Source organism: Pipra filicauda, unplaced genomic scaffold (genome assembly GCF_003945595.2).
Source record: "Pipra filicauda isolate LSUMZ 115617 unplaced genomic scaffold, ASM394559v2 scaffold104_size2351352_pilon, whole genome shotgun sequence".
In the NCBI taxonomy this organism is placed as follows: Eukaryota; Metazoa; Chordata; class Aves; order Passeriformes; family Pipridae; genus Pipra; species Pipra filicauda.
Window position 1 is genome coordinate 271869 of NW_024103485.1, and position 576716 is coordinate 848584.

Consider the following 576716-nt stretch of genomic DNA (forward strand, 5'->3'; position numbering starts at 1 on the left):
CTTGGATTGCAGTAGATGTAAACTTCTATCCCAGATTTCTACCGAATTGAGTTGAATGTTTACATGAATGTGGCTGAGATTATATCTGTCCCTAGGAGATACAAGATTTTTGGATACCAAGTGTCAGTGTTTGGTGTTCTAACAAAGGCTTTTTGTGAGCAACTGTAGAACTACAGAAAGCTTTGCACAGAGAAACCCTAAGAAAAAAAGGAAATTATTTGGATTTTTTAAACTAGGTTTTTCTTAGTTTTTTTTCCCCTTTTTTAAATTCTTTTTCCTCCTATTTTCTTTTCTTTTTCTCTTTTTCTTTTTCTTTCTTTTCCTCTCCTCGCCTCTGCTAGCTAGAAGCTTCAAATGAATTTTCTGGATTCTTTGAAACCTGGCATTAATTACAAATTCCAGACCTAATGTCTGTTTCAGAATAATAATTTTATTCCCTTTCAGTTAGATTTCCAAAAAGAAATTGAAGTCAAAACTCAAAATATTCAACTGTTTCTGCTTACTAATTTTGGTCAGATCACCCATGTACTAGCGTTGGTGTATGAAATCTTGCAGTTGCTTTTCAGGAAAATAGGAATTCAACCTTTATTTAGGTTATGTCCCTTTTTTTTGCCTTATTTACTGTTTCTTTTATTTGAATTTTTTCCTGTCAGAAGTTCCTTCTGTGTCTCCCTGATATTCCTTACAGCAATGACAGCTTTGACCGGGCTAGAGGAAACAAGATGGAGTTAATGTCATGTGTACTGACAAAGTAGTTTGATAAAAAACATTAATTTTTACATTACTGATATATTCTTAGTCACTGGAACTTGCTGGATTTTGAAAGGTTCTGTAAATTCCTAGTACCACGTGCATAAAATTAAAAAGGAAAAAATGTGTAGGTTTGGTCTGTGAGGCATAATTTGAGGCCTGTTTGCAATTTTTTTGTCATTATTCTGCATGTTAATATTTCAGGGTAGGATGTAGCTCCTCCTAGTGATGCAGAATATTTCAGTCTAGTTTAGGACCGTGGTACTTGACACAACTGTCTGTACTATAATTATGAGAGGTTCCCTTATTAAAAAAAAAGAAAGGTTTCCAACTCTTCAGAGATACTGTGTTCATTGTTGAGAATTTATATCCAGTGGCATTTGCAAATACTTCATTCTTGTGAGAGGACACACCCTCTTTGCCCATAAAACACCCCTGGATATCAGAGTTTATTGACAACTATAATTAAAAAAAACCCCAAACCAACAAACCCAAACCAGCAACTAAACAAAACTCAAAAAAACTTATTATAATACAAGAGCGGCAGGAAAAGACAAATGCTGCTTTGGGGAATCAAGCTGGAGATGAAAGAGACCAGTCAGAAGGCCAAACTCCCATCAAATTCTCTGATTTATTAGACAGCCAGGAGTGCCAACTTACCTCACAGTTTCCTACCAGTCCATTTCAAACTAAAAATGGAGAGGAATCCTTCAAGTGGACGAGAGACATGGGCCATTGGAGTATTTTCTCTACATATGGGTTACCAAGGCAGCGAACCAGGAGCTTGATCCATTCCATGCATAACCCCCCTGGATTCAGGGGAGTCCTGCCCCAGGTACTCAAAAGTGCCTTTTTCTGCTGCGAGCTGCATTAACAGCTTCCCCCTGTGGGACTGTGTCTACAGGAACCAGACCGAGCTGGCCTCACACAGGCCATCATTATCACCTCCCAGTAACCTTGCAGAGCACTGGACTACAAGTCACTGCTTTGTATTTTCACAGCCCTGAGCTAATTAGTGTCTGGCATCTTTAACAGAAATAAAATGCATAACACCAGAGTTTCTAAGATGACACTGTTTTCATTATATGTTTCATTTTTCAAAGAACATAAAGGCAGATACATCAAAATGCCAAGAAGCATTTTCTAATTAAAGCCTCTATATTTCTCCTTTTCTTCTGAAGATATGCAAATGTATTGAGGCGTTACAGAGAAAGATAAAAGGAACCCCAAACACTGTTTATACATAGCCTTTATCACTGCAGCTATTTATTTTGCAGGAGACATTATTTTGACTGGAGAAGGTTATAGTGTGGTTTGACAGAACTCAAGGCTACTTTGCAGTGCTCTAGAGGCAGACAGTAACTGGAAGGATGCCTCATCTAGTTTTGTGAGGTTTCACAAAGGTAAAGTTAGGCATCAGGGCATCAATCCAGCACTGAGACTTCATGCAGTGCTCTGTTGAAGGTGGTATTCTTGTACTCCCACTGCTGTTCACCTGTTTATGATCACGCTTTGAGTTACTTGGTTGGGCCAGGTTTGGAGGAAAACAAGAGAGTAGATTACTCTCATGCTATGTATGATTCTTTTACCATTTGTATAATGTATCATACACATACTCTTCAGAATAACAGTGCGTTATCCTTGGAACATGGGAAGCAGGTGAAAAGTTGTCTCTGTCCAAATCACTGGCATAAATCTCCCAGTATGCTTAGCCCAAGATTTTACCTCAGAAGCTTGGGAACAAGATCCGCATTATTCAGCTCACAGGACAGTGTTTGGGTGGTGCATTTCAGTGAGATCATTTAATAACCGTGGCACTGTAGCTTCTTTGATCAACCTTGAAATAGTTAGCAAGGACATTTGGATCTGTGCCTCACTGTAGATGCTGTTTGACCTCTCTATTCCAAGCCTAGCAGCCAAAAAAGTTCAAATAAAATGATCCAAATGTTGCAGTGCTTACTCAGGCAAAATTCGCTGTTTGTTTTCCCTAGATAAAGATTAAATAAAAAACAAATCACGACTTTTGGAACTGGCTGCTTAAAAGCTGGAAGGCAACACTTTGGAGACATCCAATAGAAGATCAATAGGTATGAGTTCAGTACAGACCTCTATTTTTTTATTTTTATTTTTTATTTTTTCTTATATATTATCTACAAGCACAAGCTTTCATATTTTTAATGTAAAAATGCATACAGATCATTATATATATAAAATTCAACTAGACTTGTAGCAAACTGCCAGATCCAACTATCCCCAGGCTGGGGACACCTTGTCCGGATCCAGGTGCAAACCCAGTGGCTGATCCTCACTTCCACCTGTAGTTGCACCAAACCCCCAGATATGAAGATTCTCAAAGTTCTAGGGAAGTCTTGGGTCCTGATCCAGGTCTTGCAGCGTGGGCATGACTAACTCTTCATCAATTGAAGATAAATATTTAAAAACTTCATAAATGACGACCAACTTGTTGTAGGTAACAAGTATCCATTTCACCTTTCCTCCCCCTTTTTGTTTATCATCCTTCCCATCCTCTCTCCACTGAAATGGTAGCGGGCAGAGGAGAGAAACTTGATGTTAGTGTCATATACATATGCTTAAACAGCAGCTGCAGAAACAGAACTTAAAGCATTGATGTCTGCTGCAGAAAGGCTATCAAACGTGGGTTCATGCTGCATTTGGCCTTTTCAGTGCTTGGGCAATTTGGGGCTCAATTTGCACACTGTAGATATATTATACATTTACAGCATTGCCAATAATATGTTGCAGCATTGTTAGCAACAGAAAATCAGGTTGCATTTAATACTATGTGACGTGTATCAACAGATACGCTATAGTAGAACTGGCTTGACAATCAGCCCATGACACCAAAAGAAAAAAATTAATGAGCAATTAAATAAAGAAAACGGTGTTTGTGTGGGAGGAAAGGTTACAAAATAGCAGCCTCCTTTTTGACCAAGTGTTTATCTTGGTTGGCAGTTTCCAAATTCAGTCTTTGCAAAGGAATGTTACTATTTTTATTATAGGTGCTTTATGTAACAAGTGATATTTGCACAGTGGAACATTTTCTTTCACCAGGATCTTATAATTTCTCCACACAGATATTATAAAGGAAGATACAAACAATTTATTGAGAGTCTTTTGGAAAGTATGAGGGCCTCTCCTTCCTCAACTCTGAACCCCAAGAAAGGGTTTCAGATAAAAGAATTGTTGAAGTTTTATAAGAGAGGGATGAATCAATTGCTTAGCATAACAAGACTTTCCTCTTAGCTATGTTGCCATGGGATTGCAGGTAAGGAATTTGTTTACTTCAGATTTGTGCAACAGCACTGATTTCAAAGATAACAGAACGACTTTGTGCTTCAAGTTGCAAATGCTAATTGTGGCTCTTAGTGTAACTACATTGCTTGCAAGTTCAGACCCTCAGCTAAAGATTTCTGGTTTGTGAGCAGGCATTAGCTCTTTCTTTTACACTTGTGTTAATTCTACATTACTAATGGGACTAAAAAAATGGCAAAACCTCTACTTTTTTTTCTTTTTAACAAAAGTTAGAGATGTGTTGAATAGCTTGGTAACAGATGTGTCTCAGAGAAAGTGATATCACCCGTTGCAAGAACCCCCTGCCCAGAAGCACAAGGTAGTGTTTCCACTGCAGTGTGTCCAGATGGTGTATGGAAATATACTTGAACATGAGGACCAAAATATAGACATTGATTCCAGAAGAGTGAAATGAGTTTTCACTGTCTAGAATACAGAAACAGAGGAGACAAATAACAGCACAAATAAAATATATATCTGAATGTGATGTTCTTTGATGCTGGTTGGGTAAAAGAGAGAGTTTAAAAACAATTACTTTGGTAAAATACCTTGAAGTACATTCTTTTGAAAGAAGTCCTAACTTGGAACTTTTCTCTGTGGACAGGGATACACAGATCTGACTCTTCAGCCTGTTCCATCACCTCTATGGCTACCTATAACTGAAACATTATCCAACTAGATATTCTCCTAAATCTGTGGCAATTTGTATGTGATAGCCTTTTGGAGTCACTTCATCACGGAGGCAAATAACCATAGGAAGTACAAAGCAGTGGAGAATAAAGTTGTAAGTAGTTGCTAAAAGGTGGGGTTTCCCTCAAAGGAGAGTACTGCTAATATTCCCATTTATCATCCCAACCTTTGGCTGTGGTTCTACATGATAACAGTCTGAACTGCACACCACGCTGCCTAAAGGGATGCAACACAACTGGTGGGGAACCAGGACAATCTGAATTTAAATCTTCCAGTCTTGGTCCTTACATCTTTTAGCATACAGTTAACAAACCAACTAGACAGGAGGCAAAATTTGACAGCTGGCTTAAATCAGATGCATGAGGGAGAAGAAAAAAATGAACACTTTTTATCCCTGGCACCAAAATCTGATTAAATACACTTTCACTTCGATGTGCCAGATAAAAGTCACAAAAAAACTGTGCTGGTTCAAACCCCAGAGTGCTCCAAGCAACATCTGGAAGTTTAAACAGCTGGAAACTGTGATCTTTTGATATGGTAGAGGCCAGTCACATCTGATCTGCATTTGGGTGTTAGACTTTAAATACTTGCCTTCCCAAGGATTCTTTTCTTCTTCAGTATAAGATAGACTAAGAGGAACTACTTGAATTGAAAAAAGACCAAAACAAGAAGTGTAAACAAAAGCTAAAAACTACCCATAACTAAATCAATAGTAATATTTTTTTTTTAATTTGATTTCATAACACATTTAGTCACATTTCCCCAAGTACAGTCCTGCACTTTGAGGGGAAAAAGCTGAAATGCCACTGGACTAGCTGGTTATTTCTTCATGAATTCTGCAGTTTCATAGGATCTGGAAGAGCCGCTGAACCTCAGCTCTGTTGAAATGTATGTCTTGCTGGCCAAACACTCCATAAAATAGACCTTTCCTATATGTTTTTCATACCTTGCTAAGAACATCAGCACTCATAGATTTGACAAAAATAACAAGGAAGTACAGTTTGGAGTAAAAGCACACAATGAGCCAACTTAGAGCTGGTTGAAGGTGTCAGGTAAACTTTCTGACATAACAAAGCAGCCTCTACACATATTCAGTCCTGGAGAATGTTAGTTGTGATGGTAGTTGATGGAGTGAAGGCTGAATCTTACTGAGCAGCTGGTTGGTTGGAAATGATATTTAGGCACTACTGATTTGCAGGACGTTGGCTTCTAGCCACGTAGAAGCAGAAGATTCTCTGTTGGTGCCAATTCCCGCAATCATCTAGTCCTTTGGAGTACATTTGGTGGTTTTTTTCCCTTGGTGTTTTTGGTTTTTTTTTTCCACATTAGCCAGAAGCAGTGTGGCTAAATACATTTCAAAACAGGAAAATAGTATGACTCTGTGTTATTCAAAAATACGGTGATGTTCATATTTTTATTTTTTTTTTTGTCCATTGCAAAGCTTTGACCATTTTTAATTAAATGTGCTCTGCCTACCTCATCCCTGCCTCCAAGCTAATATGCTCTAAAATCTTATCTGGTTTAGTACAGCTCTTTTTAGCTGCTGATTTTGGTAAGCATCTTATTAATTGCCTGCTTGACATGGGTGGTGGAGCTTCGTCTCCGAGTCTTGCCCTGGACCATCTTTCGCCGCCGAACCTCACGACACAGCTCGTAGAAGGCCTCCATAATGTTGCCCTCTCCCGTGCAAGCAGAACACTCATAAAAAGCACATGCTAGTTCCGTGGCCAGCTTTTCACCTTCCTCTGTGCTGACTTGCCTGGAGTGATCCAAGTCTGCTTTGTTCCCCACCAGGATCAGGGTGACGTTTTTGGGCTTTTTAACTTCATCCAACAAGTTCTTTAGCGGCAGCATTTCCTCAAAGCTGCCTCTGTCTGTGATGTCGTAAACCAGCACAAAGCCTTCACCCCATCGCACGTGTCCTTCTTTCTGGATAGGATCCTCCTGTTCCCAAAGACAGAGACTAGCCTTAGGAATTTGATTTACAGAACAGACACCAGACCTTCAGAGAGATGTTGGTCCTCCAAAGCCTACAAAGCCACGTACAGCTGCTTTACTTTATACTTTACACACATCACCTATTTTATCACATAGCATAGGAGATCTGCCCAGCTGCCTGTGGACAGGCTGGTAGCAGGTGTTTGGAAGGGGGGCTCTGCTGAATGATATCCAGCACACAAGCTGCATAGCCCTATCCAGCATGAGCACGGGCCATATTTTGAAAGGAAGGCAGACCTGACTATGACAAAACTGCTCTTCACTTTAGTGCAAATCACGGGTTGAGGCTGTAAAGCTTTATCACTCGGCTGTAGAAATAGACTGTGACTTTATTTTTTACTAATGACATGTCTGGTTGGCCCTGAATTAAAACATGAGAATAATTTTAATACCACAGTAAACCTCGACTTGTTTATTCTTCCAGGATTTGAAAACTCCAAGCAGAGTCCCTTGCAGAAGGATCTGGATGCAGAATGCTGAGTCCAGCAGCCAGCTGATGGTGGGGATGGAGGGGGGAGCTCTGCCTAGAAGCAAATCTCTGTCCCCAGAAGCAGAGCACACCTGCCACCCACCACACTGCCACCACCACCACACTCCCCTTCCCTGCTGTCTGTCCAAGCCAAGGTACTGGATAATAGTACATGCAGCCACGTACCTGACCAGCTGTATCTAGTATCTCCATGGAAACCACTTCATCATCAATGGTAGCTTGGTGACGATATGTAGACTCTAAAATAAGAACATATTGTGAAATGTATTAAAAAGACTTTTTTTTTTTTTTAAATCTTCCTTACATCTCTCCCAGCACAAGAGCTGAAATGTGACGCACAGTTGGACTAAATTTTATTTAGTGGAGCTCTTCCAGCCATTCTGGAACACACGCAAGTCCTTTCTACGACAGCGGCACTTTTACGTCTCTCTGTACGGCACAGCTTTTTCTTTCCCGTGTGTTAGTCCTGCAAAGGGCTGTGCCTGTGGACACTGCACTCTGCACCCAACAAGAGGACACTTTCCTGTGGCAGAGAGCTCTGCAAGGCTGTATTCCATTTTTCCTGTTTGCTCCTAGGCAAGGCTGCTGCCTGTGAAAGACAAACGCTACACCTCTCAAAGTATCCAGCTCAACAGTCTGTCACTGCACAGCTTGAAGTCTCACAAGATCAAAACCAGTATGGTTGCAGATCAAGGAACCTAACCACTAAGCTCAGGCCTTATACTGTGAAAAAATTCCAGATCAGTTAGCTATTTTAGGAATGTCTGTTTTAAACATTCTGAAACCATCACATTCCCCTCTTCTAGCAAGGGATCAAGCAGTGATTTCCCTGTGTATAATTTATAAGGATAACCAGTGGGCATTAAGCATTCACATCATGCTATAGGAAAAAAAAGGAACCTATTTACTATGTCCCAGGTTCTGGAACTAGGCAACTAATCAGAAAGCTAATGACAAAAAGGCTTATTTTATCTCAATAAGCTGATAAGCTAAATTTGATAGCATTTGACCTAAAACTTGGAAAATTATCTGTGCTAACATTCCGATTTATTACCGTTGCTAGCTCACAGATGTCCCATATCAAAAGGCAAATGTGTATGTTGTAAAAGTCTGGCCAGTGACTATGAATGCTTTGCACTGTCAGAGATACAATTCTTTCATTTGGTGCAAATCTCTTCAACAGAAATGAAGGATATCTTGTAGGAAACACATTTCTTTAACTTGAACTTCTGAAAGGGCTCCTCCTTTTTTCCTTATGTGCTTAAGAATGTCAGCTCTTCATAACCATGAATGTTTCAAGCTGTCAGTGCTGCAAACACCCTCTTCCCAAAACAAAAATGTCACTCTCTCCCTGTACCACCTTAATTGCTGTAATAGCCCAGCTGTCTCTAACAGGGACAAATGGTCAATTTACTTAAGCAGATGGTAAGCACTCTTACTGTAGGGTTTCAGACAATGAACACTGGGGTTTTTTAAAGGCTGTAAATACCCCTTCTGTTTAGTATTTTGAGGCTGTTGAAGGAGTTTGAGTCTACCTTTATGATCCTGAGGCTATACCTACACTGCAGGGTAAGATACATCTAAGTCTCTCAGTGGTATGTCTTATCTGTCTCTTCCACACACCCTCTCAGATGCAGCAATTTCCTCAGGGAATGCAGAAAAGGCAAGAAGCTCTAGTTTGGTGTGGAAGCTGCAGTGATGCACCTTCAATGAGTTATTTCAGTGGCTAGAACGTTCAGTGCTATGTTGGGATTCCCTGTGTAGTACTCCAAGTGGAAGGTTATTTAGGAACTTAATGCTTTGTTTCTTTGGGGGAGGGTGCTGTGAAGAAGAGATGGCTCTCTAAGTAGTGTGGTATTAGCACCTTACTTGTTAAGACTTTGCAGTGCTTGAATGCCTTCAACCATCTGGCCCTGCTTAACAAGTAGCTGTTGAGAATTGTTCCACAGAACTTGAGAAGGTGCTCACACAGTTTTGACTGCAGCATATCTGTGAAACATCCTTCTTAGGAGGCAGAGCAGGGAATGCCATGCAGACCTTCCCTGTGAAATGGGAGAATAAATCTCAATGAGCAGACTTGTGCTCACTGCAGAAAAGCAGCATGATTCTGAAATGATACTTGAGTTTCTCAAAATAGGACCCTGGCAGCACTTTATGTTGCAAGTTTAACTCACTTTGGTTGCTCACGCTGGAATGGAATTTGATCTTGGATGAGTAGCATCAATTTGGGTCAGATTTGTGTAAATAAATCTTAGTAAATGTGTCTTCCTGTGCTTTGGAATGTGTGGTAGCTGGGTGAATTTTAATGAGCGTAAAAGGGCTGGATGTTGAAAGCATTTTTTTGGTGTAATCACGGACATGGCTTCTCCTTCAAGAGAACAGAAACATCTGAAGAATCTGGGTGTCTTGTAACTTATGAGGCCTAAAGATGTGAGCTCCAGTCTGTTCACACTGATTCCATGGTGCTTTACAAATGCATTGCCTTGCTTTGGTATTTATTAATATCATTTTCCCTTTGGTGCTTTTTTTTTTTTTTTGAGACACCTGGCTAGAGAGAAATTACAGGACTTGAGATAACTGCTGGATTCCCAACTGAAACCATAGACAACACAGGTGTCTCTGCTCAGCTAAGCACCCTTGACTCCGAGTTGATGAAGTAAAATAGCTGCTGGATATAGCTTGTCTGAGCTCTCTCTCAGGATAAATCACACCTCAAAAGCACTTGGAAGTCTAAAATTGGTCAGATGAATCCAGGCTCTAAATGTCTCATGCTTACATCATCATGGTTAAGTAGAAAAAGAAAAGTGTAACACTGTACCAGTGGCTCCCAAAATGGCTTCAGGCAACTTCCTGAGCTTCAGATTGTCATTTGCAGCAGGTGATGCCCACATCTTCTATCTATAGCTATATGGCTAAAACCTCATACAGGGAAAAGAAACTGTGGAGCTGTGTTTTGCTCTCCACAGGCTTGGCATCAAATCTGCCAGCTTCAAAGCAGAGTTAGGGAGCTGCTGTGTTGACTGAGCCGTGGTTTGCCCGAAGATGACAGTGCTGTGCAAATAGTCAGATTTAGTGGGTTGCTCTGTTTCAGTATAAATAAGCAAATCTGACCTGTTTCTTGTTGGTCTGGGGGTGTGCTATGCTTCTAGTCATATTTGCAATAACGAGCTCAAAGGTGCTGATAAGTGTGGCTTTGAAAGAGGATGCCAGATTTCAGAGTCCCTCTTGGTTATGAAGCTGCAACCCCTCCATCACTCTTGCCCTGCAAAGCACTCTTGGTTCTCATATTCCTGTTGTTTGAAAAATTGAAGTTTATTTCAAAAATATTTAGAGCTGCCAAAAGGCCTGAGAAGCATGTTGGAAAGTGGTAGCAGTTGGCTTGGTTTTAAGCCACAATAATTTGTTAATAGGAGCTGAATAAATCTTTCAAATTTCCACAGCTGCTGAATGATTAGGGAAATGATGATTTCCATGAAAAAAAAAAAAAACAAAACAAACTTCCCTGGGGGCTCTCAGTGTTTACAAGCATGTTACAAATCTCCCTATTCTTCTTAGAAATAGGATTTTTAAAAATACAGGGAAAAAAACTTACTTATATAGAGAAAACTTTGAAGCTTATGACTTACAGACTGTCATGGATGCAAAATTCAGTCATAGCTTGAGCACATCACATCCTTGCACTATGTTTATTGGGACATATTTAATACAGTTTTGGCCTATAATACTTAGCTGGTCATCTATCAAACCTGTTTGTCCAGGAGTATCCCCATTTATTAAACATATTTGTTCCAGAATATTATATTTGCTAGAGAAAAACTATTATCTGAAAAGTAATTTTGAATTCTTGGTTTATATTTGCAGCAATGTAAAAAGTTGTTTTCAATAATTGTTTATTTTGAAACGGCAATATATACTGGGGTATGTCCCAGCTCTGGAAGGAAATATTTGTATGGAAGGGCTTATTGGTTTTAGGAAAGCACCTGTAGTAGGAGTAGGTAAATCAGCTGAGAAGAAGCAATGACATGACATACACCATTTTACACTCAAACTTAAGGAGTAGTCTAGACTCATTTGTTTACTTTTAAGTACAGAAGGACACAAACTCTGTTTCTACTTAGAATGTAGTCCATTTTTGTCAAGAAAGGTTCATAAAGCAAGGATACATAAAAATGCTTTAAGAAACTTTGGTCTCATGGTGGTTTTCAGCCAGTTGGATCTAAGAAATGCAAGAGATCTGGAGAAAGAGCTTTTTTGTGATGATTATAGCTGAGTTTTCAGACCAAAAAGCTTCAGCTAATAGGCCTGAACTTCAAAGTTATGGTTAAAGTCTTCTTGGACAGTAGAATGTTTAAAATACTACAATTCCCCATAGTTAGTTATGTTAACATAATAAAGGTTCCTGTTGTTTTGGGGTTATTTGTTGTTAACTCCCTGCTCATTTAGACTCCCTCAGTCTTTGACATGCCTCAGGATGGCACCTGTCTATCACATTTGAGAACAATGATTCTGACAGCTGGTCTCGTTTGACATCTTCTCCAGAGCGTTCCTTGAGCCTGCCTTTCTGAAATCTGTCCTCCTCTGCATTTCCTTGCTGCTTCAGGAACTTTTCACCTTTTAGAAAGCCCCTGTGAGCTGAATGTACCTTCCTGACTCAGAAAGTCTCTCCTGCCTTCTTCCTTCCTCAACCCCAGCTTTCTTCAAAACACAGCTGAATGTGCTTTTTCTTGCTTACATCTGGCTGTTACACATTCCCTCTGTTATTTACCTTACAGGAGGGCTTTTATTTTGCAACCAACCATCAGTGGTTTTACAGTAAGCACAGTACCACCCTTGTGTATTTAAAACATATTTCTAATGCTAAGGCAGTGTAACCTCACATAACTCTCTAATCATTGATACCACAGACCCCAAAATTAGCATAGTTGGGTTATTTATCAATAACCCACAAACAACATCCCATGCACGGTCATTGCCTTTTATTATCATGTGTAAAAGAAGAAAAAGTAGTAAAAGGAAAGTTACTGGAAGAAAACTTTGTGACTGACAGTCCCGATAATTGGACTTGGACTCTTCAGTGTTATCCTTCTGCATGGGAAACCTCAAGAATCAGGAAACACAGAAGGAAAAGTTCCAGGAGGTTGTACACACATCACAGGTGTGATGTGCCCTTTATGTACAACTATCACACTACACAAAAATTCATGTCAAGCTATAAATTTAAACCAAAACACGTATGAAAGAAGAATATATTAGTTTGCAGAGATTTAATCCAACTCTAGGGTCTCTAGTCTGCTTCACATGCAGTCTGCTGCTGTGAATGCTGCTTTTGGAATTGATATGGTGATGTGCAAACTAGTTTCTTTTCTAACTTCATTTTTGGCTGCCCTCTACAAGGCTGCATTTGCTGTAAAGAGAGTTGTGACTGCAGTATTGCAGGTGTTCCCAAACTAGGCAGATTAAACCTGAGCACAAAAAAAAGTGACGTGGGAGGCACTGCAGGCAGCAAGTGTGCCTCAGATTGCTGAGCTGCTTTCAGTTGCCATTTTCAGTGCAAGCTGAAGCTCTCAAATGTTTCTGTCCTATATAAATCCAGGCTGACTGGGGCACAGTGACCCTATTCACGCCCCTGAGGAGGCACAGGGCAGGAGAGCCAGTGTATGCTCTGGGCAGTCAGGGGGCACGTGCCTCTGCACAAGCCAGGATGCAGGACTGTCCCTGGTCCATGAAGATGGGCAAAGACTGTTTGTAGATGACCTTAGAAGAAGATTCAGGTGCTGTGGGGACTCGTGAGGGACAAAGGATGCCCTATTGAACATAAGGACACAAGCAAACAGCTACTGTGGTGCAAAATACGGAGAAAAAAAATCAGAAGAAATGAAGCTTCATTAGGTCACTGCTTAGAAAGCAGTTTGGGTTTTATCATGTTTTCCTATTTTTACTACAGTGGGAAGGTAATAGATTGCCCCACTAGACTATGAAGTTCTCATCTTGATATGAAACGATCTGTTGAATTCCTAGAATTTGCTCTTTTTCTTAAGGTAAAACACATGGGAGATTTTTTCTTGATGTGTTGATATTTTCAATAAATAAAATTTTGGCCTCCAAACAGAAACTGTAGAATGCAGTTTTCTTGGAGATACCTCTAAAAATAATGGGAAGCATGTTTGTTTGTTGCCTTCTGCATATGATTTTTTCTGCTGCATGCAAAGAATGCGTTTCTTTTGAGGAGAAGTGGTGTTACATTTCTTTTCTTATAGGTTCTGTCCTCACCTATCTTTTACTGAGATAGGCAGAGAAAATGTGCACAGGTACCCGAGGACTGGATTCATTGAGGCATGCTAAAACAAAACCAACAAAGACAGAGCAGTGCTAACTAGTAGGGATGAAGCTTCAAGGTTTAAACAGTTGTTTGTTGTTTTCTTTCTTTTGTTTTTAATTTTCTGACTTAACTTTCCCAACAACACTTGACAGAGATGTTGGTCCCTGGTAGGAATTATGTTCATGATATATTTAAGACTGAATAAATCTTATTTTGCTATGCCTTTTTGTTTTATTGTGGCAAGAAGCTTGTGTTGGTGAAGCTGTTTCGCCTTATTTTTGCCAATGAAAAGTAACCATTGAGACTCTTCTTACACTTAAACCAAGCAAAACAAAAGCCTGCTCTCCTGAAGGTGCAAAAGCAGCACTGGAAAACTGGAAAACATTTCAGAATATGATGAGCAAGAAAAATAGAGGCAAAATATTTTGCAGCTGTAGCTACAGTGAGAAGAGCCACTGCCATTCCTGATTTTTGCTGTCTGTTGAGCTACCATAAAAAAGCAGTATTTTTATTGCTGACATCAAGAATATCTTCATCTTGAGACTCATATGAAAGAAAACAAACCACATTTTCAGATAACTGCTTCCCATGTTATTGTAAGTATCTTCCTCTGCTGCTCTCACTTACAATTTCATCATTTCAAGTCTTTGTTGAGCATTTTAGAAGCCAGTGTTGGTGTTTTAAGGTGCTCTAGGCCATATGAGTCCATTTCCTCAGAAACACCTCAGAGAAACTGGGAATACTTTCACAGCTCATTGCTATAATATACATTCAGTATAAATTCCTCCTGCTGAAGAGTACAGTAAAAATGATGCAACATATTAAATGTATATCAAGTTAAATAATGTTTCTACTTTTTTGATGAAGGAAAAATAGAAGCCTGGGGAGATGCCTAGGAAGGCACAATCTGGACTACTGAGAACTGAATCCCTTAAGCACTGTGAGGCAGAAGGAATGAGTAATTTTGTCAATAAAAATCAAGGATACTAATAGCCAGAGTCTGGCTTGAAAATAACGCTGTTGCACAGTGATTTATTAAATGTCTACACATTTGTCATGGTACTCCCTGAAAGACAGGTTGGCAGCCATTCATTCCTCCTAGCCCCAAATGGTTGGTTGCCATTACATCTCACTTTGGCTGAAAGCCTGTACCAGAGCACACGTGTTATTCCTTTATTGTGCTTGGATAGGCTGTACTTGTCAACACGGGTGTTCGGAAGAAATATGTGGAGGGTAAAGTTCTGTAAGATGATGGCAGAACTCTCTCCTCTTTTGCTAACTATGGAAAAATGGTTATTTTTAATTATGAGAATGTTATAGCACTGTGTAGACTGCAGTATGCTGTTGTGAAACAGGAAGAAGAGAGGGCTGGAGGATGATCCTTCCCCAGGCTGCCTTCCTCTTATGGCTGCTGGTCTGTCTACACCCTAGGGCTGAAGGGACCATCAGTTATTAGCACCTATTTTAGTATTTTAGTATGGGTTGCTCTGTTAAAAGTTCTGTCTGCTGTTCTGTGCATTTTCTCAGTTGTGCTGCTGTGGTATTTCTGTGGTAAAAGCAGGCAGTTAAACTTTCAGGAGTGTTAAGAAAAACTCGCTGAGTAAGCCACAAGTCAAGAAAACTAGAGATCTACAATATACAAAGCCGTGTCTCCTCAACTTGTGATCAGCAGGGAAAGCAATTCTGGGGATCAAGAGTTTGTTACTCAGACATTATTCCAGCTGTCCAGTCATTAATCCAGCTGTGTTAGCTCAATAAAGCAGAGAGCAAAGACAGTCCTTGAAAACTATATTAGTACTCGAGCTCTTTCTTGTGGCTTCATTGGCACAAAATTATCCCAACAAGATAGTTCTCACATCTTCTCTTGCCAGGGTAAATTAGAATATACAACAAATAATATTAAATCCTTATACTTCTTAGTGAGGTCTTGGTTCCCACTGCTAAGCTGTTTCTGATTATCAACCATTTTCATGCAAGCTAGTCTGGATATATTCCTACTTTGCTCTGCTGTTTATGACATTCATACAGACCTGTATTTATCAAGGGCAGAAAAGAAACTCAGGCCAGCATTATTTGCTACTGTTGTCATGTATGGCATCTGCAAACTTCTCTTGTGATCCCTGAATGATACTATTTTTCTAACAGAACCCCCAGCTACAGATGTAGGCAAAATTACTCTTCTAATGTAAAAACAATGATCCTTGCAATAAGTTTTCCAACGGGAAAAGCCTTGTTGCTAGTGTAAACAATATCTTCATGAAGTGATTTCTGCTATTCTTGCCACAGTGGTGAAATTTGGAAGTCTTGAGCTGGTCTGTAGGAGATTAAGTTCTGTGCTGTGTGGGAACTAACTAGAGGTGTCTGTCTCCTTCCCTCAAGCACTCGTTTACTTAGTGTGTACCTTTCTGCAGTCCCATGTTCTGCTGCAGAGGAATGGTGCTATCATGGGCCTTTCATAATCAAGCTGGTGGGACAGCAATTTGTAACACTTTATACTCCTAGATAGGAGATTTACTGACACCTATATATTTTATCCATTTTACACGTTTGGTGTCTCATAGGCTGTCTATATGTTGCATTAGATAGGACTACACAGAAACACCAGCTCAGGTTTTTCATTTGCCCAGTAGAAAAAGGGTGAATAAAAACCTGCAAAGAAATTGTGACCCAGTTGGAAGAAATAGTCTTTAAAAAATATCACTACTAATCTAGCAAAATTATAATTTTTCCTAAGACCCATATTTCTTTACAGTTACCTCTGCTCCTTTAAAGTCCTTCAAAGAGCGATCTTTTCTCTATCCCATTCAAATTAAATAAACTCCTTTGCTTTGTCTCTCTTTGCCTTTATAGACAGGCCAGTCTGTCATGCCCTGTTCTATTGATTATCTGTTCAGAGACAGTCTTCCTTTCAGAGAATTGGCAAAGTTGTATGAAATGTGGGAACAGATAGAGAAAGACATCTAGGGATAGTGTGAGAATACCAAGACACTTTTAGAAAGGTCAGCAAAAATATTGTCTCCCTGTCTGCTGGTATAAGTAGACTTTTGTTTAAAATCCAGTCTTTTGAGAAATGCTTGGTGTTTCTGTGCACCTTTGATACATGAGCCTTAACTCTGAGTAATAGTTATATAAAGGATTTACAATCCTTCTATAAGATGAAGGATTTTATAGGTGAGAAGTGGAGGCAGAGACTGCAGGCAACAGAAAAGAACTGAGGAGCCTGTCTCCTGCACTTTACCTGGGGTTTTATTTCTTTGTTTTTGTCCCTATATGGCAAAAAAATGACATTTAAGTCCCCCAGCCTCAGAAACCACCTGATTCTCCCAACTGTATGTAAAAATGCTGATTCTGAAAAATGAAAAAACCTATTTCATTATCCCCCGTCCTTATTTGTTTGGTTTTTTTTTTTTTTTAATTCTTGGATATCCCAACTCTGTTTCTAGTAAAGCAAATTGTTCCAGTTATGGTGGAACAACACAAGTGTTCTCAGAGAAATACTGCAAAACTTATTTTTAAAAGCACTCAGCCACAGCAATGATGAATTTTCTTCTCTCATCATTTGATCCAGGAGATTCCCCCCTCCATGTCAGGGCTTACGGAGGCAGGAAATTTGCTGCTACCCATAAAGTGCTCTGCAGGCCATCTGTTTGTCTACTGCTGCGATGGCTCTTTGGGCTTCCTCCTCCTTTATTGCCTCCCAGGAAAAAAACAGATTTAGCAGTTCACTTGATGGCTGACTCCAATTTTAAAATCAATTACATAGCAAACCACAATATCTCTCCATCTTTGACCTCAGGTGAAGGCACTCAAACTTCTGGGCACTGCCAGTAGCTCATAGGGGACATCGCCGAGATGCAGACTTATCTCAATTTACTGGCGATGAGGAGAGCAGCTATTTACAGCACCCTTGAGAGCCATGGTGAGAAACTCTGTCACTGAGGTCCATGGGAGTCCTGCATTCATGATAGAAGTTTACCCACAGAGGGCAGGTGGCCAAATAAAGGCCCTTCCACCTTGACACTCATCCCACAGAGCGTGTCCATCCCTGGGATGACGCCGGCTGGCAAGTGTTATGCATTTACACACTTCTGATTTTGGGGCAGCAGTGGGGTGGTAGAGACTCGAGAGGACCCCCTGCAGCAGTGCTGCTGCCAGGGTGGCTGCTTGCAGGCTGCAAACTCTGCCTTGGTGCCAGCAAATTGCCTGTTGCCACCCCATTGCTGCCAAAAATGGTACATAGGAACGCTTGTTTTCACGCTGCTTCTATGAATCTCTCAACAGACACAAACTGAAATACAGTAAAAACTTCCAGTTCTGTATTAAATGCAGTGCAGGTAAGTTGCCAATGTTTGTGAAGTGCTTTTAGGCTGTGGCTTAAGTGGTGCCCCAACCAGGCCAAGTGCTTTGAAGCCTTCTCAACATCACACCGAATTTGCTTATTAATTTTCAAGTTGTGTTCTATTTTAAAATACATTCGTGAATTTCGGTGAAATCCATGTGGTAACCCAACACCCTTTCTCAGTACATATTTAACAAGCTAAAGAAAGCTAGTTTAACACTGAATTCATACATTTAATGTTTTAGAAAACATCTGCATGTATTTTTTAAAATGTGCAGTTCCAGCCCCTTTCTACATAGACCTCTTTCATTGAACCATCTAATTGTGTTGCAAGCATGAGATAGCCGTGTAATTTTCTATAAATAAAGACTGCTGTGGAAACTTATTCACCTTGATAATGCCAGGTAACCACTTAGCCTGAGGAATTCAGCACCTTTTTAAAAACAAACAAAAAGCCCGTGCCAAGATGGTGACAGTGACTTGCCAGTTAAACAGAATTGATGGAGAAGTCAAAGCTGATGGTTAACACTCCCCAGAAAATGAACTTTGCTGCAGTTGTTACTCCCGGGCTGGGAACAGTAAAATAAAAAGCTCTTTTGCAGAGATGCAGCTGTCCTGCTGATGCTTCCACAGATCATGCACAAAAGCAGCAGAGCTGCAAAGCCCTGACTTCAGCAGCAGCTCCACGTGCCAAAGCTTGCAAGATTCAGTGATGTTCCTCCCACCGGAAAATGTTATTTTGTGGTCTGTAATTCACCTCCTGGAGATACAGCAATATACCCAGGTGTTGCTAAAAATATGGTCCTTCATTTCCTTCTGGCAGGTTAGAATACTAAGGAATATTAATAAGGTGTGGGTTTTTTTTTTCCCTTCCAGATACAATGTGCCACCCACGAATTAAAAGAGAAATAGGGTTTTTTTAACCTGATGTTTAGTTTAGGATAATGCTGAATTTCCATCAGGCCTTGGACAGCTTGGTGAAAGCTTTCCTAAAAATAGGAATTATCTGGGGATTCCTTGCATCAGAGGGCTAATGGGTCGTTGAAAACTTGACATAAGAAGTAAACTATAAATATGAAATTTTTGTCACAGTCCCAGTGATTTTTGGCAAAACTTCCTGTTGCTTAGGAGCTGAATAGTTTGCATCTATTTTACTCATGTCCTTCCAGAATTACTTGACAAAGCTGCTTATTTCTCCTTGAAGAGCAAAGGAGTCTCACTGACACAACTTCAATTTTTTATATCAGCTGAACATGTAGAGATCCCTCTTTCCACCCAACTGCCAGTCCATGACTGCTAAGAAGAAATAAATGTATTCTGTCAAAACTTTTCAGTGGACTCAGCTTGGTGATGTTTGCAGGTAACTAGACACCAAATCACCTCAGGATGACCATGCTAAAGACAGAAATGCATTCTTTCAAGCACAGTTTCTCAAAGCTTTTGAAGGTACAGCTAATTTCTGATTGATCTCTGAAGACCTGGATAGTGATTACAATTTCAGGATTTTTTTTTTTATTTCTAACACTTCAGAACCTTCTTTGAATCCCATTCTGATCCACAGTTTGAAAAAATAACACTTTAAAAAACAATCTCTGGTGGGCAGCTTTCACCAGAGATCATTGTGATCAAGAAATAACTTACTGACAATAATTTGGTTTTGAATTTCTCAAACCTTTTCCTCCGAACAATTTAAAGCACTTAGCATCACAATGACTGTAATATACAATTTTTAAGCTGTTATTCTTTAAACTGAATGCGAATGTAGAATTCAGTAGGTTGTGAGAGATTTAATTTTTGGTTTATTGAGATAGGACTGTTGTCTGCACGAAAGCTTTGTGTTGCAACCATTGAATTCCTGAGGGGCACAGTAATTTGCAACTGTATTCATTTGTAAAACAGAAACAAATGTCAAGTCTAGTACAGCAAAAAGGGCATGGGGCCTTCATAATGGGGAAAAAATAATAAACCTTGCAACTTGCTAATAACTTTGTGTGCTTAAACAAGGCAAAAAGGATGCTTTTGCAGTGTCCCTGAAAGAAGTTAATGAACTTGGACTACGCTGAGAGAGAACACTTTATACACTTCTTGTCGAGTTCTTAAAATGATGTAATAGTGACAGAAATGTGAAGTACTAAAACTAATAATAATAGAACATTATACTGAACATCCCCCTGTGCAGCACAAGGAAGGTGACACATAATTCGCTGATGAATATATATTGATAGTAGCAGATAAAAGAATGTATTTGAGTTCAGGTTGTTCTGAGATTTGTTTTCCCAAGATGAGGTTTCTGATGTCTGTCATCTGTTCATCTTGTCAGATAAAAATACTAGTATGATCCCGGATACTTTGCTTTCTTGAAAGGGCTACTTGGGTTCTGTAATAGAAGATATTAAACTTTGGTTTTGCTGTGCAAGTTTATGGCATTCTCTGTTTCCTTAGTGAGACCTCTTAGAGAAAGAACATTAATAAAGAAAAAGATATTTAACTATGATCTGCATTGGAGCCTGCAAAGAAAGGTCAGGAAGGAGACAGAAACACATTGTTGAAGAAAAAGGAATTTCCCAGCCCTTTACTTCGTGAAGGCTTCAACTTGCACTTCTTGGCCCAGATCTGTTCTGGTACAGAGCATTTAAATATACACTAACTTAAGAAATACTAAGAAATTTGACCTTGGCAAAAATTTTAAGTCAGGCCTCTGCTGGACATGTTTTTGAGATATCTGAGCCAGCTTCTTGAAAGTGCCAGACCCAACAGAGCTAAGTGGGAGCAGTGTAAGAGACATGTGGATGCTCTTTTGATGGTTGGTACCCCTATCTGGTCACCCAAAAAGTGAGACACAATATATGTTCAAAAGTGAGGACAAAAAACTTACCTAAGTCTACGTCTAGCGACAGTAAGAACCTACAATTTTTTTTCCCCTGAATTTTTAAGGCTTGTATTCCAGCCATCTTATTCTCTAGCAGATGAGTGTTTGGGCTATTCAAAAGCAGAAAACTGATTGCACACTAAATAATCTGCAGATTGAAAAAGCAAATTGAAAAAGCAAATTGATTTCAATGGCAAAATTCCCACGGACCTGTGTGGGCAGAAACGTGCCCCATGCAGTAATTCAGCTTTTGACTGAGCGTGTTACTGCTTCTCTATTCTGCTACCTTAGGTAACAATTTGTTCCAGCTTTAAATGACCACAGAGAAGCTTTGCACAGCAAATTTAAAGGTTGATTATGGCATGCAACTTTATAAATTTCCATTATTTCAGCCCTGCTATTATATACAGCATACAATGCTTACAGAATCAAATAACCTACCTAGCGTTGGATCGTACTCCCAGATGAACCGCTTGGTCAGGAAGCGCACGACAAGAGCTGGAGAGACAAAGATTTCAGGTGAGAAACACAAGACAACAACTCGACAGTTTTTTGGGGTTTTTTTTAAGCTTTCCCAGCAAACTTTTCCATGTAAAGGGACATGGAGCAGCTTCCCTGAACTGTCAGCAGAATTCAGTGTCGCTTATTGTAGCAGCTGAGAGCTTTTCACTGTTTGTGGCCCACTCTACACTTTAGGAGTGTGGAAACAAAATGAAAATAAAAACAAAACTCTTTACAGCATTCATCATCTACCCACCCAACAATGCAAGAAGGTTTTGATGATACTTTCTAATTTTTTCCACTTTTTTTTTTTTTTAGGTCACAGTAGCTTCTACTATTAAAGAACCAAAACAACCCCATTTCCAATGCTATGAGCAGATGACCTTCAGAAAAAACCACTACTTTGGATGCTTTAGGTTTTCTATAAGTAGTAGAAAAAGAGCTGGCAGTTTTTGAACCAGGATGCTTCGATGCTTCAAAGCGAGGCTTGTTCAAAATTTCATTCTTGAAAACTTCCTCTTCAGACTGTAAATCTTCTAAGGCAGAATTAATTGGTTAAATAGCTCCCTTCTCTATTTTGGCATGCCTTCCTTGTAACAATTTAACTTCTATGTTTTGCCTACTTGTCACTTGAAGCAAACAGCTATAATATTTTAAACCAACGGTCAACAAATGCTATTAATCAATTTGCAGAAATAGAGAAGAAAGTTTAGATTTTGGAGCACTGGACAGCTAATTCCTAGTTTCAGTTTATAGGCTAAGATTTTACTACTTATGTTCTTATATTTAATTTTTTTCTATCCCTCCACCCCTTTTAAAAGCAACTTATATAGACTTTGACTATGTTCAAATTTAAAACTAAGCAGTGCTTTGAATTTCTAGTGGAATTCCAGTTAATTTCATTTCTAGTAAATGAATCATTTACTACAGCCAACTATTCAAAATCCTTTCTGCATTACCAAGATGAAGGCAGAGATTTCACTGCACTAGCTATGACTGCAGCCATTACAGCTGTAGAAAAAGCTTTCCCTGACATCAGCCCTGTAGGATTGGTCATTCTTTTGGTTGCAGATGGACAGTAAAAGGTGACAGCTAAACTCAGTTCTAACCCTTTTCAAAATGAAAGCCGTGAGAATGCCCTACATCCCAGATTTCTGTGCCCAAGAGCAGGAGAAGGCAACAGTCTGAAGAATAAATCTAATGAATTAAGATTTGCTTAATCAGACAAACAGAACATTAGTTTTCAGAAGATTAACTATGCCTCATACTTGGAGGGGTAATAAGAAGCTGGTCATAAGGAAATGAGATCACCACACAAGAGGCAATTTTAAATTGGTGTTATTTTAAGTTTCTATTTTCCTTAGGAAATACTACTTTTTCTTTTTTTTTTTTTTTTTTTTTTAGCCTTGGCAGAAATGCTCTCCTTGTCCCTCAGAGTAGATGTGGCAATTCTTAGTTGAAAGGTAGAAGAGAGTGGGGGAATCTGTCCAACTATTTTTATATTTAAACATGGCCCACTTAGTTGTTATAACCTTATATTTATAGATGGAAACTGTTGGAGAGGAGGGTCAAAATGCTGAAGAGGACTGAAGAAAGTCTCTCATGCACTAATGTCTAGGGCAGGTGATAGAGAGCAGCAGCTCTGAAGGAGTAGAGGGAGAAGAGCTGATTTTGGAGGTAGCCCAAAAGAAGGAAGTGAGGAGGTGACAAGCAATGAGAAGGAAAAGTAGAACTGGACTGCAGCTCCTGAGATGAGCCTGGGAGGAGGAAGGTACAGCTTTGTACAGAGGATGAACTGGTACAGGTGTGGAGTGCTGCAAAGGTGAAGAATTAAAGATCACAGATGTAAGCTCTGGTGAGAAGGGAAAAAACAGGTTGTACTTGCTTCCAGCACATACAGATACATAAATAATCACATATGCAGGAGAAAGTTGAAGTAAAGAAACGAAGGTGGCTGCCACACACAGGGCCAGATGGCAATTAAGTCTCCCCGCTGGCGGGTCTCAGCAGGGAGCACAGAAAGCTCGGTGAGCTTGCCGGGCACTGCCAGTAATAAAGTACTTGCATAAGGCTTGCTTGGGCCTGGTGAAGGGAATAAAAAAACACCTCAGTACAACCCCAGGTGAGTGGGGAAGTGTCAGCTTCAGAGCCATGTACTCTGTTCCAGTTCTGGGGGCGTGCACCTCAGGGCTGTGCAGAGCGGCTGCTCCTGCAGGGCTGGCTCTGCTCAGCCTCCCCTCTTCTGACCCAGCCAATTACTTCAAAATACTCCTGCTCTCTTTCATGGCAATGATCACAGCCCATCCTATAAAGCTTTTCACTTCCACACATTTTCATGAGGCTGAAGATTAGCAGCTTAGCTGCATTTCACAGGTGGGGAACGTGAGATACTCTCGATCTGGAGTCTTTTCAGTTTATAAGTGTTGCAATCTATGTTGGGCGGGAAATCACTTTTGCCTTGTCTGGGGTGCTTAGCAGATGGGCCTGTGACCTCCAGTTGAGTATTAAAACGATGTATGTGACTGCTGCCTGATTTGACTGAAAATAGTCAATGATAGGAGAGCTGGGAAGGGCATCCAAGTGCTTGGGCTGTCACTCTGGAGACCAGCTTGCTGGCTCATGCTGCCCTAGCAGGGGTATTACTGTGGAGCCACGTTGTTTATGCTGAGCTCACTTACTGCCAGATTACATCACTTTTCAGTAAAATAACTCTGCCAGCAGAAGAATCAGAAGTGAGGACATTAGCAATTCACTACACTTAGAGCTGTAGTGCTCAGATTTCTGCTGTTGGCATAAATGATGCTTCAGGCAAAGCCATAAAACTTCCCCCTGCCCTTAGTAATGCTGAATAGAAGGAGTTGAGATGGGCATTACTTCCTTCTTACCTTAGAAAAGTTGGGTGTACCCTGTGACCTGTTAGCCTTATTTAGACATGCTTAACTCCAATACTAATACTGAGCCAAAAGTAGCCCAACAGACTGAAAAAAAATAATCCAAATGCTAGGTTTTGATTCAAAATAACATTGAGGTTGAGATTGTCTGAAATGCATTACTTTCTGACTAAATTAACTAGCTAATTCCAATATTCATATTAAAATGGCCATTTCCAGTGCTTATCCTCAAATGCATTTTGAAGCAGCCAAGACTAGGATTGATGCAGTAGTTAACAGGAGTGATTTTCACAGCCCTCCACTGAGACTAGTCCAGGCTCTTCCCCGAACACTTACTGCTTGTGAAATACAAGAACTTGCAGGCTTAGAAGGAAAGAATCTCCAACAAACTGCTTTTTGGATTCCCACTGTGTTTTTCAGAGACATGACCATTACCTAAGGGAATTGATGTAATGTCCTAGCAAAGGAAGAACAGACTCATGTCTCTTTTTGCCTTTCCTTACACCCTTACTTCCAAGTACATGGTATAAATTAGGGTAGAACTTGGCACAGGGCTTTCATTCACTCACGTTTAAACCTTCTGCCTTAGAAGTTATTCTTGGAGAAGAAACATGACTATCTGTCAAACACATTTGTAGTGCAACTCCACTGAAGACAATGAAGTTAGATCAGAAATTAACTTGGCATATAAACTGAGATTATCAACCACACAATTAATCAAATTCTTTCGAACTTGTGTGACTGAGGCCCTTATTCAGCTTTAAAAATCTCAGTCCATATCTTTTGGAACTTTTTTGTATGTGTGTGATATTTTGCATCTTGCTTTAGTTCTTTGTTTGGATTTAGTAACATAAATGCTCTGGCTAAATTTACAATCTGTCTGAATACACGTCTTCACGAATTTGGTGGTGTTCCAGCTAATGCAAGCTGAGTTTTTTGGGGAAGAAGGGAAGCAGGGTTTTATTTGAAAAACATCCCCCTTCCCAAAAAGCTACAAAGTTATTCTAAGAAAAATAACAGTTCAGCAGTGAAATAACTGTATGATGACTCTTATGCCATGAGAATTTTCAGCCGTAAAAAAGTCTAAAGGTGGTCTCATTATTTAACTTACGAGCAAATCCATTCCTGGTGCCCTGATGATATGTCATCAGAAAACCATACTTGGCAGGAGACACCAGAGTGGTTAAAACCAAAGGCTATAACGATCAAAAGGCACTTTCACAAATGAAGCATTTAGTTTTTTTAAAGTGTGTATTTTTGTTAGAGTTCATCCCCCATTACCCTTCTCAGAGGCCTTTCACATATTGGAATTTTAGTCCCCTTGGAGCATCATGTGGTAAGTTCCAGCCTGCAGGATGGCAGTGCCACTGGATTCTGGCATGTGATGCACTGCCTCCTTATGCAGCTCTGTGTCCAGTTTTGGGAAGTAATGGTTCGTTTTAAAAATAAAACCCTGAGAATTTAACTTGCTCTTGAAAGTGCAGGTCACTTGGAGGTGTCTCTCTCTCTCTCTCTCTCTCTGTGTGTGTGTGTGTGTTTGTAAAACACGAACTTATAGTAGGGAATCCTTTTCTGATCCCGATAAGTGACGGATATAAACACGTGGTCATTACTTCTGGCTCTGCATCTGTGGGCCTGGGTTTGACTCAGCTTTGACAGTATGTCTGGGAATTCAGTGATGTGGGTATATGAGAGGTGAGCAAGACATCAACAGGAGGATTTCTCTGCGTTCGCTTCCTCTCTTGGACCTCGCTGTGGTCACTTCTGACGTTCAGATCTAATGCAGTAAAGTAGAAGTTTACTACAGTAAATTTAATGGAGCAAAATGAGATCAGTAAGGAAAAAGGAAAGGAAGAACTGTGCCAAGTATAAAATGTTCTGGTTTATACTGTCTTGCTGTCTCAAACTCTTCATATTTTACTCAGTTTGTAGTCACTGTCTTAAGCAGTGAACTGTTCAGAAAAATTACTGCTTATGCTTTTGTTTTTCTCTATAAGGGTACGGGGAGGTCCTCCACTAACTGACAATACAAATACAAAGACTATATATATTTTAATATATAAAGATCAATTAAATATAAATAACCAAAGTATATATTCTTTTTTATATATATAGTGTATAGCAATTTATATAAAACAGCATGTGTATATATTTATGTATATATATATATACTGTGCTATAGTAAGTACAGACTAGGATTAAACAGCTGTGTGATGAAATGTGTTGCTCTTGCCCTTCAGGAGGTTAAACTGCTTAGTGTAATGTAAGCCTTTTTTCTTCAGTGGTAATGGTGTGGGCTTCAGTTCTGTGGACTCAAATCTGAACACCAAAAACTGTTCAAATGTCTTTTTGTTCTGGTGGGGTATAAAGCGACGGGAATACCTGTCTCAAACATCTACCTTAGTCCCCATAGCAGGATCATGGACTAAACCAACATTCCATGTTCAAGTATACTTCAAAACCATTAATATATTATCAAATGTAAAAAATTAAGCACTACGTATTGGATTTATATTTACAGGAAATAACATTTTACATGCTGCATGTGCACGTAGCAGGACTCCAAAGACCTCTCCAAATACTAATTCACTACGTTGTTCAATTAGATGTCATTAACTGACCTTCTTTTGACAGGCTGTTTGGAAAGACTGTCCTATTGTGGAAGACACAGAGGCCATAGTCCTACTCATCTGTGATTTTTAGCAGTCTTCATCCTTTGGCCTCACCAAATGTCAGTGTATTTAGCATCTCTGTCATTTTTTTAATTTCTACAAGGTTTTGCGGGGTATTTCTTTTGTTAGCAGCAATTTCAGTTTATCTCAGATGTAACTGCAATTTCAGTTTATCTCAGATGTAACTGCATTTTACTGCTGTTGGGAAATACATGATTTTAGGAACTTTTACTGGAAAGGGCCTGGGGAAAAGCAACCTGTTTCAAGGAGCTGATCTGAAATTCTGCCAGTCCACAGCACGGTGTATTTACAAATTCATCTCAACTGTCTGAATAGCAGACTGGAAGGAAGCACCACATCAGACTATTTGACAAGCTTAGAGGTGCTATCTGCCTTCACATGTCTGGGCAGAGGGTCTTGTGGGTGCTCCACCTCTTCTGCAACGTCAACCTATGCCTAGCCCTGCTTTGGTAGGCTTGCAGCTTTTGTACAAATCAAGTTTAATGTTAAGGAATTGCCAGTATCCCCCTTCACTGGTAGAGATGTCTGGACCCCAGGCTAGAATCAAAATTTGTCACTACTCAGAGGCTGGGGAGAAACCAACCTTGAAATGAGGGGCACTTTCTTTATTCAGTACTGCATAGGGAAAACACGGGAGTCATTTGTCAAAACCTTTGATTGTAACCACATGCTAATATTAATAGCAGGAAGTGACTCTTTTCTTCCTTCTGGTATGCTAATTTCACAGTAAAAGAACACCTCCGTGTATTCATCTGGACAGTCTACTGTGATTTTCACAAAATACACTGATTAGGAGTCATTCATCCCATCACCACTGAACAGGAGTATTTTTGTACTTATGTTCTGCCCATTGCTTTCAGTGCTGGAGGCGTTTTTTTACAATAGCTGCTGCATATGGAATATAAGCAGGAGGCTTAATTTATATTACATTATCCCATTCCATAACACATCATTTCAATATAAGGTTGGGTTGTTTTTTTTTCCACAGGTCTCCTTCATAAAAGATAAATGATCAGACTGGTGTGCCTAAAGGTTTTGGTCATTTTAGGATCACAGTGTGTAATATCCATACTTCTACCATTTCTCCTCTCTTGACTTCATTGTTTAACTTACGCCACTCCTTTTGTGAAGACTAAACTTTCTGGTTTGTTATCACAAACACATATGGTTTTCCAAAACACAGTTAATGGTAACACCTCCAGATGTGTGTCTGAGGGTATATTTGTGATGGGGTTGTAGAGAAAGCCATATGGATGAAATCACATAAATAACCACTGCTTTTCTAGATAACTGACATGGGTAAGGTTTGAATTTCCATGCTGTTTTGAAAGACACTGGGCAAAGTAAAGTAGAATAGGATTCTCAGTATAAAACTTTGACATAAACCCCACCCCCCACCCCAAGGTAGAAAGTAAAAAAGTTAAGATTTGAGAGGGGGGAGGAAAGAAAGAATGGGTGGAAAGCTTTTTTCTTTAAAAATCCAGTTCATTAAGACAATGGCAAGATGTCAAAATTTTCAGGGGGCTGTAGCTTTTTTATATTTTATTTTCCTTACATTTCTTCTAGTGTTGACTTTAGAAAACATCCCACTCTCTTTTTATGGTCTAATTAGTTAGACATCTTTAAAAGGAAAAACAAAGGAAATAAAGGGGGGGAATTCTATCGCGCATTCAATGGCAAGATATTCTTCTGGTTCCTGTCAAAGCATTTTGGCATGAGTGAATTTTTGTTGGAAAATTTTGAACATAAAGACCAGTCTTTGGAAGGAATCTAGGTTTTTAGATTTCTCTTTCAAAGGAAATGACTGAACACCTCACGAGTTGTCTGCAAAGAATGTGCAACTCAGGAAATGCAAATTTAAAACAAACAAACAAACAAACAGATCCAGCTTTACTAGCTTCTTTATTCTTTTGCTCACTGTTGTTTTATATTACACTGGAGAAATTCATGGAACTAAATTGTGTCTTTTTATCCAGATGTCATTTTACGGGGAGATGGCAAAGATGCACTTTCTTGGCTGTAGCCAACACCAGCTACTCGGCTTCAGCTGATTTGTGTGTATCAAAAGGGTTCAAAGCTGATTTTGCTCTGTCAGTGCTGAGCTTGACCCAAGGTACAGGCTACATGCGACACTTGAGTGACAGTCCAGAAAGGAAGGGCTGTCTGGCTGTTTTGGAGATGCCTTGAACTGCTCCTAGGACAGTGTGGAGCCGCTGCCTCATCCCCTGCCAGGGCAAAGGGGTGAACATACATGAACACCAGGAGTGGCCATACATACATACATGGCCAGTGCCAAAGTTTTGTTGCTGTCCTGTTATTTTGGTTTGTGGATTTTGTGGGGTTTTTTGCACTTGGTCTGATCCCTGCTCTGTCCCCCTTCCCATGCTCAAAAGGCAAGAGGTGAATAGGAGGAACTGGGAGAAAGGGGAGGGAAGTGAAGATACTTTATTTTGAGAAGGTCTGCATGTCCTGGGAGGCCTGTGGACCACTTTCCCAGGGAGTAAGGGGGGGGAGGGGGGTGTGCAGTCTCATGACAAAAGGAGATGAAATTTTTCTAATAAATTGAAAAGACAATTCTGTATGAGTCCTTAGTCGGGGTAGGGACTGATCTGCAAGGCCCAGCTGTCCTGTGAGAGCATCCTGGCTGCTGGCAGCAACCTGGCCATAAATCCTTAGCCCTGCTGAGGGGGAACCTAATGGTCAGGAGCTCAAGGAACCAATTTGCCTCCTCTTGGGGTTAGTGCTTGGTAGTTCTGTGGGTTGGCTTGTGTTTCATCATCCTGCTGACTGCTGTCCTTGCCAGCAGCAAAAGACATTTTGTTTCACGTGGTACCTTCTGGTATGACAAACCCATTCTGGAGAGGCACAACATACTCTCTGCTGCTAGGCTGAAGATTTACAGTAACTCTAAATGCTTAAAAATACATTTTTATCAGGCTCTAGCGAGTCAGCTTGAATGAGAGGGCAGTTAACACACTGTAAGTAAGGCCACTGGCATTAATGCTGGATCACTGCCTGGTCTTGGAACTTTCACAATAGCAAAAAGTACCTTTGTCAACGTGCCTACAACTTTGCTACTGTTTCACTAAGTCTGTATAGATCAGTACAAATGGTAACTAAAAATGGCATAAAGTATACCTTCTCTCATTTGCCTCAGAAACTCAGGGATGGAAGGCATGCAGAACTCCGTATTTCATTTTAGTTGACAACACTGAGTGTTTCTGTGTGGTCAGAATCTGAAGACTAGCTGTCACTCTCTTCTCCTCAGCCTCACTGTACTAATTCTCTTGTCTTATTTATACTCTATATATACTATACCAAATGAGACTACAGCTTGCATCAAATTAAAAACAAGCTTTTTTCTTTTTTCTGTGATGTACTTCATTTCTTTTACATGCAGACCTTGGTTTTCCAGATTTGGCTCCATGGAAATGTCAGATAACCCGGAAAAACTTTGCATTGCAATTACAATCCAGCTAGAGTAGGTTGTACAGGAAGATCTTGAAAGATCATATGTCCTGTGCAATTTCCATCCTTCTTTGACAAAAGAGCTTAGTTGAACACTAGAAGTTCGTTTTAGCCCTAGTGATTGATGTGCCACAAATCAGTTGATAGATACATGCCTGTAAGGTGCCTGTGTCACAGGGAGATGAAGAATCAAGGCAACACAATATATTGAAAACTGACTCATGGATTTTTCATTATTTTTTATGAGCCAGATGACACAAGCATTGATAAATGTTACATCTTTTTAACACAGTGCACAGTACAATGTTTATGGGGACCCATTTTTTTCAAAATCAGCTATTAACTGATATTGTATTGCAGCTCCTTGGCTACCTGGAATTTAAGGGAGAGGGTAAGGAATTATTTTCTTTCTGACAAGCTCATTGCCAAGTACCTGAAGCAAACACGTGGAGAAATTCCCAGAAGAATGGAAGAAAGGCATGTGAGAACAGAGACAGTGCCCCACAATGGTTTTCAGGCTTGTGTGACTATTTGCTAGCAACATTTTGTATGTCTTCCAGTTGCCTCCAGCATCTCATGAAAAGTGGTGGCAAATGTCCTGATGATGGCTGTTCTCATGTTTTAGCTATTTTGGTTTTTTACCCTCCCTCCTTTTCTGTGTTGTAATGATATCTGCTCCTGTTATTTCCGTGCCACCTGGAATCTCAAACTTCTGTTTGTACCAGCAATTTATTTTTAATTACAGCAAACAGCTTTGCCACTACACATTGAGAATTAAGAGACATGGCAGCAGGAGCAGAGAAGCTCTTTAAGAGGCATCATGTCCACAGTAGGGTTTGTGATACTGGAGAAAAATAAAAGTGAATGACAGAACAGCTGTGATTAACAATGGAAATGAAACATGAGGTAAACACTATGGATCATGTATTTCTTTCTCACAGTAAAAAGAACTGTGTTGCAAAGTGGAGAAACGATTAGCTGAAGAAGAAAGCTCAGTCTAAAGAAAGGTTTTCTGACATACTGTAGAGATGCTCATTCCTAGAGGCAAAAAAGTGACCCTTTGGGAGATGGGACTGGTAGCCACCTAATAGTATCTTATAGTATCACCCCAGCATCACCTTTTTTATGTTGTGGAGCAGGCTGGAGGAGCAGGTGTGGGTGGAGAGCAACTTTTTCATAAATCTCTAGTGACCAAAGCCTGTTTATGACTGAAGCGTCCCTGGTGATCTGCCTGATCTCACATCATTGTTCATTCCATACAATCTCTGTCAGTAGGAAGATTAATTAATCCCAGAACCTGGAAGTAGTGATTTCTTATCAGAGCATGTTATGATAGGCAAAGATAAATACTGCTAAGTAGTCCAGCCAGTATACTACAGTGCGGTGTGCTTGCTTCCCAGTACTAGTAACAGAATTAAATGAATTTAAACTAATTAATTCTTTTGATAAACAACTATCATCTCCTATCTCTGGCTGCAACTACAGTTTTATGAGCACCCATTTGGTGCCTATAATAATGTAGGGGTTATTATTAGCCTTCTGCTCGGAATCTGGACACACAATCCTGGGAAATGTTCAGAGTAAACTTTAAAATTATGTGTGTATGTGACAGGGGGGAAGCATGATCTAAATTTAAATGGTAAATTTCTGCTTTCATTTTCAATGCTTAAGGGCATTCAGCTAATAGACATCACATGTCTTCAAACAAAGTAAAAGACACAGTAGTAGATAATGGATGTTGTAAAACCTCTGACTTATCTCAAGTCTGCAATTTGGGGGATTAACATAACTTAGTTTACGATGTTCATCACAGCTGCCAGGAGACCTGGCTCTGCCTCCTGTGAGTGCAAGAGCTACAGGAAGTGCTCTTCTGGCCTCAGCTGGCTAATTAACTGTACTTAGTTAAAAGTCTATATTAAGCAGAAGCTCTGCTACATTCCTCCATGCTGAAATAATGAGTTATACCCCAAAAATCTGAGGTGCTATCTGTGTGAGATTCTCTTGTCCATAGGGATTACATGGATAGGAAAGATAACTAGTCACACATTCAAGACTCTTTCAATTATCTCTCATTCAGTGGTTTATCCAGTTTGAAGTGACCTTAGTGATGGATTTTCTTCATTCCTATTACATGAGGCTGCAACCACCAAGTTCCTGTTTGTTCTAGGGGGACTTAAATCCCACTGCAGTTTTGCAAGTGGATTGCCATCTTTCCCTTCGTGTTTTCCTCCATCCTGAGGCTCAGTAGGTACATGCTACCTCAGTGGATAACAGTGTAAGGGGTTCGAGGATCCTCCAGGACTAAGGAAGCTTGATATCAGCTTCTATTATTTTCTCAGGCCAGCATGATAAACCTCTCATTGCTAAGTTTTTCTTTTAATGCTTTGTTTTAAGAACAATTCCTCAGTTTCACCCCATGTTCTTTTTAGAGTGAGCAGAGAGAATATAAACAATTCCACTTTCTCTGCCAGCATTTGAATAAGACAGTATACATTTATTTATCCTGTTACTGACTTGCAGAGTGCCATACACGGACTGCAGTAATCTGCATTTGCTTTCCTGTTCACAATGACATCATAAGAGCCATGAGGAAACACAGCCCTGGGAATCTATAATTTGACAAGTAAGAAAACCTCCAATTGCTAGTAATGAAAGCTGATTCAGCTGCTAAGGGAGCCAGTCCAAGAAGTGCTTTACATTCCTTACTTTGCCATGCCTTTTGTTTGGCTTTGCCCAGAATAATGGGTGATTACATTTTCAAGGCTATTAGTGCCTGGCAGAACAGAGACGTACCCAGCATGATGCCCAGTGGCATTTAAATGGTGTTGGTCTCTAAGGACTGCCCTTCCCCAGTGTAATCCCATCCATTCCTGCCAACCAAGACTTGTTGTCACTCCCCAGTCTGTAGCTCTCCAACTCCACCCACTCAGCCACACTGATTCAGTTGTGTGTGGGGGTGGATTCCATGCAGAATTCATGAAATTATCCTGATCCAACCCCAAAACTGGTTTGTTGGGTTTGTTTTGTTTTGTTGTTGGGGTTTTTTGTTGGTTTGTTGTGGGTTGGGTGTTTGGGTCTGGGGTTTTTGTTGTTGTTTTTTTTATAATTATTTGGGTTTTTTTAACTCTGACTATTCTACTTATCCCCAAAAAAGGCACAGTGCCTCCAACAGCCGAAGGGGGCAAAGTGAGAGCAGGAGGTGGTCTTGTGAGGAAGGTGGGGAATGCTTAAATGGGCTTTGCTGCTGGAGGAAACACACCCTACACCTAGTTATTTCACTTACACTAGGACATTTCTAGAAATTTCTTTTGAGACCTAGCTTCCTCTTTCAGCCTCCGAGCAGCTGTTGAAAAATTTGGTCTTTAGTTTCTCTGTACATTCCTCAACTTCATCTGGAACCTGGGTGTAATGCTATTGCTGCTGGGATAAATGGACTATCACTGCAAACTGACTAATGCTGACAAAGTAGAAGTGTTTTAGAAATATAAACAGTGCTTGGATCTGAAACAATGCTTTCACAAATGTACCTTTAGAAGCTGCATTTTCAATGAGCTGTTTACAGACCACAAGAATAGTCTGTAACCGTTGGTTCCTTACCGCTTTTAAAAAGGGAGGCAAATTTAGCTGGCATTTTTAACTTTCCCAGTGCACCCCGATTCAGCCTCCCCAGGAGATGAAGATGAGTCCTGTGGTCTCACAAGTGACTCTGATGTGGGGTGAGGTGAACACTTCAGCTCCAGCTGAGTTCAGCCAAAGCTGAAAGCTTCGCTTTCCTTACAGGAGCAAGGGTTATTTATTTTTTTTTTTAAAGTAGTCTTAAATCTTCTCTTTATTGTTTTGGTTTCATATAGAAGGAAATACATGATCTTTAAACTCTACTTACATGTACCATCCTGCCCTGTCCTGCTCTTTAGATGGTAGAGCACCTGGGAGGGCTGTGGCAGCTCCTGCTCATCCACCTAAGGCAGATGTGATGAAGCCTCAGTGGCAAGGAGCTCTAGGGGGAACAGTAAAAACCAGTCATCCTGCTCCTGCCCCTGAGCAACATTGCTCTGACATTCTCCCACTCTAGCCAGGCTTAACTACTTATCTGCTCTACCTGTTGTCCTGGAGGATGAGCAGTCAAAACAGCAATTCCTGCTCTCACTGCTGTTATCGAGATCAGAGCTCAAGGAGGAATTTTGTTATTCCACCTCATTCTCTGAATTCCCCTCCCTCCCTTTCTTCAGGGTTTAGCCCAAGAGAAGTGGCAAAAAGAGCTGAATAATTCAGTACTCTAAAGGAATGAGCACAGTCTGGTCAAAAAGTACAACATTTAAAGGTTTGTCACTCACTGATAGAGCAGATAAGGCCAGGACTGTGTGTTTGGAAAAGCAGAGAAGCAGCAGGCCCATTGTGACCCATTGTCAGATAAGCCACTGAGAGAGAAAGCATTGGCTGGGAAAAAAGAAAAAACATTCCTGGAAATAAAGCTGACAATGAAAGGGCACAAAACTCACATGCCATTGCAATTATTCCTAGAGGAACGTGCATCAGAAGGCTATTTTCGATTGGGCTGTTAAATTGTTCCACAGCTGGGAAGTGCTCTGCCATTGCTTAAGGTAGCCAGATGTATTTCTGGGATGACTTTTGTACTGAATGCAGCCTGAGGCACAACCTACTGGAGTCATCAACAGGTTTGCCTCTCTTTGTGTAGGTTGAAGCTCATGCCCCCAGGGGACTTGTTTAGGTGCAATGAGATAAGTAATGTTCTCAAATTGATACCAGCAGCTGACCCAACCCTACTAGAAAGAAGTTTAAGACTGAAATCCCCATGCCTGCAATAGCTGGAAAGGAGGAGGCTTAGGTTACATTCCTGAACCATAGAGTGGTCTCCTAAAGAAATGGTTTCTCCTCTCTCAAATGTCCTCTGTGTGAGGGTTCTTGCAAACATTTTACTAATTTTTCAAGTACTTCCTTTGCTATTCATGGCCTGAAAAAGCTTGCCTGTGCCTGGAAAATCATCTTGCATGTAAATGAAAGTACAACTGCTATGTGTCAACAGCTCTCCTGCGGACAGGCTGACTCCTGGTATTTTTCTTATGAAACTTGGTTAAACTACGTCACTTCCAAAATCACGGGGAAAAGGAGTGCTAGGCCAAATTCTGACTTACTGGGTAGAAAATGCCTTAAAAAACTGACTGGCTACTTTTTCCCCCTAGTCTTTAATTGCTCATCTGCTTGTCTGGGCCTTCCACAACTGTCTAGGTGGTGCTGATGGGGAGCATCACAGCCCCTCACCTGTTACTGCTGGAGTGGGGATTTAGGCACTTGCTGTGGCTTGTGTTGGCACTTGGAAGCGCTTTATAAGTGTCCAGTCCTGGTCAAAGGCATCACTCCAAGTGCTTACCTGTCTCTTCATGCCATTCCCACTAAGCCAAAGCCCTCATCTATTTATTCCCAGCAGATCTTTCTTCAAGCTACACTAATTTACTGAAGTAAGCACTTAGCTTGACAGAGGAGGAAAACAACATCCCACAGATGTCCATAAACAGACAGCTAATGAAACATGGACAATAACTGCTAGCTAGGACTAGACTCAGCTGTGGCTTCATTATGGTCTTGCCCCACCAGACTTGAGCTTGCTTACCACTAGCTGTGACCAGAGCGTATAACAAGCACCATATGGACATGTTGCAAACCACAACAGGCAACTAATGAATGTAAAGAGGTACCAAAGTGGCACACAGGGATGGGTGCCAAAGGTGTCATGGTAAAAACACTGGTTTAGTACAATCACGGGCTGAGGGGGGAGTGGACAAGACAGGGTAGTTAAATTTATGTAAGGTAAGTAGAGGAAATATGCAGAGAAAAGTTAGTATCATTATGACTATCATTGCCCTTCTCAGTAGGGACTTGATTGAAACTTTTTTCATCAAAGTGTTGCCATTTTAGGTTATTGCCCCTTCAATGACCCCTCCCATTTTGTGAAAGAAAACCTGAAATACTTCAAATGTAGGTAAAATTTCACAGCAGGATTCCCCATCATTCTGCTTGATCTCTTTTTCTTCTTCTGCCCTTCTAAGCAGAACCTTTTTTCTTCTCCACTAGAAATAACTTAACACAGAAAAATATAACTTTTCTGCTAACTAAAGTTTGAACTGGTTCTTAGTAATAATGTTCTCATGCACTTTTTTCCCCTTTCTCATCCAAGTAGTGTTGGCCCAATTTCCCATGGATCTTTAGACTTCTGTATCTGAGTCTTGATTCTCCAATACAGACAAGTAAGTTGTGATCCACCCATACAAAGGACAAGTCTGTGACTTAAGCCAAATTAAATTTACTTTATTCCATTTGAAAAGATTATGTACTATATAAATTTTCTTATGCTTCTCTCCAATAGGACTTGAATTGCAGCAAGTACGCATTTTTTGTCTCCTTTGGTCAGTAAAGTATCATAAAAAGGAGTTTGATAAGTAACTAGTCACTCCACAGACTTGGTGCATGGCTACACAGCCCATGGGTCTTTTCCACATAGTCTTGTCAAAATAGTTTTTCTACTGCTCTGTAAGATCATAAAGTCTATTTGTCTCCAAAAGCCCACTGCGAGCAAATTCCTATAATATCATGTGGTCTATGGTTGTCAAAATTTTGGGTGACACCAACTTAAAAGATTAGGAAATCATTAAAAGGCATTTGAAATTTCCCAATCACTTCAGTGAGGTTAACTTTTTATTCAAAGGCCTACTTCCAACGTCAGCCTCTGTTGAAAATTCTCATTTACCATAAGTGTAAGTATATTTAAAAGCTTTTCAGATGCAAATAGGGACATAATTAATAAAAATTTTGGCCCTCACTCCCTGTTTATAACTTGAAATTTCTGTTATTTTTATTATTTCCAAGAAGAGGTACAACCCTTACTAGCTTTGCAGGTATTACTGCACCTGTGCCAGTTTCGACTTTCATTATATATTATATAACAATATATATAATTATTCCCATAACTTCTATTTAAAATAATTAGAAGTTTTGTGCATTAATATGGAATTTGATGAACAATACTGTGTTGTACGAGACAGCAAAGCAGAAGTGAAAAAAACACAGAAATAAATCAGGAGCAAGTACAGAAGTGTTAAAAGGTTTTTGTTTCCTCAGAGGTATTTATGCTAAGAGTGTTTTTCTTCGAGAAAAAGAAGTATAATTTTCAACTGCAAATCGTACTAGCAGTACTCAAAGATAACTAAGAGGGGCGATTCAGAGGCTGAGAAATCATTAGGAAGCTTCAAACAATTCTGAATTAGGTTCTTAAACCTAAACAAATTGGTGCCCAAGCTCTTGCAACCAACTTACTCAGCAGACATGAAATGTATAGTTGGCCACTTGCACAATCAGCTAAACATGAGAGAACTTGGAAGCTTAGGCTAATATCTAAGCTGTGTTAGGGATCTACTTCCTACAGCTGGCTTTAGCCTTGGAAGACTAATTTCTCTAAGACTTTTCTATTTGATAGATTAGGCTCCTAATCTCTGGAGGACCTCATCTCTGTGCCCTGGGTAAAGGGCTGCAGGGACTTAATGCCCACATTTAAGAGTATTCTCCCTGCTTTCCCCATCACATATATTCAGCTTTCAATAATGTTAAGGATATTTGGGTTCCTTGTGAATGCAGGGTACTTTTGGCATACTGCAGGAAGGTTAGGGGCAGATCAAGGCTCTTGGTGAGTAAATGTGGTTCTTTCACAGTGAACTGTTAAGAAAACTTGTCTCCTTTTCTGAGTAAGAGATGACAGAAGTGAGGGCCCAAAACAATCAGCAAAAACCGACCAGGTCTGACTGGTGTTTGAGCTGCAGAGTGACTGGTTTACCAGCCTAAATAAAAGCTAAATTTAGGCTTGACCTATTTGATTCAAGTAAAACGCAGTTAAGTCTTAGCTTTCCTGTGTGTTAACAGAAAAGGGCTGCATGGAACCAGAGGCAACTTACTGTGAGCAGGATGAAGAGAGAGAAAGAAGCAAGAAATGTCAGTAGGAAAGGACAGTAAACACTGGCACAGACAAATGCAGTCCACAATTCCAACTGACATATCAGAAAAAGCAAAAAAGCCCAACAGAGCCACAAGATTCACCTTTCTGCAGAATTCCTATTTTGCTGTTTAAGTCCATCTATAAAGTAGATGGGACAGGGAGAGACAGGAGTGACCATTTAGCACTGGCCAGAGGCTCTAGGCCTTGGGTCTTTCCCTATGGCAAAGAAACACTGAATCAGACCCAAGCAAATGACTCCTCTGATCTTCAGAGGCACTACTGGATGCAGGCTATTTCTGACATAAAAATGAAAGCAGAGCAGAGAGTCACTCACACAGACAGTGAAGGCTATCTCCTGGCCACACTGCCTTTTCTTCCATTCTAGCCATGCTTTTATGCATTAATGTTGGCAAGGTGAGTTACCGTACAGGCCTTCAGACCAGAGCACTGGCAGTGGAGGATTCCCATTTCTCTGGATACCTTCCCTTTTTTTTTTTTGCCGGCAGGATGACAGGCTACTGCCAGCAAATCCCACAAAAATGGCTGTGGCATGTAATTAGATGAAGGCCAGGGATTCTAGAGTGCTTTGCACGGTATCTCTGCTTCTCACTCAGTCATAACAGCCTGCTGAGCAGATCTGCTGCCGTTTAATTAGAGCGTCTGAGTCCACCCCTGTTCCTCTGTAACGACATTAGTCAGAAGTGAACTGTCTGGTTCCTGCCTCTCCTAGGCTAGCATGAGCTACTGATGTAGGGCTGGCCAGATTGGTTAATTGCAACCCTGACTTTTAAAGGTCAGGTCTTACGGAATCTAATAACATTCAGAAGATTTTCCAAAACAAGGTAGATTGGAAAGAAGAGCCTGAATTCCTCCCGTGAGATGCTGCCTATTGAGCTTCGGGACAAAGCCACCACCCTGCAGCATCCCTCAGAGGAGCAGCTGGCCAAGCCCAGCCACCATGGCCAGATGGCAAAGGGCACCCTCAAGAGCAGCAGCTTTCCCTTGGGTTTTGAGCAGCTGGCACGGTGCAGGGTTGCACCAGATTCTGGAGCTGTGCACTTCAGGAGAGAGGAAGAGTAAGGGAAAAGTGTACCTGAAAGGAAGCTATAAAAACAAGTCACTACTCAGCTGATTTGCCCTTATGTAAGGGACTGCATCATACCCTAAAAACTCTTGATCCTTGACTTATCCTAACAGGAAAACTGAATGGTTGTTCAAGCAACATCTGTTAGATAGAAAACCTCAGAAACCTGAAAACTGGCTTGGGAAGAATAAGATGTTTCAGTAAAGGACACATGTCCTCAGTTTCATGCATGCTCTAACTGTCCTAGTGAGGAAAGCAGTAGGTCTGCTGAGAGGGACCTAACTCTGAGGTACAGTTTATATGGTTTATTCATTGCAGCTAATAACCTCTATACTTGAAAAGCAAATTCTCTTCTGTTTTACCCTCCTTCATAGGAGCAAGCCCAGCAACCAGCACTGTAAGCACCTCTCTCTTGGCAGAAGAGGGGAGATAGCTGAGGGCAATTGCTGCCCTTTTTCCCTCCCAGAGTTCCCTGGCAGGAAGGAAGGGAGATCCTCAGCTGGAACACTTCTTCTTTCCCCAAATATATCATTTTTCCTCACGCAAGCACTTGAATGAAACAGCTGCAAATCCTAAAAATCTCCAGTCCTTCCACTGTTCCTAATCCAGCCCGCCTTGAGCCAGGTGGCCTTCATCGCGAGAGCCACAGAAATGGGGAAGTTTTGAGAGACATCAAAGAGGAGCTTTTGTTCTGCTGCTTCCAGAGGAAGAATAGGCAATCTGTTTAATTACAGCCAGGACTTCCATTTCTCTTCTTGGCAGACAGCCTTGTCTAAAATCTTTCATTTGCCAATTCACAATTGAGTTTACACAAGATGAGTAGATTTTTTTTTGTCTTTCTGTGGTTGAGAGTTTTCTGACATTGTTTAGCAAGTATAAAGTTTGAACAATTACATTTATGTTTTCCTTGATTTTCTTCATCCTTTTTTGACCCTTCTTATTGAGTTTCTAAGGGCCTTTTCCTTGAATTTTTGCCTGGTCTTGCACGTGCTTATTTTAAACTGATTTGCATGTAGATGATGTTCAACTGGAAATGCAGTTTGGGTAAGATGTTTACAAACTGATATTAAAACACTCTGCTTGTTTGTACAAAACAGTAATTGAATAAACACCAGTTATTAGTTTACTTGCATATTTGCTTTGCAGTCTTTCACTTGGTTTCCACAAATAACATAGCGATATTTGTTCTGTAATTAAGAACATTTAGAATAGTCTAAAATAAATAAATAAAATTCTTGGTGTGTTCCCTTTATACGAATATGGGTTTTGTAAGAGTAAGACTTAGAGAGTAGCTTTAGTTTAGCTTAGTATTGCTGTCTTCCTGATTATTCATAACCTTTAATTTTTTTGGTTACATATTCACCCACTGACCCCCTATCTTTTTTTTTTGTTGTTTATTCTCCAGTTTCCTCCACGATACTCACTTTGCCTGCAGCATGACATGAAATTAATAAAAGAAAGCCTGGCATAAATGTATTTATGTTTTAGGTACCAAAACAAATTTTATACTTCAGATTTTTGTTACATTCTTTTTACATCAATAAGAACTTTCATACACAAAAACCCAAGGATATGCTGCTGTTCTTTGCAATCATATAATTTTACAGCTTTTTGATTTGTTTGTACTTCAGTTGCAGCCTCCAGATCCCTTTTGGCATTACTCTTTTCTGAGTTTCTCACCTAGTGTTTGTATCTCATTCCTCCTGATATTACCCTGACTTAATATAAGCTAAATTTTGGATTCCTAAATCCTGCATATGTATCTAACAGCCTTCAAAATATTTTGCCTGTCCTGCCAGTTTATTGCTGATAAGCAATTGATGTTTCCTGTTTTCCAGTTAATGATTCACAATTAAGAGACTTGCAAGTCGCTTCTATCCATGTAATGTTTTCAGCTATATAAGCAAGTTGATATAAATATTTGGTATGAGGTGTTACATAAGTATATTTTCACCCACAGTTCTGCAAGATGACTTACTCACTAGAAGAACATATTTCTTCTAGTGATAAACACGAGGTGTATGGATATGGCATAACAAGCTGAAAGCCACCCTGCAAAGTTGATGTAGAAAGAAATCTCCAGTTCTGGACTCCAACAGGTAATGCTACTGTGTGACATTTTGCTGTGTAGGCTGAATTTTTTGTAAAGTTAAAACTTTTATTACCTATATTTTTTTTATAAAATATAAAGTATATTACATCTGCTAAGTATATTTCTATGAGGAAAAACAGCACTCAGAGTGACTTTGAATACCATCTTTCTGTTTCACATCTTTCATCCAAACTAATCTATCTATTTGTTTCTGTTACTTGAAGCTTCTCTGTAAACTTAAATTGCTCAGCATTTCTTTTGAAGTTTTAAAGAATTCCCTTAACTTACTTTTCCCATAATTTTTCCATGTGCTTCTGTTCTGGTTGGCTTTGAGGGAGATCAGGAGAAAAATAATGAACTTTCCTCACAGAAGGTTCTCTTAAAATTCTGATATTACTTGTGCAACCAGAGGTAGGTTGCTACAAAGCATCAAGACATTCTGCACATGCACCCACAGTCCTGAGTTCTTCTGGCACCTACATGCAGCACTAAACAGTGTACAATGTGCAGGCTGAGGAAGAGCAGCTGCACTGTGTAAATGCTGTAATTTGACAAGCCCTCCAAACATTGCAGAAGTTCAAAGCAGGCATTGATTAGATTGAATGTTCCTTCAATTTGCTATCAACTCACTCTCTTTTAGCATTAGTATTCCCTTAAAGGAACAAATAATGCAAGGTGTATGACAGCAAGGGTATGTCAAAAATTCAGAGGGCATGTGGGGGAAAAATAGTAGGCTCATAATATTGTGCCTGCAATGATCTATCTAGAGGTTGCAAGTATCTTCTTCTAGATTCTTACCTTACCTTAAAATTTACTTATATATTCTGACATATATTCAGCTACATATATATATATATTTAGCAAAATTGGAGTCACACACATGATTCATATCTGTGCATGTGGATAACATAGAATAGGGAGCACATACAAAGTCACGAAGTCCCAGAATGACTCTTGGTTCTTTAAGCTATGAGTTGCAAAGAACAGATGCCAGAGAAAATGTGCATTTACTATGATTGTGGTCTAGGTGGTTGGACTACCCAGGAAAACTGAAAATCTTTCTAGAGCTTTATGCAACAGAGCTGACAGAGTTCAGACAATAAGAGGCTTCCCATGCTGAGAATCTGAGTTCCCGGGTTCTTCCCTCATTACTGACAATCCTAGTCTCCTGAGCATCTGTAAAACTCAATTGTACCCAACATTCAAATGTGACTGGAGTAGTTTTCTTCCAGACTCTCAGTTATGAGTCCTAGAAGTGCAGTGACAATCCAAGAGCACCCTGGGTGCCACTCTGCTCCACTTGTCTACAAGGGGGTACAAGGAGGGAGTGACCATTCTGGTTACTTCATTCCTGGGTTGTGAAAACACTGATGAGAACAGGTCAGAGATCTCACTGGCTCTAAGCAGAGGGAAAATGGCCAGTGAAGCAAGACCTGCACGAACTACAATGAGCAGGAGGCAAACCTTTTGTGCAGACCCCAACAATCTGACTGAAAATAAAGAGATGAGTTTGAGCTTCACTTGAGGTTCAGTCCAACCAACAGAATCATGTTGATTTACAGCAGCTGAAGACTTGGTCCAGTAGCACTGGCTTGCCTTCAGTGTAAAAAGAAAGTGTTGCCAAAAATAAAGATCTCATATGGGTAATTTTTTTTTTAAACTGAACAAGAATTTGAGCTGGGGAGTGAGGGGTGAACGTTTAAGAACTGGCGAGGTTCAAGGTGGCTGTAATCCCAACCTAGAGACAGTTGTTACTATTCTGCCACAAGATGCCCACTTTATTTCCAGATGAAATATGTTCAAAGACCTTTCCAGATTAGGATCCATATATTACCCAATCTTTTTATGAATCTGTTTATGGGTGAATCTTTTCTTCATCTTGTAAATTCTGGCATGCTTGATTACTGCCTTCTATTGCTTAACATTCCTGACTACCCACCAGTGTAGACCTCAGGGCTATTTTTTTATGCTGTGGACTCCGATCCTTCTGGTTAGCCATGGATTAGACATCCCTGGTAGTATGAGCCCAGCATCTATATCCTCAGTAAAACAGAACTCAGGTCTGGCAGGTCCTTTAAAGGTCTAAATCATGACTCTTTCACAAAGTTCTCAAAAACATACCACCTATAACTAGAGATATTTATTGAAGACCATAAACTGTTTCAACATTTTGACAATGAAAATGATGCTATGATCTTCTCTGGATGTGCAATGCACAGGTTGAACAGCTGCTGTTTGAAGTATTACTTCCTCTTACTTTGCTCTAAACTAAATGTACCAGCTATTAATCTTTCCAGAGAGTAATTTGCTTACATTGTAACATTTGAGAAACAGGAAGAAGTGACTACATTTCACCCTTCCCTTTATAATTACATGTTCTCTTAATTCCTCTCCATACTGACTTTTTATCCCATACTCTGTAGGGTGTGAACTCTAATTTTCTGAAGTGCCCTCATCTTAATTTTTTAAAGCTCAATTTTTGATTATGGTATAGCTGAAGCAACCTAGAGTTTAGCAGTTAGGAATGTGAATTATTTATTATGCGGCATAATTTTATTGTGGTAGTTTTTGTTAGACCCTAGACCTGTCTAATGTACCCGTTGAACAGCATCTACCCTGGAATCAAAATACTGTGGCACAAGTGGCTATTTCCCTTCAAATGCAGGAAGGTTTGAAGAGAATGAACTCTCTGCCCATCTTGCTTGATGTTGCTTCTCCTGCCATGGGCTTCGGCTCTCATTAAATTACACACTCTAGTTAGAAACTGAAGCTTGAAAAGTTGTTGCACTGCAGGAAAATCATCACAGGGAGAAGCTGCCTTGCTGCTAGTCGTGGGAGTGGAAGTCTGGCAGCTCCTACAGTAGAGAACCATATTTTCTTGTGCAGTAGATGTGGAGGGTTTGCTGGAAGGTTACGGCTGTTTCTATTGCACCCTCATGCCAGGGGTCATGTGTAACCAATAAAGTCTTTCAGGCTGAGAGTTTTTGCTTCTGAATATTGGTCCTAGCACCTGAACAGGGCAAGGAAAGACTGTAGGGAGACATCCCTGTCAAGGCTGTAGCTAAGTGTGAGATTGCTCTAGAAAACCAGCGCAACTGATGAAGCTTGACACTTTCATTTTCTTGTTTGCAGAACTAAATTATGTCATGAAGAACAATGTTCTGTGGCTGTGATTAAAAGTTTGAAATGTGCCATGTATCCTTAGACATGTAGTAGGGTGAATGCACTCTCCAAGTGTGAGGTTTGAATCAGCTGTTAGCAAAAAAGGAGCCAGGAAAACAAGTGAAATTTATAAAGCCAAATTAAAATGCTTTTTCCTCCTCCAGACTGTCCCCTGATGAGCTATTGTGTTAGAATTTGGCTTCCAAACCATTAATTTGTGAACACTGATTTGTGTCGATGCACCTGTAATTCTGGAGTCTCCAGCAGCACTGCTGTAATGGTATCTCTGTCTTGTATTTGACTTGCAGTTTAAGTGGAAATTCAATGAATGCAAAGGAGCATGTATGCGTTCTTAAGCTCTTTCTAGCTCTGCTAAGATCACTGAATTTTTTTTGCTAAAGAAAAAAAATCTCCGGGATGGTGCAGCCCCCTACCTGAAAGATTCTTGGTATTTTCCTATTTAAATTCATACTCCTCTGTCAGGAAAGAACATGTAACACCCAAGTAACTTTGAGCATAGATAAACAGCCAAGTGTTATTACAGTGCAAAATTTCCCTGTGGTATTATTGTCCCCTTGGAACACAATTGCTATAGAAGTGTCTGTGGGAAACTGTACTAAAACTGTCCCTTTGAATGTATTAATTAGAATCTGTCAAGCAACTGGAAACAGTTCAGGACACAGTGAACATATTTTTGGCCTTAAAAGGATACTAAGACATGAACGACAACAAAACTTATTTAATACCTGTTATATATTTTTGGTATTGAAGTCAGACAGCATTATCATCATCAGGGACTACTCTTGATCTACTGATTACGTGGTCTACCTTGTAATATGAAATTCTACAAATCAGCAAAGCTTTTAATTCCCACTTGCAGGCTTGGGTTGTTTTGGGCCTGAGTGTTTACTATCTAGGGACTTGCATTCGTCAACCACACATGAATATGGCCTTCTGTTGAGCAAAGAGGTGCCTGATATTTATGGTCCCACACTGTTGTAGGATGAATGAGTCACATATTTACTTGCAAGATTAGACTCCAGGGATGTGTTGCACAGCAAACAACCAATGCCTGTAGGTTCTGAAGCACTTTGAGGCTGTAAAGCACCAGAATAATGATGCTGTTCCTCCTGAGTAACGTCAAAAATGTCTTTGCTATTCAAATACAGCCTCCAATGCTATCTAAAAGAATATCTGTGAAAGGCAAAGAGAACTAAGGACAGGAATTGACAGGCAAGTCAATGTCTAGTTGTCATAGTTCAACATCTCAGGATATCAGATTATTTTCTAGACCTTGAGCTGGACTCCCTCTCTCCACAGAGAACTTCAAATGCTACTGGTGTGTGTCAGAGAAGATTTAAATTTAAAAAAATCTTTGGAAGTTTAAGAAGACAGAGATGCCCTGTTTCCCCTCTACTTTGGAGCAATTGCAGGAGGAATTTTTTTTCTGCCAGAAGAAATTTCTGCCTGAGAAATTCTGCTCTTCTGACTGAGAGAAGAATTCTCTCTGAGAGAACTGCTCCATTCACTCAGTTCTTTGGTGACCAGTGGTGTTTACTCCCCAGGCTGTATTTGCTGCTTGGCTGTCTGCATAAGGAGCAGTAGAGAGACTTGGGGCTCACTTCAGATGGCTGAATGAAGGCATGAAGTGGCATTAGAAATTCCCCAGAGGCCCTTACGTGGCTCTAGCAGCCATTTAGAAAAGCATGGGTCCTTGACAGGTCCTGTAGCCACCAGCCAACCTCCTGTAGCCATTTCAGATGGCACTGGGTGACTCTGTTGGAGCACCCATGTAAACATGAACATGCAGGCATGTTGGACTCCAGTATTTGAAACCAAGCCCCAGTGTTACTCTCCCTCAACATCTCCTCCACAGGAGACTTTCTATAGGACTTGACACCTAAATTTGCATTCACAGGATGTCAAACAGCCTTGGAGTAATTATGGTCCAATAATAGTGCTCAACTGATCCTATAAGAGTGATGATGTAATCCCAAAATATTGGGATTTCTACTTTTTTTCCTTCTTGTTGCAGATGAATTTGAGTTGCTTCCTACTAATACCTTTGACTTGCATTTCTAAGGATTTTCCTCCTTTCAAGAATGCAAATGCCAAGTCAGTCAGAGCCCACTTAGGAGAATGGCCACCTGTGACAGTGGTTTACAAATTCATAATCCTATCATATGATCCAAACTAAACCATTTCTGTGGACACTGCTACAGGAAAGTTCATAAACCCACCAGAACAAGGTTATAACATCAGCTTGGGATGACCTCTGACAGGCTAATACCCACAGTTTATCTCATCTTAAATTGTTCCCACAGGCAAAACATTAGTTTTGCTTTTTAAGCAACCAGTGGGAAAGCAACTCTGGTGAAAAACAAAGATGTACTGTTTGGCCAAGGATGTTTGTTATCTCTGACTGGGGAGAGGCAGGACATTTACACTCAGAACAAGGTTACTGTGTCACAGAATTATTTGAGAATTAAGAAGGGAGAAGGTAAAAGTTTATTTAATAAATACTTTCCAAGCAGTGGATGGGAAAATTAGATGCCATTGCCCTCAGCTTTGGCAAGGTACCTTTTCCCCAAAGGGAGACGAAGTCGACCTCAAAATAGCCTCTGTCTTATAGGAAATATAGGAATTGCTAAATCCTACTCCACACATACAATTTCCCCCTTCTCCCTGCCCAGTTACAATCCCGCTTTGTGCAAAACTAATGAATCGAGTAACTGGAAAGGCCCTGATGAAAATAACATTCATGCTCTTACACTGGAGAGATCAAACAGAAACTTTTACTGCAAGAGATCAATATCAACATCTGTGACACTACATAAACCACAGTACAGAAAGACAAGTCCTTACCCCTTAAAGTCAAAACTGACATAAAACAGAGCAGGTCAGACAGGGAACAGGAAAAACTATACAAATATTTTGGGGTTATCCCTACCATTAGTAGCCTCTGTTACTATCCATTCATACTTGCTCACTTACATTAGTTTGGTGGAAGAGAGGGAAAAGTTACACAGTATAAAATCTTTAGTGTTTTGTAATTGATTTACAATTTAATTCCATTTTGGATTATATATTGTGCAAGAACTGGAGACCTTCACCTCTATTGCTGTCCAAATCATGAAGTCAAACAGTTTTTGTGACCTCTCAAGTAGGACTGTGTTCTTACTTATGCTACAGCTCTTTATCTTGGAAAAACAGACTTAAAAGTTTGCACTAATTCAGGACACGTTCCTTGTTTGTGTTTGGAACAAGAACAAAAACAATTATTCTGGATTCGGAGAATTACTTGCACACCATGGACAAATAAAATACAGTGGTTGATTTCCATAATCATCATAAATTTTCCTTCTCACCCTGGAGTGTAAGCTTGCTTTCCTTGCCTGAGGTACAGTGGTTGAGAAAGTAAAATATTCAGTCATTTCATGCTTGATTCTATGAGATTGCATCCCTTTTGACTTAATTTTCTTTGGAGCTTTGTTCCAAGGATGCTACTGTGTTCTGGATTAGGTAAGACTTCATGCTTTTAGTCTCTACATGCTCACATATTTAAGTGTGTGCTGGTTCAAAATGCCATCTGCAATTACCTGACCAGTGCTGCTGCCTGTACTCAGACCTGCATTTTATGCACCCTGCAGTTTTGGGCAGTGTCTTTGGTCTGAGCCATCTTTCAAAGTGCAGGTTCCCTCTTATCTTGCCTTTCCAGTGTGTACTCAGGCTTAGACACTAAAAGGGAAGGCTCTTTTTAACCTGGGGTTCCCAAAGACAGACCTTAGATTGCAAGAAGACAGACCTTTGAAAAGATTAGGAAAATGTGGTTGATAAATACAATTAAAGGGACTGCAAAATGAAGCTCCAAAGAAGCAAAGTATTTCATTTGTATCCCTTGCAATCACTCATGACCTTTTTATTAATGAATGACGTTTTTGCAACCAGTCTATCAGCGACAGTTGCCCTCCTTTCAGAAATATGTTGTGATCCTTATCATGTTGCTGCTCTTTGTGATAGCAAAATGGCCTGAAGCAAACACTGAGCTCATGTCATTTGGCAGTAACTCCAAGGAACTCACTGAAGTTACGAGTGCTTCTCCAGGGACAGGATCAAACTCAGAGTATATGCGTATCTGGTTTTTTTAGGAACATATTTCCATTTTTGAACACTTCAAAAACACAATTGTGACTTAAAAATTATTTTAACTTCCCCCATCTCTCCAAGGACTCGAAAGGCACTTGCCATTTGGTTGCAAAAGAAATCCTGACCAATTTCAGTCTCAAAGGTTATTTTATTTATAAGCCGTGAAGAACCAAAAATAGCTGTGTAGGTAGAGGAGAATGGCCCTTTTATCCGGGCTCTGCATTCAACAGTTGTGATTTCATGAGCTGTGGCCCAAACCAGGAAATGGGCAGATCAAATTTCTCATGCTGTTAGTGCAGTTGATATTACCCCAGGGAAGTAATTATTGCCTCAAAGTTTGTTATAATACAGTGAACACAAACAATTTAAAACCACTGTGTACTGCATCCTCTTCTGATTCTCACAAACCAGCAAGGGACTTGTCCCTTCTTGAGGGTGCTGGTAGATCTGTATTCCCATGGACCTGACATCCCAGGGACAGCAGTACCACATACAACCCAACTTGCAGAGCCGTGACTATAGTCTGGTCTTCACAACAGACTTCAGCACAATCAGAGTGGTGGCCTGATCACCAAGAACTCACGTGAGGCTTCAAGCTGGAAGAAAAAGGCTTGCCACTGGGCTGAAGCTTTGTCCTGCAGATGATGGATAAGACCTAGGGATGGAGCCAGGACACAGAGACAGCTCTGCTGGACATGGTCTCACTACTAGTCCCATTGCTTAACACCCTGCTTGCACCAAGCAAACGAGAGAACATATTACTCTCTATGCTCAAATGAACAGCACAAATCCCAGATGAATCAAGTTAGGATGTGATGTAGACAGCAACAAGCTGTAACAACTCTCCAGTATCCTGGCTTATCTCCAGATGCATTTGGATGGGAAAAGACTTTTGACCAACAGCCATGTGGGACAGATCTGAACCAAGGATGAAAAGGAACATAATCTTGTTGGTGCTTTCCCACATACCATTTGTTACCTCCTAGCATGAAGTTTTCTGTTCACTTTTAGCCGAAAGTCTGACAAGGTAGAAAATATTGCTAGTCATTGCCCCTAGCAATGCTGTCTCCTGGGAATCAGAAATGCATTTAGCAGCTCCTCTTTATGAGCATTTTCGTGATTTCCCAGCTAGCAGCAAAATACTCCAAAGATGAATTTCACTCTGTTCTGTGCTGACGAGATACATAAGGAACTCCCAAGGGCATAATGAGGTATGCAGTGGAAATGCATTTCTATGAAAAAGTATTTTCTGTATTTTCAGATTTCATGGAGCTGTTTTATCATTAGGTTCCTCCAATTCTAAACTAGTGTATCCCCCCTTTGATAATGTGTTTTTTCTCTCATCCTGGTTTCCCACTGAAGTACTTTTTTTTTTACTGGACTTCCTTCTTACTTACAATCCTGCAAGCGCAAAGATACGGTCCACTTTTATTTTGCTCCATTACCAAACATTTATTATACAGAATGAGGGTGTAATCTGGTTTACAGTGTTCAGTAGTGTTCAGAAAACATCTGTCACAATTTTTAGTTCATTTCAGCCAAGTCAATTAATTATTCAGCTCTATTTTGTGTCAGATTATGGTATAATTTTTATCTGAGGAATGTTTTCTATACAGAGGAATTAATCACAGCGTAAAAGTGAGCACTCAGACAGCATGTACAAGTTAAAACATGCTCTATCCTCACTGTGATACAGGTCTGAGATGGTTTCTCCATGCTAGGGTGATCATTACTCTTGAAGATACTTCCTCCATGCAAAAGTTTTGCCATCACCAGCGTGCAGTAATATGCAAATGAAAAATATTTATATTAGTGTTACTATTGCAGTGTTACTATAACTGCTCTCGTTGTCACTCATATTTAGAATACAAAATGAATAAAGATTTATGAATAGCAATAGCACAGTCTAAAGATGTAAAAGTGGCCTCTGACCTAAGAAACATTTTCTTTTTGCCTCTGCCACACCATGGATGGGGTACACAGCGTCTCTGTCTGTGTCTCCATTTTCTCATCTGCAAAGTGCAAGGTGCTGCGAGACCTTTATTACTTAGTGGTAAAGCATTTGCAAAACTTTAGGCCTTCTGAGGTCCATGCAGGGGTCCATATGGTCTTTAAACAGCTGCTGGAAACGTAACAAGGAGCAGAATTTGGCTTAATGAGGTTTCCCAGATAACTGAGTGGGAGCGGGTTCTTCTGCCCCGGTTAAATGTCGTGGCAGGGGGGATATATCTTGAAACTTCTAAAATGTTCAGGGAAAAGCTGACTCTCTGTCTTCTGCAATGTTTTATTATTACATAATAACTCTTCCCTTCAGCCAGTGGCTCATCTATCTTCCATGGCTTCATTTCTTAAGGAAAACTTTCCAAATTCAGAGAAGATGGACTTAATGCTTTTTTTAAGCCATGACAGACTGACCCATAGAACTGGTTTCTCCTCTATCTTTTAATGCCATATATCATTACAAGCCTTTCATTTAAGAAAAATAATGGACTTGGAAGTTGTGCAGAACCTTTGCAGGAAAGCAAATTCAGAAAGAAATGAGACATGCTGCTTTTACTACCAAAATAGCGGAATAAGGATAAGTTTCTCAGCTAGTCCAATGCTCTATTTAAGCTAACAACTGATTTATGCTTGGTCTGTGTTTGGCCCTGCTTTCTCATGCTGTCCTGTGTGGTCTACAGAACAAACACCCTATATACTAAGCAAGATCTTTAGAATAACATTTCAGTTTAGAAAATATTTTTTTAAAATAAAACTTCATTTTCCACAGAATTGTGGAATTTCCTTCACATGTAAAATGCTGGGGAATGCTTCTGGGGCCTGTTCTGTTTAATATTGTTATCAGTGATCTGGAAAAGGGGGTTGCATGTACCCTCAGTCAGTTTGCAGATGTCACTAAGTTGGGTGGGAGTGGTGACATGCTGAAGGGTAGGAAGGCTTTGCAGAGGAATTTGGACAGGCTGAATCGATGGGATGACAAAAACTGTGTGAGGTTCAGCAAGGCAAAGGGCTGGGTCCTCCACTTGGGTTACAACAACCCCATTCAACCATAAGGTGCTGGAGTGTGCTGAAGGAAGGCCAACAAAACTGGTGAAGAGTCTGGAGCACAAGTCTTATGAGAAGCAGCTGAGGGAGCTGGGTTTGTTTAGCCTGGAGAAAAAAAAGGCTCAGGGGGACCTTATCACTCTCCACAACTAACTGAAAGGAGGTGGTATTGAGGTGGGGATTGGTCTCTTCTCCCAGGTAACAAGTGGCAGGATAAGAGGAAATGGCTTCGAGTTGCACCAGGGAGTTTTAGATTGGATATTAGGAAAAATGTTTTCATGGAAAGGGTTGCGGATCACTGGCTGCCCAGGGAAGTGGTTGAGTCACCATCCCTGGAGGTATTTAAAAGATGTGTAGACGTGGCACTTAAAGACGTGGTTTAGTGGTGGACTTGGCAGTGCTGGATTAATGGTTGGACTCAATGATCTTAAAGATCTTTCCCAACCTAAATGATCTGATGATTTTTGTCTGTTTCTGTACCAGCACAGAAAAAAAAGCAAGCCTGTTGGTTCTAAGTTGCTTTTCTTTCACTGACAATTTTAATGAGCTTGCAGAATAGTCTGAACTTTTACCTAACAGGACCACATTCATTTTCCATTAAGAAGTAAAATATTTTCATTTTCCAATACTAATCACCATAAAAATAATAACAAAAGAGCAAAAGAATTAAAAATACGAACAATCGTGTATTTTCTGAGATTTCTCCCAAGGCAAAATGATTATTTTCTTAAACATTCTCTAATAATAATACCCTCTAAGATCTCCTGAAATCTTCCTAGTTTCGACAGGATAAACTACTGCTTTTGGTAATACCATTCACTATTTTTTTCATACTAGCATTCACATAAAGCATATCAGCCTGTTCCAAAATCTCACTGATTTGTTCTCTCACACAGCCAAATTAGGATAAAATTGCAGTTAAGAGTCTTCTCTTCTCTGATGTCTGATCATTGTACATTTTACTGTTGTTAATAAACACTGACATTACATTTTAATTGTCATTACAGACTAATTGTTTTATCTCTGAGACCCCTGTGTGGTCTTTGTTCTGTGCATAGCCACAAGGTGCAGCTTCTCTTCAACATCTGTACCACTGATGGAGAAAGAAGGCTTCTGAAATGACACCTAGTGATTTGTAATCACTGAATCAATGGTTTATTGCTGTATGTCATAAGTGTGTAACTTTTTGGTCTCCCAAAAAGTTAATTTTATTACATGTGGCACAGTGATGTGAAGAGAGACTGAAATGAATGGGCAACAAAATATAGTGAAGCCTGTGTAAAGAAAAACTGCAGACATTCATACTACAGCCAATTTAATTACCAATCAGACTACATTTATGCATGATGAGAAGTTGCTTATTAAAACAGCTAAACATAATTACCTAATCTCTAATCTAGACAGGTCTGACTGTCCTTGTACAAAAGCCAGCGTGTTACCTCATCTTTGATGTCTGTAATCATAAGCCTTTTCCCATCTGCCCAACAAAATTTTAGTATGCAGAACCTTTAAGTCCACCTACTTCTTTCAGTTTATCAGTAGAAATAACTGATTCCATAAAACTCTGTTTTAACTTGTTTGAGCACCTCTGACCAATACTTTCTGGACTTCTCACGGTATCAATCAGTCCTCTTTATAAAGAGTTGTTCATTTTTAACAGTAGTTTGAGGCAACCCAGTTTGGGTGCATCTCTCTGAGGGACAGGGCACCGTGTACCCTGTTAATGGCATCTCCCTGGGGAACTGCCCCCATCAGTGTTTTAAAGTGGGTCACGCTCCTGCCATACAGGCTTAATTCTACTTAGAATCAACAAGCTGCCTTCAGACCACCCAGTGCTTAGTCCAGATCCCCTACAGACCCCCATGGCTGTTTCTTTCTTGCAGTTTTTCACGTAGAAGTGCCTGTGATCTCGTGTAGACTGTACAACAGCTTGAAAGAGAGTGGCATTTCTATAGCCCAGGAAGATGGATGGTTATTGCATGCTATGGGAGAGTAATGGGAGAGTGCTTAGGGGTCTTTGAGAGTGCAGGGCTGATGGGGAGGTCCTGGAGAACATGCTTTGCTCTTCATCCCTACTACTATAGGAACAGTTCAGAGGAAACTACTCCCAGAATCACACTTGGAGGGGAGTGGAAGAATATAGTTGTTTTAATCCATCCCACACAGACAACCAAAGGACCAGATCTGGGAGCAAAGCATGCAGAGAAGTTATTTATTACACAGTGTGGACATACTCTGAACTGATTTTTTTGCAGCTTGAAGATGACCTCATGTATACAAATACAAGCATGAATCTGTTTGGCTCAGTTTCTTTTACCACTTCATTTTATTTGTCCACAATTCAACAGCTTTGTAGCTTCAGAACCAAACACGTGAAGTTTAAGAGAGTTTTTTATTGACTTTTTCCTTTACTTATCCCAACACTGGCTATTTATTTTACAGCTTCTGAGGTGCCCCTCATATTCACCTCTACCCCCTTAGCTGAAAGGTGACTCAGATATTACAGTGCAAGTTGTTATACATTCCTTTCAGGGATATTTAGAAAGATGCTTCAGCTATAAAGACTGTAACCAGATCTCAGTCTGTCTGAAAGGCAGATCCAATGTTTGGATCCGATTGTTCTGGTTTATATACATTGCTCGGAATGTTTAGTTATCATTTAACTGTAAATTATGTTATTCATATGTGTATCTGAGGTAATTTCTTCTGCTATAAGTGACATTTCAAGTTTTGTTCTCAAGGAATTAGGGTAGAAATCCCCAAAGCACTTAAATCACTTGAGCATACTGGAAAATTTCAGCAATTGCAAGCTGCAAATCTTAGCCTCTGCCATTGTGCTGATAACGTTTGTTAGAAAAGTCTGATGGCAAATACCTAAACCATCACAACTTTAAAAAAAAAAATCCAAAACAGCACCACCTCCCTGCCCTAAAATTTCAGCAGACTACAAACTTTGATCACAGGGGTAGGAAGTGTGAGTCCACCAGTTGTAATTTCCTAGGGCTGTTCTTAATTTTAATACTTTAGCCTCCTTTTGAGAGTATTTCTGCTCTGTTCTCACTAAATGATGGCAAACTCACTGTAGAGGACTTGACTCTGAATAGGAACTCTGGGAACACAGTGGGAATCCTAAAGCAGGCACCCTGGCTGTACTACACAATCCCTGCCTATGCTTTCTTCTTCCCTTCTATTCCCTGTTTCCCTCCAGCTGCTGCTCTAAGCTGAGGTTGGAGCAGTGCTACATCTATAGCTGCTCCACAAAGTCCAGCTGCTTACAGGACCAGGATTCTGGTGGTGTTCTCCAGCTCTGCCCTTTACACAAGTGAGTGCCTTCAAATGGCTTCAGGCAGGTTCAATGAAACCGTAAATGCAGAGATCCTAAATGCAAATGTGCTTCTCACTTTCTGTTCTAACTCATCGTACATATTTTGTCCTGATGTTGCTTCCATTCAAAGGGAGCCTAGAGCAGTTCCATCAAAGGAACTGCATCTCAGGAGAGACTCCAGCATGAATCAGAAAGGATCTGTTAAGCAGAACAGAGAAACTAAAAAAAATCAAATGGAAAATATTTACCCAACTATAATTACTCTCTAAACTTACATTTATACTTCATCAGCTTCAGATGGAATTATTACTTAGGTTTGCTGATACAGCATACACACACACAAAAAAAATCTTCTAACAACAGCTTCAGGTACATTGTAAATAATACTTAATTAAAACTTCGTAAGTAAATGTCAGCAGTATCCTCCAAAGCTCTGACATAAAAAAAAATTCAGTTTTAAAAAAAATCTCTACAACTGCCTCTTCAGTGAAGGATGGTGAAGTAATCTAATACTTTCTGAAAGGTTTACTGTAATAGTTTTATTATCCAGAAAAATGAGCATGTTCAACTACTCCACATATTTGGGAAGACATCAAATGTAGATGAAAGCTCCCACTTCAAACTTTATTGATGCTTAATGAGACAATTTTGCAGGGCTGCTGTACTTTCTCTTATCAGCAGCCTCCTGAATCTTCTGGATTGCTAATAGCTTCTGTGAAGCAAATCAGATCAGCATCTGGTGTCTTGTAAAAACCAACACAGCAACATGTACCGATGCCTGAACAAAACCTGATTTTGAGGTCTTAATGACACAGACATTTCCCATTCAAACAGCTGCAAATATTTTGTTTCCCTTTTTCTCTTTACTCCCCTCATCAGTTTAGTTGGAACCCACAGACTCAGAAAACTGCAATTTTCTCATAGGTTACTCTCACATTTTGCCATAAGGAGGGGCTTGGAGTGAGGAATGTCCTAGGATGTGGCTGCTGCCCTTAGCTGCAGGGCTGTTGCCTTCAGCATTCCCTCCGCCCACCTTTTCTGCTTCAAAGACGTGAGCAGCCAGGAGGAGATCATGATGGATGTGCCTCCAGCACAGCCAGAAGTGCCTGGAGATCCACCCTAACATTCCTCTCAAATCATCTGACTACCTGGCTCAGAGGAAGATGAGAAGTCAGTGTGCATCTTCACGCTCTGCACAGGCCTGCAGTTGAAAACCATTGTGTTAGTGTATTTTTCCCCTTGATCAGGATACAGTAATCAGCTGTGTGTATCCCCAGAGCCTTGCAAATGTGAAGACAAGCTGGTTAGCTGTTGCCTGTAGTTCTGTACACCAGCCACATTTGCCATGTACTGTGAGTGTCCTGTGCTGAGCCTTTTGCAGCCCCTCTGAAGGGAAGCAGCTCCTGGCTGAGGGGCAGCTAGTGGGGGCTGTGTTGCTGTGCTGTGTCCCATAGCTGGTCTCAAAAAACTCTCCCTTAATCAATGGGGAAACAAATATTCCTACTTAGGATTTACATGTGTACAAGTTGGAGGGGGAGGGATAAGAAGCCTCCTCTCACCTGTGGTAACAACTCAGCTACGTTTTCTTTCCAATAGACTATGGGATGTAATTGGAGCTCAGCAACTTCCTACAGCTGGATGGGGATGGACTGGATGAAGCAGTTTGCTGCAGTATCAAGTTCAGGGACAGGAGAGGAGGTAGAGAAGGAAGGAGGTTTGCAAACAAAACAATAATAAAAGGAAAATGCAGCTTTAGGAAGACTGAAACCATTCATCAAATCAGCAAGTAGTCTGGTCTGAAAGAAGGGAGAAAATTATTTCAGAAAAAGCAGAGATTTTGCTTTGGACACAGCTTTTTCATTGCTGATCTGATGTCATTCTGTAAAAAGTGTAAACATAAGGGCTTTACTAACCTGCAGAAATGAATGTGATGTTTCATTTTGAACTGGACAAAACGCCCCATTTGCAGTCTTTGTTTCAACTCGGCCACTCTACCTCCCTTTCTGGTGGCAGCAGGGTACTGTGACCCATGTGTGAGCTCTCGAGCCCCTGAGGGCGCTCCAACTCCCTTCCTGCTATGTCCTGTTCCCACAGCATGCCTCCTGTCTCTCCTAACTGAAGGGATCTGCAAAGTGCCAGTCATGTACTGAAGCGCTTATGGGTCCTGCACTTTGGCCACAACAACCCCCTGCAGGGCTACAGGCTGGGGACAGAGTGGCTGGAGAGCAGCCAGTCAGGAAGGGACCTGGGACTTTGGATTGACAGGAAGCTGAACAGGAGCCAGCAGTGTGCCCAGGTGGCCAAGAAGGCCAATGGCATCCTGGCCTGGATCAGGAACAGTGTGGCCAACAGGACCAGGGAAGTGATTCTTCCCCTGTACTCAGCACTGGTGAGGCCACCCCTGGAGTGCTGTGTCCAGTTCTGGGCCCCTCAGCTCAGGAAGGATATGGAGGGGCTGGAGCAGGTCCAGAGAAGAGCAACAAGGCTGGGGAAGGGACTCAAAAACACAAGTCCTATGAGGAGAGGCTGAGGGAGCTGGGGCTGTTCAGCCTGGAGAAGAGGAGGCTCAGGGGAGACCTCATCACTCTCTACAACTCCCTGACAGGAGGTTGGAGCCAGGTGGGGGTTGGTCTCTTCTCCCAGGCAACTATCAGCAAGACAAAAGGGCATGGTCTTAAGCTGTGCCAGGGGAGATTCAGGTTGGATATTAGGAAGAAATTCTTTACAGAGAGGGTAATCAGGCATTGGAATGGGCTGCCCAGGGAGGTTGTGGATTCTCCATCCCTGGAGGTTTTTAAGGTGAGACTGGATGTGGCATCAGTGCCATGGTCTAGTAACCACAGTGGTGTTGGATCAAGGGTTGGACTTGATGATCTCGGAGGTCACTTCCAACCCAGCTGATTCTATGATTCTATGATTCTATGGTACAAATAAGACTATACAGAAACACCAGACAACAGCAATTGCTGGAGCAAAGCACTGCATTTTCACAACCCTCCTACTGAACTGCATTGGTATGTTTACACTGTTACCTGCATGAAATAAAACAGATATGTCCAGTTATGTAGTATGAGCTTAGTAAAGGAGTGAGAACACCACAACCGATCTGCCTAAATTACTGCCAGTAACACCTTCTCTTTACATCTGTTTTCCTTTTTCAACCTATGCTTTCTACTGGGATTTAGCATATTGAACTGGAAACTGTAATCTAGAAGTTTAATGTATCAAGGTCATGGATGGCAATTTATGGGGAAAAAAAAAAGGTGCAACTGTGAATCACCCCCAAACTACTGCATTTTGGATAGAGAGTGTTTTGCAGCTACAACTAAATTGTCCTACCAGATTTTGGGCTGTGGGTGTTGTGTGGGAATATGCATGTGCAGAGCTGATAGTATGCATGTGAAGCAGATACTTAGGTGCACTGAAGACTGCATACAAAGTGCAACGTCTGAATAATTATCACAGTGGAGAATTAACCTCCCAAAGTGTGTTTTAAAGCTATTTACTCTGCAGGTACAAAAGCTACATGACTAAGTGGCAGCCTATGAACAGAATTGTCTGCTTCCTCTGACAGCACTGATTGTAGTCCACATCATCCAGCATCACCGTGAAACAGCAGGTTCATGACTTTGCCTCATAGGTCATCAGAGGAGCAGTTTATGCACTCTAAAAATCAGGTGCATGGCTATCATCCTCCTGGTTTTCGGTTGTCATTTCTGAAAACAGAGCCATTTTCTTGAACTACAGACAGAAGAGAATTATAGTAAATTGAGGTTAGAATGGGCATTTTAGTCATTCAGTTATGGATGAATGTCACAGCACGTTTAGATGATCAAACTCATGAGGACAAATGTGCCATGTCAACTTCCCTTTGTGAACACTTGACATATGTGTGATGGCCATATTCTCATATGCTTTCATCCATTCTTTTCCAGGTAAAATACTTCTTAAAATCCACAAGCACGTGGCTGTGTATCCAGCAAGAGTGAGTCAATGAGAGAATATTTATTTGCAAAGGCAGCTTGATTCAGTGTTCATAAGACAACACTCAGGTATCCAAAATATGACAATACTCCTAAAATACCTTATGCTTTATTTAATTTTACACTATTATACCTTAAAAATGCTATGACAAACACAGGGGAAGAGTTGAAGCAATCTTCTTCCTCTGTGTGCCTGTATCTGCACTCCACCTTTTGTATATAAAAGCTTTATTTACAAGAAATATAATCTAAATGTTTAAGTGGATAAAATAAATGTGGCAACCATTTTTTAATATTACCTGTCAGAGACATCTAGGTTTTAATTTTTTTTGTCATTAATATGCTTGTTAAGTTTGTAAGAAACAAGTTTTAAGTATTTAGCATTCAGGTTTTCCATTATATCTTAATTTAATTACTTTGTATCTATTATACAATCTTTAGATGCATCATCATGTATTATTTTTTCAAGACCTCAGTCTTGAAGACCTGATCATTTATTATTTTTTCAAGACCTCAGTACCTTTATGTACTCTAGAGGGGGTGGAAGGCAGATCCATGATAATGAATGAGTTTCTCAACACTGGAGATCTGTCTCATTGATTCCAGAAGGTGGACACCATGAAATTTAGTTTTGGATCTGATTCTATAAATCTCCATGTGAGAAAAATGGCCTTAAAACCTCTGATGTTACAGCAGTGAATATGTTTAGTAAAACACCCTAAGAATTCCTTGTGGTTATGGACCGCAGTTAGTTACAAACTTGTCATCAAAATCATTCTTTACCTATAAACTGACTTCTGATTAGCCATAATTTGTATTAAATATTCCTCTAATTCACATAATTCCTCTAAGTTCATATAATGAAAGAAAATGATACAGTAAAACTTCAGTTTTCCAGCGACGTGCTTCATCTAAGAGAATTAGCTCTTAACTCCCGCCGAAGTCATGACCAGGACATGGACAAGTACAAACATATTGTTCTTTAGATTTTACTCTATTCCACTTAGTCTAATGACCTTTCAAATGAAACCCTTCAGAATACAGATCCCATGTTTCTTTAATAAAAAATAATTAAATACAGCCTCCAAGAAGAGAGTATAATTGCAAAACTCATCCAAATATCCTGTTATATGCATACTCCTTGTTTGGTATTACTAATATTATGAAGGCCTTTGGTGACTGTTAATAACATAGCAATTTCCTTGAGTTGATTAACATTTTGATCTTTGCTTTCAGGCTGTAGTGGCTAAATTGTGCTAATAGATGCTTTACTCTGGGCTTTTTTTAGGCTCATGAGCAGAGAATTGTAATTCCCAGTATAACTGGAATAGCAAAATATCTTTCAAGGTGCAAACCTGACATTTTCAGAAGTCTTACTAAAGTCAGATAACTCCCCCAACTAAGATTCTACTGAGTACCTTTTTTGACTCAAATAAATAATTTTTTCCCATAAAGTTGTGATTCCTCTTTAAAAGATATTACGGGCTAAATTTAGTTTCCTGAAAGAGGATAGATAAACTCAAAGATATTAGTATTTTCCTCCTAAGCTTTTTAGGGATGGGACTGTGATTTTTTTCATGTCTGTATACAGCAAGGAACCAGTTCTGAGTCTTTCATAACCTAAACAAAATAATGGTAACAATGCATAATGACTAGAAAGGGAGAAAGAATCATTCCAGATTTTATAGAAAAAGACACACAAAATGCCCAAAGCAAACAGAAAAATGAATTTACATTAAAACCATAAAAACTTTATTAGCGATGAACATAAGAAAACATTCTGTGATTCTACGTAGGAACGACAATACAAATAGTAGGACAGATGCTGTACTCCTTACTGACTGTGAAATTCCTTTACATGCCTCTTGGTTTCTTCATTGTGCTGGAAGGTTTCAAGAGGTAAAATCTAATTTGAACTGATGATACATGTACCTGGAGTCTGATACTTCCTATTTTAAGAGGGTTCATTTCGTACTTAATGGATCAAAATTCTGCTTTCAGTTACATAGATAACTAGAGATGAATTTTATTGATTTCTTTGAAATCACTTTGACCTTGTTTCAACTAGAAGTTGGTCTAGTGTCATTATTCTCAATAGATGGAAATGTGAAGAAATTATAAGAATGTATGCCTTTTCTTTTACCTGGGCTGGTTTGTGGTATATTTCAGTTTTTACATCTGTGTATCTGAGATGGAATATATTCATACACTAAACACTAGAATGATTCCTTTATTAAGGAACTAGTAAATCATTGATATTATTAAAGCAGATTAGGGTTTGTTTTGGGTTTTTTGTTCTTACTGTTTGCATCTCTTGACATAAGCAGCACTGTATTCGTTTGGGATCCTCTGAAAATTAGAAAAATGGTTGTATTCCTTCAGGCTGTATAACCACTTTGAGGTTGATTTCCTCCTAGTGCAGTATTCCAGGACAAGGGAAAGGTATAATTTTGTTTTGCCATACATTGTGCAATTAAAGCCTAAAATGTAAACAAAACCTTCCCAGCAGATGAATGTCTTGCCCAGCTCAAAGTGGAGGTTTAAGGTCTTCGTCATGCTTAGACCCACACTCTGACGTTCATTTTCCAAAGGAGGATTTATATAACCCCATGTATATCAAAAGGATCTAGATTCTTAGCAAAAGGAATTCAGAGTAGGCAATCATAATTTATTTTGAGCAATTAGTCATTGCCCTGTCAATGCCAGCAGAGTTCAGTGGGAGTTTCATGTCTACAAAAATGGTCTTCATCTTATTTAAGCACTTAAGGATTGCTAACATTAGTACCAACAACAGCTCTACTGTAATACTTTAATTTCAAATGTGCCCAGATTTTCTAAACCCAGATTTAATCTCTGCTCCACTACATCAGATTTAGAGTGAGATAAGCTAATAAAATCTTAGGTGGCACAAAACTGCTGTGGCAGAGTAAAGAACCTAGTCAGAGACCACGTCTTTTCATCTCTGTCATTTGCTACTTTACAGTATGTGAAAAGCCTTCACATGAAAAGCCTGCCTCCATGCTCTAAAAGTAATGAAATCATATGCAGTAAGGGCTGCAGGATGGTTGTTCACCTTCAGAGTCTCCCAGTCACATATTTGACCAGGGCACGTCATGAACTCAGTGCTAATTCAAACCAAACTATTCCCAAAGTTGTACCATAACATTCCAGATTTTTAAACTTTGTGCTGCAGTTGAGATATAAATCTTTGAATGCATTCCCTAGCATTCAATTTCCATGGAAATCACTGAGACTGGAAAAGAGGAAGGATCAGACTTTCTCACAAGATTTCACATTCTCCTTGGTTCTTGCCAAATCCAAACTGTCATAGGAGCAGTCTCTCCTGAGGAATTTTGCTGCCTCTGTTTCTGGTTGACATCAAGAAGTGTTGAGGTATGTGTAAAAGTTAACATTTCCTCCCCTGAATCTCAAATAGCACACAAAATTCAAATGCAGTCACAATCAGACGTTGGTTCTAAGTTCTCCATGTCCTTGCTACAGATATTTCATTTCTAAAAGCAGCCTGTTAATGTCAAACATTTCCATTCTAGCATTCAGAGATTATGAGTTTATTGCAGCAGCTGTAATCTTCATGTATTTCAAGGGAAATATATTAAGAGACATTTTAAATGCCTTTTCTTCTATTAACATAAATCTTGGCATCTTGGGTAATAAAGTCAAATAACAGGGCATAAATTAAACTGAAAGTCCTGAAACAATATGGAAGTCCTAAAGGAAAAATAAAACTAAATTAGGATTTCAGGTTTAAAATTTTGTGTGGGAATGCAATCCCTCACACCAGGTAGTCCTTCTGTCATCAGCACACAAAAGCTGAGGTGCTAGTAATGGGACACAAAACTTTTCACCAGAAGGCTTAATCCCTTAGCTCCACAGTGTGTGGAAAACGTGAATCTCTGCTGCCTGGCTGCTTCTTGGTGGCTTCTGCAGATCAAGTTCCATGGAGACATTAGAAAAGGCTGGAATCTCCTTGCATCTGCATTTGAGTTTGTTCCTCTTTTAGACCAGCTATACCTAGGTTGCTCAGGCCCTAGTTCAACTAAAACAGCTCTGGAAAGCTTCCCAGCAAATGGGAGGAAAAGGGCATGGGCAATGCACCTCCATGTACTGTGGGTTTACAGCTGCCAAAAAAGCCCACAGGGACCCTCGGCAACTTGTGCACTTCACCAGCATCAGCTGGTAAAGCATAAAACCAACTGCAATCAACGCCCAGACTGCGATACCACTCCAGTCCTCCCCCTCGAGATGAGTTTAGCTGCCGTCCTCCACAGCAGCAACCCCGGGCTGTGACTCAACCAGCCAGCCTTGCTGCCTCTCCAGCACGCTTCCACCCAGGCCACCGACAAAACCCCCCGTGGTGAGCATAAAAAAACAGGTGTGGGAGGCAAGCCAGTGATCCCAGGGCAGGGAATAAGCTGTGGAGAGGGACCTCCTGTCACCGGCACGCATCTGCTGCGGCTGCACAGGGCAGCTGGCTGCAAATGCTCTCGCACTGGCTGGGTAGCAGCACCTCACAGCACCTCACAGGCTGAGCAGCTGTCACCAGTGCTCAATGAATCTTGGAAAGGAATACCTGGTGCTCTTTTCTCTTCTGACGCAGACGCGAGAGAGCTCACGCTGCTGACGGCGTCTGAGTGTGTTGGATGCCCACACAGGGTTGTGGCTGAGAGTCAGCATCTTTGAGAACACACACACCACTAAGGTGGGAGTGGTGGATCCACTAAGAGTTTTGGAGGCAAGCAAGTGTTCAAGTACCCTTGATGGCATACTGTTTAAACTCTGCACAGATGATAGTGCAGCAGGAGAAAACAGAGATGGTAATTGATGAGGATTCAGCTAAATATTTTGGGTAAGCCCTTCAATTAAAGTCCTCAAATTTACACTTTATATTTAATTAGACTGTTTTAATGCCTTAATAACATAATTCAGGCTTGTAGGGACTTATTTATGTAAACTTAGTTTCATTGCTGTGAGACTACAAATGATCTGTTGTATACTTGATTATTTCAGATGCTCTAGTTTACATGACCTTTCTTCTAGTTGCTTAGCTAAACCAAGCATAGGCTATCTGGGAGGGAGCTGTGATGTAAAGGTTATACATTGGAAATGTGATTATTGCATATGGGGGACAAACCTGAGTACCCACAGTCTAACTGGTTGGGAGTCTAGGTTGTGGTATCCTTATACCAGCTCTGGGTAAGTGAAAACTGGCTCTGGCCTGTCACAGGAGAGTCTCACTTCCCCATACAACACTAAGTATCTGTTCCCAGACTTGCCACTTTGCTCTCTCCAGAAAACAACCTTCTTGCTTACATTAAGATGACTTCATGGATGATCCTCACATTTGTCCAGTTTGATATGTACTGAATTATGTTCCTGTCCTGGATTAGAAAGCTCAGCCCATAGCTGAACTGAAACCACAATGCCAGGAAGAAGCAATCTTTCTCCATGGCACAGCTCTACAGAAGAGTCTTTTTAAATAGCATCCAAAATACAGGTATACAGAGACACTCTCTCCCTTCATGCCTCCACATTTTGTGTAAATGGTCAGTGTTTCTTTTGTCTTCTGCTTGTTAGACCTATGTCTCTGCTAGCTGAATAAACAGCTTTTCCCAGGAAAATAAGCCCATGGGAAGGCAATGAAAACACAAGAGACAGTACAGGTGACCAAACAATTTTTCTACCCTGCGTTTCTTAGTTTGATGCTAAGAAAAAGCTATGAACATTATTTCAAATAGAAGAAGTTTCCATGCAACCTTAACCCCAATCTTCCCCTTTTTTGCCACCGTCTTGTTCACCCCTTCAACTACTTTGATTTGATGCCTTTCTCTGTTTAGGAACCTATCTAGTGTTTTATTTATTGACTATACGGTTTCCAAATGGAAATAAGAAACAAGGGAATTTCAGAAGAAAGACATTACTTTGGGAATGACTGGGTATGTGCTGAGGTCAATGTGGTAAAGCTCTTGATACAGTAGCAAACTCGGTAACATTTTTTCTGCCAACTTTGTGTGCACGTCAAAGTACTCTCCCACTCTCCCAGAACTTTCTCATACTCTTAGACAGAAAGCTGGAAGCTAAAATGAAAATAGAGTTTCAGTGGTTGTACATACTCTGTGCCTGAAAATGCTCTATTTTTGACTCTCATTATCTCCTTCTTTTGGCTTCTTCAAGTGTATTTTTGAAGTGTTTTCTTCTACGCTTAACATTTTATAAGGAGCCAAGTTAGAGTAAGGTCTGCAGTCGGCAAGGACTGAAGCTCCAGGTAACCGTGTTAGCTTCTATAACAGGCTCCAGGAGGAAGTGAGGCAGGTGAGACGTTAGACTTCTCTCACAGATGTTAAATAAGAATCCTGCTAGAAGCCCAAACATGGGCAAGGTACTTTCCTGTAGCAGCCCTTTACACCATTCAGGGATAAAAAACAGGGGGGAGGCATGAAGGGGATTTTGTCTGGGCCAGGCATCTGCATCCTTGTGTGTGCTGTAAAACCCAAAGGAGTTGACCTCTGAATACTTATGCTTATGTGGACTTACGTGGCCCAAGCTACACCATCATCCATGCTGGAAGTAAGTGGTGGGCAGTGACCCTACCACTGGCCACTTTGGTCACAACAACCCCCTGCAGCACTACAGGCTGGGGACAGAGTGGCTGGAGAGCAGCCAGTCAGGAAGGGACCTGGGACTTTGGATTGACAGGAAGCTGAACAGGAGCCAGCAGTGTGCCCAGGTGGCCAAGAAGGCCAATGGAATCCTGGCCTGGATCAGGAACAGTGGCAGCAGGACCAGGGAAGTGATTCTGCCCCTGTACTCAGCACTGGTGAGGCCACACCTGGAGTGCTGTGTCCAGTTCTGGGCCCCTCAGTTCAGGAAGGACATGGAGGGGCTGGAGCAGGTCCAGAGAAGAGCAACAAGGCTGGGGAAGGGACTGCAGCACAAGTCCTATGAGGAGAGGCTGAGGGAGCTGGGGCTGTTCAGCCTGGAGAAGAGGAGGCTCAGGAGAGACCTCCTCACTCTCTACAACTCCCTGACAGGAGGTTGTAGCCAGGTGGGGGTTGGTCTCTTCTCCCAGGCAACTATCAGTAAGACAAGAGAGCATGGTCTTAAGCTCTGCCAGGGGAGGTTTAGGTTGGATATTAGGAAGAAATTCTTTACAGAGAGGGTAATCAGGCATTGGAATGGGCTGCCCAGGGAAGTGGGGGATTCACCATCCCTGGAGGTTTTTAAGGTGAGACTGGATGTGGCACTTAGTGCCATGGTCTGGTAACCACGGTGGTGTTGGATCAAGGGTTGGACTTGATGATCTCAGAGGTCCTTTCCAACCCAGCTGATTCTATGATTCTATGATTGCCTCTTTACTGAGTATCTTGTGGCGACAACACATCATACAGGCTGAGTCAACACCCTCATTACACTTCTCCCCTCACCCTTGTACTGTTTCTGCTGCCTTATGCACTAAACAGCTGCTGTCACCGCAGAACTGGTTAGGACCAAAAGGGAGGCACTTTGCCCATGCTAAAGAAATGGTGATGGTATTGTATTGCTTTGAGCTCTTCCTCTTTTATATAGGCTTTATCAACAAATTGTTGGAAATAAGAACCCTAATGTCACCAAATCTGCCCTGTGAAAGTTCAGCTATAGCTATTCTTGACAGATATTTATCTTGTGGGTTTATGCCTTCTGTGATTCTTAAGCTTTCCCCAATCTGTTCCAAGGGTCCATCATCCTTGCTGTTACATGTTTGGCCTCAAAGCCTAACTGAACCCTCATCACTGCAAATTTAAGAGCCTTGCTTTTGTTGAATGCTTCCTGTTGCTTTCTCACTCTTAAGCAGCTCCAGGTAGAGTGGAGTGATTACTACAGATGATACTCTGTTTTAAACATAATGGTATAATATTTTTCCTATTTGCCACGGGCTAATTTGACTTGTGGTCGTAGCTTCTGATTAATTAGAACCCTCAAGTCCTTGCTGGATAACGTGATACTCAGTCAGACAACCCCGAGGCTCTGTTTATTTTATTAACTTCTTCAGCCTTGGTGCAACACTTTCCACTTCTCTGTGTTGTATCACAACCTTTTTCTAAATAGAAGTGGCCTTTTTCTTTGACGAATAGTCATCTTACACTGCTTCTCCAAATCACCAGGATCATTTTGAATTCTTATTCTGTTCTCTGACACACTTATTGTCCATCCCAGAATAGTATTGTAAGTATATTCTACAACCCGTCATGAAAATTATCAATTAATAAATGGCCCTGTGCCTGCCAGAGGTCAGAGGCTTACAAAGAATATTTGCAAATTATTGACCCAGTCTCTCCACCACTGTCTCTCTTCTCTGTTCAGTTCTTTTCCTGAATCATTTTTCCAGGCAGGTCCTCTTTGAGGCTTCCTTGTGTATGCAGTTTTCTTATAAATAGTTCATGACTGAACTGAGAAGATTGACTCTTTATGACTTACTCAAGGCTAAGTGTTTAAATTGTTGAAAAATAGTCCTTGATCTCACTGCAAAACACCAAACTACTAAAACTCACTTGCTTCAGTATAGTGAGCTGTTAAAAATTTGTTACTTCAGATTAAAATCCAACTGTGATTTGAGGTTTAAAGTTTAAATAACTTCTGCTTTTTCATTCTTCTAAGCAGCTTGGTGCACGATGCACTCAGTCATGTCCAGCACCTGACTTAGCCATATCTTCCTTTTATTTCTATCTGCTTCTTCTGATCACAAAAATAAGCCTGGCCAACAGAAAGGAAGCTCTCATCCTCAGCAAAGACTGGGGAAAGAATGATTGCAGTCACAAACCTAATGAAGTTATGCAAATAATACTTGCAGAGGCTATTACACTTGAGTACCTAAGTGAGGGATTCAAGCTGAGATGCAACTTTCTCACAATGTGCACTGGGCTAAACCAGAATTAGTTATCCTTGGAATCTTCTTGCACTTGAAAGGTTAATTTCTAACTTCTGTCATTTTTTCAATTCTAGTGAAAAACACCCTTTTACTTGAAACTTTGGCTCTTGGAGTCACACTACGGTCTCTATTTTTACTACTAAGCCAGAAATTTATGACTCTTGGTTATAAACATGAGACAGAAATGTAGCCAAACACATTACAGAGACTCAAAAATACAAATTTGAAATACAAGCAATGTTTCCTTTTTTTTTTTCTTTTTAATTTACAAACCCAGTTCCATCAGCTTGTGAAGAAATCCCTTAATTTGAGATGAAATATAGGTCATAATTTTTGAGTTCTTGGGCTTGGCGGCACGATTTTTGGCCCGTAGCTCAAAATGGAGCCTGTCATCTGAACTTTGGGAATCCATTACTGTTGTCAGAATCACACAGTGTAATATAGCAACTGCTCAAAACCAAAACAAAACCAAACAAAAATACTTCAAGATACTATAGTCATTATATCCACCTGTCTTGCTATTCATAAACTAGTTAGCTGAGGTACTCCACGCATTCTGGAGGCTGTAACTTGCCATTCCTGTTTATTTTTGCAGGTGTCCTTGAACCATGTAAAAAATAGCAAAATAGCACAGGGTTGAGAAGGGGAGAACTCGTTTGCTGCACAGAGTGAAACAGTAGGTCCTTTTCTCAAAGGCTGAAAAACAATCTATCAACTTCACTGAAAAATTTCTGCAGTTGGTTCGATTCATTTGACAATTCCGGGAGTACTAATTGAGCATTCAACAGCTCTCTCAAACATCTTGTTCCTGTATGTCAGAGGCAATCCCAAGAGCTTCTACCTGTTGTTGACACATTCCAGAAATCATTTTGTTTTCTCAGTTCTTTTTTTTTTAAGTGGCAGAAGCAGGCGTGAAAGTATCACAAGGGCAAAAGAGAAAGTTTAAGCTTATGAAAGAAAAGTTGAGAAGAGAGGCAATATAGCTAATAAAAGGCAAAAATGCCAAACCTGCTGGTTTCCACTGCTCTTGGAACGCTATGCTGTCCATGTATATATGCATGTACAAATAACTAGTACATCTGCAAAAAGATTATTTACTTGACTGCCCTCTCTGCTGATATGCCATAGCTCTGTTGAACTCATCAGAATTACATCTTTGTTAGACTGTGGCTGTTTAGCTCACTACAGAATAGAGATAGATGGTCCTTGGAACATGAAGCTAACCTGCTGAAGTGTGACTGCCTCACACAGTGGGGATGTGCCAGATGTGGCCTTGTTCTTCAGCTGCGTTTGAGAAAATATCAGGAAATAAAAGAACTACATTAGAAGTAAGACCCTTTCTATTTCTCATTAGAAAAACCTCCCCCAAAACAAGGTTATATGCCTGCCCCTGAGAGGATAAGTGAAGTCCCTTGATAGTAACAAGCACCTTTCACTAAGCAGGAGTTACACCAGTGAACAAACAACAGACATCTCCAAGATGCATTTCCCTTCCTTTCATATAGAGTAACTGGTAAAAAGAAAAACACACAATTATCGTATTTGCACAATTCTTTTGCAAAACTAGTTTCTCAGCAGTTTCAAAGACACTGTTTCATCTTCTTCCCATTCCCTTCAGGGATATTAGTGTCATCTGGAAAATTTAAGTCCATCTGAAAACAAATATTCTGGTGAAGCGAATAGCAACAGCTTTCAAACATTCTTTGTGCTTCTTGGTTAGGAAGTCAGGATTAAAGATTTACTATGTGTTTCTCCACTTCATTAAAAGCCTACATTTGTGTGCCAACAGTAACACATCTGTCACTGGCAAAAGTACTCATTCTACCAGTGGTAGAGTTCAGCTATGGGAGAATCTACTGTGGTTCTCCCTGTGTTGTGGCAGACTCACAGTGGGTCATCATTTCTCGCCTACGACGTATTCTTCCCGAAATTTCAGCGCATGCAACTCTTCCTCACTCCTTGACAAGGTTTACCAGGCCTGTCAACACTGTAACCCCAGGATCTCACATTAATTAATTTATCCTCACAGCACCCCTTTGTTAGATGCCAGATTTTTCAGAGAGCTCAGACTCAAATTTTTGAGTGCTCAACACCTAAACTGGATCCAGATTTTCAGAAAAGCTGGGTTCTCTTTTAGGTTTTTAAAGTAGGTGCAAATTTTCCAAAGTTCCCAACAATGCTCACAGCAGCGTCTGCTGCACAGATTGTGCAAGAAGTTGAGGACACAGTGTGCTAAAATTCTTTTCTACCTATAAACATTGCATTTTGGTGCCTAAATTGGAGGTGATTTCCTTGTAAAGTCTGGCTGTCAGAGTAGGAGGCTGAGTTCTTTTGAAAATCTGGATTGCTATTGTAAGGTTATCACCACTTTGCAGAAGACAAGCTGACAGATAGAGTGAGACCTCAGTGCAACGGAACATTTGCACAATGGGTGGAAATGAAATAAGAATTCAGGCTTTCAAGCCACCCATTTCTGTCCAAACATACACTCATGAATTGGCCTTCAGTACGGGTGGCTTGTAACAGCGTTATGTGTTCATCTCCAGTGAGAACTGCATGTCATCAGTGTGTGATGTGGGCACTGCTAAAACACGAGCTGAACAGCATCCTGCATGACGACAGAGATGCCATATGCGACACAGGGAATGAGAAAGAATTAAGCAAGTTCCTAGAAAGCAGCAATATAACACTTTGTGTGCCCTCCTCCTACTCAGAGGAACTGAGAACAGGCATACTATCTGTGCTTGCATCTCAGAATCAAAGCAACCCCAGGAAAAAAAAAGTTTGGGGTTGTTTTGTTTTTTTTTCTGCACTAATTACTATCTTTTACTAACTCTGGTTTATAGCTTGATGTAGATTCATCCACTGCAAGGGCTCCTGCTCATGACAGCCTCAGAAAGAAAGAAGCCCACAGGGCTGAATGAACTTGTAAGTCTACACAGCACAAGTACATAACACTGAATGACACAGGGGCAGAAAGCAAGACCGGGCATTAGCCTGTCATTCACACTGTTCACCCCTCAGGTTGCCCTGGCTTTTTTTTAGACCATGCTAAGTAGCTCCCTCTGAGAAAAATCTGCCTCAAATAGAGTTAGCTCTGAGCTCTCCAGGCTCTGGGAACTGGTCTGTAAGTCTATTAGCCACAAAGCCCAAAATAGCAAGCCTTGCCAACATAAAAGCTTAATTACTCCAAGCATGCATGCATCTCAGCCAGTTGTTTCACTTCTCTTTCCCTAGGGACCATATTTAGTGCTCGCTTGTTGAGATTCCAACTTACTGTTTCACATGGAGCAGCCATGCCTAAGGCTGAAATCCCACAACAGCCATGCCCAAAGCAATGGTAAAGCTCAGTGGTTTTGGTGGGGCAGGAGTTTGGCTCAAAGGAAGGACTGTATAATTGGTTTACTGCTAGGAATACTCGGTAAGACACAGGAGAAAAAGCTTACTGTTAAGATACAGAATCCTCCCTTTCTTTGAAAATGTAGGCAGAGCTGATTTTCAAGCATTCCTATTTAGGCTCTGGCAATTGTAAGGCACCACATTCTAGTAAAAGTGGGTCAATTTATAAAGGACCAGAGCAAGATGGCAAGGGCCACAGTCGCAGATATGCTAATCACCAACACTGCAGGTAGAGAGGGGTGGTTGCTCATCATCTATAAAAATGGCTGAAGCAGAATTCAAGATGGGCCTAAGATTTTCAAAGCCAAGGTGGCAGTATTTCAGTTTCCCATTAAGTCTGTTTCTCCCAGTCACATAGGCAGTTCCACACAATATCTTAAATTTTTAAAATATTTCCAAACAGGCTATGTTAATGTTACAGATGGGAATGCTCTGTCAGCTCCCTACTGGTGAAACATTTATAAGGTGGAGCATGGCTTCAAAAAGGAACATATTAGGAAACTGGGAGGGTGGGTTTCAGAGGGAGGAGCTTTCTTATTTTAATTTCGAGCAGCAGGAGCATGAGTAGAGTGAGTCATAGCTCTTCAAACACGAACTCCAAAAGCAAATAACAAAATGGAACATGGAGAAATATAGATTAGGCAGCTAGAGCAAACAATGCTGTTAATCACTGCAGACCTAGATGGTGATTTGTCTGCAAAATGCCCAGGGAACGGGATGAGATGCTACAGAGGAATGTAAATCATTGCTTAACTTCATTTATTCAGCACATGACTTGGGACATGCTGAATACTGAGTGTGTGAGGAGCTGTACTGATGGGCTCCAGTACAGCTGAGGGTTCATGGCTCATGTTTGCACTCCTTCAGGGAGGGAGGGAGGAAAGGTGTGTGGCTACCACAGGAAAGCTGAATTCTTCAGAGCTGGCTGGGATGTTTCACAAAGTTTAGAAACTGGGAACACTAATTACCGTCACACTGAGTACAAAGGGTGGGTGGGGAAGATATTTCTAGTTCTCCTCACACCCCCTCCTGGCAATATCACTAACATGAGTACTCCCATAATGTGCAGTGTAATGGTATCCCAGCAACCATGCTGAAATAATACTGGTTTGTACTGTATGTATAGAGCAGTACCTGTGCAAAACTCAAAACCCTTTACAAAGACGACAGCCATAATTATCCTAAGGGCTAATTTTGTAAATTAGAGTGGCACTGGAATACCAGTGATGCTTTTGCCAATCAAACAGGGGAACAGATGTGCATTTTTCCTGAAGACATTATTTATTTGTGTTGGCCAAAGGCAGGTTCCCTTCTGGATGGCTTTACCATAAAATCAACTGCGGTTACCTGCATGGCAAAATATGGTTTAGCTCATAAAGAACCACTATCTTTCTTTGTTTCATTACATGATGTTCTTTCGAGATCCAGAACTCTCTTGGTTGCTGAGGTCCAATATGCCCTTAAATCTGCCACTGCCAGATTGCACAGATAGACAGCAGGGTATGCTCTCCTATTGGCTTAGCTGGAACCATTGCACTTCAATATTTACTAGCACTCCTGAGAAAAATTCCAGCAGAGTTGGGTTTGGGTTTGTTTTTTTTTTTCCCCCTCTTTTTTTCCACTAGCGTTTGCTTATTTTTCAAAACTGAAACATTTTGAAGAGATGGTTTCTTTTGACAGTTTTCCTTCATAACCCAGGAAACTTTGGGATCAGTCAGCACAAAGGCTGGGTTTCTTAGGGCTCTTGGCATTGCATTGCCTGTGGGGAAGAGAGCCAAGATGTCTGCTTCAAAGTTCTAGTCCCCAGCTTTTTCTTTTTATAGAGAATTTTAAAATATGTCCCTTGTCAGAATAATACCAAATTTCAAGCTATCTAAATTCTCTCTTAAGCAGAATCACTTTTTAATGCAGAGCTGCAATATTTATGGACTTAACACCACTGCCAGAGGCACAAAAGTACAAAGCAGTCCTATTCGGAATATTACCCAACACTTACTTGTATTACAAACAATAATGTAGTGTCTTTCTAGAGCACATGTGAAATAGAAGGTCTCCTCTCATTGATTCATTGCCACCCAGATGACAAAGTCTAACTGGAAATAAATGCATCTTGTTAGATCTTGGATAGATCCCAGATGTTTCTCACTGGCTTTTCCAATCCAAATTCTCTCCAAATTTTAACAGCCTTTGTATTTTTAGACCTCTCTAGCATCTTCCATCTTGGACATTTGTAGGCCTTGGAAGTACAGGAAGCACTGTAAGCTCCCCATTTTGTAAATAAGAAGACTGAAAGCAGAAGGTTGCCAGAGATCACAGTGTGGTTCCAAGGCAGAGCAGGGAGACCACGACAGACCAGGACCTTGCAGGAGAGGGGAGAGTGTTATTTTTGGCACATCCATTCTGCCAGCCTCCATTCTAGAAGCTGGGAGGGCTAAGGAAGCCCTTCATTTTCTGTCCAGAAAAGTCACAGCTACTTTGTGCTACGAAAAATAATTCACACTTTTCCCTTAAGAAGGATGCATTTCAGGAGTAAGTGAAACTACTTGCTCCCAATGGCAAATGTGCCAAAAGGAGAACATTTTCCTGGCAAAATGCTAACATCCCTAACTGTGAGCAAATGACCTCCTGTCCCTCTCTCCCCAGCTTCAATGTCCTTAAATGCAGGGGACCTGCAGGCAGTTTCTGCCTGGCTGGTTGGCCCTTGGGGATGAGCAGCACCAACGCTAGGAGATCATGCCAAGAGCAGAGCTTTGTGCTTCAGCTGTGCCCCACAGGGATTTAGAGACTAAATATTTCATTTCTTCTGCAGAAAGGACTGTGGTGTTTTCTCAGGAGGTTGATATTGTGCAACAGCATTCATCTTGCAGGGTACAGAGAATTTCAGCATCCTAGGTTGTTACCATTTACAGCATTTTGAGAATCAATGAAATGCACTGTCCGTGTATCATGTTACCATGGCCTGGAAGCATTCATTTCCAGAAAGAAGAACAGCTGTAGTAAAGTAAAAGTTGTAGTAAATACACAGCATATAGCTGCACACTACATTAGAACTGCTATGAAAAGCAAATCAACCACATCCATTTCTTCCAAAACCTCCTGCCATCTGCACGCTAAACAACAATCTAATTTTGCTGGTGGCCTGTCAGGACTTATTTCTCTCAATTGGTGGGGCTGCACCTGCTTACTCAGTGTTGGTGAAGTTGACTTACAAGCATAAAATTACCTTTGCAGGTCTGTTTTCATTGCAGTTCATGGACTATGAATAATTAACTAGTCATCTGCAACAGAGACATCTGCTTTGGCATACGAATTCAGGTTCTGAGCTGCAGCTGAATTCAGCACTTGAAAATCCTTTCAAATGAAGTCTTCTAATTCTCCCTTTGGTTCATTTTGGGAATATAAGAAGTGATGCACTTAGACTCATCCTTTAAGTGCAGTTCTTCATCACTTCTTCTTGTATAACCAATATGAATCAATGTGGGAATGGCAAGCAACGCCTTCTGTTGCCCTACTAATTCTTGCACATGATAAGTTTGTTCAGCTCAAAAACATTCTTTCTTTATAAGTATTTCCTTCTGCCTTCTCATTTATGGCTTCCTAGTTCTCTTTGATATGGTCTTTAATGCCCACTAAATGGCAAGAGGGTTAAGGAGAAACTGGCTGGCTTTGAGCTGTTTGGTTGCATGCCAGGGAAAAGTGAAACCCTCTGCCCTTCCACCTGCAGCTGTGTTGTGTAAAGCCAGTAGGATTGCTACACCATGTGAATCCACAGTAATGTGACATCGAAATCCTCCAGTATATGTGATCATCAAGAATGATGAAGTGAAAATGGAGAGTGAATGCAGAGGCAGGTGGGAGCACCAGGAAAGCACACACCAGAACAACAGGGGATCTGACAGGGATGGGACATAAGCGGTCCGTGAATGGGTAAAGATCTTCAATGTGCCATTTCTCCCACAGTCAACAGACTGAGCTGTGTGGAAGAAGCAACAAGACAGCTTGGTTTACAGATGATTAACCCCACAGGGACCAAATAAATATCATGGGATGCAAATACAAAAGGCTCCTGGGTGTCCAGTCCAGGATGGTGTCAGAGCTATCTTTTTGCCCAGGCCAGTGCTTTGTTTCTCATGTTGGTATGTCTAGATGTATTTTACTCTGGAACTATTTTCTACACATTATTCTGCTCTGCTCGTCCTCTCATGACAATCTTCATTCTTGTGCTCTTCTTGGTCTGTGTTTGCATAAGCACCCAACACAATCTGGTCTGGTGTGCTGAGAACTGAACTGCTACAACTATGGAGGCAACTGAACCTGGGAGGGGGGATAGTAATGGAGTCCAGGTTTTGGATTTTTTTCAGATGTGGTTCCCAAGATTAAGCTCAGATGTCTAAAGAGGACAGCTTACAGTGAACAATTTCTTCACCTGGGGCTTAATGTGCATTATCAGAACATAATATGCCTTAGATAACTGCATCTATTTGTCAAATTTGGATGGAGTCTGGTCAGCAAATAATTAGAAGAAGAGACAGATGGTTAGACAGAGTATGACAGAATGACGGGGAAGAAAAAGAAGCTTCCTTAAGAAACCAGAATCACAAAGACAATAGCAAAATGGGACGTTTGGATTCACATATTTTCTCATTCCACATTTTTTCTTGTGACAGTTCACACTTTTCCAGAAGTACCTCCCCTTACTGTTTTTCCCTTATCAATTAGACTTGTTTTTCTTGTGCAATTAAACTCACACCTCCCAATTTCTTTGAGATAGAATTACAGCGTAAAAAATAATGGACTACAGTAAATTAATGTGAGATTAGAAGAGTAAACTCAAAGCACATTTAAGACACTGTCTCAATTATAATCATTATATTCCAAAGCCCTTGCACATCCAGAAAAAAATCTTCTACACTGTGATTCTACTAGACAAGTTCTCTGATTTTCTAATTGTATACCATCCTCTTACACTTTTTTTTGAGCAACAGCAATTCCAAATTCCACATAAATCCATGAATTACCATTCTACGCAGCCCAAGTCCAGTTATATAGAATCACCCCTGGTATTAATTCATCCCTGCTTAGGAAAGATTCACAGAACCGTAGAATCACTAGGATTGAAAAAGACCTCCAACATCACTGAGTCCAACTGTTAACTCAGCAGCACTTTGTTCACCACTAAACCATGTCTCCAAGTACCACATCCACATGCCTTTCAAACACTTTCAGGGATGGTGATTACACCACTCCCCTAGGCAGCCTATTCCACTGCCTGACCATCTTTTTAGTGAAGAAATTTTTCTTAATATCTAATCTAAACCTCCCCTGGTACAACTCAAGGCCCTTTACTCTCACCTTGTCACTTGTTTACCTGGGAGAAGCTATGTCAAATGTGCTAATGTTGATAAAATACCCTCCAATAAAATACAGTAACAAAATACATATGGAAATGTACTTTTATGTATACCTAACTGGTATTCTGTGCAGTGGACACCTAGCAGGGACAAATGTTGCTCATAAAATGTGTACATTAATATTACAATAGAGACGAAAAAAAACTATATTCCCATCTCAAGCCAAACCTTTTTCATGGTTCAGTAAACCCTGCTTAAACACTGTTGTGGGGTTTTTTCCCCTCTATGCTCTAGTTTAAGCAGAAGCAGAGCCCCAAAAATCTCATTATAAAGTGTATTCTTGCAAGACTTCCAAACTATTTTAGGATGTTCTGAAACTTTTGATAAATACAGTCAAAATAGATTGTGTTCCTTTCTAATCAAGTTACATCAAAGTTTGAGATATGTTTTTAACAGTAAAATCTCTTACACAAGAAAATAGTTTTACAATAAGATTAGTTAAAAAACAGTTCCCTTTTATTTCTTTTGTTTCGGAGAAACACACTCTCTCTGAGATTTATAAGTCATCTCCTTCCTTGGCATTTCAAAAGGTGGTATTTGGCTTATATACAGTGGAGCATTTTAAGGCCACATTTTCAGCACAATTCCTAGTCTAATGATATAGGGCATAAACATTTGTTGACCCTTTGTACAAGGCTCTATGTTGAAATACCAAATCTAATTAAAAAAGCCAAAGTAGTGATAGGAAGACTAATTCATCTCTATCTTGGAAAGAGGAAATATAGGAATGAAACCATGAAGACTTATGAAAAACTGAAGCAAAATACTGGCAAGTTTTCAATAAATGACCTACTTCTGAAATCTGCAGCCCATTGGGAATACTGCATAATAGGCTGATAGTGCCCACATCCTGAGATAACTTGCACAGTGTTTCTGTACAAGCAGAAAGGATTCCTCTTTACTCTGTTGAAGGGCACCATTTCAAAAACTCTCCCTAATAAACTCTCCTTCAGCTATTAAAAGCTGAAATATTGTACTTTTGCTGGATAACTCATAGGTTGCACAGACAAAAACATCACATCATTAGCAAGGCCAGTATCAAATGTAGCTGTAAACCACCAAAATACAGCTTTTACTCATAGATCACAGCTTGTAATTTTGAAATTTTATGTTTAGATAAATAACTTTCTTCATCAAGAGTCACAGCTTTAAAAACTGTACTTTAGCACCATAGTAACTTCTTGGAATGCCGATTTCCTCAGGATGTAGGAATGTACTCTGGGCTCTGGCTGAGCTCTGGGTATATTATTCCCAATTTCAGTAGCTAGAACCAGGCAGTCCACTCTTGTACATGTCAAGACTATATATACAGATGATAATCTCTCCCAAAATCTTCCATACTCAATTTTGCTGGTATTTACTTCCTGACTATTTTAATGGGCTTAGATTGTGAAGTGTGATGCAGGTTTATAGCATAGTGGCTTCTCTCTCCCATCAGCTTCATTCCAGAGTAACCTGTGAAGTAAAGAGAGCTGCCAGGAGGCTTGCAGAGCCCCTGCTGAGAGCCCTGTCACTATATCTGCCCTGTCACTATATCTGCCCTGTCACTTGCACCAGCTGGCCCCAGGGCAGCTGTTTCCCCATCATTCTCTCCACCAGGGTGGTTGGGAGTAGCACAGGACAAAGCTCTCAGTCTGTGGCTGTGGGGAAACAGGGGACCAGGTGATGGAGATCAGCTGATTGCAGCACTCCTTTAAATTGGGCTGCTTAGGATAATCTGAGCTTGTAGGGTGTGCTCTTGGGTGAGTGGGAAAACTGCTCAGAAATTGTGAGGTGCAGTAATTCTGTGAAGTAATTTAATGTCTGGAGATGAAGTAGGAAGCATGATGAAAGAACCTTGAGTGCTGTGAGGTTGTTGAGGAGCTGTGGCCCCTGTCTAGCACTTCTACTCCACTCACTTCTCCTGGCAGAGCTAAATATATCCCACTGCCACGTTGCTTATTCCACAAGAGACAAAACTTTCAGTTTGTAAAGACAAGGATTGAGGTGTCTGGTTGCTTGCCTGAAGTGGGAGCAGCTGCCTGCCTGAGGGAGGATAAGGACTGTAGAGCCATGGGAGAGTGGTAGGAGACCTGCCCTGTAGCACTTGCCTGGGGCTTGATTAACCCCTGGAAGAGTGGAATTCTGCTTTGGCTGGAAAGGGATGTACATTGCGATTACCACCACGGGGATAAAAGGTCAGAAAACTGGGAAGGAGTCATGTGACTGCACAGAAACCAATAACCGTGGATGTTCCTGAAGCAAACGCTGATTCTGTGCCTGGATATGGGACAGGGATTTTCGTGCCTTCCCCACACATCAATTCTACTAATGTAACACATGTGTAGATTTATGATACTGTAAAGTAACTAAAGAAGCAGTGAGAACTATTTTACAGTATATATTATTACAGGAGGGAACTCAGGCAAGGCTCTATCTTCTGGCCAGAGTTAAAAGAGCAAATCAGAATCCCTTGGGGAATTCAAACTGGACTGGCTGGGGCAATTTTTCTGCTTTGCATTTCTGGTGTAGAGAGAGGCTTGAAAAATTTCCAGCTAGCTTTTTTTTTGGTTTTTTTTCACTGGAAAATGCCAATTCATGAAAATCAAGTTTCATGGGAATATGCTGATTTATTTTTTTTTAAAAAAATTTTCGTTGCACAGAAAAGTAAAAAGCGAATGGTGATGACAAGGTCAGGGAATGTTCTGATATTTCATTTCAAGCTTGTCAGTTTTAACATTTTCTCTTGCATAAGATTTTAAACAGAGGCAAAAATGAGCCATGACTTTTTTAAATAAGAAAATCACTTTATGGTTCACTTTTGTAAATGCATGGAGTTGGAAACAGGGTGTGCTGAAAATAACAGATCCTTTGTGAGACTCCAAAATCTACTGCTGTTGGTTTCTACTAGGGAGTTGTTTCCTGGGTCAAGGAGCTTGAAGTGGGAGTGGGTAGGGCTGTGAATGCCCACTAGTTATCCACTTAAGGAATCAAGATTCTGCTGTTACTGATGAGTTTACAAGAGGACATTGGATCATCATGTATTTCTAAGCATGGAACTACAGCTTGTTGCTGATGCTTTTCATAAAGCTGTGTAACGCAAGCCTTGGGATAAGATGCTTTATGTCTGGAAAATCTATTCTAAAGCTTTAATTCTCACCTATCCCTTTCAAATACTGACACCGGAGTACTTGTATCCCCCATCTTATCTTGTAGGATTCTGACTTTAATATATCCTTAACTGTGGCCAGTGAGGTCCCAAGTCCATTTTTGTGAAGAGTTGTATATTTATCTAGCCCTCTAATGTGATCAGATATAAAAGTACTATATAACCAATCTTGGTTTTGATTAGTGGTCTCTGCTCAAGAATAGGACTAAGCAAGTTCAGGTGCTCTAGTTGCTCTCTTGGGAGGGTTTTTTTTTGGTTTTTTGGTGTGGAGCAGGAGTGAGTGGTGTTACAGGGATTGTATATTTTTGATTTTTAAACTGGCAAAAAATGTTAGAAGATTTGCTTGTCCTTGAGAACAAAATATATCTGAACATGAAACACTTGTAGAGAATAAAGCGCTTTTTATTAATTTAGATATCTATGATTAACATCTGGGCTAAAAGTACTTCTTTTTCTGAAGTTAATCTAACTGATGCAAAGGAATCCATTTAAACTCAATTTAATGAAAACCTGGTCTTGAAATATGGCTTTTATGCAGAAAGTGTCAATTTTGTAACACAACTATATGTGCACTACTTCCCATGTGCAAACTGTACCTACGTTTAGGCCAGAAGTGTTAGATTCAGCATGTGCCTCTTGTCTGGTGATGGAAGAAGAGCAACTCTCAGAGCACCTTGTGAGGCTGTGTGTTGAAGCTGGAAGCCAGATGCCCCCTCTGATCCCTCTTGGGAAGCATTCATACACATTCTTGTATTTATACTGTATATTACAGTAGACCAGACTGACATGAATACCTGTTTGAACAGCACGGGATCAGAGCTTTGGAGTTTTTTAGAAATCCCACTTCAAAGGTTTCTCCCATCATGTAGGTCAGGCATTTCTATTATTTATCTAGCTCTGCTCCTAACTTATTTTAATCATACTCAAGGCTCCAAATAGCCTCTTTTATGACTTGTTTTCCAATGCCTTTCCTACATGCTTTGGAGAACAAGATGAGAATCCAATCTGTGTCCATGTTCACCCTCTCCATTTAAAGGGAAATACAGCCATGTGGGTGTCAAGCTGCTGCTTTGGGCAACACTGAACAGTGAATCTAGGAACAAAATCAAACACTGAATGCCATCAAGCCTGTCAAATGGGCACCTCCCCTCTAACAACCTCAATTCAGTCTCCAGCCCTGAAAAGACCAGAGGTGAGTTAAGCTGCTGCTCCACCTGCAAGTCAGAATCACTGTCCGTGATTTTGGGTGCTCTCCTCTTTCATCCAAGGCTGAATCTGCTCTCTGTTTAATCAGAGAATCACAGAATATTCTGAGTTGGAAGGGACACACAAGGATCATTGAGTCCAACTCTTAAGTGAATTGGCCCACACAGGGACCAATCCCACAACCTTGGTGTTATTAGCACCAACCAGGATAATCTCAGGGTCAGTCTTGAGGGAGCACTGGGCTGGCAGGCTTGCAGCCTGCACATGCTGTTCAGATGCCAGTCTGCTCTGGGTGCAAACTCTGGATACCTCCAGAGCACAGTGACCAGGCTATTTGAATTCACTTTATTTCCTAGCCCAGGTGAAGAGATGCAGCCCTTACTACAGACTGGCCTTTGCTTGTCTGACCTTAACAACCTGCAGATCCTAGGAAAGGCTGTGTTTTCAAGGGATGTGAATGATCTGATGCAATGAAAACAGAGGTGGTGCCTGGCTACAATCAATGGAAAGCACTGAGAAACCTTCCTAGGTAGAAAATGTTCTCTACTGAAGGCTTAGTATTTGGGTCTGAACTAGTCAGTGAGTTTTTTGCTGTTTTTCTAGACTTTTGGCTTGACTCAGTTGTGAGCGGCCCTTCTCCAAGAAAAATGTTATGCTGTTTCTATGGGATACACAACAAGTCAAAGTTTTTTCAGGATCTGATAATCCTACTTTCCTTGTACGCCCGTGTATCCTGCTATGTGATCTAGTAATCATCTGTTAGCTGCTGGTATTATATTTTGATCCAGCAGCCACCAAAAACACATGCATATAAACACCACGTGCTATCTAGAAAATGTGGAGAACCTTTAGAGTTCAGCAGCATATGAATTCCCTAAAGACACAAAATCTGTCTCAGTAGTAGACCTGGTATGCTCTGTATAGCTTCAGTCACACATATGCTAGAGAAAGGAAGACCTAAAGGATGGTACAAGATGCAAGTTGGTGTGAGAGGTCTGAAAGATCAATATTCCTTTGCCTTGTTTCTGATACAATACCATCTCTCAACCAGGTTCAGTGAAGAAACTGGCTCTTCTACTGAGTTCAGTCTCAACACTTCTCAGTGTCCATCATGACAATCTCAGTGACACTACCTGAAGCAATGATAAAGTGTAATCCTATTGTCTTGACCTCTAGCTAAAGAAAACCTCATCTCGTTATCCTGAACCACCCCTCCAAATCTTGTTGCAGAACCTGTAAGAAAAACTGCATAAGGCATTGAAGCCCCTTCAGGTAGGGAATATGATCATTGTGGCTTATAAACCAGGATGCAAAACTTTGATTTGACAGTTCCACGAGTCATTTGATATCCTACAGACAATACTGGAAGCTTGTGTTTTATTTCTGAATCCCTGATGTGGGAAATGAAAGATATACAGTTTGAACTCTTGGAGCTGTATTTTGAGCAAAGACAAATACCTGAAAAGGAATTCAACTGAATCATAAAATCAGGAGAGTTCTACAGAGAAGTATTCTAGAATAGTCATTATGCTCCAAATTTGCACTATCTCTTCTTATTTCAGAGAAATTTCCTTGTCTTCTGAGAACACCAGGACAGTTCTTTGCAGGATGTGCTCATCTCAGAGCTGCCTGCCATTGCAGTGTGCTGAAGATGAATGAGGTTCAATCTACTTCTAAGGCTGTGCTAGCTCATCTTTCTCCATTAGCAGAACAAATTCTGCACATCTTCCTTCACATACCTATAGCTACAAAGTCCCTATGCATGCAGGCAGAAATACTGGAGGAAGGTCCTTTGGCATGGGCAGAATATTTAAATTTGTCATCTATTTTAAGCTGTCCTGTGGAGCAGGGTGTGTGTATATAGTATTTGTTACTAGTAAATTTTTACTCATAAGGAAAAAGAATCCCATATTTACTGTAACTCCTTGCTTTGCAGTGACTTCTAACCAGTTCAGTGGTTCTTGAAAGGAAGCATTCTTAATTCTTACTGCACCCTGATGCTTACAGGCAGCTTTAATGTCTCAACCCACCTGCTTGTCATAGGAAAAGGGCATCAGGTATACATTTAGGGGGTAATAACACCACTGGGATACTGCATGGAGATGTTCTCTCAACCACATCGCTCCCTGGGACGGAAGTTTCTACAGGGGAGAGCTATTTCAGATGAGTGCTTCACTGCCAATGGGAAAAACATAGGGAGAGGGTTTAAAATGGACTAAGAGGAAAAACATTTTTCTTTAAACCAACTTGCTGAGTGTCCTACATTCCATTAAGAAACATTTTCTAACCTCCAGTCTTTTTAAAGCAAGCATGTAAGCCTGCCCCTCACCACACAGAGAGCAGAATGTTCTTCTGCTTCTATTAGAAGACAATGTGCTTCATGCCCTTCAGAAGGGTCCTGGTGTATTCCTGGGTCAGGTACCAAATGTGTTGACCCTCTGCTCCATGGCAGTGTGAACTGGTGTTGTTACTGTCATTGCTGGCATTTTGTCTTGCTAAACCCCAGTGCAAATTACTGATTTAGCAGTAACAAAAACCTGTATTAGAGAAGGCTGTATAGTATCCAGGCTGTTTGCACAGGGATCCATGGATGCTGATCTGCTCTTTAATGCAAAACATGCTTAAGTTGGGAACAGATATGCCATATCCCACTGAGGCTAAAAAGATATACTGTGTGGTTATTATTCAGCTGGGGCCCCAGTGATAGCTCTTCCTCTTATAGAAACTGTTGTCTTCAAAAGCACCACAGTCCCATCCTCTGAACTGCACAGACCTCTTAGCAGCAAAAGTCCCTGTAACTTTTTCTGGTTGTGCTTGTGGTATTTAGCTAGATTGTTCTTTGAATGTGCTCAGTGAAGGTACCTCAAGCCAGCGTGTCCTAGACATGTATGGGCTTGTGTGCCTAATGACTTTGGGGTGGGGGGGGGGAGAAAGAGGGAGTTAAAATGTCTCAGCAGTGAGGTGGGAGGAAATGCAGGAGCACAGGGATATGTTCTGCAGGACATATGAAGGTATCTGAGTAGTGGACTCTGGTTGGTCCAAGCAGGAGCACCCAGAAGGCTGCTTGGATCCTACCACCTTTGAGATTCCTTATGGAGAACATGCTCTGTTGGGTGCCCAGTGAATGGACAGGACACTGGACTTTGAGGATACTGCCAGAGATGTTTTGACAAGATGGTGAAGGTACAGGTGAAGATACAACCTCCTTAGTTCAAAATATTCTAATTGATGGTTTTTTTCTCCCTGGGAAACAGGCATTTCCCACATTCACACCTCCAAATGTTTTTTCTTATAGATGATCTTTATGGTCCCTTTCTTTGACAAGAAAATAATTTTGACATTAAAATACATTAAGAGAAAACTAACTGGAGGCCAAGGAGGTAAACAGCAATAAAACAAATCTAATCTACTTTTTCTCCCAGTAAATTAATTTCCTCAGCAACCCTAAATACATTATGTCCTATGACATATAGTGATATATCTTTTATTTCCTCCAAACCATTTTTACACAACTGTAACACAAGCTGACATGCTTACATGTGGAGCCACCCACTGATGTGATATTCAACTATTTAAAGGTCTAAAAGCATTCATCATCCCCAGGCTTTGTTGAAATGAACATCTAGTTTAACAATCAGAGTTGAAGTGACTGACTTGAGGTTGTACAAGACCTCTCTGACAGATGTGAAACTTGGGTTCAAGTCATTACTTTTCAAAGTAAGACATCTATTCCTTAATAAAAACTACATCATGAGACACAGGAGAAACTAATTCAGGCAGACACTACATCATCCCATTTACTTTCACTAGCTGCTGGTTGCATAGTCTTTACCACATAAAGAAGGAAGTTCACCTCCCATTAAGGCTGTGCTGCATCTCCCACAGGGTTTCTTGCAGATAAAAAAGTGGGAGAACCAAACCATTCAGCTGGGCTGACATTAAACCCTTCATTTGGTCTTGAAGCCAACCAAGATAGCAAACCTCTCCCCAAAATCAGTGGCCCATAACATTAGTACAGGCAAAGGGCTTTCTGCCAACATATTAAATCTACTCTATAGAAGCATGGAAACTCTACAAATGGTTTCTAAGAAAGGTGACAACAAAAACTCCTCACAGAGAATACATTCAGGGGAAGCTCTTTAATTTTAAGGACAAACATTCCCCTGAGTCATAACTGCATTAAACTTCCATATGTTAGAGAAGGAGGAGGTTGTGGCGTAAAGGAAATGGGAGGTTCCTCCAGTAAAAACTTCAGCTGAGCAGTTGCTTCTTCAGGCATCTGCTTGCAGGAATATGCCAGACAAAAACTTTGAATCCATATGGTGCACTGCAAACAAGGCACTCGTTGGTACACAAACATCAGCTGATTTTTGCAGAACTTTTGCTTTCTAGCAAAGAGTAGAGAAAAACCTCTAGTCTCTGCTGGGGCTTGCTGGTTCCTACTATAATTAAAGAGGAAGCAGAAAATTAAAAGTTACTATATTCTTCAGGAGCTGGGAGAAGCTGAGGTAGCAAATGATTGTGACTTACCAAGACCACACAAGGAGTGAGATAAACCCTCTGGCTTCTGTTTCCTAGTCTGCAGTCCTCATTAGGAGATATGGGACTTTCGCTTTAAAACTACATAAAGCACCATGAAACTTGGAAACTGGATCATGGCACACCCACTAGATGCCCAGATAACCTCCTGGCTTCCTTATGTGCTCCTTACAGCACATGAGGACACAGGCAAAGAATGTCTTACAGCCCAAATCCTCAAAATAAACCACCCTGTGCTTGGGCACAAGTAGGCTGCACACCTTCTTGCTTTGGTGATTTAATTGTAGTCCTCTTAACCAAGGGACTTAAAATTATCAAGACTGCATGTTCAGGTTGATAGAGCTCTTTTGAAGAACACTGTAGTCCTACAGGGCTTTTGATAAAGATGTTTAAAAGCACAGCAGTATAGCTCAAGTATTTGTTTATAATGAGACAAACCCTTTTTTCTGCTTGGCTACATATAGATTAGGGGTTTAGAAATTACTCCTAGAAATCTGGGTAACTGTTTAAAAAGGACATAAAAACCAAAACAACACAAAAAAGTTCCAATGAGCAAAAAAAAAAAAAAATGAAACAACAAAACCAAACAAACCCCACAAATCTGCAACACTTTGAATAGCCCTAACTTGAAATTTTGTTAGACTTCTGAATAAGCATTTTTGTGTGTTATCTTCTCTTATAAGGGCGGTCTACACCTGCTTCCAAGGGAAGAGAAAACCCTATGGATGGCCCAGCTATCACAGAACTTGCCTTCCAGATAAAGTGCCCTTGCAAAAGAAAGGAGACAGGCAGAAGCAGAATAAAATATAAGCCAGCAACTTAAGATTCACATTAAACTGAAATGCAACTAGTTAGATTCTGCTCTCCATTTCACTAGCACTGGTTTGTGTGGTCAACCTGTTGGCAGAAGTTTCTATATGATAGACACAATTCATCTGCTCAGCCTTAAGAAACACCCCATCCTGCTGTTACTGTGGTTAAAGGGGTCCTCTGTAAGGAAAACAGTCTTTTTGTGCCTTTTTTTTAAATACCTGTGCTGAGACTTAATATGCCACCTGTAACGGTTGTTTTTCTTTGATATAGACATTTGAAATAGATTAATTTCAGAAATCTTTTTTATTTGTGGAGCTGAGTGCATATAAAATCATCTAGATGACTGACAACCAGCTGCAGTCTCGCTTAGTCACAGAAGTACTGCCATCTTTCATGACTTGACTCCATTTTTGGGATGTTTTCTGCCTTTACAGCAGACCTGACTGATGGCAGCAGACATTGTTAGAATCTCAGCTTTGCCTGAAAGCCCATGGAGATGTGTGTTCAGTCACCCTGATAATGCTGAGGAGTTTCAAAATGTTATGCAGGTGTTTCCTGAATGTCCATTCCTGGAATGGAATGATAGTAAATTTAAGCCAATCTTATACTAGTTTAATCAAGTGACCTTATATTCAGTGAACTCTATATTCAGTGAACTTTCTGTTCCTTTTGCCCACCATTTTAATGGTGTGTTAATTGTGATCATATCTCCCCTCTACCTTTTGCTTTCTAGTTGAGGAGTCCCATTTTTTCCAGTCTCTCATTGTAAAGCTGTTACATTCCCTTAATTTCTCATTTTCTTCTAACCACCTCAACTGCAAAGCAAATTCAGTCATAAACGAGCATCTCTGACTCTATACAGGTTTCTGACAGCCACAGATCCTGCAGAAGCACTTGCAGGTATCACAGGAATACAGGAACTCTCCTCCACCTTCCCCTTCTCTTACTCTATTCCCAGAGAATTTTCTCCACCATCCCCTCTTAGCTCCTTCCAGTCAATGACTTTAAGCATTTCTCTGAGATTAATAAAGACTTCACCTTCTATCTCAGCATAAGATGGTGAGCAACGAAATCCAAAATTATGGAAGTTTTCTTAAGTTTATATAATAAATAGCAGCAGAATTAAGAACAGATGCTAGAAAACTGGGACCAAAGTCTCTTGCTGTCAACAACAAATTGAGATGCAATTCCTGGATAACATTGTAATATGATGTTACTTCAGGTTTTTACAACAACATGACTTCAAGGTTAAATATTTAAATGTATGTATTTTTTCTGGCTGCCAATTAACTATTGGTGTAGACACACTTGGACTTCAGAACTGTCATGCATTTGCTATGTGCAGGTAAATGTGATCCTTGCACTTTTATTTATACGAAAACTGTTCTCTTTAGCAGTTAAAATTCACTGAGAGTACCTTTGAACACTCGTGAACCTGTATGAATGACACTGCAAGTCAGATTATGATTCTCTAGGAGGTGCAAAAAAGTAGGGCCATGCAACTTTCCCATATCATAGGAAGAAAATTACTAAATTCTCTATCAAGCTAGTAGAGCAATTAACTTTTTTCCTTTTTAAGCAGATTTTAAGCCTACTGCCCAAGAAGGTTCAAGCTCTTCTCGAAATCACCTTATCTTCTTCATATACAAAAATACAGAAATATCTTGAGGAAAAGCTTCCATTCTGGATCTGTAGACATCTCCTGATCTTTGCCGAAGATCAGACTTTTATCACTTGCTGTAGTTGCAAAATTTATATGGTTCAGATTAATATAAACACCGGTTTCACGCCCCTGCAAGTCGCGGTCGAAACAGCGAATAAATACAGCTTTCAGAAAGCTCTGAACGAAGCAAAGGCCTAAGCAGGAAAAGTCTGACACAAAAGCATCCACTGTGGAAGGATGTGTCCCCCAGAAAGGCAGCAGAGCTGCATGACCCCCCTTTCTACTGTCCTTCAGCAAAGGGATATCTTGGAGGGAACAGGGTGGGGGGGGAAGATGGTAAAGGGAGGCAGTGGAAATCCATCAAAAACTTTCTTTGTAACAGTGTGTACAAAGCCTAGGCAAGACCTAGGGAATTTCAGACCGTTAAATTCCTGTGTACAGGGACAAATGCTGGAGGGGAGTTTTGCTTCTCCTAGCAAACACACTCAGCAATAGCCAGAATGACTAACTTAACACTTCCACAGGCCAGTGACGCTACCCTATGAGTAGAACTTAACTAAATTTTCAGTTCCATGTCCTTAGGGCTTAAGCAAACAAAGATACAGTTTAAATAAGGTGTCATGAAGAACTACATACCAGCCCATGCCTTTTCTTTTTTCCTGGTTTTCCCTGAGTAATGTACAAACAAAATTCCAAGTCTGGATATACTCCCAGAGTTTTAGGGTTTTGTCAAAAAAATTATTTCATTTTCAAGAGTCTGCAAAATCGGCCTTATTCTCAACTGGGATAACACACTTTTCCTCAGGGCAGTTTTGGACAAGGCAGCAAACGTCATTCAGACAGCTTGTTTTGGTATTGCAGCACCGAAGCAGAAAGTGGAGGGAACTGAAGGGAAGGGGAGAAATTACTTTAAAAAGAAATTGCATTAAACTCACTTTCTGAGCGACCATGAAATTGAAGTTGCCCTTAAATGAATTATTTTCCCCACAGCTTGTTTCAGCAGCAGATGAACTCCAGCACGACTTCATTCACTTGTTATGTTTGGGGGAAAACACACAGCTGAAGAGATGACTATCTAGTTGTGTATAAGGCTCTGACTTAGGCTAAGTAATACCAAATATAAACCCATGCCAGTGTTGTTGTTTACTGCATGAATTTAATGCTCATTTGTGATGTGTCTCCACGCAGTACATGCATTCTTTTAACATAAATTTCCTAGTTAAAATTGCACTAATGATGTTAAATGGTGCCTGTGTTGGTGGCAAATGTGTTGAGCTTTGAGGGTGGGATCCTTAGATTAGGGGTGAAAAGTAAGGTACCAGCAAATCCATCAGATGAGATTCATCCCACTGCTGCTCTCGCTGCAGTAAAACAGGCCATAAAATTCCACCAAAGCTGAACAGCTGAGCTGGTGTAAATGCCAGTGCATGGAGTGCCCTGCACTCCTCACTTGGGGCAGCCTAAACTGGAGTCAGGATAAACAAAAGCTTCCTCACTGCCATGCAAGGGCTAAATCTTGGGGAAGGCACATGAATCACTAATTTTGTTAAGACCCTTACAGGCATTTAACTAAGACAAATATCTGTAAGTAAGGTGGACACCTAGCATTAACTTAATGCACTGACAGTGGTATCTGGGGCTACTGCTGCATTGTACATACTCAGGGTGTTAGAACTGCCTCCCAAGCTGCTCACTGTCCTCACTTGAACATGGTATTCCAGCCCTCCAATAAAAAACCTAAAAAGAAAAATCACTCAAGGCCACAAGGAACTGATGAAAAAGTAACTGTTCTGGAATGGCTTCTATCTAGGACAGTAGAAAAATAGAAAAATAAATGATACCCTGATGTTCCCTCAGTGGCCTGTGTCTGAGAAGAGGTCTTACAGAGGCAGGCTTTTTTCTTTCAGCAGCACTTTAGTTTCTTAAATTTATAAATAGCCCATATAAACTCCTTGTTTTGTTTGAAGACCAGAACTTTTGCAGGATTGCAGGCTCTGCCCAGGCTACTCAAAGATATGAGGCCATAAGCCCCTGCTGCCAAAAGATAGTTGGAGAGAGACATATTTGTCTGTGTGCATGTATATCCATTTCCCTATATCTTGATACTTACTGTACTTAAGTTAAATTTTCTCCTGAACCAGTGAGGTATAAACCAAAGCAGAGGGCTAAGGGTTTTTTTGTGCTGGGAGAGGTACTGGTTGGCCTGACAGCCACTAAGACAGATCTCCATTTATCCACAGGGTAACTAGCCAACAGGCAGTAGTAGCAAGAGGGAGATATCCCTTTGCCAACATTTTGCAACACTGCCCAGTAGGGAAGCGTCTTTAACTGGCTGAGGGAAGCGTCTCTAAATGGGTGAGTTGGATTAATTCTTTATTTCTAGTTGCACTTGATGTAAAAAAGATACAGAGTGCAAAAAGCTCCATCAAAGACTGAAGAGAGAAAGGTTCACACTGATGTGCAGAGGCTTGGATGTCAGATGAGGCCAAAATTTTGCCACTGATCCCTGAGGCTGGGAGCTGCATTTTTTTAGCTTCTAGAACTGCTCCCTGAGACAAATCTGTTTCAGATAAACTAATGGAAAGGCAATCTTCATCCTAAATTGCTGTTTGCTCTTCATCTCTTTGGACTTTTGTCTCCCATGCACTTCACTACTTCTTCAGAGCACCTGCCAGCAAAAAGGAAAATGCAAGGCCAGTGTGCCCACCTTTATTCCTTACACAGCTCCTGGAAAATAAAGTGTCCTGTATCCACAGATGGAATGTTTTCCATAAGGATAAACTTGTGAGGAAAATTTAACTTCCAGCTCCAGCATGTAAAACACAACTCAGGATTTCCAGAGGCACTGGCTTGCTACCAAACACAAGAATACTTTCAGAAGCATAGGAAAAGCATACCCTTGCTGACTTACTAACCCCCCTCTTGCCATATTTTGTATTCTTGCTTTGGGGAATGATAATACTATAACACCTGGGTAAAGTAGCTGCAAGAATATTTTTTAACACAGACACAACCTATCTTTTTTTCCTAACCCTGTTCTTAGAAATGTCTCTATTGCTTCTGCAGACATCTTCCAGAAAAAAAAAAAAAAAAAAAAAAAAAAAAAAAAGCAGCCTGAAGCAGACACCGAGCAGGGAAATATCCAACCTGAATAGTTAAACCTAGGCAATGTCCTAAGAAACTCAGAAGGGCCCTGGTACTACCCTACCACTATTTAAGGCTGCTTTAAATAGTTTTGCTTCCAGCTCCACCTGCCAGACTGAAAACTGAGGCTTAGCCTGACAGATGACACTTATACTTGTGAGAGAAAGAAATGTAGGAGCCGCGCTGTCTTTTCTTACACAAGTCAGCATTTTGAGGCAGCACAGTTTAATAGCTCCTGTTACTGAACCTGGGATCCTGATACCTTGTGTGCTAGTCACTAGCACTGTCTCCTCATTATTTTAATTCCCAAAGCTCTTAACAAACCACTTCTATTTTTTTTTTTTTTTGCTCCTCTCAGCAGCCTGAGCCAGGCTCATGTAGAAGTACCACACTGCTGTTGAACAGAAAATCTATGTAATTGTGGGAATATCTTTATTGTCCTGTGATAAAAAGCTCTTTGCTAGGTCCTTGTATCCAGGAGATGAAGACAGAAGGTTGTGGTACATCTGTAATTATGTGACTGAAAAATCTAACACACTTACAGTAGCAGTTCAAACCATGCAGTCGGCAGGAAGAGAGTCCCTGGTCCAAGAAGTCATGGTCTAGATTGAGATGGAGTGGTCTGGGTTAGACTCCTGGAACAGCTACCAGCTTGGTATCAGTTCCTAGTGAAATACATGCTACTGCAAGGGTAAAGTGCTAGCAGCCTACACCACTGAACTTTTCCTCAGCAAGCAATGCTTGCTTTCAAGTTGTATTTTGTCTTTCAATTCACTATATTACTTTCTGAGTCTGCTAGCGCTGAGTGTGGGGATATCCCAGGCTCCTGCTTTCCTCCCCGGAGGAAAGAGGGAGCACAGAGGGACAGTGGACACAGCTTATGTCATAACTGACCCCGCTCTTGATGGTCCTGCTCAAAAGTCCACAGAAATAAACACAGGCTTTTTCATTTATTTCCAGACTTTGGATTGATCTCCAGATGTCTGTCAATGCTTCTTACTGTGGAAATACTGCTAAGGAAACTAAGTAATGATGGCAATTCAGAAGAGACCCAAGACAGGCTTTTTCTGGAGGACTGGAGAAAGAAAAGTCTTGCTGCATATCACTGTGTGGATTGTCCCTGGAGTTCTAAAAGGCTGACAAATGTACTCTTAATTTAGAGATTTTTAAAAAACATCCCAAAACATCTACCTTCTCACCCTTCCCTCAGTGAGTGTTTGAAGCCACTGCTTTTCCAATTTTCTAAAGTTGTGTCTGAATAGAAAGAATCTCTTTTAAATTGGGACCTTCCTAGCAGGTTATCACCTCTAAGGATGAGAAAACAGTGCAAAAGAAGTGACACCAACTAGCTGCAATTCAGATTGTTTGAAATAAAACATTATCTATATGTCAACCTCCTATCTGTGAGGGCCACAAACATTTGTTCAGGACACTGTGCAAGGTTATTTAGTCTAGCATTTTGTGGAGCCTTGAACTAATTTACCTAATAATCTTTAATTTTTCATAACTAATGTTCTTCAGCTTTGAAAATAATCCTGTGAATTCCTCCTCTAGTTTTGAAGAGTTGTAACTAAAGCTCACCTTTCTGTGACTTTTCTTTTTCATGTTCTAAGAGTGTTAACTTAGATTCTTCCTTCTGAAACTAATTTCTAGATTTCCTTCCCAATATGTGCAGGATCTCCTCTGTGCAAGCTCTTCGTTTCTTTGCCAGTGTGTCTTCAAATCTTACACCCCAGTCAGAGCTAAAAATATTCATGTTAGTATGGGTCAGCAGAAAACCCTGAATTCTTGTTTTGATCATCATATGAATTTACAGAAGAAATTGCATCTGTATTCTGCTATGCCACATGCTCCTGTTAATCCCTATTCTTGCAAATAAACCACTGTTGCACGAATTGTGCTGTTAATTTTAATGAGTTCAAATGCATAAAACTTGCAATTTCTCATTAATGCCCCTGTAGCACAGTCCAAATATTGACTCGGCTAATGCTTTCAACTTAGTGCCATAAAGTTGTAAGTTAAATAAAACAAATACAAAAAGTTACATTTTTTTTCCTTAAATACTTAATGTTCTTAGAAGAGATTTCATAACAGTATCATGAAAATCATCTCTTTCATAAAATAAAGATGGGGCTCCATGTGCAGGAACAAGCAGATATATAGAATACAAACTCTGCTAAGAAAAAGGAAAGCTCAAGTGGCCCAGAGGAGAGGATCATGACTAACAGCAGTGTTTTAGGTCAAGGAAAAAAAAATAAGGCAACTAAGTACCAGGGAAAAATTCTTAATTTAATATACTCATGGTCAACAAGATCATATTTTTCAAGTCACAAAGGCTTACTGCAGTCATCTTCTCCGACCCTCTTGCAAGTAAGGACATAAAATGTTTGTCACCGGGGAAATTATTTAATGAGGAATAAAATCCTAGAGGGTCCACGAGTTACCTAAAATTGGACAAGTTCTGCACTGCTGAGACTAACAGGCTAGAGAAATCTGCACTGACTGCCTAATGGTAGAGGCAGTCCATGCATGTATCTCACATTAATGCCATTCAGCTTCTTCAGTTATTTATCACTGAAGTATGGTATCAAAAGCACTACCTGTGTGACAATATTTAGGCAACAGTGTTTTGTTTCAAACACATGGGTTGAAGGAGCTGCTATGACTTAGCTTCTGGAGACACAGATGGTGCAAGTCTTCCTCCAGCAAGGTGCTAAATAACTTGTTTTATGGTACAATATTTTTTAGAAGCAGTGTCTACGATGTTGCGTTAAGGTAACAAAATCTTCTGGTCACATTTTGGTACTTCACCAAAGTCCTTGAGTCATATGAGGAGTTCACACGTTGGTATTATTGCCTTCACTGGACATTCCTGCCCTGTGCTAAAAGGTGTCCCAAACCCATAAGGCTTTTTTCAGTACTGGCTATAGGAAAGATGGGGATAAACTTTTTGGCAGGGCCTGTTGCGATATGACAAGGGATAATGGTTATAAACAAGAGGGTTGATTTAGATCAGATATAAGGCAGAAATTTTTTATAAAGGGGGTGGTGAAACACTGGTACAGGTTGTCCAGAGAGGTGGTAGATGCTGCATCCCTGCAAACATTCAAGGCCAGGTTTCATGGGTCTCTGAGCAACCTGATCGAGCTGAAGATGTCCCTGCTAATCGCACAGTGGTTAAACAAGGTGACCTATAAACATCCCTTCCAACCCAAACTATTCTATGATTCTATCCCTCATATGATATGTACAGGGATAAACTGAAACCACAGAGGTGCAACTGGACTATGCCTTACAAAGTGACCCAGGTGTAAAACTACTCTCACTGGTTTAGTACTCCAGGAGGCACACTGAGCATCCTCTGTTCATTATTGGCCTGTAAACTTTTTTCTGAGAAGAAGAGTTTGAGATGAGACCACTTTTGCAATCAGCAGGTTCAAAGTTTTCTGAAATGTCACATGAAATATACTTTTAGAATGACACAGGAGTGTAGAGCCCTGGATTCTTAAGAGTCACCTGCTAAAGCAGACAGAGAAGTCCTAGAATTGCACAATGATTTACTACTTTTGACACACGAAGTCAGACCGCCCACGCTTGAAACTTAAGACTTTTTTCCATCCTCTGCCTTGTTATCCATAAAACACTAAAGCATTTTAACCTTCGCCAAGAGCAACAGCATTAATGGGAATGAACAGAAAATGATAGTGCACAATCAAGCTTTAAGGTGTTTTTGTCATGAGCATGTTTCCCTAACCCCTGTTCCAACTCCTGCTGTTGGTCATCATATTTTCCCTGCCTCTCTGAATAACGTGCATGTCAGCTACCTCCTGTGCAGAAACTAAAGGTAGGATCCAAGGTGGCAGTGCACTGTTTCAACTTGGCTGTGAAGGTCATCCTCTCCTGTTGAGTCCCCTGCTTCTATTTGCAGCCAGTCCCTGTCTGTGCTGTGGCACTGGGAACAGAAAGTAATATTTGCAGCACTCTGATGTGCAACGAAGTTCCTCTCACTTGATGGTATTAATGTTTTCACAGTTTATTAGAAAGCACCATTCAGCAAACGTTTAGCAATACTACAAAATGAGCCATGCAAAATTATTTGAGGCAATCAAAAAGTCTTTCAGGCACAGACCTATTGTGAGGTGAGATACGATACATATACATGATACGAACAAACATGAAATTAGTCTTAATGGTACTGAAACTTTGTCCAGCTGGATCTGGAGACCTGCAGGCAGCTCACGATACTTTTCATACCTGTAAAATGTTAGAACTTAAGAAATTGCTCTAAGGTTCTTCTGCATTTTCCATGGACTATCTCTTGCCTCATCTTTACAGGGATGCCAAACTCCCGAGCTGATGCTTATTGTACCGTGTGCATCAGCAACTGCACATGGTTTTACAGATACTTTGTAGATACTACAACTACTTAGGAAAAAGGCAACTTTGCCGAGTGTTCTTCATGAAAATAAAACAGAGTAAAGAAATTCCTGTATGTTTTGGTGGTTTATTCAATAGAGGGAGACTAGGAAAATAGAACAGGCAAAGCTTCTTTCTTAGTTCTGAATCCAACCTTAGTTCTGAATCCTGCCTTTTCAAGCAGGAAGGAGTGGAAATAGAGCATGATTGTTTCTGTGGAGTCCTAGAAGTCTGCAGGACTATACATAACACCTGTCTAAGAACAAGTATTTCTTATAGTACAGGTTCCCAAACTCCTCCAAACACAAACTGAGCACTATGTGAATTTCCACCACAGGGGGTGCTGAGTTGAATCTCAGGGGCCTCTTTCATGCTAGATCTTAAATAGAAAATTAATGAAGAAAACAGCCATACCGAGCATGTTCAAAATAGAGGTTAGTCTGTTTTCATAAGAGAGGCTTGGTTATTTCAGATGCCAGGTCAGAAACTGCAAACAAAATTCGCCAAGAAATTACCAAGGTAATACTGAGCATGCATGGTGGTGGTTGGTGAGAAATAGACTGGTTTAATTACACCAAACACTAAAAAAAGAGTATTCTTGCATGAGATGTAGTTGAGATTACCATGTGACACTGAAGATTAATCAAAAGCAATATTTTGATTTCTTGCCTCAGCCTGTGCTTGCTTTTATTTCACTGAGACAGAATCAGCTATAAGGAGAAGGGTGGTTAGCTGGTGCTTCCAGGACCAGTATGCCTCTCTCTCCAAATGGGTCTGAAACATCCATTTGGGTCAGTCCCTTCTTTTCAGGCAAAGAAATGAGCCTGTATTGGTTTTTGTCATTTTTTTATGTGTCATTTACTTTTCATGTCTTACTAGTACAGCTCATAAACGAACCCTTCTTCCACTGACACTTAATGGGGAGAATTTACATTTTTCACTCTTCAGTTATCAAAAGCATGTGTTTCTTCTTGCTCAGTTTTGATTGTTTTCCATCTGTGGCCAACCTATGTTTGCTAGTCTCTAGCTGGATTATTCACAGTCCTATGCCCAAACCTATTTCTTTACTGACAAAGTTGTCAACAGGACAAGTATATGAATGTTTGATTATCCAGGACACAGCTTACTGTGTTAAGTTGCCTGTCTCTTGTTGTCTTCAACCTTTCTGCTTACAGCTCTTCAGAGGCAGGGTTTATTCCTTCAGGACTGTGCATATTTATGGGAAAATTGCTGTGCTTCCTGTTCTTGTTATTTGATCAGCAAGGTAAACATAAACAAACAGAAGGAGTGGACTCAGAGGCCACATCTGCAGTTGCTCTTGCTAGATATGAATCACAAGAGCTCTCCATCCTCTTGCTTTAGCGAATTTGTTGACTCTGGTCAGGAGACAGGGCAATTTTCTCAGCTCCCTCCTGCAGCAAGGGGAAAGGTGAGTGTGTGAGCACTGCACAGCAGTGGGAGGCAGGCAAGCCACTTCCCACTCCCTGCTTTGTAAAGAAGTTTATTTGGCCAGATCCTCAGTGGGGGTAAACAGGCACCCACTGCCAGAACAGGTGCAAGACCCCGTGTCCCTGAAGGATACTTTTCTAAATAAATACGTGAATAATAACACTGATATACCTCTCTCCTCCTCCTTGATAATCTCAAGACCTACCGTGCTCACTGTAGATAAAGGTCAAATTTTCTTACCTGGAGATAAATCTTTTTGAAACTTTGCCTGGAAATAGATCTAACAGACAAACTCATGCTGTGGATCACTATTAAATTATTTCATGTTGGAATTCAGCCTGGAGCAGAACCAACTCCAGTGCATGTAACCACAAAAATCCAGTTGGGTTAAGCAGCAGTGCTTGGCTTCACAGATGCTGCCACTGAGGTTGGTTAACACAAGGTGTTTGTTTTGGCACTCATACTCCAATGCCCTACATTTTGCAGAGCATGGGGTTTGGTGGGGAGTTTTTGTTTGGGGTTTTTTTTCCTGCTACCCATGGGTCTAATACTGCATTCTTCTGTGGTGACTCTTCAACATATTTCAATATATTCTGCAGTGAAGAAATAAATAGCCCACTCTGATTTTTTGGCTTCTAATTCTTTCTTGTACTTTCCTGCTTTGAATGTCGGATTTGAAGTTCTCCCTTGCTTGCAAAGTTCCTCAAGGGCACAGGTCCTGCTGGGCAGGTCAGGAAAAGATCATGGTTGACAGCTTCTGCCATTGTAGGGAGTGGGATTTTTGTTTCCCAGGGCAGGCACAGAGATATGCCACTGACAAAAGCAGCTCTCTAGAGTAGGGTTGTGCAAATCTATGATAGATTATATTATAGTTAGACTGAGAGTTGGATGGCAAATATAGCCACATGAAGGGGAGAAAGGAAGTAAAGACAAGCTCCTTTTGTGCTTGTGGTCCTGTGGGTCAAAATGAAATTAAGCCCTACTCGGTAAGCAGTGAAAGAAAGGATTGCCCAATATATTTTTAAGGAAAATAAATGTTACTTCTGTGCTTTATTTTGCTGTCAATAATTAATGTCAGTGCATGAGCCATAAAAGGTCCTAAGGATCCCACAGGGCCGGCAGGGGTTGGGTCTCAGATGCCGGGTAACTGCTGCCAGCCTGGGAGCCATCCGTCAGGATCTCAGCAGCCCTGGCCCTGAAGAGAAATCATGGAAAGGAGCTTTTGTGCCTGAGTCACAATTCCCTTGGTGACTTGAGGCTATCAGGCTCTTCCTTCCTTCACCACAGTTGCAGTGGCACACCTTGCAGCAGGGTGTGGTCACTGTCCCCTCAGCCTTTTGGAAAGCTACAGTGCTGTTCAAGCACTAAAGAAATTCCCTCCCTGGGGGAGTATATCCTATGCATCGTCCAGTTGCATCCTTCCAGCTTGAAAACTTTTCAAGTTACATATCTAAGCAGCTCCCACGTGGTAATGCATTGCTGCCTCAGGCCTCTGCTCTTGCTCCTCTGCAGCTTCTTTTTTACCAACCCCAGAGAGGCAGCAGCAAAACAACCTGTGAAAGTCGGCAGCTTCACGTGCCTTCAAAACCAGGCTTGATGTTTTCAACATATTCTCTCATTTTCCTGTGTGCAGACTACTGCCTAACATTTCTGGAAAAGCAGCTGGAAACTCCAGCCAATTTCTGTGACATTTTAAAGCTGCACATATGTTAAATACATCTACTACTTCCTTCCCCAGAGTTTCATGCTTGTCTTGCCATTCATCTTTTCATCCTGTATGCACAGAATATGAGTTATCTACAGTGTCACTACCATAATTTATGGCATTTCCCAACACCTACATGGCAAACCCATTAGAAACTGTAACAGCTGCAGACTGACTCCAGCAGCATAAACGCTCTACCTGGTGGGAAACATTCAAAAAAAGGGCTTTTCCCATTCAGAATTATGAAAAGGCAATAGAAAAAGATTCACCTCCCTTCTCAGTTATTTTTCTGTCTCCAGGAAGAGGTAGGAGTCAATGAAAACAGAAGGGGCTGTGAATGGAAAGAAATGTGGGTTCAAACAGCAGGCCAGGCTGAGAGCTGCTGAGGTGGGAGTCCTGTAACTATTGGAATGACAATGGGGAGTGCTCTGGCAGCACCCTGTAAACTGTGTGTGGAGAGGTGAGGAAAGCTGAGGGGTGCCTTCACCCAAAGTTGTAACTGCCCCTGCAGCACGGGGTATATAAAAGACTGTCAGTAAAGCTGAACAAGAACAGACTTGGAATAAAAGCAGCAAATGGATGAGGATGCCACAATTTCCTTCCTCACTGCTATCTTATAGGAATTCCTCTGCTCTCCTGCTCACCACAGTGTTGGGAATGCCTGCCAGGCCTGTGGTGAGAGGGTACAAACACCTTCAGTCAACAGCAGCTATTCCCAGCCCTGTAACCAGGGCTCAGCTGAAGCTTAAAGCATTTCATTGATCCTGCTACTTTAAGCCAGTGTTAGTTTTTCATACACCTGAGAATTTTTGGGTTCTGTAAATGTAAAAGGCACAATGACAAACAGAAAAAGAAAGCTTGCTTGAGAAATACAGTCATAACTTGTTTCTCCTGCTCTGCCACAAAGCCAAAATAGGTAATGATCAAGGCTAGCTACGTAAAGATAAGACGCTGCTTCCCATTTTTAACCTGTGTGAAGCTGGCTTCACACAATGAGTGCCTGGAGCAGTCAAAGCTTGGAAAATCCTCAAAGTCCAAACCCGGGAGTGGATTCCAGGACAGTAGGAACCACTTCAGAGCGACTGTTCTTTGCTGCATCACATCACTGCTGCCAGGATTAGCTCATCTGGATGTCGTGCACTGAGCCTTTTATGATGCACAGTGCAGTCACAGTGTGGACAAAGAGGAACGAAGGGGCTGGGGATGAGAAATAGAGATGGGAGGAAGCACAAAGTGAGGAGGCTGGGAAGGCAACTGTAAATACAAAGTTCCTGTGTAAATTACAAAGCCATTTCACCATATGCAGGCTTTAGGCAACATTTACTAAACAGGCAGGGGGAAAGCCAAGGGTGACAGTTGAACATAAAGGCAAAAAAAGTATATGCAAGGCAAGGGGCAGGAAGGGACTCCAGATAAACAAAAAGTTTGTGGAAGAATAAAAATCTTGGTGTTTTTGAAAGGACCCGTGAAGGTCAGCAGCCTGGGACACAACAGTGCCCTGGTGGGGAACAGCAGAATGACTAAAACACTGCAAGCATTCCTGGGACTCCACCAGGAAGCTTTACAGTTGTCTTCTGCAAAATTACAGGAGACAGAAGTGAGCAGGATGGCTATCTCATCAAGGCAAGAGCTGCAGGGGGTGGCTAGGCACAGGCCTAGAGAAAAACTTGTGCTGCAGACATAAATCTTGAATCCTGGCATTCCTTTCCCAGTAATCAAACAGCAGGCTATATTTAGCCCAACCTAAACAGAAACAAGGAACAGCAGGACTAGTCTTAGCTCTAACAGCTGCCACCAGCTGCACAGAGGGGACACAGGTAGAGCTGATGTCACATGTAGTTAAATGAGATGGAACAGAGGAGGCAGCGATGCTTGAATGAACAATGTTGGCATTTGGTTAGAGAAATTCTGCATTTTATTATTTCATGGTTAGGCAGAAGGAAGATCTAACACTGAGCAGAGCATGAATGCTTTCTACACCAAAGGCAAGGCTATAGTGAACCATGGACAGGCAAACAAGCAGAGGAAAGGGAGGAGGTAACAGATACAAGCAGACGGTCTTGCCACTCAGAGCAAACTTTAGCCCAAGTTCCTGGTGTTCCTTCTCTTTAGTTCTAGCACAACAAGAATCAACAAATGCAGTTTGAGAAAGTCCAGGAAAGACTGTTGACTAAAAAGCTTGTGTCTGTGAGGTAAGGACAGGGGGGCTTTTTCAAGCAGCGTGTCAGTGGGGCCAACAGGTACTGCTGATCACAGTAGGGCCCTGCACTTGGTTATGTACACCCTGCCTGGCCCCAAAACTGCATGTCTTGGGGCCACTACATCAGCAGCCCCTCTCCTTGCCAGCATGGAGACACATTCATGGGTGACAGTAATTTATTTCATTGATCCATAAACCCAAGGCTCACTCTCTATATAGGAATCAGCATCATCCACTGGACAGGAGCATGGAAAGGTCATGTTAATGCAACTGCTTGGAATATTACCTGCTCCAGCAGGACATATTTGCATTCTTACTGACGAAGAAATAGTCTCGAAATTAGTGAACTAATTACTGTTACATTTCTACTAGTACATGTACACACACATGTACATGCACAGCACCTTCAAAAACCTGGGGCTGGTTGAAGAGTGTAAAACCAGAGGGTGCAAAAAGTGGGAGTGTTTAATGAGTACTTTACTAGCAAAATAATACAGGACAATTAATACAGTGGGTGTTAAACCTGATCACTGAATAATCACTTAAGCATCTGGTTGTCACTGCCATTCTTAAGAACAAAGAAAAAAAAGGCTACTGATCTATTCCACTAGCACAAGAAAAAAGCCAAAACCCACAACAGAAAATTCAGAGTCTCTTTCCAGCCACATTTCTGGATTTCAGAGACACCTTATTACAGTAATTCTCCCTTGATACATCAACTGTTATAGCATGGACTTTGAAGCTCATGTGGTAGCTTTCCTTGCCTTACTAGCAGAGTTGTGAGTTTGATAACTAATCGCTCCTTAATAACTCATGTTTCCTCCCCAAAAGTCCCTGAAATGAAATTAGTTGGGGGAAATATATGAGCAGGGATTTTGTGAAGTAGAAAAATCGCTTTGGGCTTCTTTCCCAGTAACCCACATGATTTTTTGAATGGAGGTGGGGTGACGCTGAATTCAGTTCTGTTCCACACATGCCCAGACCTTGCAATTAGGAAGTGATCCCTGATAGTATGTCTCAAACATATCACCAAATAACAAAAAAACCCCACAGATTTGTTGAAGGCCTCTCTGGCTTGGCTCCTGCTTGAATTTGTTCTTTAGGAACTTGCAAAACTTTCATCCTGGGTTAGTCAGGGAAAACAGCATAAGCCAACAGATACAAATATATGTTTGCTCACAACTTTCCCAACTGTGACAATAAAATGACTGGAGTTGGTGAGATCTTAATTTCTGTGATGGGACAGGTTCTTTGCCATACCTACTTACTAAAGCCCCTTTACTGGTCACCCTTTTGCCCAAATGCAAGCATCTGAGGTATTGCAGGATAGAAAGATGACAACAGCCCTGTGCCTCATGTATCTGATTACATAAGCAAGTGATTTGCATACCTGACACGTTTACTGGGGGAAGCCTGTGGGGTCTTTAGGATCCTCCCTGTTGCTTTAACACCAGTAGAACCCACACAAACTTCCACGTCCCACATCACGTGTGTAGCTGCATGGCCTGTCCAGACACATGAAAATGGCATTTGCCTATAGCTGGGCAAACCATAGTAGTCAGCCTGGCACACACACAGCAAAAAGGCAAGTTGGTTAGCTCATGCTGCAGCTGGACGTTGTCTCTTTTTTGGCCAAAATATAAAGGCTCTTAAGCAGATGTATTTTGAGCATTCATAGCCAACTGAGTTATGGGGCGGAAAAGCATCAGCCATGCAGTGTTATTCAGTATATGCCCTATTTTTCTGCTCCTGGTTCATAGATTTTCACTCCTCTTTAGCTTTCTGGGCACATACTGTACCTTGTAATAACACGGAAGAACAAGGGCTTCGAGTCTTTATTAATTGCTACTACTGTAATTTTACAAGGAGCTATTTAGGAAATTCTAATTTTTGTTACCATAGGAATGAAGCTGTAGGATCCAGCAGAAGAACAATTTAAACAGCAACGTTTAAGTAATTAACTTCAACTTTAATTCTCCGCTCCATCCAAGCTCCTCTTGGGCATAAAGAAAAAGACTTTAAAAGCTCTCTCCTCCTCAGTGCCACTTGAGTCTAGTCCAAATTAGGAGGTACAGCCCTGTTATCTATAGCAGGGCTTAGCAATCTACCTTCCCACCCACAGAGCATTTCCTCCTCTTCCCAAGTGAAGCAGCTGCAAAATCCTCCTTGGCTCAGGCAGAGCTCCTCATCTGCTTTTTCTCAGCTAGTTTAAAGCAATGTTTATGCAACTTTAATACATTAAGAATTGGATAAACGGAAGAGCATCTAGTCCACAGGTTGGGATGCTCATACCTGATGAGTTTGCCCATTACTCAGTGTAACTAGATAGGGCCACTTTTGTGTACCCCTTTCTGAGCTGGTTTGCTCCTCTTTTTCTATTTGAAAGGTTTAGGTCTACATTAAGTAAAAAACCAAAACAGGACAGGTAATTGATTAGTCATTCTCCTGGCCTTCCCCAGCAGGCAGGAGGAGACAAGGCAAGGAAAGAGAACAGTGAAAAGCTGACACTCACACTTGCCATTGCCTCCTGTTTGTTTTTTAAACCTTTGAACCGTGGAAACGTAAAAGCAGCAAGAAAGTGGAGAAAAGTTTTATCTTCCCTGGCTTTAACTCTTTTGAGATCCTACTGTTACTACTCAGATTTGTGAACAGTGTTCACAAAGAGTCTTGGAAGGGACTACTTTGCAGAACAAGGAATCTTGCACCCCTTTAAACAGATGTCTAGCATTGATGAGATTAGGGTGTTCCTCAGCTCTCAGTAATGGTAACAGGTCTAATGGCTTTCATAGCATACGAGGGACAGCTTTAATTGTCCCCATGTCCTGAAGCACAACACTTCTTTCTTCATAGATGCTTTGACTCACTCATCCAAAGTCTCAGTCAGGAAGTGGAAGAAGAGCTGTGTCTGTAACTCCACAGATGCTGTCAGGTGGTGAAGCCACTTAGAGATTAAGAACCTAATTCCTGGCTCTTCCTCAGCAAATGAAGATAAGCCAAGAAAGCAAGCCAGTGACCATATTTTGGCATGATTTTCTGGCAATTATGGTGGCCTTATTTATCACCCAACATCTCCTTTTCATTGCACATATCTGGTGTGCTCCAGCATTCTGCCTCACGTTCTTGCTTCTACAGTCTGGCTTATCTTTCAGCTGTCTGGCCAAGTCTATTCCAGTAAACTATGGTCACAGGATCCTGCCTCAACAATGCATTACAAACTGGTCACAGGGATAGGGAACTACACAGTTACACCCAAAAAAAAAAAAAAAAAAAAAAGACAGTATCAACACTAATCTAGCAGGGTATTATCAATCAGACTCAGCTATCTGGAGATTACTTTGTGTCCAGTTCTGTTTTTAGCACTTTCATAGCTCCCACTATTGTTACTGTTGGCTACAGGCAAATAGGTATTTTCAGACACCACCCCCCTCACACACACACACAGATACACAGACACAGACACACTTATTTCTCTGGAGTTGCCCGAGCTGTTGAAACTGGATCCTTTTATGGGAATGTACAAGAGGGGTTTTCATAAGCAAGCTGGAGAATCTGGGAGGCACAGCTGGCGCTCTGTCGAGGTAGCTGAGAGTGCTCCACCCCCTTAAATTCACCTTCTTGTTCTTGCCCACTTATTTGCGCCTTCATTTCCACACAGATTCACATACGTGGTCACAGTCAAAAGAGGGGACCTTAGTCATATTTTATGTAATATTTCCTTGCATGTCAAGTGGAAAAAAAAGGAAAGAGGAGGAGGATTCTGAAGGACTAGGATGTTTTTATTGGCTTTTCATTTCTTTTATCTCCCACCCGGCTCCAGCACCACAGGAAAACATTTTTACCACAAAATCCTAGTATATTGAAATCTACAAAAAGGATGCAACAGGTAAAAAAAAAAGGCTCTTGTTGATCCTATGCTGGTGTAGCACTTTAACTGAGCACTTAACAGGTAGTTTTGTATTTTTTAAAGACAAGCTCTCAAACTATTAGGAATACCAGGGTGAGTGGACTCTTTTTTAGTGTTTCAAGTTTCCTGCAAATACTTCAACATTCTTTTGCATTATTTTCAATCCAGTCAAAAGACTGGACAACCAAAGAAACCATCAACTAAATGTAAGATAAACCAAAAGGAGAACCACTGAAGTTATTTGCAAAACTTAGACATGACAGTGAAATGCAAATACAAAAGAGGGGTGGGGTGAACGCAGCAGGGAAGAAGGAACAGTTTAAATTTATCCCAGTATATTATCAGAATTCCCTCAGGTATTCTATTCAAAAAGGTAGAATTTAATCTGCCTTGTCTTTGAATAAGCAATATAGTCTCCAAGAAGTTCTGCCTCACATACGCCTTTTTTTCGTGAAGGCCGACAGAGCTACTTCACTGACAGTGTTCTGGTAAAATACCTCCTGGGTAAACGTGCTTTTATAAACAACCCATTCTGAAGTTAGTGAAACAATAATACATTTATGGGACAGAACCTTGGCATGTCTAACACAAAGTCACTTTGGGGAACTGGAGATGGTTGATAGCTGAGTCTAGCCTAATGCTCTTACCAGTACATCATTATCTCCTGGCTTCTCTTGTGCAGATTTTTTCTAGAATAAACAGTATCTTACAGTTCCCGAACTGGCACAGGAGCATTATTACACTAAGTCTCCTTATTTCCTCATCCCTGTGGGGCAATGACATGTTAGAGTGGTCATGGAGCTGTCAAGTTAATGCAACACCACCGAAATACCTGAGGGAACTTGCAACTCTCATATTACACTCCTTATCTCATCGAAGGAAAGGCTGTCTGTAGAAATGGATTTTTAACATTTATGCCTCCCCCTTGTGTTTCTACCATATGAACTCACCAGACTATATTTATTTCTCTAAAGATCTCTACAAATCCAAACTTTACACATCGTATTTTCTTGGCTTCCTGGTAAATACGTAAAACCAGGAGAGCACTGAGAACAAAAATTCTTTGAGTTGTTGACTCTACAATTCCTGTGGAAATCAACCAGAATTACAACTATTACAGAAGTAATGTGATATTTAAAAAAGGATCTGATCTTAGGGGAGAGGGACCATAATATAAATGCTTTCATCTAGCACAAGCTTTGGAGAGACAAACTGAATAGTACTAACTCTGTTCCACTGGAAAAGAGGAATATTGCCACTTACTTCATGAGAATAGGTTTGATTTGGGTTGGGAAGTTTGTTTGTTGTTGGGCTTTTTCTTAAAAAGTGATAAAAGTATTTTTATTCTGGAGAACCTGGAGAAAATAGCATAAAAAGCCAAGTAAGAGAGAATTTCTGGCCTCATCCTGACCGCCCTAACAAGAATAAGGTCACAGATATCCTTTTGTACAAAGAGTTTGTCTGCACAGAGGGAGGAAAAAGTTGCCTGTTGACAAGCAGAAGAAAAAAGCAGAAGACAAACATACCTGACTTGCCCACACCAGCCCGACCAAAGATCGCCAACTTCACTTCTGCACTCTTAGCCATGCTGGAAGGAATGGGGTGGTGGCAAACTCACTCAATTATCAAAAGTGAAGCAGAAGAACTGTTCCCAGCTCCTGTGTTTGGCTTCACTGTGTCATTGTGACGTCAATGCAGAGCCTGGGGAAGAATACCACAAGGATGGAACTGCAAGGAGCCAGGCTCTCCCTTTCCCCCGCCCCCTTCCCTTTTTGCTTTTTTTAAATAGTCACGATAATCGATGCTCCATTCCTGCTTTAAACATTGCAGTAACACCACTGACATATTTGGCACTGTTTGTGCAAAACCTACCTTCAGCTTTCTGGCTACTGCTGTTTGCTTCATGCTGGCACTGTAATATTGCAAAAGGTACTCAACAAGGCAGAGTGCCTGCCTTACAAGGCTCCTTATTTTATTCTTTCTTTCTCTTTCAGTTGCAATTGCATATATTTACTGTATTTGACTCAACTGCAATGAATTACTTTTTGTAGAATGTTATTTAATAGCTGTGAGCACTCACTAGTAGCGCCTGCAGATAGCTAATCTTTCCCTGAGCCCTCCAGTTCCAAAAAGGTTTCAATTACTCAGCTGCAGTTGCTTAAAAACCTCTAAGCACTTTTACCTTGCCCATTGTACTAAGCAAATCTGTACCCAGGAAGTTCACTAGTGCTCACACATAAACGTTCAGCAAAGCATGGGGTTAGCAAAAGAATGCCAGAATTGCTGGCAATGTACCTTTAACAGGCTGTATGGGAATTATCTATATTCACAGTTTCACTGCATTACCTTGAGCAAGTCACCTGACCCTTCATCTCTTTGATTTGATTTTTCCAATCTGGACAGTAAAATATATAACCATACCTGTCACTGTAGAATGTTTTAAGATCTTGAGGGAAAAAATGGCAACTCAGATGATGATGATGATCCTCAGCCCTGACTTAAACATCAAAAATTCACTCTACTTTTAAAACAGGGTAGAACTTTACCTGTGAATGCAACGTGTTATGAAGGTTTGCTGTTGTGCTGAAGTACCCACTCTAGCCACAAATTGTAACAGTGACGTAGGAAGCTCACTATGTCAGCATTATCTGCTCTAGAGCAAAATGCATTTCAAACACGTTTCTTGAAATAAAAGCCTGAGGCTTTTTCCTATTCAAAAAAAAAAAAAAAAAAAAAAAAGCTTGCAAAAAGAAAGAGTAAAGACACTTTACATCGAGAAGGGTCCCGATTCATGTCTGACGTCGTAGCACTCCTGATTCCTTTTGCCTAAGCCTAAGTATCAGATCACTCTCACTCTGCATGGACAGTTAGAAGCACGAACTGTTTCAGGACGCAGCGGGATGGGCGGAGGGGACAGAGAGAGAAGAACACCGGTGTTTGCCTCCGCCGGTCGCCCGCCGGTCCCTAACCCCGCACCGTCGCCTCCGGCACGAGCTGCTGCCCCGCAGGTCTGTTTTACATTTCTGTGCAGATATCGACTCATCACCGCCTGCCCCGTAACTCCGGGTGGTCCCGGCAGGTGCCGCCCGCCCGGCGCAGGGCGGCTCCCGCGGCTGCGGACACCGGCTCTGCCCGGCACGCCCGGCTCCGCCACCCCTGCGGGCACCGCGCCCCCCCGGCGCCGCATCTTCCCGCTGCACGGTATCCTCCTCACTCCCCCCCCACCACCACCTCCCGGCTTCTCCCTTCTCCCTTCCGCACCCGCGGAAAACCCCCCGCGGGCGCGCACAGCCCCGCCCGGCTCTCACCTCTTTGCGCGCTGCCGGCAGCGCGGAGGGGCCGCGCTCGGCGGTGCCCCCGGCGCGACGCTCGGCGAGGGAGGCACGGCCCGGCCCCAGCCCCGGCCCCGGCCCCGGCCCCGGGCGCTCCCCCGGCGCAGCGGCGCGGCCGCACACGGCACAGGGTCCGCCCGCCCCTCCGCCCGCCCGGCGGGGCTCCCGCAGCGCCCGCGGCCGCCGAGCGGGGCCGCCGCGCCCCCTGCGGGCCGCCGGGAGCGGCGCTGGTGCCGGTGTCGGTGCCGATGCCGGTGCTTTTCGGAGGAGAGGACGCAGCCGTGTAGTTGGGAGCGCTCGGCGGTACCGCAGCGTTTAAATTACGTGGGGGAGCGGCTGTTGTTCGCTTGCACGAGTTCTGAGCGAAGCGCTTGCTAGCGCCGAGTCTGCTCCGCGGGTTATTTTAGCGTCTCAAGTATTCTCCTTGCCTCCCTCTCCCTCCCTCAGTGCTGCTCGCCAGCACCAGTCTGTGCAACCCTGCGCAGAGCCGGAGTGTCTCCCTGTCCTGACACACATGACAGCAAAGTGACAGTAGGGCTGCTGTCCCGTTAGACCGCTTTCCAGTAGCACCAACTTTTCACGCGGAGCTCTTCCGACTTTCTCACGTGGCTTATGGCAAAGGAAAGTGCCGTTACTTCAATTTGCAAATGTGGAAAATGAATGGGGTAAATACATCAGCCTCTCCAAGAGGTTCCTGTCACAGCCAGGGACCAACTTCTGAAATTACAGGACCAAATTTATCAGACAGCTCTTACTTCCATGTTTATTAAACTATCCAGTAACATAAAGATACATTAGTAACAGATGTGAACCAGAGCTGGAAAGCACTTAGAGTTCAGTGGATGTTCCTCCTCTGTTTCTGTTCCAGCCCAGATCTGAATGAGATACAAAGCGAGTAAAAGAAAAAGCTCTCCACTCACTGTGTTCCTTGATGCAAAATTAAATAGGGGTTGGATTTGAGAAGATCTTCCATGGTCCAAGTGTCTCTACAGGAGCATGATAAACGTTTAGGAGGCAGGGTGACAGATCTGAGGAGAAATGAGCACCTACTATTCCCTCCAAGATGTGCCAGCTGCAGGCACTCAGGAGCAGATCTTAAAATAGTTTCACTGCATATCACTGAAAATAAAAAAAAATATAAATAAATAAATAAATAAATAAATAAATAAAAAAAAACATAAAAGGCAGATGTGAAAAGCAGTAGTGTGGTTAATGCTTTACTTGTTAAAAGTAAACGCTGGATCTTTAAGCCTTCACTCACTGTTTGGTTTGCATAATTTAGAGGGATTAGCTTTTTCCATCCTCCTAAGAGAGGAACTGGTGAGTGTCTATTTTGCATCTGGGGAAATGTGCACTAGTCTCGAGGCCTGACATTTGTTTTGTGTCTGTGGAATTCACACCGTATGGGGCTGTCAAATTAAATATGATAACTGGCTTTTCCAAAGCAGCAGATAATTTATTGGTCATTAAAAATCCTAGTGGCTGTGCAGTCAGCTTGTGCTGAAGTCTCTTATTGGTGCCAAGGCATAAGAATTTAGTAAACACTAAACATGGACACAAGCAAAGGTTTCGGATGGTTCAGGCCCAAGGCTGGTCCAGGACTGCTTCAATTGCTGCTTGTTTTCTGTGTACTCCCTGTGTTTCTCATACATAATATTGATGAGTTTGAGTGGAGTTTTTCCTACCCAAAATGGGTTTTGAAAGCCTTAGGCTTTAGTCCTATAGACCAAGGGCCACCTTGCTTTGTCATAAGCAATATTGTTTTGGTACTTGTGTCTGACATGGTGTATTTTCTCAGTGGCACTGCCACTTCTGCTGATCAAAAAAATGCTTATGGTTATTATCTTGGAATGGGTAATGAGATCATTGAGTGAAGACCATAACTCCACTGACTGCCTGAATGATGGGGCAGGTTCATTTTCTGCCCTTCCATTTTATGAAAATTAGGGAGAAAGGAAGCAAAGCTGAATGTACGTGGGGTCTGATCCCAGATAGTCTGTGTGCTGTCAGTCTAAATTCAGCCTGATCCATCAGAAGTCAGGAGAAACCCCTTTCCACCCACCAGAGCCACGTGCCCTGGATTTCTCCCTCTTTCCCCTTGCATCTTTGATGAGTCATAGTGTTTCACAGCTTAATTCATTTTTGAAAATAGCACTTTGGTATATTTAAAAATATATTCTTGTTTTACCAGGAAAAAGAGCAGTCCCAGCACAGGAGGATAGCTGGCTTGTGGGAATTATTGGCTGAGATGGAGCTAAGGGTAACTCACTCTTTTTTGTAGGCTCCTTTTCTACACCTATCAAAGCAGTGAAGTGTTTCTACTCACAGTCGTCAGTGAGTTTATCTGTGGCTTTTGGACTCCTAGGGGCAGCACTGAGCCTTGCAATAAGGCAGAGCAGGCGACCTCCTCTCCCTTGGGGAGCACAGGCACTGCAGTTGAGTCACCACCAAAGAGCTGGGTCCAGCCATGCTGAGAACATGGAAACTGTGGCTGCAAGTTCTGTAATGTGGGCCTGCACCTCAAAACAATTCAGATTGTTTTCTTAATTTTCACAGAATATCTTCTGAATGTTTTTGTGTTGGCTTTCAGTAATGTACATAAATCTGTTCAGTTATGTTAAAAAAATTGCAACTTTGTCATTAAATTATGAATGACCTTTTCTGTTAGTTTGATTTATAGTCAATATGAAGTATTGCTCTTTCAAATTAATATTGCATTTTCTCATATTTTTTCCTGTAGCTTATAAAACACTGAGTTTATTGTGATGACTTTTGTTAAGCGTAAGCCAAGGATTTATAACTTCTTTTCCTTTCAACTTTTCCCTCAATATATAGAAGAAAAATCAAATATGTGTTTCTAAGATGCAGGCTTTATTCTTAATAATTTTTCACGTCTAATGGAGTAAATAAGACCACAATCCTGCAAATATTTGTTTGTGTTTAGCCTCCCATGGACAGGCTTAATGGAGTGGCCAAGGCAGCTACAGCTTCCCCATTAGTACCACTCGAAGGTGCTCTGCATAGCTGCTGGCAGAATCCAGGCTCCAACATTCCGAAGGGCACAGGAGATACACAGGGGATGCTCATCACAGCATCTTGTGGATCTCATGCATGAAAATGCCTCTATGCTATGCCCTAATGCAGACCTTCTGTCTCAGTAGGTGTTTGGCACGTTTGTGCAGAGATGTGTGGGCTTGTTGCAGTAGCAAGACTTTTGTCAGGTATATTTGACAGTGATACATTGCAAAGCTGAGACACACAGCTCAGTAGGAACTATTGCCAAGTGGAGTAGCAAGGCATTAGCTTATGCTTTATAACACGTGGCCAATAGATACTCTTCCTGTTGCACAGGGTAAAATGCATAAATTTTGCTAATTTTTGATTCTTCTCATCATTGACTAGGTTGTATCCTGACAATCTGTCCTTAAAAATGGGCAAACTGTGACTCCACACTCACAGGAATACAGCTGTGACTGCTCTGACTCCATCACAGCCTGGTATGTTATTATTGGGTTTGCTCTTTGTTTAGGGTTTGCTTTTCTGGTATTATTTCTCCCTCCACAGTTACTCAGATCACAGAGAGGTCCTTTAAGAGGTTTTTGATAGTGTAAAATTAATTGATGTATTATCAAAAAGAAAGCAGGTTGGCTGTAACTCTGTTGTACATATTTTTAATGATTAAGTATCTACTTGCTTTAAACCTGAAGAAGTTCAGTTTCTTCACCAAAGTAAGACCGGACTAAAAATAAATCACCTAAAGAATAGTCTGCAAATTAGTTAGTACCCTCCCACCAGAGAGATTTGTGTTATGGTTTTAATAACATCCGCTTAGAGAATTAAAAACCGCTGGTAACAGTTGCGACAAATTTTGCAACAAATGTGCAATACCAGACTTTATTAATGAATGAGTTACAGCGCTGTGTCATCTTAATTTCTTACAGATGTGTTCACGTTCTTTGAAAGGACCAGTAGAAATTGTCATAAATTCATTTACTGTTCACAGTAATGAATGCTAGCCCTTATCCTTCCTCCGTGGTATTATGATTGCAATCTGGGTTGCCGTAGGGATCCCACTGCAATTCATCATCGCCTCAGTGTTCAAATTCTCTGGTGGAACCAGATATTGGTGTCGACAACATCTGGAGTTTTACGTCTCTCATCTTTTTTCTGCCTCCTTCCTTCTGTTTAATCAGGAGAATGGGAAGGGGAAATTGCTGCCATCATTAATATCTTCAAGACTCTGAATGACTGCTGGGACTTTGGAGGATATTTAGACATAGGATGGAGGAGACACAGGCCTGTTCAAAGAGGTGAGACTGAGGAACATCTGCTTTTGGCATACTGTGGTGCCAGTTGTCATAGCATGCCTGGAAAGGTGGGAGGCCCCTCTTCCATCTTCCATTCTGAAGCCAAGCTGTGGATTTGACATTTCTTTCTTCTCTGGAACACCCACAACGTCCTCCGGGATTTCTGTGGGACACGGTCTAGAATGGAATTCGAAGCGCTCTTCCTCCTACTGCTTCTCACTCTCACTCTCCTGAATCCTTTTTTCTGTTTCCAACTCAAAGCCAATGGGCTGTGTGACATCCTTCACAGGTTCTATAACTCCCTTTCATAGGAGAATGTCTTGGCAACCACACACCCCATTTCTTTTACTGAGGCCATTTCATGTTTTATAAAATAGTTCTGTATAGTTCTCTCTCTTGTATCGAGGAGAGCCATACGTTGGATTTTAAGTAGGAATCTTTATCCATGCCTGATCAAATCCTGACTTGCTTCCCACCCGAGTAATTCAGATGCAAATCCATTCTCAGGGGCAGGGTTTAAACAAGCTCAGGGATACACGGCAAGGTAAATCTTGAGTGTGGGCTGTTCCTTTGCATAGAGTGTGTCTGCCTGTCTGACAGTGTATGACAAGAGGCTGCTTTGTGGGAATGTGACCTTGGCACAATAGACATGTCCTTCCTAAAAGGGCCTGATAACACGTACAGCAAGGTGCTGTGTGAATACTGGGCATGGCCAGGTAGCAGGATGGGGATGCACAATGCTGCCAGAGAACATCCATAGACATCAATGAAAGGGCTCACTCTGCAGTCCTGTGGCTAAGGCAAAGACAAATGCAGCAGTTTCTGCCATAAAGAATGTTTAGTTACATCTATGAAAACTTTGGTGTGACAAAATGATAGCATCCTGACTTTAAATAGTGTGGTATTTATGGATGGTGTGGTCTTGTGAGTTTGGAGAGGGATGGAATCAGAACTCTTCAGCAAAAGACAAAATTCAGCTTGGCATCATATACAAAGCACTGGCTAAAGGTAGGGTAAAGATAAAAGGGAGAAAAGGGAAGAAATTGTCACCATGCAAATAATTTTCTCGACTCTTCTGTCTAAGCTATCTAGAACTGAAATGCTTCTTTTTATGTTAGCCAGACCACAGCATTAACAGAAAATGAGATTTGTTTGTTTGTTTGTTTGTTTTAAGAGAAACAGACTTTTAGCCTTTTCTTGTTTTCTCACTGTGTGTAAGAGACAGGAATTTTGTTTATAAAATCCAATAATGTTTATAAATTCTCCAGAAACATGCTTTTGTGCTTTCTTCTGTCTTGTCTGCTGTGCTTGTGGGAGAGGCTCACATAGAGATAATTCATTATCCACATTCAAATATAGCCCTTAAAATCCCTAACATCAACTTGATAAATGTTTGTCCACAGATGTGTTGTGACCACTGCCTATCATGCTAAGTAATATTTTTACAATTTTTGTCCTTCTTCCTCTATCCAAATCCATCAGTTGTATTCCAGGACTGTGCTGTGCTAGGGAACCAAGCTTTGTGTATCCAAACACTCTGCAACTGGAATGGTCTCTGCACAATTCATGGCATCTTGTAAACATCTTGAAGGAAAAATAGTAAGTCCGTTTTTCAGTCAAGGGTTGAATGATCTGCTGTCCATCAGTCTTGCTAACTCAAACCTGATTCACCTACCCAGGGCTGTTGGGGACTGAATCATTCCTTCTCTCATTCATCTCATCATCCATCATGTGTGCTTAGACTATGTAACTTTACCATGAAGTGCACCTGTGTATTCCTTCTCTTTGGTGCTGTTTTAGAGAATGATTCTCTGGAATTTACATTGCCACTTTTCTCCACAATATTTGGGGACCAGTTGTGGAGTGGAAAAAACCCCACCACCTACTTAAATACTTGACATTTTAGCATCATCTAAATACTTTTTTGGAACTATCCCTGAATTCATTATGCATAAAGCAATGAAGAGACTCAAGCAACCTCGGACCCTTCTCTGTTCAGGGCACAGCTGGTGAAGGAAATGAGCTCTTCCAGCATTATAGGAAATAGTTGGAGTTGGTAACAGATGCTGAGCATTTCTGTTCTGCTCTGTGACTACAGGACATGAGGAGATGGCACTAGTGAAAAATCCATCCTCGTCTGGAAATCATTATTGCTAACCAATCTAGCTTTTGTATAATAATTACTGTTATAATATTGCTTGTCAAAGTTTCTGTGAGCTGGTTTCTGGGGCTGTATGTGCAGTAAAAGTTTCGGGGATCGAGAAAGACTTTTAGGCACCATTTGTAGATGAGTCATTAATAAACCAGTATAAAAATTCATTAGGACAGAATAGAGAGGCAGTCAGAGGTACCCTCCAAAGAAAAAGAAGGAAATGTTAGCAAATAGATGTTACAAAACCAAATTTCTCAGCATATTACCCTGGGAGGTGGAGAAAACTCTATAAGGATTAATTTTAAAAAGCAATTAGTAATACCACAAGTTCAGAAATCTTTTAAGCACATGTCAAATTCCTATGGATTCCCTGTTCAACTGATGACAAAGCTTGAAGGATTCAATAAGAAGCAGTAATTAAAACAGCAGAAAAATTAAGTCTCTAGTTCTTTAACCAGGGTTCCCATCTTCATATAAACACAAATCCCATGGAAAACAGTGTAACATTTTAATAGAGATTAACTAACTAAACAGTAGCTAGTTTATTTAAACTGTTCATTATTTCAGTATCCACTGATAGTAGGATAGCAGGAATACAATTAAAAGTCCTCCATAAGGAACACTATTCTCTAATGCCTGTACTATACCCTTAATTAGCATGATATCATCCATAATAATAATGTCTATTTAAAAATTCATTAAATGTTTTGGGTGCTAGTCAGACAAAAGACTAAAAGAACAAACGATTCATTTTTAAGTACTTACAGCTAATACTTAAAATTAGTTTAATTTATTTTTTCTTTTGGCTTTATCTAGAAAAAAAATCCTACAGAAAACTCATAATTTAGAGCAATGAGTATAGCTGCAATGTCCCTGCATGATTAAAGAACATCCTGTACAATGGTACATTGTGGGTTTTTTGTTTGTTACTTGGGTGTTCTGCCTCAGGAATGAAACAGCATGTTTTCTCTAATGTCACAAATGATTGCAGTTCAGCCACTTCATACATACAGTTGCAGTGCAAATGAGCACTGAGAAAGAATACTTCAAGTGAAATAGCTTAGTTATAAGAATTTTAAAACACTTTGGCTGGTGTGGGTTAAATTTATTCTAAACTGTGACATTCTAAACAAAAATACCAGTACTTTTTCCATAGTCAAGATGATTTCTATTTACAGATTCTATTTACATCTGGTTAGGGACAGAGTTAATCTGAAGTCCTTGCAGCAAAGAGTGAAAGATTAAGACTTTTCTGTTCTGTTTCAGGCTGAAACGTCAAAACGACAGCTCATTGCTGTCCTTGAAGCAAAACAAGGACACACCAACATATTTGAAAGTGTTGTGCACAAAGCAGTAACACTGATGAATATAGTATAAATGGTTTTAAGTATTACTACTTATATAGAAGTTCATCGATTGCTTACCTAAAAGTTTTGGTTAAAAATGTTAGAAGATAGTTGTGTTTCAAAATTTTTGATGTCTGTTTGGGAAGTCTTTAAGGGCTCATGATAATGATGAAGAATTCCCAAGCACACACTTTCTGAGTTTTCTGTTGCTTCGAAAACACCAACTCTTGTCTAAAATTACTGTTAATTGAATCACTATTCATCTTTTGAGTGATTTAATTAAGGGATGTGGAATCTGACGTGTCTCATACCAGCCTGATGTTCAGACAACAGCGATTCAGTATTTTGTAAATACCACTTCTGTTCTAGATGTTTTCAAGAGGGCAGCCAAACTGAGGGAGCCCATACCATCAGTCTTGCATATGATATGAATGTTTCTCTGTGTATAGGTTACTCTGTATTGTGAGCTCTCATGATTCAGTCAGAAAAGGGGCTGAGGTTTCAGCCTGGGTACCACATGATCATTTGTGGAGAGTGTCTGTAACTGGTGTCTCCATTCTCAGTGTTACTGTTAGTGGCATCCTGTTAAAAACAGCTGGGGGTGAGTGGGTTATTTCATCCATTTAATACACATCTAGTCTAAGCTACTGCTCTAACTTTCTGCAGTCCATGGAGTTGCCTCTAACAGGCAGTTCATCTCCTTCTCTCTCTGAAGGCATCTTGGAGGCTCCAGTGTTTCAGTACAACCTGGCAATTTACTGCTGATACAATCGACTTCCAACAACCCTTCTCACCCAGCTGGAGACTGGTCACAGGCATCCTACCTCCTCTTAGAGTCAGTCACCTATTTTGGTGAGATGCATCAAGTTTAGCACACTCATCTTTTTTTTTTTCCATTGACTTTGAAATTATTTAATTAAGTAGCTCTGATGGAGTCATTTACTGTTGGTCAAATAAGTCCTATTTCCACCTGAAGTCTTGAAGGTTTAGTTCTCAAGGTCCATCCCCATTTCTGAAGTGACTGTCCTGCAGCTGGAGGTGTAAGATTTCTCTCCAGTATTTAAAAATTTGGCATTCATATTCTATGCAATGTGACCTACCAGGCAAGTTTGTGGCTTTCATTCTTGTTTTTACAGAAGAGAAATCTATAAAAATGGAATGCGTTTCTGGTACAATTTTGTGTATAATTTTGGTCTGCGGGCAATTTTTTGTTTTCCAGACCACAACAGAAGCATTCTGGAAAGCTTCATCTGCGTGATTCCTGAGAGCTTTTCACCCAAAAAACTTTGCTCTTAACTGGTGGTTTTTTCTTCCTCTTTTACAATGGAAAACGTACACAGCCACTTTAATGGTCAACTGAAACCTGTCTGCCTTTATTATAAGATCTGAAGCAGTCACCATCATCACCTGCAGCTAAATAAAGAGCTTGATTGTGCCTTCTCTTGAGCCTTAACGGGGTAGACAGCTTGGTTTTAAGGAAGTCCACTGTTGTCCTCAGTGCTAAACTCCAGTCACTCCCCTGGCAACCCCTGCACCTCCAGATGCACACAGCTGCTTAACGTGGGCTTCAGGGTGGTACCTCTTAAAAGGCACAGACTAGCAATCTGTATTTAGCAGTTTGAATTCCTAGGCTGGATTTCAAATGAAACAAAGATATTTTCCCCTTTTAGGTTTCCTGGGGATGCCATGGTGAGAGGAACGCATTTCATGTTGGTTTTTTTTTTAAGGCAGGCAGCGTGTGCATTCCAGGGCCCTGTGCCATCTGCATCGTTAAGCCACCTTCTTCCATGATTTATATAAATCTTACAAGCACCAAAACTCTGCTAGCTATCCAGCCAAACTAAAAATAACCTCTGAAAATAATCCAGTGTAAAAATTTGCCTTCCAAGAGAAGAAGCAGTCTATTCTTTACAGCCCTTCAACTGTGTTAAAACACTGATGAAGTTACTGTTTATTGATGGTACCAGGAAATTTAAAGCAATTATTTGCTTTAAGCTGCTTCCGTGTGATAATTAGAGAAACCTGGTGTAGATGCTGCTTTGAACTATTAAAATACTGTTAAATTAATGCTATGGAAGAAATATATTGAGCTCTTAAGATTACACATGCATTGAAATTTCCCTAATGGGGTGCAAATTTATCCCTAATTTTTTTAATTTGTGCCACTGTTGAACACTCATCCTCTATTTTTCAGTGTTTTCCTGATTGTGTTCATTTTTCACATGACTAATTGGAAGGTTGTATTAATGAACAAAAATTTGCAGAGCAAAACCAACACTATCAGCGGGGCTGTTCATTAAATCATGCTTTCCATGTATACCAGCCTAAAACAACCCTAATATTTTAACTACCCTGTAAACAACCAAAAGCTGGGGATGTGGTTTCATAATTTTGAAGGGCTTTTATTTTAGGAAGGAGATTCATCTATTTGAGTGCTGCTCTGTTGTCAGTGTAGAAAAGGAAGGATTCCTTCAGGTAACTCAGGACACCTGCAGAGCTTGATTTCTGGTTCATGTAACTCTTGACAGAAGCATCTCCTGATCACTGCTTACAAATGATGTTTAGACCCCCTCTATAAAATTAATTTCTTGGAATTAATCCCTTTGCCTCCTAAGACTCACAGCTCCCTTAGGTGTCTTCCCACTCCTGTGCCAGGTAAGAGGATGGTATGTAGGAATGCAGACTCCTAGAAATATTTATTAATGGCTACATCAACCACAAATGGTTGTTACATATGAGCTCTGAATCTATCAGAAAAGGTTCATTGCATGCTACATGTGGTGCCTTTGAAATGTAATAGCCAGCCATCTCCTGCCACACAGAGGAAATTTCTAGACAGGGACCTTACCAAAACTCTTTAAACATTTTCATTTAATACATAAGAAAAACAGAAAAATAACAATAAAACCCAAACCAAACCAAACCAAAACCACCAGACCATTGATAGCTATTTTGTGATGTACTGGGTTTCAAACTGCTGAGAGTGAAGCAGAGCTCTGTAGGCAAATCATAACAAGAAGTGTTTTCCCTCTGTTATCAGAACAGTAACACTGTCTGAGTGAGCATTTCCAAAAAGAAGTGGGGTGGAGAAGCTTCAGATCCTATGTCTGCCTGGTTTAATAGTTGAACTCTGAAAAGCTTTGTCAATCCTATGCAATGAGTACCTGGGAGTATCTGAAAAAAGTGTTGGAAACATTTGTTAACAATAGGGTTTCAGTGGCTGAGTTTGAACTACATTTACTGAAGCTCTCTCTCTGATGCTATTGGTCTCAGACAGCAGTATTTACATTTAAACACCACCTTTAAGCCCAAGGTCCTACATCTCCTGACTTTTTTTTTTTTTTTTTACAATGACTGTAACAATCACTGCAATGTAGAAAGTATGTTTTTATTTCTAGCCTGTCTAGCCTATTGTATCATAGAATTAACCTATATATTCAGTGTTTTAGAGTGTAATGGTAATTTTATTCCCTGTATTTGTCACAGACTAAATAAAGCACATCACCTGTTAGCCCATGATTGGAGGGTATGGAGCAGAGAAATTGCCAATTGTGTTGGTTGTGGCTCATTTTAGCATGCATATTCTGAACTTGGAAGAGTATAGGGATTAGCACAGCCCTGTGCAAGGATGACACCCAAATTTATGAGTTGTTTCACATCATGTCATGTTGTCACGTGTCCCTGAACACACTTGAGCTTGTCTAACCTTGAAGCTCAGCAGGGTTAGACTCCAAAAGCCAATACTGGGTGCAGGCTTCCAGCTTAACATAAAGGGGAAAAATGTCACCCTTGGAAAGGGCTACCCAGAGAGGTTGAGGACTCTGTTCTTGCAAACTTTTAAATCCCAGATCAAGAAAGCCATGGGCAAGCAAGTCTGAATTCAGTGTGGAACCTGCTTTCAGCAGGAGGCTGAGCTGGAGGACCTGCTGAGGTGGCATCCAACCTGAAGTATTCTAGAATTCTGTGGTCTGAGGTTGAATTTTATGTATTTCAATGCCTTGATGTAATTTTTGTTGATAAAGTTGCATGCTTACATGAGTTGACTGTAACGATAATATTCAAAATTATGATAATTGTATCATAAGAAAGAGGTCATGCTTTGGCAGGAATAGAGAAAAAAAATTTAATAGCTTTCTAAAGACAGCACTAATTGCCATTAGGCTTGCTTTGTTTATGCATAGGAAAATTTTTCACCAATTGCTAATGACAGACTAATGGCCTATAAATGGAGTAAATAATAAAATAATAAAAATAATTGCAGTACAGTTTCTTAGAATAAAAGCCTTTTTTTCTTTTCTTCTCCTCTTTAAGAAGTATAAATGACCAAAACCAGGGGTATGTTTGTGATAGAAGCAGAGTAGGCTGGAGTATTCTCAATTCACAGAAATTACACGATTCAAGTATCACATAAAAGTTTTGCTCTCCAAGATTCACCCACAACTAAGCTTCTTGTTCATTTAGCAATATACTAGTTTTTCTTTCAGATGGAAGAACAATTACTAGGTATTTTTAAAAGGCATGTTTTTGGGTTTGGTCTTTTATCCTTCAAAATATGTAATTACTCACATGTGTCCAAAGTTGTCTATTTCTTCACTGTTGAAAAAGAACTAATTCATTGTCCCTTTGGCTATTTTGAAGACCTGGATGGCAGGGTTGAAGGGTTTAAAAACGTAAAAAGTCTGACGTTTTCCAACTATTAGAATACACTTTTTTACAAAGTGTAAAGTGTAATTGCAAAGAGGATTGACTGTTTCAGGAGAGGGAAGGTGTGGGAGCACACACACGGGCTGGCTTTGAAGAGAGAGGGGCTGAATTTTGACCTTGATTTAGGTATTTTGCAGCTGTGATCCTCCTTAGTGGAGCCTGTCAGTTAGAGCTCACTTCTTCTAGGGCTGTGAAATCCAGTCCTGGAGCTGTGGTCTTTGCCAGCAGGCATGTTTTGCTGGTTGCTTTTAACTGTAATTAGTCCTAATGGGTTCAGGAACACGTTGTTGGGAGGAAGGTGCTTGTTAGGTGGACCACATGCAACAATGGCAAAGTCCTTTAGGGGGAGGCTTGGTTTAAAAGGCTGGGTTGCAGGGAGAAAATAATCATTTGCATCATATAATTAAGAAATGTATCACTGAGTATACACCTAGTGAAGGTAAATTATGAAGGCTTTTGAACAGATTAAATCTGGAATTTCATATTGTGTGCATTTTTTTGCGGGTTTTTTTTTAATGTAATATATTTAAACGGCACACAAAATGCATATTTGATCTGAAATTACACAGAAAAGACTAGTAACACAGTCTTTTCAGAGAGACAAGCAGAGAGACAATTCAAATAATTTTGGGAACTGCAGCTGCTATGAAAGGCAGCAGCTTTCTTTGTAGGAGTTGCATGTGGTAAAGATGCCACAGCAGCGTTCTGTAACCTGTAGGAAGGGACGTGGAGACAAACAGATATTTAATTACAGTTCTTAAAAGAACGTGAATAGAAATTTACGTTTCTGAACACCTTTTTGAACCTATTCTTTACTTGCTGGTTAAATTAGGCTACACCCAGACTCTAGAACCTTGGAATAGTCTTTAGATTTCCAGGCTGTGTGCATGTCCAGATGTATTTTGATGCAAGTCAAGACAAGGCCCCAGCACGCCCCAGCAGTTGTAGTCTGCCTTGCTTCTACCAAAAGGCAGATGGAAGCCATCTGGCAGCAAAACAAAGCATTTCTTCTTGTATCTCCACAAATCAGTATAAATGTGGGCAGCTTATCTGGGCCCTGGCTCTAGGAGGGCAGTGGAACTGATCATATTATTCAGGATACCACAGATCTGTTGATGTTAGTATTTCACTAACTCTTAAGATCCACCTATTCCAGGACCAGCTCAGCTTGCTTTGCTTGCTGAGGGCTGCCCCACTGCATGTTTTTGTCAAAACACACTGCAGGAAAAGCATGCACAAGATTGTATTAATATTAACACTAGAGAATTAACATGCATCATATCATTGACTTCTACCAAAGCAGATTTTGTTTGAGGGATCGTGTGTGAAAGTCCTTAATTATAGTAACTTTATCCAGAAGCATTCTTAGCACACTTATTCAATAACCATCTGTTTTTTTGTAGGATAGTCAAATAATACTCCTTCAAAAAAGAGAAACTAAGTGCTCAATATATTAAAGAAAATCAGGATTAATCAATGATTTACTACATTATAAGCAATTTGCATTTATAATAAAAATACTAAGTATTTAAAATTCTAGCACTCTCATAGAGATGCAAGTGGGAACAATCTGCTTGGAATCATTTGTCTTAAAGCTAACTTGAGCTGGTATTGCTGTTTACTAGATTAGGCAAGATGTTTTTCAGCTGATAAATAAGGAACGGGGGTTTTGCCAGATGATGCATTCTCCTTAAATCAAAATTGACTTTGAAAGGATTTGCTTTGCTTCTTATGTAATTTTTCTCTTATACAGCGTGCCTGAGGTGAGCTTTGGCCAGCTTTGCAATGAGATGTGATTACTTTCTACAGCTCTATTTAACTGCAAAAATTGCTGTGATCTGCAAATCTACTCACATGCTGAAGTTCAGACTGAGCTATTGTCAGAGCTATGGAGAGACATGGAAGTCAAGAGATTGTGTCACTTTTTCTGCATGCTTTGGGAAGGCAAAGAACAGATTTTGCCCATCAATGTGCAATTTGATGGTGTCAAGTATAATAGCCTATGGAAATTATAAGATTTTCACAGCATTTTGTCAAATAATTTCAAACAGAAAAACAAGGTAAAATTGCGTGGGAGTTGAAGTCTAGAGCAGTGTGAAGGGCTGACTTTAATACGTTTTGAATTCAAGTAGAATAAAGAAAACCAGAATTTGTCAATGCCTCACAGGTGAATGAGAATTTATTCCCTAGCATACCATGGATTTCTACCTCAGTGATTTTTGCCAGAAATATTGTGACTTTGTTTTTTAAAGACTTGATATATCTAGAAGTTAATCATCTCCCATAAACATGCAGGCCACTAAAGCTTATTGGAGGGTAGTAATAGATTTTAATTTCCTTTTTCTCTTCCTTGTTTAAGTCCTCTTGGTTTATACTTGTTACCAGGAAGAGCTTGTTGGCAAAGAACCTGTGCTTTTTTTCCTTCTCATCACAAAGAGGAGGAAAATTATACTTTAGTATAGTTTTATGCAACTGTACAGCAGGATCTACAGAGGGAAAGACTTTTTTTCCTAGTGACCAGCTGTCTGAAACCAGCAGTGCATGAACACATTCATTCACCCAGATAGTAATTTCCCAGATTTGATTTAAGATACTTCATTGAAGTTATTATGTTCATGTAAAAGAGCAACAATATATGAGTGAATCAGGCCTTAGGCCTTGATTTTCATCCAAAAGATAAAAGCAAATGAAGAAATTCAGAGAACAAAACAATGGGTAAAGAACTGGAACTGAACCACTTCTGGAGGGAGATTTAGGACTTAATCCTGCAAAGAAAAATCTTCTCTGGCCCTGATCCAAAACCAGTACTCAAGTCTTAACTCTAATTCCATCAGCAGTTTCACTGAAGCCAAATGTCTGTCCAAGTGCTTTGTAGACTGGGGCCAGAATATCAATGATTTGCAGAATTAAGCCCTCGAAGAAATGATCTTGGTCAAGTGATAAAGATTTGACCAATGGGCTGAACTTGTAAGAGAGATAGGAGGATCTAGCTAGGGCATATCAATGGGTTGTAAAGTCAAGTGAGTATTTAGGAAGTTGCAGCAAAACCTGCTGAAAGAAAGTAGCTTTAGTATTCTTTAAACATTTTCAACTTTTTTTTTTTTTTTCCAAATAAGTTCATTTCTAAACAAGTTTTGAAATAATGCAATGTTTTTGAGAACTGATAATTTTTGTTGTGGCAAAATTATTTATTTTTTTTTTTTTTGCCCTCAAACTTTCTACCCAAATTTGTTAGGTTGGAATTTAGAATCAGAATTTAAGCATACAAAAATGCCTCCACATTTGTTTTCTGGATGTAGAGGTTGTTTCCTGGCTTTCTTCTGAAACAAATACTTCTGGTGTCCATTCTAGTTATCTGAGCAGTATATATCACTCTTCTTTTTGCAGTTTAGTGGTACATGTATATAAATGATATATATAATATATTATTATTTACCATTGGCATACTGATGCAGGCTATATCATAACCCATTCCTTGCAGATTGCTGTTTCTTGAGCTGAAATCTTTCTTAAACCATTTAAGAGGTTTGTTCCATGGTTCCTACTCTTTTCAAGTAGACAGGAGAGAAGTATTTAGGCTGTGGGGGTAAAAGGCAGTATCTGAATGGTGAATTTCTTTTCATAAGGCAAGTATGCCTGTGGCAACAGCAGTGGAGATGGAAATAGATGGTGGATAACTGCTTGACACTGAATGTAGGTTTGGTAAGAGCATTCCATGCTGAGTGAGGTGGGAGAGCAGCCCAGAGCACTCAGAGACAGCCCAAAGCTGGCCAGTCTGCCTTAAGGGGTGACATCAAGGACTGATTTTGGGAAGCCTGGATCTGCCTGTGGTCTCCCCCCCTAAGGCCAGGTTGTGTTTCAGCAAAAGGACCACACTCCCCATCCCTCCCAGCCCCAGGAGAGGTGTGTTGGCAGAGGCTCCTGGAGTGGGAGAGTCACCCTGTCGCTTCCTCCCATAGCTGGGCTTTGAGTGGTTTCAAGTCCTGCGGGGCCAGTTATGTCTGGCGTGTAGGGCTGCTGCATTTTGGGCTCTGCATGTTCCTTTCCAAACCAAATGTGACAAAAATTTACTTTATAAGCAGTGATTTGTGCAAACAACCCAGGAATCCGTAGCTCATATGTGGCTCAGAGTTCAGCTTCAATTTTGAGCTCACACTCATTGTCTTACAGCAAGCGGGTTTAGAACTCCTCATGCTTCCCAGGATTTGCATTAACATCCAATGCTTGTTGTTGGTTTTTTTTTTCCTTGGACATTTGGATCTGGGACTGTGATTTGTGCTATTTGAGACAGGATATTTGGATCCAGACATAAAGTTTACATGTAGATTTAATCTGAGCTGTCTCTAGTTATGAGGACATGCAGAGGAAGAGAAATGGGGAGTAAAGAAGGTGACTAAATTCCCCAGTGTGTTCATGTTCAGCTTCATTTGTATTTGGACAGAGATTTGAAATGATTTTCAAGTTATTTAAACAGGCTGCCTCTTTATGTCTTAATCTAAACTGGACATCTTTCTAAATAGATGTTTTTAAAAGCCCTGCTATAAACTAATTATAAATTGCTGATGTGATGCAGGAATTCCTAATTCAGAATCAATGGCTTGTGGTATTTTACTGTTTCCACTGGATGATATACTGGTTAATCATTAAGATGATTAAGAGGAAGACATGAATGAAAGTAACTGCAGATGGTTCTTAAACTGCTGGAGTGCTACATTCAGATTTCAGATAGACCTCCAGCTGTTTATGTTCTCAGTATGCAAAGCAAAGGTTGCCCCACAATTAACTTTTACTGCAAGCACCCAACCAAGACTTTGACCACACAAATGCCTACTAAGAAAATTTCTACAGTATACCACTTCCTTTACATTTATGCCACATTTCATTATAGGTAGTAAACAAACATTAGATAGCAAACAACCAACAAGAGTCCTTTTATCTACTACCCTACATAGGAATCATCTAACCTTAACAGGGGAGATGTGCTTTTGCAGTTCAACCAAAATGGTAGTAGTCTTTCTATATTTGCTTTTCATTAAGAAAATGCAGTTCATGCCCTTTCCCACTGAATAAATGGTTCTAATTATCTGAAACATTTAACATTTTTTCCAGTGTTTAATCACTGGCTTCCAAAAAGCCTGGACTTGGAACAGAGCCTTGAAATTTTGCATGACCACAACAGTTGCTCTTATCTGACTTAATCTTGCCCACCTCAGGGATAATTTACAGCTATTTGGTCTTCTGTGTAAAATACATCCAAGGATAATGACCTATAGCCTCCTGCAGTCTCACTTGCTCACACAGGATATTCAAGGGTTGCTTTGGTTCGAGAAATAATATTTTCTAAAAGTGGCCTCAGTGAAAGCCATTCCACCCAGGAAAGAAAGCCCTGACCCTCCATCTCTCCTGTGCTCCTGGTGGGCCACTCTCAGCACTCCCTGGGCAGCAAAAGCTTTCTGTGAGGGCACCTTTTGTCTGGGAGGAATCTTCGTCCACATTGAATTTTGGGAATCGAATGGCCAATTTCTGCACAGGGCTCCTGGCTACTTGTTTTGGAAAGTCATTTTTACTGTGTGAAAGTACCAAAGTCTAACTTGGGATAATGCTGCTTCCTTAATAAAGATGCTTGCCAGGGTGGTAGAAAATAAAACAATTAAAAAAACCCCACATTACAGCCTATATCATTAACAGCGTTCCTGAAAAAGGGAAACTACACTTAACTGAATGTCTGTGGGTTTTTCTAGTGCCTAAGGAGATTGAACTTTACTTATTACTTGTTCAGGGTGGGGTACAGTGTTTGTTGTGCTCCAGAAGTGGCTGCTTCTCAGTACTCTGATGGCTTCAGGCAAACTGGGGTTAATCATATACTCTGCAGAAAGTGGAAAACTGGTGGCCTCTCAGATGTTTAGGTTTGAAACTACTATTCACTCTGCACAAGACAAAAAAAGAAAGGTGTTATCCCAGGGAGCAATCCTTTTTGTTGTCGTTTTCTGCCATTAGCTGAATGACTTGATATTCTGAGAAAGTTAACTCAGATGGACTTACAAAGATGAATGTGTAATTAGGGGTATAATCCACCTCCATATCTGAGAAACTGTGTAAAACCAGTGAGAAGGAGCTGTACAGCAACAGTCCCATGTGCCCCTTTAGCCTGATGCTGATAGTGACTCCTTGGCTGGAACCGTGTGACCTTTTGAAGGCTTGTAATGGAAAGAGGAAGAAATGTCTCCCGACTGTAAAAATCTAGTTTACCCTCTCCATCCATGATAAATTAACTGCTTTGTTAAAGTGACAGTTTGCCCTGTTTGGATGCCAACAAAGGCAAAAAAATGTGAGCATGCCTGCCGGGCACAAAGCATGTGAGTAAGCCACATGCCTCTGTGCACCTCTGGCTTGCTGTGCCGAGGCTAAATTCACAGAAATTCAGAATATGCCTAAGAATGTATTGGATGCAGCATCAAAGCATGGACTTGATCACCGTCATCCATTCACAGTCTTACAGAGTGTAGTAATGCATATTTTCCTGCTTATTCTTAGATTGACCCCTGAGAATTGTTTTAACTCTTGCTGAGATCGGGGGAGCAGACAGGCTACACTAGAGCTTTGATATATTAGCTGATTAGAGCTTCTGGCAGCCTTCAGGATGGGGTTTCTCAGCAGCAAGTTCTCCAGAGGATTTCTGAGGGTTGGATTGCTGTTAAGTTTTTTTTCTTGATCACAGCCCTGCTCCTAGTAGAGTGTGTGAAACAAAGGTTCAAATGTTGGCGTATTCTCCTATGGGATAGCAATATTCACAGTAGAAAATTTCTCTATCTGAAATAACCTACACAATTTATTTTTTTTTCTGATCCATGGTGCATTCAGATGAAGCATAATCTGTGATTACTAGTATGGTTATTAATGTTTCTGTACTACTTTTCCCAAGGTCACCCAAATTAGTGTAAAAAGAAAAAAATCATAGAAGCTATGTGATTATTTTTCTATAAAAATAGGGTATCAAGAATTCAGAAATCAGGAATTCCTGATACCTCAGATGCCTGAGTTAGAAGTATAGGCATTGTTCAGCTCCGATGCAGTCTTTGTAGAAAGTTTAACATCTGAATTTCCTCCAAAAGCGCTAATTCTCACCAATGACTGTAGAAAAATCCTGCTGTACCTAGGTTCTTAAATTTGGTACTTAAATTTGGATGGGATTAGTTCCCCTCACAACTGCTAGCACCTTCTGGGGCTTACTTCTGTTCCTCAAAAGCTTTGAAATCTTTGATAGAAAGATAACTGTAGTTTCTTTTTTTTTTTTCCTCACCCTTTTTGGAACTGGATATGGACCTTACTGGGGTACACTGGTAAACCACTGGGAGGATATCAAGAAATAGTATCTTTCAGACAGTTTAAAATAGTCAGAGTAACCAAAATGCAGAAGATGCAGTGTATCCTTTCACCAGTCCCAGAACATGTGCAGGTTAATCCAGCGATGTAAAGTAATGCTCTTCATTGCATGTGTAATATTAGGTTTAAGGAAATTTGAAGAGGGGCTAAGAGATTTTAAAACAATCTTTTGCTCCCTGCAGTAGTTAATTACAAGCTGTGAGTGCTGGTTTCTCTCCAGTGCTTCTGCTAAAGAAGGTGAAAAATTTTATTCTCTCATCTAGCTAAGTAAGAGAGCTGGGATCCTGAGATATGTAAGATCTTTTTGGCTCCCAGTGGAGATGCTGCAGCTGAGCAAAAGTTCCTTTCCACCTCCTGGCTGTATACTCCTTATTACAATATGTCGCTAACGTTTATGCAGGAATTCAGTTACCATCTCTTGCTGCTGTTCTCAGAGTCCCACCTACAGACTTTTAGAGGAAGAAACATTTCCTTTCCACCTTCTTTCATGCCCCTTTAGCAATTTGGTCCCCACCACAGGCATGGCTGAGTTGCTTACCTCTGCCTTCCCAGCCCTTTGAGCCACATCCAAGCACTGTCCCATGCAGCTGCTACTTCGTCCCCATACCTGCTACACCAGAATATCAAGCCACAGGAGAGGCTGCTGCCTTTTAACTGTATTTTTTACTCTCTTAGCTGTATTTACTCCCTTAACTGTGTTTCTCGTGTGGTTAGGAGAGAGAAGAAGTGGGAGCAACCCAGACAAGATGACCTTGGTGCTTCTTCTGCCCTGTTCTGTGGGTTCAAAAGGCTCTGGAGTCCCTGGGTGAGGATCAGTTGCTATGGTGTGATAAGGTGTGCACACGGCCATGGTGCTGCATTTGTCATTTAATTTCTGTACCTTTGATTGTCATGATGATGTAGAAGGCTAAACCCATATGCAGCTCATGCTAAGTTATGGGTTGATGAGATTTAGAGGGAATTAGTATCCTGCAGCTGCTCATTTGTGGAGAAAAAAAGAAAAGGAAGAGAAATGTTGAATGCTCTCTCTTACTTGTAGCAGCACTTAAAATATCGAGGCTTCTGGAATAAATCCTTTGCCCAAAGGAGTCTTAAATGTACTGAGCCTGGAATGTTTATTTACATCTCCTCTGAGCCTGTCAAGGCCGGCCAAGTACAGACCACAGAAAGTATCAAGCAGAGAATATAATGAAATCTAATTACTCCAAAAACTTTATCAGTCCAGAAAACACATGTAGGAAACCTGTAAATGGGGGGCAATTAAACACAAGTATCAGCAAAAAAAAGTTAATTCGACGCTGGAAAGTATCTTACTGTGAATGCCCAGTGTAGGCTGAAAATAAACAAGTGATCTATGAAACGGAAAATACGAGTAATGAGAAGACGATTGTGTTACGTCTTCAGGCTCCCGTGTGTAACCCAATCCTTAAAAACCAATCCAACATTGCCACCTAAAGGTCGCTTTGGTGAGGAGCTGGAGGGGCCACGGCAGCCTGCCCGGTGAGGGGGACACGGGCACAAGCGTGGAAGTGGGATGGGTTTGTGCCCTGGTACAGCCCGAGGGCGGGGCATTAGCCAGCACAAATGCGTGGTTATACTCTTCAAACGCAAAATGTAGCGCTGCTTTGAGACGCTGATAATTAAAACACTCTTCCTGTTATAAAAATGCCCGTTTCACTGATTTAAGAGAGAGGAATTCATTAATCATGGAATCATTCAATCAGTCAGGCTGGAAAGAGACCTTTAAGGTCATTGAGCCCAACCACTACCCAGCACTGACAAGCCCACCACTAAGCCATGTCCCCAGGTGCCATATCTAAATGGTTTTTAAATCCCCCCAGGGATGGTGAGTCCACCACTTCCCTGGGCAGCCCGTTCCAGGGCTTGAGAATCCTTTCTATGAAGGAATTTTTCCTAATATCCAGTCTAAACCTCCCCTGGCACAACTTGAGGCTATTTCCTCTTGTCTTTGGGATAAGGGACTTGTTGCTTGGGAGAAGAGACTGACCCCCACCTGCCTACAACCACCTTTCAGGTAGTTGTAGAGAGCAATAAGGTCTACTCTGAGCCTCCTTCTCTCTTCAGTTCTCTCCTTAGGTCAGACAACAGTCTTGGTGATCCAGCTAAATTTCTCTTTATAGTTTCAACTATTTGGACTCACTCACCACTCTCTTTTGCAGTGTATGTTTCTCAGTAGCTTCATTTATTTCCCTGGCTTATACTTGCAGAGAATTTTGGCCTCAGGTGAGTTACACCAGAAGAGAATTTGCCAGTTATTGGCAGGTCTCTGGTTGAGTGCAGTCACTGATCATTTTTAAAAATTATATTCAAGGGGAACCTGTATTTCAGCAAAGAGTGAGTATAGCTGATATGTATGTTTATTCAATGATATTGTATTTAAATGCAGATATTAAATAATTATTTCTGTTTCTTCATAGTTTCTTTTACTAATCATACATTCTGATTTTAGTGCACACATTAGTTCTATGCCTTCATTCCTATGAATGAAATACAAGAATGAAGATAAAATTGTTATAAAGCAAAAGAAAATGCTTCACTGGTACACTATATACACAAACACATATATGTATATATAAATATAAAACCTGTTATGTATGTGTTCATGCCTACAAAGGAGCCAAAATAAGAGGATGATGATGCATCTAAACACTCCAAATTCAAGAAATGGGCATCACTGAATTAGTTTGTGTTCAGTTTATGCAGTTGCTGGGTTCACTTGAGAGAGACATTAGAATATGCAATGTATAGTATCCTGCTGCTTTTCAGAAGGCTACATTCCCTCCTTGGGGTGTACAGAGAAATTAATAAATACACATAATGTGTTGATTTCACTGAAACTCTGCCTTCTATGAAGACAAGCTGAGAGAATTGAGGTTGTTCAGCCTGGAGAAGAAAAGTCTCCAGGGAGACCTTACAGCACCTTCCAGTACCTAGAGGGACCTACAGGAAAGCTGAAAAGGGACTTTTTACAAGGGCATGTAGTAACAGGTCATGAGGGAATGGCTTTAAACTGTGAGAGGGTAGGGTTAGATTATATATAAGGAAGAAACTCTTTACTGTGAAGGTGGTGAGACACTGAAACAGGTTGCCCAGAGAAGCTGTGGACTCCCCATCTCTGGATGGGGATCTGAGCAACCTGGTTTAGTGGAAGGTGTCCCTGACTGTGGCAGGAGGGTTTTGGAACTAGATGATCTTTAATGTCCCTTCCAACCCAAACCATTCCATGATTCTATGACTTCTTTCAGCTGAAGGTCTGGAATGTGGCATAAAAATCCATATTGCTTGGCAAGTGTTTTATAGACAAGATTTTTCTTCTGAAACGAGCAAATGAAGCAGATGGAAAGCTTGCAGAGCGTGTTGCCTGGATGCAGGATGACAAGTGGTCAGCTGCAGCAGGAGAGCTGCTGGTGGGAAAAAAAGTTGAGCTGCAAAGGTGATCAGTGCCATGTCTGTCAGTGAACACTATAAAAACAACCAAAAAGTTCTTGCAGTATTACATACACATGGCTCTTCTAGGAAAAATTAAGGTAGAAATTTGTCCTGTTCTGCCCTATGGGTGACAGCCTAACGTTGTATAGTCCAAGAAGGGCTGGAAAAGCTGAGAAACTCATCCTTATTCTGCCATGTTGGCAGTAAAAGCAGCATGTCTCATTTCTTTCTGAATTAGCTCTCACTCCTGTAAAAGTTCTGCACAACTTCCAAGTCCATTATTTTTCTTAGATGAAAGTCTTATAACAATATATGGCATGTACCTTCTATGTTTGAGAAATATTAATTAAGTGGACTTATTTTTTGCTATTATTTCAGATGCAGCTGGAAATGGGAAAGGATGTGTGCAAGAAGGGAAGAACTGTATTTCCAACACTATATTTTAATCTAAATGTAATACTGGATTTCTCCACCTTGAGAAGCTTCAAGGCTTCTTTTTTTTTTTTTAACACATTATTCCTCAAAGAACATAGAGGTTGTAGGTTATGCTAAATGAAATTAGTGATGCTGAAACTATCCATTGCAATGTGTTGTGAAAAACATGTACTTCAAGTAAGTGTTTTGGACTTACAAGCATGTGGGACAAAATGAGAATGAACTGGAAAACCTCCTTCTAAAATAATTGAGACCCTCAGAATTATTTGGTGTTCTTCTTTCTATTCTCTCTGGCTAGTTTCAATCATGACATTTGTATTGAGATTCTCTCTGGGATTTGGAATATTTCTTGCCTTATTTCAGAGCAAAGACATCAGATTGATGTAGGCTGTATCATTTGCAGCTGTATGTTATGTTGTGTATGATATGCTCCAATCAGATTGTAGGGTGTTTTTAGAATTGGGCTCCTGAAACCTCATAACTCTCTTAATTTCTTTCTCTCTTCTATCTTGGAAGGCTGTGTTGTGCTCATATCCTAGTTGCATCACCATAGGCCAAGGAGAAGCAAATGGGGCTGTGCTCTTGCTGCAGCCTCTGCTTTAGGGTTTTGCTTCTGCTGCATTCTGTGAATTGTGATATGTAAACTTCTGTTGGCCATAAATCCCCAGTCCTGTCAGAATGAAGGCAGATCACAAAAGGGAAAGGAAAGGTAGGATGCATATTAATGTTTTTAAGCTTTGCTGAAGACATCTGGCCTGTGGTGATTTGCTTAGAAGAGGATGAATTGTAATGCAAACTCAGGAAGAAGGGGGATCCTTTAATGACAAGTGTCGAGTATACAGGAAATTTATTGTTTATAAGAGCCAGTGGAATCAAAACAGAATTATAAAGCCTTTCCAAGATATCCCTGATGCTTCAAAATGCTTTAGAGAAATCTATTATATTTGGAGAATTTCCTCAGCAGGAATTCTTCATGTAATCGAGTTTTTTCTGCAATGTCTTCTGTTTTAATAAAGAACTTCTTTGTAATCTAAAGTTACAGTGAATTAAGTGAAGGCTACACTGTGTTGTTTTGTTAGCAAATAGACTGGTTTGTGTTAAAAGAGTGTGTTTGTGCCCTGTAGTGAAAGTTCCACGTTCCGACTTTTTTGTTGCAGATGGACATCAATATGAACCCATAACTTTATTCCTGTGGATGAACACCTGCAGCCCTACAGTCTTGCTACCTGAGGAGGGACTCACTAACCCCAGGTATCTCCCTGGTGAGCTGGAGGCTGGAATAGAGATATCCAAGCTAGCAGACCTTCCCGCCAGTGTGAACTTCCAACGTGGCTCTGAATGCAGCCCAGCCATTTTTTGGGAGTGTGGTGCTGAGACTAATACACCTGCTCCAGAAGAGTCTCTGGCTGTGGGTCCTGCAGATGTACCTGGGGACAGATTGGTAAAGTGAACCAGACCTGTGATATGTTTTCTGAAGGGTAACACTGGACTGATTGAATATTCTATTAACAACAGCACTCACTCATTTTGAAAATGAAATACAGAGAATGGAAAATTTCTGATTGCAGAATACGTGGAGGTCAACTATTACAGTCTTTGTGTGAAATAAATATTGGATAATAATAAATAAGTGATGTTAGACTGAAAAATGTTAGAAGACTTGGTTTTTTGTTCTGAGAACACGTTTTTGTAGAGCATCAGATAGGAAGGCTACGGTATATGTTTTAAAATAAGGCTTTGTTTTTCTCCATTCCAGCTAGAACTTTTTTGAGAATCTGAGATTAAATGCCAAGGCTGTCAGGAAAGTAATTGTGTTGTTGGGAGTGCCAAGGAGAATCCTGTCTGGCAGCAGGAGCTGTATTTTCTAAAAGTCTTTTTCTGAAGGAGATTCAGGACAGCTGAGTTCCTTTATTTTTTTCATCTCTGTAACTAACTGTTTGTGAGACCTAGAGCCATAAGCAAATAAAATGTTCAGTTCTGTAAGTCAAAATCCCCAAAAGGCAGAAGGAGAGGGATCAAAATTTTTCTACTTGGTAGTAGTGTTTTTGGATTGCTTGCTGCTTTCGATTTAGGCTTGCTTCCAAACAAAATATAAATTTAAGACAACAAAGGAAGAGAAGATTGAAATAGTAAAAACTTTTCAACAATTTGAGATATTTTTTCAGGGTTCAGTGAAAAGACCTAAATCTCTCCTTGTAAAGCATATTTTTCATCATGTTTCTTTACAGCCTCCCTTCCACAATCAGCTAATTACAATTAAAAGTGATGGGAAGGGTCACTCTCAGCAGTTGCTAACTGCAGCTAATCCATTACAGAAGGGGAAGAAGTATCTCATCCAGCTGATATACAGGAAAGAGCTTTTAAAGAGTTAGATCATATTGCCCAGACAAGAACTTGGCTATGATGGTGCATTTAGCACCCCTAATCTTAATGGATGAGCTATGGAATGTTTACTAATCATGTGAGTAATTAGGAAATTGGTTCTATGTCTCATCAGAAGAAGTTAAAAAAAAAAAGAAAAGGAAGGAAGATGTGGGTACCTGCCCATGTATGACTAAATCAATTGTATCCATTGCATATTTTCTCACTTTTTTGGGAGCACCTGCTCGGGATCCTTTTCGTGGTCACAACTTTTCTGCTAACCAAGCTGCAGAATTATTATCTGCAGCACATTTGCAGGTGCTTACTTGAAAGTGGTTGGTAAACCCTAAGCAGAGATTTAATTGGACACTTGGATAGCACAGCCCTTCTGTACATCACCTGCAATTATTACCTTGATTACAACTGTACTGACACACCACTTCCAAACAAGAGTCTTTTCCTGGATGCAGTGGGGATTTCTGGGTGCTGCTAGTCTTCCATGAAGGAGGGTCTGACCAGTGTTTGGAAGCTTTGTGGTGTTCGGGAGTGAGAAACTGATGTTGGAGCTGTGTAGGCATCTCTCCTTGAAGGTTGATCCCAGGAACAGCCTCCCATAGGGATCTGGCTGGGTTGAGCCATGTGGTCCTCACTGCATTGAAGGCTCCCACATGCCCTGAGAAAGCCCCACACCCAAAACACGTTGCACAAAGACAGCCCCTACCCAAAGTATCTGGATTTGCAGTGAAGCAGAAGGGGCTGCAGATGGTAGCCTACCAGAAGAAGGTGGCAGGGGAAGCAGAAAGAAACAACAAGCACCTTACTGTTGGAGGCAGCCCCTGCATTAACTATGGTGCACCTAAGCTCCCACTGTTTGTCTGCCTTCAGGCTTCTCACATCTGCTGCTGAATACAGGCACCAGATTTTTTCACTTTCCATGGGTTTCTCCCAGGCTGCTTATGTTCAACTGTGTTTGGGGTTTCTTTGAAGGATGGAAAAGCATTGCTGTTTACTGGGAAGGGCTGAGAGAGGATCTCATCATCCTCGCTGCTTGAAATCTTATGAGGTCCCTTTCCATAGCCATGGTTTCTTTTTATTAACTCATAGACAGCATTACATTATAAAAATAAGACCTGATGCAGGCTGAAATCAGGGATCACTGAAGTTAAAGCTGTGCATGCTGACATAATGCTGCTTCTCTCTGCATAATTTTGGTTACACAGCCTGACAGCATTTCCGTTTTGCCTCTGCCCCCCAGGTAATCAATAAGCTCTCTACCACCTTGAATAATTGCAATTAATTTTTCAGACCCTCAGAAAGGGAGGTGGGGGGGATTTCTCCTCTGCTGTGTGCCGTGGTGCAGCTGCACAGGGGCTGGGTCAGCAGAAGCTGATGCTTTACCAACTCCACCCCGTGTGCAGCCCATCGGGATTTTAGCCAAAATTTAGCCATCGTGGCTTAAACGCCAATCACAGCCCTGGCATTTTTTTCTCCTTCGCTTTCCTCAGATGGGGCTAAAAGCAGGAAGCTGTTTCATTTTGAGTGTCCCAGTTCTGCTGATGGGTTAATTGCAGGCATTTGTAGGAGAATGAGGGGGCAAACACCCATCTGTAGGCACTACTGCCTTTCTAGGGTCCTACACAGTTTGTTTATGCTGCAAGACAAGGTGGCCTCACTCAATCTCACAGGCTTGTCCCGGTGAGTCTGACTCATGTTAGTGACTTGCTATTTCACTTATTTTAGAGAAATGTGTATTAATCACCGTGTTAACTCTGCTGTTAAGGAGAAAAACCACACCTTAGGGGTTATCTAGATTTATATGTTTTTAAACTTTCATGTGACTCAACCCAGGAAGTATTGTGGATGTTGTTTGTGTTTTTTGTGGTACTTATACTGCATGATATATTTGGCAGGATGAGGAGCAGAAATGACCTTTGAAATGTCACAAGCAGCTAAAAATGATACTGAACTAATTTCCTTTCACATTTAGTACTTCTGCAAAATAAGGAGAATTTGTTTAAACTCAATGACCCAGTCATACTATGGGTTCCAACACACATTTATCTCTGAATGGGAGACTTGATTTTCTTCTTATAAATTTTAATTTAAGCAAACCAAATAATAGGCTAGGTTAAAAATGCCAACTATTTTCCAAAGAAAATTTCTCTGCCTGCACAAGAAAAAATTACCTTTTTAACTTCCAGTGTAGGGCAACCAAAACACTTTGATGGGTAATTTGCATTTAATTTTTTTTTTTTATAAAAAGTGTGATGAGTTCTTTGTATTTTGACAAAATACATAACGTGAAAGCAACTAAGTAGTCTGCAAGTATCCCTCTCTTTACTTGTCTTCATAACAGCAAGGTATTTTCAAAAGCTCTCTAGTATCTTTAGTTCTCCTCTTTCCAGCTTTTGAAGGTTATGTAACTTATTGTCACACTGCTACAGCTTTTCCTGTTTATTTTGCTATCTGTCATGTCAAACAGCAAGAAATCCAGTGCTTGCCTGCTCTATATGGGCTTTGAGCCTCTGTGGACAGGAGGAGCACAGCTTCTCTAGTACCTCAGAGATTAAATTATTTTTCTTACTCCTGAGAAATCAGCAAAACATTTCTTTGAATGAACAATGAATTTGCAATGTTAGATAAATATATGAATATTTTGCGATTTTCCTCATGATGGAAATTTATATTCTTTTAAGTTTCATTTATATTCTTAAGACATACAGAGTGTTACTGTGTAGGGAGGGGAGAGGGAAGGTTGTTTTACTTACTTCTGGAAAAAAAAGCTAAATAGAGTTTGTTTGGGTTTTTAATTTTTTTTTTTCTGTGTGTGCTTCTAAGGCACATTATTGTCATGAGAAATAGTTAGTGTGTTCCTTCTGAGCCTAAATCAGGAGTAACTCCATTTGAGTCAGCACTACTATCTAAATTTAAAAGGAATTAAAAAGAGCTCCACAAACAACAAAATAAACCCAAACCTCCTCTCTTCTGATTTTTAAAAGCAGTTGTTGATATTAGTGAGATTTCAATTCCCAAACTCAAGGGTGCTTTGGAAACTGTGGGCTTCACAGTCCCCTAATGAATTAGACCTGTGTGTGTTGGGGTTTTTTGTAGGTTTTATTTTGGGGGGGAGTAGGGGGTGGGGGGTGGTTTTTTTGGTGTGGTTTGGTGGTTTTGGTTTGGTTTGTTTATTTGTTGGGGTTTTTTTCCCCTGTAACAATGTCACTGGTGGGAGTAGACGCTAAAATCTTTCTATGGGATTTAAAATCTGCACTAAAATCTTTGTCAGTGTATCAGTAAAACTTAAAAAATATTCTCCCTCCATAGCATGTCTCCTTAGACATGTGCATAAACCTTCCTTGACAGTGAGGTGATTAACCCTCTCTGATCAGTACAGGACGAATCTCAGCCTCAGGGTGAAGGGACTGGAAGGGCTCCCTGCTGTCAGTGGAGTGCTTGCCCCGCACGAGAGCCCATTAAACTCCTCCCTGATGGCTTACTAAAATCTGATGATACTTAATTAATAAAAAAATAAAATGGAAATGGATGTGTCTGCCTGCAGTGAGACACGTGGTAATACCCTGCTGTCCACAGCGAGGTGTTGGTAAACCCTGCCTGCCTTACCTCTGAATATGCCATGGCAAAAGTCATATAAATAATAATAGTAATAATTAAAAATCTGCCTTGCTTGCCCTCAATCAAGAGTGGAAAATGACCATTTAATCTTTGGGATTTATACTTACTAAGATGCTTAAAAATGGCAATTCATAAGTTTTGATCATATAGTATTTGTGTAACATTTAATTCTAAAATATCACGATAACTGGTCTCAGTAATGTTACTACAGTGTCTGAAGATTACTGTGGTTTTGGTGTACCTGGCTTTTTAGTGGTACTTATACTGCATTGGGGTTTTTTGGTGGTGTTTTGTTTCTGTTTGGTTTTTTTTCCTCTCTATCTTAATTGGAGCTATTTCTTTGCCAGAAATCTTTCTCTTTTTAGCATTACCTGCCATTAAAGTTAAAAGCAGATTTACAGCAATAGAAATCTGTTTAACTGTAGAATAGAAAACTGGAAGTCTTATACTTTCAATTGCCACACCGTGGCAATGTTTCAGAGAATTTAGCTGAAGTGCTGACAGAGTTGTTGAGCCCCAGCTCGGCTGGTGGTGGAGCATTTCCCTGTAACCCTCTGTACTCTACATAATTCAGTGTGGCAGGGACAAGCACCTGTGTCAAGAGGCAGGAGGAACACCCTGAGATGCTGGGGCAGAGAATTGCAGTGGTTGGGGGTGAGGACAGGGTGGAGGGATTTGATTACATTTTTTTAAATTCTCATCTTTTTAATTGGGATGGGAGACACCAGCATTGCTGTTCTCTGATCCTTTCGTGTTCTCTTCCTGGTTGTTTTTTTTTCCCTACTCAATGCATTCATTTTTTGTAGGGGAAATCAGAACTGTTATTTCTGAAACTGAAAAATGGGCAGAATGGCCTGTTTCTCTCACATTTACATCCAAATATTCTGTAATGCAAAACCAATATATCAATAAGATTCTGAATTGCAATAAGGTTCTCTATCATCTTCCACGTTATTGTTTTTTTTTCATAAAGTAATCAGTTTGTTCACACACACACTGTCTTAGCCTCTCAGTACAATGGGAACTTGTGCCTGTTGGAAGCTTTATTCCAATAAATGCCTGTGAAGGAGTAAATGCCAACATAATTTCTCCAATTTGCCATATTTGACAAAGACCAGAAATAGGACATAGTCAAACCCTGGATCCTGCTTGCTTCATGCTCAGTCAGAATGTTGTAGGTGAGGCAGCTGTCTCTATATTTCCTCAGCATCCATACTTCCTTGAAGAATTATTCTGTATTTAAATATTAGAGTGAAAAATAAAATTAATTAGATGGACTTTTGCTAATTCCTGGGATTATGTTTTGACATTGTGTCTGGTAATTGTTGGATGTCAGGTTATATACCAGCTTTTTGAAGGTCAGTATAAAGGAGCTGGAATTTGAGGTTGATGGAAAAGTGATATTTAGGGAAAATTGTTACTGATTAGTACACACTGCTGCCCCATGTAATGACATACAGTTGTGGATATATGAAGTTAAAGGTGTCTTTTCCTTTTCCTGGATCTGGTCCCTTTTCTTTCTTTTTTTGCTTAATCTTGAGATGGAGCCCTGGCTGGACTCTCTCCATCAGGTAAAACTACCCAATACACACTGGCCAGGACCCTGGGCTAACTAGGCAATTTGTCAGCTATGAAACTGAGCCCTAAAGAGAGATTAATAAAGTGTGCAGGTACTGAGCACGCCTCTGCATAGAGTACCTGCTTATGCAGTTTATCCCCTGCAGAACTGATGTGGAGTAACACAGACAGAAAAGGAGAGTGCAAGGTATGGCATGAACAAGAGTTGCTGTGAAGCTGCTGCAGTGTTTCTGCCTGTAAGAGAAGTAAGAACAAAGTTTAAGAGAACTGAAGTTTGTTTTTTTTTCTGGCCATATCCCTCCACTTCTTTACCATGATAAATAAGGGAAAAAAGGATTAGAGGCCTTCAAACTTGTATTCTGTGGTGTGGAAGATTATCCTCAATGTTCAGCTCTATTTTCACCCACAAACAAGGTCCAGGGGGACGTTATGGCTGCTGCTGTGAGAAGATTTATACTGTCAGTGTCAATTTGTGTAGCACTTGGTGAATGGGTTGTACATCCATACCCTGGTGTATTTGTGTTCCTTCTGTATCAAGTAGTCTAGTGTATCTCCTTGCCCCATCCCTCTAATTTTAAAGGCATATCTCTGAATGTCCCTCTCAACCCATGGAATAACCTGAGCAATAGGAATTAATAGATGTTTCCCCCCAAAACATAAAAGATACTCCTTTGAAATATTACCAAGTTTGCAGAGGCATACTTTAGCAGCTATTAGTTTCCAATGACATTTATGTACCTGAGGGGATCTTAAGTTCATTGAAGGGTTTTCCTTAAACACTGTAAGATACTAAGCAATAGAGTTATCTTTTATACCAATTTAATTAATTTTGCTGCGAGACACTGATGTATTCAGAAGGCTACCACAGATATTACACGAGCACTGTATTTCTTATAGCTAGTCTAATTTAGTGTGCTGCTTGTATTGATTTTTACCGTGGCAAAATAGAGTCAGACAATAATGCATGGATTTGGAAAAGCTTTATAGTTCATAAACATTGGCACATTCATATTTGACTTTGTCAGCAAAGGAAAAGTAGTTCAAACAGAGGTGCAATGATGCATTCACTGCTTTGGGAGCCTCTAGTTCAGAACTTGACATTGATAAACTGTTATAATTAATTCTTTCCATTTAATGAGATGGCTTACACTATCAGCAAATGTGAGCTTTGATGTCAACATATTATATTGACCATCTTCCTATATTAATTAGAACATGCCTTGATGGAGTCTTTCTGTATAGAAGACCAAAAAAGAAATGCAGTGAAATTTGTTTTTGTGCCCAGCCAGCTACAGATACTGAGGCAGTTTGTGCATGCTTACCCAGAGTCAGAGAATGTTTTTTGGTGATAAAGCAGAAGGAATTGGGAAAGTGGAGTTTTTGGCTCTATTCCTGGATTTGTCATTTAGTCAGGCAAGTCATTAGACACAGTTTGACTCCAGCTTACCTATCTGTTTAATGGAGATAGTAAGATTTTCCTGTTAGGGAGAGGGATTTTAAGGCTTAATTAATTAATATGGTGAAGCTCTTTGCCACACTAAAATGAAAGTCAAAATATTGCTCAGTGTGGGTTAAAGTACATGAAAACAAAGTGTAATCTGATAGTGCTTTAATTTTATGATTTTTTACTGAAAATTAAAGTAACTCGATTACATTGATGCTAACATTCAAATATTTTAGAGTTATTGGAGAGGTTGTACTGAAAATGAATACCATAACAGTTTACAGATTTGCTTGTAAAGGACTAAGAATAGCTGGTTAGCAATGCTGTTCTCCTTTGCTGATTTTACTTTGCTTTACAAGTGCAGAGAAAGTGCCAGAAAAATAAGGAATTGGAGGATGTTTTGACATTAACAGACACTAATAAGTGGTACTCAGTGGAGCTGCAAAGTAAAGTGATTAAGTAGGTCAGTTTACTTAAAGAATATGGAGTAAAAATAAGCTAAAACAGATGTGTAAATAAGTAGAAAGCATGAAATCCATAGAAGACACCAATATTTGTAAAGGCAGATAACGCCCCGGTGATGACAAAAGAGGAGCACTCAACACAAAAGAGACAGTCTGGCAAAAGAGGGTATTTGAAATATGTTTATTGGATTCCCACAATACTGCAAGTGGGGAGGAGGGGCAAAAGCAAGTACTTCAGCAGCTGGCAGTGATTGATCTCAACCTCACACTGCTACGCCTGGTGCCACATCAGGCTACTGCAGCACCTGTGTCTCATATGAAATCTGGAGGATTTGATTGTGTTGCTGCCAGGCAAGGGTTTTGCTTACTCCTGAGACTACCTGCCAGACTCTTGCCTGATCTTGTTTTTTGGATGAGGATTTTCTCAGAGTAAGCATGACCTTAAATGTCCATCTGTATGCATTCTGCACGGGTAATGATCTTACCAGTAAATTTTCAGTTGGCTTCCACTTCCATTACTATTCGATTCGCTTTTCTTGAAAATATTTTCCAGCTTTATTAATTCCATTCCAGTGATTAGAACGTGTCTATCTGTGTTTCTTTGTCTGCTCTGCTCATGAGACTCTTGGAAGAAAACAAGCATTTTCAGGCTCAGTTGAGCCTTTGTGGCTACTGAGTCCAGCAAAAGTTTTTTCCTACCATTGCAAGGATGAACATGTTCCCAGCACAGTAACCAGCCTCACCTTTCTGATTACTGTCACGTTGACTACTTGAATCAATATTGCACCTTAAAATTATAAAATAGTTGATTCATGTTGGATGGATCAGTGCCATGATAATGATTGACAGAAATCTTGTAGATAAGTCTCTGAGGCTTAGAATGCACTGAAAATTATCCTGAAAATCTGTGTTTTCATCTCGGTGTTGTCTGTCATTTTAGTTTCGTCCTCTTTTCTACAGGAATCTCAGTTGACCTCAATATGTTGTGTTGTTTTTTCTAGCACAGTCTGATTTTTGTAATAAAGTGTGTTGCCATAACAGGATCCCATTTCTCATTTCTGTCAAATGTAATTACTTTGATGGCAATGCATTCAAATCCACCTTGATATTAGAACATCACTTGTTTCACTCAGTGACGGGACAGAAACGGAAGAGTTTGAGGTGTTTTTTATATGTATCCTTTCATAAGGGCTTTCATGGTCAAACATTTGCAACAAGGGTACTTAAATTTGTGTCTTGGTATTCTAGACCTCAGCATGTATCTCTGCCTTTCTGCTAAGTATTCATGTGTGCTACTGAAATAATGGAATCCTCTTTATTTCAAGCTGTCCAAGATCAGCAAGCTCCCCAAGTTAGAAGCAGACCTGAGTGAAATTCCTGGGAGCAAATATATAACGAGACTTGGAAAGCAGGTTGTGTTGTGCTGCCCACATAAGGATGGGTTGAAAAGGGGTATGAACCCCTAAACCAAAGCATTCTTGGCACATATTTGAATTATTTTCAGCTTGTGAATTCCATGGACCAAGTTGTTAATCCTTTTACACTGAATAAACGTTATTTTCTTCTATAAACTGATCCATTGACTTAAGTGGATGTTTGTTATGTGGATGGGTTGCTCTAGCAGAGTAAGCTATTGTCAGAATGCAGTCACAGCACTTCTCCCCATTTCAAATGGGGAATTCCACATTTTCACTTCCTTTGCTGAATAGAAATGTAAGGAATATCCAATCTCACGATCATCACCCTTTATTAGTTGCTTCTGGTTACACTCAAAAACTTTGAGGATTACTGTACCAAGGTGCCTTTGTTTTTGGTGCTTTTTAGCCCTCTGCATGTTATTTGGGTCATGTCAGCTAGCAGTCTGCTTCAGAGGGGCTGTTGTCATGCACAGCCTGAGCAAAGCTCCACGTTTAATTATTGCAGCTGAAGCTATTATGCTCGGGAACACATTACCTCTCTCCAAGTCCCCATAATGTCATTCTGATGTTTTCTACGCTATTGATCCACCTCCCACCCTGTGCAGATTTCCTAAGCTGACAGAAAATGTCAGAGCTGTCTTGTCCAAAAGCACTGGACCACTCCAGCTGTTTTGTAGCTGCCTCCAGTTGTACAGGGCATCCAGCATGTACTTGAACAGCTCTGCAGACGCCTGTTTGATGTGCAATGTGCAGCCTCCCAGGGCTCCAGAGTTTTACCCCGAGCTAATGCCAAGGTTCTACTCTGTGATATGGAAATGCCAAGGTAATTTCATGCTTTGTAAAGCTCTATGAATATTTTTAATTATGACAAAAATGCCATGGAAATGAAGATTGTTCTGGGTTTTATTGTTGCATGTAGTTTTGTATGACTCTAATTTCATAGCAATTTAGTTCATTTGGCACTTTGAGATTTGTGAGTTGTCTGGAAGCATAAGAAAGCGAACCCCATATTTGTCATGGATTTGATAACCTTGGCTAAACTAATGTAGGGACTTTTCTGCACAGTGCTAGCAGTGATGGATTATTTTTTTTCTTGCCACCCCCCTTGGAGACTGATAGTCTTAAGTCTCTGAAATGCATTAGTACGTTATTTCCCCACACTATTTCAGTAGACTTCAATGCTACCCTGTAAGGACCACGTGGGTCAGGGTAGGAGACAATATGTTAGTCTTTGTCAGCTCAAACTTTGGTTCTCTTCAGAATCAGTGTGAGTTATTCTTTGTAAAGTCCTTTCTGCCTACTCAGAACATCAAGTGGTCTCCTTTAGGACACAGGAACTCCATGACTGAATAAAGCCTCCAAGTATACTAGGTTGATACCTGCACTGGGTTTGGGCAATATGTGTCTTCTTATCTATTATCCCACCTTGAGCCATTGGGTGGGCATAGCTTTTGGGGTGTTGCCACTGGGAGTGGGTAAGGACAGCAGCAGGAGTGTGCTGCAGGGGTAGAGGACAGGCACTTGGCTTCTGCCTCAGCTGTCCCAATGTAATCCAGGTCAGTGTCACTGCCACCAGCTCTCATCCTCTGTCCTCCTCCAGCGTCAGGCAAATAGGCTGATTGAAAACACAGATTATTTCAGGTCACGGTAAAGTAACTACCAGCCCAGGCAGAGCAAGCTGTCACCCGTCATCCCCTTGGTGCTGCTCAATGGGTGGTGATGGACACAAACATTCATGGCATCCTCCTGGTGGGGCTGGCTGGAGAGTGAACACCTGTACGGGCAGAGAGGCCAGAAAGTTGCAGATGTGCTCGGGGGACTCGTGCTCACCCCACCTGAGGCTTCAGCTGCTCTGTTGGAGGAAGAGGTGCTGGTGCTGATCTCAGCTGAAGGCAGCAACCAAGGGCTCAGCTTCTCCTAATTCACCCTGACAGCACAGCTACCCGACCGACTTGCTCAGGTCTGCTATCTTTCTTCTGATTTAAGGGGTTGTTCAGGGTGTCAGGGCAGGGACAGCAAACCACAGTCTTAGCATATTTTCACACCCAGCTCTTTCTATGTGAAATGTGAAGGAGTGTTCCTGGAGGTGAAAATCATGTTAGAAAAAAACAGCTGGCTGACTCATCATACCAATGTCTAGTAAACTACTCCCCAAAAAATAAGGCATCCTATGTCCACTGAGGTCAATAATGCAACTCCCGTTAGTGTAAAAGTGTGTTAGTTTGCAATGAGTGTATTTGACATATTAATGTGCTAATTTATATAAACTGGACAGATGATCATGAAAAAGGAAAACAGGCTATTTTTTATTAGGGTCAGGTGTGTAGTGGGTCTGAAAATGAAAAGGGATATTTTGTAGAGAATGTTCTAACACTTATATTTGAAAAAGATTTTGCTTCCCTTCCTACTGTTGGACGTCTTCTTTTAATTACTCTGGAATGAGCCCACATATAAAGTACAGGAAGATAAAATGAAAAAAAAAAAAATCCTGCATCATACTGTCCTTTGTGTTTAACAGTCCTTTTGACCCCTGAGATTTTGAAATGTTAAAGACTGAAATTAAATAGCAAATATTGTTGCCTTACCTGGTAAATTTACAGATTTTCTTTGTATTTCCATATAATAGGTAAAATTCTCTTGAATCCTGCCAACCCACTTTCCTCAGCGATTGGAATACCTGACTGTGCCAATAACACATTTACTGAACCTTGTCTTTTCTCTCTCCTTTGAATGAAATTGGCCCCCTCGGAAGTAAATTGTTAGCAAATGAAATGGGATTTTTATGAATACATTTATGATTTCAAGCAGTTTGACCCATTCTCACATAGCTGCAGGCCCACTTTCCATACTGTGTTGCTTTTGAAATTGTTTACTCTGAGCACCTGGTAATTGGCACAATTAATCAAATGGTGTGACCAATTGCTTCAGTTGGATGTTGTTGATTGATTGATCAGCTGGGGCTTTCCTGAAGCAGAGGAAAGATGCTGAGAGTCCTTCTTTAAGCAGAGTGTTTCACTGCAAAGGGGTGAGGGAGAGCCTGGTGGGGTTGTGGCCAGACTGGGAGTAGTATCCCACCAGGCTGGGTCAGGGCTGCTTATCCTGGGGAAAAGAGTGGCATCAAGGATGCTACTGTGGGAATATGGACAGGGACCAGGTAAAATAGCAAGGTACTACAGCCAAATGAATGAAATTATCCTTTTGTCTTAATTTGGATTTCACACTGCTGTCCATCCATGGGTAATATCTGCTGAAGAGGCAACAAATCTGACTGCATACTGCACAAGAGCTTCCTTTTTCTTCAGTTTTGAGGTGAAACTTTGAGGTGCTTCTGCTCACGGACTGCTGATATTATAGAGCACATGAGCTACATACTTACCCTGTCTGCAGAGCCAGGGGGGCACCTATTCTTATTTCTTTGAAAAATGCTGCAACACCTGTGTTTGGGAAGTAATAGATAGAAGCTTATATTATCTTGGCATAGGAAAGAAATATTGCTGATGCAAAAAGTCTGCTTATTGAGGCTGCTTGGGAAATAGGAGTGAAAAGGCACTGATTTAAGAAGTGCACACTTGTATTAGGATATGGTAACCCCATACCACGAAGACAGAGAAAAAAATTCAGCAGAGATGCCAGGGAAGAAAAGAAGGATGTTATCTGTGCAAAATTTCAGCTCCTACTGCAAATTTCTGGGGAGAGAAATGTTTCCTGTAACTATGACTCAGATTTCTGTGAATCAGTAGAGCCCCTGAGGGTCACAGGAAGTCAATATATTTTAGAGGAGAAAGGTACTAAAGCCTGTGGCTGACTGGATCAGTCTGGAACCTGCTTTTTTCTTCTGGATATTTTTTCTTTTCATTTTTTTTTTCAGGACAATAAAATGCCTGGATGGTTCAGCAATGTAAAATTCAGTTACATTACTGAGAATTACCCCCAGAAAGATGTAGCCATCTTAAACAGAAAAAAAAAATCACTTGATTTTTAATTTTGTTTTTCACCTACCAACTTACATGGCTGAAGAAGGTGCCAAAGATAGTCAGAAATTCCCAACCTCCCTCTTTCTCCAGTGTGTGTCTTTAATGTGCTCAGATCATAGACAAAAATGGACACGCAAACTGCATCTGGAAGGAAGTAGAATAAGAATAAGAACAGGTAGAAACTGGAGCGGATTTTTGAGGGGTTTAGTTGTATTATTTTAAATCAACCATATCTGCTGAGACTTGAGAGAGAGCTATAAAAGAGATGGTTCCTGATAACAGGCAGGGTTGATCAAATATTTAATAGCTCACTAGAAAGATAAACATATATGAATTTTTCTTTTGTATATAAAACTAATCACAGAACTTGCTCTGTTTCTCAGGCATTCTGTAGTATCCAGATAGCCTAGGACAGATAAATGAAAGTGGCATACACTGTTTAAATGTTAAAAAATTTCATTGGCCTTTATTAGTAAGTTTACTGCTTCCATCCTGGAAAAAAAAAACAACAAACAACAAAACCAAGCACAGAAACCAAGCCAGTTCCTCTCCACTCATTATTTCAGTGAACACTGCACAGTGTTCAAGGAAATAAACATCAGACAAACTTTCTCATAGGCTTATTTGCGATGAAAAGATTCAATGTCAAAGACAGATTCCTGCCTATTTTAAAAAAGGGAAATGACCTTTGGCGCTCTAGTTCACTGCTTCTCTCGAGCTGAAAGACATCAGCCTCTGGAAGCTGGTCAGGTTGCACGACTGAAGTGTGTCAATCATTTCTGTTATGAAAAGACAGGCCTTAAAAAAACCTGACAACTTGTTTGTTAGGGGGACTGTGGGACGTACTTTTAAAAGTCACAGGGCCTGTACTTTCCTGAACTGAGAGCGAAGATAAATTTGCACTGGAACATTTAAGTGCCAACCCATGTGCTTTATTCTAGACACCCTTGCACTTGTTTTTGTTATTGTTTTATCCGTTGCTGTCATTGAAATGAAAGGGCTTTAGGTGAGAATACATTTAAGAAGGATCCACACTTTGTTTTCAAAAGAATATCTGTCACTGAAAAATATATTTTCTTCTAAAATTTCATGGACTAGTACTTGTTCTACTTACAGGGAGGCTTTTTTTTTTTTGTAAACCTCATTTCATGCCATATATATCCTGACTTGCTGAGGCCTGTGAAGCTTCATATAAATCTGGGCTTATGCTGCAACTCAGAATAAATGCTAATTTATAGCTTTTCCCCCTAGGCCAGGCAAAGTTTGTATATCTGACTGAGTGTTGCTTTGTGGTTTTCAGGGGCAAGTGAAGAATTGACCGTAAACCTTAAATTAAATCCATGTAAGCTACCAACAGGAACATTTTTATAAACACTGAAACCACAAAATGTCTTGATTTTTATTTTCCTCTGATAACCAAGGGTGGTATCTGTTAATTAGTACTGGTCTAGTTATGAAGTTACATTCATTAAATCACCATACAAGCGACCACGGTTGTTTTAATTTATCAGGTCATTAAATTAAAGGTAAAGCTCTGGCATGGTCACTTGTACAGCCTCCAAGTGGTTGATGAGCTACCTGAGAAGCTCTGGACACCGTGTGTTTGATGTGGAGTCCTGCTTGCAGGTGGTGCTCTTAAAACACAGAGGATTTTCTTTTAAAGGTTTTTGTCATCGAGTGATGTGTCCTATAATACCTTGCAGTATCTTTTCTGTGTTCCTGCATACCATATGTCAGAAAATAATCCATCCCCAGATTTTACAGTAAATCTAGTGAGTACAGACAGGACTCTCTGTCATAATACCCCGTTATGTACCTTGCTGTCCAGTCCCCCTGCTCTAAATATGAGAATTATGCTTTGGCATAATTCTGCCAGGTGCATTTAGAGAGAACCAATGTCCCTCAGACTTGCTCTGATAGGTATGCACTGCGGCCCAGTGTACATCATTGCCCAGGAAAAAATCAGGATGCCTTCCAAACATATGCTTAGAACATATTCCAAAGGGAAAATGAGATATGCTTGTAATGCAACATGCTCTTGTCATGTATCCATGTTATAATGGAGGAGATGGACTTGGATGATCCCTTGGGTACTGTCCAATTCGGGATATTCCATAATGCCACATATGACCTTTGATAAATTCTGGGAAAAGATATTCACAAGTGTCAGTTTTATGTGAGTGAAGGGAACTTGCTGGTGGAGTGAAGGACTCCCTGTTCAATTAGCTGCTCCATATTGCAGGAGTTCCACAAATGCCAAGGTCAGGGCTTTGACTCAGTCCTTGCTATAGGGCTGTCTCAGTAACTGGAAATGTGTTTCAGCTTGTACTCTGCCAAGAAGTTTTTTTCAGATTTTTGGAAAGCAAAGCAGAGAGGAAAAAAAAGTTTTAGTTCAAATCACCAAAATCACAGTATCTGATTCAGAAAAAGCCCTGTTTGACTCAAAAATGTGTTCCCCATTTGAGCACTTTTTTGCTGATTTTTGCTTTTTAATTTTTTTTTCAAATGTTTGAATGTTTTTCTTTCGAATAAACAGAATTCCAGGCTTATTTGTGAGGCATGCTTCTGAATACTTCCCTCCTTTCCTCCTGATATTATGTAGAGAGTTACAGAGCTCTTTAGAAGCCTTTTGACTGTTGGTGTACCTTTGACCAGTGCATGAGGGCTTGAGGGACTTATGGAGCTTCTGAAATACTCTCATATCAGTTAGATTCTCTAACTGAGCAGTTGCAAACACTTACTGATTGTCCTGTTTCTTTTTTCCATGACTACATGAAAGATATCTCATTGTCTTGTTATTTTTAAAGCTTTGCTGGTTTATTAATAGACTCGCCGGTTTTACTCTTTAAATTCTAGAAACAAATAAGATTGCCCTTGTTTTCTTAGATCCTCCCATTTTTCTGCTCTGCATTTCTTTTCACTCATCTTACTCAGTAAAGAAAAAAATTATTTTGCTTATCTTTCATATCCTAACTTCTTGCATTCCTAAGAAATGCTTTGTACATCTTTCCAGGTACCATCTATTGAAAAAGCCTGGTATGCCTCCAGTATGCCAGTCTTTGCTTTACTCACATTATACCTTCTTTCCCTGCTTGAGTGTGGGCTTTCAGTGGGAGGAACTGTTCTATTGCCTGTGCCTAGCACACTTCTGAATAGCTGCTGGAAAACACCTTTTTAATTTATTTTTTTTAAATAATGAAAACCATTTAATGATCATTTTGTGAAGGATTAGGTTCTACTGGCAGATTAGAATCTTTCAAGGCACTGGAACTTCAAATAGTTGAGTATCCCACAACTTAAAAAGAATGCAATCCATGAATTGTCCTGGCTGCGTTTTTCTGTGCTGCAACAGCCAGACCAGAATGCTTTAATATCTTGGTCTTTTACTGAAGGTTTCATTCCAGAAACGTTTCTCACTTCTTTCAGCTATTCCTCACTCTAACTCTTTGATTCAGGTAGTGTTGTCCTGAGGCTAAAATGCTACTAGCATTTTATATTCAATTTTGTTCTCTTTATATATCTTTAATATTTAAAATCTGCTTATGCCATCATCATTTTAATGTCTAAATATTTGTAAATTAGTGGAATATTGCTGTAGAAGCAAGGATAAAATACAGTCCTAAGGTTAAAAATCACTGGCTGATGCAGTTCAATTTTCTTAATAAACAAGAGCCTTGTAGCCTAAAATTCAATCCACAGCTCTCAAGTACTGATGACAATCTTAATTTCCTAAAGAAATGCACTTCTTTGTCTTTCAGATAACCTCTCTCTTCATCTTAAATGTGAGTGCTGAAGGAATTTTAGCTATGGTTAACCCCTTGCATACCAATTTTAAATAATGCTGAAAACACCAAGTGTGGTGGGTACCCAAGAGAGGTCTGTGTCCTTCACTGGTAGCATTGAGTGGGTCTTTTCTGTCCCCAGCTTCTTACAAATGAAGATTTGAATAGCATTTGCCTTTTGGACTTCTAAATTTAGGCTTTGTGCCAGTATGTACACAGGAGCTGAGTTTCTCCTTCACTTTCTGGATTAATCCCAATCAAGTGTGGCAAATCACTGCTCAAGGGCCCATTTCAGTACAAAATAAGCACATCCTTCTCTGGCTTTGGCCACTTTGAAATCAAATTGTTGTTGACTGAAGGTCCAAATTATAAGGAAATCAAAATTATGCCATGTATAAGCCAGGTAGGGCTCTGAAACACAGATCCATTATTGTCCAATTCAGTAATGCTGTTATTAAACAACTTTGCAGTTGTTCAGTTTAAAGGACATTCCCACAAGACTTTAATAGAGTTCATCTTGCCTAAATGACTTAGAAAATTTGAAAACAATCGTAGAATCTACTTTTAGCCATTACTTTATTTTTTTAAGGAAGAGTGAGGTGGTGGCCCATTACTATAATTAATGGAACCACACCTAGGTCCAAAGTTGCTCTGAAGTTTAATGCCCCAGACAAAGCCTTGTTATTACACTTAAAACCCTATTTTGTTTAGGTCGGAGTTTGTTACTGATCTGATAGTGGCACCAAGGATGTATCCTAATTTATACTGGTGTGTGAGAGAGAGTAGTCTGTGACAAACTAGATTCTGATGCAGTCTTCTCATTTTGGAAAGACTGTTTTCATCATGGTGGTTGAATGGGGGAGTTGTTCAGGTGCTTTGGGATTTTGTTTTGGGCTTTCCACTCTTTTTTTTTCTGAGGATGCCCTCTTAAGCTAAGTTGAATAGCTTGCCTATGTTTAAGTTTGGAGATGGCTCTGATCAACTTGCAGGATTGCTGGGTGGGATGGTGGGGGAACACACAACAAGGGGGTGTGACCTCAGTTTTGTCCGTGTGCCCCTCTAATCACTGGGCCTGAGTATCTCGCGGGACAGGATGAGTTCTTCTCCACCTCTTGAAGGTTCAGACCTATGCTTTAAACACCCGAAGAGCTGCCCACACGTTTAACCTGCCTTCTGAGAACAGACACGGGGAAGTCTGCGTTGTGTCTTCAGCAGATACCGGCCACTGCTCCTGGAGCTGTAGCTCCAGCAGCGTCGCAGTTCAGCAGCTTCCTCCCGCAGGAGTCGAAGCCTCGGTCCATTCCCTGCCCTGCCAGCCGGGCAGCCCGGGGTGCTCGCGGCATTTCTGTCCCTCCATCGCGGCGGGAAGAACGACACTGGGGAGGGGTTGGGGTGCTTGATGGGGAGCGGTAGCGGAGATGCGCTTTTTGCCCGCCGCTTTGCTTTTCCTGCCCGCGGCGGGGAGATGCTGTCGGGAGAGGGAGGGCCGGGGGTGGGGAGGGTAGGGCGGTGCGGGGGGGAGCGAGGGCGGCGGCTCCAGGCTCTCGGCTCCCGTCCCTCGCCTTCCGCCGGGCTCGGTGCCGCCCCCGCCGAGGAGCCGCCGCTCCCAGCCCTGCCCGTGCGGCGAGAGGCGCGATCGCCCAAACTCCTGGGAGGGGAGACACCACCCGCCGCCGCCGCCTCCTCCTTTTCCTTCTCCACCTCCTCTACCCCCTCCCCGCCGCAAACCCCAAATAAAAGGGGCGGGGGGCGGCAGGATGCGCCTCTCGGCGGGGAGGTCGGCGCCGCCGCCGGCCGCCTGATGCTGCCGCAATTCGCCATTGCCGGGCACGGCTCGGAGCCGAGCGGAGGGAGGCGGGGGGCAGAGGCGGGGGTCCCGGGGGCAGAGGAGCAGCAGCCCCCCCTGCCTGGCCGCCCCCGCGGGCCGCGGCCGCCGTCCCCCCCGATGCCCGACCGCCGCCGGCGGGGGGCCCCGGGGGCCCGCTCCTGTCTCCTCTGGCTCTTTGTGTTGCTGAAGGTAAGCGCCGGGGAAGGGAAGGGGTGCGGGTCCCCCCGCTCCCGCGGGCACCGAGCCCCCTCCGCGTCGCCTTTGTGTGCCTTTCCCGGCGGGACCGCCGCGCCCGGGCACGGCCCGCTGGCGACGGAGGCAGGAGCTCATCCCCGGCTGTCCCTTCTTTGTGCTCCCGGGGGATGTGCGTGTGGATTTGGGGGAGCCTGGCAGGGAGCAGCGCTGTCCGCCGTGCCCCGGGTCGAGGTGCGCTCTCTCTCCCACATCCCCACCGAAAGTGCCGGCAGCCCAGGGAGCGGCGACGGCGCTTACCCCATCCTCTGTCCCCTCCAAAGTTCCCCGGCTTTCAGCCGAGGCGCTGGGAGAGGGGCGATGTGGCGTTTTGGGGAGCGCTGCCCCGCGGGCCGGGCGGGCGGCGGCGGCATCGCCGCGCTGTCCTTCAGCACCGCCCGGGCACCGCGCCGGCTTCTCCCGCAAATCCCGCTTACCTTCACCCCCAGCGAGAGACCCGCTAACGAAGATGCAGCTAACAAAGGGGAGGGTGGTGTGTCGTGTTGGTTTTATCCTGGCAGAATTGAACGATTCTTTTCTGATCAGCGATGTGCCATGTTCAGGCTCAGCCTATCTTCTCGGCAGATTAATTTTTCAAAGTTCTGCCTAATACTGCAAGCTTGGTTTCACATGACGTTTTTTATCTCCAATGCTTTCGCTCCTTTAATGGTTTCTCAAGCATATTTAATGTGCTTCGTGTAACTTCCAAAAGAAAATGTACGTACTGTCTAGGTGAATACTGCTGACTATAAATGTCATTACCCTAAAGCACAGAGCTCGGCACTACTAAAAACTTTGTTGTATATTTGTCAGTCACTGTTAAGGAGAGCTCTGCAACTAAGGACCTGACCTTTCGGAGTCATGTAAATGTTCTGTGGAAATCATCAGAACTCCTTGTGTGAATAAGAGTTTGCAGGATCATGTCCTAGAACAGCAGTGGTGTCGCTTCTAAAATTGACATTGCATTGACAGAACTATTTAAAGGGAAGCTTTCGCAGCATCTGTTCACATATAGTAGTCAACTGTCAGCTGTCTCATTTTCATAACTGCTGAAACATACATTTATGCAAGATAAAATGTTAATACACAGAAAAAATTTTCTTCCATAGAATTTGGTGATTAAAAAAAAGCAAAAGAATTATTTTTAAGAAAATAAGACTGTGGATGTTAGGGCCCAGCAGAAAGATTAAATTTCTAGTTTGATCCCAAATATAGAAGTGCACACAGTTTTAAGTATCTATTTTATCCCATAATCACACAATTTACATTACTCTAAATCCTGGCTTTTTAAAAAATAAATGAAGTTGTTGTGGTGCTGTGTTTTTTTAATAGCACTACTGTGGTAAAGCAAGACAGAAAATAGATAGTTTAAATTTGTAAAATACTATACTTGAAAAATAAATAATACATCTCAAGAAATTTGGTAAGGTGTGAAGGCAACCAAGGCCTCAGGTTATCATTGGAAAGTAGCCATCACTTCTCAGCTGGATAAAACTCAGACAAACCTGGGACTGTAAAGACAAAGAGAGGCAATGAGCATTAGCAGAATGTTGTAGTGTAAGAGAAGGTAAAGCTGTAAGTTCAGGTGGAGGTACATCAGTAATGCCAGGTGCCTGAAGTTCACCGAGTTTTCTTTAATGTCTGTGTATTTCTTTGCAGTGTCAAACAATTGAGAACAACCAATTTCAAAACAAGGCATTCCCTAGTTTTGTGCTGTTTACTTCTGCCAACTTGCTGAACCAATACTAAAATTACCCAGCTTCAAGTTATTAAATTGGTGTTTCATCTAGAAGTTACTTTTGGTGAGAAAGGAGTGGCATTGAACTGATGAATCTGAAGACAGGCAAAACTGACGTCTGTGTGCTTGCTGTTTCAGTGTCAGCAGCCCAAATGTCACTTGCTAAGCTGAATCTGCTTGATGTGGCCTTGATGCCCATCTGGCAATTTGTAAAATCATCAGCAGACTTTGCACAGTGACAAAACTGCTCAAAGCACATTTTCTCTTCTCTTCCAATTGTTGTCATTCTGTGGTGCAAAGTAATGATTCCAATTTATTCTAAATCCTGACGTTGTCTGAAGTTGCTGGTACAGTCAGTGACTAGGGGAGGTCAAACAGGGATATTGCCCAGTGCATGTCATATGCCTGATGTGGTTGCTCATTGGCTAGTAATATTTAGTTCCTTCTTTCACAGCGTGGTGTGAATGCTTCCTGTGCTCCAGGGTAGTACTATAATATTATTTTTGGAAATATAGCAATGTGATCTTGAACCTTTATCATTCTCTTTTTTTTCGGTAGTTTTCTTGTGTGATGACTGGTTTAGAAATTAGCAGAAGAAAGGCATTGTGTGTGAGCTTAAATATGAATATGGATTTACAATACTTTTTAGAGGAGCAGAGCTGTGTCTTGCTTCAGAGAAAAGACTCCAACCATGCTGCTGTAGGAATCTCTTAATATATTGCCATTTTGCAATGGGTCTGTGTTCTCTGCTGTTTCAGTCAGAATGGATGGAAGGCATAGTCTTTAGCTGCTTGCTTCATAATCATCTCATTTTGGTGTGGCAAAGGCATGGCTGATCACAGCTGAAGGGAAAAGCTGTACCTCAGCTAAATAAAGAACAATGAGAAGTAGACACTTTCCCTGATTCCAGTGACTGATGTCATCTTTGCTGTATCTTTTAATTGCAATCCAACAACCTTTCCTTAGTCATGACTGCACTGAGCTTTGACCAGTTGAAGTTCTGCTCTGGATTATGTGACTGGTATGTCAGAGGTATGTCCATGCTGTTGGTATCTTGTACTTGAATGATTTTATGTTGCCTTTATTATTACTGTGGGACAAGGTAGAGCTTAAGTAGAAGACAAAACCATCTTGAACAAGCCAAACCTGATGCTGGGACGTGATGTACAATCTGTTACATCTCCAAGATGTTCTGACCGATGCTCTCAGTAGGAAAATAATGAGAAAACTGCTTGTCAGAGTAGTTCCATGTGTGGACTAAATAGGAGGGATCACACTCTTCAGGAAAATTTTCTACAAATAAAGTAATACAAATCATATTTCCAGGAGACTGAGGTCCTTATATATCAGTCTTATATATGCTCTTCATATAAAGCAGCAACACTCTCTCTCTTAGCAAGGACAGCTTTTTGTGTCTAGCAGGGTAGAATTCTATCCAATACTACATCAGTTTATGGAGTTTGGCATCACAGCAAAGTCCTACTTCAGGTTTGCGTGGACCAAGACATTCAGAGAGATTTAGATTCTGTAAGACTTTACTCAGCTCAGCCTTACCCAACACAGGAAATATGTTTCTGCGGGTGTAATTGTCAAGAATATCTGCATCTTCAGTTAATAATCTGAAGTAAAGATCATCCCATCAGGATACTGCCTCTTTCTGTGGGAGAAACCTTTTTGAGAGAAAGGCTGATTTCACAGCTGGGAACCCCAGTGCATCACCACTGTTTCCTTCTACCTGGGAAAAGCAACATGTTAATGTGAATTTTTATATAGAGTCCTTTTAGCATCTCTTCTCTCTCCAAGAGATGGTGGCTGAAGCTCTTACCAAGAAAAAAAATTTTGCTTTCTTTCCTTATGATCTTATTCTATTAGCACCAAAATAAAATTTAAAAAAAAACCCCAGACCTATCTTACCAGTTCAATTTTGTTTGCGAAACAAATGTAAGTGCTCCTCATGATAGGACAGGCTCAGAGGAACTACTGAGGTAAAACAGTCTTTTCTGCTTACCACTAGTCTGAGACTATCCAGGCTGTATGGAAGAGAAAAGCATCCTACCAGTAAAAGCATACATTTTCTTTTTAAAAAAACTTTATTATAAGTAGGCATCCTTAGACCAAAACTTCTAAAAGTCATGTTCTCTCTCATTTAATCATTTTTATGGGTTATTTCTAAACCAGGGTGATTCCAGGGGGCAAAGCTAAAGAAGGGGATGGTTATGCCAACTCATGTTTACAGAACTGTAGTAGGCAAAACCCTCTCTGCGAGTGGAATAAGAGTCTGCTGTTACCCTTTGGCAAATTTCTGATTTCGTTGCAGTGAAATGACAGGGGACCACTGAGAAAAGAGCTTTCCTGCCTGCAGGAGTTATGAGCCTCAGACTCAAATTGCACAAGGTCAGGAAGGCAATTTCTAAGTTCAGCCCGGTCAGAAGCCGCACTAAAGGGTGATCCCTCACTCGGGCTCAGACAGGGACTGTGCGGAATAAAAACCTACCTGTGGCGATCCCACGGCCACTGATTAAAGGACTCTTGGGCAGTGTGCTGGCTGAACTTGAGAAGCCCACTAATCTCTATATTTCTGCTGTCACCACACAGAGGAATATCACGAAATGACCTTACAGAGCTTCAGAATGAATGTTAAACTGAACAAAGTCTTGGGTAAGTCCACCTTGAGGTTGATTTTACTAGTCAGTCTCAGCTTTGGAGGAGAGAACTTTTTTTTACTTAGGTATATGGGTCAGGACAATAAATGTCAAAAAATAAACCTTTAAAAACAGGTGTTTTTGCTGAAGAACTTAAGAGGCTCATAGTTAATTTAGAGTCAAAGTGTTTCTTGAAAACTATTTGCGTTTTCCATTGGAGAAGTATGTATTGTTGTCCTGAGCACTCTTCTAGTAAATTAGTGGTTTCATTTTTGTTAGTTGGGATTTTAAAGATTCTGTTCTTAAGGGGAAAATGAATTGAATGCAATTTAAATTAAAAAAAATCAAGTTTTGATAAATGTTAAAAATGTTTCAAAATAAAGCTCTTTAAGGAGTTTAGTACTTAGGAGTGCACTCATAAATTGAAGAGACTGGTTTATTAAATGTTTTGCAGACAAAAACTATTACAATTTTTTTTTAATTAAACTTCTATCAATGTATAGTTGAAAAGAGGAAAATCTTTGAGAGGACTGTGGCAACATATGCCAGCTGCCACATACGTAGTATAACAGATGAATAGGGAAAGGGAGATACTGGAAACACAAAGGTTACCTTGCTTTTCATAGCACTGTGTAATCTTGAATGAATGCAAGCAGTGAAGGGAGCAACTCCTAAGGAAGGTGTTTGGAGTCTCTTTGGCAAGCCAAACATGATGCATTCCATTTTGGGAACTCCTTCATTCTTATGCTGGGAAATCACTGTGGCTTTTAAATGGAGTTCCAGAAATAAAATTAAATGCATCATGTCTGACTTACCATAAAAATAACCAGAGCAAAAGTAGTAGGTGCTGTGCTTGAATGACTATGGTTATCTTTGCAGTTTCTCTTCTTGCACTTATTTAGAGAAGAAATGCTTTACAGTAAGCATCAGTGATGGGAAAGTTGGTGACACAGCTGCTGGTAACAGAGAAGAGAGCAAGCAGGACATGTTTTCAGGGGAATTAAACTCAGCTTTTAGTATACTGGTCTTCAGGTGGCAGCATGGACATGAGAAGACAATATGTGGGATAGGCACTGTGACTGAGCAGAAAACGTAATATTAGGGATGGAAAAATTTGAGTAGAACATTTAAACTCAAGGATTGAGCACTTCAGAGGAGCTGAACAGAGATAACAGAAGTAAACAACTCAGAGTTATTATTTTGTGTCAGTCAGAAATTTAACATGAGGTAGCTGTTTGGTAGATATGAATCTTTTGGGGGAGAAAAATCCTAAATTCCTTTTTAAGTTCTCTCGTAAAACCAGATAAGGTTGCCTGTCAGTCTAACAGATGTGATTTTGAAATGGTTTGGCCCCAGTGTATTTTAGGTTATTGAGGCATGGGTCCTCTAGCCATGTCAGAAGGGTTTGAACAACTGTAACTCCTTCGTGTGCTATAAACCTGTAGGTCCTCGAATCAGTTATGTTGACTTCCATATCATGTGAAAACCGTGTCTTTGGGATTAGAGAGCTAAGTCCCAGTCACTAAGTTGTCAGTCAGATGAGCAACTCCTTCAAATTTAACAGCTCTAATATTTTTCTTGACACATCCCTAAAATCAACTGAGAAGGGGTTATTCTTCAAGGCTGAGACCCCAGAGCAGACCACAGGCTTTCCCAGTTGTCCCAGTTGTCTTGTTCCCTTTGTGTAATCTGCTGTTTGTCTCCTGTCTGTTATCTGTACCACAGCTATTCAGGATCCTATTCTCTTTGTTCATATGAAAGTCATTTTAATATGGAAGTAATTTTAACATGGAAAATCTTTACTCCTTGCTGATCTATTAAACAAGAAAGAATGGTCTCATTCTATTTACAAACAGCAAGGAATTTTAAATTCAAGTAAGAAACCTCCCCCCCCCAAGCAAAAACACCAGATAAAACACCCCAACATCCTATTAAATGGGGTGAAGAACAGTAGAGAGAATTGGTGGAGGAAAAAAATCCACAGAAATAATGCTAATTAGTGTTTTCCTAAAGTACCGTTAAGTCAGAATTAAGAAAAAAAAATGAAGATTTGCCAACAGCAATGAAATTAGTTTATTTATTATTTGCTTAGCTCTGCTGTGCCTAGCTTTATTCTGTATGCAAAGTATCTGCAGACTCTGCCTGAAGTCTGAAAGATAGACACATCAAAATAAGGATGCTCTAGATAACTTAGAAATGATTATCATATATGCCAGTTGCTGGTATTCTCCAAGGAGCAGCATACCTTCCAAACAGAAGTCACAATTGCTTCCCTCAGGAGCTGAGCAGAGAGTTTTTTGTTGTTGTTTGTTCCTTTTGTTTTTTATTTGGTATTGATTTCTACAGGATGTTGCTCATCAGGGCTTCTGGACATTTACATCAGTTTAAAACATCAAAAAATAATTAATAATCAATGTGACTTTAATCCCTTCAAAGAGAACCCATTAACCTACAAAAAATGCTCTAGCTCACAATCATTTTGTGAAAGTAACTGAAAGCAGGGCAAGAGATGAAAGAGAGAAACATCACTCAGATATTTTCTTTTTTTTCAAAGAGAATTTTATTCCAAACAGAGAACATAGCTAATATTTTATTGCAGTCAACTTACTGTAAACTAGGAAGTTTGGAGGTTTTTTATATAATTTTCTTCCTCTAACTTGGCTGCCCCTGCGTAATATTGTACTGATATTATCTTGAGTCATCAGTGTCTGCTTCTGAGGAAAAGATTATGATGTCACAAAATCAATATCAGAGGATCCTATACTGTAATCCTTTTTCAGGAAAGTCCATTAAATCAATGCCTCTCCTTCTATGAGTAATGACTGTAGAATCAAGCTCTCTAATTTTGCTGTGTGAAGGAATAAGCAGATGGGATGGGATTTTACATAATTAACTAGCAGTTATTAAATACAACAAGAAAAATTATGACATTTTCTGAAAGATAAATGAATACATATTGAATTTCTAAGTGTATTTCAAAATGATCTCTGGTATAAAATTACTTCTTGGTTGCGTTGCAAAATAACATGTTAAACCAAAAATGCTTTTTTTATTTTTAAAGCTTTTGAAAACTAACTCAAAACTCCATAGGCTCTGAAGGCTCATCAGGTTTCCTCAGCAGTACTGGGGGGGGAAATCATGAAAACTGCAGAATGGTGGCACTGTATCATGTCACCAGCATTTGGCTGAAATTGAAGCACTCTGGGAATAGGGATAATAATTTTGTTATCTCACATGTTGTTCACGTGCAACAGCGATGTCTGTTAGCTGGAACCAGAACTGACGGGTTTCCTCTAAATGTGCAGGGTGCTGGGAGCTATCAGAGACTCTCCTGTGCTTCTGGGAACGGGTTCAAAGTCCAAGCGAACTCAGTGGATGTTTTTGTGTTGTATTAAATGGGGTTTAAATGTGTTGGGAAGACCTGCAGCCTCAGCCGGCTGATGCTGTGAACTCTGACATGCAGCACAGAGCCAACTGTGATGTGCAGGTGACCCTGGGCTCACTGCAGTGTTGGTGGCACAAACTGGAGGCCGTGGGAGGGTTTTGATTTTCATAATCTGAAAGCCTGATAGCTTAAAGAAACTCCCCATTAGATAAATCCTGAGCAACCTTCTTGTTCAGGGAGCAGCTGTATTGGCAAGAAGTGGTGTGTTGCAATTCACTGCTGAAGCCAGTGTAATAGGAACTAATGTGAGTGCTTCTGCTGCTGCAAGTGGAGCTTTTTCTGCAGGGAAATTAAGCTTTGTGACTAGCACTAGGCAAAAAATAGGATGCTTTTCTCCAGGCAGAGCCATCAGTCTCCTCTTTCTCTTCCTCTGCATGTTTCAGGGGCTGTTTGAATAAGAGTTGAGATGTAAGTACAGTTCAACCTACAGCAACTTTTGTTGGCATTGCAACATTAACACAGATACATGGATGGATGGAAACTAAATTCTACATCAATACCAGATACTTACTTGTATCTGGATCTGAAAAGTACAGCTGGTCCCTGCTCCTTTAATAGGCTAGCTGGGTCAAAGCTATACCAAAACCCAATGACCATCTGGGGCCTTTGAGCTTCATCCTGCTCAGCTCAGGTGCAGTCTGAACACAGGCATTATTTTCTAGACTTACATTTCTAGACTTACATTATTTTCTACACTTACACTGTTCCAGTTGATTAGAAACCAGTAGATTTCCATTGCTGTGATAACACAAATGGAAATACCAGTTAAAAAAATATGCTTATCTGAAATGTAGAAATGAACCAAAATTTGAGAAATAATTTAAGATTGGTGTCTGGAATAATTTTTCTCTAAAGGGCAATTTCTCATGGCTAAATTAACAGCTGGTAATGAGTCCAAGTTACATATTGAGTAGTAGAGCTGCTCTTGCTTGGAGGAACTCATGGTGGGGTCAAACCCTCTGAATTCTTTCCATGAAGAAGAGAAAAATGGATGTATTCTTAGATGTATAAGCCGAGCAATTGTGGAGATTATTGAGCTGTGTCTGTTTCTGCATGGACATGTTTTTGTTTGCTTTAAAACTTAAGAATTAGAGGGCTGCATAGTCAAAAGAAATTAACAATAGCAGTAAGTAAAAATAGCCCCTTGACTACAATGCTTCACAACAGCTTTAAATGGGATCTGTAGCAATATTTGTTGCATATTATAAATATTTTTTAAAAATACAATATTTAGGGGTTTTTTTTAATGTTTTGTCATCAATGACCTGAACTTTGCAGGAGCCTTTTGGCAAAGTATTGTGGTTGAACCTCATGTGGTCACTTACCCCCTGTGTAGTGGGATAGGGAGGAAAATCAGAAAAAACCTGTGCATTGGGATAAAAACTGTTTAAAAATTGAAATAAAGTAATATACAGTAAAAATAATAATAGTAATGAAAAGGGGCATAACAAAGAGAGGAATAAAATCCAAGACAAGTGCAGGTGCTGGGGACAATCAGCGCTGGTCACTTTTCAACCATCACCTTCTAAGGGCACAGGAACAGCAATTCCCAAAAGTTGGAGGTCAAGCAGATGAGACAGAAGGCCAGTTTGGCTGAGCAGGGATCTTCTCTTGGAAATAAGGCAAAAAAGGAAGGTGTATGCCCAGTGGAAGCAAGGTCAAGTTTATGGGAAGAATTCAGAGTTGATGCTTGCCTCTGTACGGAGAGAATTGGTGTGACCACAGCTCGACTGGAGTTGAAACTGGGCAGAAATGTGGGGGACAATAAAAAGAGTTTTTTCAAATATATTAATGACTAGGCAGTATAGAAATATCCTTGGCCCGTTACAGGATGGGGATGGTCACCTCACAAAGGGGACACAGACAAGGCAGAGGGGTTTAACACTTCCTTCGCCTCTGTCTTCAACGTGGATGACAGACAAAGGGAGTCTCAGTGCCCTGAGCTGGAGGACTATGACTGCAAGAATGATCAGCTCCCAGTCAACCCTGAAATTGTGCAGGATCTGCTGCTCCAGCTGGATCCCTGCAAATCTATGGAGCCTGATAGGATTCATCCAAGAATCCTCAAAGAGCTGCTGATGTCATTGCAAAACCTCTCTCGGTGATTTTTGAGCTGTCTTGAGAATCTGGAGAGGTCCCAGCTGACTGGAAGCTGGCGAATGTTGTTGTGATTTTCAAGAGGGGCAAGAAGGAGGACCCCAGAAACTAAAGGCCTGCCAGTCTCACTTCAGTGCCTGGTAAAGTTACGGAGAAGATTATTCTGGGAGGGATTGAAAAACACCTGAAAGACAGTCATTGGTCACAGCCAGCACGGCTTCATGAGAGGAAAGTCCTGCTGATAAAACCTGATTTCCTTTTATGACAAGATAACCCACCTCGCTGATCAAAGGAAGCCAGTTGATGTAATCTTCTTGGATTTCAGTAAAACTTTCAATGCAGTCTCTCACAGGATCCTTCTGGACAAAATGTCCAGCACACAGCTGGATAAACACATCACACAATGGGTGAGCAGTTGGCTCATTGGTCGAGCACGGAGGGTGATAGTGAGAGAGGTGACATCAGACTGGTGACCTGTCACTAGTGGGGTTCCACAGGGCTCCATCTTGGGCCCTGTGCTCTTCAACATCTTCATAAATGACTTGGACACAGGACACTGGAAGGGGTATTGAGCAAGTTTGCATGATACAAAACTCAGAGGAGCTGTTTACTCCCTTGAAGTCAGGGAGACCCTGCAGAGAGACCTTGACTAATTGGAAGACTGGGCAGTCACCAACCATATGAAGTTCAAAAAGGGAAAGTGTCAGATTCTGCACCTGGGATGGGGCAACCCTGGATGTACGAACAGACTGGGAACAAGATGCTGGAAAGCAGTGCCATGGAAAGGGATCTGGGGGTCCTGGTTGATGGCAAATTCAGTAAGAATCAGGAGGGCCAACCATGTCCTGGGGGGCATCAGGCAAAGCATTGCCAGAGGTGATTTTCCCGCTCTGCTCTGCACTGGGGTGGCCTCAGCTGGAATTTGGGGCAGTTTTGGGCACCACAATATAAGAAAGATATTAAGCTATTGGAGGGTGTCCAAAGGAGGGCAGGGAAGATGGTGAAGGGCCTTGAGAGGAAGCCATATGAGGAGCAGCTGAGGGCACTTGGTCTGTTCAGCCTGGAGAAGAGGAGACTGAGGGGAGACCTCAGTGCAGTTACAACTTCCTTGTGAGGGGAAGGAGAGGGGCAGGCACTGATCTCTTCCCTGTGGTGACCAGTGACAGGACCTGAGGGAATGGCCTGAAGTTTCGTCAAGGGAGGTTTAGGTTGGATATTAGAAAGAGGTTCTTCACCCAGAGAGTGGTTGGGTACTGGAACAGGCTCCCCAGGGGAGTGGTCACAGTACCAAGCCTGACAGAGTTCAAGAAGTGGTGGGATGATACTCTCAGGCACATGGTGTGGCTCTTGGGGATGGTCCCGTGCAGGGTCAGGAGTTGGACTCGATCCTTGTGGGTCCCTTCCAACTCGGCAGATTCTGTGATTCTGTGATGCACAATGTAATTGCTCACCATCTGATGCTGACCCATGCCCAGCCTGTTCCTGAGCAGTGATTAGCAGTTCCTGGCCAACTACCCTCAGTTTTTGTACTGGGCATGATGTTCTGTGGTATGGAATATCCCTCTGTGTAGTTCAGACCAGCAGTCCTGACCATGCTCCTGCCCAGACTCCTGTGCACCTGCTCCCTGGCAGAGCATGAGACACCGAAAAGTCCTTGACTCAGGGTAAGCACTACTTCGCAACAGCTAAAACATCACTGTGTTATCAACGTTACTCTCATGCTAGACCCAAAACACAGCTCTCTACCAGCTATTAGGAACAAAATTAACTCTATCACACCTGAAACCAAGTCAGCAAAGCAACAAGCCAGAGCCCAGTTGGCTATGGCAGAAATCATGGTTGATGCTAGGACAAAGGACTTTCTGTGAGTTACCTAACAGCCTAACAATTAGATACCAGTTTTTCCTGGTAGGAATTACTACACAAGGTGATGGACAGTTCAAGTCAGGATATCAGTAAGTGTCCAGGTGGAGGACACAAATTCTGGAATGTCTGTTATATGATGCATGAGTGTTCAGTTTGGAGCAGAGCCAGAATGGCTTCCCTATGGCCTCACCAGAAGGAGTGGTGTGATTGGAATAGTTGCAGGTGACATTATTTCATACACGAGTAAAACATATTTGTGAATATTATGAGGTTAGGAGATAAAATGGAAAAGAAACAGAAGCATTTTGGAAAGTACCAGAGCATATCTTGCGGGCTTTGTCTGTTCCAGTTATGTATGAGGTTATTTCTGCACCCCTTTTCTTTCGGTAGCTAATCTTTAATAAAGATGTAACCTGTTTGGAGATTGGATTTTAGTAATGATATCTTGTAATGATTGTATAGGATCAACTCTTTATTGTCAACATGTACTGTGGGTAAAACTCACTTACTGATCAAGGCATTTTTATTTTTATCTGAAAGATTTCATTTCCCCCTCCCCAGAGGCAGGGGTTTATTGCCCTTATGAGTGCTGGTTATATGATTAAAGCATATGAGAGCTAGTGGACTATCATAGATACCTGCTCTACCTGGCTTTAGGCTGACAGCAATGCTGATAATTCTCACTCCACTGCACAGCTAGAAGGGTGTAGAGGGCAACTGCAGCACGTGGGGAAAGGGGGAAGCAAGAGGTTGCAGCAGGGGTGTTGAGAAAGCAGGTGATTCAGAATTGTCCCCTGGCTGTCATCAAAATGGCAATGGATGTAGTATAGAGGGACTCTGTGCACCTCAGAGGATGCAGGGACACCTGTGACAGTTTAGAGTTGTTTGAGGCTGGAAGGGATTTCTGGAGACCATCTGGTCTGAGCCTCGGCTCAAAGCAAGGCCAAGTAGGTCAGGGGCTAAGGGCCACGTCTGGATGAATTTTGAGTATCTGTGAGGATCAAGATTCCACCACCTCTCAGGACAACCTCTTAGGACCCTGCAGGAGAGGAATGACAGTCTGTTAAGTCTTCTAAAAAATCATGGATTGGTATTCAAAATAGAAACTGTTTTTTTTTTAAACCCGGCTGTTTTGTTGGGATTTTTTAAAATTAATTTAAAAATAATTTGGGCTGTCTTTGCCTGTAGATTTCCATACTCTGGGTTGCAGTCACAAGCTCTATGCTGAATTATGCTTGTTTTCTTGCATTCATCAGTGCCTTGAAGCTTGAGCTTTAAATATAATATCAAGGATCAAATTCGTAGAACTACCAGTGTTAGAATATGCCCTAATTATCACTTAAATGTTCTGCAGAGTCAGGCAGGTATCTGCCATCACTGCACATTCACTTCACAGGTTCGTATTTCTCAAGAAGGTTTTTTTCTTTCTTTTTTCTCTTTTTTTTTTCTTTTTTTTCCTCCCTCTTCTGAATTACACTTCTGGGAGGAGAACCATGACTTCATATATTTTACAAGCTTAGGTCTTAGGCATGCAGGAAACCATTAAAGATTTACCATAGGGGTACTGCAACATGAATGAAAGGCTCTTGGTATAAGACTGGCCTGTGTCCTGGCTGGCTTAGTGCTAGAGCAGAGAAATCTCTCAGCACTGCATCCAGTGAGAGAAACTTGTATAAGTCAAGGTGGAAAAACACATGTCTCAAAGGAATATATGGAATCTTTCCTAGAAATTCCCCTTACACTTTTTGTATTGATAACTGAAGCATCAATCCCAAAATCAATAGGAAATTACAGGGACTCGATACATGTAATGAGCTCCAAAGGAACAGTTACTTAGGGCTGTGATTACAGCTTCTGCTGCCTGACTCCACATCGTATCAGCATTTTATTACTAATGATTTGTAGTGTTGGAGGGAAGAATGAATTTGGTAATTCATTAGCTTTTTCACAGATTTTTGCCTTTAAATTAAGTTAACTCATACTTTCAGATGTTTAATTGTCCATACTAGAATACAGATTTCTAGTTTTTAACTACAGGATACAGAATTAAAAAAAAATACTCCCCTTCCCCCCTCCTCCAAAAAAAACAAACAAAACCAAAACCAAACCACCAAAAAAACCCACAAAAACCTGAACAACAAAACCTTCCCCACTTCAGCTTGAAAAGTCCAAGATGGTGGTTATTCTATGGCCATTATATCTTCCAATTCTTTTTCATGAATCCCAATATCCAAACAATCTCACCATAAAAAAGCCTTGTGCTTGTATCTTTAAAAAGTCAGATCTTCCAGTGAACAACATAAAAGGATATCATACAGTTCAAAAAAAGGTCTCATAAGGTCATTGATTAGAGAAACAAAATGATGCTTTTCCCGTGGAGACCCTACAATGCCAGATATAATTTATTTTGGGAAGAAAGAAAGATTATTCTGTGGAATGTGCTTACCACTTGTGAACTAAAAGGTGTTGGCAGAGAGTGTGAAGATATCCTGGAGAACACAGCTTATACAGAAAAAGATGAATTTATGGAAAAATTAAAAAAAGGAAAAACCTCTGTGCTACTCTGTATTTAGCATAAAAGAAATCAATAGAAGGGATTTTGAGATGTCGTCCATGGACTAGGGCTAACCAGCTGTGCTCAGGCTGTGGTTTCAGAAAGTTTGGTCCTCTAATCCCAACTTCTCTGCGAAGCCAGATTTAGCTATGCTGAACTCTCTGGCCTCCACTGCACACGGAGGCTGATGAGAAGGAGGAGACCTCGAGGTCTGCTTCACACGCTGCTGTGCCCAGCAGAGCTGCAGGGCATGTGGGAAAGGGCTCCAGGCTGAAATGGCTCTGCCACAGAGCCCCTTGCCTGCAACACAATTTAAATGCATGATTTCAGTTGATATTAATAATTTGGAAGGTTTATAAATTATTAAAACTGTAATTGCCTGACAGTTACATGTCACGTGGATATATATATATCTCCTTCATATATACCCTGGTTTCCCATAGTGCATTGGGTTTTTTTGTCTTTTACAAGTTTAAAGAACAAAGTCTAGTGGTGTCAGAGGATGCCTGGGATTGATTCTTTACGTTTTTGTCCAGAAATGCTACACCCTGTTCCTCCAGTACTGTGTGACGGGTGGTTGGTAATTGCTGGATGCCCAGTGTGAATTTTTGCAATGATAACGAAAAGTCATTAGGAGATGAACCCCAGCCTGAACGAGAGCAAACAGATGGACTGCAGAGATGTGCCTATCCTGTACCCAGGAATGCACATGCTATGTTAAGAAGGCTAATAGAGGGGAAGGGGAGTGTCCCCTTCTGTTCCTGATAAATCCGTCTCTGTGCTGTCAGAAATGGCTGTAAAATGGGAGCCTGCGATTTTTCTCTGCTGAAATGGTCTACTCTCATTTATCTCTTTTCCTCATTGCATATTGGCATATTCCTTCTCTGTGTGTATTTATCCGAAGTCGTTACTTGGTGTGTTGAACTAAAGGTCATATCAATTTTTTTTCTCTCCTTTGCTACCTTTTTTCCCCCTCTAGTCCCTCTGTTTCTAAAGATGCCAAGCTAAATAACTGATGATTTCTTCTGATGCCAGAAGGCCTTCATAATATACATGTTGAGGTTTAGTGTATTTTTCTTTTCTGCATCTCACTATTTTCAATTTGTATGCAGAGCCATCCTCTAACCATGAACTCCTGTGCCCAGAGCTGAGGATTATGTTCTTATCCAACATATGTACTCAGCCTGAAATGCTAAATCTCTGCTGCTAGAGGAACAGAAAGATGTTATGGTTGAAGGAGCTGTGTCAAAGTAACCAGTCAGATCAATCCATAAATCACGTAGTTTGAGAGGCAAGACTATTTGTGTCACTTGACCAGTACTAACTCATAAGTTTAAATATTACTATTCTGACTGCGAGGGATTAAGCAAATATGGATTTTAATAAAAAAAAATAAAAATCAGTTTTGTGACAGTGATGGAGGAGTCTCCGTGGATGCTGTCTTCTTACAGAAGTGGTTGGATTTTGGTAGCCTGTAGCATGGGGACTTCAGAGGAAACGTGGAAACAGAGGATGATAGTAGGTCTTGAGTTGTTCCTGAGTGGTTCCCCCACCTCTTCAGCCAGCCTGGTCTCACTGGGCAACTAGAAGCAGTTCCTGCCTGCTGGTGTCCCTGTTCCATCCTGTCCCTACTGCAGCAACTCACACAGGAAGAGAAGAGAAGGCAGAATAGTTTACCTTGCTTTGTAGCTTCCCCCAGTTCTACATCAGGAGTTGCTTGCTGATACTGTCTGTCAGCGTGTACAGCTGTAGCACAAGGGTGGTTTCGTGGTGTGGCATGGGAGGGTGGCAGCAGGGACCTGCCCAGGTGCTGGGAAGGATCCAGCTGCTCTTGTATCCCAGTTTTCCCTGCCTGTGAGTCATGCCAGGGGTCATGGAGGCAGGTGGTCAGCCAGGATTGCTAATACTGCCTTGCTAATGGTGCTCCTCCATCCCTGCAGCTCCATGCTGGAGAAGGATGCCATATCTCCCCATTTTCAGAGAAAGGCAGCATTGCTGGTTATGGAGGTGGCAACACCATGCTTTCAACTGGTCCTTTCCCTTTGAGGTCACTTGTACCCTTTCTTCTTCCACAGTGCAGTTGGACTGTGCTAGTGCATCTCTGTTGGACACACAATGGGTGCAAGCCACAATGTGGTACCTCGGCACAGATGTTTTCCAAGGGCTCATGTTGCCATTCATATTATCATGACAGAGTGCTGGCTGGCACCTAAAAAGCTGGCAGGAAGCTTATTCATGGATAAACTGTGGGCTAATCTGGTCTCCAGTTTGTGAAACTAGATGTGGTACTTGAGGGGGAAAGGAGCACCTCTGAGGCAGCACCTTGTTGGAGAGCTGAAAGAAATTTCTAGGAAAGTGAAAAGACAAAGAACCTTTTCCTTTCCCTTTCCCTTATGAATTAAATACTAGATGATTTCTTTTTAATGGGCAGAGTGTGTGAATGTTTTATTTATTAATGCTGTGCAAAAAATGTTGTAGAGGCTGGGCATTCAGAAAGTTCGAAAGGCAAAATAATAATTTGGATTGCTCTATAAACATTATTTTTATAGTTTTTGCTAGGATAGAGAAGCTTAAGAAGCTTCCCAGGATATATTTCTATTCTCCAGAAAGGGCATTTCAGTCCTAAGCTTTTAGCCCTCTCTAAAGAAACATGGAGGCATGTCAGTCAAGGAATATTCAACAATTAAGAACCACTTGAAGGTATTTGCAAATAGTTGCAATCGCATGAGATCTGTATTTTCCCAAGAATAAAATACTGGCCCATTTCTCACGTTTATTGTTTCTACTGTTTGTACCCTCGCTCTTGCTTCCTTGGCCTCTTTCCTCTCCAGCCCACTTCTTCCCCTTCTGCTTCACTTGTCATCCCTGATTCTCCTCCATCTGCACTTACCCTGCTCAATCCCCTCTGGCTCACGCCCAGCCTCTAACACACCCTCCTCACCTAAACTCTGTAACCTCATTTCTCAAGTATTTTGCTTTTGACTTCTGTGTGAAGTTGTATTTCTCCAGAAAACATTTTGGATTGCTTTTTATAACAGTGAAAGAAAAAGCTTCTTTGCACACACCATTTAGCTCAGTAGTTAACTTGCAGTGGAATGCTAAATAGTCACAAAAAGACTATGAGTATATGAAATGACTATTTTAGTGAAGATAGCTGTTATTCAAGTAGAGATCATATTTCTCAGGGAAAAAAGGGCCAATTACTGAGCTTAGTCACCTGAATTCACTGTGAATTCAAATGATCTTCTAAAGCAATGTTGTTACACTGATTTTTGCCAAATGTAACTAAAACCAGTCGAAAGTCCCTGTGACTTTCAGCTCAGCTGGCTGTAACTATGCTGGTTTTCAGAACCTTGTCCTTGCTGCAGTTTACAGAATCACAAGATTGTTGAGGTTGGAAAGGACCTCTGGAGGTCATCTGGTCCAACACCCTGGCTCAAGGAAGGCCACCTAGACCTGGATGCCCAGGACTGTGTGCAGACAGCTTTTGAGTATCTATAAGCACATACCTCCATAAACTCTTTGGGTTGGCCATTTACCACCACCAAGCTGGCTCTGGGATACCAGCACAGAGTCAACACACAGCAGATCCCATAGATATGCTACTGTAAAAGATAAATAGATTTATTTAAAAATTTAGCTTTTTCCCCAAACTAAAAATTATTTCTTCTTTAGAAATACGTGGTTGATTGTCTTAAAAGTATTGTACTGTAATCTTAGTAGGGTGGGAGCTTCAAGCCTTTGTGAAGAGTTTAAAATTGATGTTCATTCTTCCCCCACTGCCTTCACCTTTTCATGGGAAGCATTTAATGCAAGTTTGTTTGGGTATTTTTGTCTGTCTGAATATATCTTTCTTCCATTTATCATACTCTAAGCTTTCTGGTAGATAAATTGGTCCTCCTCTACACTAGGACAGGTTGATGGCCCATAAAATAGATTTTCCAGGACTATTGCTGTGGTTATGTGATTTATACTAAGGCCCTCCCTGAGTTCAAAACCCACAATTGCTAACAGTGGTGGGACTCCCACACAGCATACTGGAATTTAATCAGTGATATTATCAGCAGAAATGCTTTGTGCTAATGAAATTGCTTTTGAATATCACTGTTTGATTTACAAAACTTACAGTTCTTTCTAGAAAACCGGTCCCTCTGTCGACTTGTGAAAGCAAATAGATAATGAACTAAAGCCACAAAAGCATGTTTTGTGAAGGTTATCTTCAAAGAGTTTCACTGGGGGTCTCCAATCCATGGATGGGAAGCTGGTGGCTAGGTACAGGCTCCAACATCCGAGGAAGTGAATGACAGCCTTAAGCTGCAGCTGGGGGTGGTGTGAGACCCCTGCAAGAGAAATGTCCTGCTGAGGGCACAACTCTGTGGCTTCACTGGTGCGTGGGGATCTCAAGCAGGTGGTGTAGCTGGACAGATGGCTCTGGAAGAATGTTGAATGGCATGTGGATCATGTAGCAGCAGAGAGAGGCTGAGCTGTGGAGGTGAGGCAGTGGCACGTGGTAGGGACAAATGAACAAGCTGCAGGTGGCTCTGCCAAGAGTCGGGTGGCTTTGCAGATATTTCCTCTTCTTTCTTGCAGAAATATTGTCCAGACACATTCACGTGACTTTACAAATCTTTCTTTAGTTTCTGAATGTCTGGTAGCCAGAACAGGTTGGATGCTGCTCATAGGAGCTTACAGGGCTGTGGAGCCTTGCCCAAGCAGGAGGTCCAACCTCCCCAGAGTGCTGAAATCGCTGTGCATGTGCAGGATACCTCACAGAGTTAAGAGGAAATTGTTGCCTTTATGCTTATGAATGTGTTAGGACGAACTGTGAATGCCTTCAGAAGCATCTGCATATGTGTTTCTGTACAAGTCCAGCAGTTTGGTTTCCTGTCACACTGACATAACCACAGGCAGAGCAGCAAGGCAGTAGCCTAGAAATTTGTGAAGGAATCATGCTGGGACTGCTGCCTTTCATGTCCTGTGACAGGTTTCCTAAATTATCTTTGTTAATGGGGAACAAGGACAGATAGTAAAGAATGGCCAAAATTTTGATGAAGACCAGAACCAGTTTTAACCTTGGGAATTCAGTTGTCTTCTGGTAATCTCTACACTGACATAACCACAGGCAAAGCAGCAAGGCAGTAGCCTAGAAATTTGTGAAGGAATCATGCTGGGACTGCTGCCTTTCATGTCCTGTGACAGGTTTCCTAAATTATCTTTGTTAATGGGGAACAAGGACAGATAGTAAAGAATGGCCAAAATTTTGATGAAGACCAGAACCAGTTTTAACCTTGGGAATTCAGTTGTCTTCTGGTAATCTCTAGAAATGATTTGTCATTAAGTAAGGCTGTTATGAAGATACTGAGTTTTATTTTATGTTTTGTTTTACTTTTTTAATTATAGATTAAAATGTCCTTTTTAGACAGTTTACAGCTGGGTATCCTGCCCATGATGCACCAAATGCACTTGTGTAAAGGGGAATAAGACCCAGGAGAACAAACTGCTGCCTGTTCTGATCACAGAAATGAGTAACTTATTGAATACAAACTAAATTTCTGTCATAACTAACGCATTAACATTAGTATTAACGCATTAACATCAGCATTGCCCTTCCACCTTTAATAGAACTAAAGAAAGTTCACCTTTAAATTGTATTCAGATTTATAATTGAGCATTTTGAGTGATGGCTTCATCTACTGCAAGCAAAAGAAAATGATTTACAATGTCTGTCAGTAGAACATTGTTATATGAGGAGAGATTAACAATCAGACTTTCAGACTCAACAGTATTTGTAATTCTGAATTTTCTGTTTTAATGCAAATGCTCTGTCTTTAAATACTGTGCTCTGTCTTAATTAGGTAAAATAACCCTTCCTTGCTTGGGTAGTCCCCTAAATTAGTGATCAGCCTAACACCCTCAAGATCATGTTTTTGCATTGCTTAATCCATTCCAATTGTACAAATTGAAAGAAAAAAAAGAAACTGGTCTCTTACACAAGAAGCACAAGAGGCATAGCTTCAGATCTGAATTCCTCTGGATTAACTTCTGGTTGTTCATTTAGGGATGTGGTTTAGTGGTGAACACAGTGCTGCTGGGTTAGTGGTTGGACTTGATCATTTTAGATGTTCTTTCCAACCTTAATAATTCTGCAATTTTAAGAGGAGACTCCGACAGGCATTAGTGAGCTCAGATCTGACTTCCCCCAATTGAGCAGCTTCTGCACCACACTTATTGGGAATTTATGCTCTGTAGAAGTGGTGTCAGTAGAGAGCTGACCAAAGGAGTGTCAGTGTGACCAAGTGTACTGCTGACACAATGAACGGAGTACACTCAGGCGAGGAGGCAAGATCTGGGGCTGGTCCCCTGTGATGGTGGCAATTACTCACTGGTGCTTTGGCTGGATGGGTCTGCAGCACAATTGGGATATGTGATTATGCCTCAGGTACCTGTGCATAAACTGGTTTTAGTGTAATCGGGTCAGCTACAGCGAGCAGCAGAGCTGTGGTGGTGAGTGCTTCAGCTGCTGAGTGTGCAGCCTGTGCTGGAACCGATGTTTCCGTGGCTCCATAGCTAGGGGGCACAGGGCCAAACTCCCTTCCACATGTGTAATCCTGTTAAACTAAGTGGGATTGCTTCCACGAGGGAGAAGCAGCAGAATTAGACTGTGAAGCAGAAGCATATTAAAATTGCTTGGCAATGGAGTGCAGCTGCATTTGCGGTAGGAGTGCCTGGGAGCGATGGATAAAGAGCCTGTGTTGGCATCAGGTCCTCCCTTCACAGGAGAAACTGCTTTCTGCACCTTGGCCATTGCAGCTGAGACCTGTGTCTGTGGTGAGATTTGTTTTACCTCATATTAGCCCTTAAGAAGATGTGTATAGCCTGGGCATGAGCTGTATAATTTGCTGTATACTCAGTGGAGGGGAGTGGATTATGTATCCCCAGATGTTTCACAGGGGTGCAAAGGTGTGATAACTTACCCTCCAGACCCAGTCATCTCTGTCCAGACAGCATAAATCCAACCTGCTTAGCCCAGGTGTCCCAGTTTTTAATAGTTTCAGTTGTGGGTGACATAAATCCAGTGATGAAACTCAAGGTTTTCTGGCAGCAGCCAGCCCCTCTGTCCAGGAGTGTCTTCCCTTATGGCTTGGATCATTTTGTGCTGGCTTTTCTTGCCTGCATGACAGCACAGGCAGAGGGATTTGGAGACAACAGCTACCAAATAAAATGCAGCATTGGAAATTTCCTGGCATCCTTAAATACTGAGATTCAAATGAAGTTTCATTTAAAAGCTGTTTGTAAATTATATGGAAAAGTGCGTGGCAAGAATTTTTGTGGGTTTTTTGTGCCTCAAAAAATCATGTCATTTTGAGAACTGACAACAACTTTAAACTTTACTACTAGCACCATTACTCCCAGGGACTTGGTATGTGGTGCTGGAAGGATAGATGTCTGGAAACATTGGACATACATTTTCCCCTCATTATTCAAGAAAAAACTTTCAGCTAATGGGGAGAAGGGTCGTTAGTATTTTCTCAATGCCAAGTTTTCCTTGGGTGGTATTTTTGTCTCTGCCCCCTTTAATACAAGAAGTTGTATAGGACTGTGTTTTGTATCACTCTACAGCATTGCCAAAACCTGACATAGGCTTTGCACAAATTTCAGAGTCAATATTAGAAGAAGCATCTGTAATATTTATTAGGCCTCACAGTGAAACCTGCCTGGCCTCTGGTTCCACTATAATTTTGAAACTCCCATTAGACTCGTTGGATGTTGTTACTGAAGTTCATATCTCTTAAATGCACCTTTTGGCTGCACATGATTCTATGCTGCAAAAAGCAGAGGTATTTCAGCATCTCTTGTTCATGAAAGCTTCTGGGTAATTTCAGCAGTTTTGAATAAAGTCATTTGGGTGAAGGTTTTCAAAGCTCTGGCAGAGATTTAGAAGAACATTAATGGGAGGTGAATATTAAGGCCTCAACCCAATGTTTTAAATCCAGAATTGATTTCCGCTGCCATCAGTTAGGATTTCACCCTGAAGTCTTAGTGATGAAACTAGTCTGAAACATAGTCAGTCCTCTTTCCCTTCTGCATATTACAGGTTAAGCCAAAAAAGCATGGATGAAATAAAGAAATATCTACTAGTGACTTTCCACTTGCTTTTTTGGAGACAGAGAAGAGTCGGCCAACATTTTTTTGGATGCATTTCCATTTCAATGATCACGTCTTCTCCAGTTAGGGGTAGAAATACTGAAAAAGCATGAGAGAAATGATTCTCTGGCTAGTAGCAGAAACTGCCTGGGATCACACAAAACTGCATGACCAAAAGGTCTGAACAGGCATGCAGATTTTGACATGCTTATCTAACCTATTAAAAGATTGTCCATGTGATATCATTAGCTTTTGATGTTACACATCCGAAAACAAGGCTTTTTATGCAGAAGAAAACAAGGCTGACAGCCTGTGTTTGAGATATGCTATAATGTACCTTTTCAAACTGTATTCACTAGATTCTCTTCTCTCCAAAGCATTACAATCTTTAATTAAATGTTTAAGAAAAAAAAAAGTGTAACTTGGCTTTTAGGGTGCATACAAAGCCATGTATGTGATTACTCAACTCTGACTGCAGAACGTATAACCTATGTTGGATTCATCACAAGACAAATGTATAAGGCTCGGAGTACAGTCATAAAGTAATTTACTCCCTCAGACCCCAGCTTTTGGATCTCTACAGACTGTAGAGGTTTTTCCAAATCGTTTGTGCTGGTTGTTGTATTGTTGCCTATTTCGCTTATTTTGGCAGGCAGCCAGTTAGATTTCTTGGAAATCTTTTAATTTGTGTTATAAGGTGCTGCAGAGAGTGGCACAGAGATCTCATGTTGAGCTGAAGGAGAAACAATAACATTTATTCCTTTTATGCCTAATCTGCTTATTAAAAATACCTTGAACTCATAGGAGATTCATTTGTAAAAAATCCTCCTCCCTTCTCAGAGGTTGAAATATCAATGCTAGAAGTAAAATCAGCTTTAAAGTGCTTTCTTTTCATTGGGATATTTATTCACATGCTTCTTATAGTACATAGTGAAACTACATTGTCTCACTTTGTATTCCTTGCTGGGTTTCATTTAATAGTTTGGGTTTTTTACTTGATTCTCAGTCTAACATGGTGTTATGGTGGTTCTTTTATACAGAAGGGAAAGGTTTGGGGGGTTTCTTTGTTGTTTGGGTATGGGTTTTTTAATTTTATTTATGGTCTTCTTTTTTTGGTTCATGTCTATTGTATGTTCTTTAAATGTAACAGGCATTCCTATAATATTTGTGTTCATGTCAGGCTCCATAATATTTTTTCTATTAACTGACTCTGTTATTGTTACTAACATTTTACAAAACACAGTTTTGAGGTTCAAACAAATTGGTAGCACCCTTTGAAAGGCTGAAATTGGTCTTTGAAGTGTAGTGTGATATGAATTTGACAGCTCTTTGAAACAAGCAAGGCTGGAGATGTGGTTTGCAGAAATCCTCCTGGATGCAACCCATTTCTGCTGCCTGCGTTTCAGGGAAGTGGGTCAACAGATTTTGCCAGTGGATAAAACATGGGGATAGGATTGTTTGGTTGCTTTGGTTTTGGAGATGGGTCAGGTTTGTGTTTCTTCTATCTCTTTTTGTCACAGGAAATTTTATTATATAGATTTTTAGTTCAGGTGTCCTGTTCCTTTTCGAATCAGAATAATACATTGCTTTTATTACAAATTATACTTATCTGTATGTATTTCTATTATTCATAACATGACATAAGACTTATATGTAAGATAGTATGATTAGGGGAAAAAAAAACCCTCACACACTGTCTGATAATTAAACATATGTCAAGACCCATAAGCTGTGAAAATTCATGAAGTAATGCCTGAATCCTATGGTAATATGATTTTAAACAAATATTTCTTGAGTAAACTGTGTGGCTAGGAATGGTTTTTCTCTCTCAAAAACTGAATAATACCAGCAGTACATGATAACAGTTAATACCCATGTGAATATTTCCATTTCACCTGCCAATCTTGCACTGCTTTACACAAAAGAGCGAGTAGCTTTTCCCACTGCATTTACAGGAGGAAGTTTGCTGTACCTCACACACCCCTTACAGATGGTTATAATTCCTAGAGCCGTCACTCAATTTGTCTTGATGGTAATTTAGCCCATGGGAATCCTTCTCGCTTATGTTCCTCATCCCTTTGTTAACGTGAAAAAACCCAAGAACTGGGGAACTGACACCAAAGCCTCATTTCCATGGAAAGGCAGAACTTCCCTTGTGCCTCTGCCCTGGACCATCATTACACTCCAATGCAGGCACAGCTATAGCTGGTTACTGGACCAGTGAAGCTGCACTTTTCCTTAGCATATGCTGGTGTAACACTTTTTCTGACCTTCTCACTTGCACCTCTGCTGAGGCTGTTGCTTCTGTTGCAGCCCCTCAGTTTTTCAGGGATGAGCCTGACAGCTAGGCTTATCTGCTGCCACAAGAAGGCAGCAACATTTGCTCTCTAATGCCCTTGGAGCTGGATTAAGTAGGAACCTATAAAAGAGGCTGTATATCCACTTTCCAATCCCTTCAAGCCATTTATTCCTATTAGCATAACTTTTTTTGGCATCAATTTATTTTCACTCGCGAAGATCATTATCAGAATGCAGTGAAATTAATTCAGAAAAGAATATGCAAAGGAAATAAAGTATGCTAATCCCAGGGAATTACTTTTTCATGGTTCAAATAAAAGCAGCCTCTCTCGCTTTCTTTTTTCTGCCTTTCTGCTTTTTATTTCACTTTTATGACTGCAATTTAAATCTTAGGCCCTCTTTTATACTAAGCAGAAGAGCAGCTTACATGTTTCACTGGCAAGTGCAGAGGTCTTAATGTGACTATGTCTTCACCTTGTCAGAGGGGTATTAAGAGACCTGTGACAGATGTTCTGGTTCCACCAGAACGAAATTTTAAGCAAGGTGGAAGTGAATATGACTGGTTTATGCCTGGTTTATGTCCCTTCTTTTTATTTATTTGTTTCTTCTTCATCTTAAAATTCTTTTTTTGCTTTCTTCAGAAATTAGTGGGTTTGTAATTAGCTGGGCAAGATGGTGTTTGAAGCTCCTGATTTATTGCAGATATAGGTGCTGGGGTTTGTAAATACAAAGCAGAGACATGGACCAGTAGCACTGTCTGAATTGAAAAAAGTCAGACAAATAAAGGACATAGATCATAATCTGAGTAACATGGGAGTCCTATAGGACCTCAGAGTAGATAATTGGAGTTTCATGACTTTTAAGACTGCTGATGTATTTAGAACATTTTATTGCTTTGTGGAGCACCAACAAAATTTGATTTCAGCTTCAGGAGAGAGGCATCTGTGATTCCTGTTTTGCAAAAACCAAGCCCTGTCACTGTGAGGGACCATGTCGTAAGTCAGTGCCAAATTAATTTCATTCCCCTTGTGCTTACATGATGAGTGGGTGAGAGCAAACATTTCAGCACCTTGGAATTCTTCTAGTTACTTGCCATTTAATGTTCTTATCAGACAAACTGTAAATAAAAGTGTAATTAATTATTCTCTACTTACATGACAAGTTGCATATAAGTTCCACCCCCCTGGGAATCTATTGTTTACCTGATAGTGAGGGGAAATTACTGCAGGGTTGTTTGGAGACTACCAGGAAGATGAGCATGAGTTTTGCATTTAGTTATTTGTACATCCTTCCCAGCCTGATAGCTAGATTTTGCTGAACACCCCACACAAAGAAGGAAGAATTTAGGAGACACCAGCTCTTATAATTGCAGCTGGCTCATATTCACTTGCTTGAAAGAATCAACACATGGCAAATTCTTTATTCCTAACTAAATATTCTGCGTAAGAAAGCTACCAAATTCATAGTTCTGCAGAAGAAATCCCAGTTCTTACCCACACTAAAGATGCCACTGAAAGTAATGACAGCTCCACATGCTGCAGTTCTTTCCCAGAGGCACTTTGTTGGGGTGAATCTGTACTTTGTGTCCATCACAAGATCCTCTGCTTACTCCTGCTGTAACCATTGGGTAATGAGGCATTCATGGTGTGTATAAGAAACACCAGTAAATCTAATTTTCTTCTCGAACTAGTAATAGAACTGCAGTCTGTGCTTTCAGTTCCTTGGTTTGGGCCCCTCTCTCCTTTCTGGTGTCTTAAAAAAATATTTTAGACATAAAATTGAAGTGACAAAAATGTAGCTAGTGAGAAAATTCCTCCAAAACGTGACACAGGAGAGGCATTAAGACATTTGCGAAAGAGGAAAGGGGGGAAAGGACTAATAAACCTTTTGTTTTGTAATTCTCATGCCTTTGCCTTGAAATTGTGTGCATCTTCCAAATTTTAAAACGAAGATTTAATGCGTGACTAGATACAAAAGTATCTCTCCTGCCTGCCCCAACTGTAATGTCTGCAGAGAAAGTCATAATTTTAAGTGAATTTCTCCTATAGTACTGTAAATTGGAAGGATTATGTAGAGACCATAGAAACCTTAATTAGAAACCTCATTAATAACCACCGTAACCCTTATAATTGCTTTAGGATGACTCAAGTGTTCAGTAAGTAAACCTTTGTATGAAATTTTTTGCAAGTGAAGTTGATGGGAGCATTAACACTGACCTCACAAGAGGTAAGACTTTACACCGTGGCCTCTCCATATGCAATCAACGTAATTCAAGGTTGTGTGACATAATGATTTTTCTTATCTTCCTCCAGCTATTCTGTCTGTTTGGTAATTACCTGCTGCTTCTCCAGGCACTGGGAACAAGATCTTGCTTCTAATAGATATTGAGAGATTTGAGGCTGTTCTTAATAGAATATAGAACACTTAATGTCTTAGTAGCACACCGTGGTCTTTAAACGCTCTTTTAGAATTGGAGTTCACAGTTAAATCTCTCAACAGGTTTCCATTTTGTCCAGCTGGGTTTTATCTAAAAAAAAATCTTGCAAAGAGTAAGACTGGCTCGTTAGTGGAATTGTTATTCCGGTTTTCATTTGTAAAGGAAGGAGGTTCATTGACCATCTTACTGATATCAAATGTGCATTTCTCGCCATCCAAACACAGAATGAGAGAGAGAAAGGCATTAACTCCTAATCTTCTCATTCTTTGCATCTTCTTTAACACCTTATTAGAGAGGAGTGCAGGTTCAGTGTTTTCTCCAAACAAATGACTCAGTTTAATTGTGGGATTTCCCTTCCTCTTTCCAGCTAATTTTTGCAGGTCATTAACCTATTGCAGGGGAGCCGAGTAACTCTGGTCTGCTGTTGGGGTTAGTAAGCAGTCTGATGATCTCTACAGAGAAGAAGGCTCCTTTGGATTTAATATAAGTATGGTTTGGAGCCAAAAATTATCTGCAAGATCCACCAGAAAATGGAAAACAGAGCAGGGAGGGAGGGTGGAGAGAAGGAGTGGAGTTTGATCTGTACAGTTGACTGCATACATGATGGATAACGTACAGCAGGATAAGGCTATCCATATGGGAACTGCTACATGCTACATGTTATCTTTGTTAATAGCTTTCCCATTTCCTTGTTAGCTTGGATATGAGATTTTCCTCAATATCTTAGCTGTACTGCAGTGGATTAAACCCTGTTGGAGATGGTCTCTGAGACTGAAAGATAGTTATTGTGCATCCCTCCAGCTAGTTCCTTCCACTTCTGCTCTTCCCGATTTTCCATAATTTCCAGCACAAGTATGGCTCGATGGAGCAGGCTCTGTCAGGATCACCTGGTGTGGTAAAGACACCTACTCCACTCCACCATTACCAATTTTCTAGCTCTTTCTCTTCACGTAAACTGGATATTCACGTTAAGTGTACAGAACCAATTTTCTGTGGTCTTCTGTCTGCAGAAATTTTTCCTGGCTGATTATCTCAGTACTATTCCAAATATTGCATATAATACACCAAAAAAAAAAGAAAAAATAAAGGATAAAAAATACAAATATAGAAATCTGAATATTACTTGAAAGGGAAGAAGTAAAAGAAGTAGAAGAAAGGCTTTACAGAATAGAAATAGGCTAAAGAAAAGCAGCTTAATTCAGTAACCAATTGCCCAAAGCCAATTTTAACCATGAAGAGGTTTGTCAGTTCAGCTTAGAATAAAATTGGCAGGGGGAGGAAACCCAAAAGTGAAATGGTTTAGCCTTCCAGGGTGAGGAGAGAGCTGTGAAACTGTTGCAAACCCACACGTTTGCCCACCGCTGGACAGCAGGAAGCAACCAGGATAGCATTTCTCATTTACCTGCATGCCAGGGCATGATCCTGACTACAGCTTTCCAGGTTTGTGGGAAATTGGTCCTCAAATCTCATTGCAATTCAATTGGAGGCAGCTGTCTAATTTCCTCCTCTGCAAATCTCATTTTCTAGGAAGCACACAGCCACAGAGGGCCAAAAGCAATATCCCCCAGGTAACAGCCCTGCGTTCAGCGCGCTGCGCTCTGGACTCAAAAGTTTGCCTTAAGAGCAGTTGTGGTTTAAACCAATAGTACCAACAGGGATGCGACAACAGGATTTATTACTGTTTAGGGCTGTGATTTTAATAGTAATTCTACAGAATGAAATTTTGCAAGAGCGAAAATAATGTTTTACACAGGAACGGGAAAGCCGCTGAATGGAAATGCAAAATTCCCATCAACCCTTTGGCAGTGAAAGGACATCTTAGAAGCTTCAAAGTTCTCTGTCATTGTATATGAATTTGCATAAATCTCTCATCCCAGAAATGAAAATACCAAATGCCTCAAGCCACAAAATACTCCCAGTGTATTTCTGATTTCACTGTGACAACAAAGCGTTGGAACTCTCAAGGAGATGAGTGGTCTCAGGGGACTCCACTCTGATTTCCTTTAGAAGTTGGCACAGCATAGGTGTAAAATCACTTCAGATGAAACAATTCATGAGGTAATTTAAAAAAAAAAACACAACCCAGCCTGATGAATGAGGTATTTTCAAACCATAGTCTTAAGATGTAGATGAGGATTTCATCCATATTCAGAAGCAAATTTTATGTCTTGCATTTTGCTGGGGTTGGCTCATGATCTCCTTGACCTTTGCTCTCATACTTCAGGGACTGAGTACTGCCATTCTCTTCTCACTGCAGTTGGCTCTTTGAGTTACACCAATTTGTCCTTTCTTAGTCCACTGGATGGCCTTCACCTTCTTGTGAAGGTCAGGAAAATGAAGAGGATTGCAATAAAATAGCATTGTTCCAAAATATGCCTTTTTATTAGCATTAAATCTTTGGGCAGCTGCTGAGAGGAAAGGATCGTAAACATTATTGGGCACTTTTAATCATAGTGAAAGACAGTTCCAGGCTGTGTTATCCTGTCATCCTTTATATTCAGCTTGAGTCTTTCTAGGGTAAAACTATAATATTGAGTTCTGCCAATATAGTCGTCTTGGAATCATATACGTATGGAAGACAGATCCTGTTTGCTTTCAAACCCAAGTAGACCTATCAGCAGAAATATCAAGTAAGTTAAGTGAAAGGAATGTGACACTTGCTTTTTTTTGGCATGAAGTGAACAATGCCAATGACTATAATTTGCAGTCTATAAATATTCATGAGGGAAAGCTGAGTTTCTGTGACACAACTGGGTTGTTTTGTTGAATTTTTGCACCAAACTCTCAGCACATTCAGGTGAAGTAGGACTAACAAAAAGTAAATAAACTCAGCAAAAATGGGTTTATCTGTGATTTTTCTCAGTATGGCATCTGTTCACATTGCTTGAGTCAGAGCCTGGAGTTTAAACACTAACTTGACTTGTCTTTAAATTGCTGAAGTGACAAGCCCAGACTCCAGTTCTACTGACCCAGTTCTCTCACTGGAAAATCTCCTTTCTCTGCAGAGTGATTGTATATGTATCTGTTATAACAGATATAACAGATATAACAGATATAACAGATATATGTATCTGTTTGCAGCAGAGCAAACCTGTGGTCTGCTCCTTATGTGATCAGAATTGGCTAGTATATTTTGTATGTTTTAATTTTCAAGCCACTTACAAAGTGTTGTGGTGGGTTTTTGGGGTGTGCAGTTTTTTGGGTTGTGTGGTTTTTTTTGTTTGTTTGGTGTAGGTTTTTTGAGGGTTTGTTTTGTTTTGTGTTTCTGGGATTTTTTTACTTCTGTGCCATTTATGTTTATCTTTAGACTGACTTATTTCTCAGCATCATCAGTACTTATCTACCGTTGCACAGACTGATTTCTCATGTACAAAACCAAAACAAAGCTTGGTGAAGTTTCTAATGGAGTGAAATCAGTCAGCTGAAAATCAGCAGCTATGGGCTATGAGACAGGCAAAGAGAACTGACTCCTAAGTCACTGCTAAGATGGACTGGTCCAAAATTCTCTTGGTTTCTCTGCTCCCTTGAGCCCTATTCACTTAATCTCTGCCCAAAGGGTCAGCACTCACTCAACATAGCAATTACCCAACCCATGCAGCAGCAGATATATGTCTATATTGCGTATTTGTACCCCATTTTTTTTGCTACATGTTGGTGTTTTCTCTTTTGAGGGCACACAACCTCAGATGCAGATACAAAAACCTGGACATAAATGACCATAAATTCCATGGTGGAGGTGGAGTGGGATGCCATTGCAGTTGCACTGTCAGAAGTACCAAAGTGCAAACCCTGGTCTCCACCTTGGCTTCCTCTGATCAATACTATACTACATGTTAATGGCTTTTTCCAAATGGAAAGTGCAATATTTTTGCTGAAAGATGCTCATTAAAAAACTGAAGCAGTGCTGGTGACTTTGACCATGTTAATGTAATTCTGCTTCCTTGTAGTTAGTACCTTCCCACTTTCAGATGGAAAGGGACCTTAACAGTGTTTGATAACTTGCAAATTCATCTGTTTAAAGGAGTAGTTTAGAAAAGATCTTCTTGAAACTTATCAGGGCTTTTTCTGTGTCTTGACGAAAAGCATTTTCAAGGGCAGCTGCAGGGACAGGAAAAACACTGGTTTCTTGTTACTAATTTAATTTATAAGAAAAAAAGGAAAAAATCAATTAATTAGGAAGAGAAGTTCTTGTCTAATCATGCCCACCTCTGCAGAGCATGGACACTGCTGCTCAAGTTTTTCTGACAACCCTGTGCTGCCAAACCTGGCCTACAAGCTTCTGGATCTCTTTTTACCCAGGTGCTGGATCTCTCTCAGGTGTTCTCAACCCACTTCCCAACTGCCCAGCTATTCTGCAGCTCTGCAAATCACATGTGCTGGGCCACATCCCTGCTGCCCAAAGCCCTGGCATTAGCACTGAATAAGTGAGGTGAGAACAGTGTAATTTCATTATGGAATTCAGTGGGAACCCAGAGTGAACTTCTCTCCTATAAATTATCAGTTATGTAACCCCTAGCTTGGTGCAGTCAGGATTTAAAGACATACTGTCAGTATTTGTAGGGTGGGTTGTTAGAATGAGTTGTTCTTTGTTAGATTCAGCAGTAACTTGAATGGAGTCCTGTCCTACACATATCTTTAGGAACTGGTTATGTAGCTGACAATCATAACAGGATCTACAAATGAGAAACCTTGTTTATTTCTTGGCAATCATTACACCTTGATGAAATCACCAAGAGCTTTGACTTACAAGGGGAAAGGACTGAGAAAAAATTTTTCTTGGATACACCAGAGAACAGACCAACTTTGGCATTATCTGTGGGTTTCATTCCTTTTTTACCTTCCTTGGGACTGGTCATGTCTATCTTACTTCTCAGGTGCAGGTCCAGCATTGTTCACCTGGTTTGTTTGCTCATGCAGAAGCACAAAATTAGGAGGGGCTTGGGCTGAGCTCCTGTGCTCACTGAAGTCAGACAGCCAAAGACATCCCACACTACACAGGAGACACACATCTGCCTCCTGCCTATGGGCAAAGTGGCCCATGAGGAAAGGTGCAAATGAGGATAAGCACTGCATGGGAGGGGAGGCATTTTCTGAATGCCAGGTTCACATCCTCTGGTCTTTGCAGAAGGAGACCTTCCCTCTCTTTTCCTTGGCTGGTCCTGATCTTCCTCTGCCAGACACGGGAAATCAGACAATACTACAGTGAGCTGGAAGATGGTCTTGAGAGCCATGGTGAGATATGGTAGACAGTTCTACTGTTTCAAATAGTAGGATTTTTAGTATATTAAAATTAAATGTTACCTGCTGTCTCCCATGCACTCACAAACAAATATTACACATTCAAAGTCGGTCTTCTGATTCTTGTCCCTGTTGACAAGAACTAACTGGGGAGTTTCTTAGGGAGAGCGACACAGGGAAGGTGAGCTAGAAGGGAAACTGGACCTTCTTGCTAGTCCTAAACTAAAATCTGCTGAAGTAAATAAAAGCTCTCTATGGAGTTAAAAGCATTCAGTCAGGAAGAGCAAGTGCATTTATTTGTACACACAGAAGCAAAAAGGAGGTAAATGATCTGCTTGTGTCAACTTTGCTCTTCCTGAAGACACAAGCGTGGCTTTGATTTCTTTTTTTTTCTTTCTTTCTTCCCCTCTTTAACAAGAATATATGTCCTAGGATTGACACACAAAAAAAATATTTTATCTGGAAATTTTTGTTGTGGGTCCCTTCTCCTGCTCATTAAAAATCCCACTGAAATGTGAAAATTTTCATCCATCTCATTTCATTTGTCTGTGAGCATCCAGACTCCATGCTGAGGTCATTGATATCTCAGGTGTATTACCTCACCACAGTCTGTTGCTATGGAAATAGCTCCAAGCATCTTCAGTGTCTTGGCTGTACACTGCCCATGCATCTTGGCAAGAGAGGCTGAATACAAGAGAGCAAAGAGTAGTTTTAAAACATAATGATCAAAATTTGAACGTTTACAGGTATTTTAAATTCCTTACTCGCTTGTAAATCCACCATACTTGGTGGTGATTTTATGCAGACGTATTTTCTTCTTACCTGCCTGATTTTTATGTGTGAAAGTGATTTCTGAAGAAAAGGAATGGCCTATACAGACAATAATAATCATATAAAGAGAAAGTTTTTTCCTCCCATTTGTCTTTCAGTTTTCTAGGTGTTCCTATATGTGGCTTCCAGCAGTATAACTATACAAGCACTGCATCTAATATACCACTGTATTTAATAATAGATCAAGCAGCAGATAGTGTCATATTCTCCCTGAACTTACTGGTTTGACTTACTCTCTTCAAACTATGCTGGTAATTATCAAATGGATTAAACATAGCTAATCATCCAGGCTGTTTTGCACCTTTCATTTAAGGATCTTCAAGAGCTTTATACAAGTTAGGACTGAATTAAGCTGCTCTTATCTCTCTGAGGGAGTATGGAAGAATTATCACAGTATTTTCTCTGTTGCAGCTGTAGCTGCTGACTCTGTGGTTTACAACAGCAACCCTTGCCTTAAAGGAGAGTGGAGCACTTTATGGGTGTGGACTACCTGAGAGGTGCTGTGCCCCTGTGACAGCTGGGAAAGGTGGCAGATCAGGGTGGGCGATGATCCCTGGCTGCCAGATTTCCCCTGGAGAACTATTTGTTGGTGCATTCAGATTAAAGGCACTTGTGAAGCTGGTGTTAAACTTTTTGAAGGCTGAAGTGCTCACTTTTCCTTTTCAGCCTAAAGGTGAAATAAAGCAGAAAGGGTTTTTTCTTTTTCTTTCCACCCCAGTTCCTTACTTTAACTATGAGGTGACATTCTTCTGATTAATCCAGCGGTGAAAGTTTTAGATATTTTTACCAGAGAAGATCAGCCAACACTTGTACATAGGAAGGAAGCTGGGGCATTAACAGAAGCACCTCCTCTGTGGGAGATGTGTGGCAAGTGTCCATCACCTGTGTACTGTCTTCACCTTTCTGCTCCAGTGCTGTTCCCTGTTGCCACTAAAACTTTGAAGTCCTCTTTTTTTTTCTTTTTTTTTTTTTTAGCCTCCTTAAATGCCTTTCAGAAAAGCCCAGATGATGCAATGAGCAAGAGTTATGTTTTTAATCTGCCTGGTTTGAGATGCACAGTGAGCAGCCCCCCTGTCATTCCCCGCTCATTCGATTGTGCTGTAAGCTTATAAACTTGTGTTTGGTACAGTGCTCTGGAGACTTGCTAATAATTTCTATAATCCTATCTCCCAGACCCAAGAGTGTGGGCTATATTCTGTTTCCACCTTTTTCTCAGAACATAATCACTTTCAGTGGTGTTGAACAGATGTAACAGAGAGACAAATTTCGCCTACAGACCTCGCAAGGTGGTTCTGTTACAAACCTGTCTATCAATGATCATTAGGGGGTTGAATTAGTATAACAAATAGTTTCCTAGTATGTCTGCCTGGCTGCTGGTGTACGTAATTGGCCCATTTAGATCAGCAGGCTGGCTCAAGCAGCAGCCATGAAGCCTGAGACAATAAAAAACCTCATAAAACCCCCTAGAGCTTTGTTTGTTTGATACCACAGCAGGCAGACTAGGAGGGTTTGCAGGATTTCTTGCTAACCCTTGTTAGTGATAGACTTAGAGTTTGAAACTGTGAGATGTGATTACCTTGTTTTCCCACGTCTTCACTTCATGCTCCATGTGCACACACACAAACACACTCACACAAGACACACGGACACTCAGACACACGGACACACACACTTTTCCCCGGCTTCTCTTCAGAATAATCATCTTGGAGAGGGGCAGTAGGGACGAAGGGGCAGCAGTAACACACAACACTTTTCCTTCTGAGCATCTGATTCCCGACCTTGCTGTTATCCAAGCACATATTTTATGCTTGCACTTGAAAGAGAAGACTTTTTCAAGCTTTAAAATTCCCCAGAGAAGAAAATGCTGAGAGTTTTATTGCCTGCTCTTTCATTTATCATTGTTAAGATGAAAAGAAACGGAACTGTTGGGAAGATCCTTGCCTGATGGCAGCTCGTAGTACTCAGACTATGAGAAATCCCTGCCAAGTTACACCCAATATGATCAGGCTCGTTTTGGAAGGAACTGTGCAAACAAATTATCATGGAGTGAGATGCTGGAGTTTGTGATGCTACAGAATGTTGCACCTAATATTTAGCAATGGAATTTGGCTTGGTTTGCGGTGTTCTTGCTAAGTATGACATCTGGTATGATGGAAACTTATACCCACTTTATAACATTTAAGAAAAGTATTTTCAAATTAATTCTGGTGGCTGCTAACTTTAGTTCCTGATTTGGTTGGTGGGATGCAGAGTTTTTACTGGGATAGAAGGCATTGTTATCATGCTTGTTGCAGTTCATGAGCTATATGTGGCCCCAAGGGGTAGTTAACCCATATCACCTTCCAAAAAAGGGGTGGAGGGGCAGGAAGAGAGCACTCTCTGCTCCCAAAATTTTGACTGTAAAGCCCTTATCTGCAAGCATTTGTTATAGACTAGAACTGTGCATTAATAGGCATTCCTTCTATGAAGAAGCATATCCTTCCTGGAGCGTGTCTTTCCCTGCCAGTATGTTGCAGTGAAGGAAAGAGACAGTGATGGAGATTTGTTGGGACTGAAGGAGGTCTTTTGTTTGTTAGTGAAATGTTGCTTGTGAGGAGCTAAAGTGAGTGTGTGCCAGCATGTCATGACTGCTTCCACTAACTTTTGTGTTGACTTATCAAGATCAACTCTGCCAAATATAAGCTTTTCTCTCTTTTTGAGGTATTGGAGAGTGGAAATTCTGACTACTGCAGGTATCACTGATGTTGATTACTGGCAGTAATAGAGACACAGAGCCCAAGCAAAAAAAAAAAACCATCATCTTCCAGCATCTTTATAATTGTTTCATAGAACTTTAGATAATTATATTAGGTACCTGCAGGAGATTGTCATGCCAAGCCCCTGCTGATGCTGTTGTGAGTGGAGCTATACCATTCTAGGAAATAGTGGGTACTCCTTTGCAGCAAAAACCTCTTGCATAGACATATGCTATTTACAGACATCATTGACAAAAATTTACATTTAGAACAGACTAGAATGTGAAAGGTACAGAGTTTGCTGGCAGGAATTCATGAAGACCATACATTACTGGTTTTATTGACAAAGACATTAAGAAGCGACAGCTGACTTGGGGCAAAATATTTTTGGATCCTCAAACAGAGATGAGTTAAAAGCTAGTGATTTGTAAGGATTAGGCACTGAACACCTTATAATGGTGTGGACATAAATTTTTCTGTCTGTTCATAGCTTACTATATCCTTGCCACTTTCCAGTCATATTGGTCTATCCCATGCAAATTCATATCTGAGAAAAACTATTTGTAAGACAGGATATGCTGTCAGACTGAATATGCTGCCAGACTGAATATGCTGTCTCCAATGTCAAATGCCTTGGAAAGCAATCCATCCAGTTCTGGTTTTATTTCTATGTTTAAAATGTGTCATTTACTTATGGAACTTTACTGTATTTTCCTTCTTTTTTTTTTTAACACAGAAGAAAAACTAAGATCGAAACAAGAGTTTAAAGAAGGGAAAAAAATCCCAACACCTCCCTTCTATACTACACTTTAAATTTCAATTACAGAAATGTAGTCAGATCAAGTGCAGAGCCATTTATTTCTTTCAGCTGTCAGTTCTGCATTTTTTTGTTTATGCTTGCTAGAGATAAAGAATGCATCCATTTTTAAAGAACTCTGTATAAACCACAAGTGTATCAGTTCTGATCCTGTGGGATTGTTTTTACATTAAAATTTGTGCTAAAGACATGAGGACAAAGAAGGACCAGAATCAGGCCCGTTGCCAGAAAAGTATGAAAACTTAAAAGCCAAGCAGAATAATTGGATGTTCGCTAACAAACTGACAGAAACTGTCATAGATAATCAGATTAACATGGCAGAAAGCCCTGAAAACAATGACAGAGTAATGTTCATCTCTTACCCACAGGAAACTTGGAATTTAACAAGCCAAAGAACAGGCTAGCTGTGCATAAGGTCATTAGCAAAGCCAAAGTGACGTTTGCTGTCGTACCTGCATCTCTCTCCCAAACCTTTTGAAGAAAGGGAACACCCACAAGTGCTTTCCAGAGCAACCTCGATATTTATCCCCGAGCCCAAGGGACGTGTGTGCCCCCTGCCTTTCCCAATGCCACCCATCACAGCCAAGGCTGCCTCCTCAGTCTCCCCTCTCATTGTGCACTGTGGCCACAGCCAGAACTGGACGGTGGGTGATGACCATCTGAACCTCCTCTCGGAGTGACGTGCTGCCAAATCACTGTAAAAATGTATTTTTAGCCTGGCCAAGCATGTTGGAAAAGCATTCTCCCAGAGCTGTTGTCTGCTGATAAGATACGTATGCAAAAGGCCTGTGTGACTTATTTGATTGGGCTTTTCATAGTGAAAATTAAGATATGCTAGGGAAGAAGAAAAGGTAAAAAAGCAACAAAAATACCAACATAAGCCTATTTCCAAATCCTCCTTCTTTAGATATCTAATATAGTGATAGCAAAAGCCTAATTCTCCAAATGTGTATTTGGGGGCTTTTAATGTGTGAAGAGACTTCTTCTCTTTAAGCCTGGGCTTTGTGGAAACCTGCGTTCTATTTCTTCAAACTGCTTGTGTTGTCTTAGGCAAATCACTTTAATCTTCCCCTGCCTCAAATCTCTGTAGTGTAGTGCAGATAGATTAAGTTTACTGCAGATATCCAAATTATCAATGGCACAAACCCTCCAGGAAAAGACTCCTTTGATCCTGCAGTAAGCGGATCCCTGGTGAAGCTGATGAGAGTGAACATGCAGGATGCTGAAGTGCTGCTGGAGGTATAAGAAGGCTGCTGGCAAGGTGGGAAGGAGAGTTAATTTTTCCATTGCATCTAGATTGCATTTTGTTGGTGGAGGGAAGGTGGAAATCCAAGTGGGTCTGTGTTTGTGTCTGTGAAATGTCAGTACATTCTTGCCAGGCTGCTTATGTTTGCATTCTGCACTCCCCACGTTCCTCATGAGTATATAAGCCATCCTCCTCCAGTGACCCGTCAGTGATGAATTACCTCTCCTACACATCCTTTAATCAAGCTAATATTTTACATGGCACAGCTGTGTTGCACTTGCTGCTGCTGGAATTAAATGTGCCCTCTTGCTTTCACCTCAAAAAGGGCTGACCCTGCAAGGTGTAGCATGTCCTCCTTCCTCCCTGAGAAGTTCTGGCTCATGATCTGGGTGACACCTCCCAGCTCAACTGCAGGTCACGGGGCCAGATCCAGAAATTGGTGGGTTGAAACCTGTGGCCTCTGTGGTGCAGGTCGTAGGCTGAGGAGGTCAGAGTGTCTTTAAGGTGATCAGTGTGTGCAGTCCTGGCACTGAGGTGTTCAGGACTGCCCAGACTGAGGCTGGAGTCCCTTTTAGCAAAGCTTATTCCTGCGAAATGGTACTTTAGGAGTGGAGAGCACCATGAAGTTGCAGGTTGTTATTTGATGCGTTATTTTGCTAACTCTGCTGTCAATCTGTCTACATGATTTTGATGGAGCTTTGTTAAGTGATGCTTTTCTGTTCTTTGTCCTGCTTCTTTATACTCAGTGCTGTAGCAAAGATGCTAAGATATGGCCATATCCTTTTGAGGTGGTTAGACATGCTGTTCAAAAACAATCCCTGAGAACAGAGATGCTGGGAGATAAATTTCTTTTCTATTTTTCTCTATACAGTTATATTTATTCTTGGCTGACAGGGAGATGCCTCATTAGTTATCAGTGGGGTTGGAGTGCCACAGAATAATTAAAACAGGAAGAGACTATCAGGTGGTCATCAGGTCCCACCCTCCATTTAAAGACTCTTTTAGAAAGACTCTTGCAGAAATGATGTACTTCTTGTGAAAAAAACAAAAATGGGACTTTGAAGAGGTACATTAACTTTTCTTCCCTGCCTTGGGTTTCTTTCAATAATCTCTATATTATTTATAGTAAATACCTGCAGATATTTTATTGTCTAGGTCTTTTTATACTGTGTTTGCTACTTTGTTCAGCTAACATTTCCTTTTCCCACACTTTGTCTGTCTGTTGGTTGTTTTTTTTTTTATTAATCAAAATCTTTAGGGAAAGGACTAGTTGTTACTCTGTCCAACATCTAGTACATACAAATCTCGATTGTGGTTAGATTAGAGTTACAATACTCTTTGAAAAAGATGACACCACCACCTGCAGACAGGCCTTTCATAGGATCCTAGATACTAATTTCCTGTGACAGAACTGTAGTACAGGATGTTCAACATCTATCATAAAATGTTCTTCCTTGAAGCAATGAATGTTGGTAATAAATAGTCACCACTGTCTCTTGTACATAAATGAAAATGAATGTTAATCATCATAGTGAATAATGACCCCAAGATGCATCTTATGGAAACAAATGTATGTCATTTTGTTTGCTTCAGTAATGGTCATATTTGCCTCAATAACAAAATACAAAATGCTGCAGTATAAGTCTGCTCTTAGCTGCTTGTCTGCTGCCCATCAGTGGGTCGTTACTGTGCTGTGGTGGTGTAACGTATAAAAGCACACATACAGCATATTGGATCCCTACCTATGGCAAACACCTCAAGGAAAAACACATTCAAGGCAAACAGAGGCAGCTGGTCAGGCTGAAGTAAAACCTCCCTTAATAAACATGTACAAGTCCAAACAAGCTTTTTTAATACACGTGCACTTGTAATTGCAGTTCTTGGCAGCTGCTGATCTGGTTCCTTTGCACTCTAAAAATTGCTGTATGGACCAGAGGTCTCTTAGTCTAGACTTGTCTTCCCTCTTGGAGAGGGAAAGGCATGTCAAGGCCCTAAGCACAAGAAGAATTGATGCTGCAGGTCTGCTCTGCATCATCAAGTGCATTCCAAATCTGGTAGAAATTGAGATACCGGGGACCTGTGGCGTCACCCTTATCCTGAAGTTCAACTGACCTGCTTTGGTCTGTCCTATACATCAGAGGTTTACAGAATAAATTGAGAATGCCAAAGGGCTTGCAAATGACCTTTTAAGCAGCCCTAGACATCAGAGCAGGCTGAAGGCTTGCAGTCAAGGACTATGAAATATTTTGGTTGGTTTTGACTAGCATAGATCACTAATGTATGTCAAGAACTGTATGCGAGCTTTTGTTTTGGTATAGTTTTATTTCTGTTCTCTGAAATTACTTCTGCTTTGCACTGCTGTGTAGCACTCAGATTAATATGTGAACTTGTTAGGATAGGACATTTTAAGGCTCTGTCTGGAGAAGGAAAAATAGGTTTTAACTTCCTAATTAAAAAAAAAGAAATAATTTGGAATCTCTTTCAGTGTTTCATGTTTTCAGATTTTGAGAAGTTTTTACATGCATGCAGTATGGGGACTTGTACTGGCTGCTGTTCAAACACAAATACAGAGGCAAGTTCCACACCAGAGATCTACCTAGGAAAGACACAGCCAGGCAGCTTGATCAGCAGTATTGCAGCTGCAGGTGATTGAAGATGGAGTGATGCTGTGATATGAGCTGACAGGACTAAGCAGATGTGCACTATAGCTTAATTATCAGATGCAAGGGAAGAACAGTATATGCCACCAAAGTAAACATCTTTTTTTTTCAGAAAAACTGACTGGTAGCAAGAAAGGCTAGCAAAAAAATAAAATAGAACACATAAGGAAGAAATACAGAGCATCATTGTATGAGTGTGGGATTTGTTGGTTTGGGTTTAGATTCAAAACATCGGCATAGTGGTTCATCTTCCTACACAAAGAATTGTGTGTATATGTGCCTCAAATTTAGCTTTATTTTAAGAATGATTTCTTGGGCTAGTTTTTTTACTCCTCAGTCAGAATTCTACTTAGGCATGAGTCAATTCCAAGGAGACTTTCACTGAAAAAATTACTGGGTGAGTAATGAAATCTTTAGTTTTGAAGAAAGACTGATCCTGGAGGAGGTAGTATTTTAAGGACCTGAGTACTGTTCTGTGATGTGCAACCCTCAGGTCCTCCACCTGCTTCTGCAGGCTACCATTTTACAAGCAAATTCCATAAATTATTGATGGTTTCATGACGGCCCTCTCAGCCTTTGTGGTTGGAGCTGCCACAATCTGAGTTTATAATATGCAGTGCTCCAATATAAGAGTGACTGAATGTATAGCCTGGAAATCAGGCCCTTTGTGTGGGATGCTGTGAGCAGGGGGGCTTGAACTCTAATTTTCCACCACTCATCCTTATTCTTTTGACCATAAGCTCAATTTCTTTTGGGCCCCATATACACAGAAAGTGATGACTCCAGGAGATGAAACATATGAAATCTGCACCAAAATATCGTGTTCAGATGCAGTTAAAGGCAACAAAACTTTTCAAATGGGAATATCTTACCTTTTTGTCTTCTTCCCTTTCATTTAATCTGGCTTTTCCTCCTCTCCCTGCTGCTCTCTTTCCTTTCTCCCACCTTGTGTTTATTTTCTTCAGTGGAAAATGTTGCAACCTCTGTGTCATCTTGGTGAAAAATAGGGAAAAATTAATCTCAATTTCTTTCTGCAAGAGGAAAGAACAATGTCCCATCACTTATACTGATGTTCCAGTCAGGTAAAAACTAAAAAAACCTGCATATTCAGAAGGCAAAAAAAATTGTAACTGGTACTCCCACTAGATGCAATAATCTTTCACTGCTGCCAAGCAGAGCTTAGAAAGGTGAGAAATTATTTATTAACACGTTTGGATGAAAAATGCAAGGAAATAAAATGTTTCTTGGTGTGATTCTTATGAAAATACCTAGCAATTTTAATAAGAGTGGAGAGAAAACACAGCATAAGAGAAGAAAAAGGGCACAGAAGAAAAATAGTCTCTTAGGAAGGAGGATATGATTATGCCTTTTAGCAGTGTCAGCACTGACATAATTAAGCTGATGTAGGGCCTGGTTTGTGAGAGGTTGCTACAGAAGCAGCTGTGTTTGTACCAAGTCTTATTCCTTACCAGTGACTTATTATTGCTTTCACTAGCTTTGCAGAGGTGGAAGCAGCTGCATAAAGTCTCCACCAGAAGAGGTGGGTGAAAAGCATGGAAGGGTGCTGGGAAACAGTGAACAGAATTGCAGAAAGAGTTAATTATTAAGTCAGCAAATTTTTAACACCTTATTTTAAATTGTCAGGCAAGACCTGGATAGTTCAGGGATTATTAATCTAGCAGACTCTGTCTGCAAAGCATGGGCTTTGGCAGCCATGCTGGCTTTGGGTTTCCCCCACTTCTTTTTTCCCATCCCAGTGTCACAGTGACCCCTGACCCCGCTGCTTGCAAGTCTTTGCTTTGAACAGTACCATGGTGCTGGTTATCCTTTCCTGCCAAGGCTTTTCCTTCTCTTTCCCTGTGTGTTTTCCCTTTAACCCAAATCATTTTAAGGGCTGGGTTCAGAGCAGGGCCCCAGAGTGGTCTGCCTTGGCAGGGCTGTGGGGTGGAGGGGGTGGGCGATGCTGGCAGGAGGGCAGCGAGGAGCAGCAGTGCTGCAGGAACACCTCAGTCACAGCACCATGGCCTCAGAGCTTCCTCACTGGCTGCTTTTATAAGGTGGCAGTTTCACAGCTTTTCCTTTGGTGCTGGTTAGAGCCATGCCAGAAAAGCAACCCCTTTTGCCCCTGCTGTAACCTCCACCTGCTCATTCCTGTCTGTACTCTCAGACCATTCTGTTCCCATGCCTTCATTTGTGTGGCTACACGGAGAAGGAGACTGGGGGAGAGTTTCATCATGGAAATGATCACTCTTAGTGAAGCAATGCAATGTGTGAGTACTGTGCCTTCAAGCAATGGCACAGACTCTTCTTTTTTATCATCATTCTTGGTATAATTGTAATTCGTGCCACAAGAGAAAGTGTCTCCTTTTATCCAACCTTTGTCCTTCTCGAAGTGGCCAGGTAATGCATCCCTGGAGCTGCCACCCAGCTCAAACTTCAGAAGCCTTGTTATAAGGTTGTGGAGCCTGTTAACTGTGCATTTCCTCAGAGAGGAATATTGGAATTGTTTCCAGGAGTGTGTGGCTTTATCTTCCCTTGAAACCTCACATACATCCACTAACTGACTATTCAGAAATGAAACTCATAATCTTTCCCACTTTTCCTATGAAACTGAAAGTTTCTCCTCCTCAAGAAGATGACTCAGTGCTGAAGGGATGCCACATAGGAAGGTGGAAAACTGAGATCTTCTCTTGGTCTGAGGATGGTGAATGAAGAGGGTTGGCAGAGGGCAGCAGGATCGTGGTTCCTTAGGAGGTTCTATCTGGGGTAGGTCAATACAAATAAATAACAAATAGGGCCCCTGAAACGTCAGGAGACAGAGACTGTCTCTCCAAGCCAAAGTCCACATCTCCTTGTCTCAGCAGATGCTTTAGAAAACCCCTCTCATTTCCTCTGCCTCACAGTACTGCGATGCAGAGGCTGTTAGTGGCTGATGTTCCCTGCTATCCTGAGGCATAAAATGCAGCAGCCTAGAATGCAGGCGATTGGGACCACTGCAGAAATGCCAAAATTAGTTTGCAAATGTGTCAGTTCATGCATTTTTAAACAGGTGTCAGAAAGGGTGGCTGTTGTTTCAAAAGGCGTTTAATTGGCATTCCAGTTTGTCTTGTTTTAATTGCACAAAAATGCAGTGAGAAGAAAACCTGTGAGTAGGAGATTAAATAGGACAGTGTCTGCAATAAAATGGAGTTTCCTTAATTAAATCTGCTCAGAGTTACTAAAATTTTGTCGCTTGGTTTATTTCACCATTTAGTTTCTGGGACGAGGGGGTATGGTCACATAAAAATAATTTATTAGCATCATCTTTTGTAGATGTTTAAAAGGCTGACATTGTGGGGTAGAGTTCCTGGTAGAGAAATGGCTGAGTCACAAAGGCTTTAAGTTTTTTTAGAACTTCTGCATAGTAAATTCAGGAATTCTTTGAATTCTCAGCATCTGTGTGTGTCATATCTGAATCAACGTGCTGACTTCCAAAGTGCACTTACTATTCAACAGCATGAATCAAGACTGTAAAAACTAAAGAACATGACCCTAATCCCTGGCTATTATAGTGATATATTCCCTGATGTTTGTAAGGGAAATCCATTAATCTGCCAAGTTCACCACTAAACCACATCTGTAAGTGCCACATCTACACATCTTTTAAATACCTCCAGGGCTGGTACCACAACCAGTTCCATGATCAGCCTGTTACTAAGCTTGACAACCCTCTCTGTGAAGAATTTTTTCTAATATCCAGTCTAAACCTCTCCCAGTGTAAATTGAAGCCATTTCCTCTTGTCCTGTTGCTTGTTACCTGGGAGAAGAGATTGAGACCTACCTTGCTCAACCTCCTTTCACATACTTGTAGGGAGTGATCAGGTCTCTCCTGAAGCTCCTTTTCTTCAGGCTAAACAACCCCAGCTCCTCATAAGACTTGTGCTTCAGACCCTTCACCAGATTTGTTGCCCTTCTCTGGACGTGCTCCAGCGCCTCAATATCTTTCTTGTAGTGAAGGGCCAAAAACTGACCTCAGTATTCAAAAATAAATACATAAATTGAAACCTGGGTGAGATTTTGCTCTGGGCACCCAGATAGCTATAGAAAGTTGTATGTTCTTTGACCACCAGCATGTTCTCTGCTCAGGGTACAGCAGCAACTCGTGGAAGCTGCTCTTAAACTGCCCAGCACTATGCTACAGTTTGGGCCAACACCCAAAGTACTCCTCACATGAGCCTTTGGGCACCCTTTGGGTACCTCCTTTGATATGTGTAATATTCCAAACTCTGACCGTTGCTGATAAAGAAAATGGTGCTTCTCCTCATTTAGGGCTAAACCCTGAAATCCAGCAGCAAGTCTTTCATGATCGGTTTGACTTTGGTGACTTTCTTGCCTGGGTCAGCCTGTTGGCTTTTGCCCCTGGGGAGCGGGGTTTTTTTTTCAGTATTTTATCCAGAACGTGGTGTTTGGACTTCATAGGAGGAAACCTGTAAGTGCGGGTGAAATTTCTACAGCCCTCACCTGACAAGCAGCACATATAACAAGTTGGCTTAATGATACCACTTCCTTGGGAGCAAATTGGAGATTTTTCGCTGCTGCAGTTGGTAATTAGAGATTTCAGCTGTTCTGCACAGAAAGAAGTTGAGCTGAGAAAAAGGTAATTACACCGCAGTGCATTAAAAAGCAGGCACTGCACATATAATTACTCAGGACTTCGTGTGTGTGTGTGTGTTTTTGTAACTTCATAGTCATCCCCTAACAACAGAACCAGCGACGGCTGGCGAGGGGTGCTTGCCAAGAAAAGCAAATTAGGAGGGTTATTACATGTGTTCAAAGCCAAACTTAACAAATGTTCGCTGACTCCTGAGAGGGGAGTAGGGAACGGAAAGAGAAGCAGAGAGTTGAATTTCTGAAAGAAATTAAAGTAGTTTGTTTATGTCTGTGTGACTATGTTCTGCCTTTGCTTTACCACTACTAGTGTAATAACAGAGAGAGATGGCAGTACATGGAATCTTGGAAGGCCATCAGTATTTATTTCCATGTGGGGTTTCGTGCCGTGCATCTCCGTGGAGCTGGATGGGAGCACCAGTAGCAGCTGCCTTAGCATTTCAAATTTCAACAGCAAAACTGCACAGGGGTGGGTGTCCCCTGCCTGGGGACTGTGCTGCCTCTCCGTGCTGCCCCTCTGCCACAGGCCTTGTCCCACAGGGGAGACTGAGAAACACCAGTGTTTCAGTGATGGGTGTTGTTGGCTACCAGAAGCTCTCTTGTGTCTCTTGTGACCTTTTGGTTTTCTGGCTTTTAATCTGTTTAAGTTTGGACTAGATCATACTTTATCATTTGATATATGTCTTCATCTCTGTCGCATCCCCGGTTTCTGTGTGACAGAGCAGCTTCAGCTCTTCTCCCCTTGCCTTTATGGGGACACCTCTGATCCCACTGCCAGGAGGGTTGATTCACTTTTTCTCCTCTCCTCTTTTCTCTCCCCATATCTTGAAAGGGTTGGGAACATGACAGCAGCTCTTTTCACCTCCAAGGTCGTTCATACGTAAGGACATCTTTGCCCATGTGGAGCTGCTGGCGCAGCTGAAAGTAAAGGCCATCTGTGTCAGGGATGACACTCGCAGAACCACAGAATATTCTGAGTTGGAAGGAACCCACAATGATCATAGAGTCTGTCTCTTCAGTGAATGGCTGGTACAGGACTCAAACCTGTGACCTTGGCATTATTAGCACCGTGCTCTAAACAACTGAGTCTGTGAAGATTAATTTGGAAGTTCCCATTGCCAGGACCCCTTCACTGCAGTCATGTGTGGCTGCTGGCAGCGAGGTGGTTTGGCACTGGTCTGACAGCTCCCCTCCTGGTGAGTGACTTCCACACAGCTGGGGCAGTGAGTCTGGGGCCAGGGCGTTGGGCTACTGTGCCACACTGTCACCCCACTTCCCTCCAGCATGGCAGCTTAGGCATAGCCTATCCCTTTAGTATTTAAATTGCTGCAATAATCAAAATAGACATTGGTGTGATGGAGAAATTCATGACATTTTTGTGCATATTCAGTGTATTCCTTTTCTTGCAAAGCAGGACAGTGTAGCCTCTCAGACCACATGTAAAAAGTTGAGGATTTCTGGGCTGGGTCTTCTCACAAACTATGATCACTGTCCTGAAGCTACCTTATTGATGTTTTGCATTAGAAATATATAAATTTATCAAATTAAACACTGTTAAAGGGGACCAACTGCTGGTAAAGGGGCCCTCAGAAAGACGCCAGGCTGTCTCTCCAGCCCAGAGAGCACAAGCTGCATCTCTGAGCAGGAAGGGAGGATGGAGAAACATCCCCTGCAGTTCCTCAGGCTTTCAGTCTGCAAACAGGGATTATCAGGAGTGACTGCATCTAAATTAAAAGGGAAAGCAACAGTAATGTGCTGATGTCATGATTGGTTCTTCATCCATACCTGAGTAGATCAAATTAGCCTTTCAAGACACCACACAGCAAAACACTTCTAGGTACAATACATAGAAAATGAATTTGTAGTTGCCTTCCGTAGATAAAGTTGAGGGCTTTAGACCTTGGAGATCACAATTTGTGTTGTTCATGCTCTTTTATCATAGATGTATGTGAAGGAAAAAGAGGGTTAGTCTTCAAAGACACCACAGCTGATTGGGGAGATATTCCTAGAGGAATTACATTTCTCAAGAATGTTTTTAGGGTATGAGCAAAGAGTGGAGATGCCAATATTCCACTCCTGTATCTGAAAGGCTGCTAAAGATTTTTTCACTGGGTATACAGGGAAAACAGTAAATACCAGTGTGATGCTTTAGAAGGCCATTTCTTTCCACATGCAGTACCCACGTAAATGCAGAGGAAATAATGGACTAGTGAAATGCTTGCTTGGTGGTATCCATCAAACTTCCTCGAAAACCTGAAAAGCAACACTGAAATTTTATGGGCTCTAGGAAAATAATGCTGAGTGGCATGCTGCAACAACAAATATGCAAATTTTTTTCATTATATAGATGCAAGTGTAAAATAAATTTTTTTCTCCGTAGCCAAATACATCACAAAGAAGGAAATACAATAATTTGTCATCTGTACATGAACCTCTCTTAGGGAGAGTAATTTCCACCTAAGGAAAAGTGCTGTTTTATCATTAGCAAAACAAGAGTAACAGTGGATGCAAATGAGGTCATCTTTCTACTGATCATCCAAATCGTGAGTCTGCTGCTGCAGGCGTGGCAATGAGCATCCTGCCTGAGTGAGGAGCCCTGAACTGCATTCTGAGAATAAGGGAGGTCTGCTCGTTCTTCACATCCTAAATTATTAACCTAGCTCCTCCTGTCATGTTAAAACTGTAACATTGTTTCCAAGGTCTTTAGGTAGGCAGGGTTGCTCTACCACCTGAAAAACTTTAAGTTTTTTATATTCTTTGCCAACCCCCATTAAAAAAAAACAGACAAACAAACAAACCCAAACCTACAACTCAAACCCCTGGAGGTTTTTATAACCAGCACTAGTAAGCTACTCCCAGTTGTATTTTTTTGGTTACAAAATCTACAGTTACATAGAACTTTCCAGGCTCTTTTGACAAAGAAAGTCGTTTCTGTAGTAGTCTGCATTGTCTCTGATTTTGAATTCAATTTGCACGTGCTGAGATACAATGCTATCCAAAAGCAAGACTGCTGGAATTTGGATTCTTAATAGAGAAAAACGGTTACAGCAGAATAACAAAGATTATATGTGCACTTACCACTCTAGGCTTTTACATCTTCATAAAGGAGGAATTTTTGCTGATAAAATAAGCGTGCAGTTCTACATTACATGATGTAAGGCTCATGGAGATGCTGTTTACTTGTGTCTGGCACAGTTATCTGAAAACTATGCAAAATTTTTAGTGGAGTGTAATATGATGTTTCCTGTGGCATCCTGACAGTCCTGTTATCACCCAGTGAGGACAGCAGTGTTGTGGGGATAGGAAATGCTTTGATTAGACAGGAAGGAACAAGATGAAGCTGATGAAATTCCTCCAGATCAATAAGTCCTGGGATAAATATCGCCATGAGATTTGTCATTTCAGAGTCTCTGCAGACTTGGGTACCTTGCACTGCATTGATTTTTTTTTCTCTAGACACATTCTCAACTCTCTACTGATCAGGAGAGTTTGGGGTTTTTTTTTCTTTTCTCTTTTTTCCCTCTCTTTTTAGCAAAGTTTTAACTTTTAGTTCATTTATACAACAGTAGCCAATGTCTTGATGTGTCTTGGGCCAGAACAACTTGCCATAGTCCATCAGCAGATTTAGTTTAGAGGATTTAACTGGGAAAAAGGGCACAGGACTTTAGACAGTTGCTTTAAGGAAAAATTACCAGGTCCCTTTGTTTTTTCCTTTGCCACCTTGTCACTGCTGTGATGTGACTAGAGCCTTGGTTCCCACCACTCTGATCCATGGCACTATTGCATGTTTGCAGTCCAGGACATGAAGGTCACTAGAGTCTGACATTATGCTAAAAGCACAAGCCTGGGGAAAAGCTAAGAATGAGACATTTACCTGATTGCATGTTTTTTGGTGTGCTGGCTCATGTTGAGAATAGAGGTAGCAGTGCTTGCTGCTGCTTTGCAGACCTGGACCTTTGATTCCAGTGGGATGAGGTGCAACAAGGCCAAGTGCCGGGTCCTCCACTTTGGCCACAACAACCCCCTGCAGCACTACAGGCTGGGGACAGAGTGGCTGGAGAGCAGCCAGGCAGAAAGGGACCTGGGAGTTTGGATTGTCAGGAAGCTGAACGTGAGCCAGCAGTGTGCCCAGGTGGCCAAGAAGGCCAATGGCATCCTGGCCTGGATCAGGAACAGTGTGACCAACAGGACCAGGGAAGTGATTCTTCCCCTGGTGATTCTTCAGCACTGGTGAGGCCACACCTGGAGTGCTGTGTCCAGTTCTGGGCCCCTCAGTTCAGGAAAAATATTGAGGGGCTGGAGCAGGTCCAGAGAAGAGCAACAAGACTGGGGAAGGGACTGGAGCACAAGTCCTATGAGGAGAGTCTGAGGGAGCTGGGATTGTTCAGCCTGGAGAAGAGGAGGCTCAGGGGAGACCTCCTCACTCTCTACAACTCCCTGAAAGGAGGTTGGAGCCAGGTGGGGGTTGGTCTCTTCTCCCAGGCAACCAGCAGTAAGACAAAAGGGCATGGTCTTAAGCTGTGCCAGGGCAGGTTTAGGTTGGATATTAGGAAGAAATTCTTTACAGAGAGGGTAATCAGACACTGGAATGGGCTGCCCAGGGAAGTGGTGGATTCTCTGTCCCTGGAGATTTTTAAAAAGAGACTGGATGTGGCATCAGTGCCATGGGCTGGTAACCACGGTGGTGTTGGATCAAGGGTTGGACTTGATGATCTCGGAGGTCCCTTCCAACCCAGCTGATTCTATGATTCTATGATTCTATGATTCTTGGGGACAGGGTGGCAAGACAGGTCAGGCTCATGCCGCCCACGGGCCACATTTTATAAGGACCCCATTGCTGCTCATCTCAAGTGCAAAACTTTCCCTTAAACTCTTACTGGTTTTCCCCAATGAAGTTAATTCCAGTAGCTTTCCCATGGCTTGTTTTATGTGGGCTGTCTGAGGGAGATCAAATTAGGTTTTCCTGCTCTGTATTATACATATAATTCCAGCCAACCAGCCTTGAATCTTTCATGTGAGCAAGACATATTTACATTTAACAGCTGTACAAAAGAATGAGGATTCCTCATGAAAGGCAGTATAGAAAGAGGCACTTTTTACTCCTCAGTAAGAGTTGGTACGTGGCTTGAACAAACTGGCCCTTCCTAATTTTGAATTTCTCTAGAGATGGATTTTCACCTTTCAGCAAAAAGATAATATTACAGGAAACAAAATTCTTTTTCTTAATATCTCTAGTTCTTCCTAGATCTCTTTCTGCTGTCTTTGGGTAGTTTAGGTTCATTTCTATCAGAGATCTCCATTACTGCTTATAGGGTTTCTTTATTACAAGCAAATGCAATTCCACCAATAATTTTGTTTCTGGACTAATAAAATCCAGCTTCTGCTCCATCTTATAATGACATCCAACTGCCTGGTCTTGTGATTCTGCAGGCTGCTGCTAAGCTGTGCTTTTTATATATGTCTTAAAAACAGATGCCATAAATTTGAAAAAGGCTTAGGAAAAAAGGTATGAGAGTGATGCTTGGGGAACATTCCTTAGAGTGGGAGATTAAAGAAGTTTGATTCCCATGGATAAAGTTAGTTTATCCATGGGAAGGAAAGGAGTCAATTTGGTTATGGTCTAGAAGAACCAACATGGAAAAGAGACTTCTGATACCACATAGTGTTTTGATCTCTATATTTTTTATTCTGTTAGATCTGAGGATTTGATGCTGAGTTTAATATGGAAAAAAAAATACATTATGGATAATTAATCTCTCTAGATACTTAGGGAAGTAATGGATTCTTCTTCACTTGTAAGTCTTTAATTCAATAATACCTACCTTGTTTATACATGTTTTTCTTTTATCTATTACAAGACAGAGAAATGTTGATACAGGTGACACCAAGACTGGATATCTGTGTAAAACTGTGTTATGGCTCAACCAGAGGTTTTAGTGTTAAGAGAAATTAGTTGGTGTTCTCTGGCCTGAGTTGTGTGAAAGATCATAATGGAGTATGGAATGCTGCCTTCTTGCCTTACAAAAATAAATCTGAGAATATGATCAGTTAGTAAAATAAGATGTTATGAATCAAGGGGTATTACTAAGCAAAGAAATATGTAGTAAACACAAATATTAGGATTGAAATGACCAGACCAAAGATTTTCCAGTCTTGTTTCCTTCTATCTTAGCAAACCTTGTCAGTTTGAATGGCTGGTATTATTGAACCAATAATGGTCAGTTGTGCTTTATTTGCTCTGTTAATGTGTGACAGATGTGCAGAAATAAAGGTCACAGGCTGGTGCTGGTTACCCTGTCAGGGAAAGCCAGTTAGCATGATGCTGCACAGATTGATTAAGCAATGCATTTTGACAAGGCTTGCAACATCACTGCAAAATAATCAGACCTCTGGGAACTTTTAAGATTACCACCACAAGCCTTGGGTTCCTGTGGGTGTGTTTATCACATGGGATCCTCAGCATAGAGTGGTTATTAATACACAGCTCTTTGTGTTAGAAATATTTCACTGCTACTGGTCAGGTCCCTTGGAAGATTCATCTGGTCTGTTTGACTTGCTATCAAAGACAGTAAAGCCACACTGTTGACTTTAAATCTCTGCTTCTTATGCTTAATATTGCTTCTCATCTGCAGCCAGGTACAAATAGAGGTCCCCATGCTACCTATCTCATCAAATTTACACTATAAGTAAAAATATTGGCCCCAGCAGTAGGGTTGTCAGGGATCAGTGGCCTAGCACTGACAACCAATCTCTCCTTACAAAACAGTCAGCAGATGAGAAGCTCTCCTATAAATGCCCTAAATAAACTGACATACCCTCTCAGTGGCAGCTTATTTTCCATGCTCTGCCAGAGACAAAGGTTTTCCATGACTTCGTGGCACAAATCTTTTTTTACAAACTCAGTCCCTTTCTGGTGAGAATAAAGGCAACAGTCTTCTCTACCACTGGCAGGAGGCTGAGGCTTTCCAGCAGCCTTTCCAGTGCCATGGCTGTGGGCTGCACGTACCAGAGTGGGACAGAAAAGGGCTGCCTGCTTACCCTTGCTCGTAGGTCTGCCATCCTCTCAGCAAGGCTGATGAGCTTTCTTTTCATCCACTCGAGCTTTCCTTACCCTTCACTTTCTGAGCGTCCTTCTTTGTCTGATCCGCCCTACCCTCTTGTCCGGGGGAGATGAAGATCAAGTTAGTCACTGAAAAGTTCATGTGTTGCAAGGATCCCGTTTCTCTGCTCATTTTTACACCTTTCTATAGCAGAAGAAAACAGCAGAAGTGAAACCATCAGTCTTCATGCAAGCTGGTAACACACTGCATGAGGAAAGTTCTTGACAGAGCTCAATTAACTGAAGCACAGGGTCATGTTAATTGTATCTCTGTGGCTCTTGGATGAACCTAGGCTGCACACATGCAGCCTGAAGCCTGGGCAAACCATTTTCCCATCTGTCTGCAAAAAAACCTCTGTGGATATACCCTGAGTAACTCAAACTCTTTCAATTAAAAAAATAATTGGCACTAGCAATTAGCTCTTTATTTCAGCGGGCTTTGGCTGCGGTTGAAAGTATGTAGTACCTGGGAAACACCTGAAATAAATCTAAATGAACTGCTGCCCAGCAGCACTAATGAGGCACTGGAAAGCACTACTGTGGCATGACTACACTGCTGTGTTTCCCAAGTGCCCTGCTCCCTTTTGTCTTGTGTGTGTGCTTCTTGGAGTGCAGTGCAGGAAGTAACAGCTCTGTGTAAGCAGTCCTCACTCAAGCAGATAATGCTGTTGTCACCACTGAAATTATTTGCGTGGTGTAAAGTTTGAAGTCTGATCAGTCCTTTCTCCTAATTTAGGGTTTTTGTTTAGCTCTGCTAGGAGAGTTTCCAGATTGTGCATTAGGAGGAAAGAACAGGGTAACAGACAGAGATCTGAGTTTTCTAAAAGCTGGAATGAGCATCCTAGTGTAATAGCTGATTACTTCTGCATCTCCATCTGTGTGGAATCTCCCTGATTGTATCAGGCACTCAAACTACAAAATTTTGGCCTGTGTAGATACAGGGTTTTGCACACAAAAGGGAAAAATCTTGAGTCAAATTTAAGAATTCTGCTCACTTTCATATACAGGATTTGTGTGTGAGGGACGGATTATGTTTGTTTGGTTTTTAAAGGGCTATAGTAGGAAACTGAGAGCAGAACTAAGAAAACAAATTGTAGAATGCAGATATTATTGAGGTCAGCTTAGTAACTTAATCGGATTCAAAGAACAGAATTTAGCAGTATTTCAGTCACTATTGCTTTGACTGGGTTTAAGATCATTTTACTGGAAGGGAGGGAATGTTAAAAGTGGATGATGCATTCTTAAAGTGTAATAAAGTGTTAGTTCAGTAGCACCACTTATGTAAGAATGACCTTTCCAAAGCCAAGTTAAAGTGTTATCTATTGAATAATGGTGCAGTGAGCAACTATTGCCTTCTTGCTCTTAGCATCCATCAGGTTAAATAACTTCTGCATCAGTCATTCTGCATAGTGCAAAATGTCATTTTAATAGAGCAGTGACATGGGATCAATAGTGCCTTCTTTGAAATTTCATTGTATTTGTCTTGTACTGCTTGCTGGATCTTCAGGAGAGGACAAAGAAAGCAGAGAGTATTCAGAGTAATACAAAAAGTGAATAAAACTGTGTTTCAGTAGTAATACTGAAATATCCAGCATTAAGGAGTTTGCTGTCCTGAGACAATATCCTAATCTTCTGAGACAGGTTTAAGTCTGTCTAAATTAATAATTTACATGTTTGCTGCACACACACTCTCACATGGAGATTACCATGAAGACATAAATTGATGTGAAGCTGTCTCAGGTAACAGTCCAACAGCACGTATGTACCTGGATCATGGAGGAACTCAATTTTATCCAAGTTTATAGGTCATTGCCAAGCAGTCTTCTGTGGAGAAGCTGTTCAGTAAAGCTCTACTATATAAACAGTAAGATGTGAGATGTTGACCAAACGTGCTTAGGTATTTAGAGAATGAGTTCGAAAGTCCTTTATGAATCCAAATTTAGACAGTGAAGTTAATTTCAAAATACGTCCCCTCTTGTTTTCATGGTCACTCCTCCCACCTCAACAACTTTTTCCCCTTTGAGCTTGTCTTATCCAGGTTGCAAGGGCTGTGATGGGACCATTTATTCAAACTGTATAGAAAATAGAAGGACAATGGTAGTTGGATAATAGAACTGGTGTTATTCTGGCACAGGATCACGTGCTGAACCTAAATTCAGTTAGAAGGCACTCTCAAATCATGTGTATGCATATGGGTGAAATAGGCCCAATAAATTTGTAAGTCAGCTGGTTATTGGTAAAGAGGTCTTTCGACATGCACCACATTGGCACCATCACTGCCAAGTAAGTGACACTTCTTATGGTTCCCTGTCTTTTCTTAATTGTATTCCACAATTCAGCATCTCACACACCTGAAGATGAAACCAGCAATAAGGTTAATTTCTGGGTTGGATTACTTAATGAAAAATATGTGGGGAGGGATGACTTACAAACTATGCAATGGGCACAGAAATATGGTAATTAAATGAACATATACTTTCCCTAAATTGCTCCAAATTTATGCCTCTGCAAGCTAAAGGGAACTGAAAACAGACATGAAGCTTGGTGAAAGGGAGATTCAAGAAGTAAAGCAAGGGCACAGACATGGAGAAAAGAACCTGCAGGAAAAAAGGCTGTACCGTTATTATTAAAGCATCGTATATCCTATTTTTCATCAATGTTTTACTGATTTTCACTATGTATAAAACCGATATAATTTTTATTGATCCAATTATATAGCCTTAAATACTTAAATATAGTCTTAAATATATCCTTATTAGGATATATTTATTTATCCTAATTAAAGCTAATATAGCCTTAAATTTCAATAATCTTTTATCTTTTTCTTACTGGCAATGAGCATCGATCAAGTTCGGATAAGACAGTGTGTGTATTTTGACCCATGATAACATCTGTGAATGCTGCATCATGTCATCATTTTGATCAAAGTCCCTAATTTTTCCCATCAACAGATTAAAGTGGTCCATTTATTTGAAGGAAAAGAAAAAAGGCGTTGGTGGTTTATGTCTAAAATATGGATGTGAAGTCTACAGCAATGTTAACCAATCTGTATTAGATCTTGAACATTAGTAAGTATTCCTGGCTATAATAACAGCCATAAGTTCAGGTGCAGAATTTCAGGAAGCCACATCAGGGACAGGTGTATACATTGAAGCATCTGAAAAGCAGTACTAAATCACTGGAAAATTAAGGGATCACTTGTGCTGTAATTTAGTCAGTCTAAAACATCTTTACCAATTTGAGGGTATACTCTGTATGTGCTTACACAGTATTTACATATACTATATACAAGTGATAGCACTTCTGGATGTTGTTTTCTTTGTTTAAAAATACATATTTGGTTGTTGCATTCAAACCAGAAATGAATTCCAGTGGAGCAGAGCATACTGTCAGAACTTTTTTGAACTTGGTAATTGTTGTGAGAATCATAATGTGGAGTTTGTTTTACTTGTTGAGATCACGTCTGTGTGGATTTTCTCATCTCTTTGGAGAACTGGAAGCAGAATTAATGGCTGAAAACTACCTGAGTGAGCAGAGTGAGGGTGTGCACTCAGCTTTCAGATTCAGCCTTTCTCTCCTCAGAAACTCAGTTCTAATTCAAGAACAGGATGCCTGGAAAAGCTTCTTATGTTATTTCTGTGCTCATCATTGCTCTCAACGTGTCAGTAGGATGAAAGCCACTATAGAAATGTAAAATCATTATGATCATTCTTGTTTTCCTCAGCATGGAGTGAAAAAGAGGTCATGGAGAATAATGTTAACAAGAATGACTGGAGAAAGGCGAATGAAACACAGCCCTGTGACTTCTAATGAACATTTTGACAGATTAAGTTGAAAACAGGATATTTCCTTGCTCTGACTGGAATCACTTGATGGCTGCAGCACCACAATTAGTAGCAGAGAATTGGCAGTGCTGGGTCACCTGAGTGGACCATGCAGCACTGTTTTCCCTCATTTTCTGTGGTAGTGTGGTGATAAAACACGTTTAAAACAAAAAATCAAGAGTAGAGCAGACACTGATTTCCCCCCACCCTGCCCCACTTTCATTGCTCTTACATGGCAGTGAGTTCCCCGGAGTCACATCTGCTTCCTGCTGCTGCCAGTGCAGGGTCTGGTGAGGGAAGCTGGCAGAAGGGGTTGTTGGTTTGGGCTCTGTCCCCATCTTGGCCCCTGGCTTGAGCTGTGACCTTGGACTAGCTGATCCTTCTCCATGCTGTTTTTCCTGGTTGTGAAAAACCTATAGTAGAATAATTCTGAATTACCTTACAAGGCTTTTGGGGGGGTCTTTATGAATATTCACAGAGCACTTTGAGACCCTTGAATAAAAGAAGCTATAAAAATGCAAGATGGTATTATTTATTTATGAAGGTCCTCTGGGTTTTGGCCAGCAGCATGAATTGTTGACATTTAATTATTGAAACAGTATGCCTATCAGACCCCTTATGGTAGGAAGAGATAAATAATGCAGAAGACTTCAGAAAACCTGGTCAATACTCTCTCAAGATCTGAAGCAAATATACCAGACACATAGCTCCAGCCTAAAAAGAACTGAATAATTAAACCAAGGAATGAGATCAGTTGTTTGGAATGCTTTTTATAATTTGTGCACAATGTTCTACAAATTATTTATTATTAGTCCATTACTTCCAAGCAGCCTTTTCTAAATAAATATTATACTCCTTGCCTATAAGGGTCTCTTTATTGGGTGAATGTATCAAGGACCAGTGAAAATGTATGAGCATTTTAAGTTGTTTGAGCAATTACAATGTTTCTTCCTGATATCTTCAAGTGTTATGGGTTTTTAAAAGAAACCTTGTCATTGAACCGATTAATACTTTTAAATATGCAATCAATCATCTTCATATGAAAAGAAAAAAGGATTTAGATGCTCAGAATGCTTTTGAAGAAGCTGCTTGAAAAGGAGGAAGAGTCTGTGCAGTCACATTAATTATACAGTGTACTTTAGATGATGTTTTTCATCCAAGCGTTGCAAAGTTTTTACAACTGTTGAGGCTTAATGTCACTGCAAGGCAAAGTACATAATTTACAGTACTGATATGAGACACTGATATCTAATAAGACAGCCTATGACAGGATCTCGGGTGCACAGCAAACAAAAAAGGAAATTCTATTCTTCCTCCTCTCCAAACTGTAGAAAAGCAGTGGTATTAACATTTACAGAGGGCTACTAGGAGGTAGGCACACTTCAGGAAACCAGCAAACCAACACCTTTTGCCCCACCTTCTCAACTCTGCTCATTTTAATACCTCAATTTTGGTGACACAAGGATTTACAAGTAGATGCAGTTGACTGACTGTAGCAAGTTCTGGTTTATCTGATGCCATGCTGCAAGCTGAGTAAAATTGAGATTAGAACTCCTCCATTCCATGGCAATGCAGTGATGTGTGGCCACAATGCTAAATGAAACCTCTGACTGAGCAATGGGACTTTTGCTGTGATTTGAATGGAGGGGGGTTTTTGCCAACTTTCTTGCAAGACATTAATCCAGGAATTTATCCACTGCGATAGATCATAGTGATTTTGACTAACTTTGAGCTGTTCATTAAATTATTCTGTCATTTCAAGTAGGAACAGTATTTCTCTTTGTTTCCAGCTCTGTGCCAATTGTATCACAACTGACTGTACTGAGAGAAGGATGCTCTGTGCAGAATAATGTAAAGTGTAATTTGCTGTCCATCGATTAACCAGCATCGTCTCCACAGCATCTCGCCCGTTTCTGGCTGTCTCTTGTTAAAGAACTGACCGTGTCTGACCCTGCCTCAGTTATCAGATATGACAAGCTCACAGCCTCAGGTAGTGTGACTCAGAAATAGTTGGGGAAAGGGACAACAGCCAATTTCTGTGATGGCTGTAGAAGAGGATTAGTAAATTCCACAGATGTGAATGATTCCTTCCAGCAATGCAGCTACCGAGCTAGGGAATACTGAAGGAAACTAATAATTCAGGCTGAAAATCCTCAGGCTGGGGCAAGTGGTGTTGCTGGATGCTGCTCCTTATCTGAGTGGGGACTAAAGGGATGAAAAATCATGTTCACCTTCACTTCTCTCTCTCTCCCTTCCTCCTTAGATGCTGTAGTTCAGAATAGCCGTTGTACATTGATATTTCCAGTATATTTGTAAAGTTTTGGAAACAGGACTGAAGGTTAATATTTCATCTGATGATGCCAAAAAAAAAAAAAAAAAAAAAGAATAAGCAGGTGATTGTCCTCAGGCAATTACTCTGAATTTACGCCAGCTTAAGTTAAAGGGCTTTCCTTCATTCTTTCCTTCGTTTTATATTATATTGTACAAAAAGCTACAAATGAATTAACAGATTTTTAAATGCTTACTGATGCATATGGTTCAATTCCTGCAGTTAAGCTTTCAAAATGTTTGCTGTGATACTAAAACAATAGGCATTTCACACACTGCAAGTATATGGCATTTTGGAAGAGTCTAGATTATAGCAGTGTAAAGTATGGCTTCCATTTTACTTTGTCACCAATAAGGACTGTGGTTAGTGTGAAGTCCAGGAATTAAATTTTCCCTGCCATACACCAGGATAGTGGAATATTGAAAACAGAAACCATACCCCAAAATACATCCTGTGCTTAAAAATCCAGTGCATTCTGGGATGCCCAACAGAATGTAAAAATGTTCCCGTGATCACCTTTCTCTAATGATTCTGCTTAATTGCCTTAAATCTTAAAGACAATCTGAAGAGGGGAAAAAAAAGGGGGGGGGGGCAGGCTTAAAACATGGACAAGAAGGTCTGGAGTCAATCTGTGGCTCAGACATTGACTTAGCTTAGTGATGGTAAATAAATCTGATTCTATTCCTTTGCCTTGCCTTATTCAATGAGAAGGAGGAATGAGAAGTCTGTACTTGTCTCAAGTGCTTCCCCTAGCTTGAATAATGTCATGAATTTAACACAAACTGTAGGAGTGCCATGGTATGGAGCATGGCAGGGAAAGCAGAAAGGAATTGTGGATATTGAAACTACTGCAGGTTTTGAGAATCAAGGTCTCATATTAATTTCTTCCTCACATTAAATTTCCTTGTCTTACCAATATTTTCTGTGGGATGTGAAGTCATATCTGATATTGATTTCTGTGTGGTCTGAAGCACAGATCAGTGTCAGCTTGCATTAAGCTGTAGTTAGACCTCTCCTCTCCTCCCCAGCCCTCCCCCTTCCCCTCAGTGCTTTAATGCCGTAAGTAGGTCATTGCAGAACTGGAAGCTGTATTTTTTTCCTTCTCCCCCATGTGGCTGCTGGAATACATTTAATTGCAAAGCAGAGCATCAAAGCTGGGGTAGCCAAGCTCACCTCCAAAAGATAATTAGCAAATCTCTGTCAGTGCAGTGCGCTGGAGGGTGAGCTACAATTGGAGGCGGATAAATAAGCTGGCGTTGGGAGTCCTCACATTTTTAAAAACAATTCCTTTTTGAGACTTCAACAGATGTGTGTTTTACTAGGCCAGAGCAATGCTTGGATTCCCAGTTCAGGTGCATTGATGAGTGTATAGTCAGGTAATGAGGACATGGATGACTTCAATGCCGTAGTTCGGAGGCCTGGCTAAAACATAAAACAGAAGTAAAAAAGTGAAACTGAGGAGGAGGAGAGAAATGAGTTTTTACTCAAAACTGTGTCAGGTGAAGTGCAAAGGGCCAGCTTCCAGCAGACATGTGGTGAAGCTGTAATACAGCCAATGATGCTTGGTATGCTTTTGGGTGTTTTGGCACCAACCCCTTTACTGTGAATATACAAGGACAGCTGTTTGAAAACTCTTGGTTTCTGGATGTGTTTAACATAAAGACTATTTAAGCTTTTGGAAGATTGAAATGGAGGATTGATTGGAGTAGGTTTGTTTGTAAAAGTCCAGACAAGCTGCTAGGTTTAAGCATAGGATAAGAAAATAGGATATCTAGAGTGTCTTCCCAACTCTGCTAGGAACTTCCTAAATGAACTCCCTGTATGAATTTATGCAGTAATGTAGTCCACAAAATAAGGATTATGGTCTTATGTTAAAGGATTTAGTAAATCATTCCACTTTAGTGATTATGAGACAAACTGATAAGCAGTGTCACAAAAATCTTTACTAATAACCCAAGTATAGAGTCTCATATTGCCATTTTAAGCATCATACCAGCATACTTTTTGGGTTTGGGGTTTTGGTTGAGTTTGGTTTTGGTTTGGTTTTTTCACATGGGATGAACTTCATCTTGGTCATATAGATTGTCTTAATAACTGGGTAGTTAAAGGATAGAAGTTTTATCCGGAATTCTCTTGCGGCCATAAAGACACATGTTGTCATTCATCACTGGAAAGGGCTATATCTGCAGGGACAACCTGTCACACATTAATAACGCTAATTAAGCTTCACTGGCAGCTACAGCCAGAAGATTTTAATCCAGATGTCTTCCTTTCAGGTTAGAAAAAAAAAATTACATAGTTGTAGTGGGTTTCTGTGGCTGGGTTTCGGTAGCAGGGGGAAGAACTTCCCAGCCAGGGAAGAGCAGAGTGAGAACATGGGAATGACAAAGTAGACACCAGGGTCAGTGCAGAAGGAGGGGCAGGAGCTGCTCCAGGTGCCGGAGCTGAGGCCCTGCAGCCCGTGGTGCAGAGCAGGGTGGGGCAGCTGTGCCCCTGCAGCCCACGGGGGACCATCGGGGTGCAGAGACCCCCCTGCAGCCCATGGAGGAGCCCAGGCTGGAGCACGTGGATGCCCAAAGGAGGCTGTGACCCTGTGGGAGGCCCAAGATGGAGCAGAGTTGAGCCCATGGAGAAGGGAGCCCACACTGGAGCAGGCTTTTCCTGGGTGGGACTTGTGGCTCCTGTGGGGACCCACATCAGTACAGCTCATTCCTGAAGGACTGCACCCCATGGAGAAGTGACCCACAGGACAGTAGTTTGGGAAGAGCTGCTGCCTGAGGGATGGATTCACGCTGGAGAGGTCCATCAAGGACTGTTTCCCATGGGAGGGACCCCATGGGAGTAGGGGAAGGACTCCAACTCCTCTCCCTGAGCAGCGGCAGAAACAACAACTGACCATAACCCCCATTCCCTGTCCCCCTGCACCACTGAGGGGGAGGAGGGAGAACATGGAAGGAAGGAGGGGTAGGGGGGGAAGGTGTTTTTAAGACTATTTTATTTCTCAGTCTTTGGCTCTTATCCTGTTAGTAATAAATATAAGTATTATCCCCACTTTGAGTCTCGTTTGCCCATGAAGGTAATCAGTAACTGACCTCTCCCAGGTCTTATCTCTACTCATGAATTCTTAACTGGTTTTTTTCTCTCTCCTCCATCCAGGTGCAGAGGGAGAGTGAGAGAGCAGCTTTAGTGGGTACCTCGTATCTGGCCTTGGTCAACCCACTACAGCAGTCCTAAAATTCAAAATCTTAACTTTTACCTATACATAGTATGTTGAGACCTCACGTTACCATTAAATGGGAGATTACTGAAGGGTTTTTTTGGAGATAGCGGTGAAATTCTGAATGGGCCATGACTTGTCTCGGGATGGGATATTCAGAGGAGCTGAGGGCCCTGAGAAGAGCAAACCCAGGGGAAGTGCAGCAATGTGGGACCTCCACAGCCCAGGGCCTCGCTCGTGTTTTGCATCTCACCCCACGGACCAGAACAGAGAGTTTGGCCGTGCACGTCAGAGCAGAGATGGTGGGTCAAGTTTACAGCTGAGGTGAATTTCCCTTGAAGTTGTGCCAAGCTGGAAGTGACCCTGTGTGCTGTAACTCTTTGGAGCAATTACATTAAGGGTCTTTGTATGGATCTTTATCAAGCCTTGGAACAAAGGTCCATACTGGCACTGTGCTCCTGGCTCTTGACTGCTACACTTTACCCATTTTCTGAAACAGGGTAATAATTTCATATGGTGTTTGTTTTTTGGGTCTTTTGGGTGTTTTTTTGGGGGGGAGGGAGAATTGTTTTGGTTTTTTTCTGGTTTGTTTAGTTTGGTTTTTTGTTTTGTTTTGTTTTTATGGTCTGCCTTGTCAAAAGAAAGGTTAGTTTATTCAGTTACAGTTGAATCCAAATTGACAAATGCAGGGAACATGTTAGCCCACAGTAAAAGAAATCCCTGCTAACTGGAAAATGTTTAGAAACGTGTACACTATTCCCTTGTTTTGCCATCAGATCAGCTTTGCTTTATTAGGCCTCCAGTTCCTGAGTTTTCTGAATTGTTTTTCTGTAGTTTTCTAATCTGTCCTACATTCTTGTGGATATCCTTTTTTTCTTGCCTTTTATGAGAGCCTGTCCCCGGATCTGCTAGTAGCTCTGCTGGTTACATGTTCCTTTTCATGCCTTAATTTATGAAACAGGATAGTGCTATACTCTCTTCCTTTGTAAAACCACTGAAGAATTGCGGCTGAAAAATGAGCTTGGCATCATTATTTTTTCTTGCTGTGTGGGGAGCTCCTTTTCTGTGGCAGAAATAATAACATTCATTCTTTATTAATTTAAATTACAAATCAAACATGGGGAGCTTCTCTGCAGAGACAGTGACAGCATGGCAGCTCTGGAGTGCAGCATGTAGAGTCAGGCCCTGGGCTGATACAGCTCAGCATATTCCACTGGAGGTAATGAAGCTGTGATTTACAGCAGATAAGCATTTACAATATCTCTAAAAGCCCTCTCCACAATCTGTCACCTGCTAGTGTGGGCTCAGCAGCAGGATGAGATAATAGGAAAGATAAGGAATTACAAAAAAGGCTTCGTTTTCTTGTAATAGAGGAAAAAGAGCCTGGTTAGAAAAGGAAGGCATAGTGTTAGTCCATCTGTGATCCAAGCAGCACTTGCTCCAGACCCTGTCCAATACCTATTGTTTTGGGCCTCTTATGGCTTTTCCAAAACTTCAGGGCTAGATTTCCAAGCCAACATTTTAGGTAGTGGTTGATGGAAGGCAGGGTGTGATGAAGTGCACTAGAATGAGTTCCCTGGGTCCGTGCAGCACGGCTGTCCTTACCTGGGGGATAGGATGGCTCCAACCTGTGTTTTCCAGCCACAGTGTTTGAAGACAGCCACCCTGGGGCACAGCATTGCCATGTCCCTTGTCTTGGCTCCCTCAGGGCGTGCTGGCAGCTGCAGGAAGGGCAAAGGGAGCTGCCTGTGTTGGCTCTGAGCTAGATAGAAAATCCCGCAATTTTCCTTGCTCTTTGCCTGGTTGGAGCAGTGCAAAAAGAGCAGATGGCATTAAATAATTTGATCGATGCTATTTTCACTGTTTATTCCACTGTAGAGCTTTAACATAAAATCCGTGGTTTGGCCCCTGCTATAGGTAACTTTTAAAGGAATTATATGAACATGGTTGCAAACACAAAATATTGAATAAACAAGGTTTTTGTATTCTTGTTGTCTTGGAGATGATATTTTAATGAGGAAGCAAGTTCAACTGTTGATAGCTGTTGGGTTTATATTAATCACCTTTAATTAAATAACCTTAGAAACATTCTTGTATATTTAAAGACAGGGTTTTTTTGAAAAATCATAAGTTATGTTCTTCACCTTTAAAAGGAAAATTTTTTTCCCCGAGGTGTGAAAATCTGGTTTTCATTTGTCTTAAAAAACAGAAAATATTGAATTACATTATTCAGCAACTATTTTTCAAGCTGTGTCTCTTTATTTTCTATTTTTCTTGAGTGTCCAAGGAAAGCTAATTACTGTTTGGTTATACTGGCTGAAATGTGTAAAATATCTTTGACAAGAAAGTGGTGTTCACTTGTCAGTGGTCATCAAACAGACACTTCATCAATCTAATCTAACACCTCATCTAACTAATTTCCTTCCAGATATTTTATTTCTTTATTTCAAGATGCAAAAATACCATAATTTTTCCATGCTTTTGTTCTTTTGGACATCTCCTACTCAGGTGACAGATTTCTCTTTCATATAATTAGAGATCATATAAAAAGCTGCAAATTTCAGATCTTTCTCTTCAGGGAACTGCTTCCTGGGCCATAAAGAAAAAAATCAAAAGTTATTTATTTCCTGCAAAGTATAATTAGACCACTTTAAAGAAATTCTGTAATGAAATACGATGCTGAGTTAGTGTACAAAAGCACATTGTGTGTTTCCTTGAAATTGCTTAGAGAGCAAAAAGAATTATTATTATTATGTGGCAGTTGATATTATAGTACTGTCCTGACATTATCTTTTTTGATGAGATCTCATAACTGGGGCTGAGCTAAGCACTTTCAAAAAATTAAAACTTTTCTCTTTAGTCCTGCAAATAAACCTTGCTCCTTATTAAATCTAGACTTTTTCCAGCTGGTGGATTTTTTTTTTTTTGACATTTTTTTTCCCATGCCTGATATCCATTCAGTACAGGAAGTGGATGTACCAGAAATGCAACAGGAAAATTGGGTGAAGAATTGTAATAGCAGAAAAAGTATCTCAGATCACCAGCTAAAGACTCGTTATTCACCATGTTGAGTTCAAAATGGCATAAATTTGAACCTGGCTTTTGATCCTTGGCCTACTTAAATGTATAGAAATGGGCTTGAATAGACAGAATCTTTAAGTGCTTGTAATACACTTATATAACATTTTAGAAAGATTGATGCAGTTCCTTGGCTCTAGGCTTTTTTTTTTTAATGATCTTGACATAAGGAATTAAATTTTTTTAAATATTAAAATTTTCATTCCTGAATCACCTTGAGCTGTACATCTAAGACCCCTGTTTTAGGGATATTAAAAATCTTAATGAATTCACATAGTCTTTACCCTCCCCAGAGTCTAAGAAATATAAGCCCTTCTGAAGTCAGCAGGAGAGCTACTAGCACATTACTGACAACTTTTAAGTATCACCCTTGACCCCTAGAGGTGCATTGATGTCCTCTCTGAGACACACAAAGCTACATGTACCAAAATTCAGGAAATTCTGTCTGATTTTTGTGCATGGTCAGACATTTCCTCCAAAATAAATGTAATCTATTGAGGCTGCCTATATAAGGCTGACACGGGGACCTGGGTTTGAAGTAGAGAGTTTTATGATCGTGCAGAGGGAGTTTATTCCAAAGATTTCTACTTTGGAGCATAAACCACTTCAATGCTGCACTGGTGCTGCAAACTTCCTTTTGCTGTCTGTTGACTCTGTGTCTTGATAGGGAGGTGGAATGAATGAGAAATGTTCCCCACCTGTGTGAAATGTGAAGCCTTTAAAAAGGAAACCCACATTCTCCTTCCTCCTGCTGGAGGGCTGGTGAGATACTGAGGGAACAGGCAGTCTGTTGCTCGATTTTGGAAGAGGTAACAGTTTCTCTGTATTAACTTTTCTTCTTTGAAACCTTCTTTTGATGCCCTGTAAGAAAGAAGCTGGGTTTTGAGGTCTCAGTTAGTGCTGGTCTCTAACTGACCCATGAGGGCACCACTGACCTTTGATTCACCTGGGTGCTGGGTGCTGAGGTCAAACAAATTTCGATTGCCTCCATTTTTAATCCAGTAAAAGAGAAATACTGGACTACATTTGCTGCAACCTGGTCATATCTTGTTCTCCATGACAGTTACAGAAATCTGATGTCTACAAGGGGAGGTGAATTTGGTAGGGAGGTGCTCTTCTCAATCCTCTGAGGAGTATGATGAGAATGCAGCAGCTTGTGGAAGCTGATTTATGCTAACCTTAGTAGAGTCACTTAATTTAGATCTTCCTATTTACTCCCTGCACAGAGTATAAAATGTTGTAGGCTCTGTATAATACACACTTGTTCAAGTTATTTCATATTCTGTATCAATGCTGGATGCCCTCATGATCATAAAGGGTTTGACTGGGTGGGGTTTGTATTCTAGAGGTTTATGTTCCCTTCTGAATACAGACTCCATTGCAGAGTATTTTTCTCTGTAAATGTCTAATAAAAAATATAGGCCCTTATTTAGTTAACCAAAGCCCCTTATTTAGTTAACCAAAAGGTATGGGATCTGGAGACACACTGCTTTTTTTTTTAAAAAGTTGTAGCATGAGGATGTGTAAGGATCAGGAACAAAAAGGTTCAGAAAGGCTGAGAGCAGTCACCAACAGATGACAAAACCTGACCTAGATTGTCAGTTTATCCTTTTTAGTTTCAAAACTTACATTTTTAGCTTGTAAGACCTTCTTCTGTCAGATTTTTTGGGGGCTTGGGGATTTGCATTTATTTTGAGCTAGTCATCTGAATATTCTTTGTGGTTTTTTGGGGATGTGCACACACACATACATATATATATAAGATGTTCTTGACAGATTTGCTGGGTTATATCACGTACACTGTTTCATGCTTTTCTTTTCCTTTTGTGGTACATGTTGTTTTGTGCTGTCTCATGATAAATTGGAGATGACAGTAAACAACGTGCCTGATTTAGTATCTTGTATGCGATCTGAGGGCAATGTCGATTCCATCCTTCAAGGATTTCCCTCAAGATCTGTACCTCAGCCTCAGACGTGGCAGGGGTAAAAAATGCTCCCTGTCAGAACTGAATCCCTTTGCACAATAAAACTCTACAGATACAGTTGCAGAACTATGTTAGAAATGAAACTCGGTTTCTGGTGAAGTTTCCAGGAGTGAGCCTGTCTGTGCAGAGAGAAGGGAGCAGACCAAGGTGGAGAGCATTCCAGCAGGCACTGCCCAGGCACCACGGGGCCCCCCAGGTTGCCATCTTCTCCCAGCTTGCCCATGGCTGGCATCACACCCTGCAGAAACCCTCACTTCCATGACAGGAGGGGGCTATTTCATCTTTGAGGGGTCCAGAACTGGTCCAGACTTGGTGATACCCAGCACCTGGAGAAAGGTGTATGTCTCAGGGCTCCCCACCCCAAGGGTTTTTCTCCCTCTTGTGTGCTGAGCACTCCATCATGTGCCATGGTAGCACTTAAATCTCTGAATCAGGAGTCATGATTTTAGTTTTGTTGCAAAAGCCTCACTGCTGTAGTTTTTTTAAAAAGGTGCTCACCTTACTGTGAAGTGAGTCCAGTTTCAATACTGTCCAACATATGCAGTAGCATGAATGAGTATTAACTGAGACTGATGCATAGTAATTATGTGAAGTTGACAGATAATTTCCATTGAGGAGCAGGACTGTGTGCAATTAACTTGCTGAAGGAATTACATGGACAATTATCGTATATTTTGGGTAATGAAGAAATGCCAACTCTCTAAATGGATGTCTTCTGAGTAAACAGTTATGTTCATTTCAAACCTCATTTATATAACGAATGATATGCAAACTGCATTTGGACTGTAATAGATACAGCTCAGGTCACCAACTAATTTAAAGTACATATAAATAATATAGCTCCCTAGCGGATATAATTAGTGGAAAGTACCAAATTTGGAGCCCCTGGTCTTGGAAAAGGGAGCCTTAAGTTCAGAAACTGGTAGACTCATTGGCAAATTGCTGCAAAGTGTCACGCAACATTCTGCAGGTCAAAGGGATAAGCTACTCTTCCCACCACATGAGATTTTCCATCTCCTTTCCCCATCTCGTTAACCCCAAACTGTCGTCTTCTTTCCTCACCTGAAATACAGTAGGGTCCTAAGGTAATTCCTCTCTCCCCCCTCCCCCAAGTCATTAACTCACGAGAATAGGGGCCACTTCAATTCTTGCTCTGTCAGGTGTTTCACGAGAACGCTGCTTTTTCCAAATTATACCCTGCCACAAACAACAATAAATCCTTTGGGCCTGTAGGAGCAGCCTCCTCCCAGACAGTCTGTGATTGACCGATCCCAGTGCTCTGCCGTGTCTCCTGGGTCATATCTCGGTGACTGCACATGCTTTGTCATCAATTTTTTTCTTAGCTTTTCGTGGATTGATCATCCTTAGCCAGTCAGTGGCTGGTAGGGTGAGGGCTGTGCTGTGTTGCTGCAACGTGCGAGCAGATGCACTTGAATTTTCTGATGTTTCCAACCACTGTTCCAGCGGAGATTTTTGGAATGCCCGAGCGTTTCTGTGCTGTCAAAGAAACAACACATCCATGCAGACCACTTGCAGTACAGCAAACCAGGCTGAGACAGAAACCTTTTAAATGGCAAAGTTCTTAATTCAGTCTTTAATTACTACGGGAAAGGCTTAAATGCATCGCTTAACTTGGTTTAAGCTTCAGTGGGTTTCTGAATTTTCAGAGGTAGAGAATAGACATTTTTCCATTTAAATCAAAGTTTGCAGTCTTAAATTCTTAACCATCATAGCAACTTACAGAATGAAACTTACAGTGGTTATGGTTGCCTTAGAGTTCAGAGGTAGATCCTAGCTATAGAATCTGCTCTCAGATTTGAATATGGAGAAGCTTGGAGTTATTTAGCTTCAGGATAGAGAGGAACTATTCATAAAGACGAGAAATGAGTCTGGTTTTCAGTGTGAGAAGGGTGGGAGCTGAGACTCCTGGGATTCAGCTGAAGCCTAGAAAGATGGTCTCTCTGTCCTTCCATTTGGAGGGTAGGAAGAAGCATCTTCCTCTCCTTCTTCTCCTCCTGCTTTCTTAGCTTTGGGATAGCAGTGCAGTTACTGGGGTTTTTTACTTTCCTTCCACCCTGTTTCAGTGCTCTCACCTGTGTGAATGCTGCTGCAGAATTTGCCTTCTTTTCTTTTTGACCGAATTCTGCCATGCCAATCATCCTGTATGCAGGAAAGAAATAAATCACTGTGAAATGGGTGGTTTCTTCCACCTTTCTTGATTCCACTGAGACTCGGCTAAAGAAGGCTAGTTGCTGTGGTTTCAGCTCTATTATTTACCCCCTGTAAAGCCTTTAACCTTTTATTTATCTTACAGTAGTTTACTGACAGACATTAGTTTGCTTACCCATCCTCTAAGCTAGCAGGAAGCTACACTAGCTAATGCTAACCCCATGCTAATATACTTGACCTCTCATCAGTATGTATGACTGCAGTGTCCTATTTATCTCAATTAAAAAGCATCTGTCTGGCTCACAGTTCCTGTAAAGTACCACACAAACAAATCTTTCACGTGTCTTCATTATTGTTCTGTTTGCAGAACCTCCTAAGTAGGTAATTGCCACAGGAGTAGAGTGAACTCTTTAAAATTACTAAGGGCTTTTCAGGAGCTTAGTGTTAATAGTTGATCAGCTAAATAAAAATGTCTTTCAGTTAAGGGCGTAGGTAAGTTTAAGAGATTATATATTGATTTTTTCCTCCTGCTTTATAATTAAAATCAAGTCCCACAGAGAATCTATACCTTTTGGATCCGTGTCCATCCCCCCAGCAAAGTTCCTTCTCTTCCTTACACCCTGCTATAGATCATTGGCATAGTATGATGTGTTTAGCATAGGAGCTGTTATACATTGCTTTAGAGGTTATTTTCTTATTAGAAGAATGCTCTAAATTTTTGCTGAAGAGAACTGTACTGTTGTTTTGCAAGGCAATCATGCAATGGGAGGGTTGTGATAGGCAGGGAATATTTCTCTCAGCCTGAATCTTGTTAACTAGTCAGCCTTGTGGCAGATTGACCCCTGAAGACACAGGTACTGCTATTTTGGCTAAGTTCTCACAGAGGAATTTGCCTGAATGCTGCTCTGTCACTCTTGTTCAAGCAGCAGTGTAGGTGATGTAAAATTAATAAGCCACATGAGTCATATACTCATGATATTGTATTTATAGCATTCTTGTGAGGTCTCATTAAGATGTATTAGAAAAGTACTTGGAAAGTCTTCAGAGAAAGTTATCATATCACAGAAATACAGAGCATTTTCCACTCTTGACATCAGCTTTAATAAGTTCTTCAGTTTAAATTTTCTAGACCTGAACTTCAGTTTAGGATCTTCTCCTTCAGGGTGGCAAGAAGGTTACAAGACTGAAGTGCTCCCAGACTTTTTGGGAAACTTAATGATGGTCCATGAAGTCTGTGGTTTGAGCACTTCCCATGTTACATTTGTACCATAAACCACACAGATTTTCTCCAGTCTTTTGCTGTTAGCTGCAATACCAACAGCAGAGCCCATAATTAACCAAAAATATTCTTTCATTACTATTTGTTAACATAATAGCTGGAAATGTAGGCTCAGCCAGTCAACCAAAACATACTCCTACTGAATTTGGAGTGGGAGGAAGCATTGGTGGCGGAGAGAACATGAGGACAAATTGCCTTTTCTCCTCCACTCTCATTTGTTTTCAGATCTGAGCAGGCCTTCTGAAAGGGAGAGAGACAGAAACAGTTAAGGGAGCAAATTGGGATTAGTCACTGCAGCAATCATGCATAGAGGAGTACATGATTATTTCAGGCTGACTTTTCTTGGTCTCTTGTCAGAAAGCACTGCTTCTGTGCACAGAGTAAGTGGAAACTTAGCAGAAGGATTTTCTGGGCCACCATGACTGACATTAGAAAATAGTTCACAACTGAAGGATTTTCAAACAAGATTATTGGTGGGTTGTCATGTTGTTTCAGGTCAGGTTCTTGTGTGTTAAAGATGACGTCCTTCTGCACAGAACAGAGGAGATGCAAAACCTTTATCCTTTGGGGGGAGCAAACAATGAAAATTGAAATAGATTCATTATCTTGTAGCTGTGCTGGATGGCTGCAATGCAGACTGAAGGAGCAGTGAGAGCTCCCAGTAGGGCTGGAAACCTGCCAAGCCAGTTGCTGTCACCACTGGATGAGGTAACCAGCATGGTCTCCAAAGGAGCAGCATCAATCCACATCAGCCAGGAGCAAGAAAAAAAAAAGCAATACAGAAGAAAAAGAGAGAGACTGCAGAAAGCAACACAGATAAATCAATCAGAGATACAAAACACATTTCTAAACTACTGGTTTTTTAAATTAATTTTTAGGGGGAGGAACATAGGAGCAGACCACATGCAAGCTTTATATGAAATATGTTTCCTTTTAAATATATACATGAAGCAAATTGACACAAGCTGTTGAGGTTTATTACAAACCTCTATAAAAAGGAGGCATTCTTGATTTTTGATGGCAAGCCAGCATCATGTACAGGGAGCAGTAGAGAAAGAAGCAGAAATAGGTACTTGTACCTCTTGTTGCTGGCAGAACAGGAGGCAGGTAACAATAAGGAAAGAGTAGCATCAAATAACAGTAGCAAAAGTCTTTGGGGAAAAGGACAAAACCTTAGTCTGTGCAGGAGAACCAGTGAAGGGATTCCATAAGAAAGCTGACATCATCAAAACACACAAGAAATATATTCTAAATATTAAGTGTTCAATTCAACTTTTATCTAGCTAGGATAACCGGAGCTGGGATAAACCAAAGTCAGAAGAAATAAAACATTTCTAAATGGAGTGTTAAGAATATGAGCAATGTATCCACCTTGAAAACTTACAAACAAATATGTAGCTCTGAACTGGAGCCAGTGGAGAAGGGGAAGAGTGTGAGTGGCTTGTTCTGTGCATCTGCCCTGGTGTGGCAGCCCCAGGCAGGCAGCTGAACCAGGGCAGAGCTGAGCCAACATAAGGAGAGCTCCAACATCTGCCCACACCCAGAGCTGACTATGCTCTGTGGATGGAGCCCCCGAATTTGATCACCCTACATGTAACAATTCTCATCAGCAATGGCTCCAGGGGGTTATTGTTCAGAGCAAATAATGCTGTGTCAAACCCCTTATGTTTCTCCAGTGTCTAACATGACACACAGTCACTAAAATAGACCTTGCTTTCATGAACCTGGTGCTGCTCCTGCAGCAGAACAAGCCCTCCCTCTGTTAATTGAGACGCAGGGAAATGTATTTAGCTTCTCAAATTACTGAATCATTTTTTTTTTCCTCCTCCCCCAACTTCCTTGCTTTCTCCTTCTGCCAGAGATCACTGTAGCAGGAAAGAAGTCAAACAGCACACTTAAAGCAGATAATTACTTCCTGGATGGTATTGTTTTTCTTTTGGATATGCTGCCTGACAGTTAAAATCTCAAAGAAAAAAAAATCTGAGGAGTATTTAATTAAATCCCTCTTAAAAAATAAATCTGTCTAACCAGGCCAAAGTCCTTCTTATCATTTTTTTGTATATGTAGAGTCAAATCAATTAGTTATCACAGTTGTAGCTTCTTCTACCCCTTGAGGAATTTTGTTTAAATTATAATCATTATTCTGTCTGTGCTCTTGGTCTTTCTCCCTCCTCACTCTGAGCTGCTTTTGCAAAAACATGCTGGAATTTCTTGGAGTAGCTAACATGAAATACTTAAAATGAAACAAACCAGCACCAACCATGTAAGATGTGGATATCAAATATGTTCCTAATAATTTTTTCAAAATTTAAGTGGGAATAAAAAAACATGCAAGTTTTTCAACTTCAGGTAAAATACTTTAGTTCTCTTAACAAATACAAATCAACGTTAACATCAGTGAGTTAGCCTAGTTCTGCAGGAATTGTAGTTTAGCCCATGGCATGGAAGTCACAAAGGCCAGATTTGTAGGTCTGTGAAGGTACAAATTGGTGCCAGTGGGATTTTTAAAAGCAAAAATTTTTATACTGGATCTGTAAATACCTTTATAGATTTGAGAGTGCTCTGCAGCTGCTGCAGAAACCTTTGGCAGTACTTTGCCTAGCCATGAGGCAAAGTCAAAGCAGCACTGGGGTTAGCCACAGTGAGGGATGGCATGATCCTGAGACCACGTGTTGAGATCACAGCTTCCCCGGTGTGGAATAAGGAGGGATGATCTTGCCATTAACCTGGCAAACCGGAACCCGAGGAGAACTGACTGGATTCATGTTTGAATGGAAAAGGTGGCTTTGTTTCCATCCTCACATCTACAGTGATCAGACTGTACTGTATCAGGTGATGATAGCTGTAGGCATTTGATTTCAAGCTGTATTCATGCCATGTTGGATGACTGCGTTTTTCTGACTTGCATCTGAGTGGTAGCTACTGGCTTTTCTAGGACAGCTTAATACAACAGCATGGTCTTTACTTTCCAACCTCTGCTTTACCCTGTGCAGGTGGCAGCTGCTTTTTTCTGGCAGAGACGTGGTTTTGTGTGTTTGGAATTATTTGTAATGTGATTGTAGCAGATTTCAACCAAGAGTGGTACCTCATTCTTGTAGGAAGTACAGTTTTTTCCTTTTGTAATTATTTAATTCCATATGGAAGAATGAGTTGCTCTATAAGCCCTTAAAACTTACAGGTAACAGAATAGCTCATGGGCTGAGGAGGCTCCAGTGTGCTGTGCTGCACTGGGCACACTGCTGAACCTATTTTTTTTCTTTTTTTTTTTTTTTTTCCTTAGCACTTCAAGAGAAAACTTTGTGACACTGGTCACAACTTAAGTGACACAGGTACGGTCTTGAATCTTTCTTCAGATCTCAAAAATCTTCTTTTCCTCCACAAACTTCTTGTCAGGTTAGGGGAGTAACGGGGTGACAGTCTGAGATAACAGTACCTTGTAACTCGTAGCAGTGTGAAGAGGAAAATTTTCAAATACATCAGTATGAGGCACAGAGCTCATCTTAGAGAAAGAAACTGTTATCTACTCGTAAAGATGTCTGAATTGCAAAGCTGCCCAGGACTATAAAGATGTAGCTCTTTCATTTTAGTTTTGCTCTGTTTGCCTTGCTAACAATTGGTGTGGTGTGATTTTTTTTTTTGATTTCACACTTGCTAATTGTGCCATGTTTCAGGAGCATGCATCAGTTTTCTTTCACAGCAAGAACCCCACTCATGAATGACCCCTCAGTGCTGCTGTGCACTTTCAATCCTATTCTTGGTTAGTCAAAAATGTCACACGTTATGACGGTATGAGACACTTGGAGAGAAGCCTTTTTTTTATGACAGAGGTGAAGACAAGTTACACCAAGGCAGTGTATTGAGAGAACAATAGATCTCCCAAATCTGTATTCATCTGCACATGTTGTTTTGTACATAATAGGACTTTCATCTGGCTCAAGGAATACAGGACAAATTATTTCACAAGGATGATATGTCCTTGTACTGTTTCTCTGGTGAATTGGACACAAATAGGTCTTCCATTACCATCAGTCATGCGTGTCTTTTTTTTCCCTGCTTTCAAGTAGAGAAAAATGGGGGGGAAAATCCAAGATTTCCCCTGCTTCTGTTCTTACTGTGGCCACTACTAAGACATTCCTGCTTAGACCATGGTTTCTGGTCTTTGGGTTTAATTTTCTTGTTTATGTAGACATCCTGCACTTGTGTGCAACTTTATAAGGACATTGATGTTTTTCTGTCTTTTTAGTATGCAAAGTGTGAGAACTGAATGAAGAGCTCACAGGGCTAATAAGATGAGGAAGAGGAATACTGTCAATTGATTATAGTTTATTCATAAACGTGCAAGCATGAATGTTCACATACAGACTAGGAGATGTATTTGCAGCAGCAGAGATAAGAAAAGCACAGCTAATTTTGTTACCAGAGATAAACACATCTTTTGTTTGCAGACTGAGCTATAATAACTGATTGCGTTTATGACCCAAATCTTTGGGGTGATTTAAGCCAGCCATTTTTACCTGGTGCTTGAAGTGAACTCAGAGTGTGCACCCAGTCTCTTACTGCTGGTGTCTCATTAAGCTGCGGAGAAGCTGTTGCTTGCAAATAACTTTTGGTGCTGTGAGCTGTAGGGAGCTCATGGTGCTGTTGGGTGATGAGTTTCTCCTCTAGAGTCTGGGGAATGGACAGAAAACTCCATGGCATCAGTGACCTACAGCTTTCTTCTGTGTGGTCTCCCTGCTTCTCGCATTACAAAAACGTGCCTGGAGTTACAATATTTAATATAATCTGTTGTCAGCCACAAAAAGAACCCTGATGAAACACCAAACCTTCCTCCTCCTCTGCTGCTTTAAATTTCTAAAGTCTGATGGGAAACAGCTGGGTCAGGAGTGTACTTCTGTCCATTGACTCTCCTGGTACCTGAGTTAGGTGGCAAAAATTACATTGGGAGTAAACCTGGGCTTAGAAACAACATTGTGGACTGATACTGAAGATAAAGAATTTTCATTGCTGTACGAGCACACTGGAATGGCAAAGGAGAGAAAACTCAATGATGTCAGTAAGGACCTGGTAAAGAATAAGTAAGCAGTGTAATTAAAATTTTAAAAAGCTATAAATAACTAAGAGAAACCACTCATTTGCTTGGAGATGAAACAGCTTCTGTTACCACTGGGGCCCACCACTGCCAGTGTGCATGTTCTTGCATCTTTTTCTGATGGGTAGGTTGTGTATGTAGATGTACATAAGGGACCATGCTCTGAAGGTGGAGAGATTTAAAGGGGCACACTTGCCTTACAAAAAAAATATATTCGTACCCAGCTCTGCTTTTTTGAAGGATCTTGTAGATACTATCTATATCTAAGACATCTATATACATTTACAAAACTGATTCTAGTGACTTTTCGTCGTCCCATTTGTGGAAGAAGAACCACACGTATTTTGGTATGCTCATAGGAGGATCACGAAAAAAAGCTTTGGTTCAGTCAATGAGTTGGGTAAGAGCTTAGGCAATGAATTTATTGCTTGAATTTTGAGTGCAGGAATTGATGAGATAAGAGAGATCTATTTATATATTTTTAATATATTTATATACATGTATATTTATACATCATTTATATAAATATATTTATAATTTTTGTTTATATTTTATATATTTATAAATTATTATAAATATTTATATAAATAGCATTGCAGTTATTGAGAAATGACCATACTAAGGCCTGCAAGTGGCAGTCAGACAACTAGACTATTTTTTGCCTGGATTAGTGTAATGCAAAATGACCAGTGTTCATGTATGGAAGCACCACTTGCTGTGAATTAAATAAAAGCCCAAAGGAAATCTGTGTCATCATCCTTCATCTTCATGCTTTGCTTTTATTGGTGACAAAAATACTTCATAAAATGGAAGAACAATGACATAAACAAATACATGGTGAACCCATATCTAGAAGTTAAGTAGGAAAGAAAATCATTGTCACTTCTAAGCTATGCATATTTTTAAATGTTACAATGATGGTATTATATACTGCATCATCTAGTGACCTGAAAGCTTTTTGTGTTACCAATGAATTAATGCCTATGAAATAAAGCTCAGTAAATATTTACTGTGGGGTATGTCTGGGAAAGGTCATGTTGACTCATTTAAGGTCATGCTGTTTATAAATTCATCCATTTTAGAAGAGACTGTAAAGGTTTAGAATCCTGAGTTAAAATGAGGTAACAGTGTTCTAAAATTATATATTTTTGTTTTACAGTCAATTCTACCATAGGGAACAGACTTCCCATCGAAGATTTCCACACAGCCTTTTCTCAGCTGATTTCATCTCTCAGTTTATTAAGCCTTCTCTTGCCTGGCTAGCCATTGTCATGCCTGGGGAAAAGCTCTGTCAGGTATTAAAAGAGAAATATATAAAAGAAAACTATTGGCTAAGGTTTAATACTTTAAATTCTGTGTTCACAGGGTATGTAGCTGCCAAACCAGATAGAAGTTTAATCTGTATGCTCTCCATACTATTATAACTGAGCTACCTCAGCCAAAGATATTAGGCTGATGAAAGTATTTCTAACCATTTGTCTGCATCCTTCTTGGCCACTGAATAACTGCCAAGTTTAAAAACCACATGACCACACCAGGGAGTAATAATTTCTTTTAAGAGAGCACTGGACCTGCAGAACAGTGGTCTCAGCATCACCCAGTGAACCAAGATTTTACTATCCTTCGAATGACTTTTTGGCAACCTCACTCCATAAAAGACGCAAAACAAATTAGAAGGAAGTTTCAGGGGTTTATTACTCTTTGGCAACTCCAGAAAAGAGACCTTGACCTCCTGATTGATTCTTTGTATGCAGGGCCTGCCATTGTCACATAGGCAAAAAATTTATGGACATGCTTACATCTTTTGCTGAGTAGAACGCTTTGTGTGCTAAAAGTTATTTGTCTTGCTCAGTCATGGCCATCACGTACTTTTAGACTGCTGAGAAAAGAGAATAGGTAAACAAAATTTGAACTTTATAATATCAATTTAGACAAAAAAGATTAGGAGCCATAAGACATCAAAATGGCTTTACAACTCTGAGTTGCAGCTGCCGTCATACCATACACAGCTGATGTTTCTGGTCTCATCTGACTCTTAATGGGGTTTAAATGGAAGTTGCACAGAGAGAGAAAAGCATCTGCAGAAGGCAGTTTGTTTAAGGTTAAGTGGATAAATCAAATTCTTCAGATCCATCTCTCCCTAGAGAGTACAGAAGGAGCCTAGATGATATGCACAATTTTTATTTTGATAAAATGGAGGCAGATTAATTCCACACCAAGTACAGAAGTCTCAGCATAAATGTTCTGACCAATGTGCCATTAAGGTGTCCTCACTCCGAAGGCAACAGCATGTTTAGTCTCTTAGTTAAACTCACAGAAGCAGAATATTTAAGCAAGTTCTTGTGACAGCACACAAGTGGGTCCCATGAAATGTAAATGTGGTGACTGTGTATTGAGTTGAAGTAGAAGGAATTATTATTTTCCTGGTCTGGTAAACACGGTTGCAGAAGATTCAGCTTAGTGAGCTGAAGCCATTAAGCTGCTAAGAGAGGACATTGTAGCAGAATTATGTATTTCATGAAAGGTATATAACACCCAGTAACCTGGGCTGTCATCCCTCTCATAGGCAGCAGCAGTCCTTCTCCCCTGGCCAGTCTCTTCTTTTGGGTAGGTGGGGTGGCAGTGTCACATTTGAAAAGACTTTCTAACAGCTGAGAATCCCAACCCATTTACTAAGCTCATTGTATTCACTCCTCTCATTCGCTTCCTTCCTTCGCTAAAAACCAGGTGCTTGATACACTATGACCAAATAAATCCTGCTGGAGTTATCCCTGCAGGGGAAAGTGGCAGTGACAAGTTATGAGTTTCTGCAGTGTTGGAGTTTGGTGGTGTTTATGACTTCTGAGCAGCACGTGTGACAGAGCATTCTTATGTGACTCTGAATTTATTAGATCTGTACATATGGCTGAACTGAGCCTAAAGCCACGCTAGAAATGAATTGAAAATCAAGCTGTAACCACAACTGAAATGTTCTGTGTGGATTTGCAATTGGCCTGTGCTGTACAGAGAATTACATCTCTTGCTAGTAATCAAGGAAATGGCACTGGCTGCTTGCCTCTTCTTGAGCACAGGTCGGGGAAAAAGCAAAAAAATAAACCCACCAAGAAACTCCCCCAACCTGCACAGCAAATACTTAATTAAGAAAAAAACCCATTCATCTGCAGGAACAAGAGAAAATCTCAGCAGGTTGTCTTGTCAGTTCTTGCCCATCTAGAGAACATGTGAACACCAGAGTAATCGAAGGACAGAACATCAGGTTCCACTTGGATCTGAAAGCAAACTTGCACTTGAACCTGAGCAAGCAGTCTTTCAGGGATAGCCATACCCACATTATAGTTATGGCTTGGGGCAGAAAGATAATAAGTATTTTTGAGCGTGGAATATGAAAACTGGTGATCGAGATTTAGACTTCTGTTTTCCTGACCATGTCATGACTCCTCTGATCCTTGAAGAAAGTGGCAGGTGTTTGGAGCTTTTTTTCTGGCTGATTAAGGGGCAAAGGCTGATAGAAAAATGAGTTACAATAAGGCAGACTGGTTGTTTAAGGTGACAGGGAGACCAAAGTGAAGTCAGCAGCTTAGATGGGGACACAGCGTACCATACATCTGCTTCTGAATTCTTTGTGTCACAAAATCAGATTTGGAACAGAATTTTTTTTTTCTATCAATGGATTCTGATTTCAAATTTCAAAACCTCCCTAGTAGTCTCAGAATTTTGAAAATACTTGGGAGCACTTTGGTACCTAATTCCCATTAAAATCAACTGCAGATACGGAACAAGGAGTTAGAATTCTGGAATTTACAAAGAGTAAATTCATTTTGTCTAGTCTGTTCTCTTATTATAGATTGACATGGAAAGAGAACATAAAGTCTTGTTCTCTTCCACCTTGGTCTCCATTTTCTCCAAGGGAGAACTTCCTCCCAGCTCTGGTCTTTGTAGATAATGCAAATGGCAAAACATTGCATTCTGCCTTTAAGAACTAGTTTACTTGTGTGCATAAGATGGTTTTATATACACCCTATCAATTCAAAATTAAGGCATTTTCTCTTCTGTTGTACTCACAAGGCTCAGTTTCTACTCCCATACTCTCTGCCAGAGCATGTATGATGAAGTTCAACTGACACCAGTCCAGTCCAGTTCCTCTCAGCTGCACAACAGTGATGGAATAGGTCATGGTCACGGTTTTCTCATGATGCAACATCAGTCTTCATGTTCTGCTGAACATCAGAAATTTTCTATATGACTTTCTAATGTCACCTTTCAGCATCAGTAGTTGTTCAGAAGCTGTTTCAGCATCAGAGGCTTATATTACAGACTTTCATTATCTGCAGAGGTGAATCCACAATTTTGGAGCTGAAGCACTAAACAGCATGAATGAATTTGTCCTTCATCATCCACAAAACACATCTTTTCCAGTGTTCCTTTTCATCTCCTGTGGGACACTTTGGAATGTAAGACACCTCAGAGATTGTTTCACACCATGGAAAGAGAGACTTCTTGTTAATATTTCAAATTATGCAAAAATCTACATTAATTAACTTATTAATTAATTAACTCACTCTACCTTCTCCTTCAGCCTTATCATGAGGTGACCTGTTCATCCTTTTCTCTATGATGGAGAGCAGACTGAAATGTTGCTATGTGTGTTTTGACCTGTAGATGCTGTGCTGTGAAAGCACTTCCTCCCCGCTGATGGAGAATGTGTACATTCTTAGGATAACATGTATGTGAAGTATTTTTTTCTTTTCCATTCTCCCTAACTTGTTCTTTTTGGAATTTAGCAGAGGAGCCACCTAACACGACTTCATCCTCCCACCTGGCATATGTACAACTCTGCTCATTTTACGTTTGTTCAGGCAGAAATTTGCTCTTGCTCTTCTCTCAAAGACAGAGAACAAGCGTTGACTGGAAAAGGGACAGTTTGGTAGAGTTAAGGGAATTGATGAGGCAATGTGATATGTTTTCTGTGCCCTTTTTTGTTTTCTGTTATTCACATACAGGCTCAAGAGGGAAGATGCATTTTAATTAAAGCCTGTGGTTTAACTGGCATGTGTTTGAGTACATCCACAAGGGATGGCTAATCTTTAATTGCAGAGGCTCTGTAAAGGTCTGAAATGAGGAAAAGGAACAAAATTCATATATTTCTTCAGCAGAATTATCCTTTCTGATATAATTTTAATACTAGGGAGAAGATAAATATCTAGAGTGGAGAGAAACCAAACTATATCTGCCTGGGTGTGAATTAGTGTTGTATTTGGGGCGTACATGTGTAGTCAGAATCAATAGTAGGGAGAAATGCCATGTGTGAAGTTCTAATCCAGTTTTAAACTTTTTCAGCATCACTGTCTCTGAATGTCTGTGCTTGGGCTTTGTCCTCTCTAGTTTGCACTAGAAAGATGGGATAGAAGTATATCTTTAGCAATAATTTATTAAATGTTGGACATGTTAATAATGTGGTACATAAAAGATATCAGCCTTACTGAAATCAACATTCTGGAATTTACTTAATGCTTTTGTAGTACCAGTTGATTGTGTGAAAAAATATTTCCTTTCAGACTGTTAACTTCAGAATGACAGCAAAATATGGTGGACTGTACCTACCATAATGATGTTTGCATATTCTGCATTTGTGGGCAGAAATGGGAAAAATACCTGTCCCTTTAAAACTGTCCCTCAGAGCAATGAAATGTTGAAGCTCATTTATAAAATATGACCAGCAGATTGTTATTACTGGCTTCTTGAGACCGAGAATAGCAACAGTGCTGAGGACACTATTCATAGAGCAGAATGCCAGAATTGATGTGTTAACCTGAATCACAAATCATGAATTATTAAGAACTGCTGCTTTTGCTATCTTTTCACTTGTTAAAATATTCCTTTTTTGCATGGAAAATCTTGAATATCTGGGTTTGCATTTCTCCCATGGAGTATTTCTTCTAAAGACTATTTATTAAGGGCATTCTCTGCACAACCTGTGGAGATGCGTAGATAAAAACAAAAGCCCCAGAAATAAATACCCTTATTTTCAAGAAGTCTTTACATGTTTTGTTACAAGGCTGTAACATCTTTGTTCAGGCTCTTGAAGACCATTTCAAACAATCCTTTCTTCTGGGAGTTGGCACTCAAGTCTATGACTGCTCCAGAATTCACTGCAACATGTGGAAAGCTTAGGATGTACTCCCTAAATTCTGTAAGGATGTTTTTGCCTAAACTGTAGGATCTAAGCATGATAGTTAGCAATTCCAAAGAGATGTGTTTTGCAATACTATTTATTTCTTAGGTACTTTCTGTGGAGGTACCTCTGCAAGACTAGAGCAGAGGCCAAGATCGTGACATCCATCTTTGTTGTAAGGCTTGGACTCACTACAGCCAATGATAGAGGACTGCAGGAATTTTGCCAGGCTGGGACCACAGTCCCTTCGGCTTTCAGTGCACTTTCAAAAGTCATTCCAATCTCAGATGAATCCACAGGTACTCTGCCTGAAAAGGTCATCCTGGCTCTTAGTCATTCCATTTAAGTACCTAAAATCAAGTAAGGTGAATCATGGTGAGAATGAATCATCATATGATTTAGAACGAAATTAACATTGGCCACCAGAAGAAAATATGTGAGTGTAGTAGAATCACTCACAAAATGACCAGTATTTCCAACACGTCCAAGAGATCTGGATATAGTGTTCAATATTTTCTTGTAGTAATTGCATTGATGTTATTTTTGTCCAGCATTATACAGCAGGTGATTATAATGGTGCCTAAGAAGTAGATCCTCATAGCTTTGGGGATTTCAGATGCCCACTTTGAAAACACTGTGATACTGCAGGATTTATTCAGTAAAAGCTGACAAAAGTCAGATTTGTTCAGGATTTTAGTTCCACTTGTTTAGCATTATACAACGTGATGCCATCACCAGTACTTTAATTTTACAGAGCTGATGAGCATTCACAGCTCCTCCTAAAGACAGCAAAATATGTAACTACTTGCACTTCTGGTAATTGGGTTCTGGCACAATGTGTTTCAGAGTGAGACATTCAAAAGCTAGAGTACTTAAAATTAGTAGTTTTGCAACTTTGAGCTCTTCCTCATTCTGTTAAAAGGAAATGAACTGAGGATATAGACTTCTGAAAAGAGAACCCTGAGCTCTGCTGCACACCATTTATTTTCCTATTACTCTTTGAATATTGTTTATTTCACATGTTGTATATCTCCTTACCTCCCTTTCCTCTTTCTTTTTTTTAATTGGGACCTGGTTATTGGCTGGAAATTCCACTAGCATGACTCATCCCTGAGCTGAAAATTACTGTGAACAGGCATCACATTGTGGGATTTACTCCCTCCCTTCTTTTTCAGTTTCTAAGTACTTTATCATGGCACGAGCTTGTAATAATAAACTAGGAAGGAAGTAGGAGCTAATCATTTGGTTCTGAATGCACAAGCCCTGCCAAATTTCCCCACAGGCATGAAACAGCCGCTCAAGCTGTGACACCAGCAAATTAAATCCTGGAGGTAGCTGACCAGAAGTAATGAAATGTGTATTTACCATACTGATGCTGTCAGTCTTAAGGCACACTGGCTTTACAATCTAGTTAAGTGGGGCACGTTTGTCACTTCCAGCAGTGCTTAGGAAAAATGCTCAGGTTTTTTCCTAGCCTTCCTTTCAAAATCACCAGCCCAGTTCTGTCTGGTAACCCTCACCTTGTACAACGTGGAAAACAGGATGACCAGAATGGTCTGTTCTTTTAAAACGCTGCCAAAGTCAAATTCAAATCCCAAAGGAGATTTCATCTTATGACCCGTTAATTGTCAAGTCTTTTTGTCCATCCCTTATCTGCCACTTCATTCTATAATCCAAACCTTAGAGATAAAATTAATTGATAAGAGCTCTTTCAAGAGCCTATGGATAATAAGCAACAGATGCCTCCTACAAACCATGTGTCCCATGCATGCAGCAGTTTAAAACCCTGTGAGCACACAGTGATGTGGAAGAGGGACAAATAATCACTGAAAAGGTACCACTCAAGAGAGGGATTCATTATGCTGGTGGGCACAGGCATGGGATGGATGAGGCATGCAACTACTAAAGAGATGTCACTTAAAAAATGCCTGTATATCATGGCAGCAGTGGTTCAAGAGCGTCTGGACACGGAGGAGGGAAGTTATTTCACAGTCCCCACATGCTTAAGGTCATAAAGGACTCAGAAAAAGTTATTTACCCCAGTCAGATGTTGTCGTAGGTAACCAGAGCGTTTGTCTGAGAGGTTTTATTTAGCTAGCAGAGGCATTCTATGCCAGTTGTGTGAGGACTGTTCAAGAAGGTTAGTGAATCATTTGTTCAGTGGTATTTGCTGTGGATTCACAAAAACATTGAGAGGGGAAAAAATGGAAGCACAGTTTTCAACATGGGTAATACAATACCCATGGATGAATCAAAGAATAAAATCACAACCCATATGAACCCTCTCTGAAAGCATCAAATTATATTTTAGGAATGTCTGTGACTCTGCAATTATATGCCTAATTTCCAGCTGTACTCGATTAACATCACAAATGATTTATAATACAACCAACTACAAGGAACTTGCTTTGAACTGTTTGCTGCACATATAAATTTTGTTTGGCACTTTTGGCTGTCTCTTCACAGCCAGGTAGGCACATTGAGTTAAGACCATGTGGTTCAGTGGCAAGGCCGAGGGAAGGCCAGAGTAATTTTAGAGATAACAGCATTCTTTTTCCTTTAGTGAAGCATTCAAATGCAAGTCTGTGGAAGGTCAAAACCCAGACTTCTATGGGATTATACATGCACTTCAAGCTTAATATGTAGAAATAACCTTGCTGAATCCTTGGTTGGTCTTCAAATACAACCTTGGTTTCTGTGATACAATGACACACATGCTTCTGATAAGCCAGTTCGTGTGTGGCTTTCTTTTGCTGTCTTCCCACATCAGGAGGGCTGAAGTAAGATTCATTCCACATTTCCTCAGTGCACAGAAAATGGGGAGGAGGGAGGATAAGAGAACCTCTGCTTGTTTTTGACCGGATCTAAACATGTTTGAATCTGTGTGAATTGAAATGCTAGACTGGGATTTTAGGCAAAATACAACCACTTGATCTGTGGTGTTTTGATCTGCTCGAGGGTCAGGCTGTTGAATTCAGGTGAGGCTAAGGAGAACACGTGAAAGCTTTTACATAATTGTAGCCTTACCCTGTAAACCTCTTGGAGCAATTGCTCTGCCATCTGGCAACAACTACCCAGGCTTCTGCACCAAAATATTCTTCCATTGATAGCACTGGCTTATAGAATTTTAACAACTTAAAAGTAATTTTTAAAAAGACTAATCAAAGTAAACCTCAAATCAGGAGTTAAAGTTGCATTGCCTCGGTTTGTAATCGAAGGGTTGAAGCTGTTTAGAGAAGTTTTCCTTTTCGGGCCAGACTTGTTGCCTTGTCCTCATGTTGGATCAGATGAGTGGGTTTGCTTAGGTCCTTTTTCTCAATCTATAGTTTTACCTGTAGGATAATATTGCCTTAGGTACACTGCAAATGTCAAAGCCCAATGATAACAGCATAAATAGGTGAAAAGATGAACAGATGAACTACTGTTGTTTAAAATCCTACACTCCTAGAACAAATGCTTTGTTCTTGGTGGGAGTTGTTGTTGTTGCTGGGTTTGTTTTTTTTGAATGCCAGGAGTTGGCAACACCATATGTGTGATTTCAAAATAGGGATCCTGGCTCCTGCAGCATAAATCCCAGAAAGATTATTCTCCTGGAAGAATCCCCACTAAACAAAACTACAATAAGGCAGGAGGTAGCCAGGCAGCTAGAATTAATCTCTGAAGGAAGTATCGAGCTTTTTGGTACAGAAAGAACTTGACTGAATAAGTTGCAAACTAGCCATGGGTTCCCACCCTGCCCTGAGAGCTCAGCCTGTGAAGATGAAGGAGAAAGAGATACTGTAGAGTTGGGAACTGAAAATATCAGATATTACAGTTTTCACGGGGGTTAAAAAAAATTCTAAGGAGCGGTGTAGTCTAATAAACAAAGAAGCAACTCTTAATGTAAGCTTCAACTTTTCCTTCTCATTAGTTACCGTGAATCTGTTTTGAAACAAGTACTTCTCCTGATAGCTGGTTTGAAATTAATAAAAAGGAAAGGGTTTTTAGCTGTCAATGACTTAACATGCTCATGATACATGGAAACAAGGTTAAATTGCCCCTTTCTCTCTACTACTAATAAAAGAAATATTGAAAATTAAATGCTGTAGCTTAGGAAGTGAAAAATGTCAGCCAAAACTACGGACATAGTGCTGAGAGCTGCTTATCATCTGGTACTTGCTGGAGTGGGCATAATTGGAAAAGCTTAGTCAGTGCCAAGAATTATTCTGCAGTTGTAGGCTTTCAGAATATATTGCATTGAGGAATATATGATCCCGTTTCTGCAAGATAAAGGAGTCTCGGTTTAATAATATGTTTTTCAGGATTTAAATGACTTTGAGACTTTATTGGAAATCCTCTTGCCCTGACACTCTTTTCAGTCTCATCCTTCTTCTGCTCCACTTCACCTTCTGTCAGGAAAGAATGACAGGGGCTTTGTTCCTCGGGATGTAAGGAATGAAGTATCCAGAGCATCGGAAAGCACGTGGCAGAATCCAGCCTGTGCTGCAGGGAGACTGACCTGATAATCAAGTGCCTGTGAACTATGTGGCTGACTGTGAATTGTAGTCTGAAATAATTGCTAGGATTTTATGTAAACTCTCTCAGGGAATACAAAATGTAACTTTATTGCAAATATAATATGAGTATCTTATGATCTTATGGGAAATGTGTGAAAGCAAAATAATTTATTTTACTTCAGCAGACTCTTTATTCTTGTCTTGCAGAATGCAGAACCTTTCCAAGTTACTGTCCGAGAAGACAATTGTATCATTGTCTCCCTGGAAGCATCTGATGTGGTGAGCTCGTCCTCTGTATATGTTGTGAAGATAGCTGGAGAATCCAAGAACTACTTTTTCCAGTTCGAAGAATTCAATAGCACTTTACCTGCCCCTGTTGTTTTTAATGCCAAATACCATGGCCTGTATTACATAGTAACTCTCTTGGTAGTGAACTCAAATATGGTTTCCAAGTCAGCAAGATCAATCACTGTGTTAACCAGTAAGTAACACCTTACTCTTTTTTTTCTTCTGTTTCTTGTCTTTTTGGGGGAAGGGGGTTGTTCCCCAGAAGTTCTTCTTAGGGAGAAGGTTGGGTATGTTTGTGGTTTTTTTTCAGTAGGTCCTGCTTGTGTGTAGGATGCATCCCTGTGTAAGAATAGTTGGGAAGATATCTTGAGAAGGTTTGAGTGAAAATTCACAAGGTCTGGGCAAGAAGAAAGGAATGCCTGTAGGTTTCCCCTGGCTGACCGTTCCTGAACACTGAGATGTAACATGCTGAAATAGTGTGATGGATGAACCTCCTTTTCAGATTTTCATCCTAAATCCTTCGAACCAGGAGTTCTAAAAATCTAGTACAAGGCATGAAAAGTGTTGACTGACATTTCAATGTAAAGCACTCCTGTTACATGGTGAAGTTTACTCTGTTTTAAATGCTATAACAATGTTCTTTGATTGCTAATATGTTGAAGCAGTAGTAAAAGTCACCAAAATGTAGTAGTAGTAGTTTGTCTCTTACTACCTCCAGGTACATTGTTCATGGGGGAGATGTGGGATTTTGTTTGCTCTGTCATCATGCAAAGCAGCACAGATTTCTGTGTGATTCCAGCTGTGTTTCTGGCTCCGAGATTGCTCCAGAACTGTTTCCATGTGCCAATGTGAAAACAAGTTGTAGAATATAAAATGATTTCTTCATCTGGAAAATGACAAAAATTTATTTGGATGGAGCAAGACCAATTTCCAGATTTTTGTTGTTGTTGTTGTTGCTAAATGGCACCTGGGAATCTATGGGTGGTTTTAGTTGGTTTACAGCTGAGGAATGATTATGATTTTTTGTACCTCTGTTGTTTTTTCAATGAGGAAATTTCCATCATCCACTGTAATAGCATTCAAAGCCTGTTAAAGTAGACTCATATGTTATTGAGTGTGCCTGAAATTTAGGACTAACGAGATTTTACATCACCTATATATTCTTCAGCCTTTCTTTGTGTGCTAAAGTTGTGCAGTGATGAGGGCAACCATGAAGAGTACCATGGGAAAAATGTCATGTTGTTGGGTAATGAAAGTCTAAAGGCATATGTGCAAGAACATCTGTGCATAGTGAACAACTTCAGGGTTTGTAGGCAGCCTGAATGTCCTCTTCTTTGACTGCTGTAACCTGGCATACAAAATAATAATTCTAATCCAATTTCCTACTTTACATTTGTTTTCTTCAAAGAATATAATGGTAGCATCCAGTGTCACATGCAACTGAAAAAAAAGAGCCTCAGTATGCATTTTTAGCGGGTTTTGAATGCTGCATTTGCAGCTGTGCAACAGGGCTCTGCTCTTTCATTTCCAGAGCCCAGAAAGGTCTCTGGTAGCAGGGAAAGTGTGATCCAAGATGACAGATGGTATACACACTTCTGTGGAATCTCTGAGGGAAGAAGGAAGCCGACCAAAGCCAGCCCCAGACTTCCCATTTCTACTTGAGGGAATTTCTTCAAGGTGTTCCTGAAGAAGCGTGAGGCTGATGGCTCCAAGGGGCATATCCCTTGTCTCTGTCCCTCCTCCATATCTTGATGGTGTCCTTCCTGATGGAAAGAAGCCCACCCCTTTTCACCACCTGTCTTATGTGGGTGTGTGCTGGCAGCATCGTGGGGTTTCCTGCTGTGGCCTCTGCTGCTCACCCACATCTTTGAAGGACCAATGATTTTGGCAGTCAGCCAGCCCTGCTTGGGGAATCCACGTAACAAAAAGGGAACAACGGGTTTCTCTGGTTTTGTCTCAACAGAAAGACAACCAGATTCACGGAAAAGAAACCACATTCCTGCAGGCAGCATTGAAGGATGCTTTACTGAGCATTAAAAGTAAATTCTGAACTCCGGAAGGGAAAGGGTCCAATCTCCTGCATAATATTTTCTGTCGGGCAGAGTGATGAGTGCTGGCTCTCATGTAGCAGCCTCTGCTACTAAGACAGTTCATCTTTTGGAGCACAAGGCTACAGCAATGAAAGTAAATTTGGAATGAAAAGACAGTGTGGCAGGGTGGGATTTTTTAAGGCATTTCAGTACCTTTCAGCTTTTGAGAAGAGATCTTTAAACTCCGGTAGTGACCACTGGCTTCTCCTACAAAAATTCATGAGGTGATAGCTGCTTTGGGGTTTTATTTTCCTCTTATTGTTATTGTCCACTGCCTGTTTTACATAATTTTATGACTACTAATTAACTTGATGTTTTTTGGCAGACAGTAATTAGGATAGTTTCATATTTTATTTCATGCCTTATGCTCTCTCAGCCTGTTTAGCATTCTTGTTTTATTTTAACCATGCAAAGACATAGAACTATCTAATTTATTCCATCTATATCTTACTCATGAAATAATGGCACATTGCAGCTGACTTCTATGGCCAAATTAATTCCTGTTCTAAGTTCATTGATATCAGGAGAGCTTTACCAGTGGCAGATTGGCCCCATTCATTACACTGGTACAGAATAAATCAAACAGGATAGCCAGTGATGCCAATGTGGTTATTCCCAAGGCTGTACTTCGATTTTCACAACAGTTTTCTGGGATGTTCTGATGTCTGCAAAGGAAACTGTGCAGGGAGATGCAGTCTTTCAACTTGGCCATATGCTGCAGATCTGAGCAGTGTGTATTCAAATCGAGCAGGTCAAAACGAGACCAAGGTCCTTCAAAGACACTGGCTACTTAGAAATTCGGTGAGAGTCATGAAAGACCTCTGCTTTCTGATGGTATATCTTGATGACATTTCCTTTCTCCTATTCACATCTCTCAGCAGTATGCTACATCTAAGCAAATTGGCAAGAAATGACTACGTCTCTTCACAGGTTGAAGCTTTTGAAGAGAAGACTCCATTTGAGTAAGAGAAGACTTGTATTACCCCTTAAAGGTTTCTGGCCAGAAAAGCTTTTAAAAGATAACAAAATATATATTTATACATTATGTCTGTGCATATATAGATATATACGTGTAACTATAAATACATATATGTGTGCATAAATATGGACATACAAAAATATAAAATAACATTATATAAATATACATATAGCATAGAATGATAGTATCATTTAGGTTGGAAAAGACCTCTAAGATCAACAAGTTCAACCATTAAACTAACACTGCCCCACTAGCCCATGTCTCTTCACCAGTGCTGAGTACAGGAGCATGATCACTGCCCTAGTCCTGCTGGAAACACTATTTCTGATCCAAGCCAGGGTGCCATGTTTAGGATTGCCTCAACTGAAGTAAAGCATCTTGCACGTGGACTTGTTGAACTTCATAAAGTTCTTATGGGCCCACTTCTAGAGCGTGTCCAGATCCGTCTGGAGGGCATCCCTTCATTCTGTTGTGTCACTGCAGGCTTGCTGATGGTGGACTCAATCTCACTGTCTTATGTCATTGATAAAGGTCTTAAGAGCTCCAGTCCCAAGGCAGAGCCCTGAGGGACAGCACTCATCACTGGCCTCCAGCTTTCTGGAAGTGTCTATCCAGCCAATTGCTTATCCACCAAATAGTCCATTCAAATCCATATCTCTTCAGTTTAGAGATAAGGATGTCATGTGAGACCATGCCAAAGGCCTTACAGAATTCTGTAGGTAGGTAGTACTGAGTCCAATTTGCTGAATACAGCTTCGCTACAGAATCAGAAGAAAAAGTGCTATTTTGTGCTCAAATTCCATGTTACTGGTTTCCTATCTAAGAGCTGAAGGCACGCTCTCTGTTCATATCATCCTTCTTATGTCGCAGGTCAGGAAGCAATGCAAGGATGTGGGCTGTGCTCAAGCTGACAAAACCCTTGGGCTCTGTCTCAGTTTAATGAGACTGAAGTGTTTTGCTAAGGAGGATGAGTTATGAGGAAGACCAAGCTCCTCTCTCTAAGCGATTGTAAATCCGAAATTAAGGGGCTCCAACTGAGGAAGTATGGAGAAAGAAAAAGATAACAGCCCTTTATCAAAGGATATATGTGTACTGGCAGAACAAAAAGAGAACACAAAAACAGCTAAACAATAATCTTGCACCCAAAGTTCCCTACGAAGAAAAAACAGTTCAGTACTTTCCGCCTTTTGGCGCAATTCTAACCGCGGTCAGCAGGAGGCACTGCTGGGCTCTGGTGGTCACTGCGTGGGGCCCCAGTGTGCAGGAGAAGCCGAAAATGGGGAACTCTCCCCTCACCGAGAAGGGGAAGGGGAAAAGGGGAAAAGAAGGGCTTTTCCCACAGACTCACACTGTCGGCGGCTGGCTCTGGCCGGGATTTTCCCCCCTTCGTTGACGGGCACAAGCCACTGCCAGCATGGGAGCTGCGGAGGGAAGGGGCGGTCCCCTCCCCCAAAGGTTCCTTCACAGAAGGGCCAAGCCTCTCCCAGGACATCTGAGCCAAGTCCAGGCTGGGGGCAGAACAGGGCGCAGGAAAATGGAAGCAAACCGGGGCCAGAAGCAGCCAGATGACCTGGCCGAAACCAAAATGAAATTTAGAACCCCTTCACACAAAGACCCTCCCTGAGTCAGGGAAAAAGTGAAGTGCCTGCAGTTTCCCGAGGGGAGAATAAAAAAAACCCTCACCATCTCCGTCCTCCCCAGGTCTTTTGAGGACCATCAGCTTGGAATGTGAGTCTGCTGGCTAGTTCTTTTGTGTGTGTCAATCACCCTAGCCAAACCACCCTCCCCCTCCCTCATCCAACATCTTTCTTTCACAGTGATGCAGGGGAAAGAAAAATTCCCCACTTGGTTTTTAGAACAAGTAAACCTATGACAGGCTCTGATAAGACATATTGCAACAAATATCCTTTGCATTACAACAATCTGGACTACGAGACCTAAACAAGGAAACCCTATAGTTTGTGGTCTTTTGATTAACATGAGAAAGCCCTGAAGAGACAAGCAAAACATAAATTTGGAAAAGGCCCAAATTAACATGGGAACCTCAAATGTTAGCATACCTACATGAATATATGACACGCACACAAGGACATGATCCAAGACAGCCATCATGGCTTCACTAAGGGCAAATTGTGCCTGGTCTTCTGTGATGGAGTGACTGCAATGGTCAACAGGGTAAGACTGACTGTTATCACCTACCTACAGGAGAGAACCTGAAACCCTGACTACCTTTTAAAGGTTCCTGTGATGATTTTCACGAGAATAGTCATGTGAATCACAACCGTCCTGCCCAGATTCCTATGAGTGCAATTGTATTGTGCCTATCAAAGTGACTTTCTTTCCAGTCTTCAGTCTGGGCAATGTTAGAAGTAGTTCTGGTATCTAACACAACTATTTCAAACCTGCTTTCCTATTCTCTTGGACCTTTGGCTTTTCAAGGAGAGTGAAGTAACTCCAAAATTTTTATTCATTTAGTGTGTTCCAAAATTTGAAGGAAAGTTCCACATTATTGCTGATTGATTTCAAAGTAGTTTATGAGAGAAATAAAGAACATGTCTGGGAAATAAGTGACTGAAATTCTCACTCATCCTCTATTTTTTATGGAGCCCTGTTTTATTCTTCCCAGGGTGACTCACACTCATATAGCCTCAATTTTTTTTTTCAAATTCACAGTCAACTTTTCTTTTTGTTGTGAAGGCAAAAGAGTTTGTAGATTTGAAGGAATGGGGGAAGCAGTCAATTGAAAAGCTATGGTATGCTGTAGGAAAAATGTATCTCTACTGGGAATTGGAGAAATCAAGATCAGAGGATCTCTGATGGTAATTAAGAGCAGCTCTGCCTGCCTTTTATTTTAGCTGATGATTCGGAGGTTTGAGTGGTAAATGTCTCATTGTTTCAAAAGCTGATGATTCCTTACATACATCACTGTAAAATATATTCCCTTTAGGGAGGGTTCTGCCTCAGTGTCTTCTACAAAAAATATTCTCCTCAAGAGACCAACAGGCCTGCTGCCTGCGACTCTGATCTCCAGCTCTCAGCAAGTAATTGGCATTAGACTTAGTTAATGCTCAGTTGTCCTTGTGCCAGATGCTGCAGGAAGTGATTCAGCAGGTTGAATCCTTTCCTCTGGCTTGTTAATGGATCAAAGTTGTTGAATGAGGAGCTTCAGAGGTTGGTTGCTTTTTCTTCTTCAAGGGATGACATGAAACATCTTTAAAAAGGCTGGTTATCTGTGGCAACCCTGATTTTGAAACGTGACTCAGAATAGCATCTAGGTCCATTAATACTCAGGATTCTCTAGCAAATAAATCATGTTATCCTCTTTTTAAGGTTAAAAAACCTCTCTATCACAATCAAAGAAACAGAAAGAACTGCAACCATATGATTTCCTGCTGTAATTTCCATTGTAAGGATGATCTAAATGACTGGCCTCAATCTGTTCAAGAAAAATAGATATGCTTTTGCTCTTGTGATAATATTATTTTTTAGTTTTATATCACCTTTTTATTTATCATCCTATGTGACCATGTAGAAATTACACTATATACCATCATTGTTCAGATTTTCACTTATGTTCCCTTCCATAAGCAATAGCAGATGCTATCTCTTCTACCTATCATAACTTGAACATTATGTTCCCAAAGTATTAAAAAAACAGCTTTTTAACCTCAAAGGAGGTTTCTTTCAGCAAGAGGTAAAACAATCCTAAAGTTTACAGCGTAATGGAAGCTTTACCCTGGCTGTGACTTATTCCCACTGGTCATATAGATACATAAATAGTGTCATCCTGGGGAGAAAATTATATAAATCACAGCTTCTTCATGTGAATAAGGGGGACTCCTGTGGGAGTTAGGTCACTCCATTAACGGGGCATCTTTTTTATAAAAGTCACAATATGGAGGTAAATAGTGATTAATCTGGGTGTGAGTGTGAGAAGCAAGAGAGTTGATCTCAGTCCCATTTCAGCCACCTGTATGTAGTGCTTGCATCTAAGCTACAACAATAATAAATCATTAATTCAATCTGTAGAGTGACACAATCTACAAATATTACAAAGAAATTCATTAGGATTGAAATAAAGTGCTTATTTTTAATGTAACCCCCAGCCACTCCTCTCCTTCCCCAAATTGCAAATATTGATGTGTCTGGCACAAATTGAATGCATTAATGGAGGATTTAGCATCCAGAATTTTCCAAGGCATTTGAGGAAGATGTTAGGTGCATTTATTATGCTATCTTGATTCTTGTGTAATGCAAGTTATATACTAAATGCAAAATGTTGTAAGGTCCTGGAGAAACAGAGAAGCTGAATTTCCAATAAGCAGATGAAATGGGAAAGCAGTTGCTACAGGAGCAGCAGATTCTGAGACACTAAGAAAAAAAAGGCAAATTTAGGTCTTGATCCTGCAAGCTTATCTGTGTGTGTAAAATTATAATCTGCAAGTCTAAAAATAAAAAGATTGTACGTGAAGAAGTACCTTAAACAAGCCATTAGAGGGACACTGAAATGGTCTAGGTCCCTTCTGTAATATGACTTCAGTGTAGTACAGAGTGTTTATAAAGCCCTAAGTATTGTATTTCTCTGATTCTATAATTGCACCTTATTTAGGTTATTTCTTGGGAACTACTGAAATCTGTAACAAGCTGGATCCTAAATACTGGAAAATGTAATATTTAAAAGGCCAGACTGTTTAATTATAAATATAGATAGTGAAGAGTGACATTTTACATATTCTTTAATTTTGATAACCCTAGGAGCAGTTAGTAAATGAAAAACAGAACACGATGGTTATCTGCTGAGTGTTCTTTTAATTTCACAGTGTGCAAATAGCTTTTGATGTGAAGATTTGGTGCCAAAGGAAGTAAGATAATGGAAGAATCTTTAAATTGCATTATATTACTCATGCTACTCTGCTAACATCAGCCATGAGCAAGGAGAGGATAGTGAGTGGAAGATAACAACACGAAAGAGAGTCTGTGGTGATTACCACTTAATTCAATTATTGGTTAATTAAATCAAAGCATCAGGAGGAAAAATCATTTGGATTAAAAATGAATATAGCTTCCATCCTTTATTTGATTTGTTGTAGGAAGGAATAAATGGGGTAATTTAATCACTGCCATAAGAGAGTTTCAGTAATTCTTTTGGAAACAAGACCTCAGATGTGAGTGAGACAGCAGAAGAAAGCCCAGGGCACACCCACTAACATGAAAGACGACTGCGTGTAAGCGTTGTGCTGTTTAGAGATGGTTACTGGCATTTAAACTACTGTCATGTGCTGTGTGAGCTGTGATATGAACCCTCTGGTCGTGTGGATAGTCAGATCCACTATTTATTTTGGAATAAGCGATGGGAAGAGTCTTGGCAGAAAGAAGAGGCTTTGTTTACTGTGATCTGCTTTACTCCTATTTATTTCTAGGCTCTCGTGAAATGTCAGCAGGATTTTCATAGATCCCATCACTGAAGTGCCTGTTAGTGTCTGTGAGATTGGGATTTTCTATTTGTAAGTGGTTGATGTACAAATATACTGATATATACTGGATGAAGCTAATGAAGTGTCTTGGCCATGAGAAATAGTTTAAAAGTCCCACACCATTGCTCTGTCCCATGCTCTGACAAAGTTAAATGTGACAACACGACTTACTTCTTAAGACTTGGTGAGAGATTCTGTTTGCATCTCTGGTTTCGTTCCCAGTTGTTTTTCTTCTCTGCTTCTCATCACACTGGAAACTTAATGCTGCAGTGAAAACACTGTGCTGGTCATTGGGATTTAGTTTTCTCTTACATTACAGTCTTGCTTTTCTATCTTTGATTAACCTATTCCACCCTCTGTGGAGTAATTCCCCTTCTGATACTGATACTGATCTTCCCTTTCATCTGCTCTTTCTCTTGCCCATCATGACTGTATGCTCTTTGGGGAAAAATATTTTAGTAGTTTTTCTCCAGGACCTACAGCAGCAGAACTTTGAACTCAGATGGGTCCTCCAAGACCATGCTAATCAACAGCCTGAGTTTTGCAGGCACACTTGCTACAGTGTGCAAGAACTAAATCAACATGCTAATCTTTGTAAGGATGTAGGCATAATTACATTAAATATCTCTATTAAAATATGTTAGTATGACAAATTTCAACCAACAGTATAACCTTGTTTTGAATATCTCCTTGTCCCTCTTAATAATATATAGTTGGGTTGCTGTCATTTTTTTCTTGCTGAGGAGACCATCAAGCACAAAAGGTTGGGGGGGTGTTGTTGTTTTTTTTTTTTTTTTTACTTTGTTTTGTTTTGTTTTGTTTGGGTTTTTTTTCTTTTGGTGGCTAAAGAAGGATGAATAAAACTGTGACTCTCTTACTTTTAGCAACAGTCCAAACTCCCAGCTGCAGCGAATTGACATAGTTGTCCTTAGCTCGTGGAACTACACTGGTCTAGATTCCACATCACAGGACACAGGGATGTTTTACTTGCTTTTTGTAGCCTACCTGGCTCAGAATTCAAAGCACTAAATTGTCAGTGCCTCACTTACCTCCTTTCTGTGCACAGGCTTTCCCTGTGTCCTCCGGTAAATCATTTTACTTCTCTGCACCTCAGTTCTTCATCTATTAAATAATAGTCATGGTTCTGGTATATTTTATAGAAGTTTGATGTGGATAAATATGTTGAAGATGGTGGCCCTCTCACACAGTAAGAATGGAGACTGTATAACTACCCATGAAATAAAGGAATGTGTAGATAAAATAGAAAATCTTCCTTCATGCAGCTTCCTTTGGCCATTACACTGATAAGTTTCTCAGTTAATCTTAAAAGCTTACATTTATGCCAAAGTCACAAGCAATTTCAAGTGTTTTGTTGTTTTTCTCTCAGCACTTTTACATGATTGGCAAGTATTAAAGATGAAAATCTTTCTGAGGTGATGACTGTGAGTGCTCTAAATAATAAATGCTATATGTCAACCTTATTTTTTATGGGAAATACAGCAATTTTTCTCTTAAAGCTTACGTGTCAAGAACATAAATTACTTTGGGGGGAAGGTGGACACAGAAATATTGGCTTTGACAACATCCCAAGTAGCTTTTCCCCGGACCTCTGTGAAGCCCTGAGGTAGCTTTAAGAGGGCTGTGCCATACCTAGCAAAACCATTTATTTCATTAATGGTGTATATGTGTGATGAACTCAGTTTGCCTATTAATCTGTTTCTTTCCTCCTTTCTTTTCCTTTTGTTTGTATATCCTTTAGAACCCCTTCCTGTGAGCAATGTTTCTATCTATGATTACAAACCATCTCCAGAAACAGGAGTATTGTTTGAAATTCAGTACCCAGAGAAGTACAATGTTTTTACCAGGGTAAATATAAGCTATTGGGAAGGAAAAGACTACAGAACAATGCTGTACAAAGGTAGGAGAAAACTATTCCACTAAAACTGAATGCTAACTCTGCTGGAAACACTTTAAACAGTGGTCTTGGATGTGGTGTTGACATGTATTGTTTATAATGATTTATATTTCTGGTAATGTTTTATATAGTAGTTTTTATATAATGAAGTAAGGGATGGGTCTTTGATTTGAGCTGGTATTTTCACTTGGGATTTTTAAACTTGCTTTTGTCCTAGTTCTAGTGATATTTCCTTTCTTTTGGATTTTAGAGGAAGACTTGGTGGTCTGGATTTTTTTAATCAGTCTGAAATCAACCTGTGGAGGCATCCCCAATTTCTAGTGCTTCCAAATTAACATGTACACTAAAATCCAAAAAATAATTTCCACCATTTCTTTTTATCTTCCCTGCAATTCAAAAGAAAAGGAAAAATGAAAGAAACCCAAATGTCATTAGGAAGGAGACAGATACATTTTTGCTTTCTAGATATGTTCATTGAAATCCCTGGATTTTTGTGTCAGTTGAAAGCATTAAAAAAGATCCCAGTCTCTTCCCTCTGGCCAAGGTTTCCTGTCTGGTAAACAGCTGATAGGAAAGCTTTGGGATGCCACAGAGCAGGGAAACCCATTCAATATGCCTGATTCTTGTCACAGGATCTAAAACTGGTTGTTCTGTATCATCATACAATGACACAGTGCTAATAGTACTATGCTGTATATTACTGTAGCATTCAGTATTGTCCCTAAGCTAATAAACCATGCTGGGTAATATAAATTTCAATCTTCTTAAAATAATCTAATCAAAGGCAATCAATTTAACAGTCTAGACAGTCAGCCTAAACAATTTAAACAACCAATCTAACTACCTAAATGATCTAACAAGAGCAAATTCTGCTTTCTTTTTTATTTTTTATAACTGAACTCCCTTTTGCCTGTATAGCTTCATCACAGCATCTGTCTGAGAGATGTAAATGTGACTGTCCTGTGGGAAGCACCCTGAGGGGCAAGAAAGACCCACATACTCTGTGGGCCCTAAAACCTCAAAGGTTTAACATTGCATAGTGGCAGTAAAATGCCTTTGAGGAATCCAGTATGTGCTGAATTGAATTTTAGGCACTGAATTAAGGCTCCCAGAACAGAAGACTTGTCGCTGTAAACTCTCCTTAAAATCAGCAGAGGGAGATAAGCACCTCCAGACAGAGGTCAGAAAATTTTGGCGTCTCTTTGCTTCGATACAAATTGGGTCTAGAAGTCACATTTTCAATGCTGTGAAGTGTCGAAAGTTAGGAAGGGCAAATCTGGACCACAGCAGAAAATATAGGTGACCTCTTTCCAGAGAACAAAAGGGATACCAGCAGTAATTTTTGTCTTCTACAGCTAATAGATGGTTCCAGGGGCTATAATGCTAAAGCTGCTGATAAAGAAAAAAGTCAGCCTAAATTAAGAGATTCACTAATCAGCTTGCACACTCCTTCCCATAGCCAAATAGCCCTAAGCAACTTTTCTTCAGGCCACACGTGCACTGACAGTGGATGTGAGCTGAGCCCTCAGTCCTGCAGCCTGTGCTCAGTTGCATGTGGATGCTCCTTTGAAACATCTACCCTGAGCCTTGTGTCTCAGTCAGCAAAAGACCAAAGAGGCTTTTGCGTGCAGCAGTTAAAGGTCTGCAGGAACTGTCAGATGCTCTTTGAGATATTCAGTGTCATGTGGAACAGGTTGCCAGATTCAGTTCCCCTGCCTGTGAAAAGTAGTTCATGTTTCTTGTGCTGGGCTTTTTTGTCTTTTTTTTTTTTTTTTTGGTAGCAAAGGAAAATTTGACAGCCAGGAAAATTTTTGGCAAACTGAATTGTTACAATTTCGTGTCTCAGAGCAGTCTGAACAATGTTTAAACATCTGAAACACTGCCAGGTCAGCATGTGCAGTTGCATTATCAGAAAGTGAACATTTGATGCATTATCCTCTATTTTCCTTTCTTCTTTTCTCTTTAAACCTTTTGCAGATTTCTTTAAAGGTAAAACAGTTTTCAATCACTGGCTGCCAGGTATATGCTACAGTAACATCACGTTCCAGTTGGTATCAGAAGCAACCTTCAACAAGAGCACACTGGTGGAATACAGTGGGGTCCAGCACGAACCCAAACAGCACAGAACAGGTGAACAAAATTATTCCATACCATTTCTTTCAACTCTTTATAGCAGCTTTTCTTTCTGTTGTGGGTAGGGGATTGACCCCACAGAGAGGAGGGTCTGTGCAGGAGCAGTCCTGGGAGCTGCTCCAGGCCAGGAGCCTGGGAGGAGAATGTTGTGGCTGTTCTGTAGGGTTATGTGTACAAACAGTGCAAAGGGAAATTTGTGTGAGTGTTTCTGTTATAAAACTTGCTTTTTAGAAAATAAATTCTGCTTCACATGAGATATCCTAGGCCTTGTGCCAGGAATTAATTTTTAAGTCAAGGGAATAGCTGCACTGAGCATACTATTGATCTATCTCTATTGGCCTGTCTCCTTGTGCAGTGAATCATAGCTAAACTGTTAGAGAAGGCCTTCCTCATCGTGCAGTTTTCTATCACAGAGAAGAATATTATAGTTGCCCCACTTGGTGGCCAGTTTGTGCCCTGAAGCATGAACTTTTAATTTCCAAGATACCAATATTGCGAAGGCTGAAAATTGCATTTGTTCGGGGTCCAGAACTAATTTAATTTGGTCCTGGGACAATGCCCAAAACTCTTCTGGTAATCTATTGGACCACAGACAGTTTTCAGGGTCCAAAGTGAAATGAACCAGTGTTAAAATCAAAAGGCCAAATCCACTGATGAATACACTGGTGTTGGTCCATTACCTTGAACAGAACAAAGCCAACTGATGCCAGCTGAGTTCTGTCCTGAAGATCCTAAATATAGTTATCCAGATATTGGACCATAAGAATGCAACCATCAGGATCCCGTTTTTCTTTCCTGATGCCCTCCCATACATCATTTTTCACATAAACTGCAATGAGAATATAGGATCTGGTTTTGTGTTAGTGGCTGCGGCTGGGACAGGGGAGGTGAACAAATTAGTGTGTTGTAAAGTGCCAGCATGAAAGGGGCCAGTCAAAATTATTTGCAGAGGCTACTCATGCTTGTCGTGTGTAAGGAGAGGCAGACAAGCAACTACAGTGAGGCAGACAAAATGCTGTGTGATCCCCTCCTGGCACTTCTTTGCGTGCCAGAATCTTGTCTTCTGGAGACCAGACATCTTAAGATCAAGCTTTCACGAATATTAAAATTTAAACTGATGTTTAATGCTTGTGAAAAGGTGGCTGCTAAAAGCATATGAAAAGACCTACGGCAACGTGAAGGTCATTTTTTTAAAATATGAGCCATGTCATATATTAGTTTTGCATATATTTTTCGATTCATTTCTACAGAGGTATTTTTTACCTTGATCAAGATCTTCCTGGAAGACACAATAAAGTAAATGAAGGTCCACTGTTAAAAAATCACACTCAGATAGCCTTGTTGCTGTAATAGCACTGAAGTCTGATTTACTGTGACTTCACATCTACTTTTCTTCCTGATATTCTTGAATCATGATTCTTCTGTGAAGTTATACTCAGCTTGATCCCACTATAATCACACCTTCTATATGTATTTGTAAGAGAAGGGAGAAAAATAAGAAGAGCAAGTTGTTTCAAAGTATCCCTAGCTGCACTGTTTTTTTGCAAATATTATTTGTCTGGGGAATTAACACATGTTGAAGGTGCTCACCAGACACATATTAAAAGGCTAACCCTTGCTTCTCTTTCAGTTCCTTACCCACCTCGAAACATTTCCGTTCAGATTGTGCCAATCAACAGAAACAACTGGGAAGAGCACAGCGGAAATTTTGCAGAAGAATCATTTGTGGCACCACAAGAGGTCGTAAGGAAAGAAAAGCTTAGCCATTTTTCTGGCAACCCACCTGAAATTCCAGCAGCAAACACGTCTGCAGCCTGGTGGGAGCAGCGGTCGAACAGCACTGAGTACGAAACCACGTCGCAGCCGTTCTGGTGGTCTAACGAAGCTGAGTCATCAGAGGGTGAAGAGGAGTTTGTCAATGCAGTTTCCAGTGATTACGAGGCCAGTGATGCCAACAAGTCTGGAAGACCCACGCCAGAGCCCCCTCCCTTCCTTCCTGTGCAAATGGTGCTGACCTGGTTACCCCCCAAGCCGCCTACTGCATTTGATGGTTTCCATATTAATATTGAAAGGGAAGGTAAAGCAGAGCCTTAAACCCTTCTCATACCTCTTGTCTCCAATTCCATTGATGGATTGTCTCTACAAACTAGTAATTCTCTAGTAATTATCTAGTACTGTACTTCAGAGGGCTTTGTTAGATCCCCTGTATTTCTTGAGAAGTTTCTTGCATTGAATAGCATCTAGTTCTGGCTGGACGTCATAAAAGTAAGGCAGGAGAGGTAAATCACAGTTTGCAGTTCTCTTTTGTTAAACAACATTTATACTGTCGTACATACCATCTCACTGTTTACACTGTAGATTTTGTAAACCCATTCTGGTTATAAAAAGAAGGAGAGATGAACTGATAGAAATTTGAGACAAAGAAGGTGCATTATACCATAGACTGTCACTGAGAAAGGTTCTCAGGGAGAGCTGGACTGGAGGGGACATGCAGAAAAGGTAGTCTCAATTCAGATCAGCAGTTGTCACAGTTTACAGCTGCCAAACACATTCTTCTGGCCACAAAGAGACTGGTAACAAATGGGGAGATTTTTTACGAGATGGGGATACAAAAAAATTGCCATGTTGCTCGAAGATTTTCTGTTTTAAAATCTATTTTATATAAATGAATTTTATTTTCTGGCAGTTTTCACAAGCCTTTCCATTCTGAGGGAAAATTCTTTTTTGTTTCAGAATAAGAATGCGATAGGTGGAAAAATGGAAGCTCCTTTTTTCTCATGGTGTGATTTTTATCACTAGCTCAGCCATGACAACCCTATTTTATCATGCCTTCCACAGAATGAAAATTTGGCCTGGGTTAATTGTTACTCTGCTCCTATACTGCAAAATTTGTCATTAATTACTCTTGTACTGATGTCAAAAAATGTAACTATCAATGTAAATCCAGTTCTTTTGGATACCTTTTAATCTCATGGCAGAAAAAACATTAACATTATGTAAATAATCTTCTTAGTCTCTGGAGCCTTTCAAATTTCAATTAATCCACACTTTTTTTCCCCTCCTGCTTTAGAGAACTCAATGGAATTTTTGACAGTAAGTGAGGACACTCACAAATTTGTTGCTGAACTGAAAGAACCAGGAAAATACAAGTTGTCTGTAACAACATTTAGCTCCTCTGGCTCTTGTGAAGTTCGTGGAAGTCAATCAGCAAAAACACTTAGCTTTTACATCAGTAAGTATCTCAACAATCCCATCTTTTTCTCCCAGAACAGCATAACTGTAATGTAGAGTTTGACCACTGTGGCACCTTTGGCATCTGGTGAAGGATCAGAAGAGTTTGGTCTTCTGTAATTCCCCATGCCAGTGAAGGAAATATAATGGAAATATGTTATATATTTTATCCTGTCCAGATGGGCCTTCATCCTGTCATCTTGGCAGACCTAAGAACTGAAAGCAGGGGATGTGATGGAGTCACTGCCTGGGGTTCAGAAGTGGCTCACTGAAAAAAAATAACCCTTTCTCATCTTTCAAAATGAGGATTTAATTCCAAGAAATAATTGGTGGTTATAGAGAGTCTTGGAAATATTTAACTTCCCTACTTTTGGAGTATGCTGCATGTACTGGGTTAGGGATGAAGGGCAGCTCAGGCTGAGAGTGTGGGAATTGCACAATTAAACACTGAACTCTGAAATTGCATGGTCTCTGAGAGAACATGGAGCAAATCACAGTAGGTGAAGCAGTTCAGCCTGCTAAATTTAAAGGAGTAAAAGTCATTTATTATTTCCCTGTAGAATCCCAGAGTTTCTTAACTGGTGATTTAGTAAAAGGCAAAGTAATAATAAACTACTGTGTAAACTAATACCTTGACTTACAATTAGATCAGCAAGCGAGACAGGTGTTGGTGAATTCAGATCATTATCCTCCTGATGGCTGTGGTCACCTTTGTACCTTTTTCTACAAAAAGAAATAGATATACACTATAGAATGCCCATACAATGAGAAAGGGGAATACTTGAAGGAGTACACAGTTTTACTTGTGGGAAGACAGTGCCTCCCCAAATCATGAATGCTGCAACAAGACACAGTAGCTAAAACTGACAGAAAAATTCATATTAAAAGGAAGTGCACTCAAGCACATAAGTACATTACGAATAAAGATTGTGTCTTTAGTAGCTCATAACATTTACAAATACTATTTAGACTTAATTTATAATAATGCTTGACTGCACCAAACAATTCCACTATCGCTAGTATTTTTTTAACAACTTTATAGCTGAAAGAAACAGTAACTGAAAAACAAAGAAAAAAGAGAAAACAGCACACAAGAGAAAGTGTCTCTGCTGCTATAATTTCACTGTCTTCTGGCTTTCTTTAGGCTTCATTGTATGAAAAGCATTAAAGTGTGCATATATGTAGCACTGCTATTACTATCAAATGTTATTCCATTTTACAAGATGTGACTTATTTTGGTCAAGCAATATGCACTTCAGGGTCCTCCATCAAGTGTACTCCCTGTGGACAGAGACCTGAGAGAAATGAGGACATACTAATCCACAGTGTAGGGGTGTGGATGGCAAAATAAAGGATGAACTTGAATCTCATTGGGTATAAGTATTAAGATGTTACAGGAATCTAAAATATTTCAATTTTACATATAACACATGAGAACATTTGGGGTTTGGGTTTTAGTCTGTTAGTTTTGCAGGCTTTTAGAACCAGATGAGGATTCTTGACAATTTTCTTATTTATTCTGTTGAACGCAAGGATCTTAGATAGATTTTTTTAATGTATTTCTGGTAAAATGCCAAATCAGAGATGTGTACAAGTAGTCTTACATTGAAATTGCTTTTCTATTCCTCTTTGTAAGTTTGAGAAGGTAGGCACTTTGTGTGGGGACTACAACTCTGGGTCATGACATGTAGTATCTCCAATTCCAATCTCCAGTCTCCAATCTGAATTCCCTTAATGGCAGTGCTGAAACTGTTTCTGAATGGTAAGAACTACTTGTACATCCACTGGCTCCAGAGACTAATCTAATGATCAAATTCCTCTTTTTTACCTGCATGGGTGTGGGTCTGCTGCCGTGAATAAATTTTGCCCGTAGCTTCAGTCTTATCTTATCCTTGTAGCATTCAGTCAGTGAATCATCCTGTCAAAGTATTGGCTTGTATTACACAACATTTTTGTTGTACCCAGATAGCAGTATGGATTGCCAAATCTTATAGGCTGATCTCACACCACGTTCTTGCTCTGACATTTGTTTTATTTTTATCAATAAACATAAATTGCCATTAGAATTGCATGGAGGGAGGAATGTCAAGGAGAGAGCTGTCACAGGCATCACTTAAAAGTGACAAGAAAACTAACTATTTTCACGAAATCTGAAATTTTGACCAAGTCTAGCTGAAGTTATTTTCCAAACTGTTAATTTATCTATAAAGCCGCGTTGTCTAGCAAGTGCTTCAAAAAGTCTGATGGAGAATGAGATTCTCCGCTGTGGTGACCTCTGTGAATTTGATTTTCACGCTTCAAGGCTTAATAGTATGCTTGGAGGGTATGTTAGTACGTGGAGAGGCGAAAAATTTTGTGTGCTTATCCTTTAACATTGGCCAATGATCTGTACATTATTACCTATCACTGCTTTTAAACATTCCCTTGAAGCAAATCTGATATTGCTGGGTGGTTTCTGGTAAGCAACAGAGAATACTGCAATCTGAATTTCCAGACAGTCACATTTCTTTTGTCATCTGCTCTGCTACAGGTAAAATAACTCAAGCCACAGACTGTTTCCCAGGGGCTCACACCTTGACTGCCCAAGGGCTGTGGAGGTGGACAACTGTGAGTCCAGCCTCCCTCACTAGCAATAAATAATTCCGTGAAGGAAGGGTGTTTTAGCATATGTGCCTCAAATGGATAGAGTGGCTTGCTCACATATGCTTTTGGGACATGTCCCAGGTCCCACAGGTGAATGGATAGAGGAGCTCACTGAAAAGCCCCAGCATGTGACCGTGACAGTGCTGAGCTCCACTACTGCCCTGACATCCTGGACAGCATCACACGAGAGCGGCGGCAACAACACCATTGTGTCTGTGCTCTCCCTGACCTGTCAGAAGCAAAAGGAAAGTCAAAGGCTTGAAAAACACTACTGCACTGAGGTAAGGAGCAGAAGCTGGAGCCTTTTCAAATCCAGGAAAAAATTTCCCACAGTCCTGCTGTTTGGAATCATCGTGCCCCAGGGCTCTGTCAGGCTCAGGGCTGCAGAGTAGGGGAGAGCACAGCATTTAGGAACAGAAGAGTGCAATACACCACAGTATTGTTAAAACAGGGTTTCTGTTGTACTGACTGTGACCAATTCTTTCTTCAAGCTTATGAGTTATAGTGTACCCTTTGAGACATTTTTGTGGCAGTAGGCAAAATGGTACCATACCATAATAGCACTTGGGCAGGTACCGTAATCCATTTGTATTAAGTGGAGGGCTCACATGCATTATTATAATCAAATTAGCATAAATTATTTCTTAGCTATCCTATATATGAATACAGAACCTGACTGTAAACTTTCTGGAAGTTTAGAGATGATCAGAAGTCATCCATAGGAAAAGATGTCAGCACTGGGAAGTAAATAGCAATTCAGGCCACCTGTGATTTGGATGGACCACAGTTCTTTATTGCTGCTGTGTGGGACATGTTTGTAATCATCAAAAATCCTGAACCCCAAAACATGCCAGTTTTCTGTTACTTGAAGCCCTTAGTGAGGGCAACCCCACATCAGATTCCGTGTCTCTGATGGGTCAGTGGCGAGTGGCTTCAGTGAGAGAGAGGTTTCAGCCCACGTCTCAGTAACCTTACCAAGATGTTGATAAGGCCATTTTCTGAGCAGTGCCATGATTTCTGTCTGGCTCCCTAAATATGTGTGATGATGGAGTCTGCAAAGGACTGCAGTGCTGCCCCTGCTGCACCCTCTGCTCACCCATGAGAATGGAAGGAGACCACTAGCACTCCCCATAAATCTTTGTCTCCTTCAACTCTCTGATTAGGACCGCAAGGGAATTAATATGAGAGTCTGTGTCCCTTAAAAATGTCCTTTAAAATGAATCTCTATCAAAAATTTTGAGTTTTATTTCAAGAATGGCAGTGAACTTAGAGGGTTTGGAAGTGTCTTTTCATGACAGTTTGAGAATTGTTTTTCAGAATCAGCTTGTAATCTCAAGTTCTTTATTAAAAGTCCAGTCATTTAAATGGGAAGCAAAACAATATGGTAGGTGATTAAAAACCACAGGTCACAAGTATATACATTTATGATTTAAGTAATTACTACAGGATTCATCTACAAACTCAAAAATAAGTACCTAATATGTGAATAAACAAGATATCTGTAAAAGTAAACGTGTGTTTATTGCCAGTAGGTAGAAAGGTCTAACTGCAGTTACTTGTTTCTTTCTGCCATTACAAATTTTTTTTTATCAAATTCTGCCAGTTTTTATACATATATACCTGCTTATTATAGCTGCTGGTTTGAATTCTTCTTGATGAGCTGAAAAGGGGCAAAATGCAGTGCAAAGTTCTATCCATTCTAACATGGTGCATGATTTAAAAGTGATTTAGCTTTCCAAAGCAGCTGGTAAAGTCAAATTCTGTTCCTCACTAAATCTGTGCTGGCACTGATACATTCATGTGCTTTGCAGTAAACCACCAGTGCAGAGGTGGCTGTGATACAGACTTTGGAAAGGTTGTGAAGAAAATATTAGGAGGAAATACCAGCCTGCAGCTCGAGAAGGAATGTGTGAAGGCTTTTTCTCAAAGCTGTTCTGTGCATTTGCTGTTAGTGGAGTCTTCAGGAGATAAGATTTTTTTGTATTGTATCAGACCAGGAGTCACTTGGTCAGGCATTCTGCCTCCAGCTCTGACTGAAACCTGGTGTGGCACAGCAGAAATTTTAATGGTGATGTTCAGACTTGTAAAGAAAAAACCACAATGCCCCTTAGTCACATTTTTTAATGCCGTGGAGGGGAGAATGACAGAGAATAATTCCTCTCTGATTTCACTGTGGAGTCACTTACTACATGCATTCAGAAGACAGCTTTTCCCATAATGCTGCCTTCAGCTCACATAGCTGCATTGGATGATGGATGAAAAGCCTCAGGCTTTGATTGAAAACACATGGTCTAAATGCTCCAGCCTGAATAATATCACCTGAAAATTAATAATGTAGCCTGAATATTTTAATAAACTTTGACAGCAGGAGAGAGTGGGTCTACAGTGTGATAGCTGACCTTATGCAGCCAGGCACGTGTGATTCTCTGAGTCAGATTATTTGTCAAGTCAGTCCTGACCACTTTCACAGTTTTGCCATTTTGGACTCAATGAACAGATTTTTTCTGTCGATGCCAGTGTGTTCGGATTCATGCCCTCTGTAACTGGAGTCATTCAAGTAAAGTCTCAATATTCTTCTAATTAACCAAGTAAATACTTCATATCTGATGTGTTCCCCTCCTATTAGGTGAATTCAAGCAGCAGCCTCATTGAAAATCTTGTTCCTGGTGCCCAGTACCAAGTTGTGGTCTACTTACGGAAAGGACCATTGGTGGGACCACCTTCTGACCCCGTTACATTTTCCATTGGTAATCCCTGCACCTACTGTTTGAGAAGTGTTTGTTTGAGTTTGTTTTCAAATATGTGTAGTATATTCAGGAAGTCCTAGATCCCATGAGGGAGTAAAACATTGTCATGTTGGTTATTTCAAGTCTAATGAACACTTAATGAGAATATTTTTCTTGTGTTGCCTAGCCCATTACTGAGGTGGTGAAAATACTCCTTCAGTGGAGGGAAGATATTTCACATTTAAATGTTATTACCAAAATTAAATAGAGAGAAGTTATGGACAGGAATCATACAGAGAGTGCCCTGTGGAAAGAACTGCCTTCACCCTTGGACACTTGAATATATGTTTGTCTCTAGTGGTGCTCGGTTTTGATGCAAAGAGAAAGAGATTCAGTGTACAGAGTTACTTTTGCAGAGAAATGTTCAACTTGAGTCACCCAGCTTCTCCTTTTGACAAATAGTCTGCCCAGTGGAAGAGCAGGTGTATTTTTAAGTCTGCATCCTCTCTGTGATGTAGAGAAGAAAGTGAAAAAGAAGTCAACCTTTTAACAGCTAAATCCTTACATAAAAGCAAATATGTGGACTAGTGAATATGATGAGGGCCTTTTCATTCTAGGCAATATCCTTGTATATTTTCATAAGTTGGGTTTGAGTAAAAATTTGAAAAGTATGGTATATTTCAGTAAAGTAAAAAGGTAGTAAGTAAACATATATTTAGTTATTGAAGTTCCTCTCTTTGGACAATTTTTATAAATGCTTTTGATTTTCTTTCTCACTGTAGTTAAAGAATTCTATTTTTATTTGAGAAAGTAAAATCATGTAGTCCCAAAGTAAATTCCTTAATTTTCTCCCCTTTTTTATGGACTCACTTCCAGAAAAGTTTCTTACTAAACTCAAAATGGCAATCAGTTTCTAAACAGAACATCTCATTATTATAAAGAGGATGTTTTTATGCACTAACACAACAGTCGTATGAGTTTTCATTTCATAAAAGGATATTTAATTTGATATTAAAATAATAGAACTGCAAAAAAAAATTGTTCTGTGATATTATCAGCGGTGGTTAATGATGAATGAAATTCAAATAAAATAAAATCCACTTTAAAAAGTGCTCAATTCTCCCCATGTTTAGCCTAAGGCTCACTTTCACTGTGTGAGTATTAGCACTTTAGAGAAAGCAAAGAAAAGGCATAGTAAATGATTTATAAAGGTAAAGGCAATCATGTGTTAGCATGGGTTGAAGTAATCTGGGTGCTGGTCTCGGTTCTGACCCAGTGTGCAATAGCTGAGGCTCTGCAACCCTTGTGAATTATAGCAAAGTACTTATTTAAGTAGCCTCAGTTAAGTCATGAAGAGTAATTGCTTTCCAGACCAGTATAGGTTGCAGAAGTTGACCCTTATGTGACATTTTTCAAATCACTTGACTCCTCTTTCTCAGTGTCACCACCTGTGAGGCAAGAATAGCAATACATGACAGAACCTTTAGGTTCCCCAGGGAAGGAGTGCTAGAGATAAAAAATGTTCTTTCTTATGGTGTCATGGCTTTTGATGCTTTTGTTTTTGAGCATCTTGAAATATCTCCTAAGCATCCTGATTTTCAAAGTAAAATGGAACTCTCATTTATGAAAAAGCAAGCCCCGTGCCTTATCTCAAGCTAAGCAGCCAACACCAAGTGGTCTGTAGACATTTCTGAAAAAGTGGTCTTAAACTGGAGAACAATGTTTAAAAAATGATTTTCAACTATGTCAAGGAAGCTCTTGGGAATTAAGGTAAGGAACAAACCAGAAATAGGTAGAACTTGATTAAGGAAAGGTATTGTTTTAAAATAAAGTGCAACTGATAACACATGCACGTTACTAATGATAATTTCTGGTTTATAGTGCCCACTGGAATAAAGGATCTGACACTTTACCCTTTGGGACCTACTGCTGTGGTTTTGAGCTGGAACAGACCTTTCCTTGGGGTGTTCAGGAAATACGTTGTAGAAATGTTTTACTTCAACCCATCAACAATGACCTCCGAGTGGACAACCTACTACGAAATAGCAGCAACCGTCTCCTTAACTGCCTCTGTGGTAAAGTGACCATTCCTGACTATTGCTCTTCCCTGCCTGTGTGGTCCTGGCACCCGGTGACACTTCTTTGCCCAGCCTTTTCCCCATGAATTACGTACATTTGCCTTTAAGCCTGGCACAATTTTTCCAAGCAAAGCAGAGAAAATGGCCCATATGCTAGAGGCATTTTCTGTTCTGAAGTAAGGGAGTGCCAGCTGAAGCGTGCTCAGTTTCCAGCAGAGTGATGAGGCAGGAGATAAGCCTCTTTTTTTTGTTGTTCAGCAAGTCCAGAGGCGGGTTCGGTTTGTGGGTCAGTTTGTCAGTCAAGGCTTTAAAAGTTCCATCATCTCCTTGGGGAGCGTCGTCCAAAGCCTTATCTGCATAATTAATATTGATAATATGGATTTGGGGCTTGTGGGCTAGTCTTGCAGTGTGCCATCTGGAAGGCTTAGATGCAGAGATGTTTTTGTGAAAATAGCCTTCATGTTTCTGAAGCTAAAAAGACTTATGCCAGGGTTTTAACCAGTTGTACACTGGTCTCTCTAAAAACACCCAAACATATATATTCACAGGCATCTTTGCAGATATGAAGTGAAATTTTCGTCCTCTTTTCCATTATCTCCTAGACAAGATGAACAGATTTTATTCAGACTTTGTTGTAGTGCAAGACAGAAAGCAATTTTAGCTGAAATTAGTAGTTCAGAAAGTTATGAGTATGCAAAAAGGGTAGCAATAACTTTTGCTGCTGGTGAGAGCCACAGTGATTTACTGTAATTGATTTGCATAATACCATTTGTGGAGTCATTTTGGCTGCAGCGCCTTAACTGTAATTGGGTCCGTGACAATAAATCTCCAGGGAAATTAAAAACAAAAATAACTTACCAAATGAGTAATTAATATCTTGTAATCATGACTCAGCACAAATAGATTAATAACTGAGTGATCTGGGTCATCTAAGAAGCAAAGCTATCATCCAGAGTTAATGTGGTTCATTAGGAAATGAGATGATGTTGCCCCTTACTCTTGCAAATGCTGCTCAAGGAAGCCTTTGTCTGGATTTCAGTCTGAAATTTGACAGCGTGTTACCGCAGCTAAAGTGAGCATTTCTTAAAGAATAATTTTAAAGAGTAAGCTTGAATTAGGAAAAGAATGTCTCCCTGTCCCTCTGTTATGGCATTTAACATACAGGTAGGGACTGGTGAATTTTTGTTTGGGTTCTCTAGTGGTGCTCCAGAATCCCACCACGTCCCAAAACTTTCCCGATGATCTACTGACGTCTGTGAGTGGTGTATTCTGGAGCAACAGTGAGAAGGCAGGGGAATCAAAATCCAACCACTTGAATCATCAAATATTATTTCCTGAAGTCCTAAGAGTTGGTGAGAGCCTTTGAAACTGAATTTGTCTTTTTAGTCTGTTTAGTTGCTTCATTAATTTTGTGCTCTGCGACTTATTTTAAAGTTGTCGAAGTGATGTTGGTACTTTAAATATTACACCAGGGCATGTCAGAAGAAGTCCAAGCAACTTCGAGATTTTGGTGTCAATTTGGATACAGCTTTTCCCAAAAATCATAAAGATAGATCACAAACCCTATATTTGCATTGTCTTGTAGTATCTGGAGAAAAAAAAAAAGGCCACTGCAAACAACAGGGATCTGTAAAAATAGCAATTATTTCCACTTTGTTGAAAATGTCCATTATTTCCAATTTGCTTTTATTTTGAATTTTAAAAAATATCATGAGGCTTCTCGTTTAAACATAAAAATTAAATATTTGAAGTGTTTTGTGCTGTCAATGGAAGTACTTGAATTTAACCTAAATATTACATGTGATATTATAATATAACATATATTGCATTTTATACTTCATTTATATCTCATTTATATTTGCATGTCTAATTTATGTCTCTTAAGTAATTTATGTTTCATTCATATTTCATTTATAATAAATGATAATGGAAAGTGAAAAACACTTCGAAAATTGGAAAAAATGCGTCTTTTAAAGTGACAATATTTGAGTCAAAAACATGGTTTCTAATTTATTCTCAATACCTTTTTAATCAAAATAAAAAAGTTAAATATTTTGCCTTCATCACATGAGAATTTCGTGGTGGATGATTGCTCCGTGGGTATTGTTCTTCCCACCCTGGAAATCAATGAGAGGTTCCCATGGCAGGTAGGACCTTGGAGCAGGTGCGTGAGGTGGATGAGCAGCAGAGCCATCACAACTGTGTTTGCTCTCCCTGCACAGATTTTTTTAAGAAATTGAAAGGCCAAATTCCGGGGATTTTGACTGAAGTAAGGTATGGAAGCTCAGTAAAATGAGTGTGGGCACCAGATTTATAAATATCATTGTATTTCTTAAGTCACACCTCATGCTGGTGGATTTTCTCCTCAGCTGCTCTTTGTCTTTTGTCTCCTCACAGAGAATAGCCAACCTGCTGCCTGCTTGGTATTACAATTTCCGGGTCACCATGGTGACCTGGGGGGACCCAGAGCTGAGCTGCTGTGACAGTTCCACCATCAGCTTCATAACAGGTAAGCAGCCAGCTGGAAAAAACTCTGGGAGTGCTCCTGGGAGCAGAAGCGCAGAGAGAGTCTGGCTTGGGTGTTGTGCTTCACCTGCAGATAGCTGGAAGTTAGGATATTTATCTACCAAGTGGTTTTTGGTTTGGTTTGGGTTTGGGGTTTTTTTTTTTGCTTTATTATTTTATTTTTAAGGAGGGCTCTGAGGACTGCTTTAAATGGATATATATAAAATTTTCCTATGCCAAGCACAGTGCTTGGTTACTCTGTTCCAGTCCTCCAATCAGCTGAATGCATGGCTCCAGTGAGGGCCAGTGGTCCTGCTCATCTTTTACCACACTACATGCTTGACACATGCAGAAGTTAATAGTTAGATAGGTAAACCTGAATTCTTAGGTTTCCTAATATTGTGAAACACTCTTCCATATATTTGCTGGCAAGTCATTAGTAATCTGGATTCTCAGCTGCAGTAAATTGATATAACCACATGGATTGCCCTCTTCCAGTGGAGATTACTCATGTATTTAACACACTCTGGCATCTCTTGTTAGATTCTTTGGGTTTGAATCTTCAATATGTCCTACAGATCAGCCACTGAGGGATTGGCATAAAACAGCTCCTGTTAGCACTTTGCCATGTTTCTAGCATCCAGGCTGGTTAGGCCAAAGTCAAAGTTTCCCATTGAATCATTTTGCTTTTATGTACCACTGTTTAGTTCACTTTGCAGAAGTATAGGTGAGAAAAATCAGGCTATAATGTCCCAACCACTCACTCCAAAGCAGATACTAGTCCCAGATTTTCTGTTTGTGAAAGACTAAAAGAATGTGCCTGAGGAAGTAACTGAATAAGAGCCATTTGCAATTATATTCAATACAGTGCCTGTGCCTGACAGAGCCACAATAGAAAGTTTATCAGTGGGTTAAGTCACAGCTCCACTGAAGCCAACAGAAACCTTCCCATGCTGAGATGTCTGATCCTAAGCTACACTGCAGACAAATTCTGGCACTTTTCCAGTGTATCAGAAACTCATAACACCCACCACAGCCTCGTAAAGGGTCTCCAGGGATATTCATTGTCCTTTGGCATCAATCAACTTTTCTGTAGCACTGTAAGGAAGCAATTTTCCAGCTGGTTGGTTGCTGTATGAGGGAAGAAATGTCTTTTCCAACTGATTTGGGTACCAGGCTCAGCATTTTAGAGTGGAAATGTTCCAGTGGGACACTCACTTCAATATTGTGTCTCTGGAAACCTGCAGGAGAAATGAGGGAGATTAAGGTTCTTCTAAAATATAAGCTGTCATCAGTATCAGTCTGAATCTCTATATGATGACAGTAAGGACTGCTACTGCTGTTAAATGAAAAATGGATCAACTTCTTAACTAGCAGATATAGACAAAACCAGAAATGGATGAATCTCTTAATGTCATACATTTATGAATGACAAAATCTGTCTTAAAAAAGGTCACCCGGTCCTTAGTGAAAATATCCAGCTGGAAAGTTGTATTGATAGTTAATTCCTCTCACTATCAAAAGTTTACACCCTGTGTTTCTGATCTGAATTGTTCTAGTTTTAATATACAGTTCAAAATTCTTATTGCACTTTTATCTTATTGTTTGAAGAGACACAAAGCTTTTCTTTCTGCTCTCTATACAGAATTTAGCTTCACTTTTTTTCTGTTAATAAATTGCTTCCATTGAACTCTTTGGGTGCTTTCACTGTAAGGTGTTTTCTCATGTTACTTTTTTTCCCTACTCTGCCTTTCTAATTTTTCCTATCTTTACTAAAGTACATAAAAACTGGAGGTATAATACCAGCCTGCTGAATATTCCCCTAGAGGCAAAATCAGCTCCCTATTCAAAGCTCTCCCATTTGTGTATCTAGATGATTGCATTTACTGTAGCGTGACACTGGAGATCTGTGTTGATTTACTTCTACTATGTGGCTTTCTAACAGAATTTATCATTTGGGGAATGTTGTCTACATGCCATTTTCCAAAAAGACTCAACTTTGCACCTGGCACTTTGAAACACATTTTGTCTGAGCAGGCCCAGCATAGGGGGCAAAATTTGAAGCACAGCACTGTCCAAATCCTCCACTCCTACCAGTTGCCACATTACTTGAGTGGTTCATCAACGCTGCTTTTTCAGAATACTGATGGAAATGTTAAGTAGCAATGAGCTAATAAAATCACACTGTGATTTTAAGTGAAGAGTCCTAACAAAGAAAGCTGATTTAGTTACATTACAAGTGCTTATCAATAAATGGTCACCACACTCCTATCTTCTGATTGCCTTATTACTTGCAATCTCTTCAACTTTGTCCAGGGACTGCTGATGGGCTAACTTGTGAGAACATGGCATACCAGTTTGTCAAGTCTGCATGTTTCAAATGTTTGTTCCCCCTAGGTGAACTCTTTTCACTCTTTCGAGTTATCAAGGGCCTGCAGAGTTCTTTATCACCCTCAGCCTCTTTCTTTCCAGAGAGGGAACAGATGGTTTTATGGAGCACTTGGTCTCTTTCTGCATCATTCCAAAAGCACTAGCTCCCCTGCACAGGTTGCCAGGAATTAAAACAAATAACAAACCACACCAAAAAGCCCTTAAATTTTAACATACTGGAGTGGAGGTTTCATAGTCTTGACAGTACACCATCTGTCAGTTCTTCTGTGTGTAACTGGAGAGCTAACCTCTGCACCTGGAACATAAGCTTGAGTTTTAAAAACAAAGTAGAAGGATCATCTGGGAGTTTGGGAATGCACCTTGCAGAAAGCTCAGAGAGGATAAACCATTTCCCTAAAGCAGGATCCCACTGCTTGTATGGAGTCTCTAGTGAGGCTGGGGCTTTACTGAACTGCAGTACTTGAATGAAAAGGGTATTACAAGACACCAGATGATATATAGCTCTCTCCCATGACAACTAGTCAGATGTCCCCAAGAGCATCGAGGAGATTTGGGGGATCCAAGAGACTTGTCAGAAGCAGCATTTGTTCTCTCAGGCTCCTGCAGCAGCAGTTGAACACTGTTATTTTAACTCAGGGAGAGATTGTGGTGCTGCCAGTGTTGCTGTGGTGACTAATGAGTTTAATGCCACCTGCTGTAAACAGCTGGATTTAAAGCAATCAAAAGTAAGGACTCTTTAAACCACCAGCATTTTGTTTTTACAATGAGAATGCTTTTATCTTTGGAGAAGCAAAAGGAGTGAGAAAGACAGAGAGTCTTCTTGGTGTTGGGGACTGCCATCACATCTGCTGCCTGTGGATGCTTTTAGCTGTCACTTTGGACCAGGTCAGCAGTGGGATGTAATTTCCTACAGCCTCTCTGTGCCACTCAGCTCCCAGTGGCACGTGGAGCTGGGGGAGTGTGTCACACAAGCCCTGGCCCTTGGGCTCATTTGACATGTGCTGGAGATTCGTTGTAAGACACCTAAAACAAACATTTGTGTGAACATTAAGAGGGAAAGCATGTCATCAATAATAAGGTACAGGGGGAAATTACTATTAGTGTGTAATATTCATGCCAGTTGTGACCTTAAATTGTAAGGAATACACAATCTGTGAGAAGGGATGGACTGGGAACTCTAGAAGTTAAAAGAAACATTGCTTTGAATAAACTAGGCTTTTTCCTCTCAACAGCATAAAAGGGCATCTTCATGATGAATTTGGGAGAATAATCTTACTAAACGTTTCTAAATGGCTCTAAATTGTCCGTGCATTGTATTTGCTGCCTTCCTCAGCGATTACTTCAGTAAATCTTCTCGCCAACGAATATCTCAGTGCCAAAGTCATAGGAGCCTCCGTGAAAGCAGCAGTGACATCTTGTGGCCCCTTCAGACAGAGCTGAGCTCCAAGGCCGTCCTGCGTCTCCTCTCGGCTGCTGGAACCCGCAGCTGTGCTGGTGTCCAGGACCCTGGTGGTAGGGAGGCAGCTGCGTCTGACCTGCCCTTGCACAAACACACCGGACTCCACGGGGCATGTGCTGCCTGAGAATCTGCCAAGCATATAGAGATTCATATGTTTCCCTGTTTTATCCAGGTTATCCCACTGCTATCACTTTGAGACCGTGTTGAGATCTTTACTCATCACTGACTTTCACTTTTGGGTTTCCACTCACTCAGTGTTAACTCCTCACTGGGGACCTGCAACTTCTGATTAGGCAATCAAGGTGTGCTGACCAACTATGCTCCCTCTGCAGTTAGTGGGGACACACCTCCAGGAGGTAATTCTCATCTTAAATATCTATTTTAGGAGGAGATGAGTTGTTCTGGAGCTTGCTGTCTTTCTTCTGCCGTCCCACATATGAGCAGTGCCAGTGACCAGGAGTGCCACAAACGGGGCAGGCAAAACAGGATGTGGCACAGCAGCTGGCGTGGCAGCTTGTGCAGAAGAGCACGCAGGGAGAGTGCTGAAGCCCTGCCAACTCAACCAGGGAGCAATGGTGCCCACCTGCCAGAAAGCCACAGACTCCCTAAGCTCTTCACCCACCGTGGCCAGTGCAGCTGCCCAGGCAGAGCTCCAGTGGGAATATGTGGTGCCCCAGGTGCCAGCTGCAGGGAGTGCCCTGCTTTTAGGCCAGCACCAACAGCAGAAGTGAGCAACCCCATGGGAGGTGTGCCCAAGTAGGGAACTCCTCTGCTCAGTGACAGAGCTCCATGAGAAGGATTCTTTAAGCTGCTGGGAGAAGTTTCTCAGTTGCCAGCCCTCGTTCTTTAGAGGGACTCCAACTTACCAGATGTCTGCTGAAAATACAGCAAAGCAAAGTATGTGGGGTGTAAAACTTCCTGACACAGATGGTGAGAAACCCAACTAGGGGAGGTGGTCGACTCCCAACCCCTGTAGGTATTTGCAAGACGTGGGTGTGTTGCTTAGGGACATGGTTTAGTGATGGACATGGCAGTGCTGGGTTAAGGACTGGACTCAATCTTAAAAGGTTTTTTCCACTCTAAGTGATTCTATGGTTCTTGGGCTGCACAGGGAGCCAAGGACTTGCTGGCATCTCCAGCACAAAACAAGCCATCAAACAGCCTGTGGTGGGGCAGTCTGAGCTGTGCAGCACAGAGGACAGTACTGGGCAGGAGCTGAGTGTGGGGAGGAAGAGGATGAAGAAGAGCTGTTTCACCTTAGACCTAATAATGTAGCTACCACGTGCCTGTAGGTTGGACACTTGGTGCTCAGGTGACTTAGCTGTGGCTGCCCTCTGTGGGGTGGGACTTTCACCCTGGGAGAAAGGTGGTCATAACTTTCATGCAAAAAGTTGTTCTTTGTAAAACTGCAGGTTTTGGGCTTTTCCTCCTAGAAAGATGTGAGCTCAGTGATAAGACAGTATTTTTTCCTGTGGAAAAGCTATTACAATTATTTAATGTACCAATTCAGTATTTCTTTTCAGTGCAACAACACGATGAAGCAATATGTGAGGCTTTTAGCTTGATTTTGAATTCCAATTATAAATGCTGACTCAAAAAATTATTTGTATCAGCCAGTAGCTTTATGATTTTTTTTTTAAACTGAAAGATTGCAAAAAGAAGTGTATTTTGTTCTGATTATCTCCCAGGTTCAGTGACAGCTTTCACATCTTTCAGCTAAAGCTCAGATGCAGTAGCTTTTACTAACACTTTTCTGCTAACTTTGTGATATTCTCTTCACAACAGTATCCTTTGAAGAAAGATCCAGAGTTTATTACTAGATTTGGTAATCAACTGTGTTAGACCCTGTCTTATAACACATGTACCTTCTTTCTTCAGCACCAGTGGCACCAGAGATTACCTCCACAGAATATTACAACCACCTTTTGTATGTCACCTGGACCTATGGAGGAGATGGTACTGACCTTTCTCATTCCAGGATGCTGCATTGGATGGTCATTGCAGAAGGAAAGAAGAAAATCAAGAAGAGTGTAAGTATGAGTGGGGACTGTGTTGCTCATTTCTCTGGGCTTTTTTTATTCTTTTTTTGGGGGGGAGGGAGGTGATATTGCTTGCTTGGCTTGCTTTCCTGACTTGATAATTTTGTATTACAAAGTTGCAGCAAGTTTAAAGTTTCACAGATCTCAAAATAGCCAGTGAACAAAACGTTTCTATGGTAATCCAGTAATTTAGATAATTTTAAAATACCTTATAAACTTCTGAGCTGCAGACAGTAAAACAGTATTTTTTTTTTATTGAACAGATGCAGTCTTTTCAATTTTTAGGTATTAATAACCAGAGTACATTACTGGCTGAGCTTTTTTAGTTGATTCAAGCCAGGTGCTATCACTTTCCATTTTCTGACTTCATTAAAAAATCCCTATAAATTATGTTGTTTTCATTTTATGTTTGAATACAAGTTTCACTAACCGATGGGATGAGGATTTCACACAGAATGTGTGCACTTCTTAGAAAACTTTGCTAGATATTTAGATGATTTCTTGGTACATTCTCTTGAACATTTTGAAAATTCACTTAGAAAAAGAAATCTGGCGGCACCAATTATGGATTAAAGTCATGGCACTGCAAGGTAGTGAGATGCAGGTTTAAGCTAAAGTAAAAGAGCAGCCCCTGGACTTACAGTGAGAAGTGTTTGCAATAGTGGTGGAGCACTGCAGAGCAGGAATGTGTACAGCCAGAAGTGGAGCTTCATACAGCCTGTGGCCTGTGACTGTCTTCTACACCAGTATTGACCTTTCAATAGTTGGCAGGAAGAAAGTGTTCGGTCTTTTTCAAGGGAAAGTTTCAGCAGATGCTGAATTGAAAGTGTATTTTCAACAGAAGTGCAAATTCATCAACAATTTTTGTTTGGGTTTACATGCAGTAACCTGCATAGCTTTCATTGGATTCCTTATGGCTGCAAGAGTGCACCCATCTGGAGCTTGTTCCAGCATGAATCTTATTATGTGATTAGAACTGATAATGTTTCTGAACAGCAGGAACTTTCAATATTTGGATCTTTGTTCCAAACAAAGAAGAAAACTCTATATTTTATTTTCTTTCCTAAAAATAAAATATTCTAATAACTGAATTTTTAAAAGTTTTTGCAAAAATATCCCACTCTTCCTTCTAAAAGTCGTGATCTTGGTAAGGTTATTATTCTTCCAGTAAAAATCTAATTTCTCTGCCATTCACAGAATCATAGAATCAGTTGGGTTGGAAAGGACCTCTGAGATCATCAAGTCCAACCCTTGATCCACTACCACCGTGGTTACCAGACCATGGCACTGAGTGCCACATCCAGTCTCATCTTAAAAACCTCCAGGCATGGAGAATCCACCATTTCCCTGAGCAGCCCATTCCAATGTTTGATTACCCTCTCTGGAAAGCATTTCCTCCTAATATCCAACCTAAACCTCCTCTGGCACAGCTTAAGACCATGCCCTCTTGTCTTACTGCTGGTTGCCTGGGAGAGGAGACCAACCCCCACCTGGCTACAACCTCCTGTCAGGGAGTTGTAGAGAGTGATGAGGTCTCCCCTGAGCCTCCTCTTCTCCAGGCTGAACAACCCCAGCTCCCTCAGCCTCTCCTCATAGGACTTGTGCTCCAGTCCCTTCCCCAGCCTAGTTGCTCTTCTCTGGACCTGCTCCAGCACCTCAATATCCTTCCTGAACTGAGGGGTCCAGACCTGTGCTGGCTGGGTCTGATCCCTTGTCCATCCTGTAGGTGCTGTGTGATTGCACTGAGGATGATCTGCTCCATAACCTTGCCAGGCACTGAGGTCAGGCTGACAGGCCTGGAGTTTCCCAGGTCCACCTTCCAGCCCTTTTTGTGGATCAGTGTGACATTCACTGACTTCCAATCATCTGGGACCTCCCCAGTGAGCCAGGACTGTTGGTAGATGATGGAGAGTGGCTTGGTGAGCTCTTCTGCCAGCTCCCTCACCACCCTTGGGTGGATCCTCTCTGGTCCCTTAGACTTATGAGGATCCAAGTGGCTCAACAGGTCACCAACTGTTTCCTCCTGGATTACAGGGGGCTATTCAGCTTCTTATCTCTGTCTACCAGCTCCAGAAGCCAGCTGTCCTCAGGACAACCTGTCTTACTGTTGAAAACTAAGGTAAAGAAGGTGTTAAATCCCTCAGCCTTTTCCTCATCTTTGATAACTATGTTCCCACCCATGTCCAACAAAGAATGGAGGTTTTCCTTGCCCCTCCTTTTGCTATGTATCTGTAGAAAGACTTTTTGTTATCCTTAACAGAAGTGGCAAGATTGAGTTCCAAAGTGGCTCCATTGAATATGAAAATTGTATATTAAATGAATATAAAATAAACATTTAATATGAAATCAAATTAAAAACAAAATCAAATATGTAATTTTACCCTAAACAAAAGATTAAAAATAGAGGGTATCTACAATACAGTATATCCACAAATAAAATAAAAGCTTTAGAGATGTCTTTAGAAATGTTTGTCTTTATATCTTTTCAAGATAAGGGAACACAGAGAGCATTCTTTAGGAAAATCCTACAACGACCTATTTACAACTAACTTTTATGGTCCTGCTCATATGGGTAATTATGGGTACACACTTGCAGGCATAAGAGTGTACCTGTTCTCCTAAACTCTTAGTCACTATATTGCAATCTCATAATGTGATTTACTGAAATTATTAAGATTGTTATTATGGTTGTTTTTCTTATGGGATTATTGAAATAAATAGGAAACACTGTCAGACAATGCTGACTTTTTCTTCCTGCTCCTTGTGTATTTCCCAAGTCTCCATAGGAGTCGGTCAGATTTTAGAGAAGTGATGAAAGTTTTGTGCAGAGCCCTGTTAGTCTTTATTCAGAACTGTCAATTTCTCTTGCAACTGAAAACTTAATCTTGAAAATCGACTATGAAAACCAGCATGAGATTCCTGAGCATGCCCTTTGTAGATAGTGTACAAGTGCTCCAAAAACAGTCTGTTTTGAGTTCTGTGTCCTTCTCCATGACCCTGGAGAAATGAGGAGGCTACCACTATAATAACAGGGAGAAGTTATTCACAATCTTCTGAAGCTCAGCTCAGTTTTGAGTCATATCTGATTTCAAACTTGCAGATGAATGAACTCAGACCCTGAGATCTATTGTCAAGTCAACAGGTCTCCTGGCAGGTGTTAGACTTGCCAAGGTGGATTTAATTTTCAGGTTTGTGGGATATATAAAGGCTTTGCCTACATGTCGCTTGTGTGCTCTTCTTAGAGGTATCTGACCTGATTTAAATTCCTCTAGAATTGCAAGGGACCCAAGTCCATGGCTTGTTTAGCATTTTAGCATTTTGCACAACTTGAAAAGTCTAGATGCAAGAGTCTTCTCAGTGTGTGAGGGAGATTTTCTTTCTCCATAAATTTTCATATGGAAAGTGCAGCCTGAGATTGTCTTGTTTTCGCATTGTGCTATTCTGCCAAACATTAATGCTTTCATAGTTTTTGTCAGTGGGAACTGGTTCATGTAGTAAGCCTGGACTATGCAGGAGACATCTGCTGTGATGCACAGAACTTCCTTTGTAATATATTAAGTAACCAGATTAATTTTACAAGGAAGGTGTATGGTTTGCATCATATTTAAGTTGGTGTGTGTCTAATTGTTCAGGTAACACGCAATGTGATGACTGCAGTGCTGAGCTTGCCTCCGGGGGACATTTACAACCTTTCAGTGATTGCTTGTACTGAAAGAGGCAGCAATACTTCCCTGCCCCAGCTTGTGAAACTGGGTAAGAAAAGTTTGTTTGTAAATTATAAACTCACTCCTTCTCTCGTTTGACTGTAAAAGTAACTCTGTCAGCAGATGCAGCACATTCCTTGTTTCAGAATTATGTACCTGTGACCCCATTTCTTTTGCAAAGCTGCAATTTTCACCTCACCTTGCTGTGAATATTGTTTCGTTCCTGCATGTTAAGCTACTCTTCTAAAATAGTTTTGCTCAAGATGAGTAAGTGTCAGAATTTGACTGTAAATGGAAGTAGAAGAGTGGAAATCACTTAGTGCCTCTCTGAGACAACAACACAACTTCATAGTTGCTTCCCTAAGGTCTTGAACATATGCAGGTTTTGAGAATGGCAACTCAGGCTTCACAGAGTGATTTTTCAATAAAAAGCAGAACCTTCCTTGTTTCTGAGAAGCCTATTTCTGGGTCTGCACTCCTGGCAGATGCCACCTGGTCTGCTTTCCTGTCTCCCCTCCTGTCTCCCTGGACATCTGCATAGTCTTCAAACAACAAAAATATACCCTTAAATAACATCAATGACAGTGCTCTTGAGAAAAACAGTCAGATTTGTGGTTGTGGAATCCACCTTTGTTATAAGTGAAATATGTGTAATGTACTCAAAGAAACAAAAGACGACTTGAGAACTTGATCCTTAAGGAAAGACTTTAAAATATGACTTTCTGCCTAACATCTTCCTTTACCTGGGAGGAAGACTAGACACTGCACCATTGTACCTTAAGAAATTTTATTTGTCTTTTGAATGTACTTAGAATTGTTGAGTCTTAGGTACCTAAAATTGTGAAATTTCCCAGTGTGCCAGACTGCTCTAGCAGGCATTAACTCCACTGTGAAGGTGGGTAAAGAAAAGTTTGTGATTTCAAACTGGATTATCTTCCCTACATGAATAATAAACCTTTTGTGAGTCACAGTGAAAGAAGTGAGTTTAAAGTACTCTATAATTTCTAATTGGATTAGAGGTATTGAAGCAACCATTGTCCTTTTATGTTTTTCAAAACTCTTAGTCAAATTGCTTAAACGGTGCTGGGCTAAGCAGTGCAGAGACAACAATCTGAAGTTCTTCCAGGTCTTTTGACCGAAGGCAATATTTGAAAGATGTAGACAAATTCTATGAATCTTTTCTTCCCTTTGCAAGCCCTGTCCACTGTTTCCCCCATGCCTTTTTTCTGTGTGCAGTTACGTGTGTGTTTGTCCCTGTGGCTGAGTGGGTGGGTGTGTGAGGGTGCTACAATTGTCCAAAGATTCTTGGGAGGTGTTTCAAAATACCACCTAGCTTTATCTTTCAGACATATTCATGTGTCTACACCCTGCAGCACAGTTGTATCCTCCTGTTCTTTCCTTAAGGACAGGCACTTATTGAACTGAGGCGGGTATTTCGCCTCTCATTTCCAACAACAAAAAGGTGGAATGAATTATGTTTTGATAAATCCCTTCTAGACTTCTGCCTGTGGGTTCTTCATTGGGTTGAGTTTTGGGGTTTTTTTCCCTTTATGATGTCTGAAGTTTGAATAGACAGTAGTAGGGGTGTTTTACCAGAGGTTTTCCTTCTCTCTGTTTCTCAGAGGAGCAATGGGAATTGTAATTAGCAGTAGTGGAAACTGAGTCTAAGTGATAGACGACTTGGCACTTGGCAGTCATTTAAGCCTTCCTGCCAAATGCTCTTCCCTCCATGATGTTTGCTTCATCCTGGCAACTTTCCACTTGCAGAAAAATCGAGCTATTTGCTGGAGGCAAAGGGAGGATTTGCTTGGGATGATGCCCAAACGCAAACCTCATATTTTGATTGAGGCCATTTTTTTTACCTGGAGTGAGGGATGGAATGTGTTTCTGAATCCAAGAGCAGATATATGGGTGTAATTATGGGAGAGGGATGCTTTCCTTTGTAGTGCTGGGATAATATGTACACTGCAATCCCTGTGACACACATGAATGTGCTTCAGTCCCTGCCCAACTCTCTCCATAATGCCAATGTAATTTTGGCAGCCTCCAACACAGATCTGATTGTTTCAGGATCAGATACATCTCCAAAATGTCTCTAACACTTGAACAAGTCCTTTGTGCCCTTTTGTGTGGTGGATCTTACCCATCACATCCAGGTTCCTGTGACAGCATCTCCCAGAATGAGACTAACAAATTATTTGTGAAGGAAAAGAATAAAACCAAAATGTTCTTGTGCATCACTCATTTTATGCAGTGTGTCAAAATCCTGGAATCAGTCCAATAATTGAGAATGACAGCTTTAATTAAACATCCATAGATGAGGAAATCTGAAAACTGTGGAGAACAGTTCAGAAGTGTACAGCCCAAACTTCACAACCTCTAGAGGCAAACCAGAAGAGCCCAGGATGCCTAAGGCCCTTAAATGTTAGCCTGGGGAAAAAAAAAAAAAAAAGACTGCAAGTGTTTGTTTAAACTGATAATTGACTAAATATTTCTTCTGCAACAATTTAATGAACCTAGACAGTCTTTGCTTGTGGGAAGCTACTTCTTTATCATCTCCTGGGGCAGGCCTTGAGAAGAAGAGCTTTCTCAGGCCAAATGTGTTGCTAACAGGTGGACAGTCATCTTCTCTGAAGGAGTCTCTGCTAACATTGTTCTATTAATAGAATCCACTGATCATCCTCAAACAAGGGCTCTGCTGAAAAGGGAAGTGAAGTAATTATCCATCTGTCCAAATGGAGAACAGTTTAAATAGAGAAGAAAAACCAACACACTTCATCATCTTCCCATTTTACAGTGGTAGTCTATCATCATGAGAGGTTTTACACTGGCAGATTTTATCTGAAGGAAATGAAGGATAGAAGGGCATCCGGCACTGCTCTCATTTTTTTTCATTTTTCTCAGTTGTCTGGAAACTTAAAGATAAGCTTAATAAAAGGAGATTTTTTTTTCTCTTAATCAGAACCAGCTCCTCCAAAATCATTGTTTGCTGTCAACAAGACTCAGACCTCTGTGACGCTGCTGTGGGTGGAAGAAGGAGTGGCTGATTTTTTTGAAGTCTACTGCCAGCAGGCTGGATCTGGTCAGGAAACAAAAGCCCAGGTATGTAAGCGTCTCTTCTTTCGTTTCTGCTCTTCATCTCTGAAACTGAGACTGGGCCTTGCATCTTTCTGGTTTGGCTTCTGCTATTTGGCATGTGCATGTAAAGCCCAGTGACATTGTATACCAAATGGGATAACGTGGCTCAGAATTAAACCTTTAAAAGCTAAACTACTAAAGCATTTCGAATGCTAAAATATTTTGTTATTTTTCAATATTAAGATTGGCTTCTCTCTTATTGGTGAGATAACTAGTTGGACAGAAGCTATGTGAATCCAACAGTGTCAGGCTTTGGCTACTCATGAAAATGGATCTAAAATGCCATGCAAAATCTAAAGGGCCACAAAACTAAGGGAATGTCAATTAGCAAAAGGGAAAAATGGTCAGGTAACTTGATAAGGAATGGGAAAAAATAGACATATTTAGAGGCCATGAGATCTTTTATGCAGCATCTATTTATTTCTGGCACACTTTATTTCTGGTTTTGAGATCTGTTAAGTGGTAGTTCCAGTTAAGTTCAGTAGTAGCTTCATTGCTATTCAAAGAGTACCTTTCTGCTGCAAATGTGGCTGCTCCTCATGCATTTTGTCTCAGAGTATTTTCTTCAAGACTCACTTTCTCAGCCTCAGAAATGAACCTCCTTTTCTCTCTGCCCAGTTAGGTACTTGTGCTCAGAGGCCACCTGAATACAGGAGTGTTTAAACTGAAAATGCTGTTCAGTGCAAAATAGAGAGCAGTAGTAGATTTAATTCCTTGTCATTCAGTGCAACATGTGAGGTTTACTTTGTGGTTTAGCTGATGCTATAGTGAATCACTGTGAGCATATGCCATGAAACATCATTTTCTCATGTGGACTGTCACACATAAGGGGGAAACATTCAGGAAAGAAGTGAAAAATAAGCTAGTTAACCCACTGACTATCACAAAAGAGACTTGCACACTCTTTAATCCTATGGCATACCAATCTGAATTATCTAATATTCTTTTAAAATAGAAAAAGACACTGACTAAAGGCAAAAAAAATCTTTATATGGACTTTAATCTTTTGGATAATTTGGAATCCACATCTAGATTCCTGGGTTTTCACTCTGTATGGCTAAAGATCATGAACTCATTATCACTTAGCAGAGATTCAAAATAATGATGCGATCAGGCAAGGAAGGTACCACAGGATTTGCAACCTTAGGGCAGAGCATATCTGGTTTAAGAACATCAGGAAAAGACTGCTTCATTTGGCAGATGCTTCAGTGGGTGTCACATTTGTTGACATGAACATCTGGCACGGGGTAATGCACAGAGATTGTCAGCTCACTGCTCATTAGATTCATCACTGTCTTTTCTGTCTCTATGAAGAAAATGGGAAAGGCTCCTTTTTTGAGCTGTAAAAAGGGATGCTTTCCAAATAAACTGGTGAAAATTCTTTGTGATTTTCCGTGCTAATTACATGGACATTTTTTGTCCCTTTCCTCCATCTTTAAATCAGCAAAGTGGAAAGCAAGAGCTTTCCGGGTTTGAACGTCTTGGATTTTGGTTGACTAATTTAAGTTTCCCAGAGGGGAAAATGGAAAACATCCAACCAAGTGCAAATGCCAAAGAGTGGCCTCTCCTTTCAGCTCAGGCAATAAGACTCTCCTCCCTTCTATTTATGCCCATGTGATTTCATCTGCATAATGCACCTCAGAATTGCACTACAACAGGAGCCCTTGCAAGCCTAGGATTAGGCCAGGACTGAAAACAGGCTGTTGTAAACAGTGCTTGAGACTTGTTACAGCATCTTGCACTCTCCATCTGGAGTTCATTCATAACACTTCTCCTTCTTCCCTTTCTAAACTACTCTTTCAGTGTCTCTGTTTTTGCAACTCCAAACCACCCGTGGTTTTACTGGACAGTATAGAAATTTGAAGACCTTCAGGAGCTTTATCTTTAAGTCAACGCACATGGAATACTTGTGTTTGTTTTCTTTTGTTTTATCGACATTTAAAAATTACAAAAGCGTTTACTGGGGTCATAGTAATTAAAACATTTTATAAATATGTTATTTAAAGAGTTTCTAGCTAGAAGAACTGAGCTGTAGGATGTCTGATCATAGTTATTACCAAAAGGCTCTGCTCTAGCTTTGTTTTTCACCTGGGCCACTCAAAGGGCTCACATCCAGAGGAACTGCCTCAGAGGCAGAGATGACATGCATTCATATGAGGGTGCAGAGGTTGTGGCTGTCTTGACTGTGTTTTGAATAAAAATAATTTTGCTTTCCTCCTGCCTGTATGGCTTAGTAACCAGAGCTCCTGAGCGCTGCCCACCTCTGAGGGTGTCCTGGAGGTCACAGCTCTTGCCCCCACCAGGCATGTGCCTGACCAGCCTGCTGTGAGGCACCCATCCTCCCCTCCTCAAAAAGCATTGAGGTCCTTTGGCTGCTCTGGGCTGCTCTTGCTGCTGTTTTCACCCTATCCCTCTCCCCTTTTCTGCCAGACTACCTGTCTATTTTCAAGGGCAGGTCCTGATCACCGTCCCTGTGTTTCAAGGTGCTGATTTCTTTCGCCAGATCTTGCTTTATCCGGTCAATTATGTGGAGCACTGATTTGTGCTCTTGCATTTGCAGGAGAGACAAACTTCTGTGTGTTTTTCCCCATGTCCACAGGAACCTGTCACCGTCTCTTCACACGTTGTGACCATTTCCAGCCTAACCCCTGCCACTTCCTACAACTGCAGCGTGACCACCTTCAGCCACAACAGCCCCAGCATCCCCACTTTCATTGTGGTTTCCACCATGGGTAAGCAGCACTTCCCTGCTTTCTTCTTCCTTATCCAGCTTCATCTGTTTCCCCTTGCTTTCTAAAGCTGCGCTTTGTAATGTTGGCCCCAGGGGTTTTTCGTGTCATGGAAAGGCTGCCAGATGTGGATGGGATGGGGAAGCAGCTTTAAAAAGTCCTTAGAAAAGTCCCCACTAGGGAGTTTGACTTGGAAAAATATAAACTAGAGGGTCAATTCTGTTCTGGGCTTTAGAAATCAGGGACCTAATTTGTGGTGCCAATACTGTACATCAGGGTAGTGCTTGATGACATTTATGGAGAAAAATGTGTTCTCAGCCAATCCCAAACACCAGGAAAATCAAATTCATGAGCTGTTAGGGCTTTCTGCATTCATCAAAGAAGTGAGAGAGAAGGGGAAAGGCCACTGCAGGACATTGAGCAGTCCCAGCCAAAGGATGGAAGATCCCTAGACTTGTAATGAAGGTTGGCTCTATACTGGCTCTGAAATAAAAATAATGGTGTTGAACTGGTCAGAGCACTGGACTTTCCTTTAAAATCTCCCCTTCTCAGTGCTCAGTGTCATCTCTGCTTATCTGGGGAGTTGCACAGCTTTAGTCACTTGTCCTGTACATAATACCACTCCATGATGGAGTTCAGTGCTGATACTTAGCTTAAAACTCTCTGTGCTTTTTAATCTAAAAAATGCTTCCATAGAAACTGTGAATGTAAAGTTATTCTGAGCACACAAAGTAGAGAGATTTTAATATACAATGAGCAGAACAGTCTCATAGTAGTATAGTCCATAACCATGTAATATGAAACAAAAATAAATCAAGGTGTTGTTACTGAGAGTTGATTTCAGTCATTATTTAAAACAGAATATTTTGTTTAAATTTATCTTCCAGAGTAATTAATCAGTTTTAATCCACCCAGTAAATTACAGAGCCTCAGCCTATTATTTTGCTTCTGGGTCAGAAAAAGTATTGATTATTGTTGAAGAACAACTTCTGAGTTGAAATGTGATGATCAACATAGATGATGGTGAATATCTGTATTTTATGTTACCATCACCATTTTCTCTTGCGTTGTGAATGTCAGTTAAGAAGGAAAAAAACCAAACAAATCAGAAACGCCAAAGTTTAACAAAAATGCCAGAGTGAAGTCAAAAGAAATTTCCTAAGCCAAATAAATATTCTAAGAGAAAAAACCTGGTTAAAACCTTGCTTTATTTCTTGTGGTAGATTTTCCTCTCTGCAACACTCTGAATGAGTTCAGTTTAAAAAAAAATAGCACTATCATAATTCAGGGCAAAACAAAACAAAGTTGTCACTGCTTCTGAATTGAATAACTGAGAATCATTTTTTGTATTTACAGTCACTGAGATGAATCCCAATGTAGTGGTAATCTCTGTGTTAGCCATCCTGAGTATCCTTCTGATTGGACTGCTGCTGGTGACTCTTATTGTACTCAGAAGAAAACACCTACAAATGGCCAGGTAAGTCCAGATTTATGCTAATTGCAAAAAAAAATCAGACAACAACAAACACATCATGACAATAGTTTCAATTAAGAATGTGCTACTCAAGATGCTTGTGAACAGGATGCCTTCAAAATAGTTGTTTTATTGCTGTTTAGGAGTAGCATGTCTTCTTCCTCTATCTACTTTCATTCTTGACCTGAGTTATAAGCCTCAACCTTTCTCTCATTTTGAACTTTGCAAGACTAATTTATAAGGGTTGTGTCAGTAATGTAAATGACAATTAGGATCTGAGGCAACCAGACACAAGCAGGACACCAGGATGCTTCATGAGTCTTTCATATGGTTTGGAACAGATTTTCCGTATCAGGAGATAACATGGTTTGTTCATCAGGTCCAGGATGATGCATTTCAGAGGCCATGTGAGGCCTGAGCCCTGGCAGCCAAACCCCTGGGGTGAGGCAAGATGGGCCCAGTGTCCTGAGATCTCTCTCTAGAGTATTTGCTGGTCTGCCCTCAAATGGGAACTGCAGCTTGGGCTCACCTAAATCTTGTGTTTCTATGCAGTCAGGGTGCAGCCATCTATGCACAGAGACACATGAACCCAGGAGGATCTCATGTTCCGCTGTTCACTCATATCATTAATGACCCCATTTTGTTCTGACGCACAGAGGAAGGGAAAAATTATCTTTTTCTGACAGAACCTTCAGCTGTCTGCACCAATCACTTGTACCTGGCTATTAAAATTCAATTTCCTTTTTTTTAGGTGATCTTACCTGTATCAGTTTGCTTTTGTCTGGGTTATGTTAAGGCATGTGTGATCTGCAGCAGTTTCTCCAAACCCTAGATATGTGTTTTACCTCCTAGTTTTGGATGTGTCATGGAGTCTTCATCCTTTAAAAAAATCTATGTAATATATTTTTTATTAATTTATTGTACCGTGTCAAGAAAGGAAGTTATTTCATGTAAAAAAACTTTAAGGAAACATCTTGCACTTAACTACCTAGTAGATACTGCATTTTATGTGTTGTGTCTTGTCTGTGTATTCCATACAACAGATGACCACATCACACATATTTTGCAGGTTATCTCTTTCAGAGAACATTATGTGATTTGTTCCTTTTACATGTAACTATCTCTGTGAAAATCCTGGCTAAATTAATTCTCTTTCCTATGTAATTACTGTGCAGGCAGCCCAAAGCTTTTTTTTTTTCTCTTCATCACTGCTTCTAGCCACAGAAGGTAAACACCCCAGAAGGAAATTTTAAAAAATAAATCCAATAAGAAGCTGCAATCAATTGTTTGCTTAAATCAAGAAATCAAAAATAGTCAAGTCAGTTTATAATTCATAGCCGAAAATAATGGAGTTGTGATAAATTCCCTGGAATGTTATTCAGGAATTCTTTTTATTTCCCCCCCCCAATTATTTTCTCAACTCAAAATTACCATGGTCCTGCAAAAAGGACACAATTAAACATCTTCTCCTTAGAGTGGGGACAGTGAATATTTAGTATAGAAAGGTAAATATTTAGCATTGGTACTGAGGCCAGAAAACAGTGCTAGTGCTTGACTATGGAAAGCACAAATCTGGACAGAAGATGAGATCTATTTGAGAAATTTATTAACAACTTCTCCCTTGTTTCACTTCACTCTTTGTAAGCATTTTTAGGTAATTTGATCTCAGGTGGTGCTGAACATTTATTGGTTTTGGACAAGGGATTTGATTTTGTTAAGGGATTTCAGTTCCTTTTGTTACAGATTATCTCAGACTTAGTCACAAATGTGAGCGTTCAGCACTTTTCTGCAACTCCAAGATTTCTGTGTTAAATCAAGCTCACTGCAACCATTGTGAATCCAAAAATGTTAACTTTTTATCTAATGGTCTTCCTGAAACAGGGAATGTGGGGCTGGAACCTTTGTGAATTTTGCATCTTTAGAGAGAGATGGAAAGCTTCCCTATAACTGGTGAGTGTTTGAAGCAAATCTTATGTTTTCTCCCATCTCCGCTTTTTGGCAAATATTATCTATAATGTTAAAGTGCCTATTTTTTATGTCATTGCTGTCCCTCTTTAGGATTAAACTACTATACCTGCTAATGTGGTATTTTATTCCTTAAATGCGTTTTATTTTTTGAATGATGACTGAAGACATGCATTCTGTCACCTGCTATTTTTAGTAGGGAATGATGTACATACATGTCAGCCAAGTTGCATAGATGTGTTTTGGGAGGATTTTTTTTTTCCTTTCTCTTTGACATATTTTCTAAAATAACACAACTTTGGAAACTTGATCTATAAATCCATTAGCACTTCCATATATTTATATCCCAGAGTAAGTTTGCCTGTAGATGACTAATTAGCAACTGTCTTCATGCAGTGGCATTAATTAATATTTCCTTACACTGCAAGACAATTTCCTTACAATTGCAAGACTCCAATATACTGTAACTTAATGTTCAGTGCTGTTAAAAAAAAAAAATCCTAAACAGATTCTTACTAGTCTAGAAAACCACCTGCAAGGGTTGCAAGTACTGACTATGGACTCCAAACCATCACTGTCACCATCAGCTGAAAAGAAGTATTTGAACGAAGAAAGTCTGTAGGATTAGCTTTTATAGCAGTAAAAGGCTTTGAGAGCTACCTGACTGGCACCAGCATGGTCATTTCCACTCCTATTTTGATAATCAAATGAGTGGGGATGACAGACTCGAGGTTTGCAGTTTTGTCAGCAGAAATCTCTGCAAAAACCTTTCTCAAGGCAAGTCCAAGCACAGATATTTAAAAGCGTAACATCAGCCCCATTCCAGTATGTAAGAAGGAGAAAACACGTGCCTCGGTTTTACAGCCATGGTCAACTTTGTTGACAGCTAAGAAGTTGGAAAGAAGAGTTGGTGTGCAGGGAACTGCTTCCATGATCTCATAGGACACAGCCTTCCAACAGGGACGGGATTAAATGGTTTGACACCGCACTACAACAAGCCTTTTGCTAATAAGCATGCAAACTGAACTAACAAGCCCAGTGAATCTTGTCAATACCTCACTGTGCTGCTAATTAACTGGGTATTAAACAAGCTTCACTTGCTTGGTTCAGCTTTAATAGCAGCCAGCTGTATGCTGTACAAACGAAGCCATCTTTCAGCTTCTCTTGCTTGGACTATATTAATGGCAAAGAAGGCAGAAGATCAAACACTCACGTTAATTAAATAGCCAAGCTTGAATGAAATGATTAAACTGGCAACGGACGTTATTAAAACCATAAAAAGCTTTTTTTTTTTAATGGGAAGGGGAATTAATAGGTTTGGATGTGAAAGTGAAGGTTCTTGTTGCTTGATTTGGTGTGTGTGTATGTATGTGTGTGTATATATCTATGTGTATATACACGTATATTACACACACGTAAATTATGTTATAAAAATATAAATTGGGGAAAATATTCCTGCTTAATATCTCCACAGTTTTATGTAACTGATGGCAGTGTGTCCTAATCCTGTGGTCCCTATTTATCTGAGAGTTGTTTTGTCTGCCTCTGTTGTCTAATGTCTAGACCAGATTCACCATCAATCCAGGCAGCCAAATGGTAAATATGGTACCAAAGAGAAGGATGAAGAAACCCATTTTGCTTGGGGTCATTCCAGGGAATCTAGTAAGGGAGGTATGGGCATATCCACTGCTTCCTAAGGGAAGATCAGCTCAGCAGAGTTTTCAGGATATATGCAGTCTCTGCCTCTCTTTCTTTAAGTAAAGTTGTTCAGTACATGTGAGCAGTATGTGAAAGACTACATAACTGCATGAAAACAATTTTGTATTTTCTGGGCAGTTACACATTTTTCATACATTGAATGAAATCAGTTGGTTTAGATATCAGAGCTCTTAATCAGTGAACAATATTAATTAGGTTTGCAAGCACATTAGCCCGTGATTTGATAAAGTGTGGAAAATTCTTGTGATGATTTGATGATGAAAGAGGCTCAGGCCTAAATAATTTCTTTTGCTTCTGTAGGGCAAGAGGAAGTAAAAACCTCACTTGGAGTTTTCCAAAGGAAATAGGTGTATTCCAGCTAAATCATCACTTCTCTCTTCTGAGCCTGAAGGAAACCTAATTGTGGCACCAGAAATCTGTTTAGGGAAAATCAGATTTCATCCCCAGTTCAGTCCCATAGAGACTCAACAACTGATGAGCCCTAAGGCCTGATGCTGCAGTTGCTATGGCATATGATTAACTAGAACAGGCTCTTGCTTCTGGCTGACCCACACAATTCCTCCCAATGCCTGGGGAAGGTGCCCTGCAGAAACTGCACTGCCCATTTCCTTTACAGCAGCAAAACCCATAAAAGCATAACTTGCAGTTTTCACCATGTTTGGGCAGAAGTTTCCTCCACTGGTTGGACGATTAAGATGAGAGATGATTACATTTGACATGACTTGTTTGTCAGGGGAAAAAACCAGTATCTACTGACTTTTAAGAGCCAAGAGTACTGAACAAGGAAATTTCACTTTGTAGTTCCTCTTTAGAACAGTTGCAGAAGGATGGTATTGCTTTTTAAGACAACAGATTTGCTGAAGGGTTAAAAACACACTGAGGGTGTATTTGGAAAAAAAAAAAAAAAAAAGAAATCCTTCCACTGGGGAAATGTTTGTTTACTGGGTTAATGTGTAGCAGAATCTGGTAAATGGTTTGTAAATGATTTAGAAGTTTAGAATTATTTTGTACTCCAATTTCCACAATTAAACCTGATGTGAATAGTTATTTGTAGAAACCACAGTTAGAAGAACTGTTTAAACCATATTTAGCTGAAAACCTAAGCGATAATTTAAAGCATTCTCTAAAATGTTATATGGATGCTTTCAGAAATCTGACTCAATGGAGAGTATTAGGAGATATTAGAAGCATCTGAATTTATATCTGATATAGATCTTCTGGTACCCACAGAATCACTTGCAGGAACAAACATGGGAGATTATAATAGCTGTATATGGTAAAAACAAGCCTTGTCAGTCCTGAAGTATCTCAAAACATCAGAAAATGGACTTAGTACAACCTATGTAATAGCTATAAACCTGTTGATTATATTTTCATACCCTTTTTACCCTTAAAATTTGGAATAACAGGCCTGAATCAGTACTATAAAACACATTTATTTTGATCATATAGAATTTTATGTTGTATAGCTGAAAAACCTACAGAGGGTGTCAGGTGAGAGCAAAAATTCTAGGGATGCTAATAATATTCTTATGAAGTAAGTAAGGAGAAGGATTTATGGGATTAGCTGATTTTTAAAATAGAATTTGCTGATCTCCTGATTTCTGTTTGTCTTACTAACTCTCCTCACTTTTTCATCTTTATGTATGTTATCTATTAATGCTCACAGGCGTAGAAGTGTGTTTGCTTTCCTAACTCTGCTACCCTCATGCCTTTGGACTGATTATCTTTTGGCATTTTATATTAATCCTTGGTAAGTGATTTACTTGTTTTTCCATATGCAATGTGTAAACAATGTTAATTCCTATTACATGAAAAATGTGGGATACCTTTGTTTTCAAACGGGTCGAAGCTTTTGAAGATACAATTTTCTTGTACTAGAACACGGATTGGAGAGGATGTGGGTACCAAAGTATTTGCTACCCTGCTTCATCTGGCTCGTCTGCTTATGCTCCAACCCATTTTGGTATTAAAAAGCTAATCTTGCAGTGGTCATCATATTCACCTCGTTGCTGTCTTTGCAATTTTTGCCACTTCATTGTAAATCCTGGCTTCTTGTGTCCCAGTTACTCACCTGTTCATTGCCTGGCACTGACTTGTGTGGATGCTGTTCTATTACTAAAATTGCTTGATCATGCCCCACCTGTTTGGTGTGTGATGTCAAATACCTCAGGTTTTTTAAAGGTGCAGTTACGTTCTCCTGACACAGTAAATGTTTTGCTTTTGAAAAAAACCAGTTCAGTGAGAACTGATACAAATAGAGGTCCCAAAGTGAACAAATTGGATCACTGTGTGCACGTCTCACTGTGTATCTGTGTGTATTTAATACTTCAGTCTGTAAATAATTTATAAAGACTTAGTAAACAACTGATGGCTTTTTTTGAAAATACCTAACAAAGCCATGGGTCTACTTAGAACCAGAACTGGTTTACAAACCATTTAAGAAACAACTACAAATTTACTATGATCCAAAACCACTTAAATTAATAAAGAAACTTAATTTCCTGATGGTCTTGAGTCCAAACTATAGGGATTTACAAAACATGTGGTGTGGAAGTTTAGATTTATTTTTCCTGGTCTTACCACATGACACCAAAGCACTGGCAAGCAGATATCAACATCTTCAACACAGGGATTTCTGAGGCTGAGTTCCCTTGAGTCACAGTAGGTATGAAAAAAAACCCATCTAAATTTTCAGTGGGCCCAGAAATGAGAGCGTTTATGTAACTGAACAAAGGTCCATTTCTTCTCTCAGGAAAATGAAATCATGTTCTTTACACACACCCAGCTGAAGAGCAGCTGGAAGTCTTCCACACCTCTCCAAGGTTCCTATTATATTGACTTGTAATTTATCTGATGTAAACCCAGGTAACTCTCGAGCTGCACAGTGGTGGAGCTCCTGCAAGAAGAATTGTTGTCTTCTTTTGCCCCTTTGGTTTTTTTCTTTTGCATTAACTCACCTTTCCAGATGTGTACCTTTCTTTAGAGGTTTCCTCTTCAATCAGTCTACCTAGTTTAGTGTAGATGATTAAATTCACAGGAGCAGAAGTTGAATGAGATGAGATTAATCCCTCTCTTTGTATTTTAATCTGTAGAGTAAATGGAATAACAGATGAAACACCAGCTAACGTTTCAAATGTCTTTGTTTTGTGCACAAGTTGGCTTAAAATATTTATGAACATTCAGAAAACAATTGCAATGCTAAGAAACAAAGGCCTCTTGAGACTATCAAAGCACATGAAATTCTTGCTGACATATGTATATCAATCGTTTGTTTTATTGCCTCTTGAAGTGTTCCTTGGAGAAGCATTCTTAGAAGCATCCCCATCATAAAGAACATTTAGGTATTCTTTTTCTTTTCAAATTAATTCCAATGTGCCCAACATTAAAAGGTTTACCATAGTCACAGGGGACAGAGATGTGTTGAATAATTTACTGATATTAATTTTAGGATTTCATTGGAAGAATTCTTCAAAGATGGAGAGTTTATGTGTACAGTCCACATGAATGTACAGATACTATACAGGTAGTGTCTGTACAGATAACATGGTAGGCTGAAGAGGTTTGTAGTATTTGCAAAGTAAAGCTGTGCAAAGTAAATCTCTGCATTAATGTAAAGCTGATATTACTATAGTTCTTGTTAATTCTGCAGGCAAAACTCCTTATCTAAGTGGAAATGTACCTTGACAAAATACCAAAATCACTACAGGATGTGGCTGCTCCAGAAATTGAATATTTCTTAAAGCTTAATTTTAGAAATTAATTTTTTAATTTAACTTCTAAACTTAGTGGGGTAGAAAAATAAAAATACTTCACTTCTTAATATTTATTTCTGTATATTTTCACTGTTTTAAATTTAAAAGCCTTCTCCTTTGATTTTCTAATTGAAGCTATGAACCAAATTATCTAGAAGTCATTTTCATGTCATCATGAAATTAAAAATAGCATTATTATAATGTGGAAAATGAACAGATATTGTGTAATGACCAGTAAGAAAAGAAATGACACTACTAAAATTATTTTTGAATAACAAGAATCTGTTCTTTAGCTGATTTAACAAAGGAGATTAGTGTTTTCAGACCTCTAGCCAAAGTATTCTAGGGTGCTTACTTTGTGCATTTAATCTGATTGATTGCTTAACTTTTTTGTGGCAAAACTGAAATGAACACACACACCCCTTCCAAAAAACCACATGGTGGTAGTTAGTGTAGTGTAGTTCAAACCTTTGGGTTGTACTGCTTAACATATTGAAAAATTTGCTCATCACTGTCAGTAGTGAATTATATCACTTATAAATCATGTGCAGACTGTATTACACGACTGGCATAATTATCTCTAGCTGTTAAAAGTCAATTAACATTATCTAAGGTTTAAGCTTGAGTGCCACTGAGGTCAGTGGGATATTTGCCATTGTCTTCATTGATCATCACAAGCAGGTTATAAAATAGGTCCTTTCTTTTTTTCCTTCACCCTTTCTCAGGTTTGCAAATGGTGGTCATTTCCCTTTACCCAACAGATGCTTCTCATTCCCAGTTGCTCTCCAGTGTTGACATCCAGTTTCCCAGCCCACTGGAGACTGAGCAGAGCAGCCCAGGGGATGTTGTGGTGCCGTGTTCCCCCCAGCAGCACAGCCCCCTGCCAAGCTCGACTGGGCTCAGCCCACCCAAAACCAACAACACCCTTGGGTCAGGATTTATAGAGGGCACAGGTTTTCCTTTTCCCAAGGGTTTCCTTTTCACATTCTCAGAGCCATGGAGTGGAAAATGCATCCCACTGGAGTCAACAGAAATTTTGTTGTCAGCTTAAAATTGTCCAAGTTATTATCATCAATCTCCTCCTGAGTATGATGGTGACCAGGAAGCATACATTCTTAAATCAGTATTATCTTTGAATAGACAATAGTTTAATGAATGAAAAACACTTCTCTTTTGTTTTTTTTTTCTTTTTACAGGAGTAAAAATGGATTAAAGAAGAGAAAGCTGACCAAGTATGTAATTTCTTTGATATTTAAAGGAGTAAGACTTAGACTAAATATGCATTATGGAGTACATGTCATAGTGGTATTGCAGTTACAGATATAGAAAGCTTCTAGATAAACATATCCTGAGAGAGATATCTGCAGTCAGAAAACAAACAATAGTTGGACAAAAGCAATTCTTCTCCCAGATTGTAATAAAACAGCTCCTTACTGATAGAAAATTAGTCATCAGGGAAAAGATCAATTATTCAACTTAGTGATTTTGACGGAGCTTATCCTTAGTTAAAAATGACAAAGGGGGGAAAACTGGGATGGATTTATTTCTACTGATATTTCCCTCCTGACATCAGGCTCTCATTACAGTTGTTGCTAGAACATTAGATCATTAATGCTAACGGGTAAACAGGAGTAATTAAGTGGTGATAAGACAGGTTCCTTTGGGCATATTGCCTCAAAGTAAATGAGAAGATTACTGTGTACATGCTTCAGTAGCTTGTAAATTAGAGCATGATAATTAGATGAGGGAAGCTGTTTACCTGTGTTTCGTTGTTCAGATAGTCAGCCTAATTATTTCTGCGTTATGTTCAGAGGCTGTGCCTCTACTATAGCAGACAGATCCTCACCTGGTGTGTAGAATGATGGGAGTCATTAAATCAAGGCTAATTCATACCTGCTGAAGCTCTCCAGGATTTTCTACAGTTATGTGCCACTTTTTTTTAACCACCATATCTCTTTGAGACATTGACCTCTAATGACAACTGTGTACAGTTCCCGAAGCCAGCAAAGAAAGCAGTCGGGACAGTGGCATCCAAAATGATGGTTTAGGGGGATTTTTTTTTTGGTGGACCTTCTGAAAAAAAATCAAAGCCTAAATATGAAATCAATTTCTCTGCATGAGCAAAGCTCAGACAAGTTTTAAAAGCGTCTCTTCCAGAAGTGAAATTATCCGAAAGCAACATTTCTCATGGCCCAAGAGGCAACTTAAATGAAGCAGCAGCAGCTGCTCTGGTGCCAGAAGCACATTGGTGGGATGGCACTGAGAGTGGGTCTGCAGTGGAGTCCTGAATCACCACCTCTTACTGTGCCACCTGTGCCTTGGGATTGCACCCACCTGCAAAAGCAGTTCAGTGGCTAGTGATTAATTGTAGGAAGGGTGCACGGGCCATTCAGACCAGTGGTTTCCTGCAGGTAGAACAAGCCCAATCCCTCTCAGCCTCTCTTTTTGGTGCTGTTGCATTATGTAATGAGTAGTACACCCACATTTTGTGGCCCTGAACCACAGGGTTGCTCTTTATTGTTGCTTTCTAGCATTAACAGTTGCAAATACACATTTATGACTTGAGAGTCACATAATCACAGAATATGCTGAGTTGGAAGGGACCCACAAGGATCATTGAGTCCAACTCTTAACCCTGTACAGGACTATCCCCAAGAGTCACACTATTCTGGGGGAAACAGAAATGAAAGGTACTTCAAAGTTGAATTTTTTTTTTTACTTAATTTCTGTGTATTTTTCCTTTAAAGCCCTGTCCAGCTGGATGATTTTGACGGATACATCAAGGATATGGCCAAAGATTCAGATTACAAATTTTCTCTGCAATTTGAGGTAAATCTCTGAGGATTCTGCCCTCTGCTACTTGCCATGCCCAGATCAGCTTTTTCAAGACGTTAAGTTTGTGTGGTGTGTTCCTGTGCTCTGTGTTGATCGATGTGAGCTGTTGCTGGGTGGGTCAGCTTCACTTCCACTTCTGCAGAATTTAAAAGTGGATGTTGGTGTTGCTAAAGCCTGCATTTAGTAAACTCATTTGAGTGCCTCATCACAATCAATTCAAGATAATTGTCAGAGCAACACATTTACTTTAAGGTGTGCTGGTAGACTGAATTGAATTTGGGATTTTAATATCTTTATTTTTCATCTTAAATGCCCTTAATTTGAGAAGAAGCATTGGAATGAGAAAGCAGCATCAAAAGTCTCTGTAAGAGCAAGAAGATCACTCTAAGACAGGTTTAGGTGCATTCTCTTAATAACCCAGAATTTAAAGTCAATTTAATAGTATAAATCTAAAAAAAATCCTATCCTCGGGCTGTCTTCCAAAGATTTAAACATGGAAAGGGAGTGGGGAAGATTCTCTGGGCGTTGAGATGGCTGGCAGGATCCCTTCCTGGCAGTGAAACTTCCTCTAATGCAATAAATATTAGATGTAACTACTGAAGGTAATGACTAGAAAGATCTTCCAAGCATTCCCCCAAAATTAAAAGCCACTTGAGGACTTGAAGAAACCCCTTTAAGTGAGGCAGATGACCACCACAGAAGTAACTCAGCAACCTCCTGGTTTGACAGTGGTTTTGGGTAATTAAATGTGGGTAGAGAGGGACAATCTGCAGTCACAGCCTGGAAGGCAGCAGTGTGTTGGCAGCATTCAGCAGGAGACTCCAGCATTGCCCTGCAGCTGCTTGGAGTCCAACTCAGAGGCATCAGATAAGGAAAGTCAGTATAGTCCTACGTCAGTTTATAAAGTGATTCATAAACATTTTCTGTCTGGTACCTGCTACAAGTAATTGCTTCTCAAAGAACTATTTTTTGAGCGTGTGTGAGTTTGACCTTGGTGTTTCTCTTTCTGTTACCCCAGGAGCTAAAACTGATTGGGCTTGACATACCCCACTTTGCTGCTGACCTTCCCATGAATCGCTGTAAAAATCGCTACACAAATATCCTGCCGTGTAAGTACAATGCACACTAAATCCTGCTGACATCCCCAGCCAGGGAAAGAAGAGTTTTAATAAGAAAATTGGAAAATCAAGGCAGATTTCCTGACTGTTAAAAGTCCATTCTAAAAATCTGCTCTCTCAGAGAACCGGGCAAGAGATGGTTTTGGTTAGCTTTGAACAGACATAGCTTCCTGGGGATGTTTTATCACAAAAGTTTGGAGGTGAGAAGCACAAGGTCTTTTCTACTACTGAGTAGTGTTACTATTTTTCTTTTGTGATTTTAATGAAACCTAAGGGAGCCCACAGGGATGGCACTTGGAGGGCACTTGGAGCAATCAAACATTGCTCTGTTGGTAAATTTAAGCATTTTCTATTTTTTTTTTGCAGTTTCTGTAGGACTGTTTTTAATTTTGCCTGGTTGGGGGTGAGTGCCGTGTTTGAGAGAAAAGGTTTTTGTGGGTTTTTTTTTTCCTTTTACAGATGATTTTAGTCGTGTCCGCTTAGTCTCAATGAATGAAGAGGAGGGATCTGATTACATTAATGCCAACTACATTCCTGTGAGTACAGAGACTTGGTCAGTGTAAAGTTAAGTGTCCTGCACAGCAGTGTGCCCCCTGCAAACAGCACAATAACTTCTGGAAGCTCAGTCATGTTCTCAGCGTCGCCTTCAGCTTCAAGTATTTTGCCTACAGGGAACTGTGTGTTATGTCAGCCACCAAAAAAGAAAAAAAAGGTGGCAGAGGGGAAGACTTTGACAAATTTTCCCACAGTAGCACTGGGTGAGCTTTGTGAAACCCAGATTGGACTGATAGGGAAATGGGGAGGAAATGCTGAGTGATTCAGGGGCCTTTTAAGGCAGCTAACAAACCCATAAACTTTTAAATGAGAAATTTTTCTAGCTTTCTACACTACATGGTAAAAGGGTTAACACTCCACAACTGACAAAATGCACAGAGCCCAGATGGTGCGTGGAGGGAATTCCTGCTTTCTGCCTCATCCGTGGTGCTCCCAGAGGGCCTCCCTCTCTCCTCCTGGCAGAGAACAGCCACTTACCAGGGAGTAGCACCCACAGTTTTAGGATAATTCAAGTGTACACAGAGCTGTAGCCAAATGTTTTGACACTGAGGGGTTGGCTGAAACCTCATCAGCTTTTTCCACTCTCACCTGTGCAGTCACTTAGGCTTATCCCTGCCACTGCCACAAAGGTTTGCGCCTCTGTTACCCTCCCATACTGTGGCTCTGTGTAAGCTGGAGAGCAATATCCAGTGTTTCTCTGCGTAGAGAGGAGGTAGAGCACTACAGCATCCACTTAGAAAAAGGTTTTTTTACCTGGGGACCACAGACAGATGAGCATCTCTGCACTCTTGCCATGAAGGGAAGGCAGAGCTGGCTCTGACGAGAGCTGAGTCAGCATTACAGAAAAGGGAGGAGCCCTCGGATGAGTCAGTGAAGCCACTTCTCTGTCACTGTGGCATTGCCCATGTGTGGACTGTTGAGCAAATTGCCTGTGCTTGGCTCCTATGTGCCAAGAGCATGACCTTGCATGACCTTGAGCACTCAGGCTGCAAGTGCCTGAACTCGCAGAGAATCAAGAAAGAAAAATGTTCCAGCATTCCGAAGCATCGTGAACAACACAGGAAACTTCTGTGACATGGGATTATGGATTATAGGATTTTAAGTAGCGGTCCCTTTTGGATGTTCAGCTCTGCTTTACATCTCTTTAGTATTACTTACAGCACAATGTTGACCATAGAAACTGGGACAGACACATCATCTTAATGCTTAGCTTTTCCTGAGGGTCGCTTCTCCACTGAGTTCCTGCCTCCAAACACATAAACCAAGGGGAATCTGTGTCCCTGTGCTAACAGAGAGATTTGGCATTTAGGTCAGACGTAGCCCATGCAGACAAACAGGCAGCAAATTCTGTGTAGTGCAAAAACTCAGACTGAGCTGACTGGTAATGATGTCTGGAGGAAGTCGTTTGTGGAAGGTGCTCCCAAATGACAAATAATTTTACTATCTTCATACTGTGGTAGCACAGAAATTGTCCAATTTGCTCAGGATGGGATCATGCTGTGTGTTGTATGTATTTTTTACTCTTGCTAGGGATATAAAATAACTTTCCAAATGCAGTTTTGACAATATAATCTCAGCAAATATGGTTATAGATGATGCCAAAATGGTCATTCCGTGGATCTTTTATTATAGTCTTAATAACAGTCTTTTGGTTTTGGAGCATGGAAAGAATCTTTCCAACTAAAAGCATGTTGATAGGGATAGAAAAAGAAACACATGGGTATAAAACATTTGAGCATGTGTTAAGAGCATTGAATCAGCATGCTCTCTATTATTTTAAGCAGAATTCTAATTAATATTTTATTATTTCAAGTCCTTATGACATAAGCACATGCATTCATTGCTACATTCCACTTACACCAGGGGCTGAAAATCACCACAGGCACTGCTTGGGATGAGCAGGCTGAGCATATATAACTGGGTTTATGCCTGTAACTAAACAAACCCTAAAATTACATAATTTGGAAGAACCTGAAACTTTGGTTTAGGGTTCTTATTACTTGCTTTTTTAATGTTGCCTTTTCTGCTCTCTGGGCAAATGATTTGTATATTAACCATTTCATCTTCTGTCCTTCATTCTAAACTGCTTACATTTCAGGAGCATCAATTCTGGCAAAAGTTGCCACCACAAAAATAAATACAAAAGATTGTAAAATAGTTTCTTTATATTAGAAATCAATTTTAGAATTCCGAATTTAACATAAGCAAACTAAAAATAGTATGAATGCCAGAGAGAAATACATGTTCTGAAGCAGTAATCATGTTGGCTAACAGCACCTATCTCTTTGTTTCTTAGGGTTATAATTCACCCCAGGAATACATTGCAACCCAAGGACCATTGCCAGAAACTAGGAATGATTTTTGGAAGATGGTTCTCCAGCAAAAATCTCAGATTATTGTTATGCTCACTCAGTGCAATGAGAAAAGACGGGTATGTAATAAAATCTTGTGCGTAGTGTAAAAGAAACTACTCTGAAAATGACATTATTTTCTGGTGAGTGAATGTCTTTGCATTGTTTTCTGATCATAAGGCAGTATCACAACCTGACCTAGAATGGCACTTCCCTTATGGCAGGCATTCCAGGACTTTCTTTGACCTTCCCAGACCTTCCCTGACCTTCTTTTAACTTTTCTAACCTTCTTCGATCTTCTTCAACCTTCCCTGGATGTCACTGACCTTCCCTGACCTTCCCTGAGCATCTTTCACCTCCTTTGACCTTCCCTGACTTTCTTTGACTATTCTGACCTTCTTTAATCTTTGTTGACCTTCCTTGACCTTATTTGAACTGTTTCGCCTTGTTTGACCTTGCTTGACCTTCAACCTTGTTTGACCCTCTTTAACCTTCCCTGACCTTCTTTGACCTTCTTCAATCTTTGACCTTTTTTTACCTTTTTTGACCTTCTTTGAATTCCCCTCACCTTCCCTGACCCTTCTGATCTTCTTTGATATTCTTTGGCTACCCCTTACCTTCTTTGTTCTTACCTCCTTTGACCTTCCTTGACCTTATTTGACCTTCTTGTGACCTTCCTGATCTTATGAAACCTCTTCTCTTACATGAGGAGAGGCTGAGAGAGCTGGGACTCCTCACCCCAGAAAAGAGAAGGTTCAGGGGATCTTGTCACTGTGTATAAACACCTGATGGAGGGTAATGGAGACAAGGTGCCAGTGACAAGTCAAGAGTTGATGTGAACAAATTAGGAAAACACATTAAATTCTGTCTGAAATCAGGAAACATTTACTGTGAGGCTGACTGAGCCCTGGCAAAGGTTGCCCAGAGCATGTGGAGTCTCCATCCTTGGAGATATTCCAAAGCCATCTGGACATGGTCTTGAGCAGCTGGCTCTAGGTGACCCTGCTTGAGCAGAGAGGCATTTGGATGAGATGACCTCCAGGAGTCCCTTCTAACCTCAGCTATTCTGTGATTCTGCTCTTTTAAGTTTAAATACTAATAAAATAGAAGGACAATGCTTTACATTTTTCCATGATGTTATAATAGAAATATTTGGAATATAACAGAATATATATAATATATATGTACATTCTCATTCCCCATGTTTTGTTCCATTTTTTCTATTATGTTAGGAAAATTAACAATCTACAACGACACTGTTTTTTCTTTCTTCACTGTACTAATGCTACCCTCTGGAAAACCAATGTATAGCTGATGGCCAGTTACACAAATAGGAATGGTCAGACTGGAAGGCATTGCAGGATAAATCACCTGTTATTGCAGCATCAAGTGACCAACGCTGTAGGCGTTTCTAAACCAAAGGGTCTTTTGATTGCACTTCTTTATGTATGTGTGTATTTATATAAATACAACTGTGTGTGGATGTACGTCCCTTCCAGGTGAAATGTGATCACTACTGGCCTTTCACAGAAGATCCTGTGGCATATGGGGATATCACAGTGGAGATGCTGAGCGAGGAAGAGCACACAGACTGGGTTTATAGGAGCTTCCGAATTAGCTACGTAAGTGAAACACTTTGCGTGCTCCTGCCAAAGGAGTGGGAGTAATTTCGGTCCAGCCTTTCCTTAACTTTTGTCCGTTTCTGGCATCCGGTGGGAAACACCCAAGAGAGATCAATGTACTGACTCACTCCACACAGGCAGATGACCAAATCACAAAACTTTCCCCTAAAATTGTTGTCTCTGTGAGTTTCTCAGCACAGTGCAAAACTGAAACAAAAGTAGAACCAGAGCTCTGGACACTTCTGTGGTGCCAATAATTAGTGACAAAAAATGTGTGAGTTTCTTCTTTTCTGTACCTCAGGCACACCTTCTTACTATAAATTGTTCTTGAAAACTTTTTATTATAATGAAAAGTTTTATGAAGTTTTTTATTATAATGAGTATTTTCCTAAATGGTTCCTTTCCCCCTGTAAGAGTTTTCTCTTCCCTTTTGGGTTTTTTTTCTTTACAACTTGAAAAGAAAAACTCTAGAGAGTCCAGTGTTGATTGTTTGCCAACAGCATTATTCTTTATCTCTGGTAAAATGAGAAAAGGAGAAGGAATGGAACAGGAAGAGGAAGAAAGTCTAAACTTGAAAAATGCAACAGTTCTTGATTTGAAAGCAAAATAAAATGGAACCACCACGGAGACAAAAGCAAAATACAAATCCCAAACCTAGAAACAAGAAGTTCATACCACTTTGATTATAATGACCTGCCATCCCCTCCCCTTTTTAATCAAATGGCATGTACATTCTTTACCACTTTTTTGGCTGACTTCACTTCCTTAGGCTGTATTTGAGAGGAAAAAAAAACCCACCACAAAATGACAAAAAGCCCTCAGTGCGACTGAGCATGACTGCACTGTTAAAACTCCTGTGAACATGCTGCTGTTCTGCTTCTTCCATTAGGCTGATGAGGTGCAAGATGTGATGCATTTTAACTACACTGCCTGGCCAGACCATGGTGTCCCCACGACCAACGCTGCCGAAAGCATTCTCCAGTTTGTACAGATGGTCAGGCAGAAATCAGCAAAGACTAAAGGCCCCATGGTCATACACTGCAGGTAAATGCTTCAAGGAAACGGAGAATTACAAGTTGTTACATTAAATAGCTTGGGAAGAGACTAGAAGGAGAGATTTTTGGGTTCTGCTCACACGTTAGCTGAACATGGTTCTCTCTCATGTTACGGGTGTAGAATTGGTCCCCTGCTCTGATTGCAGAGGAGCTGGAATTTCAGCCTGCAGCCATAGGCACTAAGGCATTTCTTTCTAAGGAGAGTCATCTCTTTGGGTGTTATCCACAAATGGCTTCAGGAGGCCTAGCAGGTGATCCTGATTTACACCAGCTCAGAGCCTGCCCCTGCTCTCTCATTTCCACCCCTTTGTGACACAGACAGTGCAGTATAACCAGCAGCTGCTGCAGAGTGCTGCTCCCTGCAGATGTGCAGATCCTCCTCCTCTGGTCATTCAACTTTTGGAACATTCAGTGTGCCAGCAGTAATACCAGTATCACATGCTAACAGTTATATGGGTTTCTTTCTGATTTTTTTGGAGAAAGGCTGTTTTATATACTGTCAGATTTCTCCCCTGTATGTCATCTGGCCTTTTATTAAGATGCTAATTTATTTGTCCTCTCTGTGGGCAGCTGCTATGTTAGTGGTGATATCATACCAGATTGGTTCCTGATGCAAATTTCCCAGCTGACATCAAAGCTCTTTGTAGCTCCCCATGGGAGAGCTACTCACAACAGGTTTCTTAGAAATACATAAATAGATGTTTGTAGTGGATGAATATGTGTACATTATGGTGACATACTTCTAATGGAAGTCCAGGCTTGCATCTCCCACCCCAGAGAGGAGAGTTACATCGCTGCACTATGAGTCAGCACCTACCAGCACTGTCTTTCCTGGTGGTGATGTGATGGTCAGTACTGACTGTCTGTTCCCAGCACTTTGCACACTTTCCTTCTCAGAAAACAGTCTTGTGTAGTAATACCATTTCTAGTTTCCAGACATGGCACTTAACGTTCTACTGGAAGCCAAACAACTACAGCATTTGTAAGTGCAGCAAATCATGCAGTTCTCCCCTGTAACTTCATGGGGGATATTGTTCTGGGGAGATATTTATATACAACATTACAAAATCAAACCCCATTTATACTACGTAATTGTTTTGGGTAACAACTGTAGTATTTCCTTTTTAATTTGGATGCTTATAGCAGCAAAGAGAGGTATTTTCAGATAGTACTTTTGGACTGTATTGTATGTCTTACTGACCACACAGAATAAAAGTAGAAATGATATGAAATTGGTGTGGGGGAAGAAAAACAAAGTATTGATCAACTCCTACAGCAATTGTTCTCAAATGCTAAAGAAGGCACAGAATGAATTTCTCAGTTAATGAATCTGTCAAATGAACACATCAGAGTTCTGTTGTATTCATCTTATTTAAGAAATTAACACAACACAAGTGAAAAAAAACCACACCTGTTTTGTGAGAGTTATGTTGAACTGTGTTGAGATGAACTCTTAAATACTTTCAGGGCTTTTCAGAAAAAATATGAGAAGGCAGAAAAAAGAACTTTTGCCAAGATGCACACTTCTACCCTTAGTAGTAGGTATGGTGTTGGGATGCTGTATGAAACTCTATAAAACCTCTAAAGCCACAGTCAGTGAAATCAGATTTAAACATTACATGTGACATCACAATGAAAAGAATCATACACACGTAAGAATCCCTAAATGAAAGCAGTATGTCTTTTTTACTAGTCACTAAGCTTCCCTTTGAGGGAATGAAGATTTTCAGCGGAGTGGTTGCTATTTCTGCCTTGTGCTCCTAAGTCAGAACCTGGAGTTTAGGCTCTTCTGGGTGGTTTGTCCTGTGAGGATGAAGTGCAGTAGTGCAGTGCCTGTGCAAGCCAAGAGCTTTGCAGTGTGGAGAGCTGTGGAAGTGAGTCCTGCAGGTTCAACCCTCGCTGCCTTTGTGCAGCAATCGCTGCCAAGCAGATCTCTGCACTTCTGCCTACAGCCTCTGGAGTTAGAGGGTTCTCATGAATTCTGTGAGGGTGGCAGTGAAAGCAGGAAGAGCTGACAGCCAAGGGTGGATGAGCATGTGCATGCACATTCTGTGTGTAAATGCATGAAGAGTAGTACAAAAAGGTGAAATGTTTGCAGAGCCACCATGAACTCTGCTGAATCAATCAATGATGGATTGCATGGCATTAAATCCAACAGGTTAACCAGCCTGCCTGACCTCAGGTTTGCTCTGTCTGATTATCACAGCTGCAGGACTCCTGCTTTCCGCACTGATTGTCCTGTGTGTGCCTCCTCCAGAAAAGCCTGAAATGAGATGCATGTCATGCATGTCTGTGTTGTGTTGCAGTGCTGGAGTGGGACGAACAGGAACCTTCATAGCCCTGGATCGGCTCTTACAGCACATTCGTGACCACGAGTTCGTCGACATATTGGGGCTGGTGTCCGACATGCGGTCCTACAGAATGTCCATGGTGCAAACAGAGGTAACATCCGTTTGCTTCAACACTGTGAAAGTACTGTCATGTCCATTTAGTGCGTTCATGTCGCTGAACACTTGACCAAATGGCTGTGAACAGGTATAATTAAGTTCTCATCTTTGTTGTAATACTGTCACGTTATTAATCTGCTGCATAGGTGGGTCTGATGATATATCTGCAATCTCATGGATATCTTCCAGAGGGGATGAGTTATTCTCATCTTCTGTGAAATTAATATTCAAACAATGCACTAGAAGAGATTAACATATGAGATTTTCAAACCACATTGAAAAGAATTGAGCTTGCTGAGGGGATTATTAGCTCATGAAATGATATCAGTATCAGGCAACCTTGTTCAAGTATCACGTTGGTATCATCTAGCCAAGCACAGGATTTCAATTACACAATGGAAATACAAATTACGAGCAAAACAGAAAAGAAGGACTTTGAGTCTGCCAGACACCCTCCTTGCCCTTCTTCCTACCCAAATACCCACTGGGTAGTTATTTTTCTGCCTTTAAGAAAAATGTACTGGAAAAATGTACTGGGGAAAAAAAAGTTTTAGGAGGGAGAGGAGAGGAGCAAGAAAACCTACAGTGACAATAACTAGCATCTGGAGATGAAAAAAAGTTCATTATTCTCAGTCCATCCTGGATCATTCCTATCAAACTGCCACTTTTCATCACAATTCAGTATGTTAAACCAAAGGCAGATCCATATGTAAAAAAGAGAGAAAAAAGTCCTGATGATTCATTTCAACTGGAATTGTGTTAATCATTCCAGAAGGGATGTAGTTTTCTGTTGTGTTTTTTGGTTGTGGAGCTTTTTTTTTGGTAATTTTTTTCTTTTTCTCCTTTATTTCCTCCTTTTTTTTTTCTTTTTTTAATTTTTTTTCCCATGTACAACCTCATTGCCTGCCTGGGGCTGATGTCAAGGGCAGTTGCTGAGCTCCTGCTGCTCCAGGCAGTGGCCAAGCCTGGCCTTAGGGGTCACTGGGTGACACTGACACTCAGGCACAGAGGCCACTGAAAAGTCTTTTCTTACAAAATCTGAAACCACCGACAGCTGACCTGAGTTCATGTTGCCTTGTATACTGGAAACTTGGCAATGCCTCAGTGAGCACTTTAAAAAAAACAAATGGCACAGGCCCAAAAGGGGGATGAGAATGAAGAATATCATGAATTGAAACAGTCACTCCAAATTAGTGGGGCTGAGGAAATCCTGACATTTCTGTGGTCTGAAACATGCTTCAAACTCACACTGATATCTCTGGCATCAGCAGGCCACTGGGGATAGGGGCTGAAATCCAGACTTGGGGTTTGGAACAGCTGTTTTTGCTTGGGATCTGCTTGCTCCCTGTGCCTCATTTACATAAAGGTTAGTGTAAGGATACATCAGGATTTGCCTTCTCTCTCTTTGAAATCAAAAAGTCATCAACTAAGGTTATTCTGAATTGAATTACAGTGTTTAATCTGTCTAATGATGATCCTAAGAAAAGTCAGTCTGTAACCAAAACCAAAGATAACCCTGCTCTTGTTGCACAGAAACCTTTCCACAAATACAGTGGTGCATGTGATTGACCCAACTTACTTATAGTGTCACCTGCACAGATGTTGATAACTCCCCAAATAATTAACTGCTCTGTGAACAAAATCAAGTTTTATCTTTTTATTGGTAGAGAAAAAACCACTAAGGATCACGAACCTCATTAAAATATTTCAGATGCATATGTGGCATGGGTGCAATTTGTTGCACATAAAGCAATTCTTGTAATTCATTCATTTTTGGGCAATGTAAAGTAGACCCTCCTTAGCTCAGATTCAACTCTTCTGTCATCATTCAGGTTATTAATAAGTGATTATGGTGCCAGGTGGATTTCATGCTTCCTCCACCTGTAACAGTTGTGGGCTATTGTTTTGGGAGCTGATAACTCACTGTACATCATGATGGGCTGAGGTGAGAGAGATGGAGCTGTGCAGGCTATCAAACTGTGAGCTACCAAACTGTTTCACTGTTTGGGTTTTTGCCATGCTTTCTGAGGCACAAAAATGCTCACTCATTTGGTCTTTTTTTCCAGGAGCAGTACATTTTTATCCACCAGTGTGTGCAACTGATGTGGCAAAAGAAGAAGCAGCAGTTCTGCATCAGCGATGTCATATATGAGAACGTCAGCAAGTCCTAGTTCAGAGCCACGGGTGGTAAGTCAGGCAAGCCCTGCCCTGTTCCACGCCCAGAGCCTCACGTTCCAGCTGCTGGCAGCAGCCAGCATCACAGGTGTTTGTTCCAGGAGCTTTCCGAGGCTTATTCCCCTCTGGTGTTCACGTGGAGAGTGCAAGGAAAATCTGTGTAGCCTGTCACAGTAAATAATCCCCTGCACTTTCCACAGCAGTGTAAGAATATATGGGCTCACTCATTGTTCAAAGAAAAAGAGAATCCAGAACTCCTGAGTAAGCCATCTCACCATTCCCTGCCACTTGTCCTACCACTCCTTACAAAGCTTAAAGGAGAGAAGGACTTTAATACCTTCAGTCATTCTGAAGTCACTTAACCAAGTACCAGGTTACCCAGGCCGGCAAAGTTTGGGGGATGCTCTGCTGGAGGGTGAGAAGGTAACCAAAAAGCTCTGACGTGAAACGCTGGGGAAATTTTTTTCATAAATCTAGAACCAGGGAACCAGCATTGGTTCTACCAGTATTGGTACTATCAGTAGGGTAAGTGAAGTGACCATCTTGCTTTTCCACTGAGCCCCTGTGCCTGGCCTGTGGCGTGCAACTGGCCCAGCCCAGTCCCCAGCTGCAGAGCAAAGCACGAGGCTGTGACGTAGCAAGAGCTTTGCTGCTGGGGACAAGCTGTGAGGATGTGCATCACTGCTCTCCCAGCTACTGAGCTTCGGTTCATTAGGTGGCAGCAGTAACCCAGCCATGACTGTAATATTCACTTTCGGGTGGAGCAGGAAGCTGCAGACTTTCAACTCAAACTGGTTCCTCAAATAGCTGGTGGAGGGCTGGGCTGAGGGCACCACCACCAGCTGTGTCCAGTGTGTGTCTGTGGTGTTCCACATGTGCCATTATTAACCTCTGTGAACGTCATTCCCCTGCCTGTAAAAGAACCCAGATTTGCCTCACTTGTTTAGGTAGTTTACTGTCTGATCTGAGTCCCAGAACCCAGCTGCCTGTGCTGGTGGGCTGCATTCCCAGCTTGTGTGGAGGGTCAGTAAAGCCAAATGCTAAGAACTGTATTTATTTCCGCTTCTTATTTCTAAAGCATTCTGTTTGTTCCGTTCCAGGTGAGACCATGAAGCACACCCATCTTCCCTTGCTTCTGATTTTTTTTCTGTTGATGGTTTGGACAGCCAGGTGTTGTGCCAGGAGAGATTGCTGCTTTGCAGTACACGGACAATGAAAGAAACTTTTACCTTTCTGAAGCACTGGGGAGACAAAGCCTTAACAAGCCTGCGGTGTCTTTTGAACTGTTTAATTTCTGGACTTTTTTTTAAATACTGGACCAAATTCAGCTAAACAACATGAAGGAAAAGACACTATACGTGCATAAGATAGATTGCTCCAGAGTATTGGGGTTTTGTTTGGTACTCTTGGTTCATTTCTTTGATAATTTTTTTTTTGCTGTGCAGGTTGGGCTTAAGGTTAAAGTAAGTGCAATATTTTTTTAATGGTTGACTGAAGAGCTTTCTTCATGTGTCACTGGTCAGTGCTAACGTCCCTAGGAGAGCAGGCATTGTTAGTATCTAATAATACCTCATTAGTGAATAGCGAGGCATGAACATACATGAAGAAATCTGGAGATTGTGAAAAAGTGGATGGGAGGGGGTGGGGGGGTGGGGGGTTTGCTGGGTACATGGATTTGACTGTTTCCTTACAGCACTAATGTACGTGGGGCCTGGGGGGAGCACAAGACCTGAGGAACGGACTGACGAGCAGAAATGCAAACCACGAAGCCTGGAGCAGGCAGCCGACACTGAGAGAGGGGGTGGTTTCGGTTCTTGACTGTGCTGCTACTAATTAAGCAGAGGGATTGCTCTTTTTGCCAACCTTTTCAGTAATGCCACTGATGAGGCTCCTGTTTTAGATCAGTCTAATCGCAGGGCAGCTGAGTTTCAAGCTGGGATATGTTAGCATATAATACTATAGCATTTAACTGTCCGAGCAGTCTATGGTGCCTATACCCCTCATTTGTTTATTGTTTTTAATAATTATTAACCCTGTGTAAAAACATGAAGCTGGTTCAGGTTAGAGGGGTGGAAAGAGGAAAAAAAAAAAAAAAAGGTGCTTTAATGGACATAACTATTTCTCCGAACCAGGAATTTACAATTTTACGAAGACAAGGTTTTGGCATGTGAAGGGCTGGTTATTGCTTTATTGCTACAAGGCTGCCAAAGCGTCAGTATGGATTCCTACAGGAGCTTTGGGGTCAGGGTGGGGGGCTCTTTACTTTTTTGCTGTCGGTTTCTGTTCTAGTCAGAATAATTAGCTATATATATATTTTTTTTTTTTGGTCTTTGTATAATTCCGGTACATCATTGTGTATTGTGACATGGATGCTGCCAGAATGGCTGTTGATGGCATTTTTTTGTAACCTGTTGCTTTGTGTCACCTCCTTGGAAGTCAGCAGCAATGGTACTCAATGTAAACAAAACAAACTGAAAGTAAACACACTGGATTGCTTACCTGTCAAGAAGTCACTGTTAGCAAAAGGGCAAACACACCTGCATGTACTTTTTATGTCATTCATTCTCGGGCCTGCTATCACCTGGCAGGGTACCAGGCTGTAGTTCAGAAGCTCAGCTACTTCTAGAAGCCTGGTAACCTCCTTCAGCTGATATTCCTCTTTTTTTCTTCCGAAGTTATTCCACTAACAGGTAAATAGGTGTATACTCCTTTAATATCTACATCAACGTTGTACTGGTTACAAGGGATAACTTCTTTCAAAATATCCCACATGTGGTATGCAAAACTGCATAGACTTAACATAAACCCCAAATAAAACAGGTCCTTGCAAAGGGTATTAAAGAAACAGGACTCCCCCTCTCATTACTAAATGGGTACGATATGCATTTCCCCCTCTTCTGTTTCCATGCATCTAATAGTATTTCCACTGTTTCCACTAATCCCAGTCCTAAAGCCAGAGGTGCTGTTTCTCCAAGTATGATGCATAGAGATGGATGCAAAAGGGCAGAGCAGGCTGGTAACAAGAAAGGCTTCAGTGGTACACATTTCTCTCTTGTTTCACTGGTGTGCCTCAGATGGAGGGCTTGCCATTCCAGTAGGAACAGCAAAGATTTGTCTGGCTTAATGTGAGCAGAAGGGAGAATTATAAGTGAGCACTTGACCGTTTAGACCTTGCCTCCATGCTTTTTTAAAAATGTATTTCAGAGTTTCGTTACATATTTACTCAGAAAATACGTTCACACCCCTCTAGAGAACTGGCAGGGGAAAAAAAAAGCAACCAACCTACAAATGTTCTTTTCTCATGTACAGCCTCCTCCTGGCCATTGCCCATTGAGTCTGTATTTATTCTGTATCACAGACCAGAGTAAGCAGGTTACTTCTAAATCATTCATAAGCCCACAAAATATCACAGTGTGAGCTGGCTGTAACAGAAGCTTGGCTGAACATGACAGGGTACAAGATTGCTGCAAAGATGCCAAAATCACATTGTTGCAAACGGCACTGCCTGAATAGCCTGAATTTACTAGGCAGTTTTTGAACGCATGTCAAAAATTATTCCATTTGCACAGTAACAGGTGTGTATTTTGCCTTTAATAGCTACTTAATCACAAAATCAATTACAATGAAAACTCCTTCACAAAAATACCTTTTCCTACTCCCCACAATATGCAAAACTGCATAAGCAGGCATGTTGGGATGACAGTGGAAACCACCTCTCCCAGCGTTCAAGACATAACTGAAGTAACAAACAAGTCTGGAAGATGATGTGGTTCAGAAGACTCATGCAGAGCCATTAAGCCTGAATTGACACATCATACTTTTGGGTTTTACCTCGTCAAAAGAAGTCTGAAAGGATGTTTTGGACACATTCTGCATGTTAATATTGTTTCCAGCATCTGTCAGAATAAAGCTCTCGAGTCATCGCAGCTGTAAAGCTGGCTGGAGCTTCAGGTTTGGAAATAGGTTTTTTGAATTATGGGTTTCATGTCCATAGCTCTGCTGACACTATGGATGTTATGTATTGATCTGCTGCTCTTACAGCATCTACTGACCCAGATGTCTGTCAAAGCAGCTCTGCATAGTGAGTGACCATCCATCGAAACTAGGGCAGGTTTTATCCTTGTTGCCTCACGCTGTGTGTGCTGCCAGGGAAGGAGCAAACAGGTAAACCTAAGAAACAGGATTTAGAAGTGCTAAGAAGTTTTTAGAGCCATGTGTGGAAGTGTTGCCTCTCTTAGCATGTCCTGTGCAGCGCACCCTGACATCCTTGGGTCTTCAGAACTGTTTCCTTCAAATCTCACACCAGGACTGAGAACAGGCTGGGGAAGCCTTACTTGTGCTTTACTTCATTTTACTGGTTTGTTTTCCCTACACCAAAAGAAGACAAATTTCCCCTGTCAAATAATCAACATCATCATCCTATGCACTAAAACAGCCTTTCCCTCCCTCCATTCATTAACCACAGTGTCACACTACCTCCCTCCCACTTCCAACTTTTTACAGGGCTTGTGTGAAAACTATATTTTCATTGAGACAGCAAAAGCTGTTGCTTTCAGCCACTCCTTGTGGTTGAAGTTGTTAATGCTCTTGATGTGTGTGGGATCAGGGTGCATTGAGCTTTTCTGCCTTGGTGGCTAGGAAGCATCTAGGAAGGCTCCCTATTTTCTTTCATCTCCTCTTTTAAACTGCAAAAATTATCAAGGAGTAGAAGCACAGACAAGTATTTTGATATTCATTTTGGTCTGAATGCTGAGGAAGTACTTAAAGGCCGAAGTTGCAACCTAAGCAACTCAGAGAAACTCAAAGAAGATACAGGAGAGCCAGAGACAGTTAAATAGGCACTTAATTGCTAAAAAAATTAACAAAGTCACCGAAGAAATTCAACATGTTTGTGAAATAAACACAGAACCCAATACAGAGTCCCTCATGTTTGCATTTCCCATACATAATGCTGTTGGGAAGCATGCAAAGGTGGCAGGCTGAGCACAAAAGTATTCCCTCAGATACTCTTGATATATCAGACTCAATCCTTATACAGGGCTGTTTTAGACACTACACAGACTTCACAGTTGAGGGAGAATATAATAAAAAGCCTGGGCTCCTATGAAGCAGTAGTCTGGCCAGAAATATGGGTTCCCATAATCATGACTCCCTTGTACATGAGACACAGCCCAGGAAAATGAATGGAGATACCTGCTTGGACAAGGGTCTAGTATTCAAGCTATAGCTTGCTTCTGTATATGACCTAAAAAGCTGAAAACTCAAAATGCCTTCCCACAATAGGAACAAAATAAAAATTCTGTGATTAACAAGTTTCCTAATTACAAGGACTTAATTTACATCTTACGGTTATATTTGTTTGTTCCCTTGAATTATCAAAATACTGAGGTTACTGTCCAGCAAAGCCCTTCAAGAGATGCTTTCAGAGGTTCACAAAGACTGAAGAATACACTCAAAATCACTGGGAGCTCTGAGCATTTCAGACTATCATACCATTTTGGATACCTACTGCCTCATAACCATTGATTTCTGCACACATCAATCGTGGAAGTCTGCACTTATTTCTCAGACCCCTCCAAACCCACCAACATTTATACAGCAAAGTGCTTTGCAGCAATACAAATATGTATAAAATCTCACTTACAGATCACAATTTCTCTGAATGAAGCAGTGTTTAACATTTGAATTGCTAGAAGGTAATTAAACTGCTCTATCCATCACTATTGGTTAGAAAAGTTCGTTCTGAATTAAATGTGAGGTTTCACAGTGGTTTGCTCTCTCCAAGGCATCCCAAGGGAACAGGCAGCCTAAAGGAGTGGGAAGAAGTGCCTTGCTGATATTAAAATGTTTGTGCTCTGAAAACATAAAACTGCTGAGTGAACATGCACTGCTAAAACTCTTTCCCTCCACCCAGTTAAAAAGGCAGATTGTTGGTAGCAAATTAGCAAAGTAGTCCCTATGTTATCAAACATCTAATAAGGCACTTTCTTTGATATATAAAAAACTGTTTTGTTTCCTTGTCAGACATTTTTCATGTGTCATATCCTTTTAATATTAGTATTAAAAAATAAGCCTCACTGCTCAAATCCTAAAGAAAACATTTTGAATGGAACACTGCATTTTACTACTGTTTTCATTTAAACCACTGAATATTTTGAAGTAAATATTTTCATTTGAGGAACACCAGATGAGATCTTCTTTTGATTTCTTATAACTGCCAACAAACTGAAAATTCAAAAACTGCACAGCATAGGGGTGAAGCTCCCTATGGTGCTTTAAACCACCAAGGAAATTCCAGCAGAAAGGGAAATACCTGCCTCGGCCCCAGATTTCACAGACTGTAACACAGAAATCATAAAGGTTAGTTCAGCAAAGTTAAAGGGTAAAATACAACTCAAGTTGTACTGGCTTGTTAAGTCATTAGTAGCTAATTTAGGAACTATGAAAAAAGACAGATACAACCCCAGATTATTCTGCTTATCCCTTCAGTGTATGGAAGAAGTTTCCTCCCCCCCCCCCCCCATCCCAAATATCTCCAAAGATGCCTCTGAGAACACTGACCACATTCAAACTCTTTCTAAACAACAGCCACACAGTAATCCAGATTCAAAAAAACTCCCAGCTGTGAAGCCACCTCTTTTTTTTTTTTTCTCAGAGATGAACTATGGGTCCTTCCACCGAGACCTCAGCATGACAAACTCCACAGAGTCAGAAAAGTCTCAGAGCTGATGCCTCTCTCTGGGCAAAAGCCAACCATGTGCTGAATGCTAGAATAAGGATTGCAGAGAGGATGAATATTGGCTTCCTATTTTGGTAATTAGCAGGGAAATAGAGGTGCAGGTTGCTGCCACAATGCTTTTAATGGAATCAGACCTAATTTCCATGAGAAAAGACAGGGACTAATTTTTAAATATGAATTTCTAAGACCTTTTAAAAAGTTTCCTACTCCTGTACTTAAAAGTGAGAGCAGCTTCACATCTCCACTCTTCAGGCTAGGTATGGATGCTGACTAGAAAGTGTGGGGAAGAGGGAATTCTGAGTAAGAGAATATGCCAAGCCTTTGGAGATCTGGGCTTGGCATTTAATGACAGGCAGTGAGTGAGACAGACAATTTCTCCCCTAAAGCTCTATATGTGTGTTGAATGGATGTAGTCATGACGCTGGTGTGCTGGCTGAAGTGTTTCCCAGAGGGAGAAAGCAATTGAGAATCATTGTTTTTTTCACTGGATAAGACAAGAATCCATTTTTTTAGTGACTGCTATAGCAGTTGAAGTCTTCAGTTTAGGATTTATCACTTACTGACCCGTTTCTGAATAAGACCATGCTTATGCAGACAGGCATAAAGAATATATATTAAATGTAAAAAAGTACATAGATACATAACCAACACACAGAAGTAATATCTGTGAGGGCATTTACAATAAATGGCACTTAATAAATTTATTAAGAATTTAATCTTTTCTTTTGCGAAAAATTAATAGGATTCTTTTCTTCCCTTGTATGCAGAGGAAAAGTAAACTAATGGCAAAAACCAAGATTACTTTCTTATTTCATTACTGCCTTTGTAGCCACAAAGATACAACGATTTAACAGACAAGAAATACTGTTTATTGCAGACTTTAAGCTGATTCATGTGAAAAAGGCACTATGAAACTCAATCAAACTAGATGATTAAATTTGTCTAAATTAAGTGATATTATATATTATATAATAAATATATTATATATAAAATCACATGACCATAACAGAGCATTTTGTGACAAAAATCATTTCATCTTCAAAAATAACATTTTCTGGAAAGGATGTTACCTCTTCTTTTCCCCCTTTTGCCTCCAGGAATCCACTTTCCCAAAAGATTACATTTATAAAAGAACAACAGGTTTTTTACATGAGGAAAAACTGATATCTGGGATCAACACACAGAGAAGTCTAGATTATACACTGTTCTTTTGATGGGTTAAGTTACAGGCAAAAAAAAAATGCAAGTATATTAAAAAAAAAATGTACTGTGAGTTGTTGCATGGCCAGCTACAGCAGATCTCATCACCTCTTTGAGCTGAGTTGTGTTACTATTTTCTAGTTATTCCTTCTTGTGCAATATTATAGTTCATCATGGGTGAAGTATTGATGAAATCAATGTACGGAGTATTATTTTGCTATAAACAGCATCATTAGTAATAAAACATCTTGGGAGTGATGCAAGAAAGATTCAGTCTATGTTGGGCTGCTGTTCATTCTCTAAAGATTTCCTCTCCAATTGCTGGCATCGACAACTTAAGTAAACGTCCTGCAGCCGAATGCATGACAAGAAAGACTGAGCCAAAAAAAACATAATTGCACACTACAGCAAGAGATGGGATTCAGAATCTTATAATTACTGAAGGGGTCAAATGCTTTTTTTATTGCTGGCTCAGCTTCCCTCAGATGAATCACAAAGATGTGCTACAATTTGTCTGTCATGTTAATTCCATAAAGCCAAGACTCATCTTTGGGTGTAAATGAATCATGTACCAATATTTTCACCTGCCAGGAAGCTCCACTGAATTTCTCATCTGTTTATTTTTCGTGAAGAGAAGGCAGCAGCAGGTACTCCTGTGGAGACTACTGTAAATTTTCTTTGTGTTGGCTAGTTAAGTTACAATATAGTAAGACATTCCCCTTCACTGCTTCCTAAAGCAAAGCTGGATGGTATGATGCTATGGGCAATGGAAATTAAAGAAAAGAAGAAACACATTTAGTGGCTGCTCCCTTCATCAAAGGACTCCACACCTGAATCTGTGGCAGCTGCACTGATTTTTTCCTGTCGTCTTCTCATAATTTCTTGCAGTTCTGAACTACCACTGTTTGCCTATAAACAAAAAAGAAAAAGAGTTTATTTGTGGTTTTGGCATGTGATGACATTCCTCTTACAGTATTTTATTAATACAGGTTTTTGAACAAATTAAACTCACCTTGCAGCTCCAATAAGAAAGTATTTACACTACCCTTACATACAGACCAGAAAAAAGCCTGCAGATTAAAAGTCTGAGCTCGCCCTTCAGCACTGCTGAGCATCTTTAATTCTCACACAAGGCCCTGGAAGTGTTGGATATGTATGGGGTGAAATATGGGTTCAGCAAAAGGAGGGTTAAAGGTCAGCAAGTTTGCTTGGATTCCACCTCTGAGTACTTAAAAACCAGGGCAATAATATTTAGAAATTAAAAAACTGAAAATAAATCCTAGATGGGTTTAGATTTATGTAAATGCAGAGCTCACACAAACACGTGGGATTGCATAGCCAAGGGCTAAGCAAGGATTCAATCCCAGTCACTCACATTACATGATACACCATCGTGCATTTGCTGCTCAGAGACACAGGTTTCAAACTTGTAGCACAGTACTTAGAATTGAACCATATCACAGGATTAGGAAGAGTGAAGTATTGTGAGGACAAGGCTTTATTTCACCTTTTTAGAGTGAAAAACAGGTCTGCTGAGCCAGCTGCAAACAGATTGCTTTGACAACATAAATGAAGTTATTAGCAGGGCCAGGACACATATCCAATAGAGCAGAACTTCCCAAAGTGTGCATGACTTTGAATAAAACCAGGGGATTATAAAGCAAGAGCCATATCTGCTACTGTATTATTTGGCTATGACATGACCTTCAGAACTTCAAAGCTTCCAAAATAGCCTCTGAATAAGGAAGCAGAAACTGTTTTTGAAATCTGTAAAAGAAATTCCAAGACTGTTAAGGGGAAAATCCTTCAGCTGATTCTGAACACTGAAAATGTATCCTATTACATACATTTCAATTTAGATTTATCCCATTATATCCATTACAGGGCTTTATCTGGTGCCATTGACCTGGCCAGACAAGTTAGGTGTCCACAGGGAGGGAGGCTACAATGTTCCTTCTATTTAAATTACCATTGCTCTCTTCTCCCAGAGTGGATTGGGCAAAGCAGGGGACTTATAAGTGATGCTCTGAAGGCGAGAAAGCAGTTTTATTTGTCTTAATTCATTCTGTCCTTGCCCTTTTGGTTTTAGATACAGAGCAAGTGCAGCAGTCACCCACTGCTGAAGTCATGCATCAAAAACCCATCAGCAGATACCCGACAACGTGCTTTATCAGGGGTCACAAATATTTTTCTGAAAACAACTGAGCAGCCCAAGCTGAAAGAGTTTGCCCTCCTGATAACATCAGTGACAACATGACTGATGAGCTTGAAAAGCTGCTTGACTAAACCAGCTGCAAGACACACGTGGCACAGCACAATAGGCACATCCTACTCAGAGGTGAGGGACAGCATAGCAAAGCAGCCCAGGGCTGTTCTTAGGAATACAACTTTTGGAACAGACTGCTAGACCTTGGCCACAGTGATTTACCCAGCTTAGTCTCTAACCAGATCATGAGGTAAACTCCATCAGTCAATCCCAGTTCTGGGATTGTGCCTGGGTCATTCCTTTCACCAAGGTGTCAAAGAGAATAAGTTGTTCTTCCAGGTAATTTGATACATGTATTAGACAGAAACCATTTTCACTTTTAAAGCAATGTGTGCCTGTGCTTCCCACTGGTGGAGCACAAAGAGGTTCAGAATGTGGAACTCAAGTGTTCCTTTCTGGAGAGGACAGAAGTGGTGTTCAGGATATTGTGTCTCTACACTTATCTTCTCGAGCACTTTTCAACACCAGAGCCTGAAATGCTCAGCAGCACTTAAGGAAATGGACACGTAAAACCCCTATAATCATGGAGGTTTATTAATATTTTCAACTTGCAAGGAAAAAGTAAACCCATGTAAAGTAGAAGCAAATATGACCAGCCAAACTGCTGCAATGTCCTGTACTTGGTATATAAAGTCAACTTCAGCTCTCTGGAGCAGCCCCAGGAAGAGCTCCCAAGAGGGATCCTGTGATCAGGACACGGAGCATGGTACATCCTGCCTCCTGCCAGGACACCCCTACTGGCCACCACCACTTCCTCTGGCAGAAAGGATGTGTTTGGCCTTGGCTACGACCAACTCTCTGCTGTCTTGACACACTGGTCTCACAGAGTTATCTTTCAGCTTTTGCTTGGCCAGGTCCAGAAAGCTCTTAAACCCCAAAACACCTTCCCTGCACTTGCAGTTTGTTACTCGGTCATGTTCATACAGGGGCCACACAACTCCATTGGGAGTTCCTTGGATGCTTTAAACTCTGGTGTGATTCTGGGCTGAATGGAGTTACCACGAAAATAAAGTATAACAACTGAAAGTGTGGTGCCTATTAATTTCCTTCCTCGTAAGGGTAAAATTATTACATTCCAACAACAACTGCAATTCCAATTATAAAATTATAAAAATCTTCTGCCTGAGGTAGAAGAACACTAAAAAGAAACTGGGAAGATCTGGTCGTTCGTATCTGGGAATGCAGCCCCAAAGCTGAGAGTAAGGCCTCGGTTGCAGAAATGGTTTGAATCCAGAAACACCTGTGGAAGATCCCAAGTAGAAATTAAAAAGAAAGACAAGGCATAAAGTTCTGTAGTGCCAGAGAGTGTGTGGGTTTGCTCTGCCTCTGGCTCTTATTGCTATTTGTATTTAATACCCAGGGCATTTATTGCAATATGACACCACAAGTGATACACAAAGGATGCCAGAGAACTTCCATGAAAATTTGGCACTCATTAATCATGTAGGACAATTATGGTGGTCAAACCCATAGCCCTGTTACTGCTTATAAAAAGCATTCAATTGTAAAATAGGCCTGACACTGGTACAAGCATGCATGTGCTTAAATGCTTCTGTTATTAGAAGTTTTTCCAATCTGAGCAATAATAACATAGCCCTGTTTGGAACATGAAAGCTCATCTTTGCTGGATCACATGTAGACATTTTGTTGTGATACTCATTCCCATAGCCTCTCTTAAACAAGAACAGCCTTCCTAAACCCTGTGATTTGAAATACTATAGGGAGAGAAATGAAGATGCAATTCCTTTGAAGATAAAATTCAACAAACAAACAAACAACAGGTTAAAGCCACCAGGAATTGCATAAATTTTGAAATTCATCAGTTAAACCTCAAATATCAAGGAGAAATAAATATTTCAATTACCTTTTCACTAACAAAATTGAATGACCTTGTTAAACTGTCAGCACCCTTTTATTAATACTTGTAGAGGACCTATTAGACAAGTTTGGACTTTTCAGTTTCCTGCAGAGTGAGACCTAACTGAGGCAAGCAGAATAACAGCATGGAGGGGAAAAAAGGACAGATCCCTCCAATCCAGTGCACCTCTGCTTTCCAAACTAACTTCCACTACAAAGGCACTTCCGTCTCAGTACACAGCAGTCTTATAAAAATGAAATAAGATTGTTAACATTCAAAAAAAATTGAAGAATATGCATATATTTTCACTAGGAAATAATGGGTTGCTCTGGGCTGTAGTGACTTATAATTCTAAGAACGAAGGTGAAATATTTCTCCCTTCCCCTCATAGGAAAATAGGGCTTGAAGAAAGGAATAAAGCAATTTTAACAACGTTAGAAAGTGGTGCTCTCTGATCCACACTGATCAGGCAAATTGTAAAATATGCATCATCTTAAATCTACCTTTAAAACTGTGCCTGGCAGTGAAAGCTTATAATCATTTAAGCAAGACAGTCTCAGTTTTGTAAGAGGATAGAAAAACATTTTAAACTTCAAGATTTTCTTTTAAATGGGATATGAAGAATATAGCTTCTCATTTGGGTTAATCTCACCTCTAGACATTATCAAGTCCATTTCTCCACTTGCCACAGCAAGTTTTAAAAGAAGTAGGTGCATCTCCAAATCTACTGGTTTAAAAATTGGCAAGCATTGTCCTCAGCACAGCTCTGTATACAAGTTTTTAAGGTGTTTAAAAAACAATACCACTGCTGCAGAGCAATAAATACAGAGATATAACACTTTATCCTTTACTCAGTAACTCTGGCAGCACAGTGTCCAAAGTGTTTGCTGCTCTTAGAAACCTTCCAATGCAGGTGCCACAAGGTTTGACCTGTAAGGCCTTGAGATTCAACAGTGAGCTCTACCATCTTCTCATGCCTAATAGATCAAATCTCCCCTAAAAAGACAAAGCAAAACTAACACAACACCACCAAATGTACCAGGATTACCTGTTTGTCCAAGTACCAGGCAAAGCAAGAAGAAAAAGAAAGGGCATTTTACTCTCTCCTGTTGTTTTCCCCAAAGCTCTTTTTGGCTTATTTTGACTTCTTGCAGTCTGGTTATGGCACAAAATGTCTTAAACCCGAGTACTATTTCTAATGTTTTTTGGACCCCTGTTTCATTGAATTAATATCAAATAACTCAGATAGAAATAATGCTTATCAATGTGATGGGAACTGAGGAAAAACCATCTGCTTCACAGAAAGAGTTATTTACTTGTACAGATTCAAAACTGGTGACCCAGCTTAGGTCAGTAAGAAGGGTTATCCATACCTCCAAGGCAGACTTCTGTACCGTGATTTGGCTGTAGACTCTCGACCCTTCTGGGCAAACAGTCCTCAGTTCCTCTTTATTGAGGGAGAAGAGCTGAGCACCTGTCAGCACACCAAGGCTGTTGACAGTCCTGGGGTCACACCAAGGGAACAAACAAGAAATGAGCAAAAATACACCAGCCAACAGAGAGAAGCAGGTTGTCTTCACCCCACATTGCCTCAGGTAGGGCTACTAAATTAAGAAAAACTTTTATAAAACAGGACTCCTGAAGTCAATTGAGTATCTGTTATGAGTACCACCTTTTGGTGGAGGCTAATAAATATCTATACTTCTGTAAATCTATAACCACATTGACATCTATTTTTATTTTTATGTATAATAGGTACACTTATATATATATAAATATATATGTATATGTGTATATATATAGGTAAAAACAAAGTATTTTTTCCAAGAGTGCAGCTGACATTTCTTGGCTGCTCGATTTTAAAAAAGTGGTCAGACCACATCCTACCTACTGACAGGAGAATAATTTAAATTAGTCTTCGTTATGTTTGCCCTCAAACTTACACAGGGTTGAATCCTTTGGACTGCAACCATGCTTTCACATCCTCAGGGGAGGAGTCGTAAGTGATGTTGACCACTGGGATGTTGGGTCGTGGCACGTGGAACTTCCTCTGGGCAGCGCTCCGGCCGATGGTGAGGCGGTGAACAAGTTCATCCTGCACCTCCTCCATCTGGGATTTCCTGCCTAAAGACAGAGGTCCCACAGGAGTTATTCTCAAAGTTGCTTTATCAAAGCCAGGTCTCTTCTTATACTCCACTGTAAACCTTAAACTTTCTTTTTCTTCTTTAGAGATTCATTCGCTAGATCTGACTGAATTATTGTCGTCCTTTTCCCCCCCCAAGGAATATTTCAAGATTCCCAATCCTCTCTTTGTGAAAGAAAACAAATGCAAAAAATAAAAACCCAAACACAATTCAACTGAGACCCAGAAAGGAGACAGGAGCTGGATGTCACACAGAGGTGTAGATCACTCTGGCAGCACCCAAGCTACAGAAGAAAATGCGCATGGAGAGTATTCAATTGTCATGGTCTGCCTTTCTTCAACTACAAGTGTCATGTTTTAAAAATGAAAACAAAAAAAAAAAAAGGATGAGGGAGTTTATAAGATTGCTTACACTGTGGAAAGGTAGTACTTTCCACAAACATTTTTTTCAATTGAAAGTCCAAGTGTTTAATGCAAATCAACATAGGGAAAAATATTTCACAGCTGCTGACACATATCACTCATTACACTCATTACATTAATGAGCTATTACAATAGTCACATTTTTGAAGGGATTTTAAGAAATTTGAATTCACTCCAAGCCTGGAGCAACTGGTTAGCTGAAATATTGTCACATTTTCCATTAAAAAAGGGAAAGAAAAAAAAAGGTACTTGGTCTCATAGGCAAGAGCTTGTTTGTTTGTTTGTTTATTTTAAAGAAAACTGTATGAATTCCCTATTCCCCAGAACTCATTTGTCTGAAGCATTTAGTTCAGTGGCTGGTCATTAGCAGGCAACAAACTGAAATGCTTTTCCAGCCATTTCAACAAAATCAATTATAATGACACTGAAAATTGTTTAAAATGCATATAGAAATTTGTATGGATCCCTTCACCAAAATAGGTAGCATCCAAAAGGTGCATCTCAAAAATACTTTTTTGAGCTCACAGAAGACACTGATTTAGCACAGCTGACCACTCTGTGCTGAAACTCTGGAACAACTATAAAAATCCTTTGACAAGCAACACAAATTATCTCAAAAATTCTCAGGATTTCCTTGCCAAGACATTTTTAGCAATCTTTATTCAACCTTCTCACTCTGATACACAAACAGTAACTACAGCACCTTCTCTGATGCACTCACATGGCAAAAGCTATTCCTTTTCTCCCATTACACTGATAAGAACAGAAGAAAACAACACAACTTCAATATGAAAAAAATGTAAGATAGCAAAAATGTTTCCTTTTATATTCTCTCAAAACCTCTCCAGGGATCAACATCTCTAGGCAGTTACACAAATAAAAACAAGCTTTACATAGGCCTCTAGGATTTATTTTTTTTGAATCACCACAGCAAAAAAAAAAAGAAAAAACTTTGGTTTAGCCATTTGCTTTTTCCTTTTACAAAGTAGCCCCAGGTTCAAAGTGGACAAAATATCTCTAGTATAACATTTCAGGCATTCAGGCCCTACTGTGTAGGGTTTCCCCCTCCCCAGAGTGTGAATTAGAAACCCAAGTGACATGTGCTCAGTGATACACATGAAAATCTGAAATGGGTTATACGAGTAAAGCCTTCAGGCAATGTTATTGAAGCATGCACCCATTATTTTCCCAAGCAGGAAGAGAGAGAGAACATTGCTATCTTCCTTCTGTTTACACAGATTTTGAAAGACTTACTCTTTATCTGGACCAAGACTGTATCAAAAGACAAATATTTAGCTGTTGGATAACAGGTTGTTACTGCTGTTAGATGTGCTACCAGAAATAAGCAGGACACTCCGGGGGTGGAGCAGGTTCTGCATCGTTCTCTGCAGGAGTCAGGTGGGTACTTGGGCAGCAGCTGCACAGGTGGGGTTTGGCCATCACCTTTGGGGAGGCACCTATTCTGCAAGGACTTTGTGGTACCTGCAGTCCATTAACTGGGCTTGAGTGACAGCTCTGGGAGGGTACAGGAGCTCTTGTGTGACCCACACCCTCAGCGGGGCTGAGAGGGCAAGAGATGTCTTGTAACCACTTAGTCTACAGCAACCCTTCACACCTCACACCCTATGCCTGAAGCCAGGATGGTCTTCTCATTTTCCACAGAAGGATAGAGAAGGCCATCATGGATTCAAGGACACAGATATGCTATGGCATGCAAAGTCCTTACATGGAAATAAAATTATCATCATTCTTGTGCACGTGTGTGCGTGTGAAATTCACTCTCACTTTCCACATATTTTGTAACTGCTTGGGTTTCTGATTTTATTTAAGTAACAAACTGCCCAAAATAGGACTAAGGCAGAAGCTCGCCCTACTGTTTTTCTCTGGGAAACAGCAGTGAAGCCTGTTCCTCCTGCCAGGCTGTTCTTCATTTATAATTTCCAGCCAGACTGTCCTTTAGGTGAATATATTAAAAGGTTCCCAGAGCCTTCCTCAACCAGACATGTGATTATCTACACAGGCATACTTCCCATCCACTGGAGACAGGGGAAAAAGAAGCCTTTTCCCACAAAGGCTTATGTTCAGTACCAGTTTCTAACCTTAGGAGGAAGCAGGATTTTCTGATAAGGCAGGGAGGCAGAGGATGGGAAAAGCTGTCAAAAAGCTTGAACTACAAAAAGCTTATTATTTTAACAGCTATTTCTTTAAAAGTCACAGCAAATTCTTGACTATATGTTTCAGTTATTACAAAGTCAAACAATCACATTGCTTTTTAAGCAATTTAGGACAGAAATTACTGACTACATAAGTTCTTCCAACCCAACCTGCTTTTCAGTCAAGCCTCAGCATTGGCTGGGCTTTGTATTTACAAGGTGGCCTTAATCAGAACTTTTCATGACAGCCACACACTGTTGGATGGGCATTACCAAGCTTTTCCAGCTAAAGAGCTACCTCATAAGACAAGGGCATGAAAGTTCCATGGCTTACCAGTTGCTGCTGCTTTGACCAAGCCAGGAGGACCTCACCATAAGATGAGCCTCCAACAACACTATTACAACATGGTTCTATGCATCAGCCAGACCTGTAAGTCTTCTTCCAAGCCTTGGATACATGTTTTAGAATGGTGCAAGTCAACTATGGATGTTCATGCACTGAAGTGTAAAAACACTTTTAAAAGCATTTAGGTTGTAACACAGCAGTGAGTTTAGGTGGAAAATGTACATTAGGCAGAATACCAGCATGGGCATTTCCAGTGTTGAAAGTCACTAACTAGAGATCCTTGACATTCATAAAAGGAGAGGATTTAGGACTGGGACAAGTGTCGAAGTGTTCTGTCCCTACTTACCAATATGATCATGGAGCGTCAGAACAAACACAGAAAATCCGTATTTTAAACACGGGGTTAAAACTAAATTTTTCATTAAAATTTTATCTGAAACACAATTTTAAGGAATTCTAGGAGTGAGCAAAACACACGGGAACGGGAGAAATACTTTTTGTCTCGTTTCTTAGGCAAACTTACGATCCACAGGAATTTGCTTCTGCCTCTGAGTGTCTCGTGCGACACTCCCACCGCTGTCACTGGAGGTGCTGCTTTGGCGGCTGACGGCTGCTGGCGCCTTGGGCACGGGAACTGGAATAGGTGCTGGTGCACTGGGAGGGAGGGGGACAGCCACTGGGACAGGAGCAGGTGTGGGAGGTGGCGAAGGAGTAGCAGGAACCGGGTCAGACTGTTTTCCTACATAGTCCGTCCTTTGTTTCTGAAAAGATGCAGAGAGACTTTCAGTTCGACAGCAAAATCTTGACATCAAACTCAGGTTTCTGCTGGGATGCATTGCACCAACTGATGTCATTTATCACACAAAGGCACCTTACTTGCCAGATACAGTTCCAAAATTTGCCAAAACTTGATCTGGCATCAGTGTTTGCCACCAATTTCCTTCTCCATGGGACACAAAGCTCACAGCAATGGAATCGTCTGAAATACGTTTCCTTCTTTTGAACAGATGAATTCTATACATGAAATCATTTTTAAATCCCAAACCTCTATTACCTGGCACTTTTTAATAGCATTCAAAATTTCTGAATTATTTAACTTCATCAGTGTAAAAATGTGTATTTTAGAGATGTTATGTAAAAAAACCAGTGAAAAATGAATATACCCAGCCAAACCTAAGCCCAACTAAGGCTTTAACTTACAAATGTCAGTAGGATTAGGATAACACATTGTTTCTTGAACTGCAGTTCAAGAAAGTATTAAAGAGGTTCCTCCTCTTCCTCTCCATTCAATTGTGCCTTTTCAGTTGTCAGTGTGATCACTACATACGGCCTCAGTGTAATGATCCAATTAAAAAAAAAACAAATTCCACAATTCTTGGAATAGGGCTGTTGTTTCTTTTCTCCCCAATTCACACAAAGTTCTAAAACCATGCAAGTTATCTTACTGCTGATAACTAACTAGCACGTGTCTCAAGAGTAATTTTGGGAATGAATTTCTTCTTTGCTTTTAGAATGGCACCAGTTACAGGAAGGCACAAATATCTTCCCAAAGCAATCCCAATGACAGATAAGTCCATAAGCAACCTGTGCTACCCTTTTCTTTCAAACAGTTCACACTCCCTGTCTCACTGTTAAACAGTGTTCCCTCTCTGCAAAATGGGACTAACACAGTTTGAAAGTTCAATATTGAAGTTTGTTTGCCCAATAGGAAAGCCTCATTTCTTAGTTATGAGAAGCCTGTTTACTTTGGTATGAAGATAGATGAGTACATTCCCCAGATTCATTGCTACTTCCTGAAATACCTGTCCCTATTTCCTTGGAGGCAGAGGGTTTACAGCGGATCAAGTAGGGAAATATTTGTAGGAGCCATATGTTAGAATCTGAGCGGCAGATCACTGCCCTGACAACAATCAAACTTTCATTAAATGCCAACAACTGCCCTGCTACAGGAATCTCCAGCTCAGTTAAGTCCAGCTGATGGACAAGGCATTTTATCATGACTGTAAACTGAGACCATTGCAGCCAGACGAGTTACACCAGCAGAAAACTCACCCCATCAGCTTCTGCAGCCAGACAATTAAGCCTGAGAAATCAGTCTTTTATTTCCCGTAGATAATTTTTCATTTTAATTGTATTAGTTACTGAAACAAACATTTTTGTTTGTTTGTTTTTATCTTAGCATTTCGCTGTTCAAAGGCATTCAGCGCTCAACAGTTTTGTGTCCACCTTGTGCAGTCCATTGTGGGGAGATAAAAGAAAATAACCATGAGTTTTTTCTAGGCCGCTATTTCAACGTTAAGACAATACTTTTTAAAATGTCAAATGACAAGCAGAGTGCAATGCATAATATATAAGAGAACAAGCAGAATAACTATATTTATGAAATTTGCCCTTTGGTGGGAAGAGAGCGCCCTACGAGGTATATAGCAAATATACCATAATTTATGATATATACATGTACTATGCTATATCCAAAAGCTTGTTAATGAATTTAAGAATTTCACAAATATTAAAGTGTTCTAATGATATTCACGTTTTTTAATCCTGTTCACAGATTCCAATTACTAGACTGTTATCCCCACAATGTACCTACCTGTCCCTTGATCTACTCAAAAAAACATGCAAAGAAAAAGTAGGGCTTTTTTATGATAGAGAGGATTCATTAAAAATCAAGGCATTCACTGCACATCACCACAGTCATAATCCAGAAAAAGTGACAGCTAAAAACCACACGTAGCTCTCAACGGATGCTACTGGAGTAGTTTCAAAGACATGTTGTACTGCACTCATAAGCTTCATCAAAACAACTTGCTGGAGTGAAAACAAAAATTACTCTGGAAGCATCACTCAAATTCTAAATTTACAGATGAAACCATAGTTTGCATTTTGCATTTTGTTGAACAGTGCCCAAAAGCCAATTATATATCTGAATCACATTTAACATTTCTTTTTTTTAACTCTTCTTTTTTTAACTCCAGATCTTTTGAGGACATCCACACATTCACCTCATCACTTCTATTCATTGCTACAAAAAGAACCAAACATGCCTTATGGAATTGGTGACTACACAGTACAACAGATTAATTTTTGAGGTTCGATATCAGAAGAGTAATTCAGTTACCTCTGAAAGCTCTCCCAGTAATTGCTGTGAGGAAAATGGAGTAAATCACATCAAATAGTAATGCCAGAAAGGTAAAAGGTAACTGCCTCACACATCACTCCTGAAATTTCATGCACATTAGCAATTTAAAACAAAGGAACATCAGTGTTAATTATTACTCTTCTTACTCACTAAGAAACTCACATAGTGATTTATTCTCATATTCTTGTTTTGAATAAGGAAGAGAGTGCTGGCTCCAAAACATACATATGTGACACCATATAAGCAATCAGCTCTTTTCAAAGCCCCTACTTGGACAAAAACTTAGAAAGAGGTTTAATAAAATAAAAAATCCAGAGAAAAAACTGACAATGGATTTAAGATCATCGGGTGCATGTAGAGAACACTTTCAACTGTAGAACAATAAGAGTTAAGTCACAGCAGGTATTAAGAAAAGTAGTTATTTGTTTTAGCTCCAGAAATGCTGGTTAGCTCAGAAAATGAGATAAAGGTCGCTGCTGTCAGATATGTACTCATAGAATGGGATGGGTTGGGAGAGACCTTGACACTCCATCCAGTTCCAAACCCCTGTCCCAAGAGGGCACCTTCCCACTAGACTCAACCTGGCCTTGAACACTTCCAGGGATAGGGCATTCACAACTTCTCTGGGCAACCTGTGCCGGTGCCTCAAATTTCTTCGCAAAATATAATCTAAACCTCTTCAAGATTAAAGCCACTATACCCTGTTCTATCACTGCATATCCTTGTAAACATCCCTCTGCAGTCCTCCTGTGGGCTCCCTTTAGGTACTGACAGGCAATTACAAGGTCCCCCCAGAGCCTTCTCTTCTCCAGGCTGAACAATCCCAATTCTCTCAGCCTTTCTTCATAGCAGAGCTGCTCCATCCCTCTGAACATCTTGGTGGCCTCCTCTGGACTTGCTCCAACAGGTCCATGTCCCTCCTGTGCTGAGGACCCCAGAGCTGGATGTAGCACTGCAAGTGGGATCAGGGTAGACTAGAGGGACTCACTGGAGCAGACCAGAGGGGCAGAATCACCTGCCTGGACAATTTGCTGACTAGCTACTCACTCATTTCCTCACAGCAACAAGAACAATGAACAATTCTGGGTTTTATTTTTCCTTCTTCCTCATATTTTTATTTCTTTTGAGAATAAACTTGCAATCGTCAACTCATGTAAATTGGAACAAATCCACTGAATTACTCGGAACTGTGATGATACACATACACTCGTTAAAAATCTGGATGTACCAGAAAAGCTTGCTGGGACTAAATTTTGTTTTCTTATTTCTTGCCAGAAAACCTTCGTTTTTACAGGGAAAAAAAAATGAACTTCCAAAGCTGTTTTCAACACACTACAGGCTGCAACTTGTAAAAAAACCCCCAAGATTCAGTATGGTTCAACCTATTTTTAATGAAAGCAAAATAATAAGTTTGAGTAAAAGTGCTAATGGTATCAATCCTAATTCTTCATCATTGTAAAAGACTGGGAACAACATATTTTCAAATGCATTTTGGTATTAAAAAAGGAAATATGTATATTCAAACTATGGTAAATACTTAACATTAGAGAGGCATTGGAAACAGTCACAACTAGTGTTAGTGCTGGGAAATGTTCTCATTAACACAGACACAGAACTTCCTGTTTACTTTCTTTCCGAACATTTTAGTGCCACATTCCTGGTGACAGGAGTCCACCAAGAGGGATGCAGAGCATTCAGCCTCAGTTTTGTCAACAGCATTGTGGTTTGGGTGTTTTCCTGAGACTCATTTGAAGAGAGAACCAACCACTTGTCTTCAGGCAAAAGGGCCAATGAGGCCCAAGACTGGAAGCGCAAATTTCAAGTGAGGTCTTTTGCCAGAGTTTACTTTGGTGGGCTCAGCTGTTACACAAACAGCTGCCTATTAAAATCCCATTAAAAGTCACCAAAATAAATCTTTGCGGGGTGCACCACATTTGTGGTTTTACTGAATTTACAGGAAATTTAGACAGAATTTACTAATTCAAACTGTTATTAGCTAGGGTTTAATCCTCAGAAGGAAAGAAGGAAAGAAGGAAAGGACAAACTGGGGACTTTCAAAGTCTTATCATTAATCAAATCCTTTTTACAAACACTCAGTACAGTTTTGTGTAATACATGGCATTCCATAATTTGGCATTGGATCAATTTTGAACTGGATAGGAAAGAACTTTTTCTTTTTTAAAGCCCTCAGTAAGTCTTGTTCTGATGGAAGCTTTAAAGAGAATTTGATATGAAATGAGATAAAAAAAGATACTGTCCCTTGTCAAGAATTATGACATCTCATTGGCAAAACACCTGGCACGTGCATCTCTTCATTATCAAACACTTCATGATCTGCAGGAAGGATACCAGTTGGCAAAAGATGAGTATGACACTAACTTGGAGTCACAAACGCTGTGCTTGAGGGGAAACAACTTCCCACAGAGGTGTTTTTGGTGAGCTGATAAACAGAGAGACTTGAAAGAAAGGTTTTTATGGTCGACCACCAAGAAAGGCAAAGGACACTTGTCCCAAATGAGGTGGAGACCTTTGTCTTGGTGTTTATCTACCTTAGACATGCTTCTTATGTACCCTGTCACTGTGAACAGTCATGTTTTTTTAAAGTAAGACTACAAGACTGCATTTGACTTAACATTTACTCTTTATGCCTAAAGATTTCATACACATCACTGATAACACAACTGTCTCACCTCACAAAGGGTGTCAGGAGATTAATTAACATGCCCACCAAGATACACATCTCTATCCCAATTATGTTCTTCAAACTTTGTTTTCAACAGTATTAAAAAAAAGGTAATAAAATGCACAGCAAATAGGAAATACTATGATGAATTATTTTATAGGTTCCCCAGCAATACTTGCAGAAATTAAGAAATCAGAGTGCTTGAGAAACTGTTTATATTCATACACAATGGGATGGTGAAATACCACTGTTGGTTCAAAATTAAAAGGCAGATTAAACGACCAACACCACAGAAAACTCTTATAAACAATAACTAACATTAGTAGAAAATAGAAGAATTCAGCAAAATGTTCTCCTAAAAAGTACAAAAGTACCAAACAAGCAAAAATACTGTTGCCTGGAACTAATTCAACTGACCAGAAGACATTGTTACAGCCTTCAGCTCACAAGGATGATGAAATATCTAGGATATTGCTGGCAATGTTCCTGCAAGTATCACCTTAGTGCTTTCATGTAACAATTTGAGACCTGGATCCTGAAAGGGACTGAGTGAAAAATCAAGGTCTAAACTAATGTGTGGGCTCAGAGGTCACTAGGAAAGGGAACACAGGGAGAGTAAAATAAACTTTGCATCTCTGAGAATAATCGTGATAATGAGGTATCCACCTCTCAGAGAAAGGGTGTCTGTAGCATAATCAAATGAAATAATTATGTCTTTCAGTGGAATCCTTAATCCTTCTTAGTAATCTGGAAACATCCTTTGGCGAGCAATGCACTGACGGCCATTAACCTGTAAATGAAGACATCAACCTGGCACACAGCACTTATCATAGAATCATAGAATCAGCTGGGTTGGAAAGGACCTCCGAGATCATCAAGTCCAACCCTTGATCCAACACCGCTGTGGTTACTAGACCATGGCACTGATGCCACATCCAGTCTCATCTTAAAAACTTCCAGGGACGGAGAATCCACCACTACCCTGTCTCATCTTAAAAACTTCCAGGGACGGAGAATCCACCACTTCCCTGGGCAGCCCATTCCAATGCCTGATTACTCTCTCTGTAAAGAAATTCTTCCTAATATCCAACCTAAACTTCCCCTGGCAGAGCTTAAGACCATGCCCTCTTGTTTTGCTGATAGTTGCCTGAGAGAAGAGACCAACCCCCACCTGGCTACAACCTCCTGTCAGGGAGTTGTAGAGAGCGATGAGGTCTCTCCTGAGCCTCCTCTTCTCCAGGCTGAACAGCCCCAGCTCCCTCAGCCTCTCCTCATAGGACTTGTGTTTTTGAGTCCCTTCACCAGCCTTGTTGCTCTCCTCTGGACCTGCTCCAGCCCCTCAATATCCTTCCTGAACTGAGGGGCCCAGAACTGGACACAGCACTTGAGGTGTGACCTCACCAGTGCTGAGCACAGGGGAAGAATCACTTCCCTGCTCCTGCTGGCCACACTGTTCCTGATCCAGGCCAGGATGCCATTGGCCTTCTTGGCCACCTGGGCACACTGCTGGCTCATGTCTGCAGCTCACACCACAGCAGACAGGACACTCTGAAGGCAGTCTTTTGAAAACCAAAGACAACTTAGGAGAGCAGCAAAAGCCGCACAGCACCAGGTGCTGAGCCTGCTCCTGTTCAGGGTCTGGCAAAGGCAACGATGGGAACCGCTTCAATTTCCTGCTCTACCCACAAGCTCTCCTGCCTGACCTTGGGCGAGGCAGTCATCCCTTCAATGCCTCACTTCTTTCTGAAATAGCAGCAATGTCTCACAGCGCCATTACGAAAATAAATAGAGTTATGCAAACAGATCCCAAATGAACCATGTATCTATCACAGGAGAACAGACAAATGAGCACGCTCAGGAGCGCTAAAATTATAATAATCACCATGAAGTTAAGAACAACATTACTGACATTCTTGGTAAAGACTCCATTTATCTTGTGCAATCCATTATATTCTTAAATAATTTCACAGTATTTCAAACTCACATTTGAATATGATCAAGCTGTAGGGAGTAACCTGCCAGCAGGCAAAGAAACAAACTTATGTTAAATGTTGTTCTCTGACCCTAATTTTTATAGGTCCATTAAGAATGCTTTGTGGAAATGATTACTTTATTAGATGCCATGCCCTGTCATTATTTCACCCAGAAAACTGCAAACCCTGCAGTGCATTACAAAGAACAGCCTAAGAACCTCTACTCAAAACTGTACTTGGTCTGCTCAGGGCTTGTTGGCAAATTCCAAACACACAAAATGACATGCACATGAATTAAAAAACAAGTCAGATCTTTAAATCAGGATTTGAAAAGCACTCTAGATGCATGTTTCATTTCGCAGACAGGCAAAACCACAATCAATTCAGAATGAGCCAATACATTACAGGCAAACAATTATGGATAGGAAAGCTCAGAAATGGTCTGATTCAAGCCCATCAAGCTCAAGACAGGTCTATTACATTATTGTGCAAAACATTATGGCATTTCTGGGTTTTCAGTCATCAGCTGCAATGTGCAGGGACAAGGAATGAATATTAGATTAAATTAAACTTCAAGTTTTAACCAAAATTTGGGTTGCATTTGGACTTAAAAAGTCTGATTCGGAGGCAGGCCTGGAATTTCTGCTTAATCCAAGCTTGTTTGCCTAAACTTTCAAGATCATTGGAAACAAAAGGAAAGAAACAGGTCTTAGAAAATAGAACCTCTTATTTAAGCAGCCTCTGACTCCCCTTAAATTTTGTCTAAAAATACGCAGTACAACTCTGTCCTGTATATCCTTACTTAGGTGGACAATTGCACTGACGTAAGATTATTTTTTTTTAAAGTATTTTACTCTCTAATTCTGTTGAACACGTAAAAGAAACAACAACAATAAAAATCTTAATTCCACACCACTACATGAAAGAAAGAAAACCAGAATTAGGTCAGGGTAATAAAGTGCTACTGATGCACAGACAAAGTAATTGAAAAATACCTTGTTTTGTGAATTCAAAATCAAATATGCCTTTTTTATGACTACAAAACTACAATAATTAAAAAAAAATCAAGACTGAGGTAGAGACACACAAAGACAGAAAATAAAAAGGAAAGCTACAGTTCACTCTCCTAGGAGAAACAAAGATGACCCTACCTTAAATAATTCAAACTCCTTCTTTGGCATCAACAGCTATCAATCCACAAAGGATATTTGCAATTAAAATAAATACATACAGATCCATTAGGATTCAAATTACCACCTCTAAGCAAATAATCAGGAAACAAACAAAGTAAAACATTTTGCTGTGTCTCTATCACATTTATTCTCAAGCTGGACTCTATGAAATACAGAAATCACCCTCATGTTGTACAAGAAATGTAAATTCTTTTTGACATATCAGTGGAACATGCAAGTATTTTAGCCTTGCTGTGAACCTCTTCCTCCTCCACATGCACACATTTGCACTTGAAAGGAAAGTTTTGCTCCCAACAGGAGACAGTACCTGGATGGTGCGGGTATACACAGGCTCCGGCCATCCTTGACCACCTTCTTGACTCCTCAGAGGATCCAAAATATTGTTTGGCACAAAGCCTGTGCTGCCACTCCTGTTCTGAACCTTCCACCACTGCTTTCTGTCATCCAGAATCTGAAATAATTTGGTAAATTAATTACATATTTTTTCTGACTTTCCTCCTGCCAGTACTTAGGCTGTGCATAATTTCAAAACAAAGTCATAACTTTGCCAGGTTCTGTGACTGCCAACAGATCTTACAGAGATATGTCCCTAAGAAACCTCTGTAGCTTCCTTGATTATCATCACTATTAGTTCTACATGGTTGTATTGCACTTTTCAAAACAGGCCTCTCAGGGAAGGACATGGAAGAGAAGTGTGTAATGAAGCTCTGTAAACACAGACATGGGATGGATCAGACACAGGGGAATGAAAATCAAGTACCTGCACAGAGAGGCTGGCACCTCTACAACCCATATGCTGGCAACAAGAGGATTAAATAATTATTAATAACCCAAGTAAAAGGGCATTGTTCTAGGAGAGGACAAATTTGGAGAGACAGCACTTCTGGGTAAACACAGAACTGGAGCAGGATGGCCAGGAAAAGCCAGAAATCTGACTGCCTGCTGTACAATCTCATTCACAACATTTTCCATCTTTGTTGCTCCCTTCCTTCCAAATGTATCTCGCTTTCAGTGAATCAACTCCTCTGTCCCTATACCCAGTGCATACACAGATAGTGTTTGCCAGAGCCAGTTCTTTAAATACTACTAAAAGTTTAAAAGCAACACCAGAGACTATGTTAAAAACCCACACAAATATATTCCCAGCACGGATCTCTACAGCACCCTTCGCAAAAACGACGCGAAACAAATTAAACTGAATTTTCCATATTGAGGGACATAAATCAAACACATTGCAGCAAATACTAAGGACAGCCACGCTGCCCACAGAAAAGGTACTCTCTGCTTTGAGTAGCACCAGAAATTTGTGTTCTCTTTGCAAACAAAATTACCTCTACGATCTCTTCTTTCGTGACAGAAAGCTCACTGTTGTTTCTTGCCACAAATTCGTACTTGCATTTGGCATATTTCTTGCTCTGTGCTTTATTGTGTGCTTCATAGTTTCTGCAAAGCAAAGATCAGACTATTGTTCAGTGAGACATTCAAGCAAATAAAACCACAAATGCCCTCTTCCAACAACCTGCAAAACATTTTTTGAAAAAACCACCTCTCAACCACAACATGCTGCTGCTGTAGAACTGCCTATTCGTAATATACTGATTTAAGTGCCAAAAAAAGAAATAAAAAATAAATAAAACAAAAGAAAGAGGTGGTTGAACTACATGGACCTCAAGAACTGATAACCTTTATCAGCTCACTGCTTGCAAGATGTATGATAACAACTTGGATTAGCAGGTGCCATTGTTTTAAAATAAACATGTACACTATATTTAGTTTGTTTTCCTACAGAAGGTTAAACAATCACTTGTTACAGAAAAAAATAACTATACTTACTATATAATTGATAGCTTGTGCTTCGTATGAAATCGTATTTCTAGTGTTCATCATAAATTGTTTCAAATTCATAGTAGATGAATAAATTTTTGCCATAAACCCTAATGGAATTAAACTCTAAAAAACACTCACCTACTGTTAGATCAGTTTTCTTAACTGACCATAAGATACCATCAACTCTAACAACCTCAGGCTACTTCATCAATTAAAAATGAGAAATAATTTCTTGGCAGTTACAAACTGGGTTCATGGCAGAACAAAGCACACCACAGTTTAGTTCTGTATCTTTCTGTCTGCATGAGGAATGACCCACTCAGAAAGCCTTTGGTTAAGAAGCTACTAGGTTTTTTGATGTAGTACCTCTTCAAGTGGAAAAGTTCCCAGCCCACTCAAAACAGGTCCAAAAATAAACACCCCCCCCCCAATAATATTGTTCACTTATTGTAAATTACACCAAACTGCATAAATCCATACCAGGTAGTAAAACAAACTAAATAAGTAGTAAAAGAAATAAAATATAAAATAAAATATAAAATAAAATATAAAATAAAATATAAAATAAAATATAAAATAAAATATAAAATAAAATATAAAATAAAATATAAAATAAAATATAAAATAAAATAAATTTAAATAAATATAAAATAAAATATAAAATAAATAAATATATTTGAAAAGCTAATGAAAGCATGCAGCAATTGATGGCTTGAAATGCTGCACACATCACAGCACAGGGATACAAATGCAGATGGTTGCTGATGCTGGTGCTGTGTAACCGTGGGTCCCAGGTGTGCCTGAGCAATCCAGCAGTTACCTGGCTATTGCATGGCTGTGGAGAACTGTCTCACTTGACTTGAAGAGCAGAACCAAGGAAGAGTCATATTTAGATTGAAAGATTATTTTGAGAGAAAGACGAAACACTGCAAGTGTTTAAGGAGAGAGTGAAAACCCCAACCTGCAGAATAGCTGTTATGAGGCTCAACAATGTGTGAGTAATCCAATTTTTTCTGCCACCCACTTAAAATTTATATAATTTTGAACTCCTTTCTTACTATCTCAGCTCTGACAGTGCTTTTACTTTTAGGCTGTCTTTCCAAAATCCCTCCACTACCTGAAGGGACCCTATGGGAAAGATAGGGCAAGACTATTACAAGGGCATGTAGAGATAGGACAAGGGGGAATGGGTTTAAATTAAAAGAGAACAGGTTTACATTATTACAATATTAGGAAAAAATTCTTTACTCTCAGAGTGTTGAGGCACTGGAATAGGTTTCCCAGGGAAACTGCAGATGCCCCATCCCTGGTGGTGTTCAAGGCCAGATTGGATGGGGCTCTGAGCAACCTGGTCTAGTGGAAGGTGTCCCTGCCCACTGCAGGAGGGTGGAACGAGATGATCTTCAGGGTCCCCTATCAACCCAAACCATTCTATGATTCTGTGATTTCAATAACTGTGTCTTCCTACCTTGTCCACATCTGATTGTCCAAATCCTGATTCCTTCAAGAAACATCACTCAGGAAGAATTTAAAATGAACGTCTACATTTTACTTTTTTAGCAACATGCCCAGAACATGGGCCAGGCAATGGTTGCATGCTTCTGAAGACACTAATTCTTCAAGCCTATCCTAAAGAGTCAGTTTACCCTGGACACAAATATTCTGAACACTTACCTCCATTCATCCATCCACCCACTCCTGTGATTCCTACCCCCTATCAGATAAACCATAATTTCACCCCTTTGCTCTCCAGTGCACTCTCCTTGAGAGCCTAGGGCGTTGCACAGACTTTCAGAGAGCTTTCCTTCAAATGACAGCACAAAACCAAACCACACAGCATAAAGCTTTGAAACACCACAGAACTTGCTGAAAATTATTTAGTACTCTTTCAGCACTGGAGTTCCCAAAATTCCTAATATCACACTGAAAGTTTAAGATTCTGACACTTTATTTACATCACCCAAGGAAAGCACTACTTACTGGAGGTCCTGGCGTGTTGGAATACGTCCCACTGAAATTCCCTGTGATTAAAATTTCCATGGACAAGGTGTAGCCTACCTGTCCCTCAACAGGGGGACAGGTAGGACAGCTTTGATCAAGGACCAGCAAATAACGGCAGAAAGGGTCAGCATGAATTTCTCACTGCTCCCCCAAACCCATTCCCCTTTGTTCACAGATGGTTCAAAATGCAACTTTAAATGAGCTCCCACCAAGCACTGTTTTATGTGTCTCAAGAGCTAATTAACAAACGGAAGCTCGTTTCATGTTGAAAGCACTGTGAGACAGGGGCACACTTTGGATGTTTGCATCAGTACCAGCCATCTAGACTCCTTCCTACAATCAGTGGTGAGAAACAGGCACCACTGTGGCATGTCCCATTTCATAGTTTTCAAAAGACTAATTTCACCTTTCATGAACTGCCTCATAGAAACACCCATTTCTCTTTACCTGCCACAAAGGAGGCTTGGGCGACTTTCAGTTGCAGCCAGATACACTGATATCATCAACAGTGCAATGCAATTAGACTCATTCTCTAAACTGAAGTAGAGGCAACAACATTTACATAGAATACTCTTGTTCTGAAAGGACAAAACAGGCCTTACCACGTTACAGATAAGAGAAAGGAACTTTTAGTACACATCATCTAGATTTCAAGCTGACTGGTCCTGAGACAAGAATGCAACAGACAATCAAGTCTGAAGAAACAATTAAGAGATGACTACTCTGTTGTTTTTATGAAGAGTAAGTCCAAAGTTCAGGAAAAGAATTGAGTCTTCAACCTGCACACCACATGGGAATTTGATGCATGCAGATTGATAATGGGATCTTTTAGCACACTGCTAAAAAGTAGAAATAAAACTAGGAATTATGGAAGGGTTTTCATCACAATAGCTAATGATCAGCAATCTGATCCTAAAAACTTAGCTTAAACATCTTCCACGGTACATAAGCCACAATACTGTTCACATGGCTTATATGGAGTATGGTTTGGCATGGGGGAGCAATTCCAATAGTTCTTTACTGATCTACTTCCACAGCTTGTGCTGGTAGAAATTCTCCCCACAGACAAGGCCAAGGATCACTGCACTTGATCTTGTCAAGTTATTCAGTTTTAGGCTAAAATGAAGGGGGGAGGATGTGCAAAAAGGTACCGGTTGCTGCGCAAACATTTCAGGGCATTTTCTGTAACATTCGAAAAAGAATGGAAGAAACAAAGAGCCACTGTTCTGAAAATGGGTACTTATACACCAGCCCAGAAAACAAAAAGCAGGAGACTATGGAGCACTAAGTGAGCAGCTAAGCAAATCAAACAATCAATCAAAACAAGGACAGGTGAATCTCAGAGCGGACTTGTCATTCTCTGTAGTTCTGAAAAGAGCAAAGAGTATATTTAAAAACATGAAGCAAATCAGAATTAAAATTGGGTTGGAATTCTACTATATCATTTTTGACAGCAGCATCAATTTAACATCATAGATAAACAGGGTAGTTTCGCAGAAATTATACTAAAAGAATCTTAATGGTGCACCTTAGAGAAGCAGCAAAGGCAGAATACACATTGCTAACCAGAATCACTCCCTGAAAAGAAATAATGAACCGCTGCAGACAGAACCAGAGGTAATTACAGACACCACCACCCCAAACAGCAATAAAGTCGGGACAGTTTTCCACAGCACCACGAACGCCGTTGAGTCAGTGTTACCTATCTACATGTCGGCTAACAGTTTGCTTAAAGGCAGCAACAGCTGCCCCCTGGTCCAGCAGAGGCCCTCTTTTGTAAACTGTGTTACTGAATGCATACCCATCCGACGGAGGGTAGTCGGGAACACCGGGAGGCTGGAAGACAAAAGAGAAACAAAGCCACAAAGCGGATTAGTGTCATCAGCGGCGCTGCCCACTCACTTAATCCTGCACCCCCAGGGTCCCTGTCAGCATTCCCGCATCCTCAGGTGCCCGTGGTTCTGCTATGAAAAGTTAATAACTTCTGCATTTCAAATACATAAGCACAGAGATCAAAAGGATAAGAAGAAAAGAATTTCTATCCTGTGTCATCCCACTGCATTAATATTGCAGTGGATATTCTTTAGAAGAACAGTTCTGCGGGGCAAGGTCCATGTCATCTCTCGGATGTCACTACAGCAACACAACTTACAGACAATGGCTGAACAGCTGTAAAATAAACTGCACTGCAAAACTGCTTTGAGTTTCTGTTCTGGGTGTACACTTGAAGCCAGAAACCTCTGGTTAGCCAACAGTATGTCTGTTCAAGAGATAAAGCCTCACAAGTAAAATTATCACTCTATTGCAAGATCCTAATATAAAGCGGCTCATTTATGTCCCTCTCTCACTGAACATGACTATAGTCAACGAAGAAATGCAAAAGGGAGTGTGCTGTTGGTATAATTAAGGAATTTAGTTAAGAAAAAACATTACAATTTATCACAAGGACATATATAAGAAGATTCAAGGCTTTAGGAAATTCTTTTTAAAGGACCCCACTTTAAATCCAGCAGTGATGGTCGGCTTCTAAGTAAGAAATATTTTAATCACCATTCCCCCAAACAAAAAGAAGCTAAACAGTTTATTTCTGGATACTATAATATTGAAATTGCTCGTTCTGTATCTTTTCCTTAAACCACCATCCAGTTGCCCAAGCTAGAATGGCTGAGACTCAAGAGCAATTGCCAAATCTCTAAGCCTCATTTGTTGGTGGGTTTTTTTGTTTGTTTTGTTTTCTTGTGGGTTGTTATTTGGTTTTGGTTTTTTCATCTCTGTCTGGGTGGCTACAAAAAAACCTACCTCCAGGTATCTGACCTGGCACTCAGAAACACTTGCACAGGGGACTGAGGGTTTAGGAAAAGAAATTAAAACCAAACCAACTCATCACACCATAAAATATTCTTTAAAACTGTCTTATTAAGACCTCTTTGAAAAAAAATCCAAAGTGTCATCTAGCTTATAGCTTACATCACAAGACATCCTGGAAGCAGGAGCTCATTTTACTTCACACACAAATTATTTGCATCGCCCTAGCCTCACTGGACTCTCTGGTGGTTGTTCCACCACCATTTGAAGTCCTCATTGCTGAACTGACTCCACCTTGAAACCCCTCCAGTGGGAGCTGCACGTGTGGCTAGATCTTAAGCTTCAGGAATGGAAAGGCAAAGATAGATTCTCCTGAGTGGGAACCCTCAACGTGCTTTTCCCGGTGCCAGAGCAGCCCCTGCCCATCAGGGGGGATGGCACCACGCACTCCCTTTTCCACCCCCAGCACAGCACAGCTCTCCACAGGCAGCCGTGGTCCTCAGGAGATCAATGCCACGCTGAGACACGAGGCCAATTGGTGGCAAGAGACAAACACTTAAATTCTCATCTTACTTTTCCGTCATTACTCTTCATTAAATAAGCTGTTACTGCAGAATTAAGGAAGAATAATTATTCTGGTGGTCTTTTTACTGCAGACAAATGGAATTTTGCACTTATGCAGCTTTTTCCAGCTGAGTACCTACAGCATTTCACAGCTATTAAGCAGCTCTGTGTGCTCTTTCCCCTAGGGATGTGCTGAGGAGGCATGGGCACAGGGAGCCAAGGTACCAAGGTTAAATCAATTGCCCAAGACCTTGCAGGAACCAGTGACAGCCATGAAACTAAGGCTTGACATCCCAGGAGCCAGGCACACAAATAGCTTCAATGAACTGGGAGATATATATATATATATATGTGTGTGTGTGTGTGTCTCTTGAAGGTTAAGATAAAGAGACTAACTTGGCATAAACAACTACCAATGCAACCAACCCCACCACCATGAAAAAGAGTGAAATCTACTCCCCGAAACACAAGCAACTAAAATACCTCAATATATTCTCCCTGTTCGAATTTGGTTTAGGTTATTATACGTATCAGTGAAATTCTTAGAATCATCAGAATTCTTTTTTCAGTACTATTGAAAAAGTTTCAATACTGCTGTTATTATTATTGCTGTTGTTGTTATTTAGAAGAAGCACGATATAAACAAAAATCTGCATGGAAATGTAGAGCAGCAGGGAACAATGAAAAAATGTTCGATGAGATTTTCTGGGGAGGTGACTGGGGAAGGGGGTAACAGCAATGGCAACACTACATTTCACATTGTTGTACCCATTAATTTTACTAAATGCTTTTTTTGCTCAAAGTGAAGCACCGGCAGTAACTCAGCTTTTGGCACATTTCTTCTTGTATATCTTGTTAGGCATAAAGCCAAATAGTGTTTTAAGTAATCAGATCTGTACCATGTTATCCTCCTTTGCTTGGCAGACTTTTTACCAAATTTGTTTGTCTCTATAGCTTAGCAGACCTTTTTTTTTGACTGAGATTTTCATGAAAATAAAGTTTTACTGTGACTAGGCAGTTTTGATAAACTTTTGCTGGGCTCTGCAAGAAAACACCATCCCATAACAGCCAATAATCATTCCCCTCAATATTCTTCTAAATGCGACATTTTTACTAGCAGATAAAACCATATATAGTTTAAAATAAGGATAAAATCCAGCATTGTTGTGCTAAGATGTACTCCAAGTATGCTGGAGGAAGACAGACAAAAACTATAGGGTGAATCTAGAAAATTCTTAGGTGCACTTCAATGTCACAGATTCTACCAGGGGACCTTGGACTAGCTAACCCTTGATTTAAACTGAGATCAGCATAGAAAAATAAATAAAAAATTTAAACTAAATCTTATGTTTTCCTAAAAAAAAAAAAATCTCCCAAAATGAAAATTTTTATAAGTTCAAAAAGGCAATGGCCTTTTTTGTTAATTAAAAAGCAAGAAAATCCACACATAGTCTTAAAATTTTCCCAAAAATCAAAGTTCATTTTCTGATCAGCTCTACTGGAAAAAGTAGGGATAGAATCTTGGTTGAGAAACAAAGGGGATGGCTATAAAGTTGGTCAGTAAAAGCTCTCTAGTTTCTCTGAAGGCTTTAGATGGTGGTGCATTCTTCCATTCTCTAAATAGAACAAGCTAACTTTTGCTAAATTCACCACATTCCTTTGAAAAAAAAAAAGTTGGAAAAAAGTTTTGTACAATAATTGTCCTAGTCAGCAGTTATTTTTCAGAAGTAGGCCTAAATTACAGTAGGGTAGGTATTGCTTGTATGTATTACCTCAATAGCACCTCTGAATACTTTCACTGTATTGCAAGCAAGTATTAAGAGATAAATGAAAGGAATATTCTATTCCACATTTATGAAGAAGCAGCTTAAGTCCAAAAGTCCACAAAAAAGGGGGGTTTTACTTCCTTTAGTCTGCATGCCTGTGCATGTGGAGCACATTTGAGAGCGCTTTGGTTCAAATACTGCCTGAAGTAAATATGATCAAAATCAGTGGGATCTGATAGAAGAGGCCCTTAAATTGAACCTTAGGGGCTTGGACTGTCCTCTCAAGTTCAAGGAGAGCAGCAGGCAAAAGCCTTAAATTTTTCCTAACAGCATTTTTGGTGGCTGAACAGGTATAGGGTTTCACACAACTTTAATGTAAGTGTAAAGAGCTTGCACTGATGCAGCAGATGCCAGAGAATAGTTCCTCCAACAGTATCACAGAATGCTTTCCTTATGAAGGAAGCAGTTGATGTTGCTGTCAGCTAATCTACAGAGCACTGTCCCAAGTGACCTACCTCAGATGACATCCTTTTCATCTCTTGTTTTCGCTGTTGCTCTGCAACGTTTGCCACAGACTCAGCCAAATGATTGAGTTCTTGCTCCTTTGGAGCTCCCATGAAGTTCAGCAAAGGAGGCTCCCAACCATTTCGGAAACGGGGGACATAAGGTGGAATAAAATGGTCTTTGGGCCAATCAGCTCTGCATGAAAAGTAAATCAGAGATCTGTATCAAGGGCCATACAAATACTGATTAAATAAGTTACTGAAAACTGAAATGCTTTAGAATTTTTATTAGCATAGCGGAGAGGCTGGGATTACAGCAGAGGCAGAATTGTGCTAGAACACAGAAAATCAGCAGAAAACATTTATTTACCACAACTGCCCTCCCTGCAGTGCCCTGCAGAAAGAAATTGCTCCTGCCGTTAAGGACATGTCAATGCTAAAATACAACAAACTTCTGTCTTGTAACAAAGGATGGGCATTAGAAGAATCAATCAAAACAAATCTAGGATTTGTTTTAACAGTGAGATGGGGAAAAATATTGCTATGCCCTGTTTGTGTGAAAGCACCAGACAAAAGACTTCAAAGAAACAGATGGCTTTGTAAGAACTCCTGAAAGCAGGTATGAAGCATGGAAGCTTTAAGGGGGCTTAGCTACACCTAAACCAAAAAGTTAGATAGCTGTTACTGACAAAAAAACCCCACCCAACTGTACATGCTCCAAGACACATGAATTATCATCACATTTGCTGTTTTACAGTCCAGCTTGATCTTTATAAAATACTGCACTACTTTTCAGAGTCCCATTAGCATTCTCTGTTGTAATACAAAACACCTAAATGAATGCTTTCATGCTCTGCCTTTGCACTACACATAACTGCAATCTCCATCCTGCAATATAAATTAATTTGTCTTCACTATGGAAGCAGGGATGGGAATGTACATTACAGTCTTTTAACGGGCTCACTGCTGACACTGCTCAAAATTAAGGGACAAATGCTTCCAGTCACATGAGCAGTCAGCAATTCCTGGCCTGTTAGCAGGCCTGAGCTAGGTCAGTAACCCTCAAGTGGTATCATTCACCTCTCCTACTACACTCCAACCCAGTGTACTTCTGGATACTGAGATCAAGCAGAGCATCAATTCTAATCTGCACAGGTCAATCACTTACATTCTAAGTGCTTCATTCTTCACTACCCAACACGAGTTATTTCTCTTTCCATTAACCTTTTTTCAGGATGGGCTTAAATGAATGGATGAGGGTAGTTCCCAAGACAAGGAGCTCGTTATTTTACCCAGGGATTCATTTTCCCTGCACGTGGCTCCAATGCCATGAGGCGATTTCCACTGCCAGTCCCCCCCCAGCCTGCTATGGAGCCTGCAGAGCTTGAGGCAGGCAAAGGCAAGCATTTTGCTGGGATAAGCTTTGCCGGGATAAACTCTCTGGCAACCACAAGGAGCTGTTCTTCCTATCTCCAGCTCATTTTGTAGCAGCAGGCAAAACGATAGGCCCAAGGGACAAATTTGGACATTCCTGATCCTGCAGCAGAGTGAGACCAAGGGAAAGACCTGTGTGTCCCTCTCCCTGCTCTGATGATTTTTCTCACTTCATGCTCTTGGGCTTTCCAGGCAGCTTTTCTTACCAGCAAAACACTCTGCAGTTTTTAATCAACCAGTTAATTAAATAAAAAAAAAAAAATCCATCTGGTAGACATTTATGTTCCAATTTGAAATCTAAAAGCAAGGATGAATAAACACAAAACACATGATGCATTTCCAGCCCAAGTGATAGCATACTTCATCATTATCAAATGTACTTATCTATCACAGATTACAGAGTCAAAATGCACTTTGATAATCTAAGGTTTTTCTTTTGCATGTTCAGTTCACCTAATTTCAAACTATATACTTACCTCAAAAACAACACATGCATAGAGAAGTTAACTTTCAGCTAAGCCTAATATTAGTACATCCATTAAATGCAACATACGCCCATGTAGCACAGTTCAGTCAATAAATATTGTTTTAAAACTATAAATATTTTTATAGCATTAAGATGCTTTTAAAAAGAAGTAAAGATATTGCAAATTTTTAACTTTTAATAATTATTGGAAATTGAAAATAGACATCTGTATCCTATTCTTTAATATTTTGTCATCTTTTTATTGCAGCTTCTTCAAACTGATTTTTAATGAAGTCCAGATGGATGTGTTGGAAAAATAATGGCGAAAAACAACAGGACACATGCAAGGGACAGTTCAGAAAAAAAATGACTGCAAAAGGTTATGTCAAGAGATTCTGGATCACAGACAAAAAAAAAAAATCTGTCTGCATTTTCTCTCTCCTTGAGATCCCAAATCCCAGTGAAGCTAAACTTTAGAAAGTTCCTTTCTAAAAACTTTAAAGAGCAGTTCTGAAGAGTCCAAAGCCTAACAAAGTAATACTGAATTTACTGGGGGGCTGAGTAACCTGGTTAAGAGCATGTCAGTAAACTCGATTTTAGAGATCTTCTCTAAAACGTGCAAAGACTTTTCCTCACCTGGCTTTGGTCCACGTGTCACCCAACGACATCCATAACTGTCCCTCCTCGCTGGTGACAGTGTATCGAAGGAAGTCTATGGTATCTTTTGTTAAGAGGGGGCTGAGTACTGTACCAGCAAGCTCTGGACCTCCTGTTGTCTGCACCACCTAAATCCAAGGATTAAAAGGATACAAACAACATACACACTGTGAGTACAGAAGTTACTGTGAATACGTGGTGCCTACAGTGCTGCCAACGTGTCTTAATGTCCTGCAGATTAACTAAACTATTTATTGCTGAAGAGCTGCTGTTCTGGTCACCAACCATTTTTTATTTAGACCCACTTTTGGCAACGTTATTTTTGCTTTACTGATCAAAGCCACACCTAATTCAATTAAACAGACACGCTTTCAACTCTCCTCCTTCCTTACGCAGAATATCTCCATTTTTTTGTTGTTAATTAAAAATTATAATGGCAAAGCATAACACAAAGCCGAAGATATTTAAATAAATATATTTAATAGATGGGCATATATGCAGATATAAATTATTTCCTAAAGAAAACCTCATACTGAGATATGCTCCTTGAAAAGGTTACAGAGCATATAAATACACGAGTTTTGAAGGAAAACACTGAGAAAATTGTAAAAGCTTACCATCTGTAGTGGGGTAAAGAGAAAATGAACCAGATCAGCTGCACTGGGATTCTGGATATGGAACTTCAACTTAGCCTGAAGGAATGGAACAAATTATATATTTTAAGAAACATTTAACTGTTATGACAATAAATAGTTTACATAATAATGGCCATCCCTGGTCAGGTCCCAGGTCCTAAACCAAGTGTTTTGTCTGAAGTGTAAGTGCTCATTCATCCAATTGTTTTTGAATCCACCTATATTGTAGCACCTATTGTGCAAAACAAGAAGTTAAACGGCCGAATTACATGCTTTGTGAGGCAGCATCTCCTTTGGAAATTTGACACCTCTTACTCTCATTAGTATTCTGTAAGTTCTTTTCCAAATAAAAACTGAGCTGCCCTTCTGCCCTCGCGTTTTCCAGTGATGCTCATTACCATTTACAGATTTATTATGTTCTTCCTCAGTTTGGACTTTTCCAAACTAAACTAATTCCTTTGAGCATTCTTGTCCTCCCTGCATCTTCTTCAGTTTTGCTATACTGGCAACAAAATAAGGCCAGGGAACATAACGGCATAGTGATGCTCCTTATTTGTTAATTTTCTGTTGTCTTTTTTCCCCTGATGTTTTTCAACATTTTCTTGGTTGATTCCATTAAACACAGATGACTTTCTGCCAGGAATCTCTATTACATCAACATTTTGTTCTGATTTGTTCTATATATGAGATTTTTCCTCACCTGTCCATGACTATCATATAATCAATACTGAATTTCATCTATCCCTTTATCTGATATTATGAGATATTTCTACATTTGTAGACTTTGCTCCCCATTTGCCAGAACACCTGTAAATATGTGGGACAGCCATGTCCTCTGCAGAGGCATGTGTGGGACTTCACTGTTAATTTACTACACTTCAAGAACTGATATTTTTGCCCTATATTTTGTTTTCTATTTCACTAAGCAAGTATCTAAGAAGCTCCAGGTATCTAAGAAGCTACATTCAACCTCACAGTACCTTCTTTAGGAACTGTGCAACCTTGTTGGATATGTTTTGGAAAACCAAAGAAACAAGATCACAGAAGAGGTGGATCTGAAGACATTATTTTGGTTTTTTGCAAGATGCATGTTTGCTTCTTCCCCGTGTGCAGATATCTCAGAGATATCTGGTTGCCTCAGATCCCTGGAATGACTTTAAAGATTATCAGCATTACCTTCACCACTTCTATTTCTCTGGTAGAAAGGCAGTTTGAAGGAGGTGAGATAACATACTGTGTGGTTTGCTGACTTAGTTTTTTAATAGATGGATGAATGGTGCCCATTCAAACAAGGTTTCTATCCATCTGCCTTTAATTTGCTATTTAGATTTGCTGTCCTTTAAGCCATTACCAGTTCTTCAATTTGAAATTGATAATCTCTTGTGCCCCACCAATAAAAAATGGTTTTCAAAAAAAATAATATCAAAGCTTTTGCAAGTAAACATGCACATAAAAAACAATAATGATATTATATAAAAAATTCAGAAGAAATACTAAAAGTCACTGATATAGCTTCCTGGAGGATCTCTTTTATTTACATATCACCCACTGGCCTTGTAGGCTCCAGAGATAAGAAGCATGCCTGAATGTGTTTTAAAAAGTTATAGTAGCTTTTATTGCATCTTGCCATCTGTTCCTCAAACTGCTTTTGGCTAGCCTTGTCCTGCTTTTACATCTAGCCTTCCAGCATGTCCCTCCAAATGAAGGAAGGAGGAGGATGTGTTTTTACTTCCAATAACTTCCTATACACTGTTCTTCAGTCATTACAACTTACTCCCAGCATAGTTTTTTGACAGATGGTAGGCATTTTCTAGAAACTTCCAGCGTGGGGTTTTAAAACAGTTTCCATTCTACTGGCAAAGATTAAATTCTTCTAGCTACTCCTTTTATTCTTAAACAAAATTCTGCATTTTATACAGTTCTCCATGTCTGTCATGAAGTGCCAGGAACTGAAACTTTTGTAGAAGTGAGGCTTTTGTGGCTCCTGCAATGATGCTGAAGTAAAGCACTGTTACAGCACAACTCTTCAAGGGCAACATTAGGAACCAGGTCCTAGATGCTGCTGAGCACCAAAACAAGAACTGCTTTCCTCCTGCACAGAAGATAAAGATTTCAAGGATGCACAGACTGTTCTGGGGTAAAAAATTAATCTAAATGCAGAAGGCAGAAGAATGGGAAAAAATGGACACTACAAGCACTAGCGATGAGGACAAGCATGTTCCAAGACATCCATCCCCCTGCTAAACAGCAACCCTTTAAGGTCAGAATCACAGAACTTGATAAAGGGTTTTTTTTTTTAAAATAGATATTCTTAGCATTTCTAAATATCTCTTAGAGCCTAGCAATCAGAATTCATTCCCTAGGAGGAAGAAAAAAACTGGTTTGGCTCAGTGAACACAAGCCCAGTTTTCCCCACTGGCACAGCCTCCCCAGCAATTGGAAGGAACAGTCAGTATCTGACAGTAAATGCTTTGAAGGTGTCCCACTTGCTGCCTCCCTTGAATAGGAGATTCCCACTTGAGAGGAGATGCCAGGGAAGGCTGTTGAATTAGCATCTCTGCTTACTGAGAACCTACAAAGCAGCAGCAATTTGTTGGATGGAATGTTCTGAGCCCAGAAGGCCCTGTGGTAATGATGGCAACAAGCACAGAGTCTGATGGGCACAGATGAATAAAAGCAAATTAAGGCCACAGCTGGTGATGCTGGCAAACACACAACAGAGCTGTGATCCCAACAGATGTTCCTAGAAATTCTTTTATGATTCAAACTCAAATTTCCTAAGTAAAAGGCTTTAAAAGAACCAGGAAAAGAAGAAACTCAACAGTGCTGAAAAAGAAATATGCTCATCTAGTCACTGGGTAGGGAACTTGATGAGCAGCACCCCAAAGCTCAAAGGCCAACCTAGGCCACAGGTGGCCAGCCCTGGTCTTGCCTCAGATCAGCCCTGGATGGAGAGGGAAAAGGTGGAAGTCCAAGACCAGTCAAGTCTCAGCTGAGCTATCTCTCTGTGTGCCAGCCAAGGACCAAACAAGATTGCATTTCCAGGTATATCAGCATTCCTGCAGAGAATACTTGTGGGGTTGCTCCTTCTGAAAGAGCAGTGGAGGTCAAGACAGTGCAGACTCAGGCTCACAATTCCCTGGATGGTGTGACCACCTCTGCACAGCTGGTGGCTGTAGGGCACTGAAGGCCCCAGAAGGTTTCTCTACATGGTCAAGACAACAGGAAGGCTAGGCAGGAAACTTTATTAATGCACTCCCAAAGACAAAATAACCTTCTGCAGCTCCCTCAGGTGCATCAACCACAAGCATTCAGACCCTCTGGAATAGTAGAAACCTCCGAGAAAACTTAAAAATAACTACCAAGCAAATTCATCATGTAACTGATTCTTCCTTTTCCTCTTCATCTTTCACCATAATTTGAGTTTTTCCCTCCAAACTAGTGGAATAAGCCATAAGAAAATGCAGCAAAACTGACACCCAAATTAATCTGTAGTGGCAGGGAAAACAAAGATCAGGTTATAGTTAGCTGTCCCAGGAAAAAACTTATTGCATGTCACACACCAACATATCCATGAGCGGTCACCTACCAGAAGATTGAAGCCATGCTTGAATTTTTGGAAGCAATCAACAAATTCATCTGGAGGTGGTGGTTTTGCACGGAGAGTGAGAACTCCCTCTGGTGAACAAAATGAGATTTTTATATATCCATTTATATGTATATAACTTCTATCAATATTTCAGATACAGTAAACACATACATACACAATAAATTTACCAACTTACAGAATTTTCTACATACAGAAGCAGAGCAGGGAGCATATTCTGTGGTCACATCTCTATTTAGTCACTTCCCACTGCCTTCAAGCAAGTGGTTTTTATATGTTTCCCTGTAAGAATATACTCCATAGGAATTTATGTGCTCAAAGTGAAAAAAAATTACCACGCTGATAAAAAAGCAACACAAAGACACATTTGCTAGCTACTTCAGTGATCCTTAGAGAAACTTAATTGCCTGCAATGAGAACTCCTACCTCCAGGTCCTTTCTTTTTACTTTTCTTAGTTTTCTTCCTCTTTGAAAGTTCAGCAAACGCTTCAGCAGCTTTTTGAAGTTTGGTTACAAAATACTCTATGTCATCCAAAATATGGTTCAGAATTTGCTGTGGAAGAAAAGCAACAGTTTCTCTACAGAATATATAGCAGAAGCACTCCAAAAATTGAAACATCCAGACCTCACACACACACCAACAGCTTCCTTGGAACAAATTTCATGCTAGAACATTCCATATTTAGATTCATTGTGTTCTTAGCTTTACATACCTGTAAAGCATTTAGAATCTTACTTTTTTTAAAACCTAAGGTCACTGGACATTTTTAAAATATGATCAACAAAATTATTAAGTTCAGATTGCAATTACACAATTTGTTCACACATTACATTCTCTCTCACAGCACATGAAAAAAAATTCTAATTATTTGAATGGACAGCGTTTTCCTAAAGGGTATAACTGCATAATGTCCTTTAGTACTAAGTGTTAAGCTATTTGGTGAAGTTCCCTACAAATTAAGCTATTTGTAGAGAAGTACTCTTTGAAGAATTGATTTCAAAGAGCAAGTGGACGAGAACAAGACTCTGGGGAAAACACACTGGCAACAATTCAGCAGGTCCCAACATGCTTTTCTCAAGACCCTCTGATGTTGCTGAGAGCAGAAAAGTAGAAAGTTACAACTGACAAATGGGACAATATTTGATCTCACACACACCCAGTGTTGTTGCTTATAGGCAAGAAAATTTTAGGTTAGAAATAAACGTGGTCCACCTGTCTCCAGAAATGATCATGTTTACTTTCCAGGTATTACACATATCCAAGTCCCACTAAACTGATGGAATTTTTTACTCCTTATATAGTTTGCTAAAACTGGTCTACTTCAAAAAATCACAATTTGTATTTCCACCTCTTTACAGCAGAAAACTTAATATCACATTCAATGTGTTGTCATTCCCCCACATTTTTTTTTCTGTTTAAAGAACAAAATTAAGAAAAAGGAACTACCACCTATTCATTTTTAGATCTACCACACAAGCAGAGGCTGCCTGGAAAGCTTTTCTCCAGAACTGAATTTACTATGTGGAAAAAGTCTTCTCACAAAGTAGAGTTGCAAAATTTAACAGACATTAAGCAACATCATTTGTAGTTTCTCACTTACAACATCTCTGTCAATCCTGGCTGCCATCATCTCTGCTGTTTCTTCCTGTTCATGGTACTGTCTGTGCTTTTCAACTGCAATAGAGGGAAGAAGAGAATAAAACATCCATATATGTGGAATTAGTATATTAGTACATAACATTTTCTATATAGCTTATGCTTTAAACCATAGAACTATGAGAAAAGAAGGACAAAACTGTTTGTATCATTAACTTTGCAAGGACTCCACATAACCTGAAAGTCCTGTACCCTAATGCCTGATCCTGATAAGTCTCACAAAGAAGTTAAGTCTGTGCTTTCAGTCAATTAAACTGCATAAATGAAGTAAACCACAGAAGCTGAAAATCAAAAAATTTCAGCACAAAGTGGTAGATTATAAATACAACTTAATTAGGAATCACTCTATTTTGCAAAATATGCTGAAAGCTTCTCCAGCAGAAGTAAGCAAGAAAGAGTGCAGCCATGACTTTGGAGACAATTTTGATGTAAAAGGCAATTAGCAAAAAGGAAAGCCAGTTGAAATGGGAGGTTATGATGTGATAGAACCAGTACTCACAAATAACAATGGACAGAGTCAGTGACTTTTGTTTAAAAACAACAAGGGTGAACGTTTTGAGAAATTTTAAGTTTTGCATTTTTAAGTTACACTAAGTGCTGTACTGTGTTTGTGAACAGGTGGGATTTCAGTAAATGCATTTTAGAAAAGATCTGCATGAGTAGAATAAAAGGAAGTGCAGGAACTCAGATCCACAACTGGTCTGGCATGACACTTAACAAACTAATGAAACCTTTCTGAGGTGAGAAGTCAAGCAGAAGAACAGGTTAGCCATTACTCAAGATAGATGTAATACTGTAGATACATAGATTAAATAATTCTTAACACTTCAGTTTGCTCTGAACATTTTCAGCTGTTTTCTTTGCATAGTTGTCAACTTTGTTAAGTGATACAGATATAATTTAATAAACCAAAAATAATAAAGACTTCAAGATCTTCTAATTCTACAGTAGTAGAATTAGTATCTATTATTAAAAGAACACAAACGAACAAACCATATGTGACCTCACCTTAACCTTAGCAGTCTGTTTTAGAGAAGAAACTTTACTCTTTCTGAAGAACTTTTTCAAAGAAATCTGATCAAAATATGTTTCCCTTAGAGATGTAAAAAACCCACCAACAACCACCAAACAAAACCAATCCAAACCGATTAGGAACGCTACAGCGTTTCTTGGGTAAGGCTTTAAAAAATAACTTTAAAAAAAATAAAAAGAACCAGTTTAGCCACACAGGCTAAATGATATGGTACAAAGATATATGTGCCATAAATAAATAATGCTCAAGTCACCTTTTAATCCCTGATTATAGTCTTTAATTGTCCAAAATATGTGGCCTACGCTCTCCCTATTACTGAAGAGAGCATCATTAGATGTTATGAAAGTTAACATCTAACTATTGCATAAGCTGCTTTTTCCCTCTGCATATATAATTTCTGGTTGTCTTGAGTATTTTGTTTATACTATAAAAAACCAAAATCTACTATATATAGAAGCAACAAAACTACTATAGGTAGTAGCAGCATAATTAGAAAAGTAACTCATTATACCATTCCCTTTCAGAAATAACAATAGGTTCAAAAAGTACTGTTTTCTGTGAATGCTACCATGTTCATAAAGAAGCCCAGGTTAAAATCAGTAGCCCTCACTCTCACCCAGCTAAGCACAAATAAAAGCAGCTCTGAACAGACATTCAGAAAACGGATAAATGAAAGCAAATGACAAGTCAGATTATGACAGTCAGATCTCATTCCCCAGATCAGGGGACAGTGGCTCGGGGCATCTCAAACCAGACTGAGAGAATAATCATATCTGCTCTCAGCGAGGGCAGAGGGCTGACCTTGTACAACCATTTTCTGTACCCGGTTACTGCGATCTTTACGAAAGAGGATCTTTCTAAATTATTCTTGTTCTCACCGGGCAGCACAAAAACGCAGTGCCCAGAACAACTGTTTGCCACCCCATACTCACAGTCGCCCTGCTCAGCAGCCCACGCCGACCACGCTGCCACGCGGCTCCTCACGTCCACCTGGGTGATGGTCCCTGGTGGCACCGGGGCCGGTGCCCGTGGTGGAGGAGGGATGGCACTGTCAGCTTTGGAGATCATTCTAGAGGGAGAGGAGAGAGCCCGCGAGTGACACTTGAAGGAAAAACGTTCTATTTCTCTAGTGCTTAATCAGAGAAGACCTTCGCAAGGACCTCTTCTTGCCGACGCCTAAAAATCTGTCCTAACGCAGCTTGGCACTTTTTTGGATGTATTTTAGTTGTTAAGAAAGACAATCTGACTGCTTTATAAGTTTGAGGCTTTATTCTTCGTCCTCGTCGTCCCCGGATAAATGGCGGGAAAAGGCATCCAATGTTTACATTAACACACTTTTATCACACTTAGCGCATTGATTTCTATGGTACAGAAAAGAAGGCACACAGGGATCTACTTTTTATACTGTTACACACATTTTTTAAGTTTACACACCTCTTTCAAACCTTTTAATAACACACTGCTATTGCTACATATATACCAGTATATATTCTATAAGTGGTTGTTAGCCTAAAACAGTTTTCTCTATCTTATTTTTATCTTTAAGTGCAGGTACCCAAGACAGGTATTCCTTCACAGGAATTAGCAGCTTCTTTTCTCTCCTTCCCAGGCTGCCCAAGGTCTTTTAGTGGATTCCTGCATTATCTCAGAGGCCTCTGGCTGAGCCACTGCCTCAGGGCCTCTACCTGGAACACTTGTTTGGTTCCCTACATCGTCTACTGCAGACCTGCCAAGTAAGCACTACTCAAGACCACAATGTGTAAATACACTAAACACAGCAGGAAACCCACTCCATGATGGGGTTAGCAAACTTTTGCCACCTGAGACATCCCCCAGCAGTGACAAAGGACATGATGAGACATGCCAGATTACATGGCTAAACTCAGTGGCTTGGGTTAGGGAGGTGCCATTTTTACCCCAATATGCAGTCCTATTGCCTGGACTTGCCTTTTGTGGGAAAGAAAATTAGAAGATTAGAAGTTGCCTTTCAGCCATCACAAGTATTTAGTCCCTAAATCTGACCAGTCGTCAACCACCTTTTTTCTTAAAACTCTACCAACAAACACCACTCTACTGGATGATTTTCTTTTTTGTAACAGCAACCTATTCATCCTGCCTTGATACAAATGTATCAATGTTTCCACTTTCCATGCAATTTTCCACTTTTCCAGTTCTTACTGTCATTTTAAATACCACAAAGAGGCCTTTGAAGCCATTCTGCAGCTTGATACCGAGAGACAACAAAATCCCAACAGCTCCTGTCATACAGACCCCCCATCTCCCTTTTCCACACCTCTGTTTAAAAGCAAGATCTTCACCTTAAATTCATCTCTTTATAATCCCATCTCATTCACGGCATTCAACAAGGCCACCATAAAATGTCAGATGCTGCTTGGCCTTTCAACAGTGAACAACAAGAACAAAGTATTTTCTTTGCCTTTCCTTATTCCAGTGCCCTTTCACTTGTTAATAACCTTGCAGCAACTCGACAATGTCATGTCAGGCAGGAAGGTCCCTCTCTGTGACCCAGTGCCAGCAGGCACAGGACATGACAGGGAGTAACCAGCACTAAGCTGCCACACACGCACGACCTCTTGGCCTCGCAGCCCTCAGAGACTGATACCTCGGATTATTTGTCCCAACAGATGTACTGACCCACATTCTTTCCCCAATTAAACCTCATTAGTTTCCCAGCACATCCAGTGTGTTTGAATCCCTCTTCGTGCTTATAACTGTTTGCTACGGTCCCACAAAGAGTCAAGTCTGCTTATCTGATTCTAAAAATGCAAACAAAGCTAGACATAGTTCGGTTTTTGCTTTGTTTTTATAGCACTGTCCCTTACTCCAGGAAAATTCCATAAGTTGCATATCAGAATTTAGCAGATAGCCAAAACTGTTATAAACTCATTCACATAATGGTGGTAATTTTATTTAATGATTTTTGTCCAGCAGAGACTTCTCTATCTGAAAACAAAAGTAAGTAATATTGAGAGATACTATCAGAATGCAGTTATATACTAACATTCCAACTACTACCATCACCATTCAATATCTAATATATTTCTGTCCTTGTTTTTATGCCTCTGTTTGCTACCTTTCATTTCTGTGTTAATCTTCTCTGAACCCAAAAGATTCCTTCCCCCACATTTTCCAACTGGCAAAGAAGCTTTTGCTACCAGGGAAACAAGAAGTCTTCAGCATCATTAAACAGGCAGGCAGGAAAATTATTCAATCTTCAATTGCTGCTTCAACATTTTCAGATCCCAAAACCTTTTAGCATAATCTTATTTACTTGGAGTTATGGGGTATTTATGTTTTTAATTTAAATTCTGAGCTACTTGATCCATATGCAGAACTGAGACATGCAATGCCATCCTCTGGCAAGTGATCTTGATCTCAGCTGTTCCCATCACTAAGGAGGAATCGGGAAAGGTAAGAGTGACACTATAAATTGAGAGAACATGAGAAAATTATTAAAACAAGACCTCTACATAGGGCTTTGGAATTATATTAAGTCTAAAAAAAACCAAATCAAAACAAAACAAAAAAAAAAAAAAAAAACCAAAATACAGCAGGCAAACCTGGAGAGCTTCTGAATGCTGTCACACTATTTGATTCTATACACTGTCAAGAAGTTAGGTTTTTACCTCAGTGTTTCAAGCCTCTTCTTTTGCTTCCCACTTTTGCTGTCACTGATTGCACTTTCAATATCTTCATGAATAAAGCTAGCCTAAAGAGACAGAAGCAGAAACCATCAGGTATTGTCTAGAGTGTCCAGATATAGGAAATAAATATTTCCTCATGCACTTTCTGTATAGGACCTTTAGATTAGAAAATACCCTATCAAATCACATTTACTTAAAAGTTCTGGGACAAATTATTTTACACATAAAAAGAACAAACAACAGAATAAAGCCTGGGAGTTGGTATTTTTGTCACCACTCCAATCTCAAGCATGATCATTAGACATAATCTAGATACTAAATTTGTCTGAACAGTTGTAATTATCTAATGTCACCCATTATTGCATAAGATGCTGTTTCCCTCTGCATATATAATTTTTGGTTGTCTCGAGTATTTTGTTTATACTATAAAAAATCAAAATCTACTATATATAGAAGCAACAAAACTACTTATAGATAGTAGCAGCATAATTAGAAAAGTAACTCATTATACCATTCCCCTTTCAGAAATAATGATAGGTTCCAATTCCTCTTTGATGTAACAGAAGATTAATTTTTCAGAACATTCCCTAATCTGTGGATTCCTGCCCCTCCATAACTGCAGAATGCCTCCACCAGCGGCCCACAAGTGAAATTTTGATGCATGTCTGAAGCATTATTTTAATAGATCTTGCATTAAATAGGTCATGGCTTCTCGTAGGATTTAGAATGCTCTGTTACATGTCTTCAGCTGACAAATTAATTTCCTACAAAGGCTGTCAAAGCCCAAATCTGTCAGTGTCTCTGCAAGGACCGTGTCTTTCCTAGTACCCTGATAATGCATAAGACTATGTAACTTCTTGGAAGGAATATGTAATTGGAACTTCTGCTAGGACCAGAAGACTTTGTTGAATTTTGGATTAAAGGACTTCTCAGGCTATAATGAATTGCACTACAGAATATTTATGAAGGATGCCTTAAGATTACAGAATTAATAGAAAAAAACTTTAGGGGATCAGAGGAACTTAAACCCAGAAGGATTCCATTAATCCTTCGATTAATCCTTCGATATTTATTATTTAAAATTTTTCTTGTTTAGAAAATATTGAATGCCCCAAATAGTATTGATTTTAACTAATTTTTGTTGCAGCAGCTCCTGCAGTAACTTCATGGTAACTTCTAATTGAAAGCAGGAAAAAGCCAATGGAGAAAGACCTAAACCTTCAAAACCAGACGAGATTCATGGGTAAGGAAAAAAACCACAGGGTATGGTCAGAGACTCAAGCAATACCTCAGAAGAAAGGGGAGATCCTGGACTTCCAAGTCATGCTTATATACTCTACATTTTTATTTGTACATAGATTTGTATACAGAGGAACAACTTCAAAAATGAAAGTCTGAAGAAAAGAGACCTCCTCTACATTCTGGGAAGCTGAGTCCAAACAGACCCTAAAAGGGATCCCTGCATTATTTAACAGAACGCCACCTGAACTTCTGACAGGATCCCACTTCCCATTGAAACAGCAAATTCTATGCAATAAATCACATAATTAGCCAGTCATCTTCACACCACCCTCATTATACCAATTTCAAAACGGTTGCACAGGGTGATTTAGCAATCTGTTGTTTCAAGACAATGACACAAACTACTACAAAGGAATTAAAAAAATCCCCATGAAATCATCCATTTGAATTTAAAGAAATGCCTATTACAGAGAATAACTAACAGAAATTAAAATTTATAACCCTGGAAATAAAGAGGTATTGCAGAATATGCTAAAAAAATAATTTACACTTGAAGATAATATTTTAATCAGAGACAATCAAATCTCTTTCCTTGTTTTGCCCCTCCTGCAAGTACTATTTTCCCTTTCATGACTTCTCCAGCAGAGCAGAGATGAAGAGAGGTGAGAATACAGAGAACATTTAATAGTTCAGCAACAAAAAGAGAAAAAAAAAAGGGGGGGGAAACTAGGTGAGATTCAGGGCTCACATGAGGTCATTGCACATTATAAGATAAATTTGAGATAACTCAAAATATTTTAAACTGTTCTTTTCAGAAGTGTGAATGCAAAACATAGACATTTTTCAGAGCTTTACACATTTGGAAACCTAAATTAACAGCTATGGAGTCCAAGAACCAGTATTTATAGTAAGGATGTATTTGAACATGCACTAAGGATTCAGCTTACAAACTAGATCACTCTCTTGCAATATGTACTACACTACATTTTCCAATATACTGTAAGTAGTGTTGATATTGTAAGTGCATTAAACTTATGGCATATTTATAAGAATAAAAGTGCAGAACTGTTTTCTATGAATCAGCTCATTTGACTTTATCCACTGGACTTGTCAATTCATAAAATCTCCCCTATTCAAATAAGTCATAGCAGATCTCCATTATTGTCTTACCTTAATTTCATCACATTGGAAAAGATGCAAATCAGGCTTGTTTTGGGTTGGTTCTTTACATACCAATGCAAGAATTGAATTGTAATTGCATGCATTCATCACAGCTTGGCAATGCTGAATTGTGCTTAAAGGAAAATTCTCCAGTTCATTCTGCCAGAAAAGAAAAGAAAAAAAGGAAACACAAAACACCACCTTACTATACAGTGTCCTGATCTCAGAAAAGCTGCATGAGTTAAAAAGGGGAAGTGATAATAAGCTAATTAAAGCCCTCAATCCCACATACATCATTTTTCTGTTGCTCCCTTTTCCTTTCTCTCTGAAAATGAGACTGTCACTCACAGATCTTACCTTTGATTCCAAGTCCACCAAACTGACAGCTTTGTCATCCACTTGAAGAATCATATCTTGAGTCCACACTTTGCCTTTGGCATCCAACAATTTCAGCTTTCTTATTCCATCGTCTACTGTAATCATGGCCTCTTTTCGGTCCAGAACAAACGTGGTCAAGTGCTAGTGAAGGAAACATACATTTAAAAGAAATTATGATTGCAATTCTCCCTATTGTTCAGGAGTGTCAGTGTTCAAACTGCCAGGAAATAGCAATGCAAATTATTCATGAATAGAAGTGCCTTTGTGTATGACAGATTCCACCTATAGGACATCAGAAAGGTTGTTTAGTCCATAATGCCATCTTAAGTCACCTGATTTTTGTTAGCTTGCTGTTTGCCATCCTCTGTCATTTCCTCACTGTGCTAAGCTGTTAGACTTGAAGGCATATTCTGACATCTTTCAGGTATCAAAGCTGGAATTAAACCGTGACTTTTAATTAGCTTTCTTGAGGAGTGAAAACCTGTCCCTCTTGGCAGGCTGAATTCAGGAGGTGCCAGCAGAAGCTTCCCAGAAACACGCTGCCGATGCACCTCCACCACCACCTTGACCTGGAGTGTCCTCACCTCTTCCAGGGCTGCCAGCTAGTGTGCTGCTGGCAACCAGGATGGGCTTGCATCTAACTAGGGTACCTTATGGACAGTCATGTTATTGTGGAACATAGTAGAAATGTAGTATAGTAACTACTTTTGTTCTCGGAATATTCTCCACATTCAATTAATGGTCTAGAAACTAAACACTGCTTCCCAAACATCACCTCAGCTGGCTTCCCTGTCGTTATGGTGGTGGTAATTTCTCCTTCAACATGCCAACCATGCAAGAAAACCCATAAATTATTTCATTTTATTCAAGCATAAATCCAGCTTCACATTCTTATTGAAGATCTGATAACACTCATTCAAGCTGAACCAAGCATAATATATGCCTGTACATCTGTGTTCTAAATAACTTTCAAAAATAAATAAATAAATAAAATTAACTGTGCTTTCTTCTATTACAGGATAATGGCACTCAGTAATTACAGAGAGGAAGGTAGGTGTAAACTGCATATAATCAAAATATTTAAAAGAAATGAAGTGAAATGAACTCTCTACTGGCTGCTCACACAGGAATGCTTAGACTCCAAATACAAGTACTAATTGCTATGCCAGTACAGGACCAAAACTCCTATAAAGAAACCAAAGAAAAATAGGCAATAAGAAGCAACACACATATTCATTTGCAAGCTGATCATAGGATTGAAGCACTTGAAATTAAGACTCTTCTGCATATGATCTCACAATTTACAGCTGATTTAAAACCCAGCAAAAAGGAGCTGAGAATACATGGTATTTGCAAGACTTGGTTTTACCCATGACAATTGGCCTGATGGCAGGAGGAGAAAGTTTGAGTCAAAGTAAGACTACAAAATGAGGTGCTGCATTCAAAAGTGCTTAACAGGCTACATATAGGCACTCAGGCTTACTTTGCAGACTATTTTAAATATACTTATTCCTGGATAAAATTTGACAGCAGCACACAGTAATTCTGCAAAGCAGCTTAAGACAGTGAGTACACACTCTGCACTTCATACTGGGGAAGAATCTGTGCAGGTAGAATATTTAACTACTGTATATTAGACTAACTCAGGCTTTTAGGGGTTAATGCTCAGCTCTTGAGGAATATTCTAATACCTCTGCTGATTATATCTGATCAAAGTATTAGTTTTAAATATCATCCAGTGTGCCTTGCCAACAGCACGGTGTTATTCAGCTCCGCCTCATCTTTGTAAGGAGCCAGGTTCAGAGACAGGGCAGGACAACACGTTGAATTGATACCCCATTGAGAAGTCCTGTCCGTTTGCCAAACCACACACAACTTTGCTTACATTCTTCTCTATCTAAAATTTCAGCTCATTATGGCAAAGCTGTAGAATCTGAGACATTTCACTGTAATCTACTCTGAAGTGACCTCGGGCTGGCAGGATATTTTGGAAGATGTATGTGCCTTCGAGCACACGTATCCTCAGAAATCACGCAGGCAAAAAAAAAAAAGCTGCACGTAACTGAAGGCTGTAATTGGTGTGTCACTGCTCGTCTCACCTCTACGTGATACTGTGACGTTTCGGATATGCTGCTGGCACTGTCTCGTGCATAATTCTTCCTTTGTTCTAGAGATGGGAGGAAAAGAAAGAATAATTATTCGTTTAATTTCTTACCCTGACTGTTTCTCAAGAGATACTTTAGACGAGTTGTGTACATGAGAACAGGAGATAAGCTGCGGTTAATTTCTGTGTTTCAACAGAAAATACCTCCACCCCCACACAGTCCAGCACAAGGACCATTCTCACATCAACAATGTTAACAGAAGGCTGGTGGGTGCAAACAAAAGCCAGTTATCTCATCCCAGTGAGTCAGGACACTGGAGGGGAGCAGTGTTCTGACTGAAAACACTTTGTTGGGAAGCCTGATTATGGATATAGTTGGGTTGCCATTTTAGGAGCAATATAGTAACCAGCATCAGGCTTACTATATTTGCATTGAGTGTCCTTGAATGCAAAAGTATTTTCTGATATATACATATACTTATGTTAAATCTGCAAAACAGCAAAGCCACACACAAAACAGACCTGACTCATCCTTTATTTCTTCATAAAGTATTCAATTCGATGAATTAATAATGTAGAAATATGCATGGAAATATACATATACACACCAAAATATCTCTAAGCAGAAATACTTTTCAGCAAGACACAATGCTGCAAAATCAGAAATATCATTTGTCTTTTACTCAATACAATAGATTAATATTAAACCAGGAGAGGAGGGAAGGGGAAAAGCAAGATGAAGGCACAACATGGACCCATACCACAAAATAATGAATTTAGATGAATGTTGAAGAAAACTTTTCAACTTAAGTGGAAAAAAAAATGAATGCAACATATGGAAGGTTTGGGCTTTTTATCACTACAACCACTTAAGCGTCTGATCTGGAACACCAGGAGCTTTTTTTTTGGGAAAGTCACTGGGTGACATGACCAAGAGAGGTCTATGGAAACTCTGCAAATAGGCAATTTCTTTGATTTCTGATTTTTAATTAAAATAGGCAGTTTGATTTTGTTCAGAAGCAAAGTACCTGATCTACATACAGAATACATCAATGTAATCATACCTGAAATACTTTGAGGTAAAATAAAAGTGCGTGATTTTGTTGGCAGGAAGCTTAAATTACTCTTTACAAAACAAAAAAAAATGCTAAATATTACCAAGTGCATGGTTTGTGACATACAGAGATCTGCAGTGAGGACACCACAAAAGCCACACTGCAAAACTCTCTTCTGTGACCAGGGTTCCTTCATACAGGAATTCCAGGTGCTGACAAAGACAGCAGTGCCCTTGTTTTCAGACATCACTTGTAGAAGCATTTGTCACCTTTTATAAACATACCATTATCTCTCCCCTTCTCAAGGAAAACAAACTTTCATGAAAAACAATACATTTTCTGAAATAGGTCACTGACTTGAAGAAGAGCCTCTCCCGTGGTGGAAAACATCAATCATGCAACAGAGCCATCCTGCTCCTGCACAGCAGCTACTCAGTTTCTTTTAGCAAGAGAAGTGTGCAGTGCAAACACTCGAATTTAAGAACACAGATTATCAGAATTTTCAGCTAGGTGTGTGGAAATTTCAAATCAGATATCTCACTTTCATTATCCATTGTTCTGAAATCCCAAGGCAGAGGATTATCATTGATTCCAACTGTAACAACCATTTCTGCTTTTGCAGCATGTTACTTAAATTATTTTTTTTAGTTGATTGTCTTTTTAACCACAACAGACACACACACACATACACACACACATGCACACCAGTCAGTAGAGCAGTACTGTCTGATTTGCTACCTTTCTTTTTTTGTTTGGATGATGATCTGAAGAAGTAAAGTCCATCTGTTCCTAACAAAACAAGGGGATTAAAAAGCAGTATCTAGTTTAATCCCATAGAATTATTTGCATCTCTAAGGGGATCAGTTAACAGTCTTCTGCTATGGACTGTAAATGCTAGTTAAATGCTGTCCAGTAAGAATATATGCTTTAAAAAAAAAAAAAGACCCTTGTTTCAATTAACAATGTATCAAATATTCAGTTTTGACTGTTATTATCTTATTTCAGGTGAACAAAAATATAACTTTTATCCTATTAAACAACAGTAAGAAAGTTTACATCCACTGTAAGATTTATAAATGCTGCAAACAATAATAGTTGGAGTTATTTCAAATAAAGAAAGAAAGTCTGGCATATGTAGAGGCTCCAAAGGAATTAAAAAGCAGACAGTTAAGTGTTGCAAGAGATTCCTTATTCTGCTCCACATAAATTTTGTCCTGCGATAAGACAGGAATTCCAAAACCATTTGTGATACTGATTAACACATCTTCTTCCACAGAGCAGCACAACATTCAATTACACATGACAGAAAGGTTTTCATGCCATGTTGAGAACAACAGTGTTTATAGAAGAGAGAGAGAGCTTTCTGAATGTTAATAAAATCTGTGGTTGCCTACACTTGAGAGCCAAGGACAGCCCCTCTAGTTCTGCGTTATTAGTTATAACATAATGGTCACAAGAACTTCAATAAAATTTCCAGTTAACAAAAGTCAATCAGTGTTTGTGTCAATAAACAAAACAACTGACAGTCCATACTGAGATCAACTCCAATTTACCAATTTATTTCTTTCATGAGGGTAGAATGAGTCTGAGAACCTGCTAGAGACCTGAGTTATCATTTAGAGTAGAACGGAATATTTCATTTGAATCATCCAGTCCAACAGCCTCACCACTTCAGGGCTGGCCAGAAGCTACAGCATGTTATTAAGGGCACTGTCCAAATGCCTGTTAAACACTGACAAACTTGGGGCATCAACCACCATTTCTTGTTATCCTGTAGGCCCTTCTCCCAAAAAAACACCGCTGGGCACTGGAACAGGCTCCCCAGGGAAGGTCACAGCACCACACCTGGCAGAGTTCAAGAGGTGTTTGGATCACACTGTCAGGCACATGGTGTGAGTGTGACTCTTGGAGTATCCTGTGCAGGGCCAGGAGTTGGACTCAGTGACCCTTGTGGGTTCCTTCCAACTCAGGACACACTATGATTCTTGGATGAGGTCAAAAAGAAAAGGAAATAAGAAAAGACTGGCGTCTAGAACATGTCCCCTGTCCCATGGTTTTTTGCTGGTAGCTCAAAATTAAATCTCAAACTCTGCTTTCTCCTAGTGCCTGGCTCCTGTCCCAGATTCTACCTAAACCCTCCATAAGCTCTCATCTTGCCATCAGAAAGGGCACAAACCCTTTTGCAACCCCTCCTGCTGATGTGCTCCACTGCCCTGGACTTCCAGGGAAATTGTTATAAGCCTGCAAACTTGTTCTCTGTCCTCCTTTATCTCGATGACATAAGGGACTGCCTGCTCCTTCCTTCAACACTTCTGTGTTTCCACTTCCAAGTCAGATATATCTGAGCACATGACCCTCACAGTCTTTTTCATCCATATACAGCTTCTTTTTCTTTTCCTACAGAGTTGCCCATTGCCATTCTTCTGAAAATGTAGCTTCCATCTCCCAACTCTTTCACATATCAAACTGACAGATTATCTATCAATAATAATCTGACTGCTTTTACAGAAACTCTGAAACATCTCCTGATTGATCCCACTATCTTCAAATGCAAGTAACACGTACTTTAATATTGAAAAAAAAGCAACAGAAATTGCAGATGCACTGAAGGTAGTGGAGTCTTGCTAGGATGGAGTTAATTTTGGATCTGTGACCAAAACACTCTTGATAACATAAGGATGTTATCTGCACAGTTAGCTGCTGCTGAACAGTGTCAAGGCCTTCTCTATTTCTCACTCTGCTGCCCCAGCAAGTGGGCTGGGGGTGCACAAGAGATGGGGAGGGGACGCATCTGGGACAGCTGATCCCATCTGACCACGCTGTATAGTGTCATGATCAGCAATAAAACTGGTGGGTAGTCTTTCCAAAAACTTCTTGCCCAGGCAGTCTGGGCATTGGTCTGTTTACAGGAGGAGACAAGGGGAATGAGCAAGCAAATGGGTAGGTCCTCAGTTGCTGGCCGGGGTCAACCCCTGACACCAAAACCAAAATAATGTTTTGTATGTTTTGTTTCACTCTCCTGATCCTCCCAATCAACCTCAGCCTCTCACGGGTCCCTTCATGCATGAAGAGGCTATTAAAGCTAAAGTGAAATACAGGGAGAGTCTTAAAGCTAAAGTGAAATGCAACAGAGACTTCCAGATACAATGTATAAAACTATCAAAGGATGAATAAAACTACCAAAACTATTGATTTTTTTTTTCTATATACTCTACTTACTGCAGCTCTTACATCCACTACTCAGAATACAGCACAACCTCAATACCACAGTTAGTTCAAACCCTGCTGGTGTGTTGTACACCATTTACCTAAAGGATTTTCCCTCTGGTAAAAGAAAAAAAAAATAAAAATCAATGAATCATGGCAGAAGATACTTAAATTAAATTCTTAATCACAATCTACAGCAAATGCAGCCCAGGGGAATTTGAGTAAAATAAAATCTCTCACAACACAATGACAATAAACTTAAAAGCGGCACATAGGTCCACATTTCACTCATAGGTCCTGAATATAAGATCTACCAGCTACTAAAACTTCCAGAGGAACAGAAATGTTGACCCACGGAAACTAGTGTTTTTGCCACTGTCTAATGGGGATAGATGTTACTGCTATTCATGTTCTGTGAAATTACTGAATTCACCAATCAGGAACAGACCATGTTTCTGCTTTCAAAAACATGTTAAAAGGTACTGATTTTAGATCATTTTTGAAAGCATCTAAAACACCAGAAAACAAAATGCAACTTCTTAACCAAAGACTTTTAGCCAAGTCAAAAATACCACTACACAGAACATGGCACAGATAAATAGGACTGAAGATTGCCATCACTCATTCCGGTCCTTATTCCCACTACACCAAGAACTCTTGAGCTCTCACAGTTATTTCTGTGAAGGATCATTTCATACTTTGGAAAGACAACTATTCCACAGTTTCAGACAAAAACAACAGTACTATCCAGGGTCCATTGAGGCAGAGCTATGAACAGACCTTGGCATAGCTAGAGTCCTGTCTCACCCATTTTCCAACTGGAAGGGGGTGCAGCAATATGGTAAATTACAAAATTGCTTAATAAACTCTACCATAGCCTGGCTCTGTGCCACTGTCCAGAAGACCACAGGGAGAAAAATCGAAGTCTTTATCTAGGTAAGGAAAATTCTTACCAGAAGGAAAAGATCTCAGGCTGTGTCTTAACATGACCTGAAGCATGGGTAGTGCTGGCTAGGGCTATATTTAGGCACAATAAATTTTCAGTTCCTAAAAGGCAAGTGAGGAATATTGATGCCTAGACTTCTACCAGTGTCTTACAAACATTTGCACAGGTAAGATGTAATAAATGTTATCGATGCTATGGTTATGATAATACAAAGAAGGGTAAAGGTAGATCTTCTTCCTTTCCTTTACCCTTCTGTACCCTTCCATATCTTCCCCTTCCATAGCCCAACTGGAAATTGTCTGTGCAGTGTACAAAGAGACACAGCTCTGAAATCTGATGGCAATCCACATGGACACTGAATCAGTCTCCCTCACAAGCTGTCCTAAGAATCCAGAAGTAAATTATTACAACACATCATCAAGTAGAAAAGCCCAATACTTAGTTTACCACCACGTATCTTGTGTTGGACTGATTGTTGGCAGCCCTTTAAGAATGTACTGCAGCAGCTGGAAAAACTCAGCGTGAGATAGAGCAAAGTGCAGGAGACACGACTTGAACATCCGGGGAGAAAGGTCAAAACTTGAGTTCAAAACAAGTCTCATTTTCAGAGGAGCAAACACTGTCACTTTCAGAGATTTATGACATGATGGCTGCGTAGAACTAGCTGTCAAAGAAAGTGCATTGTTTAGAAGTCAATTGTCAATTTAATTCATTTGACTATTAAACAATACAAGCATGTTACATGGCTAACTTCTTTCAAAGGACTCGTCTATGATCTGCTTGTGATTCCCTTGAATTTGTTACACTACAGTTCTTGCTCTGAATGAGGTATTTGAACAATGCAAAAGTAACAGGCAATTTCACTTCTAGCACCTAATCACAGCTATGAGAATATAAACAGTGTATAACACACTCGGTCTTTTCTGATGCGGTGTGAAGACAATTTTAGCAGCATCTTTCAATTCTGTGCTGTAAAATAATCTAACAATTTGGAGTGAGCCACTGGCTCTCTCTTCCTGGGGAATGAGGCTGCTCCACACTGTGTCACACTCGCTGGCAAACCCCCATCACAGCCCTGAAATGATGCTGCAACTTCTCCCCACAAAGCAGAGCTGCTGAAGACAGATGGAGAAGCCAATGCTAGAACAACAGATGACAGTACAAGCCAAAACCCATTTCAGATGGAAAGATCAGGAAGTAAATGATGAAATAAGCCCCATAAGAATGTGCAGAGAACACCTTCCCTCCCAGCTCAGAGGGAGATTTATTGTGCAAATAGAAAACAGTTCATTTCAGGAAGGAAGTAAGTGAAAACAAAGGGATCATTTGACACAGGAAAAAAGGCAATTCCAAGGAAGTTTTTGCTATCAGATAGCCCCATCAGAGACAGTGATGGCTCTGGTCTAGTTTTTAACTGAACTGTCAGAAACACCAGTAAAATCCCAGCCTTATTTCCCATAACACCGTGGCCAACCTAAACAATCATGAATCACCTCAGCACTGAGAGTTGAGAGACAAACTTCAGGACATAAACATGCCTGTGAGTATATATATACATAAACATGTACAATAATAATAATAGTAATAATAACAACAACAACAATAATAAGTAGTAGTAGTAGTAATAATAAGTAGTAATAATAAAAATTATTATTATTATTTTAATTTAGTCTTCACAGCGCTTGCAAGAAATTGACTTCAAGATCTAATGGTCAATTATGTACCATCCTCATTTTTTGATACCTATGGATAGGCAGCTTAGTCCAAATGAGACTCCAAAGTCTTCCAAGAAAAGAAGTTAGTCATGGACAAAGTTTGCTGCTAACGTCACATTGTCACATTTTATCAAAGCAAAAAAACATACTCCATTTTATTTTGCAGTAAAATTATGTTTTCCAATATAGTACCAGTGAATCTATTAAACATATAAGCTTTATTCACATAAAATACATACATTTAATATATATGTACATAACATAAAATATAAAAAGAAAGCTAAGATGCCTCCAATCTGCTTTATAGGATTTCAGTCTCATGCCTCTAAAATAAAATATTTTAGTTATTAATTATAAATAACGTATTTTATAACAAGCATTTTTAACACATTTTAACAATTCCAGAATCACTCAACTGCTTTCCACCCCCTGGGACAGCATGCACAAAAAGCCTTAACACCACAAAGGAAGAAGAGGCAAATGTGGGATGCAGCAGAATAGTAAATTAGTTGCTAAAAATTAGATAAAAATATAATCGCCCTGAATTTGAGAAAGGTTTTCGGTGTTTTCCTTGTTCTCTCCAGTTCATATATTTGGTGATACTGACAGCCTAATTATTTATGTATATAAAACAGAGCAGAAGCAGTAAAATGTGCAAACTCCACTCTAAAAGCTGTGCTAATATGTATTCACTTGGGGCTCCGGTATAACTTGAGTCTTCTACTTCATTCAGTTCCTGGCAACTGCAGCTACACTTTTGTTATACATCTACCAGCAACAGAAGAGAAATAAGATCAACAATTAATTTTACAGGAGCCACCGACACAGCAGTTACATGGCAAGCATTTTCAATTACTACCTGAATTCAATTAAGTAATTTGGAAGTAAAAGGCTGATTACCGTTATACATCACATTTACTCACTTGTCCCCATCTTCTACTGATATATGACTATCCCATCACTTCTGATATGAAAAAGGTCAGAGAGATATTATTTTAAAAGCCCGCAAAGATTAAAGGACGTGGTTAAGACACTGATACTGCTACATGTACTTTTGAAAAATTATGATGATGACTTCAAATGAAGAAGAAAATCACAACACTCTCATAACATCTCATAAAGAAATAATCTGCTAAGAGTTTTCCGCAAAGTCTCTTGCTTGTTTCTGTTACCACCTACTATTTCTGTCAACACTTGCAATCAGTGTGTTGAGTGAACCCATACAGGATGCAGAAATCACTGTTCAAAATGATCAGTTCAGAATTTTCCTCAGTTGCAGTTCCTGCCTTCAGCACTATGTGAAGTGACTGACTTTTGTAGCACACCACTAAAAAATAGTAAATTTAAACTCAGAACGATTCACATGCAACATCATGTTTAGATTGGATATTTAGGAAAAAATGTTTTCACCAAAAGGGTTGCCAAGCAGTGGAACAGGCTGCCCAGGGAAATGGTTGGGTCACCATCCCTGGAGGTATTTAGAAGACATGTACATGTGGCACTTAGGGACAAGGTTCAGTGGAGGACGTGGTAGTGCTGGGATAATGGTTGGACTTGATGATCTTCAAGGTCTTTTCCAACCTAAACAATTCCAAGATTTTAAATCATGCTGCCATCCCTCCCTTAACCTCTGAGGTCACTCCCAGCCAAACAGGAAGGAGAAAAGATCAGTTACTATTTGGCACATTGCAGTTATCAGCCACTGCTCTTTGAGTTTCCAAGTTTAACCAGCAGAAGAGGTGGCAGATGCAAGAGGGAAGAGCAGGTTGAGGTGTCAGGAGTCCTGCACAGGACCAGGTTCTCATTGCAAACCTCCTACTTCCAGTCTCACCAGTTGCACTGACTTCCAAAAGAGCATTTAACAACAGGCACAGATTTACACAGCAGAACATCTCCCAGCCTCACTGCTGCTTCTGTTTCCATTACCAGCACAGCTATCAGCAGGATGTATTCACAGTGAAGGAGGATGACCTGAAAATGGTGTCATTTGGCTGGCAAGGAACTCGACTACATTCTGCCTCCACAGTGATTTGGCATTAGGCTACAGAGTAGTGCACAGAGCCAAGACAAATACCAGCATTTGTAGTTGGTAAGTGCACCAGCGTTTAGGCATTTGTAATGTCACATCTGACAGTCACAAAGCCTCTTGAAAACAGCACACCAAACAGGACTCCAAATCTGCTACATCAAAACTAATTTCCATCAAATCCTTGTGTCAAAGAAGAATAATATTGTAAATCCCTTTTCTGCTAGCAGGGGATAAATTTGGGGAGGCAGGGCAAGGCACAGGTCATGAATCAAACCTATAGCACAAGCTAGGCTCCTGGAATGCCTTCTCCTTGGTACATACCTTAGCTATGGGATCACTCTTAGTTTTGTGATAAATGCTTTGCACATTGCTGCCTTAAAAATGAGCAGGGGGGACTTCTCTGCTTAGTAAACTGTAAAACTATTTTCTAGTTATCTTATTTTGTTTTAGTAGGCATAAAATCACTTTCTTATTTAATTTAGTTGACATAGACACCTATGTGTGTGTACATACACCTTCAGATTAATGTGTGTAAAATATTTCCACCACGACATCACAATCAATATTCAAGCAACAATTTAGCACAGAAGTTCAGAGAGTTTTGCTGTCTTACCATAAAGAGCTTTCGCGCTTGTTCTTGAGTTCTGCTCCCTCTCTCCCTGAGCAAATGTTGGAGAGCCATAGCCACTGAAAGAAAGCATTTCTGATTAAATTCCGTATAGGTGTATTTGGCACACACAAAGAGGACTGAAAAAAACCCTCTCCTTGTGTAGGACTACACATGCCTCCAACATTAGTAACAGAGGTAACAGTATGGAATATTTGCTCTGTACAATGAGGAATGTTTCACTTAGGCTGCAAGCTTTTCTGACCCCTTTTTTACTGCATTAATACAATATCATGCACAATTGAGGTGTGGTACACACATAGACACCACCATAATGTAAGTAACCAAAATCACTAAATAATGATAATAACAACATTAACAACAATAATGATGATAATAATAATAATGACTACGCCAAAGACTTGGGTAGGATTTGGGGTTTTTTTCCTGCATACACAAGTGTTGATTGCTTTTAACAATTTTAACTGTTTTTTAACGTAAGACTTAAAATAACTATAACTGTCTACAACAAATGAAAAGGCAAGACGACTTCCTTCTAGTGTAACAACAAGAATGAGTCATATATGAGCTCACCCTAAAGGGACAACAATATGAGAAGCAAAGGATAGCACAGATGTCAGGCTCCATATAGGAATACATGTTCTTTTGGCATCAGACAGGTAAATTCTCATTAGCCTAATGCCATGCTCCTGATACAGGGATCACCCTCTTATCTTAGGCAAGATAACACTTGCAGGTAACAGTTGCTGGGTTCTGTTTACTGGGAAACAGCATTTGCTCACAGATGGAAAAGGCGGCCTCATCTTTTATGCATAAAAATGCATTCACTCAGAGCTAACCCTTAAACATCTCAGGCACACAGAGACCTCTCTAAGTGACACAGTAAGCATGTTACGGCTACAGCAATTTGGTTTTCTGTTCCAGATGAGTCTATTCAGTAATACAGCTTTATCCTTACACTAATACAAAAATCAGTCAGATGATATCTGTCCATTTGGTTCCAGGGTTTGGAAGCTGCACACTCTTTTACAGAAACTGTGTATAATTCCAGTGTGATCTAATAATTATAGCTCTGTCTGAAACGAAAGCTCAAAGAAGAAAATACAACTCCATTTTTTTTTTTGGTCCATAAAAGGAAAATCAAAGGCATAACCTTACTTCATTTGGGGAAAATAGCTTCCATATCCACCAGGAGGGGTGTTTGATATGTGTCCATTCATTCTCACAGTCACTTACTGGGAGAAACGATCTGGGAAAAGAAACAACAGCACGTGAATTAAAGTCTCTTAAAAGATGAAGGTTCAACACAGACGTAATACAAACATAATGAGAAAATTATGGCTGAAATGGGAAAGAAGTTGCATCAACAAGCTCGATTGTTATTAACTGCATCAGGGTGATGCCTTGAAGACCTGTTATGGAACTTCTCCCAATTGCAATTTGATAGTTATTGCTTCAAATAATTTATAATTTAGTGAACAAAGCTATTATTTTTGATACAATAGTCTTTAGGAACAGCTTTAGAAATAAAAGGCTCACTAAACAAGGAACAACATCTACTGCATTAGTGGACAAGATATTCCAAATGGTAACTTTAATAGTCCAGCCTGATTTCAAGCTTCAGTCCATTTCTTTCAACTGAAACTTTTGAAATGGACTTTTAGGACTTAAAAAAGCACTTTTTTTTCTTTTTTTTCTTTTTTTCTTTTTTTTTTAATAGCATTTAACATCCTGAAAGTCTGGCATGCCAGTTAAAAGTCTTTCAGATAAAAGCAGTGCTGAAAAGGCTATGATAAAACAGCTAAAAAAATGCCTTCTCCCTTTAATACATAACATGCACATTGAAGCTAAAACTGACTATGGAAACCGACTGTCATAACCCTTTCATATTCAAATTCATATTCAAATTAACCATGGGTAAATATTCTTTCATTTACATACATACATGAATAATGTAATTTGAATATTTCTCAACATCTCAGTCACTAATTAGAAAAAAAAAAAAAGACTTAACTCTGCAAAATAGTCAAAAGTATGTCAGATATAATTTTTACCTAACAAAAGCTTCATTTCCAAAGTAAGCACAACCAGCTTTGTTTGTACTAAGGCCACCTTACAAGCAGCTTATCTTCTGAATTGCTGAGTCAACTTTACTGCCTCACTTTCAGTGTTCTCTTCCTGTTCCACAAAGCAGCAGCAGCACCTACTGCACTTTGCCCCCACATATATTCTGCTGCTTTCCCCTGTCATGCGAAATGCCAATCAAAATCTGTTCTCAGCTCTAAACAGTTCTGCCACTTCAGGAGACAAACAAGCTGCTTTCAGTCTTCTGTACTGAGAGAACACAGTGGGTTTTATACCTTCCTGATGAACACCTGACTGCCTCAGATGCAGTTAGCAAAACTAACCAGAACCCAGCTGTATTCCATATGCCGAGTGAAATCATGTGGAAGGTCGGTGTTGCCTTTAGTGGGCACTAAATACTTAGTAATTTGGCCTGGTATATTTTTTTTATATTTATTTAATTTTGTTTTACATCTTTGATTGCTCCTTGCAAAACCTCTGTAGTGACATCCCTACATTTTACTTTCATTTCCCCACAAATATATCATATCCCACTTGCTTTTTATAGAGTGCAGTCCTCAGCAACTGTCTCCAGTAAATTACTATCCGAGTGTTGCTCGATTCATTAGCGATTACAACCTTTGGGAAGCATCCTGAAATTGTCCCATGACTTGAAAGGATACAACTATTCATTTTCTCAGCAGAATTTGCCAGGTCACTGTGCACTCCTTGTTCTGTTTCAGTGACTCCATGGACCAAGGCTACTCCCAGTGCTCTTCTCCAGCTCAGGCTGCCAATTAAGCTCTTCAACACTTCCTATCTGCTATTAATTCGTATCATCTGCAAACGCTGCCCAATCTGCTGCCCTGCTTAACAGTTTACCCTGGGATTAGCTTCCTAAGAGTGACCAGATCCAAAACATTTACACAAATTATCTCCATTGCTTGTCGGTATCCCCAATATCCTCTACTTTCCATGCATACATTGTTTAAGATAACACTTATTTAATAATTCTGTTTGGCATAATCTATCATTTGTAATCTTTTTCCTAGCCCCATTTATAACAAATTCTGCAACTATCTGCTTTAAAGTGAGATCTGGGAAAAAAAAAAACAACTTGGTTTAAAACTCAGAATAACTCCTCTCCTCTGACATCTTAATCTGACAAATACTTGGTTTGTATTTGTACTCCACTTGATTTTATGAAAGTGGTGAAACAGAAATTTTAAGTAGAAGGAATGTAATATATTAGAATTTCAAGCTTGAGCCTTTGAAGTCCAAATGACACACTGAGTTTTAAAGCAGCAAAGAAGCTGAGCAGATTTTCACACCGGGGAAAGAAAACATATCTGATGACTAAATACTTGCCCGCTATAACACATAACACCACTAAAAGTAAATATAAACAGCTTCAAAGTTGTATTTTGAATGAAACGATACTGAAAAGCAGAATTCAGAAATTTTTACTCCTAAAAAAAAAAAAAAAGGCAAGCAGCTTGTTCTGCCAAGTAAGCACAAAAGCTTTAGTCAGTTTTAGCTGATGCGCAAACAAAACACGACTTGCTATCTGAAAGTTGAGCAAAGCCAACAATATTTCCTGCCCCTCATGCAATTTTCCAATGCTTTTGAACTGCCAAGACAACTACCCTGACATGACAATTTCAAGAGGCTATGCAATGCTTCTGTCACTTTGTTCAAGAAAGCTCTTGAATATGAATACAAACCGTTTACCATAATTATTTATAATTAGTCTATATATTTATAACAGCATCAGAAAGCTACTCATAGTCCCCTAAAATTATAAGCCAATTTCATATCTTTCAACCTAAATATTTCAGAAAAATACATTTTAGGAAAACTCTTTTTTTTTTTTTTAATTAAGGGCATGATGGAGAAAAGGGAAAAACCACAAAAGGGTAACAGAATGTGCAGTGCTTTGTTTATTATTGACTTGTATGACTTTCTCTGCTGTATTTCTCATCTCAAATGCTCTTTCATTTCTTTTAACCAGTCAGTCTCGTAGTAAAAGGCAACTCCTGCACACTGCAAAGCCATTGTCATCCAGGCCTCTATTAATAAACTTCGCTTCCTCTTTAATCTTCTCTTTCACCTCAGCCCAGCAGTTCACAGCAGCATACTCTGGTGTCCTAGCCTTTAAAATAAACATCCTTCACAATTAACTGTACAACCCCTCTTTAAGCAGGTCTGAAGTATCAACAGTTTACTTGTGAATAAGGCCAAAAATGGTCATGTCTCAGGATCCTGCAAAGAAATCAAGCCTACTCGGAAAGAGAATTATTTAAAACCGGGAAAACTAAGTAAGAATTCAAGAAGAAAAGAATGATAAGAAAACAGATAAAATAATAATGCATAACAAGACATATATTAAGGTGTTTATCTCTAAATATATTAAAATATTATGTTATTAAAGCCAGTAAGAAAATGGTTATAAATATGAAATTTCTAAACACAAATAAACACTAAATTATCTTCTGGCAGGATTAGAGACTGAACAAAAATAAATCCACTCCACTGCTGCCATCGGCTTTATTTTCGAATATATCAGTATACTGATAGTCAACAGCTATGGAAATGACAAGGGTCCAGCCTTTATAACAGACAAACCATGTCTGAGACAGACGTACTTTGATTCTTTAGCAGTCTGCAGACCGTCTAATCCCAAGCGTGGGGAGAACCATACCGGTGTACAACAGGATTATATAGGTCATAAATATTCATCCTTAAAAAAATGTCCAAATGCAAAAATACTCTTTGTCTTCCTCATCTTGTAGTGTGGCACCTGATGAAAGCAACGCAATCCACGTGCAAAAGGCTGACACATCAACAACTCGCCTGTCGTGCCATTTAATTTCCCAGGAGTTTGACAGTAACAAACCCCCTCAATTTATTTAACCCCCAAACACACACACACCTTTTCTAGAAAGGTACAGATATTTCATTTAAGAAAATTAGATATTCCAGAGACTGGTGCTCTTTTCTGCTCATCCTGAAGCCATCAGTCCCACCCAAGTGGCAGATGACAACATCATATGGAAACAAAAAGAGAAACCATATAATGACCTGGGTATTTTAGAAATTATGGAGGAGGAAGGGTTAAGGAGAGAAGGATGTAGGGGAAGGAAAAGGAAAGCCAATAACAGCTGGAATGATAATTATTTACCAATTAAGAAAGCATTGTTAGCAAAAAGCCATTGTTATGCCATTGTGCTCCCAACACAATTCTTCCCCAGCCAGAGCTGCAGGCACAGGGTGCAGCTCCAGCCTAAACAAACACCAGTGAACTACCACAAGGTAACACTTTCCTGAAGTGGATCTGATAGTGTAGCAATGTCAGATGAGGACACTCTCTCTCCACCCTTTCCCTTTTAAAAATATTATGGAAGAACAAAAACAACAAAAAAGTTCGATATGCCCATGCTACACTGTAACCTCACTGTGCATCAATTAAAATGCTCCTGATTGCTATCCCCCAGCACTGAGCACTGCTGTTCTACAGAATGTACAAAACCCACTTAACTTGCTGCATGACTTGCTGTTTTTCTATTTCTTCTCAAACAGCAACCTGTTCACCCACACACACTTTCCCTATTCATGCTAAGTGTTTAAATATCATCTCCTTGTGTCTACCTTGTTGTTCTGACCCATCACTCTCCTATTTGTATTTTTGCTCCAGCCACAAATTTCACAAATTGGAAATTCCTGGCAGAAATACGTCCTGAAGAGCCACATGAAATGTTGCTGCTGCCCTCTGCTTCGGGACTTGCTTCAGAGCACAACCAAGAGCAAACACACGAGTTCTGCTGGCTGTTCAACACCTTGCCTTGAGATAAACACCGAGATGCACGTGCATGCATAACTAAGTAATACTTCAGAAATGCTCCCTGGAGGTTTTACACCCTCAGTACACTGAAATCAGAATTTCTCAGAGACAAACTGCTACTGGTTGAACCGGCAGCAGCTTTGCATTGCAGTGTTTTTGGTTTTCTATTAAGTGGATTGGAGCATCCAAAGGCTGGTCAAAAAAATGACAGCAAAAATCACACAGAAAACTGAAAGCCAGGCCCTACCAGTGGTGCAGTTTCAACACAAACATTTGGACCTGATTCACCGCCTGTTGTCCCCTTTGCCCCTCTCAAGCCACTCTTTGTTTATGAGGATTGATGGCTGAAGACTTCTGAGAAAGGAATATATATACTCCAGTATACACTCCTGTGTCCAAGCATCAGGACTTCAAGCAAACATGCCAATAAAATAGCCACAGTAACATAATTTTGAAAATGCTGGTAACTTTGAGGTCTTCTCTGGGTTCAGAGCAGTTGTCCAGCATGGCCACGAGCACCAATTACACTGTGTTTTAGCTTATACAAACCTGCACTAAGTTAAATCCTACATTTAGATGTTAGTGCACCCCCAAAGAACCCTTCTGGTGGATGCAGTGTCAGCTAACTGGGGTTCCTGCCAAAGAAACCTGGGACTGGGGAGGAAAAGACTGGATGTGACCGCATCTCCTCCCCGAATTTCACTCCTTACAGAAAGCTGAACTTAAACCCAGACTGTTATTTACCTGTTTGTGTAAGGGGTCAGAGGTGTAGGAGCATTTCAAGCAACTAAAGATGGTGACGGACAAATGAATACAACTCTGGGCAGGCAGGGGACACCACCACAGGACAAGGCACACAGCATTGCCCAGGAGGAGGGATTTGTAAGTGTTTTCACTTCCACCTCCATGGTGCAGTGCAGCAGATCAGGCTGATCAATGCTGTTTTGTCCAGTTCCAAAATCCAAAATTTGATTTTCATTGACATTTTCTGAAATTTAGTATTTTTTTCCTCAGTCCTTTGTTAAGACTTCGTCCTATGTTAAATTCATTAGCAATATTCCTATTTATGAAGAAAATTTGGTGTCATAATTATCAATCAAAGTAGAAGACTTAATATGTTTATGCAAGAACTGTCTTCAGAGCAATAATTGTTAGCTAAAAGAAAAGCTTGCTATTAGAAAAACAAAGAAGATAAAAAATGTTCTTTAGGTCTTCTTTTTCCTACTATGATATCTTCCAGTGATTCACTCTTAAGAAAATATTCTAACAATACAATTAAGATAGCTATCTTTTATTTTAAGAAAGGAGAGAAATATGAAGACCAACAGGAAGAACTGAATTAATAAAATTCATAGATCGTGTTCATAGAGTTAACTCTTGTTATTGACACACTAATAAAGACCCTGCTTGAAAACAGGTTCTTATTGTGGCATAGCAACCTATTTCCATTCATTTAACTCAGGTCTGGGCCATGATTTATAATTAACTGTATAGAAAGAAAACAAAATAGCTTTACATATACAAAAGCTTCAAAGACTTAAAATCCCTATTGCAACAAAGGAACTTTAATAAATATGCCAAGCATTGAAGCCACCACTCACTGCTATTTTTAATTAGAGAATTAAATACCTCATCCAAAGCAACATGAGTATTAATTACCAAGATCAGGATCATTATGCAGACCTTGCAGAATGTACCACCAGAGCTGGAAGACCAGTCTCTTGTTTAAAAGAAAAAATGAAAGGAGAAAAGAAAAAAAAACACTAAGAAAAGAAAAGAAAAAAAAACAAGCCAAAACTCCAAACAACCTCCATCCATACACAACAGTCAAAAGAGGAAGGTGTCTATGGCATATGAAGGAATTTGTAGAAGGGAAGTAGAAAAAAGGGATTATAATGTACCATCAAAATTAGTATCTTCGATAAGTCTACCTCAAGTACAATACAAGCTAGCAAAGGATACTATTTTTACTCAGAAATCTGAACTCCAGCATGACTACAACACACTCAATATCTCCACCTGAAAAGAGATGTACAAAAACTTGTTCTGGTTTGGGTTTTTGGTAGTTTTGGTGTTTGCTTTACTTTTTTTTTTTTTTTTTTAATAAAACCAAAACCAAACAAACCCAAACTGCCTTGGAACCACTCACTGGTGAATTCTGCTCACATAGGACAGAAACCACAGTTGTATTTCCCTTCTTCACACACTTGGAATTTTTTTCATTACTTCCTTTTAAATTTTGTTACCTCATACTTCAGAGAAGATAGTTAGATTTCAAAAGAGGGCACCCCAGACATCAATTTGAAAGTCAGTTTGCAGTGTACAACCAACAAGACATCAACTCTACTTTAGAAATGCAAATTTAGAAAAAATATCATAATACTAACGTGCATGTTTAAAGGAGACAGTAGAAAATTCAGCAAGAAACAGTGTGAAAAGGGTGCTTCCACCAAGATGACATATGATCATGCTATCCTGAAGATAACACATGTCAAAAAGGTAATGACATTTGGATATAATTTTCCCTTCACATTGAAAACAGGCTATGAGTGTAGCTGCTGAAATACTTCTCAAAAATTTCTTGCACTGAATCACTTGCAAAAATTTCAATAAATGATAAGACTTACTGTGGAGGAACTGTAAGTATACAAAAATGAACAAGACTGTCTTTAGGTTGAGATAAAGTTTTCCTCTCATTCTGGTCAAAAAATGAAAGAACTTCCAACATAGCTAAAATACTGCTTACTGCTGCTGCAAGCTGAAAAAATGAAACATGCTTATTAACCACCTATCCACATTTATTTGCAAGTTAATAGCTGTGTCATGACACAGTGACACTATTAAAACTGGTGTGGTAGAGTTCATAACAAAAGCTGAACTGAAACTATATAATGACATACTCTAACCATACCATTAAAATTAACATGGAGGAGGAGGAGAAAAAAAAGGACAAGATGCTCGAATTGCCTCTCTAATTTAGTTTGATAGAATTGTGGCAAGATCTAATTCTTGATTTCACAAATTTGCTTTCCTCAGTTTTGGTTTTGCAGACCTTGTAGCCAGACACACACACACATTGCAGTTACTGTGGGCTCAGACATGGCCAAGAGATGACTCCCATTGCAAGTCTTTCTTATTGCTCCCTACTCAAACTTCAACTCTACCCCTATTAAAAAAAAAAAAGAGCCATACACAAATGCCTCACACAGCTGACACCTATGCTTAATGTGGCAGCACAAAGAATAAATCAGAACAAAGGCACATTTCTATTAAAGTCCATCAACTAGTTCTGAAGAAGAACAAATTTCAATGTCAGTAATAGGTTACAATCTTAAATTAAACAACTCAAAAAAAGTTAAGTAGAAGCAACATCCTCTGGCTTCCCAATCACCTTAAACAGCCAAGCTTCATACCACTGTGGGCCACCCATTGATGGCATTCTTTGATGACACAGCATTGTTAATTTAACCTTCATCTTTCACCAATAAAGTGCTCTGAATGCAAATTCAGATATATCTGAAAGGCCTCAAAATATACTGTGGGAAGGGTTCCTGCTCTTTATCTTACTGCAAGATTCAAATTTTCTATATGGTGAAAAAAAAAAAAAAACAAAAACAAAACCAAAAAAACATTAACAAGGCAGTTTCCATGCAGTTCAGTGAAAACAAAAAATGAAGGTGAACAAATACTTAAGAGTGAAATGTTACTGATCAGGCCACAGCAAGTTAGCAATGCTGAGCTGAAAGATAAGCTCACAGGAGATCTCAATAGAAAACCTAAAACTTTTAAAACTTAACAAACGAGCACATACTCTAGTAATGCTAACTAACTCTTCAAACTTCCCTAGGGAAGGACTAAATCAAACAATGTGCAAACAAGGCTTCACAAGGCTGATATGCAAAAGCTCAAGGCTTTAGGTAACATGATTTAAAACAAACACCACCATCACAAGTTTTGGTGATTAGACAAGTTTTTAATGCACAAAAAGTTGGCAAAGTGTTTATATTTTCAGAAGTAATTTAAAATATTGCCCTAATATTTTCAATGTAATTGCAACATCATATATATATATGAAAGTATTACATTAATACATGATTCCTGGAGAGTATTTGAATTAATTCCAAATCTAGCCAGCATGTCTCCTAAAAGGGACCAGGTTTTCACTTGTCATACACACATAAAACACATGAGAAGTAGAATTTGTCCTCAAAGCCATGTAGTTATGAAGCTGTAGTGAATAGCAGCAACAATGCCAATACCTGTGAGTCAAACCCATGCCCTAATTCAGCACAGAGGTTTGACTCTGAAGCTGGTTCATAGATATATGCAACAGAAAACTGTATGTTTTGTTCAAAATTTACCCTGTGCTACAGGGATCTTATTTCTTTCAAACTCTGAGACCTACAAAAAAATAGTTTGTGTTTAATCTATGGGGGAAAATGCTGCTCGTGAAGGTTGGTATCTAAGTTGCCATCCAGATTACTGCCTCTTAATTAATTACCATAGAGACTCTGAAAATAAGACAGAAGAGAGAAAAGACAGAAGAAAACAAATTATACTTTAAATAAAATTGGAGAATAAGTTGCACTATAAGCTATTTTAAGATCTAGCACCAGCAGACTTTTACAAACCCTTTTACAGAGAAAGAACCCAGAACACCAATCACTCAGTGCTGCCAAGTGAACTGAGATGCTCAATTTAATATTGTCAAAAAAATACCATTATTTCATTGTCATAAAAAAATATGCACTGGAAAAAAATGTTTTTCAGGGGAACATTTCTTTTTCTTTTTCTCCCTTCTTCTTGAAATACCTCCTTGACACCAATCAAGTAATCCAAAATCATTTCCTGCTCCACAGCAGAGTGGAGTAACGTAGAGATATGAGAAGACCTGCGTGACACGTTTGCTTGTACAGTAGTGTGAAGTCAAATAGCCAGTTACTCTAATATCAAACAGAATTTCCCTGATGATTCTTCCTTCTGAACCATGAATTTGAAGCAATAAACTTCAAGGACAACTTCCCCCCCACCTGAGGTTAAAAACAGGCACATGACTGCAGTGGGATGCGTGACCTTGACCAGAGTCTACGCAGTTCTCAGCACTTTGAGACACACAATAACTCACCTGCATCCAAGCATCAGCTGGAGATGCTCGTTTGCATCATGAAAAAAATCCTGGGCATCAATTTTTGTTTGCACTAACGAGCCCATAACCCAAAAAGAATATATGGCAATCCAGCGAGTAAACAAAAGGCACTATCTTAAACATCTAAGCATAACTGATTATTCCACATTGAGGCTACAATTATTCAGCACAAAGTGAGTCAAATGTAAAAGAACTTACTGAACTGAGGTCACAGCTGACTGAAGTCACACCCTGCTGCAGTATTTACAGTGCACTTAGGTAACTCAGCACTTGTTTCGTGGAAGAAAACAGACTGAAAAAATAACAGATTCCACGATCTGTGGGAAGAAAATAGATTTAAGCTTTTGGCATTTCATGTCTCTGATTTTGTAGTTTCAATTATTTATGTTTCTCTGTACGGATACAATCTTCTCATCCACTAATCTGGGCCAAGCCCTTCCTCTACATGCATTACCATGATGAAATCATATATTTAGCTAATGTCAAATTTTTGATGTTTTGTTTTAAGTTACCTGATCAAATGCATAAATGTGATTCCCCCCCCCCCCAAATCTATTAACAAGTTCACATTTCCAAAAGCAGTCTCTGATGTGAATGCCCAGGCTTGGCAAGTTTACAGGCTTGACTTTCAGAAGCATTTACACTTTTTTAAATTTTAAGGCCTTTATAATCACATACTAGGTTTCCAGCAAACATCCAGTGATTAAAGATGACAAAATTAGAAACTTTTATAAAAGATAAATTGTAATCAGTGCAAAATGGTTTTGGCTCCAATTTCCTCTAATCACGGAGTTTGGATTTTCACATATCACAAAAAAATTTTGCCCAGGAATTTGTCATTGCTGGTTACCAAGACAAATTTAACAAACTATCACTAGAAAGGGATTCTGAAATGCTAAAACCAGGTACTTTATTGCAATTTGCTCATTCATTCAACTGAAACCACTTGCTGAGGCATTTTCAACGTAAAATTTTCTTTAAACTGGTGTCAGATAGTTTCCCAATGGAAACCTCAGTCTGGGGCAGGAGCCCAGGATACCCTGCTCTCAGGAAACCTCAGAGGAGCTCTTTTCTTGTAAAGCTCCAACAGGTTTTGAAGGCAGATAACTTTCCAAAATCTTTCAGAATGTGGATTTACTGTTCTTCAACTGGTTCTTCTCCCAGAAATAAGTGTGTGTGAAATAAGTGTGGGTGGGAAGGTGAAAAGGAGAAAGGAAAGGAGCTAAGAGGCCATATGAGGTAATGCTTTTTGATCTTTTCCTGGTTGGAGGAGTGACAGATGAGGCTGGGAAATCTGACTGCACCATTCAATTCCAAGCCCTTCAAGAATTGTTCTAGAGGTGATTCTAGTGATCTTAACATAAGAAATACTCACCTAAAATCTTTTTTTCAAAGATATGGTTACCCTCCTACTGACCTAAGAATAAATAATTAGGCCTTTATCTTTCAATTTGAGTCACTACTTCATGGGGATCTTGCACAAATGATAGTCACTGGAGATACTTCTAATACATGATGCTGAACAGAACTGTCAGACTTCAAGGGCTGCTCAACTCTGAACAGCAATGATACTGTAATGAAGTGAGCTACTTCAACTGGAATAAGAAGAATTACCCATGGAGACAGCCCTTGAAGAATGTTGTCTTAAAAACTATCTTTCACAATGGCCTTATTCTCCTGGTTACACCCATATGGCTAGAAAATGTTAGAGCCCTGCAAAAGATGCTACAGAAGGGGCATCCACAGAAAATTTTTGAGGGACAAAGTCCTGTATAAACAGAGCTTTCTCCCATATTGTTAGGCAACTAAGAAATGTTATAAAACTGCACCAGTGATTAAATTCTGTTTATAGAGCTCAGCTCTATTTGCTGAGATTGAGAAGTGTATTTTTCCCTTTTCCAGAAGGCACACTAGATAAACTTTAAACTCGTACTCTGTTTCAAAGGAAAAATATTTGTCCTACACAAAGCCTCTATTCAGCTTCCCTGTTTTTACTACAGTAAGAAAAATAGCTGTGCCCTGGATAATTTGTTCATATATGCCAATAAAAGCACATTGGATGAGAGCCAGCACTTCTAGCAAGCACCCAGACTTCTAAAATCCCATGAAAAGCAGAATTCTTTTTCTCTACTTATCCTTTTTCTATTTGCCATTCCCAGTACTTACTACTTGTTTCCATTTCATCTGCCTTTATGTTACTGTGAGAAGCAACTAGAAGAGAAAAATTAGACTAAAGAATAAAACCAAAGCTTTTAAAGAAGACGTTTTATGAAAAAGAGCTTTCAGATATTTTCATACAATGTTTCAAGTGTTAAGCACGCATAGTTTTGAACTCAACTCTATTTAAAAATTATAAAGGAGGCTAAAGTATATTCATGTTTTAGACATATAAAGAAATAAGAAACATACTGACATAAATATTTAGATACCTGTGCTTTCATGCAGGACTCTAAGCAATATGCTTCCTGCCTAACCTAGGCAGGTCTGTGGCAGACCCAGAGTAAAAAAGACCCTGGACAAAATTATTGGGAAGTTATTCAGATCATATCAATTATCTGTGTGTATGTGCTTCCCCAAAACTCACTGGCAACTTTCTAGAGAAGTTTCCCAAACAATCACAGAAATGGGGCTGAAAAGAAAAGAAGTCATCTCACATCCTTAAGCCAGCAGCAACTGTGACAAGGTATTTCCCAAAAGGCAGTACTTTCTAACCTCTTCCTTGGGCCTTTGGTGAGAGAGGCTAAAAACCTGGGGAAATCCAGGGTCTCATTAGCCTTACTCTGAAAAAGTTTTTGTCAACAAATAATTTAAACCCTTGTTCAATTTAAACGCCTATAATACTGCTTCTATCCACGGCATACCCAAAAAACACATTAGGTTCTTAATTTCAGAAAAAGTCAAAAAAAGGAAAAGGTAACAGCAACACGCGACAAACCAGTGTTAAACTGGGCTTGTAAAAATATCCTATTCCTCAGTCTTGTCTGATCAAGAATAGTTGGCTTACTGCTCCCTCCTCTCTCTTTTATAACTTATCACTCACATCAACAGGCCTACAAGGATGTTGTATCATCTCATGTGTTTTTCCAGACAGGCAATCCAAAGTAAGCACACGTCAACTTCTATTTTCCCACAGGAGCCCACAAGGCAAGTTTCAGGGGGAACAATATTACAGTTACTTCATCTATATATTATCTTTCATTATCTCAGTGTTTTTCTAAACCATATCCCTTTGCTTCTTGAACTTTGTATAACCTCTTCTCTTTCCTCATATTGTTTAATTCAGCCTTATGTTTTTCTCCTCCTTTTCCTTTTTTTCATGCACACCTAAAGCAGACTTTCTGGGGGAAAAAAAGAAAGTTATTAGCGGAGAAATAATTCAGCTGTAGACTCAAAAATAGTTCCTGACATTGTCCAAAGTCTTTAAGATGGGGGCTGAGCTTGCCATCCACACTGAGGATGTGACTGTCCTTCATCTCCTGTCTGATTGAGTTGGATGACAACTGAGAAAATTAACAATGACAATTGTAAATATTGCCTTTCCCAACAGAGAGACCAAAATAATTAGAGGTAGGATTTTATTTTTTTTTTTGTGAATGGATATGGTAATTTATGTTGCCTGTCTGTTGCATTAAGCTTTCTGAAAGCTCATTCACAGATAGGTTTAAGGGAAATGGCAATTACTGCTCTAATTGGCTATGCCCTCTTTCTGCCTTTACAAGAATGCAAAAAGGTAACAAAAACCTCAACTTCTTTGTAGGTGTCAGTCTGAAATCCAGGGTAAAAGAGCAAGTTGCACCTTGCAGGGATTGAGGTTATGGCCCAAAAAAAATTTAGCACAGGGATAAGGCGTTTTACTAGGACAGTAGAAAGACTGCCAGATGCCTCACCTTTGCCCATCAACAAACAACTTAGATAGCTCCCAGACTACCCACACTTGAGTCACAGTCTAAAAATTTTCCCTACAAACTAAGGACGTAGCCCTCCTGAGGCTGCCTACAAACAAACTGGTAGTTAGCAAAACCCCTGCTGAGCAGAGGCCTCATGGTCCTCAGCCACTTTCTTAGGCTCTGAACAGCTTTTAAAACCTTCTGTTCTCTCCCAGCTTGCCTTTACCCATCACCAGCTATTCATATGCCACTTCACCAATGTGTTAACCCAGTTTTATTGCAAAAAGAGGTCAGTATACAATGGGAAACCTCCACAGACTGCAGTCGGCATCACGGGCCAGCATGGATTTTGCATCAGAGGAGCCACATCTACTGCTGCTGCAGTCTGCAGATGGATGCTGTCTGTCAGATGGCAGTGCAACAGCAGCACCTGTCTGATGTCACCTAACTGCCTCTGGCCTGGTCTCAAACACCACATTTTGTCCTGTTTTCAAAAGCAAGCAGAGAGATGCAGCCAAGTCCTTGAGTGAGACGAGCCTCCCCAGTCCACATACCCATTGCCCACCCTACAGCAAAATGGTCCCAGGGTTTCAGCTGTCCACTCTCAGTGAGGACATGGGTGAGGACAGACCTTCAGTCACAGCTCAAGCTGGTATTTCAGCAGCAAACTGCCCTGTATCATGCTCAGATCACCATTCAGCCCTACACAGCTGTTTTGGTAAATACCCAAGTGACAGCTGGTGATGGTTTGTAAAAACCTCTTCCAAGGCAGAGAGGTTCTTTATCCTTCACCTCCTGTGTGTGGGCCTGGCTCTGGATTGCACTGAGCCACCTCCTCCAGGAGTGACCCTGTGGGCCAACCACATCACCCACTCTGGGGATGCCGTGGCTGTTTCCCTCATCAGGCACAGAGGAAGGCTGGTGGGAGCAAAGCCATTAACTGGGATGTTGCGTTGCCTGGTGGGAACACAGAGGTCACCAAATCCTTTGCTGCTCATGCACAACAAGGTCAGTACTCCTTGCCAAAGGTGTCAGCACAATTAATAGCTAGTCAGGCTGGCCAAGCCCACTACCTTTGTGCTGTTTGTTGAAGGGAAAACAGCACAGCTGCAGTCCAGAGCACTGAAGGTGACATTTAGGTAAACTCTGTACCCAAAAAGCTTGCTTCCTTTGCCGTTATTCAACTTTGTTACTCAGTTCTTCCAGGCATATGTACATCTCAGCCAGTGCCAGGCTCTCGGGTGATGTTAACGGGAGATATGCACATCCATTTCCTCCAAACAAAGTTAGAAATATAGAATAAGATCACAGCTCTAATCAGATTAGGGAGGTTAAGGATTACAGAAATTAGAAAGGGAGAAGGTCACTGGATTCAGCCCTTTTCCAGCTACAAGACCACCCCCTTGTCACAAGCTTTCCAGTTTCACTGCTGGAGCAGCACCTCTTGAAAATCTTACACCCAATGAAAAAAAAATGCAGATGAGATCTGAGATTTCTTCAGCAGAAACATGGTGCTGAGAGCACAACCACACTGCCCTTTCCGTCCTGCCACGCTTGCACAGTAACCCTGTCACTCAGGAGTTCATCTTGTACTTTAGGAGGGGCCCTCGGTTTGATTCTCTCACCTGGCTAAAGGAAAGACTTTGAGACTTGACAAAATGTACTCTGATTCGGAGAAAATACTGACAGCTTATTATCTAGGGATGGGGGGAAAGCCCACACAGTTTTAAATTCAAAAAAGGGCACTTGTGGCCAGTAGTTTCAAAATCCCTTACTGTTTCTGCAAGGTCAAGCCCTGTTGCCCCTGTCTCCCTCACTGCCTCTTTCTCCAGTGAAGGCACGTAGAGCTCTTTTTCTAAAAGTCCCCAGAATATTTGTATGCTTCTGCAAGGAATTTATTAGGAAATCATAGATTTTTGTAAGGGAAAGGATCCAACATCCTACAAACAGGGAAATCCCAACAGATGTCCTAACATCTTTCCCTGCTGCCCAATCGATTGGCGAGCACGAGGGGCTCCTGTGCAGTTCACTCCTGCCAAGTTCTAGCATTGCTTAGCAGATGGCTACTTCTCATTGTGCTCAGGGGTTTCCCCTCCCTGGCACTGAACAGCTTCACATCAGCCAGAAGCTCAGGCACCACTTTGCCAGATTCTACAACCACCTCCCTTCACACCTGCACCAGCAACAGTGTGACTTCCCTCTCCTGCTCAGGCTTGGTGCAATCCAGAAGCTCAAGAGATGCTAAACATCCACTTTCCTTTTAATCACGAGCAGAAGTGGCACTGCAGCCCTAACACACGTGATCAGATGCTCTGGCAAGTGCTCAAAGTGATCAAAGTACTCTGGTCACACAAAACCGGTGGCAGCAATGGCTCTCCTCCAAAATTTCGGGCATACATTGCGCAGCATCCTCTTTTGGATTGCTCCTGAAATGGAAATATGTGAACTGTGCTGTCATGTAATTTGCACTTCCCTAATATTAGGTTGTTCTTATCTAATGTTCCTCTCTTGCTCGTATTTTTAGTGTACTCCAAGGGGATATTATCCAAGAGGATAATACATGTGATGAAGAAAACTAACCGTAGGCGGTATAAAAACTAACACCAGACTGACCACAAATGCTTTCCCAGAGACTTCCAAACCTGTCCAAGTGGAGGCAAGGAACGGAAGGTATCTCTCACTTCTGACTCACGTTGTTGGCCTGAACACGAGATGGTTCATTACTCAGAAATGGCTTTTGGACTCCCCTGGCCCCCTTCCCCAAGAGTAAAGCGCAGCAGAGCGGGGAGGAAACATCCACAGCTCCAGATTTATGGAAGAAAAAAAGGCTGCACAACCCTTGAGGAATCTGGGATACATTTCAAGCCGCAAGAGTAACAACGGAAATTGTAAGCAGCATAATGATTTTTTTGTGTATTTTTGAATTATCTAGAGAGAACTAACTCTATCTCTACAATACAATATATTTTTGCATACTGTCCACATCCCACAGAGGTCAAGTCAGCTGTGGTGTTCTCTCCCAAACATACAAATAAGGCTAAGAAGAAAACCTTTCTTCCATTTTAGTTTGCATTTCCTTTTTTTTTTTCAATCCCTGTTAAATTTTAATCCCCATCTTGTTGAACATAGAAAACAGACATTGAAAAGTGATTGCTAATAGAAGAAACACTTGGATCAACAGGTCAATACTTAAAATCAAATTACAAAACCAGAAAAAGAAGTCCAGAGGATTTGCAAGAGTAACAGATAAGAGAGAAGAGCATCATTAGATGCAAACCATCCTCTCTCCAAATGAAAGCTACAGTTTTCCTTTTTTTTTTTCCTCCTCTGTTTCAGGGAGTTTTAGGGGAAGGGGTTGAAGGAATCACAGAGCAGTCAACTGCCCAGCTTCCATTAGTCTCTTTTAAATACTGATTTTGAAAAATATTCCTATTTCCTGAAAATCAAGGCAATCACATGCACCTAGACAGTTCTCAGAAGAAAAACGTGACATAATACTTGTGTGTGCAGTAGTGTATTCAGCTGGACACTTTTGTCATCTTTAACACTTGCTTCCAAATGCCTTGGTCAATAATTTATTTCACCACAATATGCTCACAGGATTAAATCTCACAGTGTAATTTGAGCATTGCTGTTCACAGATCAGTCTACCCAGAATGCCCAAAATATTAATTAGCACTAGAAAAACCTAGACCATGAGAGATGATTGGCACTGTCCAAACTTAATAAATAAATAAATAAACAAATAAATAAAAAGGATATTTAATCTTTTCAGAAATTTACAATCCTCTACTTCATCAGCTAATACTGGAATATTGCATCCTTCCATGTTTCCCTGGCACCCCCTTTTCTCTGGATACGAAGTGAAAACATATCAGACTAGTCAAGCACAAAACTTATAGTTTTGACAGACTTTCAAGATAAATAGAGAACCAATGATCTTGAGAGCCTGCAGCTGCCTGCACCTGCCTGCACCAACTTGGTGGGCCAAGTTGGAACTAACACATGGCTGTTCTGCAGTTATATCAGCTTTTGGGGTTTTGACTGTGCACAGCACTTACTGCATCATGTACATTAAAAAAGTGTGCATGGCTTTTAATTTTTTTTTTTTATCACTTTACATGACCCCAGTCTCCAGGAAAGGAGTTAGAAGTTAACTGTTATAAAATTACAGCTAGAAACAGTCTGGGTTGAGTGAGGGTTCTGCAGAGGTAAAGCTTAATTATTTACAGTTTAAGTCTTAACAGACTAGGTCCCAAGGTCATTTATTACCAAGAATGAACATAAATCACTGGTTTCTATTTTTACAGTGCAACCACCAGCACTCAGGAAGAGCTATAAGGTGAGTAAGCAGACATACCCACCCTTAAATAACACCATGGGACAGACTTCATGAGTGTAAAAATGACAGAGGGTACATATATCTGTTTAAAAAGTGGGGATAGGTTCCAAAAAAAGCAGAATTGACATGATTTGGCTTGGCCACAGCTGAAGGGTGCACCCCATAGTGCAGAAGGACCTATATGCCACAATTCCCTGTGACAAGGGAATCCAAAACTGGTGGTTATAGTCTATGGCTTGGACTAGATGTCATTCGAGGTACCTCCACAATTTTCACTACCTGCCTCTTGAAAATAAAGGTAACTTCAGGGAACTAAGATTGAATATCACAAGGTATAAAACACACACTAATCCCTGTGTTGATCAGACTCCCAAGAAGGTATTGGCACCATTTAAGACCGGTATTTATCGTTCAAGTTCCAAAAGCATATGATGATCCTTCTACTTCAAGGAAAAAAATGCCCCATTATGCACTAGTAGTCAATGTACACTGGAGCACAAATCACCATTTGTAGCATAAACATATTAGAAGGGCACATACCGTTATAGCCAAGCACTGGTGTTTATAGTTTGTGAACATCAGCACTAGCAAAACAAATGCTTAGTTATAGGAGGAATGGAGGTTCAGTGATTCAGTAACATAACAAGTCAGCTGCAAAATGAATATACACAAATATATCACTAATACAATTTATTATTGTAGAAAGTTTTATTCTGGTGGACAAAGTTTGGCTGGGGGACAACACCCTGTTGTTACTGAGTTATTTTTAAATGGGCATAAATGAATAAAAGTGTGCTTATGACCTATCAAAGGTGAAAAAAGCTAAAAGTAACTCCTTTTATAAGCTGATTCCCCTGCCACACACATACTACTTGTGTAGCCCTAGTAGTAAACCTTTTGTGGATACTTTTAAGGAGAGTTAAGAATAAGAATTTTAAACAACATTCATAATAAGTATACACCAGACCTTTATTTCTATGACCTATCAACTAAATAGTGGCTTATCAAGATCATTTGAATACCAGTCTATGCAAATATATTGAGATGCAAAGGAGAGATACATGCTTAACTCTCCTCTATCTTTTAGCCTATGAATCACCTATTGTTTCCAAATTGTGAGCTGTGCTCAACCCTTCTTTTACTGCAGTGTCTGCTCCTTATCTGTACTATGTTTAAATCACTGTATAAATTGCAGAGTAATTTAGGTTGGGAGAGATCTCTGGAGGTCATCTAGTGCCAACTTCCTGATGAAAATAAGACTAACTTAGACAGAGATATGATCTATGAATCATGTACAATAATCACAGTGACTCCTCAAGCCACCAGAAACTCATCAAGTGATCGATAAGCTGCTCCCGACCACAAGTAAAATAAACTCTCCCATTTTGGCCCTCTGCTTATGTCCTGTTACATCTGAATAGCATTAAGAACAGAAGTAAAGGTCTTTGCAAGAGCACAGCTGCCAACCTGTGACTCAGTTCAGCAGCATTTTAAGAAACCTGGTGTTGAGACAACCAGGGAAAGGAGGAGGCATCATATCAAGGATAGATAGCTGCCAGAACCCACAGGAGGAAGGTGGATAGCATGGTGAGGGGAGCACTGTGGGTGAAAGTCAACAGAGCATTTCTCTGGAGGAAGGAAGCACAGCTTAACACATGGTTCCTTAAAACCCATTTAGTGCAGCTTCCATGGTCCCTGGTGTCATGGTTTAACTCCAGCCAGCAACTAAGTACCACAGAACTGCTCCCTCCCTTCCTCCCTGCCCCTGGTGGGATGGGGAGGACAATCAGAAAAAAAAAGTAAGACTCATGGATTGAGATAAGAACAGTTTAATAATCAAAACAAAGTACAATATCGTACTACTGCTACTAATAACAACAATAAGAAAAATAAATATTGTGATGAAAAGGAGAGAGACAGAGAAATGAAACTCAAGGAAGACAAGTGATGCACAATGCAATTGCTCACCAACTGCTGACAGATGCTCAGCCCGTCCTGGCGCAGCCATTGGCACCTCCCAGCCAACTCCCCCCAGTTTATATCCCGGGCATGACGTTCTATTGTATGGAATATCCCTTTGGCCAGCTTGGGTCAGCTGTCCTGGCCACAAGAAGGAGAGGCTTCTTGTGCCTCTCCTCACTGGCAGAGCACAAGACACTGAAAAGTCCTTGAGTCAGGGTGAGTGCTACTTAGCAACAGCCCAAACACCAGCGTGTTATCAACATCATTCTCGACCTAAATCCAAAACACGGCACTGTCACGGCTCCTAGGAGGAAAATGAGCTCTATCCCAGCTGAAACCCGGACACCTGGTGACCCAGAGATCTCACTGCATGAAGACACATCCATACACATGACAGCCTTGCTGCAGCTGTTTGTACACCCCCTTAGCCGAGGCCTCACCGCGGGGCCGCGGGGAGAAAAGCGATTGAGTTACAACGAGCTCCGTCCTCGAGCACAGAGCAGAGAATGAACATCTACTGTCTAACACAGACAATCTGTCAAACTGTAAATTAATATAACTGCTTGGGATTAGCATCATTCATATATGCATATACACAGATACACATATTTAAATAAGAACTGTAGCACCCCAATAAGTTTGGCTTTGTCTCCTTGGACATTGAGGCTACAACAAGGAGCTATGCCAAGTGCAACAGGCTGTACATTATTTAACAGCTTGACCATTCTACATATGGTTTGTCATGGTTCCCACATACAGAAACAAACCCTCTTAAGCTAACAAGCTTGAAAATGGTCACCCTGGACAGTGTTGAAAGCAGTCCACATCAGAAGGTATGCCCAAAAGAGAGGAACAAATTTTGCAGTTCACACTTTGACCATACTGGAAAACTGAATAACTGCTTCTCCACCAGCAAAAGCAGCAACAAGAACATTCTGAACGGATTCCAGGTACGTTAACAAATCACAGTGCTTAGCATGACCCACTGCTCAAAATCCCTTGTGTTTGTAGCCATTCCTGGCAAACTGAAAACATTTTTCCTTCCACACTTCCTCTCTGTAGTACAGCTGAATGACCTTGGTGGTGGGAGAAGGTCAAAATAGATGAGAAAAGAGTCTTTAAAAACACAACTATTTGATTTTAAGTACTGAATTCACGTTTTGGAGACAAAGCCAATTTCATTAAAAACATTTAAGTCTTGGAACTTAAAAGAAGATGCAGGAGTTCAAAGAACAACTATTTGAGCCCACCCAGTCACCCCAACAATCCCTTCTTGCAAGCCAAGGAAGCTACAGAATGAACAATCTCAAAAACATCAAACTACCAAAACCAAAACCAAACAACCAACCCAACCAACCAACTCACAAAAGAAAAGGAATGGAGGAAGGGTGGCAGGGGGGCTTGCCTTTAACTTCACATACCCCTCACTTTGCCCTGTGTGTTGCCAACTGACATAAACAACTTCACACTTTTGCAGGTCACCTTTACAATTTGGTTTATTTGTATTTTTGCTCTTTCCCAGACTCTTTTGGTCTCCTGTTCTCCACAAATAAGCAAAAACTGTCAATAGCATGGAAGTCAGTTCAGAGGGCTTCCCCATACCCTGGAGTGGTGACTTACAAACTTTTGTCAGGTCTCAGCATTTTTATTTTGTTTCTACAGACAAACAAACATCTATACCTTTACACTGACTGCTTCATCGGTAAAAGAAATAATCTCAGTTTTAAACAGAAGTTTACTGTATGCCACACATGCCCTCTGGACTCAGGGTATGTCTCTAAGTCAAGATAAGCAGCTGGTCCAGGAGACAGAGAGTATACATTAAATAGCATAAAGGAACAGTTGCCCCAGGGACTTCAGGCCCAGTCTCAGCATGGCTGCAGCTGCCTCCCAGGAACCTCTGCATCAACCTATGCCCACCTTTGCTCACCTTATTACTCTTGAACCTATTTCACCCTCTCTCTGCCTCCACAGCTATCCCTTAAAACATGATATATTTAGAACTGGAAACAATTTTTCTTTTCAACAATTAACCTCAAATCCCAAACCTCTTGCAGCATCCAGATAAAACATTAATATAATTAATTCCCTCTATTTCCTCTTTCTATCATAACCCATTGCTGGTTTACACCTCAGTTGCATCTTCTCATGTGCTTGCAAACTGTACCATAACAGCATTCTTGTACCTCTGCCCACTGGCTAAATGATAAAGTCAAGAAAATTTGCATGTACAAGAAACAGTAAAGCGAGGAATAAATGAGGTACCTGAAAACCCAGTGCTGGTCTAGTGCTACACTCCTTCACTTCCATGCAGGCTGATGGGTATTTTACCACAAGTAATTTATCAACAGCTCTAGGGTCGCACAAAGGTGACTTAAACAGAAAGTTTCTTTAAACCTACTTGATAAATACTGAAATAATGGAGAAAATAAAGGAAGTAACTTCTAAAAGGAGGCTTGAAGCACTTTTCCTGAATGCTGATTCTGCTCAAATAGGTTTATTTATTTTTTTTTGCCGCAAGAGTAGCAGTCTCCAAAACAAATAAAATAAATGCTTCGAAAGGTAGTAGGTTCTGGTCTGATAAACAGCAATATAAAAATGGCATCTTTGCACTCAGCAGAACTGCTGCTGGTGTGCAGTCAGGAGTGATTGTTGCTGACTAGGGAGATAAATAAGGTTCTACAACTTTCATGCTTGTTTGAAACAGGATATCATTGCTACTGTTGTGCAGTAAAGTGAATACTATTGTCTTCTATCTAAAGCCAAGTTCTTCATTAATTTTCAATTACATATCTGGACAGTTCCTGCTGCACCACTCAATAAGAGGTAATGGGATACAGAGACAATATCAGAGCCCGCTTCACTCTGCACAAACTTTATGATGCAAAAATGCTCAGGAAGGGAGATCAGCCTATGAGACTGGGAAATGCTCAACCCGGAGCCAAACAGAAATTCCAGCCTCATAAAGTTACTTTTAAAGAAGCATTTGCCAGGTTCAAGAGCTGCATTTCTCTACAGAATGCTACAGATCCAAGCAATGCTGAAGGGGAGCAGGAAATGAGATCAAAAAATCAGTAAGTAAGCGCATTGATGTAAAAGATTTAACAAAGAGTTTTCACAGCCTGAGTTCAATGTCATGTGTGTAGGCTGCAGGTATAAAATTAAATACAATCTACAGATATGGATAAATACCGGCTCATCATTTCAAGGAAGTATATAGGCTAGAAAAACACTATTTTATGATACTATCAGAATATAAGTACATTTTGTTTTATAGAACTGGTGGGTAAGTAATAGAAAAGAAGTAGATAATGCAAGTTCTCAGCATTCAAATTGGCAAACTACCGCATTTTAGAAACTATTAGGAAACACATCCTTGAAAGTGAGGGTTTAAAATACTTTGGAGCACATTTTGGCAATACTTAGAATAAATAAACAGTAACAGTGTCTGCTCTTTGGAGCCTCAAAGTCAGAGAGATAAGGAAACTTCTGAAAGAAGGAACAGATGGGAAAACAAGAAGACCTGCTTCCAGAGCCTCCCAGGACTCACAGACAAAACACATCACCATTATTTTCTTACCATTATCTGACTTGAAGCTCCTGAAAGTTAACTATTTCTCTTAAATCAAATACAGCATACATCGTATTTCCATCTGGAAGTGTTTGATATTTCTCAGCATCTCAGTAAGCATGATATAGGATGCTATTGTTTGTCACACTGCCACTTTTTTTTTTCAGAAAGTCCCCATGAAAGTTATTATATCAAGCCTGAAATTTCTTATAAAGAAGCCAAGCAGTATTTTCCACTTTTAGCTAAGAAGTTCTGCCATATTGATTTTCTTGTTTCCATATTGTTTTCCTTAAAAGATAAGCCTCAATGAAGTAGTTAAGACTCCAATAAACTGTTTATCTTAATGAATAGGCACAGAGACCAAATTAGTAGGCGATATCACTTCTAAAAAAGCATTACTAAAACCACTCAATTTGTGCCAGCAACTATGTATGTGCTGGTGTGATGTCAGAGACATTTCATTTCATGACACAAAAGAACAAGACAAAAACTTGGGGCAGAGAACAGAAACAAATCCACTAAAAGTTTTATGTTGTTACTGATAAGTCAGAGCTTTCCAGATTTAAGAAGGTGGTTGACACCAAGAAAATATTTTTCTTACATTCAAAGAGTCTGAAAATGCTGCCAAAGAAGATCAAGGGAGCTTGTTCTCTTTTTTTCATTGCATCTTTAGGTCAGACACTTTAAATAGAGGTTTTGGCACACAATAAAATAAACTAAATCAACTTCTGCCAAATTCCTGGCTTTTTATGACTCAAGCTGCCAGGCCTTTTAGTTATGCCAAGCTTCTGCAAGAATTAAATACTGTTCAAGTTAACCTGGCAGAAAAGGCTGGGTCCTTATCAGGTGAACATCAGCACAGCTGTCAGTTCAGGAGCTCCACAGCCATTGCACCCTGAGGCTCATAAGATCTGTCTCTGGGCCAGGACCTAATCCTGCCAGTGCTCACCTGCAAGCCAAAGTAGCTCGGGGGAGAGGAGGGAGGGCTTCTCCCACCTCTTCACCTTCCTCCATGTGTTTGTTACTACTGCTGTGTCCTTCTTTCCCCTGATTACACAGGCAGCTGTTTGAACTGCTCAAAGATGTGCATCCTGAGGCTGTATCCCAGGGAAGGCACTAAAAGGCAGGTGGTACAACTTCAAGCTCACAACGCATCTCGATCCAACCGCAGGCCTGGGATGCACCACTTTGGTACAGGAGAAATTCTGTTTTTAAACACCTCTCTGCCAATACATAGGAGAACCACCTGTTAAACTCACATATATACACGCTCCAAGAATTTGCACACCAGAAACGGCTACAGCAACTTATTTTCACGATATTCATATGGTGACATTTGGTTTAAAAATAAATGCATATTTTGGTGAGAAACTGCCATGCAAGCAAAATGTATCCTTCATTATTCCATTATTTCAAAGAGCAAGAAAACAACTTCTGTCTATCCCTCCCAAGGCAGTTTTGGGATTATCCATGGTCCTCTGAGGCCTCACACCAACTGCAGCTCCGTCAGTCCAGGCTGCCACATCTTACCTTTCTGAAACATTTTACATTTGGCTTCTTTTACACCTCCTGAATCAGAGAGTGCAGCGCATCTTTCACCACAGCAAGTGGAAGATTTCTCTCCATGCTTTACTTTGTCTCACACAAGACTTTGGAAGTACATGCTCTCAGTCATCAGGCAAGTGTCAGGCTGGTACTGGGAAGCTGTCCTTTGGTATCCTGGACAGCCCAGTAGTAGCATGTGGTGCTCTCTTGTTTTACCAGGAATCACCGAGATGTAATTTTTTGTGCCAGTTACTCTGACTCAAGTGGAAGACAGAGGAAAACTTTCAGAAAGTATCAGCAGATCTCCCCTCAAATTCATGAACTGTTTCCTTGTTTGGGCTTGATGAGCATAACCTGCTAAGTGCTGGCATTTCTTTACCTGCTAAATCAACCTACAGTGCAAGTAGCTCTTGTGTTTGCATGGATCACATGCATACAGTACAATGAAGAAATACATGAAAGATCTTTCACATGAGCCTGTCTGTCCACACAGCAGCACATGGAGATTTTTTGGTCCAGTTTGAAAAGCAGCAATCCCTGGGCATCACAGTATTGCTGCTTGTGCTGGTCAGATATCTTACCCTGTTGCTACACACACTGTTTTGGTAAATGTAACAGAGCATCCCCTTTGGAAGGGACCTGCCTTCAAACTCTGCAACCAAATACCACACACTGCAGGAGCAGATGGATTCTTTTTGGACAGGTGCCTAACAGAGTGCAATTGCATCACTGTGTCAAACCATTTTCTACAGAAGAGCTTACATAAAAAACACAGATTAAGAAACCCAAATCACCATATAAACCTTGCACACAGCTGAGCCAGCATGTTACAACACATTAGGGACAACAGCACTTCTGCTTTCAAACTCCATTCTACCTCCCGGCCAACATCTTCTGTACCACTCCCCTAAGCAGCTCCCTCTATTATCACCTTTTCCTCCACTTCTTTAACTGCTCACTTGCCATGGAGAATCAGGCAATGAAGCAAGGTGTTGCACATGCAGTATCTCTTCAATTCTACCTTTCTGGACTTTAAAAGTTGTTCTGTCACCTACATTTCCAACCTCCAGTTGATTTTCGCTTTCTGAAATGGCTGTGAACAAAGCTTTATGGGGCTCTGTGTTTGCTAAAACACCTCAGAACCTTTGCCCTTTGCTACTCAGTTATTCAGTAAGAATCTGGGTACTTTCCTATCCTTCCTAGAGAACGGGGGATGGGGAGAAGTTGATGAAAACCACCTCTTTTCCTGAAGTTCAACTAACCCACCATCTGCCTAGGAACCACAGCAAGGAGCAGTCACTCCAATGCCTCCTCACTAGCAGGCACAGAACCCCTGTGAAGCACAGGGAGAGGATGCACATAAAGACTATACGGCTCATGTGCAAACTGTGCAAGAGCTTCTGTTAATGGGCATCAAAGCTAAAGCTTCTGCTGTCCCCCTGGACAAAAAAACCCAACCAAACCAAACCAACCAACCAACCAAAAAACATGCACTTGGTTGTTTAAAGGTTTCATGATAGAATTTTCAATCTTGAAACAGGAGAACTTTTCAGCATAAAGATTTGGAACTGAATTCCTTTTGCAAAAGCAACTGGTTTGGAGAAATGATTGTTGAATAGACACAGTCCCCCTCACCCCACATCACTTCAAACAGATTCTCAATGAGCTTAGGCTCTGGATGGGCAGTTTCTCCATTAAAAACATCCACTGATCTGCAACAATATTCTCATTTGTATTACTGTTTACAAAGTTAAAAAAGCTATGTGTTCCAATTCATAAGCAGTGCGTAGTTCTAGATTTTTCAACCATTTGTTAGTACAAACGGAATTAACACATATTTAAGCTCAGCTGCAAACAGAGATTTTAGTAGACACTAACAACCCAGGTAGCAAAATAAATAACAATATTTTTTCTAAGCTAACCCTGATGTTTGGACAGGTGTCTGGGATTTACAGGACATGATGGCTACTAAAGTATTCACAACTGTGCATTGAAACTGTCACTAACTTATAATACTTTTCCCTCCCTCCTGATCTGGATAAAAACAGAAACAAAATAGCCCCTGGCAGTTCTCAGAGTTATGGCCTTGGCTGATCACAGAAGTGAATAACTGGACTGATTTTTTTCTTCCAACTGAAACCTCATAAGTGATTAACAGGCCCCTGCACTTTGATACAGCGCTGAAAGGAGGTCTCTCCTGAAGCAGAGACAGATCTTCAGTTTCTTTTTACAAGCAAAGAAAAAAAAAAAAGGAAAGAGAAATGGAAGAAGAAAGGGTGCTTTCAGTTTTGTTTCTGCATGCCTCTTTCATTGCAACTTAAATTTGCATACCCTTCTTTTCCTGAGAAAAGAATGGACGACTGGAAAATCGGTACAGTGTTATACATTTAAAAAAAAATAATTAAGGTCAAAAACTTATTCATAAGGCTCTCTTCTCAATCCTACTCCTAGAGAGCCTGCTGCAAGTCAGACTTCCTCAGTGCTCTTCATTATGGCTGCAGTCCTGCACTTTCTTTCACATGGTTTCCACTACTCTCACTCTCTTTAAATTATGAGTAAAACTGAAAAACTGGAGGACAACAAAGGTGGGCTTATGAGCACCAAAAGAAAGAGTCCAGCCTGGACCCAGCTGGGAGTGCTGGCTCATGGGGAACAGGTAGAGACCCATTTCATTGCTTTGCATTTGTTATTCACCTCTCTTCTCTTTCAGTATAAACCAACTCTGCTAAGCCAGAACGTAACCAGGACCCATCATAAAGGATTTGTCTCTAAACTCAATTAATTACTCAGGTGAATCACCAAATGACCCCTGTACCATTGTTTTTCTCTTTTTATATCAACTTGTAGCTTAAGACTCCAGCCAATGCTCTGTACTCTTGATATTTTATATATTGCGACTTACTAACTACATGGTTTGAGATACATGCAAGTCACCTGAAAAACTCAGGCAGGCAGATGGCAGAGCTGAAACCACTGACACCTTTGACAGAGCAGAATCTTTAAGGATTAAGCAGGAACAGAGGGATCACAGCACCAGCTTCAGTGTACTATAATCACTCAGTTTTAGATGGCTGTTAAGCCAACAAATCTCTACAAAAATCCATGTGGGAGACTGTAAAATAATCTGTGTATTTTAAAGTTATCAGGTGCTATACTTAAACGAAAATAAATCAGAAACCATAGCACAGTGAGATACTTCAGAAAGTATCTCTGAACTAGCAGTGACACTTAACTGGTAGTAGCACTTAACTAGTAGTGACAGAAGCTTGATAACTATAAAGGCACACGAAGATGCTAAAATGGTACCTGATTTGTTCTTGGTGAATATCTAAACACTGACTGTTATTCTGGTGAATCCTAGTGCCTTGTGCATCTCGACTCTAGGACTGCTTTCAGAATCCTTACAAACAAAAGAGGTTTGAAACAAAATTGCTTGTAATGAGGAAGCAAAATAAGGACTGGCATCCGTACTGTGTACCCACTCCAAAGCATCTTCAGAGCATACTAATCTCTCAGATTCACAGCTTTGTATTGTTCCAAGCCTTTCTTTCTCAGTGTTTTGTAATTGAAAAAAAAAATAAATAAAGAGATCAAACTGTTAAATCTAGTTTTTTCTGTTTCACTCTCTTTAATTACGTATTGAAAGGAATTCAAACTGGATGAGTTTGATACAAGCATTCTTCAATGCCAAACGTCAGTGTAAATCCCAGGGCACAAAGCGTGGTAACAGGAAGGAAAAGAAAAATAAGCTTTTGGAAAGAAAGAAAAAAAAAAAGAGAGAAAAAAGAGAAAAGAGTGTGGTTTTCCTACATGTTCAGGTCGCCCCAGTTATCATTTAGGTACTTGAAAGCATCCACTTAGCTCATGTTCAGAACTTGTCTTTGGAAGCTCAATAAGAGCTTTAACAGTGTACAATAAATAAACACACAAAAATAAATCAAAGTCCTCTTTCTAAAGGAAAATAATTACAAACAGCGCCATAGAAAGTCTGATGAACTCCAAATAGTATTCCTCCTTTGCACCTAAGAAAATATACAATATTTTTGAAACATAGAGGGGTCTTTTTCAGGCAAGGAGGAGAGGGAGGCTGGGTGCTGTGGAGAAAGCAATTGAGGGATGGAATAAATCCAAAAGTAGGACAGCTATCAGTGTTTCATCACTGCTCACCATCACTGCTCCTGCAGCCTGGGCACAACCACTACCATGAATTCATGTTAAAAGGCACTCAGAGGCAGGGAAGTTGCACCTGGGAATCCTTTAACGTGACTCAAGATGCACAGCACAGAGCACTTACAGACTCAGGGCATTTTAAAAATACATAGAAAAATTCTAAAAATCCTCTCAAAAACATCAAGTAGGGTCGTTGGCAATTTAACAGTTTTACTGAGATGGTAAAATATTAATCCTCTAAACTATTTAACATAAATACTGTAAAATAAAATGTTAAAAGACATTTCTAAGAAAAAAATTAAGGTTACAATAAGCTACAGTAAGGTTTAACCTGAAGTGGAAAGCACAATTTGTATCTTTAAAACATTTCCTACTACTATCAACTTCATTTCTATTAAAATCTCAAACTTCAGCACCATTGGGGTTTTAACTCAGTCAGAATTCAAACTTCAACAATATTATCCAAATGCCAATACAGGATCTCCTGAAGACGTCCTTCTACAGCAATATCTTTTGAAATGTTATATCAATACTAAAAAACACGACAAATCATGACAAGGAGACTGTGAAACAAATAGGAGAAGGGGGGGTTTTCAAGTGCAGCTTGAACCAGGTTTTGAGTATAAGGAGTTAAGAGCAAAAAGCCACTTATGCTGAATCACAGTGCTCATTCCTGGGGCTGGTTGAACACAGGAGGGGAAAAAACTTGCAGATGCTTCTGGAAGCACTAGGACTTGAAGGGGTCCATATTGAGCACCATTAGTATTCACAAAATTATTTCTTAGCAATTCGGTCGAACACAAGCTACGTGGGTTGACCCACTTCTTAATTAGATGACTAATTCTGAAGGTCAGACACGGATAAGGAGAAGGACACTGACACCCAAAGGATGAAGTGACTGCTTCTAGCAAATGAACTGAGAAGCAAAACCAGTCAAAAGGCAGGACCTTAGCTTGGGGAGAAAAAAAAAAAAGAAATTAAAAAATGTAGTGCAATTAAGAGGGCTAATGCCAAAACAGTGCAGTAATATTGCTTTTCAGTTCACTGTGGCTCCACTACTTTCCCACGGGCTGATTCCAGATGGTGAGAAGTTCCTGCCCTGCTTGCCACCTTCTCTCCTGGGAAAAGGGGAGCAGGTACCTGGAAGCATCCCTCTTTCCCCTCTCTACAGCTCCCTTTTTCAATCAAAGAGCCTGTCATTCTGACCCAGTTTGCTCCTCTCATGCTCCCCAGCAGGACCAAAGCTGACAGGTGACAATATAGGTGTGGCCTGACATTTACATCTGTGAGTCACTGCCCTGTGACAATAACCACAGAGCACAAAGGGATTCTCAAACCCCTCATCTCTGGACTGCCCAAACATTCAGCTACTGAACACAACCTAATCCCACATTGCTCAACACTCACGTAGGATTTTCTCCCATCCTGTGGCACCCTTTCTTTGCTGTCCTCTTGGGCAATTTAGTTGTGTGAGAAAAAAAGCAATGGTGGGTGACTTTACCAAATTAACAGCTGTGTTTCCTCCACTGCGAGCAGTAAAGGACATACAGCATAAAACAGTCCTCAAAGTTCAGTTTGATAAGAGAACCTTAAAAATCAAAATTAAAACCACCACGATTTTCAGCTCTCATTACAAAAATGACTGAGCCAAAGAAAGACAGCACGATTACAGATAGGTGAACCAGCCACAGCCTTGTCTCTGCCATTCACAAGATCAGAGTACTAAGTGTTCCATGCATTTGGGAAGGAGTTTTTGTTACTGGAATACATCAAGACACAGAATGAACAAGGTGTCATAAGTTACTTTGGACTCAGGCCTTTTGTATTGCTCAACAATGCATTGATAAGCACTTTAATCCAACCATTTACTGTTAGGAAAGAGAGAAAAAAAGGCAGAGCTTACTGTAGAAACATCAGCTTTGGTTTTAAAAGATCAAATGATATCTACATATGTCAAATACAGGTTCTAATAACAGTTAGAGATAATGAATAAAATTAAAGTAGGTAATTTTTAGTAATTTAGGATTCAACAGGAATGCTTGTTAAAATATAATTAAAAGTATTTTCTGTATTTACAAAAAATATCAATATCAGACTTTAATTTTCTGGTTTTGTCTTATTAGCATTTGAGTAGTAAATGGCATATAAATACATTAATGTTGTAATAATTTATATAGCACAGACATAACCATAAGTAATATGGCAGCTATAAATATTCTGATAGGAGAGATGGGTTTTCTTCCTCTCCTGAGTGTGACATCTTTAGTAATCCACAGTTGTCTGTAGGTATGGAATTGAACACACAGAAGCTGCTCCTGCAACCACAGTGTCACACGTTTCATGGGCACAGCTCAACAGAAGTGCAGGCATCACTTTCAGGACTTCTAGACCAGAGGCAACACTACTTGTTGCCATCTTGGAGATGTCCCAGACAGACCCATTTGCACACATCATCTGTAAAACAGGTTATCTTCCATTAAAAAAAAAAAAAATTTCTCAAGAGAGATGTGTCTCATTCTTCCCCTTAATTAGATTCACTGTGGACTCTCACTAATTCATACTTCAAGGACTCCTTCTCCCAAAACTAGGAACAGTCGTGCCCGCTCTCATCCTCTTGTTGCATCCTCCCTCAATGGTTATGACAATTCAGAGTGAAATTTACTATGGAAACATAATTTTATTTAACTCAAAACAAGAGGTTCTTCACTATTTGAAAACAATTTCAGTTTCATTTACATATATATAATCCACCAAAAAAAATCAGATCAGATTTAAGCCATGTCTTTTAACAAAAAACTCAAAAAATTTAAGTCTTCTACTGCTGGATGTGCTTGCAACTGTACACATTGCCCCTAAACCATGCTGAAAGTATCTAGAATCAACACCCTTCATAACTTCTGGTACAAAATCCCAACACTTATAAAGGAAATCCTTAGGATTAAGATTGTGCTCTCACAGCTAAAATCAACCCACGCTGGACTCTACTTTATTAACAAAATAAAACAGAAGTATGTAAATTTGTGGTTCAGAGTCAAGAAAGTAACTTCAAATGAAGCCCAGGACTGTTGTGATAATCATACTTTTATCATCTCAGAGCAACCAGGTTCTGAAGTTCTGCAAAGTATTGGTGATATCAGTGCTTTAAATTCCTAACCAAGATCTTCTTTTATGAGACCCTTTAGTGATGATAAGCTATAAATGCTCACAGGGCAAACAGACTAAGATGTATCAGTGTTGTACACCCTGCTACCTACTTTGACAAACAACAACTGAGATCATTAAAATCGTCAAACAGCAAACAACACATTCTTTCATAGTTAATACCACATTCTTTCAAAACTCCACCTTAAAAAAAAAAATGCTTGGAGACATAGTCAGGCATTGCTTACACTTGAGGTGCTGCTTTACCTCTTCCCTAAATGACAAATAACTTTGCATATCAGCAAACAGGTATCAATCTTCTTTATGAGTGAAGTACTGTATGACATTCCTTGTTGTGTTTTCCAAGGGCATTGACCAGGAATTATTTTCTTTATGAAGTAAATGGTTACCTCGTTGCTGTGCAACACCTATAGCCATTGCATTAGCATTTTACAACAGTGAATACCATTGCAAAAGGGAAGAAGATCACAGTATGGCTACTCCCAGTAGTTTAACTGAAGCATCATGAATTTACTATCAACAAGCCACTAAATCACTGAATATTTCAAAGCAGAGAAGGCAGTTTTACAAGGTAAACATTCAGACATTTACTGCAGTCTTTTCCAAGCCCCAAGTACCAAGGTCAATTTTATTGTCCTGTCATACCACAAGCGATAAGGACTTCTTAAAGGCATACTTGACTACTTATTGTAATTTTTAAAGCATGTAACTTGAAAGAAAAAGAAAAATATCCAAGTTTACAAAGTAGAACAGAGAACAGTGAGAATTTCTAGTGGCATGAATGCTACTGGGAGGGTTACCTTTTCCAACTGGCATTGAAAAACCTCAATGCATATATTTTTGAACACCGTTTATAACTAAAACCGACCACATAAAATCACTAACATGTATCATGCCAGGACCCCATATTTCAACTGCACCTATTCAACCCCTATCAAACTTGTGAAAAGGAATTGAATCTGCAGAGATCTACAGGAGCAGTATATAATTCAGTACCATCCCTATTGCTCCCTACATACACCATAAAGCTCACCCCACATTTTGTACAGATGACACACGGTCATGCTGAGTTATTTCAACAGCAAACACAGCACCCAACACCTGAGCACAGCACAATTCAGAACACCAAGTGACAGGCTGCATGTACTCTGGACACAACAGAAAGTCAGACAGGACACACACCCCCAAAGCTCTGCTTTGCCAGGTCACCCAGGTCTTAGGTACTAAGGCATGAGAATAAAGGGCTGGTTAAAAACTTATGGGAAGTGAGCTCATGTGAATAATTTTGAGGAAAAGCCCAGAGCAGATGGCAGCTGCTCAAACCAAAGCTGGAATGTCAAAACAGCAAAAGATTTCAGGAACTCATCCCACTCACAGTCACCTGTGGGTGCAAACTTAATCTCTAAAACAAATTGTAAACAGCACCTGAAAGGCTTTTCTGCTTCGATAGTAAGAGTTCCTTTGCCAGTAAAGAGTGGAAATAAGCCCAGTGAGGAGACAGTGGAGAAAACAATTCTGGCACACACGTGCACATGGAGCACCAAGAAGTACAGAAAGTAGGAACCAGGGAAAGGGGGCTGTGGCTTACAGCTGCTTACAACAGCTAGTTGTATTGTTCATATTGATAATGAATTTTAAATGCACATTTAACTGAAAATGTGAGACACTGCTTTTCTAAATGGTCACATGGCAGAAAGGCTTTGTGTTTGGTTTTTTTAAGAAGACAAGTAGCAATACTAAAGACAGGAGGAGTTTTGGTCTGAACTTCTTTGGACCTCCTCTTCTCCAAACAAGAGGAAGAAGCATGAGAAACAATTTAACAGCTGTAAAAGAAATACTCTGCCTTTTTTTTTTTTTTAAGCATACAAAAAAGATTTTAAGAACTGTAAGAATAATTCATTTACACAACAAGGAAAAGCTAAGAGCTTTATTTAAATGAGAAAAAACAATGGGAAACAAATAAGTAAAAAATGTGCCCATCTTTGCAATACGCAACTATAATGACTCGTGTTTGATCCATCTGCTTTAATATTTTGCATTTGTTAGCAGCCAACACCACCTGCTCGACCACAACATAAAGCAGGTGATCTTTGTGATCTTCACTAAGAATTTTAGACAGATAGAGTCTGTTCCTCATCCTGAAGAGCGATCAGCACAAAAACCGAAGTAAGAATTATACCCTTCCTCTTTAAAAACAAACCTTGAACTGGTGCTTGCAGTCCAATGTTATAAAACTGCACAGGTGTATCAATGTCTTGCCAGTATCCTGAACTTTAGTCTTCCTTTTCACAGAGGGAATTTGCATTTCCTTCTTTGCTACAGAGTGTGTTTTTTCTGCACTTCACCTCTGTTATAGGAATTATTAGCTGCACCTGCTTGGGTTCCTGAAGCAATCTGGGGAGCTCTACATTCCCCAGAACAGGTTCACAGGAACGTATCAATACTGTATAAGCTGTCAGTTGAATCAGATCCCTATTCATCAGCAATTAAGTCTACCAAGAAAGTAGCAGAGCAGCAGCATCCTCTTTACCCAAAATGCTATTTAGCCACAGAAAACAAAACATTGATGCAGCCCTGTGTTAGACAGGGCACGTGGTGCATGACCTGTGCAAGAGCTGTGATGTGTTACAGGGGCTCTTGGTTAAGCTGCAAAAAGGACAACAGACAGGGATGAAATTGGATAGATGTGTTCAAGGCCATGTTGGATGGGGTCTAGTGGAATGTGTAACCTGCCCAAGGCAGGGGGATTGGAACTACATGATCTTTGAGGTCCCTTCCAACCCAACCCATTCTATCAATCTATGACATTAGGAGCTTCACAATAAATTGGTGCCTTGCCACGCACCCAGCTTCAAACAGAGCAGCCTGTGACATAAAATTGCAGGTTTGCCTTGACCTAACTGCAGAGCAACTGCTGAGGAGTGAAAAGTAAATCACACCAGCAGGAAAGTGGCTATTCTTTGAAATCACAGATTAGGATTCAGCCCTCTCCCACTGACTAGTACACGCATTTGAGTCAGCAATTGCAAAGAGGAGACCAACAGCAAGAGACACATCACTGACTACAAATGTGCACTCCTCTCCTTAAAGAAAACAACAGATAATTCCTGATGCAGCTACTTACTTACTCGAGATATGCTGCCCACAAATAGAAGCAGATGGTAGGTATAGAAGAAATGGACATAGGTTTGTGTCTCCTTAAAATGCACATATGCACCATCACAAACACAAACAGCCACAGCTCAGTATTCAGCTGCTGGTTGAGCTGTCAGTGAAGTGTCAATCTGCAGTGGCTTTTCTACTCACCCAGAATAGTCATGCCATTGTTTTTTCTTTATTTTGCCAAAAGCAAATTTCATATGACCCATGAAATTCCACTTTATCACAGTAGTGTTTGACAAAGGAAGAGATGAAAGTAAATTGTCTCCAGGAGAATAAATCTGGTAATTAACTTGGAAACAAATCATAGAATCATAGAATCATAGAATCGATTGGGTTGGAAAAGACCTCCGAGATCATCGAGTCCAACCCTTGGTCCAAATCCAGTCCATTTACTAGATCATGGCACTCAGTGCCACGTCCAATCTGCGTTTAAAAATCTCCAGGGATGGTGAATCCACCACCTCTCTGGGCAGCCCATTCCAATGCCTGATTACTCTCTCTGTAAAGACTTTTCTCCTGATATCCAACTTAAATTTCCCCTGGCGGAGCTTAAGCCCGTGCCCCCTTGTCCTATTGCTGAGTGCCTGAGAGAAGAGACCAACCCCCACCTGGCTAGAACTTCCCTTCAGGTAGTTATAGACGGCGATGAGGTCACCTCTGAGCCTCCTCTTCTCCAGGCTAAACAACCCCCGCTCCCTCAGCCTCTCCCCATAGGACTTATGCTCCAGTCCCTTCACCAGCCTTGTTGCTCTTCTCTGGACCCGCTCCAGCACCTCAATATCCTTTCTGAACTGAGGGGCCCAGAACTGAACACAATACTCAAGGTGTGGCCTCACCCACGCAGAGTACAGGGGAAGGATCACTTCCCTGCTCCTGCTGGCCACGCTATTTTTGATACAGGACAAGATCCCATTGGCCTTCTTGGCCACCTGGGCACACTGTTGGCTCATGTTGAGCTTCCTGTCAATTAGTACCCCCAGGTCCCTTTCTGCCTGGCTGCTTTCCAGCCACTCTGTGCCCAGCCTGTAGCGCTGCAGGGGGTTGTTGTGGCCAAAGTGCAGGACCCTGCACTTGGCTTTATTGAACTTCATCCCATTGGAATCAGCCCATCTCTCAAGTCTATGTAACCTTTAGCCCATTGCTACTATAGATGCTATTTGGTCACACAGTATACTACTACACAGTGTTTTTAGGGAATATAGACTAGCACAAAGTAGACTTTTACTTTTCCCTCTAAATCATCCCAGATGCAGTAGATAAGAGAGTAAGAAGTAAGAGTAAGAAATTCTGCATTGCTTACAGCAGGCTATATTCCACCTCACATACCAAAAGGAATTCCCGAAAAAGTAAACTCTCCTATTTGCAACTGAGGCTGCATCAAGAAGAAATCTTGCAGTAAAGATATTGGCAACAATATATTATGGCAAACATTTTCATAATCTTACATTTTCTATACATCAACAGAGCTTTCATACACAATTTCTAAATAAATAAATAAAGTGGAAGGAATTTCCATCTCCAAATGACAAAGAGTATTTTAGCTTCTGTTATAATAGCTACAATAGAAACTGAGGAACTTTAACAATGCTGGCATAGGATTACCTACTAAAATGTACTACATGAAAATCAGGTTGCTAGGAATTTCAAAATGTTTTGCTGTCTATCACATCCTTATTGATTCAATCATTACAGTTTCAGACCTTCACTAAGAAGTGTAGCAAGTAACAGATTACAAAACTCTTCTGTCACTGCTCTCTGCTCCTTATCCCATTCCCAGCTCTGCATTTGCAAGAACAAAGTATCTGTTCTGTCATGGTTTAATCAAAGCCAGCACACATACACACCTGATAAAAATTAAATCAGATACTAGAATGCTACTTGCAACTACAAATACAATAAAATCAGAAAAAACCTTGAAATTTTACACAGCACTACTTGTACTGCTCATGCTATGAATTTATCTCAGTGATATAAACCTTTATTCAGAACAGATATTCACAAAATATATTATTCAGCTAGTTTCAAGTGAGAAACTAAAGATACAGAGATAACCAAAAACCAATCAGTGTTTCTGCTTACAGCATACCATGGTCCCAAAAAGGTCATTTTTAAAAGTAGTTGAAAAAGCCAAAGGAAAAGAACCTTGTTTCAAAAGTTAATCATTTCACCCTTAATGATCAGTACAGCGTAGACAAGGATTTAATTCAAAATCCTCTTAGATATCAATGCTGCCTCTTCAAATATCCACGCAGTGGTGGGCTTGGCATACCCTGCCTGTTCATACTGAACTGAAACACTGGACATTCCATCTGAATATGAGGAGAAACTTCTCCGCTGTGAGGGTGCCAGAGCACTGGAAACAGGCTGCCCAGAGAGGCTGCAAAGTCTCCTCCGGAGACATTCAACGCCCGCCTGAACGCGATCCTGTGCAGCCTGCTCCAGGTGACCCTGCTTTAGCAGGGAGGTTGGACTGGGTGATCTCCAGAGGTCCCTTCCAACCCCAGCTGTTCAGCAATTCTGAACAGTGGTCTTGGAGAGGGATGTGGGAGCTGAGTGGGCTGATGCTGCACGCAGACACCCCCAGAGCTTTTCACGGAGATGTCACACCACGTGGCTCTTTCTGATGTGGGAATTCTGTCCCTTTCAGTAGGCTCTCCATGTCCACCTCCATTTCCCTATGTGGGAAGGAAAAGAGCTTTCCTCTTGCCTCTCCTGCCAACTCCTTCTGTTCAGGCCCATCATGTTAAGTTTGAAAAGCTGAAGTCAGAATCCGGCACTTTTCAGAGGTCTGAACACTCCCAGGGAGGAGGGACATACTCATCTCTGGGTTCACAGAACATGGCTTTTCACACACTCACTGGTGCACAGCTTTGACTGCTCATTAGGTTAAATGGTGAAGGACTGAACACTTACTCTGCACAGATAATTTACAGATACTGCATGTTTATAATCCAAAGTCCCAAGTGCATGTGCAAATGAACACCAGATCTTAATAACTGTATTTTAACACTATTAAGTATTTTAAAGGAAGATAACAAGATACTGTCAGCTAGTAAGCAATGGCATTCCCCCACTAAGTTTCCTGATTAAACACATGCAGGAAAAGCAATGTACTCTACAGAAGAAAAAAAAAAAGAGCATGTATTGACTCCTTCTGTCAACCATATTTTCTTAACACAAGCCAACATCAATCAATCTCTTCACCCAAAGTGCAATTCTCACCCTCTCTATGTGGAACACACTAATGAGTTTCCATTTAAAAAAAAAAATCATCTGTATTTACCAGGTACACAGCAAAAACAGGCTCTCCAGTATATGCAGTGATGCTTTCTATATGTCCAAGAAAAGCCAAAAAGAGGTTTTTCTCTTACCATAGGACAACAGACACTTCACTTCAGAGACACTTCAACTGACATGAAATACAAGCTCACAAAGCCAGCGTGGGTGTTCTGTTTTAGTGTGTTACTTTTTTTTTTTTCCTCTCTCTGCTTCTGCCAGCACTGAATTTGGTGTTAATTAAAGGGCTGGCTCTGCCCTGCACCAGGAATGCAGCAGCAATGCAGCTGCACTGTTGAGCAGCAATGCCTGCAGACTCCATGGCAGAAGTGAGATGGAGAAGCTCATAGTAGGAAAACATGGATGGACTTCTCCCACTGCATCAGGTCTCCTGCTGGCACGGGTGATGTGAAATCACATTTATCTGATCACCAACAATGAGTAGTATCTGTGTCTGGAGACCATGACAGAGCCTAGAGATAAAACATGGCTCTCCTATTATAAAAATAAGACTTTTGCAGTGGCAAAGGAGGCTGTAAACACTGCTCCGCTTCTCCAAGGAAACTTTTCTTTCCTAAAGTGAAATGATGCAAGGAAAATTACATACTTGGGTGAATAAGCTTGTGCTGGTAAGGAATGCTTTTCCATAAAGCTATATACACATCCCAGCACGAGCCCAGTCCTCGCCACAAAAGTCTTGGTGAGGAACGAACTGGGAGAAGGAAAACAAGAGAAGTTACCTCTGGATAAGACCAACAGACTGTAGGCCATGAATCAGCTGGTTTCCATATCCAGTGTGTAATTTACAGAGAACATTACGGACTGAAGCTTTCACTTAAAATTACAAGAACAATTAAGGCAGTCAGGAAACAACCATTTGTTACTTTCAAATGTTGCCTTAAATGCAGTTTGCAAAACAGCCTCAGGAGACACATTTTCCCCTCCTCTACTTGTAAATGAAAATAAAAAAGTAATAATAAAAAATGATAATAAAAAAGGCTGTGTTGTCTCCTTTTGCTGGTTTGAAAAAAGCGTGACTTTTCCTTTTCAGCTCATCCTCTGAAAAACAATGCTAGAATCAAAATTTGTAAAGAGCTGCCAATGAGGTTCATTAAAGGGTCAGGATTAAAAACAAACAACAAGCACCACATGATTTCTACAAAGCTTACTGCAGGTCATCTCCTAATTTCAGCCTACATCTGAACACCAATCTGCATGTGAGTGCAGAAGTGCTGCTTGTAACCACTGAGCTCTCATCTCAGCAGGCTAAATCACAGCTCTACAGATGAGGCTGCAGGGGTATCCCAGGGCCCATCCAAGCACACTTAGTTTTGATTTGTTCTCTTCTTTTCTGGCAAACAGCACCCAGATACTGCTCTGGTGTAATCAGGTCCCCTGACAACGTGAAAGTCACACTTTGAAGAGCCCACTGACAGATGGATTCAATTTAATGCATGACTATGAACAGCTGCTGCTGATCACCGGCTTGTACAGCGAGCCCATTCATCACAAAATATTTCAAAAGACTGAGCTGAAATGGAACAAATGAATTTGAGGAAGTATGGGAGGTACAATGTTAGCCTTGGAGAATGTGTCAGATGTAAAAAGCATAGCTATGGGACTGCTATTAATTTATTCCTGTAAATGCTGGCTCCACTCTATTAGCAGCATTCTCCAGATTCTCAAAAATCCAGGAGGGCAGCCTGAATAAGGTATTAGAAGATGTAATTAAATACTCCTTACTGAAGGTGATTTTAACTAAATGAGCCACTAAAGAGAGCTGACAGAATGTTTAAATTCTGCCAGGGAAAACTTCAAGACGACAAGCCTCAAAAAACCGCTGGAGAGAGAGGAGGTTATTTCCCCTACTGCTCTAGCTCAGCAAGAAGACTCACCAATCATGCAATGGATGGCCAGGGACCTACCTGCCTTTGCCACCTTCATTTTGAATACTGCAAGCAGCCTTACTACTTTTAAAAAGTTTTCATCTTCCTGTTTGGTCCTTCAGTACGGCTGCAGTCAAGAATAAGGCAAACTCCGAAGCACGCAGCCTCACAAATGAAACCACCCATTATGATGGTCTCTGAAGAGATGGGGAGCTGAGTAATTCACACCTTTTTCTTTTTTTTTTCTTTTTATTTCAGAAATTATGCAGCAAAAATAGACATTTTAAAATTCACTGTTCGTCATGGCCACTGGATCATCCCTGAGGGACTCAATTTTTCACAGAGCAATTCCTACAAGTTATGTATAGGGTAGTTTCACACACATAGGGAACAAGGGGCATATGCAGGGAGGAAAGTTCTCCATGAGCTGCCTCGGGTGGTAATACAATCTTGCCAACCCTTGCTAGGGTTTTCTAGGAAGGGGGAAACAAATGAAGTTTCCAAGATCTCCTTGAAGGCAATTCTTTATCTAGAAGAGATATTTATAACACCTCAGACACCTGTACCAACAAAATACACTGGTCCTTCTGGGACTTCATGAAGAAAGCATGTAAAGCTCATGCAGAATTCTAATTTTCACACAGTCACTTTTGTATCAATATGCAGTTTTGAGATCACATTTTTGTATCTTAGTGTGAAAAACACACCTATTTTGAGCAGCAGTAAATTTAATAATAATTTTTTGTAATATCTACTGATAATGGGAGAGTAAAAAGAAACAAAAGTTTCCTCAGTATAAAAAATATAATTTTGCAATGGTAAAGGAAAAAAAAAAAAGCCCTCTTGGATAATATTTCCCTCTTTCCTTCTAAAGAGTTCCTTTGCCAGTCTATTTCTCTACCTACTATTCTTCCTTAAGCCCAGGTGATGAGACAAAGCTTGATGTCATAAACTTGCACAAATAAGGCGTATCTGCTACCCTGCAACTCCCCTTCTATGCAATGGAAAAAAGCTGCTGGTTTGCCACCACCCAGTCTCCTGCTACCTGGTGTGAAACCAACGTGGGGAAGTGACCAGTAGATTTACACCATGTCAATAACCAGCCCTAAGACAACAGGGTTTTTATTTAAGTTATTTTGGGGAGCAGCTGACCGCTGCCAGGATACACGCTTGGATGCGGAAGCGAGAAGCCGTGCGCTCAACAGCATTGTTTTATTTGCCAGAACCAAGGCAGGAGCACACTCCCTCTCACACACCCTCTGCAAAGGTTATTCATCACCACAGCAACCTCCAAACAAAGGTGGGAGCCCTGTTCCTCTGATGACAGAGGATGAAGGGTGCTCTCTCTGCCTGCACCCTACGGGGGACTTGATCGCTTGGGTTTGTATTTATGTAATTGGATTTAATTTACTAATTTAACTTCCAGCAGCCCAGTGTGCATGCCCAGAGCACAGAGTGGCCACACTTACGCATTAAACAAAAAAATTCTATGGCCCCACTTAAAAGGAGAGAGAAAAACCAGCTGATAGACAAATCCTTCTTGCCACACTCTATTACATGTTCCCAAAGTCAGCCCCTCTTCCCCACGTGCTCCCCTACGTAACAGGAATAGCTGCAGTAAAATAAACACCCCACCTAAAACCAAGAAAAGCTCAACCTGTTTAACTACAATTTCATCCTTCCTCTCCCCTCACCATCTCTTTTTTTCACATCCTCTTTCACTCTGCAGGAGATTAATGATTTTGGATACGTTATGAAAATCCAACCAAGACGGTAAAATAACTGCAAACTCAGCACAAACGAAAAGCAGAGTGTCTTTTTTTTTTTCCCCCCCCTGAATCCATAAAGAACCAATGCCAATGTTTCCCAAGTCACTCGAGGAAAGAGATTATGATCATTTTTAAATCTTTTCAGCTACAAGCCACGAGGAAAAAACACTGTCTGTGATGACAAGCTGTCAACACTCGGCAAGCAGCGTGGCTCTCATTTGTGACACTGATCTTTCGCCTGCAGAGCTGGGCACATGGGCACCAGCAGCCACACCACATGCAATGACAGTACTCAAAATGCCCATATTTATCTATTTCTCGTAAAGCACATCCCCCATCTGAGCAGCCAAGTCTGAGGATTTAAAAGATCGGGTATTTCAACCATGTGTGTTGAAATACAGGATTAAAAGAAAAATAAAATGGTTCCTAGGAATTTTGGTTTTTAAATCGAAAACACAAGTTGATTGGAGCAGATAACAAAATCTCATTATCTCTCATTTACTCCTGTCAAGAAATAGAAATAAGTTAAATTTTGTTGTAGTGAAATCACCAGAAATACCCACCTAGCTTCAGTGATTCGTGGATCTAAGCAAAATGTACGCTAAGAAAAGAGTGGTTTGATTTACATCAGTTGTTTAAATGAATGTTTTTCTTAAGTTTCAAAATAATCACTGATGGCTAACCATTAATCTTTTGAGGCTTATGATGGTTTATTATTTCTGCCAGTGTGTTTCAGCACACCAGCAACAACCACCTGAGACAGGAGGTTAATTTACCTGATTCTGCAATGTTTATATTATCCAATCACTTTGGTGATTTGGTACTTGAAGGGAGCCTATAGGAAAGATGAGGACAGACCTTTTAGCAGGGTCCATGGCATCAGGACAAGGGATAATGGTTTTAAACTAAAAGAAGTTTGCATTAGAAAACTTCTAATAGAATGTATCCTTGTATCCTAATAGATACAAGGAAATTTTTTACAATGAGGGTGGTGAACAGGTTGCGCAGAGAGGTGGTGGATAGCCCATCCCTGGAAACATTCAAGGCCAGGTTGAACTGGGCTCTGAGCAACCTGATTTAATTGAAGCTGTCTGCCCATTGCTGGGGGGCTGGACTAGATGGACTTTAAGGTCTCATCTCCAATGCAAAATATTCTATGATTCTATTATAATACTGCTCTGACACTATAAGTAAGAAAAAGTAGAAATGCAAACAAAAACAATAAAAGAAAGCATAATTTTTTTTTAAAAGTATGAGAAAATTCACGTTAGAGATGGAGGTTCAAACTGCAGTTTCAAGAGATCACACTGTATTTGCAGATAGCAAAAAGCAATACTGTGGGATTGGAAGCAAAGTGCACAGCACCATTTAACCCCAAGTGCAGGACACTCTCCACAGACTTTGCACTCAAAGCTCTATACTCTACAGTGCTCTCAGAAATAGAAAAAAAATAAAACCCCAAACCTGCATTTGAGCTCACATGCATTTCTTAAGTGCAGCCACAGGCAAACCATCACATGGGATGTACTCACAGCCCAAGGTGATTTATGTCACAGAGTAATCACTACCTGACGTGATAAGCAGGCGTTGGCTGACTCAACCTTTATTTGTGCAGTGAATTTTCAATGTACCTTCCTGATATTCTTGGGTTTTGGAAGAAACCTCTCCACCTGGAGATGGTTTCCCACCCAGGTTACAGGGGAGCAAAGGTTTTTGCCTTCTCACCCATGCTGGCACTCTGAGCCAGACTGGGACTTCAGATACAACAGACAGCAACTTGCCTTAAATTTGTGTCCTCCCTGACCAAGACACAGATATGTTTCCATTGTAATTATTAAGCTTCTGGAAAAATCTGTGGTCTCTAACTTCTAATAATTGAAAATCCTTACTGGTGGAAAAAAGTGCACCTACACAGCCAATAATGATTTTAAATAAAAAAACATTGCTTCAATTACTACCTTGCTTTCTCTATTTCTAGGCACTCTGAAAATCAATTGCTGCAATTTTAAAACCTTTCTCCACCTAAGTTGCTGCCGTTAGCACTAAAGTTGTTGTAATATTTAAGTCCTGGGGTTCAGAGTTCTCCAGCAGTAGAAAAGAACTGCATATACCATCAGTGGCTCCCAAGATAGCAGCTGTTACGCTTGAACTGAAGCAGGAAGAGCAGCAGCAATAAAAAGGAAAGAAACTTAAGGACAGGTATCTTCCAGCTTCCAAAAATACAATGGCTACGTGACAACAGCACCAAATTTGTTTTTCCAAACTTTCCATTAATTAAAGCCTACTTGTTTTAGCCTGGCTTAACAGGCTACTGGACCTTGAAATAATGTACTTGAGTTCCTTGTTCTGCCTTTGCCTCCTCCAGCATAGAGCCAGAATTACCCTCATAATTTTTCAGGCCAGAGTAATTTTCCAACTCCGTTGCTAATCAAGATAGCATGTATACCTCAGTACAGCACTAACCTTTGGGCTTTTGTCCATATATTCCAACAAGCACTCTGAACAACATGGTAAGAGCCTGAAAGAGCCAGACAAGAGCCCCAGATGTGTATTATCCTTCCTGCACCCATCCTTACAGAGGGCTCCTTCCACCTTCTCCAGAAGACACCTTCAAGTGGTTCTGCGTAAAGCACCAGCTATCAACTCTGATATTCACAGGAGAGTTCAGCACCTGATGCTGAGGTGGATGCTTTAATGGGACCCCATCCATGTACAGAGGGGCTGCTTCCCCCAAATTCCACGGAGATGTTTAAATTATTAGCTCTAGCTGAGGGCACATACGTTGTTTTTAATAGCAAACGTGCGCTTTGCAGACCAGGCTGCATCTCATCAATAATTCCTTGGTGCCACACTTCCAGGAAGACAGCAGTCAGCCCAGCACGACAGTCTTAAATAAAGCAGGGTGTTACAAGGTGTAAGGCAGCACTCCACACATTCTGTCAAAGAATCACAGCACTTCAGCTGCTGGAAGAAGCAGATTGACATTGTTTTATCAAGGAAAATCACAGATGGGAGAAACGGAATAGAAACCACCTTCCTCTCAAAAAAAAAATAAAAATAAAAAAAAATGCTAGCTATTATCTTTAGCCAAGAGGGTATGTCTAGCATCGAAGTGAAAACAGGATCACACTTCAGAGGTCAAAACAAGCACACTGTTTTCTTTACAAAGTATCTTCAAAAGGAAGCTGGGGATGAAGTTTGTCTGTGCATAGCCAGGCAGAGATTTGGATAGGAAAAAAAAAAAAACCAAAAACAAACACCAAAATCCATGCACTTACATAAAAGGCTTTGGGTAGTTTCATTTTCTATTCAGCTGGAAAGGAAGTGAACCAGCACACACACACACACATTTTTAATCACCCTCATGCTGACAGCAGCCAGTCACTACTTCTGTTATCAGAACCCCACAGCTTGCATTACCACGCCACGAAGCCCTAAGGAAGAGGGTATAAAATCTCCTCTGATTAAAAAGGCACAGTGATAACCATCTAGCATAACACACAAATGGCACAGATTTGAAGTTTGGCCTCACCAGGATGTTACTCATTGAGCGGAGGGAAAGGAGAAAATAATCCATAAACATACAAACAAATAGGAAGGATTTCCTAAGATTAGATGGTAACCTGGATTACTCATTTTGTCTAAGATCATCAGTCACTCTCTGGGAAAGACAAGCGAGGCAGGTGAGTCTTTGCATCCAGAAACTTAAGACTTTGCAACAAGATGTCAGTTGTTAAAGAGCCAGAAAAAGAGAAGCTGTGCTTATATACGACTCACCAGTGATCGCTTGAGCAAATGCCACGTGCCTGGGATTAAAACTTCAGCCCAGGTAGGTCCTGTCCCTGCCACTGCTTGATTCACCTCAAGTGGCTGGCATGTCTCCAGAGTTGCTCAGAAAACAGCTGCCCAACGGGTCAAATCACTGAAAAAACAGAAAAGAAATAGGTTCAGCTTTGCAATTCCACTGAACATTATATAATGAGTTAAGACTTGCTAATCCCTGACTTCTTAAAATGTGATTTCCCTTACTGCATGACAGGGAGAAGTATAGTTCTGGTTAGATTTCATTCACTGCTGTCAACATGTGAATTTTTCTAAATATCAGTAATATCAAAAAGAACTCTGTACAGCTAACAGGAACCTCATAGTCAGGATAGCTGGACAGCTTTCACCCTAAAACAATTTTGAATCTGACATTCAAGAGTTAGTCCTTTTCTACTTCATTTCTTCAGTCATATTTAGCCATTTGTTCTAGCCTATCTGTAACACAAGTCACTTCCAGCTTCATAGCTGCACCACTCCAGGTACTGACCAGTCCTTCAAATTTTAGCAAACCTGCCCAGTTTACAGTGGAATTTTCCTATGAGTTACTCTCTTTAGGACATCATTTTGATTTTGACATTATCCAAATTCTGTGACTTCTATGAGAGGTTCCTCTCCCTTTGCCCTACAGGGCAGTGATGTTTTCCATTTTACAATAAATCCAATTAAAAATAATTACAAATACAGATCAATTTGCTATAGCAACAGAACTGGGAAGAAGCAGCAATAAAGTCAATTCAGTAACAGAGCAAGTGACAATAGGTCAATTCAGTCAATCTGACTTGACCCAGTAGTTGCATATTAATATAGGAAAAAAGCAGTATACTGAGCTAGTTTATGTACTAAACCTTATTAATTTGCTTACTAATACAACCAGATTATAGTGATGGTTTCTGTTAATCACCTATTTCTGTCAAAGCCTCAACATTTTAATATTTAAAAGGGAGGTAGACAATTAATGGTTTTCTGACCAGGAAACCTTTGTCGAAGAAAGGACAAGACACAGGCATAACACCTGAAGGCAGCACAGGCTGCCTTCCATCCATAGTCGTTTCCCAGCCATGGGTCTCAGCCTTTCCCAGCTCACTGACCTCAGGCAAGGCTTTCTACCCCTCCATGTCCACTTTTTCCCTTGCAAAAAACATGGGTAAAGGTGCCAGTCTTTTTAATGAAATACACTGCAAGTGCTGCGGAGCACTAAGAGCCAGGGATGGTTGGTAGCACATCCAGTGCTTGCCAATACCCTGGGTCAGTACAAGAGGGCTGACATTGATTTCAGAGGAACCAAGGTCTAAGGCTGAAAAAGCAGCAGACCAAAGAGCCTTCGGGAACAACCACAGCGAGACCTTTGTGTGTGTGCATGTCTCAAAAGGGCAAGGGGGCCTATGCCAAAGAGCAAAAAGGGGCATGTTCAAAAGTTACTTCTAAAAAGAAGTCATCTATAAAGCTCTGAGACAGGGGAATATGTTTAGCTGCATGGAGACCTACATATAACTATATCTGTGTGTATGTGTGTACAAAGGCAAGTATAGGGTGCTGCACCTGGGGAGGAATAAACCCAAGTACCAGCACAGGCTGGGGACAGACCTACTAGACAGTAGTTCTGCTGAGAAGGACCTGGGAGTCTTGGTGAGTGACAAGTTGACCATGAGCTGGCTGCCCCGCCCCTCTATTCCACCCTGGTGAGGCCACTCCTGGAATATTGTCTTCAATTCTCCAAAGTTCAAGGAAGACAAAGGAGTTACCAGAGAGGGTCCAGCAGAGGCCACCAAGATGATGAGGGATCTGGAGCATCTCTGTTATGAGGGGAGACTGCGGGAGCTGGGCCTGTTAAGTCTAGAGGAGACTGAGGGGATCTCATCAATACATATAAATACCTCAAAAGCAGGTGCCAAGAGGGTGGTGCAAGATTCTTTTCAGTGGTGCCCATTGACAGGACGAGGAGCAATGGCCACAAACTAAAACACAGGAAGTTCCACCTCAGCATGAGGAAGAACTTTAGACTGAGGGTGGCAGAGCACTGGAACAGGTTTTTCCCAGGGAGGGTGTGGAGCCTCCAGCTCTGGAGATATTTAAAACCTGCCTGGATGTGTTCCTGTGTAAGCTGCTCTAGGTGACCCTGTCTTGGCAGATGGGTTGAACTAGATAACCTCCAGAGGTCCCTTCCAACTAAACTAGTAATTCTGTGTGATTCTGTAAGTAAAAAAAAAAAATAAAGGACAGACTTGTGATCTCAGGAGTTTCTTACATAGAAATTAATTCTTCTCAGTAGAATGGAACACCAAAGACTTCTGCTAAGAAAATACCAAACATTAGCACACTCATTATTTCCAAGCTCCTTATCTCTGAAATTTGTGACAGGTTTTGGGATTCTCATCTGAAAGCCAATGTAAAACAGAAACGGATTTCACTGGTCAATTTTCCAAGCTCCTCCTTGCTAATGTGATTCTACTATTTCCAGCCCTGGACATGAACACAGTTAATGAATAATGACTTTGCAAACAAAATATCAGACAATGATGGGAGGGAAGGGTGAAATGACTGTGTGGGCAGCTCGGGTTGGATTTGGCAACAATTAGAAAAATTGATGCCCTTTTAATCATAGGAAAAGGCTTTGCTGAAAAGATAAGACAGACATGACATTCAAAACACTTTAGTCTTTGGATTTAAATGTGTGGAAACTGAAAGTTCAAAAACTTGGGGGTTTTCACTGTGTTTTCTTTTTATAATAAAAAAATATAGTTCTCTTAAAATTTACATCCAAATGTGTGTGTAAACCTTCAGCTCACTTCAAACCTGTTGCAGGAGAGATTTGTTTTGTTTTTATCCCTCTGTAAATATTACTTGCTACAAGTAGGACTGCCTCCTACAGGGTACAAAATGTCTTTCATTTCCCTTCTAGTAAGAGCCCAAGACAGTAGAAGTTACAGTCACTTGAAGAATCAGTCCAAAAACATGTTAACATCATTTAAGATCCTCCCCTAGTTGGTTCCACCAAATATATTATCAAAAGAGGCCACTAAAGATTGCTCCCTGTTTAAGTTTGCACAGTATGTTTCCTTCCCTGCTCTCATTTGCAATTCCAGGAGCACACACCAGCTTCTCACATGTGAGAAGTGCCTACATAAGCACATGAAATGCATTGTCCTCAGCACTCCTTCAGTAACAGAGTATCTTAATAACATACTTTAAAGAAGTAAAAGGGAAAAGGACATTTCTCTACAAAACTCACACACAATTCCTCAACTACAAAATAGATAAAAATTTCTCACATTTCTGGATGTTTTACTGCTGCTCTGTACCTCTAGAGCTCTTTTTCCTTAACACCAACAATCACACAGCCCATATCTACATGATCATTTGTATAGTGAGATATAATCACTCATAAAGAAGTGCTATTTTATAAACAACACTTACTATCCTACGATTTATAATCACCATGTCTATTACTCAGTATTTTTCATCAAGAGATCTCAAATAATGTTTAGAAGACTGAATTGCAGATCACAATTGTACAAGGTAGAATGTATCCAGGAAATAGGAACTGTGATACTTAATCTTGCAAAATAAGTGAGAGATAATTTAAAGTAAGGTATCCACAAAGAACAATGTCTGTGCCAAGAGACTGTTTGTATTAGTTTTGCAAAGAGGGGACAGAATGTTCTTTTCCAAAGAACCACAAAACAAACTTCCTGAACCAATGTGAGCTTTCTTTTTTGCTTGTATCTAATCCAAGTAAATGTGGCCTAGCCAAACTTACTTAGTAAGAAGGAAAAAAAAAAAAGTCCAATAATTTGGCATAGCCTTGTCTTGAAAAAGTACAGTCACACCCTTCAGAGTGAGTGGAACTGGTCATCTGAACAGATCTAGAACCACAGCTGCTCTGGGAAATTAGTAATAATAGAGTGGAAGTGGGTTTTTTGACCATTTTTCTAAAACCACTTTTTCCATAGCATTCTAAGCAGCTGTAACTAACTCTTTTTTTTTTTTTTTCTTTTTTGCTGTCTCATTTCCCTCTTTTTAATGCTACTCTCTTGATGCACACCAGCAGGGTTTAAGGTTGTGGAGAAAAGAGGTGCAGCGTGTTGAGATGGTAACGCATCACAGCATAAAGAACTTGAAATCATCACATTCCAGTTTATTCAACATAATATTTAGTTTCTTTGTTTCAACTTTTACTTCCTTTGGCGTTTCAGGAGCTGATGGGTAAGCTCACAGGGAAAAGCTTCTTTGAGAGGGAAAGGGAAAAGCATTACTGATAAAGTCAAAAGAAACAAGGTATCCTTTAGTGTGATGTTTTTGTTAGCCCTGTTTAGAAATAGTAATGAATTTAAAATTAAAAAAACATAATATACACCCTCTACCCTACAGGACAGGGAGCCCCTCAAAAAACACATCAATGTCTAACTAGGCAACAGTTCTCTTTACGTGAACATTTGTGAAAATTTCTTCACTAAAGAAAATCCTCATTTTGTAAAACTACTTCCAGAACCTCTAGAAGTAGACTTTTTCCCAGCGTACCACAGGCATATCTGTCATATTTGCCACACAAACACCCCTCTCTTCTCACACTCTGACAAGTTAATAAGCTACATCATTTTGTCAGAATTCAAAAAGAAATGGAAGCTGCCACACAACTCATAGTGAGACACTTAAAAGATTATGTTCAACAATGTAATTATAAAATGCGGTAGTACAATCTCACTGTAGAATAATTATCCTAAACAGACCAATAAAATACCACCCAAAACTGGGAAGGATACAAAAAAGAAAAAAAAAAAAGAAAAAATCTGATGGGCAGACAATAGAACTGCAAAATGTGTTTCATGTAATGTAACACTGATGCAAAGTTTTGTAAATCTGAGTCAGATGTCTAAAAGCCATCCATCTTCGTTGCAACGGGAGCTCAAAATTAATACAGTTGTTATTATAATTATTATTATTATTGCCACCTCATTTTGGAAGTTTATACCTTCCTTGGTTCTGTATATTATTGCCTGACTTGGTTTATTAACAGCTGTTGGATTTCTGTGGCTACTGACTTGTCACTGGTTCCTTGTTTACTTCTACCTTTTCCCAGCTTGAGTTTCTTACAGTGGTGACAATGAAACAAATCAGTATGATTTTTATTTTGAAATAGGGAACAAATTATATTAGTCTCAGCTTTTATAGTTTTTCATATATCCAACTTGGATCCACTTCTTACCTCGAGCACATAAAAGTTACACTGCCAAACACATTGACATATAAACACTTATTCTCCCTACCAGAGGCATATATTGGTAGAATTCCTACAACTATTCTTTTTTTTTTACATTGAAGTGAAGAGAGATTATTAATATAAAACTCCAGAGGTTAAGTTTCTGCCTTTCTAAAGTCAATATATACTTGGTCTTACATTTCAACAGACCCGGGATTTCTTGTTAGCACTACAAAAGACAAATCTGCCTCTTTAGATACGTGTGTGCGGTAAGGAAACAAAACTGAGAGCAGCATATTATTCAGGGAGATTAGATTACTGTCTTCAAATACCATTATAGACTTGAAAAGGATGAGCACAGGGAGTATCACAGTGGGGAACAGACACAGGGATGTTCGTGGCTCCAGCATAAATTCACCGCCTACTCCCACGAAGGGACATCGTAAGATTGTGAATGCTCTGGAAAACTACATCCACTCTCAGACCTTTGACTGATGCAGTTTAAAAGATGTGTGGGAAGCATCACATGTGGTATCAGAAAAAGCAGTAAGAAAAATAATCTGGATTTTGGAAAGGAGCAGGGGGGGCTAAATAAGTGGAAGGTTTCTTAGTAGTCGCTCCGAAGGGTGCTCGGAACAGAGATGCTGAGCCCTTGATCCCCAGACTTAACGTTTGATGACTCGAAGAACATTATAAATACCAATTTCCAGACACAACCCTGTGACAAAAACACCCGTCATATCCCTGTTCACCCTTTGCATTTCTTCTTGCACCATCCTACTACTGGCTCAGAAGGGGACATTGTCTGCCACAGGTGCTCAGAGCAGTAGAAACTACGCTGTGAAAAGTAACTGGGCTAGTTCTTCTAATTGACCTTTTTTGTCCAATTTTTCTGTTCAGCAAAGGAAAAAAAAAACGAACCACTTGACATTCCACAGAAACAGGGAAACAACACCCATCCTTTGCATATCTCATCACAGAAATAACCAAAATGTCCACTGTGCTCAGTAGTAAAGAAAATTAACGTTCCCAGTTGCCCGCTATCAAGCCCTTTCTTTGCTGGCCCTCTTGTAAAATGAGAGCTGAAATAATCCAGGCAACTGTTCTGCTGTAGCCTGAAAAGGCAGGTTCTCTTACTTTTTCAGAAAGGCAAAACAAACTACACAAAATTCCTAGCATCCACACTTAAATTTAACAAATAAAGAGGCTTGTTTAGACAATTTGCTAATCTTGCCTTGTGTAAATTTATTACAGATCGTTTGTTGTGTGAGACTTCTAAAGATGTAGAAAGAAGCCAGAAGAACAGGAACCCATTCACAAGGAGAAGGATGGGGCAGCAGCATCAAGTAGCAGTCAGTAAGTAGATAGTTAAGAAGAAAACTCATGGTCAAAGGGTGAATGATTGAAAATTTGGTTCAGACCGGCATAAATTTAATACTGTGCACTTATTAGTGCACAGTATTAGTACACAGGTTAGGAATCTGGCCCTTCCTAACACTGCTACCACACTGCAAAACTGTGTCATCAGAACGATCTTGACTCTTTTCTGTTTATTAGGGAAAGCACAAATTCAGGCAGCCCTTTGAAATCACGTCCTCAAAGGAAAGCACAGAGGTTTCCACATCAATACACCTACAGAATTCCACCACATTATGGCCACTATCATCATAAAAGTTATTTTGAGCACGGCCTCTGGTAATAAATCAGTTTTAGTGCCAATAATTTTCTCTCTGTAGCTGAAAAGCAGGGGGAGTTTCCCCATCATGACGTAACCAGAAGCTGCTTTCTAGCTAGATCAAAACTTGGATTCATTAAATTTTTATCTCAAGAGAAGATAGAGCACACCACAGACACGGCCTCTGAAACATCTAAAACTTCTACCAAGCTCATAATTTTTTTCCATGCTTGTGCTCATCAGGTCACATTGTTTATACTCAATTATAAAACCAGATATGCTCCATCAGTATATGCCACCCTCTCCCTCGGAATCATAAATTGGCCTGTTTTCCCAAATATCATTTCTTACCCATGCCTTTACACTTATCCCAAATAAGAGTTCCTGATGTTAGAGCTCACCCAGTCCCCTGGGATCAAAGCACTGCACTGTAAATGATGTTTTCCAGTCTCTTCTGATATTGCCCATCAAGGTCACAAAGCTTCTACTCTAACTCAAAGCAACCTGTTACACAACTCAGCAACTAATGACCTTCTTTCTTCTACTCCATCATTAGTACTGACCACAGTTTTTGAACTCATCATTATTTTTTGTATGACCTATACCTCATGAATTAATGGTTTATTATAATTTAATGTGCTTCATTGTATCACATTCCAAGTTAAATCTTCCTAAAAATCAATGCAACTATGAAAAGCAAGGTTTGTAATAGCTTTTATTAGTCTAGTAATGCATCTGGGCAAAAAAAATAAAAGAAAGGGGAAAAAAATAAGAGAGCAAGAGAGCAAACTTGTTTTCAGGCCAACTATTGGGTCTAACAAAAAAAGCAATGTTATTTTGTCAAAAAAAGAATCAGGAACCTAAAATCTGCAACAAGGACAAGGTGGCAGTTTTCTGAGGGGCACTCTGTTCCTTCCAAAGAAACTGCAATGCTCCTGTTGGAGCATAACTACTAATTCCTATTAAAAAAGAAAAATGAAAAACAACCAACCCAAACAAGAAGCTAAAAAGAACACAAACAAACAAAAAAAAAAACCAAGAAACAAACAAACACACAAAAACCCCAAGAAGCAAACAAATAAAAAGCCCCCCTTAAAAAACAGATTCAAACAATAAAACACATTTTTATAGTCCTTATCAATACCACTTTACTACTTTTATTGTTAGTTCCCATTGTACTGATACACATCACCATGAGCAATCCATGAGTCTGGAGCAGGACTCTGGCCAGGACAGATCTCATAATACTCTGAAAGGCAAGGATTTCCAGGGACTTTGGGCTAAATGCTCTCCTCAGATCCTATATAGCAAATATGACAGTTCCCTTGCTGTTGGACACAGTCCCCTGTAGATGATGACAGGTATCAATGATGGCCAAGTACTCACAAGGAGCCCTACAAAGGACAACTATAAAATAATATTCCTTTAATCAATTTCTACCCAGCTACTCCCAAGCCCAAGCTAGGAAACAGCTTTCTAAAAGGTTCCATTTCTCAAAAAAAAAACAAACAGAAGAATGACAAAAACCACCACTTATCTCTAGAAAGGTTTTCTTGCTAATGTTTCTCTTATTGAAGCCTATTAAAAAGTAATGCTTTCAGTAATGTCTTGCAGTAATGCCCTTCTACAAGGGAAGGGTGTACAAAAAGGAAATCCTCATGCCTAAATATCCTCCAACTTTTCTAAGTATCTCTCTTCCTCCGTTTTATAATCTTGGAACAAGAGTGTTTGTCCTTGATCTGATCCCAGACTCTTTGACTTTCTTATATCATCTCATCTGTGCTTTTATTTGATGCACAAATCTGGAGCTGATTCTGCAGTATGGCACATAGAAGTACAAAAGTCCAATGAGCATTCATTGTAGGCCAAGGGCAGGATTTACACCACAAAGTAAAAAACACCTAATCCCGAGCTAATTGATCATACATGAAAACAAACATGCAAAACACTCAAACTCCCTGCAAACTGAAAAAAAAAAACAACAAAAAAACAATAGCCCAAACCACCACAGTTACATGGATACTTTTCCCTGGCTCTGTATGAATCAATCTGCATATCCCTTGCATTTCCACACTATTTTTTGCCTGGCAATTATGACCAAAACACAGTAACTTAAATCAACATTGCTACACAACAAACAGAATGAGGACATTAAAAATCTACATGACCAAAAAGGACTTTTGTGTATCCCATCCAGAAACAAAAAAAAAGGTGAAAGTCATTAAGTTTCCCAAAAAATGCCTAAAATTTTGTCTTGCCAATATCAATAAAGTCTTTTAATTGTGTTTGGTTTTGTTCATTGCATAAAGTCATGTATTATCATTACCGATGCTGAACACACTCAAACACAAAATCCCTCTGAACAAACAACTCCTAATCCAATGTTTCATAATTTTAATCTTACCACCAGAATTCTTCTGGGGAAAATACATAAATAAAATCAGAAATCTGCTCTAACCATTTAAATCAATATTCATACCTTCTTATTTTATGTATTCAAAGATACTTTCAGACTTGCAATTGGGGCCATAAAATACTACATTCGTGGTGATGAATCAAAAGATAAACCCCTGAATTGGTAAACAAATTCCAGAAAAATGTGAATAAAACTGTGTTCACTGCAGGTTGAAAGAGGTTATGCCACATCTTTGCACGGAGCAAGAAACTCGGGGCCAAAACACAAAACGTAAGATGCCAGTTTGCAATGGAAAGGCTGACAAGACAGGTCACAAAATACATCTTACACATGTGTATTACCAGGCTTAGAAAAAAAGGAGAAAGCTTATGCTGTGTTCAGAGCAGGCTTAGTGCAAACCCACAAAGCTCCTAAACACTTCTCATCTCTTTTATTCCTCACCATCTCTCCTTTCACAGAACAACAGAAATCTGTCAACATCCCACTGGGTAGGACAATTCTGCTGTCACAGACAGGACAACAAATGTAACCTAAACAGAAGCTGCCCGTTTGGCAGTAAGGAAACCAAATTTTTCTGGTACCAGAAGCAAGAACACAGCTCAGCTGAAGTGTGTGAATCTGTGACCAAGGCAGCAAGTGCCCAGTCTTAAACCCTTATTAAGCACACAGGTTTGTCTGCGAACACAGAATGTCTGTGTATGTTGTCACTTTAACTAAAAGTTAATATTTGTGTCACTGCAGTTTATTAGCTAGTCTAATGAACAACAGTACAACAAAAAGGGGACAAACTTTTCAGCAGGGCCTGTTGCGACAGGAAAAGGGATTACAGTTTTAACCTAAAATATCCATTTAGATTAGATACAAGAAAGAAGTTTTTTACAGTGAGAGTGGTGAGGCACTGGCACAGGTTGCCCAGAGAGGTGGTGGATGCCCCATCCCTGGAAACATTCAAGGGTAGATTGGACCGGGCTCTGAGCAACCCGATATAGTTGAAGATGCCCCTGCTCATTGCAGGAGGGTTGGACTAGATGGCCTTTCAATGTCCCTCCCAACCCAAACTATTCTATGATTCTCTAACTTACTCACAGAACTGCTCTCAGTGACCTGCTCAGAATCTTATCAAAAGCAAGGAGAGTGGCTGAGTGCTCAGCAAACCTCTCAACCTCTCCTACGGCAAAACACATTTGCAACAAAGAGGAAAACTTTGGCAACTCTCCTGGGAAGCTTCATTTCTTCGGAACATTACAAAAATCAGAAAGGAGAGACACTCCTTTTTAAGCCTAATAAATAAAGTAACAGTTACCAGCCTAACTGGAAGCTGAACTTTACCAGCTGTTTGCAGGAGATGTGGTGAGGTGAGAAACTCTAGAAGCCTCTCCAGCATGTCAGGTAACCCACTGCATTATTTACATGGCCCAAGTAGTGTCATTTGTCTTTTAACTTCAAAACAATTTGTGCATCCTTATTGGAGTTGAATAATGAATCCACAGATTCCCTCTGTTTGCCAGGATGAAATAAAGACTCCTAAAATAAAGGAAGGATGTACACAGAAGAGAGAGAAACCTTTTGATGCATAAAGATCATACTCCAGAGGAAACCCTTTCCCTTCCCAGGAGGCTCAAAACACTGCTGTCGATGTCAGGTCATGTCAAACATTCCCCCCAAACACAAACCAGCTACTTCAGACTGCCCACCTAGAACACAAACCCATAAAACATATAAATTATGTCAGGGGATTATGCCAAATGCATCCTGTGCTAAACTTCCTCCAAGCTTCTAGGAATTGTTTTAGAACAAGATGGATGAAGAAACAGGCCAAATGAAGAAGTAAATGACAGCTCATAACAAGAATGTTTCTAGAAGGCAGATCAAAATTAATACTGTCTGTCACAGCTCTAGAACATTGAAATCTAATATAATGAAAATAAAAAAAGAGAGAGATGAAAGAACACTAAGTAACTAAATACACTCTTCAGAATAAGAAATTGAGATATTTTGTTCCTTTGAAAGAGGGGAATATTAACCCAATGAAGACAAGTATTTAAAAAAAGATTCTACTGGATTTAAATCAAAAGAAAAATTTTCCTCAGAAACAACAAATAGACCTCAAGATGCAAAACTGACATCTCTTTTATTAAAATGCAGAGATCCTCAGGAGATTAAGTACGGTCTCACACATCTAAGGATTCCTAGTGCAAGATTTAAATGGAAGATTTAAGTCAACTTGAGAAGAAATTCAAAACTCACACAATGTAAGTGGCTACCACCTTTATCACTTTTAGCTTCTTCTCTTTTGAGTGTACGGAAACATCCACTATAAGAATTTTTGTTTCTAATACTGATACTACTTATTAGCGTTGCAACTTTCATCGAAATAACTTACAGACTTAGTTTGACAAAGTGGACTCTATCAGTTGAGTTTTCAGTCTACTGGTCTGAAAAATACTCTTCCCATGAAGACAAAAGCACAGCAGCCACTGTATTACTGAAAGTTCATCTCCAGTCTAAAAATGAGTAAGTTAAAATGTATTTACAGAAACGTGAATTCAAAATGTATTTACATTTTAACCAGAAAAATAAGACTGCTTGTCTAATTATCCTTTCAAGCTTTAAACTCTACAATATTATGATTTCCCTTTTTTTCCCTCCTCCTATCACAGGTTTAAATGTAATCAAGATTAATTTGATTTACCAGTCCTCTAGGAATTGGACAAACATAATTAATATATCAGGCTGAAAATTCAAACTTTTATTAATGGGCTCAGGGAACTCCACAGGGACGTTCAAGTCTTTAAAAAAGTTAATCCTCGTGTAAGTGTTGTGGCTTCAAACACTGGGCTTTTCAGTGAGAACACGCTAAACTCTTTCCCCACCCAAAGGAAAACAAAGATGTGGTAATTCTCCACAAAGAATTAACAGAATAATAGCTGGACATATAGTGAAAAGGTTCTTTGTCTTGAAAGGCATAAATGCACTTCCCTGCATAAGAGATGATTGTGTTAACTGGAGCACTGCTTATTCTGTTACACTAAATATTGCCTCAGGACCTCAACGAACCATGACATGGCAAGGCTACGTGCCAATTTATTAAGTTGCTTCAGAAGAATGATGCTCAGGCCAGGATTTCGAAGTTCTAAATCTTTCCTTATAGGAAATTAATGTAGATGCAGGATGACTCCAAGTACAGCAGCAGAATGAAGATGAAGTATTCAGTCTGTGTTCGTCATCTTCCACTTGAGACTAAGGCAGCTGTGCCACTGAGAGATGACACATTCCACCTACAGTGTAAAAACACTTAAGTACTTGTCTGTAATAGCTCTAAGTTTTATCATCTGCAGCATCCATAAATTAACTCAGTAATTATTTGCTTAGTAGCGATGCTGGGCCAGTGACTTGACAGGATTCCCCAATCTATCCTTGTGAAAGTAGTGAGACTCAGTCTGTACAGCAAATAACATCAGGACAAATTCTCCTGGGAAAACTAGGCAGGAAGATGCTATATTTATAGAAATGAGAGCTAGAGTCACTTGGTAAATGTTTTTAACTGTTCATTGTTCATACCAATATTGGCAATTGTGGGACAGACGCAGAAGGGACCAAGAAAAAAAGTTTTGACCACAGTGCTGTCAACATGCAGCTGGGAATTTAAATTCCTCCTCCTGCAGTGAGTAGCAATAGTATGGCACAGCTTTGTCCCAGGAATGCTACAGACTTCCATGAAACTGCCAGATATTAGGACTGTGTGCAGTGGCAAAACCAAACACAATGGGCACAGATGGATTACAAAAAGACAAATACTTACTACTGAGCTGTAAAAATACTGCAGTGACAGGAAAATAAGAATATTGTGTTTAATCCCCTGTCTTCCTGAGGGAAATAAAAGTGTTTTGCATATTGGACTTACTCAGAGACATAACAATTCACAGAATTAAAAACATGACATAGTTTTCAGTCTATTTCTTTTCTATGTACTTGAAGTGCCTTTTTGTTTGCACTGCAACCACTCAACGCTGATACAACAAAAAGCCTGTCAGTCCTATAAATCATATTTTTAAGCGCCAGTGAGACATGATTATGTGCTATTCAGGTTACATGTGGATTCTTCTTGACAGTGTGAAAGCTGGCAATCCTCTAGCCAGGCAAGAAAATAATTATTTCCCCATATATCACTGCTTGGACAGTTCCTAAGAATCTAACTTTAGCTTGGCATATTGTTTTGTTTTTTTTTTTTTTTTAGAAATCTGCAAATCCTTTGTGATTTGACAATTTCCAGTACTATTTTCACCGTGAATTTCCTTGCAATACGGGTGCTGAAAATGACATTCCTCTGTCACAGCCCAATGGAAAACTTCTCGCCCAAGCCTCGAGGCCCAGCTGAGCACTTCCCAGGGCAAGCACTGGGACACAGCAGCAGATGCAGGAGCTCTTCACTCACCTTGCACCCATCAGGGAAGAAAAGATGGATACTAAATAGTCTGTATTGCTTATTTTTCCCCTTTGCAAGCTGTTACAAACCCCATGTTTCACTCCATTACGTTCCAGGTTAAGACAGCATAACAAGGAGGGAGTTGGGCAAATGTTTCCCACTAAATTTGCATGAGGGAAGGCAAATATCTGTGGCCTTACACACTTACTCTCAATCAGTGCCCTGAGGGTATAAACTATACCTGTTCTACCAAACTGAATGGTTATTTGCATTCAAGTAAGGACTAACATGCAAAGTATCAAAAACAGATTTCTAATTATAACTATGTAAAATATCACCCCACTCCCAACTATCAAACATCATAAAAGAGAAGAAAAAAAGAACTTGTGGACATGCACAATAACTCCCTCTCCTCCACCTCCAGGGAAGGTAGAAAGTCAGCTGTGAGCTTTATTTTTTTAAATACATTTGCCTCCTCTTCAAGGAGACTTACAGAGAAAACAAATTACCTATGGCTTCCAAGCTGGTATCAGAGTTCGTCTGCAAACGTGTCTCAGCACAAGATCTCAGGTCACCACCCTAAATTTCTTTGTATCTCTAGCCTTGAGCAAGTTCAACTTGTTTACTAAAACTGGCACAAAATCCCCCACCAAACCCACAACAAAACAAATGAAGAATAACCCTAAAAATCTGTAGAGGAATAGTCTTCAAGGGCAAAGAAGAACTGGCAGTCTTAGTTGAGAACTAGATTCTTTCCTCTAATTCTTGGGAAAATTAAAAAAAAAAAAAAAGAATCGCCACCCCCACAATATCCTGTCAAATGGAAGCTATGGAGTTTTCCACTCCCTAAATCAGGAAAACGGCCTCTTACTTACCACAAAGTCAAGGAAACCCCACCACAATCAGAGCTCAAAGGCAGTTTTGCTCAAGACTCATCTGTTCTTTATTTTTTACCCCAAAGGCACCACAGCCATCACTCAATGCTGCAAATCAACTGGTGATGAGAAGTAGGCAATAGGAAACTAACAGTTGGAGCTGAACAAATAGTTACAGACATCCAACATACCTAATAAAAAGCCTACAAAAGTTGAATGTAGAAAGCTAGTAGGACTTGACCAAGAGTCTTTCTTGTGAGAAAGACTCTTACAGGGAATTTTTGGCATTATCAACTAGTCTGGGCACATCCCAACTGATCGGGATACACCAACAACAGGGGTTGTCATCCCCTGCCAGCCTCTCCTCTCTCACCCAAATGTACTGCAGAACGTGAGACCCACTGCTGTCTACAAACAGCTCACAGATGGTGCTAAACCACTCAGCTGGATTTGAAAAGAAACCCAAACCCAACACCATAACTCAATCCAGCTGCAAACTCAGAGAGGCACCCAGCTCATCATCTGTGATCCAGGCTGTGCTCTGCTCTGCTGACTGCCTGGGGGCACCGACAGGGTTGGCCCACTGCCCTACCACAGAATGTGTGGTAAAACATCACCCAGAGTAAGAGAGAACATCTTACACAGAAGAAAAAAGCCACCACATTCTTGCATGTAGGAGATGATGGCTTCTTAAAAAATATCTTTTGATTAGAGTTCAGCAAAAAAAGAATAAAAATCAAAAGAGGAGAATTATTCTTACTAGATAATGTTAAAATATTCACACAATGGTTCCTTACATTTTATCCCCATCAAGATTTCCTCCTTTCCTTTAAGTCCATGTGCAGCCCCTTCTGCTCCTGTCATCTCCTTAGGAGAAGGGAGATGAAAAGGAGATGCTTGAACTGCTCTGGATGAGGTCCAGCCCCTGGGGCACTAACTTTGAAGGTGAGCTCTCACCTCTGTGGTGCTTCAGAAGGAAACAATGCCTTGGCAGGGCACAGGATGCCAGCTGCTTCAAAGCATGGGGAGGAGAAAGTGATTTTCAGGAGCAGAAACCCAGTGGTGCAGACAGTACCCATCCAGCCCCTGCACCAATTCCTGCACCAATTCCGCCGGGTGTCCGTGCGTCATGCTCAGCTCCTGCAGTGTCCCCTTCCCACAGCCACTGCACTGATGGAGGCAGAGCCACAGCATCAAAGACCAACAGCCTGGGCCAGACCCTCCATCACTGCCCACCAGCACCAGAGAAACTCTGGAGCAGCAGCTCCTGTAGCTCACTCAACACAAGAGAGTTGAGTGAGAAGGAAATCACAAACAGGGTGCAGCAAAGAGAAGCAGAGACAGAGGGAGGGATTTGTCTTTCTCAGTACACCAGAGATGATGCTTTATTGGAGTTCACAGACTTAACACATTTGCAGAGGACTACTAGAAAGTGAAATGAAGTGTGCACACCTAACACATGTCCCAAATGGGATATACGGTGACCAGTTACCATAGCAACTTTCCTTTCAAGGTCCAGGACAAACCAGATTTCTGATGCTCCACACTGCTGCAACTGTGAGAACAAAATACCCAAGGCAACTATTGATACAGTGCTATTTTAAGTGCCTGAAAAAAAAACAAAGCAAAATAAACAAAAATATTTTACTTAAGATCATAACCCCTTTTTTTTTCCCCAGAAGGTCTCCAGAAAAAAAAACCACAATAAACTATACACAACTGGTGTTCAAAAGCAAGAACCCAAGGAGTTGTGGGGGAAAAAAAAAAAAAGAACAGGATAGTCTCCATGAATTTAAAATTTGACATTTAGAACACCACCATTAAATAAAAGCACACCCTTTAGAAATGTTATCTAGCATAAGAGTTGTAAAAATGTGTGATGCCTAGTGCAATACCTCAAAAACTGATCAGGCAAGACTCTTCTTTAAGATCAGGTCATTACTTCACATAGGAAATATAATTTCACTCAGAAGAGATCTTTCATTCACTAATTAGCATTACTATTTTAATAGGAGAATATTTCAGTTTTAATCTGAGCCAGTCTCACCACTGTGCTACAGAAATTAGTTTTGCTAACTGAAGCAGCATTCTCTTTCAAAACAGTAAGCTGCAGACTACTTGCTACAATGGAAATGGCTTTCCTTCATAAGCATGCCCAACTTGGTTATTTATACTATGCCCTTTAGAAATTCCTCATACTTTTTCCAACTGATTCCTCATTTCCTTTTATTCAATGTTTAAGCCTGATGTGAAAAGATTCTGTTAATTATTCAAAGCATGCTCATCTTACTGATGGATGAAGTTGTACACTATTTCTTTAAATATGATTGCAATACTGAAGTGTAGCACCAGCGAAAAAAAGCTGGCAAAGTTTCCCTTCCTTTGGGATAAATAAGAAAAAAATTGTATCTTGTTGTCCTCACAGAAAAAAAAGTTGATTTTCCTGTAAATTATGACTCATTGAATTTTTTTTTTGTTTTAAATTTTTTTAAAGGAATCTCAACAGCCTTTTTTAATTCAGTAAGTTTAAGGTTTGCAAAACTTCCTTTTCCTCCCAATATTATTATCTGTCAAGAAAGAGCTTCCAAGCCATTGCACCAGAGGTTGGCAGAACTGTAATCTTACCTTAAAAGGGCTGGTAATTAGTCAGGCAGTCACAACTTTTAGTTTGTTTCAGAGAAATAAATGGATTATTGAGAGGTAGTATGGGAATCACAAATCCAGTACTAACATCTAGTCTGTCCTAACCATTGTCATCACCTTGAAAGTCACTTTTACACTCTCTATCAGCCATAAATCTCAGAGAAGATCATTGTATTACTGCTGCAGTCTGAATTCTATTTAGGAAAAATGAAAAAGGTTTAAACAAGACAATTTTATAAGTATATAATTTAAGCTCTGTTCAACTGACTGAGTAAGCATATCAAAGTGTATGTTCTCTACAGGTTGCAGAATGTTAACCAGTGACCTAACTGAATGACAGCATCAGAATTATGACACATCTACAACTTGCTGAGAGAAGACGAAAGGGGGAAAAAAAGAAAAAAATTGTAAATCACACTTTGTCGGGTCAGTTTTACAGTTTTTGAAATGCCAGTTGCACATTTTAGCACACCACTAGTCTCAAATGGTGAAGGTACTGTCAGTCAAAAGACTCCTATTACAAGCAGGCTCTGGGTTTGTATTTAGTCATGGGAATGAGTGAAGAGACAGAGGGAAATAATCTCTGTACTGAGAATATACTTAGATATAATGAAGTGGAAAAATAATGAAGAAATGGAACTATACAGGTTTGCACACTACAGCCCTGTAACACAAGCAGCATCAGTGCTGAGTTAAGGGCCAGTTACAGCTGGAGTCACCCAGGGATTCCTTGTCTTTCTGCTCTTTTGGCTCACAGCCCTTTCAGATGAGAAAAGGGACCATGCCAGCAGTGCTCACACATCCTGAGTGCTTCGGGTCCTTTAAAGTTAGATGGACGGTCATGGCCTTCATTCCTCAGGTCTGTATTCTTAGGAATCATTTTGCATACCTTAAGTGTATGTGCAGACTCTCAAGAGCCGTTACAGGAGCTTGGCTTTGAATCAGAGCTTTGCACCTGCTCTCTGAAAAGTCTAAATTCTCAAATGCTCTTTCCTCCTCCTCCCCAAAAGGAGTATTCACAACTGAGGTTCCTCTTGAGAGAAAAATTTAGCGGTTTCCATGGTATAATCTTCAGCTAAAGCATTGTATCCTCTGATTAAACTTTTATCTTAGAGCACTCTATTTTCTTGAATTGTCAAAAAATGCCACGACCTGCTTTTAGCAACCTGTAGGCAAAGTGCCCAACACCTCTCTGAGCTGCAATGCAGGTCTCACTGCTAACTGTCCAAGCCCTCATCACTAGAGTCACCTCTTCCTTTACTCCTGGGAACAACATTTAAATTTGAATGCTGGTGCCTCAAGTTTCATCCCCGCTGGATGAACCAGCGTATCCATTTCCAGCACTAACAAGTTTAAATGAGTAGTGACAGTTTCCAGTCATGCAGAAACATAGGCAGACTCAGATGTCATTCTCAAAATGGTAACTGATTTGAGAGAGAGCATCACAGTCAAGCTGCTAATCTAGAGCTCTGCTTTTAAATGACTCATTAAAATCCAGGGCAGATCAAAGGGTCTGATAGCACAAGGATTATTAGAAAAAGCCCCCCCACCATATTTAGCCCGTTAGCTAACATGTTAGAATCCTCGAGAAGATAAAGAAATTTTAGTTTCAAACTAAAGTACTCGCCTTTGTGAGAAGAGACAACTTATTATTAATTCAAGATAAAATCACAGTACTGCTGGAGGTGAGCCAGTTTATTGTTTTCACAAGACTTAGCAGACTGAACTAAGATAAGAGAAGAATCCCAGGGCTTTGCAAAAGAGGGATAAAAGCTACAAGCTCTGGTTTGGGCGAGCAGCAGCACTGACATCCCCACTCCAGACCACTGTTTGCTATCACTGTCAGAGGCTCACTTGTTATCATCACATGAGATTTAATTTTCAAGGATCATTGAGGCAGTCATTTTGGCTTTCACTGTCTAGTAGCTGGCAACAGACATGTGAAGCCAGTGCAAAAGATCTGGAGACTGTAAAAATACATGGAAACAAACCCTACATCCATATGCTTCATCCATGCAGTGAGTGCTATGAAAAACACAAGGCTCATAGGCAAGAAAATTAACGATGTTAATTTAATTTTCCATTTAACTGTCAGCCTTTACAGGGGTAAGTCTAGCTAAAGACTTGAGTGAAAACAAATTGAAGCGCCTCATGGCTGGGCACCCTGGAAGCTCTCCTAGCTCTCGACAGCGAGATCCTGAAGTTTTTAGGAGAGATGAAGCGAACCCTCAACATTACCATTCTGCTTATTCCCCCACTTCATCTCCACATCACTCACCACTGCTAACACACACCTCTACAATGCCAATACTCAAATATGACAGATGATTCTTCAACCTAGAAAGTGGCTGGAAACTGTGATGGATTTCAATTGAGAAGAGCTTAGACAAGTTTACAGTAAGCTTCTTAGCTTTGTTTGAGACAATAGCAAGTAAAGTTGAGGATAAGCTGCCAAGTTTAATCCATTAGAAATCCCAAATAGCCAACCATGCAGAGATCTCAGCTACATATAAAATTAACAGCCACAAAAAAAGATGTTAGTCCTCGAGTTTACTTCAGTAAGGCGCAGGAAGCATCCAAAAGACATCATCCATCATTAAGCACTTACATCAACTCTGAATTTCCACCTCTCATCTGAAACCTACAGCTAAACAGAGTAAAATCAGAATCAACATATATCAAACAATGTATTGCAGCACTTCCTGCTTTTCTTCACTATACAGTCTAAAAAACAGCATTCTAAGATTTCTTTGTAGTATGTACTCAGTGACATACCAATGAGATAGTGGAATTCCTGAGGACTGCAGAAGAACATTAAGGAACATTAAAGAGAGACAAAGGAGACCATTAGGTTGTTTTATATGCTCTTTCTCTCTCCTTTTTTTCAAAACAGTCCTCTCATCTCAGATAAACAGAGGGTTTCTCTTGGTTTATTTGCTTTTGTGTCTGGAGATAGATATTGCCCAGCAGAGTTTTCATGAAAACATAACGCTCATTTAAAATAGTACACACTTCAAACAGAAGATGTGTCTCACAGTAGGATGAGGAGAGAAAAAAAAAGAAAACAAAACTGGTGACAAATTCTTTTAAATTGTTTCCAAATGATCTAAGTTTCCATTAATAAAACAAGCACACAAATTTTCTTGGGGTTTGCTTTGTTGTTTTGTTGTGGGATGTCGGTTTTTTTAATTTGAGATTTTTGAGCCTCAATCTCACAGTGACTTAAGTTAAACAGGCATACAGACAATTTGTTCCATTAATATCAGTGGAACACAAAGGTATTTAGAGATTGAGGTTCTGATCCAGCATCAACCCTCTCACCCACAGCTGAGCCAACTCCTTCACAAACATCATTACCAAGGTTTATCCCTGAACTTTTCCAAATGGGCTGAAAAATACCTCCAAACAGGTGAAGGGAAGTCTTAGGCAATACTTGGTAATTTCTGAAACTAAAGATTCCTCTTCATCCAGCAAAGGGGGAGAAGACCTCTTGCTAAGCCACAAACATTTGAGTACTACTGCACACCAGATCCTATGTGCCATCAGATTCACAACATATGAACTGTACCACTGTCTGGAATACATTGGTTGCAGAAGACAGCAGAATGTATGACACATACTGTCTTAAAGGCACAAATGAGGGAAAAGCAAGAGAGGGCAAAACACTTGCTTTTTTTTTTTTTTCCTACCAGAGCAACAACTCAGTGCATTTCTAGGAGCTCTAGGGGGAATATCTGCCTAGAGTGGAGAGTGCACACTTAGATGAGAAGGCTAATCAAATACAGTTTCTAACCAGTGAGTGCAATATCACCACCCCAATGCCTATTAAAAAAAAGAAAAAAAAATCCTGTACAACAAAAATGACCCCAAGCTCCAGATCCGCATAATTTTTAAGGTCAGTTGATCCCTGAAGGCACATGTCTATCACAGGCTAAGGACAGGGGAATTACTGGAAGTCTCTGTTGTTTTATGTCATCATGGCATGAACATTTCCTCATTACTGGAAGCTAGAGTCCCAGGCAGGGAGCCCATAAAAAGCAAGGTCATCTGTAAAATTACCATGCATTTTTCTTTACATCCTAAAGAAGTCACTGCACTAAAGCTCTGTGAGGGAGGGTATAAAACCAAGAAGGACTTGCATCACTTGTGACACGTTCCCACGCAAATCCAATTTTCGGACTGAATTTACTAGATTGCCTAAAGTGACATCTGCAAACCTTGTTTGGTAGAAGCTATAAGGGAGATGTGACCATAGAGAAAAAGTGTTATTGCTGGCATTACTGGAAGTGCTAGCACAGCATGCATCTGGACATCCCAGTCTCTGAACAGCTCAAGCTCCACGGTTCCCCCACAGAGCAATACAGCCTTTAACTCTTACAAACTGCTTTGCAAAGAAGTGGCTCAGTCTGCCATGAGAGCAAAAAGTTACTATGCAGAGAAGGTTACAATGGTAACCTTCTGATTTGAGTTTACACAATTTATACAGTGAAGCATGAAGAGAAAGAAGTAGAGATTCCAGGAGCAGCTGCTTTTAGCCTATGAGGCTTTGGAGAAAAAGGTCTGTATCTAGAGGAGGAAATCTGGACTCCATCTGCTATTTGACAAAATATACATACATACATACATATATATCTATATATACACACACAAACAATAGCATTTAGAGGGTTGCACCACATACTGGCATTCACAAGATTCAAACACAGAATGACTGAAAATTCACTAATGTACCTAGTGGAAAATGCCAATGTTTGTCAGGGGCAGGTAGTTTAAATCACTGTGTCTATCTTCATCTGAGAGGAAGGATAAGAAAACTTCATTAATATTTTTCTACCATGAAAAGAAGGCCAAAACTCTCCTCCTTCATACTCTCCAGAGGTCGAACTAGATTTGCAATGATCTCTTGTGGCTTTAAACAGGTTTTATAGATTAGCTGACTTAAAAATAGATACAATGTTTAAATAATAACATTCTTTTGAAATTGAGGGCCTAGTACAACGAGCCTCCAGTCACCGGCTAAGATCTGGAGGAACTCTGACCATACAAATATTTGTAATAAACCAAGATATTCCAAAATTTAATGCTGTTGACTCCATCCACCTGAAAAGTAAATGATGTACACTTAAAACATCTTCAGTATGGCCTGCTTTAGCCAGGTGCAGATCTCCATGAAAGCACACAGACAGAGGACATGTCCACAGTACAGGTTCAGGTACTGGACCCAGTGAGCCACAGCAGCAAGGATCTCCATCCTCAGCCAAGAGGCATGGAGACCACTGTGTCCCATGCAATTGGAGCCTGTTTCTGCTACTGGGAGAGTACAGTTAAAATCAGCTTTGATATGTTTGCACTGTCCTGACACCTCTACTGTAGGCTGTGACAATTTAATTCAAAGCCTGTTTCCATACAATAATTGCCAGAGGTCACGCCATCAGGGCTCAGATGAGGACCTGAATTCATTAAGTGAACCAATATGCATGTTGCCTTTTTGCTCCCTTTTCAAGTACACGGCCAAAGGAGGAAGCACAGGAGAGATGTGTTGTCATCTCCTCAATGGAGTTGCTCCTTGTCAGCTACACCATTGTTTAACTTGTCACAAGTACAAGCAAAACAGTACAACACAGCAAACCTCACCAACTTGTGTGAACAGCTTGGAAGTCCACTGGATATCACTTAATTCCACGAGCCAGTGAATACACGAACAACGGGAATCAGATTACTTTGCTCGTATGTTTTGACAACAGCAATTTCATTTTATCTATTATGATAATTCATAAAGCACCATCAAATGCAGTGCAGAATCTCTTGTAAAAATAATTACAATCTAGTAATGCAAGATGTCATTGAAGCACACCATTAATTCCTTTACAGTTAGGGAATGAGCCAAAGACTTTGTGCAAATGAAGGATTAGCAAGGTTTCAACACACATTTCCTTGCACTTTAAATGTGCAAGGAGTAAACCTTATTAAAACAGCACTTCGTAGTATGCTTTAAAATGATAGCCCCTGAGGTAGATTTTTTGTACTTCAAAAGATAGCTATTATACTACTATATATTACAGCCTAGGATAACAGAAAAATAAATTCCTATCTAATTCCTGTATACAGGGAGCATAGAATAGTTGCTGTTTCCTACAGCTGTCAAGAAAACCCAGACTTTTATGCAAAATGAGGTGTCACCAGTCTCACACAATAAAGAGAGAACAGCTTTAATACAATGCTACGAATTGTCTTCCACTTGGCTACTGAAAATATTTTGAGCAGTTAAAGTAATCTTTTCTGAATCTACCATCCAGAATTTGGGATGTCTCCAGATGGGCCTCAGGGTTATAGGTGTTTAAACTTCTTCTATTTCCATGCAGAACAACTTTGTGGTTGTACATTTTATGGCTGTTTTTAAAGCAAGATTTCCCTAACATTAAAAAAAAAAAAAAATCAAAAAGGTCTGGTGCCTTTTCTTCTCGCTGTTTAATAATGTTCAAAGTTGCCTGAAAATTTGCTTACACATAAAAGACTGAATCAGTTACCTGCTTTGCATCATCTATGTTTTAAAAGTCCTTGCAATACAGACACTGAAATGATGACATCCTTAATCCAGATTTGTGTGATTTCTCTAATGTGTTAACTCAGATCTTCACAATTAGAACTATTAGGAAATAAGCATTTTACTAAATATTAAGATACGATTAGACCCAGATAAACTGCCTACAGCAAGTAGACTGCCCCACTTAGTAAACTAGAACCCCCTAAAAACCACCAGAAATATCTGCTAATATTAAAATCAAGATCTCATAACAAGCAATTAAGAATGCTGAAAGAATTTGCAGAAGATGTTGCATTCATCCAAACTTTTCCATCTTATCTCAGATGTTTACAGTAAAAAGAACAGAGAAGTTTTCTTCAAAGCACAATTATTATCAATCCTCTCCAATCTTCAAGCACCACAATATTCTTCTTATAATATGACCAAGTAACCCCCTCTGATCCTCAGGAGACGTTAGCAAAATAATTGTTCCCCCGCACTGCTCCTTTGTTATTACTTTATTTTTTTCACACTCTTATTACTTCAGGCAGAAATAACTTGGAGATACTATCATCAATTTACCAAAACAGAATTCCCCTGCATTTATTTTAAGTTAGACTTTTACAATTACATTGTACATTAGAGCTAAATGTCATGATTTTCAACCTGGCTGGAACTGATTGGCTCACTAAGTCTACAGTTTAATTCTTCCCTCTCTCTCTTATTTTGCTAACTAGAAGAGAAATGAATCCACCTTCAAGCCTGTTGGAATCAATCTTCTTTTCTCTTTCTCATAATTTATAAGCCAGAGGCTTAAAAAGTGTTCATATCCGCTTTTAACAAGCTGGTTATGCGAGATAAGCACAAGAACATTAATAAAAATAGCTCAGCATTAAGTCATGAATGTTTTACAAAAGTAGACTTAAAAAAAAAAAATAAAAATCCTAAAGGCTCATTGTGATTTATGCTACGTTTCTTTTCCTATACTACCAATTATCAATCATCTCCAAAAGATGCCTTCTTTTATATGCCAGTGTCATGAATGCAACTGCTGCCAGCTCATTCCTAATCAGGTGAGACACTACACAGCACAGACCACCCCCTAGCTAGTCCTGGGACCTGTAAATGCTGGAATACTGCAGAAGAAGTGTATTCTTTCCCAGTTATGGACTTTTACTTTTTTTTGTTATTAGTTTTTTAATTCTTTTTCAAGAAAGCTCCACAAAGATTTCATAGCTGTCCCACACACTGTACCTCAGTATGATCCACACCATCACTTTACCACCACCCTCAATGTCTCCAGTGTTCACAAAACCTGTACCTAGAACAGCAGCAATGGAACCACCAGTACTGAGGCTTTTATTACTGCAATTACAACAAAGCAGCTGGTGGTAATAATAATACTACTTAGCATTTATACGATACTTTATATCTTCAAAAGGCTGTATAAACATTTGCTAATTAAGCCTCACAGTACTCCTAAGAGACAGATACTTTTTTTGTTTATTTACAGGAAAACTGAGGCAAAGAGACAAAACAGCTGTTTCCAAAATCTAGGTTCTTAGATTATTTTAAAAAAGGAAATGGAGATGTCAGGACAGTTAGAACTTTCAGAGTTACAAAAGTACAGCTTAAAATACTCAAAGAATCCAATGGGACATAAACTCTCATGCTCTGAGCATCCACCCCCTCAAAAAAAAAATAATAATAATAAAAAAAAAAAATCAGCAAACCCTGTCCCTGGGAAGACACAGCTCCCTGTTGCCAGCTGCCCTAAGGCACTTGCCACTGTGGAACACAAAAGGCTGGATGGCACAGGCCAGTGGGACCATTCCACCTGCCAGACCCCCAGCCTGGAAGTCCACGAGTCCCTCTGCAGAAGTCAAACACTTGACAAGCTGCACAAAATTATGATTTCAAGTGGTCGCCACCAAGACTGGGACTCAAGGGCAACTTGGTTCTCCCCCAGGGCAATATGCTGCTCTGTCACTACTCAAGGAAGATATGAACCCTTCTGTTTCCTTCCATGTTGACATTTAGCTTTCATATAAAAGTGAGAAAAACTTTAAAACCTAAGCAGAAAACAAAAAATTCCACCACGTACTGAAGGCACTTCTGAGATCTCACATTCATACTCAGTAAGACATTTATTGAACAGACTTTTTTATGTGTATTAGACACCTCACTCACATAGGGAAAACAAATGCCTACACACACTCTAACAGCTCCCATTCAGGTCTTGAGCTCTAGAACTGCTTCAAGAGAGCTTAAAATTATTGCCTAGACAAAATACACAGCGTTCAACCTTTAAAGAAGATGTTACTTATAAAACTCCAACCCACAAAGACTTGACTACCCATGTAATTTCATATGCAATATTCCCCACTGGGATCTATAGGTCTGAAATACTTTTCAGAAGACATTGGAATAAAGACTAATGACACAAAAGGGGAAAAAGAGTCGGGTTTTGAGTAAGAAAAAAGCTTTACTGCAAGGAGTGGCATGAAGTGCAATTAAAGAGTGATGCAAAACAAAAAGAGTAGGGAAAACTTAGGGGTTGAAGAAATAAAAAATAATTAAAAAAAGCAAACAACAGGAGATTAAAGTTACGTCAAAACTCAAGTGTAGGATGGATCAGAATACAGAAGATGGTGGAGGAACATGACTCAGGCAAGTGAAGAAGGAAGGAAAACAGTAATAGCTGAGCCAGGGGGCAGGCTGAGCAGGGGGAAGTGAGGCCGAAGCTGAAGGTAAAGCACAAAATCCGGCAGTACATTATCCCTAAAGCAACCATGAGAAGGGAAACTGTGACTGCAGTGGAGAAGCTGTGTTTGTTTCCTGGCAGAGGTAGGATATCTGTCACTCAGGGCTGACTTACCTAATGGACACTGAGGTGCAAAGTCCAGATTCCTCACCCTGTCCTGCCCTCTGTGTGTGAGACAGCACCACGAGGCTAATGACCAGTTAGATGGGATTTATTACCAGAAAGAAGTTTGCAGCTAAAACAGAAACAGACCCCACCCTCCCACCCCTCGGCCCTCACCCCTGGACAAGTCTTTATCCTTGAATACAGGAAGAAAAAGAAACAGAAAGACGAAACCAACATTACACTGAGGTTGTGAGAGCACAGGAAGATCACCAAGCAATAAATAATGCTAGAAGTGGAGAAGAGAATAAGTAATTCCACTTTGGGAAAAGCGAGTCTGAGATGACATGGAAAAAGAAAACATATATGTAAATATAGAGCCTGCTACCCAATTCTGAATGTGAAATATAGATGTATATATATATCTCCAACTGAAGGCAGTATAATACACTCACTGGCTTCTCAAGATATGTACAAAGCTGAAAATTACTTCAGAGGCACAACTATAAAAGGCTGACTTTTTCATGTAATTTTTAAAATTGCACAGCAGATCATCAAGCTGAATTTTATTACAACTTGATACCAAAAACTCCTCATGATGTAACTCAGTTTAGTTGCATTATCTTTGCTAGATCACTGTCAAATGCACTCAGCTACATGAAAAACTCAACATACAAGATGAATGTCTTGCTCTTTGTACAAAGGTTCACATTCACATGCTCTGAATAATAGAACTGTGCATTCAAAAATATTTCTATGATGTACACTGGGATTCTGCTGAATCTGATGAATCCCTGCATTAACCAGATACTTAACTCCCCAAAACACCAAGTGTTAACTCCCTTATGGGTTAGAAAATTAAGGCTTTCTCAAGGCTATTTACTCCAAATTATAATTTACACTGTAAACAAAGAGACCTTTGACTCAGGAAATAGAGAAGACAACACCTCAGACACACTGTAAAACCAAGCAAAAAGAGCTAAAGCATCAAAAGAAGGAAGAGTACATGAGAATGAAGAGCAGAGCCTTCAGTCTTCATGAAAGGAGCATTCAGAGGGATGAATTAAGCCCTCTCAATTGCCCCAGAATGAAAGAAAGTGCTCATTAAACAAAGTTCACGTTTCAGGTGAAATAAAATTCACTAGGAGCATTAAGGGAACAAATCACAGCAGCATCAAAGTCTACTTGAAGTTAAAACATCGATAAAATTGGGGTAATCCTGTATGTCACCAAGTATCTGCAAGTATTGAAGGGCAAATGGACTTCTGTGATCTCGTGTATTTCACATGATTTTTAGATCAATATTTATGGAGCTGTTTCGGGAAGGTGTGGTACGTTAAATACCATTTCCTAATGGGTCGGGGCCTATCTAATGAGCAACAAACAGGTACTGCAAACACCTCACTTTCAGCTTCAATTTGCACTTGGGACAATTGCCGGAAAGTGAGTGGGAGAAGAAGGGAGTACTGATGGGAGAAGCAGCAAGCCTTGTGCCTGTTTTTGTACTTGGTCCATCTTTAAAAATGCTTTTACATGCAGGAGCAGAAATGAAAGTAATAGACACAAATCCCCAGGAGTCATCCCCTTACCTTCCAGTTACAAACATTCCTGGGCTACGGACATTAAGGCTTACAGTGAAACTCTTGCAGTAGATTTAGCCTGTAGCATCCAGCAGCTACAGCACACTCCAGCCCCCCACCCCAAGAACCAGCTCTGGCAGCTTCACCATTAAGTCAGCTGAACACAATTCCTCTATGCTTATGGAAGTCTTGAAAGAAATTGGATGTTCCCTTACCTGCAGTGCTAATCTATGAAATCCAGAAAACGCTTAAGCTGTAACATTTTGGATTATTAAAAGACAAATCCTCTACCTCATCTAAACCCAATGCATTCTTAAAAAGAAAACAAAAACAACAAAACACACACAAATCAAATCCCCCCAAAAACCAAACACCACGTTATCTGTACAAAACCTATTTTTAGTAGGACTGAACATTCATAATCCCTACCCTCACTCAACAGATACCATTCCTAAAGTTTACGACTTTTTTTCCTAAATATTCTGTTGAAATACTCAAAGGTTTCGCAGCATTACACGACAAAGGGTTCACCATTTTACAGCTCAGAGTTTTACACTGTTTGGTTTTGATTTCCTGCTTTCTGCTGTAGCTTTATAGAGAACACGACAATTTCCATGGCTGGTCAAAACAACAACGTGAGTGAGGCTTTAAGAACAAAGACAAGTAGGATCCCCTGTCACCACAGCAATGAAGATGCCTGTCACGCATCAGAAAACTGCACAACAGAAAATCCCACAGAAATGGATAACTTCATGGAAAATACTAAAACTCTGAACCTTTGAGGCTAGACACATCTGCTAACTTTGTCTATCCAGAATGCATAAGGTTGCTGAAGTCTATTCATAAAAAGACAGAGATAATAAATGCGAAGAAAGTAATTTGTAATTTGCTATTTCCATGTTAGATCTCAACCCTGTGGAGATTCACAGCATGCCTAACTTTAATTACCGAGACAGTGGCATAGAGAGGAAAGGGAAGAAAGGGCTGGAAGCGTTTAACTAGTAGCAATTCAAGGCCCTGAGTTGGCTAATATTTAAAAATTTCACTAAAACTGACGTTACAATCAAAGGCATGTGTTAGTGATTGCGGGCTTATGGTCACAGCTCAAAATGAAAACAGATCCTAAAGAGCTAATGTTAATAACATTCCATTTGTGATTCATTTTTTACCCCCCCAGTGTCCCTGACACGCAATTGGAAACAAAAAAATTAAAAAAAAAAAGTCCCTCCCCACAAAACAGATGTGATGGTTGTTTCTTCCCACATCACCATGGTCTTTCCAAGAAGGCTGTGACTAACTTCACCAGGGAACAAGCAATTATGCAGGATCTCTGAGTATCAAGAGCTATAAAAGATACCTTAACATTCCATTTCAGTGACAGAAGAGCTCTGTTTTATAAACAGTTATGCAAATGTTTTCTACACACACCCCAAACGGTCTCACTGACTTAGATAAAACTTCCTACAACTTTAAACCTAAGTTCCTCCATGGGCACCACAGGGAGAAACTCAGAAGTTGTTCAGGACTGAAGTTCCCAGCAAAATGTAAAATCTTGGGATCCAGACTGGAAAACTGAAATTCCTAGGTATCAGAGTTAAATCAAGATCTGTACAAAACTGAGAAACTTAGCATGTTGGATGAATAAATTTATAGATAAATAGATAGATAGATAAATAGATAGATAAATTGATAGATAAATCAGAATCCAACTCTGGAGTTAAGATAAAATGGCATCAGATACATCCCTCTCCAAAAGCAGGAATTCTAGTTTCTGGTAATGCAAAGGATTTAATACTGAAAAAACTACAGAATTAGTACTGAGAACAAGATATGATTCTCATATATTGAATTTTCACCTTGAAAAATATACCAACTTCACTGTTAATTTTATGGGTACTGTGTAAGTATGGCCCTACCATGAGGAAAAAGGGTATTTCAGGCATCACAAAAATCAGTGAAAAGCCTTCTAACCATGAGCTGTTGATTAGCCTCCTTGGGAATCCAGCTCAGGACTAGAATGATAAAAACTGAATCCCCACGGACAGAGGGGATACAGAACCAGATGCTGTTAAGTGAGAAAGCAGGAAGAAACCCTGGTTTCAAATGAAATGTGAGAAGCAGACCCATCCACATGCAGAAAACACACAAGCAAAGAAACTTTCCGATTCCTTTTGGATGGAGATACAAGAATGGGGCCACTCACACTGCACCATAAGCACCACAGCTAAGAGGAGCTAAGAGTCTTTTCTTTCTGGCCACCAGCCCCACTTCAGAGAGAGAAGACTCAGGATGGGTCACACACCAAAGGGCTTCCTTTTTCTGTCTGGCACAGCTAAAAGCTGTGTCTTCTAGAAAACCTCGCACCACTGACCAGTCATTCACCATATGAGAAGAGATGCAGGAACTGTAACTAGGAGCATAAGGGCAACAGGTGGTAGCCACTGAAATCGAAGTTAGCAAACACTTTATCAGTGCAGTCTTCATCGTGTGGACTTCAAGTCTTCTCTCACCACAGTAATTTAGAAGTTCTTATATATTTAAACTATTTTGATCCTCATTGATCCTCCAATTATTTAACTTCAGATGTTAGATTTTAATAAGGTTTTACCCACAGGACAAAAAAAAAATGCCATATTTAATGTGATTGATTTGCCATTTACAGCTGGACTATGGATAGAAAGAAAATAAACCGTATTTTCAGAATTTAGTTGTCAACAAGTGCAAAAAAATCTGTATTTTTTTTCCATCCGTGCATTTCTCAGCAGAAGTAACTTTAGTCTAATCTTGCCCTCTCTATTACTGCTATAAATAACACAGCACCTAATCACTACTGGGTGTCGTTGCTTGTGGGGTGTTACCTCCCTCCAAATAAATCTAATGGGATGCTTTGACTGCTTCCAAAATTACAGGCAGTCAGAAACATACATTCTGAGCTAGGAGAAGGCATAACTCAATACTGCAGCCATTATGAGTTGTTTGACAATACAAGCCAGCTGGACAATTACAGTCCGAAGCCACTTATATTTCCACAGTCTCTCCCAGTAAAAGCAACCAGCAGCTGCAACCTGCTTGTGTGGAGCCTTGAGCACAGTATCTCATTACCTGATGATACCTGCATGCTAATGACGCTACACTCACTGTGAACTGTGAATCAAGAGGAGATGGGCTGCGTCTCCCTTACACCTTGGAAACCCTGTAAGCTCTCTGCAATCCCCACTGCTCGCTGAGAGGGTACAAACTCACTTCAAGCCTGGCCTAGGAGAGGCTTCTTCTCGAAGGGCAAGGGTAGCAGCATTTCCATGGAAAGGAGACGGGACACACAATGCTGATTCAGTATTTCCAGTTGCTAACAACAAAAATGGTCATTTTTATGTTCTCCCATGTAAGCAACTTTTGTAGCTGACATATAGTCATTGCACAATCACAAACAAGAAAGAATATGGTCAATAGGAAGGGAGGAGGACCTTATTTTTGATGATGGAGAGGCATAATTAATATTATTATTAATTATTAATATAATCTACGCTGCAAAGGCACGTGAGATCCATCATTTGGTTAATATTTCAGCAGACACAACGCAGAGCAGCAGGACTTTTATCTTCAGTACTTCACCTCAAGTAAACAAAGCAGACTCCACAAAAGGTCAAACCACTGCACGCCTGTAGCTCTGGAGGGTACGAGACCCATTAGCCAAGGCAAAGAGCAATCTCTGAGTGGGAGGATTGGTTCCCAACCAACATCCTTAAGAAAAACTTGTTCCAACCTTTCTTCTGTTGCCTGCTACTCACTGGCTTGAAACTACGGTTTAGTGGAAGCTGCGATGCCTAGCTTTTCATGGATACAGTGCAACCCTACTGAGGTTACAAGGGGACAGGAACACCTTAGATCATGCCGCAAAATGCCACGAACCTGTTTTCCACCGTGTGTCCAGGTCACTTGCGCGCTGGCAGGGAGCGCGTGTCGTGGCGATGAGAGGGGCAGGAGGAGGAAAAACGCCAGGGAAAGTTATCAGATAGAGGGAAAGGGCTAAACAGCGGGGGAGACGAAAGAGAGCGGGGGAGAGCACCGAAGAAACGCAAGCATGCAACAGGAATATCTCACCCGAAAGCTGCCCCTTCGCGCGATACCAGCAACACAGGTGGAAAAGGCAGCTCAAACACCGGGGAAGAAACACCACAATAAGGACTGAAAGGCAAGTCACCTGGTCGAAGGTGAGGCAGGAGGAGGGCGCCGGCGGATCCTCAGCCCCGTGGGAGCCCCGCGGGCAAGGTGCGGCGGCGTTACCGCAGCGGGAGGGGGAAAATACACGCACACCTACACACTACACACACACCCCTACACACACGGCGAGGGACGCGGGTATAAAGCCACGGCGGGGAACGGCGGCAGCAGCGAGCGCCGTTCCCAGCCCGGGAGGCAGTTCCCGGCCGCCCCTGCCCGAGCGGCGGCGGCTCCGCGGGCCGGCGGGGTCAGCGCCCCGCAACTCGCCCCGTTCCCACCCCGTGCGCGCTGCCCCGGCGGCTTTTGGCGTCGCGGAACAAAAAGGGGGGGGGGCTCCGCGCCCGGGGGAAATCCCTCTCCCTCCCCGCCAGCCCCTTACCTTCCCCCCGAGCCGTCCTGCCGCCCCGCGGGGCTCCGGGCGGCACGGCCGGGACTCCCCCGCTCGCCGCCGGCGAGCTGCGGGCAGGGGCGGGCGCGGGGGCTCCGCTCCAACAAAGTGCCGGAGCGGCGCGGGGCGGGCGCCGGGCACCGGGAGCAGCGGCGGAGGGAGCGGAGCCGAGCTCCCTCTGCCGGCCCGCCGCCCCGCCCCGGCCCCGGCCCCGGCTCCGGCTCCAGCCCCGTTCCAGCCCCGGCCCCGCGGGATATGCGGGATGTGCGGGGCCGCCTCGCCCCTCAGCCGCTCCCCGCCGCGCCTCACCGGGAGCTCACGCCAACGCAAAGGTGCTGAGCGGCAGCTCCCCCCGGAGCGGCGCTGAAATACGGGAGTTGTTTAAAGTCATCGTAAGCCTTCGCCAAAAAAAAAAAAATAAAATAAAAAAAATTAAATAAAAAGCCACGCGATAAAGCCTACCGACGCTCCAAAGCAAAATCCTTCCCCGGAGAAGTAGGTGTATCTAAACCACCTTTGGAACTAGTGGACGGCGAGAATGTAAATCTCCCATCCTCGCTTGAAATCCCGGATGAAGTCTCCCAGCTGTTTACGTTGTTTCCATCTGGCACCACATTCCTCCCGACTCTGACAATTTACACGTGTCTTTCACTCAGCACAGGGGAATAGTCCCGTGTCCAGATACTATTGGCACGTTTACAGGTAGCCAAAGTCCTCACGCTACAGCCGTGATTTCCATAACGAGCCACTCCCCTCCTAAAATCGAGTTGCTCCTCGAGAACCTCGGTTTTCAATGATTTCACTTTCAAATAAGCTTTTGACTTTTGTGACTCCAGAGAAAAGCTTGAAAACAAGCTTTTGACAGCATCAGACATAGGAAAACAGCCTCCATTCAGGTAGTGCATAGGAGAGCTAATCTGATTTTCAAGGTTCTGTTCCTGATTTTTGATAGGATTCAATTGTCAATCCTGAAAGACTTACACACCTGTTTGATTGTGTTCCCGAGGCTCCTTCCAGGCTTCATCAAGATTCCTCACGAAGATCAGAATCTTATCTAGACCAAACAGCCATTTCCATTGAGCCACTGCTATCCAAGTATGGACAGCTTTACAAAGTTTCTGTGATTCCAGACCCTCTTCAAGGAACCTGCAGAGGAAAAGTATAAACTAATGAAAGAGCAGCTGCTTGCTGAAATTTCCACTCAGTTCCAAGAAATGAGGCTTGGTAGGTCCTTGCTTTTTATAACACTCTGTGACTCATTTGCAGAGGCAGGTGAAGTCAGAGCCATCACTGCCAGAGTCGTGCCACCGACAGCTTCTTCAGGAAGGACGTGGATTTCACCACTTTTTTAAAAAGAGGAAAGGACCATGTTGCTCAGCTTCTGTTTGCAGTGGTTTGGCTGTTGAATCTCTTCTCAAGTGGTGCTAGTCCATCCTTAACCTGGTGTTTGCCAGCAAATCTTCCTGAAATAAGGTTTGAACTCTACAAACTGTTATTGTGCCAGGCTCCTTGGCAGGGTCAGGGCTGAAGGCAGTGGGCAGCAGGCAAGCATGAGGCTCACTGAGGGATCCTGTGAACCAGACAGGAGAGAGTAACCCGAGCTTCAGGTCAGGCTGGAAGAGGTGGGGCCTCACTCCACAATTGCTTAGGAGTTCACCTTAACCCTGCTTCAAAAAAAAAAAAAAAAAAAAAAAAAAAAAAAAAAAAAAAGAAAAACAGTTCAGGCAACTTCCCCTTCCTGGCTCAGAGCTGACAGAGTCCCTCGTCATGCTCCATCTTCTTCTAATGGTTCTGTCTCTGCTATTTTTTCTGGTCCAGAAAGCCCTCCACAAAACAGGAAGGCACAAAAAAACTTGTGAAATAAGTCCACTTCTATGTACCTAAACAGGCACTGAAATGTGCAGACACCATACACTTACCTAGTTCGTTTTCAACAAACCTTCAAGTCTTAAAGAATTGGATTATGGAGAGGCCACCAAGGTACTTTGTGTGAATGAAGCTTACAGGAACACTGATATCTAAGCTGACATTTCCAAACTATCCATGCCAGACACCATACACACTCTCCCTAGGTAAATAATAACAGTAATTTTTACATGAAAACGCTTACCCCATGAGAGGTGGAAGGAATACAAGAGATGCTCTTAAAGAAAAGGCTGGGGACTGCTTCAGCTCTTGGCAGGGATAAACAGTGCCTCTCTTCCCCCTTCTTTCCTGGACAGCAGCCCAAGCCCACCCCCTGCTCCAATTCCCTTTAACAAAGGACAGAACACAAATGCAGAAGACCACTGTGGGCTGATATTTTTGTTTGGTTTTACTTGGGAAGAAAATATTTTAAAGGAACAGAGACAATAAAGAGAAACGTGGAAAGAAAAACAAGTGGGATGTGAGAATGAGAAAAGGAAAACCAGAAGGATAAATGGGAGAGAGAAAGATTTGGGGAAGAATAAATTCTACTTCTGCTCTTTAGGGACTTTTCTTCGGGATGTGTACAGTAGGTATGGACATTTATAAAATTATTTTATATGATTAAGAAGTTAATATCACCGCAGATAGGAAGCCAGAACACTGTAACACAAGGGGATGAAGAAGGTATTTCACCGATGTCTGTTTGGGGAAAAAAATATTCCAAAGAATTTCCTTCTGTTGTAGAACAGCCTAAAGATACTTTCCGTGCTGGGAACCTGCAGAATGACTTACACAACGGTCTGGCAGGCCCAGCAGAGCCTGTTTGCTGACACCAGCCCCCTTCCTGCCTGGAATTTGGCCAAGCGCCACGGCCCCGGCCAGGCGCAATCTCCTTCGCAGGTGCACACGCGATGGAAGGCACAGCGAGGGCAACGGACCTGCAGCCCTGAGGGGAGCACCACTGCTCAGGCTCCGCTGAAAATTGATGGGCAGGGGTTCAATTTGTACGGGATTGGCTGCAGCGAGCCCGGGGATTTAAGATTAACCGCTTGATACTGGAATTTCCACTCTCATTGAAAACAGACACTGCTGTATCCATAGAGTTTTCAGAAGAAAAATACACACAGCAAGCCTGATTCTTTCATTGATTTTAAGGCATGTGCAGCGCAGTGAGAAACAGCAGAATTGTTCCTGATTGAGGTCATAAAAATGCAAGGTAAACCCAGAGGAATCCAGAGCAAATGAGAGAAACAAAAGAGACTGGCTGTTGGTCCATGCTCCTCCATTCTTTATGCTGTGGAAAAGAAAAAAAATTGCAAATACAGAAAGTATTTATTTGCTGCTTTTGTAAAATTGTGGAAAACATTTTCCTCAAGGCTAAACACGGTACTATCTAGAAAACTATGCAGGTAAGAGGATTTGAAGAATAAACATAGAGATTCTTCTAGTCCCAAAGTCATTTGCAGTTTTATTGGGAGTTTCTTTTGGGTGTGTCTGGTTTTAAAATACTCTGCTTAAATATGTCATCCTTTTTGCTATAAATATATATATATGGTTAGACCATTCTTAGAAGACACTAAGTGAATGTAATTAAATGTTCTGAATTCAGATTTACTATTTGAGTAGCAAATCTATGAATAACATAATGACCACAAAACTAGTGAGGTCTAAACATGTTCAGGACATTCTATAAACTTCTACCTTAATTAGGAAGCTGGGGTTTGCTACCCAAAAGTTAACTTTGGGCAAACCCTCTGATATGTTTGGGTTTGATTCCCCCACCACCACCCCCAAAAGAAAAAAAAAAAAGATTAAAGATTCTTAAAAGATCTCCTCTCTCCCCATTAGTCAATTCCTTTATTGGAGAGCTTGTGCTTAGTTGATTAATATGAAATTACATAAGCTACTTGCATTTTTTTTAATAACCTTTCTGGGGAAAGTTGACTCAGGCACACAGAGTAAAGCAGACCACGGAGCTACCCACAATCTAAATGTGAAAAGGAAGGAGGAACCCAGCATGTCTGTAGCCCTCTCCTCACAGAAAATGAACTTCAGACTCAGTTCTGAACCAGAGGGAAAACTCCTGACTGACTCATGCACTGCGTCCCAGGTACGGAGCCAAAGCAGCACAAAGAATTCCCAGAAGTCTCATTTCCACCCAAGAAACGATTCTCTGGAAGAGCTTGAGGATATGGCAGAAGATATATCTGGTGAGAACAAGCTGCCTGTCAGAGTGCAGTCACGGCGTGGAACTCCACAGAGGCTCCCAGTGACTGTGAGAGATAAGACTGCCTCAAAGAGCTGTCGAGAATCACTGTGCCCAAGTTATATGAGGAACCACTCTGTGTTGCAGAAAATCTAGGTGTTTTAAAAGAAAGAGAAAAAAAATCAGCCATTTGCTCATGATCCTTGTGGTGCCTTGCTTTCCAAGTCAGAGAGCACGGACTTTCCCTACTTTTCCCTTAGTCTAGCTGCCAGGGGTTATCAGATTTTTATTCCTTGTTCCTAATTATTGTTACAGCCATGAGGGAGATTATTTGACTGGGTTGACTAGGGTAAATGAACTTCATCCTGAGCACAAAACTCTTCATCCTGAAGCTTCCACCACTGATGAATTAAAAACTTGCCATCCAGCCCTTCCAACTACTAATGCATCGACTACAAACCACATAAATTTATGGGTAGGATTGAAGCTAAATGTGTGATGATAAAAAGCCTTCCAGTAAGACAAGGCTCTGTGACGTTATGAATTATCTGGCAGATCTTTCTGCACAATCCTATGTGGATTGGAATCAGCCAGTGAAGTAATGTAGAGGGCCTTTCTCCCACTGGAGCCACAGGGAGTGTTGCCATTTATTTTGGCAGGAATAGAATCAGACCCAAATCCTTAAATTGTGCATTACTTAATCTCTGCACTGAATGCTGGATAGCTGACACTTGGATTTGGAAGTCAAGGCCCCTGTCCAGAAAGAAACCTGAGGTGTAAGAAAAGCCATATCTGAACCACTGACATCATCTGGGCAAAGCTCAGCACGTTCATGGTTACTAGAGTTTGATCTGTCCCTTCTCAAGAGCTGCACTGTGTTTGATGAATGAGACTCTAATTGAATTTAAGCAAATAAATTGCAGGTTACAAAGCAAACTCAAATGTTGTTATGCATTTTGATGCTTCCATGTTCCTATCTTACAGAGGCAAAAATGAAATAAGACACAGACAATCAGTCGTTTTATATCTACACTCTGCTCTTTACAGGGAAGCATGACAGATGTGTTTTATTACATTTGTATGTTTATTGTATAGAGCATTAAAACTCAGATATTTCGTTTTTCTTATATCTCAAATTCAAAAGAGAAGAAAGAGGGCAGACACAAAGAAAAATAAATAACTGCTAGAAACAATTTCATTTGTTTTGCCAGAATTTTTAGAAGTTTCTGGGTTTTTTTCCTCTTCTGGGGTTTTGAACTATTCTTCTCTGGTGGAGGAGGGGGAACAATCTTAACCATATGGCTCATCCCAAAGCCTTCGGAGTTCTTGAGTCAAGCATCTAAAATCAATACATTTCTTTAGTGATCATGAGTTGTTGATAAAAAAGAGGCTGACATTTTTATGTGGACTTGGGGTTCATAGATTTCATGTTTCCTAAAGAAATGTCAGAGAGAGAGGCTTTTTTCTTCTAACAAATTAAAAGGATTTGGGGCATTCACAAGACTAATTTAAGCTTCTGAAAAACATATCAAATATCATCACCACAATACTAAAATAATTAGATTGGTCAAAATTACTTTCTAAACTGTATTTTTATTGGTAATTGTGATGAACTTTAATTTTGAAAATGATAGTCCCAGTTCTTGTTTTTAGGGAGAGAAGGGCCTGGTTCAACTGTCTGACCTGTTTAGAGACTGTGTAGATCACCTAAAATCCTGCTTTTTCATATACTTGCTTAGTTCTGATTGCATAATTATTTCATTCGCTGAGGGAAGTAATTAGTAATACTAATGACAATTTTTTGGTTACATAGTTCTTGCCACAGACCTCAAAATTGTCTACCAGCTTCAGTGAATTTGGAGAGACAAGCTTCATTGTACAGGAGGAATGGACAAAGCTCATCTAATACTGAAGAACCTCACAGTTATGTTCTGAAACTTGGATTATGTTGTGTTTTTATTAAAGATGAAAACTATAGAATTTGAAAGATGGTACCATACAACCCTAGGAGACCAGAAATAAACATAACAATAAATGCAAATAAAATAACTCTGTGTGTGTGTATAGTTTTAAACACATTGAATCTCATGAGTTTTAATTAATATGTGAATCTCATGAGTTTTGAGCAGAAGAGCATGACTCATTATTTATGGTCGTACCACACTGGCAGAGCTGAAGAGGCTCCATCATGCTGGGATGCTGCATCCAGTGCCCATGGAAGTAGAGCTGTAGTGAGACCCAGGAACCCAAGCTCCCAGCATTGTGCTCTGGCCATTTTGATTTGACACACAGTCAGTCACTGGCGTGGTCCTGGGAGTTATGACTGAGAAGGTTTTGGCACACTTGAGGCTGCAGATACAGTCACAAACTCAACCAGACTCTACAAGCTTTTTCTTTCCTGTGAAAAGTGTCCATGAGATAGTTTAATTTCCACACAGTTTTCAGATAAACATATGTAATGTCCAAGTTCATAATTGCTTAAGTCTATGACAGATGTGGCAGGTCTGCAGCTGCATTACTTGAAGTCATGATTTTGCCTTAAGGCACCCCAAACCCCGTGGTAATATCAGCATTTGAAACACACATACCACCAAATCAAAGAGGACCTTCCCTGAGCTTGTTACAAGTAAGGGAAGGCAATTAATTAAAAGGGAGACTAAATCCTACCGTTATGTGATCGTTAGTCAGCCAGTGATGGTTTTCATACTTGAGGTAGTCACATCTGTTTGCTCGAATATGCTGGGGCAAGGAGAACCCACCTACCACAGCAGACGTTCTGCAGCCCTCCTGGAGCCCACAAACTGTGGCTGAAGGCCCCAGAGGCAGCCTGACCCTGAGCAAGCAGTCTAAAGGCTACTGTCAGATAATGAATAAAAATCTGCCTGGAAGAAGAAATTAACCCCACAAAGTTCATCATGTGGACTGCAATGACTTCTTGACCGCTTACTAGCACAGTACACACTAACATAAGGCACAGTGAGAACATAAATACAACCATACAAACTCATGCCTTAGAAAAGCAGGGTTCAATTATTTGGGTTGAATTTTGCACAGTCTCTGTTGTCTCTCAGTGACTACAGAATTCACTGCAGAGCAATGGATGAGACATGGAAAGAACAGAATATAAAAGATGTGCCAGTCAATACATGATTTTAAAGCAATTTTTGAACCTTTACTATGGATGCCTGGGATAATATTCTATTTTAATTGCCTCACATATTTATCTCATGGCTTACTCCTGGTTTCATCACCTTTGTCTAGGAGATTGCCTCAAAGACCTATGAACCTCTTGTTCAGAAACCTATGTGTCTCCTCAGACAGCTTCAAGTAAATGAAGGAGTTGAGGACAATGACTCCACACTCTAACTCACTAAAATATCCCAAAGTCTATGGGACATATTGTGTGTATATGTACAACATGGGAAGCATCTTGTACAGTTTACAGCATATCACTATTCTTGTGTGCCATTCTCCTTCCTCCACCACATCAGGAGTTTCTAAGTTAAAATGATTCTTTCAAATGCTATGTTGTAGCATTATAATCTTAGCTTATTATAATCTCTTACCTTGAAAGTTCATGGCAGGTATGTGTATTCAGAAACAAAAAGTTTCCCCTTTTACTAAAGAAATAAGCAAAGCCTTAGTATGCAGTTTTCAGACAATACTGAGAAATGTTCTTCCAGAGGTCTGAGCAACCTTTTGTACTCCAAAATTATCCTGCCTAGGAAAGAGAGGGTGAGAGATTTTAGAGGTCGTCCACTGTATGCATATTATTCCAGAGAGAAACCTTGCAAACATGTGGGTTTTAACCCAAGGGCTTATGAAAATTCATAGTGTTTGGCACCCTCTCTCACTGATGCAGCAACGGCAGGAGCACCACGAGTGGTGTGGCACACGTCTCGGGAAGCATTGAACAGAAATGGCTGGGGCATGGGAAAAGTACTCAGGAAAACTCCTGGATGGAGGCCACTGCCTTTCACCAGACCTGAATAGTGCAGGGGTCTTTGAGAGTACCATCACCTAAGGGCCATCCTGCCATCAGCTTTTTTCAGCTGAATTTAACTTTCACTTAGTTCCAGAGCTGAGTAAAATCATATGGCAGAATCATATGGTATAACCATATGGCATATTAATTTTTACACAGATAATAGTAATGAGCTGATAGTCTGTGTGTTATGACATATTTATAACCCTGGTATAATGAAGCAGGAGGATAGCAGAAGCCTCCAAAGTGGGGACAGGGGATACAGCCCAGTGAAGTACAGGCACAGGATGATACTAAAGATTTCAGAGTGATAAAACATTCGCCCCTGATGAATGGGCCAGGGTCAGACATGGCCCCAGGAAGAACTGTGGGATTAGGGATGGGTCAGGATCTTGGACCATGTTTGAGCCTGGCTCCAGGGCCCCATGGCTGGTCAGGGCAGGGCTGTGGGGGAGCTTGAGACCAGTCCTGCTGCAGTGCCCCTGGGGGGACCTCTGGCCCTGAGGGGCTGAAATGAGGTCCTGGGCTATGGGTTGGGCAGGAACAGTGAGGTCTGGTGGTGTTCCCAGGGACATGACACATGGGACTCTGATGCCTTGCTGCAAATCCATTACTTGCTTTTGTCTCTGAGGAAGACTTGTGCCATTGCCCCGGGACACAGTGAGGCAGTGGAAAGAAGCATAACACCAGAGAATGAGGGGTAGATTTGTGAGGTCAGTTTACTTGTACAACACTTTTTAAACATTTAATTAATAGGACTTATTTTACATTAATTAGATAATTTGGACTGTGAATATTTGTGTATTGTAACTATACTACTGCTAATTAACTGTGTGTTGTGTATTAGTTAGCATGTTAAGATTTTAATTAGGCTAAAAGATTCTTGGCTTGTATGTTCCTCCTTCATCAATAACAAGATTTCGCACATAAAACCCTCTCCATCAGTCCTCCCCGTTCTCCCTTTCCTTTTTATTGTGATGCCTCATCACTTCCCCCCCTGCTTTGTAAGTGAGTGCAGTCCATGACACAGTGATGGGCCCAAAGCATTTTTGTCCTTCCTAGGGGAAGTAAGAGGCCAGGTATTTGACCCCTCTGTGCCAGAGGTCCAAAAACAAGAGGTGTGCTCTTGAAGACCGACAGCCCCCGACCTCGATATGCCCTTCATTGGCACACCATGAATGGGAATCCAAGGAGCACAAGGACTTCTCCCTCCCTCCATGACCCTCGACACAAGGGGGTGATGAGGGGAAGGGGTACAGGATGGGGAAAATCATCATGCCACGTTGTGAGTGACAGGCACATCAGCAGAAAGGGTCCCGTGCAGAAGCTTAGCTTCATACTCCATTCCTGCCTCCATGGAAAGTGGGAGAAACCTGAGCTGCCCTCTCCTCCTGACCCTTCACAGGGATGCTTTTCAATGAGCTGAAGAAAGGAACTGAGCTTACACACGATAATAATCATCCTATTTGTTTACAGAAACATTTTCCCTCGTGTTTTGCGGTTTCAGTTTTAAAAAGGGTGAGATTTTCAAGTCTGGGACTTGTCCTCACATACACATGTATCCAGTGCCTAGCACGGCCAGGGCTCTGTGCTGAGAAAAGTCTCTGTATCCTACCAGATCAGGCAAAACAGTAACAAAAATAATGTCAGTCCTTCCTCTTTATATGAGCCTATGTTAAAAGAATAAGCAAGTACTTGGCCAAGAGAAGAATTTCTTCTTCCTCTGGAGTGGTGTCAGCCAGCAGAATTCACCACTCCGAAGGGCACCCGGACTGCTGTTGAATTTAAAAAAGGGGGGTTGAATGGTCTGGATCAGGCGATGCTTGTGGCTGGTGCAGCTGTATGGAGACAAAAGGAAAAACTGAGAAGGATTGAAACTCTTACAGCATGACACAGATGATTTAACCCCTAGAATGAACCAACTGTGGATTGGGAACACATTCATGATGCATGCAGATATTTCTGGACTATAAGAAAAACAGGAAGAAAAGGGATTGAATTAATCCCCAAGTATAATAAACAAACAAACAGTTACTGGAAATAACAGAATAGATAATCTGGGAAACTCCCTGGAGGGACCATAAGAGCGTTCAGATTCACAACTGTAAGACAGCAATACCTGCCAGATATGTACACAGGCATTGCTAGCTTACCTGGTCTAACAGAAACCTGTTCCAAGGATTTGTAAACCCACAGTATTTGTGAATTTGTGGGATCTGAAGAAAACATCGTAGGCTTATAACTGTTGTTTCCTTGCATTTAAAACTTGGGGTGTGTATTTTTTTTGTTTTGATGGAGGTGAGGAAACCTCAGATGTCTGGAACATTCCTCCTTCTCAGTCTGAAAACAAAAGCAAAGCCAACACAAATGAGATAGTCAACGGGATTTCCACCCTAAGACCCCAAATCTCTTTTAAAAACAAAAACGTTTAACTGCTCTTATTTCTTTAAACTTCTGGTTTTTTTCTCTGTGTCTTTACTGAAAAGTGAAACTTATTCCTAATTCGGTAGCAGTTGTACAAATTACTTTGTTCCCTTCTTTTTAAGCATATTCACACATTGTACAAGCTGCAGGAAATGCCAATAATTTTGTTGAAACACTGCTCCTAATCTTCCCTCAAAATAGAGGCTCCATGACACTTTAAACGGTGCTGTATCTGCATTAGAAAGAAGAACTCCTTCTAAGGTGTATTATATGTATGTCATAGCCAAATGGAATGAAGGTAAGAATAAGCATATCTCAGATTTCTTTTCCTTTTAAAATGAAGACAAACTTTTGTAGTCCTAAAAGAAAGTGCAGGTCCGTCACCAGGGAGTGTGAGCAGGCAGGCTCTGTTTTCATGCACCCTCCGGAGAGCAGCTCTCCCCAGCCAGGCCCTATGGCCGGCTTTGCATGCCCCTCTTATCCTCTGCCTCCAAATTCCACCCTGCCCTCTGCAAAAAGTGAGTTGTTACACAAAGGAGAGTGAGACATGGTGAAGATTTATTTAGGTGTAACTACAAAACAGTCTGAGATCCTGAGATGAGAATTGTGACAAAACCGAACCCAAAGTCCTCCGAATCCAAAAGGATATCTTCAATTTATGGGACAATGGAGCAGGCCCATATATACTGCAAAATTACTACTGAACTTTACAGAGTAAATGACTGTGGCAGCAGATAAATCAGGATGCACACAGTACTATGAAACTGGAATTAATTATCCTTTCATGCGCCTTTGCACTGAATTATTTCAAAGAGATATTCTTGTTATCCTCGTCTAAGTTATAGGTTGTTAAATTACCAGCATGAAGATTGCAACAAGTGAAAACAAATCAGGAACAATGGTTTGAGCTTCCCTGTCTGTGAGAACAGGGCAAAATGGCAAAGCCTGTTTTTCAGTGCTGACTTGAACATAACATATATAACATCTGACAGCAGCCCCAATCAAATCACTACAGCATAGACAGACAATACTCCCCCAGTGTCGGGCTCTCTGTGCTGAGAGCAATTTTCAATTAATTTTCCTCATTTACGAGGAAGATGCTAGAGCAGATTTGAAGGAGTCCAAAAGCTTAGTGGTAAATGAAAAATCCTCTTGTGTGCTTCATTCAATGTGCTTCTCCCAGGAAGCACGGGGAGAGACAGTTTGATAGCTTATTTCTTCAGGGGAGAGACAGACAGAAGTGTCTGTCTCCATTTACTCTCAATTGAACACACACAATAGATCAGGTTGTCTTAACGGGGACACAGAAATTTTCATGCAACTCCATGTGCAGCTCCCTTGAGGAGCTACTTGCCAAGAAAGTGGAAAGTTTTAAAGAAATGTTGTGGTTATGAGTGAATCTTCTCTGTATGGGGCTAACTCCCATTGGACACTGACGTGACAAGCACTGGCACACACTCCAGCATGTGAGCTGAGCGAGTTTTCCTGTTTTAAGCAGATATGAACAACTCCAGTTCAGACTGGGAGCTTTTTTTTCCATTCATCAGCTTGCCCAGAGCAGTGACTCCAGCTGATGGCTACTCATGGCCAAATCTGAGATTTGGTGGACCTGATTCCTTTTTACCCTGCTATAGCAGTGTAGCTTACCCATTGCAATTATTTATATGAATATTTTGCTTATTTATTTGCACTTACCTGAAGGCCCTTAACAACTGCAAGAATTGGGGTAAAGAGATTTTAACATAAATGAGAACTAGCAAAATTACGGATTCAGATAATAATTCAGTTTGAAAGGGACCTCTAGAGGTCATCTAGTACAATCTGCTGCTCAAAGCACAGCTTACATCTAAGTTAGCTCAAGTTGTTCAGGTACAGTTGAGTTTTCAGTATCTCCAAGAAATGAAAATTCCATAACCCACTTGTGTCTGTGTTTCCGTTTTGACCAACAACATGGTGATTTATTTTTTTTTCCCTTTCATCCACTTGGAATTTCCCATGTTCCAACCTGTGTGCCCATCACTTCTCATTCTTCCTTTGTGCACCCCTGAGCCATGTCTGACTGTCTCCTCCACACGCTTTTGTTAGACAGCAATAATGTCTCCAATGATGTCTCCTCTAGACTTTCTCTTCTTAAGGCTGAAGAAACCCAGCTTTCTCAGACTTCTCTTTGTTCATCATAGCATCCAAATCAATCATCTTAGTGCCCATTCACTAGATTCCTTTCAGTTTGTCCACATTGCTCTTGTATTCAGACACCCTGCTCTAGGACATGGCTTCACAAGCACTACCAGAGAAGTAGAGTCACTTCTTGTCATCTGCAGGTACTTTCTGGTTATTGCTGCCCAGTATGTGCTCAGCCTCCATCTCCTCTGGTGCATGTTCAAACCTACCTTTCTACCAGGATCCCCAAGTCCTTCATGGCCCAGTCAGTCCCCAGCTTTGTCCCCACTCTGTAACCCTACAGCTACTGGTTGTATTTTTCAAGTACTTGTACATTAAATTTAGCGGTTGTTTTGTGTTTTGCATTTGATTTTAAGGAACCTGGATTGGGGTCAGTGTGTGTCCATTGCCACATGTCCAGCTGATGCATAACTGTGGTTTGAGTGCTTTCCAGCATTTCTGTTCCACAATAATAAAGCAGTAATAATATGGTAATGTCTGCAAAAAAAATGAGAGTGTGTAAATGAAAAATAACGAGAAAAAGACAAAACATGACATGGTCTTCTTAATAATATGTTATAATAATACATCTTAACAGCACAATTATTTGTTATGGAGTCTATTATTATTATAGTAACCCTGTAATCCTAATAAAGAACCCAGCAGTGTGAGAAAGCAGTTCATAGAAATCTTCAGGAACTGAAAGGATTCTTATCAAGGTAAGCTCTTTTGGACTTGGGTTTCACTGAAAATTGCATCCATTTAACTGTAACCATTCCAGCTCTTCTGTCTATGGGTGTTTCACTGTCTTTTCATGGAATATGAAGGATTATTTGCATAGTTTAGTATGATTCTCTGAGAATAAATAAAATTCTTTTGCTTGTTCAAAGTATGTTTATCCTAGTAAAAAAAATACCCATATTTCTGAATAAGAGCTATAACAGAATGAAGGTCTCTTTAGCAGGAGACCAGTTCTTTAACAGGAAGGCTTTTCTCTTATCAATATCTTTTCCTAAAGCTTTATTTTTGTATTAGGAAGATTTCATTGCTGCTATTAAACAAGTCTTTATGGACTAAGGGTTGGAGAAAAGTGAGACAGAACTTGATTAACTGATGGCAAGATTGAAGTTTTGACTGTGGATTTCACAATACTGGAATTAAATAGCTCACAGTCCCCCATCATCATTTGTCAGCAAGTGATTTGCTACGTTTTTCATCCTTATTGATGTATTTCATTGAGTTTACAATGTTATATTGACCTTATCCTTGTTCTAGTCATCAATTTCTATCCTTAGGATATTTAAGGACAGTAAATCTTAAAAGTTATTGCAGTAGACCTTTCTCTTCAGAGGATTTATTATTTTATACTAGAGAAATGGGATTTTTAATGACCCACATTTTTAATTATTTCTCCCTTATAGGCAGTTTTGACCATATAGGAATAAAAATGAAATACAGGTCTCCTCCTGGGTCCCAGGAGGAGAGCAATAAACTCCAACAGCCAACTACTAAAACTATTGCTGTTTGCATTAACTTAAACTGTGGGAATATGCCAAAGAAATTGCATTTGATTTCTCACTAAGTTGCATAAATTTTAGTATGCTTTATTTCACCTTACTGGGGCTCATTCATGGTTTTGGTTTGGGCTTATTTTGTTTGCAGCCCTGTATTGATATATGGAATTAGAAAAGTTGGTAGTTGTCAGATATGTTTTTGAAGGTCATAACAGGGGGTAATTTAGAATTGCCTTTTCTACCATTGAGTTATTTTTTGGGCTCATATGAAGAGCTGCAGATACCTACTTTTTTCTACCAATAGCCAACATTTCGTTAGCTCAAGGGTTGCTCTTGCATCCTGTGGATTCCAGGCCTGTGTTGTCACAGCTGCACTTACTACAAAAGGAAGTTTGTCATTAAGTTAGAGATATAAAACAGAAAAGGATTTATTTAGCTTTTAGAGTTATAAAGCCAGAAAAGTATCAGGCTTCTAAACTGAAGTATGATCTGTACTTTTAGGACACTAAAAGCACAGAGCAGTGTACAGGAATTTGGACATTGAACAGTCCAGAGGATGCTCTCATATACAGAAGCTCAGCTGTTTTGTATTTTTCAAAGCTACCTTTTTCGTTTCCAGTAGTACACAGATAATGTATTTTTGCTTTCATGGTCACAATACTGAGGCTTGTGAGGCTGCCTACCATATCTATCTACATCAGCATTGCAGCTCCTGGACAGGGAGATTTCTCTTCCAACTTCTTTAAGTGCTTTTTGAGCATCTTTAAACAAGGGGATGAGAGTGAGAGCAGCACCTCTGCAGCCGAGTCCTTTCAGGACTTCCCTTCAGGAAGTTTTCCTGACTCCTTTCACACTACCCTGTGCAGCAGGGAGCCATGAGAATACGACACAGAAGCAAGAAACACAGACACTAGTATTATGCACTCACAAGTCAAGGTTTATTTTTCCATTTTAAAAATGATGTGCATATTTCAGTCTGTGCTTTTTCCAGTTGGTTCTTTATGGAACTTTATATGCATAAGAGGGACATGCATATCAGCTACCAGTGGGTGTAGGTGTATAGATACTGCTCACCAGATCAGGTTCTCAAAGCTATGAACACTTAAACCCAAGAACACTCAAGACCAAAGCCCAGACTTTAACCCCCACAGCACTCAGGATGAAGTAGTCAAAATATAAAGACTTAAATAGTGAGTTTAGATGATCAGTGTTTTGCAATCGAATGGTACACTGCAATTTCCTAGTTCATTTTAAAAACCTCCTAATGTTTAGTCAATATTTGGGTCCTACACCAAAAATACTGTGGTTGAAAAAGGACAATCCACTGTTAAATGCCATCACTCTCTTACAACTGCTACCACTGTCTTCTACCCAATTCTGGAATCACACACAGCTGTTCAGAGGAACAAATCATTATGCATCCTTGACCTTAGTCATTGCCACTTTGGGATCCCTAGTAGTTCCTCCTTTTCAACTTTGTACAGCCCAATCCTTACTGTCTGAGTCCCAGACAGCCCTTCAGCTCCTGCTGAGTGCAGCAGTCAGGCAGCTGGAGAGAGGATGGGATGGGGTAAGAGCATGGGGGCATCTTCCTTAGGGTTTAAACACCTGTAAGGGTTAAACAAGAGGCAGAAAAATAAACCAAAGACATGAACATTTGATGTTGGATAAGAGCCTATTTGTTTTAAATACACCAGAGAAATAGCTGAAGCACAGAACAGCCATGTGAAAAATATGAAGTCACTTGCAGAGCTGACCTTGGCAGCAAAGCAACAGATGCCTGAGAGACGATACCAGTTCTGCATCCAATTTCTGTGAGACTGAAAACAAAAGCAAAACGATGTTAGAAGAAAGCTGTCCTTCTTCCCTTCATTTGCAAAGATTTGAAACAGATCTCTCTTGAAACAAATCTGCAAAATACATTCGTTCTAATATTAAGAACTTTACATATTTTTGCAACAGGATTTATTATCCTGGAGCGTGTTGAGTGTGAATCAGAACAATCTCTAAAATAAAATCAGAAATCCAATCTAGAGATACTTTAGACCATATTATTTAAATTGTTCTGTCTAAAAATTTTCTGGAAAAATAAGGATCCCGTCAGGAATGCTAAACTTCATTTGGGCACATTTTGAAACAAGAAAAAATGTTTCAAAACAAAAAATACAGAAATAGCTTATATAGGTAAGGTATGGCTGTGTTCTCTCGATTAGACAGAAATCAAGTGGATTTGCAGCAAATGTAGATTAAAAAATTAGACCAATCCTATTTTTTTCTCATATAATATACCTTGCAGTCTCATACAAATATCATTTAACTATATTCAAAACTGAATGAAAGAGACAGCGATTATCTGTGCCATTCCATTGTAAGAAATAAAAAGACAAATAACATACTTCCCTTACATGCTTATTCCTGCTATAAAAATGAATGAAAAAACCATATGCAAAATTCCTATCTGGTCTGGTGTCTATATTTCAGGTACTGGCTATGTCAAATTTTGGGGTCAAATTCTTCTATTAATTTCTAACATCCTTTGCCAAAACACAGTATGAATATCAATATACATTGCCACATTTTCCTCCTTAATCGTTCCACACAAGCAAGCCATTCATGAGACAGGGTGAGAACTTAACTCAATGTAGCACAAGCTGGTAGTTCCCAAGCACAGTATATGATCTATCTGGAACAGGCAGAGGCATTTGATACCAAATCCCAGGGAGATAACATTGACACAGAAGCCTGAACACAAGAGCAGTGTTTTTAGTTGCAGAACAAGAAGCTGGAGGTTCAGAGTGACCTTGCAGCCCTCTGTGATGTTGTGGCACAGGCAGCAGCTCTGCCAGAACATCTTCCAGCAGCCGGACCAAGCACACGGAGCCCAGGGAGGAGCAGGTACAGGAGGACAACTGCAGGCACACTGCTATTGCCTTTGTTGTTCTTTTCAAATGTTACTTATTTTTCTGTGTCGGTTTAGTATGAGACGCTCCAAGAAACTGATGTCCTTAATTTAACCACAAAACAGAAACAGAATGGACACAGAGTCTGCCTGAAGTGAGGATAATGTGTTGAAGGGGTAGAGATTTCTCTTTCTATATGCATTGAATTGTTAAGAAACCACCAGCTAGTGGGCTAATTAAACTGTCCTGCACACTGGATAACCCACCACACCACTGAAAGTTTTATCATTTTATAAAAACTTTATTCATTACATGAAGATAAGCAAATACATCCGCAGGCTTTGAAGTCTAGGTCTCATCCTGATATACACTTGAAATACATTCTCACTTCTATCATTTTCCTTTGTGAAGAAAGAGCAAAGATGACAGAATCTGTCCCACTGTAACAATCTGTTTATTGTAAAATAAAAGGAAATCTAAAGGATCTCATTTTACAGGTGCTATATGAGGCAGAGTATGTGATTTGACAAATTACACAGAAAACACAAGAAAAAGGTGAAAATAAATGGCAGTTCTTCTGACACCTAGTTGAGTCTATGCAGCTTTCCCAACTGATGACAGCCAGGTTTTTACTGATAGCAGCTAACAAAAGCTGCTGCCCACTAAGACATTATCAGAAATCATTAATTCAAAATGGGTAAACCATTTGTTATTGTTAATGTTATTTGTGTCATCATGGCTCCCAGAGAATAAAAATCCCATGACACTGAGATCATGGGAAAGATTGAAAATAACTCCCTTTACAAGTGAATCACGAAACTGGAATCTTTGAAATGTCTTTGAGGGGAGATAATTTCATATTTAAATTATCAAATGTTGCCTCAGAAAAATTTGATATCTAGAACAGAATCTTTGGCAAAATTGCTAGTTGTAAACATCGCAAATTATGCAATTTATCTGTGAAATATTAAATGAAGATATTTTTAGTTTCTCTGTAACTTTGAGCCCTTAAGGTGCATTTGGATTCATGGGGGAATTTTTCCTCTGTGAAACCTAATGAACTTATAAAAGTGAAGTTTGTGATTCTTCAGGGTCTGAAGTATCAAGTTAAAACATGAAATCCTGAAAGTTTGAAAATGAAGCTGCAACAATCTGTAGTGTTATTTCACTGTTTCTGTCCAACGATGAGGGTGAGTATGAAAGCATGCAGCTTTGGGAAAAAAGGCAGTCTTTGCTTTCTCTCTTAAACTTTCATTCAAATATCAACAGGCAGAGTTCTCCCGTTGGCCTACTACAAGGCAGAAAAATAACTGCAAAATAAATGCAACAAGAGTTGTGGGGTCGGTAACTGGTTATTTTTGCTTAACACTTCCCCTTTTTTCCCTCCTCCTCATGAAAAAAATGGAGCAAACTGTAGGCAGCTGTATGGATCAGGTGATCTTCAAGCTGGTACCTGACTCCTAGCACTGCCTCTTGGAACACCACTGATTGCTTATAAAGGAAAGATAAATCCCTTTTTCTGCAAGAGTCCCTTCGCACAATGTAGCCATTCTACTGCAAATGTAAATCTTGCATCAAACCGTTGCTTGAGCAATCTCAGCATGAATCATCAGCTGCAGGGGATTATCTCCATCAGGATATGTGGAAAGGCAGAAGAGACCATTTCTGAAGGGAGTTGAATATGTAACATAAATCTTTCTCCTCTAGGAAAGATTTACTTTGTAATTCAGATCAACTTAATTCTACTGGAAAAAAGTCTTTCTCAGGAAAGGTCTGCAGATGTATCAAAATTCATTTAAATCTGTGAAATAACAGCATCTATTTCCAAATGGCAAACTCCAGAATGTCTATCAAAAGCATCCCAAAATGAGCAGCAGTTTTCTTTTTAATTATTGCACAAGTACTTTTCAATGATTGCAGGTTTGCTTATTCTAGGTTGTAAATAAATCTGAGTAATCTTAGCTCACAGTTCTAAGTTTCTCACATAAAAATATGATTTTGTACCATAAAGACGAGGGGAATATTACACAGGGAAAACAGGTAACTTTGGAAAGGATATGAGGAGTGGTTTTATGGTTCAGGATTGCTGAGTGTGTGACCTCCTTGAGGAGACAGTAGTGAACACCCTCTGCCAAAACCATCTGTCTTCAGCCTTAGTCTACTTTGTCCTGGACACTCTGAGCTGCTTTTCTGAGAGGATGCAGCTCTGTAGCTGTCATGCAGACAGTGATGCCCTGCCAATACAAATAGATTAAAACTTGGTGATGGCTTTGAAGATTAGGCAGCTGGAGCAGACTTGAAGCTAAAAAGATCAGTGCAGAGAAATGACATAGAATAGCTGCAGCTCTTAACCCCCCTGAAAATGAGACATTGCATTCTTCAGCAGTAAATCTGGGTGTTGTCTTTACCTTTGGACAACCTTTGTAACTGATGGGCTACTGCAGTCAGGATCTTTACTGGCAAGGTACAGGAAAATGGGATCGAGTTTAAGGATGAGCTTTTGCCATGCTGCCTCTGAGCTAATAAATTGGCTCATATTTCTGATCACAGTAACATCTGGATGGAAGGAAGAAAATATATCTTAACTACACAGATCAGCTCTGGCAGGCAGCTTCTGTTATTTTGGCATTAATCCAAATAACTGGTTCTTCATTCAAGCATTAAATTTTTGATGCTGAATCCTTCTGTGGAAAACGATATATCCAAACAATTGTACCTGATTTACAGCTGATACCACTCAATTTTTCCCAAGTGGCATCATGTAACTACTGAAGCAGGATTTCTGTCCAGGACAGCTTGGTGAAAAAGGACTTCTTGCTCCTTACTGATCTCACAGTGTTTATAGTAGGGTATCCTAGTTTTAGCTGGGGTAGAGTTAATTTGATACCTAGAACAGAATCTTTGGCAAAATTGCTAGTTGTAAACATCACAAATTATGCAATTTTGTGAAATGTTAAATGAAGAGATTAAATGAAGCTGGTATGGGGCTGTGTTTTAGATTTGTGCTGGAAACAGTGTTGATAATATAGAGGTGTTTTTGTTATTGCTGAGCAGGGCTTGCACAGCATCAAGCCTGTTCTCATATCGCTCTGCCAGTGAGAAGGCTGCAGGTGTACAAAAATTTGTGAGGGGAGAGATGGGATCACTGACCCCAAGTGACCAAAGGGATATTCTTTACCACATGGATCATGCTCAGCAGGTAAAGTTGGGTAAAAAGGAGAAAGTGGGGGACATTTAGAGTGATGGTGTTTGTCTTCCCAAGTCACTGTTACACGTGATAGAGCCCTGCTCTCCTGGGTATGGCTGAACACCTGCCTGCCCACGGGAAGGGGTGAACAAAACAAGTTCCTTTTTTTGCTTTACCTATTAAATTGTCTTTATCTCACTCCACAGGTTTTCTCACTTTCACTCTCTTGATTCTCTCCCTCATCCCACCATCAGGGAGGATGAACCACTGGCTGCGTGGTGCTTGGTTTTCTTCTGGGTTTAAACCACAACACAGGGAATGACTGACTCCTGTGTAGTACTGAGTGGCCAAACTGTATAATATTCTGTTCCACTTGGTGATTTAAATGGGTTTTCTGCATCTATGGTCAGAAATGCTACCAAAATGTCATCAAAATATTAAATATCTACATGCAGTTTTGTCATAGGTTTACCTGTTCTAAAAAAACCGAGCTGGGATTTTTCTTTTTTCTCTCTTTCCCCTTTCTGTCCATCATTGCTAGCCTCTCTCTATCTTATTAATATCCAGTTAAAATCCAAGAGCAGAAACATTTGCAGACCTTACTACTTCCTGAGAATGATTTTTGTCTAAAAAACACGAGTGTCAAATAGTGCAATTATTGGGGAGGCTTTCAGTATCCATTGTTATCTTGAGGCTCCTATTGCTTCCATGAAATTCGTGGTGGACTTATTTCTCTGAAGGAAGCTTCTAATTTCCTGCCATAAATATATGCTTCCTTGGCAGTCAGAAGACAGGCCAGGCTAGTTTTGCAGATTGTCATGTTTTGAAGCCTAAATGTGACAGGTATGTGTAAAAGTAATTCAGAGAGGTGGGAATCCTCTGTCCCCTGCAAGTGCCATTCCTACTTGGCTGATACTGTCTGTAGAATTGTCTGGGATAGTCATCCCAGATATCACTGCTGTGGTTGGATTACACTGTTAGTACAAGAGGACAATAAACTACAGTATCTGCTTAAATAAAAAGTGGCACTTTTATTTAAGCTTTGCAAACAATGTTACTGTTTGCAATAACATTGCTGTGTATCTTCTGCAAGAAGAAACACTGGACACAAATGGAAAATGCACTCCATGGTGGCATAAACCCACTGTAACTTCTTAACATAGAACCATATAGTCATAGAATAGTTTGGGTTGGAAGGGACAGTTCAAAGGTCATTAAAAGTCCAATTCCCCTGCAATGGGCAGGGACATCTTCAACCAGATCAGGATGCTCTGAGCCCTGTCCAATCTACCCTGGAATTTTTCTGGGGATGGCACATCCACCACGTCTCTGGGCAGCCCATGTCAGTGTAAAAAACCTCTTTCTTATATCCAACATAAATTGACCTTCTTTTAGTTTAAAACCATTGCCCCTTGTCCTAATTGTAACAGGCCCTGCTGAAAGGTCTGTCCCCAACTCTTCTTGTCTCAATGCTTTTTGTATCAACTATCAATTCAAGTTTTGCTTAAAGATGTAAGAATTTTGCCTGTCTGAATATGCTCGAAGTTTGATTTTGGATTTGGTTTTTTTTTGCAATGGCAAGAAACCACCATCACAATATATACCATCCCCTCTGTAGGACGTATTTAGACAGGCAGAATTCTTACATCTTTAAGCAAAATGATAAATCAGGAGGTTTGTTTTCTGCTTTAAATGCACCATCTTTTCTTCAATTAACCAAGTTTTACATAATGTTTAAGTCTACCTAATAAAGATCATGGAAATAGAATTAACTGTTCAATCTACTGTCATTAAAATATCACTTTACAAACACCCAGTGGATTAACTGGAAACAAGTCTGATTTCAGTTATCACAAGAAATAGGCTTTTTTTCAGTCACTGCTCCATATTAATATTCAAGCTTATTGGAAAATACTCATATTCCTTTTCAAGTTGTTTATAAATCTGGAATGTCATACATTTTCCAAATTATTTTGAATTATTTTAATTCAGGGGCTAGAAATCACTTAACTGCCAGGGCCAGATCCATGTCTTTTGGGAAGCAGCTAATGCACATGGATTTCTGTAGAGGATAGTAGTATAGAACCTTCCTTCAGTCCTGAACTGAGTATAATATATTAAAAGCCTTTTGGTAGACTGATGCATTTGTGATGAAACTACAAATGTTACTGTCATCTCTCTGCTCAGAGCAGGTTTAGGAGCAGCAAGAGCAGGACTGCAAGACCCCACATTCCCCACAGTGCCCCAGCAACGACTTTGGTTCTGTTCCTTTGCCTTTATGTCTCAGCTCAGCTGAGACTGCCCACAAAGCACCTAGATAAAATTACTTTTTTTAACTGGCAGACATCTGAGGGAGATGAACAAAAAGCCCTTGCTGACTCACTAAATGCTTGCCACCCAATCCTCAAGTGGTCCTGCTGTGTAACCACTGATAGTGACCTATTCTTCTCAGTCCACTTGCTTAATATTTGAAGCTAATGGGAGATGTTGATGGAAGATCCTTCTGGCAGGTTTTTGGAGGGTTCTTTAGAATACCCATCTTACAGATGCCTTTGTTCATTTCCAACAGTCTAATGTAAGATACGTGGCACCATGTGAAATGCAAAACCAATAGGAGAGAAGAAAGGACCTGACAGAAAGCAAAATCTGCAGCATGAGTTCCTAGTCAAAGCTCTCTGGGAGTGTATCTGTGTTGGTGGTTCAGGCAAAGCTGTTTTATAAGTAGGAGAGTAAGTGGGACACAAACACAGTCCTGGGAAAGCCACTGAATGACTTCATTGAATGACATTTTTTATGTGATAATGCAGAAATGATGAAGAAAAGCAGGTAAATTACATTTGCCTACTCATATACAGAGACCACTCTGGATATGAAAGTACCAAAGGAACATCACAAATGTCCACAGAGATGTATCATTATATTGCATCATTTGTAACACAGAATCTGACCTCATCTTTCAAAGAAAATGACTTTTATTGACTCCTTGTGCTGACTAGACTAACAGCTGGTGGTGGTACGAATCACTCCAAATCCGACTTTGGTCAGAGTGTATGGCAAAACCAGGAAAAAAGAGCATTCACATCTCTAGTCTTAACTACAGAGTTGTTCTTCTTGCAGAGTACTAAATAAGGAGTCTGCAAACTTTTCTTCATCAGTCTGAGCAGTGGCTGCCAATGGCAGTGCCAGATCTCATTTAATCTTGCGTTTCTGAGCCACAAATATATGTCCTACACTTTGAGAACTTTCACACTAGACTTGCAAAACATGGTCTGAAAAATCACTTTCCCCATCTTGCCCCATAACAGTTAGAAAAATCTGCTGATTGATTTCTAGGTCTGTTTGGCTGATTATAATTCCCCAACCTACCCTTATGTGATTCACACCCATACATCTGCTCTAGCTTCAGCATATAATTGTTATTCCATACAGACAGCCCAGTATTTATTCAAACAAAGGTGCTCTTATGTATTTCTCCTTTTTTAGCTTCTCTAAAACGAGTAAATCGGTCACAATATATTACATTGTATGTGTGTGTTTGTGTGTGGGAATAAAAACTAATTTTATTATCCTCTGAAAGGCAGCAGTTGATTACTAAAACAGAATAAATAAAAGAAGTATGTTAAATGGAGTACTGTACATTTACATCAGAGACAGGGCATTCCAGCCTTCTCTAAAATACTGTGGCCAGTTAAAAAAATATGACAGTTTCTGTTATTTTCTAACACTGTTTTCTATATTATAAACCAAATATTTGCTCTCCTGAAGATCTGTTGCTATAGTACAAAATAATCTAGGCTGTGACTTTGTGACACTGCAAGTCTTTGACTCCTATGTTATCATTCTGTCCTGGGAGAAGCAGAAAAGATGCTTGTGGAATGAGCAGGTTGGTACTGTTTGGATTATCTTCATAAAAGAAGCTGAAATGAGTTTAAAAACATTTGCTCTCTGCCAGAGTCAGCTGATTTGGTTCCCAAGGGTTTGTGTGAACTGTTGTTCCATGGGCTTTTTTGGCTTGTGCATGTGTTAGGACTTGGGAGAGTTCAATGAACCCCCCATATCACAGCAAAATTATTTAACCTTAATCTTCTAGTGAAGATGGGCTTTAAAAGCTAAATTTAGTTCTCTGGAAAATATTTTAGAAGTAATTTTAGACTCATTTAACTTGTTTTGTGAAAATAATCCATATATAGACTTGAAGAGCTGGGAGTTTGACTTTTGACTCAATGCATTATACAAGTAGGGATCTACTTGTAAAAAATTTTGCAGCTACATTCTTAATGCCAGGTCATGTAGAATCTGAGCTACTTGTAGTAACATCTATTAAGATAAAAGCAGAGCATTGTTTTTTTGTAGAAATACACAGAATCTCAGCAAAGGAATTAATACAGGTTTCATCCTGAAACCCTTGTGCTTCCTACCAGTGTTTTCCATGTTACTTGTGATCAGATCAAGAGCATATGAAAACATTATGGTGGTTTTTTTATCTACTCAGTCACTTTGTAGCTCTGAACAAACATCCAGTAACTGTGTTTCCCCTCAAACTCACTTCCCTCGGAGTACTTCAGTTATCACAGTGAACAAAATATTTCACTTTCAGCAACCAGTTCACACTCAGCTACAGTCAAGCAGTGCCTATAAGTGCTGGTGATCTGACAGATAAGATTAACAGTTGTTTAATGGAATATGTAGAATAAATCAATTTTTTTCAGTAGAAGCCAATGAATGTATTATAAACTTTATAATTTTTTTTTTTATAATCAATGTATTTTAACTCTCAGAAGAAGAAGGAAGGTTGTTCAGATGATAGGATTAAACTCTCAACTGATGCTATCAACAAGAGGGCTTTCTGATACTTTTGATTTCTGTTTTTTTAAGATGACTAACTGAGAGCAGGTTTTGGTCTTTCAAGTTGGCACAGATTTGATTAATGATACACAGATGGAAATCTTTGTAGCTCCTGCCAACTGTGGTAACAGCCCATTCTCAGGTGCTGGGCAGATTTTTAATGGATTTTTTTTTTCTGGCTGATACAGTATAATGTAACATGATCACTTAAATTACTCATGTAATTTCTATGGGTTACCAGCTATTAGTTACCAAATTCTGCTTCCATTTCTTAATTCACACATGGTTATTTGTTCTGTGCCTTGAATAAGTGAGATACCAGAAGCCTATTATTGATTATAGTACTGTATTAACATTAATTATTTTTAGTGTTATTATTAATGCAAAAACACCAGTTGAAGGTCCCAGATGTGTCAATGTGATCTGGGGTTTTGCCTGTAATCTGTTTGCAGCTGTCAACTCTTAAGTGGTCAAAACATTCAAGGGATTTGCAGGAGCTGTAGGGTATTCCTGGCTCTGTAAAATGACTTTTTTCTTTGCCAGAAGCCCCAAAAGCTTGCACTTGATATAATTTTTACACTGGTCTTCTGTACTTTAGTAAACCAAGAGTGCCCCAACTGTCTCTGGGAATGTCTCTGAGGTGCCTGAATACACTGCTTCCTTTGGATTTACTGCCCCCACAAAGATGGGGCAACTCAAGTCTGTAAAACACAAGGACAAAAATCGAGGTAAAGGATTAGGTATAAAATCAGGGAGATGGAAGAGATGACTAGCAGAAAAACCAGAGAATGTTATCCTAGCTGACACATAACTGGGTATCTCTGCTCCAATACTCTTACAGTGAATTCCTGTGACATGCTCCAGTGTTCAGAGCCAACTACTCAGTTTCCATAGAAATGCAGTAGTTTGAGATAAGACCTAAGATAACTGCTTGATGACTTTTCCTTACCTGGTTCTGTACTTATGCCCTTAGAGTTAAGCTTTGCTGTTAAGTTTCAAAGGCTCTTGATGGGTGTGAGGCTGTCTTGGGAACTTGAGATTTCTTCCTGCTTCATGCTCAGTCAGCTGATGAACATGCATAAGTAAAGAAGATGGTTTCACCTGGAATCAAGCAGTATGGATGTCCAAAGACAATTTCTTCTTCTATTTTCATCCAGTCTGACAACCAGCTAGCTCTAGACTAAATCTAAACTTCTCTGTCATATAAAGCTGTTCATACATCTATGTTAAACGCTGTATAAAATATGGGTCACACCGACATTTATGTGCAAATGAGATTTTTGTTTTTAGCATCTTGTAGTGATGGCAGATGACTCATTAACAGTACAGACTGACTTGGACATGAGTGTGAGATGAAGGACATGAGTGTGAGATGAGGGACATGACTGAGGTGAACTAAAGCCTCCCTCGAGCTTGTCAAGCTGTTCCAGTGTCATCGTCAAGAAAGAAAAAGAAACAAGAAACACACGTTTGGGAATCCTATTCTTTATTTTGCATGGCACAATTACGTGATGTGCAGCACCAAACGTGCAAGTGTCACAGAAACTCAATTGGCAAGCACCTTCATTGCACTAATGAATTTCCAAATATTTGTATAAGCCTGGTGAGCAAAGTTCTACTCAAGAGCAATGAGGGTACTTCCTATCTTTTCGACTCACTCCACCATTAAGTACTTTCAGTTCCTTGATGTTATATAATTGTTATGCATCTTGGGACAATAATCTTTGCTCCACAAAACCTCAGTAAAAAAGGGAAACCTTTGCAAGTCTCTCTGTTCTGTCTCCTACTTATAAAAGCACAGTCACCATCTTCTACCGTCAGTGCTATTAATTTCTTTCAAGGTTTGATCATGGCAAAAGACCAAAACCCCACAACTGTAGTTACTCCAAGCATAATACCATGAGCCAAATTAATCCATGATCTAATACTGATGACATTGGTGGATTCAGTCCAGAGACAAATGCAGCTTAAAGTTGTTTTGAAATGGAACATATTCTCAAGTCTCTGAAGAGCAACGATATTTGTTTAAAAGTTGAGGGGTTTATGGTCTTAGGGAGGAGATAATAGTATGAATTGCTGTCTATGCAAAGGAATTGTATAGAATCTAGTAATTTTTCTAAATAACACAAATGTATGTCACATATGAGCAGTCTCTCTTATCTTTTCCTTGCTATCCTCTCTTTTTAAGCTCACCTATTGTTCTGGTGTGCCATGAAAGGGAAATACACTCTATTATAAAGTACTTTTCATTTAATAAAAAAAGGAAGTTCTACTTTTCCAAATCTAATTTATTGTACAAGTAGTAGCATAAACACTTTGCTGTGTTCTGCTTCTCTGTGATGCTCAACTACTAATACTAATGGTAAAAGAACTGCACTTAAAAGGGACTGCTAAAAAACAGAATCTGAAGAAAACATGCATGATTGTTCAAAAAGGGATTAGAAAAGGCTTATCAACAAGCCTGACTGACACTACCTGGTCATTCTCTTAAAACTCATGACTTCTGTAGAGCTTATATCTCCGAAAACAAGGAAAAAAACCCACAATACATGCTGATGTAAAATGAATTCCGTATCTGCTGCCCTTCAGAGGTCTTGATACCTGCCATGGATTATAGAAACAATTTTCACTGTGTTCTTTGCATTTGGTCTAGCTCTTTTCATTGCTGGAAGCATTTGCTTGGCATTATTGCGATGCAAGGAAGTCACTGAAGGAATATCACTGCCACATCTGGTTGAGTGACTAAAGGAAGCAGATATATCAGCCTTCTGAAAGATCCAATTTGATACTGAGTTACAGCAATCCTGCATCAGTAATAATACAGACTCAATAATACATAGAAGCATATGTGAGATGACATCCAGACCATGGAGGTGAAGGATTTGTAAAATTAAGCAGTGGAGCAAGATGTGCTTCTGAGGAATCAGGTCAGTGCTTGAATATAAAGCACATACAGGTGACTCCCACCAGTCCTTTACGAGATAATGTTTTGCTCTAAACAAAATGACAATTTTGGAAGCCATTCTCACTCATCTTCAAAGGTTAAGGGCAGTATGTGTGGTGAAGGCATAAGAAACCATCATCATTCAAAGGAAAGAGGAATGGAAATAAAATCACAGAGGCTGAAAGGAAACTCCAGAATTAATTTCATCCAACCTTCTACTCAAAGGAGGGACAACATAAACCAGGTTTCTCAGGGACTTTTACAGTCAAGTTCTGAGTATCTTCAAGACAGGACATTTCACCAACTCTCTGGGCACCTCTTCCAGCATTTAATCATTGTAGTGGTGAACATATTTTTATTCTTGCTTACATCTGCTTGGTATTTCTCATATATCAATATGTGTCCACTGCTCTCCTCCCATCCACACAACCAGTTATCTTCTTGTAGAAGGCAACATGTTTGGTCAGGTGTAATTTGTCAGTGGTCTGCAAATGGCACTACAACTTTCATAGGAACACGATGAGACTGACTGGCCTGCAGTTCCCTGGATCCTTCTCTTGTCCTCCTCGAAGATGGGTGTGTTTACCTTTCTCCAGTTATGAAGAACCTCCTTCAGTGCCCTGACTTCTAGAGGTGTTACACAGCAGCCACACAACAGCACTGACTTGCTGCCTTGGAAGAGTTCTGTCTGCTCCCATGAACTATGTCTGAGCAGTCCAAGTATTCCTAGGATAGCAGGACTGAGACTGTCTGCTATGGTTGATTTTTGGAGCCTGATGTTTGAACTGCTTTAATCTTTCAGAACAGTAGGTATAAATGTCTTGCATTGTGAAAAACATCTTTCAAGTAAAAACATCAAAGCAGCCTACAATTATGAATTAATTCAGCTAAAGCCCTTCCCTGGAAATTTGTATTACTGTTTCTTTACAGCACAGTAAGCTCAGAGAGACGTATTACAGATGTGATGATCCTTAGAGAATACAAATTTTGCTAAACTGTTTCCTGGAAAGCAAGTAAACTGACAGACAATTTTAATTCTCGTTTACCAAAGCTTTTACAATTGGATTTGGTTTTACTATGGATTGAAATTATTTTTGCAAAGGTAAAATTTATTTAGCTAGCCTGAATAATCAAGTAGTTCCAATATGAAGCTAGAAAAGAGGTAGGAAAATAATATTATGCTACTCCTATATCTCCTTCTTTGCTGTGCAATCATGCTTTGAATGGTCTAGAAAGAAAGAAAATACAGAAATGGCTTACTTCAGCCAACATTTAGTATCCAAAATATCCATAACATAGCTGTTTTCCCTTTGTCTGTGCTACAGAAACTCTAAGAATGGGAACAGACTTATATGTACCTCTCTTTTTCTCCATTTCCCGTTCCCATCTCCCCCATTATCATTTCAAGACTGCCTATCCTACCAAGCCTTGTGTGAGCTGCTGTAATGCTGTTTATGGACCTTTGTTCCTTCTCTAAGTGACTCTCCTGTGCACTGGCTTCCTGCAATATTCTGTACTGTTAAATGGATTGATTAAGAACATTCCTAGTACTGGATTTTGGAACACATGGACACTGTATTTTCTCTCTGTGTGACTTCCCTGTATTGGCCCTGCCTGGGCTTTCTCAACTATGTTTTTACATTTTTCAGCCTAAACGCTGAATGTAAGTATATTTACTTTACATTCCTTTATTTTCTGAGGGTTAACTTTAGCAACAGTATATTCTGAAGACATTTCGGCAGAAATTGGGGAATAATTTCATTTTCTTGGATTTGTTTCTAATAATTTCTTCAATTGTTGTCCCTTTGGTTTTGCAGTGACCCAGCTTTTCAGTGAAAACACTGACTACTTAAAGTTTGTCCTTTCTTATCACTCTCCTATCTGGCCAGCACTATCAACTTTTTCCTTTTAAAAGACAGAAAGGGACCTGAAGATGAGGGACACAGAAGCTATTACAGCAGAGATAAAACAATTTTAAATATTCCTTATTGGTTTTATCATTTTGTGGTTGGTTTCTATGGTTGGTGCATGCTCTGAATGTGCCAGATCTCTGCCCTCCAGATAGATGGAAAGGCTCCTGACAACATTAGGGACGATATTCTTCTCAGAATATCAAGGACTCCTTGACTAGGAGCACACTAATCTATTACTTCTGAAATATGATTACATCTGCCTTTTATCTTTTATCTTGTTATTCGGTGATAATTGACTGCTCAAGGCTGGCACTCAGTTTTAATTATTCCCCTGGTGAAAACACAGCATTGCACTCTGCACTTGCTCTCACATATCTGCATGCAGCACCAGTAACACACCATCCTTCAGCAAACAGCTATTCCTTTTCTTTTTCTTTCCTTTTTTATTTCTTTTTTTTCCTAAATTAGCAGTACAAATTAGTAGAGGACATTCCTCCAAACTAAAATTTAACAGAGAACATCACTGTGCCTACAGAGTACAACGAATGTTTCACCATTCATTAAAATGACTCGTATTTCAGGTCTGCTAACAGAGGGGCTGCCCTGCTGCTGTCTCTTGTGGCACACGGGGATTTCCATTTACCTATTTAGCAATTTATTTTAGAGAATTAAGCATCTAGTAACTCCTCAAGGGCTATATCCACACAGCTGCCAGGTACAAGCTGAAATAACCATCACTAAATCATCTCACAGCTAGATCATTAATGTACTAATAAGTATGTAAGGAGCTCCACTCAGTGGCAGGAGAATGCATTTCCAACTGTGATATCCAACATAACATGAAAAGAAAGGAGTCTTTGGAAATGTAAATATGTATAACAAACACCTTCAACTTAACTGAGTCTCTGTATTACTTATTTTAATCAAAGCATTACAATCATGACCTTTCGCTAGGGTAGCTTTATTCATTGTCATCAACATTTCTGAGAGAATTCAATCACTGGCTTTGGAAAGATGTTGGTTAATCAAGCAGACCCTCTGAATTATAAATGTTAAGTAAAAGAGAATCTTGCCCAGAAGCTGTATAATCTACAGTTGGCATACTTGTTATTCCGTGCAGTAATGGGGTAAATTACTCTATACGATTACAAGACCCTGATTACATCCTAACAAGTTGATGGATATTTAGACAATTAACAGACAAATGTGAACCTTAGAATAAAAAGTTATTAATGACATTTCTTTTATTTGTAATACTATTGGAATCTGATACACAATCACCTTGTTTAATGATACATAATCACCTTGCTTAAAACCATAAAACTCAGTATTGCCACAATGTTTTTATTTTAAACTTGCTAGACTTTAATTTGCATCTTTCCTTCTTTTTCTTGTGCTGTCTCTGGATTTGCTTGAAAAACTGAGGTTTGTTGCATAGTTCCTATCTCCTCTAACAATCTCTGTACTAAAAGCAGTCCAGCCTGAGGGCACAGGATTAGTGTATCTCTAAAATAAACATGCTCAGACTGTGGGGAATAAACTATTTAAATGGAGGTGCTATCAGGGACATAAGGAGGGCATTAGTGGAGGAAATTCCAGTTTAGCTACAGCTAAAGGCTCCAACAGAGGAAAACATCAGCTCTGAACATGCAGAGGAAGCACTTCTGATAGAAACACCACATTAGGGTGTTTCTCCTCAGCAAGAGCTCGCTGACAATGCTGGATCTGTTCAGCATCATCTTTTGCTTCTGCTCTCTGTGTATTTGGCCTCTTCCCTTCTCACCCCTGCTCTTGCTTCTTGTTGGAACGCTTCCTCCTGCACACACTTCTCATTCCACTTGCAGTTGCTCCACAGTGAAGTGTTTCTCCTTCCCCAACCACAAACGTGCTTCATGGTGGTATTTCCCCTCCTCATGCTCAGTTTAAGAAATGCAGCATTAGAGATTTCTTGGAGTTAGGTTAGAGATGCAAAACATATCCTGGAGTGCAACAGGAAAAAAGTCTGAGACTGCTGCTAAAGAAGCCATCTGATTGAACTATGTGTGATATATCCTGAGTTGGGCCTAGGACAAACTTTGGAGACTTTCAATTGCTATGTCCTGTCTCTGTATTAAAAATGCAAGAAAAAATATAGATAGGTTTATTTTCAGTATTATATCCGTATGCCCTTAGTTATATTTCCCAAAGAATAATAAAGGTCTTCTCTGCTTTGCAGAATTTCAGTTTAAGAAGTTGTATCCTCTGTATCACTCACTGTTAAGTTCAGACTCTTAAGTGCCTGATGCCTACTCTTCTGGACCAGCCATGTCCACGTAGGAATGGAAATACCTTCAGTGCTGTGCTGGTTTGAAGGTAAACCGGCAGGGGAAATGAACCCAACTCCAAAGAGAGATTATAAGTCAGAATAACAATTTAATAAAATAGTACAACAAATACGATTATACAGACAAAAAATTGGTTTTAATCCACAAAACCCAAATGTATAACCCAGCACCCTGGGGCATGAACAGAGTGGTGTTCGTCGGGCCCCCTGAGTCCAAAGGAAAAGGAGAGGGAAAAAACCTGTTGGTGAGAGTGCTGTTGCAGTCTGGTTGAGAGTTGTGGTTGCAGTCTGGTTGAAAAAGTGGTGGTTGCAATCTGGTTGAGAGTGGTGGTCTCAGTCTGGTTGAGAGTGGTGGATCCCACTAGTGGCTAAAAAAGTTCCAAGACTCCAAGATTATATATTCTCCGGTTCAGGCAGGAGTGCCCAGTGCCTCCCTCAGGGCAGGGAGTTCCACAATGGGTATGAGGACAGGAACACCCTCCTATCTTGCAGGCCTCTTAACACCCAGTTTATAGCCTGAGGAGTCAGGTGTGCTCTGGGCAGATGGTGTAAATGGTCTATTGATAACATTTTCTGGGAAATGGCATGGAAGGCTATGGAGTACATAGTTTTGGGTTACACCCATAGAGTGATGAACTGGTCCCAGCTGTTCTAACTAGGACAAGTGCAGAAGGCAAAAATCAGTTTCTGGAAGCTGCTGCAGGGGAGCTGGTGGATGGGAAATGAGGCCTGAGAGGCTGTGTGGCTGGGGCTGGTGGGCAAGTATCAGGATTTAACTGGGAATCAATCAAGTACCTACTGCTGGAAGCAGATATGGTCACTGTGTGGGACTGGTGCTCACACAATCATCTACGTGCTTGCACTGAGCCCATCTACCAGCAGAATTATAACTTTTATTAAACTGGGCAGTGGCTGATAACAATCAATACACAGGTTTCCACCCAGTACAATTATTGTCCTCAGCAGGATGAGGCCCAAAGTCTGCCTTGGTCCCACAGTAGATATCAAAAGCCCATTTTAAGGATCTGTCTTTAGTGACACCTGTCATCTTCCTTACTAGAATTTTCATGTTCCTGCAACATATGAAAAACTTAATACATAATAGTACCCAACAGTTCTGCTTGGCCTAGTGGGATTTCTAATGTCTATGTCTATATTTTATAAGTTTCATATCTCCACGATTTTTCTCCTTTTCTGATTTTCAGTTTACTGTCAAATTGGAAATATTTTTGCCTTTCTCTGCCTGTTATAGATTTTGTGTCTTCCTAAGTGGATGTCATGTTGTCATGTTGTTGCTTTGTGCAGGTGAAAAATCATGCTCCATTTAATAGAGGACAAAATCAATCAAAGCTATGAAATCATTACAAATAAACCTCCCTAAACACAATATTCCTCTTCTTTCCATTCCTCAACCTTGAATTTTAAGCAGGTAATTTAAATTGACTGTTTTTATCTGTCCTGACCACAGGATCTCTTTTTTCTCACTCAAAAAGTTAATAAGATCATTTACAAGAGTTTTTTTAAAGTGTAAACCCAAACAGCATTTCTAACAATGAGACATAACCCCATGTTTAGATAAGGTTTTGAAAAATGTAAATGTAAAAGTAATAAATCTTGGTTTAGTCCTATTTCAAATACAATTTAGATCTCTACTTATCTTTCTCCCTAGTTGCTGCCCCATTCCTATAAATGTACTTTTTGCTGTGCAATGACTCTACTCACAATCAAAACAGATCTACAGGTAGGAATGAAGGAAAAAATAATGGAGACTAGAACAAACAGAGAACATACAGGTAAGGTTTAGTACACTAAGACTAATATACCATGACATTTTGGAAATGCTGCTATAATATAAAGTATAAAAAATGCACTGAAGAAAAATATTTTATACGTTAAGCTCTCAAAGTATTCACAAGGGTGGGATAAAATACAATAAAAAAATTCCTCAGTCACAGTTTTGTCATGAGAAACACACATTTCGGGAATTCTATTTAAATATAACTTTTAATGTTAAAAGCTTTTGGAGATGCATCTGAATTTCCCATGATTTTAATCTGTGGTCTGAGACTTAAAGAGATTCAGCTACAGGCCTGTGTCAAAGTACAGTAAGAGACTGGTATCACTGTTAGGAAAAAATTCAGAAAATCTTAAGGACACTGTAAAGGTCTGTGTGGTAATCTGGCTCTGTGTGGAAAAACTGGAAATGTCAGTTACAGCGTTAGTACATGAAATTCCAAAATCATGAGGAGTTACTTTTGAGAACTCTTGGGTGGTAAATGAAATACTAGAAGAAAGTGAAAAGTGGTGCCTATTTAAATAGAGAAGCTGTGAAAGATAACTGTGAAGTTATCCTAAACTTCAATTATCCGTTAATGATTTAAATGCTTTTCCTAATTGTAACACTTAAAAGGAGATGAGTAACTGTCAGTAAAATTCTGGTTTTAGCCTGTTTTAACAGAAACACCACTGCCTAGTCTTTATGGCTGGTGACACATCTTCAAATGCCATCCCTCAGACGCTTCTGAGGGCAAGTTCAGACACCACCATCAGCTTGCGTCCCTTCTCTTTTATGCCAACCCAGCTGGGTGCTGCAATGTGTCCCCAAAATCCTTACATCCTTTCAGTGTTTTCCCATCACCTTCCCGGCTGAAAAGGCCTATCAGACCCCGCAGTGAGCCGGGAGAGGAGCCGGCCCTACAGAAAGAGCCGGGCTGCCTAGAACAAGCAGCAGTCACAAGTATTGAGGCCATGTTGATGAGAACACAGCTGCGATGGGCAGGGCACGTCTCCAGGATGAAGGACCAACCACTGCCTCCCGAAGATCCTGCTTTATGGTGAACTTGCCACTGGCTGCCGCAAGAGAGGAGCCCCGAAGAGGAGATACAAGGACTCCCTGAAACAACATCTCAGCCTTGGCCACATTGATCAACATAACTGGTCTACTCTGGCCTCAAATCGGGAGGCCTGGAGACACACCATCCATAACACAGCTGTCTCCTTTGGGAACGCACGCAGGGTCACTCTCGAGGAGAAAAGACAACGCAGAAAGAATTATGTCTTGCGGAATATACCATCTAAGGAGTCTTTCTGCTGTGCCTTTTGCAGTCGGATATGTCTATCTCGTATTGGCCTCATTAGCCACCAGCGTGCCTGTAGCAAATGTGGATAGAGCCTTCCCAAATCTGCGTTCGCGAAGCCTAGCCATGATGAATGAATGTCCATCTCGTATTGGCCTCATTAGCCACCAGCGTGCTTGTAATAAGTGTGGATAGAGCCTTCCTTAATCTTCGTTCGCAAAGCCCAGCCATGATGATCATTTGGTGCCCGTTTGGGAAGCGAGCGGAGGAGCACCACGGGGGCACAAAGAACTCATTGGGATAGAGCTGGACAGGGGGAGGTGGGCAGAGGAGGTGGGCAGGGCGGGAACTGGAACCGATTTACGCGTAACAGCGATTGAAAAGCCAGTGCGAGGCTTCTAGTCACAGCAGAGGAGCACTGAGACGCCCCGGACTCAGCCCTAGGGTGGGCTGCCAATGAATGGGACGGCAAACACGCTGTTTTTCCCGCAGGAAGCGGGATGACGGAAGGAATTACGGCTCGCCCACAGGCGGGATTTCCCATCCCTCTCGGCGAGGCCGCGCCCCGCCCGTGACGCGCGTCCGCCTGGAAGCGCTTCCTGCCCGTCACTTCCCGCACCGCCGCCGCCGCTCCCGCCGGGCCGGACCCGACCCGTGTCCCTGCCCAGTCCCGCACCCCCGGCCCCGCCATGGCCATGAGGCAGACCCCGCTCACCTGCTCCGGGCACACCCGGCCCGTGGTGGACCTGGCCTTTAGCGGCGTCACCCCCTACGGATATTTCCTGATCAGCGCCTGCAAAGGTGAGGCGGGACGGGCCGCTTTGTCCGGCGGGGCCCGGCGAGGAGGCGGGAGAGCCCCGGGGTGGGTTCGGGGGAGCCCCGGGGTGGGTTCGGGGGAGCCCCGGGGTGGGTTCGGGGGAGCCCCGGGGTGGGTTCGGGGGAGCCCCGCTGCTCGCAGGCCGCGCCTCGCCGGCCCGGGGGGCTGTGCCTGGGGGGGCCCTGTCCATGACACAGCTCGGGAGCTGTGGAATGACGGCGGGAGCGCACGGCTGGTGTTCGCGCTGCTTCCATGGCCGGGTTATCCCGGGGGGTGTCGGAGCCCCGCGTGCGCCCGGCCGGGATCCGAACTGCTGAGGGGGTGGGAAGCGTCCACAGGGGTTTATTGGTTAAACTTCCCGTTTCTACCGTCTGTGCCCACGGGCCGTGGGTCCAAAGTGAGCTCCCGTGTGGCCAGGGCATCTGCCTTGCTGCACTCGGAGTGATGAGAACTCTCTTAGTGTGTCAATGGCATTGCCTCTTCATACGTGTATATATTAATCTTATGTATGCACACATTTTAAAGGACGTTCCTTTCTGCCTTGAAGTGCTTCCAGCTGAGCTCTGCACTCTTTGGTAGCCCCCAGAAAAAAAAATGATAGGAAAGGCTTTCTATTAGTACTTCATTTTTATCTCTCTCTGTTTAAACATATCTCATTGCACACATGAGGCTGTGCCTGCATACAGGCAGCCTGATAATATTGTACCAAAGTAAAAAAAACAAATCTGTCCTACCCGAAGAAAACTTTAGTAAAAATAAAACTCGAACATTCCCTTCTATCTTAACACAAACCCAAAGAAAACTTTAGTCAGAAAACTTTTATTTCATTTGCATAAGTATTTGAATGTGTATACTGTTCAGATGCATGCAGCAAGTACAGCTGCACAGCTAAGCCGTTTAGCTAAGCTCTTTTACAAAGAATGGCTTCATAAAATATGAGGTATTTCCACGTGCTGGTGCAAGGGAATATTAAAAAAAAAAAAAAAACCACAACAAAACCACCCCAGTTTTCTTCTTTTACCATGTTACCTGAATGTTGGTTTTGTTTCTGTGAAGATGGCAAGCCTATGCTGCGTCAGGGAGACACAGGGGACTGGATTGGCACGTTTCTAGGCCATAAAGGTGCTGTTTGGGGTGCCACTTTGAACACAGATGCCACTAAAGCAGCGACAGCAGCAGCTGATTTTACAGCGTGAGTGATTAACTGTCTTTGTGGTCTGTATTTTGATTTTAGTCTGTAGTTCTCTTTGGTGACGTGATGTAGCTGTACCTAATTACTGGTTCATTTTTTTTTCTTTAGTAATTATTAGCTTATTTTTGGCTAGCCAAATTAAAACCTAGACTTTTAGCATCTTGAAAGCAGCTACAGTTAATTCCAACATGATGAACAACTGTGATTGCTTCTTGATATGCTTAATTACTGTACTGGATTGCTAGAATAACTTTTCTATGCAGCTCTAATTTCTGGCACTATAGTTAGAGTAGACTTGAAAGAGTAATTTTTACTTTGTTTCTAGCAGTTAGCGTCTTTTTATTATAAGAAAATTCTAGTGAATAATTTCTTTGATGTTTATAGTGGTGTTTGTGCTGTTTGCAGTATAAATTAATATTTGGCAAGTTGGGTCTTGCTAGTAAAAGGCAATCTCTATTTATAAAGTTGCAGAGAAGAACTACTCTTAAAACTAAAATGCTCATTAGTCTACATGGTCCTGAAAAAGAGGATAAAGGAAAGTTATGGGTTAGTCCAAAAAAAGCTTTAGTAAAAACATATAATGTATTCTTGGTGAATAACTGAGTTATAACTTATAAGAATGTAACACTTGTGATAAAATGTTATAATGGCATCAGGAATTATTGCTTACAAACTCATGTGACTGTCCAAGTTCATTTGTCCTGGTGCTTCTAAAATATGAATGTTTCCTCTTGCTGTTTAGCAAAGTGTGGGATGCTGTGTCAGGCGATGAACTCATCACATTGGCTCACAAACACATTGTCAAAAGTGTGGATTTTACACAGGTATGAGAAACCTTTATACCTCATACACCAGGAAAGTAAGCCTTAGAGTATGTTCTGCTGTGAAGTTACTTTTCTGCTTTTTACATGTGTATCTCAACAGGCAAATAATTAACATACCACTGCTCGTTTTTAAGATTGTAGATTAAATGCAGTAAGGGTATTAGAAGCTGTCTGAGAGAAAGAACTGTTATTTTAACTCACAGATGAAGGCTGGTATTTTGAATCAAAATAGAGTTGACTCTCTGTAACTTCTGTTTCAGGATAGCAATTATCTGTTAACAGGTGGACAAGATAAGCTCTTGCGTATCTATGACCTGAGCAAGCCAGAAGCAGGTGAGTCTGCTTTTAGAACTGATTCTTGTTTCTTTGGAGTTGAATACAAGTTCTGAAATTAAAGAGTTTATTTTCTGTTACGAGTCACAAAAGACAAAGTTGAGGATTGTTTTACAAGTGTAGTGTCTGTACCTTTTGCTACAGTAAGGTCATAGAATTATAGAATGGTTTGGGTTGGAAGGGTCCTTAAGACCTTAAGATCATCTTGTCTCCAGCCCCCCTAGACCAGGTGGCTTAAAGCCCCATCCAGCCTGGCCTTGAACACTTCCAGGGATGGGTCATCAATAACTTAAAGTTTATCTATAATGGACTTCAAGCATAGCATGTTTCAATTCAATGCAGACTAATGAAAAATAAGTCTAAATAATTAAATTTCAGTCATCTGAAAGAAAAAAAAGACTCCACATATTTGTTTAAATTTGTGTTGATACTGAACTACTTATGGTTGATATGAAGCTAGAGAACCTTGATGTTAACCTAGTGAAGTTTTTTAAAATTAGGCAATCAGATATCCAGTTTACAATTTATCCTGTTTCTGGAATAAGATCTACAGATAAAGTCACAAATGTTTGAAATAATTCTACAGTTTCTAGTAAATGGAAATCCATATAGCTTAAGAAAGCTCCCAAACTGCTGCATGACATTATTTCATCTTCTTATATTTATTCAATTATTTGGCTTTATTTTAAGAACCTGACATTGTCAGTGGACATACTTCTGGCATTAAAAAGGCTTTATGGAGCAGTGATGACAAACAGATTCTTTCAGCTGATGATAAAACTGTCCGGTAAGAAGTTGTTAACTTTCAGTTTGCTAAGAAGCTCAGTTTTATTTCTTGTCATAACCTATGTCAGAATATAGTTACTTTTTTTTGTTGTTGCTTTAAGGATAATCCCAGATTATTATAGTAGCATGCAATGGGATAAAAGCCTCGGAAGAGTAACTGGAAACAGTGCACAGCTGATAGAAAAAGCCCTCTTTCTTTGCCATGCTGGTAAATTGAGTAGGCCTTAGTGTTTTTATAAGATGTCTCATCCAGTGATGGTTAAGTTTACTCTGTCTCCCGTTGGTAGGAGATGTGTTGAAACCAGATAAACCTGGGCTGCTGGGGAGATGAATTGACAAAGACCCTTCCTCAGACCGTGCTCTCCAGAAAGGATGGAAGATGTGCCTAATGGCTTCCTCAGCTTTCTGGCTGATATGACCAGTGTCATCTCATGCCTAGCAGAGCCAGCTAATGAACAAAGATTCTTACTTACAGTAGAACAATTTAATTTCTGTTTAGATAGCTCTTGGACCACTAGATAGAAAACTATATTATCTTAAATGAATCTCTATACAGATTGGCATTAGTACCTCTTGGTCTCGTGAGGTAAAAAGGCAGAATGGAATTTTCAAGCTTTGCTTCTAGAAAGATCTATTGCTTAGGAGATTTAAACCAAGATTTTTAATCTCCAAGAGAATCCTTGAGTAGTTAACTGGTGTGTGTACCATTTAATGTTGTTGCATTAAACTGCAAATGTAAAATTATTTTAAAAAGGAGGTTTGTCTTAAGCTTGGCCTAGGTGACAATGCAGATAATGCCACTGAAAATCTGAAAGTACCTGTGGAATCAAATCCCATTCTTCAGATGCCTTTTTTGATCCAGGTCTTGCCATGGATGGGAGATGAAAATTGCTTGACTTGCTGAAGTAATCTGAGAGTCTTCTTTTTCCTTTTTGTTTCCCTTTAAGCCTTTGGGACCGGAGTACCATGACTGAAGTGAAGTCACTAAATGTTGCAATGTCAGTGAGCAGCATGGAGTATGTTCCAGAAGGACAGATACTTGTGATAACCTATGGGAAGACTATTGCTTTTCATAGTGCAGAAACGTGAGTGCACAGCACAGAGTTTTCACAGGTTGTGTAATGGGCTTGGTAATGGGGATGAAAACTGACAGTACAAGGCTAAAATCACCAAGCTGTCAGAACTGGCATCAGTGGACATCTTTTCTTGAATGCTTCTGCCTTAAAATAGTGAAACCTAACTGTCTGTAAGGTGCTAGGCTGTAAGGGTTTGGTGCCATTTTTTGTTTCACACTAGCTGTAATTGTGGTTAAATACGTTTAAGCCAGATTTCGATGCATTGCTTTTCAGAGAACTTATTTATACATCTTTATGATATCTTAAGAAAGAAGTTATATGCTTAAACATATTCCAGAAAGTAGTTCTGAATGTGTGAGCTTTTGTTTTGTTTATTCTAACTGGATGAGCATGGGTTTTGAGTATTAAAACTTGCTTCAGAAACTCTGGGGGGTTGTATTCTATTTTTCTGAAAAGCAGCTGAGATTAGTAAAATCACAGTTTCTTTGTTCTCAGGATTTCTTTTTGAATGAACTTTATTAACAAACTTTTCTCCCTCAGTCTAGAGCAGATTAAATCATTTGAAGCACCTGCTACAATCAATTCTGCATCACTTCATCCTGCGAAAGAATGTTTGGTTGCAGGCGGCGAAGATTTTAAACTCTATAAATATGACTATAATACAGGAGAAGAATTAGGTATGTTTGTTTTCTACAATCAAAAAGGAGTTATGAAATGGGCATCCATTAAATAATGAATAGTAAATGAAGCTGCTGTGCACAAATAAGGTCTTAGCATAGTATGCTGTGCAAGAGGGTGAAAAGGTATATTACCAGTTTAAGCATTTTTTCCTATCTCAGTATACCCAACATTATTCTTCTAGAACTAATTAAAACCTACATTCAGAAGCTCTTTGCACCTATTTAAAAAAAAAATCATGTTCAGTATTGCTTCTGTGTGTTAACTTGAGCATCATACTATAGCATTCATTAGATATGTCAGCTGCCTTTATGAAAAACGTGGTACATGTTGGCCAAATTTACTTGAAACAAAAAGCACATTTCCAAGCTTTTTCATTGATCCTGTCCTTGTTTAAAATTGTACGTGTGTGGAGTGTGTGGTTGAAGGAACAGAGCATGTGTATTTTGTGCTGCTGGCTTGCTTTGTAGTTTTGTCTAGAATAAACAAGCACCTTTTTTCTTGCAGTTAATGAAACATTAATATTTTACCTAAATTAGACATTGCTGAGATACCAATTCATGGAAGCTTTGTTTTGTATCAGAAGCTAGTTACTGAGAAAGTGCCCTCTCATCAGTGGTTTTTTTCCTCCTCTTCTGATCGGTTTGTACTTAATAATTTCAGTTGTTGGCTGAAATCTGAAATTTATGGTCTTGGTATGTTCTGTTATAGAATCTTACAAAGGGCACTTTGGTCCAATTCACTGTGTGAGATTTAGCCCTGATGGAGAGTTATATGCAAGTGGCTCTGAGGATGGTACACTAAGGCTGTGGCAGACAACAGTAGGAAAAACCTATGGTCTTTGGAAATGTGTAGTTCCTGGTAAGTGTGGGCTTGTTCCTGGTGAAACTTGGCTGCTCCATGGGTGCTTTTTAAATAATATCTATTATTAATGGTAAACAATTAATTTCTTGCAGCAACTGCTGTCTTCTGAGGGTTTCTATATCCACTCACATCTGATAGATTTAAGGATGTACCTTTGTAGCTATAATGTAAGCAATTAATCCTGTAAGCTTTTTGTATATAGACACTTTGTGGATATTTAAGCAAATAGCCTGATGTATTTTTATGTGAATGAGCAAGAAACATGCAATACCACCTTCACAATTCTGAAAGGGATAATCTCTAGAAAGAAGTATGGGTGGTAGTTTTATATATTACTTTGGTTCTCTCAGCTTGGGGGGAGGGAAGCAATAACTGCAAGTGAGTTTCATTAATGGAATTGCTTCATTAATGGATGTTTCTTCTCAGCACTAAATTAAGTGGAAATTACTTTTTTATTATTATTAAGGTGAATGGGTGGAACTGAAGGTACTGACTATTTTTTTTCTTCTCCTCTACAGAAGAGGAGAATGCAGAAGCAGCAAAAGCAAGGGCTACCCTTCCAGGAACTGCAGAGGAGGAAATAGGTAATGCACTGAACTGTCAGCTTCCACTCAGCTAAGTGTTAAAAGATCAGTCAGGATGATAGCAGACTTTGGTGTGGAAGAGGTAGTTTCCCTTAAGTATCTTCTGGCATTTTTCACTCTTTTCAAAAGGTGTTTCAATGCATTTTCCTGAAAATCACCATGTGGTAAGTGTCAGACTGGTGCCTGGAGCTGTGCAGGCTGAACAGATGGGCTTGAATAGCTGAATCAGGCTGAATGGGAAAACAAACTGAACTGGTCTTTAAGCCACCCATGCAACATTTCTTTGGTTTATATATCTAAGGTGAAGTTAAATAAAATTCTTTTTATTTAGTTGCAGAAGAGATTGCCTCTGAAAACTCAGATACAGTGTACAGCTCAACTCCTGAAGTTAAGGCCTGATTACTGCAACTGTTACATGACACATGGACCTACAAGACTAAATCAAGTGAGCAGTGACAAACAGCAGCCTTCCAGAGTGAGCTCTCTACGTAAGGCAAAGATGGGCAGTAATTGATGAGAATGCGGTGGAACTGGGCTAGGTGTTGTCTGTAAGAGAACTGAGTATCCAAATAAAAACCCAAAAGACAAGTAGTAGAGTTCTGCTGTCTTTTTGGCATGACTGCCTACTGTCTTTTCAAAGAAGTGTGCAAGCCAAGATCCAATCTCTCCAATTTCAATTAGACTCATTGTAGTGTGCTTTCTTTATTATGGAGAAGAGATACAATGGCTTTTACCCCCTTTTTTTTTTTTTTATTTCCTTGAAAGTTGGAAGAATTGGCTGTAGTTGAAAAGAAGGGATTATGTACTTAAAAGTATTTGGTTCGGGTTTTGTTTCATTGTATGCTGCTTCTGAATGTTTAACTGTTTTCAGTTGTCTAAATAAAATGCCTCTCAAAACTCGTACGTCACTGTTGAGCATTGGGTTCGTGAAATGGAAAAGCAACCAAATTAATCACGTAATCCTTTCCAGCATCTTGGTTTTGTACTATACAGAGGGAAAGCAAAAGAATGTTTTAGTGTTGGTACAGAGGTTGGCAAGTTCTTTGATCTGTAAGCTTTGTGTCTTTTTTTATTCTTTAAAGTTTGAATGTAAACGTGAGTCTCTAAAATGAAAAACAGCGAAAACTCCTAAATTAAATGTGCTGCCTGAAATATTTGGTTGTACATGAAAATCTCAGAAGTTGGCTGCGAATCTGTATAAAGCTTGGGTTTAGTCATCCAGACTGGATAAAAAAGTTACTCTTTCAAGGTTACAAATCATATTTTCTTCATTAAAGAAAATAATTGCTGTTCTTCCACTTGTCATTTCCTTTAATGTTATGCTGAAGGTTTTACATAATGCACTCTGTATGGAAAAAGAGAAAATTATACAGAGGTATATTTATTCACACACCTTTTTACATTTTAATATTCATACTTGTCCTTACTGTCCTTTTGGATTTTTTTCCCAAGAGTGCAGTAGTGGTGTCATCTTAGAAAACTGAAGCTTAACCTTTGAACATAAATTGAAACATGGGCCGTTCTACCTGAACATAAAGAAAATACTTGTGAGGGCCAGTCAAACACTGGCAGAGGTTGTGAAGTCTCCATTCTTGAAGATACTGAAAACACAACTGGACATGGCCCTAGGGAGCCTCCTGTACCTGAACCTGCTTGGAGGGGTGGTTGACAGAGGTCTCTTCCAGCTTCACCTGTTAGTTGGGGAGGAAATAAGAACAAAGCACAAAGTGATACTGTAAATTATGGTTTCTTAGTGCATCAGAGGTGTTAAGGGTATATTATTTCACAGACTCTGTTCCAAAATTAGTTTTGCAATTATCTGAATTTTATTTTAAAAACTAGCAACTTCCAACCCTCTGATTTACAGCTAATTGTCTCTAACTTATTAATTCCACTAAGGCTTTTGAGGGCTCCCAGTCTAGTACTTCAGCCTAGGAACTTCCTTCTACAAGTTGAAGCATGTGTTTAAAACAAGAAATCAAAATGAAACAGAGCTATACTGAGACAGACCTAATATCTAATAATTGCTGCCAAAACACTGCAAGAAATTAAAAGAACTCCAAAGCAACCAAAGTACATGAAAGCTTGTAACTTCTGCACTGTTTTAATGTATTCTAAAGTACACAGTGCAAATGGTATATATTCCTTGTAGAGTGACTACTGTCTTTGAAGAGTTGCTTCTCAAAGCACACATGTAGTTTTGGTGGGGAAACGCAAAAAAAGTGTCCTCGGTTTTCAGAGCTGTGACCCTCTGCTGCTTTACCTCATCCTGTTGTTTGTGGTTTCTTTGTTAGCACTCAGCAAGTAGTGCTGAAGCTGGAAGATGTTTCACATAAATGAGAGTATTAGGGCATGGTCTTAAGCTCTGCCAGGGGAGGTTTAGGTTGGATATTAGGAAGAAATTCTTTACAGAGAGGGTAATCAGGGACTGGAATGGGCTGCCCAGGGAAGGGGTGGATTCTCTGTCCCTGGAGGTTTTTAAGATCAGCCTGGATGTGCCACTTAGTGCCATGGTAACCACGGTGGTAGTGGATCAAGGGTTGGACTTGATGATCTTGGAGGTCCTTTCCATCCTGGCTGCTTCTATGATTCTATGATTAACAATGTTTAATACTCCTTTTTCGTGCTAGTTTGTGTCCTTATAGCTGTGGGGAAAAAAAAAATTAAAGCCAAGAAGTTGTCAGTGGCTTTGTTATCGGACTTCCATTTTTGCAGGTGTCACTACAGGTGAGTAGTGACAGTACCAGAGTTTTACAGGTCAAGTTCATAGAGCCCATGCGTATGTGTGGCAGTAGCTCTTCCCTGAAGATTCCACATGAAGGAACTGGAAAGTGGCTTGACTCGTGGCCACCGAAACGGGCAGGTTCGGCGTCATGTCATGTCATGGCTGGGCTTCGGGAACAAAGATTAAGGAAGGCTCTATCCACATTTATTACAGGCACGCTGGTGGCTAATGAGGCCAATATGAGATAGACATATCCGACTGCAAAAGGCACAGCAGAAAGACTCCTTAGATGGTATATTCTGCAAGACACGATTCTTTCTGTGTTGTCTTTTCTCCTCGAGAGTGATCCTGCGTGCGTTCTCAAAGGAGACAGCTGCGTTATAGATGGTGTGTCTCCAGGCCTCCCGATTTGAGGCCAGAGTAGAACAGTTATGGTGATCAACGTGGCCAAGGCTGAGATGTTGTTTCAGGGAGTCCTTGTATCTTCTCTTCGGGGCTCCTCTCTTGCGGCAGCCAGTGGCAAGTTCACCATAAAGCAGGATCTTAGGGAGGCGGTGGTCCTTCATCCTGGAGAGGTGCCCTGCCCATCGCAGCTGTGTTCTCATCAACATGGCCTAAATACTTGTGACTGCTGCTTGTTCTAGAACAGATATATTGGTCACGTAATCTGACCAGTGGATGTTCGGCGTTATGTATCGCTAAAGGAATGGCATATCCATGTATCCATAAAGGAATGTCCCCGGAGCTCCCGCTGCCGAAGGGTCGTGCTGTCGCCCTGGGGAGGCTGCTCGCTGGGTGAGCCCAGAGCTCCGGGCTCGGCGCCCACGTGGCGGTGCCGGCGAACACCCAAGGCCGGGCCGGACCCGCCGCCGCTTCCTGCCCGCGGGGCGGGGCCGAGCTCTGCCCGCCCCGCCCGGGTCGGCGGCGGAGAACCATGGCGGGGCGAAACCCGGGCACCGAGCTGGGTAAGGGCTGCCCGGGGGGATCTGCGGGGCTCCCGGGAGGGGCTCCCGGCGGCAGCCGCGGGGCGCGGGCGGGCGGGCGAGGGGGTGCCTGGAGGCGCCGGCCCACCTCGGTGTGTAGGAGCCGGGCTGCTGCACAGCCTTGTCTGTCTGAAAAAAAACAAAGCAGACCTACGAGTCCTGTAGGTTTTCTAAGGTATTCCAGTGGCACGTAACCGGGAGGCCGGCAGGAGGCTGGTTTTCCCTTTGTTACTGGAGGTTGAACACAAGTTGGGGTTTCCCTGTGTCACACAGGACTTTGGCTGGAAGGGTTCCGAGCAGGCTGTAGGGCTGCGGGGCTCCACAGCCCCAGTCCTGTCACAAAGCTGGACTTGCTCCTCTCTCACACACCTTGCTGGTTCTCACGGAGCAATCCTCCCTACTCTCCTTCTTCCCAAGGGATTCAAAACACTTAATTAGTTGGATTCGTATTTGCAAATCTGGGACTTCACCTCTTCTTATCATTCTTGTTGCTTGCTCTCTGAGGAGTGATAGGGATTTTCCAGGTGGTCTCCAAGCCCGAAAGTTGGCTCTGCCTCGGGTGAAGCAGAGGGCAGCCAAAAAAGGGTTTCTCTGGAGCAATTAGGAGAATTTCCCTTCTACTCGTTGCCGGGAAAAGAAAAAGAGCTACAGCTTTCTCACTTCTCCACCCAGCAAAACCCAGCTGCAGCAGTGGAATGAATTGAAGGGATGAGCCTTCCTACAGTCTGCCTTTAAGGTGTGATAATTTGGTCAGCGTGAGTAAGTGGACAGTTAAGTGGAGGAGATACGGGGGTGGCATCACGGAAGATGGGAAGCAAAGCTGGTGTGGGACAGGGATATCTGTAAGTGCGAGCAGAGTTCAGGGGGCCGTGCTGCACGTGGTGTCATGTGGCTGCACTCCTATCACGAGAACAAGCACAAGCATTTTTACAGAATTAACATGCAGTTTAAATTATTAACTTGTGGACAAATGAGAGTTGGCTGCGTTTTCATTCACTGAAATCATGGACGTGTTGCAACTCCTAAAAGTGAGCTGTCTAATTGCTCTCTGATGTGCTTGTTTGTGGGCTCTTTGTAAGGGGGGGTGAGTTTCAGCCGTAGCCACCTGAACAGCATCTGTTTGCTGAAACAAACATGTTAATGACATAGTGACAAAACTTCTGTGTCTGTTAGGAAAACAAGTTAGCCCGAAAGTTTGCAAATACACTCCAGTTATTTTAAACTAGGTGTGTGGCATGCTTTTTCTTACTGTAAACTCAGTCTTGCAATTAATTGTTGGTATGTGTGGGGAGTTCAGAAACTTGAATGTGAAGCCAGTTCAGTTCTTATGAAGCAGTCATCCTCCAAGAGGCATACACTCAAGGAAGATCCTACTGTCTAGTGGGAAATTATTGGAATAGATGGGCAACCTCACTAACAGTTGGCTGGATCTTGCTGTGCAGCCACAGTCAAGGGAAAAGTGTTCAATGTGCAGCTGACCAGCACAACATAATCACTGTTTTTTTGCACCCAGTAAAATAATCTTTGAGTATATTCCAAATACTTTCTATAACACTGTCTTCTCCTGTTAAGTAGCCCTTCCCTGCCTAAGAGGCAGAGTCAACTAATGCCCAAGATTATCAACAGAGAGCACAGAGCGATGGATATCTTCAGGACTGCACCATGTGGCCTCTTCCAGCTGCAGCTGATTTACCTGGAAAGGCCACTGCCCTCTGCTTATCAGCAGATACTTGTTGCCATCCCTTCCCAGTGATCTTTATTTAAACCAGTTGTGGTCAAAATTAGCTGAGTTGGATGCTTGGGACAGGTGTAGTAGGGGAATGGTGTGGTGACCACATTTAAGTGGCAGCTTCTAGCAGCTGCTTTAAAGGGAGAATCTCCCTGCCATTTACTCTCCTGCTAAATACACATCTGAAATACAGCAATATTCTTAATACAGCACTTAACATATCCTACTTAGTGCTGTACCTTAGCTGGTAGCAGTGTTCAAAAAGAATGTGTTAAACCCTTACCTTTATCTTTTGTGGTTGCTAACAATACACACTGCTTCTGTGATTTAGGCACTTCAGTTTTTGAAGGTTTTTCAAACTTGTGGCAGCAGCTTTAACAGTAATTCAAATGATTTGCCCTGTGTCTCACACAGCATTTTGTAGGATTATAGTTTTCTAACAGGGACATCTAGTGGTAAAATATATTTTACTTAAAAATATATTATTTGAGTCCTTTTCTGTGTCTATTTCTGTGCTTGCTACATGTCATTATTTAAGCAGTAAATTTCTGATCCTGCTGTCAGAAAGCATCTATTTGTTTATCAACAAGCCAAGCTCTTCAGAAATCATGGAATGCAGTGCTTTTCCATGTGTTTGTTTTTTTTTTTTTTTGTAAAATAAATATATTTTTGTAAAAGCCCTTAAATCCTTCCCTCTTTCCCATCACTGTGCATTTGTAGAAGAAGGTGTTTGCTTGGGATAAAGAACAGGTATGTGTTCCACAGATGAAGACACTGATGTGCACAGTCAGAGGGTCACTAGCCTAATACACTGATACATTTGCCATCATAAAGTCATGTAAAGAAGCCAGATAAAGAATTTTACGAGTTTTTCATTCCACAGGGACTGTTTATGGAGTCATTCTTGGGTACTTGGGTTCACCACGATGCCTGCAGGGCCTGAGTCTGCCTCTCCTGCTCTGCTCACAAGGTTGCTCGGTTATAATAGACCGGACGTCTCATGTTTTGTCATATTTCAGAAAAGTATCAGATGCCACTTTTTAATGCCACTTCACAACAAAATAGTGAAAGATGTCAACGAGTATCAGATTTATATGTGTAAGCTAGTACCATACTTCTATGGTTTGGGGATGCAGACATATGGGTTTTCTGTTCCCTGCAGGTGCAATTTTGAAGGAACGACTTCAGAAGTCGTGGAGAAAGACCTTTAGTAACCTTGATTAGAGGCAGAAAATGGCAAAATAGAAAGTTTAAGACCAGGCAGTGTTATCTACTGTATTTATCATTTGTTATTCTGGTAAAAGGGTAAATGGCCTGACCAACTTAATTGCCTTCCATAGTAAAATGACTGGATATGTTGACATGGGGAGAGCAGTGGATGTCATTTAATTCTACTTCAACAAGGCTTTTTACACTGTCTTGCAGTATTTTGTATCCAAGTTGAGACAGTTGGATGGAAAGATACTGAAATTGTTGAAAACCCGGTCTCATGGTTGGGCTGAGAAGATGATGGTCAATACTCTGCTTTGGGGCTGGTACCAAGCAGGGCATTACAGGCATCTGGCCTGGGACTTGTCCTGTTTAACACTCTTTTCAACAGATGTCCAGCAGGCCCAGAGACAGAGCCCTGCCCCTGGAAGGACAAGTCCCAGCAGCTACACGGGGCCTCCTGGGATGTTCCAGTGGGGACATGGACAGTAGTTTATGGGGAGAGAGGGACTGTCCCTTCTGCCCAGCACTTGTTAGAACATTCCCTGGAAGACTGTGTCCAGTTTTCTTGCTTCATAATAGGAAAAAGAGATTGATGACCTGTCACAACTTCAGCAAAGGGACACCACAGTGGGTCCAGGGCTGGAGCATTTGCCCTGTGAGGAAATGCTGATGGAGCTGGGTGGGTTCAGCCTGGGGAAGCAATGGCTTTTGGGGGGCCTGACAGCTGCCAGCTCATCCCTGCAGGGAGTGTACTAGAAGGCAGAGCTGTGCTCTTCCACAGCATTGCTTGATGAGATGAAGTAAGACAGCAGCCAGAGAAGTTCATACTGGATATAAGGAAAAACTTTTTCATACAGAAGAGTCCAGTGGTGGGACAGGTTGCCCAGAAAGGCTGTGCAGTTTGCATCTTTGGGGACTCTCAAAACCTCATTGAGCAAAGCCCTCAGCAGCCTGAGCTCAGTGCTGATGCTGCATTGCACAGGAGTTTGGACAAGTGACCTTCAGAAACCTTCCAGCTCAAATTATTCTATATGTTTTTTTACCTCTATGTGTGTATGTATGTCTGTGTATATATGTATATACATGTATGTCTGTGTATTCTGAGCAATGAGTGACTGTTGTTTTGCAATGTTCTTGGATCTAAAAAAACCAAAATCTATCTGTGTTGCTCAGACCCTCTAATTGAAGGGCCAGAAATACATTCATTATGTTTCAATTGATATTTTTAATTATAGTTGGTATTTCTGAGCCATTTACATGTGAGAGCTAGCCTGTTGGTAAGTGGCATTTAGGTAATGAAGTGTTGCATCCCTTTCAAGACAGCATAATTCTGTTCTAATATATTAATAGCTGGTTTTAGCCTGTACTGTGGCTCTGGTTCTTCACTGTTCCTTTCTAACACCTTTTGAATCTGCTGGATAATTTTAGTCAAATTTGAAGGACAGGTAGATGTCTCTGAAATAAGTAAGGCACTGGGTGGAGTGACCAAATTAGTCCCTCTGTTGAGAGAAAGGCAGGCACAGATCAGCATTCACATGATTTTTCATTCCAAGTTGTTTGTTTGGGCTTTATGCAAGTAACAACATCCTGCTTTAGTCCATGGTTGTAGGGACTATGTCAGGACAGCTGAGTTACTGGAGTGAGGAGAGGTCTCAAGCCAGGGAAGAAGAGAAGGAACAACAGGGTACTTGGATCTGCAGGAAACCAGGCCCCTATATCTGCAGCTTTCTTTCTGAGGAAAGACTTGTCAGTGTTTTTCAAGACTTGTCAGTGTTATCCTCCTTTGGAGGATACCAGGATCCACTGTGTGATTTCACTAATGTCACAAGATAGTAGAGCTGATTTCTAGTTCAGGGCTTGTGCTTTCATGTCCTGCATCGAGTATCTGAATGCAGATGGCTTTGGGGCTGAACTTCTTTCATATAAAGAAAAAAACATCCAAAAATACGGACCTGTTGGTCCATAGCAAGTGTCACTACGGAAAAATAATTAAAGCTTCTGCCTCCACGAAACTGAATAACCCCCAAACCTCTAAAAAGCTTACATGGTAAGACAACTGGAACGAGACCTGATCCTGAAGCCTTTTCTCTCTCTTCAGTGGCTTTGCTCGGCTCTGCATGGCCAGCTGGGGTCAGCCTGTGTCCAGCTGAACTACCTCGTTTTCCACTGCAGGTTCAGGATGCAGTTTCACTCCCTTCTCCAGAAATAACAGCTTTCATCACTTCCCTTACTCGTTTTATCGTGTCTTCATGGTAAGAGCAGGAGCACACATGCTGTTTCTGGCACAGAGAAGGAAATAATCAGTTGGGATGCAGCTTCTTTTGGGGACAGTGCTGCCTTAAAATGCTTGTGAAACTACTGCCTCAGGCTTTTTTGAGCTTTCTGTTTCACCATCTGAAGGGATGCCATCGACACATTTTTTTTTTAAGCTTTTGGAAAGCCTAGTTGGTTATATGAAGAATGTGTTAGGTACCTTGGATATTTATGTAATTATCCTAATGAAGTGGTTTTGTTTATTGTTTTCTGAGGAAATGCTTGGTATTTTTGGGTTCGTGTTCTTCAAAGAGAGGAGATGAATTTCCTGCTAAGAAACTGAATATGATTTCTTCAAATGTCTTCAGAGAAAAAAGTAAAGTTGAAGAGTGATTACAGAATATTGGCTAATTAGCTGTAGTGTAACTGCTTTAATTACTTTTATCCCTGAAGCCACATGACTGTGCAGATGACTAGCAGATGACTTATTTAAAAAAAAAAAAAAGACGTGTTCACACTGCAAGGTTAATGAGCCTAATTAAATATAGTTTTCCTTAGCCAGATACTAAATCATAAAGCTTGGGGGAGTGAGGGAGGGCAAGAATCCAAAGGCAGTCAGTTCTATTTCAAATAATGGTTTTATTCTGATTTTTAATGGGAAAAAAAAATGCTGGAATTGTGATTGGTTTTGCTGAATAGAGATACTTACATCTAAAGATTTGATGAGACCTCACATGGCAAACTTTGAAAGTCTATTTTGAGACGATTACACTGAGACATATTTGTTTTCACTTGCCCATTGCTTTAATTAATGTAGAAGTGGGCTTGAATAAAAGGTCTGTGTTAGATGGAAGTCTCCATCTGCTGCTGCGTATTACCAGAACCTTTGTCCTTCCTTGTGCTGTGCAATTTTTATGACACCATTTTATTTCCTGTAGTAGGCCACATACTGTCTCACATTAGGCTGTACAAAAAGGATGGAGTTCTGATTTTGTAAAATTATTTTTTTTTAAACTTTTCTGCCTTTGCTGTGCACAGTGGTTAGAGATCCCACATTCAGAAAAATACCTGGAGGTCCAAATTCTATGATCTTTCAAGGAAACTTGTGTCTCAGGCACCAGAATTAGATATTAGATGTCACTGAGTTACCATGTGTGAGTTACCTTCGTGGTTAGCCTTGACTTACTGAACACAGAAGGTAAAATGTGTTACACAGTGAAAGGGGCTTAAGCCAATGAATTTCATCATATTTGCAAAGAACATTTGGTCAGCTATTGCTGATCAGCTGATATTTGGTAATTTTCAGAGGTGACTTTGGTCAAAGCAAAAGTAGTAACTTATTTCACTTCCACACTTCTTCCACATCTTTTCTTCCACTAGTTATGAGTTTACTTTTTTCTTTTTTTTTTCTTTCTTTTTTCCCTTTCTCCAAAATGTCATAATACTTTTTTCTTTAAGGTAATATAGTGTGCAGTGCTCTGTGTCCTGAAAAGATTCCTCAGACCCTCTGAGTAGCTCAAAAGTCAGGTGGGGTAGATACAACACCTCTATGTGTGTTTCTACCCAATCCAGCACGTGATGAATCCTGAATCCTCTCCAAATAACGACTAATGCAGAGTTAACCTCATGGGGGAGATTTATGTTCTTTCATTTAAATTTTCATCTCAAACTTGAATTTTCCCTATGCAGCAGACTGGACACTGTCTTCATATTCTCCCAAACTCTTCTACAGAAGGCTGGAATTTTTTATAAATTAATTGTTAGTTTTATTTATTGGTTGTCTTTAGTAATGTAGAAAGAATAGGCTAACTGAAGGGATCCTTATTAGAGAATGAGAAGCTGATTTTCTTCATCTAAACTTTTTTCTTTGATTTTATCACATTTTCCCAAGGGGCCGAAAGGTTACTGTGCACCCAGTGGGGCTCCAAAGCTATAACAATAAATGGTATTATGATTAAATGATACTTCCTAAGTACTTGGCACATAGTAGGAGAATCATAACACAGAGTTTGTGTTTCCTACTTTTACGTATGTATTCATCTATTTATGTATGTATGTATGCATTTATTTATTTATTTATTTTGTTGGTTAGTTAGTTGTGTTTTCCTCCCTCATGGACTTTGTCAGTATTCCCTGTAGTGGCCCCATGGGAATTGGTGGATGGGCACTGCAGGAACTTCAAGCTTAAGGCAACTGCAGGGGTTGCAGAGGTTTTGCTAGTCTGTGTTTCAGCTGCCTGTATAGTTTGCATTTATTGACAGGCAAAAAGGAGGAAAATTCCAGCCATAGCTTTTGTAGCAATAGCTTTTCTCACCTGCTTTGCACATGTCAGCTGAGCTTCTTGCTTTTGGGGCAGAATGGATCAGCCTGTAGCTTTGAAAACACAGAGAAGTAACAAAGAGTTTGTTGTTCACCTGGTTTGCAAAGTTGCAAACCACTCCTTTTCCTTGTTGCTATGCAGTGGGTCTGATGCTAAATTCTAAAGAAATCCATAAATTCTTTAGGATTCCTTTGAAATTCCGTCATTGATTTACTTTTTCTGCTTTTAGCCAACATTTTGACCTTGTAGACACCACTCATTAATATCTTGCATGTAGTAATAGGAAAGTGGTAGCACAGTAGCTTACTGTGCTCAGAACAAGATTTTATTTAGCTATTAATGCTCTTATTCTGCATTTCCAGTGAGTCATCTTTACCCTAAATTGGTTTCTCTGCGGCTTTTTGTAAGTCTAGGAAAATGAGCTTTTATTTACACATACTTTGGCTAGTTATATTAGTTTTCTATTTTTTTTTTTGCTATTAAAGCTATCAAGGGTAAGATTTCTGTACCAAATTAGTGATTTTGGCTATCAGCTTTTTTTTTTTTTAAGTTTTAAACCTTTTTTTAAATCAATATGCTCGAGGGAAATGCAAATTTAATGCAGTGGTAAAGAAGATTCATAGAGATAACATGCTCTTAATAAAGTCAGTCACCCAGAATTATTAGAATTATTATCTCCTGGTATCTATGTCCATGTCCCTATTCTGACCTCAACTGATGATGATATTTGATGATTGATGGGGGTGATTTGCTGATGATTGGTGGTTAATGATTGTTGATGTTGTTTTCAGAGTATTTTGATGGAATGCTTCTATGATTAGTATTTAGAAAAAATATTTGTGTTTTGGGATATGAGAGATTTTAAAGATATTCCGATTTCTTTTTCCTGTGTACTCCCGTGAGCAGTTTGTGTATATTAATATTAAAAATTTACACTTTTGGTTTATCACACTAAGCAAAAATTTAAAGATTCAAGAGCCTGAAACCCTCAGTTCTCCTTTTTCAGTCAAGTTACCCTTTGTTAGCCTTCATTAAGCAGAGTCCAGTACGTGGTTCTTCTAGTTTTAGACAGTATGTTGAGCATCTGCTTGTCTTTGGGTTATTGTTCATGGATACTGAACCTCATTGAAGTTGTGAGTTGTCTCCCTTCAGTGGGCACCTGAAGGAATTCACACGTTGAAGATGTTGCCCTGAGTCCTCCCAGGTGCTTGGCAAGGTGAGCACTTCTAGGGCTGCTTCCAGAAGGGTGTGTTGCCCAGAATTCAGTACTTTTGGAAACCTGCAGTTAATCAGGCCCTAGTAGCAAATTCAGTAGCATAAGCTCCAGACAATAACAACCTAAATGCTTTGTTATGCCTGAGTTTGTTCAGGGGTTTTTTTGAGCGTGTGGGGTCCAGCTTCTGTAAACAAAGGTTCACGCACACAAAAAATGTTGTTGTGTCCTGGGACCCAGCAGACAAGCAAAGGGCTGAATAAGTGTTACTGTTTATTCAGAATTAAGAACTAAATCAGCAAGCAAAGGCAGAAGGCTGTTTTGTGGGTGGGGTTTTTTTCATGCTACATGTACTTAGTCCAGGACTGGCAACACGATGTCTCTCATCAGCGCCAAGTTAATTCAGTTGTAATGGCAAACAAAACATGCTGTGTGAAACATCCAGTTCACAGATCATACTCTAACAGAAGTTAAGGCTATTTTGGACTGGTGATAAGTACACAAGTCCCTAAAAGGACATGAAAGCACAACATGCTCTTCAGAGGTTCCAAACCAAGCTACAACTTTTTCTAAAGTACCACACCATATATTATAAGAACACAGAAATAGATAAGACTTTTTTTTTGTTGTTTTTCCTCCCAGAACTTGGCTGGATCTCAAAAGTGTATGTGAATCGACCTGCAGTTGTGAGGCATGCAGAACAAATTAAAAAATGGAAAACTTTGAAAGGTAATTGGCAAGTAAGTGCTCTTCTTATGCATTCTGTTCCTGTATTTTTAAAGCAGTCGCTCTCCCTCTCCAGGCTGTAATATTGAATTTTTTTCAAGATACATGTAAACTTAAAAGATGTGCTTGTCCATGTCTTATTTTAATAATTTGTATTTGATGATGATGGGATGGAATAAGGTGACGCATTTATCCAAACAAGTTAAAAACCTTATAACTCATGAGTGGCAAAACCGCAAATGGATTTAAGTCATCTTTATTCATGAGTGGATTAAATTGTATATTACTATCCCACCACATTTATTCTCTTTCCCAGACAGACTTCTCTGCATGCTGCCATCTTATTTTTTTTAATTTTAAAGCTGTAAGATAGGATCGTGGTCCCTGTCAAGTTTGACCTACCTGGATGATTTTTCTTTACTTAAACATTCCCAATGTGTGTGATTTCATTGCTTAACTAGTTTTTACCTAAAATTAAAAAAAAAAGTACTGACTGACTGTGGCATTTGGAGGGGGGAAGGAGCCCACTAATATTAGGGGGACTGACTTTTTAACTGCTGAGATAAGGTAAATGGTGGGTTATTTTCCACCTTACTATAAAATAAGTTCATGTAAAGCATCACTAGAGCCAGCGGTGCAAATGAACTTCTCTGAAGTTCATTGAACACACGTTTAGAGTGTGTTCAAGGCTGACTTGAATTCATTGAACACACGTTTAGAGTGTCCTGGCAGTTAGCCTCAACCTCTGCTGGTTGCTGCCCTCCTGGCAGAATTGACAGATACTGGCCTGGTGTGCGTTTTGGTTTCTCCAGTTTATACATTACACAGAGCCACTCAGTCACCAGCGTAAGCTGATGTGTTCTGCAGTGCAGGACAGGGGAGGCACAGCCACGTGCTGGCTTCTGCCCCCTCAGTGGCAGGATGGGAAGCGCTGAGAGGGGAATGGCAAGCAGAAGTGGCTGCAGGATGATGCTCTGAGTGGTTTGGCAGGGCGAGGTCTGAGAAATGCTGTGCAGCAGAGCTGGAGCTCCCAGTGAGCTCCCAGCCACTGGGTTGTAGCTGGTGTCCAAAAGACAGACTGATTCTTCGTTCACCAGACAGCTGTTGTGCGAGAAGATTCATGGGATTCCTCCCCACCGCTCACTAAACAAGTGGTTTGTGTGCAGCAGTAACTGAAAACCTGGAAGCAGGAGGAAGGAGTCAGTGAAGGATCAGTCTTAACAGTGGGACATAGTAGAACAAAGCAAGAATCATTTAATTACATTTAATTCTTGAAAAAAATTGCTCAAAATAGTCGACATCCTGAGCCCAAGCGTGTTGTGCAGCCATTCTGGAGTGGCTGAAGCTGTGTTCACAATGAGCACAGATCTTGGGGATGACAGTTTGGGGATAATTTGATGTAGCTGTAAGATCCTACTGGGAGGTGATAGAAAAAAATCTTCCTGCCTGTTTTTCCGTCCTGAAAGTTTGTGCTTTGTGTGTTATGATTAAATAAAAATAATGGACATAAACTGAGGAAAGTTAGACACCAGCTCAGCATTTTCTTGTGCATAAAAAGTTACTAAAAAGTAACCAAGTCCAGTGGTTCTGAGTTGGGAAATAGTGTCAGGGAGAAAATCGAGAAAATCATAATCTTGGCTATCCTCAGATACTGCAGGTAAAGTAATGTAAAAAGAAAGTCTGATTTGACCACACTTACTGTATAACTAACAGAGAGAGCCACAGGCTTTCATTACAAAGAATCATTTGGAAGAAAGGGATTTAGTGTCACTCCCACAACACAGCTGGAGGACAAATGTTTGTTACTAACACTTCTCCACCCTCCTGTGTAGAAACATTGGTACTTCAGCAAGGTTTTACTTTGAAGAATGTCAGAAGCATCTCTCCTGTATTTGAACACTGTCATTGCAGGATAGTCGTGTGCTATTTATTTCAGAGATGATTTTGAACCATTGCGTGTTTGAATGTAAGGAGCATCACTGATTCGAATTCTGCAGCCCATTTCCCAAAATACACATTTGGAAAACCCTTTAAAAAAACCCCAAAGTTATTGGAACTCCCTGACTACATCTGTCTTGATCAGTTTATGATTCATGTCATAAGAGATGAGACAAAAATTCCCTGGAACAAAGGATAAAAAAATCCAAGTAGAAGAAACACAAAACCATTTAAAGTGAAAAACCCCTTTGAAGTATTAGAGGGTGAAGGGAGAAATCAGTTAGAAAGCAGTCAAGCTTAGACTGACAGAGGCCAGTGATGGTTCATTACTCTGTTGAGTCACCCCAAAGCAGGTTTCAGTGTCACATTTGCTGCAGGTGCCAAAAGGAGACTCCCATCAGCGAAGTGTGAAAGTTTGGTAGGCAGGCCAGCCATGGAAGATTTGCAGAGTAATACCTTCATGCAGAAACAAGCTTAGCTGCCTGCACTGACAAATCGTGTCACAGAGCAGAGCAATCAGAGAGGGGCTTTATGGACTTTGCTGTTGCAAACTCTCCCCTTGTACAAGTGCCCAGAAAGAGATGTCAGCTTTTAGTGAAGCCATCACTGTAAATGAGCATTTGCTGGAAGACCTTCAACAGATATTTCAAAATAATCTGTTAAGCTCAACTTTTGTTCAGCAAAAAAGCTCATAAAATTTTTAATTGTGCTTCTGTTCCATTCTTTGATTAATAAGTATTTTAAAATTCTGTAGCATTTTCATATAAAGGGTGCTTTAGCCTTGTCACTTAGCTCTTGCTTTTGATTTTTAACTTTGCACCAAATAATTACGGAATTGGTTTTTATTCCCGATTCGCACAATAGAAAGTGGAAACATCTGGAGTCTAGACCCTAAGTTTGAAGAAGGTGGGGTTCCTAACCCCCCCAATTCCACATTTCCCTCTCACAGCAGGATAAGCATGCAAGTGTGCAAATTGCTGATGTGTAAACTCCTCTGTGTGCTGTCGATTGCAAACCTGTGCTTCTCTTGAAACGTGTATAATTTCTTGTGCATACAACCCTTAAAAGATACAGACATACTGTGTAGCACAAGGCATATTATGGCAGTGAGGTAGCTCACATAGGTGGTTTTTATCTTTGTCTTACAGAAACAAGATGCTTTTTTTTTTTTTTCTGGATAAAAATGTCTGATTCTTACAGAGCCCCATTTGGTAGTTAGCTTTTGCACCAAAAATTGGAATTTGATCCTTTGGTTCTGAGAGTGGACTTCTGATTCCAAATCTTTTCTGTATCATTAGATGCTGCTCAAGACATGAATAAATATCTGCCAACCCTGTCTATCATAAGCCATTATTTGTGTATCCTCTATCTTATCCTCTGCGTTTCCTCATTGTCAGAGTGAGCGCCAGGCTTCCGATTCCTGCATCTTCTGAGTCAGTTTGGCTTTGGAAGTTTAAGTGGAAATACTATATTCCTTGTTTTGCTCCCTTTGTAGGCTGCTTGGCTGCTGAAAGCTGTCACCTGCATAGACCTCACCACTCTTTCAGGCGATGACACTCCTTCAAATGTTCAAAGACTGTGTTTTAAAGCAAAGCATCCTATCAGAGAGGATCTGCTCAAAGCCTTGGACATGCACGATAAGGGTATGGGAGCTTTTGTTGTGTGTATTTTGTCGAGAAAATGTCTGCATTTCCTCATTATTTTTCAGTTTTCAGAAATGGCTCTGGTCCACTGATTAAAGTCGTATGGTGTAGAACCAAAGTGGAACCAGGCCTCTGGTCTAAACCGTATACATAAAGTATCAAAGATTGTTCTTTTTTTTAAATTTGGATTTATGGACTTTTCACACAGTGGAAGTATTAAATATGAGGTCAATTATCTAGGACTTTTAGAGGATAGTATTTTAACTAGAAATGCAGTAGGACTGCTTTAACATAAAGACTGCTCGATTGCTGCTGGCCTCAGTCTGGCTCAACAAGTAAGAACAGTTTGTCTTGCAGTAATTTGCTGATTAAGCATGTCTTAACTGTACCTGTTGGCATTAAACTGTGAATCTGTCGATAAATATCTTGGAGTTCTAACTCCTGCTGATGCAGGCTTGCTCCGAGGGTCAGGTGAAGGAACACGAGGGAGGAAACAATAGGGAGAATTACCTGAACCGTTTGAGCAATAGAACAGACATCCCTGGTGCAGGTGCTTAAGACCCTTGTGAGAGTGCAGAAGTGGGAGATGAGAACAATGCACATGTGCTCATAATATGGAGTGCACTGGAGAAGGCAGAATTCTGTGTCTGAAAAAGTGAACTGTGGCTTTTGCAGGAATTACTGTTGGAGCAGTTTGTGTATATCCTGCAAGAGTCACCGATGCTGTTAAGGCCCTAAAGGCTGCTGGTTGTAACATACCAGTAGCTTCAGGTAAGCTTTATTCAAAAATATACAGTTAAATATTTTGATGTTATAAAATATGTGGAAAAATCCAGAAGTTTGGGCTTGCTTCTGTGTCAGGGAGTAAGGTGAAAAGGTAACAGGTGGAAGGATGGGAATGGAGGGGAGGATTTTCTTCTGGTCTAATCTTTTGTTTTCTTTCAACTTCAAGCTTATCAGGAATGCCAGGTCTCTTTTGCTGGAAGCTCTTCACAAAGGTCTTTAAAATATATCAGTGTTTTCCTCGCCTGAATAGAAGAAATTGAGATAGTATGCTGGACAAGTATCAGTGTACACTAAGTAGATGAAGAAGATGATGATAATAATAGAAGTTCTAATATAAAGTTTATTTTCTCTATCAGTTGTTTGGCTTTTAAGTGTAATCCTATCTCAAGTTTAACCGTAGCCAGCAACTAAGAGCTGCTTGCTCACACCCCCCCTCCCAGGATGGGAAGGGAAGGAGAATTGGAAGGGTAAAAGTGAGAAAATCTCTGGGTTCAGATAAGAACAGTTTCATAATTCAAATAAAATATAATTAATAATACTAATGGTAATAAATGCAATGAAAAGGAAAATAATAACAAAAAAAAAAGAGCAAGAAAACACAAGTGAGACAAGTGACACAAATGTAAAACAGTTGCTCACCACAAGCAGTAGCCCCCAACCAAATTTAACCTGATTTATGTGCTGGATATGATGCCATGTGGAATGCATATCCCTTTGGGCAGTTGGGGTCTGCTGTCCTGCCTGTGTCTCCTCCCAGGTTTTTTGTGCACCCCCAGCCCACTCGCTGGTGGGGTGGGGTGAGAGGCAGAAAAGACCTTGACTCTGTGCAAGCCCTTCCCCAGCAGCAGCCAAAACATCCTTGTAATACCAACACTGTTTCCAGAACAAATCCAAAACACAACCCCGTACCAGCTCCTGTGAGGATAACTCTATCCCAGCCCAAACCAGCTCATCCTAAATCTGTGCAGAGCTGAGGGCTGTTGACTGCTGGGCAGCCTGCAGGTTCAGAGCCTTTACATACAATTCTCTCTTCTCCAGTCACCACCCAGGAGAGACAAGTCCTGAATCCACAATAAGCCAGAAGTAGAATCAAAGAATTATGCAGGTTGGAAGGGAGCTCTGGATGCCACCTGTTCCAACCTCTTGCTCAAAACAGGGGCTAACTTTGAAGTTAGATTGGGTGTTTAATGCTAAGACCCATGTTTTCTGGAGAATTTTTTTTGTTGTTTCATTGTGTGTGGGGAAAAATACATACTAAATGCATTTATATGTCAGAGAAAGACAATCGCTGAAAAAGCCATTGTTTTTTCCATTTCCAAAATTACCTTTGGGTTTTGTACTTAAACATCATAAACATAATCCTAAGTAGATCTCATTGAAAGCAATTTTTGCTGTATTGTGGGTTAGCTGTTAAACGATATTACTATGATTTAACTTCAGATACTGCTTAAAAGAATTGGAGAGAATTAAAAATGTATGTATTGCTTCATATCTGAGTTCACTTCTTGTTTGCTTAGTTCTGCTGGAGGCAATAGATATTTTGCTTTTTATGTAGGCTGCTCTGGAAGAATTTTAAGATGTGAAAGATCTTTTCACAAGATGCACTTAGTGTCTTGCTGGACACTGGATTTTGAGGGTAGAGCTAATACTTCTTGTGGGTGAAGAGGGGGTAGGATGAAGTGCCTTTAGATTTTTTTGAATCATGGTAGGGCTAAAAAAAAGAATAACTTTCAAGCTTTTTGGTGTATTAGAGGTATATGCAATCTTATGGTTAATTTATGAAACTTTAAAACATTTCTAAAACATTTCTTCCCTCTGCCTGCATCCTCTTTCACGCTAGTGGCTGCTGGGTTTCCATCTGGACAAACTCCTCTAGAAACCAAACTGGCAGAAATAAAGCTGGCTGTGGAATATGGTGCCAGAGAGATTGACATTGTCATTAGCAGGAGTCTGGTGCTGACTGGCCAGTGGGAAGGTAAGTCCCCACCCTTTGGCAAGGACCCTAAACCTCTCTATATGCACATGCTGTCTTTGTGTCTTCCCCACATCACCACATCAGTCCTTGAAGAAAATGGTCCCTCCTCCAGTAATCGTTCATAATCTGGGGCTCTGAGCTGAATAAAACCTATTTAACTAACTCTTGACAGAGGGTTGCATTTTTTTTAAAAGAATGCTGTTGAAAGTCGTGTCAGGCTGGACATCTGGAATGTGCTTTTAAAATTCAGGTCTATTCCTTCTGTGCCTTTAGAGGATTTTCTGTAAAGAGTTAAAAAAATAGCAAGTGAAAGCTTAATTATTTGAACAGTTTTGTAGAAAGCCCAAGGGGCTGTTAATGTAGATGATACCTTGTTAAATATACATGTTTCAATTCTTGACAAAAACATGTATTTTAGTTGTTTTCTTTCTCCTGAAAATTGAGGGTACAAATTGACTCTTCATATTATTATTGATGTTCTGGTGTCTGTAGACTACTACTAATTAGTAAGAACAATAATGCTGAAGATGGTTTTTGCTCTAATTGCCTCCTTAATGTACTGTGAATGGTTTGCCTTAAGTGCTGACAGTGCTCCTATAACTAATCTCCACGTGAAGGTAAACACATCGTTGTCTTGGAATGAATTTTCCATTTAGTTGTATAATGCAGTGCCATAATATCCTAGTTGGTTGGACGACTTCATAATGGACCCCTGGTACCTGAGTTTAGTTAAGGAAATACAGTCATCTTGCTAATAGATCATGTTTTCTGATTTTGGCCTTCCTTCAATTAGCAGTCAGAATTGAACCAAAAAATCCATGTTTCTGCATCTGTGTCTTCAGGGCTGATATTCTGGTTTCGTTTGCTGTAATCTTTTGACCTCTTTTACAGTATTTACCATCTTCATCCTTCTGCTCTTAAATCTATGCAGCTTTACAGACGTTTTGACTTCTGGAGGATGTGCATTGCTGCAGACGTTTGTTTCTTTCAGAGTGGCTATTTGTAAATTCAGGTATGGCCTCAGAAATTGCCAGAACATGGGGACTGGATGATTGAGAGGTTTTAAATAAGGCAGCATGATGGACCAAGACCTTTACCAGCTGGTAGCAAGACTGTGCATACACCTTCCTGTGCTGTATCTTTGTTAGGGTCTTCACTATGGTCTACAAAGCAGATACCCCTCCAGGAGCTGCAGTCCGCTGAGAACACATATTAGTGTTCTTTGGGTACAAAGTGAGCTGGACAGTGATCTGTCACTAAGACTCAAAGAAGACCACTAAGCTGGAGTTGAGCAGAATTGCAGTTATGTCTGAAGAAACCTGTCTTGCAGCAATTTCTGACATGACTGTGGTTATCATGCTTCAGATTTCATGGTACAAACCACTGTTAAGTGCAAGTTGCACAGAGCAGAGATCAGATGTTTAGTACTCAAAAGGCATGTGCAGGCTTGAGGGTCTGTTGCCTGGGATTACATGAAGGAGAACTCAGAGGAGGAATACAGGACTAGATTCAGAGAGAGAGTTTGTGTTGGTGACTGAAATGAACTGGACATACATTGTTAGGTTTTTCTATGTGGGAGATGAATTGGTTTTTGTGGTCACAAGCAGGGTAGGAGTACACAGACATGGCAATGATGGATGTGATATAAAGCTGTCAGTTTACTAAATAAGTAAACTTTTAGTTTGGTATGCATATTCTTTTATCCAGAGCTGAAGTCATGATAAGGTTGAAAGCCATCCTGATTTTGGCAGCTGCTTGTATATTTTTTTTCACCTGGGAGCAGAATTCAAATTATTTCCAAATGTTTCCTCTAAGTTTGTTCATCCGTGTGAATCTATTTGTGACACACATTTACATGGTCTTCGAAAAAAGCTACCTCAGGAAGAGAATTTAGTTGCCATCCAGATAATGATGCCACAAGTTGAAAAATTACAATATCTGACCTTCCCATCCAGAAGAAAAACACCAAACCTCATTAGGGGATCTCAGTATTTCAGTGAAAATCTAGTCTTCTGACTACCTGTTTAGCTTTTAAGAGATGTATGTTATCTCTGTGAACTTGCAGGTTTTCACCTCTATCTAAGGATTAGATATGATACTCAACATGTATAAAGTACTTCTAAGAAATCTAGAAGGAGGGATGAAGAAGTCTTTTTAGGCTGAATTCCTATATTGCATAAAATTGAGAAGTCTAGTGCTATAACCGTGCTTGTGTTCAAGGTGCGTCATCAATTAAAGCTGCCTTGTAGTTATAACAGAACCTCTGCTTATGCTTGTAACTCTAATAATATATTTTCATGGGTATTTTCTTGTGCTTCCAGTCTTCACAACTTCAGAAGTTATTGACAAAAATGTGTGTGGTAGAGTGCTTCATCTTACTGTTCATTTGTAGCTTTTCTTCTAGCCTGAGCAATAATTGGGGTCACCGTGATAGAATAGTGTTGCTTTGTGATTCTCTTCAAAGTCTTGTTTGGTTATTAAATATTTCAGTGTATGTCCAATTATGTCAAGTTATTTTAAAGCAGTTTTTGAATATTGCTGAAGCTCTTTTTGAGCTTCATACTCAGATGGTATTTTCTACATCTTTGTGAAGTAATTGTTAAGATCTTTCTAATATTGCTGAATATGAAAGCAGCTTCATTGGACAGCTAAATTACATTAGAAAATAACATGAAATGAGATCTAAGTTTATGAATTTACGTACCTTTTACAACCTTGTAGCTTTTAAACCAATACTACTTTAAAGTAGTTTACTCAACCATTATCTTGTGTCACTTGACAAAGTATGGATTAAACTTAAAAATCTTAATTTAGATACTTCCTTTAGGCATAGAATGTGGAGTCTTTATGTAAGGAGTGATCAAATTGACCAAAAAATTGTTGAAAGAAACTGGATTTATTTATTATTCTTTTTTTTTTCTCCTCTTATCAATATGTTGGATTTGCTGCACCTTCTGAAGTTGTCTGGGGTGCTGTAGTGTTACTTCTAATTCCACAGATTTTAGGAAACACCTGGACATAGTACACTGTCAGTGGCTGTAACAGTATTGTTAATCCATCATTTGCTCTATGTCAATTGAATTTTCCTATTAGAAAAGGGGAAAAAAACCAGCTATAGTGTAACAAGTTTGAGTGTGGCTGCATCCATGAACTACATTAGATATAACCTCATGAAAACTACTTTTCAATTCTGTTAGTAATTATTCAGCTGTGAGTTTAGAGGCTTTGTTCAGGGATTGATATCCCATTTTGTGCTACATGCTTTGTAAACAGCGCAGAGAAAATACACTCTCTGCTCTAGAGACTTGGAAAAGACCCCATGTTGTTCAGAAACATTATAGCTGGATTTAGTGCTTCTAGCTGTGCAGGCTGCCTTGGGATCTTAAAGTCCAGTTGCACAGTTTCTGTCTTACATTGTCAGCAGCAGCTCAGGCTCCTGAAGCCGAGCTCTGTTTCCAGTTCCATGTGAATCACTGGAGCCTGGAGTTGCACATATGTGGCTGAGAGCAGAACTGAGAGAGCTGTGTTGAGCTGATAGCCTTGTGCCTGTCATTTTGTTAACAAACCTGCCATTAACATGCCAGACAGAAGGGATTCCAGCTCATTTTCCAGTTTCCCATCACAATTACCTTGATCTTTTGGTCTAACAGAAATCAAAACATCTTCCCTCCTTGTCTCAATTTCTACCCTCAGCATCAGTCAATGTGACTGACTAGATAAAAACACCAAATAAATTGAATTTAAAAAAGAATTGGTTTTATCACCACCTTTTTGGAGAAGAGCTGTTCCATAAAAAATTAAGCAGTGAGGTTTTTTTCCCCGTTAATATTTTCATTTCCTTTGTAGGAGATTTGGATTATCCACTTTATTTTATGATATTTAGGACTAATGTATTAGACCAAAGTAAGAGACCATCTAGAAAATCTAATGCAGATTATAGCCAGCAGAAATTGTCAGGGATGTGTAGGAGAAAGAATATTTTTTTATAATATATTTAATATCTGCTAAAATTCAATATAGTGTACTGAATATTTGCAATCTTAGGAAAACTACAAAAAAGACATCTTCCAACACTTAATGTTTTATAACAGTGAAATTAAAATCACAGCTATGAAAACATTTTTTTTCCTACAAAATCTGAATTTTTTTGACTTCTATAAATGCATCCAGTAAAAGCAGATCTAAAGTTCATGAAAGCTGTCAGGTATCTTAAGTAAGTGCTGCAATGTAGAGGAGTTCTTATGTCACATCCATTTTAGCAGCAAAGTCAGTAAAGCTACTACAGACTATATCAATGAGCATCTGCCTCCAGGTATATTCTATATAGGTTGACTTGCTTTGGGAGTTTTTTTGTGGGTTTGTTGGGTTTTGGGGTTTTTTTCCCTGTGGTTAAGGTTTAGACCTCTTTTAGAATGGATAATGCTGGTGCTTTGTTCGAGATGCTACACACTACTGGCCATTTGCTTTGAGAGTTTTGATTTTATTTTCTTTGTTTTTAGCAGTCAAAAGAAAACTCTCTTACAACCTCTTCTTGGTGGTCTTAGCTCACAGTTGAAAATATGCCTCTGGAGTTTACCAAAATCTTTGTGCCACTACTGCTAGCCAGAGAAGTTGTGTCTGCTGTGTCAGTTGTTGGTGTTCTGCACATGTCACAGATATTCCCAGAACTGTACGGTCCAGCTTTGATCCTGTTCCTGCCCAGTTTGGAAGAGCTGAACAGTTAAGTGATGGACTTCCTGGCAGCACAGACTGTCCCACAGGAAGCCCGGGACCCCTTGAAACACTGAGTACATTTTTAACTCCACCCATACTTTAGACATTTGCCAGGAAGTTTCAGGATAATCCCATCATTTGTGCCTTGATTTAAATCTGACTGAGCACCAAAATTTCTCTTTTTATTTTCGAAAGGAGTAGTAGTTTTTGCACTTGTGTATCAAAGGAGTTCTGGCTTGCACCGGGACTGGGGCGCTCTGGTTAATTTTCTCCGTCCCAGCCATAGTTGCGTTTCTATTTGTGCTTTCACTGTGGGGCTGGAAACGTCCTATGAATGCCAGCTGATGCCTGCAATAATTGGTCTCTGAATAAAGAACAGCATTCCTTCCCTACACACCTGCCCCATTAAAGCATGCCCACTCTTCCACCACCTCAGCTCACCCGACAGACACGGCTGATTGAAGCTCCTCAGTTGCTCCTGTCCGTGGGATGATGAGAGCTGTCAGGCAGCGAGGCTGTTCCAACGAGCTTGACGCTAATTGCATGTAAAAGCACCTTCCAACTATAGGCAGGGTGCTGTAGCTGCAGCACTAACTCCAGTGAACAACAGCTGTGAGGGTATAATTCCTCTTTCATGGAATCCAGCCTAAGTGTACATTTTGTTGATTTTATTTTGACATTTTTGGTGGCGTGTCTTGAAGGTAGAGAAAACTTTTCCTCTTGTTACCGAAACTAGAAGAACAAGAAAGCTGCTTTCTCTGGCTTTTCAAAAGCTTCAGGATAGAGTCACTTCACAAAAAGGGGTTGCGTTTGGATCTAACACGAGCGGGGTCATTAAATGCACAAAAAAATAGCACAGGTCCTTTGTGTTTCCTTTTTGAGTCTCGATTTGATGTAGGTTTCTGGAGCATCATCAATTGATCAATAAAACATGTTAGACTGCATGCTAGTACTGATTAATTCACACCTTTGGTACACAGTAAGAAACAAGGTGAAGCCTGGTGTCTATAAAGGGACTTGCTAAGTGCATTAGCCAGTTGTCTGCTAATGTGTGCAGTGTGTCTCAGAGGGCCACCCTAGCAATTCCAGCCCTGGACACCTGATGTGTCAGTGGCATCAATCGGCTGCGGCAGCGTCGTGAGTGGAGGGAGGTCCAGCCGTATATTTCCAGGTCTCACTGAAGGATTGAGGGGAAAAAAAGAAGTCTTCCTGAAAAAAATTAGTCTTTATAGTCTGGACTGGTTTAGCAAGACTTATTTAAAGCTGTATTTTAGCCTTCTACCAAAGAAGTTTTTGATTATGTGCTTGAAAAAGGACTCTGTTGCGAAGGATCCCGTTTGCTTATTTTGCATCTTTTCTTTTAAAAAAAAAATTGAATTCCAGAAGTGGTGGCTGTACACTGGAAGAGCTGCTTTTCTCCCCACACAGGAGGAGTCTTACACATTCCCAAGTGGCCAACTTCTGACAGCTATGTTTCATTCATTCCTAGCTCTTTTCCTCTCCCTATGTATAAACTTTTGTGGGAGCACTGGTGAATTTTATTGGAAAGGATGGGAGGGTTTCACTGTGCTCCCCATGTTGCATTACCTGACCGAGTTCACAAGTTCTGGCCTTTTTATAGTTGGTTATGTCCAAATTTATTCCAGTCCTTACTGAGTCTGTGAAAATATAAAACTGTTAGAAAAAGTCAAGCATGCCTCTTTGGCCATGACACTTTGTAAATCTGAAAGCAGGAGTTTGTGAGGCTGGTGGTCTACTCTGGACAATGTCCCTGAACAGCCAAATGCTGGGCTGCCCTCCCAGTCACAGATCCATGTGAATTTGCTGGTCCTTGAGGTGTGATCCCAGGCCTTGGTCTCCCTTCTGCAGGGATATTAGCACACTATGTTGATTTTTTTCAGGAAATTCTTGTTTCTAAGAAGCTTAATGTGGGATTCAGATGCCTAAACACAGACATTGAGTTCCATAATCAGACTTCCTGAGCTGGTTCTATGGTGCTGGGGAGAACAGTAGGAAACTAAAGGGAGATGTGGATCATCCAGAAGTGGCAGCTGGAAGCCAAGGGGATATGTTATGGCATCTCAGGTGGCACTAATGTTTGTGATCATATGACTCGGTCACACCTTTGGTGTCTTTTAAACGGAATACTTTGGCAAATGTGGGTGAAAGGGAGAGAGTGATGTACGTGGAAAAACGTAACCGTCCCTGACTACTGATTCAATGTACTACCATATTTATTGCTGGAAAAGCTGGTTTAAAATCAATCTTTACTATCACAGCATTTTTTTGCTCCTGATGTGTTTGAGTATTTGGCATACAGTGCACATTTGTAGTTTTGAGAGAACTGACATTAATAGCTATTAAGTAAATGCATGGCATTGTTAATTACCTCCAGTCACGTAATTTATTGAACTTGCAAAACTGAAGTTCTTGAGTGCTATGACTAATTATAAGATTGGAAATTAATCCAGAAGTGGAAATTACAGCCACACTTGAAATGTCTCTCAGGCAACTTTGATCATTTTCCTGTGCTTTTATCCACAGGTCTCTACAAGGAGATACGTCAGTGCCGTAAGGCCTGTGGAGAAGCTCACATGAAAACAATCTTGGCAACAGGTGAATTGGGGTCCCTTGCTAATGTCTACAAAGCCAGTATGATTGCTATGATGGCAGGTAAATATATGTGGTTTTCTTTTCAAGCTAAGAAAGTCTTTGCTATATTATTTATGATGCTTTAAAAATTCTAGTCGTGGAAGTTTAGTTTTGTCGAAAGTAGAAAAAACTGTTGTGTAGCAATTACTGAAGTTGCAGGTGTAATGATGAAGTGTCACTTGTTTTGTATAACCTACAAAAACGGAATGAAATCTTAAATAACACTTAAAACTGCTGGATGACAGGATTTGTAGGAACAAGTAATATTTGTTGTCAAACATCTGATCCTTGGTATATTTAATAAAGACACATACATTTGGGGCAGATACACTTATTGAGGCAGTTGTGGTGACCTACAGATATGATGTTGGGTGATGCCATGTCAGCTTATTTTAAATGCAAGGGGATCTTCCCTGTGAAGATTGATGCTGACAGCTCTTATTTTTGGTTTGTGGTCGCTTCTTCTGACCACCTCTGAGAGGTTTGGGAAACCAACTCTATGGGAAATGCAGTGAAGGGAAGAACACCACAGGCTCCAGCAGGCACTGAGATGGGCTAGTTTATAACTGGTTTTAACTGGCACACTCAAAAGCAGTGGCTCTCACTACCAGCAGTTAATTGACACTTCAAAAGGTGTTGTCTTCCCTGTCTTTGAAAACTTGATTACATCAAACCTGATGCTCAGAGTCTGTCTGTCTTTTATTCTGAACCTTTCAGCTGAGAAACACGTTCCCATGAACAGGATAGAGTTTTTAGGGGCTATGTATACTTTGTAGGGGTTACCTTTTTGCATAGCTATAGCACCCAGATTTACAGCAGTATATTGTCTCTGCTGCTTTGGGGCTGTGCTGGTACAATTTTTCCTAGTTTACCCACGACTTTGGATCTGTGTTTTAATGCTATCTTTAAGATGCAAAACTGGGAATTTGCTTCTAGGCACTTGCTTTTTCCACCATGCTTGAAAGAGGGCACTTCAAGTTCATTTCTGGAAGTTGAAAGATATACTAAGAACCCCTTGGGTTAATCTGTGTTTTAAACTTCCCCTCATTTTTGTGTTGATTTTTTTTCTACTATAAACTCTTTGTACCAGGAATTCTTATTGTAAAGCAAGTGTCTTGTCAGTATTTAAATATTCAGCTTGCTGCTGACCTCACTGTCACCATACACAGTACTGTGCTTATCTGATTCAAATGGAATGGAAAGCGTTTGAGGCTTTTAATATGCTCAGCTACAATGTCAATTAGTATCATCAGACACAGAGGATCAGTACTATGCCACTAAATATTGCTTTTAATTAGAAGAGGTGTAAGAAATACACATTTCCTGTCATTTAAACTGATGTGCTAATCATAATGATCACTTTTCATAACATGGAGTAGTGAAAAATTCAGGTTATTTTACCATTTTCGGAATTTTTGCTGGTGTAGTTTTTTTGAAATACAGCAGATGGCTCTATTGTTAATGATTTTCCTTGCCTAGTTATTCATTTTACAACATACTTATCCATCTGAATATGTGCAGTAATTTTCTTATTTCAGTCTCTTGCTTCTTCTTCGTGGGTAGGTGTAAAAATAAGAATTTATTGGTGCCCTACACACATGCATTGAGGGCCAGATTTTCAGACTCCAACTTGTCAGAGCTGGTGAGAACCTCAAATTCCAGTTGAATTTTGTTTGATTTGTATACTTGTAGCATTTGGAGCAAGTGGTTTGGCACAGTAGTTTTAAATCCTAGCTTTAGTATCCATTTAGTATCCATTTTTTTTCAACTGGCGACATGATTTAAAAGAAAGAAAAAAAAAGCAGATGATCTTGTCAGGCCCTGGCAGGTTTTAGCTAAGATCAAGCAGTAACAATGCTCATAAACTTGACCCTAGTACTTAGTTTTAGATGAGGAAATTAGTTACACAGTATAGTGAATTCAACTGCAAAACTGGCTTTAGAAGTTTTTCCTACTCCTGTCCTTTACAGCCAAATTTGCTGCTCCTTCAGCTGTGCTGTTGGAAGTGCTTTTCATGTTGTGTTGTAAGCTGAGTTTTTAAAGTAATGCAGTTGCAAATTACTCCAGAAAAGGATGAACTAGTTTGCTGTGTGGCTTTGGTTATTTGGTTATTTGGCTTTTGCGATGTTGGGTTTTTTTGGAAATGGTCACAGCCTCAGTAATCTGGTTTACAGCCTTGCCTTACATGCAGTTGTATCAGTGCAACTGAGGACGTGGTGTGCAGTCCTCACACTGTTTTCACTTCACTATACATGATGTCAGCCTGTCATCTAGGGAGCACAAAATCCTAGGCTTACAGATGTTTTTGTTGCCCTTGCCGAGCATGCACACGTTTCACCCAGATTCTGAAGCACAAAGCCACTAGACATGTGGCAAAAAGTATGTAAAATATATGTATTTCCTGTGTGTCTCATTTGTGAGACTCAGAAGGCTGAGAGAGTAGCACAATACTGATTTATCAGTAGCTCTGTGGTTGAAAAGCTTGCCTGGGATAGGTGGGACTTGGTTTCTATGACTGAGGTTCTTCTGCGACACAGAGATCAGTTTTACAGTGTATTTGCTGTTAAGCATCTCCGTCCCTCCTAAGGTTGTTGTGCTTTGCACAAAGCAGTTAACTGAGCAGGGAGTACAACACAGATGTCCCCTTTCCCAGATAACTTTCCAAAATTTTTATACAGTCTCCCTTGTACTGGGTGAGGCATTATTGGTATATGCTGGGGACCACAGCGTGTTGTGGTTGGTCTGATTCAGCTCTCAGGTGGAGGTTCAGTCACTGGACATGCAACCAGGCTGCACAGGTCACTCACTTGGAAAGGGATGGTAAATGTTCAAAAAATGGGCACCTCCACATTGGTTGGGGTTTTAAAAGAACACTGAGGGCCGTGCTCGAACTGGGGAGATGTGCCCACGCACTTTGTATTCAGAGGATGTTGCACAGGGCACTTCCAGAGGCAAACAGCTGCCCTCTGCACCACAGCCCTGGCAGGACTTGTTGGAAGCCATCCCCTGCACACCAGGGAGTGAGACGTGCAGATCCCAGCACTGCAGTGGAGGTGGAGGCCAGTTGTAGAAATGGTGCTTTGCACAACATGCCCGTGTATAGGATGTTAATCCTTGCACCTTCAAGACCTTGGGAAACAGTGTTGCTTCACAGTGAGATACGAGACTAATTTGCCTCTGTTTGAATCCATGGCTCTTGGCTCCTGTTGTCTCTGGAATAATTCTCCACAGCTACTTTTTCTTCGTTTCTCGTGAGGAGAAAGACATCAGAACGGGAGCAGGCACACAGTTAACTTAAATTCCTTTAACCGTACGATTACGGACTTGACTGACATGCAATAAATTCTACTGGAATATTTAAGAACCTGTTTCTGAGTGAAAGAGGCTGACAACCCTCTAAGGACAGTGACTCACCTGGCAAGAATAATCCTTGCAGTGCTAAGGAGGACATGATGGCAGGTAGCATTGCACATGAGTGGTTCCAGTCACTGCCAGAGGAGCACATTGTTTTCAGAAAGCTGACCGAGACAAACTCTTGGTATTGATTCAGGGAATTTTTGGTCATTGATTTATAACATCCACTGCCATTTCTTGAGCTCCTTGAAGTCCTGATGGTGGTTTGAGTACATGACTTTCTCGAGAAAACCGACTGCATTTTTTACTCTGCTTTGGGACAATGAGTAAACCAATTAGTGGTTTTCACTGCCTGGTATATACCTATGTGAGTCACGTCCATTTCTATAGGACACACTCAAGTCTGTGTCTTTGTATTCTCTTGGAATAAACAGTCCTAAGGAACACAAATGGGAGTGCCTGACTCCCCCATAGTAGAGGTAACTATTCTCTCTCCATCATGGTGTCTTTAAGCAGTTCTTGTACACGCTATGAGAGGTAGGCCATTTTTTAACTTTTATTTTTTGACATAAAAATTGAGAAACTGCCAAGCAAACCAGAGAAGGAAGGGAAAGATGAACTTGAAGTGGGAAAGGAACACTTCAGTAAAGTTGTTGATGACTTAATTGCATATTTCAGTCATATATTAGGTTTTTTATTCTGGAAACCCACATTTTAACCATGTTACCTAATTACAAAGTCTTTATTGTTCTGTATAACAATTCATATTCATTAAGGTGGAGGAAGTGATTAAGTACTTTAAAAGTGAAAACTTCATCTATGTCATTTTGACAACTGCTCTTGATAGAACAGCTCCTTTTGCATCACGCTTTGGGAAGCTAAGGGAGCACAGCAGTGACGTGGAAGATATTTGTTTTCATTATATATATCTGTATATCTAAATAAGTACCTGTGTAAAGATCAGAAAGGAGTGATATATGTTCTTTTGCAGCTTTAGTAATGTGTGGGGTTTAAACAATTTTTTCATAGGCCATTAAACAGTTAGTCAAATAAATAAATTGTATGTTTAGATACTGACTAATGTAAACATTGAATTTAGAAAGGGAATGAGTTAGTGCTAAAACAAGGTAACTTCTAAAGCCTCTAGCACAAACCCCCCTGTAAATAGTAGCAGAAGATGGCTGAGGCAATAAGATGATAGTCTAGAAGAGGAAAATTAAAACACATTAAATGTATGAGCAGAATTTTTTTTAGATCCTTTGATGCTGTTTATTCCAAAGTGAACAGAAATACTATAGCCAAACAGTGAAGAAAAGCTTTGTGTTGCAGTTCACAGGTGAGCAGAGATGTTTTGGAACGTCACTAAATAGTGCCTGGCTACACAAAGCTTTTACCTCATCTCTATATAAGGTTTTTATACTCTGAATAACATTAGGGAAGACAAATTCTAAGTTACCAATAGCTGTTCTTGTTCTGAGCACTGCCTTGCAAAGATTTCTTTTGAGCAGGGTTCTGTGGTGTGGCTGTAAACACGCTAGCACTCATCCAAGTGCAAGGGATGACCTTCCTACTGCTGGATGTGGACCACCATGATCCAAAACTTCTGCCAAGCAAGTGTTTCATGAAAAATGAAAGAGGCAAAGGAAACCAAACTAGCAAAATTGACTGAAAAGCTAGGGGTGCTTTGCACAAATGCAGCTAATGTAGGAAACAAGACTACTGAATAAGTAATAATACTTGGCACTTAGATAGCACTTTATGTCTTCAAAGCACACACCGACATTAACAGAATAAATCTTACAATTGCCTTGTGAAGTACGAGACAAAGATAATAACAGACGAGTCAGAAGTCAAACTGAGATCAGTTGTGAGTTCCTGGCTTTAAATCTTGTGCTCAACTCAAAAGTCCAGGGTCCCCTCAGTAGCATGTGGGTTGTATTATATATTGATTTAATTATGTGTCTACAATTTCAGGTGTAATTTGATACCAAGTCAGACAGCTATTAGAGCCCAGAGCGTTTCCAAAGGAAAGGCAAGCCAAGGGAGGAGGCTTGGTAACACATATAAAACAAGATTTCAATTTGTGTCTTGTTTTATGTGTCTGAAATACAAACAAGTGTACTGAGTTTACAGTGTACACTTTTATGCTGTAAAAGGTCCATCAGAAATCAGGGGCAATATGTGTCTGTCATCTAAAAGCAGCTCCTTTGTACAGAGGTGAACTGCCTCTGAATGCTTTTGGGCGTGACAGATGATGTTAAGCTCTGGTCTGCAAGTCCAGTATAAGTTTGGGAGCAAATCTGTGAGTCTTTACTGAAAGTGTGGGAAGAGGACTTACCACTGACTAGTGACTCAGGCTTTCTCAGTTGTGGTCTGGTGGCCATTTCCTCTCTCCCTCCAGCCAAGCAGGAGTCAGAGTGAATTGTGAGGGGTTTGCTGGCTGTTCCATCTTGACTGTGCTCACTGGCTGGGGAAGACAGGTGTTGAAATGCAGCATATTCTTGCATCTCACTGCTTGTCTTCAGAGAACAAAGCACAGTGTAGAGAGAGTTCTCCCTCCTGCATCATCAAATGGTGGCAAATAGTCCCAATTTTCTTTGGCTGTGATCTTCTGGCAGTACAGATTAGATCTAGTGTGGGCATGAGCACATTTCAGAATTTCTATCAGTTCACTGAGGCTGCATAAAATGATGTTTATGTCAGTTCTGTTTGCATGTGTGCAGACAGTACCTCATTTGTCCAAAGATCTGCCCATTCCTTTAGAATTTTTAGACAAATTTGACCTTGCAGATAAATTCAGCATTTTGCACCACGCAGATGGAGCATTGTATGTCTTGAATATGCAGAAGTGGTGGCAGTTGGCTGCTTTAAGAGGCTTATCAGCACAGTAATTAATGCTATGGAATTACATTGGAAGTTGGTCACTTTCCTGCTACAGCAGATGTCCTTCATTCTGCATAGTCTGTGGTTGTTCTGCATGTTCAAAACTCTGGTTAACACCACTGAAAGTTTAGTGAAAGGATTGAGCACAAAACCCCCTGTGCAAAACCAAGATGCGCGGCAAGTTAGAGTGACAAGTCTGTCTCAAAGTTCTGAATGATATTATGCACTACCAAAGTTTTTGAATTAGGAGTTAGATCAATAGATGGATGGTCTTTTAAAATATATTCAATCTAAAAGAGGTCGGCACAGGAACGAGTGACTTCATTTGTTCTGGTACAGAGTGGGGAGAAATAAAAAAGCCAGTAATATAAAAATGCAGATAACTGTATGTTCAGTAAGGCACTACAAGGATGCTCCCTTAAATGAGATAATTGCCTACAAGCTTGACAGTGATACTGCAGCTGATCATTAGAAATAATGTGGGAGTGATAGATGATCTCAGAGTCGAAAAGTTCTAACAATGCAATCACAATATCCTCATGTTTGAATTACTGGTGAGAGTCCATACAAAGACTAGAAACACAAAGAAATGTGGGTCTTGAGTAAAGCAGACCTAAAATTCTGACTGGAACTCAGTGATATATGTGTAGGGAATCAGAAGTGAAGGAATGGAAAGTGGCTGAGAAACACTAGGGCAGGCTCTAATAAAAAGTCTTTCCAGTAGAGTCAACAGAACCCTGCATGGGTAAGTGGAGACAGAAGTAATACATAAGAGAAACAGAGATGTTGGGGGAAAAATAAAGTTACAGACATCTGTGAAGGGAGAACAGAGTTAGAGTGTATACAGTAAAACCTCATTTGCTGGCAGTTTGTTAAGCTGGAAATCCAGACGTGCATGCAGTGCCATGTTTTGTTACACGTTTATTTATGTGCTTTCTGGACTGTGTGGCTGCCTATACAGCCATATCTGGGGGGAGACTTACCTGGGGACATTCATATTTGTCATAACAGGATGCCTGGCAACTCAGTTTGCTAATTTTGTGAAAGGTCTGTTCTATTGATGGGATTCTACTGTAATCAGAAAATAGGAATAGATACCCTCGAATGAAGTCAAAGAGGAAATACCAGAGTAAAACAGATGACTTGTCAGCTTTGTGCCTGTTTGCTTGATTTTGTGTTACCCACAACACCACTTGACTTTCTCCCTCCACCATCCCCACTTTTGAAAGAAGTGCTATTTCCAAACACTTCCCACTGGAAGAATACCAAGTCAGGAAGCCACCAAGAAGAGAGGTTTGTGGTAGCAGAATGACTTCTAATAAACATATCATCACTTCCGACAACTATCTTGCCTCTCTGGTTTTCTGTGTGTAAAGTTAACATTGCACATTTTATAGGACTTCTGTGAGGTTTAGCAAATTAAGATATAAACAGAAGTATGTTCTTCTCCTTAGAAGGTAGAAATTTCCCGTGCCTGTGCATGAAGATGGAATACTCTAGGTCACAACTGAAATTGAGAAAAAGAGCAAGAAAAAGCCTGGAAATTTTCTGGTGGGAGCAGCTGATCCTGATTTACTAAGTACAGCCATCCCTGGGAGCGGCAGGGAGGTGGGAGCTGGCGCAGCTTGCTGTGGTACTGCAGGCTGTTGGTATTGTGTACTGCAGGAGACAGCAGCAGCAGAGGTCACCTGCCTTCAGCTGTTTTCATAGCACTCCACCCAAAACTTTCTTTTTTAATGAAGGAGTTCTGCTGTGATTCCCTTGTACCTGTTCTGTTGTTCTTTGGTGTTCTCCGGGCACTGAGCGAAATGTAGAGGGGCAGAAGTGTGGTAACTCCCCAGAAATCCCAGGCTTGTCCTTCTCTCTGAGGAAGAAGGTTTGATCTGCAGATTTCTGCTTTTTGACCTTTAAGAAATTGGCTGTTTTTCATGCTTCAGCCTTTGGAAATCAGTTGTGAAATAGTAGGTTACAGTGAGTAGGCAAGTACTGACAGTGAAAGTTGAGAGGGGTCAACCTTGTGTTAGCAAACTGTCCCCAGTGCCTAAATAGCACTTCACTTTTGCTGATATACAAGATCTTTCCAAAGCATGTTAATTAAGGAATATCTAAATGGTATACTTTCAATTTATAACAACTGATGCAGAGAGGTGAGAAAGCACCCCTGTTGCGTTAATTTTCTCCATGAATGAAACCTTGTATCTATGTTAAATAATTTGTTAGAATTTGAGTTAAAACTTGTGAAGTTTCATATCACCTCAGACTCAGAAATTGTTGCACAGTGAATAGTTCTAGTCAAACATGCCATCAAAATAACACGGCTTCCTAGGAAAAAACTTTGCATCTGTGAAGCTCCAGTATTGAAGGTAATGGTTTGAGAGAATGCAATCTAAAACATGGAAATATTATGTAAAATCAATAGATGTACAGGGTATTATTTATTTCTCTGATATTGCAGGTTGATTTTTTTATGCTGTCAGCAGCAGGTGTTAAATTCTACTAAACCAGTGAAAAATAGAAATAAATATTTAATTTACTGTATCTATCAATTATATAAAATTGACTTATGAAATATTAAAGTATCTTTTAAGAGATTGCGAGTAGGAAAACTACTTAGAAAATCCAGTCCCTTATCAGAAACTTAATATAGATGTGGAAGTAAACTAAGCATGATTTTAGGGTTGTAGATCTGGGAATTTTTTTGTTGCTTTTTGGGGTATCAAGGCCCAGTGATCGTGCCTGCCTAATTTGAAGGTATGTGCTCATAGCAGCAGCACAGCAGCAATGTGGATTTAGACTTCTAAAGAGAAAGAAGTTGAATGGAAAAATACACTAGGAATATGTGATCTTTGAACAGTTAGGTTATTTTAAAAAACTAAGGGCACACATTTCAATTTCACCCTAAGGAACAGGAATACAGTGGAAAATAAAGAAGAATAACAAGAGATGAGCACAAACATAAGTCAAACACATAAAAGTTGGACAAAAATATGAAACAGGACGTTTTCCATAAGGAGGGTATGGATTGTTTCATTACCTGGAATGTTAAAGCTGTATGTTAAAACACACTGAGATCAATATAAAGACATCCACTAACTTTTAACAAACCATGTCCTAGTGGTGCTGACACTGTATTTCAAAGTGTGGTGATCTCTTCTCCCAGGCAACTATCAGCAAGACAAGAGGGCATGGTCTTAAGCTCTGCCAGGGGAGGTTCAGGTTAGATATTAGGAGGAAATTCTTTACAGAGAGGGTAATCAGGCATTGGATTCCCTGGGCTGCCCAGGGAAGGGGTGGATTCTCCATCCCTGGAGGTTTTTAAGATGAGACTGGATGTGGCATCAGTGCCGTGGTCTGGTAACCACAGCGGTGTTGGATCAAGGGTTGGACTTGATGATCTGTGAGGTCCCTTCCAACCCAGCTGATTCTGTGATTCTGTGATTCTGTGAAGTGCAGAGAAACAGGCTGAATACCCAGGCTGACTGCTGGCTGCATGATGCTACAGACACATTCTTCACTGAGCTGAACAGGAGTGCTCAAATGCAAATGCATTTATGCTCGTGTTTGACATTGTTCCTTCCTAAGGGTTTAACCAGAATTCAAAAGGTCTTCTTAATAGACTTTGTCAGCCTATTTAAGTCATTTTCTCAAAGGAAAAGGTTTCTGTCAGAATATGACCATAGGATATAGCAGTATTCTTCAGGAATGTGCTCACTTCAGTGACTTTTCCAGGTTGCCTCTGTGGTCGCTTGCAGTATTTTTGGTGAGTTGCACAAGGGTCTTGAACTTCCTTGGTAGGTACCTGGGTTACTTGGAGCTTGTCTCACAGCCATTCTGTATTCCTCTGATTTGTGTTGCCAAAGCTCAAATTGTGTTGGGAAGATGTTGAAAGGAATGGAAGATAATCCCTTCTTTGATACTGTATTTTGGAATTTCATCCCCTGGGAAATCTTCCTGATGCATTTGGTTGGGGGGTGTTGTGTTAATTCCTTTTCTGAAATTGTAGTTTTTAAATTCAGCATCTCTCAGATAAGACAAATTCTGGTTTCTGACTATGCTTACTTGATAGTTACTGGAGACAATGGCTTTCCCAGAGCTCTCTGTGGTAGTCCTGCTTTTGAGAGATTTTTTTCAAAGTTGACAGCAACTTCATGGCCTTCATGGCATGTCAACGGGGATTTGATGTCCATGTGTGTTTGTACCTTTGATGCTTCTTCCCCACTAGCATTTGGGCTATAAAGTGATTTCCCTGCAGTGTGCAACTGTAGCTGATTTCTCAAGTTTAGTTCTCCCTAAATCGAAGATGTAGAAAAGATTCCTCCTTTGTGATGCCAGGACCTCTTCTTAAGTAAAACATCCTCTGTCCATCACCTCTGCAGTTATGTTTGAAATCCAGTGCCCAAGTTACCAGCCTATCCCAAACATCACAAGGGGCAAGTGTTGTAGTTTATCAAGAAGATCTGTTAATTCATCTCAAATGGACCAAAAAGGAAACAGGTGGTGATGTTCCATATTGCATGGATCAAATTAAACTTCAATTAGGGAATACAAAATCGTGAATAATATATCTTCAAAGCCCTCCCTCCTGCTGGTCCAGGCTAGTGAAGCTGAAGTGAACTCAAAGGAAGCACAAAGCCTTACTCATAAACTTGAAACTAAGCTGAGCCCCAGGATGAGAAAACAGCTTGGTGTGGGGTATGATGGAAAGGGATGCCATGTTTTTCATGACTTCTAGTCCCTAGTTAGAGGAGGGGTAGCATTTTTCAGGTGGTGCTCTGTATATGGTGTATATGCCATATACATGCCATTGATAGCTAAGTAGTTACTTTTATGTTATGTTCAGGTATTGTGTTTGCAGCTGCTCTGGATGTAAGCAAATTCATGCTTGGTTGCCAGTTGCAGCACGGTTGCAGCTTCAAGGCAGACTCCTCTGGAACTTCAGCTGGATGGGCTGTTGTAACGATGCCGTTTTCAGTGATTTTCAGTGTCTGGGTTAGAATTACAGCTCACTTAACTTTAAATTAACTGTCTTCAGAGTGCACTGCAGAAATGCTGGTTTGTTGCTTAGAGGTAAAACAAAAAAAATCTTAGTAAAATAAACAGAGCTACTCCAGGCTTTTGAACGGCTTGGCGAGTTCATTTGCAGAAACTTGGTTGTATCATGAAGTGAAAACTGAAGCCAGGAAAGAAACATAGGAAGAAAGTAATATTTTCTGCTGAAATGTTGAAGAGATTAAGTGAAAAAAAAAATAATGTTAGTGAGGGGTGGAAAGAAGCTTTTAGGTTGGAAGTGTTCCTGTGCTTTTTTTACTGTCTTAAGAATGCAGTTTTGGAGTGAAACTTGGGGACATGCAGAGCACTTTGTCATCTATGTATGAAAGTGCTGCAGATGAGAACAAATAATTAGTAATTAGTAACACTGCTGCATTTTGTTACTCCTTCCTGTCTAATGTCTTGTTCGTAAAAGACAGAAGCAGGAGAGGTCTGAGGTTATTTGAGGGGAATTTTTAAATGGTGGAAGGCAAAGGGAAGGTAAGAAAAGAATCTGTTCAAGTCAGAAGAAGGCAACTAATTTGGCATTTGAGGTATAAGTGATGCTTTCTGTATTATTCAAGGCTGTGACACTGGTATGGCTTGTAGGTTTTCTAAGTTTTTGTTTGCTAAATTAGGTGGGACATCACATAAAGAATAAAGTAGTGAAACACAGAAAGATTTAGATCATCATGATCATACAAAGCTTGCAGACTCCTTTCCACAAAATGTGGATAGCTACAGCACTGATTTTTATGTTAATTTACTAGTGAATAATTTAAAAAGACCTGTTTATTTTTTAATAAAAAGGAAAGATATAAATTGGCTGAGTGTTCCTAATGTTACTTACAGCTGCCATTGAGCAGATGTTAGGGATTCTTAGTGGTATGCTAGACCAAAATAAGTTTTATGGATAAACAAACAATTTCTTTTTCTACCGCCTCTTTCAGGCTGATTCTCTCCCAAATTCACAATAAATGGTTTTTTAAAGTATTCTCATAAATAATTACCTTTCTTGTGGCACTTTTTTCTAGGGACTTGGATTTTAATTACAATGATGAACTGTTTTAATAAGTTGTTAAATAATTTTATCATTTTAGGGCTCGAATCCATTTTCCATCTCTCTTTGACTTCGTTGGTTCCTGGGATTTTAATCCTTTTAATTCCTGCTACTTCACTTGATATTGCACTTTCACTCCCCTTTATAAATTCACATTGGAAAAGTAAACAGCATGCCAGCAGCATCTTTTTCTTTTGAACTCTACACACGTACACCTGCCTTAGCTTGCTGGTTATCAATGGTCTCCTGTTACTAGCAACCATTTTGTTTAACTCAGTCATTTTGATCACAGTAAGGATGAAATGATAGGTAATTAAATGGAGACAATGTGGTTTTGCTTTGGGCTAATGTCTGGGGGCCTTAAAGCACTCTGTGGAAGATGTGTAGCAAAGCAAATTCAGTGCTTAGTTGATAGATAAGGAATATGCAACACTGCTATACTCCACTTCAGAACACTGTTTTCCAGTGTAAATACTCATTAGATACCATTCTATGTGATTTGATGTAGAGAAATGCTGAATGCATAATTCCTAATAACTTTTTGCCCTTCAGAAGCTCAGGATTAGGAAAAGAAAGGTATAGACAGGGTGGTCGTGCTTCCTGGCGTGGTGGTGGCACTGTCACTGCCACTGCAGTTTGGCAAGTGACAACTCAGTAACACACAGGTAATGTTTTGCTTAACCACCTCTATTTCTGGCTATATATAAGTGTGGATGAAAAAGTCATTGATACCAGAGTGAAGCTCTGAAATATCGCTACAAATTTTACATAGATGATTTTTTTTTTCTGTAAGAAAGACATAAAATGTACTGTCTCAATGAATAGTGACATTTAATAACTTGCCACTAAATACCTATGAGGATATATGTACATCTAACACAAAGAGAGTTTGATATTCAATTTCTTTCATTCTCGGTATTTCGGTAAAAAATGTGGAATGTCAAAGTTCAAAATGGTAATATATGTCTAGTGTACATTTTCAAAAATATAAACCCTGTATATAAAGTGTAGATTTGAAGATTGAAATATCATTTTCATTTTGCCAGCGGACTAACAGAATGAACATTTCTCTATCAGTCTCAATTATTTTTTAACCAAAACCCACAGTTGTTTAATTAGATTGTTGGTACTTCTGGTTTGAGATGCTCACCATGATTGCAGTCTGTGATAAGATCAGCACACAGGCTGTTGATAAATGGAGGTGGAGAACAATGCCCCAGCATATTAAATACCTTTTTAAGAGTTGCTGCCTGTTTCTGATGGTGCTTAAGGGTCTTTTTGATTTCCTTCGTTTTTTAAAGTAGTGCTCAGCAGATTCTTACGCCAGAAAAGTCTAACTGAATTTATCAGCAACACACCTTCATAAGTCATCCCTTTGAAATAAAATTGTTAGTTTTGCTATGTAAGCATTGTTAATAATGCAGTGGGAGGAAAAAAAAAGATTTCTTAAAAAAACCCCAGAAGTGTGTCTTTTCCTGACCCCCAGCAGAGAAGTGCCTTCTGCTTGGAGTGTAGCTGCACTTTCAGGGGGTTTGGTTGTTTTTTTGTTAAAAAGGAACTGGCAAGCTTTTCGGTATTCAGGCTACCCAAAGCATTTGCTAGAAGCATTATAAAACAACCCTACTGACAGTAGTGAGAGCACCTGTCTGTACCTGGAAGTTCTGGCCCACGTTGCAGCCTAAGCACGTGGGCTTTTGCCAGGTGTCAAATTATCAAGGTGGAGAAAGAAGAAGGAGAAACTCTGAGGGGCAAAAACTGGGAAGCAGGAGCAGTGAGTAAGACTAGTGCTTTTTAAAAACAACCATAGCTTGCCATTGTCCTTGTGCTGTTGGTGTGTAGGTGAGGCCTTCCAAGGTCTTATCCCTTATCTTATCCCTTTAGATATTTGTTGCATCAGGAGTACACCTGCACCCAGGAAGTCTGTGGTAGACTCTACGTGTTTGCAGCTTGATTATATTTGGGACTTCTGAGTATCATAAAAAATGAGCTAAAAATGCCGAACATTTTCCATGATTACTGGAAGTGGAATATTCATCCCTCTATGCAAGCCCTCAAGTAGTCTGTTCTGCCTGATTTGTAAAAGCCAGGTGGACACAAACACAGCACAGATAAGTCTGGTGAGATCTGGCATCTTATATTTTTTGGTTTTCGGGCAAAGCCAAAAGTCAAAACATTGACAGTTCCAAGTGCTCAAGGAAATGCCTTTGATACTGGAAATCCCCCTAGTGCTAAAGCCTCCACCTGTGCCAGCTGCCTTTTATTGTAGGGAACAGTGTGGAAGAGAGGCTGATGCTGGCTGTTTGTCCTCTGCATTACAAAGAGGCTGGATGCTGGACAGATTCTGACTGTGGCATTAAGACATGACTTTTAAATTTTAAAAATCAATCCTGCCTTTCTCTGTGTTAGAGTAAGAACAGAATCTTAAACTGCTTTTAACATGAGGTGTTGAAAAACACTCAAAATGACATTGAAGTGTCATGATTTTGGCTGTATTATGTATGGTGGGATTTTTTTAAATCTTTAAAATTCATAGCACCTTCTTGATAAAGTAGACTGATTTTCTACTTGCTTTATTCAGTGTGGAATATTTCCAAATTGATTTTAAACAGCTATTTTTTCAATTTGAGTAATTTTGTTACAAGCTAATAGACAATGCGTAAGCATACCAGAATTTTAATGTTAACATATTTGTTTCAAAGCTGTTATCAACGTTAAAAAGCACAAAGCTAAATGTGGTTGCTAAAACATGGGATGCAATATGCCATGTAGTGCTGTGATTCTAAGCCTTCATGCATATTTATTATTTTCTTCCAAATTGCAATGCTATTACTGGTAGATATATCAGCGTTTTAGACTCAGTCTGTAATATGTCATGTAGTGGACAACATTTTGAGAGGCTGAGATGTATTGATCCACAACTGAGAATGCCAAGAGGGAAAAAACCTGACCTAGACCAGTGCTGTTTTAATTATATCGCGGTTTGAGATAGTTTATCATTGTTTAGATTAGTTTAAGTGTAACAAGTAAGTGATGCAATGCATTTCAGTGTTTGTAAGGGAAACTTAAAGGGTGAGATTTTAAAATCAAGTCCAGTTTCTGCCACAGCATTTTGCTTTTTCACCCAGCCCAGCAGGCAGACATGGCCCAGTGCTGAGAACCCGAGTGCCTGCATCTAGTCTGAGAGGCCAACCCTTATGTTGCTTCATAAAGCAACAACCTCCTTTTGCAACAACCTGTGTGTTACTGGTAAAGCCACGAGAATGAGTGTCATGGTTCCTTCTCAAACACCCAGCGTGCCTTTAGCTGCTGTGTGTGAGACACTGACACTCTGACACTCTGCCAAAGCATGGAAAGTCACCTTCCCCCCTCTTAGCCCCTGGCCATATCCATATCCTTGCACAGAGACAATGTGTTATTTTATAACCTGTAACTTTTTTAATGTAAATGATGACTTCTGGATGTGAGGACAGTCTGCAGAATTCAGCCATCACTATCTTTGCAGCAGAATGAGAACAAGGTTTGGAAAGATGCCTTTTTTAAAGGTAGTTGCTGTGTAATTGTGGGGATGATGGTGATGGTGATGGCAAGGAGAGGAAGCAGATCTGCTGCTCTATGCCTCCATACACGCTGCAGAGCACTTCCACTAGTGTTTAGGCAGGTGCTGCAGCTACTCTTAACAGTAGCACACTCTCCATGCTTTTTTTCACTTTTTTGTGTTTTTTCTGCTCCCCCCCTTACTCTTCAGGTATTTTGGTGGTTGGTGGAAAGCTACATCTTAAAGCTCATGGCAGCCAATAGGCTTCTATCTCCATGTACCACTTCTGCTACTCCCTTCACCCTGTTCACTCCTCTCTCCCCTGGATAAAATATCCGTGGCTGCCTGCTTGTTTTGTCATCACTGTGTGCTGGAGGAGGTCATGGGTTTGGGAATCTGGGGCCAGAGCTGTGCCACCAGCAGTGCCTTCTGCCCTGGGTGCTCTGTGCTGTGCTCTCAAGCTGAGCCTGTCTTAGAGATGAGATTTGTACTGATGCCTCTTGTCTTTCGTGTCTTGCTCAAAATCAGGAGCAAAAAGTAGCCCACAGTATAGTCTGTAAAGGAAAAGAGCATTTCGAGGGGATAAGCTGAGAGAACGGTGTGTTTTTTCTCAGTGGTGGTAGTAAGGTTTGGATTAGGTGTTGGGAGGCATTGGTTTGGTTCTTCTTTCTGCCTTTGGCTCATCACGTGTCATTAGGCAAACTGCTTAACCAGTTCCAGTAATGCCACCTGCAAAATGAAGTGAGGTTAATATAGGTCATACACTGTAAAGTTCTTGAGCATGGTAACATGGTGCATCATTTTAAAGAAGAAAAATGAGATTGTGGTAAAGAAACATGAAACTTAGCAAGCAGATAACAATACTGGAATTCCTTAAACTTCCTTGTTGTCCCACGAGTCACTCTTGGGCAGATATACTGCTGCTTTCTCTTTGGAGAGGAAGAGGAATGGCTGTTCCAGCAGCCTGAACTGTTCCTGCACCCTGGCATCCCCCAGCACTGCTTCTGCATGGCAATATGGGAAGGTGACTTGGGAGCATGTTTCCTTCTGTGCTTTAGTGTGGCCCAAAGCCAAGTGCCACCATTGACAGGAATTCCAGCTGTGGTCTTTGGACCTGGAGCACATGTCAATTATTTCTCTTCTCTTTCTCCATACCACATAGGGATTGGATTGGAAGGAATGCTCTAAAAATAGCAAGTGCCTAAGCTGTGTAGCTGAGCAACAGAAGGTGGTATGGCTCTTCCTGTTGAACCATCTAAAGAAACACATTTTAAATGAACACACAAGAAACTAATACTAATTAAGTAATAGTATTCTGTGGAGACCTGTGGTAGACACTATAAGAGTGCATTAGCAAGCTATGCATAATTCAGCAATGCTGAATTCTTTCAGACATCATCTGCAGGGAATTTTGCATAAGTATGGACTTAATAATTTGTCCCTTTGTGTGCATGAATAAGTGTTCCTAAGGGCATCATTTGGCCTGCAGAACCCCTATCACCAGAGGTGGTGTAGAAGAAAGGAAGCATCCATGCTGAGTCTTGAAAACCAAGCTGAGATGATGCGATGGGTCTAAAGGTTGTCTTATTTGTAAACAGACGTTAAATGTGGAGCCTTATGATGGGATTATTATTTTTTTTCCCCTCAGGCACTTTTTTGAAAAGAATTGCAAAAAGTGGGCAGTTCACAACAGACCAAGTTATAAACTAGCATTTTTCAAAATGGTAGCTGAGATACAGGCGTGTGAAAAGATGCATAGGCACCGAACTAAGTGGTCTGGCACCACAGTCTCATGTGATGGAGCTAAAGCTGCTTGGTGAGCTACTTCTGAAGTGAGTTGTAACAGCTTTGTATTCTCTTCTCCTCAATGGCAAAGTTAAGCAAGCAGGGAATGCATTTTATCTTGCCACTGGAGTAAGATAAGGACATGTTAGGTGGACAATTATGATGACTCAATTGACAGAAATTAGCTACTACATTAGCCCTTTATATCTTGCCCTGCCTCTTATTTTCAGAGGGTTGATAACCTGGTCGCCCCTAGCCAGGCTAATTGTGTATGAATCTGAAGACCCTTAGTTTAGGTACTCATAAAATAGAAATGATACTTGCTAATGGGACTTTATGCACATTTGATACTGTGCTATTTTATCATTGCTACCTTGTCAGCAGAAACAGCAGGTGATTTTTCAGGTCCTCTCAGCAGCGTGCCTCTTTTTGCCATCAGTCCTAGGAACCTTGGAAGGGTGTGTGTTCGCCCTGTGTCACTGTATGTTGCTATATCTGAGTTGCAGCAACCGAGATACATTTGTGCTCATTGCAAATACTTACAAAGTAGCATGGCATAATTGTCCCTCTGCAAGCATCTCTGTCTAAACTATTGTTTAAAACTGCCAAACACATCTTTGTTCTTTATTAAGACTAAGGCAACAACAAAAATTCTGTAGTTATCGGGAGATAATCATTCCCCAAGGGCGTTTGGAACACTTCACAACCAAAAGGTTGTGATTACTCCACGATTGCTATACTGCTTATTATTCCTTATTGCTTAATTATGGAATCAGAGTGTGTTTCCTGGATGCCATCTAAATAAGATTCTCCACTTCTCATGCTCTGCTTCAGTGTTCTGTGGACTGGAAAGCTTTGTAGTGTTTTGAGATGATGTAGAGGAGAGCAATAGGGCAGGCCAGTTAGGGAAGCTCTTCTCACCTTTGGGAGACCAGGGCATTCAATTTGTACCCTGTCAAATGCTTGCTGAGAGACTTCAGGCAAGTCACTCAGCTTCTGTAAACCTCAACTCTACACCTTTGTTCAGGTGCTACCATAAATGAGGCTGTGTATCTAGAGTAGAAATGATATAATGGACTTCATCCTGATCTCTCAATATGGATTCAGGCAGTGTGGTATGAAGACCCTGACTCTCTTTTTGGTGTCTGCACATTCAACCTGATTATTTTGAGTGGTCTTTAGTGGAGTGCAGTGGCTGGGGGTCACTCTATGGGGGGTGAGAGTGCAAAGGAAGAGGAGATTTAATGTCTTAAACCAACCAGGTTGACAACTGGGTTAAGACTGGTTGGCAGCCAAAAGGGTTGTCCAGCACTGGAACAGGCTGCCCAGGGAAGTGGTTGAGTCACCATCCCCAGAGCTATTTAAAAGAGGTGTAGATATGGCACTTAGGAACATGGTTTATTGATGGACTTGGCAGTGTGAACAGTTAGACTGGATGAACTTTGAGGTTTTTTCCAACCTGAATGTTTCTGTGGGTCAGTGACAGCACTCCACCTGATTACACGAGACCCGTGACTGGAGCACAAGTGGTCTGGCTTCCAGCAGTGCTGAGAGCTCAGTTGCTCTTGACCAGAGTGAGTCTCTCAGACAGAGACCACAGCACTGTTCCCATTTCCTAGGGTTCCTTCAGATTTACATCTGGTGAAAGCAGGCTGCTGCAGTTGGTGCTTGCCAGGCTGTGGTGCTTGTGGGTCACTGGGTTGGCAGCAAGGCCACCTGAAACAGGCCTGTGATGTTCCTGTGTTTCAAAAAGGCTTCAATGTCACCGCTCTTTGCTGATTCAATGGGTCTTACATGACTCGCTGCCTTGAAAGGCAATGTACTGTTGTGGTTAAATATTGAAAAAGAGTAGAAAGTGTGTTTTTTTCCCAGGCTCACTGGGCCTAGAAATGTCCCCCAAATAACTCATTTTGTAAAATCTTTGATTTAATGCTTCATTGAATCATGTAACCTTACTGTAAGGAAGGGGAAAGCATCCAGCATGTATGCATTTTAGCCTTAGCCCTCGATTTTTTGAGTGTATACATTCAGAGGAAGATGAGAAGATGAGTGATAAAACTCAGGTTTCTAAATCATCACCTAAATTTCCAGATGAAACTCCCGCTGAACTTCATTCCTTGGACTTGTTTTTGAAAACTTGAATAAGAAAGAGACTTAGTGAAACTCCCTTATTATTACAAGGTTGGCGTAAAGTGTACTTAATGAGGTGCCTTTTTTGGTAGCACTTGATTTTTAAATCCGCCTTTTCATTCCTGAAATCCAAACGTTAATAACACCTTTCATTGTGGCTCTCTCTGCTAGTGTGCATCTTCTGTCTTCTGCAAGAGGCTGCATGCAGTCCTGCTAGCAAGCTCTTGTGTCATAAAAAGAATTTGTTCAGGAAATAAAAATGTATTGTTTTCATTGTTAGAGGATGCTACCAAATTGGCTGTATGTTTGTCTAATAATCACATCTAGAACTGATTATTCTGGTAATAGCCTTAAGATATTATTTAAAAATAAATATATAAATGCACTACTTTTGTACTAATACTAGTTTTTAATCTCTTCTTGTTTCTATGAAGTCTGAATGAGATTTTCAAAATTGAATAATAATTTGATCCGTTAATCTTTTGAAGCTAGTAATTTTATTTTCCCCTCTTTGCAGTCTCTGAGGCTCGCAAATGAATAGAGCTTCATTACTGGAGTCTGCATTTAATAACCATTATCCATTATCTTGTAATTAAGACTCCCTGTAACGAATCATGAGGACAATGCAAAAATACATAGTACATTTCTTTAATGAACTGGAAAATGTTCATCTTGTTCTATTTAGTAATGAGTTGCTGAATAGTCGTTAAATCCACTGGAGAATAGAGCTAGATGGATTTTGAAGACTATCTTGAGTTTGTGGTTAATCTATTAGAATTAAAATTTCATCTTCTATTTTTATCAACAGCTGATTAGAAGTCATTCTGTTTGACCAAATTGATTAGAAGACCATATACAAGGGCAGCTGTTGTTTAATGAAAGTTTTTAATGAAACTGTACCATAGAGACTTGTAATTATAAGACTTATAAAAGCTTTGACTTACCTTATAGCAGAAAAAAAAGAAAAGTACTGCACTGAAGGACTTTAAGTGCTACATTTCAAAGGGGAAATTAAAAATATAATTTGGCAATGTTGAAGTTTCACTTCCACTGTTCCTTGTTTTAATGTGACTATCAGATGTCCGTAGTGTCTCTCTGGAAGGGAGTAGCTCTGAAATGCGTAACTCAATTGTCTCTCCTGTGTACTTCCTTCTTTGCAAAGCTCAATCTAGTAATTGCCTCTTTTACACATTGCACATTCTGTGAAGTTAGAATGTTTTTCACAAATAACTGTTTTTCTTTAGAATGGAAATTGTCACAGGAGGGTGCGACTTAATCACCAGTGGGCTGAGTTGGTGCCTTGTCAGGAAGCCCATAGAGAAAACCTTGGTCTAACAAAACCCAAAGTTGCTGATGCCATTCTATTATGTTTAAATCACAGGACACAGAAACATGCCCGGCTTTGTCTTAACTTCCCATCGGGCTGGGACCCAGCTGTGTGCCAGTCAGCTGTGTCCTCGGGAAGAAGGCTCTCCGGAGTGTGCTGCAGCACACTGTCAGAATGTAGCCTAGGCAACTCTTCAGTTTGAACCAGGACTGAAACTTCCCTTCCTTACTCTAGGGGATGTTGTAGAGGCATCATCACTCACATAAGAGACAAAATGGACCCTAAGCCAAATTTGAAGTGGAAGCAGATGCAGTTCCAATTGACTTAAGTGGATGATGCACTACACGGTGTTTGAATTATCCCTCTTCTTCTCCCAATTACTTTTGATAATTAATGATCCCACAGTACACCTTTTCTAAGAAGTAGGTTCCTAGGGATGAAGTGTGTCCTAATGAAACGAAAGAAGTTTTATCACTGTATTGTGTCAATGCACAATCATACACTGCAAAGCACATTTTTTTTGGTAGTTTTTTAGCTGTTTGTTTTACTGTACTGCAGGATTCATTTTAAGCCAAAGCGGAGCAGCAAGAATACACAAGAATGTTACTCAAGTATTAAGACAGGCAGTGGAGAATATTGTTCACAAGTGAGAAACCAGAAAAAAGTAAATTAAGGCTAACTTTTGTTCTTCGAATAATACACATTTTGACCTTGTTACTGCATTGTGTCAGGCCATGGCTAAGTAGATGCAATGTAATTTAAAAAACTGATGAAAATAATTTCTGTTCAGAAAGATCCTTGTGGAAATACTAAAAGGTTGATTTATATGACAAATTTTTTTTGAGGAAATAATTTCCCTTGTCATTGATTAGTCAGACACATTCCTATTAATGTATAGGTACGCATATACTGAGTGTCTGTACAGGAACATGTATTATGTCGGACTGTCCTGAAGAGATTGTTGGTTTGATAGCTCGAGCAAATAATTAGGAGCTGGGATGTTCATTTAGCCTCTGGGATGTCTGCCTTACTCTGAAACCATGTGGGTGTAATCCTCCTCCTCTGCCTCGACCAGAGCAAGGTTTGCACCCACACCACAGGGACGTACATGTAAAGGGATGCTTCATAATGGCTGTGAAGCAGGACAGCATCTTTGGAGGGTGTGAGCTCTCTGTGTGCAGGGCGACTCTTGTTCTGAAGCTGCTCTAAAGCTTTTTACTTCCTTTCAGGTTCTGATTTTATAAAGACGTCTACGGGAAAGGAGGTGGAAAATGCAACCCTTCCAGTTGGAGTAGTCATGATGCGAGCCATTAAAGAATACTACTGGCAAACTGGCAACAAGGTGATTTTCACAATCTTTATAAAAATTAGCCAAACAGGCTCACTAAGGAGGAAGTAATAACGTAATAGGATTTATTTGCTAATATTTGTATACTTTAATTTTTTAAGTGCACTTTTGGATTTTCTCCCTTGAATAACTGTTACTTCGTTCCCTAAAGGATCGTGCAATCTTAATGTGTCACCTGCTACATTTGAATTTGAATTTGGTTTCACCATTTAGGGTATTTAAACGGTCATCTCCATTAATAACAGGGCAAATCTCAAGCTAGTAGTGATTGGCCAACTCCCATAAACCTCAGCAGAGCTATACAAATTTAGAGCCATTGAGAGTCTGTCCAGTGTGCACAACTGTATTTTCTGACTTTGTTCTGGCAACTCAAGGGATAAATTTTGCTCTTTCCTCCCTTGCCAGAGAGGCTTTCCAAGGGAGATCCGGTTGTATCCTGTTGCCTGGGATGGAGGGAAGGAAGGAGGGACAGGGACTGGAAGAACATTAAGTCCTGGTACAGAAGGTTTATCTGTTAGGTCACTGTTGAGTGCTGTCACTAGAGAGAAGAAGCAGTGAGGAGCTTATGGCAAAGATAGTGATGAACTGTTGAAGCATCGAGAAAGGAAGAGGTTAACAGGAGAGCTTAAACCACCTCTCATCTCTCTTATCCACAGACAAGTGGGGGCTGCCAGTTAGATCTGGTGCTGGAGTTCAGCAGTGGGCTTTGTCCGCACCTTCGGATTCAGGGAAGGGAACCACGTCTCTAGCTGAGAGCCTCTCCCTGTTCCTGGGCCACCCTTCCTTCCTCTCCAGTTTATCCTTCTATCCCTTCTGTAGGTGACCTTTCAAGGTACAATGTCAGGACACGGGGTGAGCAGTGGGATAAGGGTCTGAGATGTCTTCAGGGCCTGTTGGAGCTTGAGGAGCGTGTGACAGCAGGTTAGATGTGTGTCCTCCTGCTCTCTGTAGTCATCTAGGTGAGGCCAGCATGGATCCCTGGGCTGTCCTCACTCCTCCCTTCCCCAACCTGCATCTCTCTCTGCCACACAACAACTTGAGCAGCTCTGACAGTCTTGTTTTTGTGGGAGCATTGTCACTGCACTGAGGCAGATCCCTGGGGCTGGGTGACTCACCTCGGCGCCAGTGCTGCTTGCACGAGCTGTGTGCCAGAAGTTGGGCTCTGCTGCATTAGCACAGCTTTGTACCTATAATTGGATATAAATGTTGAATTCACCTTTTGCTTTTAAAGGATGCATTCATGGCATAAAATGTGTTATTAAGAATAAGTGCTTATGTCTGTGTGCATGTGTGTGTCAGTGAATTAGATGTAAACTGACTTTGTGTACTTTTATTAACTGAAGACAATATTATCAGTGACAAGAGATTTCTAAATGGTTTCTTTAACAAACTAATTTTGCTGCTGTAGGGATGCTTTCTAGCAAGGCGTTGCCTGGGAAAAACAGGTTAATACAGAAATTAAACTTCTTCAAGGAAAGGAGCAAGTTGCAGAGTAACATTTATTGACTGATAAGCTGTGGTGGTGATATGAAAAGTGTGCAATATAATGGGAAATAATCTTTTCCTGTCATTATTGAAGGACATACATAAATTGGTTTTTCTGTTGGGAAAACTCCCAATCCAGAAAAACTTATTACTTTTAATAATGTAAGGTGAAGAGAAAATTCTTGAGGAGATGAACTTATTAAGCAAAATAATGAAATGCTGTGAAACAGCAGGAAAGTGGTAGCTGGACTTTGTACTGCTCTTGAATTAAATTCCAAGCCCCCTTCCTTTTTGCGTTTTTATGGTAGTCAGATGTTCTGTTTGGAAAGCTGGTAAATGGAGGAGAGGACAGGCTTGTCTTTGTCAGCTTTTTTTTTTTTTTTGCAGAGAAAAGAGCTTTTAGACTTTGCTAAAAGGGGAAGGAATTCTGAATGATGTTTTTAATTCTCAACTTAATTTTACTTGGTTTTTGCCACGGATTACCTCAAAGAGCTGTAACATTTCTAGGAAGAAATCTAAAATTTGAATTTCATTAGAATTTCTCTTTCTGAGGGAAACCACATTCCAACTGTTTTAATTTTTTATCTAGAAGATGCTTTTCCAGTTGCTGTGGTTTAAATTCCTTTTGGAAATCTAATGTTAAGAGATGGATGCATACACTCACATCTCTTTGTCCATCCACAAGATCACAGTCTTTGTGGTTTGGATTTATCAAGCTTTTCCTGCTGTTGTTCTTTTAATCTTATTCAAAATATGCCATTATCACAATGCTCTGGGGTGAGAGAGAAGGATTTATTCTGTGTTTGTTGGTCCTGAAATCACTGTATAAAGATTACCAAACACATTTAAAAACAGATACTTTTGGATTCTGCTATTTTATCCATAAGGTACAAAGAAATCCTCAATGCAGTGAAGTTTCAGAAGCTTATATGTAGAGAGCAAACCAATAATTCTTGCAGAAGGCAGAGGTTTATGGCAGAGGGAAACGTAGGAAGAATTGCTGTGTTCCTCATATTGTTCTGATTTACTTTTTTTTTAATGCAGAAACATTTTTTCCTAATTCTCCTTGTTTTCCAAGAGTTTAGTTAGCTGCTAAAGGCCAACATTTTAACTAATGCAGGTGTCAAAATTTTTGATAGCTGCGTATCACAAGCTGTGTCTCGGAATGAGATGTGTTTAAATGGCACATGAAAGACTGGCATTAGGGGTATGTGCCAAGTCACCTCAGTGCTGGCTCTGCACAGCAGGTCCACCATGGGATTCAAGATGTGCTTTACCCCAAAGAAAGGCTTTACTTGGCGTGTGTGCCTCTAGTACATGGCAGTTCACCTGACCAAATATGACAGATTTCTCACATCAAGTGACTGAAAGCGTATCCAGCGTGGGAGGGAAGTTCTGCAGTTCCTGTGATTTTTGATAAAGACAAACCTAATTTAATTCCCATTTGGAAAATTTTAGTGAAAATTAAACCTCTGATAGGTTTGAATGTACAGCCAAATTACATGTTATTCTGGTGCACAGGGTTTTTGTGAAGTACAGCCATCTCTCACTGCTGTCCACGAGTCAGCTGCCTCACATGCTTTAATTCAGCATCTTTAGTGTTATTGCACGTGTATTTGTTGTTATATATTTGGAATTAGACTGTGACATGGGCAGTAGGTGATTGTGCAGATGTCCCAGGTCTGGGCTAAATCCCTTGACCTGATATGTGCAGTAGGCAAAGTAGTCCCATTAGACCTCAAGCCCAGCTCCTGAGAAAGTGCACAGGGTTCAATGTACTACTCCCTCAAAATGAAAATGTTGTCTTTCACAGTGATGGCTGAGGCTTGATAGCTCTCAGTGCTAGAGCTTATCCTCTTTGCAGTCAGGTCCTTACTGGGTAGAGCTGTTACATACACCACAGACACTGTGAGACTGCAGGTGTACAAACACTGATTGCTCTTCCTGGTGTTGCTGATGAATGAAAATGAAAATGTGTATGTGTATTGAACTTCTTTTTTTTTTTTTTTTTTTTTCCCCTGTGTAAAGGTTGGATTTAAACCTGCCGGGGGCATTCGGACAGCAAAAGAAGCCATCACTTGGCTTATGCTGGTGAAGGAGGAGCTGGGAGTGGAATGGCTGACACCAGAGCTCTTTCGCCTGGGTGCCAGTAGTTTGCTGGGAGACATTGAGCAACAGGTTAGTTGTTAACAGCTTTCAACTTCTGGAGATAAAGTCAATCTTTCTAGATATGCTGGCTTGCTGATTTTGCAGAAGTAGAACGTACATCCGATTCATTATTAGTGACATGTACTTCCAGCCCAGTATTTCTTTAAATATGGCCTGTCATCACAGACACCTGGGACTCTGATATTCCAGCAGCTGACCACTGTCTGTTTGCAATGCAGTGAGCAAAGACTTTCAGTTTGTACATGTATGGAGTCTTTTGCACTCCCAGCTGTTGCCAGTTCAGCTGACCCTCAAAATACCTCTCAGACCTTTTATGTCACTGTACCACAGCTGTTCACCATATATTTCCATGCTGTGGAGAAAGTTCCATCTCATCCACATGCTACTGATAGAGAAGCTTTTACATGTTGATTGTTTCCTGAGAAAGAAGTTGCCAATGGGAAGAGGAGTTCTGACCTATCTACCCTTGACCTACATCACTAGCACAGGGTATCAGCCCCGAAGGATGCAGCATAGTTGGGAACAGTGTAGTGTTGGAGGAACTACCAAAACATTAAGGCTTCTGAACTTCACTCCTGTGTTCACTGAACCCAGGAGATAAGGTGATACCAGCTTTAACCAAGTAAAAGTTTGAGAGTCCTTGTGCCGTTGATGCCGGGAAAACATGAGTTTTGAAGGAGGAGAAAAGCACCAGTCTGTTCCCTTTCCCCACCTTTAGAAATATAGAACATCTGAGAGATGTCAGTTATATTCATGACTGTTGAAAACTCACTCCTGCAATGAGGATAATATTGGCTTGCTTCATTGCCAGACTTCCTCTGCCTCACTCTTGACCTAAAATTACGTTCCTGGTTATGACAAAGCAGCATGAGCTTTCTTGTTGCCACTGCCATTGCTGCTGAGTCTTAGGACACAGCCAGTGATTGTGTCACACGATTTCTTCTGATTTCTTAAGGGCTGTATCCTTTTATATGCCAGGGATTGCATGAATGCCCCAGTTGTGACCAAAGCTCTGCTATACTATGCCATCTAAAAACATGGAAGATAAAACATCCCAATCATTATATTCAATAAAACAAACACTGAAATCACCAAAATCAGGTGACAGGTAAAAGCATTGGGTTCTACCTGGCTCTTTTTGAAAAGCAATAAGAGTCTTTTCTTTTTACCTTTTTTTTCCAAATACAGCAGCTAGAGCTGCTATAGTTCATATTCTACAAACAAATATATAAAGGTATAGTACATCATATTTTATGCACATACACAAACAAATATCTATCATCTTCATCTGGCATGCCTTTAATTTGTTACTTCCTTGACACTTTCAGTTTTATAGTCATATATAATTCCATCATAAATTTTCCTTTTTTTCTTGCAGATTTTCTATCATGTGACTGGCTCTTATCCACTTCAGCATGAACTGGCAATGGCTTAGGCACAGAATCAGCTCAGGATTACTTTTACAAAAGAGGTCTTTAAGCAAACAGCATTGAGAAGTCTTCTGACAACCAAGTGCATATGATGGAATGAAAGGCCTAATTCTCCCTTCTTCATATTTTATAGTATTTAAAAATATACTCAAGTCTGGTGGTTGTACTTGATCCAAAAGCAGAAAAAAATGGTATTTCTGAAATAGTTAAATAGTTAATACTTACAGATTTGCAAAGTTAATCTTCCAAAGTTCCTCAGACCAGGCTGAAAAGCTTATTAATGGCAACACTGAAATACTATGAAAGAGATTTAGGTGGCCTGGTAACACTTTGCAGTCACAGAATATGAAGTATCTATGGAATGTTTCAGATTGCTAATTAAGAGCTACTGATCTTGAAATAGATTTCCATTCACCTCAGACAAAATCTTCTGGCACAAATGTGTTGCACTATTAATTGTTATGTTGATTCAGTTTCAAGCATTATAACTGGAAAGAAGAATGAAACTTGGCTAATACTGTCTTTTATAAAATGTCTTCTGTATCAAAAAACCCCACCTCTTTTTTATTTTTTGTATTTTTCCCCTCAAACTTGGGCACAGACATCCATATTTAGACCCTTGAATAAAAGTGGCTTGATTTCTAGAGCAGCTGAGTATCCACAGTTGCTCCTGAAGTTAATGGGAGCTCTGGGTGATCAGAACAACTGAAAATCAAGCAGTCTCTATATAGGTGCCTAACTATGCATTCAGGGGCCTATTTTTAGCCATTTCACTCTTAAAATTTTAGTCTAACTTGCTTAGAAGCTCCCATTCCTGTCTCCTGTCATTTTAAAACACATTCATGCAAATCTTTCCATTTTAATGTAGGGGGGTTTGACTGTCAGTTTGCAGGTGTCACTGCTGGCTAAACTTCAACTTTGCCAGTCTAAAAGCAATTCTTTAATTTAAAAGGTGAATTGAATTGTGTCCTATATGGGGTTTAATGCTTAAAGGTAAAAAGAAATGTACTTTTCTCAGAGCACATTAAGAATAATACTGAAATCATCAACACCTTTTGAATATCAGACTGGAGCTGGTGGATTCATTATATCAGGACTGCATTCTGCTCACTAACCAGAGTTGTACTAAAAACTTAATTATCTTATCGTCATGACTAGTCTCACTGACTTAAGTAGGTCTCATCATGGAAGTAAGAGTAGGAGGATTTTGCTGTAAATCAAGCTACAAGGTACATTTATTACAAAGAGATTTATTATAAAGAAATAACTCGGTTATTTATCTGGTTATGCCACCTGAATCACTAGTGTGCTACAAACCACCTTGGGCAGATAGGAAAGCTGATTAGGGAAAAAAATCAGAGAAACAACATATAGAGAAAACAAAATCCTATATGCAATGCTCAGTACTAAAAATGGGCCTTAATTTCTCAGGAAGTAGTTCATCCGAGGCTCTCTGTCTTTTTCTGCTTTAGGTCTTTTCACAGAAAATGAGGCTGAGCTGTAACACTACTTTCATGTTTATTTTCCTGAAAAGTGGCCCTTTTTGCCGTGGATTTTCCTTCTGAGTTCACTGTCAGTCTCTTCAAGGAAAAATCCAGTGCCTGTTTGCATACTGAGAGGAAGATTCTGCTGCTCAGCTTTAAGAAATGCAGAGCCTGTTATTTGAGGTCAGATCCCACCAGGTGCTTGCCAGGCTGACCCTCTGCCGTGCCCTCCCAGCAGCCACACACTGGGTTTTGCTGCTGTTTAGCTGTACAAATGTTGGTGTGTGTTTCCATAGTCTCATATGAAAAAGTCATACTACTTGCAAAGTATCCTGTTTTGTTGTTGGTTGACTTTTGGACATTTAGGGTGAAGACAGAAGATGCAAACTGTTTTCGGAGATGCTTTAGTTTCCAGGTGAAGGACTCTGTGTAGTTCCTTAAGATTAACAGAGGTCCAGCTTTGCCACCTCACTAGGTAAGGTGAGTCTCACCTCTGGGAACAACCTTATTGTTTCCACACAAACTGTGTCGATTAGTGAACTTGCCCAGGAGGAATTCTGTGGAACCAGCCCCCCTTTGTTCTGATGTGCACCTGGGCTGTTGCTGGTTACTTCACTTCAAAGGTTTGGCTTCCTGAGAAGTCAAAGAGAGCTGCTTCCCTTTTCCATGAACATTATAAACACACTGATGTTAAATACTGTGCAACTCCAGGTCAACCAGTGTTTTGGGAGAAGCTGGCTTGGAGAGTAATTTTATACATTTTTTTCTGTTGAAACCTATAATACTTTTTTGGAAAAAAAGAAAAAAAGTAACAGAGTCTGTAAACACATCCAAATAAAGATGATTCTGGTTTTGGAGTGTTTTTTTTCAAGGAGTAAGCAGAAGGCTCATTGTTTCAGAGCAACTGGTTGTCTTTGTTAACTCCTTGGTGACACAAGTGAGTTATATTCAGCCTGTGTCTGTTCCCCCAACATGACCCAGAGCCTTGTCTCTCACTCCTCCTCCTACAGAAGCTGCTGGTACCAGCCAAGTATTGGTCTGTTGACAGCCCTAAGCGATGTGAGGGCTCGAACCTGGGCCAAGGATCCCTTCAGGAGCAGCAGGAAACTGGCCTGGAGACAGACAACAAGGCATGTCCAGGGGCCCATCCAGGAGACTTAACCAACAGCACAGGTCCATTGCACAGGCAGGGCTGGAGACCAGCTGAGCTGGAGTGGGGCTCCTGGGCCCCTGCTGTGCTTGGAAGAAGGCTGGGCAGAGCCACAAGCATCCCTGGGCTTAAGCCAGTACTGAGCCTGTGAGAGAGCCAAACACGGGGGTGCAGGGACTAACATGTTCCGAGCTCAGGTCAGAGGCCGGCATCCCCAGGGTCCAGTTCTTGGTCCCCAGTTCCAGTTCCCCAATCCCTGTCCCCTCGTCCGCAGTCCCTGGTCCCCCAAGTCCCCAGTTTCTTGTCCTCAGTCCCAGGTCCCCAAACCCCAACCCTGGTCTCCTGCATCCAGGGACACCCCTAACCCTGGGCCTCCTGCTCCGGGTGGACCAGTGAGGGGGCAGTTCAGGGTGAAGGTGGCACTCAGCACCATCCCCTGTCCCTGTCCCCTCCCCGGGGTCAGCAGGGTGCAGACCCTGCTGGGGCAGGGGACACACATGTCCCCTGGCACAGGGACCATGGGGGGATGCTCAGGCCCCGCACAGGTCCCAGTCTTTGGGGGGCCCTGTACCCCAAAGGTCTCTCCCATCCTGGAGAAGGGATGGGTCCCATAATGCAGGGTCCCTGTTCCTGGGGGCCAATCCCCCATCCCAAAGGGCGTGGCAGGATCTGCATCCCCACCCACAGGGAGCTGGGAGCGCTCACGGTGGGGTCTCCTAGGCTTGCTGCCCTTTGCCTGCCTGGCACTTCCACTGCCCCTCTCTTCCCTCTTTCCCAGATGTTTCCTGATGACCGTTTGCTGCTCTTTAGTTCCCATGGTCAGCTGAGGTTTCTCGGGGCTGCTGCAGCTGCAGCTGGTTGTCAGCCCTGTAGGCAGCACGTGAAAGGCAGAGGGCCTGAGCTCAGCTGGGAGCTGTGGAGGGGGCGGCGCTCCGTTGCTGCACAGACTTTGGGAAAAGTTCAGATTTAGCACTGTGCTTCAGGCCATTAGAAAAGGAACAGGCAATTATGCACTCAACGTCTAAATATATTTCAGAGTATAACATATGTTTTGTGCAAGTCAGTCTTGTATACTAATTTATTATTTTTATAACACTTATTCATTTAGGATTTTAAATAGCTTCATTTTGTAGACGGCATTACTTTGAAAAGAAGAGAATAAATTCAAGAAGAAAGTCAAGTAGAAACTGCAAATCTAGAATATTCTGCATCAGCTTATTTACAAGGAGAGGGAATTGGGAGTGAGGGTAAGCTTTTTTCCTGGTTTGTAGGAAACAAAGATATTAAATAGTAATTATATGTGAAGTGCACATAGCAGCTGGGACAAGTAATACTTTGATATCTTTATTTCATCAGTCATATAAGTTCATTTTTTCATTTCCTTTGTGAAGCAGGGAACATACATTATATACCATAGCACATGCCACTGAGACAAAAAAACCTGATCTACTTTTAATTTTATTTTGCTCAGTTGGAACTTTGGCTTCCTGCCTCTCTGGGGGTGAAAAGCCCCACAAACAACAACAGCAAGTTTTATCCAAATCTTGGTGAGCTTTGCTGAAATTACCAGTGCTGATAGCTGGATGTTATGTATCATGTGGGGTAGGGAGTAGAAGGAGAGAACTGCTTTTAATTAGATGTAACCTGCCCAGGAGAGAAAGAAAATTGTCCATCTGGTCAGTCCTTATTTAACAGGGCAACCAAAGAGAAGAGTATTCTTAATTTGCAAAGACACCATCGATAAAATGACCGTTAGACTGTTTTTATTACAAATCCCAGAAAACCAGAATTGGGCTAAATTAAGGCACTGTAATGTGTAGAGATGATGATGATGATTTCCACCTTTAAGCACGATCAAAGCTTTCAGCTTTGGTCTCCATCTTTGCAAAGGGCCTGTCCAGCCTCAAGAAGAGATGACTGAGAGGAGATCTCCTCCTTGTACTTCAGTATCTGAAGGGAAGATTTCAAGAGGATGGAACCAGGTTCCTTTCTAAGACTTAGAAAGGGGCATCAAGAAAGCTTGCAGTCCTTCCACTCCTTAAAAACAAGAGTGAGCAAATGATCAGATCCCACCCAGATCTATCGTAGAGACCTTTCCTCTCTTTTAAGCACTTGACAGATCCTTCCCACTCCATGAGGACCTACAGTAATCACTTACCAAGAGAAAGTTTGTTTAATATCCTGTAATGAAATTTAACATTGATGCAATGAAGACATACCAACAAGGTGCCCTAGCCATTCCTAATGAGTTTAGTGACTTTCAGTGTCTCTGTTTTAAGCTCTGGGGACATCTTGTGGATTGCTAATTCTTGGAAATTGCAGAAAATATGGTCTGAAAGCAAAGCTTCCTTGAGACATAAAAGTTTCAGATCTCTTCAGATCACAGGGAGTGTTTGAAAACACTGAATTGTAAAAGCATAAATCTAAAATTGCTTCTTTAGCTGAGATAAAAACAAAGGGCTTTTTAAAGAATGTTAACAAACTGAGGAAGCCATACTGGAGTTGACTACACTTGTTTTCTTCAAGTCTTGCTTTCTGTATGGGGGGAATAGAGTAATCCCAGAATCACAGGATGAATAAGGTTGGAAGGGACCACAGTGGGTCATCTGGTGCAACCTTCCTACTCAAGCGGGGTCATCCCAGAGCACATGGCCCAGGATTGCATCTAGATGGTCCTTGAATATCTCCAGTGAGGGAGATTCCACGACTTCTCTGGGCAGTCTGTTCCAGTGCATGGTCACCCACATAGGAAAGAAGTTCTTCCTCATGTTCAGGTGGAACTTCCTTTGCATCAGGAATCCTGTGCATCAGTTTCTGCCCATTTTCTCTTGTCCTATTGTTTGGCACCACTGAGCAGAGCCTGACTCCATCCTCTTGACACTCTCCCTTGGGATACTGATGGACATTATTGAGATCCCCTCTCAGTCATCTCTTGTGGCTGAACAGGCCCTTTGCATACTCAGCTGGTGGAGATCAGTGTCATCTCTATATAATGCAGTGTCCTATAAAACCAAACCTTAAAGTGCCTGGAAAAATGAGGGAGTGCATCATAAGCTGATTTTTTTTTTCATTTCAATAATAGCATGTGCTCTGTTTTTATTCAAAGGCTTAAATGAATTCTCACCTATTTACTAGGTGAGACAAGTGAACCAGTCAGCCAGTTCCCTTCCTACATCTGGGTTGAGCCAGTGTCAAGGCTGGTTTGGTAATCCCATGGGTTAGGGGTCTGTCTCAGCCTGGAGAGCAAGAGAGTGGAGGAGCCTGGAAAGCTTTACCAATGAGCCTACCAGCTGCATGAACCAGCCTGTGCTCTCACTGCCTGAGAGGTTGCCTGGGGCTGGAAGGTGCTAAAACTCTCTGTAGTGATTTCTGGTCCATCGAGAACTCTTTTTTTTCCCTACCCTAATGCTCAGACCTGAGCAACCAGCTTCTTAGGAGAAGCTGAAGAATGCATATGCTCCATGATTTAATTTAATTACATGTAAGATGATTAAGGATGTTATCTTCATTTCCAAGGGAAATGAAACATTCAGCCAGCATCATGTCAGAAGTCTGGCTGAAGGCTGGCACGTCTCAGCACTGGCTGCTTTCTGCTGCCTTCAGCAGAGTCTGGGGCTTTCTTCAAAGTACAGGCACCGGCTGACCCAGAGCGTGATTTCTTGCTCTGACTTATTTAAAGGCATGAATTGAAACAGAGCAGAGAACAACTATCTGGGCTCTGAACAAGAAGTGCTTTGTGTTCTAGTTAGCATGTATCTGTCCAATTCAAAAAAACCCCCCATGAAATCCTTCACCCCATCTGATAGCAGCTGTAATGAGGCCTCTGGGAGGGCGGTGATGGGAAGATGTAGATAAAGGAAAAACAGAGGGGTAAAAAGAGAAGTTGTGAGAAGTAAGAGAGATCATCACCACTGCTGTTATTGCTTCACAGAAGTGTAATCTTTTGTGATCTCTTTGGAACAGGAGGTAAATAATAAAACACAAGGGAGAGGAAAAAAAATAAAATAAATGTAGCGTTGTGAGTGCATGTTAAAACAGATGTCAGATTAAAAATAACTGAAAAGGAAATTCTACTGTAGGGGAAAAACTGCTTTTTCCTTCAACATTTTATATTCCACCTTCATTAGGCGAAAAGTGAAAGAGCTATAAAGGAAAGGAACTTTTGTTGTTTCCCTCTGAATGTTAAGAAAAGCCTAATGCAAGCGCAGAGGGGTTGCTCTGTGGCACATGGAGCTGGAGCAATTCTCAGGCTGAAGCCCAGAAGCTGTAAGGATGTTAAATAGATGCTGTGTGTGCTGAGCCCTGGGACTTGGAGCTTTAAACCTGCAATACTGCACATTCAGGTGGTTTCATCCTCTGCATCCTCCCTCCCTTAGTCCCTTCAGGGTTGACGAGTCCTCTAATGCTGTAAAAAAATAAACCCGGCAATCTAGTAGGATCACATCATCCAGTAATGCCCTTCTAACTATAGATCTATGCACCAGGGACTTCCTTCTAGTTCCTTCAGCACTTTTAAATGGGTTGTTTTAGCGTTTGATGACAGCAGAGTGGGGAACATCCACACAAACCCATATTTTTCCCCACATGGCGGCCAGACCACACCCATCCTTGGAGATGGCAAGTACTCACAAAAATACCTGTGCCAGTCTGTAAAATAGTGTCATCCCGGGTCTCTTCTACTAAATGTTCTTCAGGATGGCTCCTAAAAACTCATGATCTGATATATGACCTGCCCTGCACCTGTTTAAAGCTCAAGAAGCTTTAAAGATGTACCAAGACCTTGAAAACGTAGCAAGGCTGGCCTGGGAACCACTACATTTCTTGGAGAGCTAGCATGGGTTGCTTGGCTTGTTCACGTTAGCTAATGAAATGGGAATAATCTTTACATGGTTTCCTTCTTTATTTCTGAATGTGGAATGCAGGTTTAAATAAAAAAGGCACAGCTCTGTGACTAAGGCCTCAGCTTACAGGAAGAGTCAGAAATGACAGATATCTTTGGCTGCTGTTACAGTGTGGATGTCCAATGTATTCAAACAACTTGATGGGATCTGGAGTGAGTATATTTGTGCAGTGATTGAGAAGAATATCTTTACTTTTCCCTGCTATTACCCTGAGCAAATTCCCACAACTCCTGTTTCTTTTAGATACTTACGATAAGGAGGAGGCAGCTGAGACAGAAGTAAAAGGTATCCCCAGCAGACTGAAGAAAAAGGTGTTTCACAATTTCTGAAACTTTTCTTAAGCTTGTCCTTACAATGCCAGGTAAGAACTCAGTGCAGAGTCCTAACAATAACTGCTGGTGAGCAAAAACATCTTGGCATTACGATGGCTTAGGATTTGCCAGACAGGAAGGAGGAGCTGTAGCCCAAAGCAATTCCCCACAGCCAGTCAGGGTGAAACGGGTATGTTAGCAACACAGGAGGGTACACTGCTTCTTACATGTCATATTAGACAGTATTAGCAACATGTTCCATTTTCAGAGAAGATGTCCAGGTATCCATGGCCACTCACTGGATCAACTCTGCCCACAGACTGTCCTCAGAGGCACAGCAGAGAAGCAGGGACATCCCCAGTACAAATGACCTCCCCAGCAAAGGTGGGCAGGCAGAGGTCTCCAGGAGGTTTCACCCGTGCTCTTTCCAGTAATCAGGTTTCATTCACTCCCCACCCCTGCTTCTCACTAAAAACCTCATGACCTTCTGCTCTGAATAAACAAATAAATAAATAACTAAAAGTCACTTCAACAGAAAATTATCTGTCTGCTCTTAATTGAGTATGTGTTCCCTGAGCTGCCTCCTCCAGTGGAAATTTCTTTGTTAAGTGTTAATTCCATTTCATTTTGCTGATTGTGGCTGCCATTGTCTCCATTAGAGGGCCTCAGAGCAGTGTGTTACAGTGTTTTAGGATCGGATTTAAAGCTCTATATGTACTTAGGGTCTAATTTCCTGCTGTACAGCTCTCTTAAACTCAATGGGGTGTAAAACTGGTGCAACACACAGAGAGAGAAAAAAAAATGTGCCGCACCTCAGAATACATCAGTGCTTTGGGTTTTTGCTGAGGAGATTGAGAAATGCTGAGATGCTAAGACAGAATTTTAAATACACGTGTGACAGGTGAGGCAGATGAGTAAGTTAATTGCTGCTTGTGTGGTTGAACACAGTGTAATTGGTCAATAGGGTATGTTTCCAGAAAGAGTAGTGAAGTGCATGAGCAAAGCACAAATAGAGCCTTAATCCTTCCTTAGAAATTACACTTGTTCTAGGCAGAAGTTAGAGTCTGAAACACTTATAAGAGTCATAAACATTTTATTCTCCATTATGCTCCAATTGCAACGTTGGCGAGCTAATTGCTTGGACTGAAATTTTCTAGGTAGATGTCTTCATTGACTGAACTTTCTTCTAAAAAACGTATCAGAAAATAAAGCTGAATAAAAATAGGGAGTGGGCTGGGAGTTTTCAGCCCAAACTTAGAAACTGGGGCAATTGAGATCTGTGAAATTCCCACATATGAGAGAATGAATTTGTGGCAAGGGGGAAAATGATCCTGATCTATGGCACCTGCCTTTGCTGGTGCTAGTATTGTGCATGGTGCCAGCTGGAGTGTAATTCCATCAGCAGGCAAAAGCTAGACTTGGGGGGAGAGAAAGACAGTGGAATGGGTTAGAGAAATAAAGGAAACAGGCAGTGGGAGCAGGGAAGGTGGAAGGAAAGGCATGGGGGAAAATGGTTCAGAAGACCAGATGCAAGAGCTGGCAGGTGCACAGCAAGAGTGAGGTGATCCAGGCAAAAAGAGTGTGAGTGGATCTGCCAGAAACATGATGCCTTATCAGGAGAGGAGGAATACTGGGATCAAAAGCAGATGGTTCACAAATGCGATCTCCTGTCCATTAGTTTAATTTTGGGAATGGCTAGAAAAGGACAGACCGATGGACCAGGGAACAAAATTGTCACTGAAAGTGGCATTTACAAAGTTTGAGAGATGGTGGCACGGGCAGCTTAGTCTTTTGTAACTTTGAAATGCTTTGCCCTCCACACTTCAGTGTTTATTTCTTGTTACCTGTCGTGCGTGTTGTAAATTTAATTCATCTGAGCAATTAACTCATTGAGGCAGGGATTGATTTTTTTTTTTTTTGTTCTGTTTTCACACAGCACTTCCTGAGGTGTGTTGTGGTTCCTGGCCAGTGCCTTTGCATGTCACTAATGAGAACAGGCAATGCCACGTGGATGAAGGTAAATGTGAATGCTGGCAATGGAGGAGAATGGCTTAATGCAAAATCCTGTGTTTATGTCAGGCACACCAGGCAAAAATAACATGGGGGAAATTAAGGGTGAGTGCCAACAGGTCTTTCTGTAAGTCATTGTCTGAGGTTGTTTGGCAGCCCACCGGGGAGGCAGCAGAAGCCCCTCAGCTGGGACCCAACCGAACACAAGAAGACAGCTTCGTTCAGAAAGCACCAGCCTGCATGGGGAGGCAGATGAGCTGGATGGTCTAGTGGGTCCACTCCATCTTTGATTTCTCTGATTCTGCACAGCCTTCCCCAAAAGCCGGCACAAAGGAATGTCAAAAGACAGAATACATATTCATGGACATTTCTGGAGCTGCAAACTATGAAAAGAAATCAAGTCACTCTCATCCATGGTCTGAAATTCAGAGTACACTCTAATCCAAAAGGATACCAGCCCACAGAGTGGTGTATGAAAATCTTATAAAGCACTGCAACGCTCCATAAATAATTTTCAAACAAGAAGCTTTTTGTTTCAGTGATGGCAATACTGAAAAGGGAGAATGGCAAATAGCCGTCAAAAAGCAGCTGAAACAGCCTGCACTCTGTGCTGATGTTAACTTTAATCACTGTAAGAGTTACACACGGAGTTATCAGTCATTTATTAGAAACTGCAGATGATCATTGCAGAGTTTTAGATTAATGTGGACCAGAGCCTGGTACTTTGCCAATGGGGTGCCACATGACGGGCAGCCCATGGAATAAACATTCTGGCACATCAGAGCACTATAAATCCTCCAAATGAAAGAAATTAAAAAGCCAGGAGCAATTTTGAAAATGATTTATGATTGGAGGTGCACTTAGGGATGCTTTTATTGTCACAGGAACATCTTTCACATCCTTAAGGTGACAGACCCACTCTGCTTCCCTCTGGATTTCTTGGGCTACCCTGTGGGTGTGAGCACCACGGAAGTGTGCTGGAGGTTGCAGGGCATATGGGCACTTTAGCAGCATCCCCCATGTTGTGAGGGTTGGCTTTGCACAGCCCAAGGGTGAGAAAACTGCAAATCCATTCTGACATCTTAAGTATGAGAAAAGACATCAGTTGTGGGGTGTTTTTTTTTCCTTTTACATCTATACCATAACCATGCTCCTAAGTGCACGTATAAACATTTTATAACATGGATTTGGAATAACACTTGAAAAATAAACTTAAGAGTAGTTCCCAAGCAGAAGGTATTCTTATCAAAATAGCAGTCTGTTGCAAGTCAGCCCTTTGCTCCATACATAAAAAGATGCAGCACTATCTGTTAGTGTACTTCTAGTGTAAATATTGCTAAATGTTTCACTAAAATACAGTTCTAGTACTGGTGTAGATATGTTTTCTTAAAAAGTGCTTTCACTATGAACCGAAAGGTGAAGGACTGTGGTTTGCAGGCAGAGTGCTCTCTTGCTTATCTGAGGAACAGCAGTGGTGAAAGTCTGGATATCTGGTATGTCCAAGATACAGGCATGTCTGTTAATCCTGCCCCAAGCCAGTGGCACCCTGGGCCATGGACACAAAGCCACCTTTGCTTTGCTTGTGTCCTGGTTTCAGCTTTGGACATGCCTTCCAGCACTTGGCCTCATACCTCTTGTTCTTCTGGGGTGTCACTGGGGTGTCCCATGTGGGCTACCATGCACATATATCCAGCAGGGCCAGCTGGTTTGGATACATCTGGATTAGCAAGCCTGTCTGGTCATTACTGCTTCTGACCACAGCTGGAACGAAATTTTAAAAAATGTAGTCTGCATGGGTGGTGGTTTCAGTTAAAGGCTTGCACATCTCCCAGTGCTGCCCATCTTCTTTAGGTGACTGTGGATACCTGTATTGGACTAAAAACCTTTCCTCCACCTGTTCCCACAGCTGACTTCTTAGAAAGGGTTAATTTTGCATCTGTCTACTGATCTTTTTGATGTTCCTGTCCTGGGGCAGTGCAGCAAAACAACTTTTATAACTTGGTTGGAGGTCAGCTCTTCAAAGCCAGCTGCTCAGGAGCTGTCTTATCAAACTCTGTGTGTGTTTGCTGAGCATGACTTTTCCTTTGCTGGGTATTAAACTCCTGCAAGGTTCTTTCACCCTTTTCTGGGGGAGCCACTCACATCCCCACCCCATCAAGACCAGGCAGTGCCTCCTCCCCCATGGACACCATGAGTGGACTGAAAGTGTGGGGCACAACACATGGGAACCTGAACAACATATGCAACCTTGTGGGGTCCCTCACATGGGGTGATGGGAGGACATGGGGTTAAAATCTTTGGGGATTACTTGTGGAAGGCCTTTCTTGAATTTGCAAGAGTTTATTTACGTCTTGTAAGCATCTGGTATTATGGTTTATCTGTTGCACTGCTGATATTGACCCTGGATTTGTAATTCACTGATTGCCTGTTAATTACATACCATTAATGAGTCAATAACCTGCTTTGATCCTGATTTGCTCTAAAACATACAAATTGAGAAGCTTTCCCCTGCAACAACACAAATCTTTCTCTGTCCATCTCTCAGAAATAAACCAATGATGTTATAAAGCAACTCCCTTCTGCCACCCACCAAATTCAGGTATCTCTTTGTACGTATCATTCCTCATCCACCATGCTGAACAAAAACAGGCAGAATAGGAAAAAAAGGAGCTGAACAGTGAGGGAGAAGCTCCCTGTGACACTAGAAATGAAGGGTGTTTCCCAGGGTAGCAATAGCTCAGATGGGGGAGATGACCAACAAGCTCTTGGAACACAGGGAGAGTGCTTTAGGTTGTACAAATTGTGTTGAAGGAAACTGGAGGCACTGGAGTTGTCTCAAATTGAGTAAGCACAAAGAGGGCTTTAAGCCATTCAGGATTACTCCTTGCAGAGCCTGAGCTGAGGCACTGCAGACTCGTAGCTTCCCCTCCTCTGTACAGACCAGGTGTTTGTTTGCTCAGTGCATCCAGTCTGGTCTTGATCTCTCTTCCCATTTTACTGACAAGGCTGCTGAGCAGGGATTGCTATGACAGTAATAGGCACCTGTGGACACCTATCCAGTAAGAAATAACCTGGGAGAAATTCCCTGTCTGCACAGTAGGTTAATGTTCCTCTTTTTTTTCTGATTTGGATTTGATTTAGAAATGCTAAGCCGTAATTTTTACAAGGCAGCTGCTGCTAGAAATGCAAGATGCAACAAAAAGTGATTTAATCCTTGTGCTGCATTTAAAGCACGAAGAGGAGTAGATGCAGCGAAGGACATTTTAGCAAGTAACAAGTTCTCCATCCTAAACACAGGGGCATGTCTGAAACAGTGTCCTGGGAGCCAGCCGTGCTCCTCAACAAACTCGGGTGCTCTGATCCCACCCTACACACCCCCAGGTTGTATTTTTCCATTAGGACCTGACCTGTCCGTGGTTCTGTCAGAGGGTCTTGCCTGTCCCCCCGCCCCGTGAAATCCCATCGAGCCTCCCGGCGGGCGGAGGGACCCGTTTCCATCCTCAGGAGGGAGATCTCACCCGCGCAGTCTGTGAGGATGTGTGTGCCTCGTCTGGCGGGGCCCTTTACTCCCTCTCCCTCTCACCCAGCCCGTCAACACTCCGGCATGAAGCCGGGATGCCATCAGGCGCAGCTATTAATGCACAATGGAAGTGCCATGTGTGATTGTCTGCGAACGCTCCAGCGTTCTCTCTAATGCGGATTTGGAGATTTCATTGTAAAGTCATTTTCAACTCTGAACTAATGGGTAGTTTGGCAACAGCTTCTAAGTATGAAATCATTATTAATTCCTTTAGTGCCGTAATAACATTGATTTAGATGAACTCTTATAACATAGAAATTGTATAGTATTTAGCTGTAATTAACGTCCCCTAATTAGGAAGTGTTGCCAAGTAGTTTTCTCTGCTGGCTCTGTTGTACTTAAGTACAGCTGGATGAAAATTAACCACAAAGGGAACAGCTTGTGTTTTATGTGAAGTTTGCCTTTGATTGATTAAAAAACTATTCCTTGGTACTTTATTTTATTACCAAAGAGGGTGCACTGGATTATCAATGTTACAAAGAGCCACAAAGTCCACATGCTGTAAACTATACACACATTTGTATAGTGTATAAGCCCAGTGACTTATCTGCACTTTCAGAAAATTCACAGATTTATTTTGTCTCAATACCACAACTTACCATAATAAAAGGGAATTGATTTTAATGCGGCTGTCATTAATAAATTCTGTAGAAATGTAAGCAGAATTAGCACAATTTAATGTCCACTCAGAGGCAAGAGTCATGCACTGAAAGCTGGGAGGCATTTGTTGATGTGAAAAATGCTGACATTTTTGGAAATTCAAATTATAAATGAAATACTGCTGTCAGTTTACTGTGCAACTTCGTAGCATATGGTGCTTCTGCTGGTGGGTGTTATTTCAAAGTTTGCAAATCACACTATGAGAGTGTCCCTCTGGTAAGCTTTTGCAATGCTTAGCAACTGTGAATCAAAAGTGACAGTACAGAGGAAGAGGGACTAAAAAAAAATTTTCTCTTTCTCTAAGTCAGTAGAACAAAGTACACGATAAGTTAATACATTTTTACAGGGGAAAAAAAGGAGGCCAACCCACTAAAGCTAAAGAACCCCAGTGCCACCATTCTTGTAGAATAATGCACAAAGTCTTCTAAATTGTTAAAATAAAAATATGGTTTACCTCTCCCAGTCTGTATGACTTTGCTATGACCAGAGCATTAAAACAACTGGCAGATACAACATGTAATGATTGAGAATTAGGAAAGTTACTGCAAGACATAATGTAATCCCCTCAGAAGGTTCAGATGTTTCTTTTACCCATCTCTGAAGAAAGTTCCTATTACATTTGCCATTTGAAAACCACTGTCCACTCGAGGCTGGCAACACAGAGGAAAAAAGCCAGAAAAACATTTCATTCTGTAGTAGCCCAGCAGCGTGGATTCCAACTTGTCTGATAAAAAGCATTCACTGATAAGGTAAATTTAAATAACTAAAATATGAAGATATCCTGCACCACAGTTTTCAAGAATCTGCTATCCAGTGACCTCTTTAACGTGCATATACACTATCAAGAGGTGAACATAAAAATTGGATTCATTGTGATTTGATCTGACCGTAGTTGCTACTTCTTGTTCTGCTCCAGGTAGTGATTTTTGGCACCAAGATGGAACCGTGGCTGTGCAGTACAGACCTCATCCATTTGCCAATCAAGCTGGCTGAGAATAGAAAGTGATGGAACTGTCAGTAGCAGTTCAACCATAAGCAATTCTAAACTAAGCAATTTGGAAATTTAAATAGTTATAATGACCAAAATTCTCTGTGTTGGCCCTTAATTACTGGAATGTCAATTCAGCTGAAAATTGCCTTTCCCAGGTAATGATAATTCTTAGAAAAGTCTTTGCTTATACACCCACCCATAGCACTCATTAAATCAGGCTTCTTCCTTTTGTCTGAAGAGCTGTCAATTTTACGTGACATCACCAATCATCTGCCATCTAAAAAATCTCTAGGCTGTCTCACTGAAGGCAGGTTTATTCTCTCTCAGCTGTAGTGCTCTGCATGGCAGCCCAGCCCGCTGTTAAAAACAGTGTTGCACCAAATGAGCGTCATGAGTTGCCCAGTCTTGGCACTGCTAAACAATGAGCCACTCAGATTTGGTTGTTGGCACCTCGGGTTGAAACCGGGGTCTGTAAAATAGCACTTTGTGTGTGAAGGGAAATTCTATATCACTAAGCACTGGAAGAGAAGGTTGACTCGAGGGATCCCCTCCATCACAGCTGGAAAGGAAAAGGAGAGGGAAGTTGCTGGGTTTGCTGCATCAGAGGGCTCCCCCTGAGATAGGCATGCACAATAGAAAGGGTGGATTGAACCAGGTGCATGAATATATCCCTATCTATTTCAAATACCATATTTCTGCTATTTCTTTTGCAGCGATCTGTTATTTCCAGTTCAGGATTATCACATTACAAATGTCTGTGTTAATCTACATTGGTGGACATCACTACTGGTTTTCTTTTTGCGAGGAAAAACATGAAAAAGAAGCAAAACCATCTCCATGACCAGAATTTGTATATCAATGATCCATTGTAATTGTAACCCGTGATAGTAATTTCATTTATTTCCCACAGAAGGCCAATGACACCCTGCAGTTGTGGGTGCAGAACAGCAACGCTTCGCTTCTCACTTCAGTCACACTGAAGCAGTCTTTGCCTTCTGCCTTCATATGAGTAATATGGAATTCCAGGGAAACCAAGAAAAAGTAAAAGCAGCACAACTGTACCCACTGAAAACATCTGTCACAGTTAGAGGGAATTCAAGTGCCCGTGCATCTGAATTCAGACTTGTTCGAATCGTGGCTGTGTGTCGTGTGCCTTGAAGGTGCTGTTACACCTCTCTGGACACCATGGCCAATTTGTGGCATTGTCTTATCCGCAGAAATGGAGAAAGAGGACTCCATTATTGGTTTGAAAAGGGAAGAGGGTTTCTTCTATGCTGCTTTCTTAACCACGACTCCTTCCCTCAGCGGCCCTCAGCACACTGAACGTGCCATTCTGCCCCGTCTGTAACAGCTGCATAAGGGTCACAATCAAATTCTTGCAGTCAGAACTGTTTCTTACTAGTTTGGGTGCAACTTGCTCACTCTCTCACCCTGCTCCTGATTCTTGGCTTGCACACAATGAAGTAGGAGGGGCCTTAGGCACTTTGGGGAAAAAAATAAATAAATAAAAAAAACACACCAAAAAAACCAGCCCTCAATAAATCCCCTTAAGGGCCTATTTTAATTCTGCTTATGCTCTTGATGTGCAAGTTCTTACCCTGCGATCCCCCTAGAAGCAGTTTTTATTTCTGTCTGTCAGCACTGCCAAAGTGACAAAATCCCCTTTCCCACCCACCATGTAATTGCTCTGTTGATGCCCTTCCCACACATGCCTGTAGAAAGAAAGCTCTCGCTTTATTTGTACTGCCGAAGTGAATAGCATCTCTTTCCTCCCTCCCTCCATGTGGCTTTCAAGTAGTCACATTATCATTAGTTATTTCTATTCTGGAGGAGCTCCCCATCTGAGAAGGGAGCATATTCCATGGGAAGCAAAGCAAAGGCCTGATCTGAACAGCTCTCGTGTGCCCCCAGTTCCTGGAGCTGAGGAATTTGAGGGGTTGCGAGAAATGCAGAAGCAAACATTACAAAGAAGGGACATTCAGAGAAAGGGAATAAAATAAGGGAAATCAATGGCTGCATTTCTAAATTGCTTTTATTGCAAGGGCTATGGGATATAGCAGCTCCCTTTGTTCTGTCCTTGCACAGTGCCACGGTGTTAATTTTAGATTATGACAGGAAAAGTATCCATTGTAATTGGGTTATTTTACTTTTTCAGTGCCTCTCACTCTTCTGCGTGTAAACTTCCATTGTTCATAGAAAACAAAAGCAGCTCTAGAATCAGTCTGAAGTTGTTTTTCTTTGAATTTCATTTAGGTTTATTTATCCATCTGTTTTAAAGGTGCACCACAGAATAGTTTCCCCACTTCATTCCAGGTGCTCAGTGCATGATTACAAAAGACCAGCTACTAACTGAATCATCAGAAATAATTTCTTCAATTTGCCTAAGGAAACTAACCCCAAACTCTTGTTAAAACTTCAAAAGTCACTGAAGCATGGTTACATGGAAATAAGAAATAGAGTTTCAGAACCACTCGCCTCTAAGGCAAACAATGCCCAATAAATTTATTTCTTAATAAAATTTTAAAGTATAATAACATAACCTCAGATAGAACAAATTTTTGTTTCAGACATGGTCTTTCACTCAGTTTTTCTCCTGTGTGGTTTGGCAATCTAAGATTGGTAAATAGCCGTAGTTATATTGTTAAATAATAGGAGAGCAAGGCTGTAACATATTTTGCAGTCAGCATCCTATTATATCCAGCTTCACAATTTTGCAGTGTGACAACTTTCTTTGCGAAAAAAAAGTCCCTAACAATGGTCTAAATCACACATTTGCTCTTCCTTTGAGCGCCGGTGGTTGTCAAAACCTGTTGCACTCTAGTAGGGGAGCCTTTTAGGCATATTCCAGGGCTGGCTTCATGCAGACAAAATGCATTAAAGGCCACTCAAATACCACATCTGAGCAATCACATGAACCTGCTTATGCCCACTCCATCAGCAAGCAGCCCTGTGCCCCACACACGGGGTCAGCCATCCTCCTCCTCTGCCGTGTGGAGCACTGCCAGGCACACAAAACATCAGGGCCTGCTAGCAATTAATCTGTATTACTTCCCAAGCATGGGTTTAGTGTATCAGAGGGGGTGTTGTCAAAAACAATGCAAATGCCAAAGTTAGGAAAAAATGGGAAGAATCTCATTTTAGTAAGAACATAATGGACTAACCTTAAACATGTCCCTCTGTGGGTGCCCAGGCTTCTCTCTGTGCTGCTGTTCCACTCAGCTCTCCCCCTCCACTCTGGTTACTTCCTCCTAAAGCAGTCTATTTTTATTAAAGCTTCTGTTTATTTAGAATTAATCAGTTAATTTTAGAAGCAGCCAAAATGTATCTGTGAAGGAGCTGTATTAATTACCATTCATTTTCTGGGCTAACTCATGGAAACCTGTTCTGGGGGAGAGCCCTATTATGCTACTGATGGTGCTTTTCTGATGGTGCTGCCATGCTGGACGCTGGCTGTACACTTTTAGACTTGGTTTTCAGTCCTCTATGTTTTTATCCCTGACAGGACCTTCTGTCTCCAGTTCAGGCATTATCAAGTCCTCGTAGCTGCGTCTGATTTCAACATTTTATAATCAGCTCTAAAATTTTTCATTTAAACCACAGCAGCATGGATTCGTTAATGGCAACCTGGAAGTAACAGCCTTCATCATAAAGCCCTACATTAAAATTTTATCTTTATGGAAATATTTACATTTGGGTTTGTAAATGCTGTGAGTACAGATCAGTGCTCATGCTGTGAAAATTGAGGGGATGATAAAACATGAGTGAAGATGGGACACTGCTCTATGCTCCCAAATGATCTGCAGAACCGCCCAAACCTTCTTATTTATTCCTCAATAGTGATTCCAAAGCTGAAATTAAAATGTATTCCTCAAAGTAGTTTTTGATTGGCTCAAAGGTGGTATTTCCATCAGTGATGATTTACAATTCTTGGCATTCCCAGTGATCCAGCTCTCCTGGGAAATCACGCCCCTCCTCTGAGCCCCCCAAACCAGTGGAGTGAACCCTGCCCGGCAATAGCTGAGTCATCCTGTCATCCAAACAGCACACTTGGAGCATCCCAAACAGCTTCTGTGGGTGACACACAATGGGAACCGAATGACATTCCCTCCTTGTGAATTGTGCTGGCACTGCAATATTAAGTGGTGTACAAACACGGATGGTTACATTTCTACACTTGTTTCAGCAGGGGAGACATAAACTATAAACACAGACTAAATAAGCCACTTGTTAAGAGCTTAAGGTCCATACTCACAAAATGGATTTAAGCAAAACATCACTAATCACCCTGGTTTGTGTGGCTACAGCAGGATCAAGAAGCACCGTGCAGTCTCTCACACCTACGTAACTCAGATCTCCAACTGCCTGGCTCTTAGGTGGCTGGTTGGATGACCAGAGAGTGACAGGTACCAAAGTAATATCCACAAAAAACTTAAAGAGGAAAATTGGGCTCACCCTCGCTTGCCATCACTACCCATAGGGTTTTTGCAGTGTTACAGCACTTAATAAGATCCAGCACATCCAGGCATGTGTCTTTTCTCACCAAAACAGAAATCAGATCCCTGTGTCCTACCCTCACCACCCAGTGACAGCCCAGTAGTGACACTGTGCCTATACAGGTGTGTGGATTCACTCCTGTGTGCCCTAAGACAGCTGGGAGTGATGGTGGGAGCTCTTCTGAAAAGCCCAGAAGCTTCTTATGGATTGGGATGGGGAGAGAGGAGGAAGAAGGTGCATAAGCAAGAGGGACCACAGCTCTTCAGATTATTATTGAGAGCTTTCCTCTGACAGCAAGAGTATTTGGTCACAGTGCATGCTCCTAGAAAGCGATCTGTTTTACATTGCATGGATTTTACACAGATAAAATACAGAAGGAGCTGGGATTGGAGCTCAGGACTCCTTCTTTTAAACTAAATGCCATAACTACACAGCTGGTTATGGTCTCCCTCCCTCCCTCTGGCCCAAATTGCTGTAAGTCTCTCCCGTGCCATGGCACAACTCCCTAAGGTAGAGTGGAAAATGCAGCCCCAATCCTGGTGCACGCCTGGAGAGGAGACAGAGGGGTTCAGGCAGGGGAAGAAACTGGCTCAGGGCTTCTCCTTTCTGACCAAATGTCCGAACACCAAGCCACTCACAGAATCAGAAAAGCTCCAGTTTAAAACAGAACTTAAATGAAAGCAGAGACTTCCACATTTCACCCAATCTGGTCAGCATTTCCAAAATTTTTAGGCTCCTCTGGGAGAAGAAAATGTGTGAATATATTGATTGGAGATCTAGATGAGGCTTAGGCATAGAGACAGGCAAAGAGCTGTTCAGCCATTTCAAGGCTGGGGAGCTGCTCTCTCTGCACTGAAGTTGATTGTGAGGTTTTTGGGAAACATAGGAGAAAACTGCCCATAAAAGATTATGAGTCACAAGCTGGGGGTCCAAATAAACAGTGCTTAGTAGGGCTACACTTCAGGATATACCTGACATTTAATGGAAATAACACTTAGGCATCCTAGTTCAGTTCCTGTCTTCCCTCCTGGACACTGATACACCTCCCTGAGCAGCCCTGAAACCTTGTTCAGCTCACAAGGTCACCAAGTTTCGTCACTGTACTTCCACCGACTTTGTTTCCCTCCTGTTTTAAGCAGGAATGAAAGACAAGCACACATTTCTCAGGCAATCAGAGGCATTTAACTTTTGGCTCTGTGACACAGGATGAGAGACGTACCCAAACCTCCCAACTTCTCGCCTGAACTCACGCTTCCTTCACGGCTGACATTTCTCCTTCTGCCAAGTCAAATCAAAACCCCCTCTCTTCTCACAGCCATCCTGAAAACTGCATTTACAACCAGTCCAAGGCTCCCGAGCCGGTGCCAGCTCTTCACACACGTCAGAGTGTTTGGTAGGAAGGAGAAGGGCCTTATGAAACACACCTGCTTTGGTTTGCTGGGCAAGAGCCCGTTCTCATTTACGAGTCAGGCATAAAGCTTTGGAAGGCAGAGGAATTATTCCTGTGTACGCTGACTACAGGAGCAAGAGGCATCCCCCTCTACTCGTGGAAAATGTAAACCCTTTCTTTTTTGCCTTTAGGATAATCTACCACTGGCTCCAAACTTGCACTGTTGTGATTTAAATCACAGTTCTGTAGGGTAAAATTTGGCTCATGATGCCCTGTACTAATTTAAGAGGAAAAGAGGGGCCTCACTCATGAGATATTTCAGGTATAATCAAGAAATTGTGGTTACAGATGCAATCCAGGAGCATTTTGGGTTGGTAACCAAGGCAACACTTCTTGCTTCAAGACACACTTTTCTGTTGATAATCTATTGTAATGCCAGTAATTGCAGCTGACAAGGCTCTGTTTGTTGTGAGAGATAATTAGCACTTGAAATAAAGTAACAGATTTAAATAAATTGGGGGGAACTGAGTGGTGTGACCTGATCGCTTTAGAAACAAACGAGAGCTTTGGGGGCCTGCACACTGTGTGATGTTAGTGGTAGCTCCATAGTGACTGAACAATACCAACATTTATTAGGAGTTGTTTAATTGGGAATTACAGTTGCTTTTGTGATGAAAACAATTTTTCTCTTTGTCATCCAGATTATATTTACATTATAATACACGTTTAAAAAAACCCACACACAAACCCCTCTACCTACCTTACCAAACAAAACTACTGATGTTTTCAAGTGCTTGTTATTTTGCCTAGAATTTTATTTTAAAGCCGATGTTTTAAAATAAGTAAGTGTTTTGGACAATTACACAGTTGAAGAACCCAGAGTGACTCTGCCCAAGGGTGTGGAGGGAGTGTTTTTCATTCAGCATGTACCAGGTCTGTCCCTAGGGTCAGCTTCACTTTGCTGCCAGTTTATTCAAGCCCTGTATTCTTGGCTTGGATTGTTAACGTGGCCCCTTTGTTGATATCTGTCTTCCTGTGTTGTATCTAGAGCAAACTGGGGCTGCTGCCTGATGTCACTAGGGATCCTGTGTCCTGCAGAGGATGTATGAAGTGAGGGTCAGAAGCCACAGCAAATCCCATGGACTCCACTACAAAAGCCAGATTAGATATTATATTTTTCATTCTGTAATTATGATACACAACTACTTGTGGATAGCAAGAAGAGGAATACAGTCCTAATAAACTTTTCTACCATGGGAATGGAAGTATTTTACATAAACTTGTAGCTGTTGAAGTGAGGATGCTTCTGGGATGGAGTGACACAACCACATGGCTTCATGCAGCCAACACTAACCTAGTTATGTGATCCCCTTTTCCACAGCCCCTGAGCATCATTTCCACAGTTAAAGAGAAAATGAGATTTCCTAACAATATGAAATCAGCTTGTTTACAAAACAGGAATGAAGGCTCAGGTTACACAGCCTTGTCCAGGCTCACAGGCAGACGTGTGGCAGGTTTACTGTGAGGGTGGTGAGGTGCTAGCACAGGTTTGTCCAAAGAAGTTGTGGATGCCCCATCCCTGGAAATGTTCAAGGCCAGGTTGGACAGGGCTTTGAGCAACCGGAGCAAATGAAATGTGTCCATGCCCATGGCAGAGGGGTTGAAGCTAGATAATCTTTAAGGTTCCTCCCAAACCAAGCCATTCTATGATTCTGTGATCAGTGAACTCTCACAAAGTCAACAGTAGCAGCTGAACCTGGAGGCCACACTTCTCTTCTGAAAGTCAGGCTGGTTTGGGGCTGGAATGGTTCATCATCTTCACAGAATCTCACCAAATCTGTGAAACCTCCTGGCCAGGACATGATATCATATCTAGTGTCAAAACAGAGACTGTCATACAAATGCATTCATCTCAGGGCTGGCCAGAAGGCAAAATCAGTCCCTCTCGAGTTTTAGTCATTTAATGTTCTGGCTAGTAATACCATTTCTTTCCTTAATACTTCATGAAAAAGACATCTCTGTTATCCTCAAGACAACAGCCACATTATTTCTTCAGCAAACATTAATCACAGTTCACATCAGAATCACACATCTATTGTGCATTACTATTCACAGCCCGCGTAAGACAGGATAGTAATATCCTCAGGGGTCCAAAATTGCAGTATTGCTTTATTTCTACAAGTGAGGTCAGTGGCTAAAGATACCTGAATTGAGTTGCCTGCTGTTTGCTAAACTCTGCTGAAGCTACAAAAGTGTCTAGCAGAGGAGACCAAACTGAGGCCCAAGGGACTTCATACTTTCAAAGCCAGTGGTCAGGCTGTCCCACACCTGCTGCCCCATGCCCTGTTTTCCATACAAGTTCTCCAGAAGTAATCAAAGGAAGTTGCTGCGTTAAAACCACAGGCTCAGCCCATGGATTACAATCGCCTTCTTTTTTTAGCAATCAGGAATTTAGTTCCACCAGCCAATGTTTCTGCCTTCTAAATGCTTCGAAACATGCAAAAGTGTTGCATTTATAAGTTCTTTAAAAACCCACGATAAATAATGATCTGCAGTAGTTCCCCAGGAATTTGAAATTGTTTACAGTTTGCAGTGCGTGCAGGACGTTACCGCAAATCACGTCCCACCCCAGTTCTAAGCAGCTCATAAAAATGGCCTGTTTATTTTCTAAAACGATCTGCATAAAAAGATTAAACTTATTTATTGTAAAAATTAACGTCTTGCTGAAACAGTAATGACTATATCATCAAGGAATGTTCTTCCCCTGAATGCCTCCCTTGGCAGTGCTGTGTGAGGAGACCCGCATTTATAGTCTCCTAGAATAAAGTTAATGCTCATAAAACTCTGCTCTTGTACGCCTACAGCTAAATCATGGTATCTAGCAGATGGTGTATGTGTGTTTCCTAATGCAGTGCCTTGTATGTGTGTAGTTGTCATAATTAAATAATAACTCCCTACACCGCCTCATGTAACAGGAGAGCCACAGCCATGTTTCCCGCTGGAGTGAAGCTGTCCAACCCAGCTGGTGGGTAGATGAAGTAGGCTATGAGGAAACCAATACACAAAGCACCCCATCACCTCCTCTCAGGGATAAAACAAGTTCTGCTGCACGTGGCCAGCCCTTTTTAAAAGGTAAGTAAAAGCCTCTGCGTCCCAAAATTGGGAGATGATAGGGTCCCAACACACCTGATGTTAAGTAATCTATTATTTTGGGAGAGGAGTCTGACCTTATATATTTGGGATTTTCCCTGCTTTTCACAGTCATCATCTTGGTGGAGGAATTATGGGCATCTGCAGGAGAAGTGCCTGTGATACCAGCCAATTTGCAGCTATCGTCTTCTTAGGATAAATGCAACAGCTGCTTGTTATATTCCTTTATGGGTGGAAGACAGAATGATAGGTCTCTGCAGATATTCATTCTTTCCTTGGCTTAGGGAGAGAATTAAGTTGTTGATTACGCCCAGCAAGAAACATCACTGTTCAAACTGAGGACAAATGTAACTTATTTTAAGGGACACGAGTTTAACAATTCCAGTATTACCCTTCACTTTGCTGTAAAAAAATCCTTTTGCTAAGGATACTATAAATGACTTGAACAGATGAAAGGCATTTAGCCTTTATTTCATACTAAAAATTAGAATTTGAAATCCAGAAAAGCATCTTTCAAAGTTGAGTGCACAAGTTAAACAGGAGGTAGTAGGAGCTACTTACCTCTTTTGTGTGGGAAAAATACAAGGAAGCTTTGGCTCTGGTTTCCCATGGCCAGGCAGAGCTCTGTCCCTCCTCCTCTTGCCCCAGCAGGTCACACCTCCTATTAAACAGGCTTTTTGTAGGGAGTGGAGGAGCCATTTGCAACACCTTCCTGCATCTTCCTCTTCTGTAAGATAGCACAGCAATAGTTGATCATCTTTTTATCCCCCTCTCCTTCAGCTTCAGAGAACCGAAACTTAAAACCAGGAGTCAGTTCTAAATTTTGCAAAGGGCCTCCATCTTTAACAAATAAGTCACTCCTCCTCTACCTTCAGGGTGCTTTTTTATGGCTTGAAAAAGGGAAGACATAATTGTCTAGAGCATATGAATGACTAACCCAGTATTTTATTTCATACTATGATCATTTTGCTTCACATGTGTGAGAAAAAAAGAAAAATTCCACCTTTAAATTTTGCATCATATCCTCTAATTAAAAGTCAAGGTGAGCTCTTGCCACAGGAAGCACATAAATACAACTAACTCACTTTCTAAATTTTTTTTTCCCAAAGTTTAAATTATCATAAATATTCAAGCCATACTCACTTCACAGTGTAACTGCTAGAGAATACACTGTAATCTGTTTAAGAAGTACATGAATCAGACTGATAAAAATAATTGGTTGGATTTTTCTTTTAATTTTTTTTTAATGTTTTAAATAAAGCTGTCAAAGGTTCCTGTGGTAATGAAGAGCTTTGTTGTTATGACAACTGCTTATTCCTTTTCCTTTGAAGAAGTCTGCAATTTGATAGGCAAAAACACCAGGAATAATTAAAAAAAAAAAAAAAAGGTAAGTGAAGAAAAACATCTGCTAGGAAAAATCCCCACCCGAAATCTTAACAATCATCTAATTAGTGAAGTGACAAACTTCAGGTGGAGTATCTCCACATCAGCAAGCACAGGGATGTTCAGCAGCTGCCAGGGGTTCAGGTAACCTCACGTCAGAAAGCTCATCTCTTTGTAAGGGGCACACACGTTATTCATGTGGCTCCTTCTCTTCCTCTCCAAAGTCTACCGTTATCAAAGAAGGGTCCTTTCAGAAGTTAACTCTACTTATTCTAATAATTTATTCTGCTCATCCATTTCAAAAGTGGCCATCATTTGAAACACGGCCCCCAAGTGTTTGGCAGACTGTGCTGGTGTTTCCTGCAACAAGTCCCCCCTCTCCCTGTAGGACAGGTAATGGTGATCTCTGGGCAAACTGGTGTGAATTGACAGGTCTTTGGGCAGGGCTTTCCTTTGGAATTGAAGGTGGATGCGGGTAAAAGTCCTCTAGTGAAGATGGAGCAATGCTCAGAGCACTGGCTGGGACCGTACTGGGGATCTTCATGGCTTTGAGGTCCCCTTGTATGAGCAGCTGGGGGTGTCCACAGTGGACAACACGAGCAGGCAGCTGTGGTGTTGACAGCCACACACACACACAATGGACCTTGAGGTGCATCAATCAAAAGTGTTTGTGCAGTCTGGGATTTCTGTTAGGCACTGGGGGAAATCACACCATCGGCAACCACTGAAAATTTGGGAGTTTTTCCCAAAGTGATTTTCTTCCCTACATTGATATGTCATGGGCTGTCCTTCCCAGGAGACATGTGACTGTCAGATTTTAGTAATTTCTTATGTATGATAATTAGTCTGCTCCACTTTACAAGCTGTGAGGCTTAACCCCATAGCTGTAGTATGACAGAAGGGATACAAACACACACTCCTGGCTCTATAATGCTAATAAACCCAGTGATTTGCAATAAGTTATGATGAGAGTCTTCCTCTCCAAGACTGGAATTGGGAGTGCCAACATTCCTGCTGTGCATTTGACTTCATGAGAAATAGGACACTTTGTAATAATTTCGGTTGCTTTACACGCCAGCTTGTATTGCCAGGCACACCATGGTCTCATTTTGCTGTTCTTTGTGGCACACTCTGCTTTCCATTTCTCCATCCTCTTGGAAATAATTCAGTACTCTTAAGCAGAAAAATTTTAACCACTGTTTTGCCTTGCCACCAGCATTAAAGAACCTGCATTTTTCATGAAGTCCCTTCTTAATACCTCTGAGCTCCTCATTCATTCAGCCAAGATACCCTTACTGAAAGTGAAAATTTCAACACCCCTATCAAGAAGGGTTCTTGCTTGCTGCTCTTTTCTGTGCAGAGAGATTTCAGACATCCAAGAGAAGACAATCACGCTAAGAAACGACAGGATTTGGAAATAAAAGCATTATTCAGATGTTACAACTGTGGACTTTTAGAAAGGTACTGTTGGATTCTACATTAGCTTAAAAAAAACACCACCACCAAAAAAACCCCAAACCTGACCTTTATTTTCCTCTTTTCCTGCAAATGGCTGCAATTCTGTTAATGACATCTGAATTGCAAGGCTGGACACTAGGTGGTGCTAGGACAGTGGTTTGTCAGGAAATTTAGTAGGAAAATTCTGGGTGGAAGAGCACTGTAGGTTATAAATGGTTACTTGCCGATAAAACATTTGCTCTGGTACAGCTAATCCATTACTATCTGTCTTTGTTAAACTAACCCACATGACTGGACACCATTAGCTGCCAGCAGGAACACCTAATGCTGCCTTTTGCCAACCTTGTTTCCCATACATTTGTAAGCTGTCAGAGGTATAGTGCTCCTTTCACCAATCTGTCACTCTTCCCCTCCCTCTCCCATCCCCTCATGGGAGAACAGCAGCCTGGCTGCCTCTGGATTGCAGAGAGAAAGATGGTCAAGAAGTTTTCTTGAGCTAGCCCTGATGCTTAGTTTGGAGGGAGGCAAGTGAGCTGGACTGTTATGGGGTCAACTCTGCACTTCCTGTCTTCTCCATGCCCATAAGAGCTGTTTGGGTGGTTGTGCAGCTGGCCAGGCCAGGGAGCTGATTTGGTTTTAAAACAACTGTTTCCCACCATGTCCCAAGGTTGGTTGTTTTTCAGCTGGACTGGGCACCCCCCAATCCAGCATGGAGCCAGCTCTGATTGCTGCAACTGCAGCGCTGCTGCCACTGGCCAGGAACACGCAGCCAAAGTCACCTTGGCCATCTCTCCTGGTAGTGAAGGCACCAGAAACCACAGAATCATAAAATTATTTGGGTTGGAACAGATCTTTAAAAGTCATCTAGTCCAACCCTCCTGCCATGGGCACGGACAGCTTCAACTAGATCAGATTTCTCAGAGACACACCCAACCCGACCTCGAATGTTTCCAGGGATGAGGCAAACTTTGACAGAGACCTGTCTGCTGGGAGTGGACAGGAGGGCTCAGATCCGCTCCCTACTCTCCTGAGTGATCCCCCACTGCAGGGGAGCAAAGCTTAGGGGCCCCCGAGCTCCCCACTGCCCAAGGAGCCCTGGTTCCATCACAGACATGGCACACATCCCACTGCATCTGCCTGAGGGGGGTACGGTGCCCCAAAGCTTACGGCAGCTGCCACACACCTCGGACCGTGACAACGTGCGAAGAAACCCGACGAAGCCACACTCAGGAGTGCTGTGCTCCCAGAGGTGTGAGTGGATCTGGTGACAAGAGGAATAAATAGCGCTTAGAAACCAATTAGTGGGAAAGGCTTGCTTCCTCTGAGCTGGTTTTGACACCCGACTAAAGTGTTTCTCCTCACTTACGTGGTGCTACACGGGTGAGAGACCCGTCATCACAACATCCACTTGCCCCTCTCCCCCAGCATCCAGGCAAACTGCACCCCCATATTTATAGACAGCAAATCAGGTTAATTCCCGGGGGTCAGGTCAGTCAGGTGCAAACTGGATTTAGCTTGGCCTTTTAATAAATGTATTCAGAGAAAAAGAAGAGATTGAAAGAATAAATCGTGTAGTCTTATGATGTGCTATATATATACTTAATGGATTGGCAGAAACTGAAAAACTCAAGGGCCAATCTGTTTATCACATGTAAAATTACTTCCAAACTACAACAATTAGGCTGACCCTGCTTCAGCCTAAATCCTTTTACCCAAAACATTAGTAATAACAAAGTAAAGGGGCCCCAGAGATCCTGTACTTTATGCTTTCTATTGTCAGAGAGCACTATTTGGAAAATCAGGACCAGTTTAAGACAAATTTAAAAAAAAACACCTCTCACCACCAAACAAAGAAAGCAAACCTTAAAGAATAAAATACAATTTCAGAATAACTAACAGCACACAGCAAATAAACATTCCTACAAGAGGTGCATTAAACCTAGAGCTGATACCTGGCTTAACAATGTAAAAGGCCTGTTCCCAGAAATAAGAAATACATTACAGTACACAATACAAGGAGTTGGTTATTGTCTTCTTCTTTTTCTTTTTTTTTTTTTTTTTAATGACAAAGCACCACTTCATGGCAACCAGAAAGGTTTGGATAAGAATGCTCTAATTTCTGTATTTATCTGAAATGAAATAACTAGTTTGGAGCAAGCAAGAAAAGATTTGAAACTGCATTTCTAGGTAAGTGTCCAAGGGGTGTAAACATAAGACTGCTCTGGACACACTTTTGAGTCAAAAGATTTTCCTCAAAACATTTTCTAAGCAGCCTACAGATGTCTTGGGACAGGGTGGAAAGAGATCTGAAACCTCAGAATTGCAGAATAATGCTCTCACCCGGGAAAGGCAAACAATAAATTTAGCATTTTGATCTTTCGGTGCTTGTGTTATGCACAACATGACACCAATCACATCCTCATCCATCAGGTACCTGCGGCAAGACAAACATCCTTCAGCAGATGGGAGAGGCACCGGGGCTTGTGTCCATCCTGTCGCGGTTAACCAGTAACTGAGTGTGTCTGGGGGGTTTGTAATGGCTCCCTCAGAGCCAGATACTATTGACATCTGGGCCTGCCGTCACCCAGCCAGCACTCTGTAAGCAGAAAGACCTGGGTGGCCTGGAAGTGAAGCCTGGGAAGTTGTGAGGAACATCAGATGACTCAGCCGGCAAAAAAGGTCGACCCTCCTTGCAAAATCACGGCGTCCTCTGCACAGGTGCTTGTGTCGGGAAAGAGGTTCCTCCATTTCCTCATTTCCTAAATTAAACTAAATAGAAAAGTACTCTTAATAGCCAAGAAGGCCATTTGCACAGGGGAAAATTCAAACTAGCTATTGTGACTTATACCTGTGTCTTCGTTGGTCAAATTGGCTTTTGTGGATAGGCAAGACTGTGATGGAACCAGGGAAAGTATCAAATCAAATAGCTTTACAAAGTCATTAATTACTAAAGGTCACAACAATATTACATAAATCTTAAAGTATTCTTTAATGGAATACCTATTACAGCCTATTACAGCCAGACTATGAGCAGCTTTCTATGGATTTCTTGCCTTTCCCTACTCCACTCTTGCTCTGTATTCAGGGATCTTTCAAGACAACAGTTAATACACATTAAAAGTGAATTTTAAAAAAAAAAACAACCATGACTTGGTGACTATTATCTAAATGAGCAGTCCCTGATGACCATCTTGTTAATGCAAGCTATAAAATATATTATCCCTGCTTGGTGGATGTAAAATTAACACAAAGATTTGTGGGTCCTGACAGTTCCTTCTTACTCAGCAATGCTCATGCATCTTGTCACAAATATAAAATGTAGAATTTTTTTGTATAAATATATAAATATTTCCAGCTTGGCAAAGTGATTAAAGACAGAGTATATCCATCTTCAACTATCCAAAGGTATAAAAATGAAAAAGAGAAAATATTAACAATAATTCACAAGGGGATGGGTCAGAAGACCCAGACATGATTATGGTTTTTAGTCTTTGGAAAAAAAGTGTGACTAGCCTGACAGGAACTGGTGACCTGGGGCTTCAGGAACATGTATTAAGGACCCTGTCCTCTTCTGGCAGTGAAGCCCTTTGCTCTAAGTGCACTCTCAGCTGAAGAATGTGAGGATGGCCATGTCCCATGGAGCAGCTGCCACCTCCCTGCTGCCCAGCCCTGTCCCACCAACCAAGGAGCTCCGTGCTGTGGTCCAGCAAACCAGTACTCACGAGGCCACTGCTTGCTGCATAGAGACACAGATTCTGAGAGCTTGTGCAAAGACCAAAGTGCTGCAGAAGTACTGATGGCTACCCAGTGCCCTCCAGGATGCTGTGTTGCAGGACTCCCAAGCCAGCAGCTCCTGATGGAGAAGGATGAGCGACCCTCATGTACCGGCAGGGAAACAGAACACGCGCTCAGGAGCTGGCTGTTGTTTCAGGCTGGGTGAAAGTGCTGCTGTGAGGGGTGCACCACTGTATAATCCCTCAAATTAGTCCAAGAGAGAGAACAAAGATAATTACACAAAGCATTCATAAGATTTGAAATCCTTTTGGTAATAACCAGTGAAATCAGTGCAACCACAGCTGATGAGCATTGACACAGAGCTGCTGAGCAAAACTTCAGGGCATGAGGCATGGACCCTCTGGCCTAAAATGAGTCCCTGAAAGTGGACTCACTGATGATACCCAGCCTGCTCTGTGCATTTACTGCAAAGTGTGTGCTGGCAGCAGGTGACTCTGGCCTTAGAGTGAAAGGAAAATAGTGTCCCTGAACAACTCCTTGTAGAGCCTCTCCTAAATGCCTGCAATTCCTGCCTGTTCTATGGCTTCCCTTTCAGTGAAAGAGCATAACTGTGCTGTCATTCTGTGCTCCCCGGGGATATTTATTAGACAACGGGCAGCAAACCACCTTCATTACTGCAACCAAATGCAAAGCTTCGGATGATGCAAAGATCTTTCAAGTTTACCGGTGGCACTTTCAAAGAAAGAGGAAGTGAGTGTGAATTTAGTTTTGTTCTTTTGCATCCTGTCATCCCTCAACATCCAAGAGCTTCAGGCTTGCTGCAGTCGGACTGCTGAGGACCCTCACGGATTAACACGAAGCCAGAAGACGGGAAGAGATGATCAGACGGCAACCGCAGAAGCAGATGCTTAAAGGATCTTTTCATTTCACCGGGTGACAGACCCAATACGCTAATTGAAATAATGTCTGTGTTTGCTCGTGCCATTTCAAACCACTAAAGCTCTGTTTTCGACACAGGCATGACAAAAATAAAGTCCTCTTCAAAAGAGTATCAGTGACCTCGTTCAGGCACACTCGTTTTCATGAGAGGTAAATGTGGCAGACAAAGTTTGTGATGTTAGCGGTTTGTTCCTGGGAAGAGAGGAAGGGAGGGGGAAGAAAAACCATCACATAGTTTGTCTTTCCACCGGGCCGATTTCCTTTAGCAGCCTGAATAAGCAATTGGCCACTAGCCAGCTGTGGTGAATTTGTCCCATGTTTGCAAGATCAGTCAGTGAGCAAAGCTGTTTTCAGTTAATAAATATTTGATTTACAAGGTACAGTAAGTAATAAAAAGGGAAGGGAGTTTAGCTGCTGGGAGATTTGTTTAGCACTTTAGTGGGGATAACTAACAACCAGCTTTGGTTATTTTTCCTCCTTCGCATGGCCAGTGGGCAACCAACTTTATCAGTCTTGCTGCATTACACCTCGTAGTGAGCAGAACTAACACACTGAGCAAAACAGAGGTGGACTGGGACGTACACCGTGCCTTGACAGAAACACAGCTGAAGGGAACACTCTTAGATTCTCCTTTCTTCTTCTCTGCAAGTAACCTGTGATAAATATTGCATTTCCCAGTATCATTGGGAAAAATCAAAACTGTTTGATCCTTTCCATATGATATAGGTAGCTATATATGAGAGGGGGAAGGATATAAAGTAGCAGGTACAGAACAGCCAGCAGCATTGTATCAAAGGAGAAAAGACCCCAGAAGACACCAATCAGCCGACTACACAGTTCTGGGTATTTTGGATAGAGCTGGAAAACAAAGTGGGCATGCACACACAGA

General features: G+C 40.5%; 5 protein-coding genes and 2 long non-coding RNA genes across 21 annotated transcripts; 5 read left to right on the plus strand and 2 right to left on the minus strand.

The window, feature by feature from the left end:
- Nucleotides 1–1808: 1808 nt before the first annotated feature.
- On the minus strand, nucleotides 1809–108486 carry RERG (RAS like estrogen regulated growth inhibitor). Of its 2 annotated transcripts, none has more exons than XM_027747497.2 (5): nucleotides 108388–108486; nucleotides 106606–106780; nucleotides 21209–21265; nucleotides 7406–7479; nucleotides 1809–6696 (listed from the first exon to the last, which is right to left on the minus strand). In XM_027747497.2, exons 2-5 carry the CDS (start codon nucleotides 106664–106666, stop codon nucleotides 6289–6291), a joined length of 600 nt encoding a protein of 199 aa, XP_027603298.1. In that variant the 5' UTR covers nucleotides 106667–106780; nucleotides 108388–108486; the 3' UTR covers nucleotides 1809–6288. The 2 variants fall into 2 exon arrangements, with proteins under 2 accessions (XP_027603298.1, XP_027603299.1); XM_027747498.2 differs by lacking the exon at nucleotides 108388–108486 and adding an exon at nucleotides 107626–107700.
- Nucleotides 107984–117326, plus strand: LOC114001915. Its single transcript, XR_005562819.1, has 5 exons — nucleotides 107984–108087; nucleotides 111814–111908; nucleotides 112605–112721; nucleotides 114201–114317; nucleotides 116932–117326. It is a non-coding gene; the product is annotated as an uncharacterized LOC114001915 (long non-coding RNA).
- Nucleotides 117327–152443: 35117 nt separating this feature from the next.
- Nucleotides 152444–307577, plus strand: PTPRO (protein tyrosine phosphatase receptor type O). 5 transcript variants are annotated; one of them, XM_039379331.1, is made up of 27 exons: nucleotides 152444–152859; nucleotides 239242–239515; nucleotides 249625–249783; nucleotides 251758–251910; nucleotides 253544–253990; nucleotides 254984–255145; nucleotides 257869–258068; nucleotides 260414–260534; nucleotides 262395–262588; nucleotides 264989–265100; nucleotides 270825–270976; nucleotides 274618–274738; nucleotides 277652–277791; nucleotides 280388–280559; nucleotides 281913–282033; nucleotides 283912–283980; nucleotides 287384–287467; nucleotides 290666–290701; nucleotides 292217–292298; nucleotides 293323–293413; nucleotides 293882–293958; nucleotides 296274–296408; nucleotides 297828–297950; nucleotides 298840–298994; nucleotides 301312–301447; nucleotides 303519–303639; nucleotides 304728–305262. In XM_039379331.1, exons 1-26 carry the CDS (start codon nucleotides 152644–152646, stop codon nucleotides 303621–303623), a joined length of 3837 nt encoding a protein of 1278 aa, XP_039235265.1. In that variant the 5' UTR covers nucleotides 152444–152643; the 3' UTR covers nucleotides 303624–303639; nucleotides 304728–305262. The 5 variants fall into 5 exon arrangements, with proteins under 5 accessions (XP_039235265.1, XP_039235274.1, XP_027603238.2 ...); XM_027747436.2 differs by having other exon boundaries at nucleotides 152445–152859; nucleotides 280427–280559; nucleotides 304728–307577; XM_039379345.1 differs by lacking the exon at nucleotides 152444–152859 and adding an exon at nucleotides 229527–229661.
- A 3485-nt stretch (nucleotides 307578–311062) lies between these two features.
- On the minus strand, nucleotides 311063–448836 carry EPS8 (epidermal growth factor receptor pathway substrate 8). Of its 9 annotated transcripts, XM_039379378.1 has the most exons (24): nucleotides 447241–447381; nucleotides 414392–414536; nucleotides 378081–378199; nucleotides 367990–368080; nucleotides 366817–366890; nucleotides 359045–359095; nucleotides 357247–357314; nucleotides 355127–355288; nucleotides 354779–354928; nucleotides 352349–352431; nucleotides 349634–349770; nucleotides 347613–347686; nucleotides 346438–346564; nucleotides 345994–346082; nucleotides 342387–342461; nucleotides 341749–341897; nucleotides 339225–339408; nucleotides 335277–335410; nucleotides 331078–331189; nucleotides 330054–330197; nucleotides 321279–321516; nucleotides 317634–317814; nucleotides 317064–317193; nucleotides 311063–312475 (listed from the first exon to the last, which is right to left on the minus strand). In XM_039379378.1, exons 4-24 carry the CDS (start codon nucleotides 368049–368051, stop codon nucleotides 312362–312364), a joined length of 2538 nt encoding a protein of 845 aa, XP_039235312.1. In that variant the 5' UTR covers nucleotides 368052–368080; nucleotides 378081–378199; nucleotides 414392–414536; nucleotides 447241–447381; the 3' UTR covers nucleotides 311063–312361. The 9 variants fall into 9 exon arrangements, with proteins under 9 accessions (XP_039235312.1, XP_039235293.1, XP_039235302.1 ...); XM_039379359.1 differs by lacking the exons at nucleotides 378081–378199; nucleotides 447241–447381 and adding an exon at nucleotides 448235–448836; XM_039379368.1 differs by lacking the exons at nucleotides 378081–378199; nucleotides 447241–447381 and adding an exon at nucleotides 447764–448211.
- Nucleotides 448837–483228: 34392 nt separating this feature from the next.
- On the plus strand, nucleotides 483229–491082 carry LOC114001908 (serine/threonine kinase receptor associated protein). The gene is made up of 10 exons (XM_027747487.2): nucleotides 483229–483436; nucleotides 484509–484644; nucleotides 485387–485468; nucleotides 485729–485801; nucleotides 486492–486588; nucleotides 487535–487672; nucleotides 488204–488340; nucleotides 489053–489202; nucleotides 489724–489789; nucleotides 490121–491082. The coding sequence occupies exons 1-10, from the start codon at nucleotides 483325–483327 to the stop codon at nucleotides 490186–490188; spliced, it is 1059 nt and encodes a 352-aa protein (XP_027603288.1). The 5' UTR covers nucleotides 483229–483324; the 3' UTR covers nucleotides 490189–491082.
- A 2316-nt stretch (nucleotides 491083–493398) lies between these two features.
- On the plus strand, nucleotides 493399–546532 carry DERA (deoxyribose-phosphate aldolase). 2 transcript variants are annotated; one of them, XM_027747482.2, is made up of 9 exons: nucleotides 493399–493479; nucleotides 502867–502964; nucleotides 506384–506531; nucleotides 507207–507302; nucleotides 509158–509292; nucleotides 516550–516678; nucleotides 538989–539101; nucleotides 542621–542770; nucleotides 544140–546532. In XM_027747482.2, the coding sequence occupies exons 1-9, from the start codon at nucleotides 493449–493451 to the stop codon at nucleotides 544194–544196; spliced, it is 957 nt and encodes a 318-aa protein (XP_027603283.1). In that variant the 5' UTR covers nucleotides 493399–493448; the 3' UTR covers nucleotides 544197–546532. The 2 variants fall into 2 exon arrangements, with proteins under 2 accessions (XP_027603283.1, XP_039235334.1); XM_039379400.1 differs by having other exon boundaries at nucleotides 516550–516621.
- Nucleotides 546533–547960: 1428 nt separating this feature from the next.
- LOC120322890 lies at nucleotides 547961–554200 on the plus strand. Its single transcript, XR_005562844.1, has 4 exons — nucleotides 547961–548072; nucleotides 551748–551878; nucleotides 551970–552087; nucleotides 553974–554200. It is a non-coding gene; the product is annotated as an uncharacterized LOC120322890 (long non-coding RNA).
- The last annotated feature ends 22516 nt before the right edge of the window (nucleotides 554201–576716 follow it).

What these genes read in the sequence shown, in the direction of transcription:
- RERG (XM_027747497.2), bottom strand. Translation starts at nt 106,666, where the DNA reads ATGGCTAAGAGTGCAGAAGTGAAGTTGGCGATCTTTGGTCGGGCTGGT. An exon ending in GGCTGGTGTGGGCAAGTCAG is followed by an intron (nt 21,266 to 106,605) that starts GTATGTTTGTCT and finishes TTGTCTCTCCAG; the next exon opens with CTCTTGTCGTGCGCTTCCTG. An exon ending in TACTAGATACAGCTGGTCAG is followed by an intron (nt 6,697 to 7,405) that starts GTACGTGGCTGC and finishes CTTTGGGAACAG; the next exon opens with GAGGATCCTATCCAGAAAGA.
- PTPRO (XM_039379331.1), top strand. Translation starts at nt 152,644, where the DNA reads ATGCTGCCGCAATTCGCCATTGCCGGGCACGGCTCGGAGCCGAGCGGA. An exon ending in TCTCCTTAACTGCCTCTGTG is followed by an intron (nt 262,589 to 264,988) that starts GTAAAGTGACCA and finishes GTCTCCTCACAG; the next exon opens with AGAATAGCCAACCTGCTGCC. An exon ending in GCATTTTATATTAATCCTTG is followed by an intron (nt 287,468 to 290,665) that starts GTAAGTGATTTA and finishes TTCTTTTTACAG; the next exon opens with GAGTAAAAATGGATTAAAGA.
- EPS8 (XM_039379359.1), bottom strand. Translation starts at nt 368,051, where the DNA reads ATGAATGGACACATATCAAACACCCCTCCTGGTGGATATGGAAGCTAT. An exon ending in AGCTATTTTCCCCAAATGAA is followed by an intron (nt 366,891 to 367,989) that starts GTAAGGTTATGC and finishes GCTTTCTTTCAG; the next exon opens with TGGCTATGGCTCTCCAACAT. An exon ending in GTTAGCCGACATGTAGATAG is followed by an intron (nt 331,190 to 335,276) that starts GTAACACTGACT and finishes TTTGCTTTGCAG; the next exon opens with AAACTATGAAGCACACAATA.
- LOC114001908 (XM_027747487.2), top strand. Translation starts at nt 483,325, where the DNA reads ATGGCCATGAGGCAGACCCCGCTCACCTGCTCCGGGCACACCCGGCCC. An exon ending in CCTGATCAGCGCCTGCAAAG is followed by an intron (nt 483,437 to 484,508) that starts GTGAGGCGGGAC and finishes GTTTCTGTGAAG; the next exon opens with ATGGCAAGCCTATGCTGCGT. An exon ending in CCTGAGCAAGCCAGAAGCAG is followed by an intron (nt 485,802 to 486,491) that starts GTGAGTCTGCTT and finishes CTTTATTTTAAG; the next exon opens with AACCTGACATTGTCAGTGGA.
- DERA (XM_027747482.2), top strand. Translation starts at nt 493,449, where the DNA reads ATGGCGGGGCGAAACCCGGGCACCGAGCTGG. An exon ending in CTTTGAAAGGTAATTGGCAA is followed by an intron (nt 502,965 to 506,383) that starts GTAAGTGCTCTT and finishes CTCCCTTTGTAG; the next exon opens with GCTGCTTGGCTGCTGAAAGC. An exon ending in GCTGACTGGCCAGTGGGAAG is followed by an intron (nt 509,293 to 516,549) that starts GTAAGTCCCCAC and finishes TTTTATCCACAG; the next exon opens with GTCTCTACAAGGAGATACGT.